General features: G+C 36.7%; 4 protein-coding genes and 4 pseudogenes across 24 annotated transcripts; 5 read left to right on the top strand and 3 right to left on the bottom strand.

Moving 5' to 3' along the window:
* Positions 1–115613: 115613 nt before the first annotated feature.
* On the top strand, positions 115614–397307 carry PAM (peptidylglycine alpha-amidating monooxygenase). Of its 13 annotated transcripts, none has more exons than XM_054590012.1 (27): positions 115614–115828; positions 160296–160389; positions 240595–241072; positions 242069–242189; positions 276672–276729; positions 290911–290998; positions 303387–303472; positions 305072–305155; positions 327589–327637; positions 328967–329034; positions 330324–330404; positions 330690–330766; positions 331089–331192; positions 337282–337466; positions 340278–340343; positions 352999–353322; positions 362512–362641; positions 374377–374493; positions 376301–376373; positions 377225–377435; positions 377837–378037; positions 380497–380612; positions 385484–385583; positions 387630–387683; positions 392692–392895; positions 395789–395842; positions 396486–397307. In XM_054590012.1, exons 3-27 carry the CDS (start codon positions 240984–240986, stop codon positions 396665–396667), a joined length of 2922 nt encoding a protein of 973 aa, XP_054445987.1. In that variant the 5' UTR covers positions 115614–115828; positions 160296–160389; positions 240595–240983; the 3' UTR covers positions 396668–397307. The 13 variants fall into 13 exon arrangements, with proteins under 13 accessions (XP_054445987.1, XP_054445985.1, XP_054445986.1 ...); XM_054590010.1 differs by having other exon boundaries at positions 395786–395842; XM_054590011.1 differs by lacking the exon at positions 160296–160389 and having other exon boundaries at positions 395786–395842.
* LOC129083933 (dynein light chain roadblock-type 1-like) lies at positions 286910–287193 on the bottom strand (annotated as a pseudogene).
* Positions 397308–405559: 8252 nt separating the features above from the next.
* LOC129083509 (tubulin alpha-3 chain-like) lies at positions 405560–406697 on the top strand (annotated as a pseudogene).
* Positions 406698–418239: 11542 nt separating this feature from the next.
* GIN1 (gypsy retrotransposon integrase 1) lies at positions 418240–447371 on the bottom strand. 2 transcript variants are annotated; one of them, XM_054590008.1, is made up of 8 exons: positions 447193–447371; positions 436662–436807; positions 434824–435017; positions 431119–431424; positions 426972–427163; positions 426697–426873; positions 425912–426197; positions 418240–418813 (listed from the first exon to the last, which is right to left on the bottom strand). In XM_054590008.1, exons 2-8 carry the CDS (start codon positions 436798–436800, stop codon positions 418539–418541), a joined length of 1569 nt encoding a protein of 522 aa, XP_054445983.1. In that variant the 5' UTR covers positions 436801–436807; positions 447193–447371; the 3' UTR covers positions 418240–418538. The 2 variants fall into 2 exon arrangements, with proteins under 2 accessions (XP_054445983.1, XP_054445984.1); XM_054590009.1 differs by having other exon boundaries at positions 431119–431157.
* LOC129083266 (ribosome biogenesis protein NSA2 homolog) lies at positions 433553–434631 on the bottom strand (annotated as a pseudogene).
* Positions 447372–447415: 44 nt separating the features above from the next.
* Positions 447416–507887, top strand: PPIP5K2 (diphosphoinositol pentakisphosphate kinase 2). 8 transcript variants are annotated; one of them, XM_054590000.1, is made up of 31 exons: positions 447416–447614; positions 453516–453900; positions 457899–458094; positions 460530–460620; positions 461398–461483; positions 462782–462936; positions 464177–464278; positions 465428–465589; positions 467139–467260; positions 468373–468474; positions 469536–469622; positions 470397–470472; positions 470560–470669; positions 471396–471481; positions 473404–473529; positions 473674–473792; positions 474064–474246; positions 476603–476744; positions 477590–477813; positions 479136–479263; positions 479840–479954; positions 487388–487495; positions 487586–487702; positions 490693–490860; positions 492936–493109; positions 494429–494501; positions 496061–496180; positions 497070–497132; positions 500473–500613; positions 504087–504212; positions 506196–507887. In XM_054590000.1, exons 2-31 carry the CDS (start codon positions 453787–453789, stop codon positions 506306–506308), a joined length of 3729 nt encoding a protein of 1242 aa, XP_054445975.1. In that variant the 5' UTR covers positions 447416–447614; positions 453516–453786; the 3' UTR covers positions 506309–507887. The 8 variants fall into 8 exon arrangements, with proteins under 8 accessions (XP_054445975.1, XP_054445974.1, XP_054445976.1 ...); XM_054589999.1 differs by having other exon boundaries at positions 473671–473792; XM_054590001.1 differs by lacking the exon at positions 492936–493109 and having other exon boundaries at positions 473671–473792.
* On the top strand, positions 451423–452440 carry LOC129083930 (S-adenosylmethionine decarboxylase proenzyme-like; annotated as a pseudogene).
* Positions 507888–558337: 50450 nt separating the features above from the next.
* Positions 558338–573928, top strand: MACIR (macrophage immunometabolism regulator). The gene is made up of 3 exons (XM_054589998.1): positions 558338–558473; positions 563747–563836; positions 571371–573928. Exon 3 carries the CDS (start codon positions 571394–571396, stop codon positions 572015–572017), a length of 624 nt encoding a protein of 207 aa, XP_054445973.1. The 5' UTR covers positions 558338–558473; positions 563747–563836; positions 571371–571393; the 3' UTR covers positions 572018–573928.
* Positions 573929–576716: the final 2788 nt, after the last annotated feature.

Genomic DNA, 576716 nt, shown 5'->3' with positions numbered 1-576716 from the left:
TTGCAGATTTGGTCACAGAACAAGGGTTACCTTGGCTTAGTTTTGGGTCCTATGGCTGAGTCTGCTTCCCTCTGCCATTCTAAGCCCAGGGGTTTCTCAAAGACCAAAGCAGAGGTCAGGTATAATCTGTCTGTTTTTACATTTGTTTCCTTTCACAAGTGAGGCAGTACCCCTACTGCAATCTCTGGCTTCTGATTCCCCTTCCCCACCCTTTCCCTTAAAAGATCCCAAATCTCAGGCACAATGACTTAAAGACCAATAATCTGGAGATTCAGACCTTTCACTGTACTATGTTTCCATTACTTTATCAGTTCATCAAGATGTCTACCTTTTTTTTTTTATTGCATCGTTCCCCTCATTTTTATATTTTATTGTTGCTGTATGTTTGGGCCACAGATAGTGAGCAAATCATACATTTACTATGCTACCTAGCTTACAGGTCCAACATGTCATTGAAATGTCTTCATCACACACTTGGGGCTTAGCAAGACTTTCTATTCTATTAATGTCTGCTTTTTAGAGCTCATGCAATTAGATAGGACTCATTTGGATAACCCAGTATAATCTCCCTATTTTAAGGTTCATAATTTTAATTACATTTATAAAGTTCCATCACAGTAATACTCATAAGTGTTCAATTGAATAACCTGAGGACAGGACCTTGAGGGTACATTTTTAGGATTCTGCCTACAACAGTAACTCATGACAAAAGCCATATGTGGTAGGATGGATAAATGTTATTTTAAATCAGAAATGAATGTAGAGACTTCTGTCTCCTGTGGAGGATAGGGATAAGGAAAGAAGAAAGAGGTGATATAATTTATATCAGAAGAAAAATTTATCTACATACTACCCTAATTTCGTTTTAAGACACTGGTAAGAGAAGACTGCTGCTAAGAGGTACCAAAGGAATAAAAATGTAAATTACTTAACATAATTTGAAGATAACTAAGGTATAAGAAAAGTTTCTCAGGAAAAGGAGACTCCATTATATCGCCAGAACTTAGAGTCTATGTAGAAATTTCCCATGTCTCCTTGGCCAGGTGGCTCAGTAGGTTGGAGCATCATCTCATACCCACAGGGTCGTGGGTCCAATTCCAGTCAGGGCACATACCTAGGTTGCCCATTCAATCTCTGGTTGGGATATGTATGAAAGGAAACCAGTCATTTTTTCTCTCTCTCTCATCAATGTTTCTCTCTCTCTCTCCTCACCCCTTTCCTTTCTCTCTAAAATCAATCAACATATCCTTGGGTATGATTAAATTTTTTAAATTTAAAAATTTTTTAAAAATAAATTGCCCCTATTTCCTTTAAAAACCCTTACGCTGACTCCAAACCCTTACTGTAACCCAAACCTTCAGTGATGTCTGCCACCATACATCATAAAGCTGTCTCCAGAGTATAGTTCAGGGAGATGTCAAGAAATGGAGGCTGAGTTCTGCATCTGGATTTGTGTGGAGCAGAAGCAAGAAGACCAGTTGGTTTAGGAAGTGAGATGCAAGTAATACCAAATGTTTAAGAAGTTAGGAACTTGGAACCCAGAAGGGACTGTGAAAATGTCAGCCCTCAGGATTCACAGTTACCTTAAAGGCAAACTGGGCCTTCCCATGGGATGGGAGTTTGAGCCAATTTTGAGTCTCACAGAAAATAACAGCCTCCCAGAAATCTGATTTACAGTTTAAGACAGTCCTCATTCCTGATAGAGTATTAGAATTACCTGGGGAACTCTTAATAAAAACTCCCAATACTCAGACTGCACTCCAGGACAATTAAATTAGAACCTCTGGGAGTGGGATATAGGCACAGTTAGTATTTAAAGTTTTCCCAGGTGATTTTAATGTACAGCCAAGGCTGAGAACTACTGGCTCAACCTGTGGAAGAATCTTGAAGAGATTTTTACTTTTCTTAGAAAAGAGGTGAGTAAATCAGATGTTCTGAAAGATGAAAGACAGAAAAAAATCAAAAGTGTGAGGAGCTTACTCGATTGTGCAGTGAAATTGAGGAAATGACAACATAGAGATCTTCAAATTTGATTGATAGGAGGGAACATTTTTGCTTTGAGAAGTTTATTAGTAAAATGGTGGAGACAAAACTTAGATTACAAAGATTTAAAAGTGAATGTGAAGAAGAAGTAGAAGTAAGTGTAGACTAATTTTTCCAGGTATTAAAAGGGATGATGAGACAAAAAAACCAAAATGAAAACTGTGACAGGGAAAGAGCACCAAAATAACTAGGAAGCACAAATGCCAGGAAGGGGATATTTATAAATCAAAGACAAATTTGAATAGTGAGAACACTCTGACTATTCCTGACTCCACACATATTTCTCAATAGTCAAAAATGAAAGGAGTGAGTCTCATGTTTATACAAGAATGAAAATTATTCCTTCACTTTTCTCCATAGAGAAATAGAGAATGAAAATTAATGACGGCACAAAGTATATTTAGCTATAATTTAATTAACCATTATTTATAGGTGTCAATGCTTAACTCTTTTATTCAATCTATCACACATTTGTGATAGGTTTCATAATGTAGCCTACCAGATAGTAATAACTTATTGAATTCAAGTAAGTAATTTATGTCCATATGTGAATGACTTGAGTTTCTAGACCCCTCAGAAAGATTTGCCTTTTAAAATATAGAAAGCTTATTAACATAAATAAAAGTCTGTTTGGCTGTGTAAATAAGAAATGTGAAGAAGGCCTGCAGTCAACTCTGCCCTCTGACTAGACACGAGACCTTCTTTGGAGCCAAGTTCTGTAAACACGCTCTAGCTCTTTTGTGACTCTACTTCATTTCCCCCATGATGGGTCCCAAGGTAGCTCCAAGTGCTGCAGGAGACAAAGGAGGGGGGAAAGAGTGATAGTAGCTATTCTCACGTGTCATTCAGTGGTACTTACAACTAGATTCAGAACAATTCCAGGTACTTAGTAGGAAAAAATAATATCCTTACAAACTACATGACATGCTTGCATTTCACTATATTCTTATCCACAAATAGCCCTTCAGAAGTTTCTCAGGCACCCAGGACCACCCAACTTAAATCTTGCCTAACTAGAAAGGCTTTTCTGTTTTCCTCTTGAATGCATATGTCCTTCTGAAAAATAAAGAAACTTGTCATTGGATTATTCGTGGCTCACTCCCTGCTAGAGTTTTATAAATGAAATTGAAAGAGCCCTTTGGGAGAACAACTATTTCTAACAATCCCTAGAGGAAGGACACTCAAGGTTTCCTAGAGGAGATGCTTAGGTTGGCTTGGTGAATAGTCTGTTAGCTGCAGCCAGCCTTTGCATAAGGGTTAGGAAAATTCCTCATCTACCAAATCACAGGTGACCAAAAACAGAGATTTTAGGGTAGAAATACGGCAGGCTTCCACTGTACAAAGAGGCCCTTCAGTTACATAATTTATTAGGAGATCTCATTTGAAAATCAGTTTTAAAAAGTAAAATGATTTGAGATTTGATGGGGCTGTTCTTGAACAGAGTTTAAATAGAATTTCAGAGTAGAACTAATGTCCACAATACCAGAGATCATATTTTATAGATAATGACAATGTGTGGACTCTGAGTAGCCTCTGTTTCTGATATTCATAGTACTTTCTCTCTTGTTTTGTAATAATATCTACCATTTTATTGTATATTTTTGTGCTGGGTAGAATACATAACTTGTTTTACTTAATCCCCTCACATAACACTACAATGTAAATATTTATGTCCCTACTTAAACATGAGTAAATAGACTCAGACATGTTTAGTAGCTTATTCAAGACCATACAGCAAATTAACAACAAAACTAAAATGTTGATCTCAGATCTATTTGCCTCAAAAGTTTGACCTTTTTTATTATATGCATTATACTTTTTTCTAAATGTTCCATTTTTCATGGTAGCATAATTTTATCTCAGTGCTACACAAAACAGTAAATTTATTGAAAGGCTAAAGGAAAGCTAAAGGAAGCTACTGGTAAAAATAAGGCTACATAAAGGATGAGTAACATAATAGCTTAGCCTTAAAGGATGTATTTCTAGAGAGAGAGAGATAAAACCGCATTATTCTGGTTTAAGAGTAATAGGTTATTCATAACACCCTAACTTTGACTCAAGAAATAATTTTAGAAATGTTAGGCTGAATTTATTAGGTTGCCATGGAGGATCAAAATAATAAGAACCATCTGACTGGATAACATCAGAAATAGGAAAAGAATCCCAGTTCTTTACATCTTTTGACCTTTGGGAGGAAGTGGTTGTAGAGGTATAGGATTTTGAAATTGTTGTGATGGGAGTAGGAAATAAGCAATCACAAAAACTAAAAAAAGAAAAAAGAAAAAGAAATTGCCAAAACTTAAGAAGTTAAATGGATTTGAGACCCCCAAAAAGTTACTTTTTGCACAAATTATTACTGAATTACATTTGCACTGTTAACACTGTACTAAGTGCTGTGTAGGTGGACAAGATAAGTAAGGTGCAATACTTCCCCTCCAAGAGCTTATGATATAACCAGGAAGCAAGGCATAAATACAACAATGGGTAATTTAAAGCTGAAATAAAAGGCACTGATAATAAAAGCTATAAAAATCAGAGAAGAAGTAAGGAAATGAGGACTAGAGTGTGCATTTACCCAAATAATAAATTTGTTGACTACCTCCTGTGGGCCAAGCAATGTAAGATAATCAATGCTATGGCTAACATATAAAAGCTTTGACAGGTGAGAGGTTTGAGCTGAACTTGAAAAGAAAGAAATACCTAGGCAGATAAAAGGGCAGTGACTCTCTAAAGAAGTAAAGATTTTTTAAAGCAGCAAATTTGTTATGATTTAAGCAAATTATATATATGTTTTACACATACTATATATTATATATTTAACATATACTATGATATATATATATATATATACACATATATATATGTAATGCTCTTATAATCATCACTCAGTAAGGTAGTATTCCCGTTTTGCAGATTAGGGACCTAGATCCAGAAAAGTTAAGCAATTGATTCCCTAAGGCACAAAAGTAGAGAGTGGTACAGCCAAATTCAAATGCAGTGCATAAGAGGTTTCATTGCTTTGCTACACATCTTCTTAGGCCACCATGTTAGAGAGAAACTGCCCATACAAAGAACAAAAGATTAGCCAGCCTCAGCAAGTATATCAACAGAAGTTTGGGTAACATTTTGTCTTAGGCCTTGATAGTTATGATGAATCTCTAATACAAAGGTTCTCAAATATGGTGCATCAGATCACCTAGAAGACTTGTTAAAACATAGATAGCTGAACCCCATTCATAAAGCTTTTAATGCAGTGGATCTGGTATGGAACCCACAAATTTGCATTTCCAACAAGGTTCCAGGTGATGTTGATGTTGATGTTGCCGGTCTGAAGGCCAGATTTTGAGAATCACTGATTTAAAAAGTCAAGTTTCCAGACTTCCTGAAAAATCTTGTATCTGGGGTCTTCCATCACTGATCATAGAATTGGACATCTCTTTCCACATCCCAGGAATCTCAAACTCAATATGTCTAGAACTGAAATCACTATCCTCTTACTGAAAACCTGCTCTTGTGTTTTTGCCATCTTAAGTGATGGTACAAGTTAATACTTACTACTTTAGAAGCATCCCTGATTCTTTTCTTGTCTGCCCCATCTAATCAAAGCAATATTTTATATTGATTTTCTCTCAAGTATCAGTTTCAACAAATATTTATTGAACACTATTACATGCTAGTCTTGACTACATTACGACTGAAAAATGTGGAATATCCAAAAACATCACCACCACACATCTTTTCTGCAGTAAGGAGAATATCACCTTGACAGAACCTTAGCAACGTCACAAAAGATAGAGTATTTATATTTGTTGGGTAGCTAAGCTCAAGTGTTTTAAGAAAGGCCTTGCAAAACAAAAAACTGGTTGGAACTCAGCAAGCAATGGTCATGACATATTAGTTCAGGATTGGTCATCATAGTAAGATGTGGGTCAAGATGCTTTGGATAAGTGAGCTGCTTGCCTGGTGAGCAGACTGCTGTCTCAGATAAATTGATTTGCAGGATTTACCTGACACAAATAATGAAAGTATTTATTGGTTTACAGTCTTATCTTTTTTGAGCAAATGTTTCCTAAAACAAAATACTAACTCATGTTGACACAGGTGGTCTTTGTTCTTAGTCCTAATAACTATGACTCATTGATATAGATGATCTCAGTTCTTGAAGACACCATGCCCTGGATTTAAGAAACTTACATTCAGGTGAGCAGGCAGACAGGGTTTCAACAAAACACCTTGTTCAAATTAAGTTATTTATAAGGTAGAAAGTGTACATATAAGAAGAAATATCTGAATCTTCTTCTGAACGTCTTCACAGTGGAGGTAGCACTGCCTTGGAAGGGATAAAGGAGAGAGGGCATGACAGTCCAGGTGTAGTAAGAGGAATAGGAAAAGCCCCAGAGACATGGGATGTCATGGAGCTGTTTCCTTTTTATTCATATGCCCAAGCTTTAGCTGAGGCTCTCCTCATTCTTCAAACTACTTCAAAAATCTTCTGATTCTACCTCTCCCCCATCCCCAATTTTGTACATACATATCCCAATTCACTTTGTACCCATTGATGTATCTACCTGCAACCCAGGCAGCTTTGCCTTCAGCCCGAGGAGAAGCTTGGGTGGGGCTGGAGAAATAGTCAAGGAGCTCTCTGCATCCTTCTCTGCCTGTGTGCGGTCCGTAAATGGCTTCCCTTTGCTCCCTGTTCTCTCAGTGGAAAGGTGAAAGTGCCTGCCATTCCAGGGATGGAGGGTAGGGTTTTCTCTTCTTTCTGACCAGTGAATCCAAATGCACGGGTCCCCAAAAAAGATCTAAACAGGTCTTTACTTAACGCTTCAGAAGATAAGATACAAATTGTATAGAGTGATAGGGTGGGGTAAAGGTGGACTTTGGAAGGCTTTGCTTCCCATTTTACCTAAGCCCCATCCTTGAATGTCCCTTCCTAGAAGTTCAGCATGTCTCCACATGGATGTTCCCTCCAGAGACAGGTGTCTCCCCATGGACCTCGTCCTCTCCCTTCCTCATGCTACCCTCTTCTCACCTTCCCTGTGCTTAGAGCTTTCTCTTCCTCTTCCTCCTCCCTTCTTGGAGAGTGAACCTTCCCCCACTCCAAGAATTCCCCCAGCAACTCTCAGGCCTCTGACCTCCTGTTAAGTCTTAGAGATCTTTATGGTCTCCAAGTTGTATGCTGAATGTTGCTGGGTTTGGGTTGTAAGTCAGCCAGAGTCTCTCCCTATCTACTTCTACTGATGGTCATGGGGAGAACAGAAATTTCTAGTTCTGAGAAGAGGAGCGAAAGGGCAGTGAAATTAATGGCCCACTTTGTAATGCACTGTAATTTTATTTTTGTTTTACTTAAGAGATTTTTAAAAAAAAAAAATAAAATCAGAGGGCTTATCCTGCAGGGGTTATTCTCCAACCAATAACAGTCACTGAGTCTATATGGAACATCCATATCCCCTCTCCTAAAGTTATGTTTAACCTTATTTTGATTTTTTTAAAAAAATCTTATGAGCATAAATGACATTACAAGTCCATTAACCTTATCCAATCACCTTTTCTCAATTCCTGGCCTCTTCTACCTCAACTGCAGCAGGGACAGCCAAGGACAGCCCTATGACAAATCTCACCGCATAACCAATCCACTTAATAATATACATGCATAGGTATGTATTTTCTAATAAACCTAGAATCATTCAGTGTCTCTAACCAAACAGAACCAAACAAAATAAAACCTTCTAGAGTTTCCTTAGTGCCCATATCAAGAATAATATGTACCACAGAAAGGGCAGAATCTACTCAAATAAAACCAGTTGTTGCCATGGGCAAATGCACATTGATTGTGACAAATTTCCTAGAGAGTAAGAAAAAAAATCTGGGTTTTAAGTGAAATGTCCTTGTTTTTAAATCTTGGAGGACATGAACAAAATTAAAACAAAACTGAAACAGAAAACTCATTACCAAAACAGAACATTTTCACTCTGACCTAAAGTATCAAATCCAAACTTATCAGAGCACAGGTGATGATGAGAAACTGGCCACTGCCTCTCTCTAGCCCCACCTCCGATTACTGCCCACAAATAATAAATGCAACAGAAATCATAAACTGTTATCAGTTTTTACAGATCTTGCCTCTTATGCCTTTGAAATGCTGCTTCTGGTACCTGGAGTCCGTTCACAAATATTGTCTACCTGGCAACATCCTATTTATGTATCAAAACTCTTTGAAAGCATAACTTCCTCTTTGAAACTTTCCTTGATCAGTCTCTCAAAATCATTCTATTTCTTTTGTAACTTATACATAATTATTATTACTAGATAGGTGTTGAATACATATTTTGTTCCAAAGATGAGAAAACAAAGGTTATTTAGGAAGAGTCAAGTAGCTTACTTAAAGCCACAAAATTAAAGTAAGACCCAGGATTATAATCAAGGCCTGTCTGGTCTCAAAGTTCATACTTGCCCACTACAGCATTCTACTTCCTATTTCTGCATTTATATTAGCTCCTTCATCGCTTAACTGGGATTAACTGAAAACAGGAACAATATTTTACTCATCTTGATTTCACCAATACCTGGAATACAATATGCATTTAATAAATGTTTGTTGAACTGAACCAAGCTGTGTTTTAAATGCAAATCATATCAATTTTATTCAATATCAATCTGTCTTCTTTTCTTTGGTTAATTCTTGAAATTTATCTTCTTCATTTTGGGTCATTAAAAAGAAGTTAATTGTGATGTTTTTCAAATTTATTACCTTAGAAGAAGCTAATGAACCAAAAGGCAGGATTGTCATCACTTTAATAGCAATGTCCTTGATTCCAGTGATCATTTCTTAGGCATGCTTTAAGAAGCAGAATATTAGCTCTCAGTTACCAAATTTCAAATCTTGACTTAGCAGGAAGGGGCCTAATTTGGAAAAAAAAAAAAATTAATCACTGACTCATGCAAATACACTTAAGCTGCAGTTGCCATATTCTCTCTGTATCCTGAAAGATTATAAAGTATTAATAATGATAAGTGTGTTCTTAATCATTCTGTCCAGAAAAAGTCCAGCTATTGTAAATATGAGAATGGTTTGTGTGACATCAATGTAACCTGGCAGCCAAGGAGAGTGGATTGGAATACACATGCATGAACAATGACAAATTCACTGTACTAGTCCGTTGGGGTGTAGATGTCCTTGAGTGAGCACGTGTATTGCGTGGCCATTGCATTCGAAATGACTGAGTTAGCAGAGCAACGAATCTGCACCAAATTTTGCATTAAGCTTGACACTTTCTCTATGGAAACTGTTTAGATGATTCAGAAGGCCACAGCTATGGACAACTGGTGTTTGGCACTTTCATCCCAGACAATGCACCTGTTCATGCATCATATCTTGTGCAGAGTTTTTTTGTGAAACATCAAATCACCCAGGTGACTTAGTCCCACTATAGCCCTGATTTGATGCCCTGTGACTTCTGGCTTTTCCCAAAATTAAAATCACCTTTGAAGAGGAAAAGATTTCAGATCATCAATGAGATTGAGGAAAATATGACGGGGAACTAATGGTGACTGAGAGAACTATGTAAGGTTCCAAGGTGCCTACTTTGAAGGGGACATAGGCATCATCGTCCTATACACAATGCTTCTTGTACTTTTTTTCTTCTTTGATAAATGTGTCCATTTTTCATATTACATGGCTGGATACCTTCTGGACAGACCTCATATGTGGGAAGATGACTCTATTTACCCACAATTGATAAGACATATATATACTTTGAGTTATTTCCAGCAAGGAGGAACCATTTAACTATTTCCTCAAGTTCCCAAGAGGAAACTACATGGCCTAAGAGAAAGACTTGAAGAAAACTCTCAGTGGATAGAATCTAGGAATGTAATCTTAATACACCAGGCTTAACTTCAGTATTTAATTACCTTTTTAATATCCCAAAATCTCTAAGGAATCTTACACATTATTATCCATACAGTTGGCTAGAATTCTCATGGTGGGAGGAAAGGGAGTTGGGAAAAAAAAGAGACCCTCACCTAAGAAGCCATATCAGACTATCAGAAGATTGTGTGTTATTTTCCATGTGATTCTGATCAAGCATCCCCATTACTGGCAAACTCCTGGCATCCTGTTGAGAATATTCCCGTCACAGACAGGGGTTTTATTCCAGTGGAGGATTTGGATAGAGAGTTCCCTTAGGGACACTCATGTCTCAGATTGAACTGAGATGCATGTGAATAAATTACTACTGGGAGATTTACTTTGGAGTATTCTGAGAGTAACCCTCTTGAGCTGCTGAAAACATTTCAGCTTTGATATTTTTGTAAAAAGAGTTAAGTACTCCACTTCAGAAATAAGGGAAATTGGGTTCTTTACAGATGTTTTAAGTATAACTATTCTCATTAAAATATCACAGCCAAATGCCCTTCTTCTTTTCCTTTATTCATAGGGCCTAAGTAAAGTGTTTGTCTCCCCACCCCAACCATTCAGTCACCCGCACTGATGAAAAGAACATCCCATTCAACCTTATACCTTCTTATGCTTTGGGGGGCATCCCCAAGAGGTAGACTACCTTGCATATGATCAGAGTTGTGCCTAGAATGCTGTATTTTTTTTTAATAAACTTTATAAACCATGTGTCCAGTGAGGTTATCTTGTTCTTTGAGATCTCAATAAAATTTGATTTGAACAAAGTGCAACGTGTCCCCAGGTGTCTGCAGTAACCCTATGGACTGCTAGAACATTAACCTCACTGCTGCTTAGAGTACCTCAGTCTGCCTACAGATTGGCTATGTCCCAAAGCCCCCACTGACAGATGCCTTGAGCTCCCCACACAGTGTTGGTGACTCTCCCTTTACCTCCACACTTTCAAGCAGTGGTTCTCAAAGTGTCATCCTGGGAAGAGAAGCATCCGCGTGACCTGGGGACATTTTAGAAATGCAGATTGTTGGGCCTCCACCCAGACTTACTGGGTCAGAATCCCTGGGATGGAGCCCAGTATATATGTTTTAACAAACGCTAATTGATTCTGATGCTCACTGAAATTTTAGAGTCACTGCTTTAGAGCAGAACTGCCTGAAGTTTGTTCATAGATCTGTGGCATCATATGAACAAGGAGCTTATTAAATTTCATAATCTCTGGCCACATTCTAAACTTTAAACTTGCTGAATCAGAATCTCAGAATTCTGTTTTAAGAAGCTCTCCAGATGATTCCCATGCTAGCTAAAGTGTGAGAAGCATAACTTTAAAGGCATTTTTTTCACTATTTCTCACTCCCGGGTCTCTTCGTCTAGTTACTTTGTAGCACAGGAGCGCAGGGGCTGGAGATCTTATGAATATAGTTCTTTCACATTTATCCCCTCTCTCTCCTTCCCTATGCATACAAGCACTGCCAACATCCTTGACATGATGGGCCAAACACTAACGGCCTGCTGCGAAGTCTGGCCTACCCTGACAGATCCTTTCTCTCAAAAGACCGATAGCATCCCCATGGATTCTATGACAGTTAAGAAGGCTTTTCTTGCACAGAACACCAAGAAAGAGAAAAAAAAAAAAAACCTCTGGTATGGGAGATTGAGTTTGTCAAACCTCACACAAATAGCATTGATGAGTCTCGGCACTTAACCAGAACACCCTGTAACAAACTAAAAGATAGGAGAAATACTCAGAAAGGAATTACCATATGTGAATATGCTGGGTTTGGTTTGACTTTGTAAACTGTATTGCATTCTGTTTGCTCATATAGCAGATTTTCTACAGAAAAACAAAATATAAAAACAATAAAATGCAAAGAACTTGCTGTGTCTCCAATTTTTCTTTCCATAAAGGCACAAAGTGATAGCAATGTATTCACTATAACTAGGAGGCCTTGCACACATTGGGAATCTACAGTATTAATTTGGAAGGCTGGGAGGGCTGCTTTGAGAACTGGTATCAGATAATCATGGAAAAGATGAAGTAAGAAGACAATCTACTCAAAGAAAACGCCTCACAAAGATTGGTATTGAGTCAGCATAGAGAAGAATCTCGGTTCTCATTTGCTGTTTAATGGCAAGTCACTTCCTAGCAGTTAACTTCCATCACTGTAACTTCATAGTCAGCTTCATATACAGCTAACACATATATTCCATCATTTAACTACTGTGAATGTCCTAAGATGACTTGGAGAAATCTGCCACATCAATATTTTGCATAGTCAGTCCCTTGGACAATACAATGCAAATGTAAATTTGGGCACTGGCTTGAATGTTACATTATGGATCCTAGCTTTCACTGTGCATTCCTCCAGCAAGATTCTGCGCACACATTAAGCCTGTAACAAATTACCAAATAGTAAACTAGTATCACTTGATGTTTATTGAAATATTTATATATCTTCAACTAAAAAGGGGGGAAAGTTTTCTAACTTTACTCTTATTAAGTATTGTATCAAACCTATTTTCTTCATCCCTTGCCCCATTCTTGTCCACACTGCATAATGATTCTCTAAAATTTTTCAGGGCCTATTTCCCTCTCCATGAAAAAATTCTATATTATATTTAATCTGATTTAGGAAAGCAGTAGTGTTTTTTTTGTTGTTGCACATGATAGCAGAGTCTGTGGTTTAAGTACATGCAGTCTGGTTTTATTAGCACAGTAATTTGATTATTTGGGGGTATAAGAATGACTAAAACTTGCATATTTCAAAGCAATAAGGCAAAGATGGTCAATTAGGATACACAGATTATTTTCCTAGAACTCAAAAGAGAATGGAATTATTAAAAATAACCATAGTGTCTAAGTCAACTGCAAATGACCAGATGACGGCATGACAGACCATAAGTATGTTCTGGATATTACTACGGGCTTCAAAATATGTTTTGTTCCCCTTTTCCTTCCTTCCTTTTTGATGGTATATCCAGGTAGACCTTTACAAATATTTCTTTTAAAATATTCATCAGTTCTAGTAATTCAGTTTTCCTTGAACCTCAGATTCATTTAATGGGAGCAGCAAGTTCTTATGCCATTAATAGTAGGAAACTGGAAAGGAGAACACAAGAAGGGAGGTTAAGTCAGAAAGATCTTAAAATTTATCAAGAAATGACTGTGAGTACCCACTTTTTAATCCTATTAATGCCTTCCAAAAATTACTGCATAAGGGTCTATGATTCATATCCCTGGCTATACTCTGGGCTTTATGATCTAATACAGGGGTGGGCAAAAGGAGGTTTACAGTTGTATTATACTAATAATAAAATAATTAATAAATAATAAAAGAATAAACTGTTTCATGTACTCATACTGTAAACCTCCTTTTGCCCACCCCTATATTTATAAAGTTCTTACTTATCAGAGATGGTTGGACATTTACTGTGACTTGTTAAAGCTCAGAATTTGTCGGGAAGTACTTTCCACTTACAGACATATTTCTTGTTAAAGAAAAAAATCCTCCAATGGAAGTTTACAAGAAAATGCAGATGAATATTTTCTCTAGATGTGCCACAAATAAGCCCTGATTTCAACATGTTCCATAGCCCTCCAGAGCCTGAAAAGCTAAAGGCAGTGCTACAATATATTTCAAAACCAGCACGAGGCTTAACTGCTAAGGCAATAAAGTGGTATTTATCTCAGAAACATTTAACAGCATGAATAACAGTGTCATCCACAGTGCACTGCGAGGCACCACTCTGGGATATAACTAAGCAGGCTGGCGTCGTTGTGAATTGTGAATGCAGTCCTGCCCACTCCACTCAAGTTGACATTCTGTATAGGCTGCAAGAAATGTGTAGTATGAGATCAATAAGGAAGTAACTAAAAGTAAAAGGTTCTTAATGATTGTAAACGAAGCTAAGAACACAAACTTGGATCTCAGTAACCTAGAGTTACGGCTCCAAGGCACCGGTCTGTTAACATCTGCCTCCTAGGTAGGAATGTTTTTCTTTCAGAATAGCAGGGCTACATGAAGGAACAGTCTCCCAAGGAACTATTTAATGCTATCCAACCTTAGGTCTCAGACTTGAAAAATCTCATTGATCTTTGGTGAAATCTCAGTTATATAACCAAGGAGTTATTTTTAAAAGCATACCAGATGTTACAGTTCCTCCTCATTGCTCCCACATGGATGCACACTGTTTACTCAGAATTGAGCCAAAAGCCCTGAAATACAAAAGTTAAGTAGGACTCCCTGACAAAACTAGAGAACAAATGTGCATGCAATGGATCTGTAAATATTCCTTTTCGCTTTATTATTTGGCTGCTGGCTTATGAGCTGCCCTGCCACGCACACAAAACCTCAGAGATTTTCCCCAAGAGGCACGTGGTTTTCATTCTGTAACTGACAGCAAGATATCTTCTTCATTTAAATCATTTTGACAGTTTCCTTAGTGAGACTAAAACATTAACAGATAAACTACAACCCTAGCTCTTCATTTTGCCAGAAAAAAAAAAATGTGAAGTAGTCCATGCTGTCAGAAATAATCTTTGGCAACATAAAAATGGTAATTAATTTAGTCATATTGGAACTCAAATTTTTTAAAAAAAATATTATCATATTATATTCATGCTTTGAAGGGTTCTTTCCACTATGTGTTTTTCCTGTACTTTAGGGTTAGAATTTTTTTTCTCTTATAAAGAAAGTTAAAGTTCAATTATCAGGTCTCATTGAGAAAGTCCCTGACTTTATTTGGGGTATGTCAGAGACAAAATGTCAAAACCAAATAGGCTCATATTGTGTTTCTCCAAACAACGTATTATATCAGTGTTACATCCCTCACACCTAGAACAATAGCTGGGAAGTGCTCAATAAAGGAATGAATAAAGCATTGTACTTCAGATATCAGAGAAATCTCAGTTTTTAAAGCCTTAACTGTCCCTGCTTTATTTTCTAATAAGTCAACTGGTAAGCATCTTTACTTGCTGAGTAAGTCATTAGTGCTATTTCCTACTATTTAGTGTGGGAATACATGTGACTCCTCCACTACCGACTGGTAGGATTTAAGATGAAGGCAACAGTTAGTAGAGAATTCAATGAATGCACACTGCAACTGAGTCAAATTTTAAAGTTAGAGTTTTGCCAACTGAGAGTGGCTTGATAAATACAACAGCATTTTCATTAAAGTCCCAGAAGAATTTTGGAATTAAAAACTACAAAACAGTACTAAGTGATTTACCAACAATTTAACTGTCTAATAGCAATGAAAAAGTCCCTTCAGAGTAAGAGTATTGACTACAGAGCCTCGATAGCATATCAATACAATATCCATTATGTAATCAATGTGAACAGACATAAACAAATCGAAAAGTATGATCCATAATCAAGAGGAAAGAAATAACTATACAAAGACAAACCAAATGTTAGAATTAACAGACAACTTCAAAATAATCCTAATTAGTGTTATAGAATCTAATAGGAAAAAATTGGATATAATAGGTGAAGAGGTAGGAAATTTCAGAATAGTGTGGAAACTGTTAAATACATACATATATACATACATACATACATACATAAAAATTTTTCATGAAAAAATCAATAGATGAACTTCATGTAGATTGTGTATAAGAGAAGAATAAATCCATGAACTTCAAGACAGTCAAAAGACATCATTCATACTAAAGCACAGAGAGCAGCATGATTGAAAAAATAATGAATAATGCCTCCATGAAGTTGGGACACATGGTAATTGGAGTCCTAGAGAGAACAAGACGAGGGAGAATGGGCCAAACAGAAAGACAAAGAGAGGGGTAAAGGGAGATTAGGTAGAGAGAAAAAGACAGAGAGATGCTTTAATTCAGTTTTAAACTCAGTTCTATCTGAAAATCTAGGTAGTTTCTGTACGTAGCAGTGTTCAATCTTTCTTGGACAAAAATACTCCATTTAACAAACATTTTCCATTTAACCAGGTTCTTTTCCCAAGGTGACACCTAGATGTATGTTAGGAGCAATTGGCTGACCTTATGTGGCAAAGAAGGAGGATCAGGTTCCTCAGGTCCAGGGTGGTCTCCTCTCTGGAAAATGTCCCTGTCCACCTGAATGCAGCTGCCCCTCCTGGCACTCACAGCTAAAGCTTGGGTTAGTAGAACTCAGATCTGCCATTGGTAGGACAGAGGCTGGTTTGGCCTGACTCAGTTCCCATTCCTACGTATTCTCAAGTATCTGCCACACTCTTCTTTCAGCCTCTAGGTCTATGGGTTCTACCTTGCTTTCTGCTGCTATAATAGACTTGCTGGCTTACTCTGCATTAATACCGCATTGGAATCCTGAGCTTTGTGCCTCCTATCTGACCACTGATTGGTCTCACTGAAGTGCCTTAACCTTCAAGATGGTACAGGTACAACTAGAGAAGTGACCGCTTTTCAGAGTCCTAAACTAGGGGCAAGATGGCGCCTTCCCTGTTCCCAATCTTTTTCTACCCTCTCCATTCCCGAACCTACGGGTACTCTGACTTATCTCACACCCTCTGGATTTCAGCTTGGAGGGAGGAAATACTTTTTGCTTTCTCAGCAACCTATAAGAAAATCCCCCGCCAGAAAAAGGTATCTTTACTTCCTGTAGTCTATATCCTTCTCATTCTGTCATTAAGAACCACGTGGTGTCTTCATTGTCAAAGGCAATGGAGAAACTTCTTTATTCTACAAAAGAATGTTATAAGCAGAATCCTACAGCCTTAATACCCAAGCTGTTAAGAGACCCTGTCTTAAGACAATTGCCTGGCTATTGTGTTACTTCATAATCTTATGCAGCAAAACAGAAGCTATTTCTTCTGTCTTTGTATTCTTCTTCCAGCAGGCTCTGATCTCTCCCCAGACATTTGGACTGCTGAAGCTGAATAAGTGAGAGAGGAAGAGAGAGGGGAGAGAGATGCAGTAATACTTTTCAAAATATGACTATTACCTGATAATTTACTTTACTTATGACTATGCAATATGGACAGAGCTGTAAGATATAAATCCATTTCAGGATAACTTTAAAAATCATATGAACCCTGAAGTCCCTTGCATTTCAGTCAGTTTGTTAGCCTGGGATGTTCAGATTAGGGAAGGGTATAGCTCTGGTTGCAAGCCTTGTGAGAATACTTTATGAAAGTGACTGCTGTTTTCCCCAGCCATCTGAATCTGTGTCACCATATCAAATTTAAGCTTCTCAGGATGGAAGTAAGAGGAATTTGGGGGAAACACTATCTCAGTCCAGGAAGTTCCTACTATATTCTTCCATCCAGCATTGACTATTATTTCCTCTGGGTCATTATAAATTGTATCATATAACATTCATATCAAGCCTTGAACTATGAGTCAAGTTATGACACATTATGATTGTTTTTCTAATTCCCAAGTATGTGTTTATTACTTAAGGAATTCCCACTCTTGGTAATTAACAAAAAAAGATTTATCATAATGATTGATGGTATAGTTATCCAGAGACAGGTTTTTATGGGATTTAATTCAAACAGGAAAGTTTTCAGTCTTCCACATTTTTATTTTAGATGTCTCTCTCACAGAGCAAATCCCCTCAGGAGCAGTGAATTTTGGATGTGTTGTCTCTGCTGGTTTATTAATGACACTGTCTGGTGGATATCGATGAGTCACTGAAGGGCTGTAACAGATTCCTGTCTTTCCTTAAATGTCTTCTTCTAGTTTATATCAATATAGCAAGGTAGAAAACAATTCATGCATGCAAACCTTAGCCTGATGTGGCAGCTGAGTTTTATGTGTATAACTAAAGTTTTAAACATTTAAAGTACAGGGTTCTTTCTAATTTCAGAAGAAATATGAAGGTAGTGCTACTGAAATCCCAAAAGCTAGTTTATCATTTTAAATCCAAGAGTGAAAGATTATGGTTCAAATGACTTCATGTTGGCATTAGTTGGTTTGGAAGAAATGAAAGCATTTCAGGGAAAACCATGTTTTCCTCTGAAAGGAAAAGAAAAAAAAAATCCTTAACTGTGTGTTTTAATTTTTACATAGTAGCCATAATATTTCCTCTGATCAGAAGGGCATGATATATATATAAATAGCATAATGAAAAAGTTATTCCTCAGGAATGAGGTGTAATACCTTTTATTGGACAAATTAGAACTATTAAGAAATATTGGAAACTTTTTCCTACAATAAATTAGTATCATAGTATTGTGAAAAAATCACAGTTTCTCTCCTCCTTAAGCTTTAACACATCACAATGTACAGTCTACTTCCATGTTTGTTTGTATATTGACAGTATGAAAAAAAAATTTACTGAACAAATGTGTAGGTATAACTGTCAAAACTCTCTACATCAAAAAAAGAAAGGACAAGTTGGAGCTTCACGAGAATAGATATATATTTATATATCTATATATCTATATCTATAAAACTTTTTTGGTCTCTTAACTGCACCTACCTAGAAAACCAAATGCACCTATATATAATATAAATATATATTTTTTATATATATATATAAAGAATATATATATATTCTTTATATATATTATATATAATATAATATATATAAAGAATGCCCCAAAGGTTATATATACCTATATATATATAAAATATATATATATATTCTTTATATATATTATATGTAATATAATATATATAAAGAATTCCCCAAAGGTTATATATACCTATATATAATATAAATATATATTTTATATATATAAATAAATATTTATATATATATATAATATATATGAAGGTTGGTTAAAATCATTTAATGCAAAAATCCATGGCTCCTCAAGTTAATAGGGGCGGATTAGGCATAAAAGTGGCCAAACATCACCAGCTCTCTTCTCCTGAGAAGACTATCAGAGTACAGGGCCTGACGGCTGCCAGATGAAAGCATGCAAAATGAGGGTTCACCAAGGTGACATCACATCTAGCCTATATATTTGGATTATTTGGGTAGGACAAGTAGTAACATTCCAGTGTTCTAAAAAAAAATGAAGTAGTCTTTACATTATTAGAAGCTTACATCTTAAAAACAATCAGGAACTACTTTTCCACCATTTTTCTTAAATCGCATTTAAGGTACTGAATCCTATAAGTAAGTCTAATTAGCATAAAAGGAACACATTTTAATAACATTTTTAATATAAAACAGCATTGAAATCTGATGCCTGGCCAGACATGAACTTAAAACTGACTAAACTGTTTCAAATGCTATGTCTTTAAATTAATTTATGTTGAACACATTGGGTACCAGAGTCAATTCTGGTTGCTATGACAACAGACACTGAAAATTTAAAAATCCAGCAGCAGGCTCAATTCCCTGCAAAGATGGCTATTTTACATTAAAATTACATACCACTGCAACAGTTTTGATGAGACATATTAAACAGACACACATGCAAGCCATCTTTCATAAGACAATTTAATTTGTGTGTGAGATACCATGTTTATCATTTAATTTAAATTTTCTCCCAACTAGATTTAAAGAATTAATTAGAATCTAAATTTCAGAAAGCAAGCAACTAATTATCAAAGTGCTACACTAGGGAAAGAAAAGATATCTAACCCATGTAATAAAAATGCTGTAGAGTATCAGTGTATAACATTTGCTTTGCAAATGTACCCTTGACTGGTGGGCCATTCTCCTAAGATGGAACTTAAAAGACCAAAAGACAGATAAGCTTTCATATGAATCACTGAATTTTTTTAGTTTAATAAAATGCATTTTATTTTCTCTAATGAATATTTTAATTGGTTGTAAAATTGCTTTATTTGAAAGTGATTGTGTTTGTATCATTCCAATGCAGTTTTATGGGGTCAATACTCATTAGTTCTACCAAACAAATATACCCACTCTTATAACCCAAAACACAGTCATCTTGTGTACATAAACCAAATTGAGGGAAATGAGATGTGAAAAGCTGTCAATTAATGTGTGTCAAAGAGGAGAGGAATATGGAGGTCTCAGGAAATGATATTCCTCCCTCTGTCTCCTTCCACTGGAGCGCGAAAGGCAAGAGAAATGACTACAGGGTCATAGTTGAATGCACATCATGATAGCCCAGTTTCCCAATCTGTTTTTAAAAGCACATGCATTTTTTTAGGACAGGCTATTTTCTTGTTGTTTAGTCTACTAAAGTGCAATACTATTCTTGAACTGGCTCATCTTGAAACACCGATTAGAACTCATTCCTTTCAGAGGTGTCCCTGATGCTAAGAATCTATTTAAAATACAGAGATTTCAATGTTTGTGTTCATTTTGTAACTTTCAAATAAGATTATTTAATCAAGTTGTATGTTTTTAAATCTTGTTTGAAGAAGAAACAGGAGATGTGGATGGTTATAGAAAGTAAATAATTTTTCTTCTACTTAAGTAGCTCCCTATATTAAAGATTTCCCTAACACACAAGAATTCTAAGCCGATAAAAGATCCCAAGTGTCTAAGGGATATTTATTCAGTTCAAAGACCTTATTTTTTAGAGTTTAGAGGGATACCTTCAAATTCCATTTTATTTGCCTTCCAAACTTTTTTAAAAAGAGAAAAACACTATTTGGATCCAAAATATGCAGTGTTCTTTGAAAATAGACTGTGGAGACAAAAATTGATGAGAATGTCCACATTTCAAATAAATTTTAAAGAGATGGAAAATCAAACCATTTTAATATGTGAAATCCAATATTGCTTCTCCACTCTGAAATTATAGGACATTAATTATGTTGAAAACATCTTCATCATCAGAATGAATATTACCCATGATGATTCAAAGGAAGAAAATTTTTCTATTAAAAAGATATATGGGATTAAAAATATTAAAACTCATTCATTTTATACATTTTCATATGTTTCCTTTCAAGTGGTTTGAAAACAAAGATTCTCCAGTGGGTAGAGAACTACAAACAAGATTTTAATTTTGTAGTTTTAAAATCATGTGTTTACATAATCTACATGGAACAGTGTGCACTATTAAAACCATTCTTCAGTCCTCAACAGTCCTCTTTAGGTATTTATAGGCCCTGAGATACACTCCAACTGTTAGAGTTTGCAATGACTTTTCACACATTCCTGTTTAACTTGTCAGCAACAACATTTATAGATGTGCTACATGGCATAAGAAATCATAATTTGCACCTCTTAAAAATCATCAGTGCCCATGTATAAATAATACAAAGATGTTTAACATTACTAATTTGGTGTTATAGTTAAATAGACATATTGCCTCCCTTTTATCACTCAAAAAAATCAACATATTTTGAACATCTGTCATGAACAAGGCATGTAGAGGATACAGCCTAATTGGGGGGATAAGACTAACATGCTGGTATTGATTATGCAAACCATGATGACATAAGGTAGTAAAAATGATATTTGCCTGAACATATCAGGAAAGACTCTGGAAGAGATGGCATTTGTGCTAAAGCTCGAATTTGCAGAGTATAGTGGTTTGAAGATGAAAAGGGAAGACTCTCCTGAAAGTAGAGCCAGTATAAACAACAAAACGGGACCATGTAGACTGTTACCTCCATATTTGTAGCTGGTGCTGAGATATGCTAATAGCACATTCCCTCATCACACACTTCTCTGCACCCAAGGTTGTTCAATGAAACACCTGTGACTCTGGTCATAAAAGAAAGCTTGGTCCACTCTGGGCAAGCTGGAAGTGCCGGTTATTGATCTCAGATGTAGCCATCAACCAATGACAGAAAAGAGACTGGTAAAAAGAACACCCCAGCTTCCATGCCTTTTTGGTGGAATAATTTGAGGTGCAGTTTTTACAGAGCCTCCCAGAGTTTCCCAGTTTCCCCAGGAAACAAGACCAGTTGAACCACAAAAATCACTTACTGGATAACCAACTCTTCATTGGTTTCATTTCCTTTTCTGTTTAATTTGCCCACTTTCCTGCTGCTATTTCCTAGGATGACCTTGAATAAACCACTTGCACTTGAATGCTTATCTCGCAGTATGCTTTAAAAGAAAACCAAACAAAGGCAGCATTCATTCCCACTTTGACCAAGCCTTGCCATCTTTGTCTGCCTGGGACAAATCTCTAAAGCTTGGAATCCTAAATCACAGAGGAATTCAGGTCTGAAGAATTTTCATTTTTCCCTTTAAATCCTCAATTAAAACCAGAATTATGAATTTTCCATTAATAAAATACAGGGGGTGATTTTTTTTTCCCCTGGATGATTCATCCTGCAGTCTAGTGTTCCTGAACCATTCTGAAAAGGTCAGGGGAGCTCTGACTCAGCTCATCCTTCTAGCCTCATACTTTAAATCAGCAGGTTCTTCTGCCCAAACCTGTTTTACGTAGAACAATAACTTCAACTAAGAAACTAAATATGTTCAATATCTAGAGGCCAAAGGATTCTAAAAGTACCAAGCTCCCAAGAGCCATTAGTCCAAATTTCATGTTGGCTTTACGTTTGTGCAAAAAGTAGTATTACTAAGTTTCTCTTTTGATTAATAAAACACAAACCCTCTCTCAAAATATGTTTTTATTAAGTTTACTTTAACTGGAAATCTCAGCTCTAACTATGAAGTAAAGATCTGTGTTCAAATCTTGACTGCAGGCCTCACTGGTTATGATACGAAACACATTTCCTTGCCCCTCTAGACCTCCTTTTCTTCCTTCCCTAAATTAGAAATAATAAAAGTACCTAGATTTACAGTAACCATTAGGAACAAATCAAAGAAGGTTTGTAAAACCTGACATGCAGCAAGTATTCATATTAATTTATTTAAAAAGAGGTTTGGTAATGTTTCATTCACTTACTCAATTGACATTTATTGAGCATCTGTTTATTGCTAGACCCTGTGATGAATGAAGTAAACTCTTTCTCCTACCTCCAGGAACTTATATTCTACTGGGGGGACAGATATGCTTTTTTAAATGAATAAATGATTAAACATATAGAATACATTCTATCATATTCAATATATGCTGCTCCTGACTCAGCATACCCCAAACCTATCACATATTAATATTAAATTGGATGGTATAATTGAAATTATATTTTCCTTGAATATATCAACAGTAAAAATGTTATACATAATTTCCATGGTTTATAGACCACAGCAGTATTCAGATACTTGTATCTACTTACCTTATACTCAATAGATGAAATTTCCTAACCTCGTAATTTTTAATACCTATTCTCTGTTACCAGAGTGTTAATGTTTGGATGGTTGCTACTTAAGAAAATCAGAATGAGAGTGCTGTTAAACCCCTGGTCATGGTAAATGTAAAGAGAAAATTATAACCATGTAGGGCTTTGTTGTGGTCCAAGGGAAATGAATTGCTGGTCTGCCAACTTATCATGTCACTCCACTAAATTTACCATCAGTGTCATAAACTGATATCGACTGGCTAAGTGCTTAGGAGTCTGGAAAGTTTAATATTCTCCTGCTCAAAATACCTAGTAACATGTCTTGTTCATCACGATTGCAAAAGCTCACCCCACTTCCTGCGCTACACATTCGCGGCATGTTTCATTCTTATCTAAGAAAGTGTTTTGCGTATGTATTGCCTGCTCTTGACCCAGCATACCCCAAACCTGTTCTTTTCGTAGCTCATACTCACATGCCATTCTTCAAATGGGGAGCGCACAGAATGGTGCCCTCCCAGACCTCTCCCACACCTCTTGAGGATAAGCAGGGTGTCATTTTCTGGGATTACTCATGAGAAGAAGAGCCTGTTGATGAAGGACTCAAGATCTGCCAGCAGGTTTAGTGAGGTGTTTAATTGAGACATAAAGAGCTGTAGCTGACACTCACAACTCAACCGTAACGCGTTCATCTTGTAACACCTGGCTCTCAGACCTAATTTTTAAACTGTGCCTATTGCCCTGTGAGAATATCTCCAGCTTTCTTTTAAAAATCACGAAGGGATGGCTCTTAGCACTTGAAAGATCAATGAAGCCTTCATCTTAACCTTGTCTTCTCATCTTTGCAAAAGTGAATGTTTAATTTTTTTATAAACCATTTGCCTATAGGACATGCATTTTTAATAACTATTTATTTCTACTTTGAGAACAACTATAACCTCCTTAATCTTAGTTCTTGAAATCTCAGAGATATCTTTTATAATAATAAACATCGCTTTATTTTTGCTCTTGAATAAGCATTACATTTTCTTTTTATGAAAAAAAAGGATCAATTCTGCAATTAAACATCAAGCTAATCATCTTATTTTAATTCTTGAAGGAGCTTCTCCTGAACGCTTTTAGAGTAAAGTCCTTATGTTTGGAAAAACCTTACGAATTAACTTTTTCAGCATATCTGACCCTTTCATATTACATATTCAATCATTTGTTGGAGCAGGGAAATACCAAAAGTAAAAAGAAGATGTGGCAAGAAGCCAGGGAGCCAATACCACTGGTTTTTACTTTAAACCAAAAGGGCGTCAGATAAACAGAGGACCAGGAGCAAGCGAAAACCAAGATGTGCTAATACTACGAGTAAACTAGTGCAAATGCCTGGAGATATTAATCAACGATTAATAAAAACCCAGACAAGGACAGCATAGGAACAAAAGTTATGGGATAATTTCATTTCTAATCATGGATATTAAAAGTTAGTAACTGACATCAAAAAATACTTGTGACTAAATTGTTCATTCTATGAATGCAAGCATGATTTGAATTAGAAAACCTAATATTATTATTGAACACATTAACAGATTAAAGAAGAAAAACTGTATGGTCATCTCAATAGATGGAGAATAAATGTTTCCTGAAATTCAATACCTGATCATATTAAAATTTTGAACAAATTTGAAATTAAACAGAGTTAATGACAAGGGTTTAATCCAAAAAACTGACTAAATAAGTTAGTAGTGACTAAATCATTAGGTAAATGTCTGTGAGAAATTACGCACTGAGCATTTCTGTAATGCTGTAAGTAATCTGTAAAAACCACTACTTTTTTCTTGTTGTTCAGTTACAATTGTCCCCATTTTTCCCCCATTGCTCTCCCCTGCCCTGCCCACCACCCCCTTGCACATTCAATCCTCGCCTCCTCCCTATTGTCTTTGTTCCTGGGCCCTTTATATACCTCTTCCTTGACTTGACCCTTACCCTTTTTTCCTTTATCTCCTTCCCCACACCCTCAGGTCACTGTCAGTTTGTTCTTTATTTCCATGCCTCTAGTTCTATTTTGCTATACCACCACTTCTTTTTTTTTAAGATTTTATTTATTTATTTACTTATTTTAGAGAAAGGAAGGGAAAAAAGAGGGAGAGAAACACCAATGTGTGGTCACCTCTCACGCACCCCCTACTGGGGACCTGGCCTGCAACCCAGGCTTGTGCCCTGGCCTGGGAATGAACCAGCAACCCTTTGGTTCACAGTTCGGTGCTCAGTCCACTGAGCCACACGAGCCTGCGCTAAACCACCACTTTTAAATACAGATTTTTAACTTAATCCTAGTAACTGTACTAGCCAGTTGGGGAACAGATGTCCTTTGAGTGAGCATGTGTACTGTGTGGCTGTCACATTCAAAATGACTGAGTGAGTAGAGCATAAAATTGCATCAAATTTTGCCTGAAGCGTGAACATTCTTATGCGGAAGTTATCTGGATAATTCAGAAGTCCACAGCTATGGGCAAATGGTTATTGGCAGCTTCACCATGACAACACGCCTGCTCATGCATCACGTCTTATGCAGAGCTTTTTGGGGAACATCAAATCACCCAGGTGACTTAGCCGCCCTACAGCCAAGATTTGGCACCCTGCGACTTCTTGCTTTTCCCAAAACTAAAATCGCCTTTGAAAGAGAAAAGATTCAGACCATTGAGAAGATTCAGGAAAATATGATGGGGCAGCTGATGGCAATTGAGAGAGCTGTGTGATGTCCCACGGTGCCTACTTTTAAGGGTACTGAGGCATCATTGTCCTACATACAATGTTTCTTATATCTTGTACCTTCTTCATAAAATGTCTCTATTTTTCATATTACATGACTGGATGCCTTCTGGACAGAGGAGGCTACCTTCTTACATGGGAGACAGTATTACATGCAGAGATCAGGTATATGCAAAGTTAGAGGTAGCAGTATATTTTCAGAACAATAAATAAAACATTTTGGCTAGAGCAAGAAATTCATGCATGGAAGAGTTAGGAAGTAAATAAGGTCAGTGTTATGGATTGAATGTTTATGTCCCCCCACAATTTATCTGTTGAAGTCTTAACCCCCAATGTGATGACAATAGGAAGTGGGTCCTTTGGATGGACCCTTTATGAGTGAGATTAGCACCATATAAAAATATACACAAGAGAGCTTTCCCTGTCTTCTCTCTCTCTCTCTCTCTCTCTCTCCCCTTCCCCATCTAACCCCCACCCTGTAAGGATACAAAGAGAGAAGGATGGCCATTTTCAAACCAAGAAGAGGGCTCCAGCTAAACACAGAATCTATCTGCACCTTGATCTCGGATTTCCCAGCCTCCAGAACTGTAAAGAATAATGTGTATTAAGTCACCAAGATTATGTTTGTTATAGCAAACCAAACTGATTGACACGTTCAAGAAAACTTCACTATGGAACCAAAAAAGAAAATACTTTGAAAAGTTTACGAATAAAAATGTTACAACATGTATAATTTTGGCTGTTTTGTTTTGCCCTTTTCCGGGAAAGACATTCCCTGTTGTGCGATATGAAGAAGTTTTGCTTCTGCTTCCTCACATTTTGAGATTCCCTGAAGCCAGGCAAAATAACGCTAACATTCAAAATCTGGGAGCCAACAGAAGAGCCTGTAAGGATGTGGGTGGGTGGAGCTTTGGGAGATTCCTGAAACAATTGTACTTGAAAGGACAGAGTCATTTGGGGACCTACAACCACGTTTATTTCTGTTGTCTTGGTTTTTTTTATTACTAGCACTCCCTCTTGCCATCAAAAAATGTCCTAGTTTGGGCAATGAATCATATGGCTGCCCTATTTATTGGCTGTCCGCAGAGACCTGCAGCTAAACCCCTGGGCAAGGAGGCAATACTAGAACGAGTCCAGGCTGAACTGTATTAAGTACAAAGCTATCCCGAGTACCCTCGAAACCGTTTTGTAGATATATTTTAAAAGAATAAAATATCCATGAAGACAAGGCAGGAGCAGTAATCTACAAAAGTATTCATTGAGCTTAATGCAAAAAGGCAGGAAAATCACTCCAATAAAAATATTCTTGGCATGACTTTTAAATTTTCTATTTATGACCTCCAAAAATACAGAATATCTGGGTGACTGAATTAAATAGTGATATTTCACATTATTGGGCATTCTTCATGTGACAGGCAAGATGCTCAGAAGCAACAGTCTTATATGTAGACCCATCCTTGTGAAAACCCTGTGACATAGGTATTATTATTCTACTCATCGTGCATATAAGGAAACACAGGTACAAAGAGATTAGTTCATCAAGGACCCAGGGAAGTAATCAAGTAAAAACCCAGGCATTTTAATCTCATAGTATATATTTTTTAAACTACTATGCTATAATAGCTCATACTATGAATAAAAACCAAAAATTCTTCCATTTAAAGGTCATTAGAACTACTTTTGCTGGAAATAGTCATTCTTGGCGTCAGGTCCAATCTAGTACCTTCTGACTCCAGAGTGGTTGCTAAACTGGTTCCCTATGCAAACACTGGCCCGTACATCTCTGATATGTATTCTTAGATAGCGCTAAGAAAATTTTGCCTCTGATTTATGTCCCTGAGATAGCAAGATATCCAAGAAAAGAATTGCCATCATTCCCTAATAGTTTTCTAATTTGGGACTAAAGATTTTATTTGATATGTTTCTTCTTGGGTCTACAAGAAACTTGATTCTAATCCCCAAAGAAATTGACACTGGGCTTCTATCTACCAGTATTGTCCAAGCAGATATCACAAATGACTTTGACATTGTGTCAGGTAGGAATGCTTTCAGCTACCAGTAATAGAAATCCCAGCTGACAGTGGCTGAAACAAGTTGAAGTTATTTTTCCACAAGAACACCTAGAGTTATGTGGCTCTGTCATTGATACTACAGCTCAAAAATGCTGTCAGGGGCCCAGAATCTTCCTGTTTTTTGCTTCTCTATTAAGCTGTGTTTAAGGTAGGAAGAAAAGGGAAAGGAGTTTGTACAAACTTCATTTAACGTTTCCGACAGCAGACTTTAAAATACATCTTTTTGGCCACCTTTACCCAAAAGAAGTATATGGCTTTCTAGCCTCTGAAAGGTGAATAAGAAAGATGAAGGTTGGGAATATATATGAGGTAAGCCAAACAAAGAGCTGCCACAGGAACTGACATGTGACTTGGGATCTACAGGTTGGTGTGAACTCTACCCTTTCACTCAACACTGAAGGATGGGAATGTAGATAATGGGGAAGTAATCTCCATTCTCCTATTCTTAGAGAGATTTTCTTACTCACTGTATCCCAAACCGTATTTGGACATGAAGAAAAATATCATCAATATTTTACTATTTTCTCCAGCTCTGGAGTGCTTTTAACACCTTCCTTTTCTTCTTTCTTTTCCTCCCTCACCAATCTGAGAAATTTTGGACTTGAATATCATTATTAAAATTAAATGCCTTATAAATATATTGATATGTGCATGGGGAAATTTGTGGGGAGATACATACATATATTTGCTGGGGGAAAGACAATGATCCTCCACTCTGTGCATATATATTTCTTATCACTTCAATTTCTTAATATAAAAATATATTGCTCTTTTAACCAGTAAAAGCAATGAAGATAGAAACAGATAGTTATTAAATTTCTCACTAGCTTTCTATGCTTCAGGCAGAATAACCCCAGTTCAATTAATCTTCCTGAAGGTCTTATTTTCTAACCAATTTTGCGGTTTGTCCCTGAACGTTCAACAAGTTCTTCAGCTATTCTCTAATAATGGCCAAATTTACATGACTTAAACCACTCAAGTCAGATTACTAAAGTGCTAAAACATTCGTAAGACTTCCTCCCCCTTACAAATGAAAGTGAACAACTTGCCCTGTGAAAAAGTGCCCGTGTAGCCTGAGAACATGCTACCCTTGCACATTTTTTACTTGCCTTCTAGCTGTCAGGTTACAAAACCTGCTGGTTTGTGAAAAGTGACTTTATCAGGCTTTGGTACAAAACTGGTGTCTTTTATAGGAAAACATCCTAAACTCTTGCCTCACGCTGGATATATTTCTTTTGATGGATAAGCCTAGTAATTTGTCCTAGAGCTTTTCATTTCAGTGAATTACATAATAGTATGTTCATTAGCCTTTATCTTAATATAATAGAAGAAACTGCTAATTTTGTCTAATTTTCTCTTTCCAGAGACACAATGTGATAGGCTCACAAAGTCTCAGACCAACTAAATGTTGGGAACCATCCCTCCTGGTTTCAGGGACTGTAGCCTTGACGACAGGCAAGAGGGCCCCACGGCTGGTGCTGAGCAAGGAGGCCTTGGGAAAATAGGCCACTGAGGAAACAAAACCTGTCCCACTGGCAGGTTTTGTCTCCTCACTTCACCCTGCTTGGCCCTGGAGGATAGCTAGTTAGTCAATGACAGGAAAGCCCCCTGATGGCAGGGGCAACTTAAGACAGGCACAGCTGTATGGGCATCAGGGAAGAACTTGGGGGACATGGAGAAGGGGCAAAAGACCCTCATCCCTCCACTTTGATATGGTCGGAGTCTGCATTCCATCTGCTTATCTCTTGGCAGCTCTGCTCTGCCCACCTGGCTCAGGCTTGAAACAATACTCAAGGCGGGTATAGCCCTAAACTGAATCTGGCAGTTCCAGGGACAATTAGGCCTGGAAAAGGAATGCATTATATCCTATGAAAGTTACCTTGCTAAGAATGCCCTCAAGTTAATGAGTACTGATGTTTGGGGTTGAGCATAGAATGTGATTGGTTTCCCAGGTTTCAGGGCTGAGAGGGTGCCGCCCTGACCTGAGGCAAATCTCTTGTGTTCCTTCAATTGTTATCTATGATCTCTATCTGTTTTCTGTAAACATAGCCTTTTGACATTGATTGATGAGCTTTGCTGTATACCCCTGTGCATATCTTTCTCAATAAAAGCCACTGTAAAAGAAGGGCTGGGGGCATTCTCCATTAGAGGGAATCGCCACCCTTTTCCCCTGGCAGACTGAGAAAAGAGTGTCTGGGATGCCTTATTTTATGTCCCCATACGTGACGACTCAGGACAGGCTCTACGGGATCAGAGTCGGCGATTCCACCTCAACTAAAAGGTGAGGGTAGGGAAGACAAAAGCTGTCTACCTCAGTATTGAGTTGTGGTTTATATATTTATCTGTGAACACATAAACCAAAAGGCTCCCATGGGTCATGACCAAGAATAACGCCATCATTTTGTTCAGGAAGCTGTTCTCATATTCTTCAGAAGCTTTTTTTTCTTGACTACCCATACAGGGATGAGTCTGCATTTCCTTGCTTGTATGCCTAAGAGAATGGTGAATCAATATTTATTTATTGATATGCTAAATATAGAAGAAAAGGAATATTGGCACAAAAGGTGAGCGTCTCCGTCACTTGCCAAGGAAAAGAAGTTAAACAATTTCCATCTTCCACTTTCCCTTTCATTCTATATAGAGATAATAATTTCCTGTCTTTAGTTGAGATATTTGTCCTATGGCAGTCTGTAGTAAATTTTTTGTCTTTTTTGCCCAATATTTGACATGCTGTTTTTATGACATCCATGTAAGTAAGGTATGTAGATGAAAATGTTGTAATAATATATTTCTAGTAATTTTTTAACTATCCTAAAGTAGTTGAAATATAGCAGTGAGCAAAAAAAGCTTTCTGAGTACTCAAAAGGGATACTCCAAAATTGAAATACCAAAACCCATGAGTTTCTTCTGGACAGTATCTTTGTCTTCACTTAGAGGCATTGTTCTGTCTTGTCACTTAGTTTTAATAATATTGATTAGTTGTGACAATAATGATGAAGATGCTGATGATAGCTATGTATTCTAGGCACTGGCATAGACATGTTACATTATTTTTAATTATCCTGATGACCATTTTAATTATCATAAGGATAGACATTACTTATCTTCATTTTTTAGTTGAGAAACCAAGACTGAGTGGTTAAGAAACTCATCCAAACTAGTAGGGGAAAAGCTAGGTTCCAACAGACCCACCTCTTCTATACCACATGGCCTTCCTGAATAAAATTATCATTCGTGTTCCTTAGTGTTGCATCATTGACCTTCTGCATTTCTCGTGCATCCTCACAAGAAGTGATAGATAGAAGAGAAGTGATATCCAAATTTATGGCTGCAATCATCACTAGAAGATAACGGCTCCTAAAATTACCTTCCTGTTCAGTTTTCTTTCCTGAGTTCTAAATCTATGTATCATACTGCCCCTAGGAAATCCTTACTTAAATGTCCAGCAATTAACTCCAATGCAATATATCCTTAATTCATATCTCATCTTCTCTATCCTCTCCAAATATTGGTTCCTTCTCTTCTCATCCTTATCTCCCTAATTGGCAATATCATACAGCTAGTTGCTCAAACCAAGAGGTATCCTTGACATTATCTTGTCCTTCAACCTTCACATTCAATTGAAAGTTTAACCCTACCAACTACTGCTTTAGTGGTTCTTGAACCCCAAAATCCATTCTCTCCTTTCCAACTACACTTCTAGTGCCTTAGTAACCTCTTTATAATGTTTCACCTGGTTTACTGCAAGAGTCCAAGATTCTAATGCTACTCCAAACTCATTCTGTGCTTTATGAAAATATGTTTAACTTCTCATGTAAATGTCTCCACTTCTTAAGTCCTGAAAGCAAAGTAGGACAAATCAATTTTATAACCTGATTTTTTAAAAGCAGAATATAGTGGATATAGCTATTATTACTAAATGACTTCAGATGTTTCATAACACCTGAATAAGTGAAATTTTTCAATTCTTTCCTTTTATCAGTTATTCTTGAACTGTATACATTATATGCAATGCATACATATATACATTGTAGACTTCAGTCAAAGTATCTTAATGTTTTATTTCTTAGAATATCTAGTCTCTTATCCTTAAAAACCCGTGCTCTAAATGGCTGCCCTAGTGAACTTTTCTAAAATGTAAATCTGATTCTCTCATGGTTCTGCTTAAAATTTTTAATGGTTTCTTACTTACTACCTCAAAAACAAAGATCCAAAATATTTAGTTGATATAAAAGAAGAAATCTGAGGCTATTTTCTGTGAAGACAACTGACAACCAGCCCTTCATAGCAGCCCCTGAGGACATCACTAGATTATGTTCAAAATGATGACCTAAAATCACACAGTACAGTTCTACCCACCATACTGAACTTTAGAAGTTATGATCCCATTTAAAGAGATTTGCTGAAGAAATCTTTATATATGAATGCCTAAATGAACACATACCAATAAGTTAAAATTTTATGTCACTGTACTTTCAGATATTACAAGAAAGGAAAAAAACAAATTATTTAAAAATACAGAATTATTCTGGAGTGGCCTGAGGCGTTGAATCCAGGTCATAAGGGAAATTAAACCCTAAGAAATTTAGACCAAGCTTATATACAGTGCGGGAAAAACTGACACATGGTAAAATATAAGAAAGTAAAATTTCCCAGTCATTACCTACTCTAGGTGTAACAACTACAGGTCAGACTTTTTCCTGAAGGTAGATTTTATATGGTCTTTATGTACTTTTACAACTTCTGAATTTTAATATCCTTAGCCCTCTCTAAGTTTCATTCACAAACCAGTGTAAGTCCATGAAATGTTACTGGTCTGCAACTAGTACTACAGAAATTGAACCTCATTTTTTAATAAACCGTTATATCTATTTGGTAAAGTAATCATATGTCTATTGGATCCAAATAGATCTTTTGAAATGCAGTGTTCTGGTGTACCACAGTCCCACCACCCCCGATTCTTATTTTAAACAACTTTCACTCAACTGCCAGGCATTTTAGTTGAATCTTCCTCTCCCATTCAATTAAATGCATTCACACGTGAGGCTGGAGACCTACAGCAATTATGGCAAGTGTCTTGCTAAAGTCTCAAACTCACATATCTTCCACATATTGGATCATCTCAGTAATATTTGCCTGGGACTTAAAATTGCTAAGCCCCTTAACAGACCTACAGCAAAACAGACGTATATGTATTTGAAAGCTGTTATTAGCACATCATGCTACACTTATATCCACATCACATGCTACCGTTTTCTCAGTAGACCGTGAGACCAGAATTTATGAAGGGGTAAGAGCATGTAGTGGGTGCTAGAAGCAAGGTCAAACAGTTGGATGATCTGCAGACAGCAAGTATAAGTTTTAAACCATTCTAATCCTTCTTTTCTTAATTTATTCATCCTTTTAACCAGTGCCATTATCTGATTCAGGTGCCAAGCATTTGGTTCCCTGTAACCATTTTCTTAACAATTTCATCTTACCGAAGCATATTGTATATCTGAATGCTACAATGCACAGAACAATACCATGATCTTTCTGAAGCAATTACCTCACCTATACCTAAGACACAGCTTCTAATTCTTAGCTAGAAGCAAAGCTTAGAGCAGAAGTTTCCCTCGTAATATCCAAGTATTTCCCACTTAATCACTTCACTTTTCTCCCATACCTGTCATCATCATAATTTTTAAACACCTACCCTTGGCCACACACACACACACACACACACACACACACACACACACACGCTCAGTCATCTTATTGCTTATTGCAAGCAATGAGAATGTAGAGTTGAGATTTACAATCATCCACATGTTAATTGGAAGGAGAAAATCAAGACTAAGACAGTGTAGAAGCCTAGCTGAAAGACTAATCCTTCCAGTTTAATTCCAGATTTGAATCTATGAGTGTTTTAGAGATGGGTTATAAATATTAATCCTGGACAGTGTTATAGAAAAGCTATGTTCTCAGTTCAGAACGAAGTCACAAAAGGGTGAGTGTTCATACATAATCCTTCTCAAGAGGCTAACACATAGGAGGCACATAAATAATTATTTAGTGAATAAATGGATGAATGAACTTGCTGTAAAACTCATAGAAATATTCCCCTTGAGGTACTTTTTATCCCAAACTATCCCTCTTCTCCCATCCCCAGACTCTGAAATTACCTGCCTCACTTCTACAATGCCAGGCATTTGCTGTCAGTCCTCTATCAGTCACTGGAGTGACCACAAGTCAAGGTAAATGGGACCTTGTTGTGCCTGGCAGAAAGCCCTGCCCGGGAACTGGTGACTCTATGGAATTGACTGACAAGCTTCTTAGATATAGAGCTAATGAACCAACATTACCCAGCCTTGCCAAGGCAATGTAGAGAAGGGATATGGCCAGTTTAAAAAACAACAAAGAAATATTCCATATCTGGCAGGTTCATGTACTTTATATTCTTTTCCACTCAAAGATCTTCCTCCAAAGAGCCATTGTATAGGGAAAACTGACTGCATTTTCATTGATCATGAAACCCACAACTTGAAGTAATTGTAGGGTAAATTTAGGAAGAGTTACCGAAACTAAAATTAGTTCGATCAATCTTGGCCATGAAAGGAGTAACAGATGTGTGGCCAGGCTGCCCTCATATTTTGGCAGAAAATTGTCATAATTTTAGACAGATTGCCACATTTTATACAGTATTCCAAATGGAGTCATTCTCAAATGGGTTGTTGAAAAAAAAGAGATTGTTTTACAGATAAAATGTTTTACAGGCTAGGTATCCTGAAAGACCAGGAATTTTCTGGTGAACCCAAAGTACAGGACCACAATGTATTCAGAGCTAAAAAGTGATTTTCACAATACGAATATATGTCTGCAGTTTGGCACCAAGTAACCACAAGCTGGAAGGTAAAGTATTTTTTTCTAGCTTGCTACATGGTGTTTTCATTATAAAGTCACTGGTAACTGGTGAGATTTTTACTAAGTAATATTGTTTGCAACCAGCATGGAATCCCTGATGAAGGCAGGAAGCAGGTTCCCATCTCTCTTCATGCTTCATGCTTCATACAGCATTTAGGAAATTCTCACCTACACAGAGTACTGCCCTGCGCACTCAGCAACAAAGTGCTTCTCATGCTCTGGGGCATCAGAAGCCGATTACCCCACCCTTCAGCCCTACCCAGGGCTGAGGAGCCTTCTGTGAAGTGAGGCGAGGCTTCCAAAACTCCTCTTATACAAGAGTTGCAGATGCATAAAATCCTAAAATTTGTTATTTCATGTATTACATGTAAATTTCAAAAATACTAAAAGGTTTTAAGCCATGGTCTACTACAAAAACCTCTGAATAAGAAATAAGTGGTGGCATCAATTAAAACTCAGTGTTCCTACATTACCAGATTCTTATCTAAAAGTTGGTCTGAACGAACTGAGAAGAGACCTTGAGAATATTGATCACAAAAGTGGGTATTAGCCACAAAAAAGAGGATGCCAAGGCTAACACAATATACCTGCCTTGGATTAGCCGTGTCTCTAACAAAGAGAGACATATAGCCAGAACCTCCTTCTCTCAAATCCTGTTGCCATGGGTGGCTGAGACTCTGCACAAAAATACTTTAGACACATCAATTCTTAAATCCCAGCTAAGAATATTGCTCCAAACCCCTGACTTATACCTTGGCAAGCCCAGGTAAACTTTGAGGCCTCAGTTTAGCCCTTTTGATACACAGTGCCCTCCAAGCTAACATTCCCTGGTTCTACCAAGGGATTCAGTGGGTGGTCTGCCTATGCAGCATTTGTTGGGGGAGTCCCAAAGCAGAATAGTCCTGCATCATCTGACTGCACCTCATGGGAAGGAAGAGACAGAAAGAGATTCAAAGAAGGGATCCTTCCAGAGACCCAGATGAAAAGGGGGACCCGCAGAAGAGGAGTATTTAACTTCTTTCCTCCTGTTCCACGAACAAATGTACTTGACTCACATCAAAGTGGGAGAATTCTGGTGAGCGGTAGTGAAAGAGGAAAGAATGGAAGCAGCCTAGATCTCCTACTAAAGGTTTGAGTGCATCAGTAACACTTTGCCTTTTAACTTGATTATAGATAAGAGCTTAGGAAATAGGAGACAGAGCTCTGGTCCACTTTTCTCTTTGCTGTTCCTCTTTTACAGACTTGAGAGCAAACATTCCACACTTGGCTTTGCTATTGGATAAGACTAGTGTGTTTTCCTCAATAATTATAGTGGACAGAGCAGAACTGGTTTAAAACTGCCTAATCTTAACATTTGTGAAATTAATCTATCAATTAATAAAGCAGTGCCCAAATAACTCTAAGCATGGTTTCTTGATCTGTAAAATGGCAATGGATTGAATATATTCCTAAAAGCACATTTTCTTAATTCATAATTCATAAATTACCAGTTTGTTTTAATAATTTTAAATTTATAATGATATATATTAATGTTAATAACAATAATCATAAGTTCCTTTTTAATTGAATTTATTGGGATGCCACTTGTTAACAAATTTATACAGGTTTCAGACACACAATTCTACAACACATAATCTGCCCACTGTACTGTGTGTTCACCACCCCAAGTCAAGTCTCCTCCCATCACCATTTATCCCTCTGACACTCTCCTCCACCTCCCCCTACTGCCCACACCTCCAGCAATCGCCACATTGTTATCCATGTTCATGAATTCTTTCTCTTTTTTTCTCTCTTTTTTGCCCAATCCCTCCACTACCACCCCTGACAACTTAATTTTAAAATTCATAAGTTTCTTAAGTATATGATTCTGGAGTATCATGCAACTACACATTAGTTTTGTGTTACTTAACCACATAAATTTTTAGAGGTAGTTCTGTTTTACTTACCTGTCAATAATAATTTGATTAATGTTTCTTCTGTGATTGGATTAGGTTAGAAAAAGACCTTCAATAAATGCAGGAGATTTTTTTTAAATTATGACATGTTTGCAAAGTTTTCAATGAGTGTCTGAACCATTATTTTATAAAGTATGGGAAATAGGTAGCAGGTCGAAAGAGGAAGACACTTTTTGTCTTATCACCTTCCTGATCTCTGAACAGCTGTAATGTCTTTCTAAATCATTCTTTGCTGTATGATCCTACCACAGAGACAACCCTAACAGGAAGAACAAGAAAATTTAAAAGAATTGTTTCACAGTGTTCTCTGGAAGGCAGTTTGAAAGAAACAGGAAGAAAAAGGACCTAACATTCCTACCCTCACATTCTGGGTTTGCTTCTACAAGGACTGCTATGCTATAAAGTGAGTACTATGTGGCTAGGGAAATACTGGTAGGGCAAACAGGGACTACATATGTAGTGGCCTTCTCCTGAGGCAGTAGCTGTTACAGGAACACTGTAATCATAGAGCAAAGTTACAGATTAACTGTGTAAAAACTCTTGAAGCATGGGTTTAGTTCAAATACTGCCAACTGTTAACACCAGCCACTCTGCAGATTCCAGGGGCATGCTACCACCTACATACTGTGGTCCCCCCTTATCTATAGAGGACATGGCTTGAGACCCCAGTGGTTACCTAAAACCGTGAACAGATCGTACTGGACCATATTTATACTATGTTTTCCTATAAATACATACCTATTATAAACTTTATAAGTTAGGCACGCTAAGAGATTAACAGTAATAACCAATAATAAAATAAAACAAGTATAACAATGTACTATAATAAAAGCTATTTGACCATGGTTTCTCTCTTTTGAAATGTCTTCTTGTACTCACCTTTTCACTTAAAGGAAGACTTTATGACTACTTTTTGGCATATCCTAATTGCCAGCTTCATTTTTACTTTTGCGCTTTGGGGCCATTATTAGTGAAATGAGGGCTACCTGAACCCGATCACTGCGATACCCTGACAGAGGATCTGATAACCAAGACGGATGCTAAGGGACTGAGTGGGTACCATATACACTGTGGATACGCTGAACAAAGGGATGATTCATGTAGCAGGGGGGACAGAGCAAGATGGTGTGAGATTTCATCACAGTAGTCAGAACATCCTGCAACTTAACTTATGAATTATTTCTAGAACTTTCCATCAATATATTCAAACCACAGGCAACTGAAACCACAGAAAGCCAAACTGTAGCAAGAGGGGACTACTGTATAATAATAATCATATTATGACATGATCCCATTTGATCCCAAGAGGGGACTACTGTATACTAATAATCATATTATGGCATGATCTCATTTGATCCCAATAAGTAGATATAAAACCTCTTTAAATTGCACCCTCATTGCATTTTTTGTTTCATGTGTTATAAGAACCATACAAAAGATTTTGTGTTGTTGAATTTTTGTCTATGTAGGTGTTATTTTAAAAGAGGGATTTTCTCATATATTCTTTTTCCTCTGCTTTTATATCATTTGGTCAATTCCGCTTTTATTTTCAGTCACTTGTCTCTTTCCAAGCTGTGCTCTAATGCAGCATCTGAGGTGGGAGCTAAGACCACGGAGTAGTGCTCTCCCTGTATGGGGTCCAGTGAGTATTAAAAGAGAGCAGGGAGCAACTGTACAGCTGAATGCTATATCCAGCTGCAATTCAAACTTGAAATCCAAAGCAGGAAATTTACCTAATACCTTCCACAGCAGTAGCACAATTTCCTATGAACACACTCAATCTATTACCATAAATAGACTCTGGTAACAAGGCTTGGGCTCTAAAATTTATACAAGGTTTTGGTGATAAGATATTATTATTGAGCATACCATAAGCTTTTATTGTTATGAACCACAATCATGCTTTTATTAAAGGAGTACTTTCATCAAAAGTACATTGGCTGGTATAAAAACCACAAATGCAGCAGTGTGAACAGGTCTTTGTTCTGAACTCTCTTTTCATTTGTATTTCATTAGTACTTACTGGGTACCTAACATGTGCCAGGGATAGTGCTAAACATTTAATATGCAGTACTTTTTAAAATGCTTACAACCACCATATGAGTTCAGTAGTGTTATCTTACTATACAGAGGACACTGAGGCCCAAGGCTGTGTAGCAAGACAGGAGTGGTGCACAGTCTGCCTCTGCCAACGTTCTCTCGGTGTTCTAATATGCTTCCAGGTATCCCCTATTGTTTCCCAAAGAAGAGCTTTGTGCGCTCTCTGGAACTGAGCTTTGAATGAGCCTGTTTAACCCATTTCAGCCCTGAATAGCTACAAAAGGATGTATTCAAATTCAACTGCTCCCATTTCTCACAACCTGAGAAAACTGGGATGTTCAGATACAAACTGCAGACTTAAACACTCCAGCCAGAGCGTAAGCAGTCTGCTTTTCCTACAATGGAAAGATAGGAAGTTTTTGTAAAGCTAATAAAGATTAACCTTCAGAGTCCTTCACTTTTGTGGGCCTGAGAGATTTTAAAGAGGAATTCGTATGCTTCTTCGTAAGTGAAAATTGGCAAAGTTCTTTTTAAACTGCAATCAATTAACCAGTGTCCCTTTGCACTCACACTTCCTTTCCTTCAAACTGTCCTACATGTTTGGTGGCACGGAAGTAGCCATGAGCATTTTGAATCCAGCTAAGGTAAATTCGAGATGAACATTCATTTAATATAGGTTTAGTATGACTCCCAGTGACTTCTTTACGCACATAGGTTTGTGCATTGTTAATCATCCTGTTGCAGGAATGGCTTCCAGGAATGGCTAAATGATGATTCAATGGCCGGAAGGCATAGGGCCAAAGATTTTGTGATTTAAGTATATGAGTAGTGAAGAAATAAGGTTTGAAAATCCAGAGCCAAGAACTAGTCTATGGAAAATTCTTCTAATCATCAGACATATAAAATTCTCATCGATGACTGACCAAAACTGAAGGTTTCTCCTGTCAGAAATATAATCAATCACATACCATATATAATTATAAATGCACATTCTTAATGAGTGGTCCAAAAACTAATTTATCAGAATTTCTGAGTTTGTAGGGCACAAACCTAAAGCATTACTACAGAAAACAAGTATATCTTAGCTATATGTAAAGTCACGGAATTTTTATTAATTCCAATGCACTAGATCACATCCTAATATAAGTAATGCACCGACCTGATGTAGACCAGAAGTTCCAGAAGGCATGACATGTAAAAATACTTCCAAGGCAACAAAATGCCCTGAGGAAACCAGCATTTCTATGACCAAACTCCTACATGTATTTTTTCAATACATATTATATGAGTAATTTGATTATACAATTACATAGCCGCTTATAACATAGCACCAATTTTTAAATACATTTGGCTTGCTCTTTTGTACTCTTTAATTTCAAACCATTTTACTATTTTTTTCATAATTATTGAGCATAGCAAATATTAAATGTATCAAGAAGAAACTATCCTAATAGAAGTCAAAATCATAAACCAAAAGAAAATGTTTGTGATATTTGTTAGCTGGGTTTTTTATTATAGATTTTTGTTATTTATCATTCTGAATACACATTCATTTTCATACTTAATTTTTTATTGGAGCTTCAATTTGGGAAGATGCAAAATTTCCTGAAATGGGGTGTGACAATAGTTACACAGCAGCACAAATGTCTAATGTCACTGACCTATGCACTTAAAATTGGTTAAAATAGTAGATTTTATATTATGTATTTTTATAACAATAATAAAAAGAAAGAGAACAAATAAATGTAGCCTTGGCTCTCTGCTCTACCTGTTTGTGAAGTCCTCTAGGCCTCTAATAAGCCTACCTCTAATTACTTCTGAGTCATGAGGAGTTTCTCACATGTGTTCAAGGATAAGTCTGTTGAGCTGTAGCAGAGTGTACATGAATTATTTCTCCATCCGTTATTCACTGAGAACCAACATCTCTTATTGGAAGCTAGAGTAATGGGTACAAGATATCAAAACAAAATTGGAAATCGTCTCCTTTTGGTTTTACCTATTATAAAGGGTATATCAAAATTATAATTATTCTTCCTCAATACTTCAGAGAGCTTTTAGTAAAATATTTCTTTTTGTTTTTTATTACAATCCCTCAGTCTTTGTCCCAAACCTCTCTACTTTGTATTCTAACACACTGAACTAATCATTATGCTGTAACCAAAATTACTTCTCCCTTCATCCTCTATGTGATTAGTTTTGTAAACCTGATTCTCTCTTCCCTTAAGATGAGCTCTGGTTGATAAGCAGCAAGTATACACCACTATGGCCATGCAGTTAATTAAATTCTGAAACAATCTTCAAGGGTTGCACATAGCCTCTGTACTGTGTGCCTGAGGTCCTGCTCTCACCTCCACAGCCTACCTATGCCCTCCTTCAGGTTCTCTCAAACCTGCCACTATTCCAACAACTAGGAGTTAATGTACAGCACAGTCAGGGCCTAAAGGACCTTACTTCATCCCTCCAGGCCAGGGTTCTGATTGGTGAATACTATGTCTTACTTGTTATTAAATATTTTTAATTTATTCTTGGCTAAGATAATTCCCCCAGCTGGTAAATGCCCTATTAATTCATCAAACATGCCCTACTTCATTAGTCATCAGGGGAAAGCAAATAAAACTACAATGAGGTGCCACCATGCCTCCTACAGAATGATGAAAATGAAAAAGAAAATACCAAAAGGTGACAAGAATATAGAGCCACTGCATACACTGCTGGTTGGCGTACGACTACCTTGGGAAACTGGTTGGTGATATTTACTACTTCTGAACATGCATACATAGGCATAGCCCATGATCCAGAAATTCTATTCCAGGTGGTAAACCTCTCTCTCCCCACACTCCTCCTTCTCACATTTGAAAGACATTTACCCAAGCTCACTATCTACTTACAAGGAAACTACAGGTGCTGGTTGCCTTCTCTTGTAAGAATTACAGTAGGAGAGCATTTCGATGTGCCCAACGGTAGCTCAATCCCAGTGCCTTATAGGCATTCCTGTAATGCAGCTCTCCTAGACCAAGAGGAATTTTCCACCATCTCCCCTGATTAGCTTTCTGATTTAATAAACTTTATAAAGATACAAGCATCCACTACGGATTGCTGCCAAAGCTTTTTCTTTCTATAGTCCATTTGCCTTTATTAACTAGGATCCAATGTATAGTACTGATTCTTCTGTCTCTTTCTGGAAGAAAAAAACAAAACAAAGACAAGCATTGCAGTCACCTTAAAAAGCAGAATTCACACATTGGATAGGCGCCTAAACACTTTTTTTGGGGGGGAGGGGGGATGATAAAGGCCTGAATAAGTGTGTAACCTAGCTATTTTTTTTCTCAATCTAGTTCTATCTTCCTCATATTTGGTAAAAACATATCCTAGATTTTCACATTAGCTTTTCTGATCATCATAAATTTCAGCAGTAAGTTCTACTTTCCACTGGAATATGGGGAAGCTTCATCAAGTGTTCCAAGCCAGACAGCATTTAGAACCAGACACTTTCCTTTTTTAAATTATGCTGCCAAAGGTCATAAATTTCCATCTTATACATTTATATATTCTCTAGTGATGTTTCATCCAGCTATTCAGTTTTTGCTTTACCATACTTTGTATTGTTACTGCTGGACATTCTTATGGCATTCTTCTTTTTTTCTAGAATTTGACTCATATATTCTTCTAGGAGAAAAATCTTTAATTTATTCCATCTGCCTACATGGTATACGAGCATGTATTATTCTTGCCCTCGCTCTTTACACATTTGCAATAAAGCACTTTTCCAGGTGAGGCCCAAAGAGTTCTTTCCCTGACGACCATCCCAAAACACATTTACAAGCTGGCTATCCACTAAAATTTAGACTTCTTTTTGCATCATGTTGGATTATTAGACAGGATACTATTTCCCATCTCTTTTTGCATCTGATGAGGCTGCGTGACTACTTCCTGACAACAGAATGTGAACAGAAGACATGGGTATGACTTCTGGGCCAAGGAGTATAAAAAGTAGGTGTACCCCCTCCATACTATTTTTTTAAAATCTTCTTTTACTAATTGAATTGGAAAACTCTGAAGTCCTTACTAGTGGTAGAGCCATGAGGTAAAAGGAGCCTGAGTCTCTGAATCAGTATATTTAGGAAACATTTGCTTACCTGAAACACCTGCATTGGATTATTATGAGAAGGAGAAGTAAATTTTTATGATGTTAAGCATTGACATTTTGGACTTTATTTGTTATAGCTCCTAACTTTTTTGTTATAGACTCTAACTAAGTTAGGTTTTGAGACTCATTCTCCACTTTACCTTTTGTTTTAGACAATATCTGGAGTGGTTCCATTAGGGTCCTTGTGTCATAGATGCCAGGCACAATTATCTCAACAGCCTTACATCCAGCCCCGGAAATTTTCTATCTCTTCTTTTGAAGCCAATGCTCTATTTGATCTTACTTCAAGTTCTATTTCCAATGTGACATTATTTTCAAAATAGAAGCAACTGACATCCCAAAGACCAAAGGCTGACCAAGTCCCTTCTGATTTAGATTTCTTATTTCACCACTCCTAGCTCATTCCTCAAGGGGTGCCTCTGCCAACCACCCCATGCCAGGAGGATAATCTCTTACAAAATTAAAGCACCTTCAAACCACAGTATCAACTACAGACTCAATCTCCGCTGAAAGTCAGGAAGAGTCTCTCCCTTGCCTTTAGTATTTGAATATTTGGCAGTAACCCAGCTGTTTAGATATTCAGGTTAGCGCTTTTGTCTTATGATGGTTAGAAGAAACTATAATTAACGCCCCAAAGATATTAATACCACACCCAACCCTTTCTGCAAAACAGTCAAACCCAGACATGTCAGGGAGAAGAAAACTGCCTGGACACGTTAGTCATGACGAAAACTACTTTCCTAAACATAACTTGCAGAGCGAAGTGTGATATTGGCTTCAATTCTTAGGCATGACCATGTTCCAATACTTTAGTTTTAGAAATTGGATCTCAGCATTTGAGATCAGAGTTGGTATGCTGGTAATGCCAATGGAATTTTTCCACCAGCCACTGTGCCTGTAAAGGACATGGGGTTCAAATAAAATCTTACAAGCTTTGATTATCATCCTGTGCTTGTGCCACATGGCTGCCCTCCCCTACTTGTCAGCCCTCCAAAGAGACACTGTGGCTTCCATTAGACATAAGCGACACCACAACAGTTATTACAGGGAGGAAGAGACATTCATCACCAGAATAATTTAACAAATGATTCACAACAGACGGACGGCATAACTCATGTTCTAAGGCCAAGAACAAGAATTACATGGTTTGTTTTAAGAAAGCAGAAGAGTAAAAAACAGATTGAAAAACATATGATACCTCCTCCAGCTCAAAGCTCTGCAAACAGCAATGGCATTTGCAAAGTTCTGCATCTCTTCTTAAATGTGGTTTCAGTTTTAATGTGTGTTGACATCTTTCTCTGTGTGCAGAATTAATTGGAAGAACAACAAGCTTGTGCTTTTTTTTTTCTTTTTATTTTGCTACAGGATGAAAAGAATAGGAAAAGAACCCAGCAATCTGTATTTACATTGAACAGCCATATACTGTGAAAGGACAGTAAGACGCAGTTTCTTTCAGTGATTCCAAATTAGTATAATGAAAACATGCTTATCCCTTGAGCCACGAAGTTGGTATAATGCAGAAGAGACGCAGTAGCCATGGTGTCTCCTTATGTTCTACTCTGGAGCACAGGCAAATGAAGTAAACAAATGAGATGACTGGAAAGAATTTTCTTTTCCAAAACAAATGGGAAAAGACCTAACTGAGTGTCAAACTTCCCAGAACCGCACAAAGAACTGGAGTTTCCAAGGGTAATCTTAAAAATAGTGGAGTAAAAAATTAAGGGGCTCTAACATGAAACAAATTTAGGAAGAAAGAGAAAGAAAAAGCATGCCAAAAACTGTACTGATTAGGAAGTGGGCAATTTAATTTCTTCAGGAGAGTAAATCTCCAACATGAATTAATTTGCTTCATGCTGAGTCCTGCTGGTTTTTCTTCTTTCCTCAATCACTGTTTATTTCACAAAATCAGCACTCACCTATCTTCTTTGATTATTTAATTTCTGGAGGATTTTCCTTTTACAAAGCAGTTAGCACAGCTAAACTCTGCTCTGCATGGATTGTGTAAACACATTGTAATGGCCTGCCTAGGTGTGAGGATTATTTCATCTTGGAGACATTGTTTAGATGTTCTACTTTCCCTCAAGTGAAATCTCTCCATGACATTCCTGAATCTACTTCCCACCATGGCATCTTTCACTGACATTTACCAATACACAGATTCTGATACAAAGTCAGGAAAGCAGTATTCAAACTGACACATATAGTCTTATTGCCAAAGGAGAAGTGAGTCATGAACTATAGCTGATGGAACCTGTACATAACACACAAAATGGCATTTTAAAATGAAAACTGGCTTTGGTTTCTTTGTTGCTAACATCTCTGGATGTCTAAACCCTTCTGAGTTCTCATTTATGCATTAATAGCAAGGCTTATCAGGATTCAAGGTTATGACATTTTTTAAAAAACAAGCCTCGTATCTCAGTGGATTTTTTAGCAGAGTATTTCAATAGAGATTATCTGAAAATATTTAGAAATAAACAACTGAAATAAACACTTAGAAATAAACAAATGAAGATCCTCTAAGAAATGCCACATAGTTTGTTTTTCACTTTGCCTCGAGGACAGGCATGACGCATATAGCTGTGTCCTTTTATCTTTCTTTCGGCTTCTTTACTGCTTCTGATTAGTGACCTCAATTGAGACTCATTGCTCATCATGAAGGCTGCTAATGTTTTGAGTCTGAATGTGTTAGGATGGAATATTCTAAGACCCAAGGCCAGGGTTTTTCCACCCTCCCGTCCATTTTACCCGGAATCTAGATAATGATGGACAGGTTATTCAAACTGATAATTGTGTTTTCCACTTTTTAAAATAAAATATGCCTTTATCATGTTCTATGTAATGATTATATAGTTTTTATATTCAATAGCAAGCTATTGGACTGCCTCAATTTGAGCCAAGGCACTTTCTTATCAAAATCCATCGCAGGAGAGAGAGAACCATCAAACCAAAGATTCGTATAGATCTTCACAGCGAACTTTAACCAGAGATAGCCTCTCCAATTACTAGTCTATTGTTATTACATTTATATTTTGGACTCACATGCTTTGTCACTTTAGAGACATGAAAATGCTGTTCATTGTTGCTAGGAGATGAGTGACTATAGCAACAGCGTGGGACAAAGCCAGATGGAGTGCCTTAAGCATAGTCAGGTTTACGCTCTGTTTTGATCTCCAAATGACTCCATGGCAGTCCTGAGCAAGGAAGCCCCAAATCACTGCCTCTTCAGCTTGTTTCAAAAGATATACCACATGGTTTCTTCTTGCCTGTTGGTTTTCCCATTTAACAAGTGTCTTTTTGGTGTGTAACTATACACCACGAGGTTGCCTAAAAAGAAAAAACCTGGATAACAAGGCAGATTATCACTATTTAACTGTGTTTTCATACTGTTATTAATTTAGTTCAGATCTACTGCCATATGCTTCCCTTCATCATTCTACTGAACTCCTAGTGACTTTCGTGAAAGTTCCGTACAAAGAATGAGGGCACCATATGGTTTTAATAGTGGTTTGTTCATTCCTCAAAGATTTATTGTGTTTTAAAGTCATTAGTCATTATTGATAAGACACCCTTTAATGTCTTCAGAAGGGAGTACACTCACTGTTTTCAAGGAGTTTTCAGCACACAGCTACATCTAGTATGAAAAATGCCTAAAGCATTTTTTCTTTAAAAACTTGGAGTAAAGAGAAATATATTGACAGCAGCAAGTTATGGTCATTAATGGTCATAGTGACAAAATTTTTATTCTAAAATTCATTTTCTTACTGGACCATGAGTGTCTTCATTGATTTCCTCGTCGTTTTTATCATGTCACTCCTACTCGGAAAACTCGCACTCCCTGTGACCCACCACATCAAAGCCAAACACCCAGGCCTGCACCTCCTCTACTCCACCAATCCACCCAGCATAATTTACTCTCCTACCTAAATCTCTCTTCTGATCAGATTATAGGAATAATGGCATTATTTCTTTCTCCACTCCCACACCCATTGTTATTTACACAGTTTACCTCTATTTCCGCATCTTGACTGCTGCTCTTCCCTGAAATGCCTTCTCGGTCTTGAATATTCATTTTGCTTCAAATCTTTATTCGGCGTCTCCCATGTGCCCGGCCCCTGGCTACGTGCTAGTATCTAAAGAAAAGCATAATGAGCCCTCCACACTGTCAAATGAGAGCAACAAATCCTTAAAAATTAACGATAGATGTAATTTTTCGTGATCACTATATGCAGGACTCATTGAAACATAATTCCTTATTTAATGCTCAGAATATTGTTATTACCATTCCCAGCTAACAGATAAAAGACCTCAGACTTCGCTCAAATGGTAGAGGGTAAAATAGAAGCCCCAAGTCAGGGAGCCAGTTAGCAATAAAACAGACTAGAATGTAGGTCTATCTCTTTTCCAAAATGATACTCACACCACTGACAGAATAGGTACTTAAATATATAAATGTGTATATTTCAAGGATAGGAACAACTAGGGAAAAGAGAGATCAGCTGCATTAGGGAGGGTCAAAGAAGAGTTCCTAGGATTTCAGAAGGGGTTAGCTTCGAAGTCTGACGGTGAATGTAGGAGTTGAAGAACACTTCTGGAAAGGCATTGATATTAGAGTTTTAAGTCCTTTCAGCTCCTTTTAATATCAATCTGCTCAATTACCCCATTTCCATTTTTTCAGATTCATAACCACTTTGCAATAATGCCACCAGTTCCATTTTTCAAACTGCAGCTCAATGACTCTCTTCCATAATGTCGTTCTGCACCTTCACCCTCACTCTTCTCATTCTTCTCTGAATTCTGATGGTACCTTTGTGGCAGCCACCTTAGGTCTTGATTAGCTGTCTTGTGCTGCTCTCAATTTTCTGGATCATACAAAGGTTGAGGGCAGGAGTCACACCATTTATCTATTTTCTATCTTCTTCAGCACCTAGAACTGTCAGAATATAGTAGATGATCTGGCAATAAGGCTTCACATCTGTATTGGGTTATAGTTTATAAATTCTTTCATTTATGCAGTCTTCTTAGATCCTTATGATAACCCAGTAAAGTATGCTGGCCTGCTGTTTTTAATTCTTATTTTGCAGACTAAAGGAAACTATAATTCAGACTAGTTCATTGTAAAACACAGAATCACCCTGGCAATAAATAAATGATAGGTCCAGGTAAAAGATCTAAGAACTCTCTCTTAATTCTTAATTCAGAGAATGATTGATAAAGTTTCATGTCTAACAAATGTACCAAGTCTCATGTCCACATTATCGCTACTAAACCTATAGTATAATTCTCTCTGTCTTTATATAAATGTCCAGTTTTTATCTCAGAGAGGGGTGCTGCAAAATATTTTATTTAAGCCATTCAACCATTTGATAGTTGAACCAAGAGCAAAGGGATTTTGAAAATGTGCATAAAGAAGCATGGTGGCCACTCTTGTCCACATGAGATTGCTGGAAATACCAGCTTAACAAGCCTCATACTGACTGTAACAGCAGGTGGGTATTTCCCAGCCATCTGCTGGCTTCTCCTGTTGAGAGCCCTTGAGAAAGTCACTAATGTGGTGGTGAATAGGATGAATGGTCTCGCTCATCAATCAAAGGTTGCTGAGGGAAAGCAACCAAATTTGACTGTCCCTGCTGAAGGCTGGGCACACTCTCAATGCCCAGAGGGAGGATAAAATGCCTCCTGTACTCAACACGAGCTTGTTTTCCATAAAATGGAAAAATCCCCAGCCAGTAGCCCTAGCAATTTCCACTGTAAACACATATCCCAAATGAAGGAAGGAGCCCTACGTCAGAAGTGAGCCCTTGACAGGGTCTCCCGGACAGAACAATGTTGTTATCTCATCAAAAGTCAAACCTAAAAATTTCTACCCATTTTCAACTCATGCATCAGCAGGTAAACATGTTATAAAGCATTTAGTAAGTCTCAGAGGGCATCTTAGATCTTCCATCTGGTCTGCCCTTCTGCCCCCAGGCCCGTAGATAATTCTCCAGCAACAACCAGTGGGACAGAATTCAAAGAAAGTGTGTGAGCTCCATTCACCAGTGGTTCTGTTTAGAACCTTGAGGTTAGCAGCTTTGAAGTGTGTCTGCATTTAACAGCCCCCCATTCCCTTTCTTCTCTCCTCTACATTATTCTCCACACACTGTTCTCCCTACCCCAGTTCACAGCTTTAAAAGAAGGTACTTGTCATTTTTATAAAAAGTTTCTCCACTGCCCCTCCCCAAAACACGGTACCCTACTTTATGCATGGTATGTGATCAATAAAAGGAAAATAAAGAATATTTATTAAAGGAAAAGCACTATATTCAATTGAAAGAAAAAAACAATATTAGTAAAAAAAAAAGTATGGAAAATATTCAATCTCACTAGCAAATGAACAAAAAAGCTATATACCACTAGCTCCTTTATATTTGACAAAGTTTTTTTAAATAGCTTTCTGTTTTTTAAAAAATTTATTTCATATTACATAATAAAGCTTCTCAGTGGTCCACACAAGAGTGCTGTGGCATGGAGCTGCCAGAGTCCCTTTGTAAGTAAATTGCCAGAATTTATTCAATTCTAATCAAATTTTTAATTATATGCCGTTCTCTGCTTTATGGCCAAATACTCTCCCTAGGGATCTGGATTCTTATCCTTGACTTTGTCACAACAGCTTTCCAAGTTTCCCCTGTTTTGATCTCTTATTTTAAAATTTATTTATTTATTTATTGTACTTTAAATTATATTTATTGTTTATGCTATCACAGTTATCCCAATTTTCCCCCTTTGCCCCTCTTCCGCTCAGACCACCACACACTCCCTTAGGCAATCCCCACGCCATTGTCCATATCCATGGGTTATACGTACATATTCATTGGCTACTATATTCCCTATGCTGTCCTTTACATCCCCACAGCTATTCTGTAACTACCAATTTGTACTTCTAGTTCCCTTCATCTTTTTTGCTTTTCCCCTAAACCCCAAGCATCAAAATGTTCTCTATAGCTATGATTCTGTCTCTGTTCTTCTTGTTCACCTGTTTTGTTTTTTAGATTCAATTATTGATGGATATGTATTTATTGCCATTTTAGTGCTCATATTCTTTTTCTTCTTCTTCTTAAAAGAACACCCTTTAACATTTATAATACTGATTTGGTGGTGATGAACTCTTTTAGCTTTTTTTTAATCTGTCCTTCAATTCTAAATGCTTTGCTGGATAAAGTAATCTTGGCTGTAAGTCCTTGCTTTTTATCACTTTAAATGTTTCTTGCGGTTCCCTTCTAGCCAACAAAGTTTCTTTTGAGAAATCAGCTGACAGTCTTATGGGAGCGCCCTTGTAAGTAACTAGCAGTTTTTCTCTTGTTGCTTTTCAGAGTCTCTCTTTGTCTTTAACCTTTGGCATCTTAATTATGATGTGTCTTGGTGTGGGCTTTTTTGGTGTGGATTCTTTTTTTTTCTTGCTATTCTGATTGGGTAGGGGTTTTTTTGCTTCTTTATATTCCAAATCACTGATTTGATTCTCAGCTTCATCCACTCTACTGTTGTTTCCCTGAAAATTGTTCTTCATTTCAGTTAGTGTATTCTTCTTTTCTGACGGGTTCTTTTTTATGGTTTCCATGTCCTTTTTTACACTGTTGAAGTTTTCTTTGAGTTCATCCGCTCTTCCCCTAAGTTCATTGAGCATCCTTATAACTAGCATTTTGAACTCTGCATCTAGTAGATTGCTTGTCTCCTTTTTCCTTAGGGCTTTTTTTGTTCCTGGAGTTTTGATCTGTTCTTTCATTTGCGCCATGTTTCTTTGTCTCCTAATTTTGGCAGCCTCCCTGTATTTGTTGCTATGTATTAGGTAGAGCTGCTCTGACCCCCTGGCTCAGTAGAGTGGCCTGATGTAGCAGGTGTCCTACAGGATCCAGTGGCATAACCTCCCCTATCAGCCAAGCTAGGTATTTGAGGTGTTCCCACCATGTGGTCCGTGTGCACACTCCTCTTGTAGTTGAGCTTTCATTGCTATTGGCAGGTCAATGGGAGGGATTTACCCAGGCCAATCAGCTACAAGAACTGGCTATGATCACTGAACACCAACCTCCAACCACCATAGAGGATCAGCTGTGCAGGTGCCCACTTCACAGAGCAGGAATTACTTCAGCAGGGCTCTGGTGCCCACTGAGTCCACCTCTTGAGTGTGTTACTTGTGGAGGTGGTTGGGTTGTGGTCCTCTGACATGGTCTGTAGCTGTCCATTGGGTGCACAGGCTCTGGGATTCCAGGGAGGTGCAAACCAAGGTCAGCCACTGCCTGTGTTCTGACCAGAGCCACCTGGCATAAGCTACAAAGTGATGTGGAAATGGCTGCTACTTGTGCTGGGTTGGAGGAGCCCAAGCAAGGCTAAGCTGTGAGCCAAGGCCAGCTATTGCTAGTGCTAAGCCTGAAGCCACTTTGCGTGAGTATGAGGCTCACTGAGGCCAGCTGTTTCTTGTTTGAAAAGGTTTAGGAAAGTCTGAAGCATGAACCAAGACGAGCCTTTTATAAGGAAAAGCCACTGGAAACAGCTTGGATGGGCCCAAAAGTTGGGAGGAGCGGAGCCTCAGGGAATCACTAGGGTGGGACAAACAATGTGATCCAGGTTGATGGAGTCTCAGATATGGTGCCTGGCTGCCAGTTCTGCAGGGGAAGGCCTCAGAAAAGTAACGATGAACTCTGCCAGCACTTCTGTCTGGGAGGAAGCTGTCCCCCAGCTTTCACCCTGATGCCAGACACTTCGTTCTTCCCTGTATGCCGCTGATGATTTTCAAGCTGCTACCCCTGTGCTAGAGGTCAGAGGGAGTGAATCCAAGTAAGTCTGTGTGTGGGCCCTTTAAGTGGAACTGCCTGTGAATCCCACAGTTTTTGTTTTCCACAGTTTCAGTCCCCACTGGTTACATCCAGAAGTTATGAGGACTTATCTTCCTGGCACTGGAACCCTGGGCTGGGGGACAGGTGTGGGGTGGGAACCCTCACTTCTGATATATCCTTCCTGATTTTTATCCACCACATGTGGATGTGCGACCAGCCTGTTCTGTGACCTACCAGTCTCAATGTAGTTTATTCCTTAATTCCATAGTTGTGAGACTCCCATTCAGCATGATTTCTGGTGGCTCTGACTGATGGTTGTTCTGTAGTTTAATTGTAATTTTGATGTGATTGTGTGATGAGGCAAGCTGTGTTTACCTAGGCCACCATCTTAACTTCTGTTTTGATCTCTTTTAATCCCAGTGATGATTTCATCCTCTGTCTTGGATCCCTCAGCCATCCGGTCCATACCAACTGCACCACAGCACAAGAGAGTTTAGAGCCAGCCTTCATGCACACCTGCCCCATCATCTTGCAGTTTATTACACTCTACCAGCCATCACAACCATCTCAGTGCTCTGCTCACACCCAGCTTTTAATATGACTACATACTGATTGACAAGCTTGATTTTCACCTGCTGTGTTAAGTAAAAATTAACTTGGATATAATATTTTTTTTAAATACCAGAACAATTCTGGGTTTTTTTCAGTCAATGTATCCTAGTGTTTGGAGGAGCTTTGGAAGGTGGGTAAAATCCATTCTCTACCTACACATCAGTTATTGGCAGAAATGCATTATCTTGCCTCATGAGCACTTCAATTAGTTCTCAAAGTACGTCTTTCTTACACTATCTTCTCTGCAATTTTTTTCCATGAAGAATACATTATTGTCTTCCCTGATAGGCCATGGCAGTAAGAAATGAGATTAAAGAACATGCACAGTATGCATCTGTGTTACTTTGGAAATTATTGAACATTCTTCTCCCTGAGTTCTCTTTCTTTGGGTTTCAAGCTGTTATAAATGTTACTTTCCATAGACTACTAAAGATTCTCTTCTCTTTAAAGTGACCCGGGCGCTTCTAGTTCAGCTGATGTCTGTTTTTTTAAAAGGTAGCAGGAATATTTTGTCAAACCATTTTAAAATACACTTTAATGGAACCAACTGTTAGAGTGCCATGAATAAATTTTATAAATTACACTGTCAGAGCCTCAGTTTTATTTATGCCAAATTGAAAATATAAATAGCATATATAGATGAACACTTAGAATACTCAAGAGCACATACCACATTATATGCAAAGATGAATTAAGCCCTGAGAAAATTCCTGTACATTTTCATTTTCTCTGGCCATGATCATTATAGGTAGAGAAGATTCTTCAAGGCAGGTTACAATAGAAAAAATAGTCAACGCAAAATATCTGTATTATCTGCATGTTAGATAGAATAGTTGAGTTAAAATATACTCCTTACTGTTTTTATAGATTAGTATTTCTGAGAAAAAAATTAATCAATAATGCCTGTATAGCACAAACCCAAAGAAAACTCATTTTTTAATTTGCAAGTTTTATTAGTAGTAATAGTATTGATTTAATAGAACTTAAAGAGTTCAGAAAAGCAGTAACATATTATATTTTGAATTTTTAGAAAATGATATACAAGATGGTCTTTCTAGCACAAAAATGGGGTTTCAAATAGGCCTTGTTTTATACAGATGATATTGATTTTTAAAAACCTGTCAATGTATTTGTTGACTTCAGCAAGATGTGTTTTTTCATTCCCTTCATGATAGTGCTTAGCCATTCTTACTGTTGAGAGTTCCAAAATGGCCATTTCCTAAGAAGGCAAATAAGTAACTAAGCTTGGCAAATAAGTAACTAAGTCAGTTTTTACTCTGCAAATTGATAGTAAAGTAATAGTTTCTATTTACCACATGATTTTCTCTTTATTTCTCAATAAAATTTAAAAGTGGACACACTCATTCAGTAAAGCATTAAAATGCATTCTTAAATGAATCTACAGTTATAGTTAATTGAGAAGACACACAAAATGAGTCCCTTTAACATAATATTCTAACTCTAATGTTCTAAATATAATGGGACAACCATAATTTCAAATAGCTGATGCATCTGAATTTTTGGTTTAAGATACATGATTACTCCACCCATATGATAGTGTGGGTTGACTTTGTCTGGCTTACTTTAATATAGTAAATACTCATATCCAGAGGTTAGTTGGAGAGTAACATATACCAATATATATGAGGTAGTTCTTGAATAACCTTGTAATTTCTGCATTATAACCTGACCCTTTACATATTTTGACAGTTTACATAGATGATTTTAATCACAGAAATCAGTTGAAATTTTTTTCTGAAAGCATTTCATCTTGACTGCATACTGAAAACCAGCAAGGTAGTATCGTGCAAAGTATACACCATTCTGTGATTAAAGGAGTTTAATTCAAAGCATTTGAAGCAAATGGTTAATAGAACAAACTAAATCACATGTTCAAATGTCATATGCTATGACAACTTTTATCTCCCCTAAACCAAGATAATGAACTTTGAAGCCAGAGAGGCACGGCGCCATCATTTGCTGGTACAAGATTTTTGTGAAACTTTACCTCCAGAATTTGTTTCCTTGATGGTAAAATGGGATGAAGAGTTCACAGAATTGCCAATAGTTTTAAATGAGCTAAAGAAATGTAAAGATACCTGGTCCATTGCCTGACATGTTATAGAAACCCAATAAATGTTAGTTTCATTTTTCCATTGTCGAAATAGTTTAGTAATATGTCCCTTAATTGTAAGTTTGACCTTGCATTTTACATAAATGACTAACTTAAAGATACTCTTACAATTTAGATACCAATCTTCTCAATAAAGTTGACTGCCAGCTCTTCTCTGTGATTTCAACAGCAGCAGAAAGTCCCCTTGATTTCAAAAATGCTTCTCTTTGCTATGCTCATGCATAAAGCAGACAAAGACTTATTCCAAAATTATAGATAAATACAAAAATATAAATCCCCCAGAGAGAAATAAAATCATGATATAAATTCCAGGTTTTATATGACCGATAAGGTCTTATACCAGGTTTTACATGCGCTAAGAGATACTTTCCTTTGATGAGTAGGGGAGAGGAGGAGTGAGAGCCCACGGAAACGTAGTGACCTGGGCTGGGAAGAGGGCCTGCAAAGGTCACAAGGACTTTCAAATAAGAGACAAACTCAAAGACAAATTGAAGCCATACAACTTCTCCTTCAGACCAGATCCTGCAAAAGGAGATGTGATTTAATCATGACTTTAAAAAAAAAATTCAGAAGAGGAAAGAAAAGTCTCCAATTCATTATTGAAGCCAGTATTACTCTGATATCAAAACCATAAAAAACTAGTTCAAAAAGAAAGCTACATGGGGGTGGGAGGGGCAGGGCAAAGTGGTGGCGGGTAAATGGAGACAAATGTATTTGAACAATAAAAATTTAAAAAAACCAACCTTTTGCCTGATCATAATAGGGAGGGAATCCAGTTTAAATTATAAACTTATGTTGATCATGGTGATATTTTCTGTTATTTCTGATCATCAGCCCAGGGCATTTATATGATCAGAGATGGTATAATTAGAAGTATGTCAGTGTCCATGGTATGATATGTTCTGCCCACAGACGTTGCCAATAAGTAGAGCTGTGAGTGCCAGTGCAATGAATTAGTGTTTTCAGGCCAGGTTTCCCCATGGTTGGAGGAGTACCTAAATGAACTGTTGAATGGAACTTATAGAGAAACCTCAAAAATATTAGCCATCAAGGCTTTTTTTAAAGCAATCAGCGTTTCCAACACCTTGCTCTCTGGAATAACTAAGCGCTCCACCGGGGCTCTGAAATTATTCTGGACCCACCAAGCAGGCAACCAAAAACAGAAACAAACGAAGGAAGAGTTTTGTTTTGTTTTGTTTTAAAGCCAAACATCAAGACTCTGTGGCATGCTTCAGCCTAAGACACATAACCCACTGCTTTAGTTAGGAGCAGCAGTCTGGTGGAAACATGTCAGGTGATTTAAACAAATTCTGAAAGCACCAAGCTGTCGGGCTTGAGTATTTACAGTCTTTGATTGCAAGCTCCCAAAGAACAAAGACCATGTCATGTATATTCTGAACCAGCACTCTATGGATACTCAGAGAATATTAAACAATAACATTTTATTGTAGAAGGCCTTTCAATGTCCTCTCTGACAGTCTGGCCAGGCTCCTTAAACAATATAAACTGTATTGCATATTCTGTATTATTCCATGGCCAGTGCCTTCCTTGAAGTAAAATATTCTTCCTCTTACCCCTCCCCTAAAGTTAATAAAACCCTAATCATTAACATTCTAATATCAATCCCATTTTAATTTATAGTTAGTCCATGACATATGATTTTTTCTAAAAAATTTATTGCTTACTTAAAAATCAGTTGGATTATTAAAATCTACATGTCAGCATTTGCCATGTGTGTGTCCCCCCCAAAAAATGTATATGCTGAGGCTCTAACCCCCTGTGGGACTACTTTTGGAGATGGAGCCTGTAAGGAAGTGATAGAGGTTAAATGAGGTCTTAAGGGTGGGTTCCCAACTCAATGGAGCTGGTGCCCTTATTGGAGGAGAGAGACCTCAGAGCGCTCGCTCTCTCTCTCTCTCTCTCTCTCTTTCTCTCTCTCTCACACACATGAGGACACAGAGAAAGCAGCCTTCTGGAAGCCAGGAATAGAATCCTCACTAGAAAACCACCATGACAACTTTGCTCTGGGACTTCCAGCCTCCAGAACCGAGAGAATAAATTTCTGTGTTTAAACAACCCATCCATGGTATTTGTAAAAGAGTTCTAACAGACTAATACACCATTAAAACAAAAAATAAATAAATAAAAATAAAATTGTTTTATGGAACCAATATGTGAATCCAATCTGTATATATTTAGAGAAAGAACGACATTCAAAGCCACAAGAAATAAATTCTTTGGCCCTGGCTGGTGTGGCTCAGTGAGTTGAGTGCCAGCCTGCAAACCAAAGGTCGCCGGTTCAATTCCCAGTCAGGGCACAATTCTGGGTTGCAGACCAGGTCCCCAGTAGGGGGCGCACAAGAGGCAGCCACACATTGATGTTTTTCTCCCTCTCTTCCTCCCTGCCCCTCTGTCTAAAAAATAAATAAATAAAATCTTTTTTAAAAAAGAAATTCTTTGCTTCAAGTGTTCAAAGAAATTCTTTGCACAATTCTCATAGAACACTTTGTTTTGAATTTTCAGTAATGTAATGCTAATTTTAGGGGGAAAAGTCAGCAAAAGAACTTAAGAAAGTCCTTATAAATCTATGAAAAAAAGCAGTCAAAATAAGCATTTAGAAAACAAAACCAGTAATTTTACAGTAATAATAATCACTATATAATATTTATATCCTTTAAAAATTTTATAAAAGCTTCCATAAGAAGTAAGTCTCAAATAAAAAAGAAGAAGAAGAACTACCTCTCAAATGTTAGCATTAATATTTTTAAAAATCTGATTGTCTTGATGGCCCAACAGCCTGTGGTTACCAGTAGGGGGCAGCAAGGCACACCGGATCCCTCATTGTCTGACACTTGAAAGATCCTTTCCAGGTAAGCAGAAACTAGGAGAAGATGGTAGGAATACACAGGTCAAAACTGTGTTCACACCAATGGAAAGTTTTGGGTTGGAACTCAGAATGTCTATGCTTCAGAAATCAGTATGTCAGCAATTTGTTAATTCTCCTACCAAAGTCTTAAAACAGTATAAAATGCTTGCCATTATCCTGTCCTGCTTTCTTACCGTTAAATCTGGCTGCTTGTCCTCTTTCTACTCATTGCCTTTAAGCCTACAAGGAAAGTAGCTCTACAACCTACTGAATCATTTGGTGGTCTTCAATGAATGATAGGTTGACTGTTTTTTCCCCCAGGAAAAGAAAAGAGGAAATTTCAGTAGTGTGTAACTACAAAGAAATTAGTTTGGTCCAAAAGTAGACTAGCCTTTTCCTTTCAGAATATGCCCAGAAAGGTAGGCTCTGCCAGAAATTGTTAGATGTAAAAGATCTCAAGCAATGAGAAAATTTAGTATTGTTTAATTCCTTGCTAGTCTCACTGTATTAGCATGGCACTCTTTCATAAGTACTACGCATTTCATAAATGTAGGAAGAGTTGATAAATATTTTTCTGGTTTGTCAAAAAGTTGCGAGGTGATCATCAGTTTTTTTACTTAGCCACAAAGTAAGAGCTTACAGCTTTCCTAAGTTACCGAAGTAACTTTCAAATGTTTCTGTGCAGAACATTTCAGTGATGAAAATATAAGGAGCCAGAAGGAAAAAGGAAAAGGAGCCCAGAACTTACTTTCTGATGAATGTATGTACAACTCTGACTTCCTTGCTATTTTTCCCCTGAGCAAAGTCTATATGTTGATCATAGAAGGATTAACTTACATGATATCAAAAAAAGGGGGATGAGGAAGGGAAGGAGGAGAGGAGGGGGAGAAGGGAGAAGAAGAAAAGTCAAGCCAATAAACACAACATTAGTACAAATCACCACATCAGACAGCATTAGGACTGATGCTAAGTTTTTTGAAATGAAAGTTTATACATATTCTACCTTTTCTGGTCTCTGAATCATGAGAAAACTCTTGTGCTGAAATTAAAGAAAGAGATTTCCCTTCAAGACGTTTTCAGCCGGCAGTGAATTTTTATGACCAAGTGATTAACCCTTGAAAAATAAAATGTATAGTGGAAATATTGATAGATTCTTAATGGTAGCTGTGCCAGCAGACATCTGTGAATTAGCCTTAATAGAGTCAAATTGTGAAACTAACATAATTGAAAACATACTAACTTACGCATAAGGAATCTCCGCTTCAGTGGTTTTTTTAATATCGCCCTCATTGGAATGACTTTTCAGGCTCTTCTAAACACTAGTGTCTTATATTTGTGGGAACAGGAGTTACAATACAATAGGGCTTTGTGAACATCATAAACTTAGAACTGCATATTAATTTCTCAGCCTCTCAAGACTCTGTGGTCCTCTTCTATTTAGGAAATTTACCTGCATAAAAAACTTGATTTCTCCAGCCATAAATCCTATAGCCTGAGATCCTTCTCCTTTTCCTCCCAGTTTTATGCATTTTATTCTTTTCTCTATTGGCTCATTGAACAGCTGAAGGGGATAACAATGTAATTTCATGAACAGTGACCAAAAAGAAAAAAACATATTCTTGACTTGGTTGGATAAGCAGACTCTCCACATTGTTAGCAGAATTACAGCTGGATGCCAGACTTTCATTGGCTTGATCTCATTACATAACCGATTCCCTGCAACTGTCTTCTGTTATGGCCTGTTTTATGCGACCTGACAGCCTGTATACAGATGTAGCAGTAAATACATGCTGCCAATGCTTAAACAAAAATTTTCCCTATCATCATGTTTATCAGGATAAATGTGTTGCCAGATACACCCTTCTTCCTGAGTTGATATTAGCAGAGCATGGCAAATGTCATCTCTGCTTCCTCAAGGGGCTCTTCTGAAGCTCTCATTTGGCATTTAAAAACATTGAACATGGTTGAATGGATCCAGATGCATTCTCTAACAGAAGTTACAGAAACATAGAGAACAGCTTCATTCTATCAAGTATTATATTATTTCAGCGCTACTCGGACATGGAGCTGGAAATTTAAAGTATTTTTGTTCTCAACCAATTGTAGCGTGCAGCACAAGAAGGAAAATCAAATCAGTTATCAGAGAAAATGTTGAAACTCTGTGATGCTTAAAAGCTTTTGGGATGTGGGAAGTCATTTCCTATCGATCGCATGTTTTTCAAAAACGATTAAAACAAAACCATGTAAACATCAGAGATTGAGAAATGGAATGCCGCTCCTGATTTCAGAGGTATGTGTTTAAATTTCAAACACACAGCACACATAGAAAAGAGCAATAGTACCAGGACACAAGCAGTATATTTGTTGTGCTCCATTACAAATATTAACCTAAACAGAATTTGCATGAATAAAATTTTCCCTGAGCCTTTATAAACAAACCTCTAAGAACAATGCAAGAATTTCAAATAACCACCCAGCTTTCTATTTTCCATCAGTGAAAGGCTGACTTGCCCTTTGCATGCAAACCTCTAGCTGTGGCTGACGGCTGTAAGCCCGTTATATTTCAACTGCCATCTGGCAGCCGATATTCAATCCATTGCTTCAATCACAGTGGCCTGTCTTCTCTAGCTCTGGGAATTGCACTAAAGTGCATGATTTACATGTCTTCACTGTCAAATTATTGTTGTTTAGTTCATCAAGATAAATTGGAAAAAATAAGTGGGGAAAAATATTCCCTAAAGGGTATTATTTGTTGTGAGGAAGAAAAGTATTTGAAAATCAACAGTTGCTTTAGAGACCTCCAATTAGTTTTGTTCTTAATGCTAGGTTTTCTAAGTGTGAGGTATCAGAATAATACTTACCAAATAAGCCAAATGCTTAATATGTGAAAGGCCCAATTCAAATACTTTGGTAGGAAAATGCAGTGTTTTAAATAATTAGAAGTTTATTTAAAAAAATTGCTTTTTTGTTTCCACCCTTCCAAGATCATCTCTCATTCATTTTGCAGCACATTTATTGAGCAATCATTCTGTACCAGGCCCTGTGCAAGGTAGTGGGCATAAAAAAGATAAATAAGACAGTTCTTGCCTTCTCGACACGAGTTGAAGTAAGAGAAGAGCCTTTGATTTATGACATACTGTAAGTTTGTCACGAAAAAAAAAACAACAAAAACCCACACCTGACAGTGGGGAAATGGGAAAAACATGATGGCCAGCTTTGCAAAATCATGCCCAGATTCTGGTGTGTTTCCCGACGCGCAGCAGCATACCCCACAGGACTACAGTAGTTCTGGTCCTTTTGTTGACCCAGACGCACCTGAGGGATGTGATACAACCCTGTCAGCGACTGTAATGCACTTTGGCAGTACATTCAATAGGGAGGGGGTTGCAGGAGGCGCAGGCAGTGGGAGAGTGTCCACAAAACCCTGTGCTTGAAGAGGCCCAGAGCTGCTTTTGATGGTGCCTTTTACCCCCTTGAGCACCACTGCTCCACCATGCAGAAATGAAAAGTGCAAGGGGAATGAGTTTTCATGTGTGCCCCTTGTGTAATTAAGAAAGGCAATCCAGAAGCTAACTCTGAGCTTTACTCACTATGAGCTTTATGTATAAATCAGCCCACTTTACCCTCTCCACTCTAGAGAATAGAGCTTTCTGTTTATGAGGAGCAGATTCTCTTTCTTATCTCCTCACAATACTCTCCTAAGTTCTTTGGCTCCAATATCTTTCTTGGCTTTATTGCAAACAATACAGACAATTTTCAGATTTGGGATTTGGGGATTCTTATTCTACTTCTGGGAGAATTCCAACAGAATATCTGTTGAAGCCCAGGCCCCCTATGTTTATATGAGCCAGGTCTCCAGGGCTAGTCAGAGAATGAGGCTCCCTCAGATATAACTAGAAATGCAAGTTTGACTAAATCAGATTAAACATACGGAAGAAGAATTGAAAGTAGAAGGGGCAGGAGCTACCATAAGTTATTGTATTTAGTTATTAAATTCTGATCTCCCCATTGGATTATAGAAGCAAAAGGCAGGAACAGACAAGAAAAGAAAAAAATAATAAGTTAATGAAAAGCTTCTACAAAGGATATTGGTTGATCAAAGGGTGTCTGGGTGATAAATCCTGTCCCCATCTCTTTTCCATTTTTCACAGTGGAGCTGGAGAGAGATCTGACCATTTCACTCCTTAACCTGTCTTGAGTTCCTATCATCTACATAATGACAGCTGATTATGCAGACTTTCAGGGTGGAAGTGTGAGGCAGCCCATGCCTTAAGCCCTACCGGCTTGCTTGGCACAGCTATGCCCCTCGTTCACCTAAGTCTGGCACAGCCCAATTGCTTGAAATTCTGAGCACCAACCCCTGTCTTGTCAAGCCCCATGGTAGATTTTAGTTAAAATGATCCCTGGCTGGGGGGCCGGTAGGGCCAAAACAAAGATTTTACAGTAGAGATCAATGTGGGGAAAAGGAAGAATTAAAAAATCCTAAGGAGATCAAGCTAAGCTGTTTTTATTGCTCATAGACTTACCTCCACTGATAGAGACTCTTTTCTACTAGCTTTGAAATGCCCCAGGCTCTTCCACATTATCTTTAGGTTAAGAAATAATGAGTTGAAACCTTAAATAGTATGCATCTCCCAGAACTCAACACTCATTTCATTATACTCCAAAATAGGGGATAAATGTTGTTGTAAACAAGGCTTTCTTGATCACCTGCTACACATCCTAATGAAGCTAAAGAAAAGGAATACATAGCATTGGATTTGGGAATCATAAGAATATTAATTGTCTTGGAAATATAAGAGAAGCATCAGGGTTTCCTCTGTACAGTGCAGTGGAGCCTGTTTTTTTCCTTATCATGAGCCCTTTTACCCCTTTTCCCCCATTCCAACCCAGACTCGCTCTGCACTTATTACAGTACTGCCCTTTGTGAGGAACGGCTGACTTGCTCTTTCGCACTTGTCTGTGCGCTATGAATTCTGAGGAAGATCTCCATTTTGCCACTTATTCCATTGGACAAACGGAGCTCACATGCCATTAGAAGTTGCTGCTAACTTCTTTTCATATGGTCTTCCTTAGAAACTTCAGAACTGAATAGATTGAGAGAGAAGATTCAACCTTTACATGTTAGGTCACGGTGCTTGTCTTGGGAGCAGCACTGAGGGTTATGATGAAGCCACTGATTCCAAATATATTACTTTTCAGCCCTGGCTGGTGTGGCTCAGTGGATGGAGTGCCGGCTTGTGAACCAAAGGGTCACAGGTTTGATTCCCAGTCACGGCACATGCCTGGGTTGCAGGCCAGGTCCCCGGTAGATGGCATGTGAGATGCAACCACACATGTATGTTTCTCTCCCCCTCTTTCTCCCTTCCTTTCCCTCTCTCTAAAAGGAAATAAATAAAAAATTTTAAAAAAGAATATATTACTTTTCATGTGGCTCTTAAAAAAACCTTAGCTTAGTAACCAAGAAGCATGTCAGAAGCTATCCCAGCCATGATGACCACAGGCCAGGCTGTAGGAAGAAGAATGCTGACCACGCAGTGACTAGCTGTGGCGCAATTTTACAATCTTGAAATTATAATAAATAGGGTTGTCCCATTTTTATTAAGCCCACTTGACTTTGCTCTGAACCACAAGACAGATGGGCAAGGATATAAGAAACAATGTAGCCTTTTAGTAAGTGAAAGGACATTGAAATGTGCTTGAGTTTTGCCTGTGAGGAACATTTAGATGAAGCGCTTACAATGCTGCAAAAATAATGCCCCCAATATTTTTTTAAAAATCACAGTTCAATAAGTTATAGCAGTCTGTCAATGAAAGAAATATCAAGCAGATGTTTCCCTTATTGCCAAATATGTTTAGAATTCTGAGGGAAAACCAGAAAGGGTATTTTTATTATGCACCTGTTGTGGTCAACATCTGGCACCAGCCCTTGCGAATCTATCAATCCCACGATATTCTGTCTTCTTCCAGCTAACAGAGACTGTAAATAAACTCACAGTGCAGAGCACAGCTTTTCTTTATCTTTCTTTCTTTCATTCTTTTTTCTTCTTGCTTTTATTCTTTTGTTTTTTGTTTGTTTTTTATAGCAAGAAGAAAGCACCACAGAAAACAGAAAATATCCATTAATAACATGTATAAACTGTATAGTAAATGTAACTCCTAAAAAAGGAATTACATATGCAGTTAGAGACAGAAGGAGGAGAGAATTCAAATTCTCGTTTGAGAGAAAATGAGTATCTGGTACCTACCAACCTTCCATTCGTTCATTCATTTAAAAAATATTTTTCACAAATCACTCATACATAGTATATAACATAGTATGTGAGGGCCTATGATGACACAAATTAAAAATACATAGTCCTTGCTCTCATGCATGACAAGGCATACACTCGAAGAGCTATTGTAAAAGTCTGTAAGTGAGAGATCAAGACCTCCTTCACATCTTATTTATGAGACTTCCATTTATGTAAACTGGAAGGAAAATTTTTAGGCACCAGTCCAGGAAAAAAAATGAAAACCGTCTACCAATTATTCCATGGAAAGAGAGAAAGGTCAAATTCCATTATAAAGAACATAGTTATCTTCCAAATTGTCTTGTTATTTTTAGACTTTGGATAAGTAGGTCATTGACTAAAGATTGGAACTCTGTTTTTGTAAAAGAAAAAAATACTTTGTTATCACATGTCTCACATTAGACTTCTTTACACAACAGATTTTTTTAAGGCACTCTCTTAATTGCCTAAAATTTTATTGAAAATTTCAAGGAAGTAAAGAGGCTAGAGATGAATGAACCCACCATTCTCCCATTTAGGAAAACTTAGTTGTATACACACACACACACACACACACACACACACACTCATACCATTGATAGAAATTCAGGATGTGTATTAGGTCTCTTGATTTCAAGTGGAGAAACTCTTTTTGCATTAACTTGGGCAGAAACAGGGACATCACAACAAAGGAAAGGGCAAGGGCAGCCGGAACAAAGGACTTACACATATTCGGGACATTTTTGCTCCCTTTATCTCTGGTTTTTGTTTGTTTTTGTTTTTGTCTTTCCTGTAAGTAAGCCACTGCTTAATTTCTCCTAGGGCGGAAAGGCCTTTCTATGCTATAGGACACTTAAATATTGGCAGCAAGCTCTGGGTTCCCATCATCCCAGATTCCTCGCAAAAAAAAAAAAAAAGTATTTTCCACCATTCTTAACTCTTTCTCGCCCCAATCTTAGTATGAATCTCTAAGATGCACAATTGAAGAACTGGTCTCAGATCCACCACTAAAGCCAGGGAGGCAATGTCAGATAGGAAGGAAGCAAGCTCCAATTCAGGCTATGGGGTAAGGGTTGGGATGAGAGCGTGGGAAAGGAGGAAAGAAGTTTCACAGGTAGGAGGAGCTGGTCCTCAAAAGAGAGGGATGCTGGACAGATAAGAAAGACATAACCTCAAATGTGGTTTAGAGATCTTAAAATATTTTATGCTAGTGTGATTGTTTTTATCAGAACTTTATAGTTTCTGTGTAGAGTATATGTTCATTGTTACTGATAAAGTGTTCTAATTTTCTTTCATTTTGCTGTCTTAACACAAAGTACATTACTTGTGATTGGTAATAATGAAATCTCATCTGGAGTTATTATTTAACTCTTCATATTTTATACACATCATTTATACTTATTTAACTTCAATAACAGTATTAAAATACTTCATAAATACTTAGCTATTGCAGTGATAGTTGTATAATCACTCAAAAAATATGTGCTTATAATGCTGGTAAGTAAAAGCAACATGTTAGAGATTTAGCCCATTCCTGCTACAGCCCATATCTTTAAACATTTACAGAGAACGTATATTTTTTAAAAGGTGCTTCTAATAGATTTAGACAGACCTCTTCTTATAATGCAATTTCTTTCTATATTGATACAATCAAAATGTCTTGCTCAAACTACACTTACTGCCATGATTTATGGGGGGGAAATGTACTTGCAGATAATTTTAGCTTTCTAAATGGCAATTTCAATTTAAGTTAATATTGGAATTGACTCAAATGAGTGAAAATCAGTTCCATTATTTTCCTTTTCTACAATGTGCTTCACTCTCATTTTTAATGTCATGAGCTATTCATTCTCTATTTTCTTCACTTTTATTCCAAGTGGATTCATCTACATTGCTTCTAATTTCTCAAGCCTGCTATTTTTAATTTCTTAGGGTCTAGTTACATTCCTAGTTTTGGACGTTGTAACATAGAAACCTAGCCCAAGCTAGCTGAATGTAATTAAGATTGATTGGTCAATTCAACAATAAAAACAAGCCAGATAAGGGGTTAATTATAGTTCCAAACAAGTAAGAAAATCAAATTACCTGGTTGTTGGAATGAAACCCTCGAATTTTGAAAGACTGAAGACGGTGATATAATAAACTTGCAATTGGAGTGTTAATATCTATTAAGATGTATGCAGTGTGCTCTCTTTGGGCCTAATAAGACATAATGTGCCTGCTAGGAAAATTTGGGGAGATATATTCCACTAAAAATAATAAACTGACAGTAGACAAAAATTCAGGTGACATGAGCATATGACTAAATCTGGAAAGCACTGTTTCAGCACACATGGCACTCACTGTTCATCCTTTTGACCCAGAATAATTCTGTTTGGCCTCTGGAATAGGCAATGCCAGGATAAGTGTAAAGAATTTATTCTACACCCAAGAGATCATCATTACCTTATCAAGCATTTGACTAGATACTACAAATATAAAAACTGAAACCAAACACCTAAACTCAAGAAATTTGATTCAGGAGACAGAACACACATTTAAGGGACACAAAATGAACTCTCAAAGATTATAATTTAGAAATTCTAATAGCCTGGTAAGTTATCCTCCTCCTGAAATTAGAGGAGGAAGAAGGACATCCTGGGCACACGCTAGTGGGTGAGTTGTTTCAAACAACTCATATTCCATTTCTCTTAAGCTTGAAAAAGCTCCTTGGGTAATTCCAATATTAGCTCTTAGGTTGAGAATCACTCACAATAGTGACAGCACATTGAAATATAGGATATTCTTTTGGGACCTGTGTTGCTCATTTCAGAATTAAAAATTAATGTACAGTTACGCCCCACTATGAGGTGCTCGATATAGAAAAACTGGGAAGAGAATAGGCAGAGAAAATGGGTTGAGTAAGGCTTTCAATCATATAAGAAAATGAAATAAGATAAATAGATAGATATAAATAGATCATTAGTCCTCTTCGGCTGCCATAACAAGATATTCTGGACTGGGTGGCTTAAACATTTATTTTTTCACAGTTCTGGGGGCAAGAAATCTGAGATCAAGGTGCCTTCATGGCAGGTTTCTGATGAGGGCGCTCTCCCTGGTTTGCATACCGTTACTTTCTCACTGTGCCCTCACATGGCATCTCATTTATGTGTGTACAGAGAGAGAGAGATCTTCTTCTCCTCAAAAGGACACTAGTCTTTCAGATTAGAGCCCCACCCTTATCCTCATTTAACCTTAATTACCCTCCCTCAAAGTCCCTATCTCCAAACGCAGTCATAATGGAGATTAAGATTTTAACACACGAATTTTCAGGGGACACAATTCAGCCCATAGCAATATATATCTATAAATATCTATACATTTATATCTCTCTGTAGCTATTTATATAAATCTAAATCTATCTATCCATCTACTAAACTGTTGGCTGAAGGTAACCCAGTAGGGAGGAAACTGTTTTAATTAATTGTTGCAGCTCTTTTGATAGGCAGCAAGCTTGTCACTTTGAAAGGGAATTGATTTCACTTTGACTCCATTTAATTAACATGGACCCCAAAGAAATAAATCTTCTGTGTGTGTTTGTCCAAGTGCTAATTTGGGGAAAAGAGCTCTGACTCTGAATGGCTGCCAAGTTGCATAGCCTGGGTGCACCAGAGGAGGGCGAGTCAAGCCAAAATCCTCATCTGTCTCAGAGCCTTTACCAGCTCTGGAGACATGTGTAGGACCTAACAAATGCCTCAGTAGTGATTCTTTGTAGAACTCGGTGTGCCTCTCCTCACCTTCCTCTAGCACAAGATGATGATTTCAGTGACCTCTCTCTTGTTCACCAAATCCTTTTCCTAATCGCTGTGTTGTAGGATTGTACAATTCGTCACCTTTTTTCCCAATTTGGGTCTTAGCTCTCACTTTAATTAGCATTGTTATACTAGAATGAACTGAATCTGCCACCTGTAAATGCTCACTTTAAATAGATCTAGACTCTTTTGCATTATACCTGCTATCTACTTTATTTCTTCCAACTGGATCTTACAAAGTGAATATCATCTGCATACTTGAAGGAAGAATTTTAGTGCCTCTCCCTGCAGTCCTTATTCTTGTGAATAACAGTGATTCTAAAATGGGTTCATGATAAATCTTAATTGGAAAGGAATTTAGAGAATTTTTAAAATTGAAATTCACATTGAATGTAGAGTATAAACTTCATTTTACAGATGAGAAAACCGATTGATAGAGATTCCAAGGCTGTTCAGAATTACTCAGTTAATTAATATCAGAAAAAATACTAGAACACAGGGACCTTAATTCTACATCAAAACAATGCTGTACCAAAAAGAATATCATACTGAAATGCTTTAAGGGGCAATTACTCATGTCTTGGATTAAAAGTCTACAGGCCAATGTTCTGTCTCCATTAATAGAGTACCACTGAGAAATCATGTTCTTTGTTATGTCTTCTTTTATCTGGAAAATGATAGAAATAATCTTTTCAACCACCTTAGAGGGATATACAAAATTCACAGTGCAAATATTATAGGCCAATGATAGTCACAAATGGTATTCTGTGATGTGGTATTTTTTTGTTATGATCTCCAAGAACAGAGTTGATAGGCACAATCCTTATATTTTATTTTTTAAAGATTTTATTTATTTATCTTTAGAGAGGGGAAGGGAGGGAGAAAGAAAGGGAGAGAAACATCAGTGTGGTTGCCTCTCACATACCCCCTACTGGGGACCTGGCCGACAACCCCGGCATGTACTCTAGACTAGGAAAAGAACCAGTGACCCTTTGGTTCACAGGCCAGCATTCAATCTACTGAGCCACACCAGCCAGGGCCTTATGTTATATTTTAAAAAATGAAATGCTTGGTCAAACATACAGAAAGTTGTTCAGAAAAATAATAATGTAGAAAATGCCAAGAAGTGATATCTGAGCCAAATAAAAGTCAATTCAAAAATAAATGTTTCTAAAAATAAGAGTTTCAGTAGATTTAAGTCGCCAGTTACATGATCTGGTCATTATGAGTAACATGAAAATTATGATGATGAAGAAGAATACAGCAACATGTAACATTAACAACATTAACACGGTGCAATATGCCAGGCACTATTTCAAACATTTGACCTTCAGAAAAGCCATATAATATCAGTATAATTATTATCCTTTTAAAAATATCTTTGATGAAAGGCTTGGGTGTGGGGGGAGTAGACTTTTATAAGATTTTATAAGCAAAAGACTAAGAAAGTAGCCTTGAAGAGGCAGTCTACCTTTGGTAAATGAAAGAGCAGGGGCTATTGGCCACATGGGAAGAAAGTCTAGCTCAGACAAGCTTCATTAAAGTGGAAGCGTACTGTCTTGTATAAACTGAAATCAAGATCCTTGGGTTCAAATTGTGTCCTCAGCATTAGGTCTCTCTGTATCTTTTGGGTCCAGTTTCCTCCTCATGGTTTCATTCAGTGTAGCTCTTCCAGGAGAACTAGAGACAGTCAACCACAGCTCCAGGCTTAGATTTCATCACTTTAGCAATCCCATCAAAAAGAGAACTTTCTTATTCCAATCATCAAAGTCCTGTTACCATGTTTGAGTTTTACTGAACCCATGCCCATCAAATTGGGCCCAAGACTATCACTGTAGCGATGGAGCTAAACTATGAGTCTAGGTCATGTGCTTATTCCTAATGCTAATCATCTTCCAAGAAAAATCAGTTTCTGTCACTAGATGAAGGGAGAATGGTACTGGAAAACAAAAGTCAAAGTTGTTCACCCCAGCATAGAAATAGGTACATAAATAAGCAAAGGGAGATAGAAATCATAAAATATTGGTGAAGGGGACTCAGGTAAGAAAGCTTCAGAAATGCAAAAAGCACGTAGGAGGGAAAAGGAAAAATTAGAGTAGGGAATAAAAGGTCTTCTAGTCATTATGCAGGTAAAAAAATCAGAGCAGGGTTTAAGAGAAATGTGATTTTTATTTTGCATTGGGCTTTCTCCTAATCCTTGGGCTCTATGGAAATTCAGACAACATTCTGCATTAAATAAGCTAATAGAATGTAGTGTGAGCTCCCAAACTCAGCCCAATGCAGCAACCAAGCTATTTGTGAAGCACTGTATTAGGCAGTAACTGATTGATGAAAAAAACATTCATAAACAACTACAACTCAAAATAAATCATGATGAGCACTAAAACAAAAATGCTGATAAAGTTATTGTAGGAGGGATGTATATCTGAAGTTATTAAAGAGGGACAGAATGTCATGGAAGAGGAATCATGGAAGAAGACATACCTGCACTAGACCTTGAAAAATGACATGAGAGATCATGGAGACAAGTGTTTATGGTAACAGAAGGAAGACAAAGAGGGTTAAAGTAATGACTAGTGGCTTGAGACTCGAATGTTTGAAAGAATTATAAAAAGAGATGAGGTTGTAAATATAGTTAGTGAACAGGGCATGTATGCCACACTGGATGGTTAAAATTATTCAGGCAAAGAAGGGCAGTTAAAGAAATCTTCAAGTATAAAGTTGTTCTATAGGTTATATATTCTGGTAGTGAAAGATAGAGTGGAAGAAATAAACCAGAGGCAAGGAATCCCACTGGGAGTTTATGGGAAAAATTTGAGCATAATAGTAGTGGAAATGAAGGAAGGGATAAAAGGGAAAAAAATGAGAAATTGAAGCAAAAATGTTTGGGAATGGAATCCATAAGATTTGTCAATACTGGGTGTGAAAACTGAAAGAGAGATATAAACGTTTTCAAAACTGGGAACTAAGAAGAATGCTGACAGCATTAATAGATACCGCAGAGGGGGAACAGGTTTGTACTTGTGGATCTGCTCCGTGTGTCTGAGTGGAGGGGTGGGGGCTTGGACAGCGGGTGAAGAATGACTTCATAAAGAAGGAAACTAAATGCATGATGGAAAAGTACCGTGTGATGAAGTTAAAACGACAACCCTCTGCAAGGTGTGAATGGTAAAATACATTTTACTCTATATTTAGACTTTTGAAAATGTTACTTTGTTATGAACTCTGAATCAGACATATAAAATGGCAGTTAGAAAAGATACCAACCATATCTGCCTTTATTTTCCTGACTGCATCTTAATAAAAATCCTTCTTAATAAACCCTTGTCAACTACACCCGCTGCTTTTTTGGATTAAATAATCCTAAACTTTTCAAAACCAATTCTAGAATCTTTAGGCGGGTTAGTTCATTTTCTGTCATTTCTACAAAACCCATTTTTAACTTGCACCTTGTCTCTTTTCTCTAAAGACATTGGAAAAGTCAACATTTGATAAATATACCCTTATCCTCTGACACAAGCTCTCTAGTCTGATTTTAAGACACACTGCAATTTCTTTCATCTTAAAACTAGCTAGGGGGAGAGGAAGAAGTTGGAGATGGTCATTGGAAATCAAACATCATTTTTTTTTTTAATGTCAAAGCTCTTGTTTTGAGTGAGAGTCTGACAGCACAGTGAAGAGAAGGAAATGACCAAGCAACAGCATTCTTAAGGGATGATTTCAGTGATTATAATGCCCTGGCAAGTCTTTTTTCTTCAGCTTCTATGCTCTCAAATCGGGAACATTCCCTGAAGAGTTTGTATCAGATTTAACATGATAAACAGCATGCACCAAGATGAAAACGCATGAGGGAGCCTGCAATGACTTTAGGTTAACCATCAAAGCTAGAAATGCTCTTTAAAGGTGTAACTTTCTTCCCCTCGTTCAAGAGGTTTGGGATATTAACTGAAGACTCAGTGAATGGAACTACAGCAAAAAGCAAAGACAAGTCAACCAAGAAAGGAACAAACTGGAACAAGGGGAGAAGATGATATAAAGAGTTGAATAAAAATGAACACTGCTCTTAAAGATTCTAATCAAAGATTCCCAGCCCAGGAGTGGTCAATGAAAATGGCAATTAAAAATTCAGGAGTGATCTGCTGCCATTCTTGTCAGGAAGTCTATACTCCAGAAGGACTATTATAAGCACTTCTGTTACCTGTATCTTACTCAGTAAGCTACACTTTCCTAATTAGCATACTAAATGTCAGGAAAGGTCGTTCAGTGATAAAAATAGCAGCCTGTTGACTAGTGTGATGAATGTTAAAATTGGGCTCTCACTGGTGAAATTAAAGGTATTCAAGCTATGTGGATTAGCTAAAGTTATTTTATAGACATGTTCTACTCTTGCATGAACAGAGAATAGGAATCCACCAAGGTCAGAGCCTGTATTCCTTGGTATTTTGCCTCAGGCTAAAGTCCTAAACAAGATAGGTGCTAGTCATGGAATCTGGAATTCTGGTTTTCTTTAACCAGCTGTTAGAATCTTGATGATAGAATCTTGAATCAGAAATCTTGGTGATTACCTTCAGTGACCCTTTCATACAAAAGGTGGTGATTGAATATGTTAAAGGGTAGGAAGGTGGGACTTCCTGAAACCTAGACAACAGATTATATGAACTCTTTTTATTCACTTGCTTACTAATAAATGTTTAGTATGTAAATATAAGACTTAGTATATTCAGATTATTTTACAATGCCACCCAAAGTTGGGCTGCTTGTTTTGAGAATAATACATTTTGTTTATTGTTTAAGTCAACTGATTCAGGATTTCTTTTGTTTTTAATTTATTTATTTATTTATTTATTTTATTCTTCAAATATATTTGTCTCCATTTACCTGCCACCACTCTCCCCTGCCCCACCCACCCCCACCTCCCCGCCTCAATCTTTCCCTACCTTGGCTTCATCCATGTGTCCTTCACACCTGTTCCTTGATCTGACCCTTCCCCTTCCCTTCCCCGCTACCCCCCTCCCTCCCTCCCTCCCTCCCATCCCTGTCGGTTTCTTGTTTCTTTCAGTGTTGCTGGTCATATTTTCCTTGCCTGCTTGCTTTGCTGATTAGGTTATAACCAAGTGCTGGAAGGATTTCTAAGTACTTGCTGCTAACATCCTACCTTATACACCATAATACTAGTACAGTTCACCAGTTACCGCTATGATTTTGCTTGTAGTTTGAAGAGTGTGTGTTAAAGGAAAGATTTTTTACTAAAAAAGAAAATGTGCGGTAGCAGACAAAGCAGTGAGATAGGAAATCATGAGATGAAGTTTGAGACCCTATCCCATGCTAATTTTGGATATATCATTCAACCTCTGAGTTTGATCTATAACAGCCAAAGTAGCAAATAAGGAAAACAGTTTAGAAGACCTGGGTTTAATCCTGGCTTCCTCATTTACTAGCTGAATGACCTTTCTATGCCCCAGTTTCTTTATCTATAAAATGGGCTAACACCTATTTATAGTAGTTATAAGGATTAAATGAGACATACGCGCAACAAAATGCCTAGCATAATAAATATTATCATCATAATTTCTAAAACAAGACAATCAGTCTGAATGGTCATCCCATTCCTCATCACCCTAAAATTTTGCAACTTTGCTTTCATTGTTGTATACTCAAAGAGAATACTAGGGAAGAAAGGTAAAATTCATGTATTCTAAAATCAGTGTCAATCCCTGTGCTAGGCAATGCCATTTACTCCTTTATTCATACAGTCAAACATTTATTGAAGGTCTGCTATAAATACGGCACTGTGCTAAACACAAGAAATAGATCCGAGGAGCTCTTAGTCTTACAGAAAAACCAAGGATATTTATTTTTCCCCAAAACTGAAATTTCTGCTTGCCCAGACATCCTCAAAATTCAAGATGGTCCTTTCTCAAAACAAGTTTTGATACAAGTTTGTGTTCCATGCTGTATAAATCTGTGTTCCAACTTTGAGCCCCTCACTCAGCAAGGAAGTTAACATTTGTCCTTTGCAGGTGATGAGAGAACACTAGCTGTGACTAATGAGAAGCCTGCAGCGAATTAGTTATGGAGCAGGGAAACACTGCGATTAGAAAGGCTTTGTTGCCCATTGTCCACAATCACAGTTACTTGTGATCTGACACAGCCACGCCAGCTAGATCGCTTATGTGATGAAACAGAGTGATAAAAAGGGGGGTCTGGAGCAAGCTGCTTCTTTAAAATTAGGAACTCTCTCTTCCCCTCTTCTCCATTGGGCTCAGTTTAAATTTGCACCATAGCCAGGAAAGCCAATATTTTCCCCTCTAATCATAAAACACCGCTTATAAATTGGTCTCTTTTTATCTGATGCATTCTACTATGTGTGAGAGCACAGTGAGTTTTGGCAACCCCAACAAAGCCTCCATGTGTTTGGAACGCACTGCATTGTACATACTTGAAACACCATCTGCAGGCAGCCTTTTCCTCTCCAATTTGTCAGTGTGAGTGGTAGGAGAGATTCATGAGTTAAGACACTTCGTTAACTGGTGGTAATGCTGCCAGTGCAAGGGAAACATCTGTACCTGCCAAACATGGTGAAAACTAAACAGTTAACTAAGTCTGAATATATGTGCAAGTGGGAATCCCAATGTCCTTAACACAAAACCTATGCCTCTAAAACCCCTAGTTATGTCTCCCTCTTTCCGAGTTACTTCGGGCACCGGAGTCACTTCAGAGTAGTAGTTTAAATCTATGACTGCACCTTGAAGCTGATTCTTAGATCTTTCGATTGCTGGAGTCTTCAGGGGAGAGTGGGAGGAAGCTGAGAATCAGTGAGCCTTGTCCTTGTCCTGATCTTTCTTCACCGTCCTCCCCGGTGAGAAAACAATGAATTACCTTGGCATAGGCAGTATTTTAAAATCTCTCCCTGAAATAACCTCTTTTCAAAAAGTGTGGATGATGGGAGGTCTTGTGAACAGCAAATTTTTTTTTTTAACTGAAACCTACTTGTGCACAAGCTGAAATAGGTTGATCCTATCAGTGTCGTTCCTGAATTTAGGTTTGTTTAGAAGGTTGGCTGAAGAATTCTGAAGAAAATCTGTATGTGTACCCAGGACAAATTGAACAGATAGAATGGTAAGTAGCCAGACAGCCAGGCAGTAAAACATGGGGATGTGGCCTGTGTGGGTTTAGCCATGAGGTATGCTAGGACTTCAATTGATAATGGCTTCTGGGGAAGGGAGTCAAGAGGTGCGTACGGGAAAGCCCAGAGTCCACGCCTCAAAGAGTGACCAATGTTCTGAACCAGGGCTTCCAAATTCTCGAGGTGAACTCAGGCTCCAACCAGACCAGAACTAACACCTAGCAGGCAAATGACATAGAAAACAGGACTTACTAGGCTGTGTGTGGCAATTCTAGTTGAGAGAAGGATCTGAACCAGTAACCAAACATGCAGGAAGCAAAAATATTAGGAGACAATCAAGACATTCAGGCTTCAAATAAATGAGCTGATGCTAGAGCTTTATTCCAGTTGGGTGTCTGCAATGCAAAAGAGCATCTGATGAGCTAAGTATATCACAGCGTAGGCTGAGAAGAAAGCTGCAATGTGGTAGTCAGGCAGATACCTAGCAGCTCATCTCAGAGACCCCCAACTTACAAAAGCAAGATAAATTCTAAACCCCCACTTGTGGGAGGCAGAAGCATCCTATGTAATACATTGGCAGACTTAGAAAATATCAGCCCAGGAACTACGTGATTTGAAACTGTCTGCAATTCTCTGTGAATGGTGCTGAACAAGATGTAGAAAGACTAGATTGGTATCTGGCAGGAATTTGTTCCTAGACCTCTCCACACCCATGTGATTATTGTCATTGGCCTTGGTCTTTTTTTTCTTCTTGTTCTTGGGTCTTGGCCACCACTCTACAAATTGAAATGTATAACATATTTTAATTTGAGAGTCCTGACTGTATTGATACACGCACTTGAGTAGACCGTCCTTGTAAAGTTATCCATCATCTCAATCCCAGCTATTATCCCATAATTATAGTGAACCCACTCTCAGCATGAATAAAATTAAATATCTAGTATATCCACTAAACTGAGACAATTATCAGTAAATAAGAATAAACTAGGTCAAGGCCTTGCTCTAAGATGTCATAACAGGCATTTTCTTAACAAATAATAGAAGAGTAGGAAAAACCTGGAGATAAAAACAGTGGACAAAAGATTCCCTTCTAAAGATGACTTATTACAGTAAGTTTTGATCTCTAGAAATACTCATGTATTTAGCAAATGCTGGAAAACATTAGGAACACTATAGAGATGAGGTCAGCTCTGTATGTCATTCCTGCTCCACCTCATCTGTTAATGATTGAACAGATTTAACAGGATGAGTTAGTAAGAAAAACTTACTGGTTTTAGCATTCAGTTCATTCACAGCTACTCATAAAAAGGAGAGCAAGGTGCTCCTAAAATCAGTTTCAGGATTGAGTGTATTGATCAACTCATGAGAGAAAAGTGGGGAGGAAGTTGCAAAAAAGGGAAGATGTGGGAGGAATGTTTTGGTAGATTTAGGGAAATAGCAAAGATTGTATTCAGTAGTTGGTGGGTCCCTGAAGAATGGTTGCCTATCCACCTTAGCTCACCAGAGAAGCTGCAAGCAAGGCTAAAACTGTCAACCTCATCATAGATCACATGTGCATGCAGGGCGGGTGAGGAACCAAACACTTACCGTGGAGACATCGATAGTGAGGGTATCCACACCGACCGGTAGAGGGCAAAGTTGAGAATATCCTCTGTCCTCTTGGGGACTGCTTCAAACCCAATTAAAAATCTAGTTGCCGCCGAGTTTGGGTTATTGACAATATTTCTAAGGCCACCTTTAAGTAAACTAAGAAATTGGAAAATATCTCTCAAAAGCTGAACAGTTAAGCTAGTAAAGTTATGAGAAAATTACTGTGGCTCTAGAAGAAAAACTCCCTTTATTATGTTATTTTTAAAATTTTTACTATATTTTTCATTACAATTTAACCTCCTTATACCTCCCTCCCCCCTGCAATCCATTTTGCTCAACCCCTCCTCAACCCCTCATCTCCCCACTAATAGCTGTTAACCTGCTCTCTATCTATAAGTCTGTCTCTATTCTGCTTGTTCGTTCTATTTGTTCATTAGATTCCACACAGAAGTGAAATCATATGGTATTTGTCTTTCTCTGACTGGCTTATTCACTTAGCATAATATTCTCCAGGTCCATCCATGTTCTCACAAAGGGTAAAATTTTCTTCCTTTTATGGCCAAGTGTATTCCATTGTGTAAATGTCCCATAGTTGTTTTATCCACTCATCTACTGATGGACACTTGGGCTGCTTCGATATTTTGGCAATTGTAAATAATGCTGTAATGAACATAAGGGTGCTTATGTTCTTTCAAATCAGTGTTTGGGTTTCTTCATATATATTCCCAGAAGTGGGATCACTGGGACAAAAGGCAGATACATTGTTAATTTTTTGAGGTATCTCCATACTGCTTTCTACAGTAGCTGCACCAATCTGTATTCCCATTAACAGTGCTCTAGTGCGTTCACACATCCTCACTTGTTGTTTGTTGATTTCTTGAAGACAGCCATTCTGATAGGTGTGAGGTGATGTCTCATTGTGGTTTTAATTTGCATTTCTCTGAAGATCAGTGACATTGAGCATCTTTTCATATGTCTATTGACCATCTGTATGTCCTCTTTGGAGAAGTGTCTATTCGGGTCCTTTTCCAATTTTTAAAATTGGATTGTTTGTTGTTTTTTGGTGTTGAGTTTTGTAAATTCTTTATGAATTTTGGATATTAACCCCTTATCAGATGTATTGGAGAGCATGTTCTCCCATTCTGTCAGTTGTCTTTTTATTTTATTGATGGTCTCCTTTGCTGTGAGAAAAGCATTTGATAAAATCCAGCACTCATTAATGATTAAAAAAAAAACAAACTTTCAGCAAACTGGTAATAGAGGGAACATACCTAAACATAATAAAAGCCATATATGACAAACCCTGTGCCAGCATACTCAATGGACAAACACTACAAGCATCCCTCTTAAAATCAGAAACAAGACAAGGATGTTCCACTTTCCCCTCTCTTATTCAACATAGTACTAGAAGTCCTAGCATTAACAATCAGGCAAGAAGAAGAAATAAAAGGCATCCAAATTAGACAGGAAGAAGTAAAACTGTTATTTTTTGCAGATGGCATGATACAGTACATAGAGAACAACAAAGATTCCAAGAAACTACTAGAACTGATAAATGAATTCAGCAAAGTAACAGGATACAAAATTAATGTCCAGAAATAACTGCATTTTTATATGCCAAAAATGAACAGAAATAGAAATTAAGAAAACAATCCCATTCACAATTGCTTCAAAAAAAATAAAATACCTAGTAATAAATCTAACCAAGGATGTAAAAGACCTGTAATCAGAAAGTTGTAAGATGCTGAAGAAAGAAATTGAAGAAGACATAGATAAGCAGAAGCACATACTGTGTTTATGGATAGGAAGAATTAACATTATTAAAAGGTCCATGCTACCCAAAGCAATTTATAGATGCAGCACAATTCCTATCATGATTCCAATGTCATATTTCACAGAAATAACAAATATTTCAAAAATCTATACAGAACCACAAAAGGCCCCCTGCATAGCAAAAGTGATCCTGAGAAAGAAGAACAAAGCTTTCGTGATTCCTGGAGGAATCATGCTACATAATATCAAACTATACTCTAAGACCATAGTAATCAAAACAGCATAGTACTGGCATAACAACAGACACGTAGATCAATGGAACAGAATAGAGAACCCAGAAATAAACCCACACCTTCATAGTTCATTAATATTCAACAGAAGAGGCAAGCAGATACGAAGGGCTAAAGATAGTTTATTCAATATATGGTATTGGGAAAATTGGACAGATATGTGCAGAAAAATGAAACTAGACTACTTTCTTATACCAGATACAAGAATAAATTCAAAATGGATCAACAACTTAAATATTAGACATGGAACAATAAAAATCCTAGAAGAAAACATAGCCAGTAAAATCTCAGCCATTGTTCATGGCAATATTTTATCTATTTCCCCAGGCAAGGGAAACAAAAGAAAAAGTAAACAAATTAGACTATATTTATTATGTTCTTAATGAAAATCCCTCCATCTTGTGTCATTGGGTGGAGGAAAAAAACAACTTATGAACTTCATTAGTGAGTCAGCTGGTTACAACACTTAAATGTTCTTGGATAGGCCAGAGGATATCTGACAAGGAGATAGCTGATGTTCCAAATAATCGTCAAGTGTAGTACTGGAGTAGGTTACCCCTATTCCAGATTTTACAAGTGAAGAGAATGTACAGTTGTATTATTTATTAATAATAAAAGTACAACAAAAGTACATGTAATTTCTTAATCATTTTTATGTGCAAGTCACTGTGCACTTTGCTGAGAGTCTGAATCTTATGTAAACCAGGAGAGGTTTTCCTGACTCTACCAAATATGGACAGAGCACATTTTTACTAAGAGACTATATTACTATATGCATATCTTTTCTGGGACACATTGGAAGCCCTGTGAAGATGTGTGAGAACAGAATTATCTTACACATGCTATCAAAGAAACATAGGCCCATGAAAGGGGCACCTATATATTTGACAACAAAAACATTCAAAATATAAATTATAATCAAACCAATCAATTAAAACAATAGTTCTCAACTGGGGGTAATTTTACCTTCAGTGTACAACTGGCAATATCTGGAGACATTTTCAATTATCACAACTGAAAGAGTGTTGCTGGCACTCATTGGGCAAAGGCAGGGATACTGCTAAACATATGCACAAGACATTTCTCTACAGAAAAGAATTATGTGGGCTCAGCTGTCAATAGTTCCAGGATTGAGAAATCTGAGTTAGATAAATGGCACCATGAATGTGGTGAATACTAAGTTTCCACTGATTATACCAATCCAGGCTGCTGTGAGTGTAAGGAATATAAGGAAAAGTTACCCTCAGAAGAATTATTCAATGTTTCCGTTAATGAAGAGATAAGCATAGCTTTAGTGATCACAAATAGAAAACTTGCAAAAATTCCTCAGAAAAAGAGCAGAAAAAAATAGGTTTTTATAAGGTTACCCCTTAGCCTCCCATCTTTATAGTAAGAATTGATTATAGGAAACAGATTCTATAATTTTTATCTTCCATACTCATATCAACTACATCCAAGTTATTTATTGGATGTACATGATGTACAGAACTCTAGAGATACATGGCTGAAGCCATGACACTTTTTAACTTCCAAAAGAAAGGGAAAACACATTCCTGCTATCATGGAGTTTGTTGTTGTAGAGTGTTCTCTCCTTTGATGTACTGTTGTGAAAAAAAGCTCAAATTCTGCCAAATAGCATTCACTGAAAGGTGATGTTGGGGCTATCAGTTAATTAGCTGATGATTATTGTAAACTCTAAGCAACATGACTATATCATAAGCTTTGGAATTACTAAAAATTTGACTTAAGACACCACCTAATTCTATTTTATTTTTAATTTTGAATATTCCTTAACAAAATAAAAATAATTTATTAAGTCTATCTAAGAGAAAAGAAAGAGCCCACTTTTCTTAGACTATTGGTCTCCTCATATTGAACAGGCTATGTAGTTTTTCATGGTGAGTCTCAGAAAGAAAATTGTGATTTGAAGTTCAAGGCTCTAATTTGTTTCTAAACTGTAATCCAGCAATAAAAATGATACAGTGCTTGGTACCATGTTTGATTTCAGTTCTGGGTCAAGATATTTAATGGAATCTTAGAAATTAAGGAAGATAGGACTTGCTTCATGTATATCGGAAACTGGAGATATGGTAACTTCCTACAGAAATATGATTGCTTTAATTTTGCTTTCAGATACATATCACTATAAACAAATTACATAATACTTAACAAAGATTTAAACAATACTTAGCCATTATTAACAAATATTTGCTGAAAGAATTGTCATTATTGCTAGATCTATTAAACGATTTAGTTAACTAGTAAATTTCAGAATATTTATATACATCAAGCCAAGTATATAATACATGCAGTACAGTACATTAATTTTGTGAAGTCTCTCTATAGGTCAATGAAATAATAAACCCCAGTCATTCATTATAAAGATGAAATGCTGATGTGATTTTCTTGTTACTCTAAACCATGTGATGTCTACCCTGAAAATGTTGAATGATTTATACTTAAAAGATGATAAACACGTAGATTATGCTTCCTAGTGTTGATAAATGTGAAACAACAATAGGCAATGGTCAGACAACCATATTTTTTTCTGTTTGTGTTATTTTATAGACATGAAAATAAACCCTAGGACTTAAAGAGAAATTTATACAGCTTTAGAGCATTTATATCTCTGCCTCTTTTTTCTGTTCCAGTGTATTTGGTTTTCATGAGCTACTCTGAGAGCTTTGGCTGCAGGGTGCCTTTTGTGCTCTTGATCTAGTGACGTGAAAAGTAGGCGAATACAAAGGCTGTGGTGAGATGGAGGAGAAATGCCGTTCACGCAAGATAATATAAAATTTCTTGCTCTAGCAAATTACAGAATTAATGATTTTCCTTATTAGTGTCAACTAATTCCTGGGCTAAAGAAATTCTTTAAGAATTGATATAGAAAAAGTTCTTGTCATCATTTATTATAAACCCAAATGTCCTAACTCTAGTGAGTAGAATTTTTTAATTCAATAGAGAAATAACAGTTTAAACTACCTCTAACCTATCCCTCACAAACACTAGAATGAAACAAAGTAATAAACCCAATACTAGCACATCCCACTATCATAGAAATTAAATAGATTTCTAATTAACTTTATGTAATTTTAAGTATATTATATTGTTTTGACATATATTATTATAGTAGTTACCAGCTGATAAACACTCCCTCCACAGATGTATCTTGAATACCTACTATGTATCAAACATACTGCTAGCCTTAACAACGCATGGCTTACCTCTAAGACCGTACTTTTCACACATTAAAAGAAGGATTCATTCTCCTGGTTTTTCAACTAGACTTCTGTTCCCTGAAAGCAAAATCACTGTCAGCAGAGTCCTGGTGAGTAACAACGAAGAGACTTGAACAAAATTTTGAAAACCACTAACAGTAATTATAATATTAATAATAATTACAGTACTAAGGAAGAGGAAAAGAAAGAAGGAGAAACATGGGGATTGCTAATTGCCAGTGTTCTGTTTATTTTTCCATTTAATTTTTATCATAATACGAGGTAGGTAACAATACAGACCCTATTTCACATATCAGTATGTCAAGATGCAAAGGTGTGCTTAGTGTTGAGGTGCTAACTTGATCAGAGTCATCAGAGAAATAGAAGTGAGTTTGTGTGGAAAGATGGAGGAGAGAAGCATCTGTGGCCCACCCATCATGAAGTATTTGGATATGTATCTCTAGGCCTTGGAAGCCAGGGGTTTGTTTGGGTTATAGACATACATTCAGGAGCACTTGACTTACTTAGTAGTCAAATGCTTGAACATGTATAAAAAGAACATCAAAGAACGTTAATATGGAGTGAATAAAATACCTAGAGAACATAAAGGAGAAATTATCATGAGAACAGCCAAAAAAAGAGATGTTGTCAAGGAAAAGGACTGAAATGTTAGATTCTACAGGAGAGATGAAGTAGCATGAGAGGGAAAATACACAATCTTTTGAAAACTAGAGGCTATTTTGTAAAGTCAGAGATGGGGCAAAGCCAAAGCCCAGGGCTATAGAAAAAAATAATGGAGACACAAAGAAAAAAATTCTTTTTTCAAGAAATTTGACTCTAAAGAAAGAAGTATAGAAGTAAGGGCAATGTAAGATAGAGGAAACTATTGTATTGTTTTTAAGATAAAGATATATAAATGTTTATACTGAAAGTAACAGTAACTTGTAGTAATAAGGGAGAGATCTGAGGTGGAGAAATGAGGTGACTATTGCAGAAGGTTCAAGATCATGGGGGGCAGAGTGAAGGTAGAGAAATTAGGAAAAGCTGCAGTCCCTGCAAAGAGCCTCTGAATTAAATGTAAGTTATTTTATTAACTACGTGATTAAACAAACAAAAATACTGGAAAAGAATATTTATACTTTGTGTTACAAACAGCTAATCCCCAAATATTTATACAGCTTCTTGAACTCCATAAAAATTTGACCAACAATCAATAAAAATAGGCATCTGATATGAGTATACAGACAATTCACAGGAAAGCAAATATAACTGGCTCTTAAACCAACATATAAGAAGATACTTAACCTCACTCACAAGAGATACACAAATCAGAAGTATACAGAGATATTGTTTTTCACTCAACAGATTGACAAAAAAGGCTAAAATTAGACACCTTGGAACTACTATGTTACTGTTACAATCTTAAGGGAGAAAATTTTGTAATAATACAAATTACAGATTTATTTACCTTTTAAACCAGCAATCCTACTTCTGGGAATTTGTCCTATCTTGAACCCAAGAAGGGTTTGGTTGGCAAAATTCTTTTTTCTTCAGATTCTGAACTTCTTGGACTCAAAATCCTGTATCATTTAAAGTGTTTCTTGTTTTCTAATGAGAAGATATTTATATCCCTCATACAAAATAACACCCATACAAGTTATTTGTTGCAGCATTTTTTATAATGGTAAAAGATTAGAATTATCTCAACTGTCCATCCATATTGGACTGATTAAATAGTATACACACACACACACACAGGGTGGTGCAAAGTAGGTTTGCAGTTGTTTGTATGGAAAATAATGCAATAATTAATAAATAATAATACAGGAATAAACTGTTTCATGTACTCACAAGTGTAAACCTACTTTTGCCCTACCATATAGATGTAGATATGTTAGTAACCTGTATATATGTATATATATTATCACAGCATACGATATAGAGCACATGGGGATGAATTGTTAAATTTTTTAAAACCTTATGCAGAACAATATAGTACCTTTCATTTGTGAAAGGAAGGGTGTAAGTAAAAATATGTATTTGTGTATATTTGTAATTATATGAAGAAACACAAGTAAGAACCTACCAAAAGGGACAAGAAAGGGAAAGGATTAATTAGAACAAAAGCAAGATTGAGACTTCTTGGTGTATATTCTCATATAACTTTGATTTTAAATAATATAACCACAAGAGCTATTTAAAAAATAAGACCACTAAAATAAAAATGAAACAAAATCTATTTTTGCACTCTTAACTTTTTTCATGACCAAATCAAGCAAATGTTGCCCAAAAGCTATTCTCAGCCATAATGCTCTGAAACAGTTTGTCTCTATCAGATACAAACTATTCTCTATAATAAAATATCAAAATTCATGAGCGGTATTTAAAGATAAATTATAGTAGAGCCAATGTTTTCCCTAACACTCTCATGCACTTAATATTCAGTGTTCTTTCTTGACTAGGAGAGAATGACAAGGAATTAACTGTTTGTTAGGAATTGGAGGTGCCACACTTTTGGGCCTTTGTTCGCTATAAGGCAGCCTATAAACTGGATGTACTTTGGGAACATAACTCAAGTGCAAGTATTATTTCCCATTCATTGCAGAGGGGCAACAATTTAGCAAATGTTACTGTAAGATTCAAGAAATTTTAAAATATTCAATCTACAAAACTTAAATTATTTATGTCACATGTTTACAGTATGAGAGAAAATTCCTAGGGATTTCTGCCATCAAAAGGAGCGCAAAGGTTCACCAACACATGACCCTGAACCCAAAGAGAACCTCATCTGCCCAGGTACATTTTGCTCAGGCTCTGAACCTCTTGGACCCAAAAGTCAAAGTGCTTGGAAATATATTTTGATTTTTAGTAAGTAGAAGGATATTTACTTTTGAAAAAAGTTCCGTAAAGTTCCACAGACCAAATAATTATTTTGGTCTCATGTCCAAACAAATTGAGGGAAAGAGAAAAATCATTTTTTATAAGAGTTATTTGTATATCAATCCCAAAGAATAAGTGTTCTCACCTACTGAAATTTCTGCAGTTGACACTGTCCTCTTAACAGTGCAAAATAAATACACAAACCCTGCCTCAGTATGTCTGGTAGCTTGGATTCCAGGCAGCAGTCTTAATTTAGAGTTTCAAATTAGCTTAGCTCTGTATATTCAAAACCTAAAAGAAATTTAGAAATTTAGAAAAAGACAGTAAATAAATGAGAATTTACTCCCCTCCATGGAAAAAATATCTACAGCACCATTTCTGATAAAGATCCTTAATCTATAAAATTACGAATTTGCAACTAGATTAAGTCTCCAGCTCTCACTAGCATAAACATTCTATGATTCTTCTTCTTTTTGGTTGCGTTAGGAAACAGCTACATTTTCAGGTAGTTTTTCCTCATAAAAACATCATCTCAGCCATACTATTCACTGCAATAGGCAGGGAAGTTTAAGGCTTAAACTGTACTTTCTGAAAAAAGGAATTTTAAGAACATAGTCTTGAACACAGGGGAGCCCTCCACAGTTGCAGAGCTCTGAGAAATGAGAGCTCTTCTTTTTGTTCCAAGTTTTTCTAGAATTCAGAGGCATTATCATTGTTTCATAGCCTCCTTGAGCAATATAAAGTTTTATAATCCAAGTTGAAAAATACCATTATAAGGGGAAAACATTATAGTAATCTAACAGTGCTCCTTTAAGGTAGTCGGCAGCTCTTGCCCTTCCTTAATTGAATATTGAAAAATCTGAAAAAAACACAGCTGGAAGAAAATAGGTTTTATCTCTTTATTAACTTTAGATGTTTCTCCCAGGAAAGAGAGGAAGATTGTTGGCAAAAAAGAATAATGAAAACACAAGGGCTTGTGCTGTGTACTGGAAGAATTGCTCCTGAGAAGATAAAGGTGGAATGCAGATAAGGACGGTGAAGATGTAGCCCGTTTCCTTTTTCTTTTCCATTTAAAGAAAATTGTGCTTCTGTTCCATTTTTATCCATCCTGGCTATGAAGTAACTGTCAACTTGGAGACCTGGAAGCTCCAGTAAAATAATGTACACTTAATTACTTTGGTGCCCTTTAGGTATTCATGCTATAGATGACGATGGCACTGTCACTTTATTACTGGAAGGTACAAAATAATAGGTCCATCTTGAAAAGATGCCGTCTTAGCAGGACTAGTATTTTTATTTTTAGTACCCAGAATACTGGAATAAAGGAAATTGCTAAATATAACTTAAAATGAAAATGTGCATACATTTAGTCACTGCAAGCACTAAATCACTTGGGGTATTTCTTTCAATCCTGCATTTTAACAGAACCAGATTTTTTCTACCTGAAATGGGAACTTTGTAATAGTCATACTGTTAATGGAAAAAAAGAACTTCTTGGGCCATTTCTGTGGCATGTAATCCAATGACAGTGCTATATTGAATATTTTATCTATTTTAAGCCACAGTTTAACATGTGTCAAATCAGAATGAGTCTTACATTAAGTAGTGAATCAGTTTACCTGTCAGTGTTTTTAATTGGTGCATAAAATAACAGTGCATTTTTGTGATCATGAAGAATAGTAGATTACTGATGCTATTATTGTCTCATATGAGAAGAGCCCTTCATAAAACAGCATTACTTATTTCATGGAATGTGCCAAACAGGTAAAGAATTAAACTCAGCATATATTTTTGTCCTAGTACTAAACGATGCTAAAAGCAAAACACACAGTAAGATCACAACACAATATCCTGTGATAAACTGAACAATGGCTTCCTAAAGATGTCCCTATCTGATCCCTAGAATCTGTGACTGTGTCAGTTTACATGGCAAAAGGGATTTTGCAGGTGTGATTATGTTAAGGACCTGGAAATAGGGAGATTATCCTGAATTATTTTGGTGGGGCCAGGGTAATCACAAGGCTCCTTACAAAAGGGTGGCAAGAGAATTAGAAGTAGAGAAGATTTGAGGATGGAAGGCTGAGTGAAGTACTATACTTTGCAGGCCAAAGAAGGGGCCATGGGCCAAGGAATGAAGGTATCCTTTTAGAAGATGGAAAAAGCAAGGGAATCACTTCTCAAGCTTTCGGAAGGAATATATTTCTGCTGACACCTTCATTTTCACCTATAAGACCCACTTCGGATTTCTGACCTCCAGAACTATAAGATAAACAAATTTGCATTGTCTGAAACCTTCAGGTTCATGTAATTTTTTTTTACAACAGCAATAGGAAACTAATACAATATTAAGAAACATCCTCTGAAAAATACAAAATATTATTTACAATTCTTCTGACTGGTCTCAAAATATACGCACATACTAGTATTTTTTAAGAAGATGCAGACCTCAAAAAAATGGAATAATGGAGAAAGTCAGGTATATGAGTACGTATATAGTAAAGCAAAAACAGTAACATGTTAATTATAGAATATAGAAATATTGGTGTTCACTGTATACTTTTTTCAACTTTCCTATATTTTAAAAACATTTTATAGTAAAATATTGAGAGAGGGAAATGATGCATATTTGACAACTTTAAAATAGAGATAATTTATTTTGTTTTAAAAAATCAGCTTTTAGCCAACTTACTCTCTAGAGGTATAAGATTCTACATGAGTATTACTGGGTAATTGAGTTAAATTGTAACTCTTGTGTTAGTACTAATTTTCAGTTATGATGTTTCCTTATATGTAAAATAGAAAACCTGAACAACAAATTGTGGGGGTTTTTCCTTCATTAAATATAATTTTTCTAATAAAGAATGACCTTTAAGATGCAAAAGCAAATGACATGGAGAATTTAACAATGTGTAGATTGGGAATGCTTGTTGACATTCTTATTTTAGCAAAATAATTTTAAGACAACCTTAATATTTCCTAATCCTAGGAAAAATGTGAAGAAGAAATTCGCCTTTAATATTCTTCTAGTCTATCTACACTGGCACCCACTCTTCCTCTCACTCTCTGTACAAACAGGTGTGCTCTGTGTGGAGTTGAAAAATGAACATGTAGTTCTTCCTCTCACCCAGGTTGTTCTTTGCAAAGATGGTTTCATTTTAATAGGATTTTCTTAAATTTTTTTGTTCCTTCATAACCTATAGTGAATGAATAAATAATGGCAGAGTGTCAAGTCCTTCAAAGTGCAACAGATACCTCTGAACCCCAGAAAATTGAATCCAGGCTTGCTTCCAAAAATCCGTTCATAAGATTAGCACTGCAGCCTATGTGTGGTCAACAGCTCCTGCTCTCTGGTTAGTAAGCACAATCACGTAGGAACTATAAAGTAGCTGTTGTTTTGTGATTATTTCCATGTCATTTTATTCCCAGTTATGCTCACAGGCCACAGCACTGCTCCTGAAATTTTATGAAAAGTAAAACACATAATAAAAATGATAAATATAAAACTTTTATCCTACCTTTAAATTCAGTGACTGATTTTAATTATCACACTTATATCTCAATTGGTTCATTGTACTTAATTTTTGTGTATATTCCTGCCACTTGTTTCATTATATCTATTATCCTCTTAAAATTGCCTATAATCTTCAGTAGAGTATCTTCCAAAATTAGCAAATTAAACAAAGGCACAGACCATTAAATAACTTAATTGTTTGTTCACTGGGCTTTGACAGTTTATTTTAGATTATTGTATTTTAAAAACTTAGTTATATGGCCAACATGTAACTCCCCTGCTTGATCTCAACCGGAAACCACAACCTGCTATTATACTTCTTCCACAACACACTTAATTATTGATGATAACATCATTTTCCTTCTTTTAGGCTTCAAACTGAGCTCTTCCAGAAAAGCCTCACTGACACCTTCACCCTCATTATTAGTAATACAAAGAATAGAGTTCTCTCTCTCTCTCTCTCCATTTCCCCAACCTCCCCTCACCCCACCTTCTCTCCCTCTCTTCCCTCCCTCTTGAATTGCATTAGATTAGATGCTGCAGCTGGGCCGCAGGTGATACTCAGAAATTCTTCCTTTCACTCTAATTGATTCACTATCGCACTTGCCACAACTGTTTGCAAATGCATCTCAACGCCCCAAGCCCACACCTGTCATCCTTACTCCCTGTATATAACTTTCAAATCCACCTAAATGACAAAGAAAACAAAGCCCTCTGGAGCAAATTCCTATTCTCGTATATGCCTATCATTTCAAATTTTCTCAGAAACTTATTCTTTTTTCATTCTTTAGTGAGCTTAAGGCAGGAATGTCATCCCCTTCCAAGACTAATTCTTCCACTGCCTTGGAAGAAGCATGGCTTTCCCCGCAAAATGCACCTTGCATAAACACCCGTTACACCCTGTAGCCACACCAAAACAAGGATGAAATATTTAAAACTGACTTTATGGAAAGTGAAGGGATAAAAATAGAGAAAATTCTAAAGAATTATATGTAATTGGAGGGCCAAATTTGCTATAGAATTGACCCACTTTCAGTTTATGGCCAACTACAGTGTTCTGTATTCTTAGCATTCTGCACCAACTACCCAAAAAACAAAAACATACAAAGAGCACACATGTGCATAGGCATCCTCCTCAGGAAGAGGCCAAGACCATGGGATCCAAAGAAAGATAAAAGTTTCCCCCTCTTACCTTCTCAGGGACCAACTTCACAGTATTCCTTTCCTTTCTTCTTAGGACTGACACTACAAATGTCCACTCTGCTATGACAATCACTAGGTGTCTTAGTCATGAATATTTTTCCCAAGTTCAAAATACCTTCCTTATTCTGATTTATAGTCTTTCCTCCTGGAATATATTTCCTCTGCTCCTTCTTCTGTCACTGATCTACCCATAACTTCATCACATTTTCAACTTTCCTCCACACAACCTCCCTGGGACCTCCCTGTTCTCTAATTGTATCTATTTGTTCTTCTCCTAATGTAGGTGATTATTGGTTTATTTGATATTAGTTAATTGTGTATTTGGCCACCCCTCTTATTGAATTGAAGTTTTGGACAGTAAGAACTCTTTTTCAGCTATGGCTGGTGTGGCTCAGTGGGTTGAGTGCCGGCCTGTAAGCCAAAGGGTCACAGATTCAATTATTCCCAGTCAGGGCACATGTCTGGGCTGTGGGCCGGGTCCCCAGTAGGGGGTGCACAAAAGACAACCACACACTGGTGTTTCCCTCTCTCCTGCCTTCTCCCTTTCTCTAAAAATAAATAAATAAAATCTTTTTTTAAAAAAAGAACTTTTTCGTAATAATACTAACAATTCTATATAACATTATAATGTATACTTAAACTTTCTGCTTAACAAAAATGCCATAAATTGAGTGGGTTGCAAAGAAAAAAAATATTTTCATACATCTGGAAGCTGAGAAGTCAAAGGTTAAGGAGCCAGCAGATTCAGTATCTGGTGAGGGTTTGCTTACTATGTTTTCACCTACAGGAAGGAGTAATGAAGCTCTCTCTGACATTTGTTTTATGTTTGTTTGTTTGTTTGTCTGTTTGTTTTCACAAGGGCACTAATCCTGTTACTTCCCACAAGACCTAAATACTTCCCAAAGGCCCTGCCTCCAGACACCGTCACATTGGGGATTAGGTGTCAACATGTGAATTTTGGGAGGACATAAATTTTTAGTCTATGGCATACTGATCTACTATGTGTCAGATAGTCTGCTAAGCACTTTAATTGCATTATTTCACTTAATCTTTAACACAACCATAAGAAATAGGTTCTATTATTACCTCTGAGAAAATAGTGAAACAAAAAGTTTCAATAACTTGCCCAAATTTACACACATAGTAAGGATAGAGGCAGGCTTTATGAAGGCATCTAACTCCAGTGCTCTTGCTCTTGTTCCCTACACAGGCCTCATTTATAAGAACTCCATAAATGTTGGTAGATATTGGAATTGAATTGGCTCTTTCATTTAAATCAAGGTAAGTTTTATTTTTTAATATACTCCAAAAGAAAGAGAAAGCTATACCTTAAATACAAAGTGTATCAAAAAGCCCACTACAAATCTCAGACCTGAATCAATACAATTCACAAGAAAAAGCATAGTTTTAAATGATCTAGGATATCAAGATATGGGTTATTGACTTGATATAAAATATGTGTGAAAAAATAGTTAATGAATAAAAACTTAAGGACCATAAAATACCACTTATATTTTCATCACACACACACACACATTCATCCATAACTAAGTTATTGTTAACATATCTCTGAGTATGTTACAAATCACCATTACATTTAAGGTTATCAGTAAACAGTAGTGCTTTCTATAGTACCTTCTTTTTCAAGCTCTTAAGTTTAGTTTAGAGCTATTGTCTTTGAAATTAGTCATCTCGTGTGTGGCATTCTTGATGAATGCCTCACAATGTTGTCTAATACAAGATAAGCTTGAATTTTCTTAAGAAAAGTAAAAAGTGATCTATATTTTTGATGGACAACATGTGAAAAAACTGGACCCGGACAGGGAAAAGTTGCTGATAAAGATTTCCATGATCTTTGAACATAAAGATTCCGAGGTCAACTGATCTTATTGTCTAAATGAAAGCAGTTTTCTTTTCTCAAATAATGAGGGAAGAGAATAATATTAAGACAGTAGCTGTCAAGGCCACCCACTTAAATGAGATTATGAGGCTAGAATCTAAAAAGATATGTAAATAAGAGGCAGAAAGTAAAGCATTTTATTGGGTGAGCAATTATAATTCAGTATCAAATGTTTTCTAAATATTCCTCATTTCCCAAATTGTTTCCAAAAAAATTGTCTTTCTTTTCCTTTGAATGCATTTTAAAGCAAAACTGGAATAGTGAATACTACCAATTAGCTGCTTCACAGGGGAAAAAAAAGTGTTCCAATTGTTTATGGTAGATTAAAGAAATGGGAGGTATTGCATCCCTAGCTCATTCCAACACCAACTCAACTTTTTCTGCTGTGCCTTCCTTACTTGTGCAGATACAGAAGTGCAATAGACTATAAGAATTGTAAACACTGTTTTTGAATTTATACTCTATTGACTTTTTTAAACAATTTGTTCCTCTTCTTAATATTAGTGGCTTAGCGCATCGATTTAAGAGAACTGCGCCCTGATGGATAGAGTTTGGATCTCTATCAACAGGATTCTCTTCCTATTAGAAGCAATGAAATATCAGATGAGCTATTAGAATGAGGGGGGTAGATTTGGGGATTATTGACGAGCAAGCGTGAAGGATTGCCAGAGAAAATATCATGAACGATTCCTAATCCTGCAGGAATTTAAGGGATAATTTCCATCTTTAAAAGAGATCTTTGAAAATTTTCATGCTTTTTTGTTGCCAGCAGTGTTTTCTGCTGAAATGAGATAATTTCTGTAATTGGTTACCTCTGAAGAGCAAGAGAAAAAAAAACAACATTAGCACACTCTTTCAAAGATGACACACTAAACAGAATGACAGCCTGAGTTAAGGACAGAGACAAGTGGCAAGCTTTGCACATGCCATGGCCTCGGATATCTTGTCGTATGTTCAGTTATATGAGTGGTGTTTATATGCTTAAAACAAACACATATCTTCATAAGACAATTATGTAATACATGATAAAGGTGACCAAGTACTTAAAGGAGCAGAATTTTAAAAAAATATTCCTGAGTTAGAAGTAATCTGTCAGTTACATGAAGAACAGTGCATGGGTATAAAAATATTCCAAGTCTTCATAAGATGAACAGTGTCTGTCTTTTCTGAGGAAACAATAAAGTTGAGGAACCAAGAAATTGAGCATGCAATGATGATGTTGCTAACTAGTTTCATGAAATAAAAAGATTTCAGCTAAATATATTTATATACATTTTATACATATGTGTGTATATATTTTTTCCCAGAAGGTATCAGCCATGTAATATGAAAAATAGAGATGTTTACTGAAGAAGATACAAGAAACAGTATAAATGGGACAATGACACCTCAGTCCCCTTCAAAATAGGCTCCTTGGGACCTTACACAGTTCTCCCATTCTCTATCAGCTGCCCCATCATATTTTCCTGAATCTCATCGATGGTCTAAAATCTCTTCCTTTTCAAAGGTCATTTTAGTTTTGGGAAAAGCCATAAGTCACAGAGCACCAAACCTGAGCTGTAGGGGGCTGAGTCACCTGGGTGATTTGATGTTTCACCAAAACCCTCTGCACGAAACGTAATGCATGACCAGGTACATTGTTGTGATGAAGCTACCAATCACTAGTTGCCCAGAGATGCAGTCTTCTGAATAACCCAAATAGTTTCTGGGGAGGAATGTTCAAGCTCAATGCAAAATCTGATGCAGACCTGTTACTCTACTCACTTAGTCATTTTGAATGCAACAGCCACACAGTACCCCCACTGACTAGTACAGTGAAGTGTTCGTTCATGCACACACATTCAATCCACTCTCCTTGGCTGCCAGGTTACATCAATGTTGTGTAAACCGTTCTTGTTATATTAAGAATGGCTGGACTTTTCCCTGTTAGACCTCATGTTTATATATCTATTTTATATATATTCACATATTTATTTATATATTTTATATATTTATACATATCTACATATATTTATATATATTTCACAGGTTTCACTATCCAATCTTCCACATATGGTACAATTTTCTTTAAAATTGTGTTTTTGTTGAGTTTATTTTTCAGAGTTATGTCTCCATGACATTTAAGCAAAGGATGGAAAACTTATTAATATCAAAATATAGCTCTTCTCATTGAAATGAAAAAGCAAAACAAACAACAAGATAATGCATTTTTCATCAAATATTGAAATACAGATTATCTAGTAAATGCAGTGTTTTCTAGGAGCTTATGGGAAGTGATTTGTATGTATCCGACAGAGATCGGGGCGTCCTCATCCTTCATTCTGCGTGTGTGTGTGTATACACTTCTACATATTTTGACAAAAATGTCATCCTGTTTTCAATGTCCTGGACCTCCAAGTAAACTGACCAGAGCCCCCTCACCACACATCTCTCAGCGGGCTGTGTCAGGCCGTGTAAAGCATGGTGATTTGCTAAATGAAGGTCAGAGGCCCATGACCACATCCTCTTGGTTCTCCCCTCCCGTGATATCTTTGGTGTTCTTTTATCATTCATGCGAAAATCATGAGCTTATTCTTACAGAAATTCCAGAGTTTCACCGTGCACCTTTCCGATAGTGTACACCTGCCCATCTACTTCCTTTTAATCAAGAATCTGCCTCAGAGTCCTCTCATGAGCCTGTCACCTTGACAACCTTCTCTACTTACCCTATTTCCTCTTAGTTATGTAAAAATTCCCAGCTGCTCAATATAGTGTAAGACATGAGTCTTTCATGTCTTATGAATTCCAGTGTAGTCATAGAATAAAAAATTAAGAGAAGATAGGTTAAAGTAGCAGTTCTCATCAGTTTTGGTTTCTGTATCTCTTAATAATCTTAAAAATCATTGAGGACCCCAAAGAATTCTTATTTATATAAATATCTATTGATATTTGCTTTATCAAAAGTGAGAAATTTAAAAATATTTATTTATTAATTCACTTAAAAATCATCATAAACTCATTACATGGTGACACTAACAATGCATTTATGGGAAAAAAAATGCTATATTTTCTACAGTGAAAGAAATTTAGGAAGGAGAATGTCATTATTTACATGTTAGCAAATCTCTTTAATGTCTGACTTAATAGTAGAATTAAACATAGATTCTGGCCTCTCATCTTTTTCTATAGTTAATTTCTTGTGATATCATACATCATAAAGATTCTGTAAAATTCCACTGTACACTTGTGAATGAGAGTAATGAAGGCAAATTACTGTTTTTTAATGTTTAACCTCACTGGTGGTAGAATCTTTTATACTTTGTGTAGTGTAACCCTGAAAGCATCTCAGCATCTGTTAGCCATCCCTGGATTTCATTTAGAGCATCTCTAAAATAAAGGAACTTGAGAAAGAAATCACTGAGAGTACAGTGCATTGTCTCCAAAAGAACAGGATCCTTCTGAAGTAAAAATAATTTCATGGACTCTCCAATGATCAAATTATATCCAAAATAATATAAGTCTAAACTGAAAACAAGGTGAAAATGCCATTGCATAAGTACTTAGACATCTATTAAATTAAAATTTAAAATTATAAAGTAAAAATAAACAAAAAATAAAATTCATATTCTTAATGATTTCTCCTGAAATAAAGTCATCCCTTCTAACATGAATACAATAGCCACTGTTCTAGTAGCAATGTTCATCAGCATGTTTGTACTATAATGTGCCACGTGTAACACTTTTCTCCCTGTCTGTCTGTCTCTTTCTCTCACTGGAACTCAGGTGCACATAACTGAATAAATCATAATTTTTAGATCAGCACACATTCTCATTGATCCATTAATGGTTCTCCTTTATTTAGTTAGTTAATTTTCATGATGTTATAAACAGTAAACCCAACATTCAAAATAAAATTTAGGATCTTGACAGTAATTTACTCTAACAATACAGCCCTCCTGTTCCCTAGGCCCTTCCCACTGATGGCAACCATCATTCTTTTTGTTTTTTATTGTATTTTTGTTTTTATTGTATTTTGTTTTTTATTGTTTTTTATTGTATTTGTATTACAATACAAATTTGTATTGTAATTTTTTATTGTATTAGTGTTTAGTCCCCATATACCCCACTCCTTACTCTATCACCACACTGTTTTTCATGTCCATGAGTCCTTTTTCTTTTTTGCTCAATTCCTCTACCCCCTAACCTACCCCCCCAACTTAGCTGTTATCCTGATATCATAAGTCTGTCTCTATTTTGCTTTTTAGTTCAATTTGTTCATTAAATTCCACATATGAATCAAATCATATAGTATTTGCCATTCTCTGACTAGCTTATTTCACTTAGCATAATGTTCTCCGGGTCCATCTCTACTGTCAGGAAGGGTAAATTTTTCTTCTTTTTTATGGCCAAGTAGTATTCCTTTGTGTAAATGTCCCACAGCTCTTCTATCCCTCATCTACTGATGGACATTTGGCTGCCTCCATATCTTTGTGATTGTAAATAACACTGGGTCAAAAAGGCAGGTCCATTTTTAATTTTTTGAGATATCTCCATAGTGCTTTCCATAGTGGCTAAAACAATCTGCGTTCCCACTGACGGTATGCAAGGGGTTGCCTTTCTCCACATGTTCACCTGAACTTGTTGTTTGTTGATTTATTGATGATAGACATTCTGACAAGTGTGAGATGATACCTCATTGTAGTTTTAATTTGCATTTCTCTGATGTTTAATGATGTTGACCATCTTTTCATATGTCTATTGGCCATCTGTATGTGGTCTTTGGAGAAGTGTTATTCAGGTCCTTGGCCCATTTTTCAATTGGGTTGTTTATTTTTTTGGTGTTGAGTTTTATAAGCTTTTTATAAATTTTGGTTAGTAACCCCTTATCAGATGTATTGGTGAATATGTTCTCCCATTCTGTGGGTTGTCCTTTTATTTTGTTGATGTTTTCCTTTGCTGTGCAAAAATTTTTAGTTTGAACTAATCTCATTTGTTTATTTTTCCTTTTGTTTCTCTTGCCTGGGGAGATATATCTAATAAAATACCACTATGAGCAATGTCCAAGATGTTGCTGTCCATGTTTTCTTCTATGATTTTTATGATTTGGGGTCTAACATTTAACTCTTTAATCCACTTTGAATGTATTCTTGTGTGTGGTGTAAGAGGTAGTCTAGTTTCATTTTTCTGCATATACCTGTCTAATTTTCCCAACATCATTTATTGAATAAACTATCTTTAGCCCATTGTATGTGCCTGCTTCCTCTGTTGAATATTATTTGCCTATAAGGTGTGGGTTTATTTCTGGGCTCTCTATTCTGTCCCATTGATCTATATGTCTGTTGTCATGCTAGTACCAGGCCGTTTGGATTACTATGGCCTTATAGTGTATTTTTATATTAGGTAGCATGATTCTTCCAACTCTGTTGCAACCACCACTCTTAAATTCTGTATTTACCATCCCTTTTCCTTTTTAAAATATAGTTTTATTTATTATGCATAGTTTTATATATACCTTAATAGGTTAACATTATTTCTAAAAAGTGCATTTTTATTTTATTACTTTTAACTTCATAGAAAAAGAAAATGATATACAATATTTGAAGACATTTTCCTTTAATGTTATATCACTAATATCCATTTCTATTCTATTGCTGCATTTTGCAGCGCTTCATTCATTTAACTACTATATAATATTCTGTTGTGTGAATATGTGTCAAACAGCGCTACTTTAACATTCTTATTCACATTTCCTATTGTACATGTGTAAAATAAGTCATTTCTTCTATCATTTTCCTCTATTCAAACCACAGCAAAACTTGTAGTATATCTGACACTACATACCCTTCACTTGGCTCAAAAATATTTTGTAATAAAAAAAAGAGAGCATTACTGAGCACTTACTTTATAGCAGACAATTTTCTAATATCTCAACATGTATCGACTTCTTTAATATTCATACCAATCTTATGAGACTGCTACTATCATTTTCTCATTTCACAGACAAGAACATTGGCAAGCAAAGACTAGAATAAGCTAAAAGGATTCTGCCAGGATTCAAACCCAGGTTGTCAGGTTCCAGATCTTGCTTTCTAATTAGAACCACCATTATTTATTTCTCTTTAGCTCACAAAAATGACTTGTAACAAAAGAGCAATGAAATCACATGGCATGTTTCAATTAAAGGGAACCATTCAGGTAAACCAGACTATTTTTACATTATTTTAAGTTAGAATTGAAATAAAAATGAACATTTTAAAATCTGTATTTAGTTTGCTGGACATTTTGAAAATATGTCTGTAGACCCTAGTTTGAGAAACAATGTTATCATGCAATGACTGATTGGACCTCCACGATCTAGGACTTAAATCAAATTTGTTGTTAAGTGGTAGAAATGCAACTGAAGCTGGCATAAAATAAATAATTTATTGACTTACAGATGTGGGAAGGATGTAGACTAGTCAGGAAAAAAAAAGAAATGCTGCAGGAGAAATAGACACAATGAGAGGTGGAGACTTCAACACCCCTCTTTAAGCAAAAAAATAATGTTAATAGAAAAGAATTAAACAACATAATTAATCAACAGGATCTAATCAACATTTATAAAACACTCCACACAACATTTCTTTACATTAAAATCAAGTGATCATATTTGCATTATAAATTAGTCTTTTACCCAGGAATGATCCAGTATCATCAGGAGTGGTCATTTGAAAATTGTTGCTTCACTGAGGTGTGCAAATCTTTCAAATGATGACACATTTCATTATACAATATGAAAAAATTACATTTGTTAATATCATCATTGATCTTTACAAAAAGTCTTTAAGCATTGGTAAATGCAAACTTTCCAAAATTCTAATTTTTATTTCAAATTTTGGTATTTATCACTGGCAACAAATAACATTATTTTCTTTGAAATCACAGGCCCTCATTGTTCATCTTCTAGAAAATATCTTCCAAATATCTAAGTCTAAATAACTACATTTTCTCTGCCAGTAATTCTTTTTCAAGTAAAAACCGTATTGCATGGAAAAAGGCAGCTGTATTAGCTCACGATTCCAACAATTGCACAAGTGCCATTCTTCATGACAATGGTACTTGAGTATGCAGAAAAAGTACTTACTTTGGTAGAAGAACTTTGTATTTGGACACAAAGTATGATCATTAAAAAAAGGTATTCGAGTATCAAGTGTAATCAAGTTATTTTTACTGCCACATCTGTGACATTCTTAAGTAAAAACAGCATTACAACTTTTTTAAATATGAGTGTATGACTATGAAAAAGACAATGATTATTGATATAATTTGGTGCCACTGACTTGATTCATGCTAAAGCACCAAAGTAGTTTTGCCTTCATGAACCCCTTGAAAGGGTAAGAGAAGCCCAGGGTTCCAGAGACCACATTTTTGTCAGCAACTTCACTGTTAGAACAAACCTTTTGCTTCTTCTTTAAACCAGTGTTTCCAGGCTGCTAGAATAGTAACTAGCACAGAGTGGGTTTTCAATAGATAATTGTTGGTTAAAGAATGAAACAAATGAATAAATTAGCCCTATGGACTATTGGTTAAAATTACTTTACCATTCAGAAATGTACAAAGACAAAAATTTATCCACAAATTAGTTAATTCACCTTATTTAATAGTGATTAACCCATGAAAAAATTAGTACTAGTATGAAGTCTAGTATATAAAGTCAGATGCAAATAAAGAAATGCACTTAATGTGGATACAGAACAGAGATATTCAGGCATACTGTTTGGAAAGAAGAAAGTGTAACTGTAATTATTTGCTGATTACATGATATGGTATAGAAAGAACCCTAAAGATTACACTAAAAACTATTAGAACTGTTACATAAATTCAGTAAACCAGTAGGACACAAAATTAATATTTAGAAATCTATTGCACTTTTATATACATCAATAACAAACTATCAGAAAAAATATTTTAAAAATCCTCTTTACAACTGCATCAAAAAGAATAAAATATCTTGAAACAAATTTAACCAAGGAGGTAAAAGATGTGTACTCAGAAAACTGTAAGACATTGAAGAAAAAAACAGAAAATTATACACAAATAAATGGAAGGATATACAATTCTCATGGGTAGGAAGAATTAGCATCGGTAAAATGTTAATACTACCTAAAGTAACCTATGGATTCATTGCAAGTCCTATCAAAATACCAATAACATTTTTCAGAGAACTAGAAAAAATAATCCTAAAATTTATTTAAAAAACACAAAAATCTCAAGTAGCCACAGCAATCTTGAAAGAGAAGAATAAAGTTGTAGTATATCATACTATACTACAATGCTATAATAATCAAAACAGCTTAGTACTGTCATAAAAAACAGACACATGGATCAATGAAACAGAATAGAGAACCCAGAAATAAACCCATGCCTATAGAGTCAATGAATCTATGACAAAAGAGACAAGAATGTACAGTGGGGTAAAGACAGTCTCTTCAATAAATGGTTTTGGAAAACCTGGACAGATACATAGGAAAGAAGGGAGGGAGGGAGGGAGGGAGGGAAAACTCGACCACTGTCTTACACCATATATAAGAATATAATAAAAATAAATTAAAGATTTAAATGTAAGACCTGAAACAATAACACTTCTAGAAGAAAACATAGGCAGTAAATTGACATTGTTTAATAATGTTTTTGTCCCCTTGAGCAAGAGAAACAAAAGAAAAATAAACAGATGGGACTACATCAAACTAAAAAGTTTTTGTATAGCAAAGGAAACCATCTACAAAACAGAAAGACAATCTAGTGAATGGTTAGAAAATGTTTCTTAATGATACATCTGATAAGGGGTTAATATTAAAAATATATGAAGAGCTCATACAACTTTACACCAAAAAGACAGGCATTCCAATTAAAATATGAGCAGAGGACTTGAAAAGACATTTCTCTGAAGAAGACATGCAGATGGCCAGTAGACATATGAAAAGTTGCTCAACATCACTAATCACCAGGGAAATGCAAATTAAAACCACCATGAGCTATCACCTCACACCTGTCAGAATGGCTATCATCAGTTAATTAACAAACAAGTATTGGCGAGGATATGGAGAAAAGGGAACCCATTGTAAACTGTCAGTGGGAATGCAGATTGGTGCAATCACTATGGAAAACAATGTGGAGGGTTCTCAAAAAATTAGAAATAAAGCCACTAAATGACCACTTCTGGGTTTTATCTGAGGAAATCCAAAACACTAATTCAAAAAGATATATGCATCCCTGTGTTCATTGCAGTGGTATTTACAATAGCCAAGATATGATAGTAACTGAAGTGTCCATGGATACATGATTGGATAAAGAAGAAGTCGGTACATGCAATGGAATATTACCCAGTCACAAAAAAGAATAAAATCTCACCTTTGGGGACAACATGGATAAACCAGAGGGCAATGTGTTAAGTGAAATAAATCAGATAGAGAAAGAAAATACCATATAATTTCACTTATATGTGGAATCCAAAAAACAAAATCAATAAACACAAAACAGAAATAAACTAGAAATACGGACAACAAACTGATTATTGTTAGATGGAAGGATTTTGGGAGATGAGTGAGAAAGATGAAGGGATTAAGAAATACAAATTGGCTGTTACAAAATAGTCTCTGAGAGAGAAAGTACAGCATAGGAAAGAGTCAATAATATTGTAAAAACTATATATGATGTCAGAAGGTACTAGACTTACTAGAGAACATTATTTCATAACCACAATGATGTACACATGAAACTAATATAATATCAAATATCAACTGTAATTTTAAAAATTATATCCATAAGGCATCACAGAAATCCTGGATTCTTTCTTATCTCAAACTTCTATATAAGTCCAAAGGGGATGGTAGTATCTCTTTTTTTTTATTAAGATGATCAGATGATCAGATGATCAATTAATTATAAAAATGTGGGCTTGACTTTATAATTATTTTATAAGAATCAGTTAAACCAGATTATCTCAAGAGAGAAAGAAAAAAAATTGCCCATAACAATATCCCTTTGGAATCATTATCCAAATATCTAATAGAGTTGTTATGATTATCTATAATTTTTTACAGGTAAAATGCCAGTGGACAATACTCCGTGCATTAGATTTTATTCTTTAATTACATATAGTTTGTCCTGAAGGTATCCAGCCATGTAATATGAAAAATAGAGACATTGATTGAAGAAGATACAAGAAACATTGCACATAGGACAATGACACATCAGTCCCCTTAAAAGTAGGCACCTTGGGACCTCACACAGTTCTCCCATTCACCATCAGTTGCCCCATCACATTTTCCTGAATCTCATTGATGGTCTGAAATCTCTTCCCTTTCAAAAGTGATTTTAGTTTTGGGAAAAGCCAGAAGTTAACGGTGCCGAATCTGGACTGTAGGGGAGCTGAGTCACCTGGGTGACCTGATGTCTCACTAAAAAACTCTGCACAAGGCCCGATGCATGGTGGGTGTGTGTCCTGATGAAGCTGCCAATCACCAGTTGCCCATAGATGTGGCCTTCTGAATCTTCCCAGCAGTTTCCAAGGAAGAATGTTCAAGCTTAACACAAAATTTGATGCAGACTTGTTGGTCTACTTGCTCAGTCATTTGGAATGTGACAGCTACACAGTACACATGCTCATTCAACAGTGTCTACTGGCCCCCCTTGACTAGTACAGTGAAGTCATCATCGTTCACACATGCACATTCCAGTCCACTCTCCTTGGCTGCCAGGTTACATCGATGTTGCACAAATCGTTCTTGTTATATTAACAATAGCTGGACTTTTTTTCAGACAGACAATGTATATAATAAAAACATGCTACTTCACCTAAAACACAGGGAGAGTCTTTTAGTTACACAAATATGTATTAGAATAAGCAGCAAGATTCAACATCTCCTTTGAATGGCGCATCATCCATTTACAGGCAGTAGTGTTTGGTCAAGAGTTTGAGGGTAGAAGGAACAAAATCATGTTTGGAATTCCAACTTCCTTCCTTTCCAGCTCTGTAAGTCCCTGGATGAGTTTTTGATTTATCTACCCCTGAGTTCCCTCATGTATAAAAGGAAGATCATAAAATTAATTTCATTTCAACAAATTTTTGTAAGTTTCCAATGAAGTAATGGATGTGAAAGTGGCTTATAAATTTTAAAGAAAATCAACTGATAGTAATATTAATGACTATTTTCCAATTCAACTTAGTTGTACCTAAACAATCCTCTTAAGTCATATCAATATCAAAAAGAGCTCTTAATTATGAATATTAAACTAATGGAAATGTCTCTTAATTTTGAGAATAAAGAGTATTGGCAATTTAAATAATTATTTCCTATTTTCAAACTGATAAGCTCATACATTTTCTAAGGCTACCCCCAAAAAAACTGTTAAAAAAGAATTTTAAGATCTAAGATAATAGATGAAAAAAGGGCTCATTTCAATATACGAACCCCTGAAAGAACCTATTAGACATTTAATAGCTAGCTATTCTGTATGGCCACATTGAGGTAATAATATTTTGCCGTGCCTTTAAAATATTTTTACATGTAAACTAGGTCTATCTGTCATGTAGTCAATTATTTTCCACAGCATGAGACCATTCCCAACATATGCACATGAGAGTAATAACATAGTATATTGTTTGTTTGAAAGTAATGGGCACACTAATATATTCTATCATACTGACATACCTTTAATGTCCCAGTGTTGAAAAGTCTCTTTAAGACTGAACAAGCAATAGTGTATGAATGCTCTAATATGCGGTACTGATTCAATTACTTATTGTAGAATAAATGTGCTGGGAAATGTTATTCTATTTTCCTTACCAATGGAGGTGGGGGGGACAGCTATAGGAATCATTTTCTGTATTTAGTCTGAGCACCCCTGTGGAGAGGATCTAAGCATAAAGTTTCCTTTGAAGTGAATGGAATCTCCACACTCAGATCAGCTCTGAGGATATATAGAGTAGAACAGGAAACTGGCCACATAAAAACAGACATTCGCATTTAAATGAGGCTAGGCTTAAAAGAAAATTTGTGTGTTAAAAAAATACTAAGATTTGAAAGCTAAGATACAATTTTTTTTTTAGTAATCCTAAGTCAAACTATCTTGAATCAGAAGCAGATCTTCCTTCAATCTAACACAAAGAAAACAGCAATAGAAAATGTTCAAAAAGCGTAAAGATTAGGTCAGAATAGGAGTCCTATATGATACTGAAATATCACAGATGCCAGGTATCTCTACTGTGAATGTACATATAAGTCTGGTGACATCCATGCATTATGTATGCCCTAAATTCTAATTTTTATTCTGTATTTAATACTAAGAGACTGACGAACAAAACAAATAAAAATAGCTATCACAAAACAACATTCCAGTTAAAAATTCAAGCATAAAACTTGCTGATGTAAGTAAACCCAGGATAGGAAATAAAATTTTTGAATGCAAAATGTACCTGCCATCTATAAAGCCGAAATAGAAACCAGAATCAGAGTGATTTCAGTAGTATCCATCATCTGTCAGTCAAGAGCTAGTCTTTGCATAACACCGCTGTTCAAGACACTGTGCTTAGCTGAGTTGAAGTCATGGTTTGTGATTTTGATGTTTATATATAAAAATATAGCTAAGTTTATAAGGCAATATAGATGAGCACCAAAAATTGTTTGAGAGGAGAAGGTCATAGTAAGCTGTTTCTTGAATGATGGAGAGAATTTAGCTCAGCTGGGTGAAGTGTTATGTCCTCTACCTAGAGAGATGCCCAAGCAGAGACTAGAAAACTTGAAGATAGGGAGAAGACCAACTGGACTAAAGCCCTGGCCTTTTTTCTTTGCATACACATAATAATTCATATAATAAGAACATCAAAATTGTGTTTTAATAAATGACAAAATAACATACTCTTATTGCTGGAAGATTTCAGAGAATGCAGATGGAAATAGCCAGGGAAGTTATCATAGAAAAGGAAGGCATCAATAAACTTTGAAGAATGGTAGCACTTAGGAAGCAGAGAGGGAAAAAAATGGATTCTGGGCAGGAAAATTTTAGGAGCAAAATTTAAAAGCAAAAAGAACATGCATTCAATGGGGAAAGACAATAAAAATCAGCTTATTTAGTACAAAAAGTTTTCACTGAGAAGTGTTAAATATGAAAACCCTTGAAAAGATATCAAAAGAGTTTGGATTTGTTGATGTAGATAATAAGTTGCTATGGGGGGCAGGGAGAAAAATAATTTTCTTTCCACCCTTCTAAGTTCTTCTGGTTGATCTAATAATCAAATGGACATGAGACAGATTAACAGGAGAAAATATCCAAATTTATTACATATGTACATATGGAGGTTTTGTAAGAACATGGGACCTGAAGACAAATCAGGTAGTTGAGGTGTATGTGCCATGTTGGATAAGGAAAGGGAAGTAAGTGTCTGCGGCTTCAAAGGGAAAGTACACAATTCACACGTAGATGAAAGAGTAAACATTTAGTAAAAAAATTCTTGCCAGGCCACCAAGAAACAATGGGGCAAGAGGGGAGTCTAACAAATAGACTTTGCTAGGCTCCTCCCTGTCTGCCGTACTTAGTTCATATTATGCTAAAGTGATTCTCTATCTGAATTCTCTCAGGCAGTTAAGGCGAAAGAAAAAGGCGCTTCTTGAATCTTTGGTTTTCTTAAAAATAACCACCTTAAAATAATCAATAGCCCCCAAATAGCATATTTTGAATGGCAAAACCCTGTTCCCCCACAGATATAGTAGGTTTTTGAGTAAAATTAATATTCAGGATGTCAGGAAAACATATGCTAAAAGTAACATTTCAGGAAGACCAGACTAATGGTAGTGGACAGGATAGATTAATTTATAGAAAAACTGGGGGCAACACCATCTCAGAGTCTTTATAATTAGAAAAAGTAATAAGGAAGAAACTATTGCAAGCATCTTGGAAAACAATAGCATCACTTTGTAAAGCCCCACAGGCACACACTCCATGGCCCAGCAATTCTACTCCTTCATAAAGTCCCTAAAGAAACTCTTCACATAGCACCAGAAAACATGTGTATGAACATTTGCTCAGTATTATTTGTTTCAGTAAATCCTGGAAAGCTCTCAAATATTCATTAAGAATATAATACGTTGTAGCATATTCACATAGAGCAGTGAAAAATGAGTGAACTACAGCCCTGTCAACAGGTAAGAACCGAAACATAATGTTGATTAGGAAAAAAATTCACAAGAGAATTTTATATATTACCTCATTAAATATATATATATATAGATACACATATTTAAATATATATTTTGTATGTATACATACGTAAATCCTCTTGTGAATTGCTTTGATGGGATGTTATTTATCTGCAGGGAAAGAAGAAGTGGGTGACTGAGGAAGGACACATAGGGCCTTTCTGAAATTCTAGCAATATTCTATTTCTTCTTTTTTTAAGATTGTATTTATTTATTTATTTATTTATTTTTAGAGAGAAGGGAAGAGAGGGAGAAAGAGAAAGAGAGAGAGACATTGATGGGAGAAAGAAACACTCAAGGCTGCCTTTCGTAGGTGCCCCTACGAGAGACCTAACATACAACTCAGACATGTGCCTCAACCTGGAATTGAACCAGCGACCCTTAACCCCGCAGGACAATGCCCAACCAACTCAACTACACCAGTCAGGGCAATATTATATTTCTCGAAAAGGGTGTGCATATATGAGATTAATTTGTTATTATTTACCTGTATTGGTACATTTTATACAGCCTTTAGTAATAGTGATGTGTTTCACAAACTGAAAGCTCTAAAACAAATAATAAGGACTTGATCTAGGATGACCATAGAGGCCATGTAAGAAAATACATGTGTGGTGAGATTCATAGTTCCTTTGGGTAAGATTACAACAAGAGTTGGTCTTGTACTAGTAATACTAGGGCACAGGATAAACTATGCAAATCATCAATACTCTAAAACTATTACTTGGATTTGGAATGCAAGAGTAATAATTCTAAAAGTCCATTGTCAAAAGGCATTTTTGACAAAGTGTGGCTTGATGGATGGTATAGAGGGCATGGACTGTTGAGACATGCTAGAATGTCTTTATTTACTCAGAAGTATAGTGCAATGAAGCTCTCCAAACATTAGCCACAACAGGTTGACTTTCCATTCCACTCTTCTTCTGCTAATTCCCTGGCTAATTATAAAATTTCTCTTTCACTTTTCCAAAAATATTTATGATAAATAGAGATTATGATGTCTCCCTGTGATATTGTGATTTATAACAAGAAATACATATGTGGTTATTCAGATTACCAAAATACATTTCTCATATATATTTGATCTTTATCCACAGTTCCAGGTTCACAGCTCCCAAAACCCTTGGAATTTCCTGAGTGGTAAGAGCAATGAGAGAATTATTTGCTGTACTATTTGGTCTCTGGTTCTCACTTCCGGAAAACAAATGCTTCAGAACCATGAAGGTGAAATGGGTGTCTTGTTATTCATAACAGGCCACTTTGTACCACGATGGGGTTTCTGTTATCAAAGACGACCTTTGGAAAGCACCTAAGGATGGGGCTGGTTGTCAGGGCAAACTACCATGGAAGAGAGGTTGGAACTTTCAGCCTCACTCTTTAATTTCCAGGGAAGGGAGCGGGGCTAAAAGTTGAATCAATCGCCAATGGTCAATGAGTTACTCAATCATGCCTTTGTAATGAAACCTCCATAAAATCCCAAAAGGGCGGGTTCAGAGGGCTTCTAGGTTGGGGGAAGCAAAAGCCTCCATGTTCCACCTTGCTGGGCCCCACGCTCCTTGGGGACAGAAGCTTCTTTGTTGGAGAGCTCACCCTATGTATGTCTTTTTCTAAAGATATCTTATTATGTTTTTAATTATTAAATATATTTTACCCTCATTATTTTATCATTTTTTTCTGTTACAGTTAACATTTAATATTATATTAGTTTCTGATGTACTGCATAATGGGTAGACACTTATTACAAAATGGTTCTCTCAATTAGTCTAATACCCACCTGGCACCATACATAGTTATTACAATATTATTGACTTTATTCTCTATGCTGTACTTTACATCTCATAACTACTTTGTAACTGCCAATTTGTACTTAATTCCTTCACCTTTTTCATCCAGGCTCCCACCTCCCTCCTATCTGTCAACTATCACTTTGTTCCCTATATCTATGAGTCTTTAACAAAATAAACAAACAAGCCCTATGTATGTCATTTTTTTTTATTCGTATCCTTTGTAATAAATCAGCAATCTAGTGAGTAAATGGGTTTCCTGAGTTCTGTGAGCTGTTCTAACAAGTTAATTAAACCCAAGTAAGGGGTCATGGGAACCTCTGGTTTAAAGCCAGTCAGTCAGAAACAGAGGTAACAGCCTGAGCTTGTGATTGGCATCTGGAGCTGGAGGGGGTTGTTGAAACTTCAGTTTGTAGCCAGTTGGTAAGAAGCGCAGGGAACAACCTGGACTTCCAATTGGCATTTATTCAGGACCAAGCACTTCGCTGGTGGTATCCAATACTATCTTTTGGTAGATAGCATCAGAATTGAGTTTAATTTAGTTGCATTTTCAAACATCTTACTGGTGAATTGCTTGTGGTCTAGTGAAGATTTTAAGCGTGCGCACGCGTGCACGCACACACACACAGAGGAAATTGAGGTCCAGGGACATAAAATAGTAAAGTACTTCCTCTCTCCCTCCCTCCCTTTTCATCTTCCTTTCTTTGTCAATATATATTCAAACTTGATTGTTAGGAAGGGCTGCCTTTTATCATGTTCCACTTCCCAGGCAATTCAAGGATTATTGCATGTTTCACCAATCAGTCCTGCGACATCCCCCTTGCCTCACCCTCAGCACTGTTGCCTGAGGCTGCCCAGCGGGTCACAGCATCATTCCCTCACTGCTGCAGATGTTGCAGATGTCACAGATGTCTCTCTCAGCTCTTCCCAAAGCATTGGCCCACCCCTTTCCCCTATTATCCAAAACCTAGCAAAGTCAGTATATGGGGTTCAGAAAATGGATACAATACAGAGAGGGAAATAAAAACTTACATTTATTAGTGCTGTTCACAGAGTCCATTACTCATATCCCTGCACAACAATCTTCCTATTGATCATCTCTCTGTGATTGCTCTGCTCCTGGAACCAATGTGGCTGCCATTGACCAGAGCACACTTTGACCAGTCCCATACCTGCATCAGATATTCAAGCATTCAATGTCTCATGTATCTTTTCCTGAGGAGATTCAGGCCTTTATGTCGGGAGAATAAAAATGCCCACTGGGTGCATCCACCTAGCACAACACCCTCTTACTAAAGGTCACAGCATAGTGCCTGGCTGCTCAGTTATCAAGAAAATGCTGGCATTTCTTCTTGTGACCATCAATATTTCAGAAACATCGGGGTCTAATATCGAAGCACTTCCTTGCATTAATTTTTGCCTTTTTTCATAGAATAATCTCACATTATTTTTAAAGGAAATTTCCAGTCCTCTAGGCCAATCCCTTACTGTGTATTGGAAAACATAAGTCCTCGGGAGGAGAAGTGATATGCATGTTACACAACTCATTAACAACAATGCTTGATAATAAGCATCAAGCAGTCTCACTTCTTGTATGCTACTTTGAAAAGATGTTTTTCTATCCATGATAAAAACAAAAACTTTCAACACTCCTATGTGGATTTCTATTGCTGCTAAATACTGGAAAATCTATGTCATTCTTTATACATCTGGGGATTTTTCTTGTTGAAACTAAATCTCCAATACCATCCCACTAAGAACCTAAAATAGAGACTCAAATCTACAGCTGCAGAGTGGAAAAAAAAACAAATATGATGAGAAAGAAAACTGTGAGGAAATATACTTCATTTTCTGTTTTCAAGTCACTGAAAAGAAACAGAACGCTATAACAAAGGATGCAGATTATGCCTTTTGAAAATAACATCAATCATTTTTCCAACAATAATGTATTACATGCTTATTTTGGAAAATCCAAAGGGAATATGTTCCAAGACCCCCAGCGCATTCCTAAAACCACAAATAAGACTGAACATTATACATACCATGTTTTCTCCTATACGTATGAACCTAAAATAAAGTTTATTTAGTAAATTAGGCACAGTAAGTGATTAACAACAGCAACTAATAATAAAATAAAACAATCGTAGCAATATACTGTGATAACAGTTATGTGAATGTGATCTCTCCCTCAAAATATCTTATGATACTGTACTCACCATTCCTCTTAGGAACTATTGAAGAAACCATCCCATAAATGCAATGGCTGTCATCCATGCTTTCTGATTATGTTGCCAGAACATGGCAGATAAATGCTTTTGTTTTTGAGAGACTCTGGGTTCTTTGCTCTGTACGCTACCTTGGCTTTAGCAAATGCCCTACAGCATTGCCACATAGATCCAGAGTTAATCCATCCTACAACCTGTTGCCTCCTTTGCATTTTATGAATGTAGGTTCCACTGTGCATTTCACCCCAGAAGAGCCCAGTTTCACGGCCATTGAAGACTTGCTTTGGATGGTGTCTTCCTCCTCAATCAGCATCTTCCACTCTGCTGGGAATGTGGCAGTAGCTTCTTCATCAGCAGATGCAGCCACTCTAGTAATTACTGTGGTGTTCAGTTTAAAACTTTCCCTGAATCTGTGTAACCATCTGTAACCCACAGTAAATGGCTTGGTGTCACTCATTTCAAGATCTCTTGCTGAAGCCTTCCTATCATCTCAATGCTTTCTAGCACAAAACATTGTCGTCAATGAGAACATGTTTTCTGTTCGTGTCTTCCACTCACAAATATAACATCTCCATCTTAACTAAGTATTCATCACGCAGTACGAAAATAACTTTTGAAGTATGAGGTGCGACAGCAAAACTTGTAAGGATTTCTTTTTTCCTCCACAATTTCACAAACAGAAAATTCATTCTTACCATAGATCTTAGTAGCCTCAGCATATGGTTTTTTCTTTCCTAATTAAGAGGAGAACTTCCATCTTTTCGCTTAGAAGAAGGACTCTTCTCCCACAACTTCTCTGACACATCTGAATTCTGAGTGTTACTATTTTTGTATTTGGGGGCCAATGTGAAGTAAAATAAGGGCTATTTGAACCCAAGCGCTGTGATACCTACAGTGGATCTGATACCAAGACAACTGCTAAGTGACTAACAATCAGAAAGTGTATGCAGCCTGAGCGCGCTGAATTCACATCCCAGGGGGCCAGAGCCAGGCATCGTGAGATTTCATCATGCTACTTAGAACAGAGCGCAAATGAAAATTTACGAATTGTTATTTCTGACATTTTCCAAAGGTAACTGAAACCATACATAATAGGAGGTACTACTGTATAATGTATCTTTTAAAAATATTAAAACTGAGATCTTACACTCAAATATTTTCAAAGACTATTATCAGTCCTTCTAGTGTCATTTACATGTACTAATAAGTCTGTACATTTTTCTCTGGAAAAACGTGAGATTCCATTTATTAGAAAATTAGCCCATTTGGCAAGAAATTAACTGAATTTCTTATTTAAAAAAAATTAAAGCTTGTGAAGCAGTGCTGGAAACATTGATTTCCACATTCAGTGACTATACTAGCTTTCACCTCTGCCATGCCAACTTCTTACATTGCTAGTAACCCCTTCAATAAGGCTGTGAAGAAACGCAATATTTACTTAGGCTTCCCTTGACCTTATAATCTCTACTGTCCAGTCAAATACTATTAAAGCCTACTCACCTTCTCTACTATATCCATTTCCTATCAATTGATTTCCTTCCGATTGCCCCCTATTTCACCTCACTACTTATCTCATCATACTATAATTTTGCATGGGGGAAGTGATCATGATATTACATAAAAAAACCTATCATGTCTTCTTTTCAGGGTTAGATTATTTTCATTCCACTAGCATATTCAAAGTATTAACAACTTATGTGAAACTGCTGGCAGCATTTAAAACTCCTGTTTCAGAATCAAATGTTTAGTTCTTCATTAGCACTGAATCTACATAAAATTGATGATCCTGATTGTCCTTGTAATTATTTTGTTTCTAAACCTTGGACTTTATAGAATGAGTCAATTATAGCATATGTCTGTTTTTTTTTAACTGCTAAATTGGATAATGGTTTAATAGCTCAAGAGTATTACTTTTTGGATTTTAAGACTTATAAGATTCAATATCCCCCAAGTCTATTTTCCTGCAGTGATCTATGGCTTTGATTCCAGTAACAAAGCCACCAAAATGGAGGTAGGTCACAGACTTTCATTGTGAGCCAGCTTTGCTATCTTAGCCAGAAAGCTAGGTAAAGAAAACATAATTTAAATGGAAAACTTACCTTATTAAACCAAATTAGCAACTTTCTTGATTAAAAAAAAAGTAAAAAACTGTACCTATTAGGTATTTCAGTTCACTTAAAATAGTGTATTAAAGGATAAATATTTTTTTTGGCTTTGTATTTACACTCTAACAAAGGCTAACCTGACCGCACATAAAAAATACTTGGGAGTTAAATGAACACCTATTCTCAGACCCCACACCCAGAGAGTCTTTATTATTTGATCTGAGGCAGGACTGAGGCATCAGGATTTTTAAAGTTCCTCAGATTACTTAGATCGTGCCGTCAGGATTGAGAATCACCATGCCTAGCCACTGGGACTATAATGTATTTTTCTCCTCTGAATAAAGGGATCGTGTGACATTGGAAGGACCAATTCCTGGGTGATGTGGGATGCATGGATCATAATTAGGCCCTCTAAGTGTCAACCACAGTCCGGGCAGGGAGCACCTGTGGAGCAAAGAATTAAAAATGAATGACACCCTTTGCACCGTTATGATAATGCGCTCTACTCTCTGGGAAGCTATTAAAATATTCCTTTCAAGAATTTTTTCAAGCCTATTTTAAAGTGTCACAAGAGAAAGTAATATGAAGTTTTCAAGAAGGCTCTGTGTACTTTATCTGGCAGAGCTTTCTGCAAAATATTTTGGTATTTTATTTATGTGCGCATCATGCTGTGAAAGAGAGGAGAATGGGAGTTTGCCCGAGAAAAGAAAGAGGGAAAGAGGTTTCGCATTTGCATTACATCAAGGAAGTTTGACTTGTCCTAACTACCTCTTATTGCACTTTCAATTCTTGAGGTCTGTGTGATGCATAAATTTCCTAAGAGTCTAGCCTCATTTAAATTATAATTTATGTCTTTAGAATGCCATTTCTAGTCTTGTTCTTCTGCATACCCATGGAGCTGATTAGAGTGTGGTGATCTGTTTGTTTTCAAAGGAAATTTCATGTTCATATCCTCTCTACAGGGGTTAGTAGAGGAAGACAAGAAAATAGTCCCATAGTGTTTCTGCCAGTTACTGGGAAAAATTTTTCCCTCCCATATATATTATGATAGGCAATTGAATTAGTACTACAGTAGGAAAGAGTTTGCTGTTTCATACTCCTATAGTTTTTTCTTAACACCATGAAATTAAAGACATGCCAGCATGGAGCTGAGTATTTCTGATTACTTTCTAATAAGCAATGCAGTATATTATTTCCTTTATGTGCTTTTATAGCACATGCTGTGCAAGATAATTGACTCCATGACAGATGTCTATATTTCAGAGGAAAATTTATTTGTGAAAGAACAAACAGATATTAGAACAAACATACAAGGGGCTATTCATTATCTGGCCCACAAGGTACTTTTTGACGATTTGTAAATTGAAATTAATATTTTCTTGTGAATATGCATAAGCGAATTTGACTGTTTGATATAATCAATTTGAAATGTATTCCACTATTTGAATGTACTGTTCCACTGTTCTCAATCAACGTTGGATGCTCTTAGATCTTATTTGAAAGGCTGAAGAATGAGGAAGGGTGCACTTTTATTTCTTTTCAGAGAAGCTTGTAAACGTGCACATTCTGCAAGTTGGCCAGAGTAAGTTATGTCCACCAGACACATCTTCACAATAAAATGTCTACTAAAAAGGTCTAAAATAAGTATAGGAAAGATTCTCCATGGATCTTCCTTTACTTCTGCTCGAAATGTCACTCTTTTCCAAGACAAGCCCCAGTAGGCAACAGTATCTGAAGTCCCTAACACTTCTGAATGAGGTGGATTGGCTTGGAGAACTGGCAATATTAGGCGGACAAGGCTGCTGGAAAGACAAGTGGCAAAAAAGGGAAGATATGGAGGAATGTCCATCTTCATCTGCGTTGTAACACTGCCTGAGACCAATTCCGCTGCCTGTAAATAAAGTCTCCCATTCTTTTTTGGCTATAACAATTTTTCCCGGGGGAAAAACAACCAGACCCTTTATCCCATCAACTGACTGAGCACTTTTTGCAATATGATTGTATCATTAACATAAATTTAAAATAACTAATATATACAGAGTGATTGCCATATCCATAAAGAATGTAAGTTTAATAAGGTTCCATTTCAGAGATGATTTTCTCTTAATGAAAAGGAGACACTTTATTTAGGCAGGTCTCTTCCAGCCTCTTGAACTTGCAGTGGCTTAGCCTTTTGTGCACTAGAGGATATAAGGGAACAAAGCAAGATTTTATAATTAAATTAAAGGTAGCCTTTACAAAAGTAAAACTGGGACACTAAGGAGTGGTTTTGTAATGACAGTTCTAGGGTGCAGAGCCAACCTCAGGTGAAGTGGAGCCCTGAGGCCATGAGAAAGGAGTCTTCTTTTCACCCAGGAAGTGTGGGTGGTTGGATCCATTCCCTACGCATGCTAAGCTTGTACACTCAGTGGCTGGACTACATGTAGCCTAGAACACCCTGAGGCTGTAAGTCTGAATTCAGCTGGGTGGTGGCTTTCTCCACCACACTTCTCTCTGCCAGCACAGATGCAACTGTGGCTGTGCCCATCAGGACCTTGAAGGTATGAGAGAAGGCTGCCATCAGGTAACACTGAAAGCTTTGTTCCAGCCATTCTCCCACATTTTAAGTTAAACTTGTAGTCACCCACGGAACAGAAAAATTAACTTGACAAAAAAAAATTCACTGAATAGAGCTTAAAAATAACAACTACAACAGCCTTAATATTCCTGTCCCTCCCCATCTCCTTGGCCTCTTACCAAAAGTGACTTCTTATTTATAGGAGGGTCCCGTGTGTTTGCTTCAGTTAATAACCCAACTCGAAAGGGAGGGATAAACGATTTAGAGGGTGACTAGAGCAGAACAGCCCAGCGAGATGTAAACTGACCCAGCAATCTTTTCTTTCATCTTGTCAGTGACCATCGCTTTCCGAAATGACTTTTTCACCACTGGCCAAGAGAGCTTGGGGTCATCAGCCTTTTGGAATTTCGGTTGGGAAGTGAGACGAGTGAAGGCATGCCCTAGGTCTTGAAGTTTATCCTTGACTCTGCACTGCTTCCTGAGAATTCTGTTGGGAGGTGGTCCAGATTTTCCAGCCTATTCACTGCAAGCATGGGTGGTTTCCTTACAGAGGAATTTTTCTTTCTGAAAGTTCCCTTATGACTAGAGAGCTTTGCCTCCTTCATTACAGCCTGTCCCCCGTGTACTCGTTAGGTTCCACTCTCCTTCCTTGCCTTCACTCCACTGGCTTCTGCTTCCTCATCTGCTTCAGCGTCCCTCCTCCAAGCCTGCTCTCTGCCCCCACCCCCCAACTGAAGACCCCCAAGAGTAAGAGGAGCCAGGACACCGCCCGGGGGAGTCTTGCCAGGAGCTGGGATGGGAAAGGTTGGGGGAAGGGAAGTTGGGGTTTCGGGACAAGAAACGCAGCTGAAGTTGCAGAGGGAAAGGGCGTGGTGAGCACATCCAAGCGGAGGGGCAAAGACAGTGACATATTAATACTTGCCTTCGAGTTCAACAGTGTATCAATTTGTGTGTGGGGTCAGCAACACAGCATTAAGCCGCTTGGCTATAAAACCTGCGTAGAAGTTCCTAGATCCCTGGATCCTTGTTTCTCCTGCTTTGGAGTGAGACGGGGAAGGGGTTGGCTCCTGGGTTCCCTGTCTGCAGTTTAGGGTCGAGGTGGTCGAGTGTGCGCGTTGGGCTCTCTCCGGGTTTGAATAGGTTTCGATGAAAGGGATGTTGCAGACAAAGGTGGGGGTGCAAGCTAGGGCAGGAAGGGTCCCCCCAGGTCAGGGGGCCAGCAGGGAAACACTGCGAAGACCTGAGCTAAGTGGCCTGAATCCAGGGGCCAGTGGGGAGTTGTGTATGGAAATGGGAATTGCACATTTTTTACAGATCAAACCCCGGTGCCCCATCTGCTAGTTCTGCACACTCTCTTTGCCGGACTCCTCAAACCCGGGCTGGAGTAGCGGGGAGGAGTCCTTGATTCTCACGGGAAATGTCCTTCCAACCTCGCGCTGGGGAGAGGGAGAGTCGGACATTTTTCTTGGCCTCTCTCAGGGCAGCTGGCTCGGCCACCTCGCAGGGCTGCTTTTCGGGACCCGGGACTGGGGCGGAGCAAAGGAAGACAGACTTTAAAGCCCTTCCCTGGGGCTCACAGACGAGAGTTCCAGCTCTTGGCCACCTCCTGCACGCACGTGAGTCCTGCCTGCACGTGAGTCCAAACACGCACGGACACCCCAGGACGCTTCAAGCGAGTAAGGGGTGGCTCTTTGGGGACCTGGTTCCCAACCCCCTAGGCTACCGCGTCCAAGGTGGCAGGGGCGGAGCGGAGGCGGTGAAAGAGGGGCGGGCGCGGGGCGGGCGCGGGGCGGTGGGGCACCGCGGAGCCGCCCCGGAGGAGGGCCTGGGAGCTGTCCCGGGAAGGCGAGGGCAGGCGGCTGTCGGGGTTGGGCCCCGTGCGCGCGCCGGAGGAGGGAGCGGTCGCCGCGTGCTCAGGCTGTCCCCGCCCCGGGAGCCGGAGCCTCCCAACTATCTCCGTCCGCCGCGCCCGCCGTTCCAGCCGCGCCCGCAGCTCCGCCGCCAGCCGCCCGCAGGCTCGGGCTTCCGTCCCGGGCTGTGCCCGCGGCCGCGCAGGTTGGTGTCGCCGCCACCGCCGCGGCGGGGCGAGCAGGGGAAGGGTGAGGGTGGGAGTGCAGAAAGGGGTTCAGCAAGTTGGGCAGATGCTGGGCCGGGACGGGGATCCTGCTGCTTCCTCTCCCACTGTTACAGGCGCCTGAGGCGGTTGTTGATTTCCTCCCCGGCTGCTCTGGTCGCGGGGAATCCAGCGCCGCGGCCAGGGAGGGTGCGGGGTCTAAGCCTTCCTCGTACTCCCCAAACCTCTCTCTGACCCCCCTCACCACCATCACCGCCTTGCCCAGTTCGCGAGGGGTGACCGTTTCTTGCTGTCCTCACCTCCGGTCCGTGCCAGCTCTGTCCTCCTACCTGCCGTTTCACCAGCCAGGGAGTGAAATGAGCTGATGAAGGGTGATCGCAGAGGCGGGATGGAAAGTATCCACCACTTGGAGTCAAATCGGGATCTCTGCACTGTTTCAGAGACCTTGCCATTAATATGGCCCGTTGGCCCCTCTCTGTTCCCTTGTGCAAAATGTGCGCCAGCTCTGCCCGTCTCTGATGATCGTTGTATCATCCAGTGGGATGATTTAGGTGTTTCATTACTTGAGTTTCTTTTGACAACAGCCTCTGGTCTCGTCAAGCTGCTGATGGCAGGTCCTGTGTTCTAATCGTCTGAGTTCAGATCCTTCCCTTAGATGGGACTATGTGTCTAGCTGATTTGGTCAGTAGTTTGATTGGGATAAAAGATTCGTGATTCTGGATGTGGTCGTGTTGAAATCGTCTAATCCCCACCTAACCCTATGCACAAATCTGGAACTTGCATCTTTCTATAGTCATAGAAATTCAAATAGCAGAAAATTAATAATGGCCTCAGTCTTTGGAAATTTGCAAACTGTATTTGCTCCAGGTGTTTACCAATCTTTACAGTCTCTTCTCCATTTTAAGTGCAAATTTGAATTTGCTTTCACTTTTTAACAACTCAAGAAGTAGACCTTCATTTTAGTAAGTTTAAGACATTTAGCTCAAACACATGTGCCCTATCATTTGTAAATTTTTCACAGGCACAAGCATTGTTAGCACTATTCTAATTATTTTATGAAGAAAGCAAGTAATAAAATAAGCTTTAGACCTGATGTTAAATAGTTAAGTCCTTTCATTTGTAAATTCCTGATTTAATAGATAGTTCATGAGTTCCTGTATTGTGTAGTGTATTGTGCTATGTGCTTTTAAAGATAAATCTAGAATATGTTCCTTGCTCTAAAGAGGCTTCCAATCTAACTTAGAGACTAATATTTTTATTCCATATTTTTATGAACATTAAGTATATTCTAATGACTACATATGGCAAATAGAATGATGTCAGGAAAATATTACTGAAGGTTCTTTCATATCATTATTTAGTGAATCTACTTAATAAAGTGGAACAAATAGTAAGTTTAACTAAGCTAGTATTTTCTGAAATAAAATTTCAAATGCTTCTAGTTCATCAAATGGGAAGCATACTTGGAAATAAAATGAATTCTTTGTTTTTCGAATGAAAGCTCAGAAAAACATTCATGCATGTATGATGTGGTGACAATGTTAAAAGCTTAAAAATAATTTCAGTTCTAAATGAGTAAGTCAATTTTTGGTGTCCATGTACAACTTTTTCTCTACTCCTTGAGAAATGAAATTTATAATGCCTAGAAGAAAATACAGAGATTGAATATAACATTTTTAATAAGTTTAAACTTCAACACTTAATGGCCCTATGGGCCCTAGATTGACTCTGGAAATTAGACTTTAAAAAGTTCTGAGAATCTTAGCGAGAGTTTTTTGCTTTGTTTTGTTTCAAACCATTAAAAATAATATCTGGCTTGGCACAAAGGACAGACAAGAATTCTGGAAAGGATTGACCAGATTAGGTTGTATTAGGTATGACTCAGTGACCTCTCTGATCCTTTCCCTGCTCATGGGAAGAAGTCATCCATCTGCTCTACCTGTGTAGAATTTCTTAGCCTTTACATACCAGTACTGGGCTTTCCCAGCTTTAATTCAGCTCACACAGTGAGACCAGGCAAGTTGAGTGTGAAGTTAACTTTACACTTGGCCTATTGCTCTGTGTCTTTGTTTTCCTGTTTGTGAAATGAGATTAAGATCCTGTCACTGCCTTAGAAAGTGTGTGGTTTGATATAATAGTCAAGACAATCGAGCCAAAAAGCTTTTATGTATAAGAACTTTCTTCACCCCTTTAACTCCTTTAGCCAGTAAAAGCTAATTGTTAAAAGCACATACAAATAGCTTTTAAAAAGGGCTCTGAATAAAGGTGGTGGTGGTGTCATGTACTCTGAAGTCTGTGGAGAGACGTTTCGGTCACCTTTATCTTCTACAGGTTACTGTACTGATTTGAGCATAAGACCTTCATCTTATTCAAGGTTGAACAGCTACCTAGTTAGTAGCAGGAGTTCAACTATAATTTTGATTGCCTGAAACAGAGTTCTATAGTCTCTCCTTGTTCAATGTGGTCTCTTATCCAGGACACATTTAACATCTCACATTTATAAATGTATATGGCTAAAAATTTTGGCTTCAGGTTCTGATGAGCCTGGGCTGAAGTCCTGCTCATGCACTTATTTACTAGTCATATAACCCAGGGTAAGTTAAGTCCTCCATTTTCTCGTTTCCAAAATGGGAATAATGGAAGTACTTACCTCAGAGGATTGTTGTAAAGCTTAAATGAGCTAAATGACATGAAGTGCATAGGCCATTGCCGGGTGTTTATTATATATTTACTACTCAAGTAATTATTTCAGTTTCTTGAGGGTGAGGCAATTACATTTTAAAGGTCCAATTTAAAAAATATATGTATATATAAACATGAACTCACACCCTAAATATTTTGAATTAGCAATTTCTCAATTAACTTCTGTGTCATTTATTTATTCAGTAAGTGTTTATTGAGCTCCTACTATGTGTTTTTGGGCATCTTTCTATGCATTGGCACACAACGGTGTGCAACAGTTACAGTCACTCTCTTATGACCTAAAAGCCTGGGGAGGGATCAGAAAATTGCCATCTTATGTGATTCATGCCATGATAGGGTAAAGCGGAGAACCAGAGAACACAGATGGGACGGGATGGGGTGGGACGGGATGGGATGGGGTGGGACGGGATGGGGTGGATGCCCCTGGGTGGGTGGCTGTCATATAGTGCTTCACCTACTCCTAATTGGGGTTGGTGGTGGTCAGAGAAAACTTCCCATGAATACACTGAGACCTGAAGAGTAAGTGAGGACACATGAAGAAGTCGGACTGAAGAGTGTTCCAGGCCAAGGGGAGCGGAGTGTGGTGCGTTAGGATGGAAGTCAGGTAGATAATGGAAAAGAATAAAAAAATGGGAGCAGGAGAGAGCCGTGTGGCAGCCTGGAGAACCCAGGCTCTCTCTAAAGGAGCAGTAGATACTCAGTTCCAGTGAAGTGTTGTCAGGTTGGGATGCAGGCCAGGTGTTGCCAGATGCCATGATTTTTAAAAAGGAGCTTAAAATTTATATTTTATAAATGTGAAGTCTCCCAAAATGTGAAATGCCTCAAATGCTTTTTAAACGATTGTGTGAGCCAAACGAGACACAGTTGTAGTTGGAATTCAACCCAGGGCCACCACTCTATGACCTCTGCACTTAAGGAAATGGAAAAGGGTTAGTGTGGCCAAAGGAACACCTCTTAGAAGGAGAGGCAAGGGACGCGCCGCACGTATGGGCAGAGCTCTGTCATTTGGGGCCTGTGGAACTTGCTAAGGAAGGTTGGCTTAATCCTAAAAACAGCGGGTGACATCAAAGACTGAAACAAGAGTGACATGATTAGATTTGTGTTTACAGGGCACATTCTGGCTACTGTATGGAAAATGCCTGGGAACAGACTGTAGTGATATCTATTTAGGAAGCTATTTGTAATGGTCAGAGCAAGAAATAAATATGGCTAAAAGCTGGGTATTGGAGTAGGGTAGAGAGATGGTTAGATTTTAGAGATATATATGATGCCTCCACTGTTGGACATAATCCTCCATTATTCACTCAGGTTTCTGTGAGCAGAGACACTGCTTTCATTCAAAACTCTCTATTCAAGGACATTTATATAGCAGATAGTCTTAGAAAATAGAGGTGGTCTTTTCCTCGGGAACAAAGGGCAAGAAGGTAGGCTTACCGTCTAGTGTAAAAGATTTGGGTACTCTAAGCTTGGTTCTCCTTCTGTAATGCAAATCAGTTAGTGTATAGGTATCACCCACCTTTCTTCACTTCATACAATGGGAATTAGGCTTCAGAGAGTTGGCACAACTGTCTGTACTCCTGCTACTATTTCTGTGAGTAATGTAGACCCTTATCTCTGCCCCCAAAATCTCATGTCTTCTCCTAGCATCCACAGAACAGTGGCATGCTGTTTGTTCACTTGCAAATAGGGTAAACTCTAATATCCTTTACAATTTTTTTAAAGCGACTAGCCACCATGTCTAAGTGTAAATTAATTAAAATAAAAAATGTTAATTCTTCAGTCACCCTAGTCACATTGCATGTATGTAACAGCCACATGTGGCTAGTGGCTACTGTGGTGGAAAAGCAGGTATAGAATGTTTCCATCACTGCAGGAAGCTCTATCAGATGTTGGTAAACAAAGATTTAGAATTTTTTGTGTGTGTTTTTGGGTGAGTAGAAGTGGTGGAAGCTGTTGATTTTGACACCATAAAAATGATGCTTGTATCTGTGTTAGGTTCACAGGAGTTCTTTTATGTAAAGGAAATATTTCAGTTTGGATAATCAGTACGGTATTATGTTCAGGCCTACTGGGGGAGAAAAGGTAGAAAATTATCTACAGTGTCAGTTTGGAGACTAAGCAGACAGGCTCCATATGGCAACAGAAGCTCTACATATATATGGCTTTCCTCAAAATCCTGTGTGGCTGTGAGATTCGGATCTGCACCCGAAGGAGCTTGAACTTCCGAACACTGTCTTCGGCTCATCTTTGAGCCCTGCTTAACATAAAAGGACAAGCGCGACACTTTGACAGTGAGGTCCTGGAACAGGACCAGTCCGGCAGCACCCACACAGTGCCTGCTGCAGCCCAGCTGTGCTGCCTGAGCTCACAGAAAGGAGGGAGGACAGGGACAAGATTTCCAAATGGCTCTGATTCAGGGAGTGTAAGAGGACAGCCTCGAGAAAAGCGCAATTTTCAATGACACAGCAGAGGTGGGGGACAATGCCAAGGACAATAAAAGTGGCAAATCTGTTTCCCTGTCAGAGCAGGAAGCTCATTTTGAGGAGGGCATCGACCACAAGTACTGGGAAGTGAAAGCACAACAACATTGTTTCTATCATTATTTCCGACATTTTATGGGCCCAGCTAACAGCAGCAGCAGCCACAGAGAACACAGCCTTTTTACCTGCATTGAATGTGTAGTCTACTGCTTGGTCACAGTTACAAGTAAAGCAAAGGACAGTAGGAGAGATTTTAAAAAGTGAGGGCGGATGCTCTTGTGGAAAAATTGTACTATGACCTGCTGTTTCCATGGCTGAAAATGCCTTACTGAAATTTCAGACATTAAGAATTTTATTTAAGTGTGCTGAAGAAATTTGCTCTAAAATAGTACTTATTTGTAGTGCAGTAAAAATTTATTTCAATGAAGACTAATTAGAGGTTTTTAAAAATCTGAATTTTAGAATATTTTTAAAGTTGAATTTATTATTTTTAAGGGCTAACATATATACCCCAGGCCCTGCTAAGGATGTTACCTGTCAGAACTCTTCTGAGAAAAATTTATAAAGAGATATGTTAATTGTGAAGTAGCATGATGGTTGTTTGCATGTCACTGGAGGATTCTATAGTGTTTAAAGAAAAGTTGTGTAGGTTAAACATATACTTCTTATTTGCACTACTAATTGCATCAACAAACCACTATTTACACAGATACTTCTCAAAGTTCAGTGAATTCTGGGAGAAGCAAGGTCATGAGCTGTTAGGGTTTGGACCAAAGTAGAGTCACTTGCATAAATTTCTCAGTGAGGTTTTACTCTATTTAGTGCTTTAACACTACTTTGCTAAAAGTCTTTTTTTTTAAATTATGAATTTTAAAATATTGTTCCTTTGGGGGTGGAAAATAGTTGGTTATCTCCCTACATTCTCCCCTTCCCTGCTCCCCCCCACCCCCATCTAGTAATGTCAGTTGTTCATCCTGCTTCCATTTTTCTCCTTCAATTTTGTGTGGCACAGTTCTTCCCTTGTGTCTGCCTCCATTCTCTTTATACCGACAGCATGAAATTGGAAATAATCATTGTCTGTTGTATTTTTGAAGATCAGAATTTTCACCCGTTTCATGCAGCCCTTTTTCAGGCAGGGTGTAGTAAATCATCTTTGGAAAACTGGCTCTGGTAAAACTGGAATATGCAGTTGAAATTGTTGGTGTGACCTCAGAAACAAACCCAGGAGACTTGCTGTTTATTGCATGAGTCACTGATGGGTTCAAATGAAAGCAAATGATACTCGATTGCTTTTCATGCATGTCAATGCTACATCTTATTTTAAAAGAATCGTGAGGTAAGGAAATAAAAATAAACTCATAAGCTCTTCCCCCAGAGAATGTAGAATTATATGGATTCTAGTGTTAGGTGATTAAAACAGTAACAATGAGGGTTGCAAATTAGGGCTTGTCCTTTAACCTGTGATTTCCTGTGGTGCTCAAAATTTTTCAGTGTGTAGATTTCCTCAAGTTGCACATGAGTGGCTTTAATCAGGAGGAGAGTGGGTTCTTTCTGTTATATGCCATTTCCTCCATGGCCCTTGCCTCACTTTGCTATTACTGTGTGCCTAATTGACCACAGTGAAATGTCTTTAAAACATTTTCTGGGGAACTAAGGACTTTTTGGAGAATTTTTATGAAGTAAAATGCCAAGAAGGAAGTTTGAATGGTTTCCTTGGATAGATAAATGTTTCTCGAGAGACTGATGAGTCAAGGAGTTGTTAATAAGATATGTAAATGTGTCCTTTCACCTAGTAACTGCCATTACCTAACTAAAGTACATAGTTTTAGCAGATTTTTTGAACTGGTTCTGGTCTAGTTCTTTAATGAAACAGACTCTCTCGGTCCCATTCTTCTCCAGTCTCTCATCAGGGCTGTTTGAAGTTTGCATTGCCCCGATCCTCCCCTCTCGCCTTTTGTTTTAATAGCAGCTCAGCATATTATAGGTTTTCACTAATATCTTTGTCTTCAGCTTTACTTCAGTATTTGTGGACATTTTTTATACCTGTGTATATGATAGTACCTTCTAGGTCTTTGGTTTCTAACAGGGTGCCTCCTCTTTCACTCATTCGACAACTCTTTCTTCATTGCCAGGCGTGAACCAAGCACTCTTCCTGACACTAGAGGCTGAAGAGTGAACAAAATATTCATGGTCTGTGCTATCATAGAGCAAGGAGTCCAAGATGAAGACCATCATTAATTTTTTAAAAATCTCAGCAATTAATAATAACATAATGACAAACACAAGGAAATGCTCTGAATAGAGCAAAATGGTTCTGTGGGCTTATGTAACAGGAACCCTAGGCAGTGACACTTGACTGATAACTGAAGAGTAAGTAGGAGAATCTGAAAAAGGGTGGGAAGAAGAGTGTTGAGGCAGCAGAGGGAAGTCTCCGCAGAGGCGCTGCAACAGAAGGGAACGGAGTGAAATCAAGTATTAGGGGAGAATTAAGTGGAGAGGGAGTGAGATGAGGCCGGACGCCTAGGCTGGGGCCAGTCCCCGTAGGGTCTTACAGACCACATTCAGAATTTGGTCTTATCCTAAGGACCATGGGGAGTGTTTTAAGTAGAGCTGCTGACTCCATGAGATCTGTGTTTTGATAAGATCATCTGTAGGGAGTGAAATGACAGCGGCGGGGGGCGGGGGTGGGGTGGGGGGCGGGGGTGGGGTGGGGGTGGGGGTGGGGGTGGGGGTGGGCGGTGGCAGTGGCGAGATGAGGAGTAGTTGCTGCATTAATCCAAGTAGAAATGACAGCATGTGCAAGGCCTGTTGTATGTACCAAGAGGTGGCGGTGCAGATGGATTGAGAAGTGTTTTAGGGGATAATATCAGTTGTACTTGTGAGTGAGATGGGAGTTTCTTTTATTCATGCAACCCATATTTAGTGAATAGGATCTTTATGCCCAGCTCTGTGCCAGGCTGTGGGAATACAACTGTGAACAAGACATACCAGAGCCCCGTACATGTGGAGCTTCCATGGTAATGAGAGTAACCGCTAATCAATGAGTAAAAATATAGGTATAGTTTCAGATAAAAATAAGTCCTATAAAGAAAAATGAAGCCCTAGGAGGGAACGGAGAATGACAGAGGAGTGTCCTTTTATATAGGGTAGTCAAGAAAGACCTTTCTGAAGAGTTGGCAGTTGAGCAAAGACCTAAGTGAAGAAGAGGGAGAGGGACCTACTACAAGGTCTTGAGGCTGGAACAAGGGCACCTCACCCTCAAAGAATACTGGAAGGCCATTACGCCTTCTGGTATAATGCCATCCTTTCCTACCAACATGGAAAGGATAGAAGAGAGACAGGTGTCAAAGGTGCCTTGCCAGTAGTTGAAGCCTAAAGCATCTAAATTGATTTATTATATTCTCTTTACTCCTAACCAGGTTTTTAAAGCCATACTCTGCACCAACCACCATCCCAGGGTGCTCTGCCGCTAACCTATTGCTAACACTGCCAGAGGAACAGCTTCCTTCATCACAGCACCCTGTTAAAGACTGACAGTGATAACCGTATGTCCATCTAATGATGACCCTTTGATTAGTTCAATGCAAAGATCCTTCCCTCATTTTAATTGGAGGGTTTCCCATTACAACCCTCACTGGACTTCTCCAACCAGTCAGTTGAAGGCCTTCCTCCAATGTTTGTACAGGCCTTTCACATAATTTACTGTTTTTCTCCTTGATGTTACATTTATTCACCGTGGTACCTCTTCCTATTGTTCTACTTTCATCTCGACCTTCAAGGTTGAATTCACAAGTTATAAGGTACGTTGTCTACTAGTTTTTTTTTTTTGCTGACTTACACCTGATCACTGAATCATGTCAGCCTATTCAGTTTGTGGGACATTATTATTTTTTTCTTCTTGAGTCACTTGAAGAGGCACTACTTTAAAAGTTCACTGTTGTTCCAAGTTAAAATATTTATGATCAGATTCTTTCTTCCTAAAAGAGATTTGGCACCAATACTAGCTCTGCCCTGTGTGTTTGTGGCATTGGCCCAAACCTTCAGCCCTCTGAGGTTCAGGTTCCTTGTCAGTAAGACGAACGTTAATTTCCCCTATTTCATTTACAGTGTGGTTGTGAGAAGTAAATGAAGTGAAACACAGAAAACGTTTTCAACAGGTGCAAGACATTGTATTTAATATTTTAGGTGGGCATGTTTCATACCTTCATCTGAACTGCAGGTTTTTCACTCTTATTCATAGAGCGTGGAATCGCATGTGTGCTGCAGGAATTCTGTGAGGTTTCTTGTGCTTTTAGCCACACTGTGTGAGCTTGGGACAACTTAATCCATGGCACGTGTATTTAGTTTTCTGGGGCTGCTGCAACATAATGGCGGCTTAAATAGCAACAATTTATTTTTTGCCTTCCTTCTGGAGGCTCTAAGATCAAAGGTTCCCTCTGAGGGCTGTGAGGGTACATTTGTTCCATTCCTTTTTCTTAGCCCCAGGTGTTCCTTGGCTTGTAGATGGCATTCTTCCTAGGTCTTCACATTGCCTTTCCTCCATGCCTCTGTGTCCAAGTTTCCCCTTTTTATAAGGACACAGTCATTGGATTATGGCCCATCCTAATGGCCTAATCTTAATTTGATCATGTGCAAAAACTCCATTTTCAAATAAGGTCACATTCACAGGTTCTAGAAGTTAAGACTTTAAAATTGATTATGCTATTACAGTTGCCCTAGTTTTCCCCTCCTTTGCCCCACTCCACCCAGCACCTGATACTCCCTCCAGGGATCCCCTGTCCTTTGTTCTTTTCCATGGGTCATACATGTAAGTTCTTTGGCAACTCCATTTCCTATACTTGCTCTTATTGTCCCCCCTGCCTATTCTGCAACCACCAATTTGTACTTCTTAATCCCGTCACCTTTTCCCCCATTCCCGTAGACCCCCCCCCCCCCCCCGCCACTGGCCTCCATCCTAACGCTCTCCATATCTATGATTCTGTTTCTGTTCTGCTTGTTTGCTTAGGTTTTTTTTAGATTCAATTGTTGATATTTATGTATTTATTGCCATTTTAATGTTCATAGTTTTGCTCTCCTTTTTATTAAATATGTCCCTTTAACGTCTCATGTAATAATGGGTTGGTGGTGATGAACTCCTTTACCTTTACCTTTACCTTGTCTGGGAAGCACTTTATCTGCCCTTTGATTCTAAATGAGAGCTTTGCTGGAGAGAGTAACCTAGGTTGTAAGCCCTTGCTTTTTATCACTTTGAATACTTCTTGCCAATCTCTTCCAGCCTGCAGAATTTCTTTCGAGAATCAGCTGATAGTCTTGTGGGAACTCCTTTTTATGTAATTATTTGCTTTTCTCTTGCTGCTTTTAAGATTCTCTTTCTTTAAGCTTTGGCCTTTTAATTATGATGTATCTTGGTGTGATCCTCTTTGCATCCATCTTGTTTAGGATTCTCTGTTTTTCCTGGACTTCACCAAATTTGGGAAGTTTTCTATTATTTCTTCAGATTGATTTCCAATTTTTGTTCTTTCTTTTCTCCTTCTGGCACCCCTATGATGTGAATGTTGGAATGCTTGAAATTGTCCCAGAACTCAATTTATTCTCGATTTTTGAGATTCTTTTTTCTTCTTGCTGTTCTGATTAGATGTCTTTTTCTTATGTTCCAAATCATGTATTTGGTTCTCAGCTTCATTCACTTTGCTGTTGATTCCCTGTAAAGTGTTCTTTATTGCAGTTAGTGTCTTGTTCATTTCTGATTGGATCATTTTTATGCTGATGAAGTACCCACTAAGTTCCTTGAGCATCCTTATAACCAGTGTTTTGAACTGTACATCTGATAGATTGCTTATCTCCTTTTTTGTTTAGTTCTTTTTCTGGAGTTTCATTCTTTTCTTTCCTTTGGGCCATATTTCTTTGTCTCCTGATTTTGGCAGCCTCCCTGGGTTTATTTCTATGTATTAGGTAAAGCTGCTTTGACTCCCTGTCTTGGTAGTGCGGCCTTGTGTAGTAGGTGTCCTGTAGGGTCCAGTGGCACAGTATCCCCTAGCTCCCAAGCGGGGCAGTCAAGGTGCACCCTCGGTGTGGGCTGAGTACTCTCTCCTCTTATAGGTGAGTCTTGATTGCTGTCAGCAGGTCAACGGGAGGGATTTATCCAACCCAGACAGCTGGTAGGACTAGCCGTGACCCTTGGCCAGCAACCACCACCTCCCGTCAAGGCTTGTAGCAGTGGTTGGGTGGTGCTCCGATGTGGTCCGTAACTGCCTGCTGGGTGTGCAGGCTCTGGGGTTTCCTGGGTGGTGCAGGCCAAGGTCAGCCTCCACTTGTATTCTGTCTGGGGCCCCTTGGCATAAGCTATAAAGTGACCTGCAGATGGCTGCTGCTAGTGTTGGGCCTGGAACCACTCAGCAAGAGGAATGGGGCTGGGCTCAGCTGTTGCTTACTTGAGTGAATTTAGGAAGGTCTGAAGCTGGTGCCTAGCCCAGCCCAGCCTTTCATATGGAAAAGCCACTTTTACCAACTTCGGTGATCTGTATGTTGGATGGGGTGGACTCTAAGATAATCTTCAAGACGGGGCTTACCCTGTGAGCCAGGTAGATGGAGACTCAGATATGGTGCCTATTTTGGGGAAGGCTCTGAAAAGGGACAATGGCCACTGTCTGCCTTCTGTGTGGGAGGAAACTGTTCCCAGTTCTCATCCTGATGCCAGACACTTCAGTTCCTTCCTGTATGCCACTGGTGCCCTTCAAGGTGCTGCTCCAGTGCTGGAGCCCAGAGAGAGAGTCTGAGTAAGCCTCTGTCCAGGGCCCTCCAAGAGGAGATGCCTGCGAATCCCACAGTTTTTCTGCCAACCCAGCCCTGACTGGTTTTTACATCCAGAAGTTATGGGACTTATCTTCCTGGCACTGGAACCCTGAGCTGAGTGGTCTTGCGGGGTCCTGGGATCCTTTACCCCCGAGATATTCCATTTTATATCTACCACATGTGGGTTTGGGACTAGCCCATTCCGCCTCTCTCCCCTTCTGTCCCTTCTACCCGCCTGGATGAGTGTGGTGTCTAATTCTGTAGTTGTTGCACTTCCATACAGCTCAGTTTTCTGATGGTTCTGAGTGATATTTGTTCTGTAGTTTAGCTGTCATTTTGCTGTAGTTGCACAGGGAGGCGAACCTCATTTATCTATGCCTCTGTCTTGACCGGGAGGAGAAGTTAATGTTTTAACATCTTTTTAAGGCACAAAATTCAACCCTTATCACTGTGATTCGAAACACATACACGGAAGGATACTCACAAACATAGTGAATTGGTGCTGTATTACGAGAATATTTCATAAAGATGACTTGGGTATGTAAGAGCGAGTTTCCTGTAGGATACAGGGCAAAATAAGTGAAACACTTTGTAAAAGTTATGTGTGAAATACTTGTTGTTGAGACATGTTTATTTTAGAGTTTTGCAAGTCCCGTTAATTTAAAATTGGTATAAATTAGAGCAGAGAGGGCCAACCAAGAAAAGCAACAAAACCCAATAATTTTTCTTCCAAATTTTAACAGTACATTCAGTTACTGTGTTGATGTGAATGGAATATGCAACTCATGTGCTTATTCATGTAATCTTTATGTGAACTTGTTTTGTGTGAAAAATTTTACTGCTTCAGTTGAGTTTTTTGGTCCAGCATGCTTCCCTTTGATTTTTTCAAAGGATATGTATGGTCCTACAGCACAGACTGACCCCTCTCTGCTAAACACCCAGAACGTGTTTATTAGACACCCCAGCCTTGGTTAACTAAAAACCCACTCTTCTCTTAGACTTAAAAATCTCATTGATATATATTTTTTCTCATCAGTTCCTTTGTTTATATTTTGTTTTGTTATTTTTTGACTGTGTAGGGAAGTGTTAGATACACTTTTACCTATTGATGTTGGAGAATAGCTAAGTGCATCGCTTATGGGATTTTTATCAGATTTGTCATTAAAATGTTCCATTTTTATCTTGTGAGTATGCGTTCATCTTCATATGGCTCTTATTCTAGTATTTGGGATGTCTTTTGCTTTAGGGACATTGAGGAAGCTACCTTTAGCTGGTGTGGCGGTATTTTCCTGTGTATTTGGCTGACCAGCTTAAAAGTTTAACCATTTTTTACTTTTCTAACAGTTTAGCACATAGGTCACATCTGAGAAGCCTATTGTAGGAAGTTATTCAGATTTAATGAATAGAAATTGAATACATGACCTTTGCCTAGTACAGTGGGCATGTTTTATGTTGTTGACCAGAAAAGCTTTTTTAGCACAGCTCCTACATTCCAAATAGTTACGTGTTAGAGAAGGTTTTTTAATTCTCACATTTTCATCAGTGTGCTTCATTATTATTGTTGCTTCAAGATTTCTACTAAAGGAAAAACATTTATAGGTTATATATTCCTGCTTACAGATTTTTGTAAAAATTTTTTTAAAGAAAACAAGAAACAGTGAATTTTAGATTTCACTGTTGTAGAAATAAATTTGTTCTTGATATTCTATGAAGTAGACGTTACCTGGAAAAAAAGTTTTGATCTTAATCTTCCAAATTTAACAGAATGCCTTCTTTCTGAAACTATAAAAAAGTACAAGAGTTCTATGAAAAGGATAAAATGATGAACAGGAATTTAAATTTATTGCTACCTTAATCTTCATTATCTGCTAATTTTGATTCTTCCATGTTCTTAAGTAAAGTTTTTGACAAATATTTCTCTTCTACGAGTAAATACCAGAAGGTCAAAACAGTTACTGAAGTGATAACATCATCCAAAAAAATGTGTTGAGGAGAGAATATATTGTAAAGAACATCTCCTGTGCTAAATAAAGGCAGAGCTGTGGGGAGGTTGGGGTGGGCTGGTTAGGGCAGGGCACTGTAAAGAAGTGTATTTGTTACTGACCTCAGGAAAGACTGTTTCTGGACATTTAAAATGTTCTTTTTGCTCTTTTTGTTTCAATCTTCCATTGTTGTTCCAGGTTAAAAGAAAATATATATGGGTATTTTTAAAATAAATTTTATATATACATATATATTTAATAAATATAAAACAAGAACTTCAGGCCGCAGCTGGGGCCATCTGGTGTTTGCTGTCCTCTCGGCATGCAGTGCAGGGGTTTGACCCAGGGGTGCTTATCCACTGGTTTCCAGGGCGGTCATAACCTCATTGGTACCCGTTGTTTTATTTGATGAATTCCTTACATTTTTCTGAGATATACATATAAAAATACATATACTTGAAACTGCAGGGGCCTTTTATGAGGTGGTTAAGGGGACAGACTTCAGAGTCAGACAGCATTGGATCGAACCTCTGGTCTGACATTTACCAGCTGTGTGACTTTAGAGAAGTGACTTACCCTCTTTTTGCTTCAGTTTCCTCATCTCTGAAATCAAACAAAAATAATAATAATAACTGGCCCTTATGGTATTATTATGCACCCGACACTTTTATTAACATGTCACATATTTTAAGCACATTTAACCCTCAAAACAATCCTGTGAGGTAGTTATTGTTATCCCTGTTTACAAATAAAGAAAATCAGGTACACGAAAAGAGGGTACAGGAATTTGCCCTAAGTCACGTAGGTACTGAGCGGTGGGCCAGTATTTGAATCCACAGATTTTGACTTGGGGGCCTGTCTCACACTTGGAGTAAATGAGGTGATCATTTAATGCACTTGGAATGGACATGTAGCAAGCCCTCAGCCAACTGCTTCTCCTCACCACCACTACTGTTACAGCTACGTGAGGATGATGGCTACTATCACTACAGTTAAAGTTGTCCTCTGATTCACACCTAACCATATTTAATAATAGTCATTTTCCCAAACATTCCCTATAGACGCTGAAAAATGGCTTTCATAGTGTCTCTATCTCGTTTATTTTTTTCCCAAGGCGTTAACACTTGCATTGGTTCCCAAAAGGGTTTATATTTGTTTCTAAATCCTGTAGCATGTTAAAGTGCTTTGTACAGTGGAACCATTTGAAGGTTGCAGCTATGCAGAAAAAATAAAGATAAATCCCCAGGGGTTTTGTTAAGCTTTTGGAGAGTTATAAACTCCTGGTAGCATTTTAGATTCTCTCCAAAAAAGTTAGGCCTTGGAGCAATTAAAAACTTTTATTTTTTAGTACGAGGTATACAGTAGTCCCCCTTATTCAGAGTTTTACTTCCCATGATATCAGTAACCTACAGTCAACTGCAGGCTGAAATAGTGAGTGGAAAATTACAGAAATAACCAAACAATTCATGAGCTGTAAATTGCCTGCAGTACTGAGTAATGTGATGAATCTCGCAATATCCACCCGTGGATGTGAATTGTCCCTTTTGTCTGGCATATCCTTCTGTGCATGCCCTGACCCGTAGTCACTGACTAACTGGGTTACCAGATCGACTGTCGTGGTATGGCAGTGCTGTATTCAAGTCACCCTCATAGTAGCTTAACACTGGGTCACAGTGCCCACATCATTCACGTTGCTGCGTCTTATCACATGGGCGATATATCTTCTCACATCACAAGAAGAAGGGTGAGTACAGTACAGAAAGATATTTTGTAAAAAAGAGAGAGACCACAGTCATATAACTTTTATTACAATGTACTGTTACAATTGTTCTATTTCATTATTAGTTATTGTTGTCGAACTCTTATTGTTCCTAACTGATACTTTAAACTTTATCATAGGTATGAATGTATAGGACAAAACATAGTATATAAAGGGTTCATGTTTTCCTCAGTTTTAAGGTATCTGCTGGAGCCTTGCAGTGTGTCCCCCACGGATAAGAGGGAACTACTGTTAGAATTTTGAAGCCTTTCAAAAATAGTTGCGCTGTATGCCCACATTTTATAGAGAGAGGCCTAATGCCCATTGAAAAATAGAACTGAGGTTCCAGGGGTGTAAGTTTTGAGGGTGGTTGGGAACCATATTACCCAATAATCTTTTTTTACATTTCTAAATATTAGAATTCTGTTACAATGATCATTTGGGATGCCTTCTAAAAATGAAAATAAGTCCATTTGCCAGGTGGGAATGAAATTGAAAATCTTTGTCATTAGTGCTACACAGCAAGGGAAACATAGATGATGGAAAGAGAGTAGTTTCATTTTTTAAAACATAGCTTTCCTGGGTTTTAAACTCACCAGCTTTGTAACATTAACGCAGCATTTTTTTCATCTGTACCACACGTTTGGTAGTGATGATGTTTTTGGCTCCTTCCCATAAGCACTTGTGTACACATGCCTGGTTTCAACTCAGAAACACAAAGGGAGGAAAGACTGGGGGAGGGACCCTTTAGCATCCTGAGAAGAAGAGGAAATTGATGTTTACATTGCTGCCAGCTAGCATTTTGAAGCCTTTCAAAAATAGGTGCCCTGCATGTCCCACATTTTATAGAGAGAAGCCTAATGCCCATTGCAAAATAGAATTCTGGAAAGGTTCATGACCCGTGTGGCTCGGAGCCCCCTTGGAGGCTGTGGCTGGGTTTTAGGAGAAGAAACGTTTATGTGTTCTCATTCTGGTGAAGTACGGACAGCAGTATCATAACAATTGCTTCCGTTTGTTGAGGTCGTTCTCTATAGAGGAGAAGAAAACCAGCTTCCTGACATTTGACATTTGGCTCAATTCTTGACTCTGCCTCTTAGTACCGACAAGACCCTGGGCAATCTACTGAACCTTTCAGTGCCTCAGCTTTATCAGCTTCATAACAGGGATATGCGGGTATCTGTTTCATATAGTGTGGTGGCTGTGATTATTCTTTGAGGTGATGCATATAAAATGCATACAAAATGCCTGGCACATGGTTAACTACTTAGAATCAAAGCATTAGGTTATCACTATTATGATTGTTATATGTTTGTGTACCTTACCTAGAGTATCTCTAATGCTTTTTATAATTCTGCAATGTAAACCATTAGCCTTATTTTACAGAAAATTGAGGCCTACAGAAGTGGTGCACTGCGTTTTGACTGTAGAGGCGTGTGGTAATGCTCTATCTTTTGCTATCCTCCTCATGGTGATGATTGCACTCTGCTGTTGCCCATCAATAGCCAAGCCTGTGAGGCAGAGCAGAAGAAGATCGCAGCCCTTTCCCCACCAGCCTCAAATTCATGGGCTAGGATGCTTATGCAACTCACAGTCGCACGGAGTGTTCTCAAACTTGTGAAATACTTACCGGCCCCTTTCAGAGGAAAACAACCTTACTTCCATTTTGACTTAATTATGTTTTGTCATAATGTTACGTAAATATATTCCAATGTGGAGTAAATGTCTTAGTTTATAGCACTTATGTAGTTATAAAATAAGGCAAATTTACAACTCTAATGTCAACAAAACTATAAAGCCAACAAAATTCAAGTAATTACATGAATTTATGTGATAGATGTGTTATTTTGCTGAAAGTAAACTTTCAGTTTTGGGTTTATCCATATTCAGAATGCATTTTGTTTAATCTGTGTTCTACTTTTTGATTTCATGATACTAATGTATCATAAACATTTGAATATCTGTAGTTTAATATGTTTCAACAGAAAAGAAGACTTCTTAAATCAATGTTACATTAACTTGGTAATAATGCCAAGGTGTTGTTTGATAGTTCCAAATATGACTTCAGGAATATCAGTTTTAATGGGTGTTACTTGACGAACTTGCAAAGCTGTTTTTCCTTCTGAGTCAACATGTAAGTGTGGACCTCGCCCTAGTCCTGTCCCTGACTGGCAGTCAGACTTCCTGAGCTCACATTGTTGCAAAAATATGTTTTACATAAAAATTTCTGTGAATTTTAACATCTCTTTGCAATAACCTGTACTTACTGGGCCAACAGGTATGAAGATATAAAATTCCTGGTTCATGTTATATTTGCCATTATCAGTCACAGTACAGAAGAGAGCCCAGCTTAACGCCATCCCATACCACTTTCCGTGAGGGGCTGAATCGGGTAAATTTTTTAGCTTCTGCAGGCCCCACGCCGTCTCTGTTGCAACTCCTCTGCTCTGCTGTTATAGCATGAAAACAGCCATAAGCAACATATAAAACTTTTTTTCATTTAAATTTAATGTAATTTTCACATGACAAATATTACTCTTCTATATTTTTTTCCATTGGTTTAAAAATGTAAAAACCACTTACTCTTAGTTTTCAAGCTGTGCGAAAACTGGGCAGTGGTTCCGTTTGAGTTTGCCTTGAGGGCCTCGCTTGCTGAGGCCAGCCCTAGGTGACGGTGACAGAGTAAGAAGGGTATCCCTTTTCGGCTTTTATTTATGGAGCTGTGTGTTATGGTGTTGTGATTAAGACAGTTGCTCTGAAGTGAGACTACCTCCCCTTGGGATGTGACCTTTTTGTGACTCAGTTCTCTCATCTGGAAAATAGGGGATGATTTTTTTCTTTGTATCTCAAATAGTTGTGGGAGATGAAATAAGAGACTGGATGTATAACATATAACACTGAGAAGTAGTTTGTGACTTTAGCTCTTATTATTTCTTTAATTACTATTGAGGTTGTATAGTTTATCATGTGATTGGCCATTTAAAATTGTTATTTGCACTTCTGTGACTTCTACATTTATATCTATTATTTATTCTTTATAATACCTCTTTATTTATTGAGGTTATCAACTCATTGTCAGGTATTTTCCAAATCACTTTTCTCTGTTTGCTTTCTGTTTTTATATGTGGTTGTTTTTTTAAAACAGATATCTTTTTCTATTTTTGTATTTCAGATATTGAATATAATTAATACACTTATCATCTCCATTATTTTTATTTTTATAAAAATATTCTCAATCCAAGGTGAGATGATATTAACATATTTTTATTCTGGTTTTTTATAATTTCACATTTTATACTTAACTATTTAGTTCTGGAATTTAATTTTATGTATATCATAAATATCTAAATGTATATTTTTATATAGAGTATACACATTAATTTAATAATTATTTCTTTCCCACTGACTTAAAGTGCCACTTTATCAGACTACCTTATTTAGTTGAATGGAATTTGGCCTTAAGAAAAAATTTTAAAACAAGGCTGTCAATAAGAAACTCTTCCCCTTTGGTGTTTGGTTTTGCTAATTTGGTGTAAAAAGAAGCATTTTGTATTACTTTAAAGTTTTTTATCTGTCTTTTAATTGTTGTAAAAGTGTCACATAATTTCTCATCTTAACTATTTTGAAGTGTTCAGTTCAGTAATGTTAAGTATATTTATACTGTTGTGCAACAGATCTCCAGGACTTTTTCATCTTGCAAAATTGCAATTCTGTGCTCATTAGATAACAACTCCCCTCCTCCTCCTCTCTCTAGCTCTGGTACCCACCATTCTGCTTCTTTTCTGTGAATTTCATTACTTTAGATACCTCATTTAATTGGTGTCGTGTAGCATTTGTCTTTTGTGACAAATTTTACTTAGCATAATGTACTCCTATCCTTAGAGCTTAAAAAAAAACCCACCTTTTTTTTTCTTCTTTTTTTAATGTCTTGCTAATTCTGGGTGAAATGGATGTTTTTAAATCTAGTGTCTCTGATTAGATGGGATATGAATGTCTTTTATGTGTTTCAGCTTTCAGATTTATGTTAAAGAGTGTGCATACATTTTATAGGGAAAAAGTGATTCAAGAATTCTGTTCTGGACATTCAGATTGTTCATGCTGATCTTTTATGATAGGGCCTTTGCCTGGTCAACAACCTTATTCTGACTCATTTACTGAACAGTTATTTACCGGGCCCCCTCCCTACATCAGGCAGAGTGCCAAATCTGGCTATCCCCTACTGGCAAATTTGGTTTGCTCTAACGTATCCCTTTTATTGAATGCTTAGTTGTCACAGTTGTGCTACGATTTGACATTTGTCATTGGACATGGTTATTCCAGCTTTAAAAAATAATTAAGATGTGCCTGAGCAGCAGTTTTCAGCCCCTGAAAATAAATAAGAAACAGCATTAGGGGAAAACATTTTTTAAGATGAACAAAACACTTAAAAACGCATAAAGAGTTTTAAACCTGTCCCATTAGGTGCCCAAAGTGTTGTCATAAGTATAAAAAAAAAGTGAACAAATGAATTAAATAGCTACGAAAAGCAGATAGTAAAAATTAAAAATGTGATACAAATTCATAACATAACATCAGGAAACTAAACACAAACTAAGAGAAAAAATATCAGCCATAATCAATTACTATTAATGTTCGATTATATTTCCTTACAAATATGTATGTGTTGATATAGAATAAAGTCATACTGTACTTACTGTTTTGTAACCTCTCATCTGTTTACTCACTGTTTGTATTCTAATTTAGTTTGTGGGTCCATGTCTGTTGCTCCTTTTTTACTCCATTTAAGTGATCTGGTAAAAATGACCTAAATTTTCTTCTTTTTCTTTTTCAATCACTTTTTTCAGCTCTGTTTTTGTGCACCCCTGTCCTTCCCTCTTTAGTTTTTTAATCCACAGGGTGTGTAAGTGTGTATGTGTGTGTGAAATGTGAGGCACAATTAAAATCTGATCCCTTCCTCACTTAAAACAATTTAGAAAACAGTCCATTTCTTCTCTATTGGTTTGTGATTTTTTCTTGTATCATACATGAACCCAGGGCATCAGTCCCTGGGAAATTTATAAGTTTGTTCTTCTTCATTGATGTATATGTCTGGTCTTCTTTAAGTACCACATTGATCTCATTTTTGTGGCTTGAAAATAGCTACAATGACTGATAAACTGTGCATTCTAATTATTTTTTTCCTTTCCTTTTCTTTTCATATCCTTTCTTTTTTTTTAATCAATGAGGTTTTTTGCTCATTTTTTATTCCAGGTCACTGATTCTTAACTAACGTTTTGCATCTAGGAAGTTTTTGCCAAAATATACATAATCTTTGTGAATTATATTTGGTAAACCAAGGTGGGATACAGTCATATGTATTCTGAGAAAATTCCCTGACGATTCTTATATGCATCATATTAAGAACCACTGTTCGAAGACATTAGCATTGTTCTACTTCAGTTCTATACTACCTTGAGATTATTAATGGCATGGCATTAAATTTATCAATTAATTTTGGGAGAAATAACATCATTACAGTATTTAGTCTTCTTATACTGGGTAACAATATATATTTTCCAATGTTGCATAGCAGCCTTTATAGCTTTCAGCAAAATTTTGTTGACTATCATTGTTTGCATCCTTCACATATCTTGGTAGGGATTCATTCTTACATATTTAGGATTTTTTTTTAAATTGTGAATGGGCACTTTTTGTCTCTTACTCTTTTGTATTTTCTAGTTTGTGTGGGTATGCAGAAAAGTTTTTTGGGGGGAAGAGGGAAGTAATGTTTATAATACACGGCAATTTTCTTTATGTTGAACTTCATCTTGGTTGCAATGGATCTTTTTTCAAATCACCAGGTAGCAATTAAAATAATAATATGGAAATGGAAAAAGTGAAGCAATATATGAATAGACATGATCTAGAGGGTAAAGGAGATTTTTTATGAATTGAAGACTGTTCATGCCGCTTTCTAATTGAGACCTACCTTCGCTACTTAATATTGCAAAGCTTCATCTCTAATTCGTGATCCTTTTGCCCTACTCTCTTTTCCCCCATATCACTTGCTTACATACTATATAATTTGCTTAATTTTTTCCCCCTTATTGTCTATCTCTATTAGAACTGAAGATTCTTTGGGCTGGATTTTTAGAATATGAACGTAACAGCAGAACATAACAAGTATTCTATAAGTTTTAATGGAATGAATGAAATTTTGTACTTGATCTTAGCCAAAAGGCCAATAAGTGATAGGAATGAATAAAATTTTAGTTGGGTTAAAATCAAGTATTTAAGTGTGTGGTTTTGAAAATAGTGACTAAGGGTGAGAAATCTGATTCTACTGGAAAATTTGAAAACTAATCCAAATGAGACTTTTTCTTCCTAGAAGGAATCTGTGGGTAAAATGCACATTATGAAAACCACCCTTCATCTCAGAGGTGGCTGACTTATATTTGAATATGTGAGGAACATGTTGCCCTTCATTCCCAGAGCTCTGCTTACTGTGTGGAGGTCTCTTATTGTCCCTTAGAAGTAGAAAGTGTATTGGTTAAACCACTTTTTAAATTTACCCAACAAAATAGAAGTCATTGTAGTTCTCTCTCCATTTTTAGAGATAAAATTAAAAAGATAGGGAAAAGTTGTTTTGCTAGATTAGAGATTAATATGAGATAGTTTTGTTTATTTCTTCAGTGGTGCTGAAAATGGAAGGTCATCTGACACATATCTGTCTGCCCTTGAGAGAACTGTGATCATTTCTTCTGCAGACAGAACTGTGTAAATTGTGACTTAAGACTTGAAGGGTATGGTTCCAGATATCCTGACTAGATATCCTGAAGCACTTCTTGGACTATGCCCACCCTGTCCCCACGCTCCCCGCCACCCCCTCCCTGCCACCATCATGTAGAAAGAGTTCAAAGGAGAAAGCTTGTGTCACAGAAAATTTAAAAAGGAGATTTGGGAGGATTGCCTTTCAGCTTCTCAACTCCCTACGTGTTTTTGTTCTTTAGGATTTGATTTGTCTTCCCTTTTAATACTTGCATATTGCTGTATTAAATACTTGCATATTGCTGTATTAAATACTTGCTTTTTGCTGTCTCCTTGATTTTGTCTGTATTTGTGTTTACATTCTGTTCCTCTTTTAGGTGGTAAGATTGTCAAAGGCAGACAGTTTGTGTTCTGTTTCATAATTTCCCAGAGCATTGTATACAGCGTTTTAAACAAGAAGCACTCAATTAATGTTTGCTTCACAGGTAAACAAGAGGGAAAATTAAGGTTTCAGGAAGGAGATTGTAATATTACCCAACATCATATTAAGGAGTCAGAGTATTCAAAACAGGCATTTGGTTTCCCTGGCATTTAGAGTGAAATGAAAACTGGACCCCATGTGAATGGATGAAATGAGTTGTGGGACTGCTCAAATAGATTATTGTTATTGTTTCCTTCCAAAGCCTGGCCTGTGGCATTTTGTTCCGGAGGAAATTCTAGACCTCTGGTGATTTATCTTGCCAAATTGGAAACCTACAAAAATGAGTCATTCTCATTTTTGTTCACTTTGTTTTTAAGGGGAAGATTCATAGACAACCAAATGAATGAAGCTGTTTTCCAATGGGTTGGTGATGATGATTTTCTGTTTGTCCTTGTCATGGTTCCCATGGTAGTATTGTATATGTTGATTCTGTACAGGCTAGGTTTATATTGTATGTTAGGAGGGAATTCTTTGTGTGAGTTTGAATCAGGCATTCCTTAGTCCTCAGTGATCTGTTGGTACCATAAATCTAAGATCAGAATAGAAGAGAGACCTGTTGTAGAAACTTCCTGGACTTTCCATCTGAGACCTTGGCTTCCACAAAATAAAGGGGTTAAATGAGGTAATCTGTGTAAAGCACAGAGTCTCAACCCTATTGGGTCCAATGCCTCTTTTTTATAGCATATGTTTTGTAGTGCTCTTTCTACTGCCACGAAATGAAATTCATATATACTATAACCTGACTACATGTATAAATAAAAAATATATATAATCTCTAACTATAATACAAAAGAGCAATACAAGTCAAGTAGTTTATAATAAAATAATATATATTGTAATATGTAAATACTTATGATCGCCCAGGAAGATGTAATGAAGTATATTCAGAAGTATATGTGATGGCTGCAAATGTGGATGATGTCTGTTGTATTGGCCATGCAGATACTATAAATGACATTGTTGTAGATAACGTTTTTCCAGAAGTATGAGTAAATCTTGGCAGAGTTCCAAATAAAACAAAGTACCGTGTTCCTTTGATTTATGCAGTTTAATTTTCTAAACATAGAAGTTTTTAAACCATGCAAGAATTTCTTTGCTTTTGTATGTAAAATGGATAGGCTTAGACAATCATGAACAGGTTTATGACCTATGTGGTTCATGGAACGTTGGAACGTTGAGTAGGATGCGGTATAGTACTTTATTAAGGAGGATTGGTTGCCCATTGCCTAATGTATCTCTGAAACCCACCTGCTCCTGCCAGTCCAGTAGCCCTGTCCCAACACGAACCTTGCCAAATTGCCTAAATTTTTTTTTCGGGGCTGTAGCACAGATTTTATTTCTCCAATTCATGCTCACCCTCCCCCAGGGGCCTTGGGAGGAGGGGTCTGGGAGCTCCGAGACTTGCTGTGAGAATAAAGTACTTGAGGTAAGGGCCAGCTGGGGATGACTCAGCTAAGCTGGTCCTCACACTGCTTGCGGAAACAATCGCCAGCTGGAAAGAAGTCCCAGCATCTCTCTTGGTACATTTTCCACACATAAGACTCCTGACCCGTGTGTTCTGTCTCATCCTTGTTTATCAGGTATATGAGGAAAAACATGTAACTGGCCGCTACTGCACCCGTGGAAAACCATTGCTCTAGGGCAGGTTTTCTCAGCCTCAGCACATTTTTTTTCTAACATTTTGGGTCAGGGAAATTCTTTGTTGTGCGGTGCTGCCCTGTGCCTTGGACGATTTTTAACAGCATCTCTGACTTCTTCCGACTCCATACAAGTGCACTTGTGATGACACAAAGTGACTCAGACATTGCCAGATGTGCCCTGGGGAGTAAGTAAAATTGCCCCAGGTCGAGAAGCACTACTCTGAGAAGCGCTAATCTGTCATTAGTACAATAAAATACTTGTTAATATGGATGAAAACATTGCATACAGCACTAATAGGTATTATTAATTTTTCTGCCAGGATCAGCTAGTAATGGAAGCTTTTACTGTTGGCATTATTTAGTTGTCTGGCTTTGAGGCATGGGGAATATGTACAGTACACGATGATAGATTTTCTAGTGTGAGAGTGTAGAAAATGAGAACTTCAAGAAAAACTGCCACAAGAAGGCCCTTTGATGAGTAGGAGTTCACCGAGGTTTTTGTGTTTTTTTTTGACAAGTTTGACATTAATGTTAAAGGTTACAAAATCAGAATTTTAGTTCTGCAAGAAATATTAGAAACTCAGTGGGTGCCTTCTTATTTTACAGATGAGAAAAGAACTAAATGCTCAAGTGCAGTCACAGCTTAGCTGTGAAGCAGGGTGTTAATCCGTGTCTTCGGTGTCCCTTGCACTGCTCTTTGTACATTCCAGTGCCTGTCAGCCAGCTCTATTTTAGAATAGTTTTAGCTTTCTGCAAGCTCTGGCTCTTGATAAGAAATAAAAGACAAAAATAACACTTCTCTCTAAAACCATGTCTCCATTATGCATGCCAAGAAAAATAAGTGACACAGTTAACTATTATATACAGGGACTTACTTTTGTAGATTAAACCCAGAAATATTTTAATGCTAATGTAATAACTACAGTTTTATGGTGCTTTTGTGGACTAGGCATTGTTCTAAGAGCTGTACCTTGTGAGGCTTACAACAACCCTATAGAAGACATACTGTTATTGTCATTCATAGCCCTTATATAGATGAGGTACCAAGAACCTAAGAAATTTGTGCAAGGTCATAGGGTTCTTGGGCGGCTGAGCCGCGGTCAGAAGACAGGCCGTCTGCTGCCCACGTCCGTGCTCTTGCCCACCACCTGCCGCAGCCTGCTTGCTTCAGGCCTTACGGATAGTTGGTGGTTATATCCTGCTTGCGAGATTGATATTCTTAGGCGCTAAACGTTTGGAGCATTTCAAACCTGAACATTTTCAGAGCACGTTATATTTCCTTCAAAGATTAAACCATCCTTCACCCTTCTCCAACATTTACACCAAAGGTGAACTTGCTCTTTATAGGGTATAAGTGCTTCTTTCTTCTTGTCTGTATTTGAAGCATAGTAAAGCCGTACTCAGGAATGAAGTTCAGAGCAGGAAGGAACCAGGATCTGAAATGAAAGGATTATATAAAGTCATCTTCCTTATTTGTTTCACCCTTTGTTATTCTCCCTGAAGAAACACAGAAGATTTTGAAATCCTTTATTGCAAAATGAGTTTGAAGTAGACTCAAAATACATTGGATTGACAGGTATAACAAAGAAGAAAAAAATCCAACCTGTATTTCAGAAAGATACTCAAAGGAAAAACAGCTATATTTTTTGAGAAGTGGATGCAAACCTTTCAAACATAATATTTAAAAAGTAAAATAGCATTAGGGTTTAGAAATATTTCCAAAGTCAATATTAGGTTTTTAAATTTCAGGTAGTAGAAAAGGCAGAATCGATTAAGTTCTATGTTTCTAACACTTCCTCTTTTTCTCTCTCTTACTCTTTCTCTCATTTTATTTATTACGAGTGATGTTGATACAGCCAACATGTTAGCTTCTTTTTCCACTTTTGTTTTTTAAGGAAATTGTGCTTTTGTGAAAAAAACGTTTTTTAAGTTTTTTTTTTTTTCTTGCTGTTATATTCTCTATATTGTTGGCTGTAGTGATTCTCTCATGGGTGTCCATTTCCATGATTTTATTTCCTCGTTGGCAGCACCACTGTTACACCTTATTGCAGCTGGAGACCTGCAGGAAGACTACGTCAGGGTGGGTTTATGTGCGGGGTGCGAGGGCAAGAAAGGAAGATGCTCAAATAAAAAGTAGCAAAGTTTTCATTCAGCGTGAGCTTAGCTGGTGTCATATATTACTCAGTTCACCCATTTGCTTTATGAAATGAATATTTAAATTTATTTTAATGATCAAAATCAGTTATGTATTTGTAGGGCCCAGTTTGAAATAAAAATGTTGTTAGTCTTGCCAGATTTTGCAAATAAAAATAAAGCACACCTGGCTAAATTTTTTTTCCCACCTTTATTGAGGTATAATGACAAATAAAAATTGTATATATAGAAGGTATACAGCGTGATATTTTACTATATATACATTGTAAAATGATCACCAAAATCAAGCTAATTCACTTATTCATCCCCTCATATTTTTACCATTTTGTGTTTGTGTGTGTGTGTGGCGAGAACACTTAAGATCTATCCTCTTTGTAATTTTCAAGTATATAATATGCCCACAAATCAGAATCACCTCTAAGAGAAAAAATAAAATCAATGCCTGTGTGTAATTGGCTCAGGGCTCAGCAGGGCATTTTATAAACCTGTCCCAGGTAGTTTTAATGCACAGCAGTGGCAGAGAAACTGAAGCGTGGTCACTGGCCCAGCAGCATTGGCGCCACTAAAGAACTGGTCGGAAATGCAGATTCTTGGGCCCCATCCTGTTGAATTGGAATGTTGGGGACATCGCCGCAGAAACTGCTGTTTATTCTAACAAGCCCTCTGAGTGAATCTAATGCACTTTACCTTGTGGAACCTCTGCTATAAACAATTGGAAACGGTTAGAAGCTTTTAAAACTTTGTGTTTCAGAAGAGAACTCTGGTAGTTATGTAGGAGACTGATTAAATAAGGAATAGACCAGAGATAAGGCAACCTGTTAGAAGGTGTTACCTTTGCAGGATCATGAGGGTAAGAAAGTTGGGCGAAGAAGTAGAGCAATGTATATAGGAATGAAGAGAGATGATAGATTCAGGAGACGTTTCTGAAACAGAATTGGTGGAATTTTGAGACTAATTGTTTGGATTGAGGGAGTTGAAGGAGAGAGTTAGGTCAAAGAAAATGTGAGGTTTCTTTCTGGGTGATTAAAGGATGTTGTCATTAAACAAGGCAGAAATGTCCCTAGAAAGTGTAAGCTTGGGAAAATGATAAAGATACTGAATATGCGGTACCGTTAAGTATCCAAGAGATGTCTTGCATGGTTCAGAATTTGATTCTAGAACTTTGAAAGCAAATGGAGACCTGGGTATAGCACTGGGAGTTCTCACCATGATATATACATTTTTAAAATAACTTATTCAAATAACTTATTTTAAAATATGTGTATTTCCTTTCATATTGAGATAAGACGATGAGCTTTAAACAAACCCATAATCTCTTATATTTTGATCATTTACTCCAAGTTTTTTTAGTAATTAACAGAATCTGTAGAATGTGCTAGCAAAATTATAGTAAAACAAAAGTTACTTTTTGTAAACGTACTATTCCATTCTTGGGTCAAACATAACCAAACACATCTATTTTCAGAGAAGAATACTGGGATGGGGAAAACAAGAATAAATTTCTCATTGCAGCTGATAAAGGAGGCAGTTTTGTGTCATGATCAAATCTATAGATTTCTGGAGCCAGACTGAGCTCCACCCACTTAAGCAGACGTGACATTGGACATGTTACTTACACTCTCTGTGCTTCATTTCCTTGTGTGTAAAATGGCTAAATTGATGTCACCCATTTTATAGGGTTTTTGTAAGAATTGAATGAGTTAATGCTTGTCGAAGTACTTTGAAAAGTGCTCAGCATTTAGTTAGCAATTATTAAATGTAAGCTTATATTAACACAGAAAACCACTTTTCTCACTCTCATCTTATTTTCTAAATTGTTGCTATCAACAGTTTCTGAGTCATTATGTTATGTATGTTTGTTTATGAATATTGAAGGGAATGATTACAAACTAGAGAATTTCCAGGAGAAAACGTAGGAATGTACCAAAAACAGGGTATAATTTCTGATTATTCAGAAATTAAAACTTACCTTTCAATTTAGACACATTCAACTTTTTTACCTGAAAGTTGGGGGTCAGGAGGAACTAGACTCCAAATTCTTTACAATTCTGAATCTTATTTCATTTAATCCTCATTCTGAGCATAGTCAGTAGCAAATTATAACTTAATCTGAATAGGAATAAGTAAATTGCTACTCTTTTGATCCATAGTTTAAAGGTCAAGAATATCATAACAATTTCTACATCAAAGGTTATTTAAAAGAAAGCTACCAAGCAAAGTGTAATTATAATTAGTAATAATAATGATAATTCACAGCTATTTGATTTGACCCTTACAGGACAATGAGAAGGAGTTAGTATTTCTGGAGGCAGAAAATTATCTTATTCTTCCATCTGAGATTTGTAAATTAAGGCTGTTCATCACCACTCTCAATTATTATGATCTGAATTTCATTTCAGATCTTCCTTTAGTTTAGAAATCATTATGCCAGTGTAGAGGCCAAGGAGAAATACTTCATCTTTAACATTTTGCTTATCTTCCTCAAAATAGTTTTACAATCCACATTTTTCAATCTATTTCAGTTGTGGTTGGGAACTGGCAGATGAGGAACAGATGTAACAGTTCTGGGTGTTGTAAGTCTGGGGCCTGTCAGACCCACAGAGCTCTTGTAACTTGGGCATGTGTCCAGGCAGGTTCTAAATATAGCTAACGCTGTCCTGTCCTACTTGGAGTCCTTGTGTTCTGGGAATGACCCATGACTGGGACAAGCTTCCTGGGCTTGGTGAAGGGTATTGAAAATATGCCACTGTGAGGATGTGTGCTTAAACTCAGCCTGGACAAGACCCCAGCCAGCATTTCTCCTGGAAGGGAGCAGGGAAATCCATGTTCATGATACTCCTGCGGGGCCAGTGACTCTTTAGAGGTGGATTTGCTGGCGAGTGAATGGAAATAGGGCTTTACAGAGATAAAAACTAACGTTGGATATTCTCAAGAAATGCTGGGTATTTCCAGTATTTATTTATAGCTCCCCGACTGAAGAATTGGAGTTCTCTAAGTCATGATTTAGCATGTATAGTGAGTGCATGAGTTGGGATTTACTAAATGATACATACATTACAGAAATGTCAAGGATGCTGCTATCATTGTTGACAGATTTGGCAAATGAGAGTAATTAGCTCTGGATTTAAGAAATAAAATTCTTTCCCATTTGTGAAACATCTTTTACTCTTCCTCGTTGTAAAAAAATGTGAGGAAAGTCGTACTTCAGTTAATTTGCACTTTCACAACTCCGACTGACTTCAGTGCCAATCACTGGGCCTTAGGAACAAATTGCATATTTGGCTGCGATATGAACAGTCATGAAGTCATCTTCCTTTTATAATGTAATCACATAATTCAGCCTCTTTTAAATTGTTTGTTAACAAAGTGTGACAATTTATGTATTAAAGATAAAAATTTATAATAAGAAACTGCCCACATACTTTATTTGAAGGGTAATTACCCTTCATGTACTCTATAACTCACCAGCTTTGATGAAGGTGGCAGTGAATTATTATGGTCTTTACTTTGTCAGAAAGACTTTAATAACTTCATCATGCCACTGGTGTCTTAAAGTTATGGATTGTATGCAAGGCATAATAATTCTGTTTCTTTTTTGATAGAAACCACATTTCTCTTCTCAAGTGGTCAGTAATTCACAGTTAGGAATTCAAAATGGTGACTCTGTGTCTAGATTCCGTTTCCACTAACAACAGTAATGAAATGCTTTACTTAAATGTACATAATTTAAAAAGCTAGTCACATATTAATATAAGTAGAATCTTCACATATTAATTTTTTAAATATAGTGGAATTTTTTGTAACGCCATTGAGTAACGGTAACTACAGTAATGGTAATATCTGTATTATGGGTCAACTATGTTACATCCGATTGTTATGATGGTATGAAATTAAATATTGTGTTGAGGGAAGGTTATAATGTTATTTGAAGCATACTGCTTTATTCTTATTCCATTTGGCTGGAACTCTTCACATTAAGTAACTATTAGTTTAACAGCAAACTGATTGTGGTGTTATTAAAATACGTGTGTGTTGTCTAGAAGTGGGAGATAAGGATATGTTAATAGTTGGAGGGGAACATATCAGCTACACAAACAGAATGGTTTGGTGGTTAAGTGGCCTGATTGTTGACACTCAAGAGCAATGGCTAGAAGGTGTGGGAAAACAGGATGATTATTTATAGATGACATTAATTTGATGAGTGATGCACTTTGCTGGAGAAAAGTTGTCAAACACCGGTGTTATCGGGAGACATACTTTTAAATCATAGGTATGAAAAGTACTTTTATTTTAACTTGCTTTTTAAAGCATACAGTGAAAGGAAATTAAAAATAGCTGTTTTGCTATTAAAAATTGTCCAAAGACTGTATTTAGTGATATTGATTTTTTTAAAAAAATCAAGACATGTGTATTGAAAATTGGAATTTTAAAATTTATTGGGGTGATATTGGTTACTAAGATTATATAGGTTTCAAGTGCAAATTTCTATGATACATGATCTGTAAATTGCATTGTGTGCCCACCGCCCAAAGTCAAATCATCCGTCATCATATATTTGACCTCCTTCACCCTTTACTACACCCTCAACCCCCTTCGCTGTGGTAACTACCATAATGCCCTCTGTGTCTGAGTTTTTGTTTGTTTGTCTTTCTTGTTTGTTCATTTGTTGCTTTCAGTTTTATATCTCACATACGAGTGAAATCATATGGTTCCTGTCAAGGATCCATCCATATTGTTGCAAATAGCAGTATTTCATCTTTTCTTGTGGCTGAGTAATATTCCATTGGATACATGGACCACATCTTCTTTATCCTGTCACCTGTTGAAGGACACTTTGCACATGTTGTGGCCACCATGATTAATGCTACAATTAGCATAAGGGTGCATATATCTTTGCAAATAAATGTTTTGTAGTCATCATTGGACTAAATTTTGGGAAAATACAGTTTCCTTTTCTTATATATCATCTTGGGAATTATTTGCTCGTATTTATTTATTTTTAAAGATTTTATTTATTTATTTTTAGAGAGAGGGGAAGGGACAGAGATGGAGAGGGAGAGAAACATAAACGTGTGGTTGCCTCTCAAGCACCCCTTGACCTGGCCTGCAGCCCACTCATGTGCCCTGACTGGGAATTGAACAGGCGAGCCTGTCGTTCTCAGTCTGGCGCTCAGTCCACTGATCCACACCAGCGAGGGCTATTTGCCCATAATTAAATATATTTTCTTTTATACCTGACATAATTCTTAGAACATGGAAGATACTCAATAAATATTTGTTGATTGATACTTGTTTATTCAAGAAATTATAGTCATGGTTTCATGTGCAAAATATTAACCTTAACTGTAACTCATTAAGCCTACTTATATGCTCAGATAACAGGGAGAAAATAAAACCTTTAAAATACAGACAATAAAAAGGTAACATACAATATATTAGATTATGGGAATTAATGTGTATTAGTTATTATAAAACATACCACGAATTTTCATTGTTGATATAAAACAATAATATTATTTTGAGAAATAGATATTTAATAACTTATAAAGTGATCGCCTTCATAAGTTTAATACCCACCTGGCACCATACATAGTTATTACAGTATTATTGACTAGATTCCCTATGCTGTACTTTCCATACCTATAACTGTTTTTGTAACTAGCGATTTGTACATATTAATCCCTTCCCCCTTTTTTTACCTAGCCTCCCCCATAAACTCCCTCCTGTCTGGCTCTGTAACTATGAATTTGTTTCTGTTTCTTTTGTTGATTGTGTTTTTTAGGTTCCACATATAAGTGAAATCATACGGTTTTGTCTTTGAATTATTTTACTTGGCATAATATTCTCTAGGTTTATTCAAGTTGTCACAAATGGCAAGGTTTCATTTTTATGGCTAAGTAATATTCCATTGTATACATGTATCTCATCTTTATTCTATTCATATATCAATGGACACTTAGTTTGCTTTCATATCTTAGATATTGTAAATAATTCTGCAATGAACATAGAGGTATGTATATCTTTTCAAACTAGTGTTTTGAGTTTTTTTTGATAAATACCCAGAAGTGGGATTGCTGGGTCATATGGTAGTTCTATTTTTAATTTTTTGAAGGAACCTCCATACTGTTTTCTGTAATGGCTGCACCAATTCACATTCCCATCAACAGTGTATGAGGTTTCTTCTGACATCCTCAACAACAGTCGTTTATTGATTTATTGATGATGGCCATTCTGACAGGTATGAGGTGATATCTCATTGTGGTTTTAATTTGCATTTCTTTGGTGATTAGTCTATTCAAATTTTCTGTGCCTTCTTGAGTCATTCTTGGGAGATTGTATGTTTCTAGGGATTGATACCTATTTCTTCCTAATTGTACAATCTTTTGGCATATAATTATTCATAGTACTTTCTTATAATCCTTTGTATTTCTTTGGTGTCAGTTGTCACTTCTCTTAAATTTTTCATTCGTTTGGGTCCTCTCTTTTTTTCTTGTTGAGTCTGTTTGAAGTTTATCAATTTTGTTTATATTTTCAAAGAAGCAGCTGTTGGTTTCATTGATCTTTTGTATTGTTTTTTTAGATTCTATTTTGTTTATTTTTGCCCTGATCTTTATTATTTCCTTCCTTTTACTCCCTTTTGGCTTTGTGTTTTCTGCTTTTTCTAGTTCCTTTAAGTTGGAGTTGGATTATTTATTTGATATTTTTCTCCTTAGTTTAGGTAGGCCTGTATTTCTGTGCATTTCCCTCTTAGAACTGTTTTGACTGTGTCCCATAGATTTGGGTTTTTTGTATTTTCATTTTCATTTGTCTCAAGGTATTTTTTATTTCTTCCTTGATATTTTTTTAACCCATTTATTGTTTAAAATATGTTATTTAGCCTTCACATGTTTGTGTGTTTTTCAGTTTTCCTCTTGTAATTGGTTTCTGGTTTCATACCATTGTGATCACAGAAGATGCTCGACATGATATCAGTCTTCTTAAATTTGTTGAAACTTGTTTTTTGGCCTAATATGTAGTCTATCCTGGAAAATATCCCATGTACCTAATTCTGTGATTCTCATTAGGGTTATTTGACTGTTATCCTGGGAATGGATCTAAATGGTGGGGTGGGAAATCTATTAAATTTTGTAATACTAGGTTACATATTGCTGCTTCATATGGCTGGTTTTGCTAGGTGGAAAAGTGATGCCACTCTCTTCATTTCTGTGGGCAAAGAGTCAATTTCAGCCTCTTGGAGGAACACTATTTTCATTATTCTGAGCAGCGTTATTCTAGTTACCAGAAACTGAGTATCAGCTGTATAAGGAGTTACACACTTTTATTTTTCTGAGTAATTATGTTTTCCCTACATTGTTTCTTGAATTGTATCTGTTAATTATAGAGTATTGACAAATGTTAAAAAAAGCCCAAAAATGACAATATTTTTTAAATTACCCATTATTTTATCATTTAAAGATGAACACTGCTATCATTTGTCTGCGTATCAGAAATTCTACTGTTCTTTCTATCAATATATGCACACATATGAACAGAGATACAAAACTGGGATACATAAAATTTGGATCTTAATGATTATTTTATTTTGCAGCCTGCAATTTTTTTCACGAGCATTAGATAATGAGCATTTTCCCATGGCACTAAGTATTCTTTTTACAGTTGCTTTCTAAGTAACTACATTGCAATTTATTTTGTGCCCATGCCTGTACCAGCCTTCTATTCCTGGGATTTTAGGTTTTGTTTTTATTTTATTTTATTTTATTTTATTTTATTTTATTTTTTTTTGCTCTTATAAATGGCTCTACGAGGACAATACTTTTAATTTTATGCCTATCTGTATTTATTTCCTTAAAATAAATCCCCAGAAGTAAAATTAAATAAAAGGGGTATGAATTTAAAAAGCATTTGGTACATAGGTGCCCGATTGTCCTCCAGAAAGACTGAGCGGGTCCATACTTCTGTAACAGTCTATATGAGAACATCCTTTGGCTCTCCTAATGTTCACGTCTCTGATATGGGAGGAAACCAGGGGACCCGGAGAAAACCCATGCAGACATGGGCAGAACATGCGAATACCACAAAGACTGTAGCCCCAGCTGGGAATCAAATTTCTTTTCAACATGATAACAAAACAACTTTATTCAAGAACTTGTACTTTTTCTTCAATAGATTTTTCTGTTTCCAATGTTTTGCCAAATGTTACCAAGGGAAATAATAAAGAAAATTTGAAAACAAATGAAAAACCATTTAGATAGATTATTTAATGTTATATGGGGTTTGTTTATGAATGAAAAGTAGATATGGGGTTAAATTCCCTTCCTTTAATACCAGATGAGAAGAACTTACCCTATAATGGAGTTGTAAAGCATTCAGCATTCAGCGTTAGGATATACAGGGTCCAACAGAAATAACACCATTGAATGTGGATGGTAGGGTATGTGAATGTCTTACATGAGATAGCCTGCAATTTGAACACTTCCCCTAAAATGTCATATGGTGTGCTTGAGTGTGATATTGTTATGTTATAGAACTGCATGCTTATGATTTTGTAATGAAAGACTTGGTAATGATTACTGGTATATAAAAAAGGGGCGTTATTTGTGCCGGACCCTGTGCATATTCAATGTATATTCTCCAGATAACTTCAGATAGCTTGTTTCTAGGGTTTTATTTACAACGTGGTAGGAGCTTCTTGAAGGATAGTATAGCTATAATGAACATTTTCATTTGGGTCTGCTCTAAGTATTTTTAAAACACAACAACAATTGACATTTTTATTGGAGCAGTATGCAATCATTGAGAGAAGTTGTGTACCCATGGTAATAAGGAAGATAATAATAAATTGACTATTGAGTAGAGTTCTTACATCAGCGTGAGTATTTGAGCAACTCTCCAATCCTTTTTTCCATGAATAGAAATGAGAGCTATTTTGTTTTGGGATTATCATTTATATTTAAACATAGTATGAGTGGCATTTAGGAAATTCGCTTCAGATATATGAAACTTAACTTTGATGGATGTATAGATATATATGGTTTTATTATATGTTGGAAGGTATGGGAGTGACAAAAGTAATGTCCAAGTCATAGTATTGGGAAAATATTAAAGATGTATGAAATATTTGTTGTCATAAATGGCTCTCCAATCCAATAATGATAAAGGGCATGTGAAAAGACTGTAAGTTTACTTTCAATGTAGATACTTACCAAACTCCAGGAAATGAATGCATTTGTATAAAAGACACTTGGCAATTGTGCAAGCCATTTTCTTTATCTGGTTATCAAGAAATTGACTGTTGAGGTCTCTTTGGTTGCATTGAGGACACTTGGTTGCAGTTTCCTTAAGTGTTTAAAAGCAGGACACATGATCGCCCGTTTGCTACTAAATGGCCTTATGAAGGGACTGGGGCATTGTACTAATGTGAAAGGTTGATGGTAAATTTAATTCTTGTAATTTGAAACCTCTTCTAAACACAGGGGTGAGCAAAACTAGGTTTACAGTTGTAATATAAATAAGTAATAAAATGATTAATAAATAATAATACAAGAATAAATCTGTGTTTCATCTACTCACAACTATAAACCTACTTTTGCCCACCCCTGTATATTAAAGGTGCTCCCTATTTAATGGAAGCCTCCAAACCATAATTTTTGTCAAGTGAAGAACTCGTATCATATACCTACCATTGGTTTATTTTTCTTGCAAATCAGGATATAGCCTCACAGTTTTTGAAGCCTACAGTTGTTTCACACTGACTATTTGATCATGAGTAAATATACATTTCTTTATTTTTAAAAATACATTGAACATATCTATATACCCACTGTTTGTTGAGGAATCTAAAAAAATTCATTACTTTGTTAAAGCTTTTGAATTTATAATGTAGCGCTTTATTTATCCTTGGGCAGTTATGGCTCGAGACTCTGTTTTGTAAAGCTGATCATGAGAGCAAGAAATGTGCTTTCTATAGACATCTTAGAAAAAAACAGCACAAAAGTCTTGGGTAGCAAGTAAGTTAAGAGTACTGCCAGGTGGAGTTTAGTGTTAATCAATTAACATGGAAATAATTTTATTTTTCTCTAAAAAATCTCCCTTTGATCCTCATAAGAACAGAATACATTCTTTTCTTTCTACAATAAAATATCTTAGTCCTACTTTGTTTTCTTCCTTTAAAAATTATGTAAGATACCTTCTCTTAATTCATGAATTTTTTTGTAGAATACCTGATTCTTTGCTTTTAAAAGTCCTAGGAGAAACATATAGATACATATTTAAATATTCATATAAATTAAGTCAAAAGTATCTAGGAATTTTTTTAAAGGTTTGTTTTATTGTCATTCAAGAGGGAAAAGGAGAGAGAAAGAAAAAACATTGATGCAAGAGAGAGACACGGATTGGCTAATTCCTGCACACATCTCACCTGGGGATCAAGCCAGCAACCCCAGCATATGCTCTGAGCAGGAATCGAATGGACAACCTTTCAGTTATGGGACAGTGCTCCAAGCAACTGAGCCAAGCTGGCCAGGGCTAGGAATTTCTGCTTTTAACGTTTAAATGAAAACTCTTACAAATGGAAATTTTTGAAGTTTAGAAACTATTGGAAAACCTTTACTTAAAACAGCTGTTGGTTAAGGTCAGCATTTTAAGCATATTATATACATAAATACATGATATACTTAAGTATTTAAGTATGGAAAGTACTGGTTTTATTTTGAAGCTCAACAGTGATATAGTAATATTCTTTCTCATTCAAAAAAATGAACTAGTAAAAAAATTTTTTTAAGAATTTTGAAAACATTAAGTGCATTAAGTAAATATAGCAACACTTTTAGCCTAGATAAGTATACAAAATTAATTTATCGATTTTGCAAATGATTGAACTTAAAGCAAATTATTATTACATTTGGAATTAAGTTTTAAATCAGCAATATGTGAAACGTATTGAGCATGTTGTGTTATATTTACTGAAGAATTTCTGGTTTAACAAAGTAAATATACATTTCTTTGTTTTCAAAAATACATTGAACATATCTATATACCCACTGTTTTCTTTGCTGGGGAATCTAAAAAAAATTCATTACTTAGTTAAAGCTTTTGAATTTATAGTGTAGTGCTTTATTTATCCTTGCGCAGTTAAGGCTTGAGACTCTGTTCTGTAAAGCTGATTTAAATAATTATTTAAACATGAATTACTGTTACTGGTTATCTTCTATTCCTGTTAGACTGAAGCCAGCATAATACAGGCACTGCCCACGATGATTGCGTCCCACTCGGATGAGGGAGGAGGCAGGACATTACTCTTAAGTGAAGGCTGGGAATGGTCCCAGCCCACAGTGGAGCGAAGAGGTGATTTTAGCAGGTGGACAGAATTTTCCTGGAATGAATTGGCGGAAGTATAAAGAAGTTATTAGTATTATTAAATAGGCAGATGCTTCCTAATTTGTATGATTTTTAAATATAGTCTTATAGGACAGTTTTGGTAGAAAACAGGACACTTTGATTAAATATGAAATTTAATGAAATTTATAATTATTTGCTTATGTTATTTCCCCATCAAAAATGACATGAATAAGTTAAAGGTTATCAGCTGTAAAAATATGTATCTATTGAACATGGAACTGTATTAAAATGTAACTGTAAATTCTGATATTAACTTTTTGCTTAATAACTGTATGCTTCAAAATTATCCTTCACGAGATTCAGAAGTCCTATTTCCACTGTGTTGTTTACTTAGGTTATGAGGCTTTTTGCAAAACTGAGTAAGTGTTAGATGGTTCCTCCAAACAGTGACAAATAAAAGATGCAGGAAAGTGAAGAAACAGGGAGATGTGTTCCCCTCCCTGTTTCCCCTTTCTGCCACTATCTCTCTATGCATATCTTTAGATAAAACTCAAAAATTGTTATTGAGATTTTTGTGGGAACCAAGTGAAACAAGAAGAAAAATTTAAAACTGTTGCCTGACCCCTGATACACTATACTGACGCTCAGATTCTGAGTACCAGGAACAGTTTAAAAGCGCTTATCAGAGCAACTCTTTACTGCCTTAATTTGTGTGTACAGATTGCTGTTAGTGTTGCTGCTCTCTGTTTTGTATCAGACTTGCTAGCTAATTTCCTTGTTTATTAGCTAAGTGATTTTCCTAATGGCTACCATTTTGACAAACAAAGAAATCTTAGGGGCTCTGAGAGGAAAAAAACAAATTTTAAAAATCAAGGTGAAAAAGATAAGGAACATCTGTAATCATACTGCTGCTGTGTTGTTGGTGGGGGAGAAAATCTGGTGATTGGCCTTGATTCTTCACGGAAATCACAAAAACAAAAACATGCATAATTTGGCCTTTATCCATAAAACAAATAGCAACAGTCTCCAGTTAAAGCAGGGATTCAATTTCCTTTGTTTTGGGTGTGGAAAAGGGAATCTTTTTCAACCTTCTTATCAGATGGTTTTGTGAGTTTTTTTCCCTGAAATATTTTAGAATCTTTATTTTGACAGGAGCATTTTGTTTGAATTCATATTTCATTAACCGAAAGTTATGTAGTTTAAATTATACTTGAAGATTTAGAGGCCAGCAAAACTGTGTTTAAAGGAGAAGTGCCTTTTTTTAAATAATCAAAGAAAATCCAAATACCCAGTGGCATCAACACAACCCTCCTTGGCTCCCCCATGATCTGATGATAGATTTTAGATTATGGCCCCTATAAGGGACACTGGGCATTTATTTTGGGGAGGCAGTTTAAGATTTTTTTTACAAACAACTTTAGGTTAAAATGCTGGAACCCTAGAGCTAACAATCTGGAAAGCTCACTGAGTCTTCAGGAAGTCACCCTCCCAGGTCCTTCCAACAGTGCTGGAGCCAGGTTTATGGGTGAATAGTATAACAGGGATGTCCAACCCCAGCCCACAGGCCACATGCAGCCTATTGACGGCTGTGAATGTGGCCCAACACAAAATGGTAAATTTACTTAAAACCTTTTCTTTTGCTTATCAGTTTTCATTAGTGTTTGTGTATTTAATGTGTGGCCCAAGACAACTCTTCTTCCAGTGTGGCCCAGAGACGCCAGAAGGTTGGACACCCCTGGCTAGGACTTTCATATACCCATCTGTGCCTTTACAGCCCATGAACCTGACATGGTACCAAAATGTGTATTTATTCACCAGTTGAATCATCGCAAGAGTTTGTAGTTCCACATAGCAGGAATTCATCTCTTTTATTTTAATTTTTTTTATCCTCACCTGAGGACATTTTTACATTGCTTTGAGAGAGAGAGAGAGAGAGAGAGAGAGAGAGAGAGAGAAACATAGATCAGTTGCCTTCTTGTACATTCTTGTGCCTGCCCCAACTGGGGCTCAAACCCTCAGCCTGGGTATGTGCTGTGACCCAGAATCAAACCCGCGACCTTTATGTCTAGGGGGCGATGCTCCAGCCAACTGAGCCACACTGGCCAGGGCAGAGATTCATCCTTTAAGGCAAGAAAATGTGAGTTTCCTAGTGTTTAAGTAGGAGTCACCTTTGCTCTTGCAAACCTGGTTACAATTGTTACCTCTTTTTGTTTGTTAAGCATGCCACAGTCAGCCAGATGAGAATAGAGAAAAAAAGAGAAAGCATTTGTCTCTATTTAATCCTTTCATTTGACTCTATTTGTACTTTTGCCTCTTTCATTTTCTTTCCCTTGGTTGCCCATCACATTCTATCAACTGTAAATTTTCCTCATTGAAATGCAGATACCTGCTATCTGTATAACTATGAGCAAATTATTTCACTTTTTGTGCCTTGATTTCCTTACTTGTAAAATGGCAATAGGTAACTACCTCCTTCATAAAGGTCTTATGAGAATTAAAATGCATTAAGATGTGTCAAGCACTTAGCTTAGTACCTAGTTGTACAAAGTGCTGAGTGACCAGTTATAATTACTAATAGAACCTATTGATAGAGTAACGATTGATAGCCATATGCTGCATTGCCAAATGTCAAAATGTTAACAAGGCAGAATTGTGGATTCTTTATGTGCAACAGCACCAGGGCTGGTGTTTTGTTTTTTTCTGCATGAATACACTTGTAGAATGTCTTAAAGATACAACAGCACTGTTGAGTCAGTCCCCAGAAGACTATTGAATGGTAAGAGAATGTCCTAAGACGGCCAGGAATCACATCAAATTTGTTACTTTTATTGGAAAAGGAGACAACAATATCCATATAGTGTTGAGATGGTTGGTTCTTTTATGTATTAATTTCACTCAGAGTAGACATAGTGCCTTCTTGATCAATGCGATAATGTTCTAAATTATATGACCGTCATTAAATCTTATTTATAAATTAATTTCTGGCATGGCAAATGTATTTCTATTTGAGGCATCACATTTTCAAACGTTTAGAATATAACCTCAGTCCTTTGGAGAACACTATATACAAAATGATTTTGAAGGACATTTTATTTCCTAGTATGTATTTTCAGCAGGTGGCTAATGGCTTTTGACCTGCTGTATGAGCACACAGAACTGAATGTCAGACAGAATATTTTTTAAAAAACTGCACTTTCATCATGTATAACGAAGCACAGTAATTCTTTTTAAGATTGCCTTGCATATTTTTTTAAGTAGTTATTGACGGAGATGTGTCTTGGTAAGAGAAGAGAAAATTATAATTTTATGCATTTAGGTCTTAAGAATATTTAAATATATTCAGATAGATAAATACAAGTATTTTAACAAATGTATCATACCTGATATATTTACATATTAAAAGCCATTTATAATACATGGTATCAGCCTTTCATCTTTCTTATGTCATTGGCCCATTGTTATGAAAAATGACGTATTTTAATACACTCACTTTTCTTAATAATTTCCATTTTCTCTTGAAATTTATACAGTATATTCCATGGCCTATTTTTACATAACCTTTAAGAATTATGCATACTAAATAATGATTCTCAATTTTTTGTGCAGAAATAGACCATGGCATACAATTTATAAATGATAGAGATTGCTCAGGGCTCCAAGATCAGCAATTTTAAATCATTGGCAATGTTTATTTCAAGTTGTGTATTGGCATAAACAGTGAAACAACTGTAGCCTTTGCAATCATGTGACACATAGTTTGTGTATTGAATAACACTTTAATTAAGCTTACTTGAATTTTTGAGATAAAGGCGTGTATGCAACTTGATTAATTTCCAAAGTACTTTGTGGAGTGGGAGGCTGTGAAAAAAATGACAATGTAAAGAGTTACATTTCCTGTTCTGAACATATTAGAGCTGGCATTTTGCCACTGAACTGTATGATGAAGGAGGAATATTGTTTGTATATTTTGCATTTAAGGCTTAATTTCTGAGGCTGAGTTCCAGTTTTGTTTATTCCCTCAGGTAATTACTGGTTTTCAAGATGCAAAAGAAGTGTATCATTGGATTTTTTTTTTTAGTGGTTGAACTTGTGTTGTAGATGTCCTTTCTTTAAATTTAGGCACTAAAACGTTTTACACATCAAAGTAGTTTATGATTCTCATTTGTGGCTAAAGAGTTAATCATCTCTCAGTAATGCTTTGAAGTTAGTTTTTTCCTCATTTCCCCCCCCTTAACCCAGCATGGGTTCATGAATAAAACTAACCACTCTGATAGGTAGAGTGTATTATTGCTTTTGCCTATGGCTTTTGCTAATAAAAATTCAAATTCTGGTTAGTTGGCTGAAATCAAATCGGTGTAGCATATGGCATACTTTTTTCCTCTTACGAAGCCCCCTCACAGAAAATAGGTGGGGAAAAACAGCATGGGAATGGGGAGAAAGGACAGGGCAATTCAGGGTTAAATATAGTGGAGTTTTTTTTTGCCTATGTTGTGGTTATTCTGTAACCTGTACAGGAGTGTTTACTTCTCACAGCCTTAAAATCCTTAAAATCCCTGCCTTGGTCTGTGTGGCTCAGTTGGTGGGAGTGTTGTCCTGTCACCAAAGGGTTGCTGGTTTGATTATTGTTCAAGGCACATGCCTGGGCTGCAGGTTTGATTCCCCTTCCAGGCGCTGATCCCTGGCCTGGATGCGTGCTGGAAGCAACCAATTGTTGCTTCTCTCTCACGTTGATGTTTCTCTCTCTCCCTTCCTCCGTCTCTAAAAAGCAGTGGAAAAAAAAAAAAAGTCCTTGGGTGAGGATAAAAATAATCCTTAATACTCTTATTCCTTAGGACTAAATCCCTAAAAATTCCTATTCTTTAGTCAAAATATATGAATTGGCTGTTTTTCAGATGAGGTAATAACAATAATGGCAGTAATTTAATTTGATAAAGGGTATGTGTGTGTGTGTGTGTGTGTGTGTGTGTGTGTGTGTGTTTAAATGCAGCTGTATGAGAATTTATCAGCTGAAGGATAGGTAGGTGATGAAGAATATGTAGGTGATGGCTAAAACAAGGGAATTCTGGCAGTTGCTAAAATTGTCATCTGCTTACAAGATTCCTTAATCACTAAATCAAACGGGATTTGTCATTTTAAGGACTAGGATATTTTCCACTAACAGCAACACAGAAAAGAACTGTGCGTAGATGCTTTCTTCAGAAGTGACATGTGAATTTAGAAACCAGTGAACATCCAGAATTAGACTGATGGTTGTATAAGAAATTCCATACTGGAACCAGACACTAAGCTCATACTAGGTTCAGCTAGAAAGACTCCTCTGAAGTACAGATAAGGGAATAAAATAAGGAGCTAATTTAGCATATTTACAATTACATATCACATTGGCTAGAATCATGGTCTCAGGAGTTAGAGACACCCAGATTTTAGGCTGATCACTTTGGGCAAATAAAGTATTCTTTCTGAGCCTCAGATTTCTTAATTATAAAGTAAGGATAGTAATGGTACCTAATTCTTATTATTATGAGAAATAATTACCAAATATGAGAAAAATTACGTAAAACTTATAGTGAGCAAGAACTGCTAATTCCAAAGCCTTGGAAATTTGTTACCATTTATATATTTTTGTATATAATGGAACACATCATTACATAGGCTCATTTTGACCCCAGAATCCTGCTCAACACAGAATGCCAGGAAGTTCCTACTATTTTGCAGAGTTGGCAGTCGATGTGAAACATATTTGTTCTCCCTCAGTTAACCCGTCTCAACCTGTCTTCTCTCTGTTATGCTGACAATCTCCCTAATGCAAATATCAACTCAGTTACTTGGAAAAATAGGAATGGTGAGATTGGTTATCAGTAATCATAGTTTTCAGTCCCTGTGCTGAGTGCTTTACAGATATTGGTGTTGAATAGGTGATCCCCGAATTTATATTTTCAAGTTTATTCTCTAACCCAGGCTCTGTTCACAAACTCATGTATTATTGGGCTCCTTTACTTAATTGTCTAATAGGTGTCTATACTTACTGCTCACTCTTTACTATCCTTCAGCCACACTGAGATTTTTCATGTTCCTTAAGCATTCTAAGTTCATTTCTGTCTTGGACTTGTGTTCTTGCTGATCTCTTTGTCTGGATGGCTGTGTCTTTTTATTTTATGCATCTTGCTACTTCTCCTTATTCAAATGTCATTTCTTCTGAGACTGAGGTTCCGTCCTCTCTGACAGCTGTATTAAGTCATTCGCCTATCTGGTCAGTTTCTTATCTCATCATTCTATGATATGCTCCTTAAGATACATGTTAAATTTTTATATGGCTCATCCTTACATATAAAATTGTTATCTATTTAATTGTTTATTGTTTTATCTCCCAACCCAGAATGCAAGCTCCTTGAGAGTGGTGGCCTTGTGTGGCTTGTTCAACACTGGACTACAAAGACCAGAAACCGTGCCTGGCTCAACAACCTTCAGGGGTATGATTATGATTTCCATAATTTAATAGATAATAAAGTGAGGCCCAGGACAGTGTATTAGCTTGCCCAGGATCACAGGGATTGGAGGTGGCCAAGCTGGCTCAGATGCAGACCCAATGCTGTGCTCTAAACATCTGGGCAACAGTGCAGCGCAAGGTCAGAGACATCAATAGGATTAAGGGGGCTGCGCTGAGGGTTTGGAACTTCCTTTGAGCCTCTGGGGTGGCAGCTATTGTTTCTCCACCATTGTCAGACAAGAGCTGGTCCTGATCACTTTATACTCTTGTATACTTGGCTTGTCTCTCTTCCCTTTCCTTTTGACTCGATGCCCAAGACACTCATGGTTAATATTTTACAAAAATGCATTCAATCCCTTACTGCTTGGGAAAAACAAACACTGGCTTTTTCAAAGAAGATCCCAAAGGCCTAGAGCTCATGGTTTGGAACGTAGATGGAATTTTCCACCGGGCTTGGGTTCTACCTTTTTATATACATGCTGTTTTCTGAGCATTTGTTACCTAACAGTGGCATTTATAATAGTTACAGCTTTCTTTTTTTGTGTTTGTGTTAATAGCACAGATAATGCTTTTGTTGTAGTTGCCCCCTGTTGACTAGAATAGTTCCACCCCCTTGCCTTTTTGTCCCATTCCCCACTCCCAAAGCAAAGGGTGGTGCTGCAGCTGGGCCCTTTCTATTGTTTCTAGCCCAGCCCACTGCAGGATAAAACAGTCTGGGCATGTATATTATTAAAATGTATAACCATGTTTTAACTTTTGGGGAAAAAAATGAAAAGAGGGAAACCAGGGCAGTTGATTAAAATGGGATAATCCACTGCATGATAAATCACACCCAGCAGATTGTAGAGGGAGAAGTTATTGGTGCTTTTTACTCTAGGACGTTTGGTGTGCTTTGCTGCATTTGACGTTTTAGAAGCTATTGACATCATTTGGGAATTGCCTGTAAACCTGCCATAACCAGTTGAACAGAAGGAATCTTAGCATTGTGGAACTGACTTGATTCATTTAAATCCAAACACACACAGCCCTGCCTGGATGCTCTTTGTGAGACCCTTGCACAAAAGGATGTCATTCAGAAGCATTATAACCCACATCCTGCTGTCAGACCCTTTCAGCTCTGTTGGTCTTCTTAGGCTGCAGGCAGCGTCTTTAACCCCGCTTATGCTTCCTTTTAGCTCATGAAAACAGTATCTGTGCTGAGATTCATACAAATGCTCCACATTCCCCTCCAAGTTCTTTCTGTGTATCCTAGGGAAAAGGTATTTTAAAGGTTCCACTAATTGAGAGACTAAAATGGGAACTTATCTAAAACTGGCTTCTTTAGAAAAGTATATTAGAACTTAATCCAGCGCTTCCTCTGGGAATTGTAATCAAAATTAGAATCATGAAATGTTGAAATAAGTTTTTGGTATTAGAGTAAGCCATCATCTATAATACCTTTGACTTTTAAAATAAAAACATTGAAGACTTTATAATCCATATTTAGTTTGGGGAAAATGTTAAAGTTAACTGACTTGTGGGTGAGTTCATGGTAGTATAGGGATCTAGTCCTGGATTTTTAAATGAAAGCAAAATTAAGATTCTTTAGGGATAAATCTTTGAATAATTTCCATCTATTACAGTCTGAACTGAGTGAAGCACCCACACATTGGACACTCTGCTGGCCTTAGTTGCAGAAGAAGGCAGATATTTGTGTGGGGGCAGTTTAGAAAATTGCCACAGAAAGCTTCATAGCACATAGAAATGTCGGACTGGAAAAAACTAACACCCTCATTTTAAACAACAAAAAATGCTAAGGTCTCCCCTACTTGATTAGTCAAGCTCTTAAAGGCCCTTTCTTGACCAACTTCTGCTTCTTTATTGCCCGGTTACAACACTCTTCCAGAATACAAATTACAAATGAAACTTTTAGAGAAGGTGGTGTAATCCCATTCTCTGTGGTTTTGTTCATTATCATTAATTTTAATAACTACCACTTTATGGGCTTGTGATGTGCCAGTACTTTATGCATTATCTTTTTTCTCATAACTACAATATCAGGTATAGTTCTCTTTTTGAAAATTAGGAACTGATGTTTAGAAAACTCAGGGACTTGCCAAGAGTGCTAGTTACTCTGAGATGGTAAGAGGGAACAGAGGAAGCTGCCTCTCCAGGATGTTATTAACTAAGTACAGGGAAGAGAAATGATTAACAAGAGATGCTTCTCCCAAGCTTTGTAAGTTGACTTGAGGATTTTACGGTGAGTGAGCGTGCCATGGATCATTGGTAAGGAAGAAAAACTAAGGCCGTTTCGGTTTCAATTCTTCAGATACAATGGATTCCCTGTAAGGGAACATGACAGCACCCCCTTTCTGGCGGTCATCAGAAACAGTAGACGTCTGGGTGAGGGATGTATTGGAGAGTCAGGGGAGTCAGGGGACCTAGAAGCTGTGTGACACAAGAGAAATCACAGCATTATTTTGAGCCTCTGTTGATTTTCATTTCAAAAAGTGAAATTCCAATTTCTCCTTTATCCTACCACATTTGGTTGTTTCAAAGATTAAGTGACATAATGTAATCTTAAATACTTTGGAAAATGAAAATAATTCGGGCATACAGATTTTTGCTCATTTATTCAATAAGTATTTATCGAGTGAATGCTAAATGTAAGGCACGGTGCTTTATGGAGCATGAGAGGCAAATACAGACCTGGTCTCTACTTCTCACAAGATTAAAATGAGTAGGAAAATAAGGTACATGATAATAACTAGGCAATAGAATGTTTTGGATACAGTCTGTAAGGCAGAGAACACTGGAATTTCTGAGGAGGAACCCATTCCTGATCGAGGATGGGTCTTGAAGGACTGGGAGGTATGTGTGGGATTACAGGAGGAGGAAGCTGTGGGAGCCAAGGCCTGGAGGCGGGAAAGCACTGAGACGCAGTGTCTTGGGTTGCCTAATTGCCGTAGCTCAAAATGCCCAGAGGTAAGTCTGATGAAGATGGGCTTATGGTGAATCTGTGAAATCTGCACTTGATTCAGTGACCCACAGGGGAAGCCTTTTAGGATTTCGGAGTTTTGTGGTAACTGGTAAGGCAATGGTTGTGAAGACTCGTCAAGGACAAAGTCATACACAGAAGGATTCCAGGAGCGAGACGCTGAAGTCAAGGAGACCAGAGCATTATGAGGTGACTGTTAGAGGAGATCTAAGCCGGGGTGAAACTGTGGGCCTGCAACAAAGAGAGACAGATCAGTGAAATTTGCCCACTGACAGGACTTAAAGGTGATGGACAGTTAGAATTTTTTGCCATTAGAAGTTCACTGATACCTTTTGCTAAATCAGTAAGCATTTGTTTTGATTAACAAATTTAAACCCAAATGCTAATCACAAAATCCCATATACCACTGTTGTGTGTGTGCGTGTGTGTGTGTGTGTGTGTGTGTGTTTTCAATATTTACAGTATGCTTAACTGGAATTAGGAAAAGTGTTGCATCAAGACCAGGGGAGCCAAGAATGTGGCTGCTCTGGGCTAGAAGGAAATTCAGTGTAAATTAGGAGGCACAGCTGGTTGAAGATGAAGGGTGTTTGCCTTATCAGAAAAGCAACGTGGGAGGGGAGGCGGGCTGGCCACTGTAGCTGACTAGTCTAGGCTTGGCTTTAGAAATCCCAAATTCCCTTCAGAAGTAGCACTTTAATCGTCATTGCTTCTGAATTGACACTTCCAACATGATTTCACTATAGTTTAAGGAACAGGTTAAACTCAGGGCCTTGTTGACCCTCAAGCTTCAATTTCAGGATTAAGGTGGTTGCCTGGGAGTTGATGAGATCTGTAATACTTTGATGGTCAAGGGTTATTTCTTTGGGAAATGGGTTATGTCTTTTTTTTTCCCCCCCCTGCCTCTGGCTTTTGTTTTCTTTCAATTTGAGAAATTATAAAATTGTTTGGATGCCAGTGAAGCCTTGGGATCCACTGGGAAATAAGATTTTCTGAAGTTTAGGACAGACAAAAGGAGGATGCAGTTATTCAGGAAAAACGTCAGGGCTTTGGTGGAGCTAGTGCTGTTCCTGGGTAGATTTTGTGCCTGCTCCCAGCTCCATGCTGCGCGGGGCCTGATGTGGGTGTGCACCTCACCGGGCCTCTCTGTGCTATGCTTGAGAAAGGACGTGGTGATTTTTGTACGAAGTTACCAGTTTAAGAAAGAGTTTATGATCTCTGAGAAGGTGGCAAGATTGCACTGACTGGGAAATTTAGCGGAGTGTCAAGAAGAAATGGAACACTGAAACGAACAAGACGCAGGGAGCTGTGTTTGTAGTTTAAGAGGAGAATGAAGACTAAATGAGGCCTGGAATTAGGAAATAGAGCTTGGAGAAAGTTGCCCCCCTTTATTTCCTAAAGCAAACACCTTTAACAGGACACTTAATCTGGCCCCCTGGGACCATTTGTCTCACTGATACTTGATTGCTATTCCTGCTGGTAGTCTTTCATATTCCCTTCAGCCTTTGTAGTAGGCTGAGACCTCTTGGTTTAGCCTTATTTTTAGATAGGTTCTTTTTAAAATGGTATCTTTAAAAGAAAATCTAACAAACTCGGTTTACTGTTGGACTATTTCTTTATGACCATCACATCTCTGGAAAAGTCGATAAACCCTGTGCTCTTTTGTGTGTGTGTTGTATAGATAACCTTTATTTCTTTACGCATCTTAATTCTGTTTGGACAAGTGGGTCATCTTCCTAGTAAGTTGTTTGAAACAACCTTGAAATAGTCTGGCTAGTATGTTAGGATCTAGTCCCTTGAACCTGTCATTGGTCCTCCCTGAGCAGGTAAACCAGGATTGCAAGTTCAGAACACATTTAGATGAATTTCTGTGTTTCAAACTAAATAGTAATTTATATCCATGGTTAAAAAAACTTGCAAAAGTTTAAAAGGATACAACATAAAAATTGGAAGACTCCCTCAATCTGTGATTGAAACTCCCAGGAGTAAACACGCCCAACAATTGGGTGTGCATCTTCTTGACATTTTCAATACATATTTAAATAAATACAATTACTTTAAAATTTCAATTGTATGTAATGCATATGTGAATATATATGTGTATACATAGATACTGTTTTCACATATCATGGCAAATTTTGCACATATATTATTTTCACTTATATTGTGATAAAATTTACATGTTTTGCTTCTCTAACTCAGGGTCTCGGGAAGGTCAAGTGACAAGATAGGAGTAATTTCTTTTTTATTGTAAAGCTTTTTCACTTTACCTAAGGGGAACTGAACTCTTGTGGTTTTTGTGAGGGAAGACTTTATTATTCTTTCAGAATTCTGTGTAACCTCTACAGTAGTGAAAAGTTCAAATTGTCAGTTAGGTTTAAGTTCTGTATAGTTTTCCAAATTGTATAGTGTGGCTGCTTTATTCCATTTTACTATTTTTGTAAGTAGTATTATTGCGGTTCATTTGTATGCATTTTTCCTCACAAGGGAAACATTAAAAGCAGGCTCAGCTTCATCTAAATAGAAGTAGAGATAATAATAGTTTCTTGGAAATAGCTTAGATCTAAGTATGCAGTACAGAATGACAACCTTCATTTTTTTTATTGTTATGACTATCTTAAAGAGGATATGCCAAGTTATTTGCTTATCTTTACAATTACAGTATTTGCAGCAGAAAAATTAGACCGTGGTATTGTTTAAAAACATGTCAATCCAATATTCATGGAGAGGAAAACAATAGTTTTGATAGTACAGATGATAAATTATATACTTATTAAAGCATTGCATCTGATCAAGTAAGCATGATACGTTATTATAGACTCAGTTCGATGTTGAAACGTTGTTATTTTAAGCAATTACTTTAAACGTGATATTTTTAAGAGGGGTTATATCCCTGTGAATGTGGATGACACGTGCAGGGCAGGACAAATGGTTCAAAGGGAAGATGTAAATTATGTGTCGCTTTGAGGGTTGTCCGAAGTGAAGTAATTCTCCCTGTGATGGAAGGGACTTAATCAAGAAGACTGTGTAGCCGTAAGATGGCAGATTTCTTCTGATTTTATCTGTATGTCATAATTAGGCATTTCGCTGGAGCTGGTTTCTGGATAAGCGATGTATTGGCAAGGCTTTACTGGAGCTTGGAAATAAACAGCTGCTGCCTCCTGGAGAAGTAAATAGAGAGAATCGGTTTTCATTGTTATCAGTACGCTGACCTCCAAAGGCACATATGTGAGCTTTCTTTTGAGAGGGAATCAGGTATTCATCCTGAAGGAAAAGGATGTTTTTAATGCAATTAGTATTAACGTTTGTTCAATGAGAAAACCATTTATGAATACTTACACTGTTGCTACCTGTGAGCATTATTTATTGACCTGTGACTTTGTCAGAGCTTCAGCTGTGAGAGGAATATTGCTAATGGAATCATGTAATGACATTTGTCATTAAAAAGTCACATTGCAATGAATAGATTCAGAATTCACTGAGTCCCCTTGCTCTGTGTCACACTCACCGCTTCTGTGACAACCTTCATTTCCTACTTAGCAAATCCAAGCCTGGTAGCTCCAGCCCCAGGAAGTTGTTAAAGCAATTAAAGGCTTCTGTCTCCCAGCACATTGCTTGGTTACCATAGTATCCTCTGCCTCCAAGTCTCTCCTGATGATGTCAGTATGCATACAGGGGTTGTTCAGAGCATCTACGTGGGGATGATTCACCCTGCAATAAAGCCCCTCTCTCGTTTGCTGGGTTTCCAGTGCGATTTCAGGCGTTCCTAGAAATGGAAGGTAAGTGCCTTCTTTTGCATATCAGAGAATTACTAAGTGCCTCTATGATGCTGTTTCAGGTGTGCGAATGGTTCTGTGCTTTCCAAGATATACTACTGACTGAAATCAAAATGTATTGGAGCGTTTCAAGCCAATTTCCTAGAACAGACACAGTTTGTACTTAGGGTGTGTGTGTGTGCCTGCGCACATGGGACAGACATAAAGATACCTGTGAATGCGCAGTGAAACGCCTGCTACTCTCCCTGGTCAGCAGCAGCAGCAAACACATTAGAGCTTTTAATTTCGAACTATCTGAATGATATAAATTTCTTAAAGTATTTTGACCGCTGTTACAGTACAAATGGAGCAATATTTCAAGTATGTGAATTACATATATTTTGTTGATACTTTATATGTTTTATCCAGCTTAATATTAACATTTGAAAGGTTTAAGATGATATTGGAAGATACTATTAAAAAGAAGGGCCAAGTTAGGTTGTGAATTTTTATTTTAAGGAAAATAAAACTTACATTGTAGGAGAAAGATTTAGTTATGGGGCAATCTATTAAGTTTAAAGTATAATGATAATCATTATTGCATACTTATTTCATACTTTTAATGTTTTTCAAAATATCTCACAATTTTGTAGTAAAAATAATGCTCCTATTTTGCAGTAAATGAAATTAGTGTTTCATAAAAGTTTTCCATAGAACATAGCTAGGCTTCTTAAGGATAAGCCAGTTGTGTTCAGCTTGATGAAAAGAATATGTAAAATCACTTACAACAATCAAATGGAAGAGCCATGAATGAGTATTTCCCTTGAAAAGTTAGTTTTCTGTTCCAGTGTTTTTATGCAGGATGCCTCAGGAATAAACAATAAGGGAGGCACACAAGACAGGATCCTTCCCAGCAGCCTACTTCTGAATGTCTACATTCTGAGAGTTCTTCTCATACGACAGTGTTAGTCGTGCATTATTTCTTCGTCTTGCTTCCCACGGGACTGTTTCAGTATGTCCTGTGGAGAATGTAATGCTGTGTTTATATGAGGGTAACAGGTAAAGGCAGTTTCTAATTAATTAATGGATAGCTTTGCAAGAGAAAAAAGAATGAGAATGGGGTGGATGGCGTGGGGAGCTCTCCCATTTCTTTACATAGCTGAACCTATACCATGTAGAAGGTAGACGGATGGCTTTTTTGAGATGTTGGTAAATGGTTTAGACTGTCCATTTCTAGAGAGACGTTGATTTAAATTGGCATTTTGTTCTGTGTATTTTTGGAGTCTCCTGGAATGTACCCTGCTGTCTAACTCTGCTTTGCTTTTGTGTGAGATTATATTAGTGGATTGCTGATACTCTTCATTCACCTTGCTAGAAAGAGTCAGTGAGAAACACAGTTATGAGAGAACGTAAAAAAAAAGGTTAAAAATTTTAAATTTAGTTACTTGTATGTGAGCCTGTCTTATTTTAAATATCATAAATGCTTATTTTGTGAATTTCTCTCTACCCTGAAAACATGCTAAAATCCTTTGACTTTTAATTTCTTTATATAACCATACTTAATTCTGTTTTTGTGTTTGAAAATTGGCTAGTTAATTGCTATTAAAAAATTCCTGAAAAGTAGAGATAACTTCTGAGACTACCTAATTTACGTTATGGCAAGTTAACTATTTAAAAAAAAATTAAATCTCTACAAACTATTTCCATACTTTTAAAAACGTTTTCATTAAAACACTTTTATAAGGCTTCTGTTGAAAAGAAGACTATATTACATTTCAGGATATATTCTATCAGGGCTCTGCTCTTTGTTGTATTAATGTTTTGGGTGATATAATTTAGTCTATTGAGTAGCTAACTCTGCAATAAAAAAAAATACTTATGCAGCTTTGAACCCTTAAGATAATGATGAAAACATTCTCCTGCTGACTTAACTGAAACAAGCAGCAGTTTATATAGAATGCTCTATAAAGATTATAGTTTTCTTCATGCTTCAGTCAAGGAAGTGTTTCCAAGCAGTTTTAGGCAGGGTGATTTTAAAAATTGGTTTAGCAGAGTTTTCATTTTGTTTTTATGTCATAATAAGAATGTTTTAAGTTTTACAGATATTTAAATTCTTACCGTTACATGGAAATGTCAGCTCTGTAGACTTGGTAAAGCATGAGGCGATGAAATATGACAGACAAGGCATCACGTTGGCTTAAAACAATAGTATCCAACAGAACTAGAGGCAGCTGTACAGGGAACGTGGACCTGGAAATAAACATTTTGTCCAGCGATGGGAGAGAAACTCAAGCTCCGAGGAACTGGTTATGTGCTTTGCCCAGTTTCTGTGTTCACCTAATGGCAGAGCCCGGGCTGGAACCTGGACTCCCGCACTTATGGGTGGGTTTTCATTTGCAGGGCAGCACACTCCCTAGTTGAGTAATTTTTCTCCCACATAAGAAGTGGTTAGAACAATATAATAGCTAGGAAAGTGTATTAGTTTTCTTCTGTTGCTGAAACAAATGACTTGCAAACTTGGTTGTTTAAAGAACACAAATTTATTATCTTGTATCTCTGTCGGTGAGAAGCCTGACACAGGCCTCCGTGGACTACAAAATCGAGGTGTCAGCAGGGCTACAGTCCTTTCTGGAGGCTCTAAGGGACAATCCATTTCCTTGTCTTTTCCAACTTTAATGGGCCACCTGCATTCCTTGGCTCCTAGCCACCCTCCTTAACCTTTATAGCTAGGAAGCGCAGGCCGCATCCTTGTACAGCTATCTCTCTGATTCTGCACAGCTGGGAAAGGCTCTCCACGTTAAAGGACTTGGGTGATCAGACGGGGCCCATCAGGGTAACCCAGAATAATCTTCCCATTGTAAGATCTTTAATGACACCTGCAAAGTTCTTTCTGTCATGTCAAGTGACATGTTCACAGGTTCTGGGCATTAGGACACAGACACCTTTGGGGACCATTATTCTGCCCACCACAGAAAGATTGCAAAATGCATGGCTGATTCTATCAATAGTAAATTCACAAGTCATATTTTTACTGATAACTATAAGTTAAATTGGTGATTGCCAATAGAGGCCATGAAATTTTGACCCAATTGGGTGGATGCAATCTTCCCCATGGATATTAAGATACTTCAAGATAGTTAATGAGATAAAATCGAATTAGAAAGAAATGCTCACCAACTCAAACATTCAAAACTCTGAGGTACAGATGCAAGCCTTATGAAGTGGCACTATTCTCAGTCTAATATTTTTAGTGAGACACTCACATCAGATGAAGTTAATTAAACAAAACTGATTTGGGATTGTGAAAATTCCATTAGTTAACTCCTATGTGAATGAGCCTGGGTTTCCTTAGAAACTGAAGGGTAATGGCAGGGCCACCGGAGACCCAAATGCAAGATTTAGTAACCCTGAGTTTTGAATAACACTGTGGTTCACTGCTCTGGCATTAAGCCATATGACTCACAAGACCCGGTAGATGAATGTGGCAGGTATGCCCTACACAGTTTCCTAGGAAAGGCACGACATATTATTGTAATAAATAACGCTATACTTGAGGCCAACAGCTGCAAAAATAGTTTCTCTTATTGTTCTCATCCTGTGTTTATCATAAATTTGAGCCACTTTATGGCACATGGGTCCTTCCATAGTAAGCATAAGATAATGTATAGCTAGTAGTAGTTTTTAAACCTTCTTTGCTAAACACCAGTGGTGAAAAACGCAGAAGAGAAACTGATTTAGTCTATTACTTTTGGACAGAAAGCCTAAAATTACATCTTGCTGTGTTTCTTTCAAGGAAAGGAGATGGAAGGAAAACCAGCTGTTTTTCTGCTTGTATTTCTTTTTATTTTTGGAATCATTTTCTGGAGGACAACCGAACAATACCGTAGGGCCTTTGCTCAGAAGACAAGGGCTTGTGGGAGGCACCTTTCTTTGCAAGAAGTAATTACTTTCACAGTGATTCTTTTGATACTAAAGAAGTACCACAACCCTAGGATTCTTTATAAAAGCAAAATCTGATTTTATGTCATCATGGGATTTGTCAATCAGAATATCATCATTAAAAGAAAAGATGTTATTTGACAATGAAGTTAAAAATTAAGCAGTTAGCCACACAATTTGATAAATGACAAAATAGCTGTGCATCTATAGCAAAAATCTCTATAAATAAAAATGTATTTAGTTGAAACTGTTCCTTACTTTATGCACACATTAAACTCACTTTAGTATTTAGTATATTTTATCTACCAAATAGTAGGTGCTATTTCAAATGCTAATACAAATTAATAGAACTCAAACACCTTTAAACATTTTTAAAAATGCATACAGAATTTCAATTTAATACTGAATTTCCCCAGCCAAGGTAAATTAGAGTGAATAGAGATCAAATCTCTGTTTCAAAAAAGAAAAAGAAAGAAAAGAGAGAGGAAGAAAAAGAAAAAACAACCCCTCACCAAGCAGCTACCTTTTCTGTAATAGAAGAGAATCTTTAATCTTTAAATCATTTTGAACTGGCTCAGTTGCTTTACTGATCCTTTAACTTTGTTAAAAATTATCTTAGAAGTTTATCTTTGAGAGAAATCGGTGATAAAGGAACTAATGGAGAGGAGAGTTTTGAGGTTCTTAATGGCAGTTGGTCTGTGGTATTTGATAAGATGGAAGGAGACCTCAAAAATGAAAAACTTCAAAGACTGTTATGATTTCTGATTGACTATTTTGAAAATTAGCTCAGAGATTTTAGGTCTAGGGGGATTTTCCCATAATGGAAGTAAAGGCTGTCAGCAAATCAGTGAAGGAACTAGGAAGTAATCCTGTCTTCCTGCACCAAAGGCTGTGCAGACCCGAGAACCACCAAAAAGTTCCCCTCATTTTCCTCATGGACTTTGCATTCAGTCGATTTCTTTTAACTTACTGTTTCTTTAATTTGTCTTTCATCAATAATTGCCAAAAAAAAGCAATTATTGAAATTATTTATGAATAAAGTTTTATTATTTAATTTGTGGAATCCCCCTATTTCTGCCAGTTTCTGATATGGAAGTGAGATTCTGTGAGTGGACCATTTTTTCCCCCCATTAATCTGTTTAAGAGAGCCTTCATTGGTGTGAGGATTAGTGGAAATAAAGGGTACCAGTTCTGCAAGCAAAATTTGTGGCCTGGAGCAGTTAGGGAGGAGAAAACTCAAGCAGCAGTACCTTAAAGGGGACGAAGGCATGGGACAGATGCTTGTCATCTGAGGGGGCTTTGCTGTGACCACTGCTTTGTAGGACTATCCAGGAGATGGGAAGAAGTAGAGAGAACTGTGTCCCGTTCACTCCTAGATGACTTTGCAAAAAATGTTAGCCTACGTTGGGAGCTGGAGGTTGGTTCCTGGCTGTCAGCCATAGCCATGCTGGAAAATAGATGCTTTTTCTCCATGACAGGGTACAGGAGAGCAGACGCAATTAGGGACCATCGGGCAGCCTTCAATATTCGTAAGTGAATGAGCTCACCAGTCAAAAGATTTTTATAAATTCAAACCTCCCAATAACAAATACCACTAATTTAAACTCAGAAATTACCCAGGAGTCCTAGGAGGGAAAATGATAGAAAAATATGACTCACCTATTGGAATATTAGAGTATGACAGGAATTGTGTGGCATTGTTTTCCTCACTGCCAAAGGTCAGTCTTGTCCTCTTCAATCAAAATGCAATCTCAGTAATTACTATTGAATGCCCTCGTGTACATGACAGTACACTAAGCACGATGCAGAATTAATCAAAGGACAATGTAACCTCAAATTTCAAGGAGTTTCAGAAGCTAATAGCAGAAGCATATATAGAGAATAACTTTCTTATCATTGAATGACTACTATTGTTTTATTTTTATGGTAATTTTAGCCAAGTGGCAAATTCCAGTTGGGATTTGATAAATTCATTTTATTTGCATTCAACTGAAAAGTAAATTTATCCTAAAATTCTAAATGAACTGAGGTTTCTTGATGGCAGACCTACTGTTACCATGTTAAGCTCTGTATCCTCCCAACTCCTCAGTCCCATTTGCCTGATTTTAAAATTCACATTTTTTTCTCTTGTATGTTGTCATAAATGCCTTTTTCCTTCTTTTTTACACACACATAAAACTGCACCGTGCATATAGTCACATACAGAGTTACTTTACAATGAATGATTCCTATCCTAGTGATTCTCTTTACTCTTGTTTCCTTTAGGCTCCCTGTAACATTTATTTTAAGCAAACCCAGCTCCTGTTTATTGAACGCCTACTGAGTGGAAAGCATCATGCTACACACTAAGGCCTCTGCCCCTCGCTCTCTTGCATTGCAGACCCTGATTATACAGTTATCAGTATTTCTGTCTGATGGGTAGAAGGAAGGTAAAATTACAGGAGTGAGTGGGCAGAGGGAAAGGACATGGTTGGTTATAGAGAGAAGAAATTGAATGTACAATTTGTAAACCAAGAAAAGAGGAACTGAAACCTCACTGAGATTGTGTTGGGAAACTGGAGTCTTGTCAATTCAATAGGACAAGGTAAAGAAGCAGCACCAGCTGAATTATTGTGTTTTGGGTGTTTTATCAGGGACTTTATAGTGAGCAAATTAGATTGCCATGTTTAAACATTGAAACTTAGGCACTAAATTAACCAGTTCATCCCTTTCATCAAGTTAATAATCAGGTTTTAAAAACCTCAAAGCTTTAAATTTCTTTGACATCGTTGCAACTATTTCTGCATCCTGCCCGTTCTCTGGTCACCATTTCTCATTCTTGGCTGTTAAACTTTTAAAGTGAAATCCCTACATTCTGTTTAAAAATGACTTGTGTGTTATGAATGAAACTTAAAGAGGAAGACACTCTTATGCCAAGAATTAACATATATTAGACTTGATTATTATCCAGAATTACCTCCTAACATATTAGCTCTATGGGGATTTTCTCTTTTTAGTTAGGTTTAACCATTGCTGAAAGCCTGATTGTGCAGGAACAATAGCTTGAAATTTGTCCAGACTTAGTAAAATGTTGAAAATTTGAAGAATAATTGATTTTTCTGGTCAGTGTATTTTTTATTGTAACATCTCCTATATCGATTTGGTTTTCAGTCTATGGTCTTTAAGCGTCATAGCAGATATCTCACTGGTTATCTGCGTGAAGACTTTTTTCACCTTTGCAGTAATGTCAAAGAAATATAGGAGTTTGTGGTTTTTAACCTTGGGATTTGGCAAAAAAGAAAAAGATCATTCTTGATAAAAGCTTTCACTACGTTATCCAGAAATTTATACTTAAGCTTCCTGACAGCCAGTAATTATCAGATTGCAGTTACTTCTCAGAGGTGTTTACTGTGAGTTGAGGTTTTTTTCCTATTGATCTGAAATGAATTAACTCCCATGTTAATCCAGTAGTTTACCTCAGAAGTCTGCCTGCCAGCCTGTATAAAATTATTGTATTGCTGCTAGACACACATTTTTAATTCTTTGCCACAAAAACAATATTGAGCTCAGAGAATTAAGGCATTCCCCGCTTCAAGGAGCTTATGTTACAGCGGGAGAGATGAGATGAGAACACAAAGAATGTGATACCACACTGACACTAACACACCTATTTCTTTGTCCACCTTTACAATGAAACTGCTTATGTGGTCCATGCATTTGTCTGTAGGACAATTCCTCCTGGTCTCCCTTGAACACGTTCCTTTCAGAACCCACCTCCCCGCCAAAACTGCTCATGCTAGGATCATGTGTGACTGCTGGGTCATAGCTGTGGTCAATTCTCAGTTCTCCTCAGAACTGACTTGGAGTATCATTTGAAACAGTTTGACATTTTCTACTCCTACAAGAACCATGTTCTTCTGGTTTTACTTCAGCTTACCTTGCTCTTCCTCCCCAACTTGTTTGCTGGGTCTTCGTCATCTTCCTGACTCTAAAAGGTAGAATATGTGAGGATCCAGCCTTTGTTCCTGGTTTCTTCTCTGTTGAAACTCACTCTCTTTGTCATCTCATGCAGTCTCTTAGCTTTAAATTCTATCTGTACACTGACAGTTTCCAAATTCCTATTACTGATCAGAACCTCTGTCTTGAAACCTAGACAACTTGAGGTGTATTTGATAGGCATCCTAAACATAATATGCCCCAAACTCCTGGTCATCTCCCTGTGTGGAACCTGCCCTTTCTACAATCTTTCCTATATGAGTTACCGGAGAAATAATCAATGAAAACACTGTAGTATGTTTTTCCAGGCTCAGGGTACGTGTGTTTATTTTTCACCACCATTCATGTTAACATTCTCTATATGTTATTTTCTTTTCTTTCATATACTATATTCTTCCAAAGAATATGTAATGTTATACAAGTACAGGGTCTGGCAGAAGTAACCCCTGCTTGAGTGTGGTTCGTAGGGTAATAATATGGGTGTAAAAATTTATAGTTTTAATTTGACCACTTCACCTAACATGTTATATGGTGTTCTTGAGTGTGATATTGTTACGTTACAGAATTACATGCTTATGATTTTGTAATAAAAGATTTTGTAATAGAAAAGGGGCGTTATTTGTGCCAGACCCTGTATATACCCTTAAATATTCTTTGGAAACCTAACATTTACTAACTACTTATACAATAATTTATTAACTACCCTTATTAGTAAACACTGAATTGATCCCATGACTTACACTTATCATATAAACTATGGCTAGTATCCCCATTACAAAAAAGAAAGAAAACAAGCCCTCCATCATTCTAATTTCACACTGTCCCAAATACGATAGCTACTAAGCATAAGTGGCTGTCAGGCACTCAGATGCGACCGGTCCAAACTAAGATGTGCTGTAAATGTAAAATACACACCGGGTTTAAAATGCTTAGTTCAAAATACTAATAATTTTTTATATTGGTTACTTGTTGAAAATAATTTGTTTATTGGGCTAAACAATATTTTAAAAATTGATTTCATCTTTGTCCTTTTACTTTGTTAAAATATGAGTATATAAAATTTAAAAATTATATGTACGACTCACATTCTATTTCTGTTGTACAGCACTGTTTTCGTTGCTCAGGTCAAACGTCTTGGAGTTACCTGTTCCTCTTTTCTTCCTCTTATCCTCCATATCCTGTTAGTGCTACCTTCAAAATATATCCAGAATCTGACCACTTTTCATCCTCATTGTTTCCACTCAGGTCCAAGCCATCACCGTGTCTTCCTGAGCTTCTTGTAACAGTCTTTTGACTTGTCTCTAGGCTTTTGCAGCCTAATTTCAACATAGGAGCCAAAGTGATTCTTTGAAAACAGGTCAGATCATGCATGTCTCCTGTGTCTCCTCTCCTCAAACCCTTCAATGGCTTCTTATCTTATTCAGAGCAAAACCCGGGTCTAAAGAAAGCTGGCGCCCACCTATCCCTTAGACTTTATTTCTACACTGTCCCAATCCTAAGCCAGGCACATTTCCCACTCTGGGTCTTAATATTTGCTCTTCCCCAGCCTGGAGTCGCTTCCTCCAGATTCTGCAAGCCCCGTGCCTTCGCCTCCTTCAGGTCTTTGCTTCTTTGGGAAACCTGTACTGAACACCCTTTTTAATTATGAGCTTACCTCCCACCCCCAAATATCCAAATCCCTTACTTGCTTTTTTTCTTCTTCTTAATACTTACCAACATATAACATAATATATATTTTTTCTGGAAAACTAGGTTGGTTTAGTATTAGAAAAACAGTTAGTGCAAGCCATTACATGAACAGATTAAAGGAGAAAAGCTTATGATTATTATTTCAAAAGATGGAGAAAAAAGCATTTGATTAAATTCAGTGTCCATGTGTTATAAAAATTCATAGCCAAGTAAGAATAGAAGGAAACTGTTTTAACCTTATAAAAGATAACTACAAAATAAAACACAATTGAACAAAACAACCAAAACCAAGGCTTTGACAAGCAGCACACTTAATGAAATTTAGCTTTCTCATATATATAGAATCGATTGAATTTATTTTGTCTTTCCCTACCAGAACATAAGTTTCATGAGGGCAGGAATCTTTGTTTTATTCAATACTACATTACCTTCTCTGAGAACAATGTTAGCACATATTAGGTGAAAAGTAACTGTTGAATGGATGAGGAAATGAGTGTATCAGTGCCACAAGTGCTCCATGTACCTGAAAGAATGACTACAGGTGTTTCAGGAGATAAGGGGGTTGCTGCTTCCTATACTGAAATTAACTAGAAGGAGATAAGACTGGGTGGTCAGGGTGGGGCATTGTTAGAAAGGGCCTTAAATCCTAGGCTAAGGGATCTGTATTTAATTCAGGGGAAGATAAGGAACCATTGAAATTCTTTAAGCAGAAGCACAGCAGATTGAGGTTTACTTAATCCTATAGGTGAGAGAATACCTAAGTGGAGAGACAGTTGATTATCTCTGCATAAAAGAGTAATTGCTCAGATCAGGGAGGGACCGGAGACAAGAAGACCAGTTGAATGGGTAATAGTGTATTCATGCAGTTGAAACCTAAGGACTTTCTGGCTGTGAAAGTGAAAGAAGCATGAAAATCATCCACTTTTAAAACCTGTAGGGTTTGGCAGTTGCTTGCATGTGAGCATGGAGGGACAAATAGTTACAGATGACTTTGCTAATCCTCAGTGGCAGAGTCGATAGGGAGATAAGGATAAAGAAACCTGAAGGAGACAAGTATTAAGGGAAGTTGATGATTTCAATCTTGGGAAGTCTTTAGCTTGAAGAGAAATGTCCCCTGAATCCTAAGGTTTCATGTGCATTTCAAGTCCCTTCAATAATAAGTGCACATTTGACCAAACTTGGGAGCTTGCTGCCTCCGAATTCATGCTACGAAGGTGTCTGGGAAAGGTAATAGAAGGAGGACACTGTTTTTATTTGCCAATGGAAATCTAGTGAACTCAACTCTAAATTTGCACACTGCAGAAACATTAATTACCCCCAGAGAAGATCAGGCCTAATAATGGCATACCTCATCGGCCAAAGAGATGATGTCTAGTATAGGGAACTTTTCTTGCTGCTAATTAGGAATGTTGTGATTGGCATGTCTGGAGCAATCAGTGGACTCAAACTGAATTATTTTAGTCATGTTTGCAAAGAAACTCAAAGAATGCTATCTGAGTTATTTTGATTGTGAAGGTATACTTTCTATTTCATATAGTCTTTAAAGAATAAAGTCTGCATGCCGCTGCCCATTTGAAAGCTTTCTGTTCTGACATCAAGGAGCCTTAAGAAAGGGTGCTTTAAATGCTTGGCCAGTGTTTGTGGACATCGGAGTTAATCTCATCAATTTCTTCTTTTGATTTAAGGATAGACTCTAATTATTGACACTGCTGTTGACTTCATGTCTTATTTTTTGTTATTGGTGCCAGTTCTTCATTTAAAGTTATGAATGGACCTTAGAGGTAGCTTGTTATGGGATTTTTCACCTAAAACATAAATTATAGAGAAACTCTCGAAACTACACCAGGCTAGACTTTAACCACCGTACAGGAAACAGTTTTATGTATTGTTACCAGGTACTCTCTGTTCTCTGAACTGTCTGATTCGATTCATTCATCAGACATTTATTGTGAATCAGCTATGTAGCAAGTGCTATTTATCTACAAGCAAAAATTCATGTCTTCATGGAGATTACATTTTAGTGGGAGAAGGCTGACGTTAAATTAACAAACAAATAAAATACATTGACTGTTAGAGGGGATGGTTAGCACTAAGTAGAAAAATAAAAGCAAGAAGTAAAAGTAGGGAGGGCTGGGGGTTTGAGTTTGCAGCTTTAGTTTGAGTGGCCAGAGATGAATCCCTGAGGGTTACAGTTGGACAAAGACCTAAATGAGGTGACAGATGAAAGGGCAGCCATGCTGAGGGCTTCAGGGAGAGCGTTTCCACCACAGGGAGGAGCAAGGGAGCAGGCCTCAGGTGGGGCAGGTGTGTGTCAGATGCGTTTGAGTAGCAACTAGGAGGTCAGTGTGTCTGGAGAGCGGTGAATGAGGGTGACAGTAGCCGATGGAGTCGACAGGTAATGGTGAGCTGGTCGTGCAGGATCAGGGGCGTCCAACCTTTTGGTGTCTCTGCACCACAGGGGAAGAAGAGTTGTCTTGGGGCCACACATTCAATACATTGTGGCACGCAGTCACACACACACACACACAAAATCTCATAATGTTTTAAGTAAATTTACGATTTTGTGTTGGGTCGCATTCATAGCCATCCTGGGCTGTGTGTGCCCAGGGGCCATGGGTCACAGACCCCTTCTAGGTCCTCCTGGTGAGCACAGAAGCCACCGGGAGGTTTGAGCACGGGAGTAATGTGGTCTGATGTGCCTTTCACAAGGCTCGCCTTGTCTGCTTTTTTGAAAGCATACTCTAAGGGGCCAAGAGTGGAAGTGGAGGGATCAGTTGGGAGGAACCGATAACTTGGTGAGAGATGATAGGGACCAGGGAACAATGGAGACAGGAGATCAGATTGTGAATATATTTTAAAGGTAGGGTGGAGAAGATCTGCTGAAGGACTGGGGGTACAAAAGAGAAGACTAAGGGTAGCTGCAAAGGTTTTTGGCCTGAACGTTGACAGGACAGGGTATCTGTATAGCAGGTTATGAAACCTTGTGTGAAATTTCTTGCTTGCTTCCACTGAAATATGAAACAGTTAACTTTGGTTGACTTTTGGTAGCTCTGAGTCACTTTTTAGTTCTCAAGCGTTATAAATGTCAAAGAATTTACCTTCGCTCACCTGTCAGTCCCCAGGATTCTTTTCTTTTTATTCCTAATTTAAAATCCCTCTCCCTCCTATGTAAAGAATCTATTATGTTCTGAATTTTACATCCATTGCTGTGGTGGGTTATTTTTTATGTAATTGAATATTTGGCTGCAATTTTAAATCTATTGAGTCATATATACATTTACTTGAGTGGGGAAATAAACCTTTAACATAGCAATATAAAAAAGAGTTCCATGTGTTTTATTCTGCCCCAGATTTAGTAATTGGGTCTAATAAATAGGTTTTTATATGGAAAACACATTTTTAAAAAAATGATAATTTGTTGGACAAGTAGGGAAAAGGAAATGGGTGATGTGACTTCTGGTCTTGAAAAAATTTAAAGTAAAAAGACAAAAAAGGAAAAGAAAGCATACCAACCATTGAAAAGTTTCATTGTCAGTATTAGATTGGTTACTTAGTTGGTTATCCTGATAGGTGGATGAAGTAGCATTTAACTGAGGAACAAGTGATAATTATAAAGTGGTGGTGATTTTAGGGTTCTAATTGTGATTTTTTGAGACCCATTTCAGAAGTTTTATGTTTTTATAACATTTTGAAAGTGTTTCTTTAAATACACTCAATTACCCATGCCTATGGAAGTCTTGACAATATTGATACCTGAATTCCATAGTAAAGCTGAAAATTGACTGAAGGCAAGACAGAGCCTTTATCAATGCAGTGAAAAGGTAGCATACACCGTCTTGTCGCTATTTATTCTGGGGATACAAATGAGAAAGAATTATGAGAAGGTTGGTAGCATTAAGTGTGGGGATAATTTGGATAAGAAAATAAATGAGTATTTCAGCTGGAAGTAAGTATTTTCTCTGTGATTATATAAAAAACTTTATGATTATTCAATATAAAAAGAAATGTAATTCTTTAATAAATTATAAAAATAAACTAGATTTCTACGGCATCATTAAGAACAGCCATTTCTGTCACGTTTTAACATACTCAAATCTTAACCCTTTTTCCACCCTGTCTCCTCTTGAAGATACTCACTCATCTCGCCCTCTCTTTCCTTCTTCCTCCTACTTCTTCCCCTGCTCTTCCCCCTCCTCTTCTCCCTCTCACCTCTCTCCTTCCACTGCCAAACTGCTACCTACTTCACTTCTCGTTCATTCAAACTGCTGCCCACTTCTTCACTGCTCATCAGTTCATTTCAGCCTGCTTCCAGCCTGGAACTAATCTGTAAAAAGTGACCAGCAGCTATTAAGTGGCTAAAGGTAACGTGCCCTTTTCAGACCTTATCCCAAATAACCTCTTGGTAGCATTTTCCTGGGTTGCTCACCATTGCCAAGAGATGAGTGGGCATGAAGAAACATTATGAACTGCTAGATGCCCCAGCCTTCCTGCATGTCGCTTTCTATCTGCTGTGTTCTTCCCTTCTGTCTTACGTGTTCCAGTGAAAGCCCACTTGCCCTTCTGAAAGTTCCCCGGAATCCTAACAAAGTTAATTCTCCCCCCCTCTCTGCCACCAGTCATGCACCTTGTTCATACGCCTTATTATATGTGTGTCTTTGTTTTGCATTTGGTTATTTATGCCATTGGCCACTTAGCTGGACTCTGCGATCATTAGGGCAGGGGCCGTCTTTATTCATCTTCAGGCTTCAACTGTCAACATATAATAGGCACTTAATAAATGCTTCTTCGATGAATGAATTTATCTTGTTACAGGGAAATTAGAAGTTTTCAAATATTTTCATTGTCAGTATTTTTGTGCATTCATACCCCTTGTCAAATTTCAGAACATAACTGAAACTCTAAGATTGATATGAATCTCTCAACTTACTCTCTAATCCTTGATGCCAAATATTTGGTGCTACTGAGAGGGTCAAAGGGAAGACTGAGTTGGGAGAATTCAAGATGGAAAATCAAAGGAGAGCTCTTTCCCTTTCATCCGTCCCTATATCCCTTCCTGCTTGCTTGCGCTTCCCAGTTACGGAGCTCCTGAACCCCAGCCTCCGGGGTAGGAGTGCCGCCTGTAAGGTGCCCCTGTGCTTTCACATTTTCTGTTCACACAGTAATGAAAAAAGACAAGTCCCAGAATAAATTAATTCATAAAAATAATTGCAAACAGGAAACCAAATAGAACAACAGCAAAACAACCAAATAACACGGGAGAAAATGAAGTGTGTCACTTGTTAGAAAAGTTCTGAAAGTCCTGGTATTTCTCTTAATAAAATAAAATTTTATAATAATATGAATATAAAATGCATTAACAAATATAATAATATACAAATATAAGTATGTACATTTGTGGATTTTCTCATTTTATTGAATTTTAGTAAGATTATTCTTAGGTGTCCAAAATATTTGGAGAGTAATTTACTTTTCAGACCTTACCTCTTTGCTTTTACATATAAAATTCTTTCATGTACATTAGAATTACCTTAAAGAAAGTGTATTGCCCATGGAGGTGCAGTAAAATAGAAATAAATAAGAATATTTTTCAGAGGATATTTGTACTATCACTAGATTTTGTTCTTAATTGGCAGTGCTATTTTTTAAAGCCAGCACTGTATATGGCAATTTTTACTTAAATTTATGAAAGAGAGTATATGTTATATATCTCTTGTACTTGATGAAAATGTGCAGCTCTGGCAGTTACACTGGATGGTTTGCTGTAGTAATTAAAACACAGATGGAGCTCATTCCTTTCCCAAGTGTTTGATTGGCAGATACTCTGTGATCAACACTTCTCTTAGCTGAACACATCGGCACCATCTGCCTCCAGTCGGCATGGAGAGGGTGGTTGCAGTGGAATTCCCTCCTCCTCACATGAGCCAGTTTAAATGGAGTATATTCCAGTTGCTGAAGCTATGAAATGATTTATGAAAAGTTACATATAATGTGTGTGTTTCATGATGATCGGTTTGCAACTTAATGAAATAGTCACTAATAAATTTTTTGAAATCTGCCACTCCTTTTCTTTGATGAAAATATTTACAGCATAACAAAATCACTACATCTTAAAAAGTTAAAGTTTCTAAATAAATTGAACAGATGGGGCACTTTGTTTTTAACAAAGTTTTTAGAGATGATTTCAAATCAGGGGTCTGTGTTTTGAACCATTTGTATAAGCACTTGTTACAAGTTAAATACTTGGGTATGCTATCTCTTAGTGAAACCCAACACTAAAACACTGTAGAAGAATATGCCAAATTTAAAGTTTTTTTATATTTATAACTGTTAGAAATGGATTATGATAGATGGTGCTTCTTTATTTAAAGATTAGGATAGGAAATGGATAGAAATTTATGTTCATCCAATTTTGGTGCAGATAAGTGAATATGGGTTGATTATTATGTTGAAAAAACATACATTTAAGACATTGGAAGCACAGGGAAAAATATTTTTAGAAAGTAGAAGGAAAAAATAATCGTTTCATTTTCCTAGGACTGTATTTTGAAGTGTATACTTGTGCAAACATACAGTCTAGATTTGTAAAGAGTACACATGTATTATACATAATCACATGAATTTTAAACATAATTAAATAATGCAAAACTGATTTGAGCTCTCTCTTTCCTGTCCAAATGGATAGATAATTATGATTGCCAAGATGAAAAACATGCTATGTAGTACTTAAGGGGGAAACTGAATGAATTAGATTATTGTTCACAGAATGGTAGGGCAAAGAATAATGGACTCAGATTGAAAACCACTCTGAAAGACCCTGAAATACATTCATTACCTGTGTTTCCTGTGGAAACCCACTCATAGTGAGAGGCAAGAGTGGCTTTTGGACTTTGGCAAGAATTTGAAGTTTGAATTTGTAAAGCTAACCACTTAACAGTTGAAGTGAAAAGTATACTGAGTTTGGGAGGTGAACAATAGAAAAGAAGGAAAATAATGATGACTGTGTAGAAATTTATCATCTTCAATTACCAGAAACTTTTAAAGGTAAGCTTTGGATTAGCCTCTCGTTGCATCTAAATAGATAATCACCTCTATTCAAGAATGGAATTTTTCAAGGTAAGGAGTGGGAGTAGGTAGGAAGAAAAGAGTTAACTTCAATCATTGAAAATGCATTTTAGTTTATGAAGCAAACATCCTGAGGAGCCTACATTCTCATAAGGGGAAGGATATAAATAATTTCAATAAAACAGACCAGGTAGATGAATACCATACACAAAGTGCTGTGGAAGTTCAGAGAAGGGAGTTCCTAAATTAAGAGGAGCCCAGACCACATGGCCATACGTACGCTCATTCACTCAGGTTCCCCTGCTCTAACGCGCAGTGTCTTCTCTACCAACCTCTTTCTTCTTTCTGTGCCACTTTTATTGTGTCAGCATTTTTCACATAGTTTGCATTTGCAAACACCCATCATATAGATAGATAGATAGATAGATAGATAGATAGATAGATAGATAGATTATCTCCAGAGAACGTTATCCAGTATCATTTGGTTAATATAGCCAGTGTTTATTGAGTACTTACTGCATGCTAGACACTTTTCTAAATACTTTCTCATTTCATTCTCACAGCAACCCTGTAAGCAAAGTACTATTATTATTACTCTATTTTGCAAAAGAGGTAACTTCCTGAAGTGACCCAGTTAATGCAGTAGTGGGATTGGTATTACTCCAGGCAGAATGGATCCAGATCACTGTATTCTAGTGCATGTAAGCCCACCTGGCTCTTAGAACTACCCTGAGTGTGAAGAATAAATTTCCCCCATCCCCACCCTCTCTGATTTAAACACAGTGAAAGAGTAGCAGAGGAGACTGAGAAGACAGCCTCATGATGAGAAATTAAATCAAAAGAGGGGAGGGGAGCTGAGAAGAGCAGTTATAGGCAGGAGAGACTGGGCAGGGAGTAGACCGTTTATGCACAGGCGCTCACCCGGGCACACAGCCTCTGCCATGCTTGTCCGCCCAGGTCCCTCCACCGCATCCCTGTCTGTTCCCCTCCACCCGTGTCCAGCCTATGCTGGTTGGCACCTAAGAAGCAATGTGAAGGAAATAATTCTTAATGGAAAGGAAGTTTCATTTTATTAATTGTTTTTACCAGTTAAAAGGGATTTCAGAGCACCAGGACCAGGCATTGAATGGGATGTGGAAATGCAAATCTCTCACTTAAAACATGAGAGAAAATGCATGGTCCTGAGGGAACCTGAGCTCCCCTGTCTCTGATTCTTTGTTTCTTTGTGGGTAGTATGAGGGATCTGGGTAAATGTTTTAGAGTCCCAGCCCTGAAAACAGTCTGTGGTGTAAGGAGCTTACTACAGTCTATCTGAACAGACATGAAAAAGTATATAAAAAGTTAGACAGGGAAAAACTTACATATAATGAAAGAAATAAGAATAATAAAGGTTATCAATGGGAGTGTGGGGATTAATTGGAGTGGAAGTTGACTACTGATATGATGCTTACACAGGTGTATAACTTGTTAAAATTCACTGAATTATACACGTAAGATGTGCATTTCATTCAAACACACAGCAAAGGCGAAATGCTAACTAATATAATGATGCATGTTAAAAATGTATCTCAAATCAGTGTGAAGGTTCCAAATAACAAACTCCAAGCAAGGAATGCAGATTTTAGAGAGGTGTGCTATGTGAAGAAGGTTGTCTAAGATAGCCCAATAACAGACCCTGTTTTTGTGTTTATGATAAATTATTATTTTGCTTCCCTTCACTGTTTTTGCTTCTTAAAATATTTATGAGGCTATTGATTTTTTTTCTGGTCTTTTAAAAATTGCATTATATTTTTTAACCTTAAAAAAAAAAAAAAGCTGCTTCTCTTTCTTCAAATGACCCTCCTTAGTTTCTTTCTTTTTTAAATCTGGCAGTTACTGTATGAGGCGCACACATCTAGACGATTCTTGGCACATAGGTAACACTCCATAAATATTAGTTATATAGATTGTTGCGTTTATGTCACTATTATGCTACAGGTTTTTCTGTTTAACCAATTAAACATACTTCCATCTACTCCTACCCTTTTTCTATACACAGATGATGTGTTTGTATACTTTCGACTGTTCCTTTACAATTTTTCTTTGTATTTTTAATCTAAATTCTTACCTTTGGTTAAAATCTTAAACTATTATTTCACTGCCTCCTCTCACTCTGGTGATCAGCTGACTTACCCACATGTGTTTCACTGATGTTGACTGAAACGGGTTCTTTTGTTATGTCGATTCTAAAAGTAAAAAAAAAAAGTTATTGTCAATGCACGATCTGCTGAGTTAGATGACACCAGTGTTAGAAGATAATATGATTAAAAATGCATTACACTAACATGTCTTGCATTAAACGAAGTGGGAAATTGAAGGAGCGGGTAGAGGAAAGAAGCTGGAATGCTCAGCTTAAAAAATGAAGCATTAAGGCCTGACAGAAGCACAGATAAGGGAGGGCAACAATGTCTGTTGTAATGCTGATGATGTTTCTTACATTCTACATTTTCCCGATTTCATTCACAAAGTTAGGCAATCTAGATTTATGCTGGTTTGAATTCTGGGCCATGCAGATTTAGTATTTGTTATTTTTGGTCTTCTTTTACCTCGGTTCCCTGAGCTCTTAAAGTCCATGCTCAATGTTTCTTGTTTCCAAAACCTAAAAGGCAAAACTGACCCTAGAAAATGAGGGTCACAACAGAAAGTAGAATGGTGGCGTGGGCATCAGTAATTAGAGTGTGTCAGGTGAAACTGAAGTGGACAAGAAACATAAACCAAGAGTGTGACCAAGGTGGGCTCAGGGAGGTTGCTTCTCACTCCCTACCCCCAGCAGATGAAGTCATGCTGGACCCACAGGCTCAGGAAGGTGGGAAGGGGAGACGGTTTGGGCACAGTAACTTACATGTCTGTAGCCCTGGCTCCCAGGAGAGCTGTCTAACTCCAGACTGCCCAGCAGTTTCAATTTGACTTGGTTTTGACATCTAAAGGTGACTAGTGTAAAAGTTTTGATAGAGCAGAAACAGGCTATGGGCAATGACAATGTCTGAAGTCATGGGGATATAAGGATAGGATTTGAAAACTTTATGATAGAGATAAGAAAAGAGATAAACATGTTTTTAAGGTACTTTGTACAAATTTCAAAATTTTGATTCTTTATAATATACTTCAGTGGGAATCTAAACCCCAAGATTAATGAATCCCCATTTGGGCATGAACATCAAACAAGGCCTCTCTGAAGTGAAACCCTAAGAAAGGGTTCCTGGATTATTAAAATCTAAATGCCAACCTGGCCAGTGTGACTGAGGGCATTTTACCAGCAAACCAAAAGGTTGTGGGTTTGATTCCCAGTCAGGGAACGGGCCTGGGTTGCAGGTTTGGTCCGTGGTTGGTCACGTGCAGGAGGCAACGGTTGATGTTTCTCTCTCACATCAATGTTTCTCTCTTTCCCTTTCTCCCTCCCTTCCCCTCTCTCTAGAATCAATAAAAGGAAAAGAAATTTAAATCTAAATGCCAACATCAGGTGACAAAACTGTAGCATACTATAAATGTTTACATTTAATTTATTAAACTCCTCTTAACACAGTCACAGAACACAGTGGCTGGATGTGTAATGTAATTTGAGGATAACATTAGAAGTTTCAAATTTAACTTCCCACTGCCAACCTTCCGTGATTTTTTAATTACGAATATTTAAACTTTTCTGAATGGATGTGATAGAGGTTATATTACAGAATTAATTATACAATATTGATAAACAAAAATTTCTCAAAAGTTATCTTTTTAATTTAATTTTTTTTTATTGTTCAAATATATTTTTTTCCATTTTCCTGCCATCACTTTCCCCTGCCCCTCCACCTCCCCACCTCCCTCCCTCAATCCTTCCCCTCTTTGTCTTTGTCCATGGGTCCTTTATACATGTTCCCTGACTTGACCCTTTCCCTTTTTTTCCCCATTACCCCCCATCCTGCCTCCACTCTTGTTACTGTCGGTTTGTTTTTTCCTTTCAGTGTTGCTGGTTATATTTTTCTTGCTTGTTTGTTTTGTTTATTAGGTTCCACTTTATAGGTGAGATCATATGGTATTTGTCTTTCACTCCCTGTCTTATTTCACTTAGCATAATGCTCTCCAGTTCCATCCATGCTGTCACAAAGGGTGGTAGCTCTTTTTTTCTTTCTGCTGCATAGTATTCCATAGTTTAAATTTACCATAATTCTTTGATCCACTCATTTACTGATGGGCACTTAGGTTGCCTCCAGCACTTTGCTGTTGTAAATTGTGCTGCTATGAACAATCGGGTGCATAGGTTCTTTTGAATTGGTGTTTCAGAATTCTTAGGGTATAATCCCAGCAGTGGAATCACTGGGTCAAAAAGCAGTTCCCTTGTTAGCTTTTTGAGGAAATTCCAAACTGTTTTCCACAGTGGCTGCACCAGTCTGCACTCCCACCAATAGTGTACTAGGGTTCCCTTTTCTCCACAACCTCGCCAGCATTTGTTGTTTGTTAATTAGTTTATGATGGCCATTCTGACTGGTGTTAAGTGGTATCTCATTGTGGTTTTAATTTGCATCTCTCTGATGGCCAGTGATTCTGAGCATCCTTTCCTATGTCTCTGGGCCCTATGTATGTCATCCTTGGAGACGTGTCTGTTCAGGTCCTTTGCCTATATTTTAATTGGCTTGTTTTCTTCCTGGAGTGGAGTCGTGTGAGTTCTTTATATACTTTGGAGATCAAACCCCTGTCCGAGGTATTGGTGAATGTAGTTTCCTATACAGTTGGTTCCCTTTTCATTTTCCTGATGTTTTCTTTAGCCATGCAGAAGCTTCTTATTTTGATGAAGTCCCATTTGTTTATTCTTTCCTTTATGTCCCTTGTTCTAGGGGACATATCAGTGAAAATATTGCTGCATGGAGTATCTGAGAGTTTCCTGCCTAAGTTCTCTAGGAGTTTTATGGTGTCATGACTTATATTTAAGTTTTTTATCCATCTTGAGTTTATTTTTGTGTATGGTGTAATTTGGTGGTAGAATTTCAATTTTTTGCATGTAGCTGTCCAGCTCTCCCAACACCATTTGTTGAAGAGACTATATTTACTCTCTTTTATGCTTCTCCCCGCTTTGTTGAATATTAATTGACCATAGAGACATGGGTTTATTTGTAGGCTCTGTATTGTACTCCATTGATCTATGTGTCTGTTCTTATTCCAGTACCAGACTATTTTGATTGCAGTGGCCTTGTAATATAGTCTGACGTCAGGTATTGTCATCCTTCCTACTTTGTTCTTCTTTCTCAAAATTGCTGCAGCTATTTGGGGTTGTTTATGATTCCATATAAATTTTTGAAATGTTTATTCTATATCTGTGAAATACATCATTGGTATTTTAGTAGGGATTGTGATGAATCTATAAATTGCTTTAGGTAGCATGGACATTTTGATGATGTTCATTATTCCAATCCATGAACATGGTATGTGCTTCCATTTATTTGTATCTTCCTTAATTTCTTTCTTCAGTGTTGTGTAGTTTAAAAAATTTAGGTGGGGGAAAAGGAGAATGATTAGAAAAGCATTAGCTACTTCAAAGTTAAATCCCTTACATTTATAAATTTCATCACTACAGCAGAGAGTTTTAAAAATATCAGAAGTTGTTACAGAATACCAAAAAAAAAATGTTTATTTCACAACATCGAGTTGAAATAGTCCTAAATTGCTACAAAATCTTACTGAACTTTAGGGAATGGAGTTACAAGGCAATTAAAAAATATATTTAAAAAAAATTAAGTCATAACTTAAAGTAATTTTTTTCCAAAAAAGTTTTAAGTAGAATCTAAACTTTTAAGTAAGAATATAAACTTAAGTAGAACTTTAAGGTGACCATGATGGAGAATTTGGGTTGGGAAAGACTTAGACGGAAGGTCTGAACCTGTGGGTGATTCAGGCTTTTTTGCCCTTGTGATTTGATTCCTGGAAGGAACATCGGGACAGATGTCAAACTTTGTCAAATTTGTCAGGCTGAGAGTTAAGACCAAGTAATCTCAATGTTTTACCCATTTTTTAATTGGCTTGTTTTCTTCCTGTCTACTTGTCTAAGAATTAGAGTTTGGATCCTCTCTTTTCCCATCGGCATTTTTCCTCAAGAATGAACATAAAGAAACAGAAAATGACCCTAAATCAAGCTCTAACCTCTAGTGGTCCTGAGTTTAAATTTACTATAAACGCTTACATCCCATGATGAGTTGCCTTTTAATAGACCTAATCTCATGTATACTTTAGTAAACAGAGTCCAAACTTGTGATGATCCAGCCACAGAAAGGGAACTATCTCAAATAGGCTCCGACCGTGAAAAAGACAGCAGTTTTGTCCCTATCTCTGTTTAGGAAAAAAAACTACTTACACTTCCATTATTTTATCTTTTCTTTGTGTTTTTCTAGTTTACTAAGCAGTCAGTTAATTTAACACTTTTATTTTATTGTTGTTAGGAGCATTGGAAAGAGAAACATTTAAAATGACATTTGGTATATTAAAAACCCACAAAACTAGCAGATGGTTTAGGGAAGCAGCATTAAGGATGCTACTTGATCCTTAATTCAAGACCATACTTGATGCTGCATCTGGAAGAAGAGCTATGCCAGGAAAAATGCTGTTGAGTTAAAGCTTATGTTAATCATAAATATTCAGGAATGTAAGTGCTTATGAGCACTGTAGTCACATGAAACCAAACAGACATTCCATGGGAGGAGGATTCCGCAAGCATTTCTAAATCTGTAGTATTTATTCATATAACATTTTAATAAACCTATGGAGAATAGAATTTTATAATGAATACAGCCAAAACTTTATAGCTACATTGTTTTATCTTACTTACTTTCTGTACAAGTTGTCATTTGTAATAGTCTCTGGGATAGTCATTGTGTATTTAAACTGACTCACACCAAATATAGACTCTCCAAGTTTTTGTCTTTAAATATTTCCCAACACTTACAACATTAAAAAGCTGGGTATAATTAATTCGTACTCTAAAAAACTGTGATAGCTGGCATCTGGTTACTTTCCCTTATTTAGTTTACTGTTTTTGCTGTAACGACTGTCTGTGAGTTTTTGTGCCTTTCTGCTTAATACAAGCTATTTTTTTTCCAATGAGGAAAAGAAGTCTTCAAAGCAGTGTTAAATACAGGTGACAGGTTTCCTGATTAGTTTTATGAGAGTAGAAATAGATCACTTAAAAATTCATGAGCTCTATTGACCTTTGGTTTGTTGTTTTTTTTTTTTAATTAAGAAATGTAAACTCTGTGGAATAAAGACTCACTCTAAATAAACATTTGTGTTACAATCCAGGTAGTTAGCATATTGTTTTTAGATCTAAAAGCATGTGTCCAGATGCCAAATTAGACTTGTCAGGAAATCAGAAATTATGCGCTACTGATATGTATACTGATCTGATGAGAGACCTGTGTGGGCTTCTTAGCATCCCAGAGACTCAGCAGCTGAAGAGGAAGTGCCTTTTCTACAGCACCTCAGCCTTGATTCTGTGTGAGGACCCTGCAGGTGCCTGACCTCTAACACCTCAGCCTGTTGTGGAAGTTACCAGAAAAAGAATGAATCTAACTTAAGCCATTTCCTAATATACAAATTAAATGGCTAATAGTTTTATTTTTAAAATCAGCATTTCCTTAGAGAACTTCTGAGGGGGAACCTTGGAGAATGGATTTCCCTAGATACAGGTGATTTTAGATTCTATAATACTATTATCTTTCTTTCAACATTGCCAATTTTGGATCTAAGTTTTAGGTGAGAGATTAAATATTACTGAAATCAAATATATTCATAACAGTTCAGGAGAATAGACCCAGAAGAGAATCATGGACAATCTTAATAGGCACCCAGCCATTTACTGTTTATGTATGAGATCTAATATTGACTGTCAGATTTTAATGTCAACATGCTATTCGGGAAAGACCATTTAATGTGGAGTCATCAGTCTGTGTGAATTTAGCCAAGTCATGGAACCTCTTTGATTTTACCACAGCTAATAAGAGTAGATATGAGAAATATTATTACTTTCTAGAGTTAGAATATTTTAAGAAATAAATGAGACTGTTATAAAAGTGTGATCGGTGCATTGTAAAACCTGGGTTTGAATTCTGGTTCTACCATTTTTTTTTTGGCATTGTAATCTTGGATAAACTACTTAACTGAATAAATTCTTGTTTTTCACAATTTAAAATAAGGATAAGAATACAGTGTTTGCAAACTTTTACAGAATATGAGCTCAGAAATAATGATTATAGTTAACACTATTTTTACTAAATATCTACAAATATATTGTCATCTGGAGACTAAAAATAATATAATACAATTTAATTTTGTGTGAAGTTATTTAATGCCCATTCCAATATGTATTTACCTTTACTTGAAAACTTCTTACTCCACACACTTTCTTATAAATAAGAATAACTTTTAAGCTTAGTGTTTATGTGAAACTCTTCCTAAACAGATTATGTCCCCTCTATATGTAGTGTTTAGCTTTCTAAAGCAAGGGACTTGAGGAAGAAAGAATCTCTGGAATTCTTACATTGTTTAGAGTATGCCATAATAAATAACAATTTAAGTTGTTTTGTTGGTGGATTTGATATAAAACAAGAGAAGCTGGGAGGAGTCTATATATCTAGGTAGTTTCGTTTTTTTGTTTTGTTTTGTTTTAATGAGAGGAAAAACGTTTGAGGACACTATTAGCTGCTGTGTCCTCAAATGCATTTGAGATGCAAAAGGATTGCCTATCTCTTGCAATCCATTTAGAGAGTCAACCTCAAACCTTTCCTGAGGTAATGGGATTAACACCCTGTTGGGGCTGCAACCCTTAAGGATCCAAATTTGTTTCTAAACGTTCTACCTAGTAATACTGTCTCTTTGACAGGCTTTACAATGTAACTGACACTCTTGGATTGGAAAATGCAGACCTCAGACCTCTTTCTGTCTGCTGGATCAGGAAACAAAGGCTTTAACAGAAAGTAGTTTAAAAAAAGGTTAAAATCAGTGGCTGATCATCTTTATTCTTCAATGATGGCATCATTGAAAGGAATGTGTGAGCAATCCCAGTTTAGAATCCAGTGATACATAGATGCTTTTATAAGCCAGTCAACTATATGTGGAAAATTTTCCTTTTAAGGTTTTAATTTTTACTACTTAAAAAAAAAACTATACTAAGAAATATTTTCTGTTTAAGCATATTGCTTGATAATTAAAAACATTCTAAGTCAGCTAGTTTGTTTGAAATTCAGTATAAAAGGAATAAAAGTCAAGAAACTAGTTCTCTTTTTTTCTTTCAACAAGCCATCTGTTACTTCCTTGGAGGAACAATATAGGTATTTGACACATTACAGATCCTTGGAAAATGAAACAAGATCAAAGTCTTAGTAAAGATGTTTTATGACAGATTCCTGATCATATGCTAATATTTTCTTTTTTATTTTTAATTATAGTCTAATATGAATAGTGACTAAATATTATAAGCTAATATAACTTTTAGAAAATATCTATATATTTGAAATATCCCAAATCTATTTTCATTAAGCATATTTTTAATAGCTAGTATTTCAATGGACTATAAAATACAAATTACAATATCTTTTGAAGGGCACTAAGAGTTTAGTATAAAAACTACTCCTGCACTACATTGAATAATTTAGACGAAAACAAATATTGTATGGTAAAATTGATGTTTATTTTAATTTCTTTTCTTGTGAAACTCTTCAATTTAAAATAAACATGTTCTGTTCATAATACTTCTTGGAAGTATTGTATTGACTATACATCCATTACCTCATCTTGATGGCTTCTGTGTCTGGCCTGTAGGAACCCTGGGGTCGACTCTAGGGAACACTGAGTTTGGCTTCAGAACCCCAACCTACTACCCATCCTCTGACTGCCTAGTGTAAGTTACTCTAGCCTCTCTGAGATTCCGTTCTCTCATCTGTAAAATGGCTAGTAACACACACCTAGGGCAGTGGTGATGGTTACATGAGATTGAATTGCATCTGACAACGTCTGGCATATAGAAGATGCTCACTAGGTTTAGTTCCCTAGTTTATGTTCGATGGAAATGGGTTTGGGTTTGGATTTGGGTTTGGCTTGCAATTGAATACATGCTGATAGCATCTGTGGCCTTGATCATTTGTTTTATCATTGCTCACTTTTTTAAAATTAAAAACAAAACAAACAAAAAGGAATGAAGCTATGTAATCTCCAAGGTGGTATGATATGGTTCTCTCTACATGACTTAACCGAATTTGCGGATAAGAAGTTCCTACCTCAGCCCTGGCTGGTGTGGCTCGGTAGACTGAGCACCGGCCTGCAGAGTGAAAGGCTGCCAGGTCCACTCCGGTCAGGGCACACGCCTGAGCTGCAGCCCAGATCTCCGGGCTGGGGCATGCAAGAGGCGACCAATCAGTGTGTCTCTCCTGCACTGATACTTCTCTCCCTCTGTTTCTCCCTCCCCCCCTCTAAAAATAAGTAAGTAAATAAATAAACACTGTGTTTCTTTTTTTAAAAAAAGTTTCTACCTCATAGGGTTATTTTAAAAGATATATAACAATTCAAGAAGTTTGGCATATGTCAAATGCTCAGTAAAAGTAAGCTATTGCTGGCACAATGATGAAACCCTTGTGAAAGAGGTTGCAAAGTACCGTATTTTGCCATGTATAATGCGCACCCACATTTTTGGCCCAAACTTTCAGGAAAAAAAACTTTTGTTTTTAATTTTTTAAATTCAATTATTTATTTATACTTATAAACAAAACTGATTATTGTATTCCAGGGTATTATTTTGCATACGGATGTCATTATTGCTTTCTAGAGTTACACTTTTAACACATAAGCATAAATAAAAGAATTAAAAACATATATATAGATATGGAATTAGTACTTCCCATGTATAATGCTCATCCTTAATTGTCCCTCAGAAATTCAGGCATAAAAGTGCACTTTATACACGGCAAAATACAGCAACTAAGAACACAATGCTCTAAATTTTTATGATTGGCCAAATGTGCGTTTAGGTTTTTTCTGTAAAATAAAAGACACATTTTTCATTTCACCAATAACTTTATCGATTTTGATATTGTGGTATGTTGGCTATCTCCCACTATTGGCCTTTCGTGGGTAGAAGCCAGGGGCGCTGCTAAATATCTTCCAATGCATAGGACAGCCCCACAGCAAAGAATTATTTGGCCAAAATGTCAATAGTACCAAGAAACTTTGCAAACCACTTTTACATATTTGATAAGTCACAGCACCTTCTCCATACATTGCACAACTCTTTTTTTGTGTTTCAGTTGCACTTTACCTTTCTTGAAACAATAAGGCATAATATGCTGAAAATGTTGGTTGTTTTCTTCCATCTTCAACACTAAAATGGCTACACAAAACTTCACCAATTTTGATGTTTTCTTTAAATGCACACTGATATGACAGCTGTCACAATACAATCTAACAAATTGTTTTGAGTGAAGTTAAAGACAACTAAGCATGACTAGAGCCATCATACAGAAAAAAACCAAATGAACTTTTTGGCCAACCTGTAGTTCAGAATACAGAGTTCAGAGAAGTAAAGTTACTAGTCCAAGGATGGATAAATGTTCAATTTCTGTGTCATCTCTGGTACACTGGGATTTTTGCTACTTGAAAGCCACAGATTTGACATTTTTCAAGATCATTAGATCAAGGTCACATAGCTAGTTTTTGGCAGGCTGGATTAGAACCCAGTTTTTTGGGTTTTTAATCTCATTTTCATTTATCCTGGTCGTTTGATCATAAACCCATAAAAACATTTATATTAATACTTTTTATTACAGATTTTATTTATTTATTTTTAGAGAGAGGGGAAGGGAGGGAGAATAAGAGGAAGAGAAACATCCATCAGTTGCTTCTTGCTTGCCCCTAACCAGGCACCTGGCCTGCAACTGAGGCATATGCCCTGATCAGGAATTGAACCAGTGACCCACCTGATTCACAGGCTGGTGCTCAACCCACTGAGCCACACCAGCTAGGGCTTGAATACTTTTTTAAACTGTGTATTCCATTACACAAAAATAAAAAGTCAAGATTCTGACGTATTTATTAATATGCAAAAAGGAAAAATTACCTTGATAAAATACTGTGCTTATTATTCAAGTTTGAAAATGCAGAAAAGGTGTGTGAAAGAGAAGTGTACCTTCATATGCGTGTTTTTAAAGTATGATCCTTCATTACTGAGCTCTTTGCCAAGTATGCCATCATCTTTCTAAAGGACCCATTTCAACATGGATTAAATCTTTGGGGAATTAGCTTGAATTATTTATAGGTAATTGTCAAAACATGCATATGTCAATGTGTGTGGAATAGAAATATACTTATCCATAACTAAGAGTAATTGTTTTTATTATGATGTTATGCACAATATAACTATATTTCATACAGTTTTTAAGCCCAGTTGGTGTAGTTTCTGTATTTCCCTGGGTAACCTTCTTGGCACACAATAAATATCTAACAATGATGATAATTCTTTCTCCATACAGTATTCATTTTAACTAGAAAAAATTTACTGCTGTGCTAATGCAGTACAATTTTTAAAAATACTTTGAGATCCTAAATGAATTTTGTGGTATTCTGTTTCAGCAGTATCATTTTTCATAGGAACTAGTCTCTCCTTTTTCCCTCTCCTCTCCTTTTTACGCACAGACCGCACCTTCCCCGAGCCATTGCCTTAGGGAAGCGTAGAGGCCCTGACTGATCCTATCAGGTCAGCTCTGCTTCCCATTATTGATAAATCTTTTTCCTAGTTTTCCTTTGATGGTGTTATAAACAGAGATTTATCCTCATCAAATTGAGTACTTATTAATTGAGGATTTCTGTCTCCTAGGAGCTCGTAGGTAAAACAGTATGGATATACAAGAAACAGTTAAAGGGCCAAACTTGTTATGTAAAGGTCATCAGCCCCACAAGATACTGGGGAAGGGAAGGAACACTTTGTGGAGATCAAACACTGTGTGAATGACAACTGCACTTTTCTGCTTTGATGTGGCCATTGAGATAAAATGACATAAAAGTATGTTGATACCAGGTTTCAATAACCTTTATCCTGAAATAGCTACTGTAAAAATCATAATTTTACCAGATCTTGTTTGCAAGATCTTTATTTATTTCCTAGAAAAAAATCGTGTGTGTTTGTGTGTGTTTATGTATTGGATTCATTTGCTATCAATACTTGAAAGGCAGCTAGAGACTTGGTTTCTTCCCATTCCAATGAGTGGAACCCAGAATTACCCACGTGAAAGATGCTGGGTTCCCCACCCCTGTTCCCAGTAGCCCCTATTTTCTGAGAAAAGATCCTACATTGAGCTATTTGTGATCATTTGATATGCTGCTAGAGTTTATAAAAAACTAAAAAAAAATACAGACTTTATGTTTATGGATTTGTAGAAGCAAAATGCAGAGGCAGTAGAATCTACTATTTGTTTTTGTGGCACTCCTGATTTCCTATAGAGCAGAATCGAGGATGTATGCAATTAATTTAATTAATGACTGTATTTGACATTAAATGGTTCCCATATTTTGTTTTTTAAAGTTTTAATCAAAGGTGGATTTGAAATGTGTTATTTAATGCTATATTGGTATTTGGTTAAACATAAAGTTCTGTGAATATGTACCTTGACTGGTGTGGCTCAGTTGGGTGGAGCGTTGTCCTGCAAACCGAAAGGTCGCCAGTTTGATTCCTGGTCGGGGCACAGGCCTGGGTTGTGGTCAGGTCCCCAGTTCAGGGACTGCGAGAGGCAACGTATGAGTGTTTCTCTTGCACATCAATGTTTCTCTCCCTTTCTTTCTCCCTCTCTCTAAAAATAAATAAATAAAATCTTAAAAAATGTAGTTCTACGAGTATGTTGAAACTCTCCTGAATGCTATGCCAGTTTATTAATACACCGGGCAGAGTTCGGTTTCTTTTGTGATGATTTTTAAAAAGAGAAAGATCTCACTTTTGTTCTTCATTATTTGTGTAATCTTTTTTCCTTCTTTTAGCCTGAACTGAGTTCAACAGGGTTTGTTATAAAACAGGGTGAGGGGAAAGTACGTTTGCAGTTGTTTGTATGGAAAATAAGACAACAATCAATAAATAATAATGCAAGAATAAACTGTTTCACGTACTCACAACTATAAACCCCACTTTTGCCTCACCCTTTATGGTATCTTTCAGGCTACTTGCACATGTATGTGAAGTGAAATCCACCTGCCTGTTAATTTAACAAATATTTACTGATGTGCTGCTATGTGCCAGGCCCTGCCCTAGGCATTGGGGTTAGAGCAGTGAACAAAGCATGCCGAAATTCCCAGTCTCATGGAGCTCACAGTCAGAAATTAAACAAAGGACTAAGAAAAGTAGGACATATTGAAATGAGACTAAATATTTTGGAGTAGGAAAGGGGATGCCAGAACCATGGGTAGGGTTGCAATTTTAGACTCACTAAAAAGGTGACAATTGAGCAAAGATGTGAGGGTAGGCAAGAGAGGAAACCACATGGATACATGGGTGAGAAATATTCTAGGCAGAGGGAACAGCAGGTGCAAAGACTTGGAATTGGACATGCCTGTGTGAAGAAGAGCAAGGAGGCCAGTGTGCCTGGAGGACCTTGAGTAGGGCAGGGGGTGGTGGGAGGAGACACCCCTGAGCTGGGGCGGAGACGGAGAGGCTGCGTTTGCGGGCTTTGCCTGCCAGTGTCAGAACCCCGGCGTTGATTCTGACAGAGGTGGGAAGTCGAGGACAGGTGTTAAGCAGAGGAGTGATATGAACTGCGTTATTTTTAAAGGCTTATTATGATGGCTGTGTACTGAGAGCAGATTATAAGGCAGCAAGGGCAAAAGCAGGGAGGTGAATTAGGAGGCATTTACAACAACCCGGTCATGAGAAGATTGGTGTCTATCTACTTACTGTGAGTTGAATGCCATGTATACTGTAAATGGAGAACAGTGAAAAGGGGCCATTTTGATTTATTTTCAGTCTCTGAACTTTTCTCCCCTTGTGGTTCAAATCTTATGTGGAAGGGAAAAAGTCATTACTGGTAATAATATGAATCTTGCATGTATATGACTTTTTATAGTTTTCAGAACATTCTTATGTGTATCACCGCACCTAACCGCCCCGCCGCCACCCATAGTGTATTTCATGGACATAGTTTCCAGGTTTATAGGATGTGCCCAGAGTCGTGTAGCTGTTCTATTCTCTTTTCCGGAGTGTGGATATTGGCTTCACTGAATATGTACAAACTAAGCAATAACCAATAACCGTCTCTTCTGGAGGATGGAATTTGGGTTCATTTAAAGAAATTTACTCAGTTGCCGACTCATTAAAGAGTATATCCATCATTGGGGCGGCTGGGTTGTCAAGCTGAACAAACTTCATTGTTATTGGAATTGAATCTGTAAATTGTTCCAAGGAAATTCTTTGTAAGCGAGAACATTTATGATTTTCTCTTTATAAGTTCATCTTTTCTCTTTGCTGGATTTATATATCTAAAGACGAAATAGAAAAGAAAGTGTATTAAAACAGGAAGAACCCCCCTAATGTAGTGGGATTTATAATGCCAAAAGATATTTAATTTTTGTGGAGCAGTAATATTAGGTTCAGTGTTGCCTTGTATATGTCAAAATATTTCAGGCAAAGGTGGTTTTCATATATGGAATTTAAAAAATGAGGCTCATGACATTTTGCTTTTAACCTACAAGATATATTGAAGAAATTAAAATATTCAAGTTATGCCAAAGGAAATAGCATAAATAACTTTTCTGTGTGATTTAATTTAAATTTAAAATATGTTTTAAGTGTTTCAGAGAAAGGATGAGGGACTGTGGAAATTGCTATATGTTATTGTAGTTGAGAAAGCAGTGTGTGTTTTGTATTCACAAATCTATCATGTAACAGCTGTTGCAAAATTTGAATGAAAAAAATCTGAATGGGCAAATATACCATTGTAGTCAAAGGGAATAATATATCACTGGAATTTGAATGTGTTCTTGAATTGCCATTTGTCTAGGAGATTGAAATTTTGAACAGTAACAGCGGTAAAATGCAAAAAAGGCAGATTAATATAGTGATGTTTGTAAAAAAAAAAATTTAAGTACTCAGAATAGGAATTTGAACTTATGGTTTACATAATAATACTCCACTTTTTTCTTACAAATATGATTATTGAACACATTAATATTTTATGTTGAAAAACCTATTTATTTAAATAAACTCTCAGTTATAATATCCCCATTAAAAATGTATCTCTTTTTACTTTTTGCTTGAGATAGCAGTATATGTAAAATGCAATTGTTGGTCTGACTTTCAGTCTGACAAGCTTTTGCAATATGTAGAATATGTGATAAACACAGTCTTTTCAAAATGTTCTTTTTGAACTTTTTTTGGTGGGAGTGGTTTCTGAGGCAGCTGGAGGGTTGGTCCCTGGCTGACCGCTGATCAGAGACAGTGCTTTATAGTTCCCTATTCCTGTCTTTTTTATTTTTTCTGTGAACTACTCTTTACATCCTCCACTTGTTTTCCTTTTTTTCTTATTGATTTAATTTCCTCACTGAACAATATTATTAAGTGCCTACTATATACCAGGTATTTTTCCATGGGCCAGAAATGCAGCTCCTTGCCCTCTTGAAACTGACCATCTCATGAGGAAGGTGAACGATAAACAGCTCAAAACAAATGAAAATATTCGCTATGAATAGGCCAAGACAGAGAGTAGTGAGAGCCAGTGCAATATTGTATTGGGGGTAAGGAAGGCCGCTTGGTTTGAGGAAAACTTAAACCTGAATAATAAAGAGCCAACCATTTCTCCTCTTGTACCTTTTCCCCTTCTCTCTACTCAGAGTTGAAGCCAATGGCACGCTATACTCTTCTCTGTCTCCACGGATATGCCAGGCAACATATGGACTGGCTTCCCTAATATGCCTTTACTTTCTTCCAATTAAGAATTCAATAATTATTGTGTACTTTACAAGACGTTCTTGTGCCTTTCGCTACCCCTTGCTTCATCCTCTTCATATCACACCGCATGTTGTACCTGCTTCTGTTATAGGCCTTGTAATATCAGCTTCCATTATTTGTTTTCCATCCCTTTCCAAAATTCCACCACCACCTGCCCCAATAAAAGCCAGGTAAGCATCATTTTTATTCATCTCTGTTTTTCCAGAGGCTAACATAGTGTCTGAAGCAAGTAAGTTTCAATAACCGTGTTATATTTTAAGCCAAATTAATAAACTGTTTAGTCTTATAGTGCTTGAATTTATGCTAACTTCAATCCACATATATATACTCTCCTTTCTAATATCTAAGTGATTAAATGAATGCGTGAAATGTAATAGAAAGGGTTAGTTTAAGTAACTTAGTGCACTGTCAAATAAAATGTAAAAGTTGCATTAACAGTGTTTCTTGTCTTTTACTATTTATATATTTTTTGCAACCAAAGAAAGCAGGATGCCGAACCACATTTAGAATTAATCAGAAGGGACATAAGAGACATGTAGAGAAAGAACATAATTATATATGTGCTCTTAGACTGCAAAGTGAAATTAGATAAGCTGTTTGAAGATCTCTATGATTCATTATAATGCAATCCATTTTGTGTCTTAAATTGTAATCTAACACTGAGAAACTGCCATGGCCTGAAGAAATACTTCATGTGAATGGTGTCATCACACATTTATAGGAATCAGTATAGGTATTTATAATTTTTATGGAAAGAATTTTAAACATTTTAAAGCAGCATTTAAAAACAAAATTACGTTTTGAATATTTAGTTACACATGCTTTTATTTCTTTGCCCACCGCTAAGATGGAAAGAAATTAATTATAGTGAGTTAATTCTTACAGTTTATAAACTGTTTGCCATTTTTTTATTTGCTTTTTAAAAAAGTAAATACGTATCACTGATTTACAGATTAGCAATCATTGCCTTTAAATATCATGGCATTTTTCACTATTTCTGGTAAAGTCTTTTAAAGTGTCATATGATTTCCCTCTTGTTAATTATACGAGTCTTACACAATGGCCATTATGTTCTTTGGGCATGAATTACTCTCCCAAAAGGGAAAGCATATAAACAACACAAACACTTAAGTTTATTTTTTTGTGTGAAAAGAGCAACTTTTAAAACCACTTTTATATTGTTCCTTCTAAAATGCTAATTACTAGACGGTAAAAAGATAAATTCAGCTGAATATAATGGAAAGAAGGGAAGAAAAGATATGAACATGGTTTGATATTTTCTTTACTTTTGCTTTCTTCATGAGTGGCAGAGAAACTTATTTAAACCCCTAAGGTTTGACTTGAATAATAATTCTTATTATTTAAAAGAAATGTAGCATTATTGTAATTGTACTCTAAAGGTAGCTGGCTGCTTTTGTTTTGTTTTTAATTTATTGTGAGTTCAAAGGGAATTGTTCTTTCATAATGAGTTTCTGTTCATCATCAATAAATAAAAATAAGAAGAAAGTAGTGTAGAGAGGGCAAATTTGCAGCTTCTGTGTTATAGCCAAATTCATTAGTGATAATGCATATATCATGAATATCCTTAATTCTTGCTTAAAAATCTTGATTAAGATAGTTTTTCACCTTGAAATATTTTCTAATATGGATAGTTGACAGTGATGGATTGACAAATATGTAATAAATAAAGAATCAGAGCTCTAAAATAGACCTCCAACTCCTGAATCTCAGTAGAAATACACCTAAGTATTTGAATTCCTAAAGATCTGTAAAGAAAATTTTATTACTTTTTGAATATGATATACAATCATGTCTCAGTCCCAGCTGATTGGTCCCAGGACACCTGTGGATACTAAAATTTGCAAATGTTCAAGTCCTTATATCAAATGGAGTAGTGTCTTCATATAACCTATATTTGCATGCAAGCTATGGCAGGGTATGCCTAACATCACTTCATTCCTGTGGATTCAGTGTAGTGCTTGGCACATGACAAAATCAATTTTTGTATTTTGGAAGTTTTGGGGATTATTTTTTCCCCTAATATTTTTGGTCTGCATCTGATTGAACCTGTGGGTATGGATGGCCGACTGTATATCATGTGAAAGCATGTCTAGAATTTAGATGATTTCAAGAATGGCTATAAACTCCTATGGAACCCCTATCCAGATCAAGAGATAGAAACTTGCTAGTATCCCAGAAGTCCTCTGCATGTGAGATTTCATTTCCTTTCTATCAAAACCAGTTCCAGTTGTTTTCAAAGTTTATATTCAAGGATTACATGTAGGATCAGTGTTTCTCTTTCCCAAAATTTCAGAGATTTATTATTGGAAAGTTAAACTCCCAAGAAACCCTCTCTATGTGGGAGGTATTTCCATTCCTGGTACATTTGAAATACATTTAGTGGCCGAAAGTAAAAGTGTATATTTAGGTAATTGTGCCAGCTGATGCATTTGTTGAATAAGCTATGGGAAGCATTCTTCTTTCTGTCTTTGAAATGCAGAAGCTTAAGATGAAAATTATGGAGGTTTGGTTGCATGGGGTTGAGAAGAGATTCTTGGATTAACACCAACTAAATCCATCTTTCATGATGATGTAACAGATCCAGTAGAACTTCAGTCAGTTGTTGAAATAGGGTAGAAGGCGGCTACCAGGAGGCAATTTTCGATTAATAAGACATCAGACAAATGATTTAACAGTAACGTAATCAGATTTCTCAGAAGAAAAAATGGCCACTGCCATTCTTGACTAGACACCAGATCTTTAAATACACACCTCAATGCTCTGCCCATAAAACACGTCGCTTTTCTTCATTTTGACAGATATTGCATTATGTCCAAACTTACTTCTTATGCTATTTCTTACACTGGGACCATTTGTCTGGTTTTGTTTTACTGTATTTTGAATTATTAACCACTGAGCAGATAGTTCATTATAAACATCATTGAAATGGTTCCAGTGATAAAGGAGCACACGGATGCTGGTTTCTGCAGTTTTGTTTTCTTCTTCCCCCGGGAGAGCTGTTGGCACAGTAGAGCAATCTGCAATTAGATTACTGGAACAGAGAGGGAAAAGGAAGGGAAATTAAATTAGCCATACAGGAGTCTACACATATTTTTTTTTTCTAAAAAAGAGAAAAAACCTGTCACTTTTAAATATAGACATTTATTATAATTAAAGAGCATAATACATATTTCTCCTATCAGATTTAATATTAGCTCTCCCACTTCATTCTTTATTTTTATCCTCCTGCTCCCTCCTCGTTCACTTTTATGCTCTGTAGCAGATCTACTTAAAAATCATTGCTGCCAGAGCGAAGCTGCCATCAGCAGAGATGTGACAGTTCACGAAGAGAGATGTTTTGGCGTTCCAAGACACAGCGTGCATTAAATGTGGTAGAAGACAGAGCAGGTCTTCTGTATTTTGACCTATAAAACATAGATGCCATTGTAAAAAACTATTACTATACAAAATATTTTCAGCCAGCAGCTTTGGGTGATATCAGTCTTCAAGGTTTGCACTGTATTTTGTTATTTTATTCTTTTGCCTCTTCCTCTTCTTTACATTTTGAAAAGAAAACCAAGAGGATTCACTGTGCTATATATAAATTTTGGAACAACTTGTTTGGCTTCAGAGGCATATCTGAATGGAGTGTTCTGTTTTCTTATTGGCACATATTCTTTAATGTGTTAAAGGGTCATGGTTTTTATTATTACTAGCTGGCGTGAAGAACAAGAACTAATCAATACTTTCTCCAGGTCCTTCCCTAGGTGTCTTAAAACCTCATCTATTCTTTTCTTGTCTCTCCTTTACTTTTCCTTGCCGAGATCCCCTCCAGTTTAAGCCTCTCACATCTCGTACACAACCATTAGGATATTCTATTTTCTCTACCTTCAAAATATTTCTAGAATCCAACCACAGGAGCCCCTTTCCTCACCCTTATCCACGGTTTCAGTTACCCACTGCCAACCCAACCCAAAAATATTAAATGGAAAACTCCAGAAATAAAGACATTTCATAGTTTTAAATCGTGTGCTCTTCTGAGTTGCATGTTGAACTGCTGAGCTGTCCTGTCCCGTCCCGCCTGGGATGTGAATCATCTCTTTTCCAGCATATCCATGCGGTATATGCTACCAGCCTCTTATTTACTTAGAAGCCACCTGGGTTATCACATCAATTATTAAAGAGAGAAAGACCACATTCACATAACTTTTATGATGGTATATTATTAAATTGTTGTTTTATTTTTAGTTATTGTTGTTAATCTCTTACTTTGCCTAATGTATAAGTTAAACTTTTTATAAAGAAATAAATGGTATATATACGGTTTGGTGCTATTCCGTTTCAGGCATTCACTGGGGGTGTTTGAATGTGTCCCCTGTGGATGAGGGGTGATTACTGCACTTATCATTTCAATCACCCTGGACAGAACTACCTGGATTATAACAGAAAATAATAATATAATTATTTTGCTTATACCCTTGCTCCTCTCCTCCTCTCAGTTCATCCTCAATGAAGGAGCCAACGTGATCATTTTAAAATGGAAATCCAATCATGTTGTCCCTCCCAGACTCTGCTATGACTCTCCATTTGACACAGAGTACAAGCCAGTTCTTGAAGTGACCCCAAGCCCTATGGATGCATTTTCTATTAACCTGCCTGACCTGCTCCCCCAGCTTGGTTCAACACTTGTCTTCTTGTGGCCGCTTGGTCCCAGCACTTCCATCTACCTGGGACATCTGCAGATATCCACTGTTCTCCCGCCCGGACCACCTATGAGTCTTGGTGGAATGTTGTCTTTATAGTCTTGCAGTGTATCCCATTTTTGATCTAGATTTAGGATCCTTCTTGATTTCCATGTGGATCAAATGTAATTCAGTTTTTTATTACTTTATAGATAGGAGTGAGGAATGAGAATCTCAGAATAAATACAGAATAGTATCAGGTAAGAAAATAGATTATAATCCTCTTGCCTGAGTCTAGTTGGGCTCCGGTAAAAGATAGACCTTTGATTGGGTGGCTTATAAAGAACAGAACTTTCTTTCTCACAGTTCTGGAAGCTGGGAAATCCAAGATTAAGCACCAGCAGATTTGGTTTCTGGTGAGAACCCACTTCCTGATTCATGGAGAGCCATCTTCACCTTGCACCCCATATGCAGGAACGGGGAAAGAGCTCTCCAGGGTTTCTTTTGTAGGAACGCTAATCCTCACTAGCAAAGCCACCTGTCATAATTCCAAACCCATATTCTTTTCATCATTGGCAAGAAAATTGTAATTGACTTAAACTATTTTAAGGTTGTCATAGCAAAGACTTGATTTTTCTCCAGGAAAAAGAAAAGCAGACCAAATTGTGGCAGTGGGAGTAGATCTGATGGCCCAGAATAAAGGACGTTTAAGTAGTGCAGCTGCGAGAGGGCTGCCCCTCCGTCATGGTGGAGGGGATTTCTGGTCCGTTAGGTGTTCTGTACAGGTGGATAATGATGGATTCTTAAACTGTTTGACCTTCTTTCTCTAAGAGTCTACAATTTGGATTATGGGAAATAAGTAAAAATTATTTTATTATTTATTTGTGTTTTAGAGTGCTTATTATGAGAATAATGTCTTATGGCCTATAGAGTTTGCAATACACTATCAAACAACTAAATATACTCCCAAGAACTCGTTGAGCTAGGTATTATGATGTCCTGTTTATTTATAAATGAGGAAGTAGATTGAGAGTATATGTTGGCTTTACTGGAACAAAATGCTTGGTAATGATGGAACTGGGAGTTGAAACAGAACCCTTTTAAATTCACTGCTTTTTTTTTTTTTACTATTAATACATGGAAATACTCAGTAAAACTGTCAAAATGTACACAGTCTTGGGAAAATATTTCAATGGAACTCAAGAAGAGATAGGCAATCAAAAAGGTTTATAACCATTAAAGAGATTCAGTCAGTTATTAAAAAGTTATTTACCAAAAATCCAAAAAGGCCTAAGTATTTTTACAAGAAAGTTCTATGAACAGTTTTAATCTTGTATAAACTGATCCAGAGACTAAAACAATGTATGCTTGCCAAGTCATTTTAAAAGCTCAGATAATCTTGATCTAAAAACCAGTGCAGGGAGTATGATAAGGGAAAATTAAAGGCAAATTTATTTGCAAAATTTGATGCAAAAATCCTAAATAAGATCATGAAAACTGAATCCAGTCATATATTTAAACATGTGTCATGACCAGAGAAATTTTATCCAGCCAGTTAAAGAGTGGACTCGACATCAGAAAATATGTAGGGCAGTTGCCCCCATTAATAGGTTAAAGGAGAAAAAGAAATGTTATTTTCTTAATGATTTCCAAAAAGTGTTTGATAAAATCCATTATCTTGTCATAATAAAAACTCTTAGCAAACTGCAAAGAGAAAAGTAACTTTCATGTTGATAGGCATCCTAGATAAAGGATGTCTACCAAGACTCACAGTTAATGTCATATTTGATGCTGATAATTAGAAATGTACCCTTTACAATGAGACATGTGCCTACTGCCCCTACTTCTACTCATCATTGTACTAGCAGTCCCAGTCATAGCAGTAAAAAAATAATTAAAATTCAAATATTACATACACATAAAATTAAAAGTAATACATTTATAACAATATATAATTCTATATATAAAGTTAATATACATTAAAATTAATGTGTGGTCTTTTCCATGAAACAACAGTGATCCAAACTCTTTTTCAATGATGATGCTTAAAAGGGAAGAAAATTAGATTATCTTTATTTTTGCTTATGATTTTTATAAACATAATTTGTTTCTATTTAAAAATATTCATTTTGATGTAAAAAACATGGACAAAGTCCAGAGAAAGTAATAATTATCTATTTTGTATTGGAAATTTTTGACATAAATTTTTTAACTAAAATGTATTGACTTGTACATAACAAATTTTTATAATAATAATAATAATATAAGGAGAAGTTTCTGTGCAAAAATTGTTTAATACACTCGGCCTCACAAACTGATAATACCAAACAGTATATAATTTCAGATTAGGTTCAGGCACATCTAACAAACCAAATGATAATATCTTCCATAAGATAGAAGTTAATTTCTATCACAAATGGAAGAGATTTGTTTACTTTGGGGATAAGACGGTATGGCTTTTCCATGTATTTACCAGGGCCCCAGGCTCCTTCCAGCTCACCACTCTTCCATCTTTACGATATAACCCCTGTCCTCATGGTCCAGTAGCTGTTAAACTGCAGTTGTCACATGCCATGTGCCCTCATGGCCAGCAGGATAGAAGGGGCAAAGAAGAGCACACAAACAAGGCTTTCCCACATGGCTTTACCTATCTGCCACTAAAGCTAGGGCATATTATCCTCTAATTGAGCAGCAATATAGCCAGATAAAAAGTGAGGTTCCTGTTATGAAGGTGAAACAGGAAAAGGGATATTGTAAGACTAGTGATCTCTGTTACAGGTGGATATTTTCACTTAAAAATTAAGCCACTTTAATTGTTGAAAGATTAGAAGAAACACTCTTTTTCTGACTTTATGTTGTCTTTTTTATTATTAGGAATAGTGTGTCACTGAGCTGTTTATAAAGGCAATTTCTCATTGTGAATAGTAAACACCCATAATAAGCTTCATTAAAATTCAGTTATTTAGAGTAAAGTTGCCTAATTTTTTCAGGCAACTCATGCTAACAAATTGTACTTAGCATAATTGCTGGGTTAATACTATCTCTTTTTCCAGATTAAATATTTTTTATTTGTTTTTCTTATAGCAGTTGTCCTCTGCACTTGGAGTAATAGCACACTGTTTGTTTATATATCCTATTTAGATATCCTAGGACCCAGAATCAAGCCTTGCTTTTTCTGCCATCTCTACCTGCTTCACTCTCAAATTCCTAGAAACATATACATACAGAGACTGTTGCTTTTCTACTTTGTAGCATATGGGTCATTATTTTCTTATTATTTAAAAAAAAATCAAACTAAGTACTTACCAGAACATGTGCAGTTTGTGGTTTCTCTGTTCTTGAGAACTGTGGTAGTTTTGTTGTGTGTATATAAAGACCTAAAGAGCTTTAGAGGTTAAAGAGAGAGGTGTGAAAGTTAGTTTTTCAAGAGAGTTTAGAGACTTCTCAATCATTTCTCTCAATGTGCATTTTATAACTTTATGAAGGTATGCAAAATGAATAGTTGCAAAAAAATACAGAGCACTCCCTAAAAGTATTTAAAAATTTGGTTCTACCTATGCACCCCAATGTTCATAGCAGCACAATTTACAATAGCCAAGTGTTGGAAGCAACCTAAATGCCCATCAGTAGATGATTGGATCAAAAAATTATGGTACATATACACAATGGAATACTACGCAGCAGAAAGGAAAAAAGAACTACTAAACTTCGCGACAGCATGGATGGAACTGGAGAGCATCATGCTAAGCGAAATAAGCCAGGGGACGAAAGACAAATACCATATGATCTCACCTATAAGCGGAACCTAACCAACAATGCAAAGATGCAAGGAAAATATGACCAGCAACACTGAAAGGAAAAGAAATCAACAGAGACAAGAGGGAAGGGGGGGCGGGGAAAGGGAAGGGAAGGGGAATGTCAAGGAACATATAGCAAGGACTCATGGACAAAACCAAAGGGGAAGAGCTGAGGGAGGGAAGGAGGGAGAGGGCAAGGGAAAGAGGTCGGGGGGAGGCAGAGACAAATGTATTTAAAAAGTAAATAAATTTAAAAAATGAAAAAAAAATTTTGGTTCTAATCAGAATCTCACTAGGACTGTTTTTTGAACTTGAAAATGTAGATTCATTAATTTGTCTTGAAAAATAAGCTGGAGATAATAGTACCAAAGAAATATTGACAAATAAAGCAAGGAGAACTTTACCTGTCATATGCCAAATGGTATTCATTATAAAGTAAAAATCTGACACTTTCCCCCCTCTCTAAAAGGATAGTTAAATCAGTGAAACAGGATAAACATTTGGAACATGTGTTTAAATTTATATAGCTACAAAGCATACATCCAGATTAGTTACATAAGATGTAATGTGGCCATACACAAATTGCATAATTATTTGTGAAAAGTAAAAGTTGATTCCAATCCATGCCATACACAAAAATATATTACAGATGGATTCAAAAGGTATTCACAAAAATGAAACCATGATTCAGCTAATATCAGGGTGTGGTAAGAACTTAAAAAGAGACAAACACAAAGGAAAAAATGTTAATCATTTGATTTCAAAAAATACAATGGAAATTTAGGGATATGTACCTACATACAAAGCAAGTCCTCAAATAATATTGTTTTGTTCAACATCATTTTGATCAATGTCATTTTGTTATTTTATTGATGAGATACCCAAGGAACTTAAGTTTTGTTTATGTCAATAGCATATGGCAAATTTGTTTCATTATATATTATTTCACTTAAAGTCATAGAGGCTATGGAGGAAGTTAGGTGAGGACATTTTATATATGGAAATGCATACAAAAGAGACTGAAGAATACAACCAAAATTCTTAACAGAAGTTACTTTATTTAAAGAAATGTAATTGATATGGGGTATCGTGAGAGATAGTCTTTCACAATTCATTTTGAGTATTGCTATGTTTTTTTAAGTCTTAAACAACAAAAAATGTAATGATTCAAAGCATTATTTATTAAATCTGTATAATTCTGAATGCATGAAAAAACAAAGAATTAAGGTACAGGCTGTTGTGAGTGACTTTTATGAGCAGCCTTTGAGCTAGACCTAACTTCACCATTGGATATGCACAATGGTATTGGGGTTTGTGTAGTTCCAAAATCTAGAAACATTCTTATTCCACCATCAAGGGCTATTCTAAGGGAGTGGCAGGAGGATAAAGAATTCATCAACATAGTACTAAGAAGCAAATCAGCACAAACACCATGTCAAAGCAAAGAATCTTATAGCTTGGTCAGTGGTATTGTTGAATAGTGTTCTACCTTCAGGCCTGGTATTTTAAAGAAACCACTGCATCTAATGGGCTTGCTCACCTGTGAGCAAATGCATCACCAGATGTGAACTAGTACTTATTGAAACCTTTCAATATTTCTAGAAATGTAGTTTCTTACAGTTAATATGTATATTTAGTCATCTTGATATTTTTTCTGCTTGCAAAGTTCTATTAAGTTGAGGATGTAGGTCAAAATTGATGGTACAAGGAAATGGACATTCAAAGGGGGGAAAAAAAGAATTTCAGTGTAAACCTCACAGTTTATAACAACAAAAAAAAAACCTACCTCAAAATGTATCACAGACTTATATGTAAAATATAAGATTATAAACTTTAGGAAAAAACATAGGAGAAAATCTTCAGCACCCACAGCTAGGTGAATATTTCTTAGACTTGATACTAAAAGTGCAATCTGTAACAGAAAAATTGATAAATTTCACCTCATTAAAACTAAACACTTTTGCTCCAAAAAGACTGTGTAAAGAGGATACAAAGACAAGCTATGAACTGAAAGAAATACCTGCAGACCATGTATCTGACAATGGCTTTGTATCTAGACTATATAACAATCTCTCAAAATTCAACAGAAAAAAGAAACAGAATGGACAAAAGACATAAATAGACATTTCACTGAAAAAGATACACAGATGGCAAAAAAGCACATGAAAAGATGCTTAGCATCATTACCCACTAGGGAAATGCAAATTGAAAGCACAGTGAGCTATCACTACACACCTATCAAACAAGCTAAAGTTATAAAATAGTGACTGCCTGTGCATTACTTGTTTGTCTTTTTCTCACATTTGTAATTGTTTTGATTTAATAAACATTAACACCAAATGATCTCCAAATCTGGAGAACTGGATTGCTCATACACTGCTAGTGAAGAATCTAAATGGCAACACAGTGGAAAAGAGTGTGACAGTTTCTCACAAAATGACTCTATAACCCTGCAGTTGCGTTCTTGAACATTTATCCCAGAGAAATAGGAATTTATGTTCACACAGAATCCTGTATATGCCTGTTCATAGTGGCATTATTTGTAGAAGCCAAAAACTGGAAACAATCTAAATGCCCTCCAAAAGGTGAATAGCTGAACTGTGGTACATCTCTACCATGAAATAAGGCTCAACAGTGAAAAGGAATGAACTATTGATACATGTAACAACTCGGATGGATCTCAAGGGAATTATGCTGAGTGAAAAAGCCAATATCAGAAGAATACCAACCTTATCATTCTGCTTATATAACATTCTTGAGATGACAAACTTGTAAGAGATGAAGAACAGATTTCCTCCTTGTGCTATTGTACTAGTGCAAGATGTTACCAGAGGGAAACGGGTTGAAGGGTATATGGGATCTCTCTGTATTATTTCTTCTAACTGCATGCGAGTCTACAATGATAAAAAACAAACAAAAAAAACCCTCTAAACAAGAACAAGAGAGCAAAAACTTGTAGTCCCTTCAACTCAAGGGGAAGGGGACAAAAGTCTCAACAGTGTGGTTAAGTAAGGAAGCCAGAGTGCCACTGCATATGAGTAGCAGCACTTAGAATTGAACACAGATCTCTCTGGCTTCGAGGTTTGCCTGTGTTTCCACAGCACGTGCCATCTTCCTGGAACGTCCCTCTCAAGATAAATAGTGATAGTTTTTACATGCAGACTTGGAAGCCATTTCTCCAGACTGGCAAAGAAAATTGAGATCAGATCTTGCATTTTAGTCAAACTCTCCTCAACTGTGTTTTCCAAAAATGCCTGGCAGTGCTTCTCAAACATCATATGATCGCCTGGGGATCTTGCTAAGATAGAAACTGCAGGCAGTCTTGAGTGGGGCCTGAGACTGTCTATTTCTAATAAGCTCCCAGGTGATGCTAAAGCTGTTTTTGGTGGGTTACTTACTGTGCAGCAAGAATAAAAGGAATCTCTATTATGGCTGTTTGTAATTAAGGTGACTTAAAGAATGCCTTACAACAAATTCTGGAGTGCGTTTTCCTCTCAAGGTTTCCTTGCCAAGCAAGAAGAGCAAGTTCATTTTTTTGGCTAGACATGCTCTCATTGGGATTATTATTTTTAAAAAATTATTTTTTTTGGTTGGTCTGGGGACTCAGCTCTGTTTATTTGGGAAGCAAAAAATTTCAGATGTGGTTAGGCTACTGCACTGCAGTGGCCCATGAAATAAGAGAGGAAGGGACCATTGTCAGGGTGTAGGTTAAGCAGGGGGAAGGGACTTCACAGATGTTTTGAGGGGGAAAAAAGACAAACTCAAGTCAAATCATAATGTTAAAGTGGTGCTTTGCGGTCAGCTGTTTATTGTAAATGTAATGTCTACTTTCTACATTCTGTATAAGAGAAATCACTGATAAGGTAGGAAGTTTATTGTGTTCACAGCCTAGACTGTCATCAAACCTGACAGCTCCATTTCCAACCATTTACTAAGTATTTGGGGACTTGGTTTGTTCTGTTATCTAAGCTAATTAGGATCAGAACATTCATAACTTCCATTTATTCAGGGGTACTCATGTTTTCCTTTTGCATTACCGAACAGCACAAAAACATTATGCCAAAGAATTTTAGGTGCCCTTCTTTCAAAGTCAGTCTTTAATTTTTAATGCTTTTATCGGGCTTTATGAAAGGTGCCATGTTTCCTGAGTAACTAAAGCTTGATGTGGCTTTGTGTTATGATGAGGAATTAATAAGTGACTATGAGAACTGGGGGAATGAAGTGTGAAATTGTTTGGTGTTTCCAAGTATAGTGTCTTTTGTGATCTATATTTTATCGCATACTAGGTCACATTTGGTGGTGCTCATGGGTCACCAAGCCCTTGAGCTGTAGTAGTTCCCTTAAAACAGCAGGCCTGAAGGGTGGGGCCCTGTGGAACTGGCCGAGCTACAAGACTTATTTCACAGGGCGTTGTGCTGGCTTTCTTCTTAGGACGAAGTTGGTGCTTTTTTCTTTTTCTTCCTCTCTTGGAATAGTCCCTGATGGTGGATGTAATAATGGCATGCAAAGGTGCCCTTGTGGAACTCTGTGTCTCATTGGTCTTCTGCCTCCAATCTTGTCCCAACTGCCTCCACTTCAGCCTCCACAGCACAACCTAAAGGATCTACAACACACCTCTGATCCTATCAATTACAGAACAAAGACTAAATACCTGGACGTGTGTCACGAGGTCCTTCCTGCTTTGTCTCCTCCCCTTCTCCTCAGCCTCTTTTCCTTACCTCTTCACCATTCCAGTGTTCCTCGTGCTCTGCACTTAACTATTGTAGTTCTTAGAATTCAAGTTGCTCTCTCCTGCTTCAAGATTGACCTGTAGACTGTTTCCTCTATTTGAGATGTTCTTTCTCCATCGGGTGAACACCAGCTGCTTAGCGCAGATAATTACTTCCTCTGTGAAGCTGCATGTCTTAGTCAAGGCTGTTTGGTTTCAAGGAATAGAAACCCACTTAGATTACCACAAATAAAAACTTTATATAAATGAAAGTCCACTTCGTGGACTTTCCCAAATAGGACAGGAAATACACTAGGACACTGGGGATAGAAGAGGACAGTCAGGAACCACGGTCACTCCCCTGGTGTCGCCTGGTTTCTGTCACTCCTCTCTGTGTCTGCTTCATTCTTCTCTTTTGATTTGCAAAGCAACACTCTGCCTTCTCTTTCTCACTTCCACTTGCTCCTGGCTTCACGTTGGCTTACCCTGATATCAATTTGGCCCTGATTCTGCATGAATTTTCAATTCAGCTAATGTTTCATTTTCCCAATTTCAAATTCCCAGGAAGAAATAGGGATTAACCCAGTTAGGTCAAGCAGTTAGTTAGAATGGCTGGGGAATGTGGTCATACCTTACAGCGGGGTACTGTTCTGATTGACTACTTAGCGATAAATAGGTGACCCTTCCACTTTCTCCCAAGTCCCCCTTTACTGGGCTCCTGAACACACAGTTTTACTCACCTTTCACTCAAAGTTTACCAGGTACTCAGACTTATGGTCATAGAATCTTACTTCTTATTAAGAAATACTTCTCACCCTGGCATCTGAATAAAGCACCCATAAAGCTTCAAAAAAAAGAAAGAAAGAAAGAAACAAAAAGAAAAAAAATAAAGAAAGAAAAGAAAAAGAAAAAAGAAAAAAAGAAATACTTCTCCAAATTCTGGGGTTGTTTTTCTTCTCAAGGTTTTCTTGCCAGGTAAGGAGAGCAAGTTCACCTTTTTGACTAGACATACTCTCAATGGGATTATTTTATTTTATTTTTTTGTTGTTGGTGCAGGAGGCTCAGCTCTTTGTTTATTTGGGAAGAAATTGCAATAAAATGTAAAGGAAAGTTAGATTTTTTTTTTAAATCCCTCCTGCTGTGAAAATTTATCTACCTGAGTGAGCTAAAGATAGTAAAATTACATTTAGGTTAATATCATTCAGCTCTCTAAACTGCTTCCTAAGACTATTCCAGCGAGAGTGCTTTAGATGATAAGGGGCAAAATTTTTCTAGGAAAACTTATTTAAGTGGAAATATCCTTAAGAAACTCAATTAAAGCTGAAATTGGTCAGAGAATCAGTTTTTTTTTTCTTTAAATACATGCAACATTCTATAAATTCTTCCATGATGCCCTATTTTGAGAATTTATCTTACAGAACCAGTTCTGTAATAGGGAGAATAAAAACACAGTGATGGCTTTCTTGATGACTGCCAATGAAAAGTACTGTTTTCTTGAGGGGCCTAGTCCAGATCTCTTTCATGATCCTCTTCTTGCTTCATACTGAAATTTGCAGAATATAAGCATGATTTCCTACTATGGGGGTCAGAAAGAGGGTGTACCTGAAGAGAAGAATTGGGTAATTTTTTTTGAATTTTCAAATATGTTCTTTTTCCCTCTCTCCACTACCTTCTTTTTTACCCTTTTTTTTTTTTTCTTTAACTAGGAGCCACAGAACTTGACTGTGCATTACTTTTCCTATCTGTAGGAGGCTAGTGATCCTTCTTGTGTTTGCTACTTATGATTATTTTGGGGAATAATGTGAATTTACCTTATAAACTGTTTTGCTTTAGAAAGATGAGACACAGTTGGGCTCTAGTGTGTGCAGTGAAGGAAAAAAAGATGCTGACATGTGATCCCTGCCCTGTTTGCACTTAGCCTGGGAGTCAGGCAAACCTCGGCTCTTTGCCTCAACATTCTGAGTGAAAAGATTTGGAGTACGGCCTGCTGCTATTTTAAGCAACCCTCCCTGGTTCTTGTTATTGGGTAAGTTGGGGAAATACTGACAAAAGATTTCACTCTCATTCCTTTCCTTCATTAAATGGAGGATAAAACAAAATGCGTACGTACATTGTGAGGAAGTATGACTAAAGGAACATTCCTGAAAGTACTCACATGATGCTGGGACCATGATAGGTGTTGAATAAATGGTTGTTCCTATTACTTTCAATAAAATGAAGAAGTCATCGATCAGAATCTTAAGGGAAGTCCAAATAAAGTGACCTGGTACTTCAGAGCCGTAGGAGGAAGACCTTATTTCCATTTGGAAGGAGAAGATAGGTGTTAACCTGTGCTGGCTTATCACTGTGAGAGGTAGGTTGGGCAGGAGTGGAGAGAGGGGAGTAGTGGGCAGGTTCTAGCATCTTATAGAACTTGATTTCAAATCCTAGCTTTTCTATTTAATCGCTGAGTAACCTGGAACATGTCACTGTACCTCATATGCATCAGTTTTCTCACACAGTAAAGGTAATAGTGAAACCTAACTCACGATTGTTGGGAGGCACTAAAGCACTCACCATTCATTCATTCAGTAAGTATTTTCGATCCCTTGCCATCTCTCAGGCATTGCTCTGGAGGCTAAGGATACAGTGGCGAAAAGGAAGAAGCAGAATACCATCACATAGTCAGTGCTCAAGAAAGGAGAGTCATTGTTATGCTGCAATGAAATGCCTGCCAGTTTTGTTGTCTGATTTATATCTTGTTACCATAATGCAGGTGTAAATTACTAGAGCTTTAATTGTTTGGCTGGGGCCACAGGATCAAAATTGTAGGCCTCAGCTAGAAGGGGCACCACCGCTCCCGTGGGGTGTCTTTGATGTCCACTGTGTACACAGTTGGTAGCTAGTGATGCACAGTGAGTTGCACCACTGTATTTTTCTAGAAGTGGTGACTGACTGATCAGTGTCCAATCCAGGCACTATTAAATTCCTCTTGTGAGGCAGGGCTCATGTTTTGATGGTCATTAGACTTATAGCTGCTGGCCATGGGGTATAATAAATTTAACAGGCCCACGTTATGTGCATTGGCGTGTTTTTAAGGCAGGGCATTGACACAAAAGGCGAAGGGGAGGACAGGAGTAAGGATATACCCTTTTCACTTCATTATCATCAGGCATGGAATTAAATTAGGCAGCCACAGTTGGCCAACAACCAGTTTTATTACTATTGAGTTTAATATATTAGTAAATTATTGTACTGATTGTTTTGTTCCTAGTCTATCACTTATTTAGTTTGTATACATGGCATTTGTAGTACACCAAAAACATGTAAAAGGATTTTGGCAGTACCAAAAAGCCAGGTACTCCTTGTGAAAGTATGTGGTAACTGAAATAGTCAAGAAACCCAGGCCTAGCAATAGCTAGCAACAGGAATTTTAAGATAGTATAAAGGGAAAGGCCATTATTACATTTAGAGGGATTGTTCTTAAGCACAAATATATGATATCTTCCAAAATCCCAAAGTGAGAATTGGCACTGGAAGCTTTTGTGAAAACTAGTGCTTGTTTGTGCAATTTATTGATGGTGTAGGTGCTACACTGAAGACATTTAGCACTTTTCAGAATGAGAATTCTCTCTTTGGTTCTATTTTTAACTATTTACTTTAGGAAACAGTTTTCTTCACCTTAAAATAGTTTCAGTTTTGGATAGAAATTTAAACACATTTTTATCAAAAAAAGACATTAACACACACAATATTTTCCAGAAAACAATTATTACCTTCAGAGTAGTCATATGTCAATTAGCTTCTAATTAACAAGTTCTTTGTCAATTTTCTGTCCCTTCTGTATTTATCAGCTATCATAGTTATATTTGGATTTACGTTGATTTGTTTTTTAACAGTTTCGACAAACGAATATCTAAGTTTACCTTATTGTCATTCAATTAATAGAATAGTTTTCTGCCTTCTGGGAACACAAATATTGTCTGGAAAATGAATAAAGCCGTGTAAAACTGTCACTTCTTTATAATTCTGCAAGGTGGTGCACTCCATGACCTCTCATGTTCCTCTGATCCATATGAAGCCTTTGCTCCTGTCAAGGCCAGGAGATGGCTGTGAAGGCTCCACTGATCCTCAGATATGCTGTGGGGGAACTGAGCATGCCCTGAGAACTGAAGCACATGCACTGTGTGCTCATGAAGCTTTGCCTTGCCATCTTCCTCTGTCCAGTCTCATTCACTGCCTTTGAGATTTCAGTGTATCAGTATTGGAAGGGGTGGGGTGGGGCCAGGGGACTGTGACTAGGAGGCTATCTGGCTCTGTCTGATTTCCTTCACGCATCAAAACCCCATGTAGACTCATGACCTCTGGGTGTTTTATTCTCATCCAGATATCACATTAAGAAACAATACATAGAATCTTAGATGAGTGCAAATAAAATGGTTCTTCAGTGGCACCCTGCCTTGCAGACCAGTTTAGATGGGCTTGACCCAAGAAAGTGAAGATTCAAGGAAGGAAAGTCAAGGAGGAAGAGGGTTAGGGGAATAATAGTCAGACTTTGGTTTCAAATGACCCGGAGAAGATACTGTTGTTTTAGGGATTTTAAAAGTAGAATGAATTATTATGCATCAAATTTAAGATGATGGGCAGACTTTTCCAAGAAGTGGGAATGCCCTGCCTGTTGCAGAGTGATCAAAACTCCTAGGCCATGGTTTTCAAAATTGATACTCGTCCCACCTGCATCAGCAAATGCATGTTCCAGGGCCTTACCCAAAACTACTAAATCTAAATCAGTAAATGTGGACTCTGGAATCTTCATTTTAACTTCCCTGGGTGATTCTAGAGTTGGAACAGTGTGTTGTGGGCTGGAGGAATCAAATTCAGGCTTCGGAAGACCCACACATGACCTGAGAACCAAAGACTTCCTGCTGGGTACAGCTTTCTGGTTTTACCTCTGACCTGGCCCATCTAGACCTGAGCAGGTAAGTGCTAGTGAGAACAGCATTGACCTGGAGAGCAGAAGTTCTTTATGTGAAGAGCTTTTTAATTTTTTTTGTGTTTTAAGCTTCAGAGATCCTATAGTCAGAGATTATTGGGCCGAGCAAATTTACGACTTCACTCATCTACTCTAATTGCCTCAGAAACAGCCTTCAAGATATTCCCATCTCCTACTTTGCTTTTTGACCTTTCAAAGCACTTGAATAGCTCAGCAGGCGGACATAGACTAGATTTGAATACTGCAAGATTGACGCTAGAGTATATTGGACTTTTTGGAGCAGTTTCTATCTTCCTGACTGATCCTCACAGAAGGAAGTTTTTTTTTAAAGTAATATATACAGAGCCTTTCCATGGCTGTTGTCTTTCTTTGTCCTCCCAGAATCCCTGTGAAGTAAAGAGGGCAAGAATAACTTTTGTTGTTCTCCTTTAAATACTTGTAATTAGAATGAGTGCTGGAACATTCTGTGGTAGAGCAAGCTTGGACATGATATGTAGAGATGAATTAGCTTGCTGCGAGAGCAAGTTCAGGTATGTTTCTTGACCATTAATAAGTCCACAGTTATGGAATACTTAAGATCTATTTCTGTCACTAAATGTAAAGGGATTTGAATAATCTCCTTCTTTACCTTCTCTCAATTAAGTTATAGTTTCATCAAAATAGATTCTAATTGCATTCTAGGCAGTGCGATCCTTGCCTCAATCCTGAACAAATCGCTAAAGCACACGTATTTTAAATCTCTAAATATTTCTGCAATTTCAATGGAATTAGATAAGCAAAAAAAAAAAAAAAAGGAAGCATATGGAAATGTTTTTGCCACAAATTAGATGCTTTTTGTTTATGCCTTAAATGAAAACATTTGTTTTATTTTGAAATTTCTGTTTGTACCTTTAGACTTATGTTGACAAAATTAAATAGAAACTAGTCTTTTTCTATTGAAAAAAGCAGTGCATAGGCAAAGGTCATAATAGTGGAGGTCTGGTGATATTTTAGCAGTAAAAACTGCCTTAAAATACCAACAACAACAAAAGTAATTGCTGCTGCATGTTTATAGTTAAATATTTGGTCGTTTTCCTAAGAAAGGTAACTATTGAAATACAGGGTGAGGCAAAAGTAGGTTTACAGTTGTGAGTATGGGAAACACAGTTTATTCTTGTATTATTTATTAATTATTGTATTATTTTTCATATGAACAACTATAAGCCTACTTTTGCCCCATCCTGTGCATTATTTTATGCTTTTATTTCTTATGAGAAGTGTTTCTTCATGCTTTCAGATTTCCTTTGAAATGTGATACAGGAAGAAAGATAAATCAAAATTTTTGTGTGTTTTCCGGTGTTACTTGGTTGAATTTTTAAGATTCTACCTCACTTAGCCACATTTGTGTCCAATAATTACTGTTTGAGTCCTTAACCACAGAGTTTTAACATAGAAATGTTGAAGCTGTGGCAGGATGTGTAGCTTGAAAGTGACCATCAGATATATAACTATAATAAAACATGAAGAAAATGTCCATTGATTCCACAATACAAATGTCGGAGAGTAAGAATCAACAGAATCCTATTGTCACGTAGAGATGAACAGAGTCCAGAAAGCAAGCAGTGGTTCGGGCGGTTTGTGTGTGAATGCAGGATGAGAAAGGGACATGTTGTAGGAGTGAATTCTACCTTCCGTGAACGTGGCCTCGATGAAAGTCTGTGAGGCACCCCTCCCTCTCTGCTCCTGACTAGACCCTCTGCCAAAACACTGCTCTTGTGCACCCTTTACCTGGGGTTCCTGTCACAAGATCTAAGGGAAATCTCAGCTGCATCACGGCCCCTTTTGAAATTGTCCTAGCCCTCAGGGATCTCCCCTTCTCTCAACATCTCCGTGCTTATTATTTTTGACATACAGTATTCAGCATATGCTCCCTTTGTTACTAGTTGATTTTAATTCTGTAATTAAAGAATGGTTCAGTGGTATGTTTCTTATCCCTCACCCAAAAGGCCAATGAAATGTTTTTCTTATAAAGATGTTAGGTGGGGAGTTGAAGAAACCCTGGACTAAGAGACAGCAGACATTTTGTTGCTGGTTCTGTTCTGAATTTAGGGAAGGAACCTTAAGCAGAGCACTGAACCCACCTTTGTTTCTATCCTCAGCCTATTAAATGAGGGAATGAACTAGACAATCTCCGATAATCTACTTTAAAATTGTATATCTGGGACTTCACGTGCAACCTGGCAGATTGCGTACATGATTTTTATCTCCTTTACCTCCCCAAATCCCAGCTAAAATGGATGGAAAAGGAATTTTAAAGGTTATAAACCTGCAAAGATAAAGAAAATAGGAGAGATTCCATGGCAAGTAAGAAATTAATACATATTTGGAAAGTGGAAAGCAGAGGACTGATAATAGATTTACTACAGTAGCAGGTTTTTCAAATAAGTGCCCCTCACAGGCAAGACCTCTGAGAAACAAGCCGATTTGCCTCAAAGACCACAGGAAAGCTTGAGCCTTACTGGTGGTACCAGTACCATGTGAAGTAGGGCTGCTGTATGGGGCTAAAACCAGGGATTAATGTGACAGTCTGCGCCAGCCTGCTCTCTCTGCCTCACTCTCAGAATATTGTCTGCATTATTTCACCCATTCAGGAGATGGAGGGATTCTTCTCTAATGAACTGAAAAGCCCTTAGGGTGGAAGGGGAATTTAGGGAGATACCTGACTTGAAAGGGAGAATTCAAAAAGAAAGGAAAAAAGAAAGAAACCGGCTGGAGAAAACTAAGGAGAAAGGAATAGAAAATAGAAAGAGCTGAAACTAGGAAATAAAAAAAAAAGTTGAAAGGTAAAGTTGAGGTAATCTTCTATAATCTTCCTTTTTTTATTAAAAAAGGAAGAAAACAAAACAGAGAGACAATAGAAAGAAATACTAGGAAAATTTGATCATTCCAGCAGATCCAACATCCAAATATAGGAATTCTAAAAAAGATAACAGAGCTAACCAAAGAAAATAAATTATCAAGGGAAGATATAAGGACATTTATCTATAGAGTAGTTCCTAAATCTTTACATTAAAACAGCATAGCAAGATAAATGAGAAATGTCCAGGAGAATGAATGAGGAAAGAGTCGTGTCAGTGCAAATCAGTAAAAATTCAGAACAGGAGGCTAAAGAGAAATTTTTAAAAGCCTCAAGAATGAGAGTGGAAGAGAAGAGGTATCGAGAGATCACAGATAAAGTATGAAAAATCAGAATGGCATCTGACTTCTCCAGAACGTGACTATAAGAAAGAAATTGGAGGAATAATACCTTTAAAATTCTTAGCAGAAATGGTTGTCATCTTGTAAATCTATATACAGACAAATACAATGAAGGATGAAGCTAAAATAAAGTTATTTTGAACATGGTTCAGGAATCATGCTGTAGTTTCTGAACTCTGGTAAAATGAAAAAGGTGTACAAGATGTAACAATCCTAGGACACTTTCTTGCATTCAGTGGAAAACTAATTATAGAACCTTAACAATTTAAATAATTGCTATTATTAAAAATTGTAGGGGCAAGGGAAAGTGGTGGGGGTAGGCAGAGACAAATGTATTTGAAAAAATAAATTAAAAAAATATTAAAAAAATAAATAATAAAAAAATTAAAAAAACACTAAAATCATGTCACATATATGATCTTAGTAAAAAAAATATATATATTATTCTTCAAAATAAAAAGGTTTTATGCAAAATAACCATGTGGGACAACAAAAAAAAAGAAATAAATTTAAATAAATAAATTTTTTTAAAAAATTGTGATTTGTTTATTGGAACGCTGATAGGATGGGAAGTGGGGACACATAAGAGACTTAAATCCTCTTCTTCCAAATTAAGAAGTCAATAGATAACAAATAGAACTGTGAACCTGTGGGTTGGAACATCAACATGTTTGGAAGAATAAAATTAAATACCAGAATAGTCTGCTAAAAGAGTGACGTAGAATTGTATCTCAGAAACAGGCATTTGGATAATTGGGCAGAGAAGTGCTATATTCTTTGTAAGATTTTAGTACTGTTTGACTTTTATCTATGTGTATATACTACTTTGATTTAAAAAATCATTTTTAAAAGTCTAGTTCCTATTTCTAAAACTTGATATATATTCAGAGTTGGTATGTATAATTTTTCTTCAATGGTACCGTGAGACTGTGGAGAACTGTGTGATGTGAGTTCTTTTTCCCATTCATTCTCATTCTGATTCATTTGCTTAATATTTATTGAATGTATTAATGTTAGACCTGATATGATGAAGCCCTAGTCCAGCAATTCTTGTGTGCCATGAGAATTTTTAAAACATGCAATACCTCACTGTTTAGTCAGGGACATTGACCTCTTTTCTCTTAGATTGTTAAATTAAAAAAAAAAAAATTGACAACAGCCAATACCAGAACAGCTGTCTGATGTGAATAAATAAAAATTATACCTATTTTTTTTGGTCAGAACTGCAAAATATGTGCTGCCTGTACAGAAAGTATCCAGCCTTATAATATGAAAAATAGAGACATTTATTGAAGGAGATAGAAGATACAAGAAACATTGTACATAGGACAATGAAGTCTCAGTCCCCTTCAAAATACGCACCTTGGAAGCTCACACAGCTCTCCCAGTCACCATCAGCTGCTCCATCATAGCTCATTGATGGTCTGATATCTCTTCCCTTTCAAAGGTGATTTTAGTTTTGGGAAAAGCCAGAAGTTGCAGGGTGCCTAATCTAAGCTCTAGGTGGGCTGAGTCGCCTGGCTGATTTGACGTTTACCCAAAAACCCTGCACTAGACGTGATTATTGAGTGGGCGCATTGTCTTGATGAAGGTGCCAATCACCAGTTGTCCATATTTGTGGCCTACTGAATCATCTCAGTAGTTTCATGGAGGAATGTTCAAGCTTAACGGAAAATCGAATGCAGATTTGCTGCTCTATTGGCTCAATCATTTTGAATGCTATGGCCACACAGTACACATGCTCATTCAACAGCATCTGCCGCCCCCACTGACTAATACAGTGAAATCGTTATTGTTCATTCATGTGCATTCCAGTCCATGCTCCTTGGCTGCCAGGTTACATCGATGTTGTGCAAACCGTTCTTGTTATATTAATAATGGCTGGACTTTTTCTGGACAAACCTTGTGTGTGTGTGTGTGTGTGTGTGTGTGTGTGTGTATTTTACTTTTATTTATTTATTTTTTGAATTTGTTTCCATTACCATTTATCTTCCTTTTACCCTCCTCCACCTCCATACATCCCCGCCCCCCGCAATTACCACACTTTTTTGGCGTGCTGCAGAATGTTAGTAATTAGTTTATGTGTGCCATGAGATGATAAAGGTTGACGATTACTGCTCCCGTCTCACTGGATTAAAAAGAAAGAGAGAGAGAGCGAGCTTTTATCTGACTGGAGATGAGTTTGAGGCCTTAGCAAATACAGTGTATTGGGTAGGAGTAGGCAAGGGAGTGTGTATGGGAAGTCACACCCTTTTGTTACAACCGCCCCCTACCTGCAGGGTAGTTGGATAGCAATTAAATTTGCCCATTAGAATTATCCAGTACTTCTGTTTTAACTTTCTCTTTTCATGTAAATTGTGGGTGATTTTATTTGTTTGTTCATTTATTTATATTTTAGAAAGCAGAAGGGAGAAAATGAGGGAGGGAGAGACAGAGAGTGAAACATCGATCTGTCGTTTCATTTATTTATGCATCTATGGGTTGCTTCCTGTATGCGCCCTGACCAGGGATCCAGCCCGCAACCTTGGTACGCTGGGACAACATTCTAACCAACTGACCTACCTGGCCAGGGCCTTGGGCAATTTCTAAATTCAAGTGCCCATAAGGGAACTGTGTTACCAGACTAAAGGGATCCGGTTGCCTGTGTGCATCAAAGTCCATTAACAAGAATAGGGGTTTGCAGCAAATAGAGTAACAGTTTACTTTTAGAAAGTGGTTCATACCCAGAATCACAGCTAGTAGTCCTTAAAAACCTGGCTCCCGATGGCTTCTGGGGGATGGCTTATATGGGGGAGAAAACATTAATCATGGTGACTAAGGGAGTTAGGGTTATGGTCATGGTCATGGTCTGTACTCACTGGTTGGCGCTGGGGGAGGGGTAGTTGATCAGTGCATTTGCTTCTGATGCCAGCAGTGGTGTTATTTCATCTGGTTTCACAGCTTTTGTGGCGCTGGACCTGAAACAAAACTGTGGGCTAGATGTTATCTCTGGTTTGATTAAAACTCTATCTCTGTGGTCAGCAGACCTGAGGCTTTGTTCCTCAGTTTATTTGATGCTGACCAAAACCTGACTGTCCAAACGGCTTCATGATTAAGGAAGAGGTCTGCAAGAGAGAAGGAGGTTGGTGAGTCTGGGTGCTGGATGATGTCAGGTTGAATCAAAAGGAAAGAAAGGATAAAAGGCTATGTTAAAGAAATGTCGTTGCAGATCTTTCTTCTCTGGCCCTCTACTTCCCTCAGAGTGTCTGGGCTCAGGCTAATGGAGAAGCCTCCCTCTGAGGATCACTGGTCCCTGAGTAGAAAGGGTAGGGAATAATTCTGCAGGTAACATAGAAGGAAAAGAGGGGACCGGTGTGATGAATTGTGGTGAAGGTTTTTAAAACTTCAACTTGTATTGACACATTTCACTTTCACTCCCCTTTCACTGGTTAAAGGAAGTCACATGCCCATAGGGTAGACAGTACTACTGACGTCCCTCCCACCTGGGTCAGAAGCCACCCAGCTGTAGGGAACTAAGGCATATTTCCTTTATAGCAGAGATGATGCCCTACAAAAACCAGACTCTTGGAAAATTTTCATATGAAGAATAGAGATAAAAAAATAAATGTAGGGGTAGAAAGAAAAGCAGCAGTAGCCATTGACTACTGTCAACATAAGAAACGTCCAAACCTGTCAAGACATTTTATGATTTCATTTGAGTCAAACTGATGACAGTTACTGGGAGGCAAAATCTGAACAGATGGAGAAAATGCTCCAGAGAATGGCAGTTTTATAGCTTATTTTATACATTAAGATCAAAAGAAAAGATGTAAGGAGACGTTTCATAAAATCCCTTGGTGGTAGGTTAGGGAGGCAAGAGAAAGCAAAGAGGGGAAATCTCTGATATTGGATAAAGAGTAAAATGGGAGAGACACGCACTTACTTTACATTGGTGAGTGTAGGACAGTTAACAATGAACATTTACAGCACATAGAGATGGTATTCAGGGAACAAGATAACAATGAGGGGTTCTGGGGTCTCCTGCTGTGGTGTGGTGGGTGTCCCCTGAGGGGTCTGGAAAAGAAGATTACTCTGACATTCAGTTACTGGTGAGACTGAGTACATTTGCAGTGTCGAGAGAAAGGTGTTTCAAACAACACACGTGTGGAGAAGGTCAAATGTGATGGAAGGTTTTATTGGGGTTAAGGGATATAATGCACCATCCAAAACATAGAGGGTGGCAGGCTGTAGCAGCAACTGCCCTGAAGCTTCTGTTATTCTCCATATACTTATTTTCTTGGTTTTCAGTAATGATCAAGGTGGCATTCAAACCATCCAACGCAACTTTCTGATTCTTCCAGGACTTGAGTCATACCCTCCCCTGCCCAATCCCTTTCTGGGACTAACTGATATTCTACACCCTCTATCCAATTTGATTACTTTTCTAGCTTTTCCCAGGCGAGGCTCTGCCCCTTCATGTCCCCATGTTGGCTCTTGGTGCGCACGCCTCAAAAGTAGAAGTATCTCCCCTAGCACCATCTTGATTATTTTTTAATCCTCACCAAAGGACACTTTTCTCTTGCTTTTAGAGAGAGAGGAAGGAATAGAGGGAAACTATGCAAGAGGGAAGCATCGATTAGTTGCCTCCCATATGCTTCTGCACTGGGGATCACACATGTCATACTTGGATGGAACCTACAACCTAGGTATGTGCCCTGACCTGGAATGAAACCTACAGCCTTTCAGTTATGGGACAACGCTCCAACCAACTGAGCCACACCAGCCAGGGCCCATCTTGATTTCTGTTGTGGACATCAGAAAGTCCTGTTATGTCATCTGGTTTCTCTGCACATGTGCCCAGAAGATAAATTTTCCTCTCCTCCTCCCTCTGATAATCTGGTACTGGGCTGGCAGCATCCCCAGGGAGGCTTTCTGCTGGCTTGGAGGATTAAATCTCCTCGGTGTCAGTCCCCTCAAGTCTGTAAATGCTATACCTTCCTAGTAATCGTAAGGAATTCAGCTTCCCCGTTTATTAAGCTTAATTTGTGATTCCCATTGCTTCCTTCATTATTAATAACTAGCTAACTGCCTATGCTAATGATTCCAAGGGTATGTTATCTTAGATGCAGACAGACAATAGACAGGCTTATTTAAGGTAAAGATTGACCTTTGTCAAGGGAGGTGCAGGCCTAGGATGTGACCACCAGCCATGACTTGCTTTTAGTTAGGAATTTGATGTTCAGGCCATCCTATGTGGTTGCTTTTGGTCTCTGGGTTTGTAAGGCTGCCACGTAGGCATCCCAGAGCTTGCCAGGTTTAGTGTGTAGCCCCTTTTTTGTTCACACTACCATTAAGCCTCAAATCAAAATAAGTTAATTTGTGGGATAAATATGAAGGGACAGGACACTCATATTGGCAGGTTTCATTTAAAGCAAAATAATATACTGATTGGATGAATGTGGAAGAGTAGGCATGTAAGATGAAGAGAATCTGAAACTGAAGGTACAGGGGGAACTTCGCTCAATAGTCTGATGAATTCTCCACTAAGTTTAAAAACAGTATTTTATGTGCATAAAAGTATGATTAATTCTCCTTAGAATTTTTCTATAATTTTACTTATGTTCTTAGAAGAAAAATTCAGGAAGTTTCAGGAGTGGATGAAATACTTAAGTGTATACATATGTATTTTGATTATGTATACAAACATGTTGCATTATTAAACTTAAATATTTTAATGATATCTCATTTACTATCTTTGGAGGGTAATTGTAACTCAATAAAGAATTTCCCCTCCAGTGTATTTTGTTTTTACATAACAAAGCCTGTCTTAATGAACCTTTATCTAGTTACAATGTAATACCAATAGTGCTTTAAATACCCAAATGAAAGGGAAAACTTATCACAGTTTTATTCTCTTTTAGGTAAATTAATACTGTTTAATCCATTTATTTTTCTGATTTTAAAATTAACGTTTGCTTAAGATAAAACTTGGTGATAAAGGACATTGACCTAAGACATTTAATAGCAAGAAAAATTTTGATATTTTATAAAAAGACAATGAGACAATTACCGAGTTTCAGGAAGAAGAAATGAAGGAGGCCATCCAAAATGTTAAATTTGGTTTAATCTGAATGAAACAATTAATAGTATTGTTTAGTATCTCAGAACAGCTTTGTGCCCTTCAATTCAAGTCAAAAACAGCACATTAGTGCTATGTTATTATCTATGGAAGAATAAATTTCACTTTTTTTCTTAACCTCAATTTAATTGATAGAATAATTTAAAGCACATTATATTTTAATAAACTCTGCCTATATTTAACAATATTATTCTTCCATTTTTTGTCATTCAGTTTATCTTTTCCTTAATCATAGAGGAAGATATTATGAAATAAAATTCAAATTCTACCATGTTGAAAGAGCAGTAATTGGTACACTACTTTCCTAGTGTATAGCAGCATGACCGACCTAGAAGCTGCCTTTCTGGTTGGTATCCATCTCTGAATTAACGAAGTGGTCATTTGCTGCCATTATGATAGTGAAAATGACCTGCTGGTCAAGCGTGGGCTATTAATTTTGAATGCATTGATAAAGACATAAATTTTTCTGCATATTATATTGAAAGATAAAATGTTCAGCTTCTTTTAAGTACATTCTGATATACCTAAGGGCTGATTATGGGAACCGGTGATTATTTTATGGTGTTGGTTTTTTTTTTTTTGTCATTGGAATTTTAGAAGATTTAATGATGACCTTAATGCATTTTAAATAACAATAAACATGATCACTCTAAATCTATAACTACTGTAACTTTACTAATGGTATACGTACTAACTTAAGGTCCTATTTTTCTACTTGTTTTCTATTTTTACTCAGTCTTTAGGAATATGCCATTTGAAAAGAGATAATAATAGTCTTTTGGTGGAATTGCTAAATTGTTTGCTTTATCAAGAGTTTTGCATATTGTCATGAGTAGTTCTACCATGATCCAAGTTTTTTTATCTGCATGAATTTCTTCACCCTTTGAAAGAGACTGTTAACCGTATGATAACAGAAATTCATTATACTGGAAAACAAATTAAAAAAAATAAAATTTGTACATATATGTGGCCCATTAAAATTTCATTTGAAAAGCTGAGGAAAAATTCCATTTCAAAAGAGCTATCTTCCAGCAGAGTAATTCACATAATCCCTCTATTTAGGAATAAATCTTCAATTCAGTAGAAGCAAGTAAATAGTTGTAAACTTGATTACTCATATAGCATTTAGTCTCATTTAAATCTCAAGCACCTAGTTGGGTCTACCATTTTAGATGTATTTGTCCCTAGAAAATATCTAACTGCTTTTGGCAGATATATGCATGCTGTTTACCTCCAACACTGATTTCTTTGGGCAGTTGGTTCCGCAAGCCTGCCTCTGCATAGTTTCTTTAAGTCATGCAAACTAAGTTGAGGCCAGGACATACAGTACCTGTCGTTTCCAGTATCCAATAATTGTTTCCTAACAATCTCGACATAATGTTGGTAATTTCCTTGAAATATAAATTGTTGTTCATTATTACTAGAGCACATTTCAAATGATTTAGGTTAATATTTTAGTTACATTTTTGCTGAATGATGAAGTTACTGTTTATACTTTTATTTTTAGTATTAGGAAGGATGTTTAAATTTGGATCTTTTAGCTCTTTCTCCCTGCTGCACCTCCCCGCTTCCATGTCTGCCGTCTGAATCTGAAGATGTTGTGGTACTCTGAAACTTTACTCAAAGATGAGATATAGTTAGATTCAGAATGAGCCGTGCAAAATTAGAAAAATACAAACAATGTTTTAAAATTGAGTCATTCGTAATGTTACCATACTAAAGGAGTCTCTTTGCCTGCATGTATTAAAGCCCCGTTAAACATGGACAGGAATTTGCAGCAAAGAGTAAGGGTTTGTTTTTAGGAAGCGACTCCTGGAGTCACAGGTAAGCAGTGCTCAAAGTACCTGGCTCCTGGATGGCTTCAAGGGGTGGGTTACGTAGGGGAAAAATTGATCATGGTGACTAAGGTAGTTAGGGTCGTGGTCTTCAGAGGTAGTTGATCAACGCATCTGCTCCTGATGTCAGCCATGGTATTGCTTCTTCTGGTTTCACAGCTTTTCTGGGCCTGAATCTAATACACAGCTGAAGCCTAGATGTTGTCTTTAGTTTGATCAAAACTCTGTCTTGGGGTCAACAGGCTGGGAAGCTTTATTCCTTAGACTATTTGATGCTTATCAGAACCTCATTGTCCTGGAGCTTTAAGCTTAAGGAAGTGGTCATGTGAGGGGGAGAAGGAGGTTGTGAGTCTGTGTGTTGGATGAAGCCAGTCTGAATCAAAAGGAAAGAAAAAAGAAAATGATGTATTAAAGAAATGAAGTTTCTGTGCTGTTACAATAAAGCTGAACATGAAATCCTAACGAGAACTTATATCTCGTTCTTTGCTGGTGCTTTACTTGTTTCAGAATTTGCTCAGATTATTTTGTTTCTTACAGTAGTCCTTCGGTGGTACATTTATCAATATCTCTTATTTATATAGGAAGAAACCAAAACTCAGAAATGTGAAGTGAATCCCTAAATTAGGACTTAGAACCATGATTTCTCATTTCAAGTGCAGGTCTGCACTCTTTCTTTTACACCAGAGTTTCCACCTGTTGGCTCAGCATCCACTGCAGGAGAAAAATTTGATGTGGAACCTGAGTCACTCGCAGGAAGATAACATTGTGTGATGTGAAACATGTCTTATGTACAGCCTCTGTCAAAGCTCCTACCTCTAAAATCAGCCAATGTCAATATCATCCAAGTTTCTTAACCTCTTTGTACCTCTATTTTCTCAATTGTAAAATGGAGATAATAATATTGCTTATAACATGTTGTGAAAATTAAATGAAGCAATACACAAAAAATATTTAAAATTGCTTCCTGGCATATAGCAAATACACAGTAATTGTTATATATTATTTTCATTATTAGTGGTGTCAGTATTATAGATTACAGGTCCATTAAATGTTGTGATTTTAAAAAGCAATTTTCAAACTTCAAAATGTGAGCCAATTCTTCATATTATATTGCCTGTGGGCTTCCTTGTTTTGGTTAAAATTGTCAAAAACAATTGGGCTATTTCACATTTTCCTGTGACTTAAAAACTCAGCTTTTAGTTATAACTCAAGATTAGAACATATAGTTTCAAAATGGAGAGATAAAAAAATAAGGTCAGTTGGGCGTATTTGGTCCTCACTTTCCTGGAGTGATACCCATGGGAGTGTGTTCTCTCAAGCCTTCAGGGTCTTGGGTCTCATCTCTTTTTCAACTCTCACTTTCAGTTCCAGGTTGTAGCGCAAATCACTATAGGAAAACTTGTAAAGAAGATTAAAAATTGGGGAAGAGTGAACCAGTCTGTAAGCACCTTGTTAAAGTAAACCACTTCTTTCTAAACTCAAGACAGGAAGAAATAGTTTAATAGTAATGAAATAAACCCACTACCTGCCTGTGCAGCAGTATCAAAGAGTTCTAACGAACATAAGAATGCTTTGATCTTCTTCAGCCAGAAGAAAATTATGAAGCTCTTCATTGACATTCACTGGGAGTTTGGGGACACTGATCAAAGAAAACGATTATTACTATAGACTAGAAATTAAAATATCTGAATATAAACTACTTCAGCACATTGTACTTCTTTCCATGGTGAATTGCATATTTAAAAATTCAAGTGGTCTTTTTGTGATTAAGTTAAATTTTATTGTATCTTCTGTATTCTAAAACAAAAGACATTAAAATGTTTTTAAGCAACTTTTTCTTTTTGCTAATGGCTTTGGCATTATATAGTTGAGAAGGAATGAGGGGACAATGTGTAGTGTGTATTTTCTGGGATCCCTCTGGGTTAGTGTAAACTCAATTGAGCTGAATTATATAAATCAGAGACTGTTTCGACATTCTTTCCTGATCTTAAAGAAAAATTCCCGTAAGTTCTTCAATTATGTAATAGTAATAGTGTTATAAGATTATGAAGTCCATTTTAAGTACTATAATTACACAGCAGAGAGACTTAAAGGAAAAGATAGCAAAACTTTTATAATAGAATGGGGTATGTTTGTGGGCATTTTATTGTAAGGATTTGGACATTTGAAATGAGAAACATGAATATCACTTGAAAATATGCTTCTGCTATGGGAGAAAATGCTTCTCTGCGAATAGCACAAGAAAAAAATAAGTTCAGGGTTATTTTTGAGGAAAATATAGACATTTCCTGTAGATTTTTTACTTATCAAGAAAGAGAATCCTTATTTTGTAATTGCATGTTCTGGATCTGAGCCAGGTGTCCTGTGTAGTTAATAGCTCCTGCCTCTGAAGTCATCAGGATACCTTTAACAAAATATGTATTAAAATGCTTCAGGAATAACTATGCCTACGGATGTGGAATTGTAAACAGGAAAAAAATTCCTGCAAATAGGAGAGCTCATAAAAAAAGAATGTGTTGATTAAGTGCAAAAAAGACAGGAGGAAAAGCAGATCCCTGCCTTCAGACCACATCCATCTAAGCCCAATGCCTGACACTAAATTACCCTTAAATGCAGTACTTTCCCACCCTCCATTCTATGCTAACTTCCTCTTAAAAGTAGAAGAAAATAATAATGCAAAGACCCACAAAGGAAGCACTGCAAAGGTAATGCAAAAGATCTTTCAATGCTGAAATTAGTGGGTCATTTCATGATTCAGACTTACTGAAAAAAATAACTCAGGCATTTGAAATTTAGACAGGTCATGGGTATTAGTTTCAAATTAGTTTCCCTAACACTTCCCTGTAGAGGAGGGACAGAGCCTCTTAATTTTTAAAGTGGCAGGACAAGGTTGATGGCCTACATGCTCCCCCTCCTCACGCATACTCAACAAGAAGTTTTGAAGGCGAAAAGACAGTGGTAGCTGCAGAAGTGCCTTGTGCTCTTCTTCTGAAAGTAAAGTCCATGTGACGTTCTTAGCTTATAAATAAATAAGATATGTGGGACAAATGAGTAGCATATCAAGAAGCCGATCTCCCTCTCTGATGTCATCAGTAATGGTTAATGATTTCCTGGGCAGTGCGCTAGTCTCCTGAGAACTTCACATCGCAGTCTTTAGATCCAAAGATTTGTGCTGATTGGGACACAGGGATCTGTTCTACATGACATTAAAATATGCCAGTGCTGGGTTTAACATGTGTTATGGAGCAACATTTGTATTAGTCAAAGTTGAGCTTTAATTAAGAATTATGTTTTTTTCCCCCCATGGAAGTATTTATGGGACTGAGTGATTTGATGACTAATGGATGTATTTAAAGGACATCTGCTACTTTACTGACCATGAAAACAAAATAAATAAATAAATAAATAAATTTTGTTGCTGTCGGCGAGTTTTGTTTTGTTTTGTTTTTTGCAGTAGAATCGTATGCTGAATGGTACCACTGAGATTTTTTTTTCCTTAACATATATATTCTAATAGATACCTAGTCAATTTTGACTTGCAAGACAAGGATACTTCAAATTGGCTACACATTAGAAGGTGAGTCTACACCAGTGCTTTTCAACTGGTGTGCTGCAAGAATTTTTAAAACGTGCAATACCTGACTCAGGGGCACTGACCTCTTTTCCCTTAGATTGTCAAATGAAAAAATGACAGCAGCCAACACAACAATAGCTGTCCAGTGTGAATGAATAAAAATTATAGCTATTTTTTTGTCAGATAGGCAAAAAAATATAATTTTACTTTTGGTGTGCCGCAGAATTTTAGTAATTAGTTTATGTGCCATGAGATGGAAAAGGTTGAAAATTGCTGATCTAAACAAATCCATGTGTAGAAAATGCTGTTCAATTTGGTGTGCCTTGCTAATGAAGATGAACAGAGCCTTAACAGAAAAGAAAAGAAGCAGCAACTTAGTATATCCAAGAGTAGCAAACTGTATGCTATATAAAGGGTGAAGTTTACCTTCTCGCATTAAGAAGGTATACCTCTGGGATCATAACACAAAGGATTTTAAGATATAGCTACCAATATTAATGAGAAAACATGGCCAAGTATATAAAAACAAAGACAAATGAATAGACTGACAACTGCATCTCAATGCTGAGTGGCTGTTCAAATAACTGCTCTGGGCTTCAGGATGTGGGAGCAAATAGGGAGTGGTGGGGACTGTGGCAATCTGCAGACTGCTGGCCATGTCTATAAAGGGAAAGCACATGGCTCAGCTAATTGTTGCAATGTGAAAATGTGAGTCCAGTGATGCCAGATTTTACAACCCTTCAACAGAGACACTGGAAATCTAGGTTTTATATGAAATGTTTATTTTGAAATGTTTACTCAGAATTCAAATTCAGGGGAGGAATTGGGAACAATTCTTGCAAGCCAGTCCAAACCTACTTTTGGATCATATTTAGACTCTGATCATAGATCTTTAATTTGTTCTTTCCGAGATATCTGAAAGAGTAATGTTGGTATGGTTGTAGAGGAAATGTTAATGCTTCCTAATGTGTGAATTAAAAAAAAAACACAAAACCCCAGACAGTTACATTTATAGCTGAATAGTTAAGGGATTTAACTGTGGCGTCAGATTGCCTGTGTTTATATCCTGGTTATGTACTCTGGGAAAGTTACCAAGTCTCTCTGTGTCCAGCTTCCACTTCAGTAAAATGGGAATGATAATCGTACAAACATCATACAGTTTTGTCAAGATTCAGATTAGCTGGTCTGTATACAGTACTTGATCGTAATTGCTGGATAAACATTGTCAATTATTATTTTACAATATAATCATATTCAGAGGATTTGCCTTTTGTTGTACATTATTTGAAGAAAATATCCATTATCAATGTGTGTGTTCTATGCTGAAGAATATGAGTTAAGAAGAAAGATCTTGCAGTGTGCAAGCCAGGATTTGAATCGTTGCTTTACTGCAATATAACCAGAGGAAGTTACCTAATTTTTCTAAACTTTAAACCCCTCCTCTTTAAAATGGGAATAATAACCTTTATTTCAAAGTCATAAGAACTCAGTGAGATAATATGCATAAAGTCAATGCCTGGCATATAGTCAATACATGTTACTTGCTATAATGATTTCCACCCCCTCTCCCCCTGCATTCTTTAGAAGTTCCATATTTGCAAACACTCTTTAAGGAGATTTATGTCTCATTACATGTATTTGAAGGGAATTACACCACATTTGACTTACAAATTGTCATCTGAATGAACAATATTGTAATCAACCAGGGTGATTTTACCTTCCAGAAGACATTTGCCAATGTCTGGAGACATTTTTGATTGTCACAGCTGAAGGGAGAGCAACTGGAATCTAGTGGGTAGCATCCAGAGATACTGCCAAATAGTCTGTAATACACAGGACAGTCCCTTAGAGTAAAGGATTGTTCAATCAAAAATGTTGCTAGTGCTGAACTTGAAAATACCCTTCATTACAGCTATACAACTACCATAAAATTTAGCTTGTAAATATTTTGCCAAGCAGAGAAAGGGGAGTTATTTATTTTTTCTAAACATCACCTAACTCAGACATTAACGCATAAATTGAAATCTGTAACAATTTGATTATTGAAGTAAATAAATAAAGTTAGTAACAGATTAAAACACTTTGAATAAAATAAGAAACCCATTAGGGTTAATAGTCCCACTAGGATGTAATAAGTAAGTGAACAAAATGAAAGTTTGATGCGAAATAGAGTATTTATAATACCAAAAATAAAGTAATTAATGAGGGGAAAATGGTAACTTTACAACGGAAATGCCTGACCTACACTACCTTAATCAAATGATGTAAGTAACATTGTCAGTAATGAGATGAATCACATTGTGTGCCACCTGCTAAGATGCGGTGGTAACCAGCTTCTGAGAAGATGATCCTTGTGTCCAAGTACTCATGCCCTTGGTGATCTTTGTCCACACTGATGGAGGTTGACCTGAGTAACCAATAGGGTATTACAGAAATTATGCCATGTGATTTCTGATATTAGCCCTAAACAACATTGCTTACTCTTAGGGGAGCCAGCTGCCGTATTGTAGAGATGCTCAGTTAGTCCTAGAGAGAAGGCCGTGTAGCGAGATGTTGTTTCTGCCATTCACCACCACTAACGTGCCAGCCACGCGAGTGAATCACATTCAGGCAAGTCTTCCAGCCCCAGTCAGGCCTTCAGATGATTGTAGCCCTCACCAACATCTTCATCATACCTTCATTAGACCTCCCAGCTATGTGGCTTCTTTTTATTAATGCACATAAACTATGCAAAATAATGTTTATTATTCTCAACTAAGTTTTGGGGTAATTTAATATTCAGCAACAGACGCTAATACAGATGCAGTGAGAAGAATACAGCATTGCTTCTGTGATATTCCTACCAGAGATGCACAGACTGAATCTCGTCCTGATGTAACAGAAAACAAACACTAACTCAAAGGAATTCTGAAAAATAACCGGCCTGCAGTCTTCAATGGAATCAAGGGCATGAAACTTAAAGACAGACTGAGAAGCTGTCCTGGAGTGGAGGAGACTAGAGACACGACTTCACATGCAATGCTTGATTCTGAACTGGATTCTTTTGAAATAAGAGATATTACTGGGACAGCTGGCAAAGTTTGGAGACTGAGGATGAGATGATAGTAATGTGTCAATGTGAATATCTTTACTTTGATGGCGATATTATGGTTATGTAGTGAGATGCAGAAAATACACACTAAAATATTCAGAGGTGATGAGCATCATCAGGTCTGCAAATTGTTCTCGGATTATTAAAGAAAAAAGTTCTTTTTGCTGTTCTTGCATCGTTTCTGTAAGTTTGAGATTATTGAAACATTTTTAAAAGTTTGCAAAAAGTATAGAATATGGACTTGGCTATAAAAATAGGCCCATCTAGTCTTTTAAAGAGATGTATAGTATTCAAGTGTATCAAAAAAATTCTTTTACCAATCTTTTATTGATAGGCATTTAAATTGATTCCAGTTCTTTTCTATTATAAACATCCTGTTCTTTGTTATTATATACATTGTTAGTAAATATCTTTATCAACATGTTTTGTGCTCTTGTTCAATTTTTGCCAGAGAATAAATCCCTGGAGTCAAATTGCTATGTGAATGGATATGCATCCTTTAATCATCTTAATCATAAGTCATTGTACGAAACCACACAAAATCTGCTTAAAATAAAATGAAATTTATCATTTGGTAGTTATTTTCATTTGTTTTTTTTTCCCCACTGGAAATTAATCTTTTTAAGAGTAGAGACTTTATCTGTCTCAATTATTACAGTTAAGATAGTCTGAGACATTCAATAAATACTTGTTGCAACAACAGTAATAGCATACATTTATTATATGTCTGGAACTCTTTGAAGAATAAAAATTTATTTATTCCTTCTAACATCCCTATGGGTAGGTAATAGGATTATTTCCATTTTGCAGATGAGGAAACCTAGTCAGACAAAGGCTAATAATACTTGCTCAGTTTCACAAGGCAATTAAATAGGGGAGCCAGGAGTCCAGGTCATTTTTCTTCAGTTTACAAACTCTTAGGTATATGCTATCCTGGTTCTTTCTCATTGAATAAATAAATCAATGAATGAATAATCAATATATTTATTTGGTTCTTTGACCAATTGCAAATTTCAACTGTTTTTTTTTTCTTTTTTCAAATGAGAAGTAAAAGGAATGGACTGCTCATTTTGTAAAACCCAAATTACAAAAGCCAAATTAGTTGTATGGTCCTCTTGTACCAGGCTAGACTAAGCTATGTAATAGTACTGCTCCTGAAATTAATATTCATACAGGTATAAACTACAAATTATTCTCACTAAGAATTTATGGACGTATAAACAGCATATTGCTTTGTATTACAAATAAAATAGTAAATCTGGGCCTACAGCTGGAGTCTAGGAGGCAGAACCTATATTACTTAGTTTATTTTTTAAACATGTCCTCTGTTCCCCACCTGGACTCCTGTGCACCTGCCCTTTTCTGCACCTGGAATGCTCATGCCTGCGTCCCACAGTGGAAACCTAGCCACCCTCCAAGCTCCCCTCAGTGGTCACCTCTTCCGTTGAAGACTGCTTTACCTTTCTGTTCTTTCTTACCCTCCTTTTGAATGTTGAAATGACCTTTCATACCTCAAAATTTCCTGTGTCCTTTTTATAGTACTTTTAATATACTACATTGTGAACATACCTCATATTGCGTCAAGTCCTCATCTCCCATAGTAGGCTATATTGTCTTTTAGTTTTATTCATTTCATAAAACAACAATGTATTAACTATATTTTGTGCAGAATACAGACTTAAGTATGTATTTTAATGAGGAAATACATTATCTCAAAGAAATATATTTGAGTTTTTAAAATTCTAAATCAGATGACAACTAAAATTTTTTAATATTATATATTCAGAATTATCAAGAATTGTAAAATAACAAATGATATGGTTAGATGTTTTTTTTTTCCATCTGATGGTTTGTATTTTGTCTTTACAAGACATCAAGAACCAAGAAGAATAGTTAGCTTTCATTCCTATTAGACCCTGTGTTTTGTTTGTGACTGCAAACACCAGCTTTGCTTCCACCCACAACTTCAGTTCCCTTTTCTTTTAGTGGGTGGTTTAGGCACATCAAAGGTAATGAAATCAATCAAAGAGATAAGTGGATTTTTTCCCAAAGGCTAGAACTTAAGGATGTGTTTCTGTTAAATAATTTTAATACTAAATTTGTTTTCAAGTGGTATAAAAAACAATAAAGGGAGACCAAATCTCCCTGCCAAATGGAAGAAGGACTGTCCTTGAATCTCTTCATGAAACAGTAAAATATTATCCCTTTTCCACATATTTTTTTTTTTTTAAAAGAACATCAGGGAATGTCAAGTATTGTCATTAGACAGGATTATACTTGGTTGCTAACAAAGGCAATAGCATAGCCTTCAGGCCAATTGTTTCTATTCCTTTTCCTTTACCCGGGGACTGGGACAAAGCTGAAGGTTTTTTTGTTGCTGAAAGCTCAAACAGCAAGTCAGAGAAAGTTCAAACAAATATCATGTCTTTTAAAAATGTCATTGCTTATGTAAATTAGCTGTGGCCTTGGGTGCTTGTGAGCCCCAAGTATCTTTGGATTGTTTGGATAGTCTATCATGTTTTACTTATATCGATGGTCTTCTACAAAGCTTTGACCATGAAGTCTTCACATTTAATTTTAGTTTGTGCTTTCTTGTTTTAATTTTTTTGTTTGTTTATTTTTTAGATTAGCTTCATTATCTTGTGATTTCCAGAGAATAATTTGGAGCACTTTTATATGATGTTGCTGATTTTTGTTTTTTACTGTTACTCATCTGGCCATTGGATTTGAGGTTTCCTCTGTTTATAAATTAAGATTAAACTTTAAGAAATCTATTTCTTTGGAGGTATTTTTATATTGTGAAAGATAGATTTGAAAATAATGCCTTCTGGCTATAATTGACAAACTTGACACATAGTCTGAAATATGTTCAGGACAACAGTAAAGTCACATGCGTATTTTAAAATGTAGCCTAGCTGAGTCCCTTCATAAAATGTTGAGATGTTGTACTAGTTCTGCACAGCCTCTCTTTTATATTAATGTTAATTTCTTGATCAGACCCTTTGTAGATAAATTCATTTGGAGGCCAGCTGAGATTCTCACTGCTGTTTCTAAATGCATTGCATCGTAAATTAACAAACTTTATTCAGGAAAGAATATGTTTTGGGAAGCATACCTTATAAGTAAGTAATTTGTGTACTAGACCCAGAATTTTAAAATAGGCATTTACATTTTATTTCATATCAGGTTAACGGTAGATTTTTGGCTGGTTTTGGAATAATCCTGACAACTTCAGCAATTGCCTCGGTGGTGATCATTCTTGGTAGGGGGTATTCTTTCTCTTTAGATCTGTAGCTCTGTGATGCATATACATAAAACATGCCTTTGTTCTCAAAATCTTTTTTCTATCTGATTACTGTTGTATCCAAGTGCTTTGTCTCTGCTTCTCTTAGGGTTTTCTCTCTTTTCCCCCCTTTTCTTTTGCCCTTAGCCTGTCATTTGTGTGAATAAGTTCGTTTACATTCAGCAAAGGTATTAAGTGCATTTTTGATGACAGAAGAGAGTGATATAGTAAGTAAGGAGAAGAGTGGGATGGATGGGAGGGAAAGGAGGAAAGAAGTAGGGTAGAAAAAGGACAGGGTGGGGGCGTGGGGAAGAAGAAGAAAGAGCAAAACAGGGGCTATGGAGGTTTGTGAAATCTTGGGGGCTGGTGGGGGGCAGGGAGATCAACAGACCAGCATTTTCCCCAGGCTTGGGCTCAAGCTTGTGAAACTACGAATGTATTAAAGAACCTCAACTGGGATTTGCTGAGGACAGATGCTGTAATGTGTTAGTCATCCATTATCTGCTTCTATTTTTGCAGGTTCTGAATGATGATTGACGCGGGTTTGTGTGATATCCTTCACAGTCCCTGTCATTCCCGAGTGATAAGGAACCTGCAAGTCTAGCCCCAGCACCAGGAGGGGGGCAAAAAAAAAAAAAGCAGCAGCTCTGGAAGGAGGAAAGCTTCCGCTTGCGGACCGGACAAAAGTACCGCCTTCCCAGGGATTTCTGCGAGAGGCTAGGGATCCAGACACCTCGTCCCATCCAGCTCGCCTCTCTCGCAGGCAGATGGTGTGTGGCCGCCGCAGGACGCCCGCCGCGCCCCGGCCATGAAGTAGCGGCTGCTGGCGGCGCCGCTGCCCGAGCTCCGGCCGAAGCCCAGCACTGCGCTGCCCGGTCCTCTCCCGGCGGGGCCGGAGCGGCGTGGACATGGCTGGCGTCTGTAGCCTGCTAGTTCTCCTCCTTGTTTTTCAAAGCAGCTGTGTGGGTTTCAGAAGCCCGCTTTCTGTCTTTAAGAGGTGAGTGTGTGTGCACGGTTTTTTTTTTTAAGCAGGCGGAATGTTGTTTGGATGGTTGCTATGCATGCTGTTGATGATTGTAACCACTTTTACGGACCAGAGTGTCGGAGAAATATACGAGGCTGATTTACTTTGGTGAATCGACTTGGAATTTTAGCACAGTAACTTCTTGTAAAGTCCCCCTTACAGAAAAACCCCAGTGTGGTTGTAGCCAAGCTGCACTTAGCTTTCAAAACTTCAATTAGAAGTTGTGATTTCCAATACAAATCGCTCCCTCTTGGGGAGATATTTCAGAAACTGCATATTGTCGTTTATACTCGAATGCCTTCTTGTTTTGTAATAGCTGGTAAAATAAAATATCAATAGAGGTAAGTGGTGGGAAGAAGCAGATCATGATCATGGACTGTAATAGCTCATGAGAAAACATTGAGCTGTACACACAGTCTTCATAATTACCATATTAAATATTTATGCACTTGTACATTTGTAATTCACATCGCAGTCTTCTCCGCTCCCTCCCCCCAATACAACTCTGCCTTCTAGCATTATTATTGTTGGTTTTTGTTTCTGACTAGTAATATTGGGCATTCATAAAATAGTTACAAAGTTTTTACTGGGTTATGGTTAATATTTCTTCCATTAGAAATTTGTCAGGCCTGCCACAATTTCTAATTTATTAATACTGTATTTTCATTAACTAGAAACAAATAAATATTTGACAAGTTGCTATTTGAGTTCTAAATGTAACCTGCTTGTTTGCTTTGATTATATTTTGTTTACAGGTTGGGCATTTATTGCTCATGGACTATGAAGTACAATTCTGACAATGTTTTAGAGTATTATGTAGTTATCACATTCTTTTCATCAGGTCAAAATCAATAATCTTTCATTTTACAGTCATAGAATTCCTTTTATTTTTCTTTTTCAAGTTAAGATTCCATTATGTTCAAGGATATTGAAATTGTCTTTTTTGTTTATTTGTTTGTTTGTTTTAAGGTTTAAGGAAACTACCAGATCATTTTCCAATGAATGTCTTGGTACCACCCGACCAGTAACTCCTATTGATTCATCTGATTTTGCATTGGATATTCAAATGCCTGGGGTTACACCTAAACAGGTAAGAGAAATTCTGTATTTCATTATTCACTTGTCTGTGTATAATTTATAATTAAAGCAAAGAAACTGCATTTATAGTAGTAATAACTTCTTTAAAAATAGGCATTTGTTTTCAAGACTCCTCAGGGCTAGAATAATTGAATATTATAAAGATGAGTAAATTTTTCAGTTAAATTTCTTCTTTAAAAGCATTACTTGTATTGTTTGTGTATTATTTGTGTTTTGAAATGGAACCTTGAAAATTTATGTTTTGAAATTCTCGATTGAGTAATAGCCTCTGTACTGGAACATGTAAGTATGTATTAAAACATGAAAAATTATTCTAATCAAGGGAAATGATACTGAGCAGCTACATCTAAGAGATTACTTTGTTTAAATACCCTTCTACTGCAGCCACAAGTTGTGAAATAAAACCATGTGTTTACTGCGAAGAATTTGAAAAACAAGACATTTCACACTTTCAAAAGTTAAAAGAACTATTCTTACAGGTGGTTAAATTTTTTTTTTTTTTTAGCACAATTTGCCTGTTATAAGAGATATTTTGAAGACATATTTGCAGAACTCAGACAAACATGACATAGAGCATTTTGAGTAGAATTAGTTTGTTGCTAGGGCTTTCCCTATTTTAGGTACACACAAGAAGCTCAAACTGACTTCTCTCAAGTGTGTAAGTATGGAGTTTCATTAAGAATAAGAAAGCCAGAATTAATTATGCTTTGCAACCAGGCAGTAAAGGAATTTATGTGTGTTGTTAAAAGATAGTCCTCTCCTTTCTAAGGGCTGCAGCAACAAGGAGAGACCAGGGTGTTTTAAAACTGCAGTGGCTGATGATTCACCATTGCAGATAACGTTCTATTCTTCTTTTCTTTTAAGTACTGAGAAAATAAAAGTATCCTACTTATTGGGGAGAAGTCCTTGAAATTGATATTGAGAAGCTCTAGAAAATACACATAGTCCTCTTTGGGGGGACTAAAGATTGACATTCATTTATTTGAATACCTATGTATAATCCAACTATGTATAATTAACTGCTTTTACTACTGTGAAAATTACCCTCACCCCCAACCTCTGCCCATCTTCAAATGACCAGACACATGACTCTCCCCGTATGTTCAGTTGTTAATGTCCTGGCCTTTAATTCCATAAGGTCTTTATTTAATATTTAGTCAGAAGAGTTGTAATGAGACTGGGAATAAGAGAGAATGACAGTTGCTCACTTGTGAAGTGTGCTCCTTCTAGTTTCTTCTCAGTTTTAAAAATGATTTTCCTCCTGTATTTGCTCAAACTAACTTTATATTACTTCTTTTAAAAATATCCACTAAGCAATCTTTAGCACTTTTTTCCCCTCAAGAATATCATTATTTTCTCAAATAGTCATTTGTTGTGGTTCATTTTTCTGTTATTTTTTTCTCCTCATTATTTTACAGTAATACCATTTAAATTATTTAACATTAGTAATAAGTAACTGTGTTGGGGTCAGTATGCTCAGAAAGAGTTCCCAGAGGAATTCATTTAAGGAATGTAGAGGAACTTCATTTTCATAAAATAAAATGTTCAGTCATTTTTATAATCTTATAATTATTAAAATAACTCCATGGAAAAAGAACATATGTTTAGTAAATTATTGGCTTGTTATTTTGTACTGTCGCATTCAGCTTTGCCTCATGCAGTAGAGATGTGCTGGTTCCCTTCCCAACTGTAATTCTTTGTTGCTCCTTCTCTTGAGACCATGCAGAGTTCCCAGGAGTTAATCGATCCAGGACCCGGAGGTGGAGCCCATGAACTAGGATTAGCAGGTCATTGCATCTTACTTCCCCTTTCACAGAGATTGATTGGTTCAGAAAACGGTGTATGGCCTAGACCAGTCTACTCAAATCTTAGGATTTTTGCTGGGAACCCATTTCTCTGTTGCATGTGAGCCAAAGGCATGTAGTCAGAGGATCAGCTCAGTTTATGAGGGCAGCCGTGCCTGGAGTAAAACCAATAGAAGACAATGCAGAGAAACTGAAAGAATATTTGTTCTTGGTGACATTGCTACTTTTGGGGGTTTTCAGTTATATTAGCCTTTCTTGTTTCAGCCCAGTTGAGTTGGGTTATCTCTGACTTGTAACTAAAACTACCTAACTGGATAAGTGATTTACTTGTTCTGCCTGATCAGCTCAGAACAGGTTGTCGAAAGTTTCTGCCACTTCCCCTCTTCACTTTCTATTGACCACATGCCACAAACTGTGTGAGTTGACCTGGCTGGCATATCTTTTATATACTTTATAACCTTCATGAGAAATGGTAGTTATACTGAGTATTTAGTATACTCAGAAAGTATTGGATAAAGAAACCCCATGCCCTTTTTCTCCTGAACTGGATGTTCTTGGTGAGGAAGACACAACCATAATTGTGTAAGTGCTTTTGATGAAGAAAGTATTCTTTTCTTAAAATGCAAGTGAAACTAAATTTAACACAGATCCTTAAGAGGAAAGGAGATAGATAGACAAGGAAAGAAAAATGAAAAAGTATTAGAATAAAACAATAAAATATGGAAGGGAATAAGAAGAGTAGACCAAAAGAAAAGGAATACAAGAAAATAGAATGCTCAAGAACAAAAAATAAAGGGAAAAAGAAATCAAGAATGAATATAATGTGAAGAACAGAACCATTAAAAAATTATACAAGAAAAAGAGGAGTAAGGAAATCATAAAAATGAGGAAGGCATTGAGGAGTTAAATCTTTTTTTCTGTTTGTTTTGTTTTAATGGCAGAGGATGAAGAAGAGCGACAAAACTGAAAGAAAGGTGGGGGTCTGAGGAGCCAGCACTTGAGTTGGTAGTTGAGGCAGACCAAGTTGATTAAAGAGATGTATTCACTCAGTAGATTTTTTTTTTTTAAGAAAACACTAAATTTTGGCAAGAATGAAAGATACATCTATTCATTTGATATAAGTCCTTACCTTGGGAAGCTTGAGATTGTTAGGTAACTTTGAATAGAGAAACAGCAGATATCGAATAGAGGCAAAAGAACCCTACTTATTATATAAACAGTGCAACTAATGAATGTGCTGATGAAATACAAGTTTAGATTAGTGGCTTACCAGATATCAGTCATGCCAGGCTTTTGAGCTGCAGTCCGTTCCGTCATTCCATAGACTCTGGAGCAGTCTTTAAAAATTGGTCCTGTTAAACCAGCTCTGGAGAGTCTGGGGAAGGTAGTTTATTACCTATTGCAATATCAATTTTATAATAGAAGTGAGCTCATTCTTTTTCTTCTCTGACTTGAAATTTAAAAAAATAATTTTTGCCTCCTTTCATAAATTTCACATTAATTAATTTTTTTTTTAGGTTTTGGGAAGATTAGGGAGAAGATTAATCAGGTTTTAAGTAGCCCAGTATAGAAGCTGGTATCTAATGGCACTGGCTTCAAATCCAGCAGAGGCTCGAAGTGGTGATATCTCCAGACTCTTCTTTTAGTACTTTTCCTCATTTGATTCCCATTCACCCCTGGGGGTCCTGTAGGCTTTTGCTGTCACCAACGCTCATATCAACAAACCTAACCATTTGACAGAAGGGGAGTTCATGGTCATAGCAAAGTGGTAACACTGATTTGATATGTTAACTATTCTATAGGGGGTTGATTTTTAAATAAAATAAATGAGGCATAATTACAATGATTTTTACATAAGGTTTATTGTCTAAATCTAAGCCAAAATGAGTGGATTAGAATGTAGGCTTTGGAGTCAAGCTGACAGAACTCTTGTTCAGCTTTTGCGTGTCAACTCAGGTATGTTTCTTAACCAGCAGGGCCTGTTCCTTTATTTGTAGACAGGGTAATAGTAGTATCTATCCAGATTATTCTGGAGCTAAGCAAGGTAAGACCAGTGGCAATGTCCCATTTGCCCTCCACATTGTAAGTTCTCAGAAAATGTGAACTCATTATTTTTATTATATGTGTTGAGGAAGATGTGAATGAACCTTAAAATGAGAAAGAAATTGTCAACCGTTATGCTTTCAGTAATGACTTCATGGAGAAAAGTAAGATATTGTAATAATTTTGAAGGAGAGGAAAGGTAGCTAAATGAAGGAAAAATAAAAAATACAAACCTGAGCAACAGAAACGAGGAGAAAGTAAGCAAGGAAGTAAATCTTTCAGTGTGTGTATTTTTAGGTAGTTATTTCCACTAAATGTCCTTTATGATCAGAGAATGAAAGAACACTGGGAATGGATATGTTTTTCTCAAAGTTCTTATATATCTTTTATATTCCTTAGAAAAGAAGTTATCAAAAGCAGTTTCATCAGTATGAAGCCTTAAATTTTTTAATTCAGTTTGAAACCAACCTGAGGTTTGTCACTTTGCTGAAGACGTTGTACATTGGCCTTCTTTAAAAATTACTCTTTTCTAGTGAAGTCTCATCAAATCCTAGGTTTTAATAGCATTTTATTTATTCGATACTTGTTCAGCTGAGATCCTCTGAAGTCTTTATTACAGACTTATACATGCAAACTAATATGTAAAAAACATAATTTTATAACCTTAAATATTTTCTCTGAATGTAATAACTTGAAACCTTGTAATTGAATTTTTCCCCATTAGTATATATTACATATTCCTCTTATATTTTGAGAGCAGTTCAAAAACTATGGAGGAATACCCTTTTTCCTTTCTCAACCTCTTGCAAATTCTTGTCTCATTCTTTATTTGTTTTTTGAAGAGTCACAGATCATGCTTTGAAATCAGAAAGCAGCCTTCCCCTGTGTTTCTGGGCACAAATATCTATGAATGCCAGGAAATGAAATAATTCTGAGTTTAAAAATCACAGCAGATAACCCAGAGCAGCAAGTTGAAAAACCTGAAATTATGGTCTTAAGTTATCACTTATTTTAAAACAATATGAAAGAATGCACTCACTGAAATAAAACCAGAATAAACAAAATAGTCCTACAAAATTTTTTCAAAAGCTTTTGACAGTGTTTATCTTTGCTTTTTTCCTAAAAATGAATAATTATTATAAAGTGTTTACTAATATATTTTAACTTTTTAATTTTCTTAACAGAAGGAAGAGATTCCCCTTGCTTCAATAGTGCATATATAATCCTGTAATAAGAACCTAGCACTTAATAGAGTTTTTTTAACTGCACCTGTTTGAGAAATAAATTTTAAAATATCAAGCCATAATCATAATATCACTTACCAACAGCATTTGCTCAGGATATGTTTATCAAAGAGGTAACAAACAAGTTAGCTGCAGAATTGCTGTGATGCCTTATTTTCCTTAAGTTCAGAATGCTAATTCAATTAGACTTTTTCATGTAAAGTCACTTAGTTGAACAGAAGTTTGGCTTTTAGCTGATTCTGAGGATATTGTGATATGTTAAATCTATACATTTTAATTCAGTCAATATAAAAAAAAGAAAATTATCTCCAGTCAATGCTTAAAACCCAGGACAAAATTAGCAAGGACTTGAGAAAAATGTTGCTTTACTGGAATAATTTTTAGTTCTCTGAGGGTTCTGATTTACTTGTCCCTTTCTCTTTAATTATTAGTATGCAATAATATTGTATCTTTTCATTATTTTAATTGTTAACACTATTGCACATGTCCCCATCCCCCCACCCCTACCTTACTCCTCTCCTCGCAGGCCCTGCTCCCCCTTCCCTCTGGCCATCACCACGCTGTTGTCTATGCTCATGGGTTTTACATATATGTTCTTTGGCTAATCCCAATTTTGCATTAAAAAATAATAATGCTGTGTTCTTTTGAGTACAAGAATAAGAAGGAGATAGCCCACCCTCCCGTTTCTCCATTTCCCCTCACAGGCTAGCTTGACTCGTTACATAAGAGGAAAAATTAATCTGTGGGCATCACTAGTCTTCTGGGCACCAGTGAGAGGTTCCCTGTTATACTCATTAGAGACATGGCTCTCCCCAAAGCAGCTAGATGATTGCTGGGAAATGCCCAGAGGAGATCCCCACCTGCTCTAGAGTTTATCGTATACCTGGAACTTCTGTGGATTCCCTGACTTTTGTGTGGTCAGCGGCCTCATTTCATCCTTTCTTCTCTAGTTGTCTCACCTTTCCACCAATGAACCCCCTCCCTCAGCTAATTCAATCTGTACAGTAGTACAAACATGGCAGACGGGTTTGCTTTTTGACACAAGTCCATTTGACTGAGAATAGCTGCTGAAAAATCTTAACAATTGTGAGGCTGTGAGTGTGAAAGACAGAAACGGTGGCTCCAGTAGCCAGTCCTGCACCAGTGCATTTCTGTTGCTTAGAAAAAATAGACCACGAATAAAGACTGATTGCATTAAGTCATTGTCTAAAAATGAACATGACTCATGGCTTTTAGTGTTTCTTTTTCTTCCATTCTTAGTTTTTTCTCCCTTCACACCCACAAAAAAAAAAAAAAGAAAAAGAAAAAAAAGAAAGAAAGGGAGCATGGTGATCTTGTTATTGAGAAGGAAAATCGAGGGTATATCCTAACTATGGACTAACATTTGCTTTTTGTTTAGAAAGACTTAGGCAATGTGTATAAAATTCCATGGTTTGCAAAAAAAGCAACATAAGAGATTAAAATGATGTACCCTGGCATTTCCACAAACTGAGGAAGTAATATTACCTATTTTAGCAGTGAAGAAGCTGATTATTAGAAAGGACAGTCATCAGGCCCTTGTTCTGTTTACTTCTCTGTCTCACATTAAATTGGTTTTTCCACTTTCTAATTTGAAAGCTCAGGATTAGTGTCAGTTAAGATTCCACATATCAAATTCTCAACTTGTATTTATTTGTATAATTTTTCCCTTGCTTCATCTGTGAGGCAAAATACTACAAATAGAAAACAAACCAAAAAAAGTTAAATGGATCTTATAAACATCAAATTAAAGGTGCATGTAATTCATTGCTAATTGTTTAAATTATGATACTTTATTTTTACTAAAACCTATTTGATGTCCACTTGTCCATTTGTTGAAGATAAGATTGAACTATTAATGGTATATTACTCTAAGAAGAGTGTAAACATGTCACATACCTGGGTTCAGAATTGCAAATATACACTGACCTTTGTTTTTCTTCAATAAAAAATAAGGAGCAAAAAGGAAAAAGGACTCATGGGCATGGACAACAGTGTGGTTGGTGATGGCTGGAAGGAGGGAGTAGAAGAGGACTAAATGGTAATTGGGAAAAAAATACAATAAAGAGTAAAAAATAAAAATAAAGGATACATTTTCGTTTCAATTAATTTTTAACATTTTTGAATTTATACAATACTTAGAAAATATTAGAAGTAACTATAGTATAAGAGACTCCCTTATGATCACTAATTTTCTCAATAAGATTTAGAGTTCTATTTTTATTTTGTTTTTTTTCCAAGTAAATTTTTAAAGGAGAAAATATGTTTATTGAGTGCTTTTATGTAACATTACTGTGTTAGGCACTTGGTAAATATTGTCTCATTAATTCTCATAAAAGCTGTTCAAAGTACCATTATTGCCATTTATTATAAGATTTTGAAACTCAAGGAGATAAAATAATCTGTCTATAGCTAAATAGCCAGTAACTAGAAGAACAACAATTTAAATACAGATTTGAGTCTGAAACCGATATTTTATAATTCTCTGCTTGCTACCAGTCTGTTAATGGCCTCTATGTTTCCCAGAGAATGTCACTATGTATATTTTTGTGGTGTCTTTGGCTTTAAATGTGAGGGGTATGTTCACACACACACATACACACACACGCGTGCGTACACACACACACATATTTTATTACACATACATTGTAAAATAAAAGCTTCCTTTTGTTAAACAACCAAAATAAAGATTACTGGCTCCATCCTAAATCCTTGAATAACTTTTTCCTTATATTTTTTCATATCCATCCAGAAAGAAATGCTGGTAAGATATTCCTAATTACCTGGCTGTTAAACACCTTGCAATCAACCTAGTTTAGTTCAACACAAATTTTGAATTGTTCCTGTCTAAATCTAAGCCAGAGATTAGCAAATTATTTTCTAAAATGTCAGATAGTAAATATTTCTGACTTGAGAGCCATATGGTCCCCGTTGTAACTGCTGCAGTTAGAAAGCAGCCATAGAGGGTATGTAAATGAATGACTTGGCTGTGTTCCAATAAAAAACTTCATTTGCTAAAACAGGCAGCCACCCAGAGGCTGTAGTTTCCTGATCCCTGATCGAAACGATTGCATATGCCATTTAAGCTAATAAATGGATTTAACCTTTGGCCACTCATGACTATGTCTTTTGACATATAAAACAGAGAGAAGAAAAATACCAATGAAAGGTTAACAGCACTTTAATCTTTGTTCCTTAGTTACCTATTTGGTTTTCATAAGTAAATGGCCATAAAGAAGACTTTCCTTATTTGGAATATTGTGTTTCAGACTTCTCGATCTCAGTAGATGGTAGTTCCTGTGTTATAGTTCCTCTAGGCGAATATACTGTAGGAGTTCTTGGCTCCTCTTTCTCACACCCTATAAACAATACGCCAGCAAACCCTGTTGTTTCTACCTTCCAAATACGTCCAGAATCTAGTGTTTTTATCACCATACCCATCTTTCCCACTCAGGCCCAAGCAGCGCCCTCCCTTTCCTGGATTATTATGGTAGCTTCCTAACTGGTCTCCCTTACACCCTTTCATCCCTTAGAGCCTGGACTGCATGCAGCAGCCACAGGGACCTGATAAAAACAGAAGTCACATCGCCCTTCTGAAACACCCCCTTTTAAAAAAATTTATTGGGTGACAGCGATCATACAGTGTACAGTCCTGTCACGCGTGATCTGCATACTGCGTCGTGTGCCTGCCACCCACAGTCAGATCATCTCCCATCACCATATACTTAGCCCCCTTTACCCTTTACTCCCCCAACCCCATTCCCTCTGGTAATCACCATCCTGTTGTCTGTCTGTGTCTCTCAGTTCCAGTCCTATATCCCACATATGAGTGAAACCATATGGTTCTTCGCTTTTTCTGACTCATCTATTTTATTCTGCGTAATATTCTCAAGGTCCATCCATGCTGTTGCAAATGGCAGGATTTGTCTTTTCTTATGGCTGAGTAGTAGTCCACTGTATACATGTACAACATCTCCTTTATCTAGTCCTCTACTGAAGGACACTTTGGTTGTGTCCATGTCATGGCCACCCTGAATAATGCTGCAATGAATAAATATTTTCAACTTCTTTGGGGTAGGTACTCAGAAGGGAGATTGCTGGGTCATATGATAACTCTATTTTTAGTTTTTTAAAAAAGTGCCAAGCTGTCTTGCATAGTGATTGTACCAGTTTACATTCTCACCTGCAGTGAAAGAGGGTTCCTTTTTCTCCAACACCTCTCCACCTCTTGTTTTTGCCTGTTTTGTTGATTATAGCCATTCGAACAGGTGTGAGGCGGTATCTCATTGTAGTTTTGTTTGGCATTTCCCCAATAGCTAGTGAAGTTGAGCATCTTTCCATATATCTGATGGCCGTTTGTATGTCTTCTTGGGCAAACAATGGCTCCAACAAGAGGTAATATCCAATATAAAGAACTCACATAGCTCAACACCAAACAAATAATCCAATTTAAAAAATGGGCAGAAGACATGTACAAATACCCATTGAAAAGCTTCCTGTACCCCATTTAAAACCAAAGACTTTGTAGTGACATTCGGGGCCCCTTTTTCCCTGCAATCTTTTCCTACTCCTGTGTCTTTCTTTCATCCTTCTTTTCTCTTATCAGTCATTGTAGGTGCAAAACAATTCAGACCTCTGTTCCACCACTTGCTGACTAAAAAAAATCTTAGGCAAGATACTTAAACCTTAGTGAACTGCGGTCTGCCAAACATGTGAAACAAAAATTCGAAGTGAAGGTTAAAATACAATTATGGATATTTGGTATATCATATGGACTCCAAAAGGGCAGTATATAAAGCATTTGAATATATCAATTGACAGAATATATATGAAACATATAGTAAATATAACAATATCCATATGGATATATAATTTTACATTTTAGGAAGAGAATACACATTCTTTTTGAATGCATATAGCACATTTATAAAAATCACATATCTAGACATTAAGAAACTTCAGTTTACTGCGATAGTGTTGTATAGCGATGATCCTCTGATGATAATCCAATAAAACTAGAAATAGACCATGAAGCGATGTCATGGAAAAAACTTAGCTACTCAGAAATTAAGGCCGATTCTATACAACTTTTGAAACGGGAGAAAAATAAACATTGAAATTATAAGTTATCTAGAGAGTAATGGTAAGGAAAATATTTCCTAATGAAACCTGTAAGACAAGCTAGAGCAGTACTCAGAAAAAAATTAATAGCCTGAAATTCTTTTTTAATGAAAAATAGAATAAAAGTACATCTACGTAAACATTCAACTTCGTAAATGAGGAAAAGAGCAATCAAGTAAATGAAAAGGAAGAATAAAGATAAAAGCTGAAATTAATAAAAGTTTAAAAACAGATACATTAATAAAATCAGAAACTGTTTCTTTGAAACATCCATTAAAATGGGTAAACTCATGGCAAGCCTCTAAGGATAAATAAGTGCAAAAATTATACATTATTAAGTATTAGAATATGTAAAGAAAAATTTTTAGACACTATTATATGCAAATCTATGTCAATAAATTTTATAATCTTGAGGAAATGTGTGATTTTTCTAGAAAATGCTTAGCTATCCAAATCGACCTAGGAACCAAGCAGACTTCTAACTATAGAAGAGACCGGAAAGATAAAAATATTTTAAATGTATATGCGCATCCATGCACATACACAAACTTTTAAAGATGACAGTTATTTAAGCAAGAACACATGGCAGGAAAGGGCTAATGTACCAAGTATAAAAAGAGGCCCTGCAGACAGAGATGACAGGCAACCCAAAACAAAAGCAAATGAAAAATATTAATATTAACAGAATGAATAAAGTCTAACCCTGTTAATAATCATAAAAATTAAACGGAACTAACAAGAAAAATAGCGAGAGATTCATAGGTAGAGAGCAAGATGACAGACCTGGAGGGTTTGGGGAGGGGATGTTGGGGGATGGTCGAATATAGCAAAAAAGACAAAGAACTGATGACACAGGTAATAGTGTGGTAAGTGCTGGGTTGGGGGAGGGGTTGGGAGGAGGTACAAGAGGATATAAGGGGAATAAATGGTAATGTAAAAAATACAATGAAAATAAACTTAAAAATTAAAAAATTATTTAATTAAAAAAGAGATGCCATTTTTTAACCAATTAATTTGTCAAGAAATTAAAGAGAGCTATGATATACAGAACCTTTCAAGATGAAGACTGTGTAGTCTCATAAATTGTTAGTGAGATAATACGTTACCATAAGCTTTTTTGGAAAGCTATCTGGAATTGTCTTTTAAAGTAGATATACTCATATCCTTAAAATTGTGGGAGATTATTTTATAGAATATTAAGTAGTAAGTTAAAGACTGAGCTAAGTCTACATGTCTTGCCCCAAAGGTTTTTAACTGTATTAATTAATAGCAAACTGCAGAGTCATGTTTGGAGTATGCACCCATCTTAATAAAAATAAATAATAACAAAATCTCTACACACGTGTGTCTCTGATTATTTAAGTCTGTACGGACATGGAGGAGGTTGGAAGGAGGCACATTAAGTTGTAAAAACTGTCTCTTGGAGAGGTAGCAATGGAAAAAGATGACAGTAGATTTTGGTGTATACAACACACATATATGTTGTTTTATCATTAAAAAAGATCATTATTTTATAATTGTTAAAAATTAATAAATAAGTAAACATCACTAACGAAAAGAGTACCAACAGAAAGAATCATCTACCTACCTGATATAAACCCCTAATGTTCTAGAAATTCCTGGAGGGGTTTTCCACACAATGCCTCTGATAAATTTTTAATTCCTATTCCTCTGCTTTGCAAGTACTGTTAAGAGATCCTGATTAATTAAAGAATTCAGGAAATTTGGTACATGTTTAGAAACAAATAGAGCCAGATTTGCAGGGGGTCAATCTACTAAAGTCTGAAGATATTTGGAGAAAACAATCATGCATATCTTTCCACATCAGCAAGAAAATCGTTTCCCCTTGTACTTATTAGCCACGAGAAAAATTATTTGTTTCACTTATTTTCAGATTTATGTAGTCTGAATTAATATATCTTTCTTTGAAGTTTTTTCTCAAAGTGAATTTATTGGGGTGACATTGGTTAATAAAATTATATAGATTTCAGGTGTACAGTTCTGTAATACATCATCTGTATATTATATTGTATGTTCACCACCCCAAGTTAAGTCTTGTTCCAACACCATTTATTCTTTCTTTACCCTCCTCTACCTTTCTCTCAAGTAATCACCATACTGTTGTCTGTGTCTATGAGTTTACTATTTTTATTTATTTATTTTTTTTGCTATATCCCTTCATCTTGTTCATCCATTCCCCCAGCCCCCTCCCATCTGCAAGTTGTCAGACTGTTCTATCTATGAGTCTGTTTCTGTTTTGTTTGTTAGTATAATTTGTTCCTTGGAGTGGGCCTCTTCCCATCCATCTTGTTTGGGACTCTCTGTGCTTCCTGGACTTGCATGTCTATTTCCTTCACCAAATTAGGGAAGTTTTCTTTCATTGTTTTTTCAAATACATTTTCAATTTCTTGCTTTTTCTCGTCTTCTAGTATCCCTGTGATGTGAATGTTGGAACGCTTGAAGTGGAGGATCTTTTGGAGGATCAGCTGTGCAGGCACAGGGTGTTGGTGCTCCAGCATGGTCTGTAGCTGTCCATTGGGTTCATTGGTCCTGGGGTTTCCTGGGTGATGCAGGCCAAGATCAGCCCCCACTTGTGTTTGCCCAGGGCCACTCTACCTGAGCTATAAAGCAATCTGAGATAGCTTCTACTTGTGCTGGGATTGGAGATTCCAGTGCAAAGCCAAGCTGTGACTCTGGGCTGGCTGCTGCTAGTGCTGGGTCTGGGGCTCACTGAGGCCAGCTGTTGCTTGTTTGATAGGATCTGGGAAGTTGTGAAGCATTAGCCAAGACCAGCAATTCATATGGAAAAGTAACTTGAGTGGGCCTGTAAGTTGGTGGGATGGAGTCTCTGGAAATCTCCAAAGTGGGTCAAATAGTATTAGCCAAATTGATGGAGTGTCAGACATGGCACCAACTTCCTGGCTTTCTGAGGGAAGGGTTTGGAAAAGGGACAATGGCCTTTGCTCGCCTTGATGCCAGACACTTCAGTTTCTCCCTGTATACCACCGATGCCGTTCAAGCTACTACCCCAGTGCTGGAGCTCAGAGGGAATGAGTCTTGAGTGAGCGAGTCCATGTGTGGGTTCTTTAAAAGGAACTGCTGGGGGATCCAGAGGTTTCTTCCACTAACTCAATTCTTGCTGGTTTTTGCAGCCAGAAATTCCAGGGACTTATCTTCCTAGAACTGGAACCCTGGGCTGGGGGGATCTGCTGTAGGGCTGGGGCTCTTCGCTCCCAAGATATCCCTTCCAAATTTTTATCCACCACACATGGGTGAGGGACCAACCTGTTCCATGTCTGTGCCCCTATTACCAATCTCGATGGATGTGGTTTCTTTAATTCTGTAGTTTTCAGACTTTAATTCAACTTGATTTCTGAATGTTCGGGTGCTAGATGTTCCCTATTATGGCCGTAATTTTTTAAAAGATTTTATTTGTTTATTTTTAGAGAGGGGGAAGGGAGGGAGAAAGAGAGAGAATCATCAATGTGTGTTTGCCTCCCGTGCACCCCTTACTGGGGACTTGGCCCATGACCCAGGCATGTGCCCTGACTGGGAATCGAACCAGCGACCCTTTTGTTTGCAGGCTGGTACTCAATCCACTGAGCCATACCAGCCACAGCTACATTTTAGTTGTAATTTTGATGTGGTTGTGCAAAGAGGCAATCCATGACTGCTTACACCACCATCTTGACCAGAAGTCACCATCTTATCCACTCATCTTCTGATGGGCACTTGGGCTGCTTCCAAATCTTGGCTATTGTAAATAATACTGCAATGAACATAGAGGGTGCATATATTCTTTCATATTAGTGTTTTGGGTTTCTTCGGATATATTCCCAGAACTGGAATTGCTGGATCATAAGGCAGTTCCACTTTTAATTTTTAGTTCCATTTTTAATTTTTTGAGGAAACTCCATGCTGTTATCCATAGTGGCTGCACCAATCTGCATTTCCACCAGCTGCTTGAGGGGGTTCATTCTCTTTTCTCCACATCCTCACAAACATCTGTTTGTTGATTTATTGATGATGTCCATCCTGACAGGTGTGAAATGATCCCTCATTGTGGTTTTAATTTGCGTGTCTCTGATGATTAACGATGTTGAGATCTTTCCATATGTCTATTGGCTATCTGTATGTCCTCTTTTGAGAAGTGCCTATTCAGGTCCTCTGCCCATTTATTAATTGTATTGTTTGTTTTTTTAGTCTTGAGTTGTATGAGTTCTTTATAAATTTTGGATATTAACCCCTTATCAGATGTATTATTGGTGAGTGTTTTCTCACCTTCATTGGGTTGTCTTTTCATTTTGTTGATGGTTTCCTTTGATATGCAAAATGTTTTAGTTTGATGTAGTTCCATTTGTTTGTTTTGTTTCCCTTGCCTAAGGAGATGCATCAAAAAAAAAAATATTGCTATGAGAAATGCCAAGATTTTACTGCCTTTGTTTTCTTCTTAGGATATTTATGGTTTTGAGTGTTAACATTTAAGTCTGTAATCAGTTTTGAGGTTATTCTTGTGTATTATGTAAGAAGGTGGTCTAGTTTCTTTTTTTTGCATGAATCTGTCCAATTTTCCCAATACATTTATTAAATAAACTATCTTTAGCCCATTGTATGTTTCTGCCTCATTTGTCAAATATTAATTGATCATAGAAATATGAGTTTATTTCTGGGCTCTTTATTCTTTCTGTTCCATTGTTCTATATTTCTGTTTTCATGCCAGGACCATGTTGTTTTGATTGCTAATGCCTTGCAGTTTAGTTTGATACCAGGTAGTGTGTTTCCTCCAACTTTGTTCCTCTTTTTCAAAATTGCTGTGGCTTTTTGGAATCTTTTGTGATTCCATATAAATTTTTGAAATACTTGTTCTAGTTCAGTGAAATACATCATTGGTATCTTGATAGAAATTACATTGAATCTATACATTACTCTGGGCAATATAGGCATTTTAATAATGTTAATTCTTCCTATCTATGAATATGGTATATGCTTCCACCTATTGTATCTTCAATGTTTTTATTAAATATTTTATTGTTGTTCTATTACAGTTGTCCCAGTTTTTCCCTCTTTGCTCTCCTCCACCCAGCCCACATCCACTCCCACAGTGAATCGCCACCTTGTTGTCCATGTCCATGGGTCTCTCATACATGTTCCTTGACTAATCCCTTTCCCTTCTTTCCACCCTTGTCCCTACCTCTCCTCTTGTTGCTGTCATTCTGTTCCTTCTTTCCGTGCTTCTTGTTCTGTTTTGCTCGTATATTTGTTTTGTTCATTAGATTCCTCTTATAGGTGAAATCATGTTGTATTTGTCTTTCACCAACTGGCTCATTTCACTTAGCATAATACTTTCCGGTTCCATCGATGCTGTCGCAAGAGGTAGGATTTCCTTCTTTCTGCTGCGTAGTATTCCATTGTGTAAGTGTATCACGGTTTTTTTAACCCCTAATTTTCTGATAGGCACTTAGGCTGTTTCCAGCATTTGGTAATTGTAAATGACGCTGCTATGAACATGGGGGTGCACAAGTTCTTTTGAATTGGCGTTGTAGGATTCATAGGATATAATCCCAGCAGTGGAATCACCGAGTCAAAAGGCAGTTCTATTTCTAGTTTTAAAGGGAAATTCTATACTGTTTTCCACAGTGGTTGCCCCAGTCTGCATTCCTACCAACAGGGTACTAGGATTCCCTTTTTTCCACTTCGCCAGGACTTGTTTGTTGATTTGTTAATGAAGGCCATTCTGATCAGTGTGAGGTGATATATCACTGTGGTTTTAATTTGCGTCTCTCTGATGGCTAGTGATGTTGAACATCCTTTCATGTGCCTGTGGGCCCTCTGTATGTCCTCCTTGGAGAAGTGCCTGTTCAGGTCCTTTGCCCATTTTTTCATTGGATTGTTTGTCTTCTTGGGGTAGAGTTGTTTCTTTATATATTTTGGATATTAAACCCTTGTCTGAGGTATCCTTGGCAAGTATGTTTTCCTGTATGGTTGGTTCCCTTTACATTTTGCTGATGTTTTCTTTAGCCATGCAGAAGCTTTTTAATTTGATGTAATCCCATTTGTTTGTTTTTTCCTTTGTTTCCCTTGCCCTAGGAGATACATTGGCAAAAATATTGTTGCATGGGATATCTGAAATTTTACTGCCTATGTTTTCCTGTGGGACATTTATGGTGTTACGACTTATATTTTAAGTCTTTTATCTTGAGTTTATTCTGTTGTATGGTATAAGTTCGTGGTCTAGTTTCATTTTTTTGCATGTACCTGTCTGTATCTCCCTGTGCCATTTATTGAAAAGGCTATATTCTCAATTTTGTGCTCCTTCTCCCTTTGTCGAATAGTAATTGACTATAGAGACATGGGTTTATTTCTCAGCTCTCAGTTCTGTTCCATTAATCTATGAGTCTGTTCTTGTGCCAGTAGCAGACTGTTTAGCAGTGCTATGCTTGTCGAACTTCCATACAGTTTGATTTTCTATTAGTTCTGGGCGCTTTTTTGTTTTGAGGTTAGCTGTGATCCTTCTTATGGTTGTGCAGGGAGGCAAAGCATGTCTACCTATGCCTCCATCTTGACCAGAAGTCCTTCTATTTTATTTTCTGATGCAATAATAAATGGTATTGTTTTCTTAGTTTTCCTTTCTGATAGTTTATTATTGGTGTATAGAGATGCAACTGATTTCTGGATATTTATTTTGTATCCTGCTATTTTAATGAACTCATTTATTCTATTAATTTTTCAGTGTAATATATAGGGTTCTCTAGAGTTTCATGTCATCTCCAAAGAATGACAGTTTTACTTCTTCCTTTCCAATTTGGATGACTTTTATTTCTTCTTCTTATCTGATTGCTGTGGATAGGACTTCCAGTACTATGCTGAGTAAGATTTATGAAAGCAGACATCCCTTTTTTCCCCCCTCAATCTTAAAGGAAACACTTGTAGTTTTTACTCATTGAGTATGATGTTGGCTGTGGGTTTGTTATATATGGCCTTTATTATGTTGAAGTATGTTTGTTCTATTCCCATTTTGCAGAGAGTTTTTATCATAAATGGGTGTAGGATTTTATCAAATGCTTTTTTTTTTGGCATCTCGATATAATCATATGGTTTTTATCCCTTATTTTATGTGGTGTATCACATTTATTGATGTGCAGATATTTTACCAACCTTGCATCCCTGAAATAAATCACATTTGATCATGATATATGATCTTTTTAGTGTGTTCTTGGTTCCTGTTTGCTAACATTTTCTTGAGAATTTTAACATCTATGTTCATCAGGGATGTTGGCTTAAAATTTTCTTTCTTTGCAGTGTCTTTATCTGGTTTTGGAATTAGAATAATTCTGACTTCATAAAATGAGCTTAGGAGTCTTCCCTCATCTTGAGTTTTTTGGGGATAGTTTGAAAAGCACAGGAGTTAGTTCTTCTTGGAATGTTTGGTAAAATTTGCCTGTGAAGCCATCTGGTCCAGGATTTTTTTTTGTTGATAGTTTTTTGATTACTGCTTCAATTTCATTAGTGGTAAATGGTCTATTCAGATATTCTGATTCTTCCTGATTTAGTTTTGAAAGATTATATGTTTTTAGGAATGACACACCAGATCCTATGGATTTAACTGATATCTTCAGATCATTTCATTTCCCAGGACTGCAGAATATACATTCTTTTCAAGTGCACATGGAACATTTTCTAGACAGACCACATATTAGGAGACACAACAAATCTCAATAACTTTAAGAAGATTGAAATCATATCAAGCATCTTCCCTGACCATAATTGCATAAATCAGAAATCAATCACAAGAAAAACACTGAAGGATCACACAAAGACTTGTAGGGCTAAATAGCATGTTACTAAATAGTGAAGGAGTTAATGATAAGATCAAGGAAGAAATCAAAAAATGTCCTAAAACAAATGAAAAAGAACACAGAACCCAAAATCTGTGGGACACAGAAAAAACAATGCTAAGAGGGGAATTCATAGCATTACAGGCCTACCTCCAGAAACACACACAAAAAAATCTCAAATTCACAATCTAACTTTACACTTAACTTGAAAAAAGAACAAGAAACAGGGCTTAAAGTGAGTAGAAGAAAGGATATAATAAAGACCACAGCAGGAATAAATGAAATAGAATCTAAAAAACAATACAAAAAAAAATCAATGAAACCAAGAGCATTTCTTTGAAAAGATTGCCAAACCTTTATCCAGACTCAGCAAGAAAAAAAAAAAGAGAGGACTCAAATAAAATCAGAAATGAAAGAGGAGAAATAACAACTGGCACCAAAGAAATACAAAAGATTGAAAGAGAATATTACAATCAACTCTATGCCAACAGATTGGACATCCTGGATAAAACTGATGAATTCCTAGAAACATACAGCCATCCAAAACTGAATTAATATTTTACTAACTCTATGCAAGAGGAGCATTTGGAACCATGCCACATGCATGTTGCATTCTTTAAGCAAAAATGCAGGACATACTCTTTCAAGGCACAGATTGCTTTTCACAGATAATGAATTCTCCTTAATCATGTATAAAGAAACAATTCTGATGTACACATTAAAGGAATAGTTTTATCTTAGCATGCAAAAGTCACCCCACCCAACAAACCTAAAAGCATTTTAAAAGAAGAAGGTATATAAAAATAGCGAGTACAAGGCTGCTGTACATTGTATCATCCTCCCACCCTCAGCTAATGAAAACATTTGCCATGGCAACATTGATTTACAAAGGGCAAATGATGTGTCTGAGATATTGGAATATTTCCTTTCATAGATCTCAGATGTGCACACAATTAACACTTTAACACCCTTATTTAATGATTTTATATAGAACTAAAAAAAGCTTTACTTATTTTTAAATGTTTTAATTTGGAAATAGAATCTAAAACAAAACAACGAACTCTTAACAAAAACTGACATCAAATTAAGTGCAAGCAGAAGAGTACTGATAAAATATTTTACTCTTCACCATTTATGGAAATAAAATTTTTTTCATATGGTAAGCTCTACTGAAGTTATACCATTTGCTTCCAAATGAATGATTATTTTGCTTTTATAAAGATGCAAATTCTCTCTTTATCTCAGTATTTCTGCAATTGATGTTATAATATTTAGCTTTTCTATTTTGGACATGTTAAAATATTCATTTTTTTCCTTAATGTATTCTTCATAAATACTAAAGCAGTATTCACAGATATTTTACTGTCGTGGTTTCAGCTACTTGCCTTAGACTTTGAAGGCAGACAAAATGGATGTACGAAAGAAAATAGATTGGCAGGCTGGTAGATGCAAGTATTTAAATGGTGATTGTAGTGAGGTCAAACAAGTTTACAAGTTAACTGGTTAACTAACAGTTTCTGTATTGTTTTTCTGCTGTTATAAATATTCCATAATACAAAATGGAGAACATTGTGTTCAGAGGTGAGGATATGAAGTTCCTACCCTAAATTGTTCAGACAGAGCTTGAGAGTAAAAAATTTATCTTACTCAACATGAGTTCTTGGATATTGCAGAGATTATGTATACTTGTTCTATCTTCTATGTATCATATATTTAATCAGCACCGTCAAACTTGTGTCTAGAAATGCATGGCTGTTAGATGAAAAGGGACTTTAGTCCTTCCATCAATTACAGCAGGAGTCAATTGAAATAAATAAGATATTTAATATAGTTACTGCCCACAATATTTCCTTTTCACTTTGGTTTGTGATGACCTGAAAGCCTTCTACAATAACCAAAGAGATTTAAAGTACCGCTGAAGCAAATAAAAGCCAAATTTAGCACTCTTGTAATGCATTCAAGTTGGCTGCTGTTAGAAGACTCCAGATTCACTGAAAGACTGTATCATTTATTTTCCTACTTCTCTCTTTTTCTCAACATCTACGTATTTCCCTAGATCCAATAATATCAGTTGTCCAAAGTAAGTTTACAAATATATGAATTAAAGATAGTTTCCTTGCATTTATTTTAATAAATCTTCCAGAATTTATTTATTGTGGTTAAGAAATTTACAGAGAATAGAAATTTGCAAACCTGTGAATTGCTCTGGTATGAAGGAAACATAATTAAATTGAGAATTCTCTTGTCTCCTTGTTGCGGATATCAGTTCAGGAAATCATTGACTGACAGCTTTTTCTTCAAGATAAATTAAAATCTAATGACATCTGAATATATCATCCCATATATGTTAATACTAGTAGAGTTAATTTAAGCATATATAAAATTTTAAAGTAATCTTGCTGGAACATTGAAACATAAACAAAATTGAAATTATTTTTCCAACTTTTGGCTTTCTAAACATTATTCTGCCAGAACATTTTCTCCCCTGGGCTTTTATCAAATAACCTTATGTCACCATTGAGACACCAATACACTTAGTTACTCTAATGTACATAACCTATTGTGTATAGCAATCAATAAAATAGCCTTATTAGCTAACCATTATTTACAATATTCTATGGGTTGGAGGAAGTCTGAATTTCATCTGAGTATTCATCACTTCAGGAACAAATCTCCACTTCCCTTCACATCTCTTTAATGAAATATCATGCCTCTCTCTATCTTTTCTGGGATGTACTGTCAAGAATTTAACTTTCTTGAGTGAAAAGACTCAACTGTCTTGTTCACTGTTGCAGTCCTGGGCCTAGAACAATGCCTAGTGTCCAGTAAAGATTAGTTGGAAAAAAAAGTTTTAAGGAAGGAAATACACTGAAAATATGCCCTGCCCCTCCCCAGCACGCACACACACACGCACGCACACACATACACACTCCCCGCCCCCCCTTCAGTGACTGTAGTATTTCATCTTCACACTCTTCACATGTCATGAGTCCCCTGCTGCCATGCTTTTCAATATGTAAGAAATACTATGAAGTTCAATGTTTTTATTTAAACTGCTACCTTTTTCCTCTGGCATGATTTTTTCCATTTTTCCAGCTTATTTGAGACATAATTTACTTAAAAATTTACCAATTTCAATTATACAATTCAATGCATTCAAGCTAGTATATGTAGTTGTATATATGTCACCAGGACATGATAAAGAACATTTTCATGGCCCCGAAAATGTTCCCTGGGATCCTTTGTGTCCCTCATTCCCACCCCGCCCCACCTCTGGCAACTATTGATCTTTCTGTCAGTGTAGGTTGACCTTTTCTAGATTTACATATACTTTAATCACAACAGTACATAGTCTCTGGTGTCCTACTTCTTTCACTTAGCATGATGCTTTTGAGATTCATCCATGACATTGAGCCTCTCAGTAGTTTGTTCATTTTAATTTTAAGTGATAGCTGTGATGGAGTCTGGACCAGAACTCGGGCAAGCTGGTTCCAGACCCTGTGCTTTTAACCGTTATGATGGTTTTCATTCCGTATAATTTTCTTAATAATCATCTGGATACTACCATTCTCCTTCTCAAAAATCTCTAGCAACTGGTCGTTGTGACCAACTACATTCCCTAGTCCTTATTTTTGTTTTTAAATTCTCTATGATCCCCATCAGTGCTGCTTTAATTTTTATTCTCTGCATTCTCCTTCCTGAACTCCCCCATTTTCTACCACACTTAGCCTGTCATTCCTAGATGCCGTTAAATTTCTTGACGTCGTCCTGCCTGTTAAAATTGCTTTGCCCTGCCTCTTCACCTATTGAAATCAGGCCCCATTCATTGAGTTGCAGGGTATGTTTCCTTTTCCCTATGAACCAGCCAGATTCCCTGAAACTGATCTGATCTGAGCGCAATGATAATTTGTATCACTCTTACAGACCTGTTGTATTGTTGCTTACAGTGATTCATTTTCATGTTTTAGATCTCTCACTGAAACCAATGGCTGCATATTACTCTTTCTTGTGCACATTTTTTCAGTTTATGCTCATACCGAGCGCACAATCATCTATATTTAAAAGAAACCAGTTCATAGCTGTGCTGCTGCCAAGATACTATTTACACAGTATTTTGTATTGTGTCTTTACATAGACGGTACTCAGTGAATATTCATTGATTAATTCATCTTCCATGAATCTATGCCTAGCTCTTCTGCTCTTGGGTATATGTAGGAAAACAAATGGTCTGAGGGCCCATATGATGTAATAAAGGTTGTCTGTCTACTTAAGGCTATATTCCCAGTACCTTGCACAGTGCCTAATAAATATTTGTTTAGTTTAGATATTTATTGTCTGTGTTCTTTGGTCAAGACACAAGGCATATTACCAAATAAGGTTGATTAGGCAATTAAACATCTCATCTCCTTGGTTAAAATGGCTGGGACCACATTAGGCTGTTTACCTCCTTAATGGTCTAAATTCTAGGTGTCTGCAGTTGTTTTTTTTACCTCTTTCTTTGAAGTGTCTTTCAAATGTGTCCCTTTTCTTCTCTGTCACAGTAACACTGTTTTCCTTCTTTCCTTGTGCTTCCTATACTCCCTGCCCAGTCTTTGTCCGCACTGCGTTCTTGCTCTCCCTCTGCGTCTGCACTGGGCAATGCCTTCCCAGCTTTCAGACCTCAACGGAAGCATCATTTGCACAGAGAAGCTTTTCCTGACCACCCTCCCTTCCCCCATCCCTCTTGCTCCACCCCACCCCCACCTTTCAGAGGGCGGTCATAGCTGTCAGAGCACCGCATGCCTCTTCTCAGGGCACCCATCCCAATGTCAGTTTTAGGTCTCTTCATGTCATTCTCAGTTCATGCCTGTTTCCTCGCCAGACTGCAGGCTTTGTGAGGGCAGGAAGCACATCTGTTTCTTCTCAGCACTGTATGCTCCTTGTCTAGTCCAGGACCTGGCAATAGTAGATTCTATATGTATTTGAGGGATAGTTAGATATATGGGACATGTGGCTGGATGAATGGACAGATAGCCACTGTAATCCAAACGAACAGCGGCACCTCCCGGTTTGTTCCCAGACTGCTCTTGTATCCTCCTTGCTCATTCTCAGTTCCATCAGTGTTCTTTCTGAAGGACTACACCCACTGGCTATGACTAATAGCACATCTAAAAAGGTCATATCTGAATTCTTATTTCCCAGCGCCTTTCCTTATCTGGTTTTATTCAGTCTGTCCAACTTCCTTTCTCAGAACTCCCTGAAGTGTCACCTCAGTGCCTGTTAGTTGTCAACACGTTGTCTGTGTTTTCACCATGCTTCTATCTCTGGCTTCTGTTCAAAAGGAAGTTTTCAACTCGGAGGATCTTCCTGTTATCTTTGTTTATCTTGAATTCTTCCCCTCCTACCCAGAGACTCAGCTTCTCTGCTCGGGGCCTCTCAGATGCTTAGAGAAGCCTACAGTCACTTCCTGTTTTTGAGGCTCCCATTTTATCATTTTCTAAATAATAAGAAATGCCAAAGCAGGAGTATAAAAACAAGGAAGCATTCTATGTGCCAGATATTCTCCACTGGCCTCTCCAGATGTAGTTTCCACTCTTCAGCTAACTTCTGGCTCCAGAAGACGGACTCTCATGGGCACCATCAACAGACTGTCATGCTCTGGGGCCACCAGTTGCATAGTCAGTGGGAAGAGCTGAGAAGAGACTGGGAAGAAAGGGGAAGAGGTCAGGGCTATTATTTCCTTAGCTCCTTCTCTGTTGGACAGCAGGTAGACAGGGAAAGGATTTCTCTCCCTATTCTGTAGCTCCTGTCATCTTCTTTGGCTAAAGCGGTTTCTTGTTTTGATAATTTCCTCGTACATTTTTTTTTTATCTTCACCTGAGGACAGGACATTTTTTCATTGCTTTTAAAGAGAAGGGGAGAGAGAGAGAGAAAGACAGAGAGAGACAGACAAACAGACAGACATCGATGTGAGAGAGAGACATCGACTTGGCTGCCTCCTCATACATGCCCCTACCAGGGACTGAACCTGCAAGCTGGCTATGTGCCCTGACCAAGAATCAAACTCTCCAACCAGCTGAGCTACACCGACCAGGGCTCGCCTCATACATCTTTGAGTGGCAACAGATGCTTCTTTATAAATCCCTGGAGTGTTTCAACATCCTACACATGCTTCCCGTAACCTAGCCACAGCTTTGTCCTTGGTTATTTGGTTAAACCCCTCCTCAATTGCCCCTTTTATTTGTGCCTTGTTTTCTAAAGGAACTTCGACTGATATATTTTAAATATTAAATATATCAAATTTAATACTTTCATTATTATAAGTGGTACAATATAACATACAGTGCCATTCACACAAAAAAATACAGGATTTTTAAACTCTATTAAAGCTGTGCATTACAAATGGTGGGTTCCGAACACCAGATGAAAGTTGCAAGTTTGTCTTATCTTTTTTTGGTCCTGTCTGTGTCTCTCACTCTCTGTTACCTTGTTAGGAGGAAAGTTCCTCTGAGTGTTAGGCCCAGAAAAACAGCCCTCCTCCCCTGCGCCCTAACGCCTCTCTCTGTGACCCAGTCAGCCCTTCTGATCTCTCCCTTCTCTGAACTCCCCATCACTCCTCTGTTCCTTAACACAAAGCTTAACACCTCTCTATTTCCTAATGAGAGCCTTTGTCTCCTCCCTGAGATGCTAAAGCTTCTGAAGGAAGAGAATTTTTCATATCTATTTTTATGTCCCAGAAGCAAACTATGTGGAGAATCAATATGTATTTGTTGTTTGGTTTCTTGGTTACTACGTTAATTGGTTGGTAGGTTAGTTTCAAAGATTCTTGGAGACAAACTGCATCTTTTTAATGTTTTTAACACTTTAAAGATTTTATTTCTTTAGTTTTAGAGAGAGGGGAAGGCAAGGAGAAAGAGAAGGAGAGAAACATGATGTGCAAGAGAAACATCAGTCGGTTGCCTCCTGCATGCCCCTGTCTGGGGACCTAGCCTGCAGCCCAGGCATGTGCCCTAAAAGGGAGTTGACCCAGCGATCTTTCGCTTTGTGGGATGACACCCAACCCACTGAGCTGCACCTGTCAGGGCTATATTTTAAACACTTGGATTGAAAACTTTTACCATACAAAAATTGGAAAGCTTGTATGAGGAAACCCCACACACTCATCAAGGATTATCAATTCATGGTTAACTCTTGATTATAGATATCTATTTACTTCCTTCATCCTCCACACATATACACACTGAATTATTTTAGGGCACCTACTAGACATCGTTTCATTTAATTTCACATTGTAATGTTTCAGTATATATTTTTAAAAGATAAATACTTTTTTTTACACATAATCACAATCACCATTATTACCATTATATTATCAAATATGTAGTCAGTGTCAAATTTCTCTGGTTGTTAGTTATATTTTTTAAATGTTGGTTTGTCTGCATTGGCATCCAAATGTAGTCCACATGGTAAATCTTACTGATAAGTCTGTTTTAAGAACATCGAGGTTCTGTTTGTCTCTCTTTTTCCCTTGTGATTTATTTGTGAAGACAACAGGGTATTTGTCCTAAAGAGTTTTTTACATTCTAGATTTTGTGGATTGCATCTGGAGTATCATTTAGCATGTCCCTCTGTCCCTTTTATTTCCTATATTGGTATATCTAAAAGCTTGATTAAATTTAGGTTAGAGTTTTTGGCAAGAATATGTTATAGGTGATATTATGTGGTACAAACAAGAAGCATATAATGTCTGTCTTCTGATTTTGAACACTTACTAAATCAGGAATTGTGAGATTAATTACTCCATTATAAAGTTTTTTAACAGCTTTTCACCTATTGGCTTCTTGTCTAGATTCATTACAAGTTGCTTTTGGTGTATATTCTAATTGTCATTCCTTCTGAATTTTGTCAGTGGAAAAACTTCTATAAAAAGAAACTTTCCCCCCCAGAAACTATTTTATCACTCTTAAATTTACTTTATATTATTTATACAGTTTATGTTTTATAACTGCTGGATATAAAAGGTCCAGTTTTCTTATAATGCCTACTAAGGGCCACTGACTATAGAAACCTAATTATATAATGACAGTTTAGGATTATTTAGTTTTATTCTATTTATCATGCTGTGTGTGTGTGTGTGTGTGTGTGTGCAAGTTTGAGAAAAATAAGAAAATGAAACTGAATTTAAAACATTGAATTTACTTTTTCATTAAGTATTAGGAATTTTCTGATCTGGCTTAAAGAAGGATACCATGCACTGAAGTGCAGTATTTATGTTTATATTGCAAAATGAACTGATGACAAGTAAAAAAAGTCTGGAAGATGGACACTTGCAGTTTCTGCAACTTTTTGGTTCATTATAATAATAGCTCCATTAACTACTGGTACTGTGGGAGTTTAGATACAGAGAGGACAACCTTTGTAGAGTCGTTCCTCTCCTTCAATTATGAATAATATCTTTCAATGGAAGTTGGAAAATTACGGTGGGGTAAATTTGGTTTGATAGCCTTAAAATATAAATAAAATTCTTAAAGGAAAAAATGACTCACTGCTCTGGAGTTATTTTGATAGGAATAGGCCCTTTATGAAAGGTTATTAGTCATGCAGCATAACAGAATTCAACAAATTAGTTCAACCAACATTTCTGCATACACAGTTCTTCTGCCAGGTGATCGGAGAGTTCAAACAAGAATAAATCAAGGCTTCAGTCCTTAAAACACAGTCCAGTAGCAGGAGACAGACTAACAAACAAGGATCTTTGGTGTAATGCCTTCTGTTGAAACAGAAACCTTTATGACCTGCAAAGGAAAAGCAAAAAATGGTCCAAAAAATATTTTTATATTTGATTTTATAGTTTCTCTTATAAGTTCAAGGCAAAGGATGCAAATCTGTTAAAATACTTCCTTTATGAGTTGCAAATCTGAGGAAAATAATAGGTCATGGAATCACTGAGGGAGATGAAGAGAAGCAGAATGACTTTGCCCTTGATCAGTTAAATATATGACTTCATCATTAAACATCAGTCCTCCATGCCTGTTGTGCCTCTTCTTCGTCTCTTCTTTTAAAGAAGAAGTGTTATTTTTTCAGAAGCTGCAATTGTCTTCATTAAACCTAGAATTGAATTGGCTTTCCACCTCTTATTTCCCTCAAGGTGGTCAGTCTTGTTGAACAGATTGATAAATACAGTCGGTTTCCAGCCAGGTGTGCTGAAGGAGAGGAACATAGGTATGACTAGTTACTGCTGACAGCAAGGTTCAAAAACTGACTGCTTCTCATCACGTTTCCTTGAATATGGGAAACAGTACAGTTTCCCTTCACGTAACTTCCCCTGTAACCAGGAAGTCAGGGAGGATCACACCGCTGTTACCACCTGCTGAGCCTACATAATTAAGAATAGACCATTATTAGTGTGCTCCTCTTTTGTTTCCTCTTAAATGTAATTTGTGAAAGCTTTAAGACAGAAATATTCCCTCACCAAAATATCTTTTTTTCTTCATCGTTTGCTAGTACACAGTGGTAATTCCCAGAGAAGAGCCCTTGCCAGGAAAGTAGCTCCCATATCAGCTACTTGGCATCGAGAATCTTGTCATCATCAGCCCCAATGTCATTATTGTTTAAAAATGCAAATGGGATTCTGGGATGAATCAACTGAAGGATAAAATTCATATGAAAAGTGATGCTGTATAAAATCCTGTTTAGGAAGCATCTGTAATACAGGTGGCAGTTCAGCCTCTCTTAAACTTAGTTTATTGCCATCAAAGGAAGAAGATGGTACATGCAAAATTCAGCAAATATTTATAGAGCTCCCAGTATGTGCCAGATACTATTCTCAATGCTTAGGATGCTAGCAGACATTCAAATAATGAGATTATATTCTAGGTTAGGATCAACATCCAAAACATTCTTGGGAATGGAGCTTAGCCTAATGGGAAAGACAAGAGTGGAGCATTTTGGAGAACGCTCTTTTTAGAGTCATTTAAGAATGGTTTAACATAAAATCTTCACTGTAGTTATTTCTTCCAGAGTGTAATAAATATAAATATAAGTGAACATATTTTTAAAATGTATATGGTAAGAGAAAGACTTATCAGGGAAAAGAAAAGTAGGGTAGACCCCATATAAAAGTAACTGCTTAAGGAATTCTATCTGTTATTAAATATCTTAAATTCTGGTTTCAGAGAGGTAAATTTTTTTAGGACTGAGTTTTTTTTGCTCCTGAAAATCATCTGTGCTTTGGTGTAGTTTTGCTTTGCTTTTCCTTTTACACTAGGTTGAATGTAGACCACTGAGTCCCTGTAAACTTAATATGCGTGTATGAAAATTACTTTGGGCCCTGATCAGTGTGCCTCAGTTGCTTGGAGCGTTTTGCTGTAAACTGAAAGACTGCGGGTTCTTTCCCTGGTCAGGGCACATGCCTGGGTTACAGGCCAGTCCCCAATAGCAATTGGATTCTGTTTTCTATCTGGATCAATTCAAAGAAAACTTTAAAAAATATTTTTTCAATTGCTCTCTTCCTCTCAGTGTGACTCAAATTCTTGTCAAAGAGGGCTGAACACTTTCTGTACTTTTCTCTTGTTGGTCTGGCAGAACCACGGTCATTTCCTGAGCTTTCCACCAGTTATTTGCAGAACTTAAGTTATTTAAACCCAAAGTGAGTGCTGTGTGAAAATGTAGGGCTTAATGGATCCTTCATGATTTTTCTGGATTGGATTTAAAATGTGCGTGATCTGGGTTAGTAGAGAGGTGACTACCTACTTTTCAAAAAGGCGCAAAGTAACAATTGCCATTGCGAGATGGTTCCACTGCTCTGGTTATTTAACAAGAGAAACGTTACCCGAGACTATACTATACACAATATAATATTTCTATGGCTTATGGCCTATATACAGAGAACCACCAATTGAAAACAGCCACAGAAATAAGCAAAAAGACCATATCTAAGTGAAACTGGGTCATATTGTCTATCTGTACACCTATTTGTGTCACCACATCGAATAGTCTCTGTAAGAAAGGTAGTCTGCAGGGATTCTTAAGCCCAAACAATAAAAAGGGCAGGGAGGATATTATCCAGTCTTGCGTTCAGCACTAGAATCGGAATGGTACCTCTGGTTTCCCAAAACAAAAATTACTGGTTTCATGTGAACAGTTTTCATATGTAATAATACACAGATGGTTTTGTTTGTCCCATATTGATTTAAACAAGCAGTTGATGTCACTAACTACTTATTCCACAGAAACCACTGTATCTCTGTCTTACAGATGACTAAATCAAACTAAAGGGCACTCTTTTCTTAAATAATGTCAACAAGGTTTTCCTGTTACTGCCTGCATGAGAACTCAGTTTAAAATGGGTAATAATAGAATATAATAGCAGCTCTTTACTAATAGGCACATTTTTATTCATTTCTAGTACACTATCTTTTTTAGTCAGAAAAATGTGCTTTTTCTGGATAGTTCCCAACAGCAGCAGTAAAGAGGCATCAGCAATATCATGTCCCTCTTGATTCAAATTTGGCTGATGTGCAATCGCGGGTTGCACCAGGCAACGTGGCTATGTAGATTCACATTATATGCCTCCCTTTTTGTGCATCTGAGCATTATGTTAGCAGTTTGAATCTGCAGTATTTTATACACAGTCCCCTGGCACCAAGCTCAGATACAGTGTTCTTCCCAGAGAGAGAAAAAGAGGGTTCATGATGATGATATATGGAAAATTGTGAAAGGCTGTACTGGTAGTTTGGGTTGAATTATAGAAGCTTCCTTTCTAGGACAGTGTGTTTGAATGAAGGAACTGCTATAATGCAGAGTAAGGTGATGTTTTTGTGTCTTCAGAATGTGTTAGAGAGAAACATTGATCTGAGTTATGTATATGTTTTCAAAAAGCTTTACTTTGCAGAATCAAAATAGTGACAGAACTAGATAGCTGTGGCTGTAGTCTAGCTTTTTTGCAGTTTGTCAACAAGCTTTCATGATACATTTTCAGGTGCTATTGGAAATTTAGGGGACCTGAACTAAAACTTCCCGTTAAATTTTGCATGTCTTTGATTTCTTTATTTCTCCCATTAATCAAGTAAACAACTAAAACTGGGTCTAAGGACTGACATTTTCTTTTCAAATATTAAAGGGCTTTAAAAAATAGCCTTTTAATATCAACCTTTCCATAGAAGAAAGAGAAGGACTTTAGTGAACTGGGTTCAAATTCCATTTCATCACTTATTACTGTTCATCAGTTTCCAGATTTTTTTTAAAATCACAAACATATTTTTTGTTATTTGCCTTCTTGAATTTGAGATTTTCTGTCTTTAAAAGAGTGTCTGTAATTCCTAGTTGGTGGCATTATCATGGGAAATCACTATGTTGAAAATCTAGAATGAAGTAGGAGGCACAATCAGTATTCTCCCTTTTACAAGGTATCATATGCTAAGTACTGATCATAGTTTGAATCTTTTGATTTTTCTTTTTTTGTATTGTTGAATGACAGATGTTGCGGTGTCATATTAATTGGGGCATTGTTAAATAGTGTTCCTGGTGTTCATCTTGCAAAGGAGAAAAACACAGTGGGTTACTTACACATATTAGTGATGTAATTATTTTATTACTTTCAGAAATGTATCATTCTACTTGCCATCTTACTATTATTGTCTCAGGAGGCTTTTTTAAAAAAGTGTTTCTCAATCCCAGGGTTGGTTGGTGGTAGTTAACTATGTGTTTACACATTATTATAGTCTTAAAATCTTAAACCAATTACTGCTTACAGCATAGAATTTAAATTATTTATTCATGGTGATGTGCTATAGAAATTAATCTGTTTGATGAGCTTATAATACTTTGGCAAAGGCTATTGTCCTGTCCATTCTCTAACAAGTGACACATCTTATTTTTAAAAAGTTGTTTATTTACTTATGAAGAAACTTAAATTGTATTTAAAATATAGGATTTGGTCTCATAGGAAAACAGGCATGAAGGTGAAAAGACTCCAGAATCACAATTTAGCTACAATATCAACTGTAATTGAAAAATTAAAAAAAAATTAAGTTAATGGCAAGAAAGATATATAATTATCTCTAATAGTCTCGGAGGCATACAATTGAAGACTTTTATTTCTAACTCTGACACTACCTACCTTGGTGGCTTTAGGTAGATCAAAAACCTTTATGTGAATTAGTTCCCATTTCTGTAAAAACAAACAAACAAACAAAAAAAAAACGCAGTGCCTGTTAGACCTATTCACAGAATAATTGGGAGAAGAAAATGAACAAAAGGGCGCTTCCTCACACTCAGCCAGCCTGAGGGAGACAGAACTCAGCCCCTCATCATCTTTGAGATGGACTCTCCAGTTGTACCATGTAAATGGCCCTTTGGGGTGTATCTTCTTTGCGTGGATCTTGAGTTCTCAACTTAATTCTAGAAATCAAACTCCAGTACCAGAATACTCCAGAACAAAATCGCTGAACCCTTTTACAGCTACCGAGAAAAGAATAAGTTGCCTTCTAGCTATTCTCTGTTCTATTCACCTGTGGTCTTCAGAGCTTTCAGTTGAAGGCTGATTATTGATTTGACCCCCACTGTATTTTTTAATGTACTTACTTTTTAAAAAATAGTTTTACCTTTTGTTGTAACAGAATTATTCGTTATCTTGAAAAGTGAGTCAAAAGTAAAATCCTAAATCAGTATGATGGTGCATGGTATACCATTGAAACAATGTCTAATAGAGACTTTGCTCTCCCAAAATAATTTTGCAGGATACTGCTTATCCTGCAGGTGATCTCTTTTATCCTTCTTTTTCTTCTCCTGCTCCTTTTTCAAACTTGCTTTAACATAACAGGAAAGAAACCATTGAAATCTAAACCCATTCTCATTAATAGGGAAGTTATAAATCAATAAATACAAACTCTTAGAAGCATAATATTCCCAAGTTATTCTGTCATTTTAAATTGTTCAGCTGATGAAAAGAGCAAGAATTACAATATGGATCAGATCAAATTTCAGTATAAATAATAGTTTATTTTGTACACATAACCATTTTTGTACTTAGTTGTGTTTCCTTTTATCAAAGGAACCAGCTTGCTCTGTTTCATATTTCCATTTATGCCTATAACTTATTTAGTTCCAAAACAACTTGAGGTGGCTTATAATAAAATCCAAGATAAAATAAAAGCAAAAACCATTAGTCCAAATTTAAAAGAACTTCTGTTTGGTTTGCCTTTAAGTCATTAATTGTTCACATTGCTTTGAATCATCTGTAATGCCTTAGGCAGACTGCTGATGTTCAGATCTCAGCTCCTGCACTTGTTAGTGTCAAAGATAAACTAGGTGGACACTAGTTAAAGTGGTAAGGACAGATTTCTTCAATAATAACTATCAATAGGGAAGGGGATCCAATGTGAACTGAGCTCAACTTGCTAAAACAAAAGACAGGAGACCTTTTAAAGGCTGGGAATGGTAAGGGAAAGACACTGAGTGGTGTTGGAGGGGTTGGTCCATGTGCCTAGGCCCTCTGGGTTTGTTGAGGTGGCACTTAATCATAGGAAAAACAAACTTCTCAATCTTTATGACAGGAATCAGTGATGTAAGTTAGAGCAAGGCATTTAGTGGCTGAGAGTCCGAGCAGAATTACTTCCCTGAATGTGAGAAGACAGTTCTGCATGGTAGAAGCTTTAGGTCTCAAAGAGACAGAAAAAAGATTAGTTGCAAGCTTTCTTAAGAAACTGTTCTAAGAAGAGGTTCAGAAGCCTATCTGCCCATTGTCAGGTTTTGGTTAGAACAGCCAAGTTATTTAACCTTGGTTTGCCTCAGTTTCCTCATCTCTAAAATGGGGGTAATAATATTACCTATATCCTAGTAATGTGTTTTGAGGAGTAGAAGAGTTAATACATGTGCAGTGCTAGGAACAGTGCTGGCACATAGTAAGCTCTGAATATTATTCTTAGTATCTTTAAAATGGAGTTCATAACAGTATCTACTATATTGGATTGCGTTATTTATTAAATGATATAATACAAATAAAACATTGAGAATCATGCCTGGCATATTATAAGCATTCAATAACTGTTGCAAAGAAATAGTAATAATAGCAGCAGCAGTTATAGTAGCCACTAAATATCTTCCAGTATGGATTTACTCATAGCTAAGGATGATCAAATAAAAACAATCTTGAGCTTACTATTTTTTGTTAGAACAGAGTAGGAATATTTTGTAAATGGATAACTCAGAGGTTGGAAAAATATTTGTGAGCAATTTTGTTCATGATTGTGAGATCTTTGAGCATTACTTTGCCAACTTATTTCTTGGGTTTTGGATACACAGTTCAGGTCTCCAGCATTTCTGTGGCTTAACCTCCTTACTATGAAACCTTCAACATTTCCCAGTACATTTCCTTCTTAGCAAAATAGTAGGGAATCAAAATAACTATAAAGCCTTTTAAGAAATGAAACAGTGTGCTCAAGTGAGAAAAAAATGGTCATATACAGAAGTAGAAATGAAGACCGAATCATATTTCTCTAATTTTTCAAGTTAGACTTGTTTGATATGTATCTGAACCTCCTTGAATCCCATCACAGAAATACAATAAGAGATTACAAATTCTGCAGTTTTTTTGGTGCTAACCGGTAGGTTTAGAGAAACCCAAATGATCTCTGTTCATATTTGTGTAGTCTCTGGATTTAGCTCTGTGCAATAATGATTCATAAAGTATGAATTATTAAATGAGTTGTCTCTATTTGTATTGGGTGTATTATCAACCATAGCACATACTTCACTGAACATGGATTTCCATTAAGGAAGTGGAATGCATAGATGATCAGAAGCTCATTCTCTTTAATTGCAATTTTTATCACTAAAGCTCTTGATGTTCATATGTTTGATAGCAGAAAAGTTACCATTTAGATAAAAGTCGAATAACTGAAAAAGACAGAATAATTGAGCTAATGTTGATTTGTTCAATAAACTGCATAGAATTTTAAAATAAGAAAGAACAACCAAATATTATATTTTAAGACCAACTTTTACTCATTGTACTTCTGTAATTAACATTTTGGGTAACTGTAAAGTGATTCAGGAAATTAAACCCTTAATTATGTCAATATCAAATATGGTCAAAACAAACTTCTACTATTTTAAAATCAAATGCAATTAATTGTTTCACTCTTCCTATAAGCATCTAAAATGTTGCCTTTTAACTGGCATATTAGAATTATGAGGCATTAGGAATGGTTTTATAAATAAGATTTGAAAAGTCTTAGAATAACTTTTAGAGCACTAAGTACTAGATTTAGCCCCTCCGTTACCCTGGCATCCAGCGTGCGGCAGGCAACTGTACCTGACTGGTCCAGTGAGTCTTTTTCAGTCACATAGCTCATTCTTTGACTAGTTATTATTTCTTTTTTACTAGCAGCAGTTTAATTTGAATTTTGTATCTTTCTTTTTTTAATAGTCGGATACATACTTCTGCATGGCAATGCGTTTGCCAACGGATGAAGAAGCCTTCGTGAGTAAGTAATAATTGGATGTGGGCATGGTTGGCAGCTGAAGGGAGGGCAAGCTATTTGAAATCAGCAAAAGGTTCTCTTTGATGGTTATGAGCATATTAATCTTTTACTGTCAGATTCTAAAATGCATCTATCATGCCTAATGCAAAAACAAACTAGAGAGAGCCACTGAGAGATAAGATTACAAACCGTATCTGGAGAGATTCATGAGTGATAGTAGTTAAGGAGTTGCATGCAGATGTCAATGGCTGCCAATACCATGTGGTCCCATTTGTATAGTATTGGCTTTCTGTCTGTGGCTGGATGCTTAATTCTACTCCACTCAACAGACTGTTTATTTACTTGCTGGGTCATGCTGTAAATCGAATGCACTTAAAATCAACTTTGGAGAATGTAATATTTTACCTGTCAGACAGTTAGATGGATAGGAAGGAAGGAAGGAAGGAGAGACTGAGAAGAGAAGGAGAGATGGTGGGAGGATGGAAGGAACATTGTCCTTGTTGTCTATATCACAGAGTAAGCGGACTCCTAAATGGCAGGCTCTTTCCTAACTGGATCTTTGAATCAGATCGGAAAGGTGACAGAGCACCATCTGTTTTCATCTAGGTTGTTTTAATTTAAACCTCCCTTAGGGTAGACTTTCAACTGTTTAGAGAAGAGGTGTGATTGGCAAATTATTCCTGGATTTGTTTTTTTTCTTCTGCTTCACTTTTCTGGCTTGAAATGTTGATTTTGGAGAGAAAGTGATAATAATGAGAGTTGTACTTTGGTCCCTTGACACTAATCTTCAAGTGGGCTGCCTGAAATAGCTCTGTGGGAACTCTACGGTGTAAATAGTAGCATTAGGGCCGTCTGAGGATGGATTTCCATGAGGTGCTCCCCACCGGAATATGCATTATAGACCTGTAATCTCAGAGCAATGCACATTTTTTTCCCACACTTTGGTGGTAATCACAACAGAAGATACACCTATAACAATACTCTAAACAAAATTGCCTCCATAGTTTAAATTTCGAAAGATGAAAGTCAGACCTTGGGAAATTAAGCATTGCCTGATTTTTGTTACTTTGTATAATAATTGAACATTACCAAGAAAAAAGGAAGGGCAGTGTTCCCAGATCCTAAACTATGAAGACAGAAAAAATAATTTAAGTTCCAAACTACAGTATTTTGATAAACACCAAATGTGATTTAAAATATAAATTTATCATTAAAATGTCAACATTAAAGATTTCCTCTGTTTCATATCCACATGTTTGGAAACTTAGGAGAAAATAATTATTGAAAAGATTTTACATGAAGTTTTTGGTTTTTTTGATTTTTTTTTTTTTACTAGTTTTGTGTTTTCTTTGTCCACGTTCAGAGAGAGCTGTTTTTTTTTTCCCTCCTGTTTCACAATTGCTTTAAATAGAAGGCCACTTTACACCTCTGTATTAATATGAAGGTCATGTTTCACAACAGTAATATAAGTCTCACATTAATAGGGTACTGGTTTGTTTCTGGAGGTTGGTAGTAGTAGTATGATTTCAGAGCTGGTAACTATAAGGACTATAAATAGATATCCTGGAATGTATTACTGTTCTCTATATAAATGTGTTTACTTTCTCATAATTTAAAATTGAAAAATATAAAGGAATATATTCAGTCAAGAAAAATATTCACAGGAGACACATGAAGGGCTATATGAGAACCAGTGAACTAAACATTTCTGCATTTTGTCAGGCAGCTCTTTCCTAAGACTCAACTCTCCCCATCTCTAAGGTCCTTAACAGATCTTATTAAGATTAATAACTAATTTCAGTATTTCTTCTCTTTATTGCTGGGAGGATTGATGAAAACTAAAGATTCTGTCACCTTTACAAAAAACAGTTGTTTCATTTTCAGTGTGAGTCCTTTAATGTGTTACCCCTAGGCATTTTGTGGTCACCGTTATTTGCATAATGCAGCAACCACAGAAATTTAAGTGTAGGCAAATTAGAACTGGAAAATTCCTCAAAAAGCTAAAAATGGAACTGCCTTTTGACCCAGCACTTCCACTGCGGGGACTATACCCTACAAATCCTGGAACACCAATTCAAAAGAATCTCTGCACCCCAATGGTCATAGCAGCGCAATATATAATAGCCAAGCGCTAGAAGCAACCTAAGTGCCCATGAATAAATGAGTGGATCAAAAAACTGTGGTACATTTACACAATGGAATACTACGCAGCAGAAAGAAAGAAAGAGCTACCACCCTTTGTGACAGCATGGATGGAACTGGAGAGCATTATGCTCAGTGAAATAAGCCAGGAGGTGAACTAGAAATACCGTATGATCTCACCTATAAATGGAACCTAATCAACAAAACAAACAAGCAAGAAAAATATAATCAGCAACATTGAAATAAAGAACAAACTGACAGTAATGAGAAGGGAGAAGGAAGAGGGGTAACAGAGAAAAGAAGGGGAAGGGTCAAGTCAAGGAACATGAATAAAGGACCCATGGACAAAGCCAAAGTGAGGAAGGACTGAGGGTGGGAGGTGACGGTGGGTGGGGCAGGGGAAAGTGGTGTCAGGAAAATGGAGACAAATGTATTTGAACAATAAAAAGAAAACATAAATGGTTTCTGATTTTTCACTCTTATTTAAAAAATGGCGTGTTGAACATCTCTTTGTATCCATCTTTGTATACATCTTTGATTATTTTGCACTCCAAAAGAATTGTAATAAGTGGAGACTAACATTTTTTGGAATAAAAGAAAAAAGAACTGGAAAACTGGAAACCAAAGAGAAGTACCAAAAATTATTTACATGAGGGATTAGGCAAGGGAATTTGGCATGTACCATCTCATTAATTCTGAGGAGAACCCTGAAGTTAGTCCCATTCTATAGGAGAGAAACAGGAACATGGGTGGTTTTGATTTAGTTGGATGCTAGGCCAATAGTTTGTATGGAACCCTTGTTCATATAATCAACCCACCACCATCCATTGTTTATGCAGGGCCTGCCAGACGCTAAGCTGCTGAAAGCTAAGCACGTTTAAGCCATTGTACTGAAGAGGAAACTAAGAGTCAGAGGGGTTAAGGAACATGCGCAAGCTTTTTACTAGCTATGTGATGCACTACTTGTATGCCATTTAAATCTTAACAGATTTGGGTGTGGGGATGGTGATACAGGGAAGAAAGGAAAGAAGTTATCAAGTGGATAGATAGAGCTGAAATAGAGCAATAGCACATCTCTGTCTTCCCACATCAAATACAATTATTCTTTCATTTCCTTATCTTCACTCTGTACTGGAAACACTGGTCAAGTTTGCCAAAAAGTAAGTAAACCTCAAAGCATCTTATGAAAGAAAATGCAATACACATTAAATTTTAAACATTTGCAGAAGGAAAAAAGCTTGGATGTTTAGGTTGTATGTTGGGAGGGTGATCGTAATAGCTTTTCCAGACTCCCAGAGTGAAAGTTTAGTAGGGGTAACCAAGGTTTTTTCAAAAACAGTCTTTTTGTGGGTTTTCCCAAATTCTAGGTTGCAGGGTGCCTTATCGTAAGATTATATATGGTTGGAAATGAAGATTCTAACCACCTATAACATTTTGTGTATTCTTTTCTTCAGACACTTTTATTATTTTATACCTTCTGCTTTTATTATCTATAAATGTTTGAATGCCAGCAGGATATATAGGGACTCAAAGTTGCTTGCTTAATACATGAGTAAACACTAAGAAAGTGTTTTGTTTGGCCATTTTCTAAGGCACAATATCAAATGGTGGACAGTTTACCTTTTTGCCTTAAATTATACTCTTGCTTGAATATAAGGAAATAAGTGTTTTTGAAGAAAAGTCACTCGTTCATAAATTGGGCAAATTTTTTAAATTCTGCTGTGTGCCAGTTGTTGGCCTAGGCAGTGGGGATGTGAGGTATGAGACAAATTCAAGGAAATTGCAGCTTCGCAGGATTCTAGAAGATAAAATTACACGTTATAGCATTTGAAAAAGACTTTCTCCTTTTGCTTTTCAGATTTCTGGAAAAAATCACAAAACGAAGAGTACAGTTCAGATTGCATTTTTTGGACTAAAACACAGTCTCTTAATGGTGTTAAAAGCCAAAGTTGCACTTGAATAAGTCATAAGCTGAGCTTTATACTTGTGTGACTAATTAGGTAGCTCATTTTAGACAAACATTCTTTTTAATTTTGAGAAAACATTGTCACAGTTCTCATGGAATTTGTACATGCATGTGCCTGTCATTTTTACATAATGCGGATATACAACATTTGATATTTGTCTGTATTGAATTATTAAATGCAAATTAAAGTAGGTGTTTAGGGAAATACGAGAATGAATATAAATATAATTTTTATATTTTGAACAAAGTCATAGCTCTCCCTAGAGCATTGGTTTTGTTTATTGTTTTAATAAGAAATCCCAGAATTGGAATGGGTGAAGGTAAGATAAGATCTGCATTTGACCACGAAACTGTGATGCTGTCTAAAAGGTGTTTTACAGACACTCAGAAGAATTGGCCCTGACAGCAGCCCACTCAGCCAAGAAATTTGACTGTCATCTTCATCCACTTGCTTTCGCTCACATGGATGACCAGTAAATAAATGTGTCTTTTCCTTAGTGAGTGATGGCAGGTCCCTATCTGTCAAAATGCATTCAACAAATGAGATAGAAGCCGTTGAATTTAGAAATAGATGAAATTAATCTAATGATTCATTGCATTTCATTTTCTTGGGATTCTCTCTTGAGCGTAGAACAGTTTCTGCTGCAGAATGGCACATGCTTGAATATTTACAAGTGTGACCTTTCTTAAGCAAAGCACATGTTACGGTGATGTGGGGACATTGCAAAACCTGCACGAACAACCTAATTTTGATCATGTTTATGGGTTACTACATAGTGTGACTATAAAGATCAAGGTCCGACACAGTTACAATGCTCATATTTCTACATGTTATGGCTTTGACAACAGTAAATAAAAGTGTGAGTGTGTGTGTGTGTGTGTGTCCATGTACATAAGTCCCCATTCCACCACTTTGTCACCTTTTTGCTTCCAATTAGTTGACTGTGCATCCTTTCCTTTCTCTCTCACTTAGGATTTTCTCCAATAAGAATAATGTAGTTTCTGTCTCCACATGACTGTTGGGTAACTTCCAGCAGGTACCCTAGGAATTTGTTCTAGTTTCTTAGAGAAAGCTACTTGGAGAGAGCTGAGATAGCACAAGTAAGATACACTATACTAGGGTCTCTGATGAGTGGACGAAGCCAAATTTGCTTGGTCATAATCATGTAGGAGAAGCCACTACATGAGTATTTCTTAAATGTCCTCTATCCTTTGGTCACCTAAATACCCATACTTCCATCGTGATCCCCAACGAACCTAAAGGTTTTCTCAGGTAATAAAAATGGAGGGGAAGGAGAGGAATCATTTTATTATATTTTATAAAGCTGAGATTTAGGAATGTCTTTAATTAGATATGTCTAGAAATTATCAAAATGAAACTGATGGATGTTACCTACACTTATGGTGGTGATGATTTCACAATATATACAAATATCAAATCATTATGTTGCACATCTGAAACAATTACAATGTTATTTGTCAATTTTATCTCAGTAAATAAATGAATACACACCACACGCGCGCGCGCACACACACACAAAATAACTGATATATGGACATAGTTGTTTTAATGCAGTGTTAAAATGTTGCTACCACTGCACCCCCAGAAAAATGGCCCATTCAGAAAGCCTGGGTTGGAAGCAGAATTGACGTGTAAATGTCCTGCAGAGGCAAGGGCTTTGTGGCATTTTGACAGTCATTCTGAAATAAGCATTTCTGCTAATGCAGTGGAAGTTGCTTCTCTAAAGATGAGTATGAATTTTTCTAGTTAGGGAATGTTTCATGAGAGAGCTAGGCAAGATTTTATCTGGATCTGGGAAGGGGGTCTGTTTGGATCTGCAGACAGGGGTGGAGGGAGAGCATTCCAGCAGTCAATGGTATGAGCAATGAAAGGAGCGCCTTGGGCCCAAGGGCGAGCCTCACTGCCTGCTAGCTGCGCGGCCGAGGACAAGTTGCTTGGCCTCTCTCTCCTCAGGCTCATCTGTGTGAGGGAAGAAGAACCAGACTCCTGTGGTCATTGTGAGAAGTAAGTGAGCCTGGCCTAGGGTAAGCCCTCGGTAAGTGTTAGTGGTTAGGGTTGTGAAGTGAGGTGGGCTGCCTGATGCAAATGCGGAACGGAGGTTGGAGGCTGCGGTGCTAGAAACGTGGTGGACTAGGAGGCTGGTGCAATGTTACGCATGACCTGAAAAGGCAAGAAGAAAGATACGGATTTGATTCTGGAGGAAATTAATAGAGGACTATTACAGGAGTGGCATTACAAAAACTGAGCTTAATGAAGCTTATGCTATTTCATCTTGCATAACCTGACTGATGAAGTGCATGTTTTTATTATTTAGTTGGTTCTGGCATATACAGAAAAGTTCAGTTTTAAAAGATGTATCATCTAGAAGTTTAATTCTTTTCTGTGTGCCAAATCTCCTTTATTCATCACTGTCAATACTAGTGAGAGTTAACGACAATTTCTCTATTAAATTTTCTGATTAAAATGCTCAAGCAGAAGGTCTTTAGTTTAGTGTGGAATTGCTCTGTGGCTGTGCGGGAAGCAGGCAGAAGATAATATAATATGCCATTGCTGTGGGTTTTTAACTTGCTGCCAAATGGACTGTGCTGCTCTGAGCTTTACATTTTTCTGAACCTTTAGCTCAACTGCAAGATGATGAACATTAAGGCTGATCATATCCTACATTTAAATTACAATTTAGAGCATTATCTTCAGTTCCTATGAACAGTGTTTGAAGTGTAATCTTTATTTGTTAAAACTAAAGAAATGCCTATGGGAGTGATACTAAAATTGGGGGGCCTGTCATTTTTTTTTAACTATGACAACTCTTACATTATTGTTTCTTGAACCTCACACCTCTCTATTCTCTCAATATCAAAACAATGCTAAAGGACCAACTAATTTTTACCTTCAGAAACTCTTTTTATATACTTAATGTTTTTAAACTTTGTTTTTACTGTTTGTCCTGTACATTGAAAAAAGCAAAGCAGTCCAAGTTAACGAAGGTGAATTGACTGAACTCTTAATATCCTCACATAATACAATATATTCAGCCACTAAAAGTGTTGATTATAGTCAGAATCACCTGTTACTCCTCTGTGAAACTTTTCATAGATACACTTGCCTGGAATGCCCTCTGGAGATTTAAATGAAATATTGATGAAGGGAGGGGCAGGACTGATCTGGCTTGACCCTGGACACCTGCGTTTTGAACAAACTCCATCGGTAATACTGATGCGCAGAATCAAGTGAAAATTACTGATGACAAAAATTGTTTCATAAATTGTTTCGTAACTACTGTTTATTGTGTATAATGTGATTCTACTTGCAGGAAAAAAGAAACAGAGTTAACAGTAGTTATCTCTAATGATATATCCAGACTGCATTTCTAAAATGCCTAAGTTTTGGAGATCCAAACTTGCATTGCATATAATTATCCATAGTATTCCTCTGTATCTTTAGCTAAAGAAGGTGTTCCTCCCATTGTCAGTGGTAACACAGAGTGGGTTATATGTACGTGGATATCTCCTAATCACGTGTTCTTCCACTTGGCTTCATGTGTTCCTCGAAGTCTGTCTACGTCCTGGGTCTGGCAGATGAATGTCAAAATTTGACATGCAGACCTGAATGTCCTTTTGGAAAGGAAAAATAGAAAGCCACATGCTAAATGAAGTTCTATGCTAGGTCACATTCTTAGTGTATTTTATGGCCCTGATTATAGCCTGATATTAGCCAAAGGAGGCCGTAAATCCCAAACAACCTCACACCTCGTGCAGTTAGAACAAATTTTGCCTGGAACGCCAGAAAATAGACCTACTTATCTCTTTGCTCATTATGTCACCCATACACATACGTTGAAGTCTTTCATTTCAGGTGGCATTCTCCTTTGAGAAATCCTTCATATTTCCTTTAATTAATGTGCATGAGTCACTATTTCTGGAGCTTTAGTCCTTCAGAAGAATTTGAGTCCTGGGGCTTATTCATGGTTTTTTGCCTACAAAATTTTTCCCAATCTTATCCATCGGGCAGTCTGAACTGTTACCACCCATTGAGGCTGAAGTACCATTTCCACTTAAGCAACTGGCTTCTTCTTATTGAGTTAGAAGAGGTGGTAGCAGCTGAAATCTTACCAGATGCAACATTCCCTTGCCTTCTCACAAGGATGTGTTTTTGCCTGTGCATCACCGTCCCAAGGCTGCCTCTGTTTATTCTGCCTGTCAGAATTGCACATTTAAATGCAGTTGTTTTCATTATTATCTTCCAGCTCTGCTCCCCTTGGATCCTTTATTTCTTTGGTGTATGATGGGAGAAAAAAGAAAGAAGGGGGAGTTCTTTTAAGATGTGATTTGAAAATAGTTTTCCATATTCTGGTTTTTGTTCTGTTGAAATCTCCAGCCTGCTCCGTGGACCTCATTGTTATGTGCTGGGGTGGGCCTTGTTTTGCACAGCCGGACACAGTAAGTGGGAATGGGGCAAACCCAGGAAATGAATCTGTCAGCTAGTCCTTTCCAGGTTGACTGCACCCCCACCCACTGGGTAGCAAGCTCTTCAGTGAAATTGTCCAAGTCCTGCTTTATTTTATGGTATTGACTGGTTGTTTTAGATTTACATTTTGATATGACATTCTTTTTTGCTGAAGGTATTTCTCATTTCCACTTGCAGTGAATTGAACTTTGAGCTATAACAATACAAATAATCTCATTACGATCTTTAGGATATGAAAAAGTTGGCCAGTTGGCGTGTTTTCACTCTGTACTTACAATTTATCCTGCATTTAAATTAGACCTTGTGTTTCTGAAAGAATATGTGAATCAGTGAGAATGTTTATGAAAGGGAACTTGGAGGCAGTGTTTTTTTACTACCACTTAAAGATACTGATCTGTTTCTGTGGGGGAGGAAGAAACTTTCCTCTACCAGGGCGTTCAACCTGCGGCCCATGGGCCACATGCAGCCCACGATGGCTGTGAATACGGCCCAGTACAAAATAGGAAATTTACTTAAAGCATTATGAGATTTATTTTGTGATTACATGTCACAATGTATTTAATGTGTGGCCCAAGATAACTCTTTTTCTACCAGTGTGGCCCAGAGACACCAAAAGGTTGGATGCCCCTGCTACTATCAAGTCTCAAGTTTTATGAGTTGTTTTTTTTTCCGGATCTAATAATTAAATAGACATGAGACAGATTAACAAGAGAAAATTACCAAATTTAATTACGTACAATTATATGGGAACCCCATATATGAGAGTCAGAGACCCTCCATACATGAGGGGTTCAAAGACAGGGAGGGAAATTGGGTATATAAGGCCTCCTGAGCTAGGGATGAGGTAATGCAGCTTGGGGCTTCAGAAGGTAATTGCAGGGAGGGCACGTGTTCAGTAATTACTAGTGTGCCCTGCCATACAAACATGTAAAAAGTCATTTCTAGTGTAACCCTCATCATGGGCCAAACTCCTAATTTAAATCCTTTTAGATAGTTAAGATGGGGAGGGGGACAGAAGTTTCTTTGAGCCGGCAGGGTCTCAGTTGCCTTTAGCTCAAAATAATTCCTATACCGCGGAGACACATCTTCGCACATCTTAAGAGTGGCTCATTCGGAACCTCTCCCTGCATATCTCATTATAGAAATTAAATTAAATACATACCTAGTAAGTGCTTCCTAAAATAGTATGTCAGAAGGAGAAAAAAAATCAGAAAATGGCTAGAGAAGTTATACTTTGTGTTGTTTTTTTTTTTCTTTTGCAAGTTTCAGTTATTTTTAGTTAAAGAAAAACAGCTTTTTCCAAGGGCAACAGGGTAAACTAAAAAGGTCAGAAGGAAGCAGGGCGTCAGCTCCTCACAAGCTTTTGTTTCAAAACCTGGACTTGAGGAAAGGGGGCCCACCTGGGAACTCAGGGGCAAGGGACCAGCAGCGGGTGACTTTGGTGGGATGGAGCTGCAGCCCACTTGGTCAGTGCAGTGGTCTGCATGGTCTCTAAGGTCATTTCCACCTGACAGTCAGCTGACGTGATTAACACTATTATTCTTGGGGGGCATTAAATTAAGGAATGATGCGGGAGCCAAGGGAGTGGCTTATTCAGTTGGATTCTGAATCCCAATCAGGAAACAGTCTTTATCTGGTCAATCATAATTTCATTTTTCTTGGAGCGAATTCGAAGGATGGTGAGGTCATTCTGGGTGTCAGTTCCACGGTGCTCTGGGCCTTCAAGACGAAGTTGTATGTGAGGCTGGTGTTACTGTGTGGTGCTGGGACTGTCCCCAGTGCTCTTAATGGGAATGCCTTTGTGTTCCCCACAGTGAGCCCTGCACGCTTTCTGGCTCTGAAGTCGTTTCAGTGTCTCCTCCACCTCTGCCATCTCGGACGGATCAGGTAGTTCTGTGTCACCAGCACCAAGAAGTTACACTCTGAATAATTTTTGCCCTTTACTTTACAAAAGACAATTAGAAGATCTCCCTACGTAAGCAGGAGCCCAGGCAAAACATTTAACTTTCCTTCCTGATGAAAAGTCACAGCAGTTGTAAGCTTTGTTTTCATGATCTATTCTGCTCTCAGCAGGCCACCTCTCCATTCTTACCTGAGCCTTTTGCTTTTTAAAATTTTATTTTATAAATTTAACGATAGCCCTCTTTTTCCAAAGTTTGGCTTGCCTTGTTTTGCAGTCAGACACACAGTGCATTAATATGAAACAGACGCTGTCGGAGTCTCCCACACAGATCCTGACAGCTCAGGGATTTCTCTAAACCCTGTCCTGAGCCTTCTCTATGGTTCCTACTTTCATTTTTGGTGCTTTTGTCCATCTTCCTGGCTTTAAGGTTCAATTTTTGAGTGATTCCCAAAATAAGTAAATATCTGACCTCTTTCTTGAATGAGAGTCACACGATTCTAATATTCTGCAGGATATTTCCACCTGGATTTTTAGCTGACGTCTCAAATTCTCCTTCATTTGTATCCAAGAGTTGTTTTTTTTTTTTTTAATTAAGCCTATTGTGATATCATTGGTTAATAACATTATATAGTTTGGGGGTATACGAGGTAATAATTCCACATCTGTGTACTTTATTCCATGCTCCCTGCCTGAAGTCTGGTTTCTTTCTGTTACCGTTATTTGGCCCCCTTTCTGCACTTCGCCTTCTTCCCCCTACTTCCCCTCTGATAACCACCGTCCTGTTGTCTATATCAGTTAGTTGGTTTTGTTTGTTTGTTACTTTTTGTTTTATGTTCCATAGTAAGTGAAATGATAAAGTTTTTGTCCTTTGCCATTGGACTTATGTCACTTAACATCATACTCTCAAGCTCTATCCATGTTGCTGTAAATAGAATATTTCATGTTTTCTCTGCCTACGTAGTATTCTAATATATGTATGTGTTTTATGGTATGTATGTGCGTGGGTGTGTGTGTGTGTGTGTGTGTGTGTGTATAAATACCTTATATCCAGTCATCTGTCAGTGGGCACTTAGGCTATTTCCATGTTTCCATGTCTTGGCTATTGTAATAATGGTACAGTAAACATAGGGGCACATATATCTTTATGAATTTAATTCTTGATAAAATGCACTTGGTCATGTTGGTTCAGAACAGAAATTCCCAGAATGATTCAGTGTTAGGAAGTCTATTAATATAATTCACCCATAATAAAAGAATCTAAAGGAGATAGGAACTTACGGCCATCTACATTGGGTCTGAAAAAAACGAGGAGTCCACCTTTCGTTTGACAGACCCCTCATGGACTGGCAGAGAGATATTTAAAAAAGAGAGAATGGGAGGTGAATACAGTCAGACAGAAAAGTTATAGGTGTCTATAGAGTTATATGGCAACCATTTGACAAAAATAAATAAAAGATAAATTGTATCATGTACCAAAATAAATTTAAGGTGAATAAAAGACAAGTAAAGACCAGATACTCCTACCTCGGGGCTTTTTCAGTTTTCCTTCCGTCAGGGGATTATGGGAGAGAGGACGGAGAGCCTGCCCTCAGCATGAGAGTGTCTGTAGAGACAGAAGCCGTCTTCTTCCTTCTATTTCTCTTGCTAACAACTAAGGTTAGGTAACAATGTGATTTTCTATGGTTTGTGAACTGTTGTAACTTCCACTTGATTCTTTCCTTGCCAAGTATATTCTTCAATCTCTTAGGCTTACTGTGTTCTTTTGTAATAGAAAACAAAAGCCTCAGGTTAGTTACATCAAGTCCATTTTTCAGCCATCCTCTGTTAGTTTTTTAAATGGTGGTATAAAAATCACAAGATGTGGGATTTTTTTAGGCTTCAAAATTTTTACTTTCAGTACAGGAACTGAAATGCTTTTTATTTGCCCTGAAAGTTGTAAGTCAAGATATCTCATAGTAGGAACCCTGTGTTTTCTCATCAACCACGTTTTGCCAGTCCTGGTGCTATAGTAGAACATTTTTTATTGTATAAATACTCATGTATCAGATACACATTTTAGCAACAAATGAAGCTTTATTAATTTTGTCAGACAGACAAAATGAGCTAAAAGATGCAGTTTCACACACACTTGAGACTTTAAGGTCACTTTGGACTATTTAGCCTGTCCATGTGTAAAGGTGACTTGCAAGCTGCCCCTTCAGACATTTCGGATGCAGATGAAAGGAGATGGGCTAAACACAAACCAGGAAGGGGAGCTCCTATTCAATATTGATCAAACATAATAGTATACTTAGCTTTGATTTTTGCCTTTGCTTTACCTCTGAACTGATTTTTATTTTAACATCTTTTAACCACTATTATTAGGAAAAAAAGAGAAGTGACTTTGCATAAGTTTCAGTATCCCTTAACAAGTGCCCAGTGCTCATCCAGGACAGTAATTCTGTTTTTTAAAGATACATTTTCCGCTTTTCTAGTAAATTGTTTCTCCAGATCACATCCTAGTGACTATTATTATTTTAAGATGCTAATAAACTTGTATTATGAATCCTTTCGCTCATGTTTTTGACTACTTGCTGTGGTTTCTGTTTCATGCAGTGTTGTGCAGTATCTTATGATATCCAGCATTCTGCTGAAATCTGGAAGGAAATATACTGTGAATGCATAGCCTGGAGCTTTCATTTTATACCCACATAATGCTCCCATCACTTTAAAAGGGATCTTCCCTTAAAAGTGTATGTGGCTATACAAGGTCTGTCCAGAAGGTATCCAGCCATGTACTATGAAAAATAGAGATGTTTATTGAAGACAACAGAAGATACAAGAAACATTGTACATAGGACAATAATGCCTCAGTCCCCTTCAAAGTAGGCCCCTTGGGTCCTCACACAGTTCTCCCAGTCACCACCAGCTGCCCCATTGTATTTTCCTGAATCTCATGGATAGTCTAAAATCTCTTCCCATTCAAAGGTGATACTAGTTTTGGGAAAAGCAAGAAGTTGCAGGGCACTGAATCTGCGCTGTAGGGGGCTGAGTCACCTGGGTGATTTGATGTTTCACCAAAACACTCTGCACAAGCTGTGAGGCATGAGTGGGCGTGTTGTTGTGGTGAAGCTGCCAATCACCAGTTGACCATAGCTGCAGATTTCTGAATCATCTAAGTGGTTTTGGCAGAGGAATGTTCAAGCTTAACACAAAACTTGGTGCCAATTCATTGCTGTACTCGCTCAATCTTTTTGAATGTGATAGCCACACAGTACACACCCTCACTCTGTTGCGTCTACCACCCCCACTGACTAGTACAGTGAAGGCATCATTGTTCACGCATGCGCATTCCAGTTCACTCTCCTTGGCTGCCAGGTTACATCGATGTTGCACACACTGTTCTCATTTATTAACAGTGGCTGGGCCTTTTCCAGACAGACCTCATATATGTAAATCAGGCTACTAATTAATTATTCTCTTTTAGTTATGTAATATTTACTCTTATATAAATTAAATTATAAAATCATGCTCATCCTAAGGGATAGGACAATTTATACAACCAGGGCACTCTGTTCTAAGAGCATCAGAATATCTTTGTTATACAGCTATTGAATAGTTATACAACTGTTGAGTAGTCTGTTGTGACAGTTGTGCACAGAAGTAGAACTTATATTCACATTCATGCATTATTTTCTCTTTTAACAGTTGACTTCAAACCTCGTGCCAGCATGGATACTGTCCATCATATGTTACTTTTTGGATGCAATATGCCTTCCTCCACTGGAAGTTACTGGTAAGGGATAATGGGCTCACAGTACAAAGGGATGTAGACAACGTGTATTTTTACAAGTACGAAGTGCATCTGTGCAAGTATTTTACAATTGATTAATAAATAGGCAGGATATTTCCTTGTTAGAAAAGAACATTATTCTTTTGTATCAGGTAGTTATCATGTTTTGATTATCACAGTTATTTAGTCTGCTATGGAGCACATCCATCAGTCTTTGACATTGACTTAATAAGTACATGTCTGTTGTCATGGAGAGTGTGTCAAGGTACATATTGCTTTAAACACAGAGACTAAAAACTTAGATAATGGATACTCTGATGTTTATTTTTTTAAGTTCATGATGGAACCCAAGAACACCGTGGCTGTATTCACTGAGCACTCTCTCATACTATGCACCATGCTGGGCGATCTGTGTGTGCCATTTCATTTTATCCTAATGTATCTGAAAGCAAATATTATTTATTACTCTCTATTTACCGACAAGGAACCTGAAACTCTGAGATTCAGTAACCCCCTGTTCAAGGTAGCACGGCTGGTTAGTGTCAGACCAGGATTGAACTCTAGCTTATCTGGTTCCAAATCCAGTTATTTCTGTTTCACCTCACTGTGTCTCATTTACTGAAGTAACTGTTGCAGTTTTAGAATTTATTTTAATCACTGTGGTGAGCCATAATACCATGTCATGAACAATCAATAAACCTCTATTAAATGCTTGTTATATGTCAGAACTGCAGCAGATGCTGTGGGAGGTTCTAAGATAAATAGATATATTTTGTACCCCCAGAAGCTTGCAGCATAATTAGTGCTTGATATCTTCCCTCTCATTTTCTTCTTTGGTGGTAAGAAGATCAGTGAACTTTGAAAATAGCTGTGCATTTTAAGCCTATTTTGCACCAATAGCCAGAATCAGTGTTACATATTCAACAGTGTAGAATGACTAGTGTGTTTTCCTTTGCATTGGGAAGGGATCTGTTTTGTGCCGTTTCTGCATAATCATGTAGACTGATAGGTCTCTCTCGGTGCATCCTAATGTTCATTAGCTGATACGAGGCACGCAGCAACTGCTTTCCAGTTATTTTTATAGTAAACAATTGTTTTATGTATCTGTAACTGTTAAAAGCACAGGGCAATTAGTGGAAATCTCCATGGACCAAGTAACATCAAAGCATTTGTTAATAGGCTTAAGTTACTCGATGAAAGGAGCATATCACATAGGAACCCCACTCACATGACTGTGTTTATGGAAAAATGGAGCAAATCAAAATTAACACCCTTTGATATCAATATTCCAGTTTTTACTCTTCAGTAAATTTTTATAAATAAAATTTTGGAATTAAAAGATTATCTTCTGACAGCTTTTCTGAATCTGGTTCAGCAAACCATACCATTTGGTTTTTATATTTTAAAAAATATTTCTTCTGAAATTAACAAAATTTACCTTTGGATTAAAATGGGTAAAAATAGAGAGAAGGAATGTGAACTTTAAAAACCTGTTTTAGATTCACCTTTGTTCAAGAAAAAGAGAGAAAAAATAAAACACCACTTAAATGCTGTTACGGTTCTAATTGTTATGGAAAAATATATAAAATGAACTGAGACTAGTTTATTGTTCTCAAGAGAATATCAGAGCAAATGTATTATTTTGGCTCTTTTTAAAAAATTTATTTGTATTTTTAATATACTATTTTGATAATTAAGTTTATCCAATGTATTTTCTTAGTTGGGGAAGGAGAATTCAAAGCAAAATGTAAATGAAAGTGAAAATAGTAATTTTGAGCAACGTAATGGCTACACATATTATTTTGCTAAAATTGTTACTGGAAAGGCAGCATGATAGAGTGAAGGAGTAGTGAACCACTGGCTGGATTCCCTGGGTGTGTTACCTGCCTCATGTGAGCTGGCCCCGGTTTCTTCATTTTATCGAGAGACTCTTACTAGATCATTTATAGAACTCCTCTCTGCTCTAAAATTCCATAGTCATATGAATGTAAGTTGTATGCAAATGCTGAGTCAGACTGGAAAAACATTATTATTCAGAGTTGGAGATGTGCACTCTGGATGAATCACTTCAAGCAGTGAGTCTACTGCATTCTGCCATTCAGTCGCATCATTAAATACTTACAATTTTTAATGAGGGTATACCCGTATCATTTTAAATTGATTTTAAAAATCTGTTTGGCAGCCCATATTTTCACTTAATCTGTAGACTTTTTATAAATTACTTTATAACCATGAAACAAAGACAGAATTGATGCTATTATTTATCTTATTTCAACCAAGCCCAAAGTGTGTCTAACACCTAAAAGTGGGAGCTATGTGTTGCCGTGCAGTATGCAGACTGGGAGGTATGCAGTAAGTAGAACTGTTCTAATGGCTCTCGCTTCTCCAGTCTAGCCTGACTCTCCATTTAAAGACAAGTCAGACTTTATAACCTCCAATATTTAGCAAAATCCACTGGTCTTTAAAGAATTAGAGCTCACAGGATATTTCATGGGCTGAACTTTTCAGCTGCTTCACAAAAACTCCCTCTGCTTCCTACCCCCAGTGCTACACAGGCTCAGCCCTGGCAACCGTCAGCAGATGTTTTCCAGCTGCTTAGACTCTTATCTGTCCCACCTGAATTATAATATTAATAACAAAAATCTATCAGTGTCAAAAGCCCTGCATTCTTAAATATTTAAATCATAGAATTTATCACACTCATTTTACAGATGCAAATCTATTCCTCACTTGTTCTAAGATACATACAGTACTTAAGAGTTTTCCAAACTTTCACATGTATTTTTAGTTATTATAACAATAATGGTTTTTAATGGTTAAGAATATCAAGAACCCGTTCACACTTTAGGGGAATCTTTTCAGGAATACAAAGGTGTTTTAGCAAAAGAAGAAAAAGCTAATGCTAGGATATTTTAACACCAAAACATCAAGCTAGGGTTTTCCCCATTTTCATTTGACTGTTCTATTTTCATTGCCAGCAGGTTGGCAAATAGGTCTGTGTTTCTAATAAAGTAAACATTTTCCCCTGAAATTATGAAGTTATAATTCATCCCCTGTCTTCAGGCAGCACTTTTAATATGAAGGCAGAGAGCTATTCTGATGATGTTTCGCTGTTGCGCTGCCCTCCTTTGCTCTTTGTAATTGCCTCATTCTACTGTTCATTAAAATATATTTACAGTTATATTAAGTTTACATGAAAATAGTAGACACAGCATGAAGCAGTTTTCATTATGTAGTCATTTTAATTTTAAAGTTTTTTTTTCCTCTACACATATCTAGTCTTTTGTGTCTCATTCCAAATTAGCAGCTCACACTGGTAATGTGTCTAGTTAATTATATGCATGTGCATTTAAATCGCATACATTGATGTGAACCTTTTAATATACTGTGGTGTGGTCCCTTTATAGTTAGAGCGGGCCTGGTGCTCAATTCCGAATTTACATACCTCTCGAGGATGCACAGAAGGACTAGCTGGTGTAAAGCAGCAGCTCTGCTGGCCCATGTAAAGAAAACAACAGTGCCTGTCAGATGTACCCCCACACCTTCTTTCCCAGGCTTTTAAAGGAAACAGTTAAAACATCTAGGGGCCAGTGGAAAGTAATGGCACCAAGGTTCGAGCAAGCATAGCAATAGCATGATTTGTTGGACTTTATTTGTGCTTTCGGACTTAATTCAGACCACAGCATTTTAAGTTCCTCAGGTTTGTTTCCTAAATAGGAGCTATAAGTGAGCAGATGCTCTTTGGGGCTTTTTTAGGATCACTAAGGAAATAAGGTGACTCAGTGAAAACTGAATCATTTAGATATAAAAAATTTATTACTGCTACCCACTAAAAATGGCAAATTTTAGGAAATCTTGGAAATTGAAATATTGCATTAAAAATAATGAATGGCAGGAGGATGGGTAAAAAGGTGAAGGGATTACATACAATAAATAGGTTGTTACAGAATAGTCATGGGGATGTAAAGTACAGCATGGGAAATATAGTTAATACTATTCTAATAACTATGTGTGGTGCCAGATGGGTACGAGATTTATCAGGATGATCACTTAGTAAGTTATGAAATGTCTAACCACTAGGGTGTACACCTGAAACTAATATAATAATGTATGTCAACTATAATTGAAAAAAAATTTTTTAAATTAAACTAATTGCGTTGGCCAAAAAGTTCATTTGGTTTTTTCCATAAGATGCCTCTAGTAGCAGTTAGTTGTCTTTAACTTCATTCAAAACAATTTTCTTGGATTGAATTGTGACAGCTGTCATATCAGCATGCATTTAAAAAAAAACACATCGAAATTGGTGAATTTTTGTGTAGCCATTTTAATATTGAAGATGGAAGAAAATGAGCAACATTTTCAGCATATTATGGTTTATTATTTCAAGAAAAGTAAAAACGCAACTGAAACACCATAAAAGATTTGTGCAGTGTATGGAGAAGCTGCTGTGACTGCTTGAACAGACGAATGTGTCAAAAGTGGTTTGTGAAGTTTCATGCTGGAGATTCCTTGCAGGATGATGCTCCACAGTTGGGTAGACCAGTGATCCCCAAACTTTTTGGCACCAAGAACCAGTTTTGTGGAAGACAGTTTTTCCACAGATGGAAGGGGGAGGGATGAATGACTTTATAGCCTGCCACCAGATGCAGCTTAATTGTCACTTGACACTCACTGATAGGGTTTTGATATGAGTCTGCAAGCAATTGATTTATGGTCTCTGTGTAGTCAAATCTCTCTGCTGTGATAATCTGCATTTGTAGCCGCTCCCCAGTGTAACAGCTCCATCTCAGATCATCAAGCATTAGAGTCTCACAAGGAAAGCACAATGCAGATCCTTTGCATGCGTAGTTCACAGTAGGGTTTGTGCTCCTATGAGAATCTAATGCTGTTGCTTATCTGACAGGAGGCAGAGCTCAGGCGGTAAAGGGAATGAAGGGGAGTGGCTGTAAATACAGATAAAGCTTGGCTGGCTCACCCACCACTCACCTCCTGCTGTGTGGCCCAGTTCCTTACAGGCTACAGACTGTTATGGGTCATGGCCTAGGGATTGGCGACTCCTGCTCTAGACCTTTCTTCCCACCCTCTCAACCCACCTCACCCCACCCCCACAATAAACACATCTCAGCCCTCACTTCCAACCCCATTGTTGACCCTCATAGCTGGGCATCCCAGCACTGCTCGGGCATTGCAGTACTGCTGCTGACAGAGGTCCAAGACCCTTTCTCCTGGTGCAAGGCTCGTTTATTTGACTGCATTCTAACTTCCACCTTCTTTCTCTGCTTTAGTGCTGTGCACCTTGAAAAGAAGTCTTCACTTTCCCACTTCGCATTTGCTCTTTGGACTACTTAGTCTTTCTACTCTTTTTTTCCCACTTCGCATTTTGCTCTTTGGACTAATTAGTCTTTCTACTACCACAGCTAATGAAACTGCTTAGGCAAAGTTCACCTCAAACTTTCTAATTGTAACATCCAATAGGTTCTTGTTAATCCTTCATTTAATTGATCTCTCTGTGGCATTTGTCATGGTGACTACTTGTTTCTCCTTTAAATTCTCCTACCTTGGCTTCTGTAACACCACAGTCTCTCCTGGCTTTGCTTCTCCAGTAATTAAGAACATAAAGTCTGTGATCAGCACTAAGTTCAACTACTGTCATCCCACTTAGTAGCTGTGGGCAAATAAAGTCTTTGAGCCTTAGTTTCTCATCTGCAAAACAGGGGGAACGGAATCTTACAGAGTTGTAAAGAGGATTAAGTGAGCTAATCTTGAGTAAAGCGCAGTGCCTGGGACGTGGTGTTTAATATATCTGAATGGTGATTCTTATTCTTTCCTGTTCTCTTATCCTGGCATCTCTTCCACTCCTTAATTATTGTGGTCCTTCAAGAGTCCATTCTTAACAGTCTCCAGTCCTCCAATTCCATCCATTCTCATTGCCTTTACTCTATGCTGACCATTCCAACGTTCTTGTCTTCAGCTCAGGCTTCTACTACACCACCTGTGATGCCTTCTGTTAAGTAAGCTGTTCACTACTGTCTGTTTCCCACTACTAGATTGTGAGCTCACTGAGGGTAAGGGCTGCGGTTTATTTGTTTCTTGCCCCCCAGCACCCAAAGTAATGCTTCGTGCATGGTAGTAAGCCTTCAATAAATGTTCTTTGAATGAATGAAATCTTTCTGGACACCACTACCTTAACCCACCACTACCTTAGCCAACTTTGCTAGACCAGTTGAAGTTGATAGCAATCAAATCAAGACATTAATTGAAAATAATCAATGTTATACCATGCGGGAAGTAGCCAGCATACTCAGAATATCCAAATCAATAAAGTTAGTGGTGAAAATGAAGAATGTGTCTTTTATTTTATGGAAAACTAAATGGACTTTTTGGCCAACCCAATAAAAAAATAATACTGAGTTGTTAGCTACAGAGAGTTCCAGGATTTTAAGGTCATATTTCCTTCATATAATAGTTTTGGCATTTGGGGTAATTCTGGAGCACTGTATTTTTGTATATAAGATTGTAAAGGCTTGTGCGCCTTTATTCTGCTGAGCACAGAACTTAAGGATTAAAGTAGTTTATAACTGCCCACCCCAAGACTATGTTCACGATATTCCATGATTAAAGTAAACAGTCTTGTTATGTATCCTGCTTTGTACTTAGGAAGGATCTTCTCTGCAGAGCTAGAACTATGTTTAGCCTTAGTAGTTAATATTTGATTTGAAAACTATTTCTAATGATGCTTATTATAACCAACTGCTCTTTATAAACCGAATATGGCTCCTGTAGGTTGTTAGATCTTTTTTGAAAAGAAGAATCCCAGCTGATTAAATGAGGCTATTTCTAGCTGTTCTAACTTGGAATCATTCTCCAGATAGAGCAGTAGTGCTTTGCCATCCTATGAAGCTTTAGCTTAGATCCCTTTCAACTGCTTCTATTTATTAACCACCTGCTGTGTCTTTTTAAATGCCACTGTCTCCACAGGGTTACAGGTGCTGATGAGGGGGAAGAGAAAAGAGCTAAAACATATAAGTAAATATGTAAGAGAAAAGACTGTATGTGAAACACCGTGCTTAGTTACTCATTTAAATGGCTTTTTTAGGGTGATGTTACTAAAGCATCCTTGCGTCCCTCATGATGATAATGACCCTTTAGTTGAGAATGGTATTTGCATTTGCTCCCTTTATGGACGCTCTCCATGTCCCCATATCCTCGCTCCCTGTCATCTGTGCACCGTGCAGCAAGATTCACGGCCTGCCTTCTGCAGTCCCTTCTTTGTTTTTGCCATAACGAAGTACTAAAGCTAAACATACATAACATCCTTGTCAGTATAAATAAAAATAATACAGTCTCCAATATCTCCTCTTTTCCTTGTTCTAAGCACTGTAAAATGTGTCTTTGAGTGTAGTAGCAAAGTTTAGACATAAGTATTTGCTAGGCTAAAATTAATTGTATATATTTCCTTATTCTACTTTAATAATTGTAATAGATTCATATCATATTGCATATCAGGATAGTACAAAGGACCATCATTAAAACACATTTGGCATCTTGTTCTAACTTCTAGTCACCAATGATCATATTTCTTGGCTAATTTTTAGGTGCCTGGATTAGGTGTTAATAGGACTTCCTTAGCAACTGATCAATACCTAGTACACTAATATCATCTTTGTAGAATGTCTTAGTTGTAACCCTCTTGAGAGTTTCAACAGAAACAAACATTATATGATTTTGGACATTATTTTTTCCTCGTAAGGCTAGTATTTATGTTAAACAGATAGCAATATTATAGCACAGAACGCTTACATTTAACATTGAATATAGAGCCAGAACTTGGAAATCAGAGTGTCTTTGGTTCAAATCTCAGCTCTATTACTTGATAGTTATCATAAATATCATTCATATTATTTAAGATTGTTTCCCCATCTGTAAAATGGGGATATTAATCCTGCCTAATTGGGCTACTCTGAAGAGTGAGGACATGCCAATTATGTGCTTTGGCACAGGGCCAGGCACAAAGAAGTACTTAATAACTGGTAGCTACTATCCTTCTTCATTTGTTAATAAAATATTTATTAACTATCCATTATGTGGAAGCACTTTGTTAGGCACTGAGAATTTGGTGTGGTCAAAGCAGACACACTCTGCTCCTACAGACTTCATTGCCTCTCTCATGTCGTACCGTAGCACTGTTGATCAGACTGGTGCTTACAAATCACTGCTCTTGTTGAGCTTTCCCATTAAGTATCCTGATAATTACTATGTTAATGCATACCCATTGCATTGAAATTCACATATGGTTTGTCTGCACTGGGAAATGGGTTTACAGAACAGTTAATAAAATTTGAATACCTGACTCACCGAATGCAATTTTGAGAGGTAACACCATTCCATATATGCCGTTGATTTTATGTTGTGTTTCTTCAAGACTATTCTAACTTTGGATTCATTTTCCTGCGGTTCTGTTCAAATTGTAATTGAAGGCCATAAAAACTTAACTTGAGGGTGTGACAATTTAATTTTTTAAAAAATATTTTTAGCTAAAAGAAGAAATGAGTTATCAGTCCTGATCTTCCCTGAGTAAACTTGGATTTTAAATAGCCTTTAACAGATACAACCAGAGAATACGTTAACAGTCAATCGTGCTTTATTTGGATAATTCAAAATGACAGGCTAGCACTTTTCAGTTCTTGGCATAGTCTAAAAATATCCATGCCATCTGAATGGTTTCCCCATGGATTAGAGGTGAAAAGGTTCTACAACAAAGGTTTAAGAATCCAGAATAGTTCTATTTTCAAATGTTAATTCTCATCATTTTTGCAGTGAATACTAAGAAACCACAAGGGAGCTAAGTGAATCTTTTCACAATTAATTGGCTTAATCTGGAGGAGCCTTTAGGAGAAGCTGCTGTAAGAATAAGGAATCTGGTTGATGAGGCCTGAAATTACAACAGCCACTGATCAGACATTGGTTACATTGCTTCCTAAACGTAAGACTCTGCGTATTAATAAGGACAATAAAAAATCCTATTTTGGTGGGACCCTTTTTGGAAAGCTAGAATACACCATATCAACTTTATCCTGTCAGCCCTTTTATATGGAGGAAATATAATGCTATTTCCATTTAAAATGGGAGATGGAAATTTGAAAATGAAGAAGTGACAGGATTTTATCCCAATGCACCTTGCCACTCTCTTGTGTTACCTATTAAAGGATCTGTTTCTCTCGGCCCCTTGTTTTTCCTCTTTATTTAGTCCTGTCGCTCATGAAGTTCTAGAATTAGTTCAGTATTCCAGCTGCCTCCAGTGAGTCATTCTTTACTCAGTGTGGACTTTAGTATGTTCTTTAAAAAAATCATAAAACAGGATCTTAAAAATTAAAGTTTGTTCTTGAAGCTATTCTTTTGCCATAACTGATAGGAGAATTAAATATAAAATCATTGTCTCTTTGCACAGAAGTCAGAAGAACTTAGGTAGAATTTGATTTTAGAATTGCATGCACATATTGCAGCATAATTCAGATAAAACGGTAGTCATCAAAGCTCATCTTCATATATCATTCTCTGCCTACACATCACTCTCACAAATCAAGATAGAAGAAAGTGTGGCAGCCAGAGGTTTGAATCATGGCTTGACTGTGACATTTGGCAGTTAAACCCTCTGGGTTTATTCAGCTGTAAAGTGCAATCTACTTGCAATATTCTTATGAGAATGAATATAAACTTGTTTGTACAAAGTACCAGGCAAGTAATAGTTCAAATGTGTTGTTATTTAATATTTTAGTTACAACTTAACTAAATTTTTTTTAAAAATTTATGCTTGACAGTGCAATAAAATTTAGGCCAATTCAATTCTTTAAGAATTTGTATATGAAAAGCTGAAAATGCATTTAGCAGTTAGCTTCCCCAAACATTTGTTTTATGCTTACAAATGCCAGGCAAGGTTGTAAGTGTTGGGAGTATGGGGTGAAAGATATGACCCCAGACTTCATTGTGCACAGTCTGGTCGAAGAGGAGGTAATAAGCTGATTACCTCCTCTTAGGATGAATGCTATGGTTAAAGGATAGAAGTTGAATGGGGCGAGGGTCTGAAAAAGCTTCCCTAAGGAGGAAGATTGGAGCAGAATCTTGAAGGAAAGGATGAGTGGGACAAGTTTGTCAGGTAGAGAGTTGAGGGAGGGGTTCTCTAGGCATAGGGGACAATGGAGAAGAGTGGGATTAGAAACTGGCAGCCAGTTGGCATGACTACAATGTTTGTTTGTTTTTTCCTGGATATATAACAAGGTCCCAGATCATGAAAGACCTTTTGCTACAGTGTTTGGATTTTATTTTGATGTTATTCTTGGGAAGCATTTGAAAGATTTTGTGCCAGCGAGTGACATAATCAAATACATTGCTTAGAAAAACTTACTAAACCAGTTTTCTCTATTATATTTAATTCTGGTTCTTACTAGTCACACATTGAATTGTCTTCTATATCAGAGGAAATAATTGTCTTGTTTAACCTAAGACTGTCATCACATTGATGTTAGGCGCTGTAGATTTATGATCTTTGTTGAAAGCTATGAAAATTGTCATGCAGATCTTTAAATTTTAGTAGCCGACAGCAGTGAGATCCAAAGTTCATCACATCTGACAATCTCATTTTTTAAACCATTATTGCTTGAGGCCAAAGAGGAAAATTTTGCTTTTGGGCACTGTCCAATACCCGAAGTCTTTTAGCACACTTGGCACAAGGACGTCACAGACGTTTGTTCAAATGCACAAGTCTCACATGGTAATGATCCTTCACCATAAGTATATTGTTCTTGACAGTGAAGAGCAAGAAACCACTGGCTGATGTGTTTTTACATGGCACATTACCCAATTTCTTTCTGCAGACTGATTTATAGAAGCAAGAGTATTTGCTGAACATGCCTTGTGGAGACCTCCTGGTGCCTGCCCCCCACCGCTTTATTCAGACAGGCAATAGCTGTCCATACTTCCTGCCTATCCTGGCTATAGACAGGACACATGTTGGGAGTTCCCTTCCTCTGAGTATCAAGGTGTCCTCACTAGTAGTTTGCTCATTTGTGACCTCGCTGTTCTCAAGTTTTCTAGCTTCAGTTTCTAGCCTCTTTAGGAAGCCATGAGAGTCTGCCCTTTGTTACCCTCCAGGCCGAAGGCACTTTCCCTCCTATGTGAGCCAACCTCCTTCCCAAGAAGCTGTGTTTGTCCTAGTCCTTGATAGTCCTCAAACCTCTCAGATCCGCCTAAATTCCTGACACTGACCTTGCTTGGTGCTAATTACTCAAAACCCAAATTTATAAAAGCAACATAAAAATGTCACCTATTGATGTTTTTAACAAATCCAATTCTATAACAGAACACATTAAGAGACACAGTGTGATGGGGAGGGGGAACATGTGTCCTGGAGCCAGACAACTTACCATTTACAAGATTGGATCTACCAATGCAGGTACCGTTGTGCTAGTTACTGTGCTACCGCAGCCCAGCCAGAGAGGTTTCCACTCACAAAGGGCCTTTCAGGGCTGATGGACATGCTCAGGACACACAGCTGTTAAGGGGAAGTTCTGGGATTCAACTCCAGAAATGTCTTTATGCCTCTGCTCCCTTCACCATCCAACCCTGTCTCTCAACAGAGAATCTTTAGGTAACGTGAACATTTTGTTAAATGTTGCATTACCCTGGTATTATGCTTTAAGGTTTATGAAGTGCTTTTACTTATATCTCACTTGACTTACTGAATAACTCTGTGAAGTGAGTATAACTATCTCTGTTTTACAAGAGAGGAAACTGAGGTTCAGTAAGATACAGTGGTTTGCACAGCATGAAACAACTTGTAAGTGACACAACCAATATTCATAAACTTTTATAAAGTTGTGTGTATATATAACACCAAGAACCCTTGAAGTGAGAAATACTTGTATTGTTCACCCTACTGAGCGTAAGCACGGCATACTGTTTGTCACAACAGCCAAAGACTGGGTAACATTGATCCCCAAAGTGGACGTTTCTTGTAATCCACTTTTAAATTTCTCTACCTTGGCTTTGGTTTATTCAGACTCCCTATGGGATGCTTATTTTTCTACCTGATTATATAGTGTACATTCCACATCTGAACATACTGAATTAGAAATTGTATATCTACTTCACAGGATTGTTTTACATTGGATGACAAACAAATAAAATCTCCTTTTATATGTGCTTTTTCTCACATTGAAAATATTCTTTGCTCCAGTCCTCATTAGGATCTTAAAGCTGTATGACTGTCGTGATAATATATCCATGTAGTATTTTGCTTTGTTGTCATACATTTCCCCCTATCCCCATACCGTGGTGAGTGATTTATATATTTACTACTTACATCTTCATTTATAGCTACTTTTTTTTCTTTCAGGTTTTGTGATGAAGGGACCTGTGCAGATAAAGCCAATATTCTGTATGCCTGGGCAAGAAATGCTCCCCCTACCAGACTCCCCAAAGGTAATTCTAATGCCTCTTGGGTAGTCTTAAATTAATCTGCTTACTTTCTGATTCCAAAGTACTTTAAAAAATATATATATTATAAATTTTATTTTTTTTACTTTTTAGAGAGAGGGGAAAGGTGGGAGAAAGAGAGGGAGATAAACACCAGTGTGTGGTTGCCTCTCATGTGCCCCCACTGGGAACCTGGCCTGCAACCCAGGCATGTGCTCTGACTAGAAATCGAACCAGCGACTCTTTGGTTTGCAGGTCAGCATTCAATCCACTGAGCCACCCCAGGCAAGGCAGTAGTACTTTTTATTATATGTCCTTTCCAACAGTTGGTGATAATGGTCCTATACTAAAAAAGTACCTGAATCACCTGCTTTGTATTGAAAAGGTTTTTTAGGTAGTTACTCTTGCCCTGCTTCTCTTTCGTAAGAAATTTGCACACATGGCAGTTTAGACAGAAAACAACCAAGTTGACCTCAAGCCACCTTTGGCCTAAGGCACATTGGTTCTTGACAGCAGTAGCATTTTATGAGCCAAGAGGACTAGGAATTAAATAAACTGCTGTTTCAGCAAACAGATTTTTTTTTTAATAGTCCTGGAACCTGAGTATTTAATGTGATGCCAAACCTCAGCTGGCTGTCCAACTTCACCTCTGAAACTGTTCATAGCCTCCCATGTGTGAGTGAATTACTAGACTCTCTTTTATTACCTTATGTTTCTTAATGTCAAAGTGAACGTGCTGTTCTGTTACAGCATAGGTGCGCCATGGTTTGGGACTGCATCTTGTGAAGTACACGTCCCTCTCTTGCCTCCCTAACTCATGTCAGCTTGAGCTGATATCTGTTTTGCTTTGCTTCAAATAAGCCTTGGAATCCTCTCTAGTTTACCAAGCAATCACTACCAAGCAATTTTGGAAATTCATAAGGGGGTCTGTCATAAATTTATTGATATTTTAAAGATCCATTAGTAGAACATATATAGAAAAAAAATTGCTTCACCGTCAATATTTTCTCTGTAGATAATTTTTAGCTTTCCAGCCCACTCTATTAATAGTAAGACTATTAGTAACCCTTCAGAGTCCAAAAATTTATTGGCATAGTAGACTTTGTAATCTGCTTGGTAATGCTTTCCTCCATAACATTTTTGCAGATAACCTGTCTTCTGAGATGCTTCTAAGAAGCCTATTTCCTATATTCAATGAGAAAATAAAAATGAATATGAATATATACAAAATAAAATGAGAGAATGGGTTTATGTATGTCTGTTTTATAATCAAGGAGAGAATTTTGTTTTGTTTTATTCTGTTTCTTTCAAAATGAGCGAATTATCCTCTTAATGTTTAAGTGATTACTCTGATTCTGAAGTGGGAACTATGTATAGAATTCTACCAGACCTTTGAGAAGAATTGATATTAGAAATATTGAAATTAGATCATATTAGAAATTTTCTGTAAGTGCCTAGTCTACTTTCATTTTCATATAACATAGTTTCATCTGCAACATGCTGTTTTATTTCCTTTTGGCTTTCACAGATCAGCAACCTGAGATTAGCTCCATTTTAGACTTCTATTTCTAAAATGTTAATTTATCATCTTTCATAAATCTTTAGGTGTTGGATTCAGAGTTGGAGGAGAGACTGGGAGTAAATACTTTGTACTCCAAGTACACTATGGGGATATTAGTGCATTTAGAGGTAAGTTTTGAAATATTGGAACTAAGCACAACCCTCAGTAGTACATTGTTTAAGATATATGTGCTAACTATTATCCACATACTAAAATGGAGACTTGACCACAAATTGTGCCCACTAGGAATTGACTGCTTTTGTTTCTTTTAATTCGGGATGATGGGGAAATCTATTTTGAAGGGCATATTCTCTTATGCATCCTTCTGTGCTTTCCCTTATGCTGACTTTAAGGCTCTGTGGCTTTCCAATGCATTATCTTGGCTGCCTGCTTCTGTTGGGGGATTCCTTCCAAGCAGCATTGTCAGAAAGTATAGGCAGGCACTAGTAAATTAGTTCATTCTGTAAGCAAGCCCTTGGGAAAGTCAGCAAGTTTTACGATACCAGGGAGGTTCTCAAACACTCTGGCTCATGTCAGTGCTTTATCCACAGTCCACACTTTCCACTTCATGAATTCATCCACTGTCCACTGCACTAATGCAAAAACCACCCACCCCTTAAGACACCTGCTGCTGATCACCACCCCAGGCACCTGTTGCTCACCCGTGATTTCTATGCGCTTCATTTAAATGCTCCTTTTCTTATTATAGAATCATTAACCTGAGGAAGTGGCACCTTTCCCAGGGCAGCCTGGACTGGTGCACACTGTTCCTTCAGCTGTATTTAGTCAAATTCCAATGGCCTTCTAGGTCCATACTCTTACTTTCATGGGAGTGTAAATATTAAGCAACCTTCTCCTTGGCTTGTTAGCTTTCCTACTGTCTTGCTGACTTATACATATTCCCCCAAGTTCTCTTATTTATCATTATATTTCTATTAACTAACCTGATACGTTTTCCTCTCCAGACATATTAGCTTTGTATCCCACAACTAAGTCTAGAAGTATGTGTCCATTTCTGCCTATGAAATGTCCTTTGGGGCCTTTGCTGGGATGTTCCATAGATTCTCAGCATTTAGAATCGGAACAATAAATGCAACGTCCTCCGGGAAAAAATGTTGGAAAGAATAATTTTATGTAATTGAAAAATTATAATTAGTACTTTAGTCAGATATATTATCAATTAAACAAGCTCCTGTGGACCAGCTTATGAAGCCAGCTTCCAAATGAAAGTTGTTTTGACATTAAAAACATGCTTTGAATTTTATATATATATATATATATATATATATATATATATATATATATATCTTTTCACTTTTAGAACAGAACCTAATCTTAAGTTGTTAACTGTCTGTAGTGCTAAGACAAGGATTTGTTGAAGACAAAGGAATAATTAATGTTTATGTTAGAAAAAGACAGAAAAATTATCTGCTCTAAAAATGGGCTATGTGATACCGGTGAAACAGGTTCTAAGATGGTTGACTCTCCAAGCATTGACAATACTGTAATTTTTCTAAAAAGGCAAAGAAAGCTTTTCCTGACCACCCCTACCAAGTAGCTGGTCATTTCCACACACACCCTCCCCTTTCCACTCTGTATCTCTCTAGAGAACCCCTAGACTTGACTTTTCAACCTAAATCCTCTTAGTTTTGTAGTATCTCCTAACAAATATTTCAATGATGCCTTCAGGAAATGGATGAGATATACTAGTTCTTAAAATATATCTCTGTAATAATTGTATTTAAGTTAATTTATTACTGATGAGGAATTTTCAATTTGTTTAATCTACAGGTTAAAATTATCAAAAATTTCTGATAATGCCTAAATACATATAAAAGATTGATAAGAAACATTACTTTTCATTTTTTACTTTTTTGAGAATCATTTTTATGAAAGAAGATACATATGAGATATGAGGTAGAAAGAACACTGGTTCTGTAATTCATAGACCTTACTGTAATATAATGAAAATATAAATGAAACCATTATTCATGTAATTCATTCAGTAGTATTAGACATCATCTTGTGCCTTAAGCTATATGTGGCTTAGAATAGTAAATAAACATGTGGGAAAATATCAAATCTCAATAAAACAATAAGAGATCATTTTACATTTATTAAATTGGGGGTGAGTGAAAATTGAATTATAAAACCCAGGACTGTGAGGTTTGGCATGAATCTGGTACAGTTTGTGGCGCTTTATAAATTAGTGTAGTGTTTTGGAATGCAACTGTATTATATACATTCTATATAGAACATTAAAATCTTGCTCTGTGCTTTTATCCTAAAGAAGGAGATTTTTTTTATTTTTTTAAAAACACTAAACCTACCCACAGTTATTGATGTACCATTAGCTATTAATATGAAAAACTAGACATTAACAAGTATCCCTTAATAGAGAATTAGTTAAATAAATGTTATAACAACAAAAATGGCTAAGCATAAAATTTTATATAGACTACATAAAACTGTATGTATGCTTGTATGTTTCCTAGGATTATAAGGAACAAGGAAAAGTAGGAAACAGTCAGTAAGCAGGAAGTCAGGACTACGTGGATTTTTTTCCATTAGAATGTAAAACATTATATTCGTAAATTCCACAAGTAGAAGCACTATGGTAAGCCTTTCAGTACCTGCCAGTTAGTGTGCTACCTTCCCATTCACACTCTCCTGACAAAGAAGAATCAAGATAAATCTCTACATGCCTGATTTGATTTACTGTAAGGAGTGACTTGTACTTTAAAACACTTCTATACTGTGGTTGTACCCTTATTTCCAGATATACCTATAAGTGAAAAACAGTGTCATTGTATCTTTTTTTTAAGATTGTATTTATTTTTAGAGAGGGGAAGTGGGGGAGAAAAGACAGAGAGAAACATCAATGTGTGGTTGCCTCTTGCGTGCCCCCTACTGGGGACCTGGCCTGCAACCCAAGCATGTGCCTTAGGCTGGGAATCAAACCCGGGACCCTTTGGTTTGCAGGCTAGCACTCAATCCACTGAGCCACACCAGCCAGGGCCATCATATCTTCTAATGATTAAAAATACGTTCTATAGGTTATATCATGTTTTAAAAAGATACACCCATATATGATCCTATTAGTTTCAGTGAAGACTTGAACTTAATATTGTTAAAACTGTTGATGATGCCTTAAGTACATAATTTTAAATCAGAAGCAGACTAAGACTATCAAGAAGTTACTGCAGTCTTCTGAAAAGTGTGAAAATGTTTGGCATAAGGGTCTGAGCATTTTCCCACACAAGGAAGTTTTAGAGAGGTAAGATGCCTAGGACTTCTCTTTAATGAATCACCAAGAGGGATGGTAAAATATCTTCTAAAATCTGTTGGAATGTGATAAAGTATCAGAAAGAATATAACCTAAAGCCAACTGGGTATGCTTGGATTGTGATCTCTATTAGTAGGAAAAAATTGCATGTGAGTTCTGTGGAATAACATGCAGTGTTTGTTTTGTTTGGTTTTTGTTTGTTTTGGAAATGGCACAGAATGTGAAGCTGTAAAAACATCATATGTAAACAGCCAACTGCATTAAATTCCATGTCAGTCATGGTGTCACACCTGCAGGGAGTATACTAATCTTCCTGCCTGCAGGCGTTTAGTATGTTCTAGCAAGAGAAACAAGAACAAAAACAGGGCATTTGTAGGCAATAATAGAAATGCATTCCAGATACAGAGCATGTGGAAAGGTGGAGCCTACAGGTCTGCCTGGAGGGAGGTCGAAGGGGGCATAATCTATGAATGGCTTCTTAGAAGAAGGGAGGCGAGCAAGGATTTGAATGGTGATTAGGAGCCTCCAGGTGGACAGAAGGAAGGGGAAGACACAATCCAGACAAAGGTAAAATCCTGTACAAGACACAGGAGAATGAAAAGTCTCATGTCCACAAGGAACTCTTGGTAATTTGGTGTTACTGGAGTGTGAGATGCAAAGGGAGAAGTGGCAAGAATTGACAAGAGAGGTGAAAGGTGGGGACCGGACCATAAAAATTCTTGTTAGGACTTTATTCTGAAGGCATTCGGAGTGCTCATTAGCCAAGCAATAACATGATCCGATTTTCACCATAGTCCTAGGCTTCAGGGCATAGAAATGCTACTGTTAGCTTCATGAGGAAAGGATCAGGCTCTATGAGGAAAGGAGGCCATTGCAAACCTGGATTGGAGCTCTGAAAGGCTAGCATGAGTTCGAGGTATTTTTTTTAAGTGTAGGCTTTGTGTAAATTGATATTCTTTGTAAAACAGAATGTAATCTAATTAGCAGTGAAAGTCCCAAAGAGGCAATAGCATAGTTCAGGGGTTAGGTGATCAAACTATAGGAGCAGATGGCCTGGCAGTGGCACTTGCTGGTTTTGTTTCCCTCACCAAATTTCCAGACCTCCCTGCCCACCTCATCCATGAAGTGGGATCATCATGGTTCACATAAACATATCTCGTAAGTACTCAGTAAATGCTAACTAGTATCATTGTAGTCTCTGTAAAAGGCTTCAAGGGGACATAAATTGCCCTAAATGCATTGTTGTCATAGTTGCCCATAATATTGAAGAGTATGTTGGTTACTGTTGAAGGGTGTTTTATTTCTTCTTACGTTTAGACACAGAACTGTGTTCACATCTCAGGAACTTTCGTTATTTGTAGTTCAGTTATACAAAGAGACTATGAGATCAAATCCCTGCACTTAAGGGGATTAGAATAGTGGGAACTAGGGATTCCTCCTGGGGTTTTTTTTTTTTCCTATGTTTTTTCAATAAAGTCTTGTTCCAAAGAGAAAATTCTCTTAAGATTGCTGCAAAGCTTTGCCACATTTCGTAGGTATGTCTGACCCAGGGGACTCTTAGGAAAACTGGCCTCTCCTTTCTGGAGTGCCTGGCATTAGCTTACTAATCTCTAACAGTAACAGATTTCTCAGATGAGAAAACCCATGCATCCACCAACTGCAGTTGGAACTAATATTCTTAAAATGGAAGTAAGGATCTCTTCCCAAGTGCATAAGGTCTGACTTTCTTTGGGTAGGCAGAATGTCCAAGCTGCCTGTTATCCTTAAGCTCTTGGTTGCATATAGGAAAACTAGCAGGTATTCGTCATGAAGGATACAGAACACACACACACACAGACACACACACACACAAACACACACACACACACACCCCACCCACCCACCCACACCCTATTTTAACATGTCCCTAGGAGTTTATAGCTACAAGATATGTTTTCCTTAGATTGGGTATTTCATACTTATGTTCTAAGTGAAATGAATGATACCTGGGATTGTTTTCAACTCTCCTTTATATGAGGTCTAAGAAGTTTTATCTCCAAATTCCTGGTCTTATATTAGTAAAATCACGTCATGAAATCACGTCTAGTTAGAACCCTTAGAGAATGAATAGTTTTCAATAGCCAAGTATTCCAGAAAGCTAAGGTTTTAACTCTTTAAGTGCTACAACTTCAAAGCATTTTGGCCAGAAATCTTTCCCAAGTATAGCATGTGCTTGATGAAATTAGAATAGTTGGTGTATGTGAAATGCCTGCAGCTGTGCCCAATATAGAACAGACTGGCGGTAAACGTGAGCCACCCTTCTTACCCCTTCCCGCTTTCTCCCTAATGATGTCCCTCAAAATTTTCAGAGTAGAGTTTTCCATGTTACTGGGCTTGCTGCCTTTTTCTATCTGCTTTTCTATATTTTCTGTAGCTTCCTCTGTTGTCAAGCTACCCCTTCAGCTCATTTTAATTCAAACAGAGCACTGCATGGAGGGAGGCAAAGATGAATAAGAGCAGATACTTCCCAATGGAAGCAAAGAGAACAGTAAGTGTAATCACATGAGCGAGTACACACTCAGGGCAGTGAGAGAGGGGGTTAAACGTCAGGCAAGACCGCCCCAAGTTTAGAAAGAGATTTCATGTTGCCAGATTGATTTCCTGTGAGCGTCCTTCTCCCTTATTCTACATTGATTCTTTAGATGTGGAATCTGTGTAGCTAAGTGTCTTCTCATTGTTTGTCAATTTAAAATAAGCAGAGTCTGAATTGAAGCCCTTGAAGGGACCTTTTTGAATAAAATCTTGGGAACACCAGTGCCTGGACTTAGTGACTTTCAAATTTGAATTATCCTTACCCTCTTGGTGCTGTTCCATCCTGGCTATGTTCTCTTTAGGGGTGGCTTCTCAGTAGCTTAGTCCTGGACAAATGGGTGTTACTGCTAGACACAGAGGTTGCTTTCATGTCCGCACACCCCGTATTCACACACCTATCAGTAGCCGCAGTTCCTGCTGCCCCACAACTGAGGGAGTGGTAGAGGGAGCCGGAGGGACTGAAGCCATGGCAGGCAGGAGGGAAAACAGAGAACTCCAGAGGAATTCTAATTCCACTGCATCTCTGCCTTACAAGAGGACTGCCAGGAAGCTATTGGAAAAAGCTTTGAAATTGTGAGCCCAGGAAAAATCCCTTGCTAATGCATTTTTGAACAGGATGGAGCATAGATGAGTGTCAGAGCAGCTACACTTAAAGTTATTCACTCCAGGATAAAGCAGACTGCTATGACTTCAGTGTAAGCATTAGGATGCTCTTGGCTCCTTGCCACCTGATTGTTGAGATAGCTGGGAACTGGGTGGAAGGTTGCTCCCCATTGCTTCCACTGTTGACCTCCCTAAATCTGTCCTAGACGCTTCCCCCTGCACGCTTTCAGTGAGATGTACAGGCCTGCTTTTACTCACTCGGCAAAGTGAGGGATACTATGGATCAGGGTGTTTAAGCCCATGATTTCCAAGCGCTCTGGGTTACTTTTCATATTGCAGAATTTCCTTTGAAATGGCAGATATGGATGGTGTTGTTAATGCTTCCCCACTCCCAAGGAAACGCCTGAAAACCACTGAGGCTCTATACTGACAGGGAGACATAGATGGCACCCTCCCAGCGCTCAGCCTGGCCTTCCCTGAATAGGACCCTGATATGCACACGGTCCAGCAAGCCTGATCTCCTTCTACTCCTTCCAGAATATGGCAGTTAGCTCTCACCATGAGCTTTCTTTCTAGGATGCGCATAATGCTCCCAAGCTTTCAACACCAGGGACAACCACCTGCTTAAACAAGCCTCATCCTCAATAAGTAGAGAAATGTGGTTCCAGGAAGAGTGCACTTTACCGTTTCCCTTTTTTCTCCCCAGGCCATTCATATGATACCCGTGCAAGCAGCCAGTTTCCTTTCTTCTCTCCCCAACTTCCACTTCCTGTTTCTCTAACAGTCCTTAATACAGTGGTATAAACTTTTATTTAAATACTTTGGGCCAGATATGGTTTAGTATTAAGAACATACAACCTTTTTGAAAAGTACTCAAGTGCATAATTTATATATTACATTTATCACCTTTGGGGGTCTGAGGCACCATCTATCATCAAGTACACTAATAATCCTGTAGCAAAATGTTCAGATAGTCGCACCGTAATGGATAAATAAAGACCATAAATAACTTCACATTCATTCAGATCAGATTTGCTGTCAAACATTATGAAAAAACTTCAGGCTTTTCAGATTTCAAAGTTGCAGAAAGTTCCAGTATTAGAACAAAGAAACCTATTCTTCAATATATGAGCTACCAGTTAAATACTAACACTGATTGGAGGACTCTGGATAAATTTGAATATTTTCCTCCTATTAAAATAATCTCTCTCAAACTTTATTTTTAACATTTTGGAAAATACAGAAAACATTAAAAATAAAAGTTAAAAAATACAATACGTTACTGTTTTAAAAAAATCTATAATCAATAATTTGAGGTGAGAGTTGCACATGTCTGTGAATATACTAAAAGCCATTAAATTATACACTTTAAGGAGGTGAGTTGTATGGTATGTGAATTATAACTCAGTAAAGGTATTGAAGAAAAGGTATATAGATTAAAAAGGAAAAAGTTATAATACCCTGTTCAATCTTACCACCTTTTTCCACCCATCTCTCCCTTCTCCCAGTAGCTACCATTTATGTCTACCAACTTTTCATATGCTTATTCCAGCATTTCTCTACACACAGAGAAACCACAGACACATAGATAGGCACTTTTTTCTTTTTTGGACAAAGATCAGATCACACTCTCACAGATCTGCATCTGCTATTGTTTTTAATTTAACAGTGTACCCTGGGCATATTTCTAAGGTAGCACATGTAAAGCTCTGTCATTATTTACAAAGGCTGCCTAGTATTCTCTTGTGCTGATATACTCTAATGTATATATCCTGTCCTCTAATAAAGATATGTAACTTACGGATTCTTTGCTATTACAAGCCGTGCTGTGGTGAATGTTAATGTTAGAAACGTTTTAGGTAACCATGCATTGCCACAGCAGGGTAGATTTCTAGAAGTGGGATTTTTGGGTCATGGAGTGTTTAAACCTTAACAAATCCCACCAAACTCGACAAAACAGTTTTTCCAGTTTACAGTCCACAGAGAATGAGTGAGCCGCATGTTCTTGCCTGCACTAGATCTGCTCACACTTCAAATTTTCTGCCCAGTGTTTACTTAAACACAAGAAGTCCCCTCCTTGCTTCATTTAAAGGATTTGAATTAACGGAAGGTCTGAGTAGAATTACCTCTAAAGTACATAATCTAGGTCAGGATTTCTCAACATCTGACCTGAGTGCTACCTGCACCAGAATCTCCTTGGGGTGCTTATTAAAAGGAAAATTGCTGGTTCCAACCAGACCTATTGAATTAGATGCACAAAAAGTAGAGTCGCGGCAGTGGTGTACAGGAGGGGCCCGTACTGAATCCGGAGAGCCAATGATTAATTTTCAGATCCTTAATGAGCTGGTTGTTCCTTATAGCCATCATTAAAAATAAAGGCAATGAATACTCAAAAATCGTCGTCTAATTATTTTACTACATTTAACTATTATCTGTGCTCTGGAGGGTATGTATATCTGTTGTATCTGTATGGTGGAAATACTATAAATGGTGTTACCTGCTCATCTCTTCCTAACCCAGTGTTCAGTGATGTCACATTGGTAGCTTGAAATCAACCAGGGTGGGACAAAATTGACACTGTGGAAATTGACAAACGCTGCAAATCAGTGCTTGATAAATTATTTTGCTTGTTGTTTGGATTTAAGGAAATTATGGAAGAGTTGTTAATACTGCAGATTATTGTGAGTAGCCAAAAAATTGAGGAAATATTCTTCCATTACTTAAAAACTATTGTCCAATACAACAAAGAGTCTGCTCACATCATTGATGAGAAACTGCAGTTCCAACATATGTCTTAGTTGTTTCAATAGACAAGAGTATCAGCAAACATTCTTCTCTTAACCACTCACTCATTGGTTCCAACCACAGCAAAAAATTTTTTAAAAATTCTGTAATATTCAATTGGTTATATGTAAATTATAATAAACAGTATTGTGTATTTTATTATTTATAAATTGTGTGCTACACATTTTTATATTAAATAATATAATAAAATTTATATATACACACATAGGCATATTTTTTCAGAGCGAGTGTACACTTCTGAGACAAGGATCTGAAATGTTAACAAGCTGCCCAGTTGATTTTTATGTAAATCAGAGCTTCACAACTGAGGCTCAACTTGTCCTAGTAAGGACTGAAGTACTTCTGTATTTTTTCCCCCGTAATACAGGTATATCAAGGCAATCTCCTGGGGTTTGAGACATGAGCAGAATGGTTTGCATTTACCAAAATAAGTATAATTAAATCTCAATTCTCTTAAGAAAAGGGAAGCTTTGAAAAAAGAAAATGCATTTAATTACTGTCTGGTTATTCTAGCACTTTATTTATTTTACTTAGAAATTTAAAGGAGAGTTTATTTATATTCTTAACTTTTTCACAAAATTTACTCTGTGTATTTTAAAATGCTATAATAGTAGAAGCCACTTATAATGCATGTATGACTTTCTGGGACACCCTTTCCCTACATTTAGGTGTGCAAATGTTCTTCCTTTCCACTTAAGCTAGATAAACCTTTATGAAGAATGAGCAAAAATAGTAAGTTATACCCCTTCACTTTTTATTTAATCTTTATTGTATTTTTTTTCGTTATTATGTAGTCCCCTTATACTCCCCTGTCCCCAGCACTCACCACACTGGTGTCTGTGTCCATGAGTCCTTTTTCCTTTTTGCTCAGTCTCTCCATCTCCTAAGCCCCGCCCCAAAACTGGCTGTCATCCTGCTCTCTATCTGTGAGTCTGTCTCTACTTCACGTGTTAGTTTGTTCATTAGATTCTACATATGAGTGAAATCATATGGTGTCTATCTTTCTCTGACTGGCTTATTTCACTTAACATAATGTTCTCCAGGTCTTTTTAAGTGGAATGTATGGAGTGAGAGGGACTAGACCATGAAAGGCAGAAACCATGAGACCAACCTGAAATGAAATGATTGGCAAGAAGGTAGCATTCAACTTGCATGCAATTCCATAGCCATAGCCTCTTACGGCTTTCCAGATACAGGGAAGAGATGGAAACGTGACTGAGAAGGAAGGCTGAAATGAAACATTGACATTTATTTTCTCCTGGAAAGAAAAGGAGTAAAAACCATAGATCTGACATGTTGTAAACTAATTTGTTTTTAAAGAACTTGTTCTTAGTTGCAGAGACTGTATCTGCAGGTTGATTGCAGGAGAACAGTGTGGCAGGAAAGTATCATCTGGCCCAACCCCTGTATTTTACAGAATGGAAATCGATGCTTAGAAAGGTTAAGTGACTTGCCTAAGGTGGTATAGCTATTTGACCGATGCTATTAAAAACTAAAAGAATTTAATTTGTGTTGGATTTCTAGTTTGTACATGTGCCGAAGTTCATGTCCTAACTATATAAAACAAGTAATTGAGCCCATGTTTCTGAAAGTCTTTTGAACTGCTGGGAATGGAGAAAAATGAATTTATTCATGCACAGTAAAATAAATATGAATAAAGATGGAATCATTTACCTCATCTCATTTATGCCTTTTCATTCTGATGTATTAAGTAATCCACTTCCCTTATCATGTAGGGATATTTCTAAATCAGGTGGCCTGATAATCCCACTGATTTCAGAAGAATGGTAATCGGATGTTCTCGTTCTTCTCTAACCTTCATTATACACAAGCAGCTTGATGTGAGTCATGGGAATGATTTTAGGACTATTCAGTACCTCTCAAATGATCCAAAAGGAGCCTGTTATCTTGAAGTATTCCTTTGCTCTTGCCAATCTCTTCACATAAATATAAGCGCCCTGATTCTCTAGCTTCTGCATTTCAACTTCGCTAATCATCTTCAGTATAGAAAACTAATGATCCTTATTCTCATTCATTTCATGGACACCTCTTTATTTTAATATCTAAATATGGTCATTAAGTATCAAGAATTACATTTTTGTTCATTTGGTTATGAGAAGATATGTAAAGCACTACGGTATTCTTTTTTAAAGAATATGTTAACAAAGCTTTTATCCTTTAAAATGTGTTTTTAAAGCAATTTAACATTAAATATGATATTTAGCTTAAGTGAGAGTCTTTCAGGAAAAAAATTATTCCCTTATACCATTTAGTTTTTCACAGTTTATGGTTTTTTTGAGAAAACCTTATACTTTAACTTCATTACCCCTTTGCAACTCATGCTTTTGTTGTTATTCATAGTTAACTTTTTTTTTATCCTCACCCAAGGACATGCTCCTTTTTTTAGAGAGAAGGGAAGGGAAGGAGGAAGGGAGAGAGAGAGAAAGAGAGAGAGAGAAACATTAACATGAGAGAGGAACATCCATCAGTTCCCTCTTGCACACCCCCTAACTGGGACAGAACCTGCAACCCAGGCATGTGCCCTCACCAGGAATTGAACCTTCAACCTTTCGGTTGACAGGATGATGCTCCAACCATCTGAGCCACACCAGCCCAGGCTAACTTCTTTTTTGACGCCAGTTGGGGCTACAGTCATCAGCTGATTAATGCCATTTAAATTAATAACAGATGGCATTTCATTTTTAACCAAAAGAAATTAAGAGGAGAAATAAAGTTATTTTCCCATTGTCTCACATAAAAGTTAGAATATACAATTAAATTTCAGTGTACTCTATAGTTCAGGGCACTAGCAACACTATCCGTAGCATGCTTTTTTCACTCCATGCATACGTACTACGCCTGGTACTCCATGCAGACTCCGCCTGGTTTCCTACCCCTCACCCTGTCCCTCACTGCTCCCCTCATTGCCTTAGCATGTTTACATATGTGTTCTAGGAACTCCGGTAAAAGATGAAGTCATCAGAGAGAAATGCTAGGATTTGCACATTCCATTTCCCATTTGCTATTAATTCTTTTTTTATTGTAGTTGACTGCCTTATTTGTAAAATGGAAAAGATACCCTAAATGAATACATGACCAAAAAAGCATTTGGTGAAAATCTTTGAAATATAACATTTAATGAAACTTACAAAATAATGTTAGAAAACTAAAATTCAACCTTCCCTAAGCCCAAAAGAGACCGTCCTACTCTCCCTGTTTCCATTACTCTTTTCTTTATCCAATTGGAAGTTCTTCATCCTGCTCTCAATTTCTTTTCAATATATTTTAATTCTCTTTTTCTCCGTCTTTGAAAACTTTTAAGAGTTCTTCTTCTTGTAGGGATATTTCTTCTCCCCCACACTTTTCTAGCCCCATTTCTTTGCAAGCATTCCTCCTCTTTGTTTAACGAACTTACCTGTATGCACCAACTGCTAATAATTACTAATAACTGAAAGGAGAGAAAAATCTAGTTCATAATCACAGACCCTTCTACACTGACCCTTTGTCTTACAGTATAAAGACTTGCTTAAGGTCTGAGGGAATTTTGAAAGATAACATCAGTCACCTGGGGGTTTCAGTGGTTTTCTATTAATAGAGTAATGATACTTAGCATTGTATACTACTACTCAACACAGAAGTTAATTTATCAATCCTTGTATGACACTACAACATAAACATGTTTAATGACTGCAAATTAATGCTAAATCAAATATATGAACTATAATGTTCACAGTGTATTCACTCATTAATACCAAAGACTACATGCATTCATAACTGTATGTAAATTAGATGCTTTGGATTTTTTTTCGTTGAAAAACCAAAACACAATCCACAATAGTATTTTAAGGTGATGAAGATAATTGGGTTGAAGATGTAGCCGCTGATTTTTGGTTGACTTTCAAAAATCATATTCCAATTAAATTATAGTTTTTACAGAATATAAACTTCCAGTTTTCAGAACGAAATAGGATGGTGTTGCCTCTAGGCTATATTTGGTTTAGCATTCATGAGCATTTAGAGGTTAAATAAAAAAATGAGAGCACGTTACCCATAATAGTTGAGAATTCAAAAGGGAGTGAAAGGAGATAAACCTTTTACATGTGTGTGTATGTGTGTGTATATGTACAGACGCTCTTAAGATGATTCAGAATTCATAATACAGGATTTTATTATCCTCTATTAAAAGCATGAGAAACATGCTTTTAGCCTTTATATATTTTTTAAATATTTAATTATTTATTTTTAGAGAGAAGGGAAGGGAGGGAGAAAGAGAGGGAGAGAAACGTCACTGTATGGTTGCCTCCTCCACACCCCCAACCGGAAGCCTGCATCCCAGGCATGTGTCTTGACTGGGAGTTGAACCAGCGACCCTTCATTTTGCAGGCCAGCACTCAATCCACTGAGCTACACCAGCCAGGGCGGTATATTTTAAATTAAATTTAAAACTGTTTATTTGATAAAAATTCTTAAAGTCTTTTCTCATTCCTACACTTTTACAGCTATTACATTCTGCCTTCAGTGGGGAGAACAGACAACAATGGGAAGAATGCAAAAGAAACTTTAGATTATCATTTCAAAAATGAATATGTATTAAAAATAAAGCTATGGAAGTCAAAAATGGTTTCTAGAACTTTTCACTGAGAGAAATGGGAATTTTAAAATTATTTGTTAGGTATAATATTTAAAATTGTCCAAGCAAAGCTCATGAAGCTAGGGAACAAGCTCGTTAAATGCGTCTGGTTTTAGCCAAAAAACAGCTCCTTCAGGAACACAAATCTTTAAATATTGTCTGTACCTAAACGTAAAGATTTAATAATGCCTCAGGAAGGGAGCACAAATGGAGAGCTTTTGCTGCTTGATCTGGGTGCTGCTTACACGGATGCATTAGTTTTTTAAAAATTCCTGAAGCTGTATCCCCTGATTTGTGCACTTTTCTGTATATTAAGGTTTGACAAAATTTCAAAAACCTATCAATAATTTAAAAATTCAGTGCCATGTTTTAAAAAACACTGTATTTACTTGTGGTTTTGTCTTTTTACTTTACTCCCTTAAAGTGTGATTCTTAAACAGTTAATAATTCGGAGGGGGAAAAGTAGTGTAAATCATAAACTTTTGCTATAGATTTTTCTTTTTTGCTTTCATAAAAGATGGAAACAGGAACGTGCTCTGACATTAGTCGTGCCATAACATCCTCCAAACAGAGTGATTATAAAAGCATGTTGGTGAGCCAGCCTGCCTTCCATTTGATCTCTTTTGGGAACAGCAGAGCTCATCATTTGTGAAAGTCGTCCTCTTGCAGGATAGGTAAATGCATTTTCACTTCCTTGCCACAGGACAAATGGAAGCTAGTAATTTCTAGTCCCATAGCAGGGAATACAAAATCAAAAGAGGCTAACTCACTTCAGTGGCAACTTCAAAAGGAATTCTTATTTGAAGATTTTTTTTTCCCCTTAGTGCGGGTTTATTTACCACTGAAGCTTGTCTGCTATGTCAGCTTTCAGCAGCCTCCAGGAAACCTGGGCTGTTTGTGTCGTGTATTAACAGTGCCCCTATTTCAGTTACATTTGCTGAGCTGATACATATTAGCCATCACGGCTTAAGATGGTAGTGCTTTTTTGGAATGGAGACTATTTTATATCGGTGTGAGTTACCTGATATTCAGAGAATATGCTTTCAGGGACCCATGGATTCCCTAGGAGAAATTTGGTGACTTGGGTTTTGTTTTGAAGAAACTCCAATGAAAGACTTTAATCTATGCATTTTCTGTTTAATCTGGAGGATTATCTTTTTACTGAGTACTGTCAAGTGACTTTAGTACCTGTCTTTAAAATCCAGGTGGTACCAAAATAGCAATGAAGATGCTGTGTTTTTGCTTCATTAAACCCAGGGCTCCATTTAATGTGCCTGTGCCCAGAGTGAACACAGAAAGAACCCAATCTGCTGCTGTTCCCTCTGCTGTTTCCTATTTGCCTCTTGTGCTTGTGCCCACCTCTCTGCTGCTGCAGGGTTTCAAATGTACAAAAATAACCCTTTTTTATACAAACAGTGTCCAACTCTATAGAAATAACCTTTTTGTTTCTTAACAGCATGCCCCATCCAGCATACCTGACAGTAATCTGTTCCAGTGCTAAGAAAACTGGCTTTGTTGGCTCTATTAAGAGACCTCACTCTACTCTCTCCTAAGGGATTTTCCAAGTCGTTTAGACTATATGAAATTTTCCCTGACTTTAGAAATGAATCCCCAAGTAATCTACTATTCTTGGCCACCTTGGGAGCCATGATTTAATATTGGGAAAACATCATCTATCCCATTAACTTATTGTTGTTAATTTAGAACAAAGAACCATAAGGTAAATACCAAGCCAGCTGAATATTCAAATAGTTATTACAATATCTATGTACATATAGTATCACAAAATTAATTCGTGTATACTGTGATATCCTTGATTCATTTTTATTTCTTTGTTCAAGACAGGAAGAAAATTGGGAAGGTGGCCTTTAAATTATATTCAGGACACTGAGAAGGTGGAAGGGAATAATACCGTTTAGAACTATTTGCTTACAAATTTTCTGGAATATGTTTTTATTATTAACGATGTTTGCATCTTTATCTTTCATAATACTTGGCAATGGTTCAGGCATACTTTCTCAGGACTTCCATAAGGAAGGGATCTATTAACCAAAACTGTGGTTATGATAATAGGTAATGGGTGTACTTTATCCTTTACCTTTACCTACCTAGGAAAGCATAGTGAATTGAAATCCACTCTACAACTGTCTTTCTGAAGTACTTTTCCAATTAGTGGAATGTAGTTCATAACACTACATTGGTTCCCTCAGGATTGATGGTTAACCTGTCCTTTCATTGAAGCAGGAAACAACTAGGACAAGATGAACTCATGAAGTGTGGCGGATTATCTCTGGAGGGAAAGATTAGGAGACACCAATAGACTTCTAAGGACCTAACATGTAATAGGTCATTATCATGCATTATCCCACATGCTTTACTACTTAGCTTCCAATCCAAGCAGGAACTCTAAGCTATTATCACAAAAGCAAGCTAAATAGTTTGGAATGGATAACCTCATATTCCATGCATTCACCTTCCATTAAGAAAAATGAACTTCCTGCTTAAATCGATGTCCTTAGCACTGCTGGTTACTTGCCATTCTTGCTTAATTCCTGTCTTGGTTTCAGGATTATTTCATGTATAAAATGCCTTGAAAGTCTCTAATAAATGGAACTCTTTTTTTCTTTTTAAATAAATAATGTTGACTTAATTTAACATTGGAGAATTAGCTTTGATATGCTGATGTGTCACCAGTTAGCTGAATTACGTTGGCCAACATTCTTTAATCACTGTAACCTCTTACTTTCTATCTATAAAGCGCTAGAGTTGAACTCCTTTATTGCCGAGGTCCCTTTTGATTCTTAAATTCTATGAGTCTGTATATTTGATAAAATACATTGCTGTGGTTATATATCTCTGCCTAAGCAGAGAAGAGCAGTTCGCAAAAAAAAAAAAAAGGCAAGCCGAGACTCTTGTGGAATGGTCATCCAATTTTCATCTTGCTCAAGATTAGATTCTGATTGAATGCTATTTTCAAGTGTCATCCAATGTCTGGAAATACTTGTTTCTTTCATTATCAGACCAACTCCTTAGAAGTCTTGCCGTTCAGCTGCCAGTACAGCAGTATTGTCCTATGCTGTGATATGCTTCTAAGGAATGATTAGACTTTGTTATTTGACATTTCTTTTTTAAAGTTATTTTTTAACTTTTCCACTGTTAATATCTTCACCATTGCAAAAGCTGCTAGTACATATATATGCCATTATCATGGAATATAATGGCATATAATGACATATACCTCCTAATATCATCTGGTACCTATCTTATGAATGAAATTTCATCTACATATCTTAAAACCCACTAGGCTCAAATTATGTTTTACTGAACAAGAACAGCAATCATGAAATATTCCTTTAACAAGGATGTCTTGGGTTCAATTTTTTATAAATACAGAACATTAATAAATAAAGTCAAGTCTTCACCAGTGTACCTTGGAGACAGAGTGAATCTATAGCCTAGTCCAGTGAAGGAGAGAACGATTTTACTTTGGAATAAGAAAATTAAAATAAGATAAATGAAGCCAATTGGGAAGAAGAGCTGCCATGAATTTTGCATGACAACAGTTGTTCAGGATAAGTGAATAAATACAGATTAAAACAATTTCAATATTAATATAGAAATGGCCTTGGTCTCTTTTCTACAAATTCAGGATCCTGTTGAACTGACTTCTTCTAGCCCAGAACTCAGGAAGAGGCAGATTGTCTTGTGTCCAGTCAAGGGGAGCTTTATTACTAAAAGTCATGGAAGGACCTTGAAACAAAGCATTATCAACTTCTTCACAGTCTTGTTATCCCTAATCCAAGGATTTTGATTTAGCCAGACCATGGTGCTTATTTCTGACTAAAATGTCTTTATCTCACTGGTGATTCCATTCTGTATCGACCTAGTTCAGACCCTTCTGAATCAGCATTTCTATTCCCATTTGGAGAATATCTACTTCATACAATATCTTTAACATAGAATTTCAATTCTAATTTCTTTTTTTAACCATCTCTTTACTCATTTAGAATTCCCAGGTTGCTTCCTCCCCCCCTTTCTTCTATTCCTGTGCTATTAGTTGGAGAAATTTGATGTGCTTTAGTTTCTTCAATTAAATTCCAGACCTACAACTGAAATATAATTTTTTAAAGTAAAATATCCATGTGTTGAAATTATTTTGGAATCTACCAATAAAAAGAATAATGATATTAATATCTAAAATTTATTGGATTTTTCCAGTGATCCAGATAGAGTTCTGTATTCTTTACATAGATTATTTCAATTACAGAATAAAGTTTCGTAGTGATATCAGTGTTGATCAGAAGCACAAATCTATCAATTATCAAGTAGATAACCTTCTATATTCTACTCATTTTAAACAAAGGAACTTAATAAAGACCTAGCTGAAAACTGATGGCGATCTTACAAGACACTATTGTCAAGTAATTGTGTGTGATTAAAATACATAAATTCCAAACTTTCCATGAAACAAATCTTACATATTGTACAATACTTATATTAAAATGTAAATCAGGGGAATAGTCTGCTTCCTAGTCTACCTTTCATTCGGACAATTTCAGTTCCGTAATTTCAGACTATTTTAGTCATTTGACTCATTACTGTTCCATCTACTTTTAAGCTATGGTGTTCCATTTCTGTGGTTTTCAGCCCTCTGTTGACGCTTCCATCTATTTCCTCTCCTCTCCTCCCTCCTATTTACTTTCATTCTAGTCACAGAATCAGTCTTTCCAGCCACCCTCTCCAACCAGCATATGATTTGACATTCTGAGTTTATTTTCTGTCATTTCTTAACTGTCTCAGTTCTGATTTTGTTTTTTCTGCTTATGTGGTAAAATATTAGCAGAAGCACTAATGTATTTATTTAAGATAATAAATCTTCTAAGTGTCATTCATTTTTATGATGATGCATGTCACACAGATTTCATATATAGCTCCGTGAATGGAAATGAATTAATTCTTATGAGGCTTCTTATCTTGTGTCTAAAGCACTATTACCATAGAAGGGCAGACAAAGTCAGAGCACACTGGAAGTCATTGGTAAAATATGCAAAACTAGCTGAAGTTTCTGAGTTCGCCAGAAGTAAGGTCAGCACAGAGGTTATAGAAATAATAATGCATCACTGTGCAAGGGTCACATTGGAGTTAGAAGGTCAGAATCTTCACACCAAGCACCAGGCTGAAATATGCTTCTCTCCAAAGCTGCCACTTGCTGTAGGAATAGCTCTGTATCCAGGAGCCCTCTAGAGCCTCAGGGAGTTTAAGTTGCTCCTGTGGGGACTTCTCATTGTGTGTACATGCAAGCACATGGGTCCTTTAGGTCAAACTATAGAAAGTTGCACTAGAAAAAGATCATGATCATTGACAATAAAAAAAATTGATTTTGAAATAATGAATCTATGAAGAACAATTGATGCTTATAATGTCTAAAATGTATATAAATATGCTTTATAAGTGTTTAGTTTGAGATAACTTCTAGAATTTTGTTCAACTAAAATAGCATTGTTTAAGTGTATAATTATCCATTACTAAATAACAGAATTTCTTAAAGTCACAGTTAGAATTGTAATTCTATCACTCCATGGTTAAATAATCATGGTAATCTTAAAGTGTTATCCATAATTGAAACCATAATGTCTACATGCTCATACACACACACATCAACATACACAGCATAGTTTTTAGAAATGCCTCATTTCCTGCTGATTCACTGCATCAAATTGAGCAGATAAATTTGCTGTAAACAAATTCCTGCAGACACCACTTAGAAACTCTAGTATGGTTTTAAAATGTAGCTCTTCACTGATTTTCCTTCTGTGTCTTTTGTTTTCTGGAGCTTTTAGTAAAACAGGCAAAATTTTCACTTTGGATCTTTATATTCACCAGCCCTCTACGTATATAAGATTTACATTCTCTAAGACAAAACTTAGAGCCTCTAAAACCCAGTTTTTCTTGCTGTCCTATGTTATATAATATGTAGGTCAGATGTTCAGTATATTTTTCCTCAAAAATGTATTGATCACCTCATATTATTACTTGAGTGTTTAGCTCAAGTATGTTTCTCATTGTTGTGTGATATCCCTGGCTTTCTCATAGGATATGACACGTAGTTGATATACTGGTTCTGTGTCTTTGCAGCGGAGTGAGTGGTGAGACTGTGGCGCACTTTTAAAAAATTTAAAAGGAGGCAAATAGACAACAGTTATATAGTAATGTCTATTTTTTTTAGTAAAAAGCTCTCAATTTATTCGGACAGTTTAATTCTAATAAAGAACATTATCTAACAGGAAGATGCACCATTACTGGCAGTGGTAACATTCCTGCTGCTCTTAATAAGGTGACACCTTTCAACTTTAATGATAAACTTATTTAATAGTTCTCAAAATGTGTTGAGTTAATTGTCAATTTTCCCATTTAATTTTTTAAGTCATTGTAAAGAACATCAACCAAGTTGGAAATCAAAATGTGATTCACTCGATTCATTCAATGCAAAGATGTAAGATACAACCAAGTGACAGTTCACTCTGCACATTTACATTTCTGCTAGGCTGGACATTGTACGTGGAACAAACTTCTTTCTGATATTGTTAATTAAAATAAAAATTTACGAAACCCAACATCCAGGAATTAGTAAGTAATTTTAAGTGCCAGGTACTGTGCTTGGTGAATACCTTACAGGGATCCTGTCACTCTGTTGCTTGACATCTTCCAATGGCTTCTTTGCAGGCAGAGAATAAAACCCAGACTTTTAACATACTCTGTATGGCCTGGACAATTTCCAGTCTCATGGCCACTCCGTCGTTCCTGGATCACAGTAGATAAAAGTGCTACCTACTATCACTTATCCTGTTCACTGTGTGACTTTATCTTGTTTATATGTTTGGTATTTTCCCCCCTATTCTTCCTATCCCATTTTCTTATATCTCCACTCCAATTAGAAGATAAGTGCCATGAGAGCAAAAAACCTGAATGTATATTGTTTTTCACTATATCCATGGTGTCTGGAACAATGCCTGAATATCACATTGTTCAATAAGTATTATTCGAATGAATGGATGACTACCTTTATTCATAATAACCTTTTAAGATAAGTACAATGTTTTCTTATGCATGAGAAATGTTTCCTGAAATCAGCCAAGCTAATTAGATGAGTCTCAAGAGTTTAGAATTCATTTGATATAAATGAATGGAATACTTTCCACTATTCTCTTTTGATCAGTGGAGATATTTAAATAATTCTGGGTGAAGTCATTTTTAAAGTAGAACAGACGAGGCAAATTTACTAAATTTCATGCAGTACATTAAGGAAATTTGTTCTCAGAAATAAAAATTTTCTTTTAATAAATTAAAAACAGTACTTTTTTTTCCTGTATTTGAAAACATAGGCAAAAATAAAGATAAAACTGGTTGCTTTTTTAAATTATTATTATTATTATTTCCCCATCTCTTTAAAGTTCATTTAAAAAATTCTTTTAAAAAGAACTCACCAAAATTATTTTGAAAATAACACCTCACTAAAATTTAGGAGATCAACAACAACAACAAAAAGCCAACTGATAAAATATAAAATGTTTGTCATTGAATTTATTTCTGAACTGTCTTTGTTAAGATCAAGCTTCAGACTATACAATTTCCTTTGTGTTTTATTACCAAAGTATTAAATATGATTTGTTACACTTTTATCAGTGGTAAATCAAAATGTGTATCTTGTTAAGTTCCCTGTTATACACCTCTGTATGAAGCTACCTTTGCTCTTCTCATGACAATTACAGCTAAAAGGGAAACAAAAGAAACTTTCATCTGCTATTATTCATTAACATACTTCACTAGTTAATTTCTGCTATAAATCTATCAGCCTTGCACATGCACACATGTAATAGTTATTTCTATTGAAATCAACTCTCAAAATTGAGGTATAAAGTTTTATCATTGCTTAGAATAAAATGCAAAGTAGGAGGAATTTAACATATACACAAATAGAAGTGTGAGTATAATACCATTCATGGTCTCTGTGGTAAGACATCAGCAAGTTCAACACAGATGAGGATTTGAACGAGTAATTTAAATTTTTACCTTACTTCTACTTGCAGAAGGCAAAGGAAGACAGAGAGAGAGGACTTGTAAGAGGTCTCTGAAATGTCCTTGGCAAAGATAAAGAGATAGTCAGAGGCTTTCCACTGAAGTTAAGGTGTAAAAAGAATAAATAGGTTTCTATTTAGAATGTGGGAATGAGAAAGTTTTAGGAACCAAACAAGGAGATTCCATGTGATTTCTGCTTTTGGAAAGTAGAAAAGCTAACTGCTCAGAGCCCCATGGAACAACTTTTCTGGATGTTTCAACAATATAGATAATACATAAAGAGTGGTAGCAATGTCCTTCTGTAAGCTTATGAATAGTACCCAGTATGTCTACAGGAAAGCAGATAACTGGTCCGTTTGGTATGTCAAGAAAAAAAGCCACAGTGCTTCAAGTGATAGTTTTTCTTGTTGCAGTTGTGATACATTGGAGATCAACTCTATTCAAGAGAATGAAAGTACTCTAAATTTTAAAGCACCATACAAATGAAACATAGTTTTTGTTAGTATTGAGTTATAATCATTTAAAATTTAATATTTTGAAATTCATTTTGCATGTTTTCATATTTAAGATGTGTATTTTGTGTGTTTCAGATAATCACAAGGACTGTTCTGGTGTGTCCTTACACCTCACACGCTTGCCGTAAGTACTTCTTGTTATCTTAGCTAAGTGAAAACTTTTGAGATCTTTGAGAACTTAAAAATGGAAAATCCACAGTATTAGTCATCTATTGTTGTCTAATAAATAACCCTAAATTTAGTGGCTTAAAACAACAATTACTTACCGTCGTCTGTGGGTCAGGAATCTGGGGACAGCTTAGCTGTGGCTGGTGGTCTCACTCTTTGCCAGTGTTTCAGTCATGTGGGAGCTCGGCCAAGGAGAAGCCACCTCCAAAATCCCTCCCATGCTGTTGGCAGGATTCAGTTCCTCGCAGGCTGTCATCTGGAGAACTTCCTCATGTCCTTGCTCTGTGGGCTCGGAGCAGGGCAGCTCATGCCATGGCAGCTGGCTTCCTTCACAGCCAGTAGGGGAAAAAGCACGAGAGCGCATGCCAGGTAGCAGCCCCAGTCATTTTCATAGCCCAGCCTCATAAGTTACTAAATAATATGTGGCTGATAGGCAAAGAAAATAGTTGGCCACAAATTTTCATAGTCTGACTCCTGTGAAAAAATAAGATCATTTTTTCCATATTCTGTTTGTTAGAAATAACATATTACTCGATCTAGTTGCTAGGTCAACCTACACTCAAGGGAAGAGGATTAGACAAGGGCATGAATGTCAGAACTAGGAATCACCGGGAGGTATATTAGTCAGTGATCTCCAGAGAAAATGAACCAATAGGATGTTTATACGTCTACATATACATATACATGTACATGTACATGTACATATACATATACACACACATACACATATACGAGAGAGATTGGGATTGACTTACTTGAAGGAAATTGGCTCACATGATTGTGGGGGCTGGCAGGTCTGAAAGCTGACAGGCTGGCTAGCAGGTGGAAAACTCTGGCAGGAGTCAATGATGCAGCCTTGGGCCCAAAGGCAACCTAGAAGCAGAATTCCTTCCTTTTCATGGGACCTCATTCTTTTCGCTGAAGAGACCTATCCACGTAGTGGACAGTAATCTGTTTTACTCATAGTCAATTATTTAAATAGTAATCATATCTAAAAAAACACCTTCACAGCAACATCCAACCAAACCAATGGTCCCTGTAGCCTGGCCAAGTTGACACAATTAACCATCCCAGGAACCATTTAGGTACTGCCCTCCACATTCTCCATGCCATAAAAATGGGTATTAAACTATTTGCTTAATAATTTTAAAAAGAACAAATTCTACCTCTCTTTCATGTTCTTTTGTTTTAATTTTCACATGAATCATATTTTATAGACCAATATGTTGAAGTATGGATAATTTTCCAAGGCAATAGTTGAGATAAATATTACTGTTTCCTGCAGACAGCCCTTAATTGCTGGCATGTACCTTCTGATGTCTGTTGACACTGTTATACCAGCAGGACAGAAAGGTGAGTGATGATCTCAGTGTTTGCCATTGCCTCATCGCCTGGCTTAGAAGAATGGATTTAGTCTGTAGGTTTTATAAACTTTTAAAATAACCAGTATTTTTGAGTCCCTGAAAAATAAACCAATTCCTTATTTCCTTGGACTTAAAATAGAGTTTTACATGATTCCAAATCAGTACTTTATTATTTTCCACTATTTTATTGAGATGATAAGAGTTGAGGCCCATGGGTAGGTAGGTAGTGGGTTTTACAAATTAAAGAATAAATCTTCAGTATTTTACTAATCAGTCATCCATTCTTTAGATGCCAAAGACAAACCTAATAACATACTGTGGCATAAATTACTACAGAGGATATCAGATTCAAAATCAAGCAACTAGTAAGTTTCTTGAACTTAAAATATTGGGTTTATTTCCCCCTTGTAAAACGGAGACTCCTAAATTTACAAGAAGCTACTGGAATAAGTAATTTTATCATAGTTTTTGATCTCCTGATGAAAATGCAGTGTTAAATGTTTTTTATTTGTTTTACTGGGAACACCTTACAGCTAATGACAAGTATGGTCTTATTGTAACTGTTCATTGGCATAATATAAAAAACATTCATTGAATTGCTACGATTTGTTAGACTGTAAGGAAGGAAAAGTATATGAAATGGTCCTTTCTCAGCAGGAACTTGTGAATCAAGTTATCTTAAATGTTTGCAATCAATTTTTCAAAAATCCTGTTTTAAAAATAAAAAACAGGCCCTGGTTGCGTAGCTCAGTTGGTTGGAGTGTTGTCCTCATGCACCAGGGTTGCTGGTTCCATCCCTGGCTGGGCCACCTGCGTGCATCAACCGCTGAATGCGTGGATGGGGGAACAGCAAGTGGATGTTTCTCTCTCTCTCTCTGTCCCCCGCCCATCCTCTTTCTCTCTCTAAAATCAATAAATAAAAAATTGTTTAAATATAAAATAAAAAACAATTTTTAAGTGTTTCAACCTTGTAAATACCATGATAAAGGTAACAATTTAAGCCACTGTTTTCACTGAGAGGATATTTTGATCTGGCCGTAGTCATTTTGTCTATGAATGATATAAAATGTGAGAACGAGGGGATCTTAACTCATTCTAGTCAAGTGGCTGGCACATAATAAGTGCTTACTGTCGGCTGAGTACGTGAGTGAGTGTTTACTTCATAAGAAAACCATCATCCCTAGCAGCTTGTGAATACCCTATACATACTTTTAGACAAGGATGATGTCATTTTCCAGCTGAATAGTGACTTTTTTTCTATGTTTTTATTTCTAACAGTGGTGAATTCGGACATTTCATGCCATTATAAAAAATATCCAATGCACGTCTTTGCCTATAGAGTTCACACTCATCATTTAGGTAAGAACTTTAATCGATCTGTTAAATTATAAATATTTGCCATTGTGCTTACTAATGCTAAAAATGTAACATGCAAATTGTTTGACATTAAATCTGTTTCCATGAAAATGATTTTGCTCAGTACTTTGAAAGTCAGTATTTTTTTATCATTTGTTTTCATTAAAACACCTAGCATTTTGGGTTCTGAAAATATTCAGATTTTATTTTGAAATAGGAAAATAAATAGTGCTTTCTATTTTTGAACACTTTGTTGTATCCTATGATTATTATTTGTGTTCATTTCAGGTAAGGTAGTAAGTGGATACAGAGTAAGAAATGGACAGTGGACACTGATTGGACGCCAGAGCCCTCAGCTGCCACAGGTGTGTAGACTAGTTTAATTTTGAGAGAAAAAAAAAATATTAAGCAGCAGATAGTAACTTTAAAGGCTCTTGTGAATTTCTCCAGGATCTAAATATCTCTAAAATTGCCTTTACTGTGCATATACTTTTTTACAGCTTCCAACTTGGTGGGTTTTTTTAATCAGTTCTCTCAATATTTCTAAGCACAGTGGTGGAGGTGGCAGTGGCGGTGGTGTCTCCTCAGTTTCTACCCAGAGCGCTCCAAGCCTCATGTTATTAAAATATGTGGTTCTAGACTTTATTGGTAAATGTTAATGAATCTTTATGTTTGACTTCTTGGCAGGCTTTCTACCCTGTGGAACACCCTGTAGACGTTAGTTTTGGTGACATATTGGCAGCAAGATGTGTATTCACTGGTGAAGGCAGGACAGAAGCCACACACATTGGGTATGATTCTACAGATGTCACTATTTAAAAAAGCTTTTATTGGGACAAGACATGATTATAGGTGACAGTTTTCTTTGTGAAGGAACTGTGCATTTTTCCCTATCATGAACAATGACAACAAAGTATAGCATGTTACCATTTTAGAACTGATTGATCTGGATAAACTGTGCTTATTTTTTTATGCTTCATTTCTTCCTGCTTATTCAAGACCAATATCATGCATCTACATATTATGGTTACCACAGGAGTTTCTAATATTCATCTTAATAAAGAAAAATATAGTGATTATAAATTCTTTTTTCCTTAAGTGTCCTTTTGCCCTGTGTTCAAACTTAGACAAGTAGATGTTTTCCACACTTGGTAGTGCACAGGAATTACTCAGAACCATGAGGTTTTTTTCTTCCTGTTAAAACTTCTATATATTCAATAGTTTCCAGATTAGTCTGCCAAATGAAAATAATAATATTCAGTACTTTGCAAAAGAAAGTGTCAGACTTTTAAATAATTTTCAGAATATTGAACCCTTCTTGAAATAAGTATATTTTTTAACACTAAGTAAAATTTTCAAAGCGCTATGAACTCTTTCAAAAAAGTTTTGCCAAAATTAAAAATGAAGGGTAAAACCTCTTATCATATTTTTTTGTTAGAAGGAACCAAGGAGCCTTTTTTGCATGCTAAACTAGGTTATAAAATATTTACTGACGCCGCCTGGAAGCTGGAATTTTAAACCATTTATCTTTTGATCAGTGAGAAGTTAAGAGAAAGCAGGCATCTGAAAATATGCATTAGATGCACTGAAGATGATTCTTACTGATGACAGCCCCAGGTGCTGGTTGTCAAGGGAAAAAGAAGAGGTACTGATATAGGTAGAAGAAAATGAAGACGCTTGAGATGGTGAAATAGGACTTTTTAAGTTACTCTAAAAGTGTTTTTATATTAATAGGCACCAATTTTAGGGCTAAAGATAAAATTAAATTTTTAATTATTAATTTATATTAAACAAGGAGCTTTCAACACCTTTGATTTTGAATAAATTTGATAAATTTTGGAAGTACGCTTGAGGAAAGCAATACAATTATTAAATTACTTAAAATGGTAATAGTAAAAAATGGGTTGACAAAGCAACATAATTAGATTTGAGGAGTCTGACAGTTCACTTCTTACCAGTCTTTAAATACCTGAAGCAATATGATTCGGAGGGTATTGATCAGCTGTTCTCTGATTTATGTTAATGTAGTGCCCCAGGAACTTAAATGCCATTGGTTATTTTATTGACCTTTGTAACAGGTAAACTAAATAGTAAAAATAATCTTTTCAACACATTCTGTGCATTAGTCAACAAGTTTAAATGTGGAATTAGTAGACTGCTTTGCTTAGATGTTCCTTTACAATTCAGTGGTGAGGTGGGGGTCTTGTAATATTGGTCAGATTCTGTCCATCGAGTATTCTCTGTGAGGCAATAGCAACCATAGGAATGAATGACGTGATAGTGCCAGAATGCAAGGCCAGAGTTTCTGGAGGCTCTCATAGTTTCATGAGTTCAGAATAATTCTGTCTGTTTTACAAATGTGCATTTTGCTTTAAGATAATACCCTAAAAGGACTATACTAATCTATCTTTTTGTAAAGCTCATGTGGGCCAAAGGCAATGCCATTAAATGAAATAAAGATAGGAAATTAAGTTATTGGGTAAGTCCATTGTCCCATATTTAATTAATATTAAAGAAGCAATTTTCTTTCGGTGGGATGATAAACTCGTAAGACAAGTTTGAATAAATACAAATATGAATAAAATTCTCATAATGATGCCTAATACTCCTATAACACAAAATATCTTTTTAGTCTTAGAAAGGTAATAGCCCCAGTGCATCTGTGTGTTGTAAAGTAATGGATACCCCTTCCATACTATGGAATCATGGTGGGAATGTAACCAGTAAAAAAAGTAGTATTTTATGGTGTTTATTAAATTAAATGATACTCTGTAAATTTCCTCTCCCTCTTTTCCCACCTATTCCCCAACCCAGGGGTCCCAAACCCCTGGGCCATGGGCCATGGACCAGTACCAGTCCCGGTCGGGGCCTTTTTAGGAACAGGGCCTCACAGCCTGAGGCAAGCTTGAATGTAATGCACTTGAATCACCCCCAAACCATCTCTCCTCCTGTCCCCCTCCCTGGTCCATGGAAAAATTGTCTTCCACAAAACTGGTCCCTGGTGCCAAAAAGGTTGGGGACCACTGCCCCAACCCATTTGTTAGAACCATGAACATGAAGCCAATTTAGGTATATCCCACCTGTCTCCAAAGGTAGTTTGGGATTGGGCGATTCCCTCTCCACGCACTAGGCAGACTATCAGCTTCACGTTTTTAACCTTATTCTGTAGCCACCTGGAAACTAAGTTCTACAGGGAAATTGTATCATGAGTGGCCTACTAGGAAGGTGTTCAGTTGAGTGATTCTTCTATCCAATCCAAGCTAATCTCTGTATACAACTGGCAACTTCAGGGCTGGGGACAATGTTGCTTAGAACAATCATATTTAACAAATAAAAAGCACTTTAAAAATAGGGAGTGATTTTTTGATTCCAGGGATTTACCTCAAATATAACCATTAAAAAATAGGTGGGTTTAAGACAAGACATTAATAAGTATACTTAATGGTAACATTTTTAAATCCAGATATATTATATTTCTTTTTAAATAGCAAATGTGAATAGTATAACTTAGACAAAGTTATACCAATGTAGTATTAATTAATCTATGAGAAAGCAATATTTTGTGCCTGACTGCATTACATATTTTATATTCAACCTGATACCTAAATTCATTTCAAATGTTTATTTAAGTTTAAACAAAAATTAATTGTCTCCCAATTAAGCTAATTAAGTGAGCTAATTTGTCTAGAATTTATATGCTAAATTTAAAATTAATTTTTGAGAATTGGTTAGTTTTTTTAGTCATATTATTCATTTGGAACCAGTTATTTCATGTATATATGAGAATATCTCATGAATATTCATTCACACTAACCACAGCACTTTAATCGGCATTTAAAAATGTATTATATGCGAAGATAAAATTATATGATCAATAACTTCTTAATGTATAAGTTTAAAAGCATCGTGAAACCTCTTAGAAAACAAAAGTTTTGTAAAATAACTTCTTTTAAAATTTTCATATTTCTTTCCAAAGTCAGTAGTACCCATCATTGCTTATTTTTAAGCCTCACATTTGTTGAATGTAAGGGACAGGGACTAGGGATGGGGAAATCATTAAAGTGCAGTTTCACTGAAACATAGTCATGGTGTGTGCACAATAATATTTGGGGGTTTTTAAGTGATGCATTTCAGAATACTGGATACTTTCTTGAATATCTATTTTATATCTTTATCTATTATATATCTTTATAACATGAAATAATTTATTTTTATAGAAACTCTCATAAAGCCTGGATGGATGGATTGATGGATGAGTCAGATGATAAATCGATAGATAGATAGATAGCTAGATAGATAGAAATATTTTTCAGAAATGCTGTAGATAATTAAGTTTGCAAAATTGACCTTACTCGGCATTATGATATATATCAGAGCTAACAGTGTATACCATAATAATTTGTGAACATTTATTGAGACAGATTATTCATTCTTTCATCATTCAACAAGTGTTTATTGAAAGTTTACTATTTCCAGTCTCACCACCCTTTGTCAGATTTAAAGCTAGCTGATCTAAAGAAGTAGTTTTCTCGTAAGCACTTTATTATGCAAGCAGGTGAAAGAAATGCACTACTGTCATTTGGGAATGTAGGTGATGCCCTCAGAAGTCACTGAGAGAATCACACGAGAGTTCAGGAATGTTTAAAGGGCCACTCAGAGGAGTCAGGGCAGATGTATGAACACAGTCTCCCTCCACATTTTCTCATGTTAATAATTATTCACTTTCACAGAGGTGAATTACAGAGTTGTTCTCTATGGAAAATAAGGGCAGGTGTGTCAGAATTCTCAATTAGGAATACTGAAAGCAATTTGTCTAGTTAAAGTCACGTTTGGGATTTTTTTGTGGTTTTCTGTTTGAGTTAAAGAAAGATGAGTATGAAATAAATTAGGCGGATTGTGACACTAAAAATGATTTGAGACCTAACATATTTAGAATAAGATGGCTGCTCAGTCAGATAGGAGCTGAGAGTTACCTTGACTACAAGTTTAATTACAAATGGAAAGGAATAAAATATGACCTTTTTTCAGCTCTTGAGTGAAATTTTCTTTGGGATAAAGATTCTTAAATTATTTGATCAACTCAGTTTTGTATCAGAATCAATACCTTAAATGAACTACAACAGTGAGTGGATTAGGCTGTATCACAAAATCACATGTTTAGAGAAGACATGGGCACTGTGCTCCCAAACAGATAAAAGAGGGAAGGATCTGTCTGTAGATTAATTGCAAGTTTTATTTACTATTCCATAAACTTATTAATTTTTGTTCTTAATTTAAGAAGCTAATATAGTTATTCTGCTTTCCTTCTCTGCCAGATGATTGAAGGTTTTTAAGCTGGAACCACAACTTAAATTTCTTTTCCCCATTTCTCTCTTGACCTCTACATTTCTCTTCATTTTGGACAGTGGAGGGAGGGTAATAGGATGGGAATCTCTGGCTTATTACTTTGCTCTCAGCCATTCCTTTTCTAGCACTTAATTTTCTGACCAACTCCAAGGCTGTTAAAATGTAATTCTTAGGAATGGTGTTTTGACACCTAAAGATATGTGTAGAGAACAGGTGTTTGTTTGGGATTGTACTTCCACATTTGCTTATATTTCACAGGACAGACAATAACACTGACAGGTATCAGATTCAGAGATTGAAAAGCCAAATTATTTTTAAAGCATAAACAGAGCTTCGCATGGCAGAGGCTCATTCCTATGATCTCTCAGGGGCTCTCCATTTTCAGAGCTGAGAGAGACCACATCTCTGTTTGGAAAAGATTTTTATTTTTTCCCTTTCCTTGCTGATGTCATTAGCGTTGCTATGGAGAGGAAGTGAGTGCTGCATGACATTGCTGGAAAAACCAACACTGACGTGTTTCTGTACAGCAAATAGTCCACTGCATAACTTGACTTTTATTCGTATAGGCTTGCTAAAAATTGTCAGAATTAATACCAAAAATGAAATGTTCCTTTGCCCAACCTCCCTTGGTACATAAAATTTTGTGGTGGCGTACCTACATAATTCCTTCCTAATAATAGTGAAGAGAATGAAAAATACAGTAACCCATGTGAATCAAGGAATAAAAAACGTTTTGTAAACGTCTAGACATTTTTATATTACTGGAAACATTTTTCTTGGAAATGTCCATCCCACTGTTGTAAAATCTATTTTTAACATTGAGTCATTCAGTTGTACAGCACGATCCCATTCAGGTCTGAGCCCTTAGAAGAGGTTAGGGCTGATTTCCTTTTGTACCATCCCTGAAGCCCTCTCTTTTTCTCTGCTGTGTAAGCCAAGGTGCCAAGTCGTATATCGGGGATATAGTTTTGATGTCTTAAAATCAACACATGATTCGTTAATCATCTGACCGTGAGGAAGGAGGCAGTAACCAAAAACAACTTCCCACACTCAGAGTGAAATGGAAAAAGCCATTTTAAAGACTTGTAAATAATAAATGACAATTGTGTTGAAATGTTTTGAATTTGAGTGTTAATAAGTAAATAATTGAGATTTTTCCATGAGAAAAGTACTTTGCCTGATCTCTGAGTTTTAGCAAATGGAAGAAAAACTAAAGAATAAGAGGATTATTTAGAAGAGGAAAAGCAGTTATCTCACTGCTGCTTAAATGCCATTTCCATCTGCGATATTTGGTGATATCCACGGAGTGACTGCAGACGGATACCGTACTCTATTATAAGTGGAGCTATGCCTTTGACAATGTGCTTTTGGTATTGAAAACTGTGAAGGGTTTTAATGAAAGCCATAAAATAAATGCACAGTATTTCCACCTTTGAATCCATTGCTGGCAGATTTACTGGTGGCATTTTTCTTGCATTAGGATGTGTTTTATGTGACTGGCTGATTTGTTGTGTCTACTTTTTTCTGCCTGCAGTGGCACATCTAATGATGAAATGTGCAACTTATACATTATGTATTACATGGAAGCCAAGCATGCGGTTTCTTTCATGACCTGTACACAAAATGTAGCTCCAGATATGTTCAGAGCCATACCACCAGAGGCCAATATTCCAATTCCCGTGAAGCCAGATATGGTTATGATGCACGGACATCACAAAGGTAAAATTGGTGTAATTTAAAGTAATACATGATTTTGTATTTTCTATTTCCTGATGTGTCTCACTTGACTATATGATTAATTTTTAAAATCATCTTTCTTCTGTCAAACAATCACATGTGCCCCCATAATCTAATTCCCCCTTTACCTTCTTTTATACCCTACCTTCCCCCCTGACATGACGCCATCAAAAGAGTTAAAGTGAAAAATCTCAACTAGTGATGCAAGATCAGTTTGGGGACCAATTCCATAAATGTAGATCTTTCTTCATTTAATTCATGTTTTCTCGTTTCCCCATTTCATTCCTCCCATACCCAGTAATGAGTTATGCAATTTATGAACATATACACCATGTTCTAAAGAGTGCTACAGTTTGCCAATGAAAATGGTTATCATCTCCAACTGTACCCTAAATCATCTGTTTAATGGGCCTTGTCAAGCACAGAACAATTCTTGATTTATTAGGCATTACTGGTCTTGGCCTTTTTTGTCTCATTCTCAGAATTGTTGCGAAATGGTCATAATGATTTTCATTTCTTTGTTTTAGAATTGCAAAACCTTTACCCTGTTTTGTTGAATAAAGTATGTTGAGACTTTAGCAAGATCAGTCTTAAAATTCCATAGCAACTTATTCTTTCTAGTGTAAACTTTATGAAAGAAGTTAGCATGGCAGTCAGGTAATTTATTAAGATCTTAAGAGAGATCAAGTTCCAATCAAGATGGAGATGTAGGAAGGTATGCCTTGTTTCCTCGTACAAAGACAAAAAGAATTATACCTAAATCTCAAAACAAATAACACCCAGAACTGTCAGAAAATCGTAATGTTTGGAAATCCAACACCCAAGGATTTAAAGAAACATAGGGTAGGAGAGGCACAGATGGGGTGGAGAGGTGACGTGCCACACAGTGTGGCATGAAGAGGTGGTGGCAGCAGCGGAACAGTCCCACATTCATGTGTGGTAGATAAAAGTCAGGAGGGATACCTTAGGAGCTACCGATCCCAGCCCCATGCCAGACCGCACAGCCCAGGGTTCCTGTGCCAGAAAGATAAGTCCCTATAACTACTGGCTGTAAAAACCTGTGGGGGTTGGGGTGGCAGAAGAAACTACCAGATATTCAGGAAACTTCTCTTAAAGGGCCCTCGTGGTCTTAAAACATATGAAAGTGCACCCACTCTAGGAATCACCACCAGGGCAACAGCTGGAAGGGCACCAGTCATATATGGGGAGTGGGTAAAATGACTGGAAATAAGGCGAGTGTTGGGCAAGCCCCTGGGAGCCAGGCAGAGGCACAGTCCCCTCTCCAAATCCTCCCTCCACACAGCCACTAAGTGGTGAATTGAGTTACCCCATCCTTGCAGTTGCCTAAGGCTCCGCCCACATAATTTACAGATGCCTTTTCCACAACAAGCCATGCTACTAAGACAGGGAGTCAAAACGGCTCTACCTAACACACAGGAACAAATGCAGAGAGATTGCCAAATTGAAGAGGCAAAAAAAAAAAAAAAAAAAAAGGCTCAAATTAAAGACCAGAACAAAATTCCAGAAAAAGAACTGAACAAAGTGGAGATAGCCAACCTATCAGATGCAGAGTTCAAAACACTAATGATCAGGATGCTCAGAGGACTCATTGAGCATGGCAAAAAATTAAAGAAATGAAGTTTACACTAAGTGAAATAAAGAAAAATCTACAGGGAACCTATAGTGAGGGCAAGGAAACAGTGATTCAAATTTGGAACATACGGAAGAAATAAACCAGAACCAGAAATGCAACCAGAAAGAAGAAACAAGAATTCCAAACAATGAGGATAGTATACGACGACTCTGGGACATCTCCAAATGTACCAGCATCTGAATCTTAGGGATGCTAGAAGGAGATGAGGAAGAGGAAGAAATTGAAAACTTGAAAAAATAATGAAAAAAAAATCCCTCATTTGGTGAAGGAAATACACATAGAAGTTCAGGAAGCACAGAGTCCCAAACAAGTTGGACCCAAAGAGAGTCACACCAACACACATCATAATTAAAATGCCAAAGGTTAAAGATAAAGAGAGTACCTTAAAAGCAGCAAGAGAAAAGCGGAGAGTTACCTACAAAGGAATTCCCATGAGACTATCAGCTGATTTCTCAAAAGAAACTTTGCAGGCAAGAAGGGAAAATAACCAGAACAGGAACAGAATCATAGGTATAGAGATCATTTGGAGGGTTATCCACTGGGAGGGGGAAGGGAAAAAATGGGGGCAAAGATACAGGGTTCAAAAAGCATAATTGGTTGGTGCAAGAGACAGGGAGATGCTAAAAATAGTATAGGAAATGGAGAAACCAAAGAACTTACATACATGACCCACGGACATGAACAAACGAGGGAGATTGCTGGAGGGAAGGGAGGTACTGGGCAGAAGGGGGTCGGGGGGGAAAAATTGGGACAACTATAATAGCATAATCAATAAAAGGTATTTTAAAAGATCCTAATGTATTTAAAGAATGTGCTTTAAAATATTATTAAAATAGCCTTAAAATACTAGTAAATTCACTTTTAAAAACAGATACGAGCAGTTTTATTATTGCATGTTTAAAACTACTGAAAGGGTACTTGACCTAGTTATTAAGTCAGAAGTCTGGTGATTGTCGGTTACACTATAGTGTTTTTGTGAATTTAGAGCACTTCTAACATATAAATTCTTAATGCTGTTACTATAACGGAACACAAGACACTGAATAATATTTTTATGTTGATGGCATATTTCCAATAAACTCTATAAAGCATGTAATAAATACTACAAATTTATGCCCAGTTTCTTTGATCCTTTACAGAAACAGAAAACAAAGATAAGGCTTCCTTACTCCAGCAGCCAAAACAAGAAGAAGTGTTAGAACAGGGTATGTATGTTTACTTCTGTAAAAAGACCTATAAAGATATTCGTTATCAAAATAGACAACCACATTTTAAAGCTATTAAGATGTTTTATGTTTTTATCAGCCTCCAACCTTATATATTGCTGTGTTTATATAATACATAATTCATGAGAAAATGGTCAATTGTTGCACTTTACCATTGCAAGTAAATCTCATCAGTGTAATTTAGTTTATTAGAGTCTTCTGTCTTTGTTTTAGTTTGCTTAGTACTGTAATCTTTACACATAATGCAGATATAATCATTGGAAATAACTAGTGGTCTGCTTTTCAAATCTAATGACTTTTACCATTTAAATTCCTATATATTTAGTATTGTGTATTCATTAACTACATTTGAGAGTTAACAAAAGAAATTAAGAATTAAACTCACATCTTACCTCTCTTAAATCATTCTCTGCTTTCAGTAAGGTAGGAGGGATTCTTGTTTTATGAATTTGTAGTTTTGTGTTAAGTTGCTATCTGATGACTTAAAAAAGCATCATTATTCCTGTGTTTTATTTATTTGAAGTGGTACTCCTTGATGCTTGTATGTCAAATACTGCATGTGCTGGCACTGAAAAATTGCTGTACTGAATCTTCATTTATTGCCCGTTGTTTGGAAGATAGTGCTTCATGTTAGGTGTTGGAGAATGTTATTAAGTTGTTTTTGGCCCAGATATGATGTATTTACAACGTTAGTTTAATGTTAATGCAAACACTTCCACTGGCAACATAAAATGTACAGGAAAGAGACAGGATTTTTCTATTAACAGTACTTAGATATTTCTGACTCTTTGGATTTTGTAAACCACTATTGGAATTCTTCAAAATGTATTCTATTAAATCAAAACTATCACTCTTGCACTAATAGTATTTTCAAAATTAAAGTATCCAGACTTTTAAAAGGAAAAAAATGCACTTTAAAAGGGGTATAGGGTAAACTGTAATATAAAAGTTTTTAAATTATGTGGAGTATGTTCCATAACATCTAACAAGTAGCGTTAAGTTATTTCTATTTTTATGTTAAATCAAATAAGGGACATGATTTTTATGGTGAATAGTTTGTACAAAATTATTATACTAAACTATTGTATATGATTTAAAATAGTTAAATTTATCAACCCTATATATATATTTCTAAGGTGATCAATAATTGCAGCCCAAATAAAGTAACATTATTTACTATAATTGTACTGAAATTTAATCAGACTTAAAATGAATTACTTTGGCATTGCACCAGCTTGAATGTACGCTTTTGAAATAATTTGAGTCATCTTAGAATACCATTTCCAAATACCAACATTTGTGATACAGTTTGGAATGAGAACACCATTTAGGAGCTATTTATTGTAAAATAGTAAGTGGCTATGGAAACTGAGGGTAGATTGTGTTTTCTTTCTTAATTTAGTTGAGTTGACCAAGGGATACGTTGAAACCTCTGAAAGACTAGAAACCTAGGACAGAGGAACCTTAATTTGTAAATTTAATGTTATTTTCAAATAATAAGATTTAGGGAGTGTCATATATGACTGCAAATCATATCCTTTAAAACACTTTTATATTTTGTCATTCATTTATTTACCCTTATGTGTTTGATAGCATATAGTAGTAGAAGTTTAAATATACCCAAAGTCTTAGTGGTTCTAGAAAAGAATTCTATGAAAACATAAGAAATCATTTTCCTGTAGTTACTGTTTTCCTCTATTAAGGAATAAATATGCTATAAAGTGATTTCACTTGGGAAATAAGAAAACATTATCCTGAGTCAATTTTCATACTGAAGAAAGTAGGCTATAGTATTTTATAGGTTGAAATTAATAGGTCTATCAGAATGTCACCTCCTAGGTTATATAAAAACAAATACCTCACCAATGACCAGTGTAATCTGTGTATTATTCTGCTGGTCTTCAGGGACCACTGGTCTAGAATTTAAAGAGAACTATAGAAGTATACTAAATAAGTGTTTAGTCCATTTGATTTGCTAATGAGATTAATCTATCTCCTTGCAATCAATACACAGGACAAATCTACTTATTACTGAGAGAGTATCCGGTTCTTCTCATAGACGTTTTTGCACAAATGTCTATTTGTATTCATTCCCTCGAGAGTTAAATCGACCAAGTAGCTAATAGGAGGGCTGTAATTATTCATATAAATTGTACCATGTATACAAGTTTTTTAAGTAAGCCCTCAAACTTAACCCTTTGCTCTTTTTTTGTGTTCAAGCCAAAATAATTTATGTTCTAAATAATCACCCAGATTGTACTGATTCTTTAAATATTTTAAATCCCCCAAAAGTAAAACCCTTGAATTATTTCAGTTGTCCTAGCCACAAGCTAACAAACAGCATCTGTGTTGGTCACACAGAAGATGTCAGACCTCCACTGGAGAAAGAACGGTTGAGGGGCAGGAAGAGAAAGACCCAACCAGACATCAGAGGACATGAGTCAAAAGGCCGACACTGTACTATCAGCACCTTAATAATTGAGATAGTTCTACGTGGGTGAATCGAATAAAATTTTTTTACTTCATATTTTAAAACATTGGAAAGCAGATAGAAGGAATAAAAGTGACAATATATAATAAACATTATGTCAAAAAGAATGGACCTTTATTGAGGTATTAAAAAAGAGAGAAATACTCACGTTTCCTAAGGGGAAAAAAAGAAATGTAGCTGTCCCTCAAATGGACAGGAAGTAGTAGGTACGTCTAACATGGATAAAAAACATTCAAAGCAAACCAATTGTCTATGTAACACAGATTTATCAAATACTCTGTTTCCCCAGGAGCAGTATAAGTATTTTATTTCCTTTGAAATTCTTATCACTAGAATTGCTAACTATTAATTTTTGCCAGAATATTAATTTTGATTGAAAATTAACTGGAGTTTGAAAGAAATATCTGAGTTGTGCAAATCCATGTAGCTCAGCCTATGCCTACTCACAATACAGTAACCTTCTGCAGTATCCTTGTCTACATCTGCTCCCCCTAGAACAAAATTTGTATAAAAGCAAGTATATCTCAGATTCTGTCTCAAGTGATGCAATCATGGAGACACCAGAAGAACCTCATTATATGACAGCTGTACCTGTCAGCTGTTTGGATCATGTAACATTTTAATGAGGCTTTAAGTAAGTTTGCTGGAATTTTTTAAAAATAATACTTGACTGATTTTTAAAATAATATTCATTATAGAAGATACGGAAATTACAGGAAAGTATGAAGAAGCAAATAAAAATCATACAAAATCTCTAGAAATACGGGTATTTATATACATTTGTGTATCAAATATATTACCCATCTATGCACATTATTTTAACAGTATTTAAATCATAATGTGTACACAGTTTTATCCTCTTTTTAACAGTATTATTTCTTGACTATTTACTCCAACTGTAAAAGTATTGGTTAGCACAATTTTTTTAATTTTTATTAATTTTATTTTTCAATTACAGTTTATTTTCAATATTATTTTGTATTGGTTTCAGGTGTACAGCATAGTGGTTAGACAATCATATACTTCATAAAGTGTTCCCCATGATATTTCCAGTACCCACCTGGTACCATACATAGTTATTACAGCGTTATTGCCTGTATTTTCTATGCCGTGCTTTATATCCCCATGACTATTTTGTAACTGCCAATTTTTACCGCTCAATCCCTTCACCTTTTCACGCTGCCCTTCAACCCCCACCCCGCTCTGTCAACCGTCAGTCTGTTGTATGTGTCTATGAGTCTGTTTCTATTTTGTTTGTTCATTCCTATTGTTCTTTAGATTCCACATGTAAAGGAAATCATATGGTATTTGTCCTTCTCTGACTGGCTTATTTTACTTAGAATAATATCATCTAGGTCCGTCTATGTTATTGCAAATAGCATAGCTAAACAAAAATGAATTACCATTGACATGTTTTATCAAATGGTAAGATTGCATTCTTTTTAATGACCAGGTAATAGTCCATAGTGTAAATGTACCACTGTTTTTATCCACTCATCTACTGAGGGATACTTGAGCTGCTTCCATACCTTGGCTATTGTAAATAACACTGTAATGAACATAGTGGTAAATATATTTTTTTCAAATTAGTGTTTCGAGTTTCATGAGACATACCCATAAGTGGAATTGCTGTGTCACAAGGCAATTTCGTTTTTAATTTTTTGAGGGCCTTCCGTACTATTTTCCATAGAGGCTGCAGCAGTCTGTGTTTCCACCAACAATGCACAAATGTTCCCCTTTCTCCACATCCTCACCAGCACTTGTTGTTTATAGATTTATTGATGATAGCTGTACTTACAGGTGTGAGGTGATATCTCTTTGTGGTTTTAATTTGCATTTCTCTGAGGATTAGTGACAGCGAGCATCTTTCACACCTCTGTTGGCCATCTGTATGTCCTCTTTGGAGAAGTGCTGTATTTTGCCGTGTATAATGTCTACCCACAATTTTGGCCCAAACTTTAAGGAAAAAAAACCTTTCATTTAAATTTTTTAATTCAATTTTATTTATATTTAGATACTTGTTTTTTGTATTATAAAGGAATTTTAGCATTTTTTAACATTTTATGGTACAACAAATTTTATATAACAAATAATTATAAAACACAAAAACAGACACAAAGTATTTCAGATCCTTCCAATGTATAACGCACATCCTTATATATCCCCTAAAAAATTTGGGCAAAAAAGTGCACATTATACACGGCAAAATATGGTATCTCTGCCCATTTTTTAATTGGATTGTCTGTGGAGTTTTTTGATTTTGAGTTTTATGAGTTCCTTATAAATTTTGGATATTAACCCCTTCTCATATGTATCATTGGTGAATATCTCCTCCCGTTCAGTAGATGGGCAAGTGCAATTTTTAATGGCTGCATAATATCCCTGCCCAAACTCTTTTGAAAAATAACCTTTTTGCCTATAGGTGAGCTTATCTGTAAATGACTTGATTATGCCTGCCTGCCTTCCTGCAGAATGCAGGAATATTGCAGGAATTTTGAATATTAATGAATATTCAAAACAAACTAAAATGTCCCCATTTTTTTAAAACATTATAAGTAAAGAATTATCTCTGTATGTAATAAGTACAGTAAGCTAAACAATGAAACCCAAGTAGACATTGATTCTGGGTGGAGAAAAGTGAATCCTAGGAGACTACACAGAATGAGGACAATAGTGTTGCATTTTCCAGAGCAGACACGCACACACATACCCCTCACTTGTGTGTAAATTGTTGGCCCTTTTAGGAAACTAAAGCATGTTTTGTATGTTCCCTTTATTTTTTATCCATTATGATTTCTTATATATGAGCTTTGTATCAACACTATTTGGGCAAGGAATATGGGCTGAAACTAAGAGGCTTGCTTAGCGGCTGCATTGAAGAGTTCTGACTTTGATTGTTTCTCCTCTTTAAAATTCAGAGTAAAGTTGTAGCATTGAAGTTTAGATCAGTTGTGTTGGGAAGATTTGCTGTATTAAAAAAAACTCAAGGCAGAATTGAAAGTCTAGTTCTATAATACCAGTATGTCCTTCTTACTGAACATTAACACTCTGGACAGCATCTCTTTTTCTGCAGAAAGGGCCTTTTACATGTTTTATTCAGTTTGCTTCAAACTCCCCTCATTGTAGTCTTTGTGCTCTCAGATAATCAATCTTTCTACTCAAAGGTCAACATGAGCTACTATATTCGCAAGGCAGGGAAAATATGGCAAAAACACAATTTGTTGAGGGAAAACACTTCATGACCCCAGATACTTAAAGGTCTTCAGATACCTTCTGTGAAACAGTTATTTCATAGTGGTTTTATGCTAAACAAAAATGAATTACCATTGACATGTTTTATCAAATAAGCAGAATCAAGGAAATGTGCTAAAATGACAGTAGCCTTCAGTAGATATCATTAAAGTAACAGTTGGTAAACTATGGGAACAGTGAAACAAAGGCTAGGCTTAGTAGCTAAAATTTCTGTTTCTTTGCTTTGTTCAAAACGGAATACACCCTTTATTTCTTAACAAAGTACAAATGACTTTAGTAGCATCATCTTAGCTAATTCCAAGCACTCTCAATGCCACTTTGCTGTTTTAAAGAAAATACAATTCTTATTTGGATTCCCATTCACTACAAATTTATGGGTTTGTTATGATTGATGAGCAGCTCACAAGTCTTTATTTATTGAACTCATCTATCAAACACAATACTATATCCCCTCCTCCCCTCAAGGCTCTGGGAGCTGGGTGAATGCTGCTTTGAATTGGTTTCCTAATAACAGAATAGGCAGATGTGAATGATCATTTATCACATGGTTGGGCTTTCCAATATAGATCTGTGTGCTTGGTAGTTGCAAAAGCCTCTTCTAATTTCTCCTTTTTAAAATATTTGTCTCATTTTCTTTTTTTAAAAAAGTTGTTTGTGATTGTTTTCAATCAGGTGAGTCCTGTAAGATGAAGAAAAGGTTCCCTTTATTTTTGAACCCTGAGCTGTTCATTGTTTTATTTCTCTAAGGCTAGGAGGTTATTGTTGTGGGTTAGTAATAAGTAAACAGTCAATAAACCAAATAGATTTTAACCAGAAGGGAAAGTCAGCTTTGACTGAGTCATAAAACAAAACATTAAAATCTAAAAAGAAGTGCTTTCTTTTTTTATTTCTCATACTCTTCTCATTAATAAGTTGTGTTACAAGGTTGTAATCTCATTAGATTGGGGTTGACGTAGTTTGTCAGTGGTTAAACTGCTGATGAACACCCCCCTTATTTTCCTTGTGCCATAGAAATCACGAGCAATACAGAAGTAAGAGCTGTTTATTTTAGGTAATGAGGTACTAGTGCTGTATGTGGAAAATGGGAGTTTATATTCTGAAAGATTATCAAGAGGTTCTTGATCATTTCTAAAATTAAAATGCCTGCCACAATTAAGATTTAATGCTGTCTAAAAGTAGTGATACATATTTTTGTATGCAATAATCTTAAAGTATTTATTTTTAAGGAACCTCATGGGGAAATTTTTTCAATATATGTTTCCATCTATTTTAGTTTGATTTCAACATATTCTGAGAGTGAACCAAAGAAATCCCCATGCTGGTGGCAGGGAAGAGGGAGTGATCCCTGCTAAATAGAAAAATGCCTGTTGAGGCGTGAAGAAGTTCCCACAAGCACACAACTTCTGACTTGGAGTTTAATTGGTAGTGTTTTAGATTCTCTTGTGTGATGCTGTCCTCCCTTTCCTGCCACAGTAGCTGCTACCACAATTCTGTTTTCCAAATACCAAACCCACTCAGTCAAATTCCTTAAAAGACCTAGAGCAGTTCTGCATTTCATAAGATACAAGTCAAAGTTTGAGTGAGAAAAAGAAACTCACTGCAGCCTAAAATCATCAAGGAGACATTTTTATCTCTACTGAGGCAGAAGCTAGGGGTGCCTTTCTAACACATTACTATTTATTACAGAATCATTTATTGAGTATCCTCTATGGGAGGAACAGTATTAATCGCTGAAAATATGGTATTGAATAAGAAGTGAGAGGTTTTTATTTTTTTATATAAAATCACATTTATACCTTGCCACTTGTCTCTTCCCAGGTAATTTTAATGTATAAGAAATGTTTTCAGGACATCTTACAGAACTTTATAATATATGCAAAGTATATTGCCAGTGTTAAGTGAAAAGTACTGATGAGAACAGAAAACTTCTTCTACTCTTTCAAACCCAAGACAATCAATTACTATTCTTTAGGCCAGTTTTGAGCAAATCACTATGTTATGTATGTGTTGACTAGGTTACAAGCATTCTATGTTATAATAAAGAGAGGGCAGGCCAGGATAGGACAAAAAGAAACTTGTTCAGTGAAAAAGTAAACCCAGTACGTCAACTCAGAAGACAGTTAATTTAAAAATAAAATATATATATAAATATATATTATATATATATATATACACATATATGTATATAATATGAGTGACAGGTCTGAGATGAATTCACAGGAAAGAGTTGATTGGCCAGTTCAGGAAAGAGAAGGGAACCTGGATTTAGTATAGTGACCAGTTAGAAGGGAGGCCCCTCAGTCAGGCTCTCTCATTTGAATCCCATTTCAGCTCCCTAACAGCTGGACAGGTTAGCACTATACGGCTAGTTTCCTTATCAAAAATGAAAACAGTAAGTATGTCATGGAGATTAAATGTGTTAGAATTGTATTAAGCAGTCAGCAAAGTGACTGGGTCATGCTAAGCTCTCAAAAAATATTAGCTGCTATACTATTGTCATCTGTAGCTTATAAAGTTCTGTTTTATATGTTACTTCTGTCAATAGTATGTCAGGCTATAATACATCCCAGTTTTTCCAAGATTGTCCCAGCTTATGCCTAGAATAAGTATTAACAATGCCCCTTTTCATTCTCACATGTGTTCCAGTTTGGGAAATGAATTATATGGTTACCTGAGCAGTGGGACCCAGAATAAAATCAGAGAATACCACCCTTTGAAATACAAAGGTTGACAGAGCTGAGGAAAAAGTGGGATATAACTTAGGGGTGTCCAGAGGAGGCAGGCCATCACTGATTGTCCGTTGTACAGAGGTAGAGCTGTTTTAATACCATTCCAGACAAATTTTTGACATCAAAGGTAGGATATGGGTCTGTTCCAAGGAAAAAGGGGGAGAGTTTTTTAGCGTGCCAATCAGAGGATGCTAAGACTCTCAAATGAGTAGAGGTGGTAGGGAGGGAAAAAATGATGGTGACAAATCAGCATGATGAATCAGTTGACTCTCTGTGTCATGGGTGAGAGAGGGAGGAATCTAGTTTTCTGGATTGATTGACCCAAAACACAGGGTCATCACTGAGAGAGATACTGTAAAAAAGATAAAGTGTGGGGAGAAGGTTAAGAGCTCAATTTTAAACGTGTTGAATTCAAGATTCCTACAAAACTGACACCCAAGAGGAAACTTTCAGAAGGCAGTTGTATATGCCACTTTGGTACTGGGAGAGCTCCAGATATAAGAGCCATCTGTCTGGAGGTAGCAGCTTACGCCTTGTGAGTGGCCGAGCCAGGAGAAAAAAAGTATGGCAGGGCTAGACCTCAAAAAACACCAACAATTTCATATGTTGGCTGGCAGAATAAGAGAAAGCAAAGATGATATGTGGAGAAGATCTGGAAAGAAAAATGTTATAAGAAGAGACCTGCTACCACCGGTAAGTCAAGATAGATTAGCCAAATAATAAGATATATGCATATGCATAGCCCATGGACACAGACAACAACGTAGTGAAGGTCAGGGAGGGAGCTGGGTGGAGAGGGGCAAGTGAGGGACATCTGTAATAGTGTCAACGATTTTGAAAATGATGGAAAAAGAAGATGAAGAGTCACTTGGCTGTCACTTGGCTTTGGCAACTAGAAGTTCTTAAGCAGCTCAAGCAGAAGTCATACGTGGATGAAGAAAGAAGTGAGAATAGATGCCTTTGATTTAGGTAAGGACAAGGATGTAAGGAAGGATGTAACAGTGCACAGCCCAGCACTTCCAATATGGTAGACACTAGCCACATGTGGCTATTTAAATTCAAATATAACTTAATTAAAAGTAAGTAAAATTAAACATTAAATTCTACAGTCATAGTAACCACATCACAGGTACTCGATAGTCCCATGTATCTACTGGGGAACACATGTATAGAATCTTTCCATTATCACAGAAAGCTCTGTTAGACAGTGTTGGGACCTGCAAAAGTTAAGGGGAAGAGGGAAAAGCTTGAAAAGACACTGTGTCAAAGAGGGTCTCTCTCCACCGCCACAGCCACTCAAGGTAAGCCCAAGTAAGTGTGTTTGTAGCCTGAGTCAAGTCTTCGGCAAAGAGATTGTATTAGAAAAGAAAGCAGATCGGAAAGGCTCTAGCAGGTGCTGGGAGGGCTGGCATGTGGAACACTGAAGTAGGGATAGTTCCTTCTCCAAAAATTAACTAAAAAGAAGGAGAGAGAAAGTACAGATACAACCTCCTTTGGCAAAGCTAAGAAACAAATTGCTGCAGCAGCCATAGTGACCTGAGAAAATAGAGGGCTGTACATTTAAAGATTTTATTTCCATTGTAAAAAATTGCAGTTCTTGAATATGAAATAAGAATCAATTTTTAAAATTTCAGGTAAACAATAGATTGAAGCAGATGCATGTTGCAACTACAGTTTATATCGTTTGTTGGTAATTTTAATAGCTACAATTTAGTAGCATCTACTTTATACATTGGACTGGGCATTTTGCATTAACAATCTTTAAATCCACAAAACAAATTATTAAACGTAGTTTTCAGCATTACAAGGTTAAATAACTTACTTAAAGGCACAAAATAGCTACAAAGCATCAGGGTTGGATTCAAGCACTAGTGTTATGAAATAAAGACCAGACGTTGGACAATAGCAATACAGGGTAAAACCAGGGTGCTGTAGCTGCATGCAGCAGAGACACTTAATGTGATAATCAAGGAAGGTTTCTTGGATGTGTGATGCCACGTAATATCTGAAGGTTGAGGAGAGAGTTGATTACTAGAGAGAGAATGTCCCAGGAAGAAGAAACAACATCTTAGATTTGGCAGTCAAGGAACTGAAAATTCTCTTTGCCTGGAAAGAAAAAGAGGAATATTGAGAGATGAGATTGGGATAGAGAGGACAAAACTTCCCCTATTTATATTCTACTCCATCTGTTACACTCAGAGTTACTTGTATTTCCTAAATCAGGATCTTAATATGACTAGGAAAAATGGTTACATTTCATGATTCCATATATTTTGTACACAGAAGAGGAGAAAAAAATAAATAAAACCCTCTGGTTTGTGCATAAGAATGGAAGAGCCAGCCATCAAGTGACTTCTGTCCCACATCACAAGCTGTTAATGGAGATGTTCTCACAAGGCCAGTGCAACCTGTCTGTGGCCAAGCTTATTGCTTTGTTATATTTTTGTTTTCCTAACCCAGTAATAACTGTAAGTGATCATTTCAAAGGAACTGAGTGCTCTGTATTTGGTACTTTACCACAGATTTTAGATTTTTTGACAAACCTGAATAATTGTGTGCATAGTTCTGAGCCTCGGTTCCTCCATCATTGTTAGCCTAATGACATTGATTCAAGTTTTGAAATTATGTTGTTTTTCTGCCCCTGGAATAATCTTGTGTTGGTTTTTTTTTTCTATAAAATATGTTTACAGCAGCATGTTTAACTATTTATATTTAGTGTATGGGGCAGGAGAATTTAGTAGTAATGGATTAATTTCTCTTTTGTGAGGATGAATGCCACTGCGGCTCTACATTTGATTGAGCTGTAATTTGCTTTGTTCATTTTACCAGGATTGGCCCTATTACTTGGTAATTATTATCTGATTAAAGATTTCACCTAGGATAAGCTGCTTTCATGGGCAAGAATTGAAAACCTACTTTGACTCATTAAACCAAGAATATTTGTAAACATGACAAGATCTCTTAGCATCATTTTGGAGAGATTTCTATCACCTTGCACCTGTCTTTTTAATAACATATTCTTTAGTGAAATGTATCATAGCTAAATAAGCTATCATTTTCATTGCCCGGTGATCATAAGGAAGATTTTAAAATGTTATCCAATGGTGTTGTAAATGTAATTAAAATAAGCAGTAAGACTCCGTAGTCAGAGTAATTTTATTAGCAGGACTTAGAATAATGCAAGAAAAAGGAAGAGCTGTGGATTACCTTTGAATTTGGCTTAGGAAAGCAGATTTGTGTTTCTATTAAGAACATATATGTTTCCCATTCCCAGAGCTGATGTAAATGGATTTGAAGTCATAAATGTAAACGATGAGGATTAAAATGCTTCATGAACTAACCATGGTCATATTTTTTATCTGTCATAATATTTTATAAATAATTTATTTTCATGGAATTAGACTATCCTATCCAAATTTACTCCTTAGTACAGGAAGACATGAAATGCATTTCAGTGATGAGTCATTCCAATTATATTAGTTTGTTAAAATCTTCTCTTTTGTTTGAAACTGATTTAAACAGTATTCTTTTTCTCACCAAATTAGCTTTCTAGAATTTTTCATTTCTAGTTTAAAATGAACAAATGGAGCTATTTACAGTAGCATTGCTAACACCACAATAAGCTCGGTTTCCCAATTGTCACGTTGATTCATATCTGTTAGATTTCTTGTGTTTTATAACACCTGCTCAAAAATATACATTAAAATTTTTTGTGGATCATAATTTAATAGGCTTTTTAAAGACAGCTTCAAAGGGTTTGTCTGTAAAGATAACTTTTCTGATGTAGCTGTTGATAATATTTTATTTTAGAAATCTGTTCATTCTAGCTTCCAAATGAATCCAGCTATACTGTGAAAACTATTTATTGAAAAGTGCTGTACAATCATATATGCATTATTTTGTTTCTACTAAAATGCTAATAGAGGTTATCCAGTGTGGTTGGCTCCTGGAATAACAAAAAAAAAAAAAATAGATGGTATATGAAACAAAATGTAAAACATATTATTTTTTTTCATTTTCTGGAAAGTCATCTCTTTTTTTCCCTTCAAGCTTGAAAGTTTGAGAGCAACCCTCTCTTTCACTTAACTTTTAGGGCAAAAAATTTGTAAATTTTGCAATTTTATCAACCCTCCACCCCTTATCTCTTCTCTTTTTTCCACAGGTGATTTCTATTCACTGCTTTCCAAGCTGCTAGGAGAAAGGGAAGATGTTGTTCATGTGCATAAATATAACCCTACAGAAAAGGCAGAATCAGAGTCAGACTTGGTAGCTGAGATTGCAAACGTAGTCCAAAAGAAGGACCTTGGTCGATCTGATGCAAGAGAGAGTGCAGGACATGAGGAGAAGGGCAATGCTATCCTTGTTAGAGACAGAATTCACAAATTTCACAGACTAGAATCTACTTTGAGGCCAGCAGAGAGCAGAGATTTCTCATTACAGCAGCCCCTGCCTGGTGAAGGCACCTGGGAATCAGAACACACAGGAGGTGCGTTTGGGGCTTTTCTAAAGGATAAAATATGAAATGCTGCAATCCACATTAGCAAAATCTGAAGGGAATAAAAATTAATGGGTGAAAAAAACTCATTAATAAAAAGGACTTTTATCATTAGAAAAAGTATTACTTAGATTTGGGTTATCAGAAAGCACATTGGTTTGAGGAGTATTTCTTTGCATTTTGGTCCAGTGCTTCGTAAATTCAGTTTCTATTCAATTGGTGATCCAGAATTACCAGGACCAGAAACACTTGGATCATGTTGGGGATGGTAGCATATGAAATTCAGGGCAACACATTTTTATCATATCAACATTTTCCATTTTGCTCCATGGAAAAAACCTGAAAATTCAAAAAATGATATGTAAATTCCTAGTGCATGACATACTTATACACTACCTTCTTAAGGTATTAGCCTTCCTCTCAAAAGGGGTCTCGTACTTTTCATCCAAATGACTTGTACGTCGTAACTAGTTTTATGACTTCGATTTCTTAAGTTCCATCATTAATTACTATCTTAATTGGAAATTCGAGTAGTTATTTCTGAAGGGACCTCCAGCAAGTGAGTAACTGTCAGATTTATCTTTATTTCTAACCATGATTGGCTTCCATAATTAGAGGACAATACCTTATTCCCTTCAGGTTTCTGTACCAGCCAGCTATGGATGCCTCATCTTTGTCTTTAACTGTGTTGTGGCCTTTGCGATATTGATTGTGTTTCATGTTCCTTGCTAATGTGGAAAGCCAGATAATACAGCATGTGGAGACAGTCTCCAAAAAAGCAACTGATAGTGTGCATGGTAGTGTTCCGTGCATGGGCTCGGATGGCACAGGCTGCCAGCTTGATGTTTTCAATACAGAATTGCAGGGAGCCATGAATTATTCAACACCCAGATGATTTTTATTTTGTAATTGAAAAAAATTAGCATGCAGTGTCTTTTGTTCACATGAAAGTTTCAAACATTGTCCATTGGGACTGGCCTAATGGCCTGTATGAGATGTTAACTGGAACCCAGATTTTTATTTCTTCGTATTTAACCAGCATTAGCCCTCCTCTAACTCATTCTAAATTTATCTAATAAAACTGTGTTTCTCAAGACCCCCTTGCATTAGAATCTACAGTGCTTACGAAAAACCTAGACTCCAGAATCCTTCCAAAGAACAATGAGTTACATCTCTTAAGTATGATGCCTAGAAATCAGTGGTGTATTATGGCCCTTTCCATTTCTTAAGCAGGCTGGGGTGTCTGTCTGAACCTCTATATTAAGGACAGTAAATTGTAATGCAAAGAATGTGGAAATAAAAGGCAAAAGGGCCTCTTTGGTGAGAATATAATTGTCTTCAAGTGTTAAATGTTAGACTTGCCGCATGCTTTCTTCCATGACCTGTGTTTGTTTGTTACTCTTGAATTTAAAATAATATCATGGCCATTTATATGCATTGGAAGTGTCAATATAAAAATCATAGTTTGACTTAAGACATTATGTTCCTGAAACCTACTTAGTTTGTCTAAGAAAGAAGTGCTTAAGATACCCAAAATACATTTACTTTCCAAATCTCTTCATATTTTCCAGGATGGTCAAATGGAAGGGCCCAGTAGAAAAATGTTTCTCCATGATCTGGTTCAAGAAGTTTCCTTTCATTTTAAATATGTGGGTGAATATCAATGAAGCAAATAAAATGAGTTTTATAGAATAGTAATCTACAACGCAAATCCTAACTGTAGAAAGGAAATGGGTGTATGTTTCCTTTGTGAAATTATTTATTTTAGTGTTATTTCACTACTCTGATTCAAAAACTTTTTCAAAATTAAATGCAAAATGGCAAAACTCATATTTAGGTAACCTATTTTTCTAAAGTCTTTCTTTTCAATTCTATCTCTATTTACCATAAACAATGTGGTACTTATTAATTGAAGATGTTTCATTCTTTGTATAAGCCATGAAGATGCCTGTCTTCAAGAAGTTTCCATTTGCAAAAAGAGAAGTAGAAAGTTAGTTATTGGCATTAAAGCCTTAATAAAATATATTAGTAGCCTGATTCATGTATATTCCCCAGGATATGAGCAATGAGAGTAATTAATGGATGATCTTCCATTGTTTTTCTCATACCCTTTCTTTACTCCAGGCAAAGCTGAGAATGGAACCCTAATGGTCTAGGGGAATTAACTGTATGCTTGAGTGCTCACTCTGTTTTAAGGAATGGTTTTAAGTAGCTTTTCATACGGGAGTATTACTAAGAAATGTAAAGGCTATTGTGTTACTTGATATTAGAGCTCTTACTCATTTCATGTATCTTTGATACCAGTTAATAATTTTCACATGAAGGAATGGAAGCCTAGAGAAATGAAGCTATTTGAATAAGGTCACAGAGTCTCAATTTAAAACTTAGACTTCATGATGTCAAATGTGCACCTTTTAGTTCTTTACACTTCAGGATAGTTGTGCTCACTCAAAGCAAGGCCGACTCGCTTGCCTAATTTAGATGCGCTTACCTGGGGGCTCAGGACCCTCACTGCTCAGAAGCTGAGAATTCCGCTCAGGACCCTGTTCTGGTGCCCCCATTTCATGGCACTAGCACAACCCAGTGCTGTGGCATTTTCATTGACCCACCTACACTTTGGAACTGCAGTATCGTAATGGGTCCCATCAAGCTGATTAGAGGGTTCAAAGGTGAAATTATTCAATCCGACTGCAAGACAGACCCAGAACTAACTGAATGTTTCAAAGGCAACACCATTTTTCGGACCTTTGGAGCCACAATTTCACTTGGTTCCATACACTGGCAACTGCATTTAAAGCTGAGTTTTCCACTTCATTATGGGTTGAGTATCAGTAGGCACCAAGATTCATGAAGAGCACCGTAGAGGGGCATTGTCCAGCTTTGCAGAGCTGAGAAAGACCTGGCATTCCTGGGAACAAGATGGCTAAGTGCTGTGTCTTCAGTGTGTTTCGAAGAGTGCAAGCACCCGCAAAAAGACAGCCCCTTTTTTGAGGTCTTTTCTTCAGGACTTTTGGTGAGGTTCAGAGTCTATTCAGAAAACCCTCCTCCCAGCAATTAAATACTGAGAACAGTATTAAAAACAGAGAAATTTCCTGAACAGGCTCAGCTGGACTAGATGGAGGTTTTCCAGTGGGAAGCAACAGTCACAGCATCCCCACCACATATGCGCATGAGCACGCAGTACAGGTTGCCGCCCCCCCGCTCCCCCAGTAGTTCTCCATTTGTCTAAAATAAAATTTGAAAACCACTATCAGGAGGTGGTATGAGACAGAACACAGCAGGCCTTGGAGCCCGACTGCCTGGCTTTGAATCCCAGCTACACCATTTATTATGTGGTTCCTAGGCAAAATACATGCAAAGTGCTCTGACCAGTTTCTGGCACATAGAAAACATTGAATAAATCTTCTAATACTTTAACAATAATTATGATTATTATTGCTACCATTAATGTCATCTTGGATGAAAATTTCAGAAATTTAAACACCAAAGTAGTGGAACTAAATAGTAATTACTTTCACTTAAGCAGCATCTATGAGAGAATTTTCTTGCTATGTGTAGAAAAGCTGCAAAATTTGGCACTCTAATTTGATAAATTATGAAAATGACTTGGCAGGGTTCTATCATAATGGAAGTTTATGGCTCTTCAAATCTCTGATTACTTATATTGATCTGTCTTGATATTTGCCTGTGATGGATGATGTACAGTGTGAATTGGTAAATTGAGAAGCAAATGTATTCCTTTTTATACCTAACATAGTTTTGGTTTCCACCATTAGTTTAATATTTATATTGAGACTGCATTAATAGAATAGAAAAAAAAAGTTAGGTGTCTTTATTCTATCTAGTTGCCTTCTGGAAATCAGACTCATTGAACAATACATTAAAAACTACAGTAGTTATCTGTTGTCACTGGCAAACTTGATTATACTACTATTTGCTAGCATATGGAAGCCTGACTCAGCATAGATGGCATACCACTGGACATCTAAAACTACATTTGTATTTGTGTGATGCTTTCCAACAGATAAGAGAACTCACAGAGTCTTTAAGTATTCTGTGATACATTTAGATTCCATTTTATTTCTATGAACAACTTTCACATAACTCAGTCTATCCTTTTAACGTATTTCAGCTATATGCTTACCTCTAGGTTCAAGACTCATGGTATTTCCAGGGTAAAATAAGGCATTCAGTTGGCTGATTTTTAATCTCTGGAGGGGAGGAGAATAATAAATACAAGCACATACACAGCCCTTACTATGAGCCTGGCTAAGTGTTTTTAGATGCATTAACTCATTTCATCCTCACAACGAGAGCCCTATTTATAGATCCATCTGCAGAGGAAGAGACTGAGGCATAGAAATGTTACAGCTCAAGGAACTAAGATTCAAAGTCAGGCAGACTTGCTCCAAGCCTTCATTTTTAATCACATGGTTATTCTGCCTCTCACGATAAAATAAAAGTAATGGTGGATGGATAGGTAGGTAGTTAGGTGAGTAGGTAGGTAGGTAGATAGATGACTGCATTTTTCCAATCATTTCATTATCTCATTTACAATCATAACTGTAGTTATATATTACCTTGGGTCATGCTTTCTCAATCACTATCCAAACAAATTGACCAAGATGACCCCATTTGCAAAAAGATTATCTCATTTAAAAAGAAAATAAATTCTGCTAATACTTTTGAGCCCCTAGTTATATCTTAACTCTCTTCCTCACTTCACTCCCTTTAAATGACACATTATAATTAGTTCTTGTTTTCTTTCTCATGTGGGTATAAATATTTCTCCCATAATTTTAGTTAATTATAGTTATTGCTGGCACCTCTGATGAATAACAACCTCTGACCAAAATAAGGCATCTTTTCCTCACTAGATGAGAATTTGCAAGCGTAGAAAAAGCAACCACTACCTATTGTTCTTGTTTTTGAGGCTTTCTAGTGATTTCACCAGGATCTATTCCTTAAGATCAAATGTGAGGAGCCTCGTTATGCTTCAGTTGAGTCATAGTTCTGGGTTTGAAAATATATTTTTTCTCAACTTGATCTAATTCTGTTGGCTCATATGTAACACAGGTAAATGAATGCCCTTTTAAATGCTTATTAATAATTTCATATGAAGGCAGCATTGATCATTAAAGGAAATTTTCTTGGAAAAGTATAATTCATTAATCCTTTTAGTGATTTATTGATACAGTTTCAATAGTAATGTTTAACTTTTTCTGAAAATAGTTACTTTTTTCCTAAATACATGGTGGAATATGAGGTTGCCCATTTACCTTTATTTATAATAAATTTGAGTTCTTCTGAAATAGTACTATTATTTGATATCTAAATTTAGAGCAATTGACACTTGGAGTTGGAAATAGCATCCCAAGGTCATGTGTAAGAAATTTGTATTTAATTTTCAAATTAAAACTATAAGTCTACAGAATTAATTAATCATGTACTGAATCACTTCTTAAATAAAAGTGGAGAGGAGTCTGAAATCAAAGTTTTGACTTCTCTGTGATTGATAATGTTAAGTTTAAGTTAGACCCCAAATATATTTTATCATACAATTTTTTCATTAAGGATTTGAGATTTTCCTTTATTGGAGAAATTATTATTATTATTAATAGGTAATTATTAGAAAATAACCATCCTTAATATTGATGTCTGAAGTCTGGCCCAAACCAACAGTTCATTTCCTATGAAATAAAATGACCTGGGATAAGCCAGTATGCTCTAGCCTGATTCTTATGTACAGATGGGCAGGGATTGGAAAACCATCAGTATTAATTCCATCTATACACACTAGTGCTAAATGACTGCCTGATTCTTGATCATTTAATCTTGAAGCAAACAGCTTACCTGATAATGAAAAAAATGGTGACACTGGAAGTGAAAACATCAATTAACTGAGGTAATGTTCACAGAAGAGAACATGAACTCAGTTCTTTAACCATCTTAGAATTTCTCATTGACACAGAGACCTAGATCCTAAAGGTTTTGCGGCCTTGGCTAGGTAAACTTAATAAATGTGCAATAATATTTTTAATGAAATTAATTTTAATAAAGTAATGAAAAATAATTTAATTTCTCCAAATATTCTCACCATGCACAACCTAGTTCTCCTTTGCGTTGACTCAGCACCAACAGAGCCAGTTCACTCAGTGTTAGCCCTCTTACACATTTCCTCATGCACCATCTTTACTGTTTTGAAAATTCACCAAAAGTGTATGTTTTAATAAATGTGTACATATTTACACTGAGTTTTCTTCTTGAAAATTTCCAACCAAAAAGGATTCTTACATGTGAAGAAATAGTTTCTTAGCATCCTATGAGTCAATGATTTTTGTAGACTTTCAAGCACTCATCAGTCTACGGTCAATGATAATTGGGATCATCCATAGCTAGGTGAAAGTTCTTTACACAATACTTCCAATATTTCATTCAAATCGCATTTGATCCCAGGACACTGTATGAATTTGGACATTGCGTACATTCTATCAGAATCAGTATCTCTGCACCTTCATGAGCACCTGGCTTCCAGTACCTGTTGGTGAAACACTGAATAGAAAGGTTCCAGGAACCATAATATTTGCTTATTGTATTTAATAAAAAATAATTAGCCAATTAGCATTTTTATAGAGTCTTTTCACAGTGTCGTTAGCATAATGCTATGGGTAAAAACAGGTAGTGCCAGTTAATCATAAGGTTAAAAGGCTGTTTAAATGCTAGCTGACAACGTAAACAAGAAAAACTAGAGTGTAGAGTTCAGGTTAGTGCACTTAATAGGCCATTGCTGTGGGCCAGGGCCTGTGCAAGCCATGGTGACGAAACAGTGAATAAGACACGATCCCTGCCCCCAAGAAATTCCATCTAGTTGTTGTGCCTCTGCACTTTGAGAATTGGATGAAAGCAGCTGGATATTTATATTGTCATGAGGTTCAAGTTTCTCTTGGAGCCCATCCAGAATCTTCAGGAGCCGGTGAAGGAGCATAGAATGATGGCCCCCAAACAGACAAACTGTAACTGAGATGAGAATGAATGAAGTACAACCTGAAATTCAAGCAACTTTACAATAACTTAAACATTTTCTTGGGGGAATGACTTATCCATCTAGACCTCTCTGATTATCATGCTTATGCCCTATTTCCAAAGTTCACTTACATAAATGCAGTTTTAATTATGTCGCCCCATGCCTGGAAACCTTCAGTGGTTCTCAGTCGTCTGTAGCAGGTGACTTTTCTCCTATTATGACACGCGTGGTAGCTGATGAATGCTATTCATCTGAGCAGCCCCTTTCACATCTACTGCTGTGGCCACAATTGTTTGCAAATTTAGAAATGCCAGCTGTAACTCTATCCCCCTTCTCTCCAACGCAGGAAAGCATATCAAAACACATGTGAGTGAGAATGACATTCTCATGTGCTCTAACATATTTCAAAAGTAAATTATTCCCAAACTCTGTGCTCTACTGCTATAGTAAGGTTCTTGCAGCATGCCTCAAAATTAATCATGGTATAGAGCAAGACACCACAGCTCAGAACGACATTCATTCATTTTTAAAGCCTACTCCTTCATGTTGTGTACCTCTGGGTCTCTTAATCCTGCCTCCTCTTTCCCTATCCCCACCTGATATGCACAAGTATCCTTTCCCTAGTACTTAAAGATCTTGAAGCACATTCTGCAATTATAAACACCGTCTCTTTTGATCTTTCTGATTTAAATATTCTCTACACACTACTCAGTTAGCCCTCCATGTACCTTCAAGTGCAAACGCAAATGTCTTCCACTGGGAAACCACCCAGATCTGACCTTAACCCTACCGTCCCCCGCCCAAGCCACAGGAAGGATTACAGGACCTTTCCTACGTTCCCGCCCAATGTTGTGCTATAAGTATTTGTTTTCTGGTTTTTTTCCCTCATTTTTCTAGTTCCCCAAAGCCAAAAACAATGTCTTATTCCTTTGTGTTCCCAAAATCCAGCTTAATGCCTCACCTAAATAATACACTTGAAGAATATTTGTTAAAGATGCTTCAGTAAAGCTTGTAGTCAGAACTGATGTAGCCTCCTACTGATTGTGCTCTTTTTTGTTAATTTTTATGAAAGAAAAAAGATAAATGTGCAGAGGTAAAAATATTTTGAGCGAAAAGGTACTATATTTTTGTATAGCTGCGAGAATTATTTTGAAGTGTTTATTCTGACACTGGCATCCCCTCAAGTTTTCAGAAGCTTCCCTTTCGTCCTCATCTTTAATGCCTACCTTTGATTTTACTGTGTGCTGCGACATCCTCCAGAGGGTGGGGAAGATAAATGAGACTCAAATGGCTTCTTTTCTACTTCTTTGTATCTCTGTTGAAGCATTTGAGAGGGGAAGAAATACTGACACTGAACACAACAGATCTCATAAAATCTTACCTATCCTTAGTGTAGTTACTCCATACATTATACTTATTTATTTGTGACCATGTTTTTAAAAGGGATAACACAGATGGACTCAGGTATCCTCTATAAATGCATTCTGATCAGAAATGACAATGATTTGGACGTTGTTCAATCAGAGAGCTCCTGTGATCTTTCTTTTATATTAGGAAGTAGTGAAATATAAGCTGTGAAAGAGAATGTCTCCCCCTATTTTTGTAGGGACCTGAAGTTAAGAAAAATAAAATTGGTATCTTAAATAGTTCTTTGTACAAGGGATAATCAGTGATCGTTTATTGTAGGATCTAATGTATATTGAACATCCAGAATTTACACAGTAGTTAGAGAGAGGAAGAGAGAGAATCTTTATTGGCCATACCTGCCATTTATTTATAACATTTAAAAGCTTTATATGGAAATGATGCCATCCATGTTGCCATATTTTCCAAAGATACTAATTTAAAATAGGAATCTTGTTAAGAAGAAGGTAGTCTTAACATTTGTTCTTAATGACCTAAGGGTAAGCTGGTTTTATAGGCATCTTATCAACAGGAAAAGAGAACGTGTAATTCCCAAACAAGTTCATAGTCGCTTATGTTATTTCATAGCTCAAGAAGCTACTTGGCATGTGCATGTGGTATATCGTATGTAGTGCACGGCTTGTTTTTTTTTTTTTCTTTGCAGCTAGTGATGTTACTGCATGAGTATGTGAATGTTCATAAGGTTGTGTTAACCTTCTTGTTTACACTAAGCGAATCTATTTATCTTGTAGATTTCCATGTAGAAGAGGCACTGGACTGGCCTGGAGTATACCTGCTACCAGGCCAGGTTTCTGGGGTGGCTCTGGACCCTAAGAATAACTTGGTGATTTTCCACAGAGGTGACCATGTCTGGGATGGAAAGTAAGTGATATTTTTCCTTGAAAAAGTAAATAAAATTAAAAAGAGTGTGCATCACTTTTCACTAAACTAGAATAACAGTGAGGTAACTATCAAGGTTCTTTCTGAACTTGATTTTTGCAAGCAAAATATATTTGTTATTTTATTATGTGACTGTGACAAGTAACAGAGAGGAAGTCTTGGGCATTTTAAAACAAAGAGTACTTTTACCAAGTAGTTTATGAAAAGAAGGCAATTAACATTCTATGATTCTGCGTACTTACTTACCATTTCTTTGCTCCCTTCAAGCTTACCTTCACATTCCTAAGGAGAATAATATTAAAACAATAAAGAAATTGGCTGATGAATTCAAAGACTTCAACGAAAGTGCATGAAAAGTTATTATCTGACTATAATAAAGCACTTTGTGGTTTCCAGGTACTGGGTGCAGCCTGTTCTAAGGCGATTGGGCTTTCCCTCTTCTTCCAAGTGCTCCATGGCAGTGATAGCAAGGAGCCTCCTGGAGGCTGTGGTTGGAGCACGTTGGCCACCACACGTGTAGAAATAGTCAGTACCTTGGCCTTTACGTTTTTATACAGATTAATTTTATTTCTCAAATTTGCTCTCTTCATGAGCACCAGAGACTGAAGAATCGCACCAGGACTGTCTAATTCCCTCTATGTTTCTCTTGCCAACCATGTCTAGCTTCCTCTACTGTCTCACAGGCATTTTTGGTTAAAAATGGCTAACATTTATTGAGTGTTTACTGTGGGTCTGTCGCTGTTCTCAGTGTTTACATAAATTACCTCACAACAGTTAGGCACTGTTATTTTTATCACTCACATTTTGCAGATGAAGAAGCTGAGAGAAGGTAAGTATGTTGCCCCAACTCTCACAGTTTCCAGTAGGAAGGCCAGGCTTCTGTGCATTTCCATCTGACTCTAGAGCTGGCGCACTTGCTCACTTTGAGATACTACCTTTTATAATGTCATAAGTACAGTTACATGATTATATTTTTAAAAGATTGCTCCAAAATTTAGCTGGCTATTTTTATTCTCCTGAGTAATGAATGTGCATTTATTTATTTGTTTGAGCACCAATTTACATATGAATGTAAATTTTAAAATATCAGTTAAGTATGACCAGTCTTCTCCTTTCAAGTGTTCAAGGGTCTGGAAAATTCAGGATCTGCATGTATAGTTCAATTGTTGTTTTCCTCCATTTTCAGAGATGTTGATTAAGCTTATGCTAAACCTGCACTGTCACATATATACATATATAGTATCCTTTGTGCAGTTGAAGGTGGAATTCACTCAGCATTTCAAAATAGATTGGTAGCTTTGTTACTGTTTAATTCTCCTTTCCAGTTGTCACACTTGAAAATAGAATTGGAGAAAGAGATCACTTTGGAGTTCAAAGGAAACAATCGAACTCAATATTCCTATTCATACATCTCTGTTACATTGTCTTAGTCATTATTGAACATCTAATGGTATTTTAACGAGTGCTTATAAAAGCAAACTATTACTATTCATTGTAGCATATTCTTCATTTTAATGAATATTGCCACATTTTCTGCATGGATATCTAGCCTCATTTTACCAGACAAGAAAATTGCAGCATCATTTTCTCCCATTGATGCTGTTTCAGCTGGCTAAAGCTGAATTGGACAAAGTCCAATTTTCCATGTTAATGTCATATTTATTCCCAGTAAACAGCAGGGGCTGGAATAGTTTAATAGGAAAAGGGGAAGGGGTCATTAAAAGGCAGGGCCAGGTAGAACATGGCACAAGGCCCTGAAACAAGAGCCACATAGGAACATTTTCTGTGACTTATATGGTCCTAACTGAAAAACTGCTTTTCCTAGCATCCAGTTTTCATCTAGATAACCAGTATCATGTGTAAATAGATTCCAGTTTCATTGCCAAAGCTAAGGTGTATCTACCCTGATAAATAACCACCAACAAAGGGGTGTTGTTAAAAATGCAAGACTTCTTCAGAGCAGATGTGCTGAGTCAACTTATTAAATCTCTGTTTCTTCTTCCTTCTTCACCTTTATCTTTCAGATGTAAGGATATTTGTTATCTGCCTTATCTTCTGCCACTCCTGTACTGCTAGTTGGCCTCTAGCACCCTTTGCAATCATGGTTGTGAGGAAATTCTCTTCCAACCCTCAGATCTCTGCTTTCAATAACTGTCTGCTCTATTATTCATGAAGAGAATTAGTAATCGATTACTCTGTTAGTTGGTTGTTTTTTTTTTTAGAAAAATAGATTCATATTTGTGAGTTCTGGTCTTTGTACAGTCATGCATGATCATCCCTCTTACATACATAAGTCACATTATATAAAATAAATGGAGTATATGGTTTTTCTTCTCCCTCATTAAGTATCCAAGGATTGTACAGAGAAAAAGCACCTTCCTATAGAATTTATGATGTGCTGGTGAGAGACAATGAAAATTAAAAATTGCATGGAAATAGCATCCCTGTTGCTACCACTGCTTGGATAGAGTAGTGAGAAGTCCTGCATTAATTTTTCTTGGAATCTTTCCTACCCTGATATTTCTTATGTTCACAAAATGTTGTAGGTTCTATAAAGCCTAAGGCTTGTTCCAAATCAAACCTAAGCACTCTGTATCCTGCCACCTTTAGAAGACTATTCTTTCAGTATTAGTGCTTGGAGTTAATAATACTCTCTAATTATATACTTAGTACCCAAAGCTCCTTTGACATCATCACATCATCTGACTTTATAAGTACTATTACTCTTCAACATACCTGAAAACCCTGATCAGTCCCTACTCTTCCCCTTAACCGTGCTAAATAAGCATGGCATCCAAAATAATCATCACTGTCGCCATCACCCACTTAACCCCCTGAAAGATGATTGTCACTCCCTTTCTCAATTTGATTTCCACTTTCCTTCCTCTCTGTTCCTTCCTTCACTGTGGCCACTTTCAGAAGTTTCTTGTAGCTGAAATAGGAAAGGCCTGTTACCAGCAGGGTGTAATGAAATTTTAAAGAACCCTGGTGTTAGGGCAGCATGGAAGTGAGAGCTCTTTCAAGTTTAAATGCCTCCCAGCAGGACCTAGGTAGCTCCTGGCTCAGTAACAGCTGTTCTGGGTCTCTGCCTTAAAACACAGCCCCTGTCAAAGACTCATTTCTTGGCCTTTCTTTTATTTACTTCAGTTGTGGTCAAGGTTCTACTATGCAGGACTCCTGTCGCATACCCGCTAAACCTAACCATGGGTTTTATCTCTAATTTTTAGGTGTTAAAAGTTTGTTTCGTTTATATCTTTTATCATTTCTCCACATGGAGTTGAAAGAGATCTTGGAAGCTCTGTCCATTGCAGTTCTTTCTTTTACCAATAAGAGAGCACCCAATACTCACTAGCTTAGGAAAACAAGAAATTTATTAGTTCGTATAAAAGGGTATGGTGTCCCAAATGACATCTGTGGGATCCATTTTTTAACATACTTTCTCCTGATTGGTTCCATTCTTAGGCCCTGATTAATCCCCTCCCGCCTTGCTGTTCAGAATCCATTATTATACTAGCCTCAAAGAAGAGATAGTCTAGGTATGTCCCTGTTCAGTCAACAGAAAGTCCTTAAGTTGAGTCTTCTAGCATTCTTCAGCCTGACTTGGATCATATCTCTCCCATTCCTAAACCAGTCGTTGTGAGCAGAGGAATGAAATCTACTCTTTGGCTTAGCCTCAGTTTTTTGTTCCAGACCAGGAATGTGGGAGTAGAGTTGACATCAGCAGAGAAAAAAAAATGGACTAAGAGAAAAGCTCAAAATGTTGGATCAACTAAAGAAAAACTGAGGTTTCGTTAGCACAAAATTGCACAGTAGACGCTGGGCACCCAGAATAACAAATGTTCACCAGGGAGCTCATCTCCAGCTGCCTGCCTATTGCAGACACCTCTCTACAAAATCTTCTACCATCACCTAGTGCTGGAATTCTTTCAGCACCAAGAAATTCCCTAGCTAGGAGACATATTTTTCAATTATGGGACTCTTCTAAATGTTAGTAAAATTCTTCATTATGTTAATCTCAAATCTGAGTCCATAACTTCAGCTCATGAGAGCTTGATGCAGAATGATTTTACTCCCCTTTATCCATGTCAGTTATTTGCCTATTTGAAGAAAGCCTTATCTTCCCCCAACTAAATATCCCCCAGGCTCTCAACCAATCTTGATGCTAACATGATCACTTAATCTGAAAGTACTCTGCTTTCTCAGCCCTTTAAAGTGTTTGGTTGAGAAGTGGCCACAATACCTCATGTATTGTATTATCTGATCTGCAATACAGTTAACTTTCCTTGATGTGTATTTTAGATATCTATTAGTATAAAAAAGACTCTATTCACTTTTCTTCAGCAGTAATATCACTCTGTTGCCTTGTATTGAATTAGTAATATACTAAGATCTCCAAATATATTTCATAAAATTGTGCTCAAGTTTTTGCCAGAAATGTATGCTCATGTAGTATTATTATATTCGGGACTTTATTCCAATTACATTTCACTTCATTACATTTAGCACTACTTCAATTTGCAGATATCATTTTATTCTTAATTAACCAGAGAATGAGCTATCCCTCCTAGCCTTGTTTATATTAGATCTGTTCGATAAGCATGTCTTCGATGTCTTCATAAATGTTGTTTATAAAATTTGAATAGTTGAATGGTTGGTTAAGCAAGTTCTGTTCATAGAGGTGCAATCTTCTGGGAACCTTCTACTTGCTCCCCTAATAGCTCACAATCCATGTCTTCCTCAATGCCTTATGGAATTTTGCCAAGATCTATTACTTCAGAAATCTGTCTGCTGCCTAACTTTCAGAAAAATCAGTTCAAGATTTGTCTCACTAGTTTTCTGGAGCCTCATGTAAGATATCTGTTTGAGGTTCTGCTTCTACATCTGCAAATTCTTTCATACCTAAGAATTAATTGGGCCTGGAAAAGAGTACCAAAGAGACTGAGCAGTACCTCAATACCTTCGTATCTGAGATAAAATTGTAAGGAAATATACAAAAACAATGTTTCCATTTTCTACCTGTCTCTCTGTTATTGCCATTTCCCATTTTTTCTCGAGCTGCTTTCTTCCAGTTTCATGCCACTTTCTCTCAATTTTCTTGGTTATGTAACTATTCTAGCTCTTCTACATGCGCACATTAAATTTGATAACTGCTGGGGGTGGGGGCGGGGCGGGTTCTCTAGTCCAGTGAGCACATTCCTAGTAAGAGAAAACCACAGCTTTCTTGTTGAAAACAGGAGGCCTGGGTTTGAATCTTGGCTATCATTTCCTAGCCTTGAGACCTGCTTAAGACACCTGAACCCAAAAGCTGAGGGCTTTAATAAGTACCTTATTCTGCTGAGTAGCAAAAACCAGTGTTAAGTGACTCCTCCTGCAGTCTCCTAACTGACCAAACAGAGCCTGGCGCCGTGATGCCTAGTTCTTTGTTCTCTTCATTCTTGTCTGTGATTTCTCTAGTGCTAGATCCATGAAGACACTAAACAGTCATACTGGTTTCTTTGCCCACCTTTTTCCCTCATAGGGATTTTTTGCAGAAGTACATGTTTTCAACATAGTATTAAACTATATTCCGTTTAAAGTCTCTGGCTTTTGTATGGTATATCTTTGCTTTCCTAACATTGAAGGTACATTTCCATGGATCGTCTCTGTTGAAAATCTATGGCTCTTTCTCCAGCTCCTTAATTTATATAATTACAACATATTTTATTTCTCTCTTCATCTGCTGTTATTTATTTTGTATACCCTTAATTTTGATTGATGGCACAGAAGTTTATTTTCTCCTTCCTCTATGTCTTTATGTGACTGTAGCAAAGCATTTCTTCTGGGCCTTATCTAAACTATTTGATTAGCTGTTAATGTGCAAAATCATTAATGGGGGATTCAAACTGCTAAAATAAAGAGCTGATGAATTCCAGCCCACAGGCTGCAGTTCAGTCTTTTCGGCTGAGTGCTTTTTCAAAGAAGCAAACAAAAATCAGCAGTGCTCCAGGCACTGTGTGAAATGTGCAGGGTATTATTATATCCTGTAAAAAGTTAAATGTGGTTGAAATAAAGACCTCTTCTGCAGCATATAATGCGGGTAGCTGCTTTAGAACACTAAATACGCAGTTTGCTATAGCAACCATGTGTGTATCCAGCTCAAAATCTGACATCCATTTGTGAGCTATTTAAGGGTTACCTTTCTTGGAATTAAAAGAGAGTTTATAAACTAGTTTATTTGACAGATTTTGTGTGTGTGTGTGATTTTTCCCATATAAGACAATACAAGTTCTTTTCCTACTTGCCCTGTGTAACTACTAGGGCCCAGCTGTTATTACATGAAGCTGCAGCCTTCTCAAGTGAAAGGATTAGGACTGGCCCACCAATCAAGTGAATGAATGAATGTCCCTTGATGCTGCCGGTTTAAACATAATAGCTGTCTGTTAAAGGGTATCACGAAAGACTTCCAATGTAACAATGAGGCCCATTGTGTTATGGTTAATTTAAGCTATAATCTTGCTAAGAATTCTAAAATTTTATTATTTGCTATTTATATTTCTGAAGTAAATTGATATATTTAAATGATGCCAATATGAGTAGAGTGTCATGTTTTGTTTTTGTTTTATGTTTATTTTTTTTTCTTTGTTTTGAGACATAGTGGTTAAATGAACAGATTCTCTAAGCAGTAAATTCAAGAACTTGTCTAATCACTGAGATCCTTAATGGATACAGGGGAACTGTAGTAATACAGTGAATAATAATCATAAAGCTATATACTGTAGGAAAAGTGGCTAGTCTTAAGCATCACATAAAATCCCCTCTGTACACACTAATCACACGAGGGTAATTTGTAGTAGCCAAAAAAACCTAAAAAAAAAAAAACTAAATTATTTGTTGTTACATTGTAATATGATACTGAGAAAAATATCTCGATAAATCTAGAGAACTGATATTTTCCGTGAATCCATTTTTTCTTTAAAAATATCTACTTTATTTACTCTGTAGCTTATTTAGTTTTGTTGTTTTTTTTTTTCTTTTGGCAGCTTCATTTGCTATTTCACAGTTCAGTGTAACACCACCAAAAAGTTAATAGTAGAATAAAAGGGATGATCATCATGTTAATTAATTTTATAGTATTTTATCACCACTAGAAATTTGACATTTCTAGATTACGAGGATCAATGCCCATACATAAGTCATGTTTGTGACACAAAACATCAATTACTTGATACATTTTTTTTCCTACATTTGTGGGCAGTGCACAATAGTAGCACTGATAAAGGATGTTTTTCGCTTACCTACTTATCGGCCGTAGCATCTTCTTTCAGTCTGACTGACTGACGTAACGACTGTGGGTCTGGGTTATTTATATTTCTTCCTTACCATAGCTTGTTTTTGGGGAAGCCAAGTTCAATATTTCAGGTCCTTGACTCTGAGCTTATGTGGCTGCCAGTGAGTTAGAGTTTATATTTTGAAATACTTGATTGCCTGAGAAATAAGTTGGAGCTATAAAAAACATGCTTTAAGTTATAAGAGTTCAGTATATGCTCCTAGGAGAGGGATTCTTCTTTCTCCTTTCTCCCTATCTGTAAGTTGTAGGAGTGTTATTTCCTAAAATAGTAGGACCATAGGACCAGAGATTTCGGGCTGATGGTGAATATTTAAGCGAATCACGAGACAGACCAAAGGGGCAATTATGTCCCCTTTGAGAATTACTGCAATCCATTTCTTGAGGGAATCATGAGCAAGTAAACATATCAGGCTTCTTGTTTGGCCTCTCATTTTTGCAAGTAAGAGGTGATGTGAAATTAGGTAGGCTAAGGGCTGATGTTATCAGGATTTACAATTGGACTGCCACTATTACTAGCTGCCAGGACAGGTCAGAACACTGTCTCCATATGCAATAGATAGCACTTGGTAAGAATTATGAAGATATGGCAACTTTCCATATTACTTCTAGGTGGGGACAGGGTAGAGAAGTAATGTACTAGTATTTTCCATGCCCAAGCAAATCAAAAATTTGCAGGAATTAAAAAAAAAGTTGGGAAAAAATGTCCAAAGAATCATTCTTTATGACTCTTAAAACTGCAGGTGAATCAACAATTATCTTAAATTTTCATTTTAAGTAAAAGGAAAAACAGATTTTTAACTTCTTACAGTTAGGGAAAAGATACAAAATCTATCTGGTAAAAGTCTAGCCATTGTTAAGATAACGAGAACAGTTGGTTCAACATCGATGTAACCTGGCAGCTAAGGAGAGTAGACTGGAATGTGCATACATGATCAGTGACAACTTCATTGTACTAGTTAGTAGGAGTGGTAAATGCCATTGAGTGAGCATGTGTACTGTGTGGTCATTGCATTCAAAATGACTAAGCAAGTAGAGTAACAAATCTGCATTAAATTTTGTGGCCATTGCATTCAAAATCACTGAGGAAGTAGAGCAACAAATCTGCTTCAAATTTTGTGTTAAGCTTGAGCATTCCTCTGTGGAAACTGTTCAGATGATTCAGAAGGTTTCAGGCACAATGCAATGAGTGCAGCACAAATAAAAAGCATGGTGCAAATGCTTCAAAGATTGAGAATCTGTTGAAAGTGATCCACGTTCTATAAGGCCAGCAAGAGAACGAACACCTGAGAATGTCGAACATGTGCAGGCTGCAGTCAACAAAGATCAGAGAACTGTGTGAGGTCCCAAGGTGCCTACTTTGAAGGGGACTAAAGCATCATTGTCCTATGTACAATGTTTCTTGTATCTTATATCTTCTTCAATAAATGTCTCTCTTTTTCTTTTGGCACTGCTGGATACTTTCTGGACAGACCTAGTAATACTCATACAATTGAGACTGCTGTTGTTCCATTACAAAGCATTGAAATGTTTCTAGATAATGAGGGATAGAATATTTAAATCATGAAAGAGGTAAAAAATGGAGACTTCCTCCAATTACACATGAATGTGAAACTTAAAGCATACTATGAGTCTCAGATGTGCTGACCTTATGTTATCCAATATCATAGTCAAGCTGGGAGAAAACCTCATTAATGGTTGAATCTGCTATCTTTGTTTTCTAGATATTGGTACCTTTGTTTTCATAGTATTAATTATGATACTTTTAGTACAAAAATTCATATTGAAAATAGTCTCAGAAAAAATTCTTTGTTGTTTCACAGTAGTAAAAAAGAGTGACTTCATGTTTTCCCTTTACCAGCCTCCCCTGATTTAATAACACCTGTATACTCTTACATTGATTCTATCTAATAAAATCTCACACTTCAATTTAATAATGATCCCATGAATATCTTATAAAATCTGCTTTGTTAGTGATGTTACTTCCATTTCAAACAAACTCATGTATGTTTTTTCTAGATACTGATGTGTGGTTTTAACTACACGTAATAGCAAATGTAAACAGTATTACCTCAGTTTTAGGTTGACAGAGCTGAATCAATATTTCGTGCTCAATTGAATGGGTCATTAATAAGAACTACCTCAGGGACTTACTGTTGTCTTTCAGGGAAAAGATACCCAAAAGACTGTAACAGTCAAGAAGCCCGAATAGTTATTTGATGTTTATTTTTAATGGCAAGAGAATGTATTTTGAAAGTTTTGTTCTACTGGGACTCTACATAAGTTCCATAAAATATCAACCAACTAATCAATAGGTGTATGACAGATTTGAGCAGTCTGTTGGCTTTCCAAATTACAAATGTTTCTCCATAAATATTTAATGTTATTCAGTTTCTTTTTGCTTATACAATTGAACTACAAAATAGTAATTTTTTTACAGCCTTGTCTGATTCTATAAAAGAAATTTTATATTACAGAAATATTCAGTGATGATACATTGACTTTCATCTGGCAAAATATACATATTTTTTATATACACACACATGTCCTAACTGAGCCGATCTAATTCTTTGTGTTTGAAAATGTAAGTTGGCTTGTTAGTGCTTAGTATATTTATCACTGTTATATAAGCTTATATTGGAAGAGTTTATCTTTGTCCTTTATCCCAAATAATTTCCCAAACAGAAATTGAAATAAGTACAACATCAGTGACAACTGTCAGCTTAAGGAAAGATATCACTAAACTAACAATGCAGGTAGAAATATAAAAGAAAAATATATATGTAAACATACGAGGTCTGTCCAGAAATTATCCAACCATGTAATATGAAAAAGAGACCTTTATTGAAGAAGATACAAGATACAAGAAACATTGTACATAAGACAGTGACACCTCAGTCCCCTTCAGAGTAGGCACCTTGGGACCTCACAGTTCTCCCCATCACCATCGCTGCCCTGTTGTATTTTCCTGAATCTCATCAACATTCTGAAATCTCTTCCCTTTTAAAGGAGATTTTAATTCTGGGAAAAGCAAGAAGTCACAGGGCACCAAATCTGAGCTGTAGTGGGGCCAAGTCACCTGGGTGTTGATGTTTTTCTAAAAAAAAAACTGCATGAATTGTGAGGCATGAGTGGGTGCGTTGTTGTGATGAAGCTGCCAATCTTCAGTTGCCCATAGCTGCAGCCTCCTGAATTATCCAAATAGTTTCCTAGAGGAATGTTCAAGCTTAACACAAAATTTGATGCAAATTCGTTGCTGTACTCACTCAGTCATTTTGAATGCAATGGCCACACAGTACGCATGCTCACTCAGTGACTAGTACAAAGAAGTTGTCATCATTCACGCATGCACATTCTAGTCCGCTTTCTTTGACTGCCGGGTTATATTGATGTCGCACAAACTGTTCTCATTATATTATCAATGGCTGGACTTTTTCTAGATAGACCTCGCATATGTTCATAATATTTTATAATAACCCAGAAGGTGCAAATTTAAAACCAGAAATTGTCACATTTGTTTTAGTTTTTTATTAATTATTACATAGTTTATTTTGTACTTACAGAAAAGCTGTTACATGGAAAAAGTTTTGTGCCTCTGAGTACCTTTTTGTTTCAAGAATCAATTATGTTTTATATTTTTGAAAAATTTTGCACATTCTGTTCTATATCGTTGGACCCTGATTTGTATGTTGTACCTATGGCTAGTATAATAGAACATATTTTTGATCACTACCTTTCCTGCTATCATTTACACTTTTCTTATCATTACAGAGAAAGTTAAAATAAATTGTGCTTTCTTTTGTATTTGAAAGAAAATAGCTATTAAAACATTTTGAGGATCTTCTAAAAAATATTAGTTACTTTAAGAGTTTTAGGTTGTGTTCCTTAAACTTTCATGAGTATAAGTCACCTGGGGATCTTGTGAAACTACCAGTTCAGATTCAGTTGGATCTGAGACACTGCATCTCCAGGCATTCCCATGCTGCTGCTCTACTGACCATTCTGAGCAGCACAGTCCTGCAGCCTGTTGGTGTGTATGTAATCAAGATGCTGAGAAGTCAAAGACAGAGGGTGAAGTCAAATACATTTCAGCTCTTCTTTTTATCCTGTATTTAGAATATCAAGTAAAAAGCCCTGGCCAGGTAGTTCAGTTGGCTAGAGCATCATCCCAATATGCAAGGTTGTGGGTTCAATACCCTGTCAGGGCACATACAAGAATCAGCCACTGAGTGTATGAGTGAATGGCGCAACAGCTCAATGTCTTTTTTTTTCCTCTCTCTCAATTCAGTAAATTAAAAAAAAATTAAAAGAATCTCAAGTAAATAGTCTGTATTTACTAAGTTCATGGACTTGGTTTATTTATTTTCTATTCTAATACATTTTTCTTTTTTAGTTCTTTTGACAGCAAATTTGTTTACCAGCAAAGAGGACTTGGGCCAATTGAAGAAGACACTATTCTTGTCATAGATCCAAATAATGCTGCAGTACTCCAATCCAGTGGAAAAAATCTGTGAGTTAAATTACTTAAATGTTGTTATTAAGGCATGTGCTACATATAGTATTGGGTATAAAGTGTATCATTGGGTTAGGTCTTGGGTAAAGTATGTTGTAATAGCAATGGTGACGGAGCGTAGCTTAAGAATTCAAGAGGCTAATTGGGCCATTTCATCTTTCATTTTCTGAGTAGGTGGTTCTAAACAATGACTGAATATTAAAATCACCTGGCAGCTTCAAAAAGATTAGATTCACATTTAGTCTAGGATGAGGCCCAGGCATCAAAAATACTTTTAAAGCTCCCCATGAAATTTTGATAGGAGGTCATGCTTGAGAGAGCCGTTGGATACGCAAAGCTAGAGAAGTGAGTTGTAGTCAGCTAGATCTGAAGATTGTAAAACAAAGTATGCAGCAAAAAAGTTATACAATCAAATTCATCAAAGTAATCACTGTTAAGAAAAAAAGGCTTTCTCTTTCCATCTCAAAGTGAAGACTGAGCAAATGTCCTTTTTATCTTTCCTTAGCATGCATAGGTAATTTGGCTTTGAAAGCCACTCATTGTTTGGTCTTATTCCTAGATGGCATTTGGCAGCCAAAAAAAAAAAGTTGGCTGACATTGACTGAAAGAGACGCAGTATCTAGAAAGGGGCACCTGTTTACAGAATGTCCTCAACCATTTTAATGTGGCATCTTCACGAACTACACCCTACTCCATTTGCTTAGGCGCAGGGAAAGCCAGCTGCTTTGGAAGGCAGGGAGCCGTCCACTGTGAATGCGGCTGCTATGGAGATGGTAACAATTAGATTTTTTATAGGATTCTAAGATAGTGGGTCAGGGGCCAAATTCTAATACCAGCTCCACCACTCAGTGTGTTTGAACCTGTCTCTTTGGTGCTCCACACATTAATCAGAAGCATTCTCATTTCAGGAAGGAAGCAATGGTTGCCAAACCAAGTTGGCCAACAGTGGGGTGTCTGTATCAAAAGCATATCATAACTCTCACATTCAGTCACCAAAACAGAGATCCAGTTCCGTTATTCAAGATCACAGCCTTGGCTCATGGGGGGAAAAAAAAAAATCTGCCGTGCCAGCATGATGCTAATGGCAAACAGAGCTTCAAGATTGTCAGATGTCTTTTGACCACAACCACAAGATATTGTCCATGTGTTTGTTAATTCTGTCCAAGCTCCTTAAGCCTGTGAGCTTCTGTCTGCATTAGTTACAGTTCTCTTACCCAGATCATCCCAACTGATTCGTTAAATAGATTAACCTTCTCTAATGATTATCCAGCACAGCACTTCACTTAGCTCAGCTGAGCACAGCCCCTGTCTGCTGGAAGTTGTTTTCTTTGGATTTTACTGTCTTTCGCTGGCACTCTTAAACCTTTTGAGTCATATATTTGATGTTTTATATTAATACAGAATTATATTACCGTACAGTATATTAAATGATTCAAACTATATAAATCCATTTATATTTCTTGTTTATACATGTTTCTAAGATGTTAATATATATGATCATAGAACTTGGTTTTGAATTGTAATTTGTGTTGTTTAATACACTCTTTTACAATAAATATTTGTAATTTACATGTAGGCTTCATACATAGATTTTTAAATGATTAAATGCTGATTAGTATTTGTCACAAGAAAGTCTTTTTTATAACAGGTATTTTCATTTAACAGTTCATTTTGGTCTTTTCTATAGTAATGCATGTACACATTTATCAATTTATATTGCCTTTATAGATTAATTAGCAAAAATTCATATTGTGCATGCTTTGGGAATAAATCGATATTTAAGAAAATTATTTTCATTTTGCAGGTTTTACTTGCCACATGGCTTGAGTATAGATAAAGATGGAAATTACTGGGTCACAGACGTGGCTCTGCATCAGGTAATCTTCCATGGAGCGATTATTCGAATATGAAGAAGTAAATGAAGTTATGCTTCCAGCGTGCTCTGGCATTATCTGGGACTTTTTTCTTGACCCAGTAACAAAAAAAAAGAACAGCCACATTGCAAATGTTTCTTAGTACTCAGCGCTGTGATGAGTTAATATATAAGTGATCAAATCACCTTTCTTTTAATTAGCAGGAACCCTTAGGCCAACCTCCTTTTCTTTCCACATTTGCTTTTTTCTGTTCCCAGGTCTTAGTTCTATTTCATCACTTGTGTTTTATGTTTTCTTTTTTTAATCTTCAGTAAATTGAGGCAAGGTCTCTGGTACATACATGTTTATGTATAAAACATCAAATTTTTGTCCTTTTTAAAAGGAGCTATATTTCAATCACAGAATAGTCATAAAGTCTTTCCCTCAAAAGCAAAGCTCACATTTGATACCTGTTTTAAGAGTAGGTGGCAAAGAGCTAGGAAAACTGGGGGGAGATAAGCTAGAATTCAGGAGACATAGCTACAAACATCTCAGTAAACATTTATTGCTCCTATTTCCTGGAGAGCATCATGCTGTTAGCTAAGGAAAGATAAGGAAGTGCAGGTATGGACGGAACAGGACATCCATGTACTAGTCTTCATTCATCACTAATCACCTGGATGACCTTGGGCAAATCAGTTAATCTCTGTAGCCCTCATTTATCAAATGAAGGATTCAGACGGGATGTTTTCCGGTTCTAAAAAAGAGGATCTTCTTTTACCTCGGTCTCTGATTGCCTGGGCAAATGTTCTTAGCCATGCGGGTGTGTGTCCATAATAACCATGTAAGTAAGGCTTTTGTTCCTCTTAAAAAAGGTGTTCAAACTGGATCCAAATGGTAAAGAAGGCCCTTTGTTAATCCTGGGAAGGAGCATGCAACCAGGAAGTGACCAGAATCACTTCTGTCAACCCACTGATGTAGCTGTGGATCCAGACACTGGAACCATCTATGTATCAGATGGTTATTGCAACAGTCGGATTGTGCAGTTTTCACCAAGTGGCCAGTTCATCGCGCAGTGGGGAGAAGGTACTCAGTAACGCTCTAATTATAATTCTTAGCCAATATCACTAGGGACAGGAGATTGGTACCCGTCACATCATTGAGGATGTATTTGTCCCCTGTCGTGGAGAAAACAGGGCGTCTGTATGCATCCTGTTGGTGTGTTCACGCACACATGCACGCACACACACACAGTTTTATGAGGAAAAAAAAAGATGCTTCTAGCCCGAAATTTTGTCCAAATAGAGTAAATATGTAATGTGCTTGTGGTTAAGAGATATTAATAAATTTACAAACTGCCTTATGTTATTTTTCACCTGGTTCAGATATCTAATGATTTACTGTCACGAACCTGGAAAAGAAAGCTTTAGAGTCAGACTTTGGTGATATTACAGATTATATATCTGAGGTTTCTCTTTGTTTTGCAGAGTCTTCAGGGAGCAACCCTGCACCAGGCCAGCTCAGTGTTCCCCACAGCCTGGCCCTCGTGCCTCATTTGGGTCAGTTATGTGTGGCCGACAGGGAGAATGGTCGGATCCAGTGTTTTAGAACTGACACCAAAGAATTTGTGCGAGAGATTAAACATGCATCATTTGGAAGAAATGTATTTGCAATTTCATATATACCAGGTGTGTCATCTTAATTTATTTTTGTGTGTTTTGTCATCCTACACTCCATCCTTAAAAATTATGTCTTAATGTGCTCTTTTTATAATTTTTTTCTTTATAAGGGATTGAACATGCCTTATATATCAGATCTTAAAATAATTTTAAAACTGTGAGTGCATTGTAAATCTGTTTCAGCTGAAAAATTACCATTGTTTATATGGAAATAATGAAGAACTCAAAGATTTAACAACTGTTTTCAATGAGTTAAAAATATTTTCCCAAACATTGATTTTTATTTTTCCTTAATTATGATCATCTGTTCTAGTTAGTAAATGATTAATATTATGGCTTCCCACATCATCAACAGATGTTGTGTGCCTGATGAAATCAGTATTCAAAATACCTCTGTTTAACATTTTTTAAAAAAGGCATGGCCAGTTTTTTTAAAGGTAAATATGTAAAGTAAATGAGGATTATGTCTAAATGCCAGGAGGAATGACCATTAAAACCTGAAATATTTTTCTCATTTTAAAATAGATTTTCTTGGCTTGAAAAAAAAAATCCAAATTCATAAAATAAGATCTACTTGACTTACATTACAAAATAACTTAGCATATTTTTAAATAATGAATACTGAAAAAATTAAAAATATATTTCTAAAAATTATATATAATTTTGCAATAAATTTATTAAATATATCTATATCTACATTTGAAGTCACCATTGACTCTTTATAGGCATTACTATAGTATTTACATTTCTTATGCTTTTAAAGTTGCATATGGCTACTATCTTTCCTTGCATCCTCTAATTTATTTAGGACATGGAATAAAGGGACTGTCTGGTTAAGGAGCAAATTTGACTCCCTCAAGGAATACATAGTAAAAAAGTGGTAAAAGACTCTCATTAATATCCCAGAAAGAGATAGTCTCGTTTTGTTTTTTACCTCATATTTAAAGAATAAATCTGTCAATCATTGACCTAATAAAGAGGGTGATCAAGTTCATAGTGAATAAAGCACATCAGCCCTGGCTGATGTGGTTCAGTGGATTGAACACCAACCTGTGAACTGAAAGTTTGCCGATTCCACTCCCTGTCAGAGCACCTGTCTGGGTTGCAAGCCAGGTCCCTGGGTGGGAGTATGTGAGAGGCAACTGGTCTGCTTCTCCTGCACATCAATGTTTCTTTCTCTCTTCCCCTCTCTCTAAGAATAAATAATAAAGTAAAATCTTTTTAAAAAACCAAATCAAATATGAATAGAAAACATCAGGAGAGAAGATGAGAGGAAATCTGATTAAAAACAGAATCTAAGCAAAATATGATATATATTATAATTGCAGTTTTCTCTACAATGTTGCACAATAATTGATGTTGACAGTGTTGATTTTTTACTGGGATATATGCTAAGCGACCCTATTCTGAAATCTTTAAAGAAAGATAAAAATTCTTCAATAGTGATTTAGTATTGTGTATATTTTGTGTTTTAATTCTTTGAAAGTATAATGTCTAATTATCTGAAGTACTTATTTAATCAAAACACCACAGTTTTTATTAGTTTGGATAAACACCACTGTAGCAGGAAATATAATATTCCTACAGAGTATTCCTTGAAAAATATAAGATGGTCTAATTTTTTAATTATCAAAAAATATATCTTTGTTAATCTGAAATATGTCTCACATTCTCAAACTTAAGTTTTTAAAAATCAAATCATTCTTCTACCTATAACTTACTTCCTTAGCATATTTTCCTCTGATTATTCTCTTAACTATAACAGACGTTACCTTATTTTTTTAAAGATCTGATACTCCATAATGATGCTTAAATAACTCGATTCTTCCCAATACCTTTTTCAGATAACTGTGATACCTATATGTATCTATACCTTTATATCTATTGCTATTGCTATACCTATACCATCCATTTCTATATCTACATCGACATCTATATATTTATGTATTCCTCATTTCTGCTGACTTCTTTAGTGAAACAGGCCTAACATTTTCTGATTTTCCTATTACAAGTAGGTTAGTCTCCTAATTTGCCCCTCATCTTGTTACTCAGAGGAGACATTTGCCAAGTGTTTTCTTTTCTTTTTTTTTTTAAGCTTTATGTTCCTTAGAATTGTATTTTTTAAAAGATTTTATTTATTTATTTTTAGAGAGAAGGGAAGGGAGGGAGAAAGAGGAAGGGAAACATTAATGTGTGGTTGCCTCTTGAGTGCCCTCTGCTGGGGACCTGGCCCACAACCCAGGCACATGCCCTGACAGGAAATTGAACCCACCACCCTTTAGTTCGCAGGCCGACACTCAATCCACTGAGCTGCACCGGCTGGGGCAAGTGTTTTATTTTCTACTTTGGTTGCCAATTGTAGGGATCAAATTAACCCTATATTGCTATTTGTGTAAATGGACATGCATGTATTTTAAGGCCAGTCTTATCCATATTTTTAAAAAAGGTTAACTGAATATCTTTCATAGGTTTGCTCTTTGCGGTGAATGGGAAGCCTTACTTTGGGGACCAAGAACCTGTACAAGGATTTGTGATGAACTTTTCCAGTGGGGAAATTATAGACATCTTCAAGCCAGTGCGCAAGGTATTCACATATTATATAATGCCTAGGTCTCAATTTTCATGAGAGAAAACTAAAAAGCAAAACTTGGCATTCAATTTGTACTTGCATAATCTTTTAAAAACTTTAAGGAGACGTGAACAATTTCTTAGGTAGGTTGGTGGGTGTGTTCTGTTACAACATTTTATTTATAATAAATGCCTTTCTGTGCTCCAAATCCTTCAGATGCAACTTAACACTGAATGTAGTTCTAAGGTTGTTAATAGTAGACTTTGCATACAGTGGCAGGTTTAATTCACTGTAGTTAGAATACAAAAAAAAATTAGGGTTTTCTGGTTTCATCCTAGTAGAGAAGATAACAATATGTTAAAATGTACTTTTATAGTTCTCTTAGATCCAACAGAAATCTTGTTTGCTTTTTTTGTCATGACTACACTGAGCAACAAGACTTGAAAATAGCACTTCCTGGAATTTATTCAAGTCCTATAGACTTGGTCTAGGTAAAAGATAAAAGGCTAGTTTGGGCTTCACAAATGGATTGCCACTGTTTATTCTCAGGGTGCCTTTCACGAACGTGACTGTGGCCCCCTGGGCCTGCAGCCCTGTGTCTTCTCAGTTTACTTTCTCTGCACTATGATTACCAGAATGATCAGTGTTCACACACTGTCTGAATGTGCTTGTGGGACCTCGATTTTAAAAAATTCAGCCTGCTAAAATACTGCAAATAAGAGTTATTTTCAAAACATGTAAAGATTTATTGGGTTTACTTGGATCAAAATGCAACTATCACAAGCCACCAGGCAAACTGTAATACTTATAACTCCTATAGTATTCTGTAAGATACCAAATTTGCTAGATTTCAAAAAGTACTCTTAAATGCCTCAATATTTTAGAAATTTTTTTGTTAGAATACTGACAGCTAGTCTGGGGTTTATCAGAATTCATTCTTGAGATATTTATTAAGTACCTACTCCGTGCCAGGCATTATGCTAGGCACTAAAGATGATGGTGAACAAAATGGGGCACAGCCTCTCCCTCAAGAGGAGTTTTAGCAAGAGTTACAGAATCTGATTTGAAGCAAACTGAATCTGAACTAAAGATTCCAGGCCCTGGCTGATGTGGCTTAGAGGACTGAATGCTTGCCTGCGAACCAAAGGATCGCAGGTTCAATTCCCAGACAGGGCACATGCCTGGTTTGCAGTCCAGGCCCCCAGTAGGGGACACTTGAGAGGCACCCACACATTGATGTGACCCTTTCTTTCTCCCTCCCTTCCACTTTCTCTAAAAGTAAATAAATAAAATCTTAAAAAAAAAAAAAAAGATTCCAGTACAAGTTCTCTGTTTGGGTTTCTATTCCTGTATAAGAAATAAGAATTTTCACAGAAGTATTTCACCTGAAAAGCAAAAAGACATCAAATATCAAATCATAGTAGACCTTCAGGAAGAAAATTACATTGGTAACATATTTTATTTCATTGGTGTTTCAGATTCTTATTGATTATCCAGTCATTGTTTTGCCATTTGGAGCTTTCTCTTATCTGTTGATAAAGTGAGAAGTTTAACTTTCTTTCAGATCTTCATTTTGTATTAGTTTGCCTTGATTTTTCTTTGAAGATAATGTGCTGCATCAACCAGGATATTAATTTTTTAATCAAATATGCATCTAGAAATCAAAACTAAATGCTAAGCAAGAGGCTAGATTCTAAATGAGCCTTACTCTCATAAAAATGTGAATGGCTCTGAATTAAAATTTCAGAAAACATTGTGCCTAAACATCAGCGTTCATCAGACATTCAGTGATGAATGAGTCACAGTATATGGATCAACGCAGCAAACTTGAAAAGAGAGCCTAATTCCAAGGTGAAATTTGCTTTTCCTCTCAGTAAACAAGATTTGGTATTACACCAGAACATAGAAATTTGTTCTGTGTTCACTCAGTAAACTGAAATCAGTTCATGAATCTCTCAGAATTTTCATTTAATTAGATTATCATCACAAAGTATGGTGACAGAAATAAGGTATATTGACACTTATATAAGAAGATGTTGTTTTTTCACGTTTTACATAATGTGTGTGGGTCTCTGTTTTTGCCTATCCACTTACTTACCTCCTCGTGTATTTCAATTCTCCTTCTTCTACTATTACATTCTTTAGAAATGGTTTTGCCTTGAATGTACGGTCTTCATCTTTATGTCTACGCAGGGAAGCTGAGACAGTCGGACAATAAAGAGGATGGTTCTAGCAAATGATATCAAAAAGCTATGAGGGCAAAGACACACAGTTGTCCCCCAAAAGCCCCCACTCCCAAACACAGGAAAGAGTTACAGTCTTTATCATCGACTTTCACCCACAGCCTTCAGGCTGCCATTTTTTGTCTTCTCCCTTTTGCACAGCAGCTCATGTGGAAAAGGAGGGAAATGATCCACAGTCCTCCACACAAAACAACAATAATGACAACAAAACTCCCAGTAGGCCCTGATTTATGTTTTTTCTCCAAGCTTAATGATAGAGATTAAAATTGCAATGTTTAACAACATTTGAGCTGAACGGTTCACAGAATTTAAAGTACTTATTCAAAGCTACAAAGTAAGTCGCACACCTGGATCTCAAACCGAGGTCTGTGTGACCTAGGTTTACCAAGGGATATTCTCAACCACAACATAAACTTGCTACAACCTCTGAGAGAACTATTTTACTGAATATTAAGTAAGTTTCAGCATTGTTTTGTGTTGAAGCAGAGAAGCTATGATATAGAGAACACAAATTCCTCATGAATTTGAAAGACAAAAGAACAGATTTAGAGGGTAGGTTTCCCTGTGCTGTGTCACCAGGTGGCCCAGGAGGGTGCTGCCACTCTTTCCTCTTGTGTATTTTATTTCGCTAGGGAAGAGTACCTCAAAAGGAGAGTTTACAAAGCCATGTCAGAAGATCTTTAAATCCGTTCAACTCTGAAATTCTAAAGCTTACAACACAACTTTCTTTTTTTTTTTTCAAATGACAGAGCAGTAGACTAATTCGTTAAGATTACCATAGGGTGCTTGTGAATGCTGTAGTAATAGAGGTCCCAAAGTCCCATCCACTAAGCCTCCCGAGTCCCTCCAGTGGTCCCAAATAACAGAGCCCTTGGCTCTCTTTATCAGTTTGAGAACCGCAGATAGAGGCTTATTGATATTCTAGCCTTGAACTGATGACACACTGCAATTCACTGATGAACAGTTCACACATTTCTCCCTCACCTTTATTCCCCACACCTATTAAAATATTCTTCCTATTAGAAACTGTGAAGCAATTTTCAACCATATATTTTGCAACTCAGTTTTTAAGAACATATTTTGGTGTAGAAGAGGAACTGCCTATAATTTGTAAGTCAGTTGCCACCCATTAACTGAACTCAAAATAAAAATGAACATTAAATGACAGGCTTGTGAGGTTTCAGCAAGGCAACATTTTGATTTCTGGCTCCTTGTCCTTCTCATGCACATTTGTCACAGCTCATTTGATAGTATGAAGGAATGAGCCTTCTTGGCACTGCTGTCTCATTTGTCTTTACATCGTGACAAATTGTTGCTGATTTTTAAAGCAGAATAGTATCTCGAAAGCATGCTTTCCACCCCTCCTAAAGGGAGCCAAGCACTGCAATTTGCTTCATTAATGTCCTTTGTACTCTGCAAACCAAAGTGGACAGTTGCTGGTTGATAAGCCACAGTCGGGATAATGCTCCTGTTCATACTCACTGGTCAATCGTTGAGAGCCGTGACCTCAAGCAGGCCTGCTGGCCCCAAAGGTGAAAGCATCATCTGTGTCCTGTCAAGTGCTGGACGCTTGGCACCTATGCAGGTTCAGAAGGCAGATGGCAATGGCAGTGCAACATTTTGAGGCTGCTCTTCAGGAACTAGCGTGGTGACCCTGGGTCCAGCTGAAAGTATGGTTTTTGAAAAGTGCTCCTCTGTCTTCCGTGCCCCCGGACTGAGGTGGTGATGATTGAAATGGAAATACACCATGAAGAAAGGCTTAGTGAAACACCATATATCTAAGTTGATATCAAAACTGAGGAAGCACTTGGCAATAACACTCAATGAGTTTCCTTTGTTAACTCAAAATACTGTAAACTCTGGGCTTCAGAGTATAAAACCCCACACTGTTGCCTATCTCCTGGCATGCATTTCAGAAATAATCTGAATGCCCTGAATCTTTGAAATGACTTCTCTTATCAGTGATGTATGAATAGTTTTTAAGGTAGCTCATGAGTTTGATTTGTATAGATTGAAACAGGCAGATTTGACAGTGATTAAAAGACAGAAGACACATGAACTTATAAAATAAATATAAATAAATAGGTAGTAATGCAACACCATGTAATCAACACTGTAAAAAAATAACCTGCCCTGGCTGGGTGGCTCAGTTGCTTGGAACGTTATCGTACAAACCGAAAGGCTGAGGATTTAATCACCATTTGGGGCAGGTACAAGAGGCACTCAGTCACTGTTTGTCTCCTACATCGATGTTTTTCTCTCTCTTTCTCTTCCTCTGTCTTTAAAAATCAATTAAAAAAACATATCCTCAGGTAAGGATTATAGAAAAATTAATAATAATCTACTTGTAAATGTTCACTTTTTTTTAAAGACTTGAAAGTCACTGATGTCTCTTAACATTTCCCAAAACATAGAATTGCGTCTGTCAGAATCAGTGCCCAGAGAATGAAAGAGTAACTCTGTTTGGCCTAGAGTTGCTTTGATAGGAATTCCTGATTGTTTTTTGGTTTGGTTTCATTTGGTTTGGTTTGGTCTGAGCACTATGCTTATTGTTTTGTTGAGTGCTTTGCTTTGTTTTTCTGTCCTTTTGTGGAGAATTCACATGTAGGCTGACTACCCTAACGTGTGCCTCTCGTTTGGCAGCACTTCGACATGCCTCATGACATTGCTGCCTCTGACGATGGGACTGTGTACGTTGGAGACGCTCACACCAACACCGTGTGGAAGTTCACCTCAACTGAAAGTATGGATTTTACATTATTACGGTGCTTACTTCTCTCCTCAGTTTTATTGCTTAAAAAAAAATGTGAAAAATATATTTTCTTCTCTTTTAATTGATAGCAGGAAATCACGGTATAAGTGGGAATTGTCAAAAGACCTGTTTGATATTTATTTCAGGAAATAAATTAATTTTTTTAAGTGGAGAGAAACTTTTTTTTTTTTTTTTTTTTTTTTTTTTTGCTGCCAGTGGTCCCCTTGTTTCTACAGATATTCCACAGGAAATTCTTGGTGCCTGACGTAATGTCTGTTTTCCCAAAAGCGAATCTTAATTCCAGCTCAGTTCCAGAGACGGGGGCCCGGGGGATGGCTTTGGCAAGGCAGAGGGACAGACCAGTGACTACACAGGCATCGCTTCCCCAGTGACTCCTCAGCTCTCTGTAGCTGCCGAGCACCCACGAATGCCAGCACCTGTGTCAGACACATTATTCCCAGATAGGCACCTGGCATTTTTCCTTCAGGCTGCAGCTAACTCAGAATTCTAAACTGAATTCTTGAATTTTTATGTAACTCAAAAATATGTGTGGAGAAAGAAGAGTTTCCCTATCAGGTTCAGGCCAGGTAGAATGGGATTTTCTAATTGCAATTTGGACATTATTTCTAATTTTTAAAAAGTATACTAACCTAGCATCTGACATAAGAATATGTAAGCTTTCAAATTAGAGAGCACTGAATGCTTAGTAAGCCACAAAACTCAGTGTCCAGAAATGCTTTTAAAAGATGGCAGGGTCCAAACGATAAGGATTAAGGAGAAGAATTAAGGATGATAAGTTTGCGGTATCAGAACCTGCAACAGGCAGTTTTAGACAGAGAAATAATAAGGACATGAGGGCTTGACGAAGATAGGAAATGCTGCCTAAAATAGGAAAAATGCAAATCATAGCAGGGGAGAAATACAAGTTATAACAAAGAAATCAGATACTGTACTCATCTTGGACCCCAAGTAGATTTGATAACTGCTGTCTTCAGAATTACCCTTTGAGTAACAGTTGCTGTTTTTGTGACGAAGACCCAGGTAGGGTTGAGTGCAGAGGTGCCCATCGACACCTTGCATGAACCCATCCCCCTTGCAAATGTGGCCCTCCCACCACCTGCCTCCTCAAAGAGGAGCCAGAAGGTGTGGGCAGACAGGAAAGCAAGGAGAGATGGATAATTCTCAATTGCATGACTAAACCCAGGTCTTTTAGAATAAAAAATGAATAAAAACCTTTCAAGGTAGAGAGGACTTTCTGAAACCTAGCCAATATCTTCATCTTGCAGATAGGAATGTGATACTTGAACTCATTAAGCTTAGGCTCTTAGGCTTTTTATAGCCCCCTAGTGGTTGGTACTCTGCAGAGATGCCTATCTGAGTCACCTGGGGCGGATTGTCAGCATGCGCATGGCCAGACACCACTTGAGATGAACAGAAAGAAGAGGAATGATAACGTGTGTATTTTGGAAAAGCTTCCCAAGTAGCTTTGATACAGCCCCTGATTGAGAAGCATTGCCTTCACCTTAGAAAATAGAAAAGCTCTCTGCATAGTGCAGAAAGTAACCAAATAATAAATCAGGAAAATGGTACCTTTGGAACAAGTGTGACTGTCATCAGAGGCTAAACAAGTGTCTTTCGTATTTGCATTCTAGTATTTAACTAGTCAAATCCATTTATGTCAGCTAGAAGACTGGTAATCAGATATGGCAGAGCTGGTTATCTCTACGCTGTCCATGTGAAAACAGAACTACTAGGTATTTCAGAAATAAAACAGTATTGTGAACTCCATAAGAAAAATCTCATTTTAAATATGAAGACCTTAGAAATATTATTTCAGCTTTTCCTAGATTTTATCTAGGATTCATGGACATGACACCTAACTAGTGATTTATATTACACTTTTCTGTTTACTATGGTAACAAATTTGTTTAATTACAGAAATATTTTCTACTGAGTAAAATTAATATCAAAATTAAGTTTTCAAATGTTCTTTTTGGGGATTCTGATTGTCTGTGCCTTTGCTGTTCTGTGTTGCAGAAATGGAGCATCGATCAGTTAAAAAGGCTGGCATTGAGGTCCAGGAAATGAAAGGTTGGTCAGAGTCCTCATGACTGTGAGAGCCAAGGCTACTTGTGTTGAATTATTTTGTGGCTCTTGATTGCACTTAAAAATTGTCAAGCTAAAAATATCTGGTAAATTATCAGTAACTATGCACTGAGCCTTTAAAACTACATGTTACCACTGCTTTTTCTGAGAAGTGGAGTAGTAAAAACAATCTCAAATTCACTGATTTCAGGTGATGAAAAGTGATTGGGGATGTAAGAAATCTGTAACAAATGGGCCAGAAACTTTCAGAAAAGAAAAAATAAATACATGAGGAACTTTTATAAGTATGTTCACCTCAGGCAAGAAGAAAAATACTGTTCAGCATACTGGAAAATGTCTTTTTCTAATGGTCTCTAATCTAAAAGATTGAAAAATGCCATTGGTGAGTTAATACTATTAGGTCCTGGAAAGATTAGCTGCTGCTCAACCTCTTATCTTAGTACCATTCAGCCCCCAACATTTACTGGGGCCATCCACATGTAAGGCACTATAACAGGTTAAAGGGAAATGGAACTGTACCTTACTTCAGGAGACTTACAGCCTATAAAGAGAGAGAGATTGTGTGTGTGTGTGTGTGTGTGTGTGTGTGTGTGTGTGTGTACATACATATACATATATACAAATAAATATATCATTGGTATATATTACCAGGAATGGGTGTGTGGGACTAAGCTACTGGTAAGCAACCACTTGGTTCATATTGAATTTCCGTCAAATTATTTTCTCTCTTGCCTAGGATCAGTTTATATTTGTACATTTTCTACTGTCTGCAGTGTATTGGCATCATTATCTATAGTTAAGAACTTACTAGAGATACTCCTAATGTGTGAGTAGCAAAGTGATTCCATTATTAGTTGCTTTACAAATGATTCAGTTAGATATTCAGACTTAACCCTAGTTTTACTTGTTTTCCTTTCTCATGAAAGCAGGTGGAAAAGAGATGAAAAGAAGCAAGAACCAAGAGGGAGTATAGGGAGTTTATGTAGGCAGATAAGAAAATATAGCCGGCTCAAGGTTGAAAGGGGTAAGACAATATTATAAAATAAATAAGTAGCAATTATTTGGCATTTGTAGAGATTTCCCCATGTGACACTACTGAGTGGCATTTATACCACACTCACATAATGAAGAAGTCCCTCATCCCCTATTTTTTATCATTATATTTAGATAACTTTTGTTTGCTCTGGAATAAAGGTATGTTGGGAAAGATATTATTAATAATAGCTATCATTTATGGAGTACAAACAGTGGACTCTACAGAATTATCAAGTTTAATTCTTACATAAACCATGTGATACTTGCCATTAACCCATTTAACATAAGAGGAAATGAGGATAAGAATTACTACTATGATAATAAATGGCAAACCTGGCTTTTAACCAAAGTCTGTTTTGTGCCAAAGCCTGTGCTCTTAACCACTATTATTATACTGCTGAGGAGAGATGAAACCTACCAATTCTTTACCATAAATTCTTTCAAGAACTATAGGTTGGAGAGGGTTGTAGATTACTCTGAATTTTCTGGGATTTCAAATTGGACTCAAACTGTTTCTGTTTAAATAGATCTCACAAAAAAATTCTAGATTGTATTGGTTGGCCTGTTGAGAACAGCCAACCACACCGACCTCATCTTGGCTGGCAAACAAGGGATAAATGATGCTCTCTGTAGTTCATTTTGTATCTCCTCGGTGCACACTACTGAGTCCATTTGGTTGAAAATCCTTCTAGCCTGTGGCAGAATGCAGCAGTTCAAGTAGTAAATTTTATTGAAATGTTTTTCATGATAGTCACATTTTAATAGTTAGGAATACCTAAACTCAGATGAAGTTGTTCTATTCCTTTTTGAACCCTTATGACTCTCATTAAACCTGTTTTTCAAGGTTACTTTCTTATTTAAAAATGGTATATAACCCTGGCCAATGTGGCTCAGTTGGTTGGAGCATTGTCCCATAAACCATAAGGTCGCAAATTCAATTCCCAGTCCGGGCACATGCCCGGATTGCAGGTTTGGTCCCCAGTTAGAGCACATGCGAGAGGCAACTGACTGATAGTTCTCTCTCACTTTGATGTTTCTCTCTCTCTCCCCCTCTCCCTTCCCACATCTTCAAAATCAATAAGCATGTCCTCAGGTGATGATTAAAAAAAGAAAGGAACATAAATCATGCTGGATCTCCAGAGTTTATCCTTTACCAAAATCTAGAAGCTTAATGTAATCCACCCCTTAAAAAAGAGAGAGAGAGAAACACCATCCCAGATTTAATAGTCCTTTAGATACATGTTAATTGTAAATTTCCAAATTTGAGTAAATTTGATGATACTTACTCCAACTGTGAATGGTGTGTTTCAGAGCCACTGTTGTGTTCTCAGGGAGATGCAGGGATAAAAGAATTTGTGATGATAAGAAACTTAGGAAAGGAATTTAAATTTCCAAATAAAGTTACCAGGGATAAAACAGATTTGCCAATATTCCACCAAAAGTATAGTCTTTACCCCTCCTCTACCTCACAATAAAAGATGATGACACTCAAAGCACCAGAGAGGGTGTGGAAGTCAAGAATTTCTAAAGTGCAGTGTGTGTATCTTAGCAAGTCTATTACATCATTCTCAGCACACTTTCCATGAATGCTAAACTGACACTTTTAGGCTGTCACCTACTTTATCCATAACGGAACCCAACCTCAACTCTGCCTTATCAAAGAAACTAGATATGAGCTGGCGCAGCTGTTGTCTTAGGTGTAGGTAAACAGACTTAATGACAGGTAGGAAACACTAGGTAATTTCTCTGGTTATAGTCACCTTCAGATAGAGACAACCTTTTGCCCTGGCTGGTGTGGCTCAGTGGATTGAGTGCTAGCCTACAAACCAAAGAGTCACCAGTTCGATTTCCAGTCAGGGCACATGGCTGGGTTGCAGGTCAGGTCCCCAGTAAGGGATGCGCAAGAAGTAACCACACATTGATGTTTCTCTCCCTCTCTTTTTCCTTCCCTTCTCCTCTCTCTAAAAATAAATAAAATCTTTAAAAAAAGAAAAGAAACAACCTATATTGTAAGACAGCAAGTTCTTAATCGCCAATCTACATCTTTGGCCTATGTTTTTAAAAGCCTATTGTCTAATTTTTTGTGTGTGATTTTCCTGCTTACATATAGAATAAGCTTAAATGTTAGTAACTTGTATACCTTTTCTACAGTAATAAAGACAAAGACAAAACAGTAATTTGGAAGAGTAAGAGTCGCATTTATATTCCTCATGGAAACAGACTTAGGTTAAACTGAACCACCTAGATTTATGAACCAATCCCTTTCCCTCTCTCCCTCTGAAGTTTCAAGAGCCACTCCACTTGACAAAAGAAGAGAAATAATGGTCTCTCTTTAACCATAGTACAGGGAAGAAACTGAGGACTATGACAGGCCATCTGTAAGACGCTGATAATAATACTGCCTACTAATAGGTTTGCTGTGATGATGAAATGAGAACAATGCCTGATATAGCTTTAAGTGCTCAATAGGTATCATCGAGACTCAGGAGGCTGGATCAGAACATAGAAGCAAAAAGCTGGGATCTGCCACTTCTGTATATCACAAATTTTGTGTAGTGTCTTAGGACACTAAGGACTTTTTCTTGGAAAAGTATCGAGCAAGCTACTAAGCTGTTTCTACATATATTAAACTTTATTTTTTTTTTAATTTGCTATTTATTTACTTTGAGAGAGAGGGGAAGGGAAGGAGAAAGAGAGGGAGAGAAACATCAATGTGTGAGAGATACATCAGTCTGTTGCCTCTTGAGCACCCCCAACTGGGGACCCGGCCCGCAGCCCAGACGTGCCCTGACTGGGAATCAAACTGAGAACGCTTCGGTTCACTGGCTGGCACTCACTCCACTGAGCCACACCAGCCAGGGCCATATATTAAACGTTAACCAAAGAGTTTCCTGACAGACCACCTATCCCTGTGGTTTTGTCAAAATTTCTATAAGGCCATATGATTTACTCTGTGTCATAGGGTAGAAGGGCACTCCCAGAAATTGAAGTTCCAGAAACCGTCAGCATTTTGGCAAACATGGTTTTATCTTCTAGCCTTTGCACAGTAGGGTTTTTATACCAATACACATCTGTGCTCCTTCAGAGCAAGAATGTCTCAAGTCTCAAGTCATTTCTGAGTCAATAGTTATTAAAATCCCTGCATCACGTTCTATACTTTTATTGTATCAGTTTCCCAAATAGTACTTTAGGCCTGATAGCTACCTAATACCTGCCAATATCACAGAATAGTTGTATAAGTTATTTTCATCAAAAACAAAAGGACATACAGTGCACCTATGTGCATTTACAATTTGCTGGGAACTAAAGAAAAGAAACTGAAAAGGACACTTGTCTTTCCAGTTAGTAATCCTAGAATTAAAGTGTGCAACTATGTATAGGCTGTACAAATAATTCATTGAACATGAAAAAGATTCATAAACTAAAGATACAAGGAAACAAATACTTATTAACAGGCTTCTGTATGGTAACATTTACTCTCAGCAGTTTTATAAAGGAGGTATTTTATATCACAGTTTTACAGATGAGGTTACTAAGGCCAAGATGATTTAAGTAACTTGCCCAAAGTTACACCAGCTACACAGGTACCTGGGATTGGAGGCCAGATTCACTTTACTTTAGCCTGCACATCAATTCTGTCCTCTATACCATGCTGCAGGCTAATTTTATCTTTGAGAAGAAGTGCAAAAGGGGGTTATAGTTTTTGTGGAATTATGACTAAGAGGAAATAAAACATAGAACCAAAGAAAACCAATTTGAAGGTGAAAAACCATTCAGTGGCAATTACTAATCACAATACGTGCTGCCAGTTTTTTAGGTAATGACATTGAAACATGAACCCAATGTACATTGGACTCAACAAGGTCTTTGTGAGCAGCTGTTGATTTTACTGGGGCCTGGGAGAGGGTCTTGGTATCATTGAATCAGTTGAACATTGTAAACTCTTCTTTCCCTGAAGAATCCGAGGCAGTTGTTGAAACCAAAATGGAGAACAAACCCGCCTCCTCAGATTTGCAGAAGATGCAAGAGAAACAGAAACTGATCAAAGAGCCAGACTCCGGAGTGCCTGTTGTTCTCATTACAACCCTTCTGGTTATTCCGGTGGTTGTCCTGCTGGCCATTGCCATATTTATTCGGTGGAAAAAATCAAGGGCCTTTGGAGGCAAGTAAAATGAGCCCCTTGAACTTGGAACCCACTTTTCAAAGAGTGTTTGGCCTTACTATACTCAAAGTTCCGTTGTGTGTTGTTTTTTTTTTCCCAGTTTTTTTTTTTTTTGTATGTGTTCTCTGCCTTTTTCGATGTTACTATCTATGTTCCAAATATTGTTTATAGTTAGTATCACAGTAGAAAATATATCTGGAGCCTCAGAAATTTGGATAGTTAGATTAAACTTTTAATATTGCCTTTTAGCAACCGGCTTACGCCCAATTAATGTCTCCACACTGCACGGCTAAGCACAGTCAGAGTGAATTAGCTGAAGGGTCAGGAAGCAGGGGTCCCTGCTGTCACACACAGGCCCCGTCCTCAAAATAGCAGGGGCAGTCATTTGGGAGTTGTATTTCTCCCCCCTGCCAGTCCTGCCGCCAGCTCTTAGCTCCTTGACCTTGGGCAAGTTATTTAATTTCTCTAAGCCACCAGTTTCCTCATTTGTAAAGTGCAAATAAAAGACCCAGGTTGTATAGGATTAAATGAAATAATGTACATAAAGGATTTGCCTGCATTCGTGGTACTTAGTGTTTATTGTTATGGAATAGTCATTAGTAATAAAGAATGTCATAAGAAGTCAAAAAATATATTGGTCTTAAACCTGTTTTCTCAGGAAACCAACTATTTCTATAAAATAAAAATTTGGTCGTTTTTAAATAGCCATAAATTAGGCCATCTGCCTTTCCCAACCATGCAAGGCAGAGTCCAAAACTGGAGTCAGTAATTTATAAAAGCATTATCATAGTACAGAGCCCAGGAGCTGAGTTCCTTTTAGGACATGCAAACAAATAATTAGGCCAGTGATTCTCACCTCTCATGACTAGTCCTTTGGCTGGGTCACCAGGTCCTAAGACAAGAATCTACAGCTACATGTGGAAGGAATCCATGGGCCAGGGTAGGAGGCAGCATTTGATCAAGAAACAACATCTGATTCTATTTCAGGCCAAGGCAGCCATGGCAAGAATTCAGTGCCCATGGCAAAGCCCTGACACAGAAAAGGACACAAACAAAAACAAGAGGATTCAATTTAATAGGTTGTGAAAGAGAATTTTTCTAGGACTTTCTTTTACTTTTCATCTGCAGTCAATAAAGCTTTGCACAAATACAGTTAACTCTTCCTCCAAAAGACTTTTGTTGAACCCATTATGGGTGGGGAACTTAGTAAGCAGGGGCAAAGATTAAAAACAAAAACAAAAACAAACACCTCAGTCATTGTTTTCATGGAGTTAGATGGTAGTTTCAAACAAGAATCTTGTATGTTTCCTTGTTTACTGACGTATCCCCAGGAAAATCACAGATCCTGGCACTAGGGGTTCAATAAATTATTGGGAGAATGACTGAAGAAATAAATGGAGCTCATAGATGACATGTAAAAAAGAGATGACACATGACATTGATAATCAAGGGTGGTAAGTGCGGTGATAACTATTTAGTAGGAGTATCAGGAACATGTGGGGCCTGCGGGCAGGTAGCAGAGCAGGACTGTTGGTAAGCAACCTGCACTGGATGAAGGAACAGCTGTGGGGTCAAAAAGATCCGGCCTCTCCTGTGTGCTGTTAAGCACACATGACATGGCACCGTGACAGAATGCCGAGTCCACGCGAGGATGTGGGGAGGCAGAACCCCAGGTCGAACCATATGAAAGTACTATTAGGCCATCACATTTTATTTAGAAAAATAGCAGTTTTATATGTTACAGTCTGGCAGTTAATTCTAAAAGGAAATCTGCCTCACATTTTTTCAACATTTGCTCTTGATAGATCTTATCCCATCTATGAGGGGTTTCAGTAAGCCTCATAAAGGACCTTGCATTTATTCAGCACACTGTTATTGCACGTTAGCTCCATGTCAGACACCGTAGTGGGTGGGCTCAGGGGATGAAAGCCCAACTAAGGGCTGTCCTGGACCCTCATAGAACTTAGTCACATGTGTTGGCTTTTAACAGTCTTAATGAGATCCTTCTCCCCTTCTTCACTATTTGCCTCCCCACCCACTCTACTACCTCTCCTTTGTTATCTGCCTGCTACCTTTCTCCACAGTGCTGCCTCCCTCCCTAGTTAAGAGACATCGTAGAACCCCAAGGCTCACTTCCCTGATGCAGCTATTCAGGAGGCTGGAGGCCAGGGCAGAGGGTACAGGGAGATACCCAGCAACAAGAAAAATGTAGTCCAGGTGGAGTTCTGTCTCTGCTTGAGGAAAAACGTTGATCTTTCATGGAGATGGGCAGCCCCATAGAGAATGCTTGGGCCACCTTGTACGACTGAAAATACTCAGGGTTTCAGGTCCTTTGCCTTCACTTAAGTCATATGAAGGGGAAATGAGGTACATAGTACATGGATCCCAAGCTTTCTCAAGCTGGGTGTGTTCTGTTCTTTATAGAAAGACTAAAGCCTAAGGCAAAGATTGCAAAATTGTAATAATGAAAACTTCCCACATCTTATAAAAAACTGGTAATTTAGTTTTGTCCTAATAAGTAATGTTTATTGAGCACTTATTGTATATTTAGCAGGCACTCTACTGTATGCATTACAGGAAGTATCCATCTCCACTTTACAGTTAAGTAGAGATTGTCACTGATCCCTCTTTTCTCAGAGGAGGAAACTGAAGCTCAGAGAAGTAATTTTTTGAGATTGCACAGCCTGGAAGACACAGGCAAGATTCAAATCCAGCTGTGGCCCTTATGTGCATCACGATAACATATTACTTTTTTTCTCTTGGACTTGCAAATAGACCAGAGCCAGACCTTGTTAATCATTTATGAATTCCTGAATTTGAATTGAAAGTTGAGCCCATGGATTGAGAAGGGTTATTGGGACTCATTTTGAAATGTGCCATCTTTTTCTAGCAGATTCTGAACACAAACTCGAGGCAAGTTCAGGAAGAGTGCTGGGAAAACTTAGAGGTATGCCTGTGACCTTTTAGAATCCTTTACATTTGTCTCAAAGTCAACATGCTCATGTCTTTTAAAGAGCAAGGAGACAATTCATATTTTCTCTCTGAAAATTAAAGCCCTGTGTGTAGCATCACATCTCCCAGCGTTCAATGCAGCACGTGAACTATAAACTAAACCAAAGTGTGTGGCTCTAGCGGCAAATTTCCCCGTTTCGTTTTCCACCTTGCCATTCTATAGATCTAATTCTCTTCCCCTGCCTTTTATCTGACTCCATTTGTCTTCAGTAAATTTTCTGTCACTCCTGTCAGCATGTCAGTGTCTGTCATTGTAAAGATGACCTTTTCATAAAGTCACTGAAATGAAGAGCTGCTTGTGGGGTGCCAGGTCCCCAGAGCCTAGAAAAAGCAGGTGAAAAATGAATCAGAAATAATTCTGCAGAAACACATGATCCTGGGGAACTTTGTTTTTCCTTATGTATTTCAATACCTGTGTAGAGTAGTATCTTTCTGACTTTGTAGCATCAGTATCTCTGTATGTCAGTCTTTTTTTGTTCAGCACCACCTTCCACCTCTGTTGACCATTTAAGAATTGACAAAGAAACAGAACCATCTGTGTCAACTTCACCTCAATTCTATGTTACTGTTTTCTTCAGGAAAGGGAAGTGGAGGCTTAAACCTTGGAAATTTCTTTGCAAGCCATAAAGGCTACAGTCGCAAAGGGTTTGACCGCCTGAGCACGGAGGGAAGTGACCAAGAGAAAGATGAAGATGACGGAAGTGAGTCGGAGGAGGAGTATTCGGCACCGCTGCCCACCCCCGCGCTGGCCTCCTCCTGAGACCTGGGCCTCTTCCATTAGATTGATGAAATTTACCAAGAATGCCAGATTCCTTTCCCTGTAGCACGTTTAGAGTTTTGTGTATTTAATTGTAAACTGTACTAGTCTATGTGGGACTGTACACCTTTTATTTACTTCATTTTTGTTTAGTTGGCTTCTGTTCATAGTTGAAAACTTTCCTAAAAATTCACAACAGTGCCATTGTCTATATACGAACATAGAATAGAGGAACAGCCCTCTGCCTCCACCACATTACTAGTTTGTGACGGAAGCTTTGCTCATTCACATTTTTGAGACCCTTCTGTACATGTAAATATGCCATTCTCTGCTTGAACACAGTATTTTCCCATTAGCGCTTCCATTGCCAATGTCTTTCTTTGGTGCCTTTCCTGTTCAGCGTTCTCAGCCTGATGATGAAGCTGCTAAATCTCCTTCTATTTTTTTAAAATCACTAGCATTATATTGCAACAAGGGAAAGAAAAAAAAGTCTCTATTTAAATTCTTTTTTTTTTTATTTTCTTCTTCAGTTGGTGTGTTTTTGGGATGTCTTATTTTTAGATGGTTACACTGTTAGAATACTATTTTCAGAATCTGATTGTAATTTGTGTAATAAAGTGTTTTCAGAGCATCAGTTGTCAGAGTGTATTTTGCAATTTTTGCATATTTCAGGGTTTTATGTACAAATTTTGTATAAATTACACAAACCACATATACAGTGAAACCTTACTCAATGTCTTAACCAGTAGAAAGATATTAAAATTAAAAAGATATTTTGTTATGCAGTCAATATAAATTAAAAACCAGCCTAATAATTTGTATACATGTGTGAAACCAGTCTCTCTTAAAATTCAGAGAGAGTTTGGCCTGTTTATCGATCTGAAGGTAAATATTTTAATAAAACATGATCAGAGCTAAGAGGAAAACTATGTCTCAAATTACATATGCAAATGAATTAATCTGCATAGGTTACTAATAGTTTTTAAAGAATAATATTAAAACATCTTTTTCATATTTCAGCAATGCAATTTAGTAAGAAGCTGGTAATTTGTATTTTTAGAATAGACTCTTGAATAGACTAATTCAGGTATTGCAGTAGTTGGGATGCTAGTGATTTAATTGACTAATCATGAAAACAATGCAGGCTATTCTGCAAAAAAGTATAATGTCTTTCAGCTGTGTTAATAGACAATCTTAACAACATAAACTTATTTTCCTTCATAATTGATACCAAAGAGGATCTGATTGAAAGGTCACTTCCCATATGTTTACTTCATCTTCTTATTAAAACTTAACTTAGGCATCCTCCCCAAGTAGAAACTTAACCTTTTTTGATTCCTGCGATCTTCCTTGGGAAAGAGAATGCATTTGTCCTCTGACTGTTACCGAACAAAAGCACCCGTTGGGGGGAGGGGGGCGGTGCCCAGGTGCTATTACCAAAACAATGACACCCTCCTTCCCCGGGACCCCTCGATTGTGGGTCCTTTGCCCACCGCCCTTGGAATTATGGTTCTGAATGGCAGAGTTCGGTGAAAAGGAACTATTTATCCTAAAGTTATACAGGTTTGATTAATGGGTACATGTCACCCTTAAACCTCAAAATCCCTTCAAAACAACCACCAGCACACACACCGTCCTGCCTTCCTCCCTTTGCCCAGTTAGGTCAGTCAGGCCAGTCAGGGCTACCGTCCTTCAGAAGAAAAAGAACGGAAGTCCGGGTTCGGCTAGGCAGGCCTCTTGCGAGTCTCAGCACCATCCGCTGTGTCGCCGCCATCTCCAGCTCTTAATCCATAACCATGTGGCACCTCCTCATGGCCCACTAGCAAGAGTCCTTTCTCCCCTCTTTCTTCCTGCGTGGTCTTCACACTGTTCCCCAAAGTCTATGTCTCTTTTTCTCTCCTTCAGGCCCCTGTCTCTCCTCTTTCTCTCTCAGTTACATTCTGTATTAAGTCTTTTAAACCTTCCTGATTAGCTTTGGTGATATGCCAAATAATCCTCTTTGCAAATGAGGAATGAAGCCATCCTGTTATTGACATGCAAAATGACTTCTCAATGGCCCTGCTCAAGGCTCCCATCCTCCACGGCGGCCCACCCTGGGGTGGGGAGAATATATTTTTCTTGGACACCCCGGTCTCTGGACCCCATTACAAAATACCCTTTGGTGGGGGGGGGGGGCCCTGGCTGTGCCCCGTTACATGACCACTCGTTTGTTTATGCCCCTTTCACCACATCAATGGCAATTATGTAAATAATGATGAATGTCTAATTCTATCATTTCGCCTTCATTAGCTGGCATTCTTCTGTAAATGACTGAGAGTCTTAGTGACTCTCACCCCAAGAGATTTTGGCAGCATCTGCTCAAGAGCATAAAGTACTCCCCTCATTTTGAAACGGGGGGGTCACCGCTCAGCCAAAAAGCAGAAACAGGGATTGGATTATAATTGCACTTTTACTAATATCAGAGGTCAGCAACCTGAGAAGGTGGCAGGTAAAAATCCTACCATCCACCTTACCTTGAGCTTTCAGAAGCAAGTTTATATAGGGGAAATGTGGGCATTTGGGAGGGAAAAATTCCCAGGGGAAGCTGAAAGGGGACTCGCTCCCTGCTTAGTCCTGGTGTTAGGTGTTATCTCTCCATTTGCAGTAGAATTCCTCTCCTGTGACACCTATGGTTATGGCCAGGGAGGCTATGTATTCTCAGGGAGGAGAGGTATGAACCATTTGCTTCTCAGGTGTCCTTGGTTAGGGAGATAAGGTCTTGGGATTTACCAACTGGCTGTAAATTGCTCAAACTCTTTGGCCTTGTTTAATATTCTTGTCTTAGTTTGCCCATTCCACTTGCCCAGGAATTTTCCTGTCTTTTCTCTATCCTGCCTCAATTTTATTTGTAACTACTATAACATGCTCCCCAAACTCTAGATACAAATATGGTCAAATATCTTTTATTTTTCCAGCTGCTCAAGTCTTTACATTTCTTAAGACAGAAAGTCAATTACCAGCCTTTCAAAGATTGGCTTCCAGCTCCTTTTCTTGTCTGCAGTTGTCAGAAAAATTCCAGATTCCTAAAGGAGAACATGGAGCTTGGAATCAGCACATGCGCAGACGCCGTAGGGGCAAGTTCTAGTCCGATGTGTCCACTGCTGCAGTTGCACTTGATGCCTCATGATACCACTGTTCAAGATTGATCTGTAAACAACTCCTAAGAAAACTGTTGCTCTCCTGCTGCCTGGAGGGTGCCCCAACCCCAATGCCCAACCCCCAGCGTGCTATACATGGCCTCTGAGGGCTGAAGTTTTCAGTACCCGGCACTTAGGTCACACACACAGCCACCTTTGTGGGGACTGATCCTCATACCTGTGCTTCACAGAACCATCCCCTGCCTTCCCTCCCCATGATCCAAATTAGAGATCAGTTTTTCCTCTTAAACCTTCAAAACTCAAAACTCACAGTATTGTTATCTACAAGCACAATGTTGTACTGCAGAGCTCTAGAACTTACCTTGCATAACTGAAACTTCATACCTGTTAAATAGCAACTCCCCATTTACCCTGTCCCCCTTATATAAGTAAAATCACACGGAATTTGTCCTGTAACTGGTTTATTTCACTTAGCATCATGTACTCGAGGTTCATTAATGCTATCTTATACGGCAGGATCTCCTTTTTTCACGCTGGATAGTATTACATTATATGTTTATATCACATTTTCTTTATTCCATTATCAGTCAATGGACGTCTAGTTTGTTTCCACTTCTTGGCTATTATGAATAATCCATCAGCCCTTTCTGACCAGAGACAGGCTGGCTGTTGGTCCTCTATCCCTTTCTCAGAAGGAGTACCTGGTAAGGCTTAACTACTCTAAACTGACCTAGCCAGGAAAGTTTCCTTCTGTGACTCTAAGGTCATTTCTGACACCTGTTTGTCATTTAATGAGCACTTCTGAAAATCTAACAAACAAAAAACTCTTAATTTCTGTTTTTTTCAAAGGCACTACCCCTGCTTTACTGGGATTTACATTCTAGTGGTATGTATATTTTTTTATTTTTCTTCTGTGTGCGTGTGTGTGTGTGTGTTTGTCTTATTAAAGAAGAGAAAAACAAATGTAACCCCTGACTGGGTACCCCATAATATACTTTAATGGATTTTTTAAAAGAATGCCCAAAGAAATGAATTGACTATTTCTACCAATCCCAGTGCTTTTTATGTATTTCTGGCACTTTGATTTTTTTATCTTATTTTCCCTTGTATATTTATATTTCCCAGATGTCATACAACTCACAGAAATATTTAAGAGTTTCACATTTCTGGAGCCTTGTTCTGAGTTTAGTTTGGCCTTCATTAGAAAGGAAGTGCTCCTTTCTTTAAAAAACAACAACACCACCACCACCACAATTTTCACATCTGTAATAAAATATGTCCACAAGTAATCCAATAAAAACTAAATTGAAAGGCAAAGGATTCATTCAGCAGGCATCGATTGAGCTTTGTGGTGTGCAAAATACAAAGATTAAAAAAGGCACAGTCTTGCCCTCCAGGGTTTGTAATCTAGCAAGAGAACTAAAATAGGCCAGTAATGATAGCAGTGTAAGGCATAAGAGGAGGACATGCAAGACGCTATCAAATCTCTGACTGAAGAGCACTGAGTTTTCATAAAGGTGATTTTGAGTCAGAGTGAGGAGGACTAAGGGGCAGCGCTGGTCACATTAGGAGATTAGCAACAGGGCTTGAGGTCAGGGTGGTTTACAGGAACAGCGGCAGATGGGCTGGACGGCCAGGTTCACGTAACAAGTAGTGTTTCAAGACCATGAGAAATTTGTATTTAACTGAATCTTTTATATTTGATTTTATCATACACACACGTGTACACACCCACACATGCACACACCACACTCACACACACAAAGATCTGTCCAGAAAAAGTCCAGCCATTATTAATAAAATGAGAACAGTTTGCACAACATTGATGTAACCTGGAAGCCAAGGAGAGTGGACTGGAATGCGCATGCAAAAACAATGACAACTTCACTGTACTAAGCAGCGGTCACTGAGTGAGCATATGTACTGTGCAGCCCTCACATTCAAAATGACTGAGCAAGAAGAGCACTGGATCTGTATCAAATTTTGCATTAAGCTTGAACATTCTTGTGCAGAAACTATTTGGATGATTCAGAAGGCTTTCAGGGATGATGCTGCAGCTATGGGCAACTGGTAATTGGCAGCTTCAACATGCCTGCTCACGCATCACATCTTGTGCAGAGTATTTTGGCAAAACATCGAATCACTCAGGTGACTCAGCACTCATATAGCCCAGATTTGGAGCCCTGCGACTTCTGGCTTTTCCCAAAACTAAAATCACCTTTGAAAGGAAAGAGATTTCAGACCATTGATGAGATTCAGGAAAATACAATGGGGCAGCTGATGGCGATTCCAACAAAGGATTCTGCAAAATGTTTTGAACAGTAGAAGAGATGCTGAGAGAACTGTGTGAGGTCTGAAGGTGCCTACTTTGAAGGGGACTGAGGTGTCATTGTCCTATGTACAACATTTCTTGTATCTTCTTCAATAAATATCTCTTTTTCATAGTACATGGCTGGATACCTTCTGGACAGACCACACACATTTTCTGAGGTCTCCTAATAAAAGTGGAAGAATACTGTATCAAAACAGGACAAAGAAAATAAATTATACTTGTAATATATGGACTAGCTCAAGGTAGTCCAAATTCTTAGGAAATGGGGCGTTGTTTTTTTATATATATCGGATAGAAGTCCTTTACCGGACCAAAATATTTGTGAATATTTTACCTCAGCATGTGGATTATCTTTTCATTCTCTCAATCTTGCTTTTCAGAGGGAAGCTTTTGAGTTTTGGTGAAGTGAAAATTTATTATATTTACCAAGAGTCATAAGATTCACAGAAATCTTTAAGAATTTCAGTAAGGCTCTGACTTTTCTGTTTCAATTCAGAAAAGAGAGGTGAACACCCAGGAGACTCATTCCCCAGAAGGCTGCTTACCTCCTCAGCCTCATCTCACCCCGCCACTCCTACCCTTACCCCCAACTCTCCTCACCATCCACACTCCAAGAAGAACCCATATTAAATTTCTTTCTGAAATAGCCATACCTTCATCGCCCTCCCAGCACCCAGGCATCTTTCTAACTGCCTAAGAGAGGCTTCCCCAATCAAAACGCTACTCTCATTGAGTTTATTTGTGTAAACTGTCCCTCCTTCCCGAAGCTATTTTCTGTCCAGTTGGTTTAATTCTCTAGAACGTTCTTTTTCTGTAATGTGAAAGATGCCTTTGGTAGGTGTTTGCAAATTTGGGACTCCCCTACTTCTCACCGTATCTATATCAAACCCCCCAAAGAATTCAGAAACACAAGAACGATAGTGTTTTCTTTTTCAAAAATGACAATAGATTTGCAAAGATTTATCCACTAGTTTATCTTGCAGTTAACTCTTTCAGTACTGAGGAAAGTTTTCCTTGAACCCTCTAAGAAAATTTCCCTCACATGCATCACATGGTTATTTCTGAGCTAATCCTTAGCAAAGAAAATGGGATTATTTTAAACCAGTCAGGTTTGTGCATGAAGCTGGGGTGGCATCAACTTTCCCCAAGTTCCATGGCTCCAGAAAAGAAGTGCCAGATTCATAAATGAAATTCAGATAGGAAGGAGAGATAGAAGAAAATGGTTGCTAAGTAGACAACCAATAATCCACTACAGGCTGGCCCAGTTCCTGTTTAGAGAAAAAATTCATTTATCAATAGATAACTGCTAATCATCCAAACCTCAAATAGCTCACCATCTAGAGGGGAAAGAAAGCATACATTCATTGTGTTTAGTTCAGTGATGGAAGCAGAGCCAGGCACCTAACAAAGTTTGGAGTGAGGGATCATAGAAAGCAAATGTTAAAGTTCAAGAAAGCATTAGATAGAAAACAATTAAAATAGAAGTTGTTACTATATGAAAATTCTCTTTGCATATTTCTCCAATAGATAGCTTTTCATCACCCCAAAGCCTTTCTAAAAACCAAGTATTGCATGGTTTTTTCAATATGTTGTTGATACTCTTCCAATAGGAATATAATTCCAGCATAACAACAAGAATCTAATAAAAGTTCCAAAAAGCAAAGGTTCTGGATGACAGTTCAAAGTGTGCTCTGAAACAAAGGCTGAATATATTGCATTAGTCCCAAAGTTATTGGGCTGAAAAGAGCCTGAATTTCAGATCAAAATTCAGCAACCATTTTAGGATCATTTTCACATTTGTACATGTAAATATTTAAACTCTGTTATTTTCCTTAAAATACTGATTCATTATTTAGCTAGATAAGAATAAGACATGATATAAGTATATAAATAGATGATAGCTCAATAGATCATCGATTGGTTATACAGATTGACAGTCGTAGCAGGAAGGAGTGAAAGGGGATGGAGGAGAGGGGAGATGAGAGAGACATCCACAGACACAGATTCTTCATAAAGATTTCTTCGGGCTAGTTATTGCCCGTGCAGTGAATGGCTGACATCTGGTGGTAAAACTCAGTAAAAAATTTGCATGGATTTGTGCCCTCATAAAAAATGTGCTGTTCAGTGAATGATGGCCCTGTTTTCAAGAAGAATAATTTAAAATGCTTCTAGTCATGCAGTTTTTATGTCTACATCATGCCAAGTACCATGAAATTGTTTAGCTGTATTTTTTACATGAGCACTTAGAGGCAAAAATAACATATATAATGTCCTTCAAAATTATTTGCTTATTTTGTTAATCTAGTTCTAGTTCAAGAAAGAGGGGTAAATTAAAATTATGTTCAGCTTGGGAAACACCCCATATGGTTTCAGGGACTGTAGCTTTGCCAACAGGCGAGAGGGCCCCAAGACTAGAAATAATCAAGGAGGCCTTGGAAAAACAGGCCACTGAGGAGATGAAACCTGTCGCCCTGGCAGAGGCGCAGCCTCTGCTTCCCTCACATCACCTTGCTTGGCCCTGTGACGGTCAGGTCAGTTGTGATGACAAGTAAGTTCTCTCAAGAGGAGGGACAACCTAAGCCAGACATTGGCCAGTATGGGTACCGGGACAAGGACTTGGGGGGACACGGAGAAAGGGCAAAAAGGTCCACACCCCTCAGCTTGGCTTGGACAGGGCTGGAGTTCATTCTATCTGAAAGAAGTCTCTTTATCTCTTCGTGGCTCTGCCTGCCCACCTGGCTCAAGCTTGAAACAATACTAAAGGCAGGTACAGCCCTAAACTGGATCGGGTGGTTCCCAGGGACAATCAGGCCTAGAAGTAAGTTCCTCTAAGCCTGCTTTGTTCTTCTCTCAAAAGTGATGATAACTGGGCTCAAACTGGGAAGGAGAATTTCATTATTCATAGACCCTGACCTGAGGCAGATCTCTTGTGTTACTCCAATTGTTATCCCTGATCTCTATTTGTTTTCTGTAAACATAGCCTTTGACATTGATTCATGGGCTTTGTATCCACACCTCTGTGCATCTGGTTCTCAATAAAAGCCTTTGGACGTGGGGGTTTGGGGCCTTCTTCCCCACTAGAGGGAAGAGCCATGTCCCCTCTCCTGCAAACAGAGAAGTGTTTGCGATAACTAATGTTTATTCCCCCATCCGTGACAACCCCGGGACGGGCTCTGTGGGATTCAGAGCCCCGCTCCCTCCTCAGCTGGGCCCCGACAGTAACCCTCAGATCCAGGAGCACCCGCACCCTGCGCTTCCCCGAGATGCGTCTCTCTCCGCGACAGAATAACTGGGTGAGTTCTGTTGGACTGAGTAGGTGGGAGCGCGGTGAGCAGCCCAATAGCAATGACCACAGCCAGTGCATCTCTGTCCACGTATCCTGACTGCCATGCCTGCTGGGAATTATATGGTCTTGAACGTGAAAATCAGCTTGATGACCAAATGCCAAGTGACAAAACCATCAACAGTGCGATGACTCCTTCAGTGCATTTTTCAGCGAGTCTGACAAGCATGTGCCCAGATCAGTGTTTGTGGACTTGGAGCCCCTGCGGTTGATGAAGTGCGCACAGGGACATATGGGCAGCTCTTCCACCTGGAGCAGACAATCACTGGGAAGAAAGACACAACCAATAATAATGCCAAAGACCATTATATCATTTACGAGGAGATCATTGGTCCTGGAACGGATCTGCTCTGTGCGTGGGGCTTCCAGAGCAGCATCAGCTTGGGCTGGTGTCTGCTCACAAAGCTTCTCTCAGTGAACTATGGTAAGAGTCCAAGCTCAAATTTGCCATTTACCCAGCACCTCAGGTTTCCACAGCCATGGTATAGCCCTACAACTCCATCCTGACCACCCACACAACTCTAGAACATTTTGACTGTGCCTTCATAGTGACAACGAAGCCATCTACAACATATGTCAGCACAACCTGGATGTGAACTAGCCCATGTACACCAACTCAATCATCTAATTGGGCAGATTGAGTCTCCCATCAGTGCCTCCAGGGGATTCAGCAGGACCCAGAACTGTAGACTTGATGGAATTCCAGACCAAACTGGTCCCAAGCTCTGCATCCACTCACCCTCTGGCCACCTCCTCCAAGAATGCCTACCCTGAGCAGCTGTCTCTGGCTGAGGTCACTAATGGCTGCTTCAAACCAACCAGCCAGATCATGGCATATGAACCTCACCATGGCAAGTACATGGCCTGCTGCATGTTGTATAGGAGGGACACGGTCCCCAAAGACATCAGTGCAGCTGTTGCCACCATCAAGACCAAGCACAGCATCAAGCTTGTCAGTTGGCATCCCACTAGATTTAATGTGGGCATCAACTACAAGCCCTGCACCACTGTCCCCAAGGGAGACCCGGCCAAGGTGCAGAGGGCTGTGTGCGCGCTGAGCGACACCACTGCCATTGCCGAGGCCTGGGCCCGCCTGGACCACTTATGTTTGATTTCATGTACTCACATCAGGCCCGGAGGACCTAGCAGATCTGCAGAAAGACTACGAAGAGGTTGGTGTGGATGCGGTGGAAACAGGCAGAAGAAGGCGAAGAAGACTAAATAGGAGAGTGAGCCTGGCAGGTGTTCCTTTCTTTCACCCTCTCCTGCCACCCCTCTGCACAGCTGCTTTCAAGTTGTTTACAGTTAAAGTTCCTATAGTACATGATCAAAATCACAACTCCGTGAATATTAAAAACTAATGATTTTTCACCTTAAAGGAGAGAATTTCATGGTACGTGAATTATGTCTCAATAAAACTCTTAAAATATATATATATAAAACTCTTAAAAATATATATCATTTTCAAGCCAGGTGAACCATTGCCCATTTCCAAAGCCTGAAAACTCCCAATCACAGTTGGGCCGTGTAGGAATGTATTCGTGGCTTCCAAAATTGAGTCATGGCTCTTTCAATTACTGAGTTACTCCTTTCCAACCAAGGGCCTCACTAAGTAATTCCCCAGCTTCACATTGAAAACACAAGGCAGATGGTCTCCTGAAGCCAGTTCTATACCTTCTCTGAAGGTGTCCTGCAACATTGCCTTTCTCACTTAGGGAGAAGCCCCTGGACATGGGAAATTTTTGTTGTGGGTGAAATTTTTGTTGTCTGTGTCCAGTGGCAAAAATCTCCCTGCCTGGTGGCGTCCTCTTGCCATGGAAAAACCCCTGACTCCATCACCAGGGGGACCTACTCCCTACTTTAGCTTCCTCAGGAAGGGAGCCTCAGTCTGCAACATTCAAAAGGTAAAGGACTGAAGGCCTCTAAGAGAGAAAAGATGTTAAGCTAAAGCTTTGGGAAGAGTTGAATTTGTTTGAGGCAAGAACAGAAAATGTTCAGCTTTCAGCTTCTTTGCTGCCTTCAATGACCACTGTCATCCTGAATTACACGTGACCTTCCAGTCATTTATCATAGTTGGAGTAAAACTTTTTAGCACTGGAGCCAAGCAGAGATTCCTCCTCTGAGAAAACTGAAATGGCATGGTGCTTCGGCAAAGCCCTGTATCCCAATGGCCTAGGTATTTTAGTGTCCTAGTAAAATTAGGTACAATGCTAAGACTTTCAGGTTCTATTATTCACTAACAGGAATTCCAAGGAAAGTTTATAATTAAAGGTTAATGACTTCAAGTTTGTGAGGCAGAATAAAAGAAAGATATTCCAAAGGATTTCCAATTCTTATTCTGGAAAAAAGAAATTCGCATCTCTCCAGTTTTCAAATGGCAAATTGAAGTTAAAATAGGAAAGTAGGTTCCAAAATAGGATATTGGAACAACCTCAGAAATTCTACATAAATTACATTGGATTGTGAATTCCTTAGCAAAGCCAAAGTACAATGTGATTGAAAATGATGTTACCCATGTTTTTCCTCATTCAGTTGCTGCTGGCAAATTAGAATAAGATTCTTGAGAACTTGCCTGCATTATTTGTAGTCCCTTAAATGTTGTGTTGGCATCAGCTATATCCATCAAAAAGGGGACAGGGGTGGAATACTCTGCTGCCGTCATTCATAAAGCTAGGAAGCTTGCTTGAGCATCTGGTTGCTCTGCCAGGTAATATAAATAATGCCCTAGATTACGTATAATCAATCACCAGATGCTTTGGATCGCTGCCTCAGCAATGACTAACAAGAAGTGTGGCAGGTCAAAAGCAAGTACAGATCTCTGCAGCAAAGAGAATGCCCTGGCTGCCCTGAAGGGACGCATATTAAAGTTTTATATTGGAGAGTTCTGAACTGTGCATGTAAGAATGCTAAATTCCCATCTCCTGAACTCCAGGCTCATCTATCCAAGTGTCTACTCAATAGATCCACTTGAATGTATAAAAAGCATCTCAAAATCAGTATCTTCATAATTGAACTTCTCTTTTCTCCAAACCTGCTCTTCCTAGTCTTCATCTCAGTTAGCATCCATTCCCGTTATGTAATAAGCCTAAAAAGTTTGGAGTCATCATGGCCTTATTCTCTTCTTCTAAACTCCTTCATCCAATGTCAGCAAATTGTTTCATCTAGCTTCAAAATATAGCAGATACTAACCATGTTTCATCATCTCCTTTGCTGCCAATGCCACTGTGTAGCACCTGAATTTTTGCAACAGCCTCCTAACTAATCCTCCATTGCTCTTTTTCAAACCATTCTCATTCCAGCTTCCAGGGTGACCATCACGATTTTGATGACGGTTGTCACAGTTCTGATTTGTTATGGCTCTTGCAGAGGTTGCATTCCTCTATGGCTGCAAATACCGATGATTAAACCCTCTTCCATGACCCATCTCTCATTGGGCATTCCCTCTCCTTGCCTCATTAGGCCTAGAGGTTTCCGGCTATTGCTAGTCACCAGATGTCCCCTCATCCCTTCTGGGTTCCACTAATCCTTCTTCACACAGTTCCTTAAATTATCTACAGTTGAAACCATTTTATGTGTTTCCTCTCTTTTTTGCCAGGTCTCTTAGAAATATAGCCATTAGTTGTGTGAATTGTTGTTTTATTTGTTTTTTTAACATTAAACCAACTTGCATTTTTGGGATCCACTCAATTTGGTCATAATGTGCATTGTTATAGGTCATTGGATTCAGTTTGCTAACTTGTTTTGATGTCTTTGTATTTGTGTTTATGAGAGAATGACCTGTTATTTTCCTTTTCCATTCTTTCCTTTTCAGATTTTGATATCAATATTATGCCACCCTTATACCAAGATTTAAAGATTGTTCCATTTCTACAATCTGAACAATTTATATAAGGTTAAAATTATGTGTTCCTTAAATTTTATTATAAATGTTTGGTAAAATCATTTGGCTTATTATTTCTTCTTCAACCATTTTGCAGGTTAAAGTTCTCTAAAATTTATCCATTTTGTTAGTCTCAAATTTATTTGAAATATCCTTATCTTTTAAACATCCTCATTATATATGGTTCTTACCACTTTGCATCACAATATTATTTATTAAATGCTCTAGACTTATTTTATTATGTGTACTATGTTTGCTCCTAGTAGTATTTTCAAAGAAGCCATGTTTGGCTCAGTTCATCTTCATATTACATGTATACTTTCTATTTCATTAATTTCTATTCATGATTTTTAACTTTCTATTTTCTTTAGGTAATTCACTTGTTTTTTTAATACTACATTAAATTAGATGGTTAGATTATTGCTTTTTAACTTTGTTTACCTATATAGGGCCCAGTCCTTTTTAGGCCTCTAATAAAACATTGTTACAACTTCCTACACAGTCCAAAAATAAGTGGAACAGAACACTTATACTTCTCAAGGCTTATGGTAGGGGTCCCAACAAGATATCTGTGCAAAAGCTAAAAATGATATTTTAAGATTAGATGGACAGATCCAAGATGGCGGAGGAGTAAGTGGAAGCTATGCTCACCTCTCAGAACCAATCTGGAATGACAACTAAATTATAGATAAATCATCCTGAATAATCAACTGAATACTAGCTGGAGAGAAGCCTTATAACCAAGGACAGACAGAAGAAAGCACTTCAGCACAACAAGGCTGGTAGGGAGTATGGAGGAGATGCAAGAGGGCTGGCTGGGCTCCCACGGTTGGCAGCTGAAGTTCTGGAGGGATATTTCAGCAGCTGGGGGCAGGGGTTCCCCTTGAGAAGTGTGGGGTCTAAAACCCAAGCCAGGCTCCCCAGTGTACAGCACCAGAGCCAGAAAGGAACCTGTATAACATACAGCCATGAAAAGCAGCAGGATTTCTGTCCACCAGGAAGAGACAGCTGGAGACGCAGAGAGCCTCTTAAAAGGGCCAACACACAAAATCTGGCTTGCAGCCACTTACCATGGGCTCTGGCTGAGGAAGGGCAGAGTGGACTAGAGATGTTTGATTGGAATCCAGGGGTGATGGCTCTGGGGAAAGAACTGAGGGAACATCCACCAGGATCTATGTGCTGAGTCATTCCCCGTACTGCAGGAGCCATCTCTCTCAGGCAGAGCACTCCTCTCCAAGTAGCATCAGCCTGAGGAGAAGCAGTAACTTAAGCTAGTACTCTGGTGCTTAAGCCAGGCTGCTCACTGCAGCCTGGTTAGGTTAACAACTGATCGGCTTGACAGCTGATTAGTTTAACAACTAAGGCTAGAGAATACAAAGAAGCACTCAAAATGGAAAGACCAAGAAACAGACCCCAAATGAAAGAACAAGAGACTTCTCCAGAAGAACTAGACAAAATGGAAGCAAGCAATTATTGGATAGTTTACAGTAATGACTATAAGGATCCTCAACAGCATGAAAAAAGACACAGAAACCATGAAAAAGTACCAGTCAGAAATAAGGACTTCAATATCTGAAATAAATAGTGCACTGGAAGGAATAAACAGTAGGTGAGATGAAACAGAGGACTGAATCAGTAATTTGGAAGACAAGAGAGAAAAAACAATCAGACAGAACAGCAAAAAGAAAAAAGAATTTTGAAAAATAAGGAGAACTAAAGAAATATCCTGGACAACATGAAGTGTAACAATATCTGCATCATGGGAATACCAGGAGGAGAAGAGAGTGAGCGAGAGCTTCAGAAGCTATTTGAAGAAATAATAACTGAAAACTTCTCTAATTTGGTGAAGGAAGATGTTGCACAAATCCAGGAAGCTCAGAGAATTCCCCAAGTTGGACCCAAAGAGGCCTACACTGAAACACATCATAATTAAAATGACAAGGCTTAAAGACAAAGAGAGAACCGTAAAAGTCGCAAGAGAAAAGCGGGTAGTTACCTACATGGGAGCACCATTTAGACTGTCATCTGAATACTCAGCAGAAACATTTCTGCTGGAAAGAAGGGAGTGGCGTGAAATATTCAAGGTGATGAAAAGCTGGACCTACAACAAAGGCTACTTTATCCAGGAAGGCTATCATTTAAAACCGAAGGAGAAATAAGGCACTTCCCAGATAAGAAAAAGCTAAAGGAGTATGTTAATACCAAATCAGCGCTGTAACAAATGTTAAAGGACTTGCTTTAAGAATAAAAAGAGAGAGAGAGAAAAAAAAGAGGACAACAGTCTAATTGGAAAACAGTCTAAATGGTACCACATACATATCTATCAAAAATCACCTTCAATGTAAAAACTTAAATGCTCCAACCAAAAGACACAGGTAGCTGAATGGCTGAATGGATAAGAAAACAAGACCCATATACATGCTGCCTCCAAGAGATACATCTCAGAGCTAAAGATACACACAGACTAAAAGTAAATGGATAGAAAAAGATATTTCATGCAGATGGAAAAGAAAAAAAAGAACCTGAGGTAGCAGTCCTTATATCCAACAAAATAGACTTTAAAACCAAGGATATAGTAAGAGACGGAGAAGGCCACTACATAATGATAAAGGGAACACCCAAGAGAATATAACCCCACTAAACATTTATGCACCCAACATAGGAGCCTCTAAATATGTAAAGCAAATCTTAATGCACATAAAGGGAGAAATTGACAGAAATACAGTCATAGTTGAGGATTTCCACACCCCATTAACTTCAGTGGATAGATCTTCTAGGCAGAAAATCAACAAGGAGACAGCAGTCTTAAATGACACGCTAGATCGAATGGATTTAATTGATATCTTCAGAGCATTTCACCACAAAACAGCAGAATATACATACCTTTCAAGTGCACACGGAACGTTTCCTAAGACCACATTCTAGGACACAAAACAAATCTCAATAAATTTAAGAAGGCTGAAATCATATCAAGCATATTCTCTGAACACAATGCTATGAAACTAGAAATCAAGCACGAGAAGAACACTGAAAAACATGCAAAGACATGGAAGCTAAATACCATGTTATTAAACAATAAATGGGTCAACAACAAGATCAAGGAAGAAATCAAAAGATACCTGGAAACAAATGAAAATTAGGGAACAACAATCCACAACCTGTGGGACACTGGGAAAACAATCATAAGAGGGGAATTCACAGCATTACAGGCTTAGCTCAAAAAAAGCTCAGATAAACAATCTAACTTCACACTTAAAGGAACTGAGAAAAAAAAAGCCTAAAGTGAGAAGGAAAGAAGTAATAAATATCAGAGTAGAAATAAATGAAATAGAGTCTAAAAAAAACAATACAAAAGATCAATGAATCCAAGCGCTGGTTCTGTGAAAAGATAAACAAGATTGAAAGACCTTTAACCAGACTCATCAAGAAAAAAAGGACCCAAATAAATAAAATCAGAAATGAAAGAGGAGAAATAATGACACCAAAGAAATACAACAGATTGGAAGAAAATATTATGAACAACTATATGCCAACAAACTGGACAACCAGGATGAAATGGGTAAATTCCTAGAAACATATAATCTTCCAAAACTTAAATCAGGAAGAGTCTGATAATCTGAATAAACAGATTACACCTAGTGAAACTGAAGCAGTAATCAAAAAACTCCCAAGAAACGAAAGCCCTAGACTGTATAGCTGCACAGCCAAATTTTACCACACCCCTCCTCAAACCATTTCATAAAATTCAAGAGAAAGGAAGGCTCCCAAACTCATTTTATGAGTCTGGCATTATCCAAAACTAAGTAATGACACTACAAAGAAAGAAAATTATGATTTTTTTTCTTTCCCTGATGAACACAGATGCTAAAATCCTCAACAAAATATTAGCAAACCAAATACAGCAACACATCAAAAAGATCATATACACCATGATCAAGTGGGATTTATTCTAGGAATGCAAGGTTGGTACATTTGCAAATCAATAAATGTAATTCACTACATAAACAAAATAGAGGATAAAACCATATGATCACATCAACTGATGCATAAAAAGCATTTAATATAATCCAGCACACATTTATGATCAAAACTCTCAGCAAAATGGGAATAGAGGGAATATACATAAACATAATGAAGGTCATATATGACAAACCCACTGCCAGCAGTATACTCAACAGGCAAAAACTATGAGTGTTCCCCTTAGGATCAGGAACAAGATAGGGATGTCCACTTTCACCTCTCTTATTCAACGTAGTACTGCAAGTCCTAGCCACAGCAATCAGACAAAAAGAAGAAATAAAAGGCATCCAAATTGGAAAGGATGAAGTAACATTATTTTTTTTTTTTTGCAGAGGACATGATACTCTCCATGGAGCATCCCCAAGATTCCACCAAGAAACTACTAGAACTGATAAATGAATTCAGCAAAGTAGCAGGATACAAAATTAATATCCAGAAATCAGTTGCATTTTATATGCCAATTAATGAATAGAAAGGGCAATTTAAAAAAAACAATTCCATTCACAATTGCTTCAAAAAGAATATAATATCTACCTAGGAATAAACCTAACCAAGGGTGTAAAAGACATGTACTTTGAAAATTATAAGACACTGAAGAAAGAATTTGAAGAAGATACAAATAAGTAGAAACACATACTGTGTTCATGGACAGGAAAAATTAACATCATTAAAATGTCCATACTGTGCAATCTATAGATTCAGTGTAATTCCTATCATGATCCCAATGACATATTTCATAAAACTAAAACAAATATTTCAAAAATGTGCATGGAACCACAAAAGGCCCCAGTACTAGGAACAGTGATTATGAGAAAGAATAACAAAGTTGGATGAATATAGTATAGTATGTACCAAACTATACTATAAGACCACAGTAATCAAAGCAGCATAGTACTGGCATACGAACAGACACATAGATCAATGGGACAGAATAAAGAGCCCAGAAATAAACCCACACCTTGTTAGTCAATTAATATTTGGCAGAGGAAGCAAGCACACAGAATGGGCTAAAGATAGTTTATTCAATAAATGGTGTTGGGAAAATTTGACAGACACATGCAGAAAAATGAAACTAGACTACCTTCTTACACCATACAGAAGAATTAAGTTCAAAATGAATAAAAAATTTAAATATTAGACCCAAAACCATAAAAATCTTAGAAGAAAACATAGGCAGCAAAATTGTGGTCATTGCTTGTAGCATTTTTTTTTTTTTTTTGAAATACCTCCCCCAGGCAAGGGAAACAAAAGAAAAAAAAATAAACAATTGGGACTACATCAAACTAAAAAGGTTTTGCACAGCAAAGGAAACCATCAGCAAAATAGACAAACCACAGAATGGAAAAACATATTTGCCAATACAGCTGTTAGGGGGTTAATATCTAAAACTTATAAAAAACTTAATACCAAAAAAACAAACAACCCAATTAAAAAATGGGCAGGGGACCTGAATAGACATTTCTCCTAAGAGGACATACAGATGGCCAAGAGATATATGGAAAGATGCTCAACGTTACTAATCATCAGAGAACTGCAAATTAAAACCACAATGATGTATCACCTCACACCTGTTGGAATGGCTACCATCAGTAAATCAACAAAGAGCAAGTCCTGGTGAAGATGTGGAGGAAGGGGAACCCTTTTGCACTGTTGGTGGGAATGCAGGTTAGTGCAGTTACTATGGAAAGAAGCATGGAGATGCCTCAAAAAATTAAAAATGGATCTGCCTTTTCACCCAGCAATCCCACTTCTGGGAATATATATATCTGAAGGAACACAAAACACTAATTTGAAAGAACATAAGCACCCCTATGTTCGTTGCAGTGTTATTTACAATTGCCAAGATATGGAAGCAGCCCAAGTGTCCATAGGTAGATGAGTGGATAAAACAATGCCACACTACTAGGCCATTAAAAAAAAAGAAAATTTTGCCCTTTGTGACAGTATGGATGGACCTGGAGAACATTATACTGAGTGAACTAAGCCAGTCAGAGAAAGACAAACACCATATGATTTTGCTCGTATGTGGAATCGAATGAACAAATTCAACTAAAAAGGAAAATGGGAACAGATTCATAGGAGAGCAGGATGACAGCTAGTGGTGGGAAGAGGTTTAAGGGGTGGAAGGATTGCGCAAAGAGGAAAAAGGAATCATGGCCATGAACAACAGTGTGGTGATTGCTGGGGGAGGCGGGTGGGGAATATAAAGGGACTAAATGGTAATGGAAAAATATAATAAAGATTAAATAAAAAAATAACAGATGTACATAAACAAACAGATTAAGGTCTGCTGGTCAGTATTTCACTACCCTACTGGAATGTAAACTCCAGGAGGGCAGGGGTTTTTGTTTTTCACTGATACAACCTTAGTGTCAGAACAGGACCTGAAACATAGTAGGCATTTAATACATCTTTTTTCAGTCTTTAAATGAAACTGCAGCTAAATATGTAAGTTTTCTTTTATAAATCTGAGTTTTTTTAGATAGCAATGTCAGAAAATTTCACTTGAAATGTTAATCATATTTAAAAACTTTTCAAATCAATTATCAGAATATATTTTTCCTTTATTTTAGCTCAGCATCTTCATTTTTTCTATAGCATGTTAAATTTTAATTCTTCATAAAAATACCACAAGGTGGCATACAAAATCTCATGAAAACATTTTTGGTTTTTTTTGCGGGGGGGGGGGAGGTTGGTCAAAATCTTACTATATACTGATCCTATAGAAAATCCCCTAAATCCAAGCCAAAAAAACACCCCCCTCTGGACCCTTTGCTTGAGGGCTTGGGGCCGACCTGCTGCAGTCTGTCATTCCCCGGAGGGTGAGACCATGGGGCCTAGAGACACACCCTACTATTCCTGGAAAGCTTTTCTGGTTTGTTCCAGGAGGGAGGATAGAGAGCTGGAGAACACATCCCAAGGTCTGGGTTGGTCAAGGGGGTTGGAGTGGGTTTTCCTTGGAGGGGATGGGGTTGGGACAAAAAGGGCTCCCTGAGACCAGCTCTCTGTTTTGTCACTCATTAGTGCAGGGCTTGAAGGGTCCAAGAATTCTAGGAACCATAAGTCATATTTGCCAAGGCAGAAAGTGTATTAACTGGATTTATAACTTCTAAATACTTAAGTATATGGTATGCGGACCTCTAGTTTCACTCTTGATGGGGCTCTGCAAACCTAAGTGACAAGACTATGAGTATGTATATAATTTTTGGATATTTTGTGTGTGTTTGCTTATTTAATCTGTATTTGGAATTTCTACATTAGAATACTGGGATTTGAATAATAAAATTAGCATTTTATTTAAATAGCTTGTATTGGCTATCAGGAAAAATAACTCTCATCATAAATGGCCTATAACAGAATTTGTAAGCAAAGTATACAAGTCAATGAAGTTTAGTATTTTCAGAATTATGCAACCATCCCCACAAAAAGAAGCCCATACCCATTAGCAGTGTGTGACTAAGTTTGACCACTGTAATACGAGTAGGAAGGATGTGCATAACTTCGCAGGAAATCTTTGCAGAGCTAGTGTTTGTGTTGTACGTGACTTATCTGATCTATATTCCTTTCCAGACTCTAAGTCCCTTAATGAGGATGATGCACATGCCTGACTCATATTTTAATTTTCTACAGTATTCTGCAAAGTGCTTTACAACAAGTATTTGTTGAATAAAGTTATAAACATAGAAATTATTGTTTTAAATCTTTGATATCAGTTATTTTATCATTATTTATTTCCTTAACATTGCAGAAACTTATTAATGAATAATTTTGGTGTTATAAAAATGCACAAATGTTTTCAAACCAATAAATAGTTTCAGATCCTGATCCTGAGTCTAGCAAGGTGAAATTACCAGTATTCTGTAAGAGCCCATTATAAAACTGTTTCTACAATACTGTTTTTAGAAGTTCCAGAAACACAGAAATAAATTTCACTTAATTCACTGTTACGATTGAATAAATATTTATTAATCCCGCTGTAGGTAGTTAACTTTAATTTTTTTTAAAGATTTTATTTACTTATTTTTAGAGAGGGGAAGGGAGGGAGAAAGATAGGGAAATATCGATGTGTGAGAGAAACACCAATCAGTTGCCTCCCGCATGCCCCGAACTGGGGGTCAGGCCCCCAACCCAGGCATGTGCACTGACTGGGAATCGAACTGGTGACGTGTCAGTTTGTGGGATGATGCCCAACCCACTGGGCCACAACAGTCAGGGCCAGAACTTATTTTTTCAAGAAGAAACATTTGAAAAAAATTAAAACTGAAAACATGGTTCCATACAAACAAAATTTTGTGAGCTTTGAGCTGAAATACACTTTCTAAGAAACAAACATTCTTTGCCTATTCTCTTTTTAGAAGAAAAAATGAATTCTATGTATGAGAGGGACCCCAAAAAACCCCAGAATTATCTTCAGAAGGGCAGGCCCCTTGTAGTACAGGCTTCCCCCACTAGGTGGGTGTTCTAGGGACCCATCTGTATCAGTGTAATAGCTGGTGTTGTGAGAGGCTGCTTTTAGATTTGTTGACTTTTTCTGAAGACTCTATCAATGCGTTTGCCCATTTCATGACAGGTGATTTACGAGTGCACCTGCCCACGCCACACTGAGTATTCAGCAGTTTTTGACAAAAAATGGCATGACCCCTATGCCCCACCCTCCATATTCATCTGATCTCACCCCAACTGACTTTTTGTTTTTTTCCTTGGATTAAAAAAATTCATCAAAGGGAAACGTTTTGCTGATGTGGAAGAGGTAAAAAAAAAACGACAGAAGCACTAAAAGGCATGACAATTGCTGAGTTCAAAAACTGTTTTGAGCAGTGGGAAAAACATCTCTACAGGTGTACTGCATCAAATGGAGAGTGCTTTGAGGGTGGCTGAAGTTTAAACATGTAAGAATAAATACATAATTTTTTAGAAATACATTCCAGGTTCTTTGGGCCCCACCCCTCATATTATATGCTTTCTCTGCCTTTATCTACATGCACTGACATTGAAACATGGTACAACTTTTGATCAATAAATAGTTATAAAATAAACCTTCAGAACTTAGTCATTAAAAACTGTGCCCAGACACTTTTATACAACCTTTTTTGATGGAAATATATCAAGACTCAAGGAGATACACATTTAAAACAAGCACTGTAAATGAATTTTGGTATTTACTAACTTAAGTACTCAAGGACTTGGTTTGAGGAGTCCAACAGACTGAAAGTCTGCTTTTCAAGACTACTATTATCTTCCATCAATGGAGAGATTTTGGCATTTCTATATTCTAATAGTTCACCATCCTTGCTTGATGTCAGCAATTCATTATCGAGTACACCAATAGTTGCGTCTTCTACCAAAATATTTGCTTGGTATGCTCCAACTGGAATTTCAGGCAATCCAATGTAGTCATGATCTGCCACTACTGAACCTTGTAAGAGATAAAGACTGTCTGAAAGAAGAAACAGAAGGTCGCCTTTTAGAACTGTAATTAAATATCGTTTTTTAATTAAACAATGTTAAATGAGGAGGAAAACCCCAAATAATAAAAATTTTATAGCTAGATTAACTTCTGGTGGGTTCTTCTGTCTACTAAATAAATAAAAATTTCAAAGAATGAATGAAATGATATATAAAATTAGGAATTCATATGTATAGAATTCAGAAAAGACCAAGTAATTTAAAAAGACCCAAGTTTTTCTGTTCTCTTGACTTGTCTTTGGTGGATGTGGGAAAGGGGGTGGAAAGGGCTGGAGATTATGGTATAGATTAAAACCAAAGTTATAAACTATATTTTTTATACTTGTGCTTCTTAATATGCTTCTATAAAACATTTCTGTGTGAATTAATGGAGTCTTGAAAGATATTTTTAAAGGTAAAATTGTTAAATCCTTCCATTTGCAACTTTCGATAATTCTTCAATCCTTATAGAACACATATAAGGACACTAATATAAAATTGTTACAATATGAAGTTATAAGCAAAAATGAAGATAAAGTTCCTAGAATCAGGCTACATGATAGGACTGTATAAGTAGACAGGCTGCAATGCAGTAGTATAAAAAGCTTAGCTTAGATCTAATTTAATACTGAAATACTCATGAACTTTTAAGGTTTTGTTAAATCCATACTGAAATAATGACAAGGAATTTTCATTGTTAGCATTTTATTCTATTTCAAGCAAATCTGTCTTCTCCATCAAAAAAATACTTAAAATGAATGTTAAACTGATGGCAAAGCAGTAGCATTCTTATAAATAAAGGTTACTGTTTATAAAAGGATTCCTCCTGATGTGATATTTCAATTAATTACAAATGGAACTCTTCCACCATGGCTGATTAACTTCCTGGACCCCTGCCTTCTCTTTCTGTATTTTTTCCTAAAACATTAACAGATTCTCTTGAAGATTTTAATAGCTTAAAGATTTCTCAAATTTTAAGTTTAAGAAATAGCAAAAGAAAGTTTAATTGTCCTTTTAGATTAGAGATCAATGAAAGTTTCCCAGGGCAGATAAAGTTGCTAATATAGACTGAAACACAATCCCACTCTATCCAACCTCCTATTAATGTATGTAAAATTCATTGAGCCTATTCCAACTCCAGCTGTAAACACATTAAGAACTTTTAATTTACAAATTTCAATAGATCAAATACATCTATGCTTTCTACCAAGAGGCGGCATAAGTGGTCTTGGGTTTGTATGAACATTTAGTTTTGCTCAGTTCTTTTGTTAGTCAAAGTGTATCTGGTACTTTAATTTTGAGAGGTCTTCTGAGTTTAATGCCAATTATTAATAGAAACATGGTCATTTGATTCAAAATGCTGTTCAAAAGATATACATGTTCATGATGGACAAAAGTATGACTATTTGAAGGTGGTAAGAAATGGCTTTTGTATGCTAGTATGGGATGAACTGCTGGACAAGAAGAACAATTCTAAAAGGTAAGAAATAAATCACACAACCTATGAGAAGTGCTTTGTCCAACAGCAGCAAGCAAGAAAAAAATATCAATGAAAGTGAACATTTTTAGATTCTGTTACTAGAGGTTCAGCATCAAAGTTCAATATTAGCTATTAATACTGAAGAAGGCAAGGTAGTGGTTTATAAGAAAACTTAAAAAAGGTTAGGTATGGTAAAAGTGTCGCTGATGACATTTTCTAATAAACCATAAAGAATTCCATAGGTTCAAGGCAATGTACAATGTTGCAAGGTATTAGTTTCAGCAGAAACCACATAATTTAAGGTATCTCTAAAGATCCTTGCACATACCTCTGATGAAGAAAGTTTTCTACCTCAAAAACTTTTTTCCACACAGATGAAACAGGTTTATTTAGAAAAATATATCCAGTTAACATGTATCAACAGGAACAGTATGCATAGATGTAAAGCTCATAAAAGTTAATACTTTGGTTTGCCAGAAATGCATTCATAGACCTTGAGCTTAAGTATTTCCTAGTTATACTAGACTTAGAAACAAATGGACTTTACCAAATTTATCTTTGTCAGAAGATATATATATATATATATATATATATATATAACACACACATACAAACATTTTTTCTTTTAAATAAGTGATAAGCTTTATAAAGTACCTGATTGTAATAAGGATTATATTCAGCAAATTCTACACAAATAACTTTATATGCAATAGGAAACTATTTTGGAGATTTAAAGGCTTGTTTGTATAGTAAAAAATCCAAAATTCTCATTCACTCAGAAAGGTCAAATACATTTCAACTCCTACTGTGGTCTAAATCTATTGGAGACAACAGAAATGCTCTTTAAATTCAAAAAAGATTAACAAAAAGTTACCAGAAAAGAGACTCTTGAGACCTTATTATGTACATGTGGAAAAATATTTTAGATATACTGGGTTATATAAAATATATTATTAAAATTATTTTCACCCATTTGTAAACTTTTAATGTGACTACAAGAAAATTTGAAATTATATATTGCATAATTTTTATATTATATATTTTGGAACAGTACTGATCTGCAATAATACTGAGTGAGGAATATAGAAAAGAAGTTTTGTTCTCACAAACATTTTTTAAAAAGATTTTATTTATTTATTTTTAGAGAGAGGGAAAGGAGGGGGAAAAGAGAGAGAGTCACATCAATATGTGGTTGACTCTCACACACCTTCTACTGGGGACTGGGCCTGCAACTCAGGCATGTGCCCTGACTGGGAATCGAACCGGCGACCCTTTGGTTTGCAGGTCGGCATTAAATCCACTGTGCCACACCAGCCAGGGCTCACAAATATTTTTAAAGGACTTCTACTCAGTCACATTACACAAGAGACTTTATGTATTTTTTCCACAATCTATTGATTTAGTTATGATTATGACATCTGTCTGATAAAAGCAATATTTCAGGTTTTTAAAAACATATTTTATTTAATTATTTTTAGAGAGAGGGGAAGGGAGGGAGAAAGAGAGGGAGAGAGACATTGATCAGTTGCTTGCTGTATGCCCCTATCTGAGGACCTGGCCCACAACCTAGGCATGTGCCCTGACTGTGAATCAAACTGGTGAGATTTTGGCTCACAGGCCGGCACTCAGTCTACTGAACCATACCAGCTAGGGCAACAATATTTCAGTTTTGACCAGATTGAGTAAATCCTTAGTTTCTTAAAAACAGGAGCATTTTCAAGATATTTCAGGAAGGTGTCATCGGTATTTATGACATATTTTTCTTTATTCAGTTTTAAGGAGTACAAAATGAGATTAAGAAACAAAGTTACTCTAGCCGGTATCTCAGTTGGTTAGAGCATTGTCCTGAAGTGCCAAGATTGTGGCTTTGATCCTGTGAGGGCACATACGAGAACTAACCAATGAATGCATAAGTAAGTGGAGCAACGAATCACTGTCTCTTTCTCTCTTCTTCTCGCTCAAAAAATCAATAAATAAAAATTTAAAAAAAGAAAAAATTGTAGGCTTTTTCATATTTATTTATGTTCACGCTACACTTTCTAAAGTTATTTATAATCATTTTTTTATTTTGCAATTACAGTTGACATACAATATTGTATGTTTCAGATGTATACCTCAGTGATTAGAAATTATATAACTTACTAAGTGATCCTGTTACATTTTGTCCCAATCTGACACTATATACATAGTTATTAGGATATTATGGACTATATTCTTATACTGTAATTTATATCCTCATGACTATTCTGCAAAAAGGAAAAGAAAAAAGAAAAAAAAATTAAGTTTCCTTGAGGAGGATAAAAATAAGTTAAAATTAAAGCCTTAGAGAGGTTTCAGTGATTTGGATTGATTTCTTCAATACAAAGAAAAGTATAAGGTATCATAAAACTTATTTTTCTTATTCTGAAGAGAGGTGACTAGACTATTCCTATATACCATTTGGCCTGATAATTCTAAAACTATTAGAATGTGTTGCCATACTAGTACATCTCCTCATGATAAAATAACAATAACTATAATTTGATACTATTATTACTATAATAACCAATAATAACAACAGAGAAATGCATGACTTTGAGTTTAGAGATTATATAAGAAAGAGGCCAAAGGGAGGCTCTCAGCATAAACGATATTAAATAATGAAGTCAACGTCATGGGCTTGATAATATAGTGACTAAGCTTTGTTTTGTTTCATAGATGTAGACCCTATTGTGATGGGCACAATTATGGGCCACTAAAGACCTCCATGTACAAATCTGTGAAACATGTGAATACATTACTTTTCATGGCAAAGATTAATTATGATTGTGATGGAATTAAAATTACTGGTTAACCAGCTTATCTTAAAAGTGGGGGTTTTTCCTGAATTATCTGGGTGGGCCCAAAGACTAGGGTCCTTCAATGTGGAAGAACAGAAGGCTGGAGTGACATGATGTAAAAAGGACAACCTGCCATTGTTGGCTTTGAAGACAGAGGAAGAGGGCCACAAGCCAAGCAATGTAGGTAGCCTCAAGACGGTGAAAAAGGCAAGGAAACAGATTCTTGTCTAGAGCCTACAGAAGGGAACAGAGCCCTGATAATGGCTTGACTTTAGTTCTGTGAGACCTCTGTTGGACCCTAAGCTACTGAACTGAAAGATAATAAACTTGTGTTGTTTTAAGCCACTAAATTTGTGGTAATAGTTACCACAACAATAGGAAACTTACAATATAATGAAAATCATGTTACAAACTGTGAAAGCCAATCATGTTAAATCTTTTGGAGGAGGTAGACACAAATCTATCACAAAAATTCCTACCCGAAACAAAACTACTTAAAATCTATGATAGATAAAATAATGGTTCGATAACATAACATTTCAATGGGGAACATTATGATTACAAAGAAACACTATGGTATATCATGAAATTTCTTTTTAAAATAATTAGTCTCAAAAAGGTATCTAGCATTGAACTAGACAAAATGACAACTAGGACTGCTGAAAATAACAATGAGATATTGTAGACTAGTACGGAATGTGCTTTCTCCACACTATGTTCTAGATAAAAAGTTGGAAACAGAAGCATATCTGCTTTGGACAGTGAGTCTTAACACAACCACGGGATCCTGGGGCTGGTAAAAGTAACAATGACAAGTACAGAGACAAATTCATTGTTCTTTTGGCTATAGCTCATACAAATTTATGTCAAATGAATGGGGTGCTTATTCAAAGACATTTTGCTTGTTTTAAATTCAGTTCAAGATTCTTTAAAATCAGCTTCTCTGGTGAAGATTTTCAGATAAATATGTGAAACTGAAGAAAAATATTGTAGATACAGATTATTTTTAATTTCTGCAACTAAGAAAAACATACAAAAAGGACCAAGTAGTAATCAAGAACTAGATTCCAGGATGACCTGATCAACACTTTCTTGGTTAAAAAAGGGTTTACCCATCAATCTCAGGTTCCTTATCTATATTCTAGTACTAAATTGCAACTTCCTTTATATTATAGCAGAGAATTCAGGCATGATGCAAAAATTAATCTGCCTTTGTTTAGATACTGTTGTATACTATTGGATTCTGAATTATTCAGAAGTAGCAAATTGAAAAATGTTGAAACAGAAACAGTTTACACATAAATTTTGTATTAATTGCCCTGGCTGGCATGACTCAGTGGACTGAGTGCCAGCCTGCGAACCAAACGGTCGCAGGTTTGATTCCCAGTCAGGGCACGTGCCTGGGTTGTGGGTCAGGTCCCTAGTTGGGCAACCACACATTGATGTTCCTCTCCCTTTCTCCCTCCTTTCCCCTCTCTCTAAAAGTGAATAAATAAAATCTTAAAAAAAAATAAAAAAATAAATTTTGATTAATGAAGGAAGGTTAACACATTAGAAGGGAGCTGAATACCAAAGATTAAGAAAATCACGTTAAAGATGAAAGGACAACATGTACCTGCATAACAGTTTTCTACTTAAATTGGAGAAGGGAGAAATCTAAAAGGATATGGCACAAGAAATAAAGTGCTTATCTTCTAACAAAGAGAATTAAGGTACTGAGAGCTTTCAGAATGAGAACAATCCAAGATAAGACTACTACTAGAGCAACGGGGTTTGTCACAAGCAGATGGAAAGGTGCTAAGAGCTTCTAACATGAGAGTTGTGATCCAAATCAGAAGCACAGTTGAGCTATTATTGAGCACACCCCTCAGGGCTTCACATCCTATAAAGTGGAGGTTATCTGCTGTTCCTCTAATTATTATTTACCTAAGCCAGTTTATATTGTTTAAAACTATACTAAATTGTATCTTCCATTGATTGTTATTCATATTCAAATAATACTGATACTTTTTCTTTCTTTATAGAAAATGCAAAATTAAATGGCTAAGGTACCAATGAACTCCCTTTCAGTTATTCACCTCAGAGAAACTCTAGGGAGCAGATACACTAAGACAAAATAAAACAATCTCAATAAAAATGGTATTTAATCTGAAAGCCATAGCAAAATGTCATTTAGCTCATCTACGAAAAAAAGGGTAAGAGAAGTCAGGATATCTTGACTGCTCAGGACCATATTTGGGGGCAAGTATAACCTTGCGTAGGGTGCTATTACCTTTTAATATTTGGAGTACACCCCTCTCTGCCCCTCCCCTTGCACCCACCATGATCTGATTATGATGCAATGCTAAAAACTAATGACCTTTTTAAAAAGTCTCCTAATATATTTTTCTCACAACAGAATTCTGGACAGTATGTTTGTTGGCATTAATTATCTTAGTTGCTGTTTTTTCATACTAAAATGAGGCACAAAGTTGCTCATAAAATACCGTGAATGTGAAAATAGATAATATATAATTGCTTCTTCTGTGAAACCAATTCAGTATCTCCAACATGAACTGTGGGAAAGTGTGTTAAAAGCACACTCGATATCAAAATAAAATCTCTTACAAGCCTGACAGTTCCAGAAAAGACATTCTAATAAAAGAGATTACCTGGGATCCAAAACTATACCAAATTTTATAAAAACGAGAAGGGAAAAGAAAACTTAACAGAAGCAGGAGTGTGGAGATTGTATTTTTAACTTCTCTCCTCATTCAAAGAAAAAAAATGTAGAGAAGTGACAGATATTTACCTTGGTCACTGGCTTCTCTTACATAGGGCTTCAGGTGAGCTATTTTGATAGGTCTTTTAAGCCTAGTTCCAGTGTTGTCTCTCAGAACAGCACATCCACTTTCTGTTATATAGTCTATGACACAAGGACCAACCCATTCGGACTGGAAACGACCATCCTTCCACCAATTTTTCCTTTGCCTTAAAACTTCATGACCTACTTTTAGATGAAATGGATTTAATTGCTTTGGTTTCTTTTTAACAATTATTTTGCTTTTTTTAATTTCATCAATATCGTTATTCTCCATCTACAAGTGCAAAAAAAACAAGAGAGAGAGAATAAAGGGATGAAAGAGCTCCAGTTTCTTGAAGGAAAATGCAGATAGTATTTAATATAACAGAATGATTATTGAGATGCTACTTAAAAGTGAGGCACGGATGCCACTGAATTCTTAAAACAACATTTCAAAGTCAGGATTACTTAAACTTTACAAGAAGGTAAAATAAGATAGGTTAAGTAATTTGCCCAAGTCAAACTGGAAAGCAGTAAGACCAGGGATTCTGCTCTACTTGATTCCAAAATGGATGATTTTCCTATAATTACTGCTCATAGTTTCATAGCTAAAAAGTACACTGTTTAATCAAGAGAAGAAAAATTTGATAGAAAAAGAATTTGGTTTAAGGGTATATCATATGTATGTGTTTATATATTTGTATTTGAGCATGTATATATGCCACAATATTTTTAAAAATCACTTCATAAATTATGCATTTTCTATTGTAGAGTTTTCTACTAAATAGAATCACCTTGCCCACAGAAGTTGTCTTATTCTCCATTATTTTATCAGCTTCTTTAATTGCACTTATAATTTTGGCAAACATACTTGTATTATCACCATGAACTTCATGGAGAACATGTGAAGTCTCAGGCATATAAGGATTTCGATGAAACATTTGAAAGTATGGTGTATTTTTCGTAGGTTCCTATTTTAAGGAAAATAAACAATAATTTATAATAAAACACTTACCTAGGCAAGAAATAGTCATAACTTAAAAGTATTGATCTACAAAAAGGCACCTACCAAGTGAGTGATATTGAAGGCAAATGAAACAGCTGATAGGTGATCATCCCAGGTGTTTGGGTGGTCAGCACAGTGTTTGGAAAGAAACGCTTTGATGGTGTTAGGTATACCTTCAGTTTGGTTAACAGTTTGGGAGGCATGAGAAATTACAATTTGCTTTGTGCCAAACAATCCACACAGTTCAACATTGATCTGAAAAATATATAAAACAAAGCTGACTTTAAAATTTTATTTTATTTTCGCCTTGGTCAAAAGGTTTCAAAGGAATTTGAATTTTGCCTTTTTCACTGACCACAGCCACTCTATATAAAAACACAAATTTTGTTTAAAACTGTGATTATCATTTACTGAGCCCCTACTAGGTGCTGGTTCAAGCACTACATGCTTTACATTGTGGTCACTATACATTATGACAATTATATAAGGTATCATTAACCCTATTTTAAAAATAAGAAGCTGAAGTTTTGAGAAGTTAAAGGCCTTGCCAGAGACACACATACATCAAGTAAGTGGAAGAACAAAATTGAACATCAACTCTGAGTTCAAGTAACATTTTAATTTAGTTGACAGTTTCTAAAAAAAAATACTAGGTCATATAATCCAATTAACAGCTGTATGACCTTGGCCAAGTCACCAAACCTCTGTGTATTCAGTTTCCTCATATGTAAAATCAGGAAAATCCTACCCAGGACTCTTTCAAGGATTAAAGACGTAAACAGTTAGCTAAAAGCTTCAGTTCTCAATGACATTCAAAGTTACCCCTCCACACTGGAGAGCCTGGCCTTCCTTTACCTAAGTTTATATGATGGGGGAAGAGAGATGTTCTGTGTTACTTGCAGTTGAACACAATTCCTAAATAATATACTATGTACTAGTAAGCTACCTCCTTTTAATTCAAAAGCAATTAAACAGAGATCCCAGAGAATAGGTGTATTTGGGTCAGTTTCAATGTGAGGTCATAATCAATAGTTTTAAAGGACTGACCTTTGCAAAAGGCTTCGATTTCTTTGTTTCAAGAGACTGCCTAGGAAAGATCCAGTGAATTCTTTTGTGAGATGCTATCTTGACATCCTTACACTAATAGCTCTTTATTCTCTCCATCAAGCCAGACATTTCACTAGTGGTCATAAGTTTGGTTTTCCATAAGACATATTTTTGAAATTCTTCAGAGGTTTACAAAAAATTATTTGTATATTTTAAAAAAACAATGTAGCAAATACTCTAAGCCATGTGTATACTGTTCTAATCTTATTACAACACTTTAGCAGGGTTTTCTGTATTTCCCGATAAAGCATTTTATTTGGTGACTATCATGCTTTCTATGTAATATTTAAGCCATTTAGATCACAGCAAACAACACATATTCCTAATCATGTGATTATTAGTTTTTTATTATTATTAAACCTCATAAAAGAGGCTTATAAACATTTATTGTTAACTTTAATGCAATTTTCAAAGTCCTGGATTGATTATCACATGATTTGAAACCTAACTAGAAAAACTGCTGGTGAATTATAATGGCTTTATACTGCCATTATTTAATATCTTAAAGCACTATATGTATTTAAGGTGAGACTCCTCATTAATAAAGGTGGAAGTGAAACAATATTTCTAATAATGTTGAATTTAAAATTCTGGAGGCCAATTTCCTATCAGATCGGATTAGTTCGTATTTATTTTCATTTCATTAATGTGTCTGTGAAAGAGCTGGTACCACAAGTTAATTATTGATACAAGTGTCAGCTCTATTATTTTCTTGTGGTTGAGAGATGACTGTCTTTTTAATATTATCATGTTTTATTGCAAGAAATTTAAGATAACTGGCTATTACGTGAGGAGCAGTTTAGAGAAAACTAAACAATAGCCATGAATTCGATTACTGCTGAAAGGAAAAGAAGAGTCAGGGAACCACTACAGATTTCCACATATTGTGGGTTCTCACTTTTCTCCTAGGATCTCTTTGTATACCATGTGCGACACACAGTCATTGCCTTATTCATTCAGGATGCTATCATCAGCCTGTCCACATTATTAGTAAAGCTTTCTTTCTTTCTTAATAGATAAAAAAGAAATACAAACAGAAGTTCTAATAATAGTGCCGTCCCACAAAATAGATTGTCTTACACACCCTATTTTGCACACCACTGCTGTGCCAGTCAAGGCAGGCAATGTATCTTATGCTGCAGCTGTAAGATACATCCAAGCCTCAGTGGCTTCATTCAACAGTTCTACTGCTTGCCCGTTCAAAGTCAGCTGCGGGTCAGAATGTTCTCCGAAGGAACTATCCTCCACGAGGTGTCTCAGCAATTCTGGATGAGAGATATTCCACCACCCTACAGTATAATATCTGGTATATTCTGTCCATTCTCCAGAGAAAAGAGTAAGACTGGGAGACTGAAGAATATGGCATTTCACTACTTCAGGCTGAAAGTGGCACACATCTATTCACTCAATTTTTTTGGCCAGATCTAGTTATTTGGGCTTGGCTATCTGCAAGAGACCAGGAGCTATCTATGTTTGAAAGAGTAAGAGAACTTATTATTGCTGAGCATTAGTAATTTACGTCACAAAAGCAATCAATGATTACATATATTTTAATCACTAAAAATTATAAAAGTAACATAATACATATAAACTGAAAAAATTAACAAGAAAATCTATACTCTCATCCCTCTTTAAAAAATTCCATGGTTAACCTTACAGGTTTTTATTTTAGTCTTTGATATCTAATTTTTATGTAATTATGTCAATATATGAATATGTAATATACCTGTAATAAAATTCTTTACTCAGGTTAATATAACATGGGTAAACATTGTTCGTGTCATTTTCTTTTCTTTCTTTGTAAATATTTTTAATGGCTATAAGATATTTCATCATGTGACTAGATGTATTTTTCTGAAACATTTCTTTTTTGGATATTTAGGTTATGTCCTGTCTTTCACTAAAATAAATAGCATTATGGATTTATAATAAATAAGCAAGTAAATAAATACTAAAAGCCATTTCCATTCTTTAGATTATTACCTTATAACAAATTCTTAGAAACAGGATTGTTAACCAAAAGACAAAAATATATCTTCGGCTCTTAATGGACCTCCAGCAAACTACAAATGAGTTAGCTTCAAGCTGCAGTGCTACCATTACGTAAAGCTCTATCATTCCATCTGTAGTCTATTTAGTATTATTACTATTTTTATTTATTAGATAAGCAAAATGGTCTTAATTTGCATTACCCCTAACCATTGAGTTTGAACATTTTCCATGTTTCTTATATTGAACTGTTTTGCTATTAACTAAATTATTAAATTTAAATCTTTTATAATAAAGACATTAGCCCTTTCTTGCATGGATTTGCTTTATTTTTGTTGGCCTATTTCTTGGCCTTTATATTTTGGTTATTTCACCACGAGCAAGTTCCTAACTTTTATGTAGCCAAATTGGTAATGTTTTCCACCTAAAGTTATACTGTTACTACATTTAGAAAGTTACTTCAATCTGTAAAGATTAAAGAAGTCAGTTGTGGTTTTTCTGTGCTAAAATCACATTATATGAATTAAGACAGTCTTTCTCTGATTTTTTTCTTATACCACTCCTGTCAATTATATAAATTTTTAATTACGCCTTAAGTGTAGTAGTTATTCTTTTTAAAAATTTTTCATGTATACTCTTGCCTGCTTATCCTTTTAAGTAAACTTTAATCTGGAGAAAGGCCAGGGTAAGGGAAAGGCTCCCCCTTTTTAATGCTGATTAGAAATTAATTAATTCTGTAAGTTATTTCAGGAAAAATTGATAACTCTGGTATTAAATGTTCTCATTCATGAACATGATGCGTTTTCTCATTTAGTCAATTCTCCCTCTACATATGAATCAGGATTTTTACACTAGAAGCAAACAAAGGTTGTTTGGTCCAACCACCTCATTTCCATTTGAGGAAACCTGAAGACAGATTTACAATTACTAAGTGGCAACATAAGTACTATAATCCTGGTCTCTTAATTTTCAGTCCAACTATCTCTGTACTATACAATATTAAGCCTCTACATCTGCAGCAATTAATTTAAACTAAGCATCCTGTAATTTACAGGTGTGCTGGGCAATGAAAGGTGAAAAAAATATGCTCAACGACCTAAGTAGTTTGTCTTACCTGATGAATGAACTCATCTCTTTGGTCCATTATTATTTTCTGAGGAGGTCCATATAAGGAAAATATATTGATAATAGCTTTAGAAATTTCTGATGCTGAAACATCACATAGAGGCAAAATCACAACCCATTTTGTGAACAAATCTGTCATAATTATAGCATATACATGACTTCTGTTGCTTGTGTGAAATGGGCCCATTAGATCAACAGTAACTACACTCCATGGATTTTCCACCTTGAGAAGGTGCTGTTTAGGTGCTAGAATAACTGTATTTTTTGCCACTTGACAATGATGACAAGCATATACCTACAAAACAGGCACACAGTAAAGAGAAGACATGCAAATGTTAATATATTCAACATAACAAAAGCAGCCTTACAAACCTGAACTTTAAGTTAATAAGTAGGTACTTCGGGTTTTTGAAGGAGATACTTTAGTACTATTTTAGAATAGAATAAAAGCTCCTATTTGCTTTATTTTTGTTGGCCTATTTCTTGGATAATAAGCAAATATTATCCTATTCAGGATAATAAGCAAATATCAGTTGCTACTATAATAAATGACCATCTTAAGGAGTCTTATTCACATGGAACATAATTCTGGTTTATATCAATAAATATTTATGAAATGAATATATCTTAAATCAAGTTTGCTCTAATTTTATTTTATTATTTATTTTTAGAGAGAAGCCAAGGGAGTGAGAAAGAGAAGGAGAGAAACATTGATGAATAAGAGAAACATCGATCGGTTCCCTCTTGCACATCCCTAACCAGAGACCGGGCCCACAACCCAGGCATGTTCTCTGACCAGGAATCAAATCAGGTTCCTTTTACTTTGTGTGACAATGCCTAACCAACTGAGCCACTCTGGTCAGGGCAACTTTGCTATATTTTAAATCAGTAAGTAAATAGCTAATAATTTCTATAGGCAAATTATCACTCTAGTAAGTTCATTTATTTATTCATCTACTTCAACAAATATTTATTAACACACAATTTTGTTCAAACAATATTTACAGATGCCAGAAATTTCCTTAGGTCCTGGGAAGAGAGAACGGATGGAAACAAAGCCCATGCTGTCATGGAGCTCTCATGTGAATGAGATGAGAAAAGATCAATTGATCAACCTATGTATGGTGTCATTGCTCAACATATTTCTGAAATTCCACTTTGAAACTACTTCCAGATCAACTCCTGAACAAAATTTTAAAATGATCTTACTGTATTATAGTTACTGTTGATCAAAGTTTTTATTTCTAACTTATATACAAATAACTTCTGGGTATTTTCAAAAATTGTATCTATTCTCAAAGTATAAAAATTTAGATTTTTTAAAAACCTATAAAAAATATAGATTTAAGCAAATGTTTGTAAAGGAACTGTGGCAGGTTCTTCAGGCAAATACAAATATCAAGGTCTTTGGAATACTTATATAGATTCATAAACTGGTACCAAAGTAACAGTCTTTGATGGACTATTGCAATTATTTATGGGATCTCAAATACTTATTAAGGAATTCCTACCATTTGCAAATTGAGTATACCATAAAGAGTAGAAATCAGTTGATGTACCTGCAAAAATCCAAGAATTTGTTGGTGAATTTTCGATTATAAGTTGTTGAAGGCTGGCCCGGGTTAGTGTGGCTCAGTTAGTTGGAATATCATCTCATAAACCAAAAGGTCAAGGGCTTGATTCCCGGTCAGGGCACATGCTTGGGTTGCAAGTTCAGTCCCCAGTCTGGTGGTGTGCAGGAGACAGCCAATCACTGTTTCTCTCACACTGATGTTTCTCTCCCTCTCCCTCCCTTCCCTACCCCTCTAAGTATGTCCTCAGGTGAGGATTAAAAAAAAAAAAATTTTTTTTAAGAAAAAAAATGTTGTGGGTCTTAGTGCTTATAAAGTTACAAAACCCAGACTAATTTCATTATCTTCACAAGTTGATTTTGCATTTAGTTGGTTTTGGGTTTCCGCCATATTTGACATTTTCTACTGCAAGATGAACAGGCACAAAAGATGAGAGCACACACAGGGCCTCACTTATTATGAACATATTCACCTCTCAAGAATTCACATTAAGATTGGATAACTGCCATCAGAAAGGTAATGATTTAGTTAAAGGAATGTCAGCCCCATTTATAGTGTGCCTATACAAAAGAGTTCAATGATGAAAATTTGGTTCTAAAAAAATTCATCTAAGTATAATGTTTAAATAATGCTTTGTTATAGTTCATACAATACTGTAGTGATTTAAAAAAGTCTTTTTGTAAAACTGGACCATTTTAATAATCTTTAAAATAGAATAAACAGTTCTCTTGATGACTGCAGATATATCAGCTGTGTGATGGTATTCAGAAACATCAAAGGAAAGGGAATTTTCCTGATAAGTGCATAGTCTTCAATAAATATAAGGAGTTAGTTACTTGTATGAAACCGCTGTCAAACCAGTAAGGGTGCATTTACACATCCATCATTTTCAAGATTGTTGGTTATTTGGACATATTTTCCCCAAATAACCTTGCCTCCTTGTGTCACAAGGCCAAACTTATTCACGTTCACCTCGATGATAGTACCTTTGGTAACAACACCCAAATTGGACTAAGTGGGGATGTACAGAAACATTTACAGAATGTACAAATGTTTCTGTACATTGGACTAAGAAGGATTGATCCTTCTTCACACCAGAGGTTCCCAACCTTTTTGGCACCAGGGACTGGTTTCCCACAGATCAGGGTTAGGGGTGGAGGGGAGACAAGAGGCAGAGCTCAGGTGGCCAGCAGACCAGGAAGAGGGAGGTCAGGGACCCCCTGCTTTACACCAAGTAATGGCAGGCATAAGGTGGCTTTCAGTTCGGGATGTGTTACATGGACCTTCTTGTAACACAAGCCCATTGGCCTAATGAATCTTTCATATATAGGTGGTTTTCAAATACAGCTATCTCCAACAAAGCAGACTTTAGTAACCATCCTCTTCCATGCTTTTTTCTTTCTCTTTACTGTGCAAATAACTTTTAGTACCTCTTTTTCTCCCTGGGCACAGACTTTTGGCAGAGGAAATTCCCATTTTCCTGATTTCTCTTTTTGTTTTTGTTTAATCATATTGGAAAGTACTTTAGCTCAAGACTGTCCCGCTCTGTCCAGTAGATAGGCAGAGACTGCCTCTTGTGGAGTTTTTTTTTATCATTCTTTTGTTTGGTGTCTCTCTTTTCATGCATATTGGTAGTCTTTTAAATTTGAATTTTCTCAGCATGGTGCTATTTATGGTGTAGACCAGTTTTCTTTTTTGCATTTTTTGAACATTCATGAGCTTCTTGACCTTACTTCTTTCTCTTTTCCTCAGGGTAATCCAAACAATATCCAGAGCACTAAGGTGTAAAGGAGCAATATACTCCTTTTGTGGAATGGTTACAGCCAGCTGTGAGGTGCAGCCCCTCAGGTCTAGTCCGTCCCCCAGGCGTGAAGAAGCTCTCAACTTTAGGGTCTCAGAGACCCGTGAGCCAAATCCACGTAACACACCATAGGCACAGGACACTTCTCTAAAGAAGAATTTTGAAGGCAAATAAAACTCCCTTTAAATGTTTCTGTACAAAAACTTCCCACACAAAAAATACTTAATGAGAACTGCTATTCAGAGTAAATCTGGTGCAATAATAAATTTTGGATATCTACCATAAAGACAGTATTCAAAAATATTCTAAATAATAGCCATACCCACTGTTTGACATCGTTGGTCACAGAGGTCCAATAGTAATTGGACTCTACCAGAGTAAGCGTTCTGGATATGCCATGATGGGCTCCGGTGTCGTTTTCATGGCATTCTCTTAACACTTTCATTTTTTCTTCTTCTGAAACAATTACCAAACGATTTTGTTTTTTGTCTTTTCCAACATAGAACAACTTTTTTTCTGGAATAAATGAAACCAAAAAAATATAATCGCAATTTTTAGAGATACAGTTTTAAGATAATCACAGCCTTATATTTAAGCCATGAGGGTTTTCTTTTTAAATTAAAAATGTTTCTAAGACAGAATATTTGTTTGTAATGATGCTACCATACAATCTGAAAGGTCCTCAGCTATTATATTTACTAGATATGTAAGAGGAGCACTCACTGTTATAATTTTGTATATAGCAGTGTAAATAGAGCTATCTTGCTCACTAAAGCATGTGATAACTATGGGAGTATGAAATTATCTTTCTATGGGTTACTCAAATTAGAAAAATACTTGCAGCCACCTCCTAAAAAATGGCATGAATTAGCAAATGAATTACGTACAGATAAGCCACTTCAGGAACAGAATTTTCCAAAAGAGCATTTCATCATAACTGCATTTTTATAAGCAACCATCACTTTTTAAGTTTTTCTGGATTTGAATAGGAGGTACGGTTGGTAAAGCCAGAAGGTGAGAGAACTTTAATCCTCAAGAGAGTTCTCTGTTTTTCTTGGAGAAGAGTCTACAGGGAGCAACCAGGGCAGGAAAAGAGCTATCTATCACCTGCCTCGCCAGTGTGGACAAAGTAACTGTTTGAACTCCAGAATACACCAGTAAGCTATTAAAATGCTTAATTAAGCACATGCTGAGTTAGACAGTCCTTACCGGAATTAGAAGGTAAGTAAATTTAGGGCAGGAATCTTATCTGTTTTATTCATCAATGTATCTCCACAGCCTAAAACATGATTTGCACACAGTAGGAACATTGGTAAACATTCTTCGCATAAATGATTAAATAAGGTAATCAATAAATTCTCACTTTAGTCTAAGAGGTATGCTTGTTCTTAAGCTTAAAGGAGTTACTAGAAGGGGTACATGTACATAGGGAGGAATGAGCAGGTATTTATTTATTATTTCAGAATTTTTTTGACTTGCTTTGAGGAAAGCCTGATTCTGTACCTATATGCAAAAATCTGACTAATAGCACCAACATTCATTTAGTTATCTGGTGACTGTACTTCTTACTTATCTCAATCCAAACTACCCTTCTCCTTTGGAAGAGGAAAAGGAAGTAAAAATTATCATAAATCTTTCAAGATACATATTCTACTGCCTTTCCAGAATTCAAATCCATTCAGAGGTATTTGAGGGTCCAAAAGTAAATGTAACCTGAGATTATTTAATGGCAGTGGGGAGGGGAGAACCACAGAAATAAGTATAGTAAACAAACAAGTTAACTTTGTGAACATTTTCATATTAAGCATCCAATCAGTTCTTCACTGATAGTGACTTGAGTGCTTAAAAATGTACAGTTAAGAGTAGGAATAGCCTGAGGGAAAAAGCAGGAAAGGTTAATTTACGTAAGCGTTTTGTTTCTTCATTGTATCACTTTCTATCTACAATTTTAAATGCCCTTTTATGCCTAATTAAGGGCCTTAAGTTAACTTCAGTGGGATTTTTATTTTGTTTTTTGGCTGAGCTGCATCTTCAGTTCAATTGGTAATTGTTTAGCAACAGCCAATAATTACTACAGAAATTCTCAGGATTCCACAGAGAATACAGGTGGAGAAGCATCTATATTAAATCTCTATTCAAGATTTAGGGCTTTAATTTTACCTTTGAAGACGAATTTTTTTGCCGCTCTTCTTATTCCACTTCTCTCACTCGGCAGTGTTGTGGGATGATATTCACCAGTCCGTTTATAGTATGCAATCTGTTTAAGATGAAGGTCACCATTTTTTCCACTACGGACCATTGTGAAACTAAGTAAAAGATATTTAAAGATATAATTTAAATGATAAGCTAATTCAGTTACTGCCTCAGTTCAGGCTCTGTCATACTTCAGCTCACATATGAATTGAACATTCTGGGAATATTATCTATGATAGAGATAATTGGAGTACAGAAAAGAACAGTATGATGTATAGGAACTAGAATATTTAAATGCTATTTTTGAGATACATCATGACAAATTATCTCTTTCCATGTGGTAGGAAATGTTGAAAAATAGGAAATGAACACATACACTTCAAAAAGTTTTACTTAAAGTTTCTCGTGACCATTAATTAAAATGTTACTTATATAGGATGGCTGAGACATTTAAATAAATGATAAGTTATAAGGAGAGAAATGCAGTTTTACATTACTTCTAAATATATTTATGGTCATTGCAAAATGCACACATAAAAAAACCCTCATTCGAATCATTTATGAGAATGATATATTTTGGAAATGTTCAAATAAATGAGAGAGCAGATATTTGGCTATGCTAGATATTATATACTCTTTTGAAATATATGTAAGTTACTTTTTTGAACACATGATTTTTGATCCTGTGCATACTTTCTCTAGATCATACAGAACAATCTGGCTGCACTGGCCAAAACAAAGCAAAACTTCTCTATTTTAGACCCTAAGTAGTATGAGAAACCACTACCTTAAAAAGAGAATTTTTTTTGTATTTTCAGTTGAAAGAAACTATCCTGTGCTGGTTTTCTGTTTGCTCCCACCCCCACTCCATCCAGCATCATTTTTTGCCTTCTCTCTCTCAGCTGCTATGCCCTAGGACAGTGACCTTTACCACTGCATTTATAGTTTTCTCTTCCACAAAGTCCATTCTGCACAAATCTGGAAGGCACATCGGGGTGGAAAAATAGAAAGGTGAGTACAGGTCAGTTAAGGCACTACTACATAATTAAGGCAAGAAATGATAAAATTCTGAGTTAAAGTGCTATCAGTGGAAATAGATAAATACTGTAAGAACTGTGACTAACTGGATGTATGTAGTGAATGCAAAGTCTGGGATCACTTCTGAAGTGCTGGCTTAGGGATAAAAACGACAGAATTGAACATGTATTCAGCTCATGGATGACCTAAGCATGGGGATGGTAGATGAAGGTAAAGCAGTGGAAAAAGGATTTCATGGAAAGTGGACCGAGTAAGAAGAACAGTAGACATATCCTTATCCTAAACATTCATATTAATGAATATAATCATGTATGAATTTTTCCTGACCATATCTATTTCCTCTCGGGTAGAATTGTGCACACCTTCCTTGGTACACCCACAGTTGGCATGTGCACTTTTATATAATCTTCAATACTTTATTGAACTTACTAGTTTAAATGTCTCTCTCCCAAGTATATTGTAAATCCCTTGGGGGCATGAGATTAGCCAAAGAAATAGGAAAAAAGCCCGAAGAGGTTCTGGTCACAGAAACCTAGGGGGAAAAAAGAGCTCTTCAACACAAAATAGAGGAAAGGTTTTGTGATGTCAGAACTAAAATCTGCCCAGTGGTTTTGGCAATAGTTACAGCAGAACATGGCAGGTAGAAACCAGACTTTAAGGAGGTATAGAATGAATGGGCATCGAGAAAGTGGATTTAGAAAGCTTAAGTTTAGTTATGAAGGCAAGGAATTACTGGACAGTTGCTAGAGACAAATGTAAGATTTGTTCACTGACCTAAAAAAATATAACCGGGTTCTTGCTATGTGTCAGACACATATTGGAGATACAATAATGAACAAGATGTATATCCTCTTGACCCTTATGAAATTTAGATTTTATTAGGATTAAGAAATTGTTTTGACATCCAAGTTCACAGCATCTTTGTTCACAAAAGCCAAAAAGTGGCAGCAACCCAAGTTTCAATCACTGGATGAATATATAAACAAAATGGGATATATATTCAATGGAATAATTATTCAGCCTTAAAAAGGAAATTCTGACACATACAATAACATGGATGAACCTTAAGGACATTACGCTAATGTAAAATACGCCAGTCACAAAAACACAAATATTCTATGAGTCCACATATATGAGGTACCTAGAGTAGTTAAGTTTATAGACACAAAAATTAGAATGGTGGTTGTCAGGGTGTGCAGGTTTGAAGTAATGGGAGAGTCATTATTTAAAAAGTACAGAGTTTCAGTTATCCAAGAAAAAAAGAATTCTGAAGATGGATGGTGGTGATAGTGACACACAATGTAAATGTACTTAATCCCACTAAGCTGTACACTTTAAAATAGTTAAGATGATGATATCATCTAGGACTTTCATAGCTAGAGAGAGGTCAATGCCTGGCTTTAGAGCGTCAAAGGACAGGCTGACTCCCTTGTCAGATACTAATGAAGACAGTGCTCATTTACATTCCAAAAATCACAGGGCCCTTAAGAATTATGATAAATCTACTCTGCCTGTGTTCTATACATGGAAAAACAAAGCCTGGATGACAGTACATCTGTTTATAACCTGGGTGTACTGAAGATTTTAAGGCCACTATTCACACCTACTACTCTGAAAAAAGATTCCTTTCCAAATACGACTGCTCACTGGCAATGCACCTCATCTCCTAAGAGCTCTGATGAAGATGTACAATGAGGTTAATGCTGTTTTCATGCCTGCTAACACAATCATTCTGCATGTCACGGATCAAGGAGTAGTTTGACCTTCAAGTCTTATTACAGTCATGTACCACTTAATAATGGAGCGAGCTCTGATAAAAAAAATCTTCAAGCAAATTCGTCACTGTGCTAACATTATGAACTTATAAAAACTTGGATGTTATGACCTACTACATACCTAGGCTGTATGGTATAACCGCTTGCTCCTAGGCCACAAACAAGCCCGTATGTCATGTTACTCTACAAAGTAGCGCAAGATTAAATCGAGCACAAGAGAAAATGATACAATCAAGAAATGCAGTAAACACAAGGGGTAGGAGGCTGCTGCTGGTGTAATACTGCATATTGTTTAACAGAAAACTTTTCATATAAGTAAAAAAGCACACTCTAAAATATCAATAAAAAGTACAGTAAATACACAGAAGACCAGTAACACATAAGGAATGAATTGCATCAGGCTGTTAGGATGGCTAAAATGTCATTTGGCAATAGGAATTTTTCAGCTCCATTATAATCCTATGGGACCACTGTCATCTACCAGTGTGTGTCTGTCATTAACCAAAAAGTTATTTTGTGATGCATGACTGTTTTTAAGAAATATATTTCATAAGGCTAGAGCTGTCATAGTGATTCCTCTGACGGATCTGGGTAAATTAAAATGAAAATCTTCTTGAAATGGTTTACCATTTTAAATGCCACTTAAAACACTTGTGATTCATGGGAAGAGGTCAAAGTATCAACATCAGCAGGAGTTTAGAAGTTGATTCCAACCCTCAGGGAAGGCATTCAGGGATTCAAGACTTCAGTGGAGAAAGTAACGTATGGTGGAAACAGCAAAAGAATGAGAATTAGCAGTAGAGTCTGAAGATGTGACTGAATTGCTACAATCTCATGATAAAACTTTAACAAATGAGGAGTTAGTTCTTTCTTATGGAAGAGCAAAGAAAGTGGTTTCTTGAGGTGGAACCTTCTCTGGTGAAGCTACTGTGAATTTGCTGCAATGACACCAAAGAATTTAGAATATTATGTGAACTAGTGGAAAAAGCAGTGGCAGGATTGAGAAAACTGACTCCAATTTTGAAAGTCCTACTGTGGGTAAAATGCTATCAACTTACTAGTTTACATGTTACAGAGGACTCGTTCATGAAAGGAGCATCATTCAATGCAGAAAACCTTATTGCTGTCTTTTTAAATAAATTGTCACAGCCACCCCCAACCTTCACAACCAGCACCCAGACTAGTCAGCAGCCATCAACACAAAGGCATGACCTTCCACCAACAAAAAGATTATGACTCACTGAAGGCTCAGATATTCGTTAGCATTTTTTAACAACAAAGTATTTTTAATTAAGTTACATACATTTCTAGATATAATACTACTGCATACTTTATAAGAGACTGCAGTAGATGCGTAAACAGAACTTTTATATGTACTGGAAAAACAAAAACTGTATGTGACTTGCTTTATTGTGATATTCACTTTATCGTGGTGGTCTGGAACGGAATCTGCAATATCTCCAAGGTGTATCTGTAGTAATCACGACTGTGTGGTATTGGCAAAATGATAGCCATTAGCTTGTTGAACAGAATACAGTGTCTAGAAATACAGCCACACAAAAATGATAAATTGATTTTTAAAAAAGTGCCAACGTAATTCAATTGAGAATAAATATTTACAAGAAATGATGCTGGAACTAAACATTATATGGGAAAAAGATGAAACTTAACTCCTCTCTTGCATCATCTGTTAAAATTAGTTTACAATGGGTCATAGCCCTAAAGGGAAAACCTGAAACTACAGAACTTCAGGAAGATATAAAAGTAAATCTTTGTTTGTTTAGGTTCCCAGATAGCAAACAAAAAGACCATTCATAAAAGAAAAAATTAAAAAATTTGTTATTTGAACAATACTGTTAACCAAATAAAAAGAGAAATTACAGTTGGAAGAAAACATTTATAGTACATATGTTGGCAGGAGAGATAGTAAACCAAGGCAGGGAGGGGGAGGGAGACATGTCTCACCAATTTACTCAGCAGTCCTGGGCCTGGTCTTGTCTGATTGCCAGGTGTTCGGAAAATCACGAGAAAAGCCATGATAGCACAGGAGGAGGGGAAGCCCTTGAAGTTCTGCATGAGTCATTTCCACTATCTGGGAAAGAATGCCTTTGAAACTGTGTATTAATCCAAAGGTTTGGAGGAGAGAGGAGGAGGAGGAATGTAGAAACTGGCTACAAGCATAAAACCCCTAACATCCCAACAGTCTGTACACTCAGACTAGCTGGGTGCCTACTTGTGCTCAAGTGTATTTCATAAATAAACTTATTTCTCATTTCCATTATAGGTGTTATCTTTCACCTTAATTTTTCTCTTGCTAGCAGATAAGAACTGAAGGGGGAGAGCCCCCTAATTCAGGTCTCCCTGGTAACACATATATAATAAATAACTTGTGTCCAGAATTTATAAAGAATCTTCAAAACTCAACAATAAGAAAAAAATCCACTTTAAAAAATGGGCAAAGGATGTGAACAGACGCTTCGTCAAAGGAGATACGGGTGGCAAATAAACACGTGAAGATACCCAACACCATTAGACAATGAAAAATGCAAATTAAAAGCACAGTAAGATACCATACATACCATCAAAATGGCAAAAAAAAAAAAAAACAAACCCCAAAAAACCCCAACAAAAAACAACAAAACAAAACAAACCTAACAATCCTAAGTACTACCAAGGATGCAGAGAACTGCCGGTATAATACCAATTGTTTACATGCAGGAAATAGTTTTAACGGAAGAGAAATGAAGGTATATGACCACACAGAAACCTGTATGTGAATGTTTCTAGAAGCTTTAGTCATAACAGCCAAAACCTGAAAACAATCCAAATGTTCAACTGGTGGATGGATAAACAAATGTGGTACATCCACACAATGGAATATTATTCAGCAAAGATGAGGAAAAAATTACGAATATACCTAGTAATATGGATGAATCTCAAAATCATTATGCTAAGTGAAAGACTCCATACACAAAAGATTACATTCTATGTGCTACCACCTATATGACATCTGGAAAGCCAAAGCTATAGGGAGGAGAAACAAGTCTTCAAAAACTAAAAAAAAAAGTAAATAAGTACACAAGCAATTAAAAAATAATTGCAAACATTTTGTAGAGTAGGTACTATTTTTATATCCATCTTATAGATAAGAAAGTGGAGGTTCAGAGAGATTATCCAGTTTACTCAAGGCAACACAGTTAATGAGTTCATGCACTGACATTTGAACCTTGGTCTCTGTTGCTTCAAATTTCATGTTAGGTTTTTTCCCTCTGCTACACTAGGAATTAATTACTCATCATCCTCGGCTTTCATAGTACTTGGATCAGGCCTCTGCTACAAAAGTTATAAAGTGATTTTGTAATAAATATTTTAAGCTATAAATAAAGAATAAGGTCTTATTAATTCTTAATGTTTATACTGTTTCACACAATGTTTGGGACACTGTGGACATTAAATTATATGCCAATAAATAAATAATTACTTGCATTTCCTAATAGAAGAGGTAGCACTGAATTAAAAGAAGGTCCATGTTCTGAGGTTCACTTTTGGAAAACACTACCTGCACACATGTGGCACTACAAGTACGGTGTGGCCAACAGGTAAGGCTTTTAAGAGTCAGAATTTCTAGAGTGTGAGTTATTTAAGCCTCAGTATCCACATGTGGAAAAAAGACATAATACTTATCCTTCCTTTTTCACAATTATGCAGATTAATGAAATAATGGATTTGAAAAGTCTTTTACAAATGGTAAATCAATATATCATTATTCTTAAAGTATTTAAGTATTATCATCCATATCAGGCTGCTCAAAGTAACAGAGAACCACTTTTCTCAAAATCTTTACAAGGGAAAATAGTTAAAAACCTCATTCCTTTCATTAATAATTTATTGTTTTCTGGCAATGTTTATAATGTTTTTACTAATGATGAAACCCAGAACATTCAACAGCTGCATACTTTATAATGAGATAATAGTCTAATAGGGTTCACAAGCTCTAGTTCTGCAGTAAAGGCAGATGACAAGGACAAAGAGAAAATGCAAAAAAAAAAAAAAAAAGAAAAATCAATTGACAAAAGTGGTGTCTTAAGTTTAGATGGTTAAAAGTTTGCTGCTAATATCTGGTATTCACATACAAGAGTAACAGAAGACTTTTTTCTTTCCAAAGTATATTCATCATTTGGTCCCCAGCAAACATCCATTTGCATAGGTGATAAAAAAGTGGCTTTAGGACTTCCAATCAAGATGGAGGCATAGGTAAACATGCTTCGCCTCATTGTGTAACCACAGAGAGAATTACAACTGTATCTCACAACAAATAATAACCAGAACTGTCAGAAAATAGAGCTGTACAGAAGTCTGAGAACCAAGAATTTAATGAAACCACAGTCATCCAAATGGGAAGGAGGGGCGAAGTTGTGGTGACGGGCAGAGAGGCACTAGAAGAGTGGAGCAGAGACGTGGCAGCAGTGGCAGAGAGGTGGTCCCACACTCACGTGTGGTGTATAAAAATCACCCCATCTCCAGTTGGTGATAGTTGTGACTCTGTTGCCTTTTTAATATGCATATTTTCTTTGCATAGTTTAATATGCATAATATGCAACTGGGGCAAGCAATCACAGCCCCAGGCCAGACCACACAGCCCACGGTCCCAGTGTAGGGGAAAAAAAGACCCCCATCACTTCTGGCTCTAAAAACCAGTGGGAGTTGCGGTGGCAGAAGAAACTGCTGGTGTTCCAGGAGAGTCCATTTAAAAGGTCCTCAAGGACTTAGAACTATGCAAACCCACTCTGGGATTCACCACGAGGGCAACAGCTGGAAGGGTGCCAATCGCATACAGAAAGTGGGTGAAGTGGCTGAAGACGGTACAAGTGCTGGGCAAACCTCCAGAAGCCAGGCAGTGGCACTGTCCCCTCTCTAAGCCCTGCCCCCAGACAGAACCACAAAGAAGCAAAGTGGGTTGCCCCGACCTGGCCATTACCTAAGGCTCTGCCCCACACAATTTACAGGTGCCTTTTCTACAATAAGCAACGTCACTTATAGAATGACAGAGAGCTGCAAAGACAGGCAGTCGAGACAGCTCTACCTAATACACAGAAAGAAACACAGGGAGGCTGCCAAATTAAAGAAATATGGCCCAAATGAAGGAAAAGAACAGAACACCAGAAAAAGAACTAAGCAATGAGGAGATAGCCAACTTATTTGATGCAGAGTTCAAAACACTGGTGGTCAGGATGCTCATAAATCTCATTGAGTATGGCAAAAACATAAGGGAAGATATGAAGTTTACACTGAGTGAAATAAAGAAAAACCTACAGGGAACCAACAGTGGAGGGGATGAACCTGAGAATCAAATCGGAGATCTGGAACACCAAGAAGGGAAAATCATTTAATCAGAACAGCAGGAAGAAAAAAGAATTCTAAAAATTGAGGATAGGCTTAGGAACCTCTGGGACAACTTTAAACATACCAACATCCAAATCACAGGGATGCCAGGAGGAGAAGAGGAAGAGCAAGAAATTGAAAACTTATTTGAAAAAGAAAATAGAAAGAAAAAAAAAACACTTCCCTAATTGGTGAAGGAAATAGAAATACAAGTCCAGGAAGCACAGGACAGTCCCAAACAAGTTGGACCCAAAGAGGCCCACACCAAGACATATCACAATTAAAATGCCAAAGATTAAAGATACAGAACCTTAAAAGCAGCAAGAGAAAAGCAGAAAGTTACCTACCAAGGAGTTCTCATAAGTCTATCAGCTGATTTCTCAAAAGAAACTTTACAGGCAAGAAGGGGCTGGAAAGAAGCATTCAAAGTCATGAGAAGTAAGGATCTACATCCAAGATTACTCTAGCCAGCAAAACTATCACTTAGAATGGAAGGGCAGATAAAGTGCTTCCCAGACAAAGTAAAGCTAAAAGGGTCCATTATCATCAAGCCCTTATTACATGGAATGTTAAAGGAACTTATTTAAGAAAAAGAATATCAAAACTATGCATATTAAAAAGGCAACAGATTCACAATTATCATCAACTGAATCTAAAAAAAACAAACCAAATAAACAACCAGAACCAGAAAAGAATCATAGAATGGAGATCATTTGGAGGGTTATCAGCTGAGATGGGGAAAGGGAAGAATGGGGGGGGAAGTGCAGGGATTAAACAGCACAATTGGTAGGTACAAAACAGGAGGATGTCAAGAATAGTACAGGAAATGGAGAAGCCAAAGAACTTACATGCATGATGCACAGACATGAATGAAGTGGGGCGGTGGAGCGGGGGTGATTGCTCTAGGGAAGGGGAGGTACCAAGCGGAGGGGGGAAAGGAGGAAAAAATTGGTACAACTGTAATAGCCTAATCAATAAAAAAATAAAAACAATAAAAAAAGAAAGAAAATAACTTTAAGCTGTAACATTCCGAACGATAAATGATCTTCCTGTGCCCAAATATTATTAAATGAAGGTATCATTTACATGAACAATTAAGTGATTTGAGAAGTAAATATGAAGATTGCAATAGGCTTTTTTGGATAAGTTTTAGGAATTTTTGTTAAAATAATTGCTTGTGTATTAAAAAATAGGAATAAGAAAAGAGTGAAGACGGCTCTTCACAACTTCTAGTTTTGCAAGAGAAAATGTCAAGGTCATTTTGAACTTTTAAAAAATCAATGAATACCTGAGTAAATATTTACTACTTAATTCCTTTAATAATTTTATCTTGTGTGTGCAATAAAGGCAGTGAAGTATCACTTTAAATCAAATCAGGATTTAACTGTGGCTACCAATTTAAGCCTCTAAAAGGTATATACATGCGTTCCAACTTAAAAACTTAAAATCAGTGATATTTCAATAAACATGTTAACTTGTGATCAGAATTTTACTTCTCAATTATTCTATTTTAATATCTGAAAAATGCAAGAGCATAATTTTATGTAATATCAAAGACTGGGAAATCGAAATACACCACATACTTCTCTAGAATCTGCTTCACTTCAGCGTACAAATAAATTGGTTTAACAAACTGTCTTGATCTCCAAATGCGTAAAAATGAAGCCATGTGCGATAAATAAATTTCCACTGAAAATTATTTTTTCTACTTTAGCTCAGAAACGCCCATTTAAGGAAAATCCAGAGATAATATGGTTACTTTTCCTCTTAAAACAACGGGACAAGATTATCCCTTGAACTAGCGTTTGTCGCCGCTCAAAAGATTTTAATTTGGTGCAAAAGGATAATATTTAGATTAAATGACAACTATGATAAGGGGGAGACTTCTTTAATGTCAACTAAGTGCCTTACTCAACTTTTGAAATTGCGCGGAGTCTGGGACGCTACTTGAACTGTGAAGATGCATTTGCAGAGCGTTTAAGCAGCTCATTAACTAAAACTTAAAGGCAAGATACGGCTAAATTTAGCACCAACAGAAAAACGACCGTTAAGCAAAACTCGGTTACAACCAGTAGGCACCTCCCCAGGCCCGAAAACGGAAATCACCCGATTTCTGCTCTGCAGGCGGGGGCGATCGCTACGCCCAAACAAGGCCCTCCCGCCCCAAGGGCGCCTGCGCATTATCCAGAGTCCATTAAACCCTTCCCAGGCTAACGACGCGAATGGTTTTGAAATTACTATCAGGGCACGCCTCACTTTAAAATTCATTAAGTATGACAAAGCACACCAGAACGACCACTCACCGAAGTGGTCCTAAATGCAAGCGACAGGATTTAAGCTTCCTCTCGCGACCTATCTGGTGCTGCCGGAAGCGAAACTACCGTGTCGTTAAGAAGGGGTGCTTATCGGGGCGACGGAGCTCCGGTCTGGAAAGTTTAAGTCGGAACCTTTGTCTCTTGCCGGAAATTGTTCTGCCCGGGGAGCTGTGCGAGTGAGACCCAAAGCGGGCAAAAAGGAGGCGTGGCGGAAATTCACTAGCGTAGTAGTGCCTTGGACTACCTCTATGTGGCTCTTCTGCTCCTGCTGAAGAAAGAAGACCCACGTCAACGCTAATAGCTGGAGTGTGTTGACCAAAACCTCACCTCTGCCCTCAGGATTAAAGAGGAAACCGAGACCTGTTTGGGATCGGCCACCTCCAGGCGATCGCGTGACTACCGCAGCCGAGGTGAGGGCCCCGAGACCGAATTAAAACCGAGATGCGGAACCTGGTCACCCAAGGTTTGCAGCCGCTGCTGGGCAGCTGCTTTGTCTCCTGCTGAGCTCTGCGGAGCATTTAGACACGCGCTCCTCTAAAGGGCAGGTGCCAGAGCGAAAGGCAGCTTGGAGGAGTAGCAGTGCAGCTCAGCGGGTCGTTTTGCGTCTTAATTTCTCCTCCTCGATAGCTTCCCTTTTCCATTTGTTGGTTAAGATACCAGAGGTATCAGCTCAGCAGGGAACAGCCGAGCTTCTAGCTGATTCTCCGGGCTCCGGTTTCGCTACACTAAAGCAGGCAGCCTCGAGTTTCGGCACTGCTGTGGGTAGAAATGACTTTATTTTCATTTTTCAGTCTTTATCCCTTTGCCCCTCGCGCCTCCACTCGCACTTCAAAAGAACAGAAAGCCCCAGTCGTTGGAGCTTTCCGGAGTGAGGACGGAGGCTGCAGGTCACTGCCGCACCTAATCATTTGGAGAGTCTTGCATCCTTTCGCGCTTCGAGAAAGCCGCGGCGAGGATGGTGACCATTGGATCTCATATACTAGGTTCTCAACGACTTCCAGGGAGTTTGCGACCTTTGGAGTCCTGCCGGTAGCAGTAACCTTGCTTAGCGTGCTGGAAGACTTAACTGGAAGTAAAAAGCATGGCCGACTTTAGCACCTACCATCATTGTTCTACACTGGGATAGGCTTGTGTTTTACTACTGAAAATTCTTCAATGAAAAATAAAGTTTTTGTTTCAGGCAGATACAATAGTGATAGCTGACAGTAACTGAGTTCTTATGTGTGTCAAGAACTTTATATATTTTCTCATATACCCCTCTCAACGATTCCATGAGTTATATTAAATGATTATTCTCATTTTACAGATGTAGAAACTGAGGCTCGGAGAGGTCACGTAACTCGCCCTAATTAACTACTGCTGCTATTAAACATGTGAACCTGTATCAGGAACCAGGCTTTTCAGATTCTGTAGTCTGTACCCTTAACTATTATACTACTGCTGGCCTGCCATTATGTTTCATCATTTCCAATTTTTTTACTAACATTTGCAGTGGCTGAAAGTATTCAATAAAATTTGGCATGGTGGGGGAGGTATGCCTACTTACGTGTTTAATAAAAGACAGGCATGGTCTTCATCCTTATGGAGCTTCAGTATTGTGATGCAGAATTAAGTAGTTCAGAAATCAAAATACTATACTTATTGTAGCATGGCTTCTTTAAAGCAACACAACAATACTCATCCGGTGTGAATGAATCAAAATTATACCTATTTTTTTGTCAGATTGGCAAGAAGTACAATATATTTTTGGTATGACACAGAACTGTAATAATTAGTTTGTGGGCCGTGAAATGAAAAAGGTTGAAAATTGCTGGATTAAACTGATATGCAGGAAGTTCAGAGTTGTGCAATCAAAGCTTACTCCTTAAGTGTTAAACTCCTACGACTTGTATGGTATTTGTGAGGGTATTAAACTGAATGGTTGTGAGGATGTTTATCAGATAAGTGCTGTGCACCAATTAAGTACTGGTAATTTAGATGAAGTCTTTGTCCTCCAAAACCCCTGTGCGACTACATATAAATAGTATCATGGAACAATTAATTTTTTTAAGTGGAAATGATACTGTGGTTATATAGGAGGATGTCATTTTTATGAGATGCATACTAAAGTATTTAGAGATGTATTGATACATACAACTTACTTTAAAATGGTACAGCAAACGTGTGTATATAAATAGAACGTAAATATGGCAAAATGTTAGCAATTGTTGAGTCTAGTGGTGGATATATGTTTATAGTGAATTGTTCTTTCTACTTTTCTCAGTATTTGAAATTTTTATAATAAAAAGTTAAGGGGTAAAAACCCTAACTCCAATGGAAACAGATAATTGTAAACATAGATCCAAAATGTTGTGGAGCGTAGAGAATGGGAGAAGATGCTGACATAATATTTGACGGCTGGCGGAGGCTTGATTGTTATCAGAAAGGCATTTATTGGAGACTCTCTAGTTGGTTATTGAAGGAGAAACAGGAACTTTTAAGGAGAGAAGTGAATTCCAGGCAGAAGGAAAGGCAGGCTCAGCAAAAAGGTATTGCATGAACGTTTGAAGAAGTAAAAAAATCACTGTGAAGATTGTGTGGAACTTGGCATGTTACTTGTGTAAGTAATTTTATAAATCATGCTAGCCTGCATTTTCCAGCCTGCAGGAGCCTATTTAATAACCTATTATGTAGCTTTAGTAATAGTGCCCTGAAACGAGTCACAATTTGTAGCAGTATTTCCATTGGAAATGCTTTTCGGATTTCAGGAAATCTGGTTATGCATCTCTGTTCAAGCTGAGCATCAAGAGCTAAAGTTCCTATTTTCTATGATTTTGGGAACAGAGATTTACTAGAGTATAGTTAGGCTCCTGAGGGAACCTACAGAAAGGGCAGCAGTGATGGCTTAGAAATATTTTAAGTTCAGGTAAGACAGGGTTCTGAATACTACAAGGGAGCAATGGATGATCCAAGGTGTCATATTAAGGATTAGGGAGCTTCGACCATGACCAGTAGAGATGTGAAGGAGATGACTGTTGATTCCAGGCAGTAGTGTTCGCGATAGCCGCAAGCAGTATGGTTAGACTGGAAAAGATGTAATGAAGCCTCCAGCAGCAACAGTGGCAAGAAGGAATTTCTGTAGCTTCATTAGATGTGAGGCAAGTAGGTACGTTCTAAATTAAATTGTTTATATTTGTTCGCTGACAGTTAAGTTTAGGTCAGAATCTCTGTCTTAATTATAATAGTTAAAAAGATTTATAAACAGCTAACATTTACTTAGTGCTTACCATATGCTAAGTGCTATGTTGTCTGTCTTTTCATTTCATCTTCAAGACAATCTCAGATTTATATCCTGTTGAACTGGAATTAGATCTTTGGGAATAGGACTTTTGGAGTTATGCTTTGCAATTCTATCTAGCATATTATTAAACTCCTAAGAATATTTGATTTAGTAATTTCTTATATTACCAGTAATCAAATGAAACATTTGACCTGTAGTTTCATCTTGAAAGGTAATTATTTTTAATATAACCAAGGAACAAGTCCCTGTAAACAGCTTTGAGGTTACATCACTGTTATATGGTAGTTCTTAAACTGATGTTCATGGGCATCTGTTTATGTGGAGGAGTTTGGATGTCAGTCACAAACAGTTGCATATAGGATTTAGTGCCCATGTACATTTTTTTTTCCCGAGGAGAGAATCTATAGATTGTATCAGATTTGCCAGTTTTTGACCTTTAAAAGTTTAAGGATTGCTGTTATAATCAAACTCTGTTTTCTCTCCTTATCTTGTTTTATTGATTATATGAGGCCAGAATGAAGAATAGTTATATTCTCTAAAAAACCTGTTGGCAAACTGAAAATTTACAAATTGAAGCCTTTTAGAAACTGATTTAGCTTCCACAGTATGGCCAGCAACATTAGCTAGCACTGGCTCTGCTCCCTCTGATGAGGAAACAGCAGACTACAAAGGACTGAAATGTATCTGCCTCTATTTCCGACAGACTCATGATCAACTTTTGCTCACACAACACACACACACAAACACACACACACACACAAGCTAGGAAAATGTTATTAATCCTGTTTTTCAAAAACATTAATATAAAATTATAGCAAAAAAAGGGCAACCTGAACTTTAGTAGTAACAGCTGCAAGAATCTGCGGTGGGGTGGGCGGGTGGCAGGGAAAAGAGATTTAATTTAGCTGGTTTTCTGTGGTTGGTTGGTCGCTGGTCTCATGGTGATGGAAGCTGCATGCTTTTTTTAAAGGGACTGAGAGGCTGCTGGAGGTTTGGTTCTCCAGGCAGCAATCTGACGCAAATCAAGGATCTGGGGATCTTCACACTGTTGCAGGATTTGAGTGGGACATCCTTTTGAAGGCTGTGCAATGTTCAACCTAAAGTGTGACCAAAACTGAGAAGCAGGAAGCTTTTGTACTCAGTAAAAGTACCATGTTTGTCTCCAAGAGATGTTTCATTTTGAAGACATGTGGTCCTTCTTGCTGAAAGCACTGGTTCCCCTGTTGAAACTTGCTAGGGGTTACAGTGGATGTGACTCAATTGAAAGTTTCTTTTATTCTCATAAAAATTTCATGAAGCTTTCTCACCAAGTATACCCACACTGGAATTTCCAGGGAAAAATTGTGTTTTATTAATGTAATTTTCCCCAACGGAACAGCATATTGTATGGGACATGTGAATCCTGACTGTTGGTACTTGTATACTTTGGATTTCCCAGAGAGTAGGGTACTCAATCAACCAGCTCAAACCCTGGAAATTCTGATGAGCGAGCTTGACCCAGCAGTTAGGGACCAGTTCTCCATGGAAGATGGTGTTACCGCAAAGGATTCTCTCTTGTGAGAGTGGATTCATGACCTGATACCAGGTTCTGTCATTGATGCCACAATGTTTAATCCTTTTGGATATTCGGTGAATGGCATGAGAGTGGGCGGAACTTACTGGACTATTCACACCACTCCAGAACCAGAATTTTCTTATGTTAGCTTTCAAACAAACTTCCGTCAGACCTCCTATGATGACCTGATCAGGAAAGGTGTGGAAGTCTCAAAGCCCGGAAAATTTGTGACCGTCTTGTTTTTAAATCAGAGTTCTAAATGCGGCATGGTGCTTTCTTTACTCCAGAAGATTGAAGGTTTTAAACATCTTGATTGCCAGAGTGTTATGTTCAATTATTACAACTTTCTTTTTTTTTTTTTTTTTTTTACCAGTTTTGCTAAGAAGCAGCAACAACAGTAGAGTTGATTAAGAGAAATGAAAAAACACAAAAAGAGAACACACAAAAAAGAAGGTGGTGGCTGCTTTTTAGATACTGATACCTGGGGTCATGCTTTCCATAACCACCACCTAGTAGTTGCAGACAGCCCTACATGTAATGTTAGTGTAATCATTTTGAATTGTATGCATTATTATATCAAGGAGTTAGATATCTTTCATGAATGTTCCCTTGTGTTTTGGTGTCTTGTGCCACTCTTGCTGTGAAATTGAAGTGCATGTAGAAAAAAAAAATTAACTGTATGGAACTTTATAGTACTTGTGACAACAATTCAGTTTGGTTATGCACAGTGTAATATTTCTCCAAGTATCTTCCAAAATTCCCCACAGACACACACCTTAGGAGTTGGCGTCAACCTAACCTACCAGGACTATTCTGTTAAATTGCTGCCAGGATATTTCATTCAATTACATCCAGTTTCTAGAATGTATTCTCTACTAATGTTATTGAAACCAATTTCTACTTCACACAGATATTTTTTGCAACAGCAATTAAAGTTTTTCTTCCACACGTCAAGTCCTCTTAAGAAAGTGATTGCAGTTATCCATTTTGTGTATTACTATTTTAACACTATTGTTTCCTGCCCTTGTATTCCTTTAATTGATTTTGTTTCTCAATTTGGTGTATTCCTTCCCAATTCCACCCCAATAAAGCAATATACTGTTAAAAAAATGGTTTTCATGTAACTTTGGACTGATGTATAGGGGTCATTGGTTTTTAAACTCTATTACATGTTATCAGTCGTTTTCATTGCAGATATTTCTGATCTATATGCAGAGGGATTTAGCTTTTGTTATAATTTTGTTATAATTTAAATAATTTCCCCTAATTTGTTAGATAATTTTGGACTTGATAACGGTTAGTGTGTATTTTTTTTTATTATTTTGTATCAACTTGTCAAATTTCAAAGACATTATTTGAAGATCAGAGTCTTAATTTCTTAATTTTATGGAAGAAATATCTTTTCATTTTGAAAATATGTATCAGGTTATTGGTACAGATTTTATAATCATCATTTAATTTTTCATTGCATTTTAGGTAAAAGAATTGCTGAGTCATCTCACTCAAGCAATAGCCTCACTATCTTTGTTTTTTAAACTGTATCAACAATGAAGCAATGATATCTGAGCACAAAAGAGCAGTTGCCAACTAACTGTCCTCACAATTCAAGTGACTTTATAAGCAGAAACATGGTGCAACAGACTTGAGTCAGCTGGTATAAAGAGAATGCATTCTTCTGATGCTGTTCATTTAGAAGCAGTTTTAGTCAAATACATTTAAATTATAACCTATATCAAATGAAATAAAAATGAGTGAAGCCCCCAGATTCTTTGTTGGGCCTGAAGATACAGAAATCAACCCTGGTAATTATCGACATTTCTTCCACCATGCAGATGAAGATGATGAGGAAGAAGATGAGTCTGTAAGTTGTTTAATGTTTTGTTTTGTTTTGTTTTTGTGAGAGAAGACCAGTACAGGATAGGTGTTTTACTGATCACTGTTAAGGCATATTAATACTATTATCTGAGATTGTGAAGACATTTTTTCACATAGAATTTTGTTGGAAATACTTCAAATTTGAAAAGCAGATTTTGTTTCATGAATGATACTGAATTTATGATGCATCAAGATATACAATTAGGGGTCAGACTTTTAGATTGTTTAATAATGCCTATTATAGTGTCTTTTATTGATATGCCCTGTAAAACACAGGAGTGGCTAGAAAATGTGGCCATAATTCCAAAGGGTTTCTTGTGTATGTAAAAGTACATAGTAACCACATCAAGCTAAAGTAGAATAATTTCAAAGGTACCAAAGCACTACTTAACCAGCTTTATTAAGTTTGTCATGTTGTCAACACAGGTGGTGGTTGACTAGAAAATAACCTTATTTATTAGAAGTATATAAATTATGTGGCTAAAAGGAGAGGCTGTCTTACATATCTAACAATTGTGTGTGTGTAAGCTGTGTTCTCTTCCTGATCTGCCCTCACTCCACTTACTTTCCCTCTTCTCTTTAGCAATCCCCGTCCTTAGTTCATGTCCATGGGTTATGCATGTAAGTTCTTTGGCTTCTCCATTGCCAATGGAGAAACAAGAATTCAAAAAAACAAGGAGCATTTAAGAAGACTCTGGTACATCTCCAAAAGGGCCAACATCCGAATCATGGGGATACCAAAAGGAGAAGAGGAAGAGCAAGAAATCAAAACTTATTTGAAAAAGTAATGAAAGAAAACTTTCCTAATTTGGCGAAGGAAATAGACATACAAGATCAGGAAGCACAGACAGTCCCTAACAAGTTGGACCCATCTTGTTCCAACTTCTGTCTTAACTGTTCTTAACATCTGTTCTTAACATCTCTCTATTTGTACCTACCCAATTATGCTTCTAAATCCCTATACCTTTCCCCCCTTCTCCCTCTTCCTTCTCCTAGCTGATAACCCTCCAAACGATCCCCTATCTTTGATTCTATTCCTGTTCTAGTTGTTTGCTTAGTTTGTTTTTGTTTTTGTTTTTTAGATTCAGTTGTTGATAGTTGTGAGTTTATTGTCATTTTAATGTTCATAGTTTTGATCTTCTTCTTTTTCCTAAATAAGGCTCCTTAACATTTCATATAATAACAGCTTGGTGATGATGAACTCCTTTAGCTTTTCCTTGTCTGGGAAGCACTTTATCTGCCCTTCCATTCTACATACTAGCTTTGCTGGATAGAGTAATCTAGGTTGTAGGTCCATGCTTTTCATAACTTTGAATACTTCTTGCCAGTCCCTACAAAGTTTCTTTTGTGAAATCAGCTGATAGTCTTATAGGAAATCCTTTGTAGGCAACTCTCTGGCTTTTTCTTGGTGCTTTTAAGAATCTTTCTTCATCTTTAACCTTTGGCATTTTAATTATGGTATGTCTTGGTGTGGACCTCTTTGGGTCCAACTTGTTAGGGACTGTCTGTGCTTCCTGATCTTGTATGTCTATTTCCTTCACCAAATTAGGAAAGTTTTCTTTCATTACTTTTTCAAATAAGTTTTGATTTCTTGCTCTTCCTCTTCTCCTTTTGGTATCCCCATGATTCGGATGTTGGCCCTTTTGGAGATGTACCAGAGTCTTCTTAAATGCTCCTTGTTTTTTTGAATTCTTGTTTCTTCATTTTGTTCTGGTTGAATGTTTATTTCTTCCTTCTTTTCCAAATCATTGATTTGAATCCCGGCTTCCTTCCCTTTACTGTTGGTTTCTTGTGGCTTTTTCTTTATTTCCCTAGTGTAGTCCTCATTTCTTCCCTTGTGCTTTTGCTGTATTCAGTGAGATCTTTGAGCATTCTGACCACCAGTGTTCTGAACTCTACATCTGAAAGGTTGGCTGTCTCTGCATCACTTAGTTCTTTTTCTGGGGTTCTGTTTTGTTCCTTCATTTGGGCCATATTTCTTTGTCTTCCGATTTTGACAGCCTCCCTGTGTCTGTGTAGTAGGTAGAGCCGCTTTGATTCCATTTTAGCGCACCTGTTAAGTCACATGAGGCGGAGCCTTGAGTATTTGCCAGGGTGGGGGCACCCATGGCTTCGTGTGCGGGTGCCACTGCTGTCTGACTTCCGGAGGCTTGCCTGGACCTCTCCCAATTTCCAGTCACTTCACCCACGTCCAGGGTGCTACCGGCGCTCCTTCAGCTGCTGCCGGGTTGTGGTTTCCAGGGTGGGTGGGTTTGCGAAGGATCCGGGCTCTGCGGCAGTGTCCTCTCCCGCCCTTACCCCTATTGGGTTTACAGCCAGGAGTTAGGAGGCTTTCTTTTTCCCAGCACTGGAGTCCCAGGCTGCAGGGCCTTGGGCTGGGCTCGCTCACAAGGTGTCTCCCTGATTTTTATCCAGCACACGTGAAAGCGGGGCTGCCCGTGTCCTTGGCTGAGTTGCTTTGCCACCTCTCCACCTCTCTGCTTTGGCTCACTGCCCCTACTCCGAGTCCTCCGCCCAGGCTCATGTCCTCCCGTCCTCCTCATCTGGATGCATAGAGCTGCTTTAAATTCTAGGTTGTCAGACTTCCATACAGTTCTTGATGTTTTCCGGGTGATTTTTCTGGAAGTTAAGGGTGTTTTTTGTTTTTAAGTTAGTTGTGTTCCTTCTTATGGTTCTGCAATGAGGCGAGGCATGTCTACCTATGCCTCTATCTTGACTGGAAGCCTCTAATTTTTTTTCTTAATGTAGATTTATTTGTACATTTTAAACTTGAGTGTTTTCTGTTCATCCTAGCCAATGATCAGATATATTCATTAAATAGATCTATAATAAGAAAACAAAATTTAAAATACTAGCTTTATTTTATTTTTTTTTAACTGTCAAGCAGTATGAAATGTTAGGTAGGGTACTTTTGTTGTCTAAGAAATATACTTTAGGAACATCGTAAGGAGCTATGTTGAGGCTTTTTATCAGGAAAGAATTGAATAAGGGGACATGAAGGGGAGCGAGACAGCAGATCCCAGGGGGGCTAGAATTTGCAGTCAAATCCAGAACCAATTTGAACTTTTTTATGATTAGAGCAATGAAGGAATATAATTCTAGCCTAAAGGGGAATAACAATTTTATTCTGATGTTACCCAGTTTTATTTTTAGAGTTATAATAAGGAAAAATCTAATAAAACTTTGTACCTCTAGTATAGCTTGATCCCACCTGGGCACTGCTTTATCTATTTGATAAAAACTAAGTATCTGAATGCAAAGACTTTAATAAATCTTTTTAATTTTTAAACCTGTGAGTAATTTTATAAACCTGTGAGGTACTCATGGTTATTAATTTTTTCCATTTTCTGCTTTTTTAGTTTCAGGATAAGTTATGGCCTTTGAACTGCAGCAAGGGTGCCAGAGATGAACAGCACCATTAAATAAGAATATTAGAGTATGAAGTTGGGATGTCAAAGAGTATCAACACCCCTGTTAGCAGTGTGGCTTTCTCCAAAATTTCCTTCCAGGTTGAAAGAGTTGACCAACTAATAGTCAAGCTCAATCTACAAAGATAGTTTAATATTGTATAGCTTTAGTCAGAACAACAACATCTTATTTTAGTCAAGAGAATTCTTTATCTCACTCTCATTGGCCTTTGTACTTGGATTACTTAGGGTGTTTGGCTTTTATTTGCCCCTTTCTGGGAAGAAAGTAAATAAACACTGGGGACAAGTAAAAGAGTATTTAAGTTTGAAATTTGGAAGAATATAACAATGTTCTGAAAATGTTGTTTTAAAATTTTAAAAATAATTGTAGAAAACTATAATTTTGTTAAATATGTATAATAACAATGATATAATTTTGAAAAATGACTATTTTGGTTATTGTGTCACTTTTATTGATTCATCACAGGCCTCAATTACTTCTGAAAAAGATTTAAGATAGCTGTGCTTTGGAGTTCTTATTAAGTCAACCTGATTTTTTTTTTCTTTTTTGTTTTAGCCACCAGAAAGGCAGATTGTGGTTGGAATATGTTCCATGGCAAAGAAATCCAAATCCAAACCGATGAAGGAAATTCTTGAACGGATCTCCTTATTTAAATATATTACAGTAGTAGTATTTGAAGAGGATGTTATTTTGAATGAACCAGTGGAAAACTGGCCTTTATGTGATTGTCTTATTTCTTTCCATTCTAAAGGTATTAAAAGATGGGAAGGGAAACCCTTTTATTTCTCTGATTATAAAACTAATACATATTAATCGTAGAATATTAGGTAAATTAGAAAAATAAACTTATCCATTCCTCAGATAAGTGATATTAACATTTTGATATATTTATTTCCAGCCCTTTTTTTCCTGTGTATATTTTTAGAAACATACGTAATATTACAGTGTATATGTAATTTTGTATTTAATGTTTTCACTAATCAGATAAAAATTTTTTTTCCACATCATTCTTCAAAAACCTGAATTTTTAATGATGTTATAGTGTGTCATTGTGTGGATGTACTATAGCTTATGTGTCCAATATCCTAGCAATTAGATGGTTTCCAGTTTTCATTATTAAAAATAAGATTTTGATGAACTCCTCAAATGTATCTTTGGTTGCAGCTCAGAGTTTTTTAGGATAAATTCTTGAATTACTGAGTATTTTAATCTCTTGTGCTTTTGCCCTATTGAAAATGATCTTTCATTTCTCATATATGTATTTATACTTTATTCCTTAAGAACTTAATATTTGAATTTAGATTTTACTGGCTGTCTTCTATAATCAAACTGAAATATCAGTTAAGCTTCAATATTCATAGTAAAATAGTACTTCATGGTATGTATACTAATCAAAATTATTGTTAGACATATAAGTGAAAATTTATAATCTAACACTCTGTAAATTAAGTGAAATTCTCCTAAGAATTATAGAGATATGCACTAATTTATAAATGTGATCATGTTATATCATTCTTGTTACCAAAATATGAAGTCCCCAGCTATGTTAAAGTCTCATTTTGGTTAGGTGTTCAAGAAGCATCTGCTTCAGCAAGAAGGACTGAGACTTTTTGTGCTTCCACAGCCTATATTGATTTTTATTATTTCATAGAGAAGCCAAGTCCCTGTTCTTCTTTATAGCCTGAAGTTCATCATTTCAGAGAATCCTAAAATTCGCTTGTCCTTGAGGGAAAGGTGTTCTTCCCTTACTCTACCACATGGTTCTTTCTACAAAACCTATTTACCTATTAAAACGAGGTGCTATCTAAAGTTATATTTCATATGCTGTCTTGTGAAAAAGTCCCTCTTTAACAACACAAGCAGGGAACTGTTGCTGAATTATGTTAGGAGGCTTCAAATCATAGACATTGAGACATCTTTACAAGTAAAGAATTCTGAGAGTCTTCATAAAACTTGAAGGATTTGTAATTTGTGGTCAAGTGATTCTTGGTATAGGGTGTTTCTATTTAAATTTTTAAAACTAAGGAATTTCAGAATGAGTCTTTGATTGACTGTAGAATTTTGTTTCATTTTAACTTTAGTATGCTTTAATACTTCCTTCTAACTATTCTGGTAATGCTGTAAAATACAGGTCTTGACAGGTATACTGTCATATACTATATTTAAATGCTAAAATTATGCATGCTTGCTGATTTTTATGAATTTCCTTAGATAAAATATTCATTAAAATATTGTCATTTAAGGAATAATAACAGTTAACATTTGTTGAGCACTTGCTGTACCAGGTATTGTGCTAAGTATTTTATATACACTTTTATTTAATTCCTCAAAAACCCTACTAGATAAGACTGGTATTATACCCATTTACAGCCAAGAATCAGAGGCTTAGAGGTATTTAAATAAATTTGCCCAAGATCACATAGCTAATGAAAAATGGAACCAGGATTTGAACCTTGGTTTATGCCCTTAACCTCTGGTTTACTGCCTCTCTGAATGATGTGAATTGATGGATAAAATTGTAGACTTCTGTCAGTGCAGAGAGTGACATATAATCATTAACATTTTTTAGATTTTTAAGACTATATTAGCCATTTGACTTGTTTTCATTAGAATTAGTAATTTTAGCAAAGTCTAGAAATTTTAGATAGTTAATATCTGATATTTTAACATTGACATAGTAGCAGCAAGCCTTATTCTGCTCATGTATTTTATATTTTGAGTGTATATCTCTTGTATGTGAATTTGAACTATCGCTAATTTATAGATGTAAGCACCAAAATATTTTAAGTGAATGGGGAGTTGTGTACATTATTTAAAAATCACCAGGTGATTGTGATACACTTATTTATGTAGAGATTTCTATCTGTTTTTGAGGCAGTTGTACCTTTTATCAGGTGACTTAATATTTAAGCAGTGACTCTAAATTTGTCAGTGCTCTAAATTTGGTGATGTAATCTCTGGCTTGCTGTTCCTTACCAACCAAGGTAACTGGGAGAAAATAAGGTTTATTTAGTGGTACACATAAAATCAGGTTTTATTTGTTGAATTATTCCATGCCTTATAGAAAGCAGTTATATGCCTGATGAAATTCAACTTTTATGGAAGGTGGTTTAAATTCAAGTCAATAAATCTATAGATGTCAACTTATCTTGAGATTGTTCAGAATATGTTGATATGTGTTCTTAGGATTTCCACTGGACAAAGCAGTTGCCTATGCAAAACTCAGGAATCCATTTGTAATCAATGACTTGAATATGCAGTATCTCATACAAGATAGGTGAGTGAGTGGTGAAGTTGGCTGAATTAAGGGAAGGAAAATTAACTTTGATTTAGTATCAACTATAAGCAGACATGTTATCAGGTGTTTTCATTAACATTAATTTGTGATATATCCTTAAAGTAATTCTTAGAAATAGGTATTCATACCTAATTTTACAGATGAAGAAACTTGAGAACTAGAGATACCAATTAATTTGCCCAAAGTCACAAGTAGAGGGACAAGGACTTATACCAAGTTTGTTTTAATTTCCAAATTCTACTACACCATTGAAAATGATAAACAATTTATCATATGACTGATAAGGAAATCTCATTATAAGTAGATAATTTTTAACATAAAGTATAACTATTTTGAAAAAATATCTCACTATGTATAAAGCAATCATACATGCACTCATATTTTTCAAAATTAGGACAACTGTTCTCTCATACTGTCAATGTTTTCCCATGTCCTTAAATTTATGTAGCGTATAAATGGTTAGGTAATATTCTGTCATTGCAATATAGCAACTTTATTTAACCATGTCTTTATATACATTTACATTCTCAATTTTAAAAATCAGTATTTTGACTTGCCATATAATGTATTCATACATTTTTGTTCTAATTGCTGAATGTTTGTGATATATTTTTTAATATTAAATGACATTTATCTAAAAAATCTTATTTTACATTCCTTTTTTGGGAAAACAGTCATATACTTATGAACAATACAAAGAAGTACTTGTGAAGCAGTTATAAAACAATAAAGATGTTTGTTTTTCTTTTCCTTCAGGAGGGAAGTATATAGTATTCTTCAAGCTGAAGGTATTTTACTTCCTCGTTATGCAATTTTGAACCGTGACCCAAATAATCCCAAAGGTAAGAGTAAGAGATTTTAAGCAAACTGTTTTCTGTCATTCAACATACTTTTGAGCCACTTCCCTTCTATAATTAAGTGGAAGGAATATAAAGAACTCACAGTATTCTCTTAAGTATTTTTTTTAATGATCCGAATAAATAAGCATTGTATTCACTTAAAAATGTAACACTGTAGGCTAAAAGGCTTAATAATTTAGGAGTTATAGATCCTATTTTTCTTTGGTTTATTTGTGACATCTGAGAATCAAAGAATTTTTACATTACATGCTTTAATAAATTTGTATTGATGAGGGATAAACAAGTGATCCATCTATGACTATTGACTTAAGGATTAGAAACTTCATGCTAACATGGCACAGTTAAATTTCTGATGCCTAGGAATTTTGAAATACTGCTATTTATTAGTATTTTAGAGTACCCTTTGCTTCATATTCCTGGTTACCTAAAACAGCATGTAAACTATGTATAACTTTGTCTAAAAAGGCAAATAAATGTTTGTCTGTACTAAGACTGAATATTCCGCCCTGGCTGGTGTGGGTCAGTGGATTGAGTGCTGGCCTGCAAACCAAAGGATCACCAGTTCAATTCCCAGTCAGGGCACATGCCTGAGTTGTGGGACAGGTCCCCACTAGGGGACACACGAAAGGCAACGACACATTGATGTTTCTTTGCCTCTCTTTCTCCCTCCCTTCCACTCTCTCTAAAAAATAATAAAATCTTTTTTAAAAGATTTAATATTCTGATAACAGTATTTGGGGGAATTTTGATAACTTTATTATACCATTAAAGTAACTTTTAATAATACACAGGTATAGTATTTATTATCTGTAACAGGGAACTTTCTTTTTTGTCTAGAGGTGAAAAATTTACTTTCTGATTAGATTGCTTGCTTATCCTGCATATCAGTTACTTTTCTGAATTAAATACTTTCATATTTTGTGGTATCTGTGATATGAGTGATCCCATATGTTTCTTAGGAAATGATAGCATTCTGGAGTTATTTCTCAATCTTTCTTGTAAGCGTTATTTCAGAAATCTAACTCTGATTTCTATGGGATGATAGGGTGAAACAGCAGGTCCATAACATTTTGAAGAACTGTAGTTCCTAATGCCATATGTCATAAATGTTGGCACATGTTATTTGCATAAATGTTTGTAATTAAAATCAAATCAGTACTTTACCCAAAATCACTTTTCTTTGTAATCTCTATTTGAGTTAAAAAAAGTTCTCAGTAATGAGACTATATCTAGAGAATATGCAATATGTAATTTTTCTTGCTATTACGTTTGATTTATAGAATGCAGTCTAATTGAAGGAGAAGATCATGTAGAAGTAAATGGGGAAGTTTTCCAAAAGCCATTTGTAGAAAAGCCTGTCAGTGCTGAAGATCACAATGTTTACATTTATTACCCAACATCGGCTGGAGGTGGAAGTCAAAGACTTTTTCGAAAGGTATACCTTTGTTATCCTAGTGAATGCTGTTCTTCGAGCATTGTTGTATAAATTCTACTAAAAGTAATCAAGTATTTGTTAAAACTATGATTAAATAAGAATATATCATTTAGGTATAAATTATTAAAATTGTTATTGTACTTTATTAGAAAAGCAAGGCATCATTTTACTTCCTTAATGTTGTTTATGCAAAATTTCTACCTACAGAATACCAGGAAGTTACTTGTTTTTCCTTCTACCTTCCATTTATATACCTATCATATAAAAATATTTAGGTAAAGATCAGTAGTCTTTTATAAAAATGGCCCCCAAAATGGACAATTCATAGAAAAAGTAATACCAATAACTTTTACATACATTCAAGTATGCTCAAAATTGTACCCCTAATAAAATAAATACAAATCAGTTAGAAAAGATAATGACATTGAGTTACTTTTTGTATCTGCAAAGATCAAAAAGACTGAGGTAGCTGGAAAATAAACACAAGCCCATATGTTGTTGGCAGGAATGCAAATGAGAATAGCCTCTTAGCAACATATTTTTGTAATATGTCAGGATGAAAAATTGACATACACTCCTGAAAAATCATGGAAATGCAAAGTAAGAACACAATGAAATACTGTTTTATATCCACTAGAGTGGCATATATTAAAAAATCTGACAATATCAAGTATAGACAAGGTTGTAGAGCAGTGGGAACTCTCATACATTGCTGGAAAGACTATAAATTGTTAAAATAGTTCATAAATGATTTTGCCATTATCTTTGTAAGTTGAATAAGGGCATATTCCATCACCTACCGGTTCCATTTCTAGTATATACATTAGAAACACTCTAGCACACATGTGCCACAGGAATACTCTTAAGAATGTTCAAAGAAACGTTGTTCTAGCTAAAGCTTTGAAAACAACTCAAATACACATTGATAAGAGAGTGAATGAATTATGGTATACTTATACCAGCAGAAAATTTACAGTGTTAAAATGAATGAACTGAAGCTGCTTGCAATGGGGTTGAAACTTAGAAACATCACTTTTAGTGTTCATTGTATTTTTAATGGCCTTTAACTTACAGGTAAGTTGAAATTACAAAGAAAATGTAGTGTCAGCTACATATTGTTGTTAAATATTTGTGGATTAAAAATTTTTTGTCTAAGATGGGAATAGATGCTAAAGGATTATATGATGAAAATGAAGGGAGTAATTTAGTTTTTATAGTGATGGGCATCTTTTGTTTTCAGATTGGCAGTAGAAGTAGTGTTTATTCCCCAGAAAGCAATGTACGAAAAACGGGCTCATATATATATGAAGAGTTTATGCCAACAGATGGTACTGATGTTAAGGTAGGGTTGATTAATTTTGTATTTAAAGTTTACTAATGATACCGGAAAATAGATTACCCTTTATTCAGCTATGTCTAACCTCTGTTCTGTCTCTATTTCTTTTTGATTAGGGATTCTTCATCTGTTTTGTACTGCAAATGCCTTTGGCAGTCTGAAGTCTGTAGATCCTTCTTATAAAATAGTTTTACAGAATAATGTTCTTAAATTATTAAAATAAATCATACAGGATTAAAAAGGAGACAAATTTTATTGAAAGAAAGTTATCAAAATATTTAAAAACCAACTTCTGATACAATAATATGTATGCTTCTTTAAAAAAAGGACATTAAATAATAAAATATAGTGGGTTAGGGCCTAATAGCCATCACAATTTCAAAGCACCAATTAGAGTAAATGATGTTTTGATCAATGTAACAACTGTAATGGGTTATCAAAATTCTGTTGGTGACAAGTAAGGTCTCAATTGCTTTACCTTTTGCCAATCTGTCTAACCAGGGTGTTTCTTCTTAAACCGGAGCTTCTCCTTAAAAATGTTCTTGCCCATCCCCATTGACCATAAGATAATAATCAGATTCATAAAGTTGGCATACAAGATATTTATTTCACAGTCTTCTCTGTGTCTGTCCTATGAACCTTATTTCTTACAGCATAAGCCATACCAAATAACTTACTCTTATCTGAATACCTCATGCTGTTTTCATACTTCTGCCCTCTGCCTGTGTTTATCACCTTCATTTAGAGCACCCTTTCCTCTCTAGTCTGCCTTCAAATTTATGCTATCCTCACCATCCACTTTTTTAAATCTTCTTTTGGCAGTTTCTTTTTCTAAAATGTTTTCATAGTTATTTGTACCTGTCCTTGTAAACTAGAGCAATTTGAGAGGAGTCACATCACATATATCCTCGTGTTCCTTCATAAAGCTCAGTGTAATCTTTTTCCCTAGAGAATAGAACTTCACTTTACCAGCTTTGCCACATAATTAATTAATTATAACCTCTTTCAAAATATTAAAAATGTTGGCATCTAAATACAAAGATGTGTGAAAGCTTAGTCTGGAGACTGAAGTAATTTTTATTGATTATTTTTTCTTTGAATTTGTTGTCTGCTGTTCATACTTTAATAAAATATGTACTTGAACTTTTATGAAAGGTTTACACAGTGGGTCCAGATTATGCCCATGCTGAAGCTCGAAAATCTCCAGCACTCGATGGCAAAGTGGAGCGAGATAGTGAAGGCAAAGAAGTCAGATACCCTGTTATTCTCAATGCGCGAGAGAAATTAATTGCTTGGAAAGTCTGCCTTGCGTTTAAGGTAAGATGTTATACAGCCCATATAGACCCTTGTTAAGGGAATTCCAAATTTCTTTGTTAAATAAAATAATTGTTATTTGGGCTTGTAACTGGAGAAGTAAGCTGAGAAAATAAAAGTGGTATCTCAACAGTTTATGTACTCTTCAAGGGATTCTTATAGTGTCAATAATACGAATATATAAAAATGAAGGCCTTTGTTCTCCTGTATTCTATCTGTATTATATAAAAGGGAACTTTTGTCAATTTATTCAGATATTAAAATTACAGAGGAAAACCTAACCAACAGTAGAGTTAACTGGTATTTAGTGGTATTGTTTAACATCCTAGAAACAAAACTGGTTAGAAGTATTTTTTTTATTTTAAATTATTTATTCTATTGTATATAATTTGTTATTTAACAATATTGCTTTAAAACCACTGAGATTTCAGGATTTGTTACCAGAGCATGTTATAACCTGTCTAGATTAATATAAACAAGTTAGAAGTATTATTTACTCATAGAATTGATGAATGATTATTTATTTATTTATTTTTGATTAACAGTGTCCTTAGTATTCTAGCCTTGACAGTCAATCTTTTGGCCTATTATATGTGATTAAATATGTTCACAAAAGCAATACAAATTTATTTCTTAAAGAAAACTTTACTTCTGACACTCTATTCCCTCAATTACTTTATATTATTAGGCTTTTACTGCGGTAAAGATTTCAATAGAAGTTGTGCAACTTGTGTCTAATAAAAAATAAACTTTACCTTTTTGAAGTTTTGCTTTGGAAATGTAACTTAAAGACAAGTATATATTATTGGTTAGTAAATTCTTTATGTCTTAATAATGTGAAGTCTTATTCATGGAAGGAATATTAGCCTGTAAATACGTTTTACTAACTTCATATAAATCTTTTTAACCTGTATTTCCAAGATTCCAAAAGCCAGGACTTAAAATCACATTGTAATAATATGTGATGATTTGAATATAAAATAGAGGATAAGAAGATTCCTGAAGCTTGAACAGGAAATTCACACCTTTCAAACTGTTTCATTCTCCCAAATAAATTTATTTTGGGTGCTCACAAGTATGTGCTTGTCAGGGTTTAAAAGATTCATGGGAATAATTGGATATTTCTTTTGGGATATATTTTCAAAATTGTTTTTCCTTTATGGTTTTTTTTAAATTAAAGCGATGTAATTTCCACTAGTGCAAAATTTATCAAAGCCTTTCAGTATTTTTACTTTTTTAAAATTAAATTGAAGAACTAGGTAAAATATGCAATTTTTTTGGCCTCCCTTGTCCCTTAAATATTGTTGTTCCACATCTACTTTGTGGTAATGATTATATAGCATGAGTTATATGCATATATCTCCAGAGTACTCAAGTTGCAAATAAGTAATTTCTTTCTTTCTTTCTTTCTTTTTTAACTTATTATGAAGTGAACTAATAAACAGTAATGTACTATTAGGCATTTATGAAATTTGACATATTCTAATAAGACTGGAAAATTGTGAGTCTAAATTCAAATGGAACTTTAACGTTTATAATTTATTTTAAATAGCAAACAGTTTGTGGCTTTGATTTATTACGGGCCAATGGACAGTCCTATGTCTGTGATGTCAATGGCTTCAGTTTTGTGAAAAATTCCATGAAGTATTATGATGATTGTGCAAAAATACTTGGGTAAGAATATTTTCTTTATATTTTTTCTTTACCCTTCTTACAGCTAATGCATACTAGTTATTCAGAAATTAAATAATTGTAAACATCAAATGATTGGGATTTTGTTAGCAGTCTGCAGTAAAAATAATTGTTCATAAAATGACATCTCCAAAAACCAAGAGAAATCATGAATTATACTTTGTGTTATCAAAGGTAGATTAATTTATGACCAGAATAGGTAATGACTTCAAGGTACTTTTAACTTCTTAGATTTGTAAGGAAATAAATTACCAGAGTGAAATAGAAATATTTAGAATTCAGGATTCTTTTGAATGATGATGCTTTCTACGAGCATGTTACTTAAAGATCTTTCTCATGAGATTATCAGGTGAATGTAAAAGAAATTATTGCTGATGGAAATGTCAGTTTTGTATTCTTTGACCTGTTTTCTTATAACTTAATTTAGAAGACTTGCAAGGCAAGAACTATTAAACCATTTCAAAGTATATATGACAAAGTGATCGACTCTTACTCTTTAAAATATGGAGTTAGCTTTTATTATATATTTCAAAGATTTGTGGACTTAACCTTAAAGTGAAATTTGAGGGAGCGTACTAAATTTTAGCATGAATAAATGTTAAGTTAAACAAAACCAAAAATATTTTATAATTACTTAAACCCATTTCCATTGTTAACCCTATTAGTAAAATATGTTAGAAATTTGTTAAAAACAGACATTGGTATTTAGCATAGTTTTATAGGTGATCAAAATTGATAAGAAATGATTGGTGGCCACATAGAAGAGAGAATCTTGGATTTCAGAAACTTTGTAGATTGATGCAGTTATAGTTAGTTATTTGAATCCACTGTAACTTAATTTTTAACATTAAAGTATATAAATAAATACTGCCAAATTTATGGCAATCCCATCAGTGTATTGTGATACACCAGCTTAGAACTGCTGATCTAATTTTTCTTGATCAGGATTGATTCTTTAGGTATTTTTTATGTGCTTTTATCACATAATCTCTAGATGGTTTGACTTTAATTCCTATAACTCTATTATATGTCATTAAGTACTTGGTTTTGTCTTAAAATGAACTACTTTTGATTTTTTTTAATTTTTCTCACAGCAATATTGTGATGAGAGAGCTTGCTCCACAATTTCATATCCCCTGGTCAATACCCTTAGAAGCGGAAGATATCCCCATTGTACCAACTACATCTGGAACTATGTAAGTTGGAATATTTTCATTTAGAAACTCCTTGGGTTTTCTCCATTAGTCTGAGTTATTACAAAAAAGATTGAATTTCTGAATGGTTATTAGGTACATCAGTGGGTATGTTTTCATATGATTCGCTTTGCAGATGGAATAATATATTATACGCTTTTACAAGGATTTTTGTAGACTAAAAATCTTTTATATTGTTACAAATGAAATCCTAAAAATGCTTAGATAATTATAGAACTGTTGAATTAAGCCATAAAAATAAAGGACATGACAACAGGTGCATCACTTAAAGCTTTATAGTCAGTTTTCATGCAACTTCGGCACTCTTAGCATGTAAAGAAGAAATTTAGTTATATTTTGAGGAAAATGCAATGGGACCAATATTGCCAAAGTGTTTCATAGCATTCTAGTGAAAGATACTGCTTCAAACTTACCTGTAACTCAGGTGAGTTGATGATATTCTTTACATTCACTGCTTAGGGACTTATGTTAGCATATTAAATATTTTAAAAAGTCCTGTGGCGGAGGGGCAAAAATATTTAATTTTGTTAAACCCATGTTTCTAAACTTATTTAACACAAAATATTTTCAGGTAACTTTTAAAATCCTGCAGGATTGTATTCTGTGATCCATAGTTTGGCAAACACTACCTTAGCATTCAGTTTTTATCTTCTAGTAATTTGATTTGAAAACACTTGTTCTTTTTCCATAGGCAAAATAAATATAGTAAAGCTTTGTTTTGTTTTTATTTAATGAAATTTCATTCTACAATAAGTAATGTTATAGAGCAGCTATTTAATGACATTCTAGGATTGCAGTGTATCATCTCTAGAGAAGAAGCAGATATTTCATAGTTTAGTATGACTCCATATCCAGCTTCTTAGCCTTTTTAGGGTTTGATTTGATTAAAATGAAAATTAGTTGTTACAAGTACTGTTCTTCATCGGGAAGATCTTGAAGTGGTAAAAGATGGCTCTAAATAAATAATTGGATGTTGTGTTATTCTGAATTATACAACACAAATCTTTGTGAGAAAGTTGAGATTTTTTTTGTTTTAATTTTAGGATGGAACTTCGATGTGTCATAGCTGTCATACGTCATGGAGATCGAACACCAAAACAAAAAATGAAGATGGAAGTGAGGCATCAGAAGTATGTCTTGAGAGGAGTAATTTAACACTCAGGAGATAATTTAACATTTTTGATAGATGATTTGCTATTTTGATTAACACATCATATAGGAAAACTGTTTACCACCATTTCTTGGCCGTTAATTTTTAAACTACTGGATGCAAACCTAATCCACTTAAAATAATTGTATGCGTCAGCACCTGAAAATTATTTTGGCAGAGTCCATGAATGACTGTCAGTCTGACCTGGCTTTCATTTATTGTTGTAAATGTGTTCTACTTCATCTTGGTTAATTTTCTCTTATATTGCTCTTTGACAGTCATTAACCTCCCAACCTTCTAGGAGAATATCAGTAGAATGAAAATTTTTGGTTTTTTCTATTTAATATTTAACATGGAAATAATAAAATTTGGAAACCTGAGCCATTAAATATGTGTTGAAACAGATAATTTAAAATATGTATGTGTATGTAGTGACTTCAGAGAACATATATTTTGTATTATAATCATATGTTGTTTCTATCATGAGAAGACTTTTAAAAATAATCTAGGGATTATTAGTTTGAAATGGTTTAGGAAAGTACAGAAGTTTATCAAAGTAAAGAAGCAACATGTTATAGTGAAGGAGGACGAGAAGACACACAGTAGAGCATTTGAAATCCAAAGACCCTGAGTCCCATATCCGTATTTATTGTCATTATAGCTCTATATCTATTATTTATTATCATTGATTTAAGTATATAGTGGTAATATTAATTATTGCAAGTGACTAATAGTGCTCTGTCTTTTTTATAAGATTTTTTGATCTTTTTGAAAAGTGTGATGGATATAAATCTGGGAAGTTAAAACTCAAAAAGCCAAAACAATTACAGGCAAGTGCATTTGATTTCTTGTTGAGATTTAAATTGCTAGTGGCAAAATTACACAAACATTTAATTCTTTCGTAATTTATTTTATAGGAAGTGTTGGATATTGCACGACAACTTCTTATGGAGCTGGGGCAAAATAATGATTCTGACATTGAAGAAAACAAGCCAAAACTTGAACAACTTAAGACTGTGTTAGAGATGTGAGCATCTTTTTGAAGCCCTTAGTTTTGATAACAATTTGTAATGCTTTTTAAAAAAATACGTGTGAATTTTCATGTTAATTCCCTTCACAGTTTGCTCTTTTTGCTTTTTATTGCTGTAGCTGAGGAGACATTAGTGAAAGGCTAATGAGGTTTTTGTTTTCACTATTGAGAAAACAGATGTTGTACTGGAGGTTATTGTTTTAGTTTTAATTTCAATGAGAAGATGAAAAGAGGACATCAGATTTGGATTTTCTCTGAAGTACTACTTAAGATGAAGTCCACATTGCTAACTTGACCACAGATTCAATGCTGTTTTAAAAAATAATTATTTTGGACTATGTTTTAATCAGGCCAAGTAGGTACCACCAATATTCCTATTACAAGCTTTACAGTTTTGACCACTTACAATATTATTTTCTTCATCTTTTTAAAATGTATAGTTTATATTTTTATATATTTCTATACTGTATCTTTCCAAAGTTGTCTAACTTTCCTAGAGAAACTTTTTTGTGTTTTCATTTTTAAGGTGGTTAGAAGGACTACCTATGGTATAGATTTTTTACTAGAATATTTTGAAGAATTCAACAAGGTAATTACAAAAAGAAGAAAGCATTAATATGTAAGGTTTAATTTTTTCTCTAGATGGATTTTAGTTTTTCTCTAAGAGGTCATATTGAACACTTACTGAATATTGTTCATTCTGCTTGCCATTTTGTTTTATAGGTATGGCCATTTTTCTGGAATAAATCGTAAGGTGCAGTTAACTTATCTCCCTCATGGTTGTCCTAAAACATCTAGTGAAGAGGAAGGTGTGTCATTATTAATCCCTATTGTGTTTTAATTATATGTAGGGACTTTCTACTCATTGTTGATTGATTACATTTGGACCCTCTCTGTCTAATAAGTTTGGGGACTAGCATGCTATTTAGTAAAGTTTAGTTAATTGCTTTCTGTCTAGAGTAAAGGGTAGATTTTATTATTTTGAAAACTGCCTAAGACTTCCCTATATTACTCAGGGGTTGTTTCAGAAAGCTTATTTATTTATAACTAAATGTTACTTAATAAGAGTCTTCCTTTTTTGATAGAAGAAGATGAAAAGTCAAGAAGTATGAAAAGACTATTTGAAAAAATACAGAATTAACATGTGGTAAAATAGATATTTACCTCCACCCAATAAATCAGAATAAGCATTTAAGTAAAATTAGTCTAAGAGCAGTGAGCAAAAGTCCATAAATTCATTTACCTTTTAAAAGAAAAATGGGCAGGGGTTAGAGAAGTTATTTCATAGAGAAATGCAGATGCCCAATAACATCATATAATAACAACAATAATTGCTCTTTTCTATCACACTGGCAAAGTATTGCTTTATTCTTGTTTTTTTCAAACTGGTAATAAAGAGTGCTGGTGAGAATATGGCGTGACAGGATTTCAGTCTACCGATAGGAGGACTAAATTGACAAAGCTCTTTGAACAGCAATTTGCCAGTATACGTATAGCAGAAACTTCAAAAAATGTTCATATGCTTTGACCTTAGTTCTGCTCATATGAATCTATCCCAAAGGAGTAATCGGATATTCAGGATAAGATTGATCTATTGGGATATGCAAAATGATGTTATTTATACTAGCGTAAGTTGAAGTAACAGTTATCTTACATGGAAACCAAAGTCCGGCTATGTTGAACTTTATATATTTATTTTAAAATTTGATGTGTTTTTCTCATCATACTTGGTGACTAATAACAATAAGCTTAATTGCCTGTATCTTAATATTTATGATAAAAAACATCCCATAAATAAAAAAGTCATAAATTAATATTGGTCTTCATGGTAAAGCACATGTAACTCTTAACTAGCTCCAGGGGAAAGAGTGATGTTATATCACTTCTGGTGAATCATCATAAAGTCGTTTAGCACTTATGTTGCTTATTTTTAAATTACCTTTTTTCTGTAAGAGAACACAGATATTAGGCATGATAAAGGGCAAGTCAAAACTAAGTAAAGAAATTCACTCTCTTATGGTACCTCCTCTTAAGTCTAAGAAAATGCTTGGTCTAGGAAATACAGAAATTCTACAATTCCAAGTTTTATTTTATTTATTTATTTTTAAATTACAGTTGACTTACAATATTAGTTTCAGATGTGCCATATAGATATTAAACATTTTGCAAGTTAGAATTTTAGAAGCTCTTGGCTACATTTTTTTGTATATCTCACCCATGAATTTAAATTATAATAAATATTAGGCTCTATCACCTCACATCTTTCTAAAAGTTATGCTAATCACTGAGTTCTAATCACAAAAAAAGAATGTATCTTCTTCACTTCAGCTCTTGATATAAAGACAGGATCTCGATCCTGTCATCAGGGAGCTCTTAATCTAGCCAGTGCAGCACAATTAAGTACTCTGAGCATGTACCTTTGCTGGCATACCACTATGAGAACAGTGAAGGAAGAAGCAATCCTTCCTTTCAGAAAACTGGGAAAGAGTTTTACTCCTAAAGATTGGAGGACATTCTGAAATTTTAGGCGGATTTTAACTGGTGGAATAATCAGTATTTCTGACAGAACCAACAGCCTACAATGAAAGGTATGTTTAAGGAGCAAAATAATACGTAAGTGCCATATTCCACTGCAGAAGACAGAGAGTACAAAGGAAAAAAATTATTCTTGGAATGTGTTTGTTTATAAGAAACATTTGACATTTGCTTTATCCATTCACATGTATCTTAGACAGCCGAAGAGAAGAACCATCCTTACTTCTGGTTCTAAAATGGGGAGGAGAACTAACCCCTGCAGGCAGGGTCCAGGCTGAAGAACTTGGAAGAGCTTTCAGGTGTATGTATCCTGGAGGTCAAGGTAAATCTTGGAGTTTCTCTAATTTGGTTAAATTTATACATTGTATTTTTAAATCTTCATTTATTTTGAGATTTATTAAATATTTATAGAAATACAGTGAAATGAAAATATAGCTTAAGTGATTTGAGGATTTATTTTCAGGAGATTATGCAGGATTTCCTGGTTGTGGTTTACTTAGACTGCATAGTACCTACCGACATGACCTCAAAATATATGCCTCTGATGAAGGACGAGTGCAGATGACTGCAGCTGCTTTTGCAAAGGTATATATCAATGTTTTTAGAATTACTAGAATTTTCATTTAATACTGCATTTTAAAATATTTTTACTAAGGCAATATTTTAAATTTCCAAATTTGAGATTTCCAACTAAAGCCCTGAAATGGTAGTGATAAACTGTATTATTAATAAAGTTTACTTATTGTAAATAGTTTATACCTTACAAAATTCAACATGTGACAAAATAATTATGATACTTTCTATTATTTCACATATTAATTTTTAAATCTGTGCTGGTTTTATTTAATATGTTCAGGGCCTCTTGGCACTAGAAGGAGAGCTTACCCCCATTCTTGTTCAGATGGTAAAAAGTGCAAATATGAATGGTCTTCTGGATAGTGATAGTGACTCTTTGAGCAGTTGTCAACAACGAGTGAAAGCAAGACTTCATGAAATACTGCAGAAAGATAGAGATTTTACTGCGGAAGATTATGAAAAGGTGGGTCTTAGCAAACTCTTTTATATGCAAAACATTATACACACAAAGGAAAGTACAAAAACATAAACTTAGCCTTTATTGTATTATAAAACAAATACTCATATAATTATCACCATCCAGGTGGAGAAATAGAACACTGGAACAACTCTAACACCTGTATATTTCTATCCTAATTGCAACCCCTTCTCTTAGAAATAACTGCTAGCCTGACATTTTATGTTGCTCTTTTTTATATTCTTACCACATCCAGAATACTTATATGTTGCAATAATTTTGTTTATTTTATTTAAATCCCTCAATATATCATTGTTACTATTCTTTTATACAAGCAATATTTATTTAGATTTACTTCTGAATTTACCCTTTTATTTAATTACCTTTTACTCTTTATGAATTTCAGAGTTTCCATTTAACATAATTTTCTTTGTGTTTAAAAAATATGCAATAATTCCATTAGTATCAGTCTACTGTAAAATGGCAGTTTCTTTCATTGCATCAAGATGTTGCTTCACTATCTTCTAGCTTCCAATGTTTACCTTGGGAAGTTAGCTATTGATCTTATTGCACTGTTAATCATTTCTTTTTCTTTTTAAATACTCCTCTGGCCACGTAGCATTTTATTTTTATCTTTGGTTTTTAGCAGTTCTTCTATCTTATGTTTAGATATAAATTGCTTTTTAATGTATCCTGCCAATAGCTTAATGAAATTATTGGATCTTTGGTTTCAGTTTCAGAAAGTTGTGTTGTTTTTTTTTTTTTTTCCTTTGGTTGTTTTTTATTTTGCTTCTGTTAACTTTCTTCTGGGTCTCCACATATATGTTTGCTAGAACTTTCTCTTTTCATCTTTTTTTTTCAAATTTTATTTTTATTCTTTTGTCTCTGTTTTATGCTTGATGAGATCTTCTAACCTCTCTCTAATTTACTATAAATCTATCTCTGGCTTTATCTAATGTACTATAAATTCAGCCGGCATAGTCTTCAATTTCAAAGTTTCTATTTGCTTCTTTTGTACATAGAATATTGTCACTTTTCAGTAATATGCAATTCTTTGATGGTTTTCAATATTTTATTTTATCCTCTTGAATATAGGAAGTCTCCTTTCTTTTTGCTTTTTGATAGTTGTATTAGAGTCTCTTCGGTTCCTTTTCTGTTGTCTGTTCTATTGATTGATATGATGTCCAGTTTTCTTGCGTTCCTGAATATCTTTAATTATGATTGGACATTTTATTTGTTTGTGGAAATAAATAAAATATTATTATCTTCCAGTAAGGTTTTTTTAATTTGTTCCTGCCATGTGCCCATGGGCATAGCAATGTAGGATTGCCATAATCCAGTTTCAGAACAGATCTTTTTGGGTAAACAGTTGACCTGACCGTGATTGGCAGTTTGTTGTTGGGTTGGTTTGCTTCTGATTCATTCTCACTTTTTTGAACCTCAAATGTAGGGAGTTTACCAGCAGTCCACCTTGGGGAACCCTGGACTTCACTTTTGTCCCCTCAATCTAACAATACTATTAAAGCTCGACTCCATTTCTCTGCTGTCTATTCTAGATCAATAAATGTCTCCAGTGCAGAAACAGCCTTAAAGGACAGGATCACTCTCTGTATGGTTTCTGGTTCTATAATTCTTTGTTATATTATTTCTCAAATACCTTCAAACAGAAATATAGAAGGTCTTTGCTGGGGATTTTTACTTATTTAAAATTATTAGATTTAGCTCAGCTACCTAGTTCACTGTAACAAAAAGTGGAATTCTATTTTACATTTTTTTATTATTTATAGAAACTAATTTGATGGGGTTAAATAACTTGCCACACTAAGTGTCAACACTAGAATTTAAAACTATGTTGTCATTAATGGCTTTTGTTGACTTATAAAAATCTTACAAAAGGATTAGCATGGTGTTTAAGAGTACCAGCTTTATAGCCACTTTTTACACCACTCTTCACACACCAGTGGTTTGATCTTGGGCTTAAACTCTTAAGTACCTCAACTGGAAAAAGATGATGGTGGTAATAGAGTCTTAGGATTGTTACATGTAAATATGTGTCAAATGGTTAAAACCGTGTTTGTTCATATTGAGTCAGGAATTTGTCAGTGTAAGTTAGAATAAAATGTCATTGTAAGTTATAGTACTTCTGACCTATTTTCTCTGTAGATAATCTCATGATAGCTAAGATTTTTTTTTTAACATGAAATTCCAAGGTTTTTACTTCCTCCTTGATCTTATTATATGGTGTGGGCTGTCTTAATTTGTGGTATGGAATTATTCTTCAGCTATTGGGAAATTTTGTTTATTGTTCTCTTGAGCAATTGTGCATAAATAGATGTAAAATACATACTTTACCCATTTGTAGCTTACTCCATCTGGAAGCATTTCTCTTATTAAATCAATGCATTTAATTAAAAATCCTGTGAAGACCTGTGACAAAGTTTATTCTTTGATACAAAGTTTGACTTCTCAAATCAGACATCGCATGGAAGATCCCAAATCATCAGGTAAATACTATGTTTTTATTAGAGCGTAAAACAAATAAAAATTACTGTAAACATTTTAAAATAAGATGCATTAATCTTAAGAAATAAAGCTTCTCATACCATATATAGGTATGAGTTACTATATATCCAGCCAAAGAATAAATAGCTAAGTTATGGTTGCTTCTTTTTCCATTGCAGCATGAAAGAGAAAATGTTCTTACTTGGTTAATCCTGTAGCATTGCCATACAGCTAAACAGCAAATAGGCAGCATAATAAAAATGAACAAATAACAGGAAGGTGATCTGGGCTCTGGCTCTGAGACTTGCTTGACTAATAACTTGGGCAACTTTAGAATCTTGGATTGCTTACTAGCAAAAGTGGATCCTTTGAACTATTTAATTACTAAGGTTTCTTTCTGGTAATGACTGTCTATTCTGTTAGTTTTGTGAATCTAATAAAAATAGTACATAATAATCTAATTAAAATAATTTAAAAATCCAGAGTTGAAAATGTGTTAGTTTAAAAGAGTTTTCTTGTAATTGTTGTTGTTATTTAAGTGTATAACATATGGAAAGGGCTTTTATAAACCCAGTTTTTAACCTATGTATTTGTACTTCTATTCAAATCTATAAAATATATGGTTGTTAATAGTATATGCATATGATAATATTTCCTAACTTCTTTATTTTTGACATTAAAAAATGTTTCTAATTATCAGTATTTATTATATGCCTATGGAAACGTTTCCTAGCTTCTTAACAGTTTGATCTTTGACATTCAAAAATGTTTCTAATTATCAATTTTTACTATATATTCTTAATAATTTTTTAATTTTAATGTACTAAAACTTTTTATGTTGTTTTAGACATTCAACTTTACCATAGTGAAACATTAGAGCTTATGCTACGTAGATGGTCCAAGTTGGAGAAAGACTTTAAAACAAAGAATGGAAGATATGACATTAGTAAAATTCCTGACATATATGACTGTATAAAGTATGATGTCCAGCATAATGTTTCCTTGAAATTAGAAAACACAATGGAATTATATAGGCTTTCAAAGGCATTAGCAGATATTGTTATCCCTCAGGTAGGTAATTCCTAGGAAGCAGTTTTGTATAGTGTTGTATAGATTAATATTGTGATGTAATAATAACTTATTTAACCACTTTTTGTATTTGGAAATCTGGATTTTTAACATTTTTTTCACTCTTGTTACACTTAAATCCTTGTATATACTCAAGGCTATTCCTGTATCTTCAGAAATCTTTTACCAGTTTTCTTCTAGAAGAGCAGCGTTTGGGAGTATCTATTTCCTCATGCCTTGCTAACAACAACAAAAATTTTCCCTGATGGTTTTTAATTCCAGTATTTTCCTAGTTTATTTATACATATATAATTGCATTTATATCCCTTTTGCATACCTAATTCACAGTCATCTATGTTGGTAAAATTATTGAACCAACAAAGTTTTATTTTAAGGGAAATGACCCCAAGAACTTCCATTTTCATAGGTCTTGCATCTGTAATCGATCAGTCTTTTCTTTGTTAGGCAGTCTTGAGATCTGTTACCCATGTTTATGTTTGGTCTTCTAGGAAGTATGTGATAGCAGGAAGTAGCCTTTAAGTTAAGGTATCCCAGATTGCGCTTAGAGAGAGAGGATTTGCCTATTCCTTTCTCCTCTCCGCTCTCCCCTCCTTCTCTCTCTGTCCTCCCCTCCTCACTTTCCACCTTCTTCCTTTTCCCCCTTCCCATCTACACACACATCACTGTTCTTTTATCTGATGGTTTTCTTTCTACTCCTTTGAATTGTAATTTTTATTAAAATTATGATTACAATTAATATGTTGTCTTGATACTTCATATTATAATTTCTCATAAATTTAATTAACCTATAATAATTACAGATAGGAAATATGATAATTTCGTAGCATGTTTTGCTCTGCACTAATTAAAACTTTAAAAGTATTGGCCAAGTATTTTAAATAATTTGTTATCCATTTTAATCTTTGACATTTAAATAGATAAAAATCTCACTTTTTTTATTTATATTTTTTTCATATGTTTATTGACTATTCTGTGCTTTAATGTTTGTGTCCTTAATCCTTAATCTTTCTTTTCAGGTTGTTTCTGCATTTAAAATTTGCCAGTTGAGTTGAGCTACTCTCTTACATTCATCTATTCATTCTCCCCTCTTCGGAAATTACTTGCTTTTTTTAGTTCCACCAAAAATTCTTTCAATTACTCTTGATAGCTTTAGGTATTGTATACTTAAACAGTAGCAGAAATGTAAAATAGGAGTTGTATAGTGTTCAAAAAAGGCTTATTAGAGTTCTTCAATTTAGCAGTGCATTTGTTACAGCTCTTTGACATTATACCCTTTTGTCTAATATCATGTATTTTCTGCTCAGGAATATGGAATAACCAAAGCTGAAAAACTGGAGATTGCCAAAGGCTACTGTACCCCTCTAGTTAGAAAAATTCGCTCAGACCTTCAGAGGACACAAGATGATGACACTGTAAATAAACTCCATCCTGTGTAAGAGATTATACTGGTATTTCAATTTATAGACATCTATTTTTGCATACTTCAAATCTAAATTACTTTTTACTGTCCCCATGAAATCAGGAGCGTGTCACTTGGCACACTGCGGAAGTGAGGATTGCCTAGGTATTCCTAATAGTTAACTTCCAACCAGGGTTCTTTTTCACTTCAGGTTGGGGAGAACTGAAGTAAACAGGGAAAAGGAATATATGTCATTATTCACATTATTCAGCATGTATCCCACTCAGCAGCTTAAATGTCTGTGAGCTTCTGTGGGACAGTGATCTCTGTCATTGTTAACTAGAGGAGCTACAATGACCTATTGACAGGGAACTTGACTAATACTAACTCTTTGACTAGTCTCAGAGGCCCCAATTAGTTCCAGTTATTTTCATGTTAAAGGAATATTTACTAAGATAATTCCTCAGTTGTAGTTGGAAGAATGATAGATTTACTTATTGTGGCTTTTTACTTACAGTAAGATTATTTCCATTTTACATAATAATTTCAATACTTAACTAAATTTTGACTATATGGATATGTTTTAACATTTTCTGCTTTTAACTTTAGCTATTCCAGGGGTGTTCTGTCTCCTGAACGTCACGTCCGTACAAGATTATATTTCACTAGTGAAAGTCATGTACATTCATTACTATCTATTCTTCGCTATGGTGCCTTATGCAATGTAAGTAAAATAAGTTATTCTAATCTACGTAATAAATACGTTCCCTTGAATTTGTGATCAAATCACTAACATTGCTTTTACTGTGTAATTTTCATAATTCATTATTTACTGTCACTTGTCACAGGTCTAGTATATACTAAGCACTGTGCTAGATGTTGGGAATAGAGACATTTTCTCTTGGAGAAGACCCATTAAAGCAAACAGTGATATAAAGTATTTTAAGTGATGTTATAGGCTGGTGGAGATAAAGAGAAGCTGATGAATTTGAGTTATTTAGGGATTAGAATTTATAGGAGTTGGTGTTTAGTTGGATATTGTGCCTTTTATCTACTATAATTTGTACCAAAGTTTTTTGGCTTAAAACAACCACAGTCATTTTTATCTCTCACAGTTTAAATGGTTGACTGTGATTACTTAGGCAGTTTTATTTTGGGTCTTTCCTGAAGTTGCAGTTGGGGGGTGGCTGGCGCTTGAATCATCTCAAAGTTTCCCTCTCATGTCTGGTGCCTGCTGGTGGCTGTCAGCTGGGACCTTGCCTAGAGTTGTTTGACAGAATACCTATACCTGCCTCTTCCTGTGGCCTGCTTCCTCAAAACATAGCAACTGACTTCCAAAAGTAAGCTTCCTAAGGGAGCAAGGTGGAAGTGCATGGCATTTTTCTGATATAATTTATCACATCACTTCTGGTGAGCTTTGTTGATTGAGGCAGTCCAGAAGTTAAAGAGGAGGGGAAATGGACCCACATTGCTGGGTGAATGGAGTTTCAGTATCACAGATGTGTACTTGCGATTGGATATACCATGGTGGCCATCTTTGGAAAACAGAATCTATTATATTATGTCCATTGACCACACAGTCCATATTTCTTCCACATGCAGAATACACTGAACCTCTCCAATATTCCTCCAGTCTTACTCTGTTAGAGCATAAACTTGACATCTAGCTTCTCTTCATCTAAATCGGGTGCAAATGTGGATGGGGCTCCTTGGACACATTCTTGAGTTCTCAAGAGCATTCAGTCTTAATTCAGAGACCTGTGAGCTGAAGAGACCAATTACCTGTCGTTCAAACACCCAACATACAATGGTGGGATAGGAATAGGATTACTGCTGTAGATAACCTTTCCAAAAGAGGGAAAAGAGAAAGTACATAGTAGTCATTGGTCCATAGCAAATAGGAAACGTACATTGTACATGTTCCCATTCCTTAATCAGGGCTCGGACTTACCACCAGGGAGTTGTGTATGGTTCATGGCTTCCTGCTTTGAGTATGTGATTGCTTCGTCTGGGCCATCCCTTTTTCATAAAAAGTAACTCGTATTTGCAGCTCAATAGTTTTCTTCAACCTGCTTCCTGCCCAAAGAAGTTTGAGTTCCAAAGGTTTATTTATTTCTAGTTTAAGATAGTGTAATTTTAAAATATGCATAAATAAAATAAAACAGTAACTGACTCATTAAACAAGTCCCACAGATTTCTTAAGGATAAGCCCATTTCTGTGTTGGGCTCTCAGTGTGGTTACTGGGGCACAGCACTCAGCAATCCTTATTGCTTAATAGTGAGCATCTGAAAGACATGCTCATAAGATCCTGAGAAAGACTTTTGTATCTTTGAAACATTGATAAAGCATCCCCTTAAATCTTTCTGAGGTCTTAGAAAATGTTTTTACCATCGCACCCATGTTTTCAAGACATTCCTGTGTTTCCTTTTCTCCTAGAAACTACTGCTCTTTAGTTATAGCATTGTTTGTTCTCTGGAGAGGCTGGGAATGAGAACCAGTTGTATTTAACCCTATAGGTCTTGGCTCCTTTATAGTTAACAACTTCCCTGTAGCTTATCTCTCTCCTCCCTAATTTATCACAGGCAGAAGGAGGTCCCTTAACTTTCACAGACACTCTCCTTGAGGTCCTACTAGTGATTACAGGTGTTAAAGATGAGGAAAAAAAGAGAGGAAAGATTTCCATATTTCTAGTGTTGGTAACTTGGTAGATGATCTTATCATTCACTGAGAAAGATCAGATATTAGAAGGAAAGTAATGAGTTTAGTTTTAGGTTGAGTTTGAAGGACTAGTAGGCCAGTGAAGTGAAGAGAACCAGTAGTATGTTAATATGTGAGGGGAGAGTTTGGAGTTAAATGTGTAGAAGTTGGGAAGCTGATATATTAATGACAGCTGATGTAGTGGCTATTGATAAGACACCAAGGGAGTATTTGGAAAGATACAGAAAATGACATTTTAGGGATTGGCAGTGGAACTGATTTGTATTAAAAAGACATAAGTTTTAATATCCCCTTTCTCAGCATAGTCAAACCATTGATTATCTAGAATACAATGTCATTTCTATGTATCAAAAATATCTTTTCAGCCACATCTAAACTAACAAAATATAAGAATTTTTCATTAATTTTCTGTGTATATGCTGGTGTATACACATATGCACATCTATTTTTAAAAAATGATCTTTAAAAGAAAATTCAGATTTTTTTTGTAGTTCTTAAATAAAACTGAAATAAAAGTTCCTAAATAAAACAAAACTGTAGTTCTTAAAAGGCTGAGAAATATATAATGAAGATTTGGTATATGTCTCTAAATTCTTAATTGAGCTTATTATTGGGCCTTGATGAATAGTAATTATCAAAGTTATCCTAAGGCTATTTCAGAGCTCTTTTCCTCTAGATTTCCCTTTCATATGGTCTTTCCGCTTGTTTTGATTTCTTCTTTGTCCCAACAAGGAGGAGCAAACTGACAAACTTTAATAAAAGAGAGTGAGTGAAGAAAAATGACATATAATTAGCAAGGCAAGAGCTTATATATTCGGTAGTAATGATGGGATGTTTTTGGAAAGGAGGGCTATATCTCTTATTTGGTGCCCTTTTGACCTTTTTGTCCTTATTAAGAAGGTGGAAAGAATGTGCAGGGTATAGGAACCAATAGAAGGCCTGTGGTTGGGACATAGTAATGAGTGAAGGATAGAAGTCAACCAAAAAGTTTGGAAAGCCAGTGCCTTGGGGACCATAAGGGGATTGGGAAGCCATTGAAAGGCTTTAAGTAGGGAAGTAAGTGTATTTGGTTACCGTGTGAATAATACATAAGTGGGAGTGGATATAAGGAAACCAGCTAGGAAGTTACCACAGTCATGCAAAGACAAATGGTATAGTTTGAATTAAGGTGGTAGCATTTAGAACCAGAGCTTGTTGAGTATACATTGTATTCGGCTACGTTCTAGAAACAAGAGTTAACTCCATTTTTTTAAAAATCAGTACTTCCAAAATTTAAAAAAAGTTACATGTTTACTAAAGTAGAAATTAAACTCTATACCAAAATGATGTCCTATTTTCTAATTTTTTTAAAATTTAATTTATTTAAACTCTAATCATCCCAACTCATATTGTCTTTATAAGACCCTGCAACTAATATACTTAAAACTTGTTCAGTATTTTCCCAGTTGAAAAGTTTTGATTTTTTCAGTGTGGACTGGATAAAATCTATCACTCCATAATAGATTTTTGAAAGAAGTTTGTTAAGCTCTGGCTGGTGTGGCTCAATGGATTGTACGCTGGCCTGTGAACCAAAGGGTTGCCGATTCAATTCCCAGTCAGGGCACGTGCCTGGGTTGCGGGCCAGGCCTCCCAGTAGGGGGCATGTGAGAAGCAACCACACACTGATGTTACCCTCTCTTTCTCCCTCCCTTCCCCTCTCTCTAAAAATAAATAAGTAAATAAATAAAATTTCTTTAAAAAAGTAAAAAGGTTTCTTATGGAAACAAGATTAAAAACAAGATTTCAGGGAATATACAGTATACAGTGAGCCTTAATTTAAAAATATTTTTACGAATTCTTGAATATTAATTGTATTCAGGAGGATGCTACTAAATATTATCTAATTTTATATGTTCATTAAAACAAACAGCAAAATACAACTGCAACACTATATTAGACATCAGATGATGCTCTTATTAATAATGGGGTATCATAAAGTCTAACAGATCTCTTCACCTATGGAAAATTTTTAGTACTTAATTTAAATCATTTATGGTGATTCATATCCAGTAAAACTTAGTAATGCTATGCTAACTTATGTTTTCCATCATCAATTTTGGAAAAACATGTATACATCTTTGCACATATCTCCATCCCAACCATGGACAACACAAAAACACACACAGATGCAGCTTTTGCTCTGGAGTGTTGCTTAGGTTGGGAGGCTTAGCATTAGAGCATCTAGAGGTGTAAATAACCATTTGTTGAAATGAACCTAGGAATACATGATTATACAAGTCACATGATGTTGGTTTAATATTACTCTTCCAAAAACTTCAAAAGGGGAATGCTTCCTTAGGAATGTATAATGTTTGAAATTAAAAAGGAAATAATATGCTGAAATTTTAAAAAATAAGTAATCAGCATGTGGTTTTGTAAATTTGGACTTTTGGGTATCCACTTTTGTTATTTAAAAGAAGGCACATTCTATTCTAAAGTAAAAAATGTGTATTCTTATTGTATATAAAAAGTGTTGGATGCTTTTATAGATTTGTGATGTTTAATGACATAGATGAAGGAAAGTTATCTGTGATGTACATGTGGTTTAAGTAGACCCATTAACTACTACTAAGTTGAGACTTTGAGTAATTTTATCTTTTCAGATAGAATTTTGTATTTGGAATGCTTGTAATACATGTTCTCTAAGATCTCTTTTAATTCTGATACTCTATGATTATATGTTTAAAGATAAGTGATTATCTAAGTGAAGGTTGAGGAGTGGTGGATATGGTAATAATAATAAAATCTACATATGCCTCTTTCTGCTGATTGCTAAGTATCACTGTGGTGTAATGAGGGATATTTATTGACAGGCGTCTATTACACATACAGACTATATGATGACAGGAAAAAATAGCACTACTCCTAAATGATGACACTATTTATGAAGCATGATACTATAGCGGGTACTATGGGACTTAATGTTAATACCTGCCCCTTACCCTTAAACTTCACTTGTGGATATTGTATTTTAAGAGGGTCTTTATTTTTACTTTTTTTAAAATGTTTTTTATTTTTTAATATAATATTGTTGACGTACAATATTAGTTTCAGATGTATAATGCAGTGATTGGACATTTATACAATGTACAAAGTTATCACCCCAATAAAACTAGTACCCATCTGATACCATACAAAGTTATTACAATATTATTTACTGTATTCCCTGTGCTGTACTATACGTCCCCATAACTGTTCTGAAACTACCAATTTGTACTTCTTAATCCCCTCACCTTTTTCACACAGCCTCCCAAATCCTCTCCCAAGTGGCAACCATCAAAATGTTTGCTGTATCTATGAATCTGTTTCTATTCTCTTTGTTCATTTATTTTGTTTTGTTTTAGATTCAGCATATAAATGAATCATATGGCATTTGTCTTTATGTCAGACTTACCTCATTCTGTACAATACCCTTTAGGTCCATCCATGTTGTTGCAGATGGCAGGATTTCACTTGTTTATGTTGGAGTCATATTTCATTGTATATATGCACCACTTCTTTATCCATTCATCTATTGATGGGCACTTAGGTTGTTTCCATATCTTGGCTTTTGTAAATAATGCTGCAACAAACATATGGATGCATATGTCTTTTTGATTTAGTGTTCTGGGTTTCTTTGGGTAAATACCCAGAGGGGGAATTGCTGGATTCCTGTTTGTCTCTTGTGATAGCTTTTTTATTGTCTATTTTGATACTTAACATCCTTACAACCTTTGTTTTAAACTCTGTATCTGGTAGTTTGCTTGCCTCCATTTTATTTCATTCTTTTTCTGGAGATTTCTCCTGTTCCTTCAGTTTAGACATGTTTCTTTACCTCCCCATTTTGGCTGCCTCTCTGTGTTTGTTCTGTGTGTTTGGTAGAGATGCTATGTCTTCCAGTCTTGGTAGAGTGGCCTTATGTAGTGGGTGTCCTGTTGAGCCCAGTGTGCAGCCTCACTGGTCACCCAAGCCAGGCACTTCAGGTGTGCCTCCACTGTGGGCTGCCTTCTGTTGTAGGTGAACCTTGATTGCTGCTGGCACATCAATGGGAGGGATTTAACCCCAGGGCGATTGGCTGTGAGGACTGGCCACTACTGCAGAGGAGGAGCTGCTGTGCAAGGGCGGACTGCTCAGAGCAGAACTCACTTTAGCAGGGCCCTGGTGCCTGCCAAGTCTCCTTGACTGTCGTTCATGGTGGTGGTTGGGTGGTGCTTTGGTATGGTCTGAGGCTGGCCACCTGGTCAGCTGGCTCTGGCCCTCCCCAGAAGTGCAGGCCAAGATGGCTGCGTTTGTACTGGGTTTGGAGGTATCTGGGAAAGGCCGTGGTGCCACCAACTCCTGCTGCTGGTAGTGCCTGTCCTGGGACCACCTAGCCAGAGGTCCATGGCATGCCTGTGCCAGATGCTGCTTCTTTGGTGTTTGTGAACCTTTGAGATTTTAGGAAAGTTGGTGGCTTGAGCCAAGACAGGCCATTTTTATGGAAAAGCTCCTGGAAGCAGCTTGGATGGGCCTGAAAGTTGGGTGGGGTGGGGTCTCAGGGAACCACCAGAGCTGAGCAAACAGTGTTAGCTGAGTTGATGGAGTCTCAGATATGATACCTGCCAGCAAGCTGTGATGGGAGGACTCAGCAACGAAACAGTGGCCTCTGCCATTCGTCCGTCTGGCAGAAAGCTGCCCCTCCAGCCCTCACCCCAAAGCCAGACAGTTCACTTTCTCCTTGTGTGTACATAGTGACTTTCAATCTGCCCCAGTGCTGGACCTCAGAGTGAGTGATTTTGAGTAAGGACAGGTGCAGGCCCTTGAAGAGGAATGCCTGGGACTCCAGAAGCCCTCAGTCATGCTCAGCTACAGTCCCTGCTGATTTTCACAGACAGAAGTTATGGGGACTGAAACCCTTGGCTCTGGAGGTTGTATGGGACTGGGACGTCAAGCACGTCAGGGACAAACCTCTGCAACGGAGATATCCCTACCGATTTTTAACCACTACACGTGGGTGTGGACCTGTCTCTTCTGTGTCCACCACTCCTACCAGTCTTGATGTGGCTTCTCTATATTCTTAGTGATAGGATTTCTGTCCAGCTAGGTTTCAGGTGATGGTTGTTCTCAATGATGGTTGTTCTGTAATTTAGTTGTAATTTTGATGTGGTTGTGGGAGGGTACCAGTACTGCATTTACCTACTCTGCCATAATAACTGGCAGTCCTTTAAGTTATCACAATAGTTTCTAATCTGGTGAATTTGTTTAATAATATACTTAAGCTTAGGTAATTTATTCAGACAAATATAGTACTTATTTTGAAAGATATTAATGTAAATATTCACTCTCCTTACTCAAGATTAAGCAGACTACCATAATGAAAATTAAGTGACTTTCAAATAATGCAATATGAGAAAATGTTTTCCATGTATTTTTTTGTTCAGGAATCAAAAGATGAACAGTGGAAACGAGCTATGGATTATTTAAATGTTGTCAATGAACTCAACTACATGACTCAGATTGTTATCATGCTTTATGAGGATCCTAACAAGGTAACACAGTTCTTGATTTTCATGTGTTACCTGAGGTAAATAAATAGCTTGAAGTTTCTCATTTTCAGAATGTTCTGTGATATTTTTTAGGATCTTTCCTCAGAGGAACGCTTTCATGTTGAATTACACTTTAGTCCAGGAGCCAAAGGATGTGAGGAAGATAAAAATCTACCTTCTGGCTATGGATATAGACCAGCTTCAAGAGAGGTAATAAAGATGAAACACTCAGTGCTTGGTTAATACAGTTTTCGCTTTTCATGAAGTTTCTCTAAGAATTTTCTATCATATACTATAATTCTTACCTCAAGTACTAAGTAGCAAGACGGTTTACATTTTTAAGTATGATTTGGGTGGATATTTTAGGCATATTAGAATTTTATCTTCTATTTAGATTATTTTGGATTTTTAAGACCATTTAAAATGGATAAAGAACTATAGCTTTGATATTTTACTTGAGGATTAAGTCATGCTAAACACTGTGGTAAGCACTTGGCATAAATTATTGCATTTTAATCTTTTTAATAGCTTTACGAAGTTAACATGTACTCAGTTTAATTTTTTTTTACTAAATTATATTACATATTCACAAAACTACATGAATAAGTATATATATTAATGATATATGTAAAATCAACACAATTATAAAATAACCAGCCAAGTCATAAATAGAACAATATCATTATTCCAGAAGACCTGATTATGCCCTTCACTTATTACAACCTCCCTGTCTTCTCCCCAAATGTACCTATTATCATATATTAATTTTGCTTATTTTTTAATGTTATGTAAATGAAATCACAAAATAAATGCTTTCTCGGGGGCAGGGAGTGGGTTTCACTTTTTTCTTTCATTATGTTTATGAGATTCATCTATTCTGTTCTTCATTTTTGTTTCCATCTAGAATTAAATATAATGGAATGTGTTACTCCATTCCACTTTGATAATCACGTGATGTGTTTCCAATTCAAGTTCTAGAGATGAATGTTTTTATGAACATTCTTTTGCGAATCTTTTGGTAAACATAAGTAAACTTTTGGATCATAGGGTTTGCATACATTCAACTTTAGAAGATACAGTCATGTAGTTTTTCCAGTTGTTTTCTAAAGATACTGCCAAATCCTTGTCAGCACTTGATATGACCAGTGTTTTAATATACCTGTTTTGAGGGGCATATAGTGCTATCTCATTGTGGTTTGAGTTTACATTATCCTCATGACAAGTAAGGATTAGCACCTTTCAATATGTTTATTGGCCATTAGGATATGCTTTTTGGGGAAATGCTACTGGCTGGTACCTCTATGATCTTGAGTAAAAGTGTTGAATCTAAGCATCCTTGTTCGTTCTTATACTAAAGTGAAGGGCAATGTTCCAGAGAGAACTTTTTGGAATTTTAAGATTTATATAAACCCTGTAGGTCAATTTTGAGAGAAATAACACTTGTACAGTTTGGATCTTCCAGCCCAAGGACTTGGTATATCTCTAAATTTATTTCTTTTATATCTTTTTGATAAAATTAAGATGTTTTTATGTGCTGTACCTTCTTTGTCAGATTAATTCCTAAATTCATTATATTTTTATGCTATTATAAATGGTATGTTTAAATTTCACTTTCTATTATCATCATACTGAATTTAACTCATTTTTTTATAAAGTTTTTATAACCAGAAACCTTACTAAGTGCTATTAGTCATTCTAATAATTTATCCATAGAGTCATATGGATTTTCTATGTATATGATTGTATATCTGAATGATGATGAATATCCAGTAAAATGTTGACTAGATTTAACGATCGTGGCACTCTTGTCTTCAGTGACTTACTGTTAACTCCGTTGATTGTTCCAGGTATTTGGATATCCCTTAGTCAGTTAAAGAAGTTCCTCTTTATTTTCTGTAGTACTTAGTTTAATGAGGGATTTATATATTTCTGCTTGGCTTTTTTTGTCTATGTTTATGAGATTTATTGATGTAATTGTATTTATTTTTAGTTTGGCCATTTTATTGCTTTAAAAATATGTGTTTTATTTTATGACTATGTCCAATTTACCCATTCTATTATAGATGGATATTTGGTATAATTTTTTTTAACTTATCTGTCTCCTATACTCTATACTGTGAGATTCTTGCAATCTGGGACTGTATCTTATTCATCTGTGTCCTAGCACATGGTACCACTCAGTAAATATTTAGTGAGTCATCAAATGATTGTTATTTATATATGCAGTCACCACATTTGTTGGAAATATTTGGAATAGATTTTAAGTATTATAAAATGTATAAGTTCAGGTACAGTTTAGATTGTACTTGGGTTGATGCCATTCCTGTATAACAAAACTGATCTCTCCTCTTTTTTACTGCATTTATTATTATTGTTTGTTTATTAGGGCATTTGGTGGAATTTAATTAGTATGTTCTATATAGCTTTTATATTGTATTATTGTTTAATTTCTCCCTAGAGTATGTATATTTCTTTTCTTTAAATTTTTAACTATATTTTTTCCATTACCATTTATCCCTCTTATACCTTCCCCCCACTGCAGTCAACAAATTGTTGTCCATGTCCACAAGTCCTTTTTCCTTTTTGCTCTGTGGCTCCACCGCCTAAACCGTGCCCCTGCCCTGGGGCTGTCAGCCTGCTCTCAATCTATGAGTCTCTCTATTTTGCTTATTAGTTCAGTGTGTTCATTAGATTCCACATATGAGTGAAATCATATGGTATTTGTCTTTCTCTGGCTTATTTCACTTAGCATAATGTTCAACAGATCTATCCATGCTGTTGCAAAAGGTAAAATTTTCTTCTTTTTTTTGGCTGAGCCATATTCCATTGTGTAAATGTCCCAGAGTTGTTTTATCCACTCATCTTCTGATGGACACTTGCGCTGCTTCCACATCTTGGCTATTGTAAATAACGCTGCAATGAATGCAGGGGTGCTTATGTTCTTTCAAGTTAGTGTTTCCGGTTTCTTCAGATAAATTCCTATAGAATATATGTATTTTTTAAAGCCAAGAACTCTGTCATCTGTCTCACAATACCCAGAATAATACTAAGTTGTTGTAAGAGTTTAATTACTATTAATTCACTTGAATAAACAAACGTATATATATTTCAAGTAACTATACCAATTAGTGGTTCAGTTTGTACATCAGAAGAGATTGTTCTTTTATCTGAATTATATATGTTGTATTCTGTTTCCACAGAATGAAGGCAGGCGGTCTTTTAAAATTGATAATGATGACGAACCACATACTTCTAAAAAAGATGAGGTTGATCGAGGTGTACTATTATTCAAACCTATGGTATCAGAGCCAATTCATATACACAGGAAGTCTCCACTTCCAAGATCTAGGAAGATGGCTACAAATGAAGTAAGTGCATGTGTCAGAGCTTGTTTTTCATAAAGTAAACTAACTATATTGTAATAAAACAGAAAAGAAAATACAGATTTATTATGGAGTATGACATAATTTTTGAATAATGGATCAGGAATAATATTTGGTTAAAAGTAAAGAGGAATGGCCATAGATGCTTCAGCAACAACTGATTCCAATGACACTATAGATTAAGATATGAAATTCTAAATTGTTAGCCTAACTGTAAAAATCAATATAGGAGTTTGAAAATTTGATGAGATAGTTAAAAAATTTACCTTTGTATTAAGATCTGCAATTAAATAACTAAAGCTAATGGTTATGCTAACTAAGAAAATAACATTTAAATAGCTAATAAAATAACATTTAAAATGAAAGTTGAACAGTTGGAATGAAACTTGTTAAGTAAATCTTTAATATATGTGTACACTTTATACCTTAAATATCTTTATTTTGGATTATCTATATTCTCTGTCTGATGGTTTTCCAAGAACTTACTGAGATCAGTGCTCACAAATGTTTTCTAAATGCTTGAGTAAAAGTATAAAGCAAGAATTTAAAACAGAAGAACCATCAACTTCTAAGTTAGAAAATATTTTTGTTGCTAATTAAATATGCCAAGTGTTAAGAGTATAACATTACCTAGCAGTTGGTAAGAATATAAACAAAAAAGAATCATGCTCAGTTCTATAACCCCGAATTATACAGACATAAATGCTTTATGATTCTTAAATTTCAAATATTTGTGCCTTAACTTGACAATTATGTATAGAATAAACACCTCTCAATACAATAGATTGTTGTAATTTTATAATGAAAATTGTATGCTGGTCAGGGTTTTCGCAAATGTGATATTTTACGTTAATTATAATAGAGTACGATTAAAAATTGTGTAACATGGGTTATTAGTTCTATTATAGCTTAATTAAAAACTGCAAGCAGGGGTTATTTTTAGGTATCTTTAATTTTAGAAAATAACCTAAACTACCATTTATATGAGAGCAGTGATTTTGATGTTGTTGAACAAAGCAATCGGCAGTTAATCAGATTGTTCAGAATTTCACCATTAAATCTTCTCCTGCACTCCAAAAAGCCTGTAATACTGATACAGTCATTATTTTGTAGCCAATCTGTATTTTGTTAAATCTTCAACAAAATCACTGCCCTTTTTTAACTCTCAAAACACAGAACACTTTTATAAATTTTTCTTCTCATAAATACTTAAATAGTTGCTTTCAAGAGATTATTTCTATGCCATGCTAAACTTTTACTTCCATAAGGTAAATTATTCAAGTAAAACCTTGAAGACACTTTCCAGCGTCTGCCATCTCCATGGATATCAGAAGTTTGTACTTCCAAAAGACACACAGAGAAAAAGACTATTCTCTTCATTTTGTGCAAGTAGATTTTACTCTGTCCTCGCTGTCTGAAACCTAAACATGCAAACATGTAAAATGAGAATGTTTGCTGCATGTTTTGCCTACTGGACTCTATCAATAATCTTTGGAAGGTGTAAACAAATAGATACCTTGAAAGTGTAAAGAAGTACCATTTGACTCCATCTTATGGTTAATTTTTTTTGTAGTGTCTAGCAGACAGATTTTCTTTTCTACATTATATACATTGAAATCTCTTTCACCCTTTGCATGGTTCTTTAATGCTTTGGGTTGAAATCTACCCAATATAGCAAAGAACTTCTTGAATATCTAAAATAAAGCAGAATTATTTTTTACTTTCAAATTTGCTAAGATAAAAGATTATTAAAATCTCTTCAGTTTTAAGAGAGAAGGGACAACTATTAAGCAGTATAAATATACTTTGTATATCTAAGACAGTAAGGTAATTCTTAATAATTGTTGTCACGTACAATTAGATTTATGTCATTCCTATCAGTTTCTCAAATATTGAAATATTTGGCTCCCAAATTATTCTTTAATAGTTTTTTAAAAATTGATAAGCAAATGAGAACAAACTGTATTTTTTTTTCTTTCTGATCATTGGCTCTGTTGTATCTAACTTTGCATGCTCTGCTTTTTTTTTTTTCTTTTTTTTGCCCCCTTTCTCACTTCCAGGAAGAGAGCCCCCTGAGTGTGTCTAGCCCAGAGGGTACTGGTACCTGGCTGCATTATACCAGTGGTGTGGGTACTGGGCGTCGAAGACGCAGATCAGGGGAACAAATCACTTCTTCCCCTGTCTCCCCCAAATCATTGGCTTTCACATCCAGTATTTTTGGCTCATGGCAACAGGTTTTTAAACTTTACTTCATTAAACATTTTTCCTCCCCGCATTCAGAGCAACAAACAGCTATCTTTGAGGACATCTAATCCCTTATATTTTTACATCAGAGTAAATCCTTCTGTTTTGGTTTTTTTTTTTTTTAATTTTGAGTTTATTTTAAAATGCTTGTGATATCTAACAATATTTGAGGGAAAGAAATTACTTACAATGCATGTGTTGATCATTTTTACTGTGAGGGTTTTAAATAGCCATGATTTAAAAATTAATAAATTTACACTCCAGGTTCTTTAGTTTGTTAGTAATTTTTTTTAAAGAAATGTTTCTTTGACTTAATTACCCTTTAAAACATTCAGAATCAATATTACATACTTCAATGGTAAGAAAAATAGCTTTTCCCCCATAACTGAAAAATTAGATTTCACTTGGAATTTGCTGAGAATGTGAACATTTTTTTAAATATCAAAATTTCTGTAGCCCTGTGTTAATAGCAGGATGCATCTAATACTGATCCTTCTCTCCCTCATTTTTCCATTATCTGAAAATATTTAATGGAGGGATACATGCATTGCTTTTTTTTTTTTTTTTTTAGTTATATTTTAATGCTCTTTTTAAGATAAGAGGGGGCAATGTATATCTGCCCATCAACAATATAATGGTCAAATTAAAATGATTTCAGAAGGACTTTCTGTGATGACATTTGGAAATTTAAAATTGTTTTTTGTGGTTTTTTGTTTTAATCAATACATTCTTTTCTTTAATTTATTTACAATGAAAGGTCTACTGTCACACATGACTTTTCTGAGAATTTCAGCAATTTCCTTTTGGAAATACAATGCTTTTGATTTTAGGAAAAGGGATTATGGTATCCATTAAGGCTGTGAATATTTAATGGTTACTCTGATAAAGCCCGTGCATGGATCAGTAATTGTATGGTGACCTCAACAGTCTCTGTCTGTCTTTTCTTTTGTTTGTGATTGTTTTTTCCCCCTTCAAATACAGGAGCTGTTTAAGAGTGGGCATTTGGCTTCTTTTAAGAGAGAGTGAAATTATAGCAATCTATTAATTGTTTCTTTTCATCTGTCTTGCTTCATACATGCTACTTCATTCTTGAATGCCTGCTTCGCACCACTTCATTGCAAGGACCTCATATGAAATGGACTCCCTTCAGAAGGGGATCTTGCATGATCTTTCATGTTTTATGTATTTCTACTAATATTTATCATACAGCTTATTAACCTTTGTCTGTCTGGAACAGGCTGCAAATGAAATATGGACTTTGGAATTTATTTTACTGTTTTACCTCATGTATTTTGCTTTCCTTGTGCAGGTTGTCTCTGAAAATGCTAATTACCTGCGAACACCAAGAACTCTTGTGGAACAAAAGCAGAACCCTACTGTAGGTATGTGGTCTGAAAAATTTGAATTCCGAGCCCCAAACTCACTGTTCGGCACCCATGTAAAACTTCAGTGGTGAAAGCATGACCAAATGCTATGCTTTAGTTTTTATTTAACATGTACTGATTCAGAAATGTTGAGTTGTACAACTCGAAATATACGACAACGTTTTGATAAAATGAGTAAGAAATAGTCCTTAATTTTGTTTTATAACCCTTTAGAATGCCCAAAATATAAACTACTTAGTCCAATTGCCAATGCTAGTTTTTAATCTTGTACCCTGTAAATTAAAAATCCCAACATGTTTCAATTTAGGAAGGAACCTCATTTTTTCCCTGTTGATAAAAATGAAAATGTGCTATTACATACAAAAAAAAGAACCTTTTCTGAATGAAAAAAAAATTAAATGGGGAGTGTTTCAGACCCTATCTGGGATTATTAATTTTCCTTTTGATCATCTTTTATGGAAAACCAAAGCAAAACTAATGCACAGTGGCAGTGTTTCTCATTGACCTATAGAACACAATTGGTTTTTGGCTAACACTCAAGCAAAGCAACATTGAAAAAGACCTCTAAACTTACTTGGTGGTTAGATCATTGTTAATAAACTATATGAGGTGATGCCATTTTATTTTCTGTAAATAGTTGTCTAAATAGGTTTAATAAAAGCAAAAATAATTTAAGTTTCAACTATGTATATACTATGATCTCTATACTAAGTATATGAACTGTCTGTTGATGCCTACCTACTTGAAGGTCTATCTTTAATTAATTATGCATAGTTAATGTTGATAGCTTTTAATGTTCCCACAGTACCTTTTCCCACAGTACCACAGCATATATATCTTCTTCCTTTATGTATTATAATGTATCAGCAATTTTTTAATCCTTATCCAATGGTGAAAGTTTTGCTTGGGTGTAAAGACTTTTGCTACAAATTAAGTATTAGCTTTTACTGCCTAGGTTTTTTATATGTTAATAATGTATTTCACTGGGGTCTTATTAAAGATCTAAGTCATTTTAGTATTGGAATTTAAACTGATTTAGGCCTGGATGACCTAAAAAGAATTGTTTTCACCTGGTCTTCTCGCAAATAAGTAAGCTTTCGTTTGCGTTATTTCATGACAAATATTAATTTTAAATTCAGGGGCATTAGAAAAGAGTCTTTAAAGACATACATCCAAAAATATTGATTTAATATAACTTAATTTGAGCTAGGAGAGATTTTTTCTATGGCCTGCCTATGCAAGTGATTGACAGAATCCCTTATCCTAAATTAATTTTATGGTAGTGTTTTTAATATGTATAAATCTAATTATTGTATGGGCATATTATTTTTCTCAAAGACAACATTACGTCCAGTGTTAAATACCTACCCTCATTTGTACATATAATAAATAGTAGTAGTTGATTGTATTAAAGTTGCCATTACAAGTGATTGTAAGCCTGTTCAAGGCGCAACCAAACCTGCGTGGTAAGAGCCATGTTATTGCATGCTGCATGAATTCCCAATGTGAATGGAAGAACACCCGTTGTTGTATGTATTTTCTCTAACTCCCATCAGGGTCACACTGTGCGGGCCTGTTTAGCACCTCGGTGCTCGGGGGTTCTTCAAGCGCACCTAACCTACAGGATTATGCTCGTACTCATCGTAAAAAGCTGACCTCTTCTGGCTGCATAGATGGTATGTGCACACATGCACACACAGATTCATAATACCTACACCCACGCACACACCCATGAGGATACAGTATTTCACAAACTAAGGCCATTGACTGAATCAAGTGGAATCCTAGCACCCTTTGCCCAAAAGACTGTCAGTGCTCTCTGTTACCCACAGCTTGGACCCATGTTTCATCAGTTAATTGTAGTTAGACTTGCAGTACCTGTTCTATGAATAGTTCATTGAAATGTGAAATGTAGAACTGTATCATGTGTATTATTCTTTTAGGTAGTTGATAAGCCATATTATAAGGAATAAATCTTTCTCTGATCTTTTAAATTTTGTTCACTGCTAATCCTTATTTTACTTATTGATATTGATCTAATAAATGGAAGAAAACAAATATATATTCGCAATATTTATAAAAATAAACATAGGATGAGAATATTTTAGAACCCCTATTTGAAGCAGATCCTCTCGCTACTATTAATATAATATACCTTAAGTTTTAGTATTTAGAATTTTTTTTAAATTTTATGTTGCAATTACATGAGGTCATGAAAGCTTTTCCCTTTTGTAAGTAGGAGCACATTAGCCTTTTCAGGATTAGCTTTACTTAAAACTTTCTCTCATGTATCCACAAATTTATTTTAGTCAGTAAAACATGGATTTATCAGAATTGCCAGCTCATCCTGCTTTTTCTTTCTTTTGTATATTTCATTAAATACTTTGCCTCTATCATCAAGCCATTTTACTTCTTTTAACTAGTTTTTGGCTTATTACCTCTCATTGTCCTTTCTGCATGTCACTTAATACTAACTTCCTTATATATTTGTTTTTTCCCTTTTTTTAAGTGTCCTTCTTTTGGTAGCTGTTATGAATTTCAGGTACCTGTTTTTCTCTTTCTCAGACGCCACACGCGGTTCTGCTGTTAAAAGGTTTTCTATCTCATTTGCTCGACACCCAACCAATGGTACGTTTTGCTTTTATTTTAAAAGATACTCCCCTGCTTCATCCTTTTTTATTTTTCTTTTATTTCAAAATTTGGGGTATACATTATCATTCATTTCTCCATCCTTAATTTCAATGACATACAATTCCAGTTAAAATTCACCCAAACTACTTACTGATACTGTCTAGCTCCCCTTTTTAGCTGTAATTTACATAATAACACTAGTCATCAAACTTTTAAATGAACACAGATGATCATAAGTTTTAATACTAAATTAGCACCTGAAAATTCCTTCTAATTTCTGAAGTGATCAGTCTATACAAATAAAAAAAAAAACAACTAGTATTCTTTATTATGTTAATTTGTGATAATTTTAATGGGGGTTTTTTTTGTTCTTAATTTCTTTTTTGATTATATGGTTGTTTTATTGAGTTATTTAACAGAAATGTAGAGCCACACTCATCAAAACCGAATGTGATGTGTCTTTGAGAAGTTCTTGGGAACCAGGTGATGCAGATTTCATTTTGTAGCACCATTTGTCCCTGGCTCTTTGTCTAAAGCAAAATCCAACTTGGTCTGGAGCACTCTGAAAATTTCATCCAGCATTCACTTTGTGCTCATGAAGCACAACCAATTCCTTGTGGTACCCCGGATTTTTGTTAAAATGTGGAGAAACTCTGATAGGAAGAAGACTAAATTAAAATCTGGAAAGCCAATTCAGTAAATTTAACTTTTGAGGCCAAACAGGAAAGTGTTTTGTGGCCATTTTTTATCTGAATTGTTGCACTGTTACAGCTTTTTACATAGAGCTTATTCTTGTGGGGCAAGAAGGAATACTTATTAATCATTATGAAATAACTCAGGATTAAAGAATTTAAAAGAAGACACAGGTTTTTGCTGTTATCCACAATAAAGGTATTATTTTTATTTCTGGAACTTTTTTCCTTTTTAAACGCAAATAAGTCTTTCAAAAACTCAAGTCAGATCCTTCAAAAACTTCTTTGAAACTAAAGGACTGAACACAAGTTTATAGTCATTCTCCCTGTCCATACTCTTTAGCCGCAGTAACAGCACACCTCAGTAACAGTGCTTCTTTACAGTGGTGTAAAATCTCATCCTCGGCAAGTGACAATTTAGTCTTAAAGCTTAATGTGTTTTCCCTCCATTGTAGCTGTTTAAATGCTACTTTTTGAAGAAAAAGGTTCTTATTTGATAGAGCTGCAGCTTCTAAAGAACCCACATGTATAAGAACCGAAGTCTCAAGAAAAAGAGAAGTCCCAGAGTTCTAAGAAGAGACATTGCAGGTTCATGGCTGAATATAATTTTTGTGCAGAATGCTTGTGTTTATAGCCAGTATTTCAAGTTTTATATAGGAGATACTGTGTTTACTGAAACAAAAAAAAAAACAAAAAAAAAACTTGTTAAATTTAACATAAAGTAGAATAATTTTGTATTTCTTTGGTTTGGGTTTTTAAAGAGTGTGGATATTCCACACATTGAGACAATGCAGATAAAACATATTCTGCTCAGCTCTAGAAATATTTCTCTTGTTTTTTTTTTTTCTTTTTTATACTGTGTTGTCTTGTCTGTCCTATGAATTGTCATTTGACTCTTTCACTTTTTATTTTCCCTAACTTTCATGTTATTTTCATCTTAACACATATCATAGACTTACCCCTGCCTTCATCTTTAGTTCAAGGAACGTGGTGAAACAAGTTATCTTCTGACAGTGCTTTACCTTATTTTCTGGGCCTCTGTGCAGAACACCTACACCTCTGTAGGTGCTGGTTCGTTTCCTCTGTGGAATTTCTAGGCTTCAGTGGTATGTTTTTATAGCTTCTAAACATGACAGCAGGGTGGTTTTTTAAATTGTTGCGCTAACCCTTTCATTGTGCATTAAAAGAAATGTTTACTGAAGATAAATGGGAAAAAAAATGCAGTCCAGGAGAACTTGATTATATTGTCATTTCCCTGTTATAAAGTCTAACAGGCAAAATGCGGGAGAATAGTTGTGATGGAAGACTTATAAACATTCTAAGGAAAGTATTGCAAAGAAAGGGTTTGCGCTTATTTGCATGAATCTTATACTTAAAAAAGTGTAATTCTTGTGCAAAGGTAATTTCTTTAGTGCTTAATTAAGGTGCTTTAGCTGCTATTATGGTGTTTTAGTTGTTCGTTTGTTTTTTTCTTTTAGGTATATATGATGTTCTGTCATGCTTTGGTTTGCACCTGAAAATCAAACATTCCAGTTTTGTAAATCCTTTGGTTATTTTCATAGGAAAATTAGATTCTCTTTTAACCAAAGTTTTACTATTCTAGCTAAGAATTAGTTCTTGGGTCAATATTTCCTCTCAAAATTAAATAATATCGGTCATAGTTAAAATGAGCACATGGCTATTGAAGCAGATAGTTTCACAGTCTTTTTGAGTTTAATGTTCACTTTTTAATTCATGATATTAGACTTTATGTAAAACTTTAAGTATTAAAAGTATTTCCTTTGAAAATTAATTTGTATTTTTAAAAAAGTAAGATGCAGAAAGACTTGTCATTTTGGTTGCATATGAAAACAATTTTAAAAGCCATTTTTATAAAAAGCAAATAACCTACATCCAATTTGTTTTTTTAAAATACTATATTTAAACGCTTCTGTTTCGCTGATGGTATTAATGTTCATATGCATGGTTTGTTTCATTGAAGTTTTGTATTTCTGTGTCATTGTTGAATGCAAACATATATGTATTTGTATTACTTTTTATTTGACCTAACTTTACTCAGCCAACGGTGTCCAATAATAGAATTATTGTGTCAGTACAATAAAGGTAGGTGAAATATATTTTGAAATTTTAATTTCAACATAAATGAATGAATGTTCCTGTGGGGTCACAGTAGAGAGTATTGTTGGTCTTAGTAAGACTAGAAAAGTACATGAAATCACTCTTAACAAGTAATTACATAATTGTGTTTCAAGAACAAGTTACCTTTAGCATCCTGGCATTAGCTATTCACCTATCAAATAGACCTGATTTTGAAAAGCACAAAAATGAACAATTGTATTTTTTTCTGTTTTTCCCCCAGAGTTTTTTCTTTTAAGTATTATTTTTAGATTTTATGAAAATATAAAATGAAATTGTGTGCATGCTGTATTCTGTGATTACATTTAAAATGAAATCTTTGTCACATCTTGTTCCAACCACATATTGCATAGCATCTGGTGTCATGACTTCAGAGATCGCGTGTGTTTGCATGGGATAGATTGAAAAGACCTAAACTATCCAGTTCTAAACAATGGTCTACTACCTTTTTAATTACTGATTTTTTTCAATATCCAACTTTTATTTTTGTTTTTGTTTTTGTTTTCCAGGCTTTGAATTGTATTCCATGGTGCCATCTATTTGTCCTCTAGAAACTCTTCACAATGCTCTGTCTTTAAAGCAGGTGGATGAATTTCTTGCTTCCATTGCTTCTCCATCAAGTGAAGTTCCACAAACGACCCCTGAAATTTGTAGGAAAATTATTATTATTATTATTATTATTATTTAATTTGGGGAATGTAGATATTATTTGAATATAAAAAGAATTATGAAAGCATAAACTCAGGTAGTGGTAGCAAATTGAATTTTAGAACAGAAAGTGTTGTAAAGGAACATTATTTAGGATTCTTTGTTATAATATGTAATGTACCATTTTCTTTGTCTCCTCTCAAAACTATTTACAAAAAGGGAAAACAAAATCTAAGACCCAGCAACAGAAGTCAACAACGTAATATATAGAGCCATTTCCTTTTTTTCCACATTCCTATTGTATGTCATTTTATAATGATCTTAAAAATTGTAAAATGCCAGTCTATATCAACCCACACATGCACACATGCCTATCACCTTCTTACTTTGGTAAGTACTCATATTGATTCAGAAAGAGCTTTTGACTAAAGAGAGAAAATTAGGACAACGTTTTTTCACATCGTGTGTGTTGGAACATATTCTAAACAGGTTAGTTGTGTGTGTGTGTGATAAGGTTTATGGTGAAGAAAGTTCTTCCTCCCTTGCAGGAGATATAGTTACAATGGCTAAGTTTCTTATGTACCCAGATTTTGCAAAACTTATTTTTTGAGAACACAGTATTTTGGTAATACATTTAAACATCATGTAGTACTACTCTGAGGGAAATGTTCAGGGCTACCTTTTTAGATATAAGAAATCAAGTGATTCTTGTCATTTTTAGCTCTATGAGATTCTTCGGCGCATTGGAATTTTCAGTGTAGGAAGGGTTAGTTTTGGGAGAGAGTGCTGTGCTTAGAGTTAAGAACCTTGCTAGTTCTAATCATATCTTAGAAAAGTTACAAACTTTCGGTGTATACCATTCTCCTTTTTTGTAAGGAGAATGCTGTAAATATGTTTCACCCAAGAATAAAACCGGAGGTCTTTCAGTGAAAGCTCCTCTTGCTGTTGTTTTCCTTCATTTCCTGGGCCACCATCTGTACTATTTGAGAGAATTATATTCACATTCTATCCAGATGGTGGCCCCCCGCCCCGTTTCTGCAGTGTAGTGGCATTTCCCTTTTCTTTCACTTCTGGTTGTAGAGATCAACTTTCAGTCATTAATTGAAACAGAGGAGTATCTTGGTATGAATGGTCTAAAATTTTTCACTTTAAGAATGGTTTTGTTAGGCTTTAATTTCAAAATTTGCATTTCGGATGTAAGAACTTAGGGTGGATATCAGTGCTATTTAGAATTTAGAAGATTTTCAAGGAATGACTTCAATGTTATAGCCGCAGTAATAACTATGTGTTTGTTTTGGAAAGCGAATTTTGCTGGAATATTTACAAAAAGATTACCTTTGAAGGTTTATTCTGTGGCCCTGTGAATTTATGATGGCTTTATATCTGTGGTTAGTGAATTCAAATCACCAGAGTATATATTAAGGTATATTGATGAAATAAAGAATATTAAATTCCTTTTCCTGTTCTAATAAACTCTCTATATCAGGGATATAAGCTGTACTCTAATCCATCTGGCTCTCTTAAAATTTTATGCCATTACTTAGTAAAGGAACTAGATAAGAAAGTAATTATTGTTAATGTAGTTCACGGAATTGCGTGAACCTTAGAACTAATCTAGTTCCTTGGCCTTCGTCCTGTATTCCCAAGAGCTTTTGGAAGTTCACCAGAGAAGGAGAAGGGTGCTACTTATGTGTTTCAGGGCTGCTTCAAGCAGAGTATTTGCTTTGATCCATTTTATTTAACATTTCACTTGAGAAAAGTTACTGTTTAGAGGCAAAAAACAGAATGAGGCTGCTGAGGATATCAACTGGTTAGGGATCAAGCAAGACTAAAATCCAGATTTTCTAAATTGTATGAATTTTTAAATTCTTTTTGAATATTAAAATAGGATGCCAATTATGATAAAAGTATCTGAATCCATTATTTTATAGCACAGCTCCAGAATTAATATTTAGTAATTATAATATGCAAGGTGGGGCAAAGTAGATTTATAGTTGTATGGAAAATAATACCGTAATTAATAAATAATAATACAAGAATAAACTTTCATGTACTCACAACTGTAAACCTGTTTTTGCCCCACCCTGTATTTACATTGTTTATAATTATTTCCCTAACTTGCTAAGGAAGTAGCATCATAATATAGAACTATATTGATTTTGCGGTGTTACAGGGGGAAAAAATGTTACTAATCCTCTGATTTCAACAGCTTTTTTTCCTCACCTAGGACAAAATTAATTTTGTGGTAACTAGTGGATGGCTTATGGTGCGGCACTGACAATGTCAGTTCGAGGGAAAAGGTATAGGAACACTAACTGAGTAAGTTAGAGGTGGAAAGTACCACTGTAAGATAAGCGTAAGCCGAAGAGTGCTAAGCAGTGGTGTAGTGCTTTATATGATGTCTTAGGGGTTTCTTGTCACTTTTACTGACTACTCTGAGCGTCTGCCAGTGGAATTTATATTCATTATATTCATTCAGTGTAGGTATCAACCACCTAAGGCACATTTGCTGTAATTGGCCCACATACTGATTTTTCAGAGACATACTGTTTATTGCTATCGGGTCCCCTCCAAAAATTGAAAAATAAACAATTTTTTTTGTTTTATTTTTCAATTACAGTTTACATTCAGTATTACTTGTACTAGCTTTAGGTGTACAGCATAGTGGTTAGACAGTCATATACTTTACAAAGTGTTCCCTTGATATTTTCAGTACCCACCTGGCACCATATAGTTATAGACATATCTTTTTTTAAATCTATCTCCTCACCTCCGTTTCTTTTCAAACCCACAAGCTCATGCCAGTAGCTCCCCAACTGTGGCCTATTCTTCCCCAGAGGTTTCCATACTTAGGAATTATCTCTACTTTTATTTTTCATACCCCTCAACCTTCCCACCTTGGTTAGAGAGAAAAAAATCTTCAAAATTCTGTTGCATGAAGATAAATCTAGCTGGGTAATATAGGAAGACAGTCTGATTTATTCATTACTTGCAATGTAGTTAGTTTATTTTAAAATACGATAGTTTAGACCATTGTACTACAGATGAACTATCCCTGAATCTCTACTTGATCTTTTTGAGAGAAAAACAGTTTGGGACTCTTGTCTTCTGTTACTATGCAATAAAACTGCTATCAGCTTTCTGCCATTCTTTAAGAACCTGAGTTTCTGTCTGGATAAAATTAAGTCTTTTGCTCTATTCTTGTGGCATTCTTTGGAGAATAGTAAAATGTTTATTGTTTACAATGTAAACAGAACATATATTTGACTATGAGTAAATGAGAGAACTTTTTTTTATAGGAAAGATGGATTTGCTGAATTTACTCTGAAAACTTTGCCTTGTATGCTTTCTCCTGATACTGTGTGTATTCACATGGCCACTAATTATGTCATAAGAAATTTTCTAAGATGTAAAGATAGAATTGTCAGGAAATTACTGAATTACCCCATTTGTTTCTTGTTTATTTTCTTTTCAGCTTCTACAGTTTCACGTTCCAGTCCAGTGATGAGAAGAAAAGTATCTTTAAATACATATACACCTGCAAAGATCCTCCCAACACCACCAGCTACCTTAAAGACTACTAAAGCAAGCAGCAAACCAGGTTAGGCATGTGTATGAATTTATGGATTCTGTATAGCAATTAACTTGCTTTTAAACTGTCACCTACTTTTTAAGTAAGATCATTACACTCTAGGAAGCTATTTGATCCTAATGGTTAAAAATCTTACTGGAGCCTATTGATATATTTGCATTTTTTCTGTTGTCTTCTCCGCTCCCCACATCTGTTAATAAAATATTATTTCATACTCATACTTTTCCCAAAACTAATTTATGGACTGTCCTCTTTTGCTTTTCTGTTTTGCTTAAGGATCATTTTAGTCATTTTATATGAAAGTTTTTTGGAGGGGGTAGTACCCCTTGTTGATGTTTACTTTTACCTGTCATTTCCATTCTACTGTTAAACCCATCCAGTGAATTATTTCAGATATTTATTCTTTATTGTTGCACATTCTTTTTGATTCTTTATAAGTTTTTTATTCAGAGATTTTCTATATTTTCATTATAAGCATATTTTCTTTATTCTTGAGTATAGTTAAAATAGTTGCTTTAAAGTTGCTTGTCTATTAATCTGGCTGACCTCAGGAATTGTCTCTATGAATTTACCCATTCTCAAGAAGAAAGATGTTTTCCTGTTTTTTTCATATATTGAGTAATTTTGGATTGTATCTTAGACATTATGAATGATATGTTGTAGAAACTTTAGATTCTGTTATTTCTGTTATGTTCCTCCAAAAAGTAGTGGGTCGTTTTTGTTTGTTTTTAAAGCGAAGAGTTAACCTTGACTGAACTCAGATTGCAAACCTATCTCTTGAAGTGGCCAGCAGCTCCGCTGTCACTTCACTTCTTTTGGCCTCAGCCGGAATTGTTGGAGTTTACTCTGCCCGGGCTATATACTTGAGGAGGGCTTATACGAAGAACTGGGATAAGAACCTCTGAGATTTCCCACCTGACTTTCTAGCAGCTATAATTGTCCCATTACTTGTCTTCTGGCTCTTCATGCTGCTGAGACAGAGTTGTATGCTGGAGTTTTAGCCATTCCCCATGGTGCAGACCAGATCCTGTCATCAGGCCAAAAGCCTTAAGAAAGTGGGGCGGGACACACACCAATCTCTTGATGTTCACTTCTTTCAAGTGCTAATTTTTTTCCAGTGTGTGCTCACCCTTTTTCACTCTTCAGTGTCTTCAGGTTGTGTTTTCATACTTTATCCAAAGTTAATACATGTTATGTGCGGGAGGATTGTTCTGACATGAGCTTACGCACTTGTACAGAACTGTAATTCATCTTAGAATTGCTTTTTGATAACTCATTAGGGTTTGACGTTGGTTTGCATGTAGAAGGGTGAGCCCAAGTCAAGAAATTTTCTAGTGTTTTAATGTTTTAGCTTTTTAGATAAGGATGAGGTAGGAGATACAGGAGAAAATAGATGTTTATCAGGAAATTTGTGAGTTCAGTTTTCAATATGTTAAGTTTATGTTTCCTGTCAGATAGTTATATAGAGATTTCTAGGATAGACAGATCTTGAGGTAAACAGAAAGGCCTGAGCCAGAAGCATAAATTTGAAGGTTGTTAGCACAATAGATGGTAGTTTAAAATGATAGGATAAATTAGTTTCCTAGGAAGACTACAGAGTGAAAAGAGAAATTTGTTTTGTGAATGCAGACCGTTGACATTAATTTTCTGGTGTCGAATTCTAAAAAGTAAAAGATTAAAAAGAAGGAGAAGGGTCAAGTCAAGGAACATGTATAAAGGACCCATGGACAAAGCCAATCAGGGGGAGGATTGAAAGTGGAAGGAGGGAGGTGGGTAGGGCAGGAGAGACTAATGGAGGGAAAATGGGGACAACTTTAATTGAACAACAATAAAAAAAAGATTATGTTTAAAAAATGCTCTATTAAATGTTTACAGTTTTTATTTAGTTATAGCATAGAAAGTATTATTTTGTAGCTCAGCAGATTATTTAAACTTGGATTGCTTATGAAAATCTAAGCAATAATTTTTCTTCCTTAATTATTATTTTTTTAGCTACCAGTGGGCCCTCAAGTGCAGTTGTTCCTAATACCTCATCCCGGAGAAAGAGTATTACTATCAAAACAGAAATGCATGAACACAAAAAAAATACTGGGAAGAAGAAATGAAACCTTCTAGCAGGAGCTGAAACTCCTCATAATTAAAAAAATCGCGTGTTTGTTAGAAAAAGACATGTAATAAGCCTTGGCTAAAAGCTGTCAAAGCAAATAGTTTATGTTTCTTATTATATATCTCTGTATTCATTTAAAAATATGTGACCTCTCAAGAGTTCTTTGTATATATTCAGGTAAGAAACTCTTGTCATGATCTGGAAATGTTTAAAACAATGTTTATTAGCTTTTATGAGTAGCATAACTTACGGTCATAAAGATCTGTTGTTACTGTGATGTTTACCATGTGCCTGTGGTACAGGAAAGGTACAGAAACACCCAGCTGGCCGGTTCCATTGTGGCACCGGTAGTACTGCCGATGAAGAGTCTGTGCAGTGACTTCTGTACACATTTCATTGTCATGGGATTGCATCGTGGCTTTAAAAACCTGTAACTTCAGTTGAAATTTGATGGTTCAGATTACATATTTGAAACTTTTAAAAAGTACATTTCCAAAGAGATATCATTAACCATTTAGATTAGAAGCATTTCCCCTGCAATGGTTACAATTACATATATGCTGCAATATTTAATAACTGGAGTTATAGGATATGGGTTATTTTTTCAACCTGTGCTTTGAATTTTTTTATTGTGTATTTAAAATACTGCATATACAGCTGGGATATCTCCACCTTTATGCACATAAATTTATATATTAATTTGTACAAAATATTTTCATTGTACATTTACTTACCGTAAAGTTCTTTTGTTTATCAGGAAAATTTTGCTTTATATATTGGCAAGAAAGACATCCTTAGAGTTTCTTTTTAATAGATATAGTTGACAAGTTTATAAATAGTACTTATTTTCAGAGTTCTTTTTAGATCTAGAGAAAAGTTCAGAAATAGAAAAATCATCACTGTGAGGAGAATATCTGAATTCTGTAGCATCTGTTTTCACTCCTTATCTCTGGTGTGTCAGTTGATCTCACTGAGAAAGCTTCAAGATTGAGCATTTGAATAAGTGCTTTTTTCAAATGATTAGATTTCAAAGGGAATTGAGATCATTGTGTTGTAATTTCAGCTATGATGTAAAAAAATATTATCCTTGGTGCTTTTTTACCTCTGCACAAATAGTTAATTATATATCACTTGAAATGACTTAAACTGTAAACCAAAACAGTACAACCTGGTAAGAATTCCATGCGTTGCCAGTCAGGTAACTTATATTGCTAAAGCTTTAGCTTGAAGCTTATCATTAAAAAATTATTGAGTTCTCATATGAATACAGCTATTAAAATTCTTCAAAAGAGACTCTCAACATTAAATCATCATACATGAACCAACTTTTAGAAAATAGTCTTATTACATGTTAGTTTTAAAAGGTACTAGATGTGAAAGTCACAAATATATACAATTATGTAAGTTCATATTCTTCACATGAATGTAAATGTATTATGTGGAGACCTGTCTTATAAACAGTTGAATGTACCTAAGCTTTTTGTATGTGAAAATGTGGTTAATGTGCTCATAGTGGGGGTGAGGAAACTACTTTTATTTTTTAAGTGAAACTGAATTAAAATATTTTATTTACAGAATCAGTGACTTAAATGACAAATTATTATTTCTAAATATTCTTTATTTCTCCTTTTAGCTTTCAAGGTAGAAAAAATGAGGGAAAATATTTAAATATTAATCAGTGCTTATCTTATATATTACATAAAATTCCTTATTATTGGCTATACACATCACAATATATTAATTTCCTAGAAACTTCTGCAGAAGTCACTTTTTCCATTGTTGTATAAGAGCTATGATTTTACTGTAGTTATCAAACTCAGTAATACTGCTTTGTAGACTGGACATTCTTATTTGTAAAAATCTGAGTCATTTTCCAAAACTAACAGAAAGTCTCCTATATTAGATCAAGAAATTATAGTTACCACTCTTTAGTGGAAGTTTTATGAAGCATCCAGTTTCTCACTTGATTCTGTCCCTGGAAGATGTGTTTTTTGTTTGCCTTTTTTAAGTACTAGAAGATACTCCTTTTTGTAGCCTATTCAATCCTCCAGGCAGCAAAGAGATGAGAGAGCCCGGTTTGAAGAACTGCCCGGTTATCCTGGGATGTTAGTCTTCAGAGCACATTATTCAACCTTTTCACCCTTAGGAACTCAGTACCTGAACTCAGACCTAACTTTGGCCTTGAAGTCTACCACCAGCAGATTCTTTTGCTCTGGTTCTAATGAGTTCTCATTACTCCATTCTCACTTGCTACCAAATGTTTTGGGGGAATTATACCAGTCGTGGGTTAAGGAGAAAAGTATGCTGAAAACTTTTCCTCATGTTTCCTATGAGGAGGAAGTGAATGCAGAAAGGAGACAGTAAAGAGACAGAGACCAAGTGTCTGTGTGCTTAGTATATACATAGATTATAAGGGCATAGGTGGCAATTTTCAGTGAAAAGTTAAATGTATAGTTCTTCAAAAATTATCTAATTAAAACTCTTTAGACAATGGCAGAGTCACCCAGAATACCCACCATGTTCTGATGACTGATCTATATGTCCCCTCTAACCTAGTTCCCTGCCAGGTTGAACTAAAATTTTACTTTTGTGTTCATACTTTGGTGGAAAGTTCTTGGTCTTCCTGCGTGTGCTTACATATAGAGTTCATTAGTTTTACATCACCTTCTGCTTGTCTTCTTATCTAGACTGTGGGGATTGCCTGCATCATTCTCAGACTGCGAGTGCTTCTGTGACGGCCCAGCAGGTCTCTCTCTAGTCCCTCCCTAATCCTCTTTCCCTGTACTTGGGGCCAGCAAACGGCAGCATTCTGGCCCATGGGAACAATTCGTACACTCTTTCTGCAGGAGTCACTTGTGATAAGGAGCCCAAATAGAAGTAGCTCTCCCTTTGTACAGAATCATGAGTACCAATCTACTGCGTGTTAAGTTTTCCTTATGTGGATCAAACTTTTGTGGAAGAGCTATTCTCTATTTTCAGAAAATGGAGGACTATAAGAAATCTATTTTTTTAATTATATAATTTACATCTTGATTAAACATTTAGATTTTTTTATAACCTTTTTAAATTGAGAGAGAGTTAAACTTTGCACTTAGGGATTTCTGTCAATATCTCCTTTCACTGTGGTTTTTACTTTACCTTTTTTCTACATAGTATATGATTATGTTTTCTGTTGCATACGAATTTACAACTGTTAAATTTGTATTGTGGGTTTTACCTTTATTATTATAACTATCTATTTATTTTGTCCCTTGGATGCATTTGTCCTGTAATTTAAAGTGTCAGACATTAAGATTATGACCTGTGTTTTGTTTTAGCTCGCTTTGCCTGATAACATCTCTATCCATCCTTTTATGTTTTTATAGTATTTGTGTCAAGTATTTTATTTTGTTTAGGTATTTTATTTTAATATAGTATATAGTGAATATTGCTTTGTTCAATTTTAGGATCTCTCATACTTTAATGTAGTTTATATGTAATATGTCTTTGCTCTTAGTTTATGCTTTTTGTTTTTATGGCTTTTTATAGTTTTTTTAAATCTTATTGTAAAAGAATACTTTTCATTGCAAGTAAGAAAAACTCCAGTTGAATCTGGCTTTAAATCGTAAGGAAATAATATTTTGACACATTTCTGAAGGTCGAAAGGTGAGATGAGCCCCAGCCGCAGTTCCACCAGCCAGAACACCCAGGACCGCGTTCTCGCCTCTCTCCAAAGTTGTTTTCCCTCGTGTTCACAAGGTTGCTGCCAGTGGCAGTCGGAGCTGTGTGTTTCCCTGTCTATGTCCAACACAGCAAAAATTAAGGGAAATTCTCCCTGATCCATGGAATAGTAAGCCTTTCACTTCCATATGATTGGACCAACTTATTTGGTCATCTGTCTACTACTGGATGAGTAACATTCTCCAAGAGAATTCCATGAATTTAATGGCCCTGGAGCTGGTGCTGGGGTCAGATTCCCCAGAAGCTTCAGCGCTGTTGGTATTTGGGACCAGATAAGTCTTCATTGTGGGGGGCTGTTTCATGCTTTGTAGGGTGTTTAGCAGCATCCCTATGCCAAGCTGCAAGGATTGAGGTAGTTAATTGAGACGATGAGGCAAAGTGAAAACAACAAATGTTCATTCACTTACTGTGATACTATAAGCAAGGGGCCAAACAGAAAAGTAGTGCTGGCTCCTCTCTGCCATTTTCTCCCATACAGTGACACTAGGCATAGGTCACTCAAATGACATGCGGTGCAGGTGGAGGAAATTGTTTCACTGCTGAGGAGCACTGAGCAAAAGTTTCCTGCCTTTTTATGAACCCAGGAGACTGGCAGCAGGAAGAGGAGGAAGGGCAAGGAATGGAAAAAACTGAGAATGGAAACAGCAGTGTCTCTGTCAAGGCCTTCCCCGCATAAGAAGGTCTCAGTGAAGTCAGCGAAAAAGTGTCTCAGCCAAGGTCCCCTGATAAGGAGGCCTCTGGAAGCGGTGGCTGGGCTGGACTGCAGTGCATCTGTGAGCAGGCCGGCTCAAGGGGCCCGACTCCTTGACTACAACTCCCTTGGAAGACTGTGGGTAGAACAGCTTTGTCCCACAAAGCCTGCCCGGCAAAGCCTTTGCAGTTGTCTCTGGTAAGGCCTGAGAGATCACACACAGGGTTTTTACCTTCTCCTGGCCTGTACCCTAAATGCCAGTAGCACGCCCCCCAAAACTGTGGGAGTCAAAATGTCTCCAGATTACCATAGGTCTCCTTGAGGGCAGAATCACCCCCAGGGAGGAACTGCTGCCCCAAAGTGCAAGATCATGTGAAGAAAGGATGGATGTATTACCAAAATTAGTGTTCTGATAGGAAGGAGGAGTGGGGAAAATGGATAACAGATCAGTAATCAGCACTATATACAGTATACTTATATTTGTGTGTGCTCTAGTTTTTCCTGCTTCACTAGTGGTTTTCTTAACTATAATTTTAAATTATATATTCAATATTTTAGATGATATTGACTCCTTGCTAATTGAGCAGTGTCCAATTTGTGTACTTACACTTCTTTCCTCTATTGCAGTTTTAGTTGATTATTTCTTTGGTTCTTGTGTTTAACTTTATGCCTATAAGTATGTTTATTCCTTTATTACATGTTTATCAATTAAAATGCTATATTTTGAACCCCTGGTTAATCAAGATGAAAAATCATTCTTTTATCTCCTCTTTGCCTTCTCCTAATTTAGTTTATCACCTCTGAATTCCTTCTGATGAGGCATTTATTTCTGGGATGGCTACTTTTTTTTTTTTTTCCTTTTCTGACCTCTGTTAGTGCATACTGCATTTCCTTTGCTTGTTTTGTCAAGGTGGTTCTGATAACCTATATCTCTCTCTGCATGGACTGTTTCTTAAGTTCTTTGAGTTATATTTGGTCACATATTGCAAGTGCTTATTATTAGTAATTTTTTTTTTTCTTTTGAACGGTTTTATCTGCTGTTTCTCCTGTTTTTCTTCCTTTTCTTGGAGTGTTTTTGTATGAGTGCTATGCAGTTTCATTCTCAATTACTGTTTTTAAATGAGGCAAGTTTCCTTCTGGTGCACCTATTTGATAAAATTCTTGTGGTAGGTAGGGCAGCATTTGGGGCTAACTGTTCTTCCCAGGTTATAGGGAAGCTGCGTGTCACAGGATTGTGGGTCTGAGAGAGCTGTTTTAGCCTTTCTTTCTTTCACCTTCAGAGTCTCTTCCTACCTCTCAACTCCCCCTCCCCCATCTCATCTACAGACCACTCCTTGTCAATGTGACATATCTGCATTCCCTCCTTTGGCTTTACCGCTCCGGCTGCTCTTTGGTACCAGGCTGCCTCCAGGAAGTCTGCTGCTGGCACTCACCTCATTCTCATTGCTTCAGACAAAGAATTGGCTTTGCCCCTCAGATTATGCCGTCTCTTTCAGAGGGTTTTGTTCTAATGACTGAGATCTAATGGTGTAAACATTCTTTTCAGGCATCTTCCTGTCTGACCTTTCCTCTATTTCTTAGCTCTTTCTCATATATTGTAGTTGAGGTTACAAGTGTCTTCTAGTTTTGTTGGAGACAATATATATTTGTTTTACATTTGGGGTTAATTTTTTTATCCTCACCCAAGGATATGTTGATTGGTTTTAGAAAGAGAGGGAGGGAGAGAGAAATATAGATCAGTTGCCTGCCATATGTGCCTCAACTGGGGATCGAACCCACAACCTGGGTATGTGTCTGGACCAGCAATCGGACCCATGACCTTTTGGTGAAGGACAATGCTCCAACCAACTGATCCACCTGGCCAGAGCTATTTGGGGTTAATTTTTTTATTGAGCAATGATTTCTCCTTTATTTTCAAACTGGATGTTACATCTCTTATTACTACAAGAAGAAGAAAGGGGAGGAAAAGGAAAAGAAGAGGCCCCTTACTTCTTCTCACAGTTATTTTTTTTAATGAAGTTAATAACGCCACTCCTTCCTACTGTAAAATGTTTTCAGTATCAAATGAAGTGATAATTTGGAAACTATAAAGGGAAGAACAAATTTGAAGCATTGTATGTATTCTTTTGTTGTAATAGAGTTGTATGTAGTTCAAATGTCAACCAGGCGTCTGTTTTCAATGATATTTCAACATTTCTTGCTGTCAGGGATGTTCTAGACAGCTCCCAATATTCTCTCATGGTTGCTTTCGTTGCCATGGGAACAGCCTGCCTAGTAACAAGCTGACAAACAAACAAAAAAATCAAGGTTATTCTGTCATCTTCCCCTTTTAGAGAATATTTAAGACAATACAGTGATTATTAAAGCAGGGTAACAGAAACAAAAACTCCCCACAGTATTTAACAAAATAAAATCACACTTGCCGTCCCACCCATCCATCTCATTGTATGTGGTGTTAATGACACAGTTGTGTGATAATGGATGTACAATTTAGATACCCATTTTAGAGCACTTACAAGGATGTAGTTCCATGAGAAAAGTAGGCTAGTTATCCTTCTATGTAAGGTGCTTCAGCAGTACTTGATATAAAGGAGGATAATTTTTTTAAAGAGAATAACCAATGTGCCTTCTGAAAGTATTTTTGCTGCTTTTAAAAACCATAGATTTTTTTGGTCTGGCTGGTGTGGCTCAGTGGATAGAGCAGGAGCCTGCGTACCAAAAGGTCACTGTTTCGATTCCCTATCAGGGCACGTGCCTGGGTTGCGGGCCAGGTCCCCAGTTGGGAGCGTGCAAGAGGTAACCGATCGATGTTTCTCACATCAATGTTTCTCTCCCTCTCTTTCTCCCTCTCTTACCCTCTCTGAAAATAAATAAAATCTTTTAAAGCCATAGGTTTTTCTCAAGCTAGTCAGTGTTGAATAGCAGTGATAAAGGTGGATGGAAGGAAAGGAGGAAGGAAGGAGAAAGAGAAAGGGAGAGGTGAGGCAGAGAGGTTAAAACAACATAGGCTCTACTGTCGTCAGAAAACAATTGCTGATGTTAAGAAATTGAAAGCCAAGTAATTAAAGACTGTCTCTGTCACTACACATAGAAATGTTAATTTGTCCTATAATGCCTGGCTCAAATTGATGACAGTAAAATGAGACTTAGGAGTTCTAAATGTTATAACTCGCCACACGTCTGTATAATTTATTATTCATTGGTCATTTAGAAATGTTTTTGAAAGTTCCATATGCTATACCTACCTCCCACTGGGACAGATGGAAAAACCACAAAGAGAATAAGCCCACAGTAGTACTCATACCGAAAGAGTATAATAGAGTCTGCTCCACCTGTGGGAAATGCCCACATTTAAAAATGTGAACAAGTCACAGCTCAAGGGAAGCATGGAGTCATTTCAGAAGACCTGTAACAAATGGTGAGTGTCCAGTGTGAAATCACATCACTGAAGTGCCACGAGGTGCTCACTACACAGTCTGAGCAGGAGCACGGAGCACTGAATAGAGAGATGCATTCCATTCTTGGCAATAAAATTTATGCACATAACAATGTATATTGAGCTGCCTGGTGATAATGGTTTTCTCTACACTTTTCAAAGCCTCTTCAGGAGAGATCAGAGTCATTGCTGTAAAAGGTTTGGGAGAACAGAGACCTGGGTTTGAATCTCAGTTCTGCTATTGGCTGTCTGGGAGACTATAGTGCTCCAGAATTTACTAGGCCCCTGTGCGCTTGTCTGTGCATCTGCAGGCCACTTAATCTCAAAATTTGCATGAACTTGCTTTTCTTTCCCTTTTTCCTCAGACTTCTAGACCCTTAACCATTCCTTCTATCACTGGCTCCTTCATCAGAGTCAACAAGTGTTTTTTGAACATTAATTAGCATAACTAAAAAAAAATCCTGGAGTGATTCCCATTGTTACTCCCTCTTGCTCCTCAGAGACTCTTGAGAAATTCACTGTTAATACAGTTAATGCTCCTGTATTTATAATAATTATCTTGAGAATTGTCAACAGAATATTTAAGTAATAATCTCTATTACCCAGAATGCATTTAGTTCTACATATTAGTTTGATATTGTAAATGCAAACTTTTTCATATTAGCCTAAATAAATGAAATATAGTTACAAAAGTGCTTTACAGCAAGAAAAAATTATACCCAGTATCAGTATGGGTAGGTTAGTGCAAGAGATTTGTGTAAAAGCAGATGACCATAAGGGTAAATTTTTGTGGGTATTGAATAAGTTTCATATTCCTACTATATAAACATTATTACCCTGTATCACTGGTTGTTTAAACTGGTATCTGTAAAATTAATCTGTAAAATGATCACCTGATTTCTGACCTCTCTCTTACAGTCTATAATGTGAATCTAAGAAAGTTCTTTTTCGTGTTAGCATCGACCCTTTATATTCTGACCATTGCTGCACCCACAAGTGAGGAAGAATAGACCTGACAGAATGTTACCGTAATACTTGAGACAGGAGGCTACCACATAAGCAGAAGAGCTGGTTGCCAATAAGGTGTGGGAATTTGGGAGGAATTTATCTGCTCAAAATATCTCACCTACTTGCTAAATCTAGTTTCGGAAATGTCAACGCTGGAGATCCTATTGGGGTGGGGGGGACGGGGGGTGGGGGGAGGAATCATTAAGAAACCTTAGCGATCTCTCATCAGAACCTGTAGACAGCCCCTTTTAAATGTAAATGCCCTTGGGAGGCTTACCTCATTAATCCAGCCATTAACCCCATAATTAATCAAATGCTTTTCTCACAGTTGTCAGTGAACAGGCATTCCTTCACCAAATGTGTGCTGAATGCTGATTAAAAACCAGTTACTGTGCTAAACCCTGGTAATATAAATATAAAAAGTCCTGTTTCTATTCTTCAAGAAATTTACTGTCTAGTAGGGACCAAGTGCTCTAAAGTAATTAGAGTCCATGGCAAAATGACTGAGTAACTCTTCCATTCCAAACACTTAAAAAGTCTGGATAAAATATTTATTTTGGAAATACATGTAACAACTTCAAAGAAAGAAAACCAGAAGTTAGCAGGAATGTAAAAGGAATCAACAGCTAAATCAAACTTGAAGTCTTTCTGTTTAAGGGATTCAAAGGTTTCCTCAGTCCCTGATTTTTCAGAGCTAATTTATTTAACGTAAGCGATAGCTAACAGTACTCTTGAGGAGGTATAATGGGTGGAGGTTGCAGACTATATGTAGGGCAAGTTGCTGGAGCTGGGCTCCATAAAGGAGAGAGCAGCAAAGGATCTGCACTGTCTGTGAACCAGGACTGTAAAATGTCATGCCTGCTCATCATGTTGGTAAGTCCTGTAGGCCCACAAAAAAAGGCAAACACAAAAATGTACCATGAGGACACTTTCACAATCCAGGGTACATAGAGGGCATTCCTACAATAGAAAATCACACTAAAAAGAATCTTCAAATTAAAAAACAACTTGAGCCGTGGCTGGTGTGGCTCAGCCGATTGAGTGCTGGTCCATGAACCTAAGGGTTGCTGGTTCGATTCCCAGTCAGGGCCCACGCCTGGGTTGCGGGCCAGGTCCCCAGTTCGGGGCATATGAATGTCCCTCCCTCCCTATCTCCCTCCTTTCCCCTCTCTTGAAAAATAAGTAAAATCTTTAAAAGAACAACAACTTGCAAATTCCATGAGAAAAGCACAGGCGACAGTGGACATCCTAGGAGACTTTGTATCTGAAGAACTAGATTTGGTGTGTTATTGTGGCATATGAGCAACAGAATAAAGTTGAAGTAGGAACGGGCATTTACAGGGGAAGATAGAAAGACAACCAATGACTTCATAAATGTTCCTGGGCCGGCCTTGAGGGGAAGGCCTTAATTTCGGAGGCTTAAAGAACTTTTTAACATTGAAGTATAAACTACTAGAGAGAGGATTGGTTTTCATCCTAATAGAATCCCAAATAAAGTGTGTATTTTAAAATGTTATTCTGTAAATTGTAAAGCCTTTTCAAAATAAAGTGATATCAACTTAATATTATAATATGAAGTTAAGAATCTTCTTAAAATCATTCAGTATCTCAGTATCCTAATAGAGCTGTTTTCATTTTTCTATGGTCTCTTCCAGTTATTGTTCTCAGGCATCTTTACATAGTTGTAATCATTGTGCCATAAACATACAATCTTGTTTTTCTTATTTTCTGGTTCTTTACTCCGTATTTTCCCATGTTACATTGTATTTATAATGTTCATAAGTATCACTTTAAAATATTGGTATTTTATTTTACATTTTTAAGAAATTTTATTACATATATATTTTATACATTACTCTTTTTTTCCTTGACCTCTACCCACCCCTACCCAAGTTTCGTTTTCTAAAGTCATCTCCTTATCAGTTTTCTAGCTTTTTCTTGGATATTTTCCTCAACATTTTTATGTACTAATCTTATACACTTGTTTTGACTTATCAGTTTTAGATATTATCTATTGACTTATGGTAAGAATTTAATTTTTTAAACTAATTTTTCTTTTAACCCTCTAATATTATAATATTGTTAAATCATTAATCAGTACTTACAGTATTAGTGACTATGTAAATACTAATTGCTATATCAAGTAATGTACTTCTTTTGTTTCCTTTCTTGTACAATATTTGTTCCTTCTTGGAATTAGCTATTTCATTGGTTTTCATTCAATGTATGTACCATGAGTTCTTCAAATTCCCCAATGGATTTGTAGAGTTCAATATTTTCAACATAATATTTGATGAATTAATTTTATTTCCCTCCCGAATATCTCTTTACTGTTTCTTGCCAGTAGAATTGCTTCAGAACTTTGGTTCATAAAACTAGAGGGAAAAAAAAAAACAATGACAGATACTCAGAAATCAATCAAATGTCATCTTATGATTCCTAACAGTTGTGTGGTTCTACCCCCAGGAAAAACTTGAAATGAATAAAGGATTTACAAAGTTAAGTTTTTAAAATTAAGCAGGGAGATATTTATGCTTTAAGAGGGGTTAAAGAAATTAAAAATTCCATCAAGTCATATAGCTAATTAGATGAAGGTGGCAGACATAAGGACTTGTATGAATAGACAGAAATTAGGTAATGTAAATTTCCAATCTAGGAGATGCAGGTTTCTTAAAAACCTCCCTCCTTAGAGCATAAAGTGCTTAATACAGCAACTATAAACAGTGCTCAGTGAGTCCCATCAATGCTGAAGGCAAAAATACAGTCCTTGACCAGGCCAAGGTCTTCCCTGAACATAAAGAAACTTTGAGCAAGCTGAAAAGGTGCTCACAAAAATGACGTGGGATGGTAACTTCAATATTTTGTTTGTGGGTAACAATTTTTTCCTTAGTAGGAAAGAATTATTTTTCTTTTAACCTTGGAAAGATTTAGAATTATGTAGAGGAGTATTTAAGGGGCTCAAAGCAACAATACTTTTTATATGAAGGAACCTCTGCACATTCTCATTTTATGCTATCCTATTATTTAAGACAACGTGGTCAACTGGAGTGAACAGATCAGCCTTGTGATTCCAATTTTAAGATGCATAATTTAATTTGATTTTAAGTTGAAATTAAACTTAATTTTTAGATTTCTAAGAAGTAAACCAGCACTTTGGAATTATCTGTCTGACATTGAAAGCATTCAAATGCTTAAACAGGTATCATGAACCAAGCTAGTAAATGAGACTAAATATTAATAAAAGAATGGCTCAAAACTGATTAAAATTTCCTAGATTTACAAATAGAATAATGTTATCTTTAAGTCTACTTAAGTGCTTTATTAAATCAAGCATTTTAAAAACCAAGTGCCCTCTGAATAATCTTTTCTGTGGCCCCAGGCTGCCCTCATCAGACATCACAGAGCTCGCGTTACCAGGGCCCCCTGCCCCTGTGCTCCAACCTGGGCAGATGGCTCTCCAGCCCTGCCTCCCCTGCTTCCCTGCGTTAGCTCCACTCTCCCCACAGTCCATGCCCACGTCCTCCTCCGAATCACGTGGCCACACCACCACACTCAAAGGGAGCGGTGGTCTTCCAGGAGGGGGAAGAGCGAGCATGTATGGGGCTGGGTGAAAAACAGATGTTGAGGAGAAAACCACTAGCTTTCCCCAAAGCCCCATCCTGCTCTGCCCCAACTCCCAGTACCGTCATGCCCCAGCCCCTCTGCCCTTCTGGGGCAGCCGCTTTGCTTTGCTTTGGTTGCAGTTGCCCCTCTCAGCTCTTTGATTCCCATAACACAATGTTGTGTGCTTTCTGCTTTCCAAAAATTTGTTGCTGCCTCTCATGGACTTTTCATTAATACACTCTTTATAGTTTATTATTTTTTTCTTCTTCCTTTCTTTTCATTTGAAAGTGGTTCTGAAACCGGAAAAGCCAGCATTCGTGCTGCCTGTCATTACCAGATCCATTAAGCAGAAACAGGGATTGAGTCTTTATGGGCGCTTTATTCAGATGGCCAGAGATTTGAAGATGGCCGGCTTGTACCCTAACAGTGTCTTAAATTACATTTTAAACCAACCCTTTTCATAAGAAGAAAAGTGTAGGTAAGGGGTTTGGAATTCAAGGAAAAAGTTAATCAGATAAAAGCTGTAGCATTCTTTCATCTGTGTCCTGGGTGGTGGTCTTTATCTGTGGCGTGGGCGTTTCACCCTGGAGTAGGGCGGCTCAGATCGTGTATAATCTTGATCGCTTGCAGTCCCCCTGAGGCACGAAGGTGGAACTCTTCGTGGTCTCTGGGAGTCCCGGTGGATCATAACTTCAGTTCCTGGAAAAATAACTTTTTACATGCATTGATTACTAAGCTTCTTAGCTATTACCTAAACAAACACTTTCCAACTCCTGAGTACCCCATCAGTTTGGAAAGGTGGTGTAGATAAATTGCTCACGTTCAACTCTCATTAATGCAAAATGTCATCATTTTGATGATATGTATAATGTAATCTATTAGTTAATCTATCATAATTTGTTTAAATGTCCCTAATTATAGACCACATAAATTCCTTCTTTTATTTTCAGCTTGTTTTCTTTTGGTGAATTATTTTCTTGCAGTTAATTACAAGAAGCAAAATTATGGCGTAAAAAACCCTAAAGGGGTACAATGTGGGGTAGTACAAGAAAGAGTGTAGGCGTTGGTTCAACTCCTAATTCAGTGATAAGCAATTTTTTTTAATCTACCTGAGTCTCAATACCCAAATTCAGACCGAGACATTTATTCCCAAAATCAAAACACTGTGCAAAGTAAACAAAATATAATAAAAGTAAATAAAATTTATAGTAGCTTTAAATACGGCTTAAAAAATAAAAAAGTGAACTAGTTCTTCTGGTATTAATATCCTGCTCTATAAACTTTGTAGCAAATGTAGTACCATTATTTACCATTTTCTACTCTTAAAAAGTCTTCTCATTCTGAAAATTTCTATGTATGATATCATTTCTAAGTTTTATCAAACTGTTCATACCCTCAAGGCTTTCTAGGTTAGGCATCTGAAGGTTGAACAGTTGTTTTTCCACCTAATTAGAGCCTAGCAAGTTCTATTTTAATAAAAATGAGTTCTCTCGCTAAGTTTTTTGTAATCCACATATGAAATTATTATACCTTCCTGGAATCTCGCCAGCTTTTATATAATCATATGAAATGAATGCTAATGGGAAAATGGCTTCCTTATCTCTTTGTCCTGCTTGTATTACTAAAAAGTTAATGCCAAAGCTACACAGACAGATGCCTAACATTTCTGTTTCTGTTTTCAGTCTGAAGAGAACAGTTTACTACAAAATCTGTTTGTATTGAATCCTGCCCAATTTTGGATTCTGGCTTTGCTTCCTCAAATTAAAGACAAGCCATTAAACTATTTCCTTGGGTATACATCTCACCTTCAACAGCACCCTTAATAAAGAAAAGACTTCAGACAAAAACAGAGTACATGGGGGTAGAGGACCTCAGCAAGGAACACACAATTATTTAATTATATTTTTCTGAATTTTATCAGAAATAAAATACACAAAAAATGCTAAGCCTATTTATTATTCATATGGTTTTGAACAGCTGAAGTTTCTAGTCAAGTAATTCAACTACAGGCCTTCCATTTGTATAGAGACATTCTTTTCAACTTCATCATAAATTATCTGGCCTAGTTCTTCAAAGAACCCTGGGAGGTTATCAGAGCATGAATTATTATTCCTACCTGACAGATAAGGAAGCTGGCATTAGAGAGCTGGCCAGAGGGAACACAGAGAGTCCATGACAAAGCTAGAAAAGGAACTCAGGCATCTTTGTCTCATAGAATCATCTACCAATGGTTATCTCTCTCCTTTCACTGTTTATTACTTTAACTTTCTAATTTTGCTAAGTGGCTGTAATTCTCAAGGGATATCACTTTGTTTTGGTAATTCATGAAAATGTATGTTTCAAATTAGAAGTATTTTAGTTAGTGCACAGAAATTCTGGTAGCTTGACTGGATTCCAGGAGTCGTCGTTCAAGATATGCAGCTCAATTTTATTCTATTTATTCAGCCTATGTCACAACTCTTTGCAGTGTGGTTATGGGAGGAGAGCTAGACGAAAATCTGGGAGACCTCTCTGTCTTAGCTCTGTCCTCTAAAGGGTACAGCACCCTGTGTGAATTGCCACCCTCATCTAACCTCAATTGCCTCAAGCTATAACTGAAAATAACATCAACTTTTCCTGCTGTATCAGGTTTTTTGTTTGTTTGTTTTTGTTTTTGGTAAGCAACAATAAGATGATATTCAGGAAAGTGCTTGGGAAATTGTAAAGCACGCCACCAAGGTAAAATACTATCATTTCCTCAAAATGCAGAACAGGTGAAGGGAGAAAGTGAAAGGACATTTAAGTCATTTAAATGCTCCTTTAGCTGCTCCTAAGATTTATTTGCTCGAATGAATGATGCAAGTTGTTGACCTTCAGTAAAAATTTCCACTACAAAAGCAATTCAAGGGTGGCAGTTTCCAATTGGCTAAGGGTTTCTTTCCAAAGTACAAAAGTACACCATTTAGAGCAAGGTAAAATTCCTAGCCTTCAAAGATAAGAGTAATGGGGAGCAAGTAGTAAGATTAACCCCAAGCTCACTATAACTTGGTAGTTTACAAGTTGTTTTCAGACTTTTACCTGCTTCTGGGTATGCACATTTTCTTACCAATTAGCAGCATTTTTGAAAGAGAAATAATTTAGTAAACTGTGTGTGTGTGTGTGTGTGTGTGTGTGTGTATGTACATAGGCACTCATGCAGGCACAAATTAAATGTTTGGAAAAAAATTGAATTGTTCAAAACTGTTTTTGACTTTTTGTCACAAGCAGAGTCATCACTCATGGAAGTTTCATGGAGCCAAAAATACAGCGGGGTGCCCAGCCTGACTGACGTGTGATATAACAGAAGTTTTAGATTTAACTTTTCTGTTCCACTTTGTTGGAGGAAGACAGGAGCAGAATCTATCACATTAATATACATCTGTGTGGTGGACCACATGTGTGGCTGTCCAAATGTCCCAGTGCTTTTGTTGCACTGAAGAAGATGTCACCCTGTCCATGTCTATGCACTCCCCCGATATCTGAAATTCTTTTACTGTATAGTTCTTAGATAAGGAATTTGGATTGATAAAGGCTAATAAATGGGGGGGGGGGAGATCCAAGATGGCTGAAGAGTAGTTGGAAGCTCCGTCCACTTCCTCCCAGACCCTGACCAGTCTTGCAGCTAAACCACTGAGCAACCAACTAAAAAATCCAGGGCAGAGTGAGCGAGAGCATGGGTAAGTGAGTGCATATACAGATGACAGCGTGGGGAGTGTGCGTGAGTGGGAAAGAGCCTGCCCATCTTCAGGTGACTAGGGAGCAGGCAGCCTGGGCTCTCCCAGCAGAGCAACTGCTGCCACCACTGCCTCACCTGCACTTCTGGTGACACAGATTCAGGATGGTTGAGAACTGGCTCAGGAGCCGTGACCCCTGGGAATGGAGAGAGATGGTGAGGGAGGTGCTGGCTGCAGAAACAGCATGGTGAGAGCAGGGCTGCCCACAGTGAAAAGCTTCTGCATGGCTAAAGAAGACATGAGCCATGAAAAATGACCCAATGAAAAGGGAACCAATCATATGGGAAAACATATTTGCCAATGATATCTTGGACATGGGTTTGATCTCCAAAATATGTAAAGAACTTATACGACTCAATATCAGGAAGACAAACAATCCATTTTAAAAACGGGCAAAGGACCTGAACAGACACTTCACCAAGGAGGACATAGAGAGGGCCCATAGACACATGAAAGGATGCTCAGCATCACTAGCCATCAGAGTAATGCATACTAAAACCACAATGAGATGCCACCTCACACTGGTCAGAATTGCCATCATTAACAAATCAACAAATGAATGCTGCTGAAGTTGTGGAGAAAAGGGAACCCTAGTGCACTGTTGGTGGGAATGCAGACTGGCGTAGCCACTGTGGAAAACGGTATGGAATATCCTCAAAAAACTAAAAATGGAACTGCCTTTTGACCTGGTGATTCCACTGCTGGGATTATACCCTAAGAATCCCAAAACGCCAATTCAAAAGGACCTATGCATCCCTATGTTCACAGCAGTGTTATTTACAGTAGCCAACAGCTTAAGTGCCCATCAGTAAATGAGTAGATCAAAAAACTGTGGTACATTTACACAATGGAATACTACACAGCAGAAAGAAAGAAGAAAGTCCTACCTTTCACCACGGCATGGATGGAACTGGAAAGTATTTTGCTAAATGAAATAAGTCAGTCAGTGAAAGACAAATACCATATACTCTTACCTGTAAGGAGAACCTAATTAACAAAAATAAATTAACGAGCCCGATAGAACCAGAGGCATGGAAATATGGACAGTCTGACAGCAACCAGAGGGGTGGAAGGAGGGGGATAATGGTGCAAAGAAAGAGAAGGGACTAATTAAAGAGCATGTATGAATGACCCATGGACATGGACAACAGGGTGGGGACTGACTGCAGGAGCAAGTGGTGGATTGGGTGAAGGAGGGCAGAGGGAAAAATTGGGACAACTGTAATAGAACAAGAATAAAATATTCCAAAAAAGAGAAAAAGTAGATAAATGGGAGTGAATAGAAATGAGGGGGAAAGTAAAATATTTTTTAAATCATAAAAGGCATCATAGAAAATAACTATCCCTCTCTCCAATTGCGAGATAACTTAAAAAATATATATCTTTTTCAATTTTTTTATTATAGTTGACATATATTATTATGTTAGCTTCAGGTGTACAGCATAGTAGTTAGACATTTCTAAACCTTACTAAGTGATCACCCGGGTTCATCTGGGTAAGTCCAGTAGCCTGCAGATACCATACGTAGTTATTATAATATCATTGCTATGGTCCCTATGCATACACTTATTTTTGTTCTTTCAAAACCGTCTACTTTCTTTAATCTTTGCTAAACTCATCTGAAGTATGGCCTGTCCACATGAAGTATAGGAAGAACCTAGACCAATTTAAATGGTTGATAATAAGCTGTTCATAGAACACTTATTAATGCAGATCCTCTGGATGTTAGTAGCAAGTACTTGGGAAAAAAGTTCAATGATTAATTAAATCTTGGAATAAGCTTAGATTAAACAAAATTGTATGGACTTCATTAATGCAGGTAGCTTCGCAGCCTTTAGAAATGATAAGTCTGTGATTCTTACAATGTGGAATTTAATAGTGTTCCCCAAATGTATATGACCAAGAAATCCTTTTCTCATGAAGACGTCTCTTGGGAAAAACAGATAATTTAGGAATTTACATTAGCAGATGTTAGAAAATTGGCTTGATCTAGATTACAATCGGAGCTCCAGTTCTGGCTCTACCATTATTAACTATGTCTGTAGACATGTTACAAAAACATTTTGAGCCTCAACTTCCTCATCTGTAAATGAGAATAAGAATAGTTAGCTTCAAATAGTAATTATGAGAATTAAAATAAAACAAAAAAACCCCCCAAAACTACATCTCTGGAATGCCCTGTAAATTGCAAGGGATTTTAAAGATATAAGCAAGGCTTAAACAATGGGTAAACATTAAAAGCCAGTCTTACTAAGAAAGTTTGACCTATTCTTTTTTTAAAAAATGTGCTCTGACATTAGATTAATGATGTGTAATAATCAGGTTTTCTGATTCAGCAAAGGAGAGTTGTTCTTTCCAAACCATTCAGGTAGTAAATTATTAACTTTAGGGGAAATAACTGTAAAGTAATGAGGCAAATGTTTCCATGTGGTTCATTATTTTATAACAATATCACATGTGAATTCTTGCATAATGCTTATTGAACTAGAGATGATACATGTTAAAAAGTCGGCTTTATTATGGTTGGTAAAATAGCAGACTATCATTTTTCTCACTCGGCCTAGCAGTCAAATACTAAGAAATGAGGGGTGGGAAATTATGGGAGTAAATAATAAAATGATTTTGATTTCATCTTTCTAGCATGAATCAGATGGATAGTGGAGATATTAATAACCCTATGAAATGACACTAAGCACATTGTAGAAGAGTATAGAAGCAGAGGTCCTCAGACATTTAGTTAGCATTACTGAAATAGAGTGAGTTGGTTGATAATATTACCTTAAACAAAATATAACTGTTATCAGCTGATTTGTGCCCTTCCCCCACTGAATTCATACGTTGAGGTCCTAACCTCAGTACCTCAGAATGTCACTGTATTTAGAGATAGGGTCTTTAAAGAAGTCATTAAGGTAAAACGAGGTCATACAGGTGGGCCCTTATCTGATGTAACTGATAATTGTATAAGAAGAGGAGACTTAAGGATACAGACTGCACACAGACCGCACACAGACCGCACACAGACCCAGGGGAGAACCTCTGAGGACACAGTAAGAAGACAGCCATTCATGAGCAGAGGAGAGAGGCTTTAGAGGAAACCAAACCTGCCAACACCTTGATCTTGCACGGACTAAAGAAAATAGTTCTGAATAGCTCTTCTGCATGCTTGTACATGATTCATGTTTTAGGCAGACACACTCTCTTACATACCATCACTTCCTAATAAAAGTTTATGTCGCTTACTCAGAAGTGGGTTCCTGAATCTGAAAGTCTTCATTGTTTCTACATCAGAGAAAGAGTAGAATATAATAGTTAAAAATAAGATCTGTAGCTAGATAGCCTAGGATGAACCCCTGATCCTGCCACTATATGAAATCATTCATAAAGTTGGTATACACATAGTTCCCATTTTGTAGTTGCTGTGAAGATTAAATGAGTTAATGGATGTGAAGTTTAGAAAACCATGGTTATAGTCCTCAAGTTCTGTAATAGATATTGAACTTGCAATTCACATATCCAACACCAGATGGCAGTGAGGCCATCCAAGGTCAGGTCGTTGTGTAGTCTGGTCGATAAGCCAGTTAAGAATATCTGATCCAAATTTTAGAAGGGTAACCAAACTGTATTATGAGATTTCTATAGAAATAAAATGAATATAAAGCCTTTATGAAAGTAGTTATATACTACGTTACAGAAATACACATAAAACAAAGCTTTAATAAAATATCTGATTATCATTAGTTGCTTTATGTCACTAATTATTCAAATCACTGCTCCACAGTTTACTAGCTGAATAACCTTGGACAAGTTACTTACCTTCTCTAGGCCTCAGTTTTCTTATCTGTAAAATAACACATTCATTTAACCAAATGTTGTTGAGTTCCTACCATATGTCTGGCATTGTTCTAGGAGCTGGGGATACAGTATGTGGAAAAAGGACAGAAATTTTTCCTTTCATGACACTTATAGTCTATGTCACTAGAATCTAATGAATAATCAGAGAACCTCTAATATTTAAAATCAGGTGCTGGTTGTCTACCAGGATGTTAAACTGAGACTCTCTACCTTAGTCTTCCTTGAATCCCCAAAGGCCAGAACAAAAAAAAAGGTTCAGTGTCTCTACATTTTGCAGCAATGTATTTGATAGACAATTGATGCAGTACCTGCAAAAGGAGCAGATGCTGCAAACCTCAGCTCAGTACCTATTTGAAGCATGTGAGAGAACTTGGGCAAGCTGAAAGAAAGAATTGTGTTTACAGAGCATTTATTTGGAGAAAGTTGTTGGAGGACTCTACATCTCGACCTTAGGGAAGAGTGGGTAATGTTTCTTGTCACCTAAGCGAGAACGGGATCTTCAAGAGAATCACTGGGAAGGCTTGGCAGGCGTGCCCAGGAGTGAGGCACAGAAAGGCTGCAGGAGGGGCTGTGGCTACTGAGGCTGAGGTGACCGCCCAGGGGAAAGAGCTGCGCTGGAAACAAAGTGCACTCCTATGGCAGGTGGCCAAAAACGACCAGTGTTTCTCATGAACCGGAAGTGAACTCTGAGGAAACCCTATCTGGAAGGGCAATGTGATATCAACTGCTATAAGATAAACTGAGGCACGTTCAAATGTGCAGGAGTTTATTTGAGCAAATCAATTGGAATTGGGCAGTGCCACACTAGAAGTGGTTAGAAGCTCTTTGCAGGCAGGAGCTCAGAAAAGGATTCTACAGAACAGACCCAGAAGCAAAGCAAAGCGATTATTTGGGAAAACCTAGTTGGTTGCTAGCAATTGGTCATCTGAAATTTCATTTTCTCCATATGAGTGCATTATAGAAATTGAATCTGCCTTAGGTTTCTGTTCACCGCATAGGCTTCCAAGGCATTAGAACCACCTCAGTCTAGTGGCCTCCTTGTTTAGTTACTGTAACACAGTAAAGAAGAGGAGCTGCCAGACGGATACCCAGGGAATGCGGGAGGAGCAGTGGCTACATGAGAGGAGGCACTAGCAACACCACAGCCTGAGGCCCCAGCAGCAGTGCCTTTGGGGAGATCAACTAGGAGGGTCCAGAGGTGACATTGGTGTTGCCAGCCAAGCAGGGCTTTTCTGTCACTTCTCCAACTCTGAAGTGAGGAGAGGACAAGTGGGAAGAAACTGCCCCCTCTCCACCTCTTCCTGCCCAGGCTCCCAGCTGGGCCAGGGAGGGAGCACTGCCTTGAAAGAAAGTTTGGAATGTTAATCATGACACTGAACTGAACATAAAGCTAATCTAACAATGTATGTTAACTGTAATTGAAAATAAAAAATAAAAAACCAAAATACCACTATACAGAATGTATTAATTATTAAAACAAGACTATTCATGTGCCCAGAAGGGACTAGAGATTTATGTTATTATTAAGATTCTAAAAATTATTATGGGACCTGCCTGAGATTTCAAGCAGACATGGGAAAACATACAAGTAGAGTGAAAATAGATATGATATATAGTTAAAGTGCTTACAACAGTAAATATTTTCAATAAGAACAGATCAGTGTTCTTATAATCAACCCTTCTAGTTTGTTTGACTGTGAGTTGTACAGTTCTTTTACTAAACACCGAATGAAGGTTGTCAAGGACACCAAATAGTGGGCTGTGGAGAGTGGAACAAGCAGAAATCACACTACTTTAGTTTGTTCACTCTCCACCCCTAGGGGGCTGGCTCTGCTCTTAAGGGCCCCAAAGGAGGGGAAGGTCTCTTACATGAATGTCTGATTCAGATTTTCTTGTCCTCAGCACACAGGACTCATGAGCTGTGGGTTAGAAAGACTGGGTAGCGGTGACCATGGAAACGAAGGCAAGAGTGCTCATCCACACGGTTCCTGGCTCTCTGGAAGAATCTGTAGAATGAGTAGAAGCATGAAGCCCTTCAGCAAGATGACGGGGGTTGCATTACTTCTGGGCTTTTGGTGGTGAACCAATTCCGGTTACCAAAGCAAAAACAGTGTGATTTGGATGGTGCCTTCAGAAACATTTCTTTCCCACGAGACTGTGGGGTGTTTTTACCAGAGTGTCACCCTTTTCAGTAACGGCAGCAGTTTTCAAAGTGGTGTTCTGCCAGCTCCTCCAGTTCATAGCAATAGAGAGAGAAAACAGAGGTTTCACTAGTCAAATCAGTTTGGGAAATGCTGCACTTTTTCCTCCCCTCTAGAAAATACACTTCTGTGTATTATAGAGTCTTCAAAATTGCATAGGTTAATTTTGCTAAAGCTGGCATGTTTACCGACTTTATAGGAGCTCAACACACCTTTCTCCAGGCACACTAGTTAACACCCTTCTGACCGATGTTCTGTGTGACCCCATTCTGGAGGCATAGAGTAGAGGCTTTGTTTCCAAAGAGGCTCTGTGAAAAGGACAACACGAAGATAAGTTAGTGTAAATAAGTAAATAAGCCATGGTTTGCAAAGTAGAAAGCAGGGCTGCAAGGCAGCAGGATTCACAGGGAGAGTAAGCTTTTGAAGAGGTGATGGAGGATAAAGAAAAGATTGAAAATCACTGTATCTGGAAGAAAGGCAAGTCAAAAGGCAACAGGGGCCCAATGGAGAAATGCATTATGTTTCACAATTCCATGTATGACAAAGTACAGAAATAGTATGTTATGTTACTGAAGGGAACAAAAGACTAAGGAAGACAGAAGTGCCATAGCCTATAAGTTAAAGTGCATATTATCTATTAATTAAGACTTTTATGCCACTCGCTATGTACCAGGCACCATTGAGAACATGTTATAAATATTAGTTCACTAAATCCTCAGAATAACTGTATGGTAGGTATTATTATTATCATCCTTGTTTTACAGATGCAGGAACTATGGCACAGGGATAACTTGCTCAAGGGCCAGGGCTCAAGTCCAGACTCTCTCTTCAGAGTCTGTGCTGTTAGTCTCTGCCCTCCACCGCCTCAGCGAGTCCACGAAGCAGAACAGGTCGCTGCTGGAGGCGATCTTGAATCATTTAATAGCACAAGCAACAATTGCAAACATAAAGAAAAAACTCCCCCTCTGAAATGGCAGCCATTTCTCCACCTTAATCAAAACTGACCGACATTAATGTTTATTCCGGTAACTTCTTGATATGACCTTTTATATACGAAAGATGAAACTAAAACTGATGTGAGGGATAGCATTCCAGGCAAAATAACTTAAGTGATAAAACTTGTTACCTCAGCAATGTTGCCCGAGGGGCAGACACAGATTTTTTGTGAAAAATGTTAGGCAGTAGGTCTTAATGTCATTTCATGCACCATTTAATCAGATTTAGCTCTACAAACAGAGAGAGATAGAAAGTTATGTTTTCCTTTTTAAAAAGTATCACTCATATTTTGGTATGAAAGTAATTCATGCTCACTACAGACAATTTTGAAAAGGTATACATTATAATTAAGAAAATACGCATCACAGGTAATGCCCCTGCCCAAAGACAAGTACTTTGATATATTTGTGCTCCTTCTTTTTCTCTATGTTGATTTTTTTATTTTTTTTTAATTTTTTAAATTTATTTACTTTTTAAATACATTTGTCTCTGCCTCCCCCCCACCACTTTCCCTTGCCCCCTCCCTCCTTCCCTCCCTCAGCTCTTCCCCTTTGGTTTTGTCCATGAGTCCTTGCTATATGTTCCTTGACTTTCCCCTTCCCTTCCCTTTCCCTGCCCCCTCCTTCCCTCTTGTCTCTGTTGATTTCTTTTCCTTTCAGTGTTGCTGGTCATGTTGATTTTATGTGAGGTCAATCTGAATACATTTTACATCTTACACATTTTACTTAACATTACATTCTAAACACTGTCCCATATCTCAAAAACTGTGTGTAACCGTCATGTTTGTTCTGTGTGCCATTTTGTTTTAAGTTTCTCATATTAATGTTCGGAGCCATGTCCTGTGTTCTCTCCTTAAATATAAGGAAGGCAGTTCTTCTGCTCTGTCTTCTGCAATGATTTGTATCATTTTCACATCTTCTGTGTACTTGCATTGAGCAGATAGTATCTAATTATGAAAATCAAGACTGAAACTGACTTTTTTTACTCTGCTCACTTCAACAACTGAAAAGTTTTCTAAGTTTCTATTTCTTCATACCTTTCCTTCTCCACTTCTTGATCTTTGTTAATATCATTTGACGTTTAAATTATAATGTTATATACTATTATATAAGTATTAATAATATAATAATATATTTAAAGATAACTTAATATTTATAATTATTGCAACCATATTTATAACATTTTTCCTTTTGTACTTTTTTATTCAGAAATAATTTCAGACTTTTAAAATATTGTGAAAAAGAATAGTATAAAAAACAAATACTCCTATAATCTTCACTCAGATTTGCAAAATATTTTTATACTTCACCAAAGAGATGTATGGAGAGCAAATAAGTATATAAAAAATGCATAACATTATTTGTCATTAAGGAGATGTATATACATGTATATATTCATATGTGTACATACATATATATTCATATAGATATAGTACACACATGGAAATATACAAATTTAAATACATCTAAGGGGATTATGTAGATTTTTAGGAATCTATTTATTAGTACATGGATGTCAGAGATTTCAATTTATTAGCAAGACGCATATATATTTTACTTACCAATGTAACCTAGTAAGTTCAATAAAAATGTATTTTTAAAAAGAAATAAATTGTGGTAGTTGCAAAATAGTCACAAGGATATAAAGTAAATCATAGGGAATATAGTTAATAATATTGTAATAGCTCTGTATGTTGCCAAGTGGGTACTCGACTTATCAGGTGATCACAATGTATAATCACTAAGTTGTACACCTGAAACTAATATAATATTGTATGTCAATTATAAGTGAAAAATTAAAAAAAATTTTCAAAAAGATGCCTAAAGCACAGTTGGTATCAATAAATATTTTAGAAAATGAATCAATGAACAATATTGTGTCTCAAAGTATTTATATATTCATGTAAAGCTTTTAATAAAAATAACTTCTAATATTTAAAAAAATAGTTTTGGTCTTGTAACTCTAAAAGTTGATATTGTTTATAAAAAAATACCATTTTTAATAGCTTCTAATTGAAGGCTAAATAAATGTTCCAAATTATTTTGGCATTGAAGTTAGCATTATTTGTGTAACATTAATCAGAGACAACTAAAAAGAAAGATAGTTATTCAATAACTTAATATCAGGAAATAAAAATAATACTATCATTTCATAATTTGAATATTGTCATACTATCATTACTTACAAACTGGTATATCAAAGTACAGAGCTTGTTATAGAATTAATATTTTTTTATTGTAAATTTAAAATGGTAAGGAGAATAATAAGGTGAAGACGGACGAAGTAGGAGAAAAAGGAGGTAGAATGCTGGAGATTTCCACTATTTGGATGTGAAAAATTACTAAATATCAATTTTTAAAATCATTGTTTAGCTTTATTATTTAATTAGTTCATCAATCACTCAGTGTTTATTAAACTTCTATACTTAAGGAACTATGAGAAATCATGATGGATAATTCCTAAATCTCCAAGAAACATAGTATGTAAGAAAGGTAGCATAAGGCTGGAAATTAAACCTGTGGAAACACATTTTAAGGAATGTGAAAGAACTAACCCACTGGGGGCGAAAAAGAGAGACTAAGAAACAGGAGAACTCGAGCACTGTTTCATCTGGGCAGTAAAGCTACATCACCAAGCATGACACGACATTCAGGACAAGTGGTAGACATCACTAGCTCTCCTCTCCTTTCATGCACATAGAGAACAATATTCTCCAGTCCCCTTGCAGGCAGACGTGGTGATCTGATTAGTTTTAGCCAATGAGCTTTGAGCAGCAGTGGCAGGTGTCTGTTCTTTGGCAAGGCGGAGAAGTACAGATATACCATATTCTTCCACTCTCTTCCCTGCCCCGTGTTGCGGTGGTGAATGTTCCTCAGCTCTGTCCTTGAATGACCACATGAAGTAGAGCATTTTACTGCGACAGAGAACATGAGGCAGAAATTCACTTGGATGGTGTTCAATTACTGAGATTTGAGGGTTGATTGCTTTTCAAAGCATAAATTTAGCTGTCTTGACTAGTAAATGAAGCAGAGTTAGCATTGCTACGTGTCAGAGCAGCCGAAGAAAATTTTGCCAGCCAGATCTTGTGGAGCTGAGGTGGTTTATAAATGGCTATCATGCTCTCTTAAATAGTTTTCTCTGTCTGGGCTGGAAAAACAACACAATTGTGGCTCAGATAGAAGAGAGAAAACAAACATAAAGCAACATTTTTTGAAGAGATGTACTGATTTACTACTTCCAGTCTCACATTCTTAATGTATTCTTTTATGGAACACCATTTACATGCCTGAAAGTCCACATTGTAATTATTAGCACATTGTGCAATCAGGCCTCGTGTTATCACTGTGGGCCTATACAAAACCTTAACAATTTTCATGAAGCACTTGGAGCACTACAAACGATTTTCTACAGAGTTCCAGTAAGGTAAGTTTTAGCACCCCTTCCAATCCTACCAAGACACTGTACTATTAAGTACTACGATATGACACCCCAAGATCAACCTCAGTGAAACTGGAGAGAAATATCAAGGTAGAAATGAAATTGTCAGAAGTTACTGGGAAGACTGCAGGCTGTTTCAAACAGTTGTGGGAGGGGATGATGGCCCTGATGGGGGCGCTCTGCTCTGGCGTCCATTACTCCCCACCTTGCCTCAGGGCCTCCGGCGGTGCCAGAATCCCTACAGGTGCCGGTGTCCTCAGGTGTCAAATCTGGGCAGCACAAATGCTGGTTGTGAACTCAAAAACATGTGAGGATTTATAAGCCTTGAATAGGCACTTCTCTTCGCCTGCCTACTCACCCAGCCTCCAAGACTACTGACACAAACGGAGATGGTTTTCTGGTGCGGACGGCACCCCGCCTTTAGGCGTACTCTTCCCTTCTGTGCCACAAACAGTCAGAGGTCATCAGGTCTGAGTCAGGTTGCAGTTTGACCCTTGGCCTCTCCCATACATTTTGCTGGGGAAGGCAATGGGTACCCCAAAAGGAATAGTAATGGACAGGATAAAATAAAGAGATATCTGAGGGGCAAAATTTCCAAAGAAAACAACGAACAATTAGAGTCCATTAATAGAGTAAGTTTTACACCTGTTGGAACAAGGATTCAAAATAAACATTATAAAATATACGAAAGTGGATAAAGAAAAGTATTAACAATATGAAACAATAATTAGACAATGTAGAGAAAGAACTAGATGGAAATATTATGTGTAAAAAATGTAGTAGTTGCAATAAAGAGCATAATAGATGAAGTAAAAAGTAGAATTGGTACAGCTGAAGAATTAATAAATACATTGGGAAATTTGATTGAGGCACTCTCCCATAAGAAAACAGGGAAATATGATGACACAGAAAATGTAAAAGAAAAGTTAAGCAATATGGAGGTAATAGAAGAGCTGTCTGGACATTAGGAGTCCCAGAAAGAAAGAGACATAAAAACAAAGAGGAGTTATTTGAAGAAATAATGAAGATAATGTTTCCAATTAAAGATGAATGAATGTTTTCAGCTGGAAAAACACCTGTACAGTGACAAAAATGAGAAATAAAAAGGAACCACGTTTAGGCACATTACAAAAAATTTAAGAATATCAGGGGCAAATTTTCTTTGTAAATTTTAGAAAAAGCAAATCCCAATTCACTGACAGTTATTAACTTGTGTAGGTTCCACTTATTCTCATATTTACTGTACATAAGAAATTATTATATTTCTAAGCTATCAGTTTGTCTGTTAATTGAAACAAAATAGCAATTGTTTGCCAAGGCTAATTATAAAGAACTTATAAGCCTCAACACCAAAAAAAAAACCAAACCCCAAAAACCCCAAACAATCCAATTTAGAAAATGGGCAAAGGACCTGAATAGACATTTCTCCAAAGAGGACATACAGATGGCCAAGAGACATATGGAAAGATGCTCAACGTGACTAATCATCAGAGAACTGCAAATTAAAATCACAATGAGATATCACCTCACACAGATCAGAATGGCCATCATCAATAAATAAGAAAAAAAGTGTTGGAGAGGATGTGGAGAAAGGGGAACCTTCTTGCATTGTCGGTAGGAATGCAGGCTGGTGCAGCCACTGTGGAGAGGAGTATAGAGGTACCTCAAAAAATTAAAAACAGATCTGCCTTTTGACCCAGCTCTCCCAATTCTGAGAATATATCTGAAGAAACCAAAAACACTAATTCCAAAATACATAAACACCCCTGTGTTCATTGCAGCATTACTTACAATCACCAAGATATGGAAGCAGCACAAGTGTCCATCAGTAGATGAGTGGATAAAACAACTATGGGACATTTACACAATGGAATACTACTCAGCCATAAAAAAAGAAAATTTTAGCTTTTGTGACAGAATGGATGGACTTGGAGAACATTATACTAAGTGAAATAAGCCAGTCAGAGAAAGAAAAATACCATATGATTTCACTCATATGTGGAATCTAATGACCAAACTGAACTAACAAGGAAAATAGGGACAGACTCATAGATAGAGAGAGAATGGGATGAGAGCTATAGGGTGGGTTAGGGAGTAGAGGGACTGAGCAAAAAGGAGAAAGGACTCATGGTCATAGAAAACAGTGTAGGGGGCAAGGGGTATAAGGAGGATAAATGGTAATGGGAAAAAATGCAATAAAAAACAAATTGAGCCTTGGCTGATGTGGCTCAGAGGATTTAGTGCCAGCCTGTGAACCCAAAGGTCACTGGTTCAATTCCCTGTCAGGGCACATGCCTGTGTTGTGGGCCAGGTCCCCAGTTGGAGGTGTGCAAGAGGCAACCAATCGCTGTATCTCTCACACATTGATGTTTCTCTCCTGCTCTTTCTCCTTTCCTTCCCCTCTCTCTAAAAGTAAATAAAATCTTTAAAAAAATACAAAAATTAACAGAGCAAAATAAAAAAATAATTATTATATTCCTAAACTATCAATTTGCCTATTAATTTAAACAAAATAGCAATTATTTGCCAAGGCTTATTATAAAGATAATACAACCTGGTATGAAACCATTAATAATTATACAAAAGCAAGACAACTTATCCAACAAGGCCAGAGAAAATATTTATTTCCTTGAATAGATACAATATTTCCTCTGATTCTTTCTAAGCCCAAAGTATGCACCATTCTGAATGACAGCCATGAAGAAGAATAAATAGTCTAATAGGATAAAATTATAATAAAAGTAATCTTATCCATTTAACAGTGTATCCTCATTATCATATTGCAAAGTAACCTGGCTTAGATAGGAGTTTCTGATTATAAGTAATATTGTAGTTGACCAAAATTTTAGTTCTCTTCCCACTTTCTGTTTTGGTCCTCTGCTCAAAAATCAGTAGGTTTTGAGTAAGCATTTTCATGATTGTCCTTGTCATCATGATCATGATAATCATCATGAACATCGCCATCATCATTATCATCTTTATCATCATGGGTGTTCGTGTCTCCAGCCTGCCTTCCCCCTGCACACACGTAAAATGGCAGTCTTTTTTCTGATGGTTTAAGTATTGGGATTTCCTTGACACCAATCTCCTTATACCATGCCTTAAAACATAAATGTCCAGTTTCTTGTTTGTTTATTTTTTGCCAAATCATTTGCAAAATCTCCTTTCCTCCTCCCTCTCTCTCTCTCCCTCCCTTCCTTCCTTCCTTCCTTAACATTTATTTAGTACTTACTTCATACCATCACTAAATGATGTTTGTGAAAAAAGTGGGAAAAAAGCTCTGGTCCCCAGCCTATGCTTTCCGTAAGGCTTCAAGGATTGGTGAGGATGGCTCCATGCTCAGCAGTCCTATGGGGCTAAGAGACTTGAAGAAGCAGAGAATCTGGACCACACAATAATCTTTCTCTCTTATACACACACCCACACATCAGGATTAACTTAAGGACCAATATTAAGCACACATAGTGTAATTTGTTGTTGTTTAGTTTTTATTTCATAAGCATAAACTGAACTCTCCAATCCAGCTAGACTTGGAAAGGGTAAGGAAAATATGAAACCCAATGAACTGTGGCGAGAGCATGAAGATCATAAGACATTCCAAGCAGATGGGGGTGAAGGGTCGCCCTCCTGAGCTACAGAAGGAATGGTCTGGTGGTTAAGATAGAATACACATCAAATTTATGAGAGTTGTCCACCATCAGCAATAGCGATCTTCTTGCTGGTCTTGCCATTCCTGGACCCAAAATGCTCCAAGGCTACCACAATATCCATGCCATCCCTCACCTGGCCAAAGAACTCATGACTGCTGTCCAATCACTCAGTCTTGGCATTCAGATGAAAAACTGGGAACCATTTGTGCTGGGTCCAGCATTTGCCATGGACAAGAGACCAGGACCCAAATGCTTCAGGTTGAAATTATCATCATCTACTTGCCACCTGTGCCATCGTAGCATGTGAAGTCACCACCCTGACACTTAAATCCCAGAATAATTCTGTGAAAGCAGGAAACTTTATAACCAATTACTTTCCCCCCAGTACTCAGAGTATGAAAGTTTGCTCCTGTCTTTAGAATTTGGTCTGCAAACAGCTCAAAGGAGATGCGGCCCAAGGGCTTGTCAGCAGCAGCGATGTCAGGGAACACAGTGGGGTTGGCCATGGCTGGGCACGGGGAGCTCTGGGGGTCATTTTAAGAACCAACTTCTTCTGACTCTGATGAGTTAGCACTGTGAAACCGAGGCTCTGGTTTTCCTGGTGACTATGATAGGGGCTGCAAACGTGGTGGCTCTGAGATGGCTACCTTACTGAGAAGCACAGGGACCAAAGGACAGAGTTATGATTTCTGGCTGAGGAGGCATTAAGGATGGCTGGGCTTGAATTTCAAAAATAATCAATAAAGTGATAGTGCAAAACCACAGTCAAAGAACAGAAAGGGGGGCTTGGAGGAGTGATGATCTAGGCTTGGGAGCAACCTGGGGCTCTTGTCTTCAGGGTTACCCAGGGAAGAGGTCCAGAGGGCTGAGAAGGGTGCCTCGCTAATCAGCTCAAACCTTCCATGGTATAGGTACAAGTCCTACCCAAATAAGCAGGCTCTTCACATCAAATTGCTTTCTCTGCCAGGAAGCAATATTTCCCTTGAGAAGTAATCACATGGACTTTCTACTCCAAGTTTGTCTTGTGTGACTTCGGGAAGTGAATTTTTCCAGGGAATTCATAAGTTCATCTTTATTGTTGGAAAACCACAAAGCAAACTAGAGCATAGGATGAGAGAAAAGGAACTGCGTGATTTTTTTTGAATACCAGTTTATCCTTCATAACTATATACCTCTCAACAACATTTCAAATCTTTCATATACAAGAGAAGGAAATCTTGTAATAAGAGTATTTTTTTTCTGTAAATGAATGTAATGAGACAGAGATTAGTGAACATCGCGATCCATACCATTCTGTCTCTGTGAGTCTCCTGTTCATGAATTCCGCTGAACACTTAGGTAGGATATTTACTTCAATATAAAAATCTCTTACAGTTAAAAAAAAAATACTAAGAAATGAAAATCACCTGTGTGGTTCACGTTAACATATGTGTACTAGTACTGAAATGAGTTTATGGAAGTTCTGTGATTTGACTAAATTCTTGTAACTAAATTACAGTTCGAACTAAGAATGTAGTACATGCAAATTGTATATTGACCAAGGGCAGAATGCTTTGGGAAATGAATGTTAGATTTACTGTATGTTACTGTGGGGACTTCAGCATGGCAACTGGAAAGTTACAGTAAAAGATGTATCTTAAAAACTTATTCTCTACCTACAACATTTTTGAAATACATCTAACACACATGGCTATTGAAGCAATAGGGAAATAGAGAAACATCAAGGAAATATCACGTGTACAAGTATCTTTGTAAGCCTGACCTGACGAACGTTAGTTTAGTTTCACGGAACTGCGGCTCTGCCGGTGCCTTCCTGATTAAGATGAATGCACGTGTTAAAATTGAAATGAACAACCCATTACTGGCATATTACTGGTGTTAACTTGCTGATTTAATAGGAACTCAGGTGTTGATGGGCTTGGATTGATTTGTTGTCTTGTTTGGTTAGGTGTCCATGCAGCTGACAATTCTTGACATTGAAGTTTGCCTGTAATGCAAGAAAGCACCCAAAATAAGAAGGGGAGAGGCCAAAATGGGAACTGTGGTTCCTTTTCCTATGGACGGCTTTCATGTTGTGGGTGAAGATATTTTGTCTCTACCGAGTGTAATTAGGTGGCAGCATCCTCCATTTCACAGACTGGACTCTCTCTCTCTCTCTCTCTGAGGTTTGCAGACGAGAAGATTCACTTCACATCTACCCCTGCAGCCTCAGCATGGAAACTGCTTCTCCACGCTGCATCTTATCCACTGCTCCCAGCACCTCGAGGCCACTACCTTCTAGACTCCCTGCTGTCCTCCATGCTGGGGTACTGGGCTGGACTGCATGTCGCTGTGATGTGGAGACACCACACTTTCTTTAATTACTGTGTGGTCTAAGTCTCTGAGAGCAGCAGCAGCCAAAGCTTTAGGGTGAAAGAGTTTTCCCTGAACTACGAGTAACTTAAGAAAATTAATATCAACAGAGAAAAACACCCTATAATATTATACTGCAAATATATCTGTTTCCCTAGTCCAAGAGAAGAAAGAAGACAAGTTAACCCCCTCAGAAGGGGTCATTTAAGGGCGCACACTATTGCGCTGTTGCTGTCTTGTTCTCCTGCCTTCTTTTTCCTTGCCTCCAATGTCCACCCTCCCATTTTTAGTAAAATGCTATCTATTGCTGGTCCCCACAGGGACTTGTCTTGCCCTAGTTTCCATCCCCCTCCTCCAAAGAGTTCAATCCAGAAAATGAAATTATCATCAGCCATGTATTTTCGATGAGATATTCAACCAGGAACATCAAGGAGACTTTAGCAGGAAACCCAGGTAGCCTTTGGCACTCTAAAGGTAGAGTATCCTTAAGGTTTATCTTTCCCAGGGGTAACTGATAGATAAAACACACACACACGTACACACATACATGAAGGATGAACAACAGACCTCAGAGCAGAAGCATCTAAATTCATATTAAGAATTAGAAATATTTTCCTGATTATGATGTAATATGGGCTGATGGAATACACTTTATATAGTTATGTAGCCATGTTAGGTCCCTCTTGCTTATCTCAACAGGTGTGTTACAAAGCCTCCTAACCCCTCAAGGCCCACTCCTTTGCTGCAAAGTTTTCTGTTTACAGCTTTGAAATTATACGTCTGTTTTCTTGTTTTTTACACCTAAGGCTATTTCAACTTCTGCTGAAGTTGGAGCAAGGAAGTTTTGATCTTATAATTACACAGTTGTTGCACTGTAGTTCAGACTATTTTGACAAACAGAAGTACAGTAATCTATTCAAAACATGTCTCAAACTAGCCAGAAGATATTATAATAATTCAAAATGCTAAATTTTTGAAGTTATTGTATCTATTAGCCAGAGCTCAATTAGGAAAACAGAAACCATACCAGTTATTTTAACAGAGATTATTTAAAAAGGGAGAATTGGTTAAATAGGTCAACCTGTGTGCTAGAAAGCCAGCATAGAGTAGGTAAGTCCAGGAAGCAGCTGTTACCCCCACGACCTGGGTGACCAAGGGAGGGGAGTGGCTGAGGTTCTTGGAAACTGTGAATTCAGTAAAGGGGCCTTATGGGGCTGGACTCACACCTCGGGGGTTGGTGGTGCTGGTGGTGAGAAGTGTGTGTGCGTGTGCTTGTGTGTGTGTGTGTGTGTGTGTGTGTGTGTGTAGAGGGGAACTGGAAACTAGAACAACTAACTGCTGCAAGTGGGGAGAGGAGCTCCTGCTACAGACACTACTGACTGGCACAAAAGCGAAGCAGCAAGCTGGGAGTCCCTTCTTCCTCCAGTTTTCCAGTCTCCTTCTAGTGCCCCCTACTGGCAGGGCTCAGCAGGCAACGCAGAAATGTCTGCAATGTTCCAGCTTCACAGAGTGAAGGGTGGGTTTGGAGTTGAGGTTCATAGGCCTAACAACTGTGATTAAATTGAAAAAAAAAAAAGTAAAAGTTGTAGTCCAGAGATGTGGAAGTGATTTTTCATCAGATAACCTGAGTTAATAAATAGTTAAATAAAGAAAAGACTGAGGACCACAGAAGGACAACTCTGAAAATAATTTAAAAAAAAAAGTAAATCTATAGAAGTAATGGAATATATTATAGCATATGATTCCTTAAGGATTGAGATATATCTGAACAACAAATAAAGAGGTTTCTGTTTATGATGAATAAGAAAGTGAAGGTAAAGTCCAGGAATTTTTTTATCTGATCAACAATTTATCAAGAACTGAATATTTTCATGGAATATTTAAGGTACTAGGAACTGCAACAGTGAATAAATTGGATAAAAATCTCTGCCTTCATGGAGCTTACATTTTAGCGGTGGAAACAGGTGGTAGAAAAGATCAATTAAATGAGTTGAATGCCATGAACATCTGCAAGGCAAACAAACAAGAAAGGGGATGTAAAGTCTCTGGAGATGGCTGGAGAACTGCAGTTTTAAATATTGTGCTGATAGAAAGTGATAAATTTATACATACTTGTGAAAAAATTTCTGTGAAAGAATAGCTAGCAATAACTATAAATAGAAGCATGAGGGCCTACCTAAAACAATGCATATCTGCTACATTATAACCAAAAAGGTGACCTTACCTCATTTCTCAAATATTCTGAAGAAGTCCCCTCTTTACAAGAAGAGCATCATCCTAGTGTTACATAAAAAGTGGTTTCTTCAAGGTGAGATTAGGTTGCCTCTCTGAAAGGCTCCCATAGAGCCCTATTACAGGAGCCTCTATCCCCTAATATTGCTCTTGCGGGGAAAGTTTAATAGAACAGAAGCACAGATCATAAGGCCTCGATCAGAGAAAAGACATCTACGATCCTGCTAACTTTTAAGTTGCCACGAAGTTGGTTGTACTTTGTTTCCTGCCCTTGTTTTCTGAGATACGTGTCCATAAAATATTCCCACCCTTAGTTATTTTGGTGGACTTACGCTTTTAGCAGCTAAACTTTTCTTTCACTAATTTTAGTTCTTAAGCCGCTACCATGTCTCAGGTACTATACATAGGTTATACTAGTACTCAAAGCAATCTGGAAAAATGGATATTAATATGTTTATTTTATAAATGAGGCAATGCATAGAGTTAGGTAGGTTAAATAATCTTAACAAGATCACATGGCTAGAAACCCTGGGCTGTATGATTTCCAAGTCTATGCTATCTCTATTTGAGCACGATGTCTTGTAAAGGAATCCTGTTAGAAGGTAATATGTCAAGGCTGCTGCAACTGATCCATAAGTGTACAAATAGTTCATATCAATAGTTACAAATAGGAACAAAATTTTCTTATATAAACTGCTTTTTATTCTGGAAAAGTGAGTATATAGAAGTGACTCTTAATAACTAAAAAAGGATAAGGATTTTAGCTGTTTGGGAATAACAAGAAGTTACAATACTGCAGTGAGTTAATGATGAGAAAGGTAAAAAAGCCACTTCAGAAAATTTTGAATAAAAGTTAACAGACTAATCAAGACTGTTAACAATTGGAAAGCATCAAGCTATGATGGGTTGAGGAATTTTAAAGGATGGGTAAAAGGTTTACTTCCCACCTCTGTTCCCAGCCATCAGTTTTTCCTGCCTAGTGGAAAGTAATGTTTTCCACTTCTTGGGTATGTTTCTAGAGATATGTTCTAAATATGCAAATGTTGCTTTTAAACTCCTTCAATTTTCAAAAAAAAAAACAAACCGTGCATTTTTGAGATAATATGTTCACGTGCAGTTCTAGGAAATAATGGCGAGATCCCATGCCCCCTTTACCCAATTTCCCCCATTGGTAACTTACGGTATAAAACTACATAGTACTATGCCATGGTGCAAGACCACATTCACAGACCACAAGGATCCCTCATGTCACCCACATCCTCTTCCTTTCCACCACATCCCCTCCCTCCCTCTTAATCCTGGCAACCACTAACCCATTCTCTAGTTTTACAATTTTCTCATTTCAAGAATATTCTACAAATAGAATCACACACTTTGTAGCTTTTTGATATTGGCTTTTTTTCTCTCAGCATAATTCTCTAGAAACTCATCCAGATTGCTGTGTGTATCAGTAATTTGTCCCTTTACACTGCTGAGTAGTATTCCACAGTATAGATGCACCACAATTTAACCATTCACCTGCTGAAGGACATCTGAGTATCCTGCTTTTTGTAGATACAGGCAAGCTTATTCTTGCCTGTATCCTGCTTTTGAGTATTGTGAATAAAGTTGAGCATAATTATTATGAAATTTCTGAGCATTCATGTACAGATGGTTGAATGAAAAGTTTTCATTTCCCTGAAAATTGTCCAGGAGTATAATTGCTGGGTCATATGTAACTGCATATTTAATTTTTTCCAGAGTGTTTATCCAAAATGTTTGGCTGTGCTCTTTTACATTCTTACTGGCAATGTATGAGTGATTCAGTTTCTCCACATCCTCACCAGTATTTGGTCTTGCCATTATTTTTTATTTTATCCACTGATATTTTATTATGGTTTTACTTTGCATTTTCTTAGGCTAACGATCTTGAACATGTTTTCATGTGCTACTTTGCCATCCATACATCTCCTTTAGTGAAATTTATCTTCCTATCTTTTGCCCATTTTCTAATTAGATTATTTGATTGGTTTTTACTGTTGAGCTTTAAGACATTTATTATGTATTCTAGAACTAGTTCTTTGTTGTCTATTTGATCTGCAAATATTTTCTCCCAGTCCGCAGCTTGTCTTTTGATTTTCTTAACAGAATTTTTAGCACAGTAAATGTTTTTAATTTTAATAAAGTCCAATTTATCAATTTTTCCTTAAATGAATCATGCTTGTCCCCAAGAAGTTTACCTTTTTCTTAAGTTTTCTAGTTTTCTGTTTTAAATTTAAGTCCATGATTCATTCTGACTGAATTTTTGTATGAAATGTGAGATTAAGGTGGAAGTTCAAAAAAAATTTTTACTTTTTTCCTATAGATGTTCAATTGCTCCAGCACTATTGTTGCAAAGGCAATCTTTCCTCTATTGAATTGCTTTTGTTTCTGTGTCAAAAGTCAGTTTGGCATATATGTGTGTCTATTTCTGGGATCTCTATATTGTTCTACTTGTCTTGTTTACAAAATGCAGTGAGGAAGACTGAGTCTTCCCACTGTTTTCTTTTTTGTCAAGATCATTTTAGCTATTCTAGGGACTGTGTCTTTCCAGGTAAATTATAGAATAAGCTTGCCTGTGTCTACAAATACCTTCCTGGGATATTGATAGGGATTACATTCAACCAATAGGTTAATTTGGAGAGAAATGACATCTTTATTAGTTTGAGTCCAATCAATGAATACCGTATGTTTCTCCATTTATCTCGATCTTCTTTGATTTCATTCATCAGTATTTTGTAGTTTTCAGCATACAAGACCCATACTTCTTTGGTTAGATTTACACTAAGTATTTATATTTTTTTGAATGAATGTGAATGATATTGCATTTTTAATTTTGGTTTCCACACATCAATTATTGGTATGGTACATAGAAATGCATTAGATTTTACATGTTTGTGTTGTATCTTGAGGCCTTGCTAACACAATAGTTCTAGGAGTATTTTTTTTTGTTGGTGATGGTGGTTTTTGTTTTTGCTATGGTAGATTTCTTGAGATTTTCTATATAGACAATCAGGTTATCTGCAAATAGGGGTAGTTTTACTTTTCCATTCCAATCTGTCTGACTTTCTGCCTTATTGTACTAGCTAAAAATTCCAGCAAGATTTTTTGTCATTAAAAGGTTTTATTTTTTTATTATTATTTTTATTGTTGTTCAATTATAGGTGTCCCAGTTTTCCTCTGTTGCTCTCTCCTGACTCACCAACCCCCAGTTCCCACAGTCAATCTCTTCCCTCTTCTCTATGCCCAAGAGTCATTTGTACTTGTTTTTTAACTACACCCTTCCCCTTCACTTCTCCCTTATCACCCTTCCTCCTCCCCTCTGGTCCCTGCCAGTCTGTTCCTTGTTTCCACGCCTCTCATTCTATTTTGCTTGTTTGTTTGTTTTGTTCATTAGGTTTCTTTTATGGGTAAGATCATATGGTATTTGTCTTTCATTGACTGGCTTATTTCACTTAGCAAAATACTTTCCAGTTCCATCCATGCCACGGTGAAAGGTAGGAGTTCCTTCTTTCTTTCTGCTGTATAGTATTCCATTATGTAAATGTACTACAGTTTTTTGATCTCATTTACTGATGGGCACTTAAGCTGTTGGCTACTGTAAATAACATTGGTGTGAACATAGGGGTGCATAGGTCCTTTTGAATTGGTGTTTTGGGATTTTTAGGGTATAATCCCAGCAGTGGAATCACTGGGTCAAAAGGTAGTTCCATTTTCAGTTTTTTAAGGAAATTCCATACTGTTTTCCACAGTGGTTGCACCAGCTTGCACTTCCACACACAGTGCACTAAGGCTCTCTTTTCTCTACATTCTCACCAAGACTTGTTTGTTGATTTGTTAATGATGGTCCTACTGATCAGTGTGAGGTGGTATCTTACTGTGGTTTTAATTTGCATCTCTCTGACAGCTAGTGATGTTAAGCATCCTTTTATTTGCTTACGGGCCCTCTGTATATCCTCCTTGGAGAAGTGTCTCCTCTTTGGAGAAGTGTCCTCCTTTGAGAATTGTCCATTTTTTAATTGGATTTTATCTCCCCAGTGTTGAGTCATATGAGTTCTTTATGTATCTTGGAGATCAAACCCTTGTCCAAGGTATCATTGACAAATATGTTTTCCCATATGGTTGGTTCCCTTTTCATTTTGATGATATTTTCTTTAGCCATGCATAAGTTTTTTTTTAATTTGATGTAGTCCCATTTGTTTATTCTTTCCTTTATCTCCCTTGACCTAGAGGACATATCACTAAAAATACTCTTGAATGGGATATCTGAAATTTTCCTGCCTGTGTTTTCCTCTAGGACTTTTATGGTATCATGACTTATATTTAAGTCTTTTATCCATCTTGGGTTTATTCTGGTGTATGGTGTAAGTTGGTGGTCTAGTTTCATTTTTTTGTATGTACCTGTCCAGATTGCCCAACACCATCTGTTGAAGAGGCTATTTTTATTCCATTTATGCTCCTGCCCCCTTCGTCAAATATTAATTAACCATAGAAACATGGGTTTATTTCTGGGCTCTCTGTTCAGTTCCATTGATCTATGTTCTCTGTCCTTATGCCAGTACCAGACTGTAATTATTACAGTGGCCTTGTAGTATAGCTTGATATCTGGTATTATGACCACTCCTATTTTGTTCTTTTTTCTCAAGATTGCTGAGGCTATTTGGGGCCATTTCTGGTTCCATATAAATATTTGAAATATTTGCTCTAGATTAGTAAAATATGCCATTGGTATTTTACTAAGGATTGCATTGAATCTATAGATTGCTTTGGGCAGCATGGACATTTTAATGATGTTAATTCTTCCAATCCATGAACATGGTATATGCTTCCATTTATTTGTATCTTCCTTAATTTCTTCAGTGTTCTGTAGTTTCCAAATACAGGATTTTTATGTTCCTGGTTAAGTTAATTTTAGTTTATTTATTTTTCTTGTTGCTATAGTAAATAGGATTTTTTTCTAGTTTCTGTTTTTGATACTTCATTGTTGGTGTATAAAAATGCTATTGATTTCTGACTATTGACTTTGTCTCCCACTATTTTGCCAAATTCATTGTTAGGTCAAGTATTTTGGTGGAGACTACACTATCATGTCATCTGCAAACAATGACAGTTTTACTTCCTCTTTTCCAATTTGGATGCCTTTTATTTCCTTTTCTTGTCTGATTACTGTGGCTAGAATTTCCAGTACTATGTTGAATAGAAGTGGTGAGAGCAGACATCCTTGTCATGTTCCTGATCTGAAGGGGAAAACTTTTAGTTTTTGCCCATTTAGTACGATATTGGTTTTAGGTTTCTCCCATGTGATCTTTATTAAGTTGAGGTATGCTCCCTCTATTCCCACTTTGCTGAGCATGTTCATCATAAATGCATGCTGTACTTTATTGAGTGCTTTTTCAGCACCTATTGATATGATCATGTGATTTTTGTCTTTCTTTTTGTTTATGTGATGTATTACATTTATTGATTTGTGAATACTGAACCATCCTTGGGATGGATTCCATTTGATCATGGTGTATGATCTTTTTAATGTATTGCTGAATCCAGATTACCAATATTTTGTTGAGGATTTTAGTGTCTATGTTCATCAGCAATATTGGCCTGTAGTTTTTTTTCTTTGTTTTTACATGGTTTTGGAATTAGGACAATACAGGCCTCATAAAAAGAGTTTGGGAGTTTTCCTTCTTCTTGAATTTTTTGGAATAGTTTGAGAAGGATAAGAGTTATCTCTTTCCTAAATGTTTGTTAAAATTCACCTGTGAAGCTGTCCAGTCCAGGGCTTTTGTGTGCTGGGAGTTTTTGATTACTGCTTCAATATCACTAATTGTTAGTGGTCTATTCAGGTTTCCTGTTTCTTGTTTCAGTTTTGGGAGGTTATATGTTTCTAAAATTTGTCCATTTCTCCTAGATTGTCAAATATGTTGGCATATTGTTGTTCATAGTAATTTCCCGCAATCTTTTGTATTACTGTTGCATTAGTTGTAATTTCTCCTCTTTCATTTCTGATTGTATTTATTTGGGTCCTCTCTCTTTTTTTTTCTTGATGAACCTGGTTAAAGGCTTGTCAATTTTGTTTATTTTTTCAAAGAGCCAGCTCCTGGATTTGTTGATCCTTTGAATTACTCTTTTAGTCTCTATGTCATTTAATTCTGCTCTGATCTTGATGATTTCCTTTCTTCTTCTCACTCTGGGCTTTGTTTTTTGTTGTTCTTCTAGTTCTTGTAGATGTAGGGTTAGGTTGTTTATTTGAAATTTTTCTACCTTCTTTCGGTAGGCCTGTATTGTTATGAACTTCCCTCTCAGGACCACTTTCACTGTGTTCCATGGGTTTTTGGCTGTTGTTTGTTCATTTTCATTTGTTTCTAGAAACTTTTTGATTTCTTCCTTGATCTCATTGTTAGCCCAATCATTATTTAATAGCATGTTATTCAGTCTTTACGTATTTGAATGTTTTTGAGTTTTTTTCTTGAGGTTGGTCTCTAGTTCCTAGTCATTGTGATCTGAGAAGATGCTTGATATGATTTCAATTTTCTTGAATTTGTTGAGGCTTGTTTTGTGAACCACCATATGGTCTATCTTTGAAGATATTCCATGTGCATTTGAAAAGAATGTATGTTTTCTTTTTTAGGGGGTGAAAAGTTCTGTATATATCAATTAAGTCCATTAATCTAGAGTATTGTTCAATGCCACAATATCCTTACTGATTCTTGGAAAATCTATCTTATGTTGACAATGGGTGTTCAAATCACCTATTATGAAGGTGTTGCTGTTGATATATTTCTTGAAGTGCTCCAAGATTTTCCTTATATATTTTGGTGCTCCTATGTTTGGGACATACATGTTTACCTGGGCTATATCTTATTTTTTAAAAATATTTTATTGCAATCTTTTTTTAAAAAAATTTATTTATTTATTTTTAGAGAGAAGGGAAGGGAGGGGAAAAAGAGAGGGAGAGAAATATCAATCACCTGTGTGTCTTGTACTCTCCCAGCTGGGATCCAGCTGGGACCCAGCTTGCAACCGAGACATGTGCCCCAACCAGGAAGCAAACCGGTGACATTTTAGGTCACAAGCTGATGCTCAATCCACTGAGTCACACCAGCCAGGGCAGGTTATAGCTTCTTGAGGGATTGTTCCCTTAAGTATTATATAGTGTCCTCCTTTGTTTCTATTATGGCCTTTGTTTTGAAATCTATTGTCTGATATAAATATTGCTACTCTAGCTTTTTTTTTCATGTCCATTTGCTTGGAATATTTTTTCCTATCCCTTCAGTGTCAGTCTATATAGATATTTTTTTTCCTGAGGTGGGCCTCTTGTAGACAGCATATATGTGGGTCATGTTTTCTTATCCATTCAGCTAGCCTATGTCTTTTGATTGGAGCATTTAATCCATTTACATTTAAGGTTTTTTTTATAGGTGCTTATTGATTGCCATTTTCCCCCTTTGTACTTGTGTTCCTTTCCCTCTCTTTCTTTTTCTTCATCTTCTTAAAGCAGTCCCTTTAGCATTTCTTGCAATCTTGGTTTGATAAAGATGTATCCTTTTAGTTCTTTTTTTGTCTGGGATGCTCTTTATTTTACGTTCCATTTTGAATGATAGTCTTGCTGGGTGGGATAGTCTTGGTTGCAGGCCTGTGCTTTTCATCACTTGGAATATTCTTTGCCATTTCCTTCTGGCTTGTACTGTTTCAATTGAGTAATCAGCTGATAGGCCTATTGGGGCTCCCTTGTATATTTCTAGCTCGTTCTCCCTTTCTGCCTTTAAGATTCTCTCTTTGTCTTTAAATTTTGCGATTTTTATTGCGATGTGCCTTGGCGTGGGCCTCTTTGGATTCATCTTGATTGGGACCTTCTGTGCTTTTTGGACTTGCATGACTTTTTCCCTTGTCAAATGAGGGAACTTTCTGCCATTACTATTTCAAACAGGTATTGTATGCCTTGCTCCTATTCTTTCCTTCTGGTATCCCTATGATACAGATTTTTTTATGTTGTCCTACAACTCCCTTAAATCCTCTTCATTCTTTTTGATTCTTTCTTCATTGTGTTGCTCTGTATGGGAATTTTTTTCCTACCTTGTCCTCCAGCTTACTGATTTGATCCTCTGCTTCATGAAGCCCGCTTTTAACTCCTTCTACTGTGTTCTTCCATTCAGGAATTGTATTCTCATTTCCTCCTGGCTCTTATTGATAGTTTCTATGTCCTTTTTCATGCTGATGTAGTTTGCAGTAAGTTCCTCATAGCTTCTTTGTAGTTCTTTGTAGTTTCCATTAAGCTCATTGAGCTTCCTTATAACCATTATTTTGAACTCAATATCTGATAGTTGACTTGCCTCTATTTCATTTAGCATCCTTTCTGGGGATTCCTCCTTTCCTTTTGATTGGGGGTTGTTTCTTTGCCTTCCCATTTTTGGGAAACTCTTCTTGTTTGCTTTCCTTCTTAAATTGATCTGCTTTGACTCCCTGTCTTCATGGTGTGACCTTCTATGGTGAGGGACCTGTGTGATTCAGTGTGTAGTTTCCTTGATTTCCTGAGCTGGATGCTCTTGGGATGCCCTTTATGCCATTTATGTTGGCTCTCTGGATATAATTCGATTTTGATTGTTGCTGGGTCATTCTTTGGTAGATCATTCCCTCCTGCTGGCTGACTGAGAGTCATTCCACCCACCACGTCTTCTATGCTATTGTGCAGGTACACTGTTTTTTATTTCTGGATCTGCCTCTAGTAATGTCAGATGGTGTCCCAGTCTGGCCTTACACAGCCTTTTTGAGACTACCAGGGATCCAGTCTATGGCTGTTTCCTTCAGTTGTTAATCTTGTCTCTCTGTGATATCAGCAGTCAGGTTTATGCACTACACGGTGGGGCAGAGTAATTTGTGCAGGCAGGGCTATTGGTGCCCCTCTTGCTGACGTCATTTGGAGGGGAGTGGTCTGCCTGAACAAGACGGTCCTGCAGTGTGGCGGATGACTTAGCACCAGGATCCTGGTGGCTGCTCCCTCAGTTCTCTCCATTAGTCACTAACCCCAGTCATTCCTCCAGTGTCTTAGTCCACTCTGCCCCAACTTTGCCAGAGCCCAGGGTATGTGCAAAAGAAATTTTATATGTTGGCCTTTTAAGAGGCTCTCTGTGTCTCCACCTGTCTGCCCATGGCAGAGAGAAACCTTGCCTCTTTTCACAGCTGGATGTTCTCTGAGTTCTTTTTGGGTTCTTGTGTAGTAGGCTAGGGAGCCCAGCTTGTTTTTTCCCCATACTTTTCAGGGGGAACCACCTGGCCACTGAAATATTCCTCCAGCACTTTAGTTGCTACCGATGGAAGCCTAACCAGTTCTTTTGTGTCTCCTTTGCGTTCCATACCAGTCATGTTGTGGTGAAGCTGTTTCTTCTGTCTGTCCATGGTTATAAGGCTCCTCTCCTGTTACTGTTCAGTTACTTGTTCTGGATGATTTACTTACAATTTAGTTGTAGTTCCAGATTGGTCCTGTGAGGAGGTTAGTGTGGCTTCCACTTAGTCCTCCACCTTCTTGAATCTCTCAAAACTCCAGCACAATTTGAATACAATTGGTAAGAAAAAACAATTTTGACTTTTCTGAAATCTTAGGTAGAAATAATTTAGTCTTTCGTCACTAAGTATAATGTTATCTGTAGCTTTTATCTAGATGCTCTTTATTAAATTAAGGAACTTCCTCATTATTCCCATTTCCTATGAATTTTTTAAAAAATTATGAATGGAAGAGGGCCCTGGCTAGTGTGGCTCAGTGGACTCAGTGCCAGCCTGTGAACCAAAGTGTTGCCAGTTCGATTCCTAGCCAGGGCACATACCTGAGTTGTGGGCCAGGTCCCCAGTAGGGGGCATGCAAGAGGCAACCATACATTGATGTTTCTCTCTCTCTTTCTCTCTTCCTCTTTGTCTAAAAAAAATAAAGAAATAAAATCTTTAAGAAATCATGAATGGATGTTAAATTTTGTCAAATGCCTTTTCTCTATTAACTGTTCATAGGCCATGCATGTAAGTTCTTTGGCTACTCCATTTTCTATACTGTTTTTAACATGCCCTGAATATTCTGTATATACCAACTTGTACTTCTTAATCCCTGCACCTTTTTCCCTATTCTCTCCCTTCCCCCACGCAACTGATGATGCTCTAAATGATCTCCATATCTATGATTCTGATTCTGTTCTGCTTGTTTGCTTAGTTTGTTTTTTAGATTTAACCGTTGATAGTTATGAATTTATAGCCATTTTAATGTTCATAGTTTTAATCTTTTTTTTTCTTAAATGAGTCCCTTTAACATTTCATATAATAATGTATTGGTAATGATGAACTCTTTTAGCTTTACCTTGTTTGGGTAAATCTGCCCTTCCATTCTAAATGGTAGCTTTGCTGGATAGAGTAATCTAGGTTGAAGGTCCTTGCTTTTCATTACTTTGAATACTTCTTGCCGGTCACTTCTAGCCTGCAAAGTTTCTTGTGAGAAATCAGCTGACAGTCTTCTGGGAATTCCTTTGTAGGTAACTCTTTGCTTTTCTCTTGCTGCTTTTAAGAGTCTCTATCTTCAACCTTTGACATTTTAATTATGATGTGTCTTAGTGTGGTCTTCTTAGCATCCATTTTGTTTGTGATTCTCTGTGCTTCCTGGACTTGTATGTTTTTTTTCCTTTGCCAAATGAGGGACATTTTCTTTCATTATTTTTTCAAATAAAGTTTTCATTTGTTACTCTTTCTCTTCTCCTTCTGGCACCCTTATAATTCAAATGTTGGTGCGTTTGAAGTTGTCGCAGAGGCTCCTTACCTTACCCTTGTTTGTTTTTATTTTCTTTTTTCTTCTTGTTCTGATTGACTGTTTTTTTCTTCCTATGTTCCAAATCATGGATTTGATTCTCAGCATTATCCTCTCCACACCTGTTTCCTTGTAAATTTTTCTTTATTTCACTTAATATAATCTTCATTTTTTTCCTTTATGTTGTTGCTGTACTCAATGAGTTCTTTGAGCATCCTGATCACCAGTGATTTGAACTCTGCACATGATAGGTTGGTTATATGTTTTGTTTAGTTCTTCTTCTGGGGGTTTGTTCTGTTCTTTCATTTGGGCCATATTTTTTATCTCCTCATTTTGGCAACATCCCTGTGTTTGTTTCTGTGTATTGGGTAGAGCTGCTTTGGCTCCTTGTAAAAGGCAACTGTAAATTGTGTGGGGTGGGGGAGCCTTAGGTAATTGCCAGCTTGCAGGCTCTGTGGCTGTGGCGGGGGGGGGGGCTTGGTTTAGAAAAAGGACAATGGCTTTTGCTCACCTTGATGTCAGACACTTCAGTTTCTTCCTGTGTATCACTGGTGCCTTTACAAGCTGCTATTCTGCTGCTGGAGCTCAGAGGAAGTGAGTCTGAGTAAGTCTGTGCATGGGTTCTTTAAGAGGAACTGCTGGGGACTCTGGAAGTTTCTTGTACTGACTCAATCTCTGCTGGTTTTTGCAGCCGGAAGTTATGGGGACTTACATCCTGGTGCTGGATCCCAGGGCTGGGCCGCCTGGTGTGGGGCTGTGATCCCTTGCTCCTAAGATATCCCTCCTGATTTTTATCCACCACACGTGGCTGTGGGACTACCCATTCTGTGTTTCCATGTCTCTGCCACTCCTACCCGCCTGGATGAATGTGACTTCTTTAATTCCTTGGTTGTTGGACTTCCTTACAGCTCAATTTTCTGATGATTCTGGATGAGAGTTATATAGTAATTTAGTTGTATTTTTTGCTGTGGTTGTGTGAAGAGGCAAGTTGTGTTTACCTATGTCTCCATCCTGAATGGAATTCGATTCATTTTTTAATATAAAACCAGCCTTGCATCTTTGGAATAAACTCAGTCATAGTGTATACTTCTTTTTATATATTGCTGAAATGCATTTGCTAATATTTTCTTGAGAAGTTTTTACATCTATATTTACAAAGGACATTTGTCTGTAGATTTCTTTTTTAATGGTGTCTTTTTCTATTTTTGTATCAGAGTAACATTAGCTTAATAAAATGAATTGGGAAGTATTCCTCTTCTACCTTCTGTAACAGACTGAGCAGAGGTGGTGTTAATTTTTATTTAAATGTATGGCAGAGTTCCTTAAGAGTTCTCTAGGCCCAGCTATTTCCTCTTTATTTTTTTGGATGTTTTAAAATTATGAATTAAATTCCCTTAATAGTTATATGGCTGTTCATATTATCTGTTTCATATCGGATATTTGTGGTAGTTTGTATTTTCCAAGGAATCAAAAAATTTTATCTAAGTCGTAAAATTTATGAGTGTAGATTGTTCATAATAGTTCCTTATTGTCCTTTTAAAAACATCTTTAGGGTTGTTTAGTTGTATTTTTGGTTCATCTTCATTTTTGTTCATCTGCAGTGACATCTTCTGTTTCATTTCTGATATTGGTCATTGAGGTCTTCTCCCTTTTGCTATTACCAAGTTTTGCTAGAGGTTTGTCAATTTTATTGATCCTTTCCAAGAAATAGCTTTCTGTTTTGTTTATTTTCTCTATAGTTTTTCCATTTCAATTTTATTGATTTTTGCTTTTATCTTTATTATTTCTTCCCTTCTGCTTGCTTTGGGTTTATTTTGCTCCTCTTGGTTTAGCTTCTTGAAATAGGAGCTTAGGTTATTGATCTGAGATCTCCCTCTTTTCTAATATGTACATTTAGCAGTCCTTCTCAGCACTGCTTTACCTGTGTCCCACACATTTGACATGTTGTATTTTTATTTTTACTCAGTTAAATAAATCTTTTGATTTCTCTTGAGACTTCCTCCTTGACGTAGGGATTATTTAGAAGTTTGTTATTTTGTTCGAAGTGTTTGGCATTTTCCTGTTATCTTCCTGTTATTCATTTCTAGTTTGATTCCATTGTAGTTGGACTAATTTCAACTCTTTAAAATTTGTTGAGATTTTTCTTATGAACAAGTATGTGGTCTATCTTGGTTTATATCTTGTCAGTATTTGAAATATGGTCCATTCTTCTGTTCTTGGGAGGAGTGCTCCACTGTTATCAAACTCATGTATATCCTCTTGGTTGATAGCATTATAGATCCTTGCTGATTTTTGTCTAGGTGTTCTGTCAATTGTTAATAGAAGGGTGCAACTATAATTGTATATTTGCCTATTTCTCTGTTCAGTTCTATCAGCCTTTGTTTTATATATTTTATAGCTCTGATGTTCGGTGCATATAATTAGTTTTTTGGGTATACTGACCATTTTATCATTATATAACATCCCTTTCTATTTCTAGTAATTTTCTTTGCTCTGAAGTCTACTTTATTTAATATTAATGTCATTATTCTTGCTTTGTTTACAATGGTGTTTGCATGTTATATATTTTTTCCATCCTCTTAGTTTGAATCTACCTATATCATTATATTTGATACAGGACTCGAAATGTAAATGACTAATGAGGCTTAGCAAGATGGTCCCTGACTGTAGAAATATTCTCTGGGTCCAAGTGTGATGCTGGAGCATGTGAGAGCTGAAGGGAGGAACCAAGAGCGTAGGACAGAACCATCCCATCTATAGACATGCTAGACACTGCACGGCACTGCACCATGTAGCTGTAGGTGGCAGCTCTGGAGAAGGACAATAGAAACCTCTGTGGACAGACGAGTATAAACAAAAAGACCTTCTCCTATTGTCTGTCATCACCATCTACCCATGGCCTCGCATGACATATGCTCTTGGAACTTTGACCCTACCCGAGGGAGTGGGGGAAAACCTTATAAAAGACTGAGGCCTTGAAAGTGAAATAAAATGCTGTGCTGTGCTGATCTGCAAATAAAATGCTGTGCTGTGCTGATTTGCAAACAGGCCCTCAGATTCACATTCCGTGCCCTTCCTCTACTCACTGCCATGTTGCAGGCTAGCAGGACGTTTCCCTGGCTCTATGGCAGCCAGTGTCTAGGTCTGGCTAACTGGCAGGAGCCTGGAGGGCAGGAGGAGAGAAGAATCTGGGGTAGATTTTTCTCCTTCCCCTGCCACAGACAACTTCCTTGGCATTGGCTGTCTCTCCTCCGTGCAGCAGCTCTCACCATGTTGGCCATTCTGCCTGCCCCTGGTTTTGGGACCCTGCCTCCTCCCTTTATTTCTCCAGCTATGGGCTGCATTTGCTAATTTCTAGATCATCTCACCAACCCTTGCTTAGCTTCTGAGTTCTTCCTTTGCCTTTGTTATAAATTCCTTGCATCCAGTTATCTCTGTAAGTATTTAGAGTGGTATGATATCTTTTCCTGGTTAGTCCCAGCTTAAAATAAGTACATTTAGAGAAAATATGGAGATGTGGTATTTCTTGCCCAACTGGCTTTGTAGTTTCTGTTTTACATTCACTATGTTATCAAGTAGCCTACCCTGTTCTCTCTAGCTGGCTGTATGCCAGGTGACCTATTTAGGTCAATAGGTAGAGGACCTGATTAAACAGACATTCTCCCAAGAGGACAGAGAGATGGCCAGCAGATATATGAAAAGTGCTCAACACTACGAATCATCAGGGAAATGCAAATGGAAACCACAATGAGATATCACCTCACATTTGTCAGAATGGCTATCATTAATGAATCAACAAATAACAAGTGTTGGCGACGATGTAGAGAAAATGTAACCCTTGTACACTGTCAGTGGGATTGTAAATTAGTGCAGCCACTATGGAAAGCAGTATGGAGGTTCCTCAAGAAATTAAAAATACAGTTGCCATATGATCCAGAAATTCCACTTCTGGGTATTTACCTGAAGAAAACAAAAATACTAATTTGAAAAGATATATGCACCCTTTTGTTTACTGCAGGACTACTAGTAATGACCATGATATGGAAGCAACCTAGGTGTCCATCAACAGATGAATGAAGAAAGATGTGGATATATACAATGAAACATTATGCAGCAATAAAAAACAAAACAGAAACAGACCCATACACATAGAGAACAAGCTGATGGTTGCCAAAAAGGAAGGAGTAGAGGATGGAAAAATTTTTTAAACACTATAATCCTTCCCAGAAAACCATTATTTTAAAGTGATTTTGTGGGAAGGTGCCTTGAGGCAAAGACGTAACTTACACAAGGGACATGTGAGCCGGAGTGCCTGACTCCCCAGACTCATAAGGCATTTCAGGTCACAGGAACTGTTCGACATTTGTTCCTAATTCTTCATAAGCATGCCATTTAAAAAAAATAGATTGAATAGATCTTCATAAAACATGGAAAAGCCCCAGTCAGGGCTTCTGTGTTAACCCCAGCAGCCGTGCGCCCCTCGGACACAGCCTTTGCAAGCCACAACTGATCTGAATTAAGACAGTACCAGTTCAGAGTCTTTAGGGGCATAGACCTGTCACTGAGGGCCCACACGTAAAGCTGTTATCAGCCATTAACCTCCTGGTGAACTGGTTTATTAGGTGTGCTTTGTGACACTTAAGAAATGACTGAAGTTTTGATTGGGTGAGGAGTTAGGGCTAGAATTGAAGCATGGAGAACCACCTGGGAAGACAGGCAATTTGGAGACATGCCCTCTCAAAAAGGCACTGTCTTCGGCCCTGAGCCTAATCAACTTAAAGGCAAAGCAGAACTTTATTACTTTTGGCCAAAGAAATTGCCAAACTTTCAGAGCAAAGGGCAACTACAAGGTGTTCTTTTGAAAAGGTCACAAAATTTCAGACAGGACAGAATAAAAGTGAATTTCTGAATATAAAATATTCAGTGTTTTGGAGGTGGTTTTATGAGAGTGATCGTCAGAACAATAAACCTCTCTATCAAACAGATTATAATCTGAAATAACTTTCAGTGTGTTCTCCTAAATTATCCATGTAAAACCAAACTGCATTCATTTATTCAACACATATGTTGTGTCAGGTTCTATATTTGAGAAGTTACACAGATATCGTGTTGGAAAAGTAATTTATGTCTTCTAAAATTGCTCTTTAGAGAACATTAGTCAAAATTTCCTTCTCTATCTTCCCTTACTTATTTTAGCGCACACAGAGTCATATAAAATGTCTTCTAGATGAGGAGCCTCTAGGTTTCATGCTGTTCAAGTAAGGATGTTCATATTTATTTATTTGCCTTTGTATTATCGGGCATATACAGATTTTGGAACAAATTTGAATCAAGATTTGTCTACATTTGTATTTATTTACACGAAAGTTATGTGTTTTATGTTTAGATAAAGCACTTTGTTAAAAAAAAATGAAGAAGAAAGAACAACAAATTCTCTTGGATTGAGACTGGAACGTAAATTAGCAACATTTATAAACCATTTTACAGCTCCACTGCCTGAGGTTCAAACCCACCTCAGCCACTTATTAGGTGTGACCTTGAGGAATTTAGTTCAACTTTCTTGCATCTTTAACATACGGATCATAAATGGCCACTAACTTATAGAATTGTTGAGAGTTGTCAATTTGAAAATCATGTACAATGGCCTAGCACACACTAAGTGCTAAATAAACATCAGTAAATGTTCTTATTGTCGAGTTTATTAACTGGTTTGGCAGAGGAGAGGTACAGGAATTGAGAATAGAAAATCTTGATTGAAGAAAAGAATTTCTTACAAGAATGGAAAAGATCGAGCCTGAAGATTCAAAAATAGCTAATCCAATAAGTATCAATTTGAATTTTATCCCCTTTCACTACGTATTTAGCACTTTTCTAAGATCGATCTTATAATTTGTAATTTAATAGGCTTCTAGTCTCCTCTACTGCTCAGTGCTGAATCCTTTAAGCAGAGACTCATAAATGACAAACATCACCACACCACTTAACGGGGGAAACCTGAGTGTTGCCAGCCAGGACTGTGAACTGATGCTCTTCAGTTGGAGTGTCGGGTACGGGTTGGGGCGGGGGTATTACGCTCCTCCCTCCCCTCCTCAGTCAGCAACTCCGCCCCGCGGGCCAACTTCATCAGGCCTCCTTAGCGCCTTTCCCTGGCCGGTCCGCCCTTCCCCCGGTGTCTGGGCTGGGCGCGGGAGGCGGGCTCAGCGCTGACGGGCTGCGCCTCTGCAGCAGAGGGAGGAGGGCGGGAAGGCGGGCGGAGGAGGTGAAGGCGGGGACTACGCCGGGCGGTAGCTGGCGCTGAGCGCGGTGGGAGAGGAGAGGGTACCCGGCTGGCTCCGCTGGCGGCCTCTGCCCGGATCTCAGTGCCGCAGCCCTGCGCCTCTCCCGCCCTTGTCTCGGGCTCCGCGGCCCCAAGCACGGCGGCGGCGAGCTGTGAGCCACCGGTAGGTTGCACGGGGACGGCGGTTTCGTCTGCAACCTTTTGTGCTGCAGAAAAGGTGGTGACGGGTGGGTGGGTGGGTGGTGGTGAGGGGGGGTGCCCCAGTAACCGATTCCCGGTGCCAGCCCCAGTGGCGGCGCCGCCCCTTCCTCCCTGCCTCGTGTCGGGGCCGGGCGCACGGAGCCCGCGCGGTACGGTTGAACCCCGGCCCGGAGAGCCTCCGGGATGAGCGGCCTCTGTGACCCCTGGCCTCGGCGAGCTGGTCCCTGGGCACCCGAGCAGGAGGCTGGGATATAGTGAACTGGGTGGGGCCCTTGCCGGGTGCGGGGATCCCACCGTTCCTTGGCACAGGGGTGGGGCCGGAGACGCCTTGAGTGTGCAGCGCGTGTGAGTGAGTGTGCGGCGGCGTGCTTTCCGTGTGCGCGCGGCGTGCGCTCGCTGAGGAGCTGCGGGAACTCGGCGACCCGCAGCGCCTCTCCCCGGGTGGGGCGGCGCGGAAGTCGGGGAGCGTTGGCGCGCACGCTCGCTGCTCTGCCGCCGTGCCCGCTCCGCGGGGCAGCGGGCCTGGAGGCCCCATTGAAAAGTAGCTTTTTCCTGGGCCTGCTGCGCCTGTGGCGGCGTGCCCGATCTCACGCCGGGTGCGACTGCCCGGGCCAGATAGTACCCCTGGGCGAGCCTGGCGGCCTTATCTGGCCCGCCCTCCTTGCCCGCTCAGCAATTGCGGGGGCGGGGGGTGCGGCGAGGCTGCCCGCAAGCCCGCAGCTCATGGCTGCGGGTCTACCGGTGCGGCGGGGGCGGGCTGGCCGGCCTTGTCCAGGGGAGCGCGTGTGGATTGGCTCCGGCTGCTGGCCTGGAGCGAAAGCGGCAGATGTTGGGCATCGCCGTTCTCGCCCCACCTGTCGCGGGTGGACTTTGGGGCGGGTGGGAAGCCGAGGGAAAGGGGTTTCCAGGCGGGTGGCACTCAGACCTTGAGCAGGCGGTCGCATTGTGAAGCTGCCAAAGTCTCTCTAGTGGTGGAATCTGCAAATCTCTGCCAGAAGGGAGATGGGAACACGAAAGGAATGATGGTCTCGTCCTTTTCCCCTTGCAAATGTTCCACATCCTTAGGGTCTCCCTACTTCTTCACCCATGCCAGTTTGCACCCAGTGGGTTAGTCATTTGTAGGGAGCCAACACGCTGACTATGTATGTGTATGGCTGTGATGCACAGGTAAAACTGGGGCTGGGAACTTTTTAATCATTTGAGGAATTGGAAGAATGGAGGCAGAAGCATTTTATAGTGTGTTTGCTACTCCTAGCCGAAAGAACAACTCTTGCACAACATTTCTGACGTTACTAGACTCTTCGCTTTACATTCTTTTACTTAGATGAGCCGCGCTACAATTTAGAGTTGTTAGTTGGCTTGATTTTAACCCTGTAGAGCAGGCTAGACACTAGAGAGAGAGAGAAATGATCTCTTCCACAAGTTTATTTCCCCTGTTACTAAGAAAAAATAAATAAATAAAATAAAAAAATACAGTACTGGTTATTATTGCAGACGCTTTTGGTATTTTAATTAAAGACCATGATTTATGCTCCCACAGTTATATTTAATGAATGTTTCACAGATATCTCAGTGTTTTATGTACTTGTGTGTGCATATAAACTTAATAAAATGACCAAAATGAAATATAAGGATTAATGAGCCCAGAGACCTCTTTGACTTGATAAGAACTGGTGTATAGAATTTGCTTCTGCCGACAGTTTATTTAATTGCAAATGAGGTTGTTTAGTATTAAGTATTCCAGAATATAAGATATAGGGTATCTATTGACCTTACATATAGTTAGTGAATTTGTTTACTTCCTCTGTGTAATTTTGTATACTTTGGAGAGGTATTGTACACATTAGCCCTTAAGTATCCAGAGTGATGGGAGTAGAAACACTATATACAGTATTTAAATTTCTTTGCTGATTTTTTATGATCTGGTGGTGGAGAGTGGGAATTAGCTCTTCTCTTCCAGAGAGAATTCTGATTTTGTCACTGATCTACCAAAATAAGTTCCTAGTTTTAAGCTTACATCTGAAAGTTTAGCCAATTCCACTGTGTGCACCTGTCCCATTTCGGTTATGCTTCCAAAGACACAAATTTCTTGTAAAGATGGCATTGAGACCTGGCAGTTGTAGTTACCCTCGGTCATATTTGTGGTGAAACTGAATTTTTTTCTGAAATGGGCCAGAAGGATGATTTTTCCTAATGATGAGATATTGATAATCTAGCTTTAATTTCTACTGGCAGGAATAGAAAATGAATGCTGCACTTTAAGGGGATTACTATTAAAATAATTGATTATAGAAATACATTTTTGTTTTCTGAACCCATGATGGGCTGTCTTACCACATTGGTGAGCATGGTGAGGTTAATGATTTGTTTGTAAAGTGAAGGATGGTTTCAGAAGTGTTTAAAATTATTGATGATTTAGTTTTTATGAGTTGTAAATGAAAAAGCAAGATTCTTTTAAAGTCAGCTCTTAAGGTAAGCATGTATGCACAGCTAAGCATTTTGTTTTCATTGTGTGGTTACATCATTTTATTTCTGCTCAGTGTTCTGTTACTTGAGAGATGTCTTGGTTCTTATTGTTTTTAGAGTAATCTTTGAGACTAATGGTTGCAAAATATTTTCATTAGTCTCAGTGAAACTTTTAAAAAATTCCTTTTTTCCCAAGTGGTTTTTCAATATTGGTCTCTCCTCAAATAGCCACTCTGAGAAGTCCTACCTGTTTCCTTATTTTTCTTTGTGTTTTGAGAACTAGAATTTTAGAACCCTTAACTTCTACTCTATTTTCTTTGCCTAAAATTTATCTTGCTTTTCATTATATAATCTTTAATGATTAGTGGGATTTATTTACCAAAATCCACACGGACTGTGTGTGGTCTGTCATATTTATGACCTTCTGATTTCGAAGGGATAGATTTTGTTAAATCTGTCTTGCTGCTATTTTGTTAGTAGATTTAAGCTGAAGCCTGAGTTTTATGGCGTCTTTGTATGTAATGATTTTGTGTAGGCTTAAACACTTCCATGTGGAGCTTTCTGTATTTTTCGGAAAAATCACTCCCTTCTTTGGGTTCCCAGTGCCATTTAGGTTTACTGTTATACCTATTAGATTAATGTGTTTCCATGTCTGTCTGTCCCTCTCATTTGGTCTCAGGCTTTAGTATTTGTCCTACTGCTTGTACAGTGCTGGGGCGTAATGAAACTCAAAATATTGTTGAATGATCAAATGAGTAAATGAATAATTAAATGGCTGTGTGAATTCACCAAAACAAATACTCCTCAGACTTGTATGGGAAGCCATGATACAAGCAGAGAGTCCTTCCTCCTTCCCCCATTTCTTAATTCATTGCCTTTCCATTGTTACATATACTTTTGAGTAGGATAACAATGTAATTGCCAAACTGGGACACTTTTGAGACATAAAGGGGGCACTGTAAATAATTATGCCAGGGCACTGGTAGCTATGACCTGAGACATGTGGCCACTCTGCTTTTTAAGGACATTCTTTTTATTTACCTCTGTTGGTATCTATCATCTTGCCTGAGAAAAACGACACACTTGCTAGTTAATGTTTGCAAACTTTTCTATTTGTAGAAGCCTCATTTGCAGTCAAATGTTAGGTGTGTTTTGCTTAGTCACTAATGGTTTCCTTATCCAGAGGCCTGTGGACAGCTCTTCACCATGCTTATTTCTTCCTGTTTCCATAGCTTGGGGGATAATATCACAGGGCTTTCTGTTTGTTTCAGCTGATTGTAGCTGGAAGCGTTATGTACTATAGCCTTTGCACTGTTTATTTGAATTTGTTTTTCCATGCAGCATTTAGTCCATCTTGCAAGAAATTCGCATGAGTTCTTTTCTTTCTTGCTGATTGTTTTTGAGAGGAGATCCATTGATATCTTGCCAAGCCTTCATGTTCAAAACATTGGCCAGAATCAATTGCAAGTGTTAGAGATTTATAGATTTTAGATTTTTAAAGTATTCTAAAAATGTTATTACAAAAATACATTTTGGGAACTTACATATTATGTTTTGTTTCTGATGGGAGATAGGGTTACTATAACTTTTTTTACTGTATTCCTTTATAGGCAAGCTCTTAAAGAAGGAATATTCTTTTATTAGTTTCTAGCCTTGTTGTTTCAGTTTTTTAAATTTTTCCTTTTTCACCATCTTCATCATTTTCTTCTTAGCACCTGTGCACGGATAGCAGGCAGTTACAGACAGAAACAGAGTCAGAAATGAGTAAAAAATGAGAACCTAAACGGAGCTCCTGCACCTTGGTTTTGCCCTCTGTGGCTCCCCCGGACTCTGTTTATGTTCTATTTTTGGCTTGGCACGGGCCTAATAGGGATAATCAGTTACTACACTTTGTTTACTATGGAATTACCGACCATTTCCTAAACTTCCACATCAGCTCCAGTTCAGGAGTTAGATAATTACTTCAAGGCTTCTCTGCTTTCAAATCTGGAATGAAGTTTCATATATAAAGTAATGCGTCATTGAGCTTTGTAGTCAGATGGATTGGGGTTCAGATAACATTAAAGGAGTGTTTTTTCAAGCTGTTCTGTTCTTTTTTAAAATGTTTTCCAAGAATCTTCCAATCATTTGCCTCAGAGCAGTCTTATGAAGGATTTTTATTATTGCTATTTTATGGCTGAAGTGAGTAGACACCAAATAATTAATTGCATAATAACATCACACATCGTAAAAGGCTTTGCAGCATGCAGAGCACATTCGTTCACCTCCCTCATCTCATTTGATCCACATGACAACTGTATGAGGGAGGAAGGATGCTGTTGTCCTCAATTTAAAGATTGCTGTTTACGCAAGGTCAGGAGGCAGAGTTCTCAGCAAAGCTAGGCCTGGGTAGGGCCTGCTCTTTGGACCCAGCCTCATGGTTATTTTTTTCATAGGGTACCGTGCGTCTGTTGAACTGTGAATAGGACTAAGGTGATGGAACCATTTAAATCTCTAAGATTGAGCCCAGTTAGCTACTCTCAGTCTCCAGGTAGAGTTTAAGCAACAGAACACAGAGGAACAACCTTGATAAAATGCTTGCAGTTTATTTAGCTGAACAAATTCAAAATGACTTTAATTAAATTAATTAATATTGTATCCTGTATAACCTATTCCTGGTATTAGTATAACCTGCTAGTTTCAACTTGTTTTGCTGTTAGAATGGATATATTGCTTCATAAGTGTTGTTACTTTTTAAATTAAAGGTTTATTTTTGTATCTCATGTTTAGTATCTGGAGTAGAGCAGAAAAATTATTATGCCTGTGTTCCCTTGGGACTCATTGGAAATTGTACAGTGACATCTTCTGGGATTTAGTCTGGTGAGTTACATTTTGCTTTTTCTGCTTGTTAACCAGTTGTATTAACATAATATCATAATGTATTAAGGACTACATGAACAATAAATGTAAAATCTCAATATGTTATTACAAATATGTATACTACAATTATGGCATTTTTAATGGTGAGGACTGAAATTGTTGCAAGATGCTAACATTATATTTGAAATATATTATATTGTTATATTATATTCCATAATATCTGAAAATATTGCAGTTAAGAGATAGTTGTTCTAATTTCAGGAAAGTTTTAGTAAAAACAATAGTCTCCAGAGATTGGCAAAATAATCTGCAAAAAGTTCTACTTGTGTATTATACATAAAGAATCGTGAACAGGTGACAGAAATGAACGTCATTTTCACTTAGTTGAATAGCAGTTCACGCAAGTGTGACATTCCTTTTATCACACCATGAATTTAAACTATTAAAAATATGCAGTGCTGTTGTTGTCCTTTAGTTGTCTTTTTCAGTATGTCACCTGTGTATCTGTGCTGACACAGTTGTTCATGTGGCTCCAGGTCTTTGAAGGGGAAACAAATTAGTAATGATCTTTTAACTCTTTAGAATTTTAAAAACTAGATTAGTGTGAGTTCATGCTCTGGTATGTCATTCTACTTGGCCAGTATCCTTGTAGGTCCTTTCCTTGAAGTGTTTAAAGTGCTCGTAATCCTTGAAGAAAGCAGTTTCATAATAAGTGATTTTCTAATCATCAGTCAGCAGCAGAATGATTCAAAGGGTTGATGGGGAACCACAGACAGTTTTGTTTGTGAAGCATATGTAATCTATGAGATTGTTGAAAATGCATTTTAAAACATCCAAAAAAAGTGGAAATATTACTAAAATTTTATTTTGAAGAAAAGAGCAAGAACTTTGAAAATCATAAATATAAAATACTTTTAGAGGATGTTGAAGAAGAATGTGGCCGGGTCAACAATTCGTATAACTGAAATAAAGCACAAGATTTGGTCCTCCAGTTTTTAAAATTCTTCTAATTGTATATTGGCAGAATCAGAAGGTATCTTAATAGTTGTCTTGGCTATGCTGACAGGTAACTTACTACTTCTTTTTTTTTTAAAGATTTTATTGATTTATTTTTAGAGAGAGAGGAAAAGAGGGAGAGAAATATCGATTGGTTGCCTCTGCACCCCTATTGAGGACCAAACTTGCAACCCAGGCACGTGCCCTGACTGGGAATTGAACCAGTGACCTTTTGCTTTGCGGGATGACACCCAACCAACTGAGCGACACTGGTCAGGGCCTTACTACTTCCTAAGTTGGTTCATTTCCCCTTTTGCAGTTCTGTTAGAATGTCCTTCTATTTACATATAACTGTATCTATAACTATGTGTCCATACATCTGTGTACATATGCACATGGAGAGATACAAATATACACACATTCCTGTAGCAACAGGAATAGAAAATTCAGAGGACCTCAAAAACTTGGAAATTTGTGACAGCTTCTTTTATATTTAAAATCAGATTTATTAAAATGTAGTTTATATACAGTAAATTTACGCAGTTTGATGAGTTTTGACAAACATATCCAGTTGTATAACAATTACTACAGTCAGTACATAGAATACTTTCATTGCCCCCTCCCCCATAATTCTCTCGTTCCCCTTTGTGGTCTGTCCCCTTCCCCCAACCCCAGCCTTGGCAGTCGATGATTGATTTCTGTTCCAATAGTTTTGCTTTTTCCAGAATGTCATGTAAGTGGAATTACACAGTATGTAGCATTTTCTGCCTGCTTTTGTCACTTAACTGTAATCCTAGTTTGCGCCTTTTCATTGCTGAGGGGCGTTTTATTGTATGGACGGGGCACAGTTTATCCAACTCCTTGTTCGTGGACATTTGCATTGCTTCTAGTTTTTGGTGATTGTGAATGAAGCTGTTATAAACATTCATATTCACATCTTTGTGTGACACATATTTTCATGTTTGTTAGGGTAATATCTACAAGTAGGGTATGTGGGTGGTTAAATAAGCATTTATTTAAATTTGTAAGAAATTGTCAGACTGTTCTCCACAGTGGCTGTACCTGACAGAGGCTTCTAAATAACTACAATAGCTAAAGCAAAGAGCATGTAGATGAAGGAACCTGATTCTCATTCAGCACAGATGTATTTTTATTTTTAACAAGTTTAGTTAGCAGATTTTAAAAAACCCCCACAATGGATTAGGAAGAGTAAATTTGAAGGGCTTTAGGGATAAGTTGTTAGCAATTGCGAACAGCCAAAAATGATGGTCACTGATATGACTATAATTATTGATTTGAAAAAAAAAAAAAGAACGATAAGAACATACAAGGGTGAAATTCTTCTGTTGGATAAGTTTTGTCTGACAAGTTCACAGCCATGTCTGAGTCTTAGGATGACCTGGGGATCTTTAAAAAATTTCAGAGCCCTGGCTGCACCTCAGATGAATTAATCACAAATCTGGGGTAGAGCACAGACATCAGTATTTTTGGGAGCTCCTTAGATGATGTCAGTGTGTGGACAGGCTTGGAACCACATGGTAGCAGCACGGCAGGGTTAAATCAGAGGAGCACTGTGCTTGGAGCCTGGACACCTGGAGCTGCCTGCCTGGCTCTGGGCAAGCCCCCGCCTGTCTGGCCCCAGGGTCGTCTTCCCTGTAACCGGAGGTTCCAGGTGGGTGGAACTCCAAGATGACTTTGCACTGAAATTTGCTGGTTCTTGAGGTTATTAAACTGGTAATGGCCATGCTCAGGAGAGACCTTTTTCCAACGAATGGCGCTATTCTGAATGGTTTGTTTCAGGTACCTTTTGAAAAGAATTCTGTTCACATGATGACATTTTTGTTCTGTATGTTTATACAGCTTTATGTTTTCTTTTAAGTGATATTGCCCTATGTTTCTAAAAACAGTTCAAGCATATGGAGCAGTTTTTTGACTACTGAGGGTGACTTTTTTTGATAAACCTGATTGTAAAAAAATTCAGTAGTTCTCAGAAAAGAATTCTTTGTCTAGCAGTTGTGAAACTTAACAGCTATTTTCAGAGCTGGTCTAAGGACCTAAAGTATCTAGGTTGCATTTTCAAAATGTTGCTCCTTTCGCCAAATGTGTAGGAAGTTTGGCCTCTTGGAGAGTAATCCATCCAGGTCGCGGTGTTTTAAATGTGCTCATCTTTTAAATGTGCTCATCTTTTAAATGTGCTCATCTTGGTGCATCAGGTTCCCCCTGCTTGTGTATTGAGGTTTGGACCTGTTTACTTTAGTTTCTGCCAAAATTCACAATTGCATGCTGCGCCCAGTGTTTTTAAAATGTGCACTGTGTACGTTTTTTTCTGATAAATGTTAAAGTGTTACTTGTCTCACATTGTCTGGTTTGAACCCTCATATTTCAAAGAAACATAGTGGTACGTGTGAACAGGGCCAAGTCTTCCATATGTTTTATAAATGTACGTCAGTGCCATTGTTCCTGATTGGATTGTGAGAGAATTTGATACTGAAGGCTCTTAGGTGCCACTTGTTCCGGTACTTGTTTAAGAAACTCAGCTTTAAAAGCACTGTTCAACCACAAGTCGACTTTTCTACTCCTAACTGCATTTTGTTTTAGACTCTTCTATCCACTGAAATTTTGCTGCTTCTGTTTTTCTGTCTTCTGTTTCTAGCCCTTATTTTTGCTTTAAACATATACGAAAGGCATTAATGGAAACAGTAAGGGTAGTGCTGGTTTCTGATTCTTAGCGTTCTGCAGTGCAGAGGTCGGCATTGGCCCTGACTGCTCAGTCCGCGCCGGCGGAGCGGTGCCTGCTGTACACACCTGCGGCATATACCAGAGCGCTTTGTAATCATTTATCCTGGAAGTATGCCTTTGTGACACAAGGTTATTTTAGAATATGAAACAAAGTGCTTTTAGACTATGAAACAAAGTGCTTACTCTTGAATAAGTTTGTTAAAAATAACAAACTCACAGGCAGATTTTCCATGGTAAATATGAAGAATATACTGCTAAGCACAGGCCATCTCCAGCTGTGGTCATTTGTTCCTGATGAGTGGCATTTAATAAGAAATTTTGCAGTGTAAAATATTGGACATCCATGTATCAAGCAAGATATGCTGGCTTTGGACCATTCAGTCTTTATTGTCTTAAGCATTGCCCCCCTCCCCTTTGTTTTTGTAGATTTCCAGAATTTCCACAAAGTACCCAGACTTCCTGTTTCCAGTAGGATGGTACCTATACCATCCTGGCCCAGGAGAAAGATAACCTGAGAAAGTTGTTTCTATAACTGCTCTCAGGATCTTGCTCCAAAATATAAATTCAGTCCGGAAATTCTCAGGAACTTAACAGCAGGAAAAGTTTTTGTTTTCAGTCACATTGAAGAATGGAAGGTATGTTGCTTAGTCAGTATTCCATTCAGCTAAAAATGAAATATTTGCCAATCATTTCTCCCTTGCCTGACGCCCAAGCTCCACTGAGCTTTCTTAGTGCCGCACAGTAAGATGTTCTTTAGAAAGGCAATATGTAAAAAAATACTAAGTAATTTGTAGGGGTCCTGGTTGCACCATTCATATTCATACTTCAGTGTCAAGATCAGAAGACGTTCTTGTACTTGTGATAGTACATTGCAGAGACCAGTGACCTCCTAAAAGATGTTAGTTTTGAGACTGTGGTATTGTCTGGAGCAGAAATATTGATGCCTTATAGCTAAAAATTCCAAACAATTTTTCCACCCTTAGAATTACTTATTAGAGAAGTTGAGCAGGTAACAGCTACACATGTAATATATTTAAAATGAACATTTTCATGTTCGAGTGCAACAAGACTGGTTCAGAAACTTTATGTGGAGTATTGACCTTGGTTACTTAAATAGTTGTTAGAGGGTATTAGAAATGCTTATTTTTTAAACTTTCTGGGTAAGTAGTGTTTTCTACGAGGAGTATGTTGTTCATGTCATCCCAGTTTCTTATACCAGGCTGCTTGGTGAAATTTCCAGAGCTCTTAATCCACATTTAGTTAAGTATGTAGCTTAAATCATTGTGTATCAGGTAGATGCCTGAAGATCCTGTTGGTTAACTTTATCCACGCCAGGTGATATTTTTTATGGTGCTGTTGGCTGCTGGAAACTTAACCAGTGATAATTACTCATCTAACAGAGGTGCCTAGTTCATGTCACATTAAATTTTGACCTTAAACATTGCCTCACTCCACTTTTCTAATTTTCCAGCTACTTATTTTCTAGCTAATATATGTAATATTTTTGCCTTTTTCTCTCAAATCTTTGCATCCTACTATCCTTTATCCTCAGCCCCTGGGGATTATCTGAACTCCTGATGGTCTGCCTGGAGGCAGCAGGGCTGACTTGGTGTGGGAACAAATTTTCGATGATCTATCCTATTAACCACAGAAGCCTGTGCGCACACTTCTTTCCTGTGACCTTGCATACCGTGAACTTGCTTAGCGATTTTTATCCTTCATGGGCAAAAAAGATGACTTTCAGCCTAGCCTAGCGTCTGTTTGAATTATTACCCAATTCAGAAGGGTAGCGTGTGAATCATGGACATTTGGAAGTTCATACTATACCAAATGCGAGTTCTGTACGGTGGCCGATGGAAATCCTTGGACTGGTACGGACTGCCAGATTTGGAAGAGACCTGGCCCAGTGTCTCTTAAATGTGGCTGACTGCTTGAGTGTGGCTACTTGCGGGGGTACCCGGACTGTATGTGCTCCATTTCCTCCACAGCCCTGGTTATTTTGGCCTCACTGACCTTCCTCTGTGTGTCCTTGTGTGTTTTGAGAGTCAAGTATCAGAATCACTTCCTGCCTGTCGGGTAGGTTGGAGGTTTTGGGGAAGCTCTTCTCTTGTGCTCTTTCTGGAACAACTGAATTAGTAAGGAAGGATTAATTTGTTATTTGGCTTAGAGTAAACATTTGTTTCTTTAGCATAAAATTTGATGAAGCTTTGTATGGCCTTCCAAGGTTTATTAGATGAGAAATCTTCAGGTTTTGGTAAACACATCAAAGTAGCTGGTGGTCACCTGCTTCCATCCTCTCCATAGAGAAACAGATTACAAAATCAAATACAAATTTATTTTTTCATTAATAAAATAAAATAAAGCTGGTTACTTTAAATCTAGAAGGGTTGAGGGGCTAAGATATTTTGGCTAAATTAAAATTGAAAATAGTCTAAGATTTGGAGTACAGGGTAAAACTATATTGATCTCTTTAGCATTTGTTTTATCTCAGGAATTATTATTAGTGTTAATTTCAGTTGTGCTATAAATGTGGACCGCAGTGAGGAGAGGATGGCATCTGGTAACTTCATAGTCTTGGTTTATTTTCTGATGAAAGAAGTACAGCATGCAAATGAAGGAATAAGGTTAAGTATGGCTGTTCTTTAGCTTTATAGTTGCTAGTATTTGTTTTAAACGAATACCCAAATTTAAATGCATCTAATTAGGAAAAGGTTTTTTTAACAAAAGGATTCATAAACATTATTTAATATCAGCCTTTTTCAGTAAATATTTAATCTTAAAATCAGTTATTATATGACATTTTGGTTAGCAGTCTGAGATACCTAAAATAGTGTTTTCAGAAATGACACTGTTACTCAGGTTCCTGTAGTACTATATTCTCCAAAATTTGATTTATCTACAACTTCCTAAGAACCTGGCCATTCTTTGTGCTACTTCTTGTCATTGGGGTTTTCCCAACACTGTAATGCGATTATTGTAATCAATAAAATTAGTACATATTGTTAATTCTTCTGCCATTTACTACACTATTCAAAAGTGTAGTGTTTTACATGGTATATTTGATGATTAAGTGTTCAAATAAAATAACATCTGTAAACATATAAATAACATACTTATTGTTATTAATAAGTATATAACATACATATTAATGTTAAATGACTTATTGGATTTATTGGGGATATGGAAGGAGGAGCATCTCCCAGGTTTGAAGGATCCTTCCCTTAAGACTTCACCATACCGTAAGAAAAATTATTTTGGTCTAAATTGGAATCTTTACAGAAATGGATCAGCTTTTATCTTTTTTATTATTTGCCCCTTAATCCCATTGAAAAGAATTACAGGTGGAAGAGCTGAGCACTTATTTTAACTCAAAAGAAGGAAAGTGTAAAGATTTTAATTTTCATGTTGGAAAGATTTTGTGGGTTCTTGTGAAACTGTGTTGATTATTTTTATTTGCTTAATGTTGAGATATGTATTTGACTTACCTTAATATTGCATCAAGGAATAAACTTTGCGTGATTGAATGGAGTGCTGTCTTTAGAAAAGTATTGCTTTCTGTAGGCTCCTCCACCTGAACCATTTAGTTATACTTCAGACTTAAGGCAGAGAAGTAGTAGTGGTCATTTTATGTCTGCCCTGGTACATTTCATAGGCAGTTAAAAATCTGTCAGTTGTATGTGGGCTGTTTTTCAGGCCAGTGTCATTTCATGATCCCTGAACCTTACACTGAGGTTCAATAATCTAGCTTGGGCCACCGTTCCGCATGCCGCACCCTTCTAATCTGTCTGTCTACTTTTAGGACTGAGCAGACTGGTGGCTAAAATGGAAGTGGATGTTAATGGAGAGTCCAGAAGTACCCTGAGCACCCTGCCCTTGCCCGTGGCCGAGGCGAGCTCCCCAGGAAAGGCAGAGGCAGAGAAGCCCCGCTGCTCCAGCACGCCGTGCTCACCGATGCGCCGGACTGTGTCAGGCTACCAGATCCTCCACATGGACTCTAACTATTTGGTTGGCTTCACAACTGGCGAGGAACTCCTGAAGTTAGCCCAGAAGTGCACAGGAGGTGAAGAGAGTAAGGGAGAAGCCGTGCCTTCCTTGCGCTCCAAACAGCTGGATGCAGGACTTGCACGTTCCTCTCGTTTGTATAAAACCAGAAGTAGGTACTACCAGCCATACGAGATTCCAGCTGTCAATGGCAGGAGGCGAAGGCGGATGCCCAGCTCAGGAGACAAGTGCACTAAATCTTTACCTTATGAACCTTATAAGGCCCTCCATGGGCCTCTGCCTCTCTGTCTTCTTAAAGGTAAGAGGGCTCACTCCAAATCTCTGGACTACCTCAACCTAGATAAAATGAACATCAAGGAGCCAGCTGACACAGAAGTGCTTCAGTACCAGCTTCAACACCTAACCCTACGAGGGGACCGTGTGTTTGCTAGGAATAATACATGAATGACCTGCCTAGTATGTAAACCAGTTTAGGGCAGCCTGCACTTGGCTAGGAAATCCCACTGTTGTACTCTGTACAGGACTCTTCACGTTATAGATGGTTATATCAGCTAAGTGTTCCAGGAACATAGAAATTGTTTGGATCAAATTTTGAATACAGAAGTAAAATCACAGGTACTTGGAGAGAAATCACTCTAGAGCACGCAACTACACAGAAAACAGAATGTTGACCATTAGTTTGTATAGCTTTTTAGCTAGGAAAAAAGGCTTTGGTACGGTAAGATCTTTACGGTTCTGATACTGGAACCGGGAATGCTATTCTGCTTGGTTGTTGCTGACTTGGTATGATTCATTAGAAATTTATATCTTAAGTACTCAAGTACTTCTTTAATCTCTGTATTTTACTATAAAATGTATGTAATGATTTGTTTTATGAAATTTAGAACTTGAACATTGCTGAATTGGACCACTTTTTATTTTTAAATATTGAGTTTAAATATTTTATAACTGGTTTTGCACTGAAAAAAATAACATTTCAGATTGACAAGAGAATAATCTTTCTTCACTTGCCTCAATAATAATATTGAGCAATGAGTTTTTTATTTCCGCATGGAAAGGTATTGATCTCTATGGCTGTAAAATATTTCTTTATAGCGTTATTAACGTGTGTCTTAATAAAGTTAAATTTGGGATACAAAGTATTTATTTTACAATAGGTGGGGGGGAAGCTTTTCCAGAAAGTTTCCAATATGAAGTTTTCATAAGTTGAAAAAGTTTCCTTTGAGCTTATTTTCTAATTTAAAATTCATCTGGAACTTTAAAGTTGAAAGATTCTTTTAGTTGTGGATTATAGGCATAATGCAGTCTGCATCTGAATGTTCTGTAAGTGGATGGAACTTTAATAAATGAACTCACAATTTCTATTAGCGAATGCTTAATCTGAGTATGAAGTGATACCATTCAGCACGGCATCAGGTCATTCCAGGTTTTAGTTTTTGCAGCACAAGCACTCACTGAAATTCCAGTTTCTAGGATTAGTGTAGGAGCCTAAGGTGCTTCTACAGTTTTAATAGGTTAATCCTGGATTACGTAACAATTTATGTCAATTGCACTGGTTTAATTTGTTGCTAAAGAAATATTGCCCTGGCTTTAGTAACAAATACTGCTCAACTATTCTTGAATATATTTTGGGGGAAAAAAAAATGTATGTAACTTACCTTTTGTAAAAGTTTCTATTTCTTTTCTCCTTTTTTGACTCTTGAAGGTGCAATTTATAACTGAATTGGCATTTCTGGCAGCATAGAACTACTTATTTTAAATTTCATTTTGGGGGCTGTGAATTTCTTAGGTGTTAGCAATCTTGCTTATAAAATAAGTAACACCTTTTAATTAATCAGTGGGCCATTCCTGGTGCAGTTGGGACTTGTCTTTAGCCAGTACGAATGGCAAACTATTTAGAGCAGAATAAGTATTAGAAAACCCTAGGAACTCTTAATCAACATTATTGTACTTTCACTGAGGCAAACTATGTGAAAGAACCTTGGTGAAGTTGGCCCGTATCTTACTAAGTTCATCAAATTTCTTGGTGGGCTGCAAATTTTCAGCTGTTGATACTTTAACATAAATTGCACCTTTGTAACATATGTATTGACGAATGATCACTAAGATTAACTATATACAGTCATTAGTTTGACAAGACATAGAATCCTGTCAGATGCCAAAGAGTTGGGATTTTTACGTTTAATGATTAAACACCGTTATTTATTGATGATTTACCCTGTGGAACTGTATTATTTCTAACTATGAAATAAAAGGGTGATGTAAACACACATTGTTGTGTGATGCTTTAAACGATGTCCACCATCAACAGGCTGGTTACTGTTTAAGAATTCCACCTAAGCACTTATTTTTAGGCCCCGTTTTTGTTTAAAAAAATTACTTTTGGTGCTCATTCCCATTTCAAGGTAAAGGATGTGTTCATGGCAATGATTGTATTCAGTCATTAGGAAACACGGCTGTGTACCTGTGAGATCCTTTCCTGCCTGTGCACCTGAATACTTTCTTGAGATAAATAAAAGTATGTAGCTTTTTGTTTTGTTTTGTTTTGTTTTTACTTAAAGACAGGGGAAAAAAACCTGTGGCAGAAATGAAGGGGTTAAACGTTGGAGATATGATACACACTTGGCTATGTCCGATTAGTTATGTGATTTTAAATTTGGTTTGCTAGAAAGTTCTGAAAATCAAGGCCAGTAGTTTTTAAATGTGTTTGTGGAGCCCTTTCATTAATTCATTCTTGCTTTCTCTGCACTCTGTACAGTAGATACTATCCTATTGAGAAAAAAAGGTTAGGCTGGATCTCTTTGAGTTGAAAAAATCCTGTTTCCTTTAGTCTTTTAACATGTTCTATTTTTGAATTTTCCCCCTTCATTTTTATTCAATTTAATATTCCATATTGAACAGGGCACACTTTTGGCCATATGTACCTGGTGAAACTTTACAGTGTCTGCCCTCAAATACATTGCAGGACCACGTTACTTTAATTTTTTTTTCCAAAATACCATGTTTTAGAGTCTCAGCTGATACGTAAAGGAGCAATAGAACTTCAGTGCTTACCTCAGTTGGTGGTGAGCTTCTCTTGTCCTCTGGCTTCCATCAGCTGCGTTTGTACCTCTGCTTCCTGGGCTTCTGCAGGGTGCAGTCCGGGGAGAAACTCCTGTAGGGAGGGACTAAAATGTAAACTTATTCAGGACCCCCAGATCCTCTGGACTCAGGCTCAGCTGGGCTACTCGTCCAGGTCCATCGAGTCCTGTCCATTGCCCCCTAACGCCCTGTAATGCCTATGTGCGGGTCCCTATCTTTTTCCCTTCCTTGAGATGTTTGTTTAAATGATTTTAATATTGGGGGCTTGGGGAAGCTTTTAGAAGGTTCTATATTAACGTTTCAAGGCATACTGGCCTTTCACTGAAGAAGGACTATATCTTGAGATCTTGAGAAAAGCAACTTATTTTTACTTATTTTTCATTCTAACATACTTTTATCTCAGAAGGGCTTTTATTCCAATGTAACCCTTGAAATTTTTTAAGGGAACTTTTAAATGACCCTGGCCTAAGTGTTTGTTCTCATAGAAAATAGGAGAGACTGTCAAGCAGCATATTAATGACATAAATGCCCTACAGGGGTCCCCAATCCTCATCCTCCCCATCTGTGGACGCTGCTTGCATTCGCTCCACCTCCTGTCCCCTTCCACCTCTGCCACACCCCAGTCTCTGGAAAAATTGTCTTCTGCAAAAATGGGCCTTGGTGCCAAAAAGTTTGGGGACCGCTGCTCTGAAAGAGTTGGGGTGGGGAGAGAGCAAGGATGGGGTGGGGTGTAGTACTGTACTGTGCTACAGAGAGGACAGCAAGTATTAAGTAACAGTGGCTTTTCAATGATGTAATTTGATTGGAGAAATGAAAATTGATGAAGATTGCCTTGAAAATAGAATGAATGCAATTAGAAAGCTAGAAGTGGAGGTTGTCAGCACGTAACGATGCGCTTCACTTTGTAATGTGCTTTCTTAAATAAGAATTAGGAAATGGAGTCTTCGATATTTTACATTAGAAGAAAAAGGGATTATCTAGCCAAGGAGAACAGTACTAGAAACAAAGAAGAAGAATGGATTTGATTTGTTATTTTGAGTTTTCTGAGCCCAGGACTCTTTGTTACTGTAGTGTAGTGGAGATGTTGAGTTTGTCCTAAATGTGTTTGATGTACAGATTTTTGGGAGAGCGCAGGATGAGAAAAGGGAACTCTTTAGAAGAATGCAATATCTACTGGAAGGACAAAGAGCTACACAGTCAGTGGGATCCTTAAGCGATCTGGGCTTGGGTGGCTTTTGGAGTTGAGAGCTTTGATGCTTTTGCTTTTGTAAAAAAAAACTAGCAGCACTTTCAAAGTTCCTGCTGAATGCTCTTGAGAATGTTCTTATTGTGTGCCCATGGCAAGAAGAGGGAACACTGGGCTCATGATGTTGACCTGGGAGTCTGACTCACCACAGGAAGAATGATCTTCACCAAACTTCTATTGTAAAATGGTTACACTTGGACATATATTGGGAACACTTTGAATTGTCTGTTTGAGGCCTAATGCTTCAATCAGGGAAAGGAACTAACTGAAATTCAGATTTTGGCTAAGTGGTTAGAACCCAGATGGCGAACACCGAACATACATACCACCGTGCACCTCACCGAGGCATGCAGCAGACATCTCTGATCCATCTGTACACAGACTCTGAGTCCAGATGTGGCCTCATTATCTTCCTTAAACCAGCCCTTTAGAGCAGCTGCTACTGAACTGATCAACATTAAACTGGTGATAAAACCTGTTTGCCCACCATACCCCCCTGCAATGGATTATAGTGTGAATTGAAAAACGGTCTGAATGTTTTCGAGTAAGAGGCTATTCTGGGCCTTCTCTTCTAACTAGAGAACAGAGAAGGACGGTCCCTGTTACCATCATGCACAAAGCACCTGCTAAGCAAAGGTGGGCACTTTGGGGACAAAAGGACTTCAGATTGATTTCACCTTCCAGGACATACTTCTTGAAGATTGGGAGAGGGAGGGCATAGTGGCATAAGATAAATACCAAATGAGTGCTTTGTAGGATAAATAGCAATTTAAGGGTGGGGGGAAGGATTTTGAATCCTATGGGACTGAAATCTGA

Source organism: Pteronotus mesoamericanus, unplaced genomic scaffold (genome assembly GCF_021234165.1).
Source record: "Pteronotus mesoamericanus isolate MK-2021 breed Mesoamerican mustached bat unplaced genomic scaffold, CSHL_Meso_final scaffold_167, whole genome shotgun sequence".
NCBI lineage: Eukaryota > Metazoa > Chordata > Mammalia > Chiroptera > Mormoopidae > Pteronotus > Pteronotus mesoamericanus.
The sequence above is the reverse complement of the archived record's forward strand: the minus strand, read 5'-3'. Positions and strand labels throughout refer to the sequence as shown.

Bases quoted from the DNA above. Each gene is read 5' to 3' on its own strand.
- MACIR (XM_054589998.1), top strand. From the start codon at position 571,394: ATGGAAGTGGATGTTAATGGAGAGTCCAGAAGTACCCTGAGCACCCTG.
- PAM (XM_054590011.1), top strand. From the start codon at position 240,984: ATGGCTGGCGTCTGTAGCCTGCTAGTTCTCCTCCTTGTTTTTCAAAGC. The intron at 303,473-305,071 runs GTAATTCTAATG...ATAAATCTTTAG, and splicing joins CCCTACCAGACTCCCCAAAG to GTGTTGGATTCAGAGTTGGA. The intron at 387,684-392,691 runs GTTGGTCAGAGT...CTTTCCCTGAAG, and splicing joins TGAGGTCCAGGAAATGAAAG to AATCCGAGGCAGTTGTTGAA.
- PPIP5K2 (XM_054589999.1), top strand. From the start codon at position 453,787: ATGAGTGAAGCCCCCAGATTCTTTGTTGGGCCTGAAGATACAGAAATC. The intron at 470,670-471,395 runs GTGAGCATCTTT...TTTGTTTTATAG, and splicing joins CTTAAGACTGTGTTAGAGAT to GTATGGCCATTTTTCTGGAA. The intron at 493,110-494,428 runs GTTTTTAAACTT...TTCCTTGTGCAG, and splicing joins TTTTTGGCTCATGGCAACAG to GTTGTCTCTGAAAATGCTAA.
- GIN1 (XM_054590008.1), bottom strand. From the start codon at position 436,800: ATGGTCCGTAGTGGAAAAAATGGTGACCTTCATCTTAAACAGATTGCA. The intron at 427,164-431,118 runs GTAAGACAAACT...TATATTTTTCAG, and splicing joins GAGATGAGTTCATTCATCAG to ATCAATGTTGAACTGTGTGG. The intron at 426,198-426,696 runs GTGATTCTATTT...TTGCACTTGTAG, and splicing joins AGACAACTTCTGTGGGCAAG to ATGGAGAATAACGATATTGA.